Source organism: Periophthalmus magnuspinnatus, chromosome 14, assembly GCF_009829125.3.
Source record: "Periophthalmus magnuspinnatus isolate fPerMag1 chromosome 14, fPerMag1.2.pri, whole genome shotgun sequence".
Lineage (NCBI taxonomy): Eukaryota > Metazoa > Chordata > Actinopteri > Gobiiformes > Gobiidae > Periophthalmus > Periophthalmus magnuspinnatus.
This window is the reverse complement of record NC_047139.1, coordinates 25,907,963-26,331,202: the sequence shown is the minus strand read 5'-3', so window position 1 is coordinate 26,331,202 and position 423,240 is coordinate 25,907,963. Positions and strand designations below refer to the sequence as shown.

The window sequence follows — 423,240 nt, the reverse complement described above, 5'->3', positions numbered from 1 at the left end:
ATGAAGAAACAGAGTGGTCAAACACAATTCAAACATTTATAATTCACCTGACTCCATTATTTGACTAACCTTCGTGACCAAATCAGAATGTCGGATGATGGCTCGCACAAAGAAGCGGTAATCTGTGACCTCTGTACCCACTTCGACACGGGCTGCACCAAGGTACAAATGCATCTTATGGTTGGCACACGGGATAGCGGTCAGTGCAAAATTACGCATGCGATTAAGCTCCAACTGGAAGGCAAGTGCTGGCTCCAAGTGACGATAGATCCTGTCCTCTTCAAACTAAAAATTGAAAAAAGTTTAAATTTTAGAATTATATGTCTAATTCGCCTTTCTTTTCCTTTAAGATTATGAAGTCAGTCTGAGACTAGAAAGATGCCTTGAGCCTGTATTAAGTAAATAAAATCATGGCAAATCTTAATCTGAGAAAGCTGCTAATGGGTGTCATTTCTCCTAAATGGGAGACATAATTACAGAGTTCATTACTTTAATGAGTTTCTGTAGTGTCAGTGCAGGAAACTATCAGGGGTAACAGAGGGGAAGAACAGTTAGTGGCACTGATAACAATGAAATTCAACAGCCGGGGGGGGTAAAAAAGTTGTTTTGAATTGAGAAGGCCAAGTTTTGATTAGCTTGCAGGTTATATGCATTATGCAGGCTTTTTAGACCATATTTTCACTTCTTGGCATTGTCTTGCATTATGCATGTGTAACTTAAAAAAATGTAGTAAGTGGGAGAGGACACAATAACTACAATAGAATAAATGTAATAAGGCTTAAATACTAAACTAATATTTAGTTAGTTAACACATAGTGAAGAAAATGTGCACACAGTGGAAATGACAATAAAGCATGGTTAAAAGCAAAAAAACAAGATTTGGATTACAAAATATTTGTAATATATATATATACTTTTATACTAGCATTCAAAAGCTTGATTACCTTGTCTCTGGCACGGAATGTGAAGAACTTTGGGAATTCTCTCTGAATTGATAACAACAGGAAAAGAGTTTTAAAAACATGTTATATTTACTACAAGACGTTCAAGGATCAGAAAATAGTAATTCTATTCTACAAGGAAAAAAATCATCAACTCTTCTTGCTTTTGGAGAATGGGGCAGTCTTTTGCAATATATGTTCACTAAAATCATTGTCTATTCAGTCAGACATACATAATTGCAGCAGCAGCAGCTTCTCACATTGTACTGCTGAATTAAACATGTCTTTTTAAGAGCCATTTGAACATGTGAAAAGAGCATAGGCTGTGTGACAAGATAACCCACTTCCTGAGACAATGTGAGTGATTGCCAACCACCCTCCGACCAAGAAACATCTATCGTAGTTTAGTGCACAAGACCGCTTAAGACTATAGCTGTAATTCAACAACTTGATCATCACAATGTATGGAGAAATATTTGGGGTGAGCAGAAAATATAACAAAAAGTCAAGCTATATTAGGAGTGACATTGGGTTAGCATGATTAGCTCTTCCTGAGAACTCTGGTCCCATCAAAAGGGAGAAATCAAAGGCTATTGTCAAGATGGTAGCAACAGGACAACGGCATTTATCAAAATCTAATCCTGGTCTAAATTACCTGCCATTATCATTTTCATTTCAATGCAAGTGGGTGTTTTGTGGATAATGGGTCAAACCTGGGGAGATAAAATGAGGTCCTGCGTGCTCAAAAGGCACAGCATGGAGCAAAAACAGAATGATTGTGGGTTCAATTTCAGGCATTCTTACTCAACATGTTTGCTAATAAAACCAAGAGGCACAAATACACTGCCATTTTATGACCAATATAATTGAATGCCTTTGGATTTTTTTGTACTGTGATAAAAGTCATGTCTATTATAATGAACTATTATTTCCAATTTGATCCCCTACTTACATGAAATCTTTGGTCCACCTCATAGTTGATTTGCTTCCTGAAATCCTGTCAGCAAAAGTGTGCCAAAAGCAAGGCATGCAGGAAGAGATACAGAGACAACGAGCAATTAAGCAAAATTTCAAGTCACACAATACAACTACTGTGTACACAGCATTGACATGTGTTATGAATTAGTAAATACACAATTTCTGGATAGACATTTTGACATGCGGCTGCCATGATGTTCATGCAAGACAGTACTGAAAAAAAAAAATAAAAAATCCAAGCACTTATCAGAAGGCTTACTTTCTGGGCAACAAGGAAGGTCAGCCTGCGGATGCCATGTTCAAACAGCAGTGATTTCTAAAATAAAAGTCAACAGTTAATGTTTTACAGTTAATACTACACTAATATTAATACTAGCTCAAGGTATTGTAGTACCTTCGACTGAGTGAACTCCCGGAACATGGCTGCCAGACCGTCATCATCAATGTCACTATCCGTCTTTATGGCAACATTTAGAATGTGGATTGGCTCATCTTGAATGCTCTGAATACAAATACATTTTAAATGATGCTTGTCAAATTATTGAAATTATTACAAATCTAAAAGAAATGGGACACATTGTATGAGTTAACGGTGATTAATGGATTGTCTTTACAAGAGGCATAACATTAATAATTATAATAAATTCATGTTTATTAAATTATATTTTTACCTTGTTGTCTTCTTCACCATACAACACTGGATTACCTCCCTCTGGAAATGTTGGACTTGGTGGTGGAGAGTCAGAAAAGCAGCTCAACACATCTGTAATGTTCCTGATAAATATTTCACTTTAGTTTTTTGGCATATGCAACAAAAAACATGTATAAAGCTGTACGGATATATTTTACTTGGTGAACTCCTGGAAGCTGCGGAAGGACACCATGGCTCCCATTCGCTGACATGGAGGAGTAAAGGATGAGTCTAGCAGAACGTCACTGACACTGGCCACATGTACCATGCCATAATGGTTGAGATTGGATGAGAATGACATCCTATAAAATAAATAAAAACTTGCATTAAGTAATTGAACAAAAAAAGCATGGCTGGCTGAAAAGACCGCAAACACCTTTTCGAGAACCTCAGTGCAGTTTTGAGTCCACAGCTTTGCATATGCGCCTTTTATTTTCTGCACTGAACATTGGGGATTCTTAAACTGATTGAGGTTCGGATATCCACCATTAATAGTGACCAGAGTGAATGAGTGATATGTAACAATATGTGTACAGTTTGTTAGTATAGACATAATAAAGAGCAATACACCGGCTCCCCAGCAGATATATCCACACAGTAATTCATTTGTTCTGTTAGTCCCAATCGTGGAAATCCCCAAGAGTGATTTATTAAAATAAAACCTTTCTTCACCAAACCTTTCCAAAGAATCCGATACAGGGCCATCAATCCTCTCAGAATTTTCATCCTTAGCCTTATTATTTTTTTCATTAAAGTCCTGTGATCTAGCTTCCTCTATCCTTAACTCCAAGGCTCTTATAAAATCCCGGACCGGAGCAAAAGGTTTCCTGGTAGGGCATTGATCACACATTTCTAGTCAGATTCCTGAGTATTAAATTATTTTACACCACAAAAAAGGGATTATAAAAATTGCATACATTCTCAAAGGCACACACACACAAGACACAATGATTGACTCAAAGCTAAAGGGCTTGCCATTGTCAGTTGTTAAAAATGATGTAATAACTTGAGCAAGTCTTTCAATTTTTCGTTTTTGTTTGGCATGTTCAAAATCCATGTTTTGGCCATGCAGCTATCTAACTAGCCTAAATGAAATTGCTAGTAAACTACACAATAAAAAGAATGAGTACAATACCTGTTTAGAGTGGGGATGTTCCCTCTGCAATCAAACAACATCAGTTACTACGTGGTTAGTAGCAGGCAACATGAGGGAGACAGTCAGTTTAAAGAAATGTGTGTTATTTGCGTTTGTTACTAGGTTGTGTTGTTATTGCTAGGTGTGTGGTATTACTGATGTGTCAGTGAATGTGGCTGTGAAAAAATGAAAGTGAATTGTAAAAACACACATTTTGCTTTTGGACTGTTTCCTTCGAACATGCATAAGATCATGACAGAACCTCATGCTGTTATTAGTTCAATGCAAGTGTTAATTCAAGTAAATACAAAAATTAACATGCATTGGCATGAGTTACATGTGCGTTTTTCAAACCAACTTACTACTGCCCATCGTTACTATGTTGAACCACATATAAGGAAAAACTACAATAAAGGGCGAAGGCAAAGCTCAACAGAAATCTATAGGAACACGTCACACTCACACATAAAGATACAAAGCCCTGTAAAAGTGAAATAATGATTAAATCAAACAAATAAAATCTATATTCAACTCTCTTGTCTTTACGTTCACATTTCCTATGTCTCTGTAAAGAGTTTCAGATTTAATTTCAGACACACACACACAAAAAAATAAAAGCATAGCATACTTAACAAAAATATACATGCTACAAAAGGCTTTATATCAGTATATCAGAAACTACTTTGACACTTTATGATTTATTTAAAATAATGCAAAATGTAAATTTTTGTTTTTTGTTATGTTTATTGTTATTGCATTTCAAATATGTATGTATATGTTCTAGTAAAATAAAGAGACACAGTGCTGCTTAAATGTCTGTCAATGTTGACACTATTTTGCAATTAATGAAGACAAAGACAACGGCTCATAACTGCATGTAGTTACTCACATTGATACAGGTGTATGTGAGTCCTGTAGATGTGGTTTGTGATACCTGTTTGGATGAGAGGTGGGGAGCATGAACTGGAACTCTACTATACATGTGTTATCCTTCAGCTGTCTGTGCTGGACACTGTTGAGCTCATAAGCAATGTAGGCTCTTCGCACGTAAACCTGCCATTTCAAAGGTTTTTAGTGCCAACTTAGATAAGTGAACAAAGTCACAAGAAATAAGTAAACGTTATTGTATTACCTCTAGTGCAGCCATTCTTACCACCTGATTACTGTGGTAGAAAAAGTTGGGCAGAACATCAAAGATGGAGGTCTCTGACAAGATCAATTTCTAGAGAAGAAAACAATTGTTAAAACAGAAACACTTTAAAATATTTCTACCAACTTTCATACCTGAAGGTTCTCAATGCAGAACTGGTGTCCATACATGTCGATGGCGGACAGAAAAATGGACTCCACTTGGTTGTGCCGAAGCTCATATGACGGTAAATGTGAAGCTATGAGTACCTGTAAGATAACAAAAGTGTTATTTACAATAACATTTGTTAATTTGCTTAATTTCTATATTTTACTGACACCTGGTGGATAATCTTGTTAAAAGGTATACTAAATCAATTTGGATATGCCATTTTCTAAATTTTTTTTTAATTATTTACTTACAATGATATAATAATGTAAGACTAACTGTACCTGGCGAGCACGCAGTGCCACTTTGGCATTGGTTGTTTTGCTAAGTTGTGTAAGTTCCGTCAATATGGTCATCAGCTCATCCGTCAGTGTGGGATCAGGGCCACACTGCTGGTCCTATAGATAGTGCCCAAAACATTTTCATTTACTCAGGCTGAATATTAACAATATAAACTGTAAGATCTTTTGTGGTTATTGGCCATGTTATGAGGCTTACAAAAGAAGAACACTTACTATGAGCATAGTGACCAGCAGGTTCTTTTTGGTGACTTGTGCATGAGAGAAGATGTAGTTGAGCACATTGGCCATGTCACCTTTGTTTTCCTCCCGCAGAGCAAACACACACTTGTCATAGTGTCCTATCAGAATGTCAAAAACACACACAGTGAATACTTGAGCTGCTGCGGTCACTAACAATATACTGAGAAACAGCTCCCCCAAGTGGTCAAATAAATTTACTGCGTGCAAAGCTAAACATCTACAGTACAATATAATAATTATTATACAATTACATGACATATACGAATGCACTCATACCATTTTGAAACTGGATCTCTACTTTTAAATATTGTCTGAGCAAATCCATCATCACTGCCTTCATATGACCTCTGATCCCACTGCGATACCTGTAACATACCAAAGATGGTGACTATATAAATAACAATTACATGTATCATAATTCCAAAGACATCTTAAGACACTAACTTTTGAACCAACTGGACGATGCTCTGGGTGTTCATGAAAAAGACTTCTCTCTCTGATTTTTTGTTCAGGGTGGCAGCGTGGCTGTCAAGGATATTTGCAATCTGAAATGGTCAAAAATTTAAAAAATCTAATTAAAATTTTGTCAAATGATTGATGTACTATTCTTGAGTTTGAGCATCACGCCCATGCACCTGTTGACTGGGGAACTGGCATAACACAGAGGTAATGTTGCTGGCATACTGAGCCATCTCCTTCTTGATGGCCTTCTCCACAGCAGGAGGGATGCGCCCTGACACACTGGTCATGATGTCCTGGAGCTCCAACAACGGCAAAGATGGATCACGCATTGTCTTCATTAGTCGTTCAACCCACTCTTTTAACTAAGACAGTACAAGACAAAATTTGTCAATTATGAAGCACTTACAGCTACCACATTGAGCAGGAGTGTTTAAGAGTCTACCTTGGCACCAAAGAAAGGCTCAGGAAGACAAAAGCCATTCATTATGTGAACCAGATGATCCAGTGTGTTGTGAAAGACTCTGTGGAGCTTTTCTCCCCTTAGAGCCAAAGCCTGGATCGAAGGCAATGCCCCAGTATACAGCTCAGCCTATGAAATAAGCAAGCCTTAGATATAATGCATGGGCAAGTTACCCTACTGAAAATTTAAAAAAACCTTCAATAGTCAGGATTTTAAGATACTTACAATACCCATGAAGAAGATACAAAATTCTAAACTATATAAACAAAATTCTAACAATTCATTAATAATAGGTCAATAACAACACTTATGTCTTAGGACAACAAGGTTTGCTTCATACATAAATTAATTTACATATTAGTAGCAAAACAGAAATAGTGAGATTATGTGTTAAAATATGTAAAAAAAAATAAAATAAAAAAAAAGTACAAATGAGTGTGGCCCTACCTTCATTAGAATAACAAAACTCGATACTTGAAAATGACATGCAAATACCTAAATGTAAATGACCTGCATTACCTGTTGAACTCTGCTTGGGTCATCCAGTTGTAGTTTGGCAATGACACAGCCTGGCTCAAGTGCTGCTCCAGCCCTTTTCACATAGTGTATACATCCAGACTCTGAAGCTGTAAGGGTCATCACCATCTTCATAACCTGCAATCAATAAAGACAATAGATTTACATAAGTAATTTAAACTATGAAACTATGGAGGTTCCTGAGAATGCTAAAATAAATATAACTGAAGGTGACATTTTATAGCTTTTATTATATTATATTTTATAGCATATAAAATTTGTAAGCATATTTATATTGTGATTTATTTTGTTTACACTGTGCAAATGTATTTCCTTTTCTGGTGAGCAGATGCACTTTAGTCCTTACACATGTAAATAAACCACAGAAATCTTTAAATATATATATATATATATATATATATATATATATATATATATATATATATATATATATATATATATATATATATATATATATATATATATATATATATATATATATATATATATATATATATATATATATATATATATATATTCATACCTCTATTTCTGCATAGCACTGCCCAGTGAAAACATGGCCACCATCTTCGACAGTGTATTGTATGAGTTTTCCAGCCGAAGGAGACCGCAGCACTGATGGATCATTCTCCTTCTCAAAAACGCAGGTCTTGTTTCCGATAGTAATTCGATACCTATGAAAACAAATCATTAATAAATAAGCATGTCGTGAATAATTGGATTATAATGGCTTACCTATCCACTTCCTCTTTCATGTAAGTGGTATAACTGCTACCATCATAGGATAACAGCAGGCCTCCATCACTGAGCCTATGAACATCAACCTCAACACAGGAGCTGTTCATAATCACCACATAGGAGTTTGGAGACTGGCGCGTCACTGTCAGGACGTATTTAATGCCCTCATAGATCAGTTCTACATCCACAGTGTTGAGCAGCGTGTGAGCCGGTAAAACTTGGCCCCTAGTGAAAAATAAGAGGTAATTATAGCAAAGTCTCAAAATCAAATTTCGAAGAGAGATAGTAAAATGCTTTTTTTACCTTTCAAGTGAATGCAGAAAGTTGGACACACTATTTCTCAAGTTAACGTCTGCTACATGGAGTGCACCACTCACAATTCCAAGCATGGTGTCTGGTCGTTCCGCCTGCACCAGAGCATAAAGTACATTTACTCTGCTTTAAATGTTTCCAATGGAAGTTCTTTATTACAAGGTTTCTATTGATTCAAATGTAAAAATAACATGTTGTGACACATATATATATAAAAAAAAATCAATCAATCAATCATGTCATCATTTATGGTTTTCTACACCCAGTCATCTTTCTGTATTGTTCTAGCTAATCTGGTAATTATTTTACATATATTAAAATATACATCATGATAATTCAATGCATTCTGTATGAGATGCTGTATGTACTAGATATTTGTGTATCTCTGCATACCTGCATCTTCTCTGAAATGAGTCGGTCAAGCCAGCCAGTGTCAATACTGTTCTGTTGAAAACTTTCAGTTTCTAGTAACTTGATCAGGTATTCTACGGTTGTCCTGAAGTCTCCTCTGATGCACAGTTCCTTTAGAGCCACCACCATGTTACTGTAACAGAAATACACTGTGAGTGGACCGTGACCCTGAATCTGGAGAATTACAAAAGCAAATGTAATCTTTTTAAAAATATTTGAATATTTTAAAAGTACTAACGAGATGGCCTCTTCACGATTCTCTCCCCATGAGAAACAATGTCCAAACTGGGAGTCGGCAAACTCATGCAGCCCACCAGCAGCTGCCACACTGAAGTAGCCCCATACATTTTTGTTACTGCGAAAATTGAGTTCTTGCACTGTTCCAGAGCTAGGCTTGAATCCCTACAGCCAAATATGAATATAGTTAATGGAAAACATGACTTTCAAAGAACATGAAACCAACTGCATCAGAATAAATGCAATTTTGATCAGCAAGGATTACCTCATCTGGGTTTTCACTGGTGATACGTGCAGCAATGACATGCCCCCTTGGTGATGGGGCGGTGGACAGACCCTCAAAGTCAATAAGACAATCTCCCCATGGATGGACCCCATAAAGCATCCGGATGTCTTTGATTCGGTGAAGAGGAATACCCATGGCAATCTGAAGAAGGGAGAGAATTTAGATTTATGGAAAACTTTCATACAGTTAGTTTGAAAAATAAAGACATAGACTATAAATAAATAATATAAATAAATATAAATAATATAAAAAATAAAAATAATATAATATAAATAATATAAAAAATAAAAATAATAATATAAATAATACAAACAAAATATAAATAATATAATATAAATAATATAAAAAATAAAAATAATATAATATAAATAATATATAAAAAAATAATATAATATAAAATAATATAATATAATATAAAATAATATAAATTATATAAATAATATGATATAAAATGATATAATATGATGATATGATGATATGATAGATAGATAGATGCACAGATATAGACAGACTGAGAATACAAAGGCAAATCTCTTAAATTAATTGCCAGTTATACCGAGTAGCAGAAATACATAAACCAATGTTTCCCATTAACCAAAGACTATAGTGGCCACCACTGTCTAAAATGTCCTCCATTGTCTAAAATCATTGGACTTTTTCATTCTTACGGCAATGCAATGATTAACAAGTAATTACTCAATTAAAAATATACTTAAATATGAAATATAGAAGTGACATTTATACTTCACAAATTGTATGACATAAAATTATTAATCTAATAGAAACATTTTACACATCTGAAATCTGTTGAGACAAAGTAAGTGTTTCACAGTTATTATTCAACATATCAGGCAAGGATTTTCCAGTTGTTCCCCGGCACAGTGCCCTTCAGCTTGGCGGCCACTGACCTACATACACACAATCCCAAACACTGCAGAACAGATCACATGACCAGACTGTTAGTATAACTCAGAATCTACAGCGGCTCATCTACTCCTTCTATTGTAGGTTACCATGGAGACAGGGGAACACGCTACTTTGTAATAGGGGCACTGAAGCGCACTAACTTTTATGCTACTGGACAGCGAGGTTAGGGTGCCATAGAGGACACTGACCTGGAGTTGTGCTGCTGGCAGATTCACATCAGCCACCATCTCTGTACAGGGATGTTCCACCTGAAGACGAGGGTTGAGCTCCAAGAAGTAAAAGCTGCCATCCTGACTGTAGAGATATTCAACTGTACCCGCACTCACATATCCCACCATTTTAGCCAGATTTACGGCACACTAGAAAATAAACATAGGTTTGGTAAACTTGATAAACATTATGCACCCACAGAATAAAAGACTTTAAATCTCTACCTTTTCCATATCTTCAAACACATCCGAGGTTGCTATAGTAGCAGGAGCTTCTTCTATAATTTTTTGGTGCCGCCGCTGCACTGAACAGTCTCTACCAAACAGGGAAATTGCATTGCCGTATTGATCTGCAAGGATCTGGACTTCCAAATGCCGGGCATGTTTAGCAAGCTGCATGACAAATATAGGTGACCCTGGAACTTCGGCTTGCACCTGAAATGAATCAAAGTTGTAGGTAAATCTCCAAACTAAACATGTCATAAGCCATTATGTGACATTTACTAACCTGTCTGAATAGATTAGGGAAATCATCTGCTATGTTGACTTTACGAATGCCTTTTCCTCCACCTCCTTCAGAGGCTTTGATCATCAGAGGGTACCCAATTTTATCTGCAGCCTGCAGACAAAAAAAAATTATATTTATTATGATTACCATTTATTTGATTGACAGCGATTGATAGCGTTATTGTTATAATGCAATTTCCACCTTTAGTCCATCCTCTACATCCTGAATGCAGCCAAGTTCATACAGATCATGTGGGACATTAATGAGCTTTTTCTTTTGGCAGTTCTCTGTCCACTCTACAGTAAGACCTAAAAATGAAGGGTAACAATGTTAGTCTGGACATTTAAAAAAAAAACAATACAGTATTGTCTCACAAACAATGGCCTACCTGTCCCGCTCCAGGGCAGGGTCGGGATGCCAGCAGTCTGAGCCACAATGGAAGAAGCTATTTTGTCTCCTAGAGCCCACATTGCCTGACTTGGGGGACCTAAAAAGACAGATGTCTGTAACCTTTCTGCTAGGGACACAAACAATTTATACATTTTTTAATTACCCATGAAAGCAATGCCATTCTTAGAAAGCAGCTCTGGAAGTTTTGGATTTTCTGAGGCATGACCCCAGCCAGCCCATACAGCCTATATTTGTGAGATATTACACATTCATACATGCATAATAATACATAATATAAAAACAAACAGACAAACACTGTAATGCAGTACCTGAACAGGTATCCGCTTTGCAATGTCCAGAATGAGTTCAACATTGGCATAGTTATTGTTGTTGGTACCTCCAGGCACAGGTACATAATGATCTGCCATTTTGATATACTCTGTATATGACAAAAATATTGTAAATGATTATTATCATACAATGGTTTTAAAGCAATAAGCATTTGAGCAGCTCGGTTAACAACTTTCACCTGCATTAGCTTTGAGATCCTCTGGGGTCACCATCACCACAAAACGAATAGCTCTTTCGTTACGGAACATCTCATAGGCCCAGCGACGAATAGACCTCATGCACTTGACTGCTGCAATTCCATTATTGGCAATAAGTACCTAATGAGACATTTTCACACAAATTAGGTGGATTCAAAATATTTAAGGATTTCATAAAACATTTGTTTTAGTAGTATTTTGAATGTGCTGAATAGGTAACAACGCACCTTTTCTATTACTTTGTTGCCACCAAAGCGAGTGACAAATTCAGCAGGAGAAGCAACAGTGAAGTCCCTTTGTAGATCAATGCGTCTGCGATCTCTGCTGTGTTTCACCAAATGTAGGCCTGACATGCTCGGCCTGCTTCAGGAAAACAGAGAATGCAAACACTTACTTAGACTTACATTAAACACTGCCTGGGTACGGTTATTTACATTTGAAAACAATATCAAAAAGCCTTTTAAGATCAGAATGGCATAACATAATGTAACTAATACAGATTTCTAATACAAATTATAGCCAGAAGTTATTAAAACTAAAATATGCTTGTAGAAAAGGGAACTATTTTCAGAATAGAGAAATACTCTTCTTTTTCTAATTACATTCATAGTATTTTTAATAGTGTGAAATTACTTAAACTGAAGAGACTGACAGTGTTCTAGTACTGTACCTTCTTGCTTAGGCATGTGTTAGCACTTGAATTATGCTCCACCTCTATAGGAACCACAAGGGGGAGTGGATACACAGTGCTCTAGTGGGTGGGTTGGAAGGCGTGTCAGTGAAAGGGGTATCATGGCTGGCTGGGCCGGATGGTCTGATACTGACATCACTTTTGGGGGCTTCTTGGCCCAATAAGACCCTTATGCTTTAGGTAAGCTTCTCAAGACCCAAAACTAGAAGATTACAGAGGTGGAGTCTGTGGACACAACTGTCAAGTAAATCCGGTTTTGGAGTGGTTATACCCCACTCAAACGAAGTCTGGTTGTGTAGCTTTTAAAGACTCAACAAAGAAAGTACCCCTTGGTATGCAGATAAAAAAAAATAATACTAATTTTTACCCTTTTCTTTGAGATAAACTATGCGGTTATAGTTATGGAGACATGCATGTAACAACATTATTAATGTTTCAACTTCAAGGTGCAACTTTCCGTTTGGAGGTTCTTTCCATTGCTTGTTTCCAGTGAGAAGTTATTGTTTTGCCTAGAATGTTCCACATTATGGAATGAATCTCGTCCATCTCCATGGAGACAGCAGGTGATGCCACTAGGCCAGGTTATACGTCAGATTTGTGGACAGGTGAGCCCACTCACAATAACAATCCATATGTTTTAAGGTATTCTTTTTAGCAATGAAAATAGTATGTATCATAGGAAAAACTGTATCCCCTCACTAGGCTATATGTATATTAGAAAAAAGCTGTGTTTTGACCTTAGATTGTGCAGGTCCACTTGATCAAATCCGATTTCATACGTGCTATCTGAGCTGCCAGATGATGGTGAAATGGAGCGAGCATCCTTGTCTTCTAACTGAATGTCAGTCTTTCCCTCATCTTCAGAGTTTTCCTCCGACACTGACCCCACAGTGAAATGGGAGCTCAGTGTGGCCACTGTGGGGTCCTTCTTAGCAACTCTGTCCTGCTGTGCCATGGCCGGGCGACACGAGCAGGCCGCAATAACTGGCAAAGAAAAGAAAATTATAACCCGTGATACTGATGGGGTGATAAAAGAGTCCAAATACCAGGGTACAGTGACATTAGATCTGAACAGAGATGCTGTTTGATCATAATATCGCAACAGTTACATAAGTGTACTGATAGAACACAGACTATTGCATCATAGTATAGACCACCTGAAACACAAGATATTTGTGGATATCACATTACATTAACACAGTTTTTGTCCATGACCCATGACAATAAAGTCAAGTATTTTACTTTGCTTTCAACATTACATATCCAATATTAAATAAAAGATAAGCAAATGGAAACAAGGCAGACACAATGTAAATGAAAGTAACGTCCAGACGGGCAGAAGCAAAGCTCCGAACAATGGCCACACAGGACTGCACATGAGTTTTACTGTTATTGCAGTGGCAAATACAACCCTTTCAGTTGCTTTAACTATGTGTTAGCAGCGCGTGCTGTCACAAGAGGCACACCTTACAAACCATATCTGCTTGTGGGACCAGAAAAACAAGCCTAGCCCTGGAGACAGATGCGCTACAAATGGGAACCAATAAACATTGGACAGTGTTGAGTGTACAATCGCTGCGTTCACATCTATAAATAAGATCCCCGGGACTGCTCTATCAGAGGGTTGTCCTGGTCCTGACAGAGCTCGTGTTAAGTTCAGCACCGGCGGCAGTCAGGACAGATAAGCCTCATGCAGATTAGACTAGTACATGCTAGCTGTTAGCCATGTCACACTTACAGAGCCTCGCAGATACATCATAATACTACAGTAATTACAAATACACAGCTCGGGTCAAATATCCTGTGCAGCTTTGCGCCTCCGCAGAGTTTGCGACAGCGCATCTCCAGAGATGACAGACAGAAACTCACCGGTGGAGAGGAGCCGACAAGTAATCCTGAAAAGTAGTTTGACTGATCAATAATGTGAACGGTGTCTAAATGGCATCCCCGGCCTCAATGAGGTGGTAAAAGAGCATCATGCTGAGGTCACATACACTGAGCAGACGTCTCAAACAGCAGAGAGTGGTGTGATGTGATGATGTGAGCGAGGGTACTGCTGGTCATCGACCTCTGACCCGAGCTTCCGGTACAGCAGCCAATCAGACACTGGGATGCAGCCAGCAGCACGGAACACAAATATGTGTTATTGTCTTTATATCTATATAAATATATATAAAAACAAGACAAAAGATTCGTGTGACATAAAGGTCGAAGCGAAAACATTATCGTATTCAAAATATAGTGTTTATAGCCATGGTTCTTTGACGGGACCTGGGCGGGCCTGATCCACAGACACCAATCACACGTGCGCACCGCTGATGGGCCGTGTGTGGATTGGCTGACACAGGGGCGCGACGCGGAAGAGGAGGGGCTTACCTCCAGCGGGGCCCATACAGGGCGCGTGAGGCACATATTTGATTTTTCAACCCAGCAGTTTGAGAGTACACGGTTAATCTTATGTTATGAACGAGAGTAAAAAACACGAACATCCCATTTTATGAACTGGACAGTTTTTGGGGCTTCATTTTTATTTCGAGGCTTTATTTCTATGTTACGTCATTTTTCATTTATGTTTATTTATTTTATTTTTTACATGTAACTGTATTTTGCTTAGGGTTTCGTCCTCATGCATACAAAGTATACGCATATTTGTGGGTGAGGAACATGCGTTTGCTGTTGCTTTAAGTGGACTATATGGATTATGGTAATTTAACCTTTACATAGAGGATCCAGTAGATGGCGCCATTTAGCTGATAATCGCTTTTTTCGATACTAAACCCTGTCTTATTTTCAAGGAACTGAACCTACGTCGCCACTGCCTTAACCTATCCCTTAAGTTTTTTCTCATTATTAGTATATGGACAGGCCATGCCTAATGTGAAAGCGGAACCTCCAGAATTCACTCTCCAATCAGTAGACGCTGCACTAGCACTGCCCTTAATGATTGGCTTCAGGTGCTGGGATTTAGATGTGTGTAGTGTGGATTCAAATATGAGACAGTCCTTTTGGGTTTTAAACAATTGAATTTCAGCATTGAAACTGGTAACCCAAATGAGAGACTTACAAGAGGCGCATTCTGTTTTCTGATTGAATAATCATCTAAGAAACCTAAATATAATTATAAACAATTTGGCTATCATGTCCAATGTTTTTGTAATTTAGAATAAATCGGCATTACAATGTTACCACTTACCAGTAAGATCTATATTTAATTTACACATGCCTACCTTGTAGCTGGGAACACACAGGTCAAGTTTCTAATATCACTGGGTTTCAGATAACATCACAATACTCTACAGGCCAATGATATTTAATAAATATAGGGGCCAGCTAAAATGAATGATGTTAAAATGCAATTTTTTTTGGAATAGAGCAAGTTTTAGTGTCTAATATAAATGATCAGCATCAACATTTGTCAGTTGTGCTTTTAGATATGTGTTACGAATGTACAATGTAATCAATAGGAAAAACTGACTCTTGTCCCCCATCTGGGAGTGTGACATCACAATCTACAATCTAAAAACCACCCATTTAAAATAAAAATCTTACATATGGTTCCTTCAAGTATTTAATGCATACATAGTGACAATACTATGAAAAAAATATCTCTCTGACCTGTTACAGTGCACACAAGTCAGTATTATCAGAAGGTCTCCTACTCTATGTAAACCCTATTTTGTGAAACTTGAATAAGACGTATCTAAACAGCTGTTATTCAGTTTGATTTTCACAACATTTATTTAAAATGTGACATAACAAAACATGTGATGTGATTTGAAAAGAAGTGATTTTTAAAAAATCTGACAAAACTTCATGTGACAAGTTGGCTTTCTACTAAGTGCCAGTAAATACCAAATATGTCCCATTTATTCCCCCAAAGTCTGAACAAAAGTATAGACCTGTTTATTAACAAGCTCCAAGTTGATTATGGACAGTAATAATTTAATGTTGGTTTGATTCAAATTCATCTGATTGCACAGGCCTAAAGTGCAGATCCACTGGCACTTATGTGATCCATTTTCTGGACTGATTTGTGGTGTGAATGATTGTGCTTTCTGTCCATCTGCAGGTTTGTGCTGGAGCTGAGCGATGCAGGGATATGATAAGGACTCGGTCTCATCCAGGGGCTAGCACTGTGGAGGGAAAGATGTGGTGGTTGACTGGAGGTCACAGAGGTGGTGGGAAGAGCTGGAGCCACAAGAGAAGAAGACAAGAAGCAAGGTGGGTATGGATGGAGTTCGCTATAAGGCGACAGGCCCTAGGAAAAAGAAGTAGTACCTTAAAAGAAACAGTAATTTGGTATCAAACTAGAGGGCAACACACAGTGACTTGCTATACAGCCAGCCCTGATTAAATAGTAAGCCAATGAAAACTGTACGATGCATTCATCCAGAAGTATTCTGACGCTATAATGTGATCAATTCTGTTGCACTATATTGAAGTACTGACACAGTAGTTCATGTTCTAGAGATCCTTTATTCTCATCGTGATATTGTTTTGTCTAATGTATCACTATGGAAGTTTTGTTTTTTCCTAAAACATTTGCTTAATTATGTTAGATTTTTAAAGTTAATTTTGAAGATTAATACAAAATTTGTCATCTTATTTTGCATATTTTCTCCTTAGCATTTCTTATAACATATATTTACTACAAAACAGTTAGTGGATGTGACTACAACAGCGTGCCATGTTGGAAGATGTAAATCATCAAAAGTGAGTGCCCCAGTGGCAGTGAAATTGAAATTTTGCTTAGGGGTCCCTGAAAGCTTGGGTTGGAACTGCCTTTGTGTAACATTTGAATCCTGAGAACATACCTGGGATGGGAAAGGGCTTTGTGGCAGAGGACAGATGTATAGAGATGGATGATGTCTGCTATGAGTTGTCATTTCATTTTCCAGTGTCAAAGATGAAGCCATGTGCCCTGTAGCTGGTGCAGAGAAATCCAGTGGCGTTGTGGTCAGTTGTCCAAGATGAAACATTGTTGGTGACCTCATCTTGAGAGACTCATGTTTGTGCATGTTAGATAAAGTTAATGTTTGAAGATGCCATGGTGAATTCTGTGATAAGCAAACAGTCTGAAGTGGAAAAGAAATATTTCTGTCTTCAATATATCTCATGGAATCCTTGACTGCCGAGTGTGCATCATCAGGTGTTGATCCATTTATGATACCAGTACTGGAACTATCGCTCCACATTTCTCCTGGGGAAACGAATTACATGGTATATCACATGCTCTGTTGTAATCGTATTACTTAAGTAAAGGTGTACAGTTAATTAGTGGTCATTTCTACCTTGTTGAGTGTGCAGTGACATCAGGGGGCTACTAACCACTTCCAGAGGAGAGTAAAGTGGGTCACTTGCAGATAATATTTCAGACGAATCATCAGAGTCACTGTGGTTCTGTTCAATTTGGTGTGAATCACCTTCTAGAGACAAAACAGATTTATTCCTGTGGAATGAAGTGGGAATAAATTAATATTGTGTAAATGCAATCATTTTAGCTGTGTCTATAATTGCCAAAAAAGCCCACTGTACCTTTTTTCTCTTCTTCCATTTCCTGTGTCTCTAAATCCTTTGGCAAATGGGTTGTTGTCTATTTTGAGTTGTGTGATCTGATGATGAACAAGTACATGTGTGACAAAAACACATACATTTATTTAACTGCAAATATCTATTAAGTGCATTTGACCCTGAAGGTAAGATATGCCTTACCATTTCATTCTGATAAGCTGTGACAGCAATAAACTCAGTCTCTGGGAAGACATATGTCCGGAAAGTGCAGTAGGGAAGCTTCATGATGCTGTTGGCTCTCACAATGTGGAACCGGGGCTGGTATTTATGCATTGAATTAAGAATTGTCTACCAAAACAAGAGTAACAATAACAAACTACACTGATATAAACTCGTTAATCACAGGAGTTATTATAATTATTCAAACTTACAAATCCATGCTTGTCTGAGGTGTTGTTAGTGAGTTTGAGTTTATGAAAGGCCACAGGTTTGGACATCCAGTGCTCCCCTTTGGACGGGCTGTCTGGGTGAATGTACATGCGTTTGGGCATCTCAGGGTCAGCTTTCCCACTTACTGTCCAGCGGGAATTGTTAAATTTGTAACGGCAGTCATCCACGGAAACTATGTCCATCAACAGGATATACTGTGCCTCTTTATCCAGACCAGTGACGCGCACCTTAAACGGAGGAAACATTCTCCTGCAAAAAATAAACTTTTTTAAGTGAAGTAATGACAGCCCCATGTCTTGTTTATCCTTTATCTTAAACATAACTTTATGCCGTGTAGGATTCTCACCTTCCAGATTTGGTAATGACCATCTCAGTTTCTATTTTATGAAATACTTTCCACAAATTCTTAGCTTCAAGTGTGACCTTAGGGTCGTCACTGGGAGTTTGTTGAGTGCGTCTCAAAGCAGCATGCTGCTCAGGATCCGCAGTGGTGCGGTTCAGGAGCGGCTCTGGGAGGCTGGGTGCTCCGCGCACGAGGCTGGGTGCTCCGCGCACGAGGCTGGGTGCTGCGCGCACGAGGCTGGCTGCAGGGGACACACCCGGTGTGGACACGCAGTGTGGACGGTAAGCCATAGCGCTGGTTTGAGTGTCTCTCATGTGTGCGTTCGCGCAGTTTCCACGCTTTCAGCCCTTGTTATTGCGATGTTCACAAACTTTTGGACACGTCCGCGTACATGAGGTGCTAAATCCGGATCCAGACAGAAGAAGAGTTGGCATCGTGTGGAACCGTAACTGTGTGAGTCTGGAAGTCTTTAAAGCTCGATCTTATCCGGACGCAAGCGAGGACTAAACGGAACTCCCGAAGGCGGATTTACTGGGTGAGGTGAGGACAGTAGGTGAAGGTCAGGAGGCATTTTACACGAAACCATCTGCGTCCTTCTGTGCGTAAAACTGGAGACTACAAAAGATCGACTCTGTTTTCCTCAATAACTATTCTAACACTTGAATTCTTTACTGTTCTTCAGAAGGCTACCTCACAGATGCGCTGCATCTAAACTCATTCCCACGAGGATCCAAATGGCTTCTCTTGTCTCTTCACATTTGGTCACATATCCCCCAGATGTCTGTCCCAGTTTTTAGTTCATTTTACAGAGGGGAACCTCTGATTAAAACTGATAGCTCAGTTATTGTAATATAAATAAAAAGGATAATAGCACAATAGTTCAATATATGTTGACATATAGGTCAACATATAGTCTTTTTGCACTCAGCAAGTAAGGTATATCAATAACAGTACAAAATTGCAAAGTTGCAGTGATCACTTTGGATCTCTGAGACTAAGAAATCCAAGATAAGTCCCAGAGCACTCCACATTAAGACTTTACATGCTGCACTTGAGAGCTTTCACTGCCCAAAGCTGTCAAAGTGGCAAAACTTTTACACACTCAGTTCTTTTCTGAATAATTTTGCTTGCAAAGAATGCAATTTCTATAATGTAGCTAAGATAATTTATTTTTATAAGACGAGGACTCATGTCAACCTGTGTAAATCTGCTGGCAAAACAGGTCACCATAACACCAGGTGATTTGTCTGAAGAAGAATGCACGAGGCATTTGAAACATGTCAAGGTATGTGTAAACAGCACACCGCTCTGAAGTTTTATTTGAGGGCACCATCCATCCTGAAGTACTCTCTTGGACACCTTTGATCAAAAGAATAACTGAAAAGCTCTGCTCAACAATAACACACTGGGCCTGGTCTTTAAAGCGGTGCTGACTTAAAATTTAGGATGAGATTAATCACAATAACATATTGTTGTATCCTGGGTCTTTTAGTTTCTTGGATTCTTTTTGTAATAAAGCTAGTTATGCATGCTCTTAAGCCTTCCATACAACCTCAGACACTTCTCAAGTAGCTTCTAGGTCCACTTCCTACTTCTGAAGAGTGCTCCTGCAGCTTCCTTCTTTACTTTCTTTTTAATCATTTTACCTCTTCCAGTGCTGGAAGATTTGTTTAATTATGATTTTCTTTTAAGTAAATCAAGACTTTTAAACCATTTTTAAATTTTTTTAACAAAATTTCTGACGAGCCTGTGACATGTCCGGGGGAAGAAACCAAAGGAATTCTTTCTTTGACCGCTGTCGGAACTATCAACAACAAATTAATGAGCTACAAGCACGGATATTTGTTTTAGAATCTGAAAAAGGACTTCACCGAACGCTCCCTGTGACTTCCAGTGGTAAGCAGCCCACAGTTACTTTCAGAGAAGAGGGTGAAGAAACTGCTACTTTCAACTTAAACCTGAGTGATAAGGTGTCTTTTCCAAAACTTTGTAAAGACAAGAATGCCAAGCCAACACAGCAAGTGATAAAAGACAATGCTAATATAGTTACATCACCCAAAATACAGTTTACAAACAGATTTTTACCACTGACACAGACTGATGTTGATGTTAACATAGAAATAGAAAATGGATTTTTCTCACAAAACAAGAGCAATGAAGTTTGCAAAAGAGTGGCAGCAGACAGGGGATCTGTGCCAAACGCCAAGATCAGACGTCCTATCAGAGATGTGAGCCACAGAGGAATCTTCCTAGCATAGACAGAAGGAAGATGAACAAATTTACCCGACTGCTTCAGCTGAAAACATGGCTGTTCAACACGTGTGTGGCCAGAGGACTGCATTACATTGAGAACTTTGATCTATTCTGGAAACAAGAGGACCTGTTCAAGGGAAATGGCCCACACCTGAGCAGAGGTGGAGCGAGAGTGCTGAAGGATAACCTCCTCCACACTCTGAGGCACCGGCCTGGACAGGGTTCTGGCTCAGTGTGAGAAAAAAGGAATGAGAGGATGATTCCTGCTGCGCCAACCAGAGACCGAGCCAAGGTGTCAGTACCATCAGCAGCACCATAACTACCACAACCACCTCCCCCGGTGAAGGAGTCACCACCAGCACCACAACCATCTTCCCCAACAAGGCTTTCAGCAGCACCACCACCACCCCCAGAGAACAAGTCAGCAGCACAACCACCTTCCCAAGTGAATGATGCATCTCCAGCGACACTTCCCCAAGGGCCCACGTCACAGGCCTTGAACCTGTCTGTGACAGCCCCAGCAGAGATTTTAGTCCCAGCAGCACCCCCATCACCTCCCCTGCCCACACACCAGCCCTGGGTCCCCTTTGCTACATCTACTCCCTCTAGGGACACCTTACTTTACTTTTTTTCCCCCACCTTCACCCATGGCCCTTCCCAACCATCTAAAAAGCCTCATCAGATCAGGAATTAAGTGCGATCAAAAGTCCTGGCATCAACTATGCTGAACTCTTCCCCATATCCACCTATCGCCCTTCGTCTAATCACCCAAACTCCCCCCCTGCTCCACCTTCTCGGCCCTCAACTGGTCCCTCACCCAAACACCCCCCAGCTCTGCCTCTTTGGCCCTCACCTGGTCCCTCACTCACGCTCCCCCCTGCTCCACCTCCTCGGCCCTCAACTGATTCTTCACGCAAACTCCCCCCTGCTTTCCCTTCCCTGCCTTCCCCTAGAGCCAGGACACACAGGGCCTCTGCTGTCTCAGGACATACAGTCATGATAAAAATAATATCATACTGAGGCCCTGTGATGGAGCTATATCTACAGTTACAACACATAGACTGATTAACAGAAGGACAGTTAGACTGTGCAATCAGAGACATTTAGTTCACATTCCCTGTAAAAAGATAACATCCAGTCCTACTGAAACTAATCTGAAACTTGCTGTGCTCAATGTTAGATCTTTATGTAACAAGTCATTTTTAATTAATGATTTTACTTCTTCTTTTAATTTTGATTTTGTTTTTTACCGAAATGTTGCTCGACAAAAACACAGGTAATGCAATTCTAGTGGAATCAACTCCACCCAACTTCATATTTGAATCTGAAACATGAGTAAACAAAAAGGGTGGCAGTGTGTTTGCATTTTTAGAGATAATTTGGTCACTCACAGGTTGTCATTTGGTCGTGTTTTCATCTTTTGAGTATGTTTCCTTTAAAATGGAGTTAAAACAATCCCCCTCCATACTCTACTTAGTCATATACAAACCTCCCAGCACTGTCTGAGTTTTATTGGTGATTTTACTGAGATGCTTTCAGTCGTATGCACAGACTTTGATGGTTTAGTCATTACAGGTGATTTTAATGTACATGTGGATAATGTGTTTGACAGAAACACTAAAGAGCTCAATTCTGTCCTTGAAACCTTTGGTCTGACTCAGCATGTCAGCGAGCCCACCCACAACAGAGGACACACTCTGGACCTGCTTTACTCTTACTCTTACAAGAAGAGTAAATATTTCAAATGTCAATGTGGTGGATGTTGCTCTGTCTGATCATTTCTGTGTCTTTTTTGACCTATCTGTTATTCCCAAACCAGCGGCTGGTCCTGCAGTTGTTTGAAGGAGACACATAAATGATAAAACAGGTGCACTGTTCATGGAAATGATGCACTTTGAAAATGCCTCATGTTCTAATGATGATGATTTGTTGAACTCAGAGCTCCATGGAGGAATGATGACTCGGTCAGGGCACAGAAAAGGGAGTGCTGGAGGGCCGAGGGGGAATGGCGCAAGTCAAAGCTACAGATTTATTATGAGATTTACAGAGAAAAGATGAACATGTACAACCACAGTTTATGTAGAACAAGGTATTTTCTGACATTATTGGAAGTTGTAGTAACAACTCTCATGTCCTGTTTGCAACAGTAAACAGATTAACAAACCCCCCAGCTCCACTGCCGTTAGAACTAATTTACACATCTAAGTGCAATGAGTTTGTAGTATTCTTTAATGAGAAGGTTCAGGGCATTAAAAATGCCATCAATTCCATGACACAAATAACAAACCAGCACCCACCTAGACACTTAGAGCTGACTCACTTTGCACCTGTAACTGACAAAACTGTCCAAGAGATCAGTCTGAGTTCATCTACATGCTGCCTCGATGTGTTACCCTCTAAATTTCTAAAATCTGTGCTCAACAGTTTGCTGTCACCACTCACTTGCATAGTTAACATGTCACATTCATGTAACATTCTGGAACAAAAGCTTTGAAAACTGCGGTTATCAAGCCTCTCCTAAAGAAGAGCAGTCTTGATGCCACGGTATTGAACAATTACCGACTAATCTCTAATCTGTCATTTCTAGGCAAAATCCTTGAAAAAGTTCTTTACCAACAGCTTATTAATTTTCTTCAAATGAACAACTCCTTTGATGTCTTCCAATCAGGTTTTAGACCCACCACAGACTGAGACTGCTCTTATCAAGGTGACAAATAACATCCGCCTGAACACTGATGCAGGCATAGTTTCAGTCTTGATCCTATTAGATCTGAGTGCTGCCTTTTACACTGTGTATCAAGGGATCCTCTTAGAGGCTTAGAGACTAGAGGACTGGGTGGGCATCTCGTTTAGGTCCTATCTAGAAAACAGGGAGTAATTTGTTGAAATTGGAAAATGTGTCTCAAATAAAATGTCCCTGACCTGTGGGGTGCCCCAGGGGTCAATCCTGGGACCCCTGTTGTTGAATCTCTACATACTGCCGTTAAGCCAGTTAATACATAGCAATGATGTGTCCAACCACAACTATGCAGATGACACTCAGATCTATGTCTCACTGGCAGCAGGTGAATATGGACCAGTGGATTCACTCACTGCATCCAACAGATCAGTGTGTGGATACAACTTTCTTCAGCTAAACTCAAGCAAGACTGAAGTCATCATCTTTGGCCCACAGAAGAGAGAAATAGAGAAAGTGTCAGCAGTCACCTCCAGTCTCTCTCTAAAACCTTCAAACAAGGTTAGAAATCTAGAGGTAATAATGTAGTCAGCCTTGAACTTTAACAGCCACATTAAATCATTAACATCTGCAGGTGTTTACGACTTAAAAACACTGCAAAAATCAAAGGTATACTGTCAAAGCCAGATACAGCAAGACTTATCCATGCATTTGTCTCCAGTAGGTTAGACTACTGTAATGTCCTGCTCACTGGCATCTCCAAATGAGCCTTAAGACAGCTGCAGTACATCCAGTACACTGCTGCTCGTGTCCTGACTAGAACCAGGAAGTACTTCACACATGTGTCCTGTGGCTCAGGTCTCTGGCTCCTGTGGGCTCAGAGAATAGACTCTGCACAAGCAGCTCTGCTTGTGCACAGTGTGTACAATAATGAACCTGGAACTTTGACTTGTGCCATTCCCGCTCCTCCCTCCGGCACTCCCTTTTCCCTGTGATCTGACCAAGTCATCATTGCTCTATGGCACTTTCTGCTTATCTTTAACATTTTAACTTTCATCGGGGCAATGGTGTCTATAACGTTCAAAACACTTGAAGTCACAGAGTTCAACAAAGAGTTCATTAGAACATGAGGCATTTTCAAAGTGTATCATTTCCATGAACAGTGCACCTGTTTTATCATTTATGTGTCTCCTTCAAACAACTGCAGGTCCAACCGCTTTTTTGAGAATAACAGATAGGTCAAAAAAAGACACAGAAATGATCAGACAGAGCAACATCCACCACATTAACATTTGAAATATTTACTCCTTTTGTAATGAGCAGGTCCAGAGTGTGCCCTCTGTTGTGGGTGGGCAAAATGGTTCTGTTTAGCTGTGCATATGACTGAGAGTTTTATTTTCTTCTCCCTTCTCCTTTAATGTTAATTTTATGATGATATGATTTATGATTATTTGTAATTATTTATGTTTTGATTTGTTGGATTGTGATTTTAATGTCTTTCTTGTTTTGTAAAGCACTTTGAATTATTTTGTGTATGAATTGTGCTATAGAAATAAACTTGCCTTACCTTACTTAGATTTCAAGCCTGATCTGAAGGTTTTATAGAGAGAGAGAGTGTGGCCATGGACTCTTAATTACCAGGATTTAAGTTTAAACAGGGTCAGCCGATTAAGTATGGCTCTTATGATAAAACACACACACAAGATTGTCATTCGATAAAGCTTCTCACCTCCGCTAGGGTTTGATGACCCTCTATGGCGTTAAAATCCGGGGCTTAAATAGTTTAAAGACATTAAGAGCCTTACTGCGACACTGTGACGTCTGTGATTAGAAGACTGGAACATGTCCACTTTCAAGGAAAGCAAATACTCTTAATTAGAACCGGGCAATATGGCAAAAATGTTGTTGGATTGTAGATAAAACACACAACTCTTAAAACTTTTATCTTCTGCAAAAAACAACTTAATAAAGCAACACTTTCCCCCAGCCACTGTAATGTGGAAATCTTCATAGTTTACATTTTGTAATAATTCTAAATGCTGTCGGTGTGTTCTATCCTATATGTTCAGTGTTTCTTAATTCAGTATTAAAGTGACTGATCCTTCAAATATAGCACCTTTAAGTTTAGAAACACCAACCCAGTGATGGCGATGGGTTAATGCAATTTCGATGTGTCCTCAGAGTGTGTGGGGTTAAAAGGCTTTTTGGAAGATGCAGCTCAAACTCTGTAAGGTGAAGCATCTTAACCTGAGCACACCCAATAATCCACTGCCAGAATTAGACTGATTGGTTCAGAGATTAGGAAATCCGCAACTGAGGTTTTAAAAACATTCATAGATAACTAGGCCTATAAAATTATGTTTTCACTTGTGCCGTATTGTCAAATATTTTCTGTTTACACCCCACAATGTCAAAATCCTTATGTCAATAAATGCAAAAATGTTGTTATTGAAAATGAAATTATGTTTTCTTGGTAATCTCACTAAATGCTAAGTAAGTATATTGGAGTTCACCCCAGTCTCATAAAGAAATAATGTGATAAAAAAAAAGGTTGTGTTGTACTGTTACTGGTTTGAATAGGATTGACAGACTTCTATCATGTTTCTTGAGACATTTACCTGGAATGCCATTAAGTCTGAGGAATGATTTATGCCTGATCTAGTCAGTCCCTAACAACTGTTAAAGGATCACTCAGTGTGTGATATAAGGAAAGGGTTTGCCATATACAGATACGTATCTCTGGAAGCATCTGAGTAATAGTGAGTCTTCTGTAAATTGTGCATCCATTGCCTTAGTGGTAAAGCAGGATTTGGACTAGCAAATTACATTGTGGTTCTATTTTCTGGTTACATTTGGGTTGTTTCTTTAAATGATTAACTAGATTAACTATCACACAGAAGACAATGACACTGGAGATGCTAGTTTGATTGATTAACCATGACAGAGCATTGGCCCTACAGACCAGAGAATCCAGGTCAGGACATGTTGAAATGACACTTTATGAAATATTAATGTGACTGGAGATGATGTTGTCTCATAACAGGATTGTACATGAGAGAACAGAGGGTTGAATTTATGAAAGAAGAAATGTTTTACTTTTACTTATGTTACATTTGAGCCAGCAATGTCATTGAATGTGTAAAATGTGGCCAATATTTGTTACTAACATGAAAAGATCTCAAAATGTAAAATAAAAGAAAAAAATCTAAATATAAAATAATATAAGTTCAAACACATAATTACACCCAATAACCAATTATGGGATAACATTTGGCTATTACTGATTTAATAACAGTTAATTAAAATTGTAAAAGAGATAGCGATCAGACTGAAGTGACAAAAATGCTAAACCTTGTGAAAAATGAGAACTTTATTACAACAAACACTGAACCAGTCACTGTATATAGAATGTAACAGTTTCCTCTGCAAAGTGGACGTAATATATCATCAAATATATAAAAAAAATCCATAGACTTTCATTGGCTCTGGACAGTTAAATATAGTATCTGAGCATGCTCCAGAGAAAAAACATTGCATAATGATGTGCTGTACAAACTTCTTTTGCATAATGAAGCACTGTACAAAACCAACATTAAACATTTGACAGGAAGTGCCGGGGTTAGTACGCAGTATCGTCAGTGGTACGACTCGAACTGCATGATCTGTGATTAACACCAGGCCACAGCTGTTCACATGTGTTATACTGTATTAGGCCAGATGCACATTTGTCCTAAGGCAACAAACAACATGGAGACAAAACAGGTACTCAGCTGCCATTGAAATACATTAAACTTTGAATATATTTTTTCTTATAATTCACCATCTTTTAGAATCTGGCACTTGAATCTGTGTTGGTACCATAACATTTGAAATGTTAAAAAGTAAAAATAAAAATAAAAAAGGAATTTAAAAAAAGAAGAGGAGATTTTATATTTCATGTAGTTAACACATGAGAGCAAAGCCAACTGAACAAGGCACAGGTCTTATACTCCACTTTGAATAACCCATAGCTTATTCATCTGCTTTACTAAAGAAACACACATAACACTACAATAAACGGTTTTATATACTAATGAGGCATAACACTATTACCACCAGAATTAATAAAGGCAGCCCTATTAATATTGTACATTGTCTTGAAAGAGCTTACCAAGAACAGAGCAATGGAAGTTTTTGTGTTTTTAAACATTTAGCCCTCAAAATTACAATTTTGCAACTGGAAGTGGGAAAATGGGAAAGTGTATTAATTTAGCAACATACCATACCAACCGAACAGCAGTCTATAAAGGTACACCACATGAGTGGTGCAATATAAGCCAGTATTGTTGTGTACCAGTCAGTCCTAGAAGTAGTACTCAATTTTGTTACTTAAGTCAAAGAACAGATACGAAACAGATACGGAGCAAAACAAAACACAACAACAAAAAAACCTCAAGTAAAAGTATCAAAGTACCTGTTTAAAAATGTACTTGAAGAGTATAAAGTAAAAGTATTTTGTGCAGTTTGAGATCTAATCAATGTAGTGATTTTGATAAAGATTTGTGCTGAATTTTGGTCAACAGAAACAATACAATTTTTTCCTCGCTGTTTTTTGTATTTATTTGTTTGGGGTTTTGTTTGCAGCAGGTCTCAAACTATAATAAAAAATACTTCTACTTTTCAGTCCTGTTAAAAGTGTAATGGAGGAGAAAGTACAGATACTGAGTAATAGTTACAACATTACAAATGTAGTGTAAGTAAAAATAAAAAGTATTACTACTAGTATAGTAGTTACTTAAGTAAAATATAGATAACTAAAACTTTTACTTAAGTACAGTACTTTACTACTTTCTTTTGTTATGTTCAACCACTGGCACCAATAATGTAGGTGGTCATAGTATTATGCTAGATCGTTTGATACAGTAAACAAACACTTAAAACGGCTTGACGAGGAGACAGTATGTGAAACAGACATGGGAAAGTTTCTTTACAGTACAACATCGATTTATCCTGAGTGATTAGCTTATGCGCAACAACTTTTTTAACTGAATCACTCCTATCAAGAGTTCCATGTCAAATGAACAAAATTTTTAAAATGTAGGTTTGCTGATTATCACTGCGGTTTTCTTGCTCAGTCATAAAAAGACCCTCCAATCGAGTAAAGTTTTTTTGGGAATATTGTGGAAGAAGTGATCTGAATACATAATCAAAATAAATCTTTTGAGTAAATTAGCACTTTTTATATGAAAATAGATATTAAATGAAAACCTTAACATTTCCTTCCATTTGTAAAATTTTAAAAGGGAAGTGTTAAAATGATTTAAAAAAAACAAAAAAACAAAACTATAAAAACGGAGAGGAACACAGCAACACAGCCATAATCTCAAGTTTTACACCTTTTTACAGAAAGATCATATAAAATATATATTAGGCTGCAGCATGTGACATCATGTCTAAAAATGCAGGTTATTGTTCTTGCTAACATTCAGCACGCACACAAGGCAGCTCGTGGTGCTGGGGCATAATAGTGCATTCTTCAGACGAGCTTTTCTCTACTTTTTCATGGGATGGTTCACCTTGTACTTGCTCATGAGTCTTTTGGAGTAAACTCTTAGAGGGCCGACCAATACCATCACTGCTACTATATGGAAACCGACGAGACCGCTTCAAAGGAGGAGAAGAGGATGTGGACTCTATTTGGGTTGGTAATGCTTGCTTCTCAATATGGGAATCTTCCGGGGAGAGCCGCATAGTTCCTCCACAGTCAGGGAATGCTTGTGTAGTGGCACAGAAAGCAGCTTCATACAAACCCAGTGTCTGCTCCAGAGAAACGGAGGGTGGGACTGTCATATCATTGCTCTGAAATAAAACAGGAAATTATTTTTATAGAATATTGACCAAAATAGGCTAAAGTAAGTTAGACTTATTAATGGAAATGATAATGAGTACTGATGGTAAACATACTGTGTAGACAAAAACAAAAAGTACAGATATAGCTCACTCCACCCTGGTATGTTTGGCATTTACCAGACTGAAGTTCATTGCCTCCCTCTAGTGGCCACCACAACTCATAACAAGGAGGAGATTAAACAAATTCTACAGTACCATAAACACACAACCTATTTCAAATGTATTGAGTGAAATACAACTAAAAATAATGCAATAAATCTCTTCGACAATCATTTTAAATAATATTGATACATTTTTGGTATAATTTGGCATTCACCTCACTACCACTCCAGGCATGTCCATCCCTCATGCTCTTCTCCAAAAATCTCATCCTCTTCAAAATACATGCCATCCTCATGCTCCGCCTGGCAGCCCCGGAAACAGAGAAGCACCACTGATCACAACTGTCACTAAAGGCAATGATGACTACTGGGATTCAATATGTTTTAGTATTTTGAAAAGAGAATGGTTACAAGAAACAAACAAAACTGACTGAGTTGGAATACATAGACAAGTACAGTGGTTAGCAAAAGACAAACATATATGGAAATATATATATATATATATATATATATATATATATATATATATATATATATATATATATATATATATATATATATATCTCACATCTCGCAGTGGTTCTTTTGGAGATAAAAATAAAACACAGGTATAAACTAATATACTGCATGTTACTAAAGGATTGCCACGATATTGCCAGAATCCAAAAAATACTGAGATATCCATTTTTGTCAATATTGCCCACCCCTACTCTGCACCCGGAAAATATCTGCAGTTGTTGTGGTTAATCTGGAAAAGTGGCAGCACTGACCTTTGGGACTTCACACGTGTTATAAGTCGTTCCGGGATATGGGACATGGTCAATCCCTGTGGCCATGTCCACAACAATCTCATCTCGGTGCATGGGGATGGGAGCACCGCCTCGCTCATGAAGAGCCAGGACGATAACTGTTGTGTTGTCAGCTCGAAGCATACGCTCTTTCCAAAATAGAAGAGCTGTGCAACCCAAGCGTCTTGCACAGGACATGGCCTTTGGTCCCTAAAAGCAAAAACAAAAGATTTGTTTTTGATTTGTTTGTTAGCTAAAAGATAAGATAGATAGAGATATTACACCAAAATGAACCCCAAAACATGAATGAGATATTACACCAAAATGAACCCCAACACTATGCGCTTGTAGCCTTTATAAACATTAAAAAACCCCAACATCTTTTTGTATGCCTTTTTGAAATTTGCATGTTAAATTCCACATACATTTATACACAACTTCAGTCAAAAAATACATTCTGTAAAATACACACCACCATTTTGTCGTGGCTATAACACATATTCACTGCATTCTTGGGTGGCATCATGTTCCACAGCCCATCACTGCCAATGATGATATAGCAATGCTTTTTGGGGTCCAGTGTCATCACAGTTGTATCAGGCTCTGGCGAAACCACAAATTCTCCACTGTAGAAATCGTAACTCCAAAGATCACCTACTCAAACAATCCCAGCAGAAACATGCATTATTCTATGGCATATGTTCTAATGCTGTACATTTATGAGAATATGACTGACAGTTACCTAATGAGCGAGCAACAGCCAGGAAGGGAATCTGGTCAATGACTGTACTTCTTCTCACGGGGCCATTATGAGTCAGTCTTGGTCTTTTCCACACAACTCTGTTCACTCCCGACTTCTTCATTACACTAAACACAAATTATTTTATTTCACCAAATTAAAAGTATTTACATGGCACTATACTAAAATAAAGTAAATGTAGTTGTCAATAAATAAATAACTGTATGCGACTGATCTGTTTTGTAAATCTCTTATAGCATAGCAACACTTAAGCTACAGCAAGGAAAAGCCTTGGTGGTTAACTACTAACAACTGTGTCATTCTCATCAGGGATGCAGGAGTTTCATGTGAGTGATTTGACTTCTTAAGGCCAGCGCTTACCTGCCCCCCAGTCTCTCAATCCTTTCTTTTTCCTTTGGAAGTTCTGGCTTGTGATCTTGTGTCAGCTCAAGGGCCTCCAAGGCAATGTCTGAGTCATTTTCCTTCACTCCGACAACAACTGCTGAATCCCCAACATGGGCCACATACATGTGAACTCCACGGATCACCACAACACTGGCTGTGGTTCCTGATGTGCTGGGCAAACCTGTGAGAGTTTTAGGCCATTCAGCTGAAGGAAGAGAGACAGAAAAAACAACATCCTTGATCAGTTTTGAGATCAAGACTGTTTTGAAGCTGCAAGGTACACGAGCAATTTTGTATTATTCCTCGCATCACGTTTGGGGTCCCATTTGTTCAGTTCTTTCTTAGCATCTTTATGGTATATTTCAGTACAAGAATGAATATAACCAAGCAGACACAAACTGCATACCACTAATAATATGAATGTAAAGTATGATGACCGACGTCTGTCTTCACATTTCATAATTGATTCTGAATCAGTCTTGAGGTCAAATGACTCTCAGTCTGTACATGATTTTACACAGTCAACCTTTAACATACACGTGTCATTGGCAGAACGGTCTCACATTGCAGACATTGCAAGTTTATGTTTCACAGACATTTAAGTTCTAGGTAGTAATGTAACCGGTAATTCCGACCCAAAACTTACGCAGTTCTTTCCACATTGCGTGGTGACACGCTATGAAGCCTTTGCGGAGCGCAGCACAGACCTCATTATGGTCGTGAGACCAAAATCCTCGCTGTCGTTTTAATAGACTCCATAGGTTTTCCCTGGCAAACTGTGCTGCTTCACGACCACCGTGGCCATCAAACACGGCAAAAAATGCCACGGATTTTCTGGTGTCCAGCACACTGCGCTGTGGGGCGCCCTGGTCCTGCCCCGGCGCGCTGTTGTTACCGCTGCCCTCGTTTGAGAGACTCTCGACCCACATAGCAGCAGCAGCCTGGCCGCACTCGACCTTATGTCCATGCGTGCCGTTTGTAATCTGTTTGTTTGATTCACTGTCATTCATTTGTTTGTCCTCTCCGTCGTAAGATTGTGATTTTGAGTCATCCTCAGCGGGCGATGTTGTAGGTTCGTACTCAATCCTTATATCGACAACATCCTCCATGTATTTCCTCCCTCCTTGTTCCGAAAACGCGCTCATACGAAATATTATCGTGTCGCCCATGATTGTAAACGGCTAAAAGAGCGTACCTACACAACACAGTCAACCATGTAATCACTATTGCAGCCTAAAAGCAAAATATTTGAACCGATTTTGCCGCGATTGTGTGACCCAAAGCTTCCTTCCTTTTTGTTTATCTCCTCAAAACGTCCCCCGTACGTCATGACGTAGCACTGGATCTGGCGACGAGGCATGGCACGCACAGAGCCGCCGTGTATGTCTGCACTTAAGGTTTGGAATTTCAGTATTCGACGGCAGTTTAGTTTTTTATGTATGTGTATGTATTTTTGTATTTATACACTATATATATTTTAAATAGAAGACAAACCATGGAAGCCGTATTATATTTACACTGCTCATCTCTGCTAGTCTGTGGACTCACACATAATCATGCGCTCTGTTGCATAAACTATTTTAGAGTGTTAAATTCGTTTAATACACACAATCTTAGGAATACAATAAAATGTAGGCAGCCTATGACCAAGCTTGTATTTATTTTAAACTGAATATATCGTGCAATACATCAACCAAACCAAAAGGAGGCAGTCATCCTATATCTATAGTCATTTTACGACAGTAGCTTCAGCTTTTGCACAGTATCAGTATCCTTCCATGAGTTTCTCACAGTGGAGTCGGGCTGCAGTCCGCTTAAGAAATTCTTGGTGAACGAAAGACAAGCCCTGCAAAGCAGAGAGGTGACAAAGAGAAGGCGTACCCCTTGTGATCTGCCCCTGTATCTTAACTATACTGCACAACACATAAGTTTGTACGCTGAAAAATACCTATACACATTGAGAAGTACTAAGAAACTGTATTTATAGGTTAAACTCCAGGTAACTCATTTTGTGTGGAGTGGTTTATGTGCCTTGTCTGATCTGCTGTGGTCCATATAAATGTATATACAGTACTACTACTACTACTACTACTAATAATAATAATAATAATAACAATAATAATAATATTTTTTAAAAGTAGTCGATTAATCAAAGACCTACAGTCACAGATAGAAGCCAGCACCAAAGCTGAAACAACCATAAAATACAGACACACCTATACAAGCAATTGCCTGAATATGGCTTATTGTGACAGCCCCAAGTGTTCTACTATATATCTAAGATGTAAGGAAAGAATTGAGAAAAAAAAATAGTTTTGAAGCATTTCTGGTGGATGATGCTGGGACCACATTCAGCATACTCCTGCTTGCTGATGCACATTTGCCGTACGGTGAACAGAGATGCCAGGATGGAACCTCAAACCCATACAGCATACTCTGTCACTGTGGGAGTGACAATTTGTGGAAGAGAAGTTATATCATTTACTTATTTACTGTGCTTTGTGTACTAGATATGTCAGCATATAGTGTAGTGTACAGAGTCTACTCACTGAAATGTGTAGATGGGAACTTGAAAGAATACTTTGAAATTGCATTTAGTTATAGAATACTGAATTCCTGTATTCCTAATCAGAGTATTGTATACTGAATACTTAGAATACTTCCATGTTGAGATGTATTGTAGCTTTACTAATGGAACATAAGATTAAAACAGCTTTATGTTATGGTGCATGCCCATTGTATTTATTTATCACTAATTAGAGAAGGAAAAAGCACACATGCACGCACCACAAAAAGGGTGTTTTCTGTTCTTCTGCTAATGCCGTGCAGGTTCAAGTCTAAATCGCATGATCAAGTACCATCATTCCTCTGATTTTAGAAAAGCAACCATTCTGAATACCAGCAATTGAAAGAATAACTGTATCAGAATCAAGTTATTAAAAATTTGTATTCTGAAGACATATTTTCAATAGGTATTTAGTTACTTCCTATCACTAAAGGTCTACAAAGGACAGGAGGGTCTGTTTTATAATATTTTGTACATTTGAAACAAGGGACTATCAAGAGAATAATAATTATTTATGAGGTTTTACCTTCATTTAAATTTTTTCAGGTGCAAGGGCACTGACTCCGTTCATACGAGCTGCAAAGCCAGGGCACAGGGTGGTACCTCCAGACAACACCATACTTGTGCACATGACTTTTTAGATGCCCTTGTTGATGTTTATGACACAGGTGAAAGTGATTTCATGGATCCCACTGGACCCTAAAAAAGCCAAAAATCATCCTTACTCTGATCCTTATGTCACATTTTGTTCATTGTAAACTGCAATATTGATCTGAACGGATTAATAATAGAGACAGATCAAGTAACCGTACTTGTTTTTGAATAATCACAGCAAGTAAGTACAGAGGAGTGAGCAGGGATATAGAGTACGTGAAAATGGAAATTTTCAGAGCAGTCAAGCCTCAAATGCAATACAGGTCACTCAAACATCCATGAATAAATCACCAATTTACAATTTGTAAGTGGTAAGTATTATATTATTATTATATAAGTGTATGGTGTGGGAACATTGTTATAACATGGTTAAAATCTTGTAATACAATACATGATTTGTTCCCTTTAAACTATTTTGGTCATGTGTAGTTTACTTACTGAGAGGGGTGGGAAGAAGAACTCTGGGCATCTGAACCTTTATTTTCCAGTGGTGATGGACTGTCCATCAGGCAACTCGTAACTCTTCACCAGGGATAAGGAGTGATGAGTGGCTATACTACCGGTAATTTCTTTCTCAAAGTCCTGTGCCATGTAGCACATTTCCTCCTTAATCTCACACATAATCTCATGATCAGGAGATCATCATGGATCATGGAGAGACAATTAGCGTGTTATCTGTTGTGACTGAAATGGGTTAGGGTCTAGATCTACACTGCCTGGCCATAAAAAGTAGCCACCAAAAAAAAAGGTCACACATTCTAATATTTCATTGGACCACCTTTAGCTTTGATTAGGGCACACATTCGCTGTGGCATTGTTTCGATTTTGCTTCTGCAATGTCACAAGATTTATTTCCAAGATGTTACATTGATGATGGTCAAGTCTGACCGCTGCACAAAGCCTTCTCCAGCACATCCCAAAGATTCTCAATGGGGTTAAGGTCTGGACTCTGTGGTGGACAATCCATGTGTGAAAATGATGTCTCATGCTCCTGAACCACTCTGTCACAATTTGAGCCGATGAATCCTGGCATTGTCATCCTGGAATATCCCCGTGCCATCAGGGAAGAAAAAAATCCATTGATGAAATAACCTGGTCATTCAGTATATTCAGGTGTCAGCTGACCTCATTCTTTGAGCCCAGACTGTTGCTGAACCTAGACCTGACCAACTGGAGGAGGCTCGTACCTATTTGCTTAGCTGAATCCAGATGGTGACTTTTTTTGCCAGGCAGTGTAGTTATCCATCCATTCTTACACTTAATCTGGGGCTGGTTCGCTTCGCTAGAGCCCACCAAGAAGCAGAAACCAAACATAATAGCTCTTGAACAGCCATTATAATTTTCCTCCAGTTTCTACCTGGACTGGTAAAGCTGTAGCCCCTCTTAGTGAGCATATCCATGAGGTACTCTGTCAGGTCTCCTCCAGCCAGCTCCAGTCTGATAATGGCACAAGGCAGGGCAAATCCTTCAAACACAGGGACAGCATGGGTCACTCCGTCTCCACAGTCCACCACCAGTGGTACGGCAGGAGTGGTACTGCCTGCATTCCCACATACACGGTCGGAGTGTTGAACCTCTCAGACATAATTTGGAGCACGGAGACTAAAAGTTAGTTATAAAGTTATACACTAGTTATATCTAATGTTGATGTTCCTTTATTGGGATATTGAGTGCCAGATATAGAACCATCATCATCATCATCATCATCACAGGGGTTTGGATTTATGCACGAGGCCAATATGGAGCAAGTAGAAATGTGCTTTATAAGTAACGTTTAATTGTAGACCAATATTTTTCAAATTAAATATATTTCTTGCCAAACACTGCTCAAATAACAAATAATAAATACATTAACACTGATTTAGTCTCAAAATGCTAATGTAAGTGTTTCCATAAAGGCGAGAGGATCCTACCTGACCGCGAGGACATCCGTCTACAGTGAGGAGCACGGCGGGAAAGCCCGCTCTACACTGTCCTGTTCTACACAGTCCTGTTCTACACTGTCCTGTTCTACACTGTCCTGTTCTACAGTCCTTTTCTACACAGTCCTGTTCTACACTGTCCTGTTCTACACAGTCCTGTTCTACACTGTCCTGTTCTACACTGTCCTGTTCTACACTGTCCTGTTCTACAGTCCTTTTCTACACAGTCCTTTTCTACACAGTCCTGTTCTACACTGTCCTGTTCTACACTGTCCTGTTCTACAGTCCTTTTCTACACAGTCCTGTTCTACACTGTCCTGTTCTACACAGTCCTGTTCTACACAGTCCTGTTCTACACTGTCCTGTTCTACACTGTCCTGTTCTACAGTCCTTTTCTACACAGTCCTGTTCTACACTGTCCTGTTCTACAGTCCTTTTCTACACAGTCCTTTTCTACACTGTCCTTTTCTACACAGTCCTTTTCTACACAGTCCTGTTCTACACTGTCCTGTTCTACAGTCCTTTTCTACACAGTCCTGTTCTACACTGTCCTGTTCTACACAGTCCTGTTCTACACTGTCCTGTTCTACAGTCCTTTTCTACACAGTCCTTTTCTACACAGTCCTGTTCTACACTGTCCTGTTCTACACTGTCCTGTTCTACACTGTCCTGTTCTACAGTCCTTTTCTACACTGTCCTGTTCTACACAGTCCTGTTCTACACAGTCCTGTTCTACACTGTCCTGTTCTACACAGTCCTGTTCTACACTGTCCTGTTCTACACAGTCCTGGTCTACACAGTCCTGTTCTACTGTAGGTCTCATTGAAATGCTGTCAGTTATTCAAACCTACCGTCGCATTAACGGTTCTGTTTGACCGCACGTGCGGCGTGCACACTAACGTCATTTTAGTTTTATTAGCTTCAGGTTGGAGCCTCCAACAGTCACAGGGTTAAGGTTTGCTTTTAGTTTTTGGTGAACAAACACACAGTGTTGATCTCAGTCCTGTGAACAAGCCTGTACTGTCTCTCAGGACGGATCAGCACGTGAACGTCTGAACGTCTTGCGCCCTCTGCTGGCAGCAGTTGACGTTTGTACGTAAAAAAAGAACTGTTGCGCTTTTCTCTTTTAAGTCAAACGCAAAATAGCCCTAGACTAGAGCACTGGTGGAAGGACAGACTTCTCACTTGAGCAAAACAAAGCAAAAAAATAAAATAAATAATAATAATAAAAAAAATTATATATATATATATATATATATATATATATATATATATATATATATATATATATATATATATATATATATATATATATATATATATATATATATATATATATATATATATATATATATATAATATTTATTTTTTTATTATATATATATATATATATATATACATACATACATACATACATACATACATACATACACACACCCACACACACACACACACACACACGTACAAAGTTAAAGTAGAATACACATTTAAAAATCTACTTTTAGATTAAAAAGTGAATGTGAGTTTGAAAACTATTAAAGCATGGGAATCTTGATAAAATAAAAAGAGCCAATATTTTTTTGTACTGAAAAAAGTAAATTGTCATCATGAACTTGCTAAAAGATCATCCTTTAACCATCCAGGTGATCTGAAAAGATAAGGAGAAGAAACAGATACTTTCCAATGTAATCAAGTAAAAGTACGTCATTTTATTTTGTCCAATTATAGTGCATCCCTCTGAGGAGACTTGCCTCCACATAGGCCTCTATTGCAGATGAAGAGGCAAAGTGATTTCCATGTAAATGCTGTCAGAATGTCATTTTCAGGTGAGGCTGCTGTGAGAATGGATTGCTGAAGACGACAAAGATTACTAAGGGCCAGTGACACGATTGCATTCTCACACAGTCCCCATGCTGCACTGTTATAATGGCCCATCAATAAAATAGCTTTGTTTGGTTCCTTGTGTAGAGGCTCAAGTGTCAGTCAGCCTTACCTTAGAAAATAATAGAAGAGGGAACAGGGTGCAGACATTTCCATATAAATGCATGCTAATAAAATCAATGGCTATTTCTGATGAAGCTAGTCACGTCTATGGTTGGCTCAGTTGGTCGATCTGTGTGCCCATTGAGATGGTGGGTGAGCTACCTGTGCTGTGTTCAATGTGTCTGTGGTTTTGACACCACATTGCAGTCAGGTTTCTGGTATTCTGCCACATGACAACTTTGGTTATAGCCCTCATGTGCTCAAAAGTAACTCTGATTTAAAAGTAGACTAAGTTATAAAATCAGGAATTGTGTTTGTCTTTTTAAAGCTAAATCTATAGTAGAATGATAGTATGCATAGACCTACCTCATGTTCATTTTTAGTTGTTACATTTAGACCACATGTGTCAAACTCAAGGCCTGGGGGCCAAATGCAGCCCGCCACGTCATTTTATGTGGCCCACGAGAAGGTAAATAAAAAGGCATGACTGTCATTTTAAAATAAGTCTATACTGCTTTAATGTGTGCACTGACAATAAACTAATGAGATTTTCCCTACAAGTGGCACTGAAAAATATTTGCAAATAATCATCCCAAAATGTTCAGGAAGAGGAAGAAAGGTGAAGTCGAATACGAGTTTGTGCTTTAAGGAGAAAAAACTGTATGTTTTTGTGTTATGAGGCGGGGTAGGTACAATCTACGTCCATGTTTTGCCACCAAACACGGAGCTAAGTATGCAAAAGTTAGCCTTAAAAAAAACAAAAAATTGTCCAATAATTAAAAGGCTGACAATGGCTGTTTTTGAAGCAGTGCTACTGTCTGTGAGCTGATGAGCCTCGACCAGATACACACTTTTAAAAATGTCACTTTATCACAGAAAAAGTTATTTAACAAATTATAAAGTATTTACATTTATTTGACATTACATTTTATTACATTTAGTGACATTTATCCTGCCACACAGTTACATCTGGCCCTTGATGGCGGCCATTTTGCTGATGTGGCCCTCGGTGAAAATGAGTTTGACACCCCTGATTTAGACAGTAGACATTGTCCTATAGCCTACACAATATAACTTACAGTAATTATACCCTTCAGGTGGATGTAGAGCAACTCAGGTAACCTATTGAATGTTTTCATAATTGCCGCATTCTCTTGTTGTACATCACACATTGTCTTATTGGTTAAACCAGTGACTCAATTGGTCATTCTGAGCAGTTAGGCAGCATTCTTTCTAGTGTGGAGCGCATTTCCTCTTAAGATGCTATCGGTTCAATGTCACACTCACAAGTCTGCACCTGTCAGCATGATAGATGACCAAGATATTGACTGGAGGTTAATTCAAAAGCGTACTGCACAGTTAGATGAAGGATCTCGATAAGAGGAGGGCTGATAGAGTGCAGCTTGAAAAGAAAATTGTTTCAGGTCACATGGCCAAATGCTCACCTTTGGCGGTATCCAACAAACGGCGGAATACGAAAACAAAAGCTCTTTAAAATGACTGGATCTGTAAACGGGTCAGATCAAGGGCATCCAGGCTACATGCCAACCTAAGATTCATGGCTGTATAATCTAAGTTAAGTCTTAAGTGGGAAAGTGTACTTTGTAACTTTTCTAGTCAACGTTGCACTTATTTCATTACATCATGTTTTTAATCGCTAGAATATATTGAAAAAGATCCATTCTTACAGTGTGCAGACACATTAAGGTATTTAGTATTAAACTCTAGATCATTGTTTTATATTTTGTTAATTGTAACCCCTGCAGTATTGATTTTAAAATGGCTTAATAATAGAAATGAAAATTCCCTGTTCAGAACTGCAGATATGAGAGACTCCTCCTCTTCATAGTGGCATTTCACCATAACAAGCTTTTCATGAACTGTATTTATTACTGATGAAAATATTTTTTGAATCATACATGTATAACCTGGAGTCTGATTTTTTGGAATAATCACAAGGAAGTAAAGATTAGTGGGCATAGATAGGGGTAGGTGAAAACTGAGATTTTCAGAGCACTCACTCCTCAAAATACAACTCTATAACATGACTAAATGCTTACAAAAGTCAATTTACATATGTAACCTTTGATATTATTGCTTCCACAGAATAGCATTAAACATCTCCATGGAGACAAGAAGGTGGTGAACTACAGTATTTATCAGAAAAGTTACATAGTGCTTGTTGGTTAAATAAGAGGATTGTCATTTCTATCTTTAAACTGTCCAAAGACTGTCACTTTAGACCATAAATAAAGAGACTGATTGTCTTCCAACCTTTGGTCCATGCACAGTTTTTGTGTAGCACCTTAAATGCATCATCTTTAAATACAAATGTGCAGGTCAAACTGTGAGGTCAGTGAACAGGACACAATAAAATATATATACCTATTGTTCTTTCTCCCACCAGATACACAGCTATTTGCAAAAGAACTCTTTATATTTGTGTTTGCTGGTGCTATCTCTATGATGAATTGCCTGTGGTCTTTGTTCTTCACCTATATAGACTAAAGCTTCTCCCCATAGTGTCCTGGATTTGCAATGACCAGGTGGTAAAAGCAATATCCCACTTTCACACACACTGCATAAATCCCTCAGATAAATGCACTGTCCATGCCTGCAAAAGCTAGTGATTTTGGCAACTGAAATACGGTATGATTACTAACCTTTTATTCCACAGCAGATATTTCACATGCACCAGGAGTTTGAGCGGACAGACTGCTGGGGCTGCAGGTAGAAATGAACAAACAAACCTTGTGGGAAGGACTTAGTAAAACATGGAGAGCTCCAAGTTCTCCAACAGTGGAATATATTCTCTGCCAAACAGACTGAAATCATCACGCATTTGGTCAAAGTCTCATCTTAGAATAGAATATACTACTAGGATATGCAGAAGTCACATGTCAAAACATAAACAGCTGACTTTCAATTCATGTAAACCTCCTCAAGAGTAGAATTAAAGGTGATTTGAATAAAAATGGCCATTGAAATGTACAAATAATGCTATATCCCTATAAAGATGTTACAATAAACCAAACGGCTGCTTTAAATGTATTCTCTCATTATTAGTTATTGTGTTTTTGTAATAATCTATAACTTTTTAGCAACATGTGCATGTACTGTCTGAACTTAATTGTGCAACTAAGAGATTGCATTTTTTCTGAGAGGCAAATAAAAAAATAAAAAAACAGAGAAAAACAAACAAACATTTTACTATTTTCTTCTGTTGCAATTATGTACTTAAGCCAATGCTAAATGTACTATATAAGTACATAATACATACATCATTTATACACCCACTATAATTTTGACACTGGCAAAATTATACTGGGTGTATAAATGAACAAAAAACAAAAACAACACTTTTTTGTCAGCAATTAAATGCGTAGTTTAAATGTGTAACATTTTGATAACGCAGTTCCTATTTGCTCATGTCAAGTGTAATTTGTGTGACTAAACTGTGTGGAGTGCAGCCTTAGGACCCTGCGGATATTGGACCCAGGTTGCGGCAGAGGTAGCGGTGTAATTTGTATGCACCCCATCTGATAGTGCCTCCTGGATCACAGATGGATTATTTAGGCTTTTCCTTCGGCACAGGCTCCAGTCTTTTTGTGTTTTCTGCTCTCACTCACTCTCCTCTTTTCACAGCTCCACGTTGTATCTTCTTTTTCTTCTGCTACCATTGTTTGGATGCAAGAAAACCTACAGTGGCACTGCTTTTGGCGTTTACTGGGGACAATGAGTGGATAATCCCAGTGGAATAACCTGCTGCAGGGGTAAGTTGTAAAGTTCATAGTTTGAGTGATATTTATGCCAAATGTTTTATTTTATGCTTTTGCCTCTGTGTAAAACTGCATGCAGTGTAACATCGACCGGCATGCTACACACGTGCTCTGCTGCTACAAGTTATAGTAGTGGAAAATGCTATTTGTATTCACCCCAATACCAGCTTTCCTCACAAATCATATTATTGATTTCCAATGCAACTCCCCATATAATCTATTCTGTTTAGCTTTGAAGTATATTAGCCACATTGCAGTTCCTCTCTTTACATCTACAAATTGACTCTGCATTGTAAGTCATGCTTTAATGTGCTGATACATTTCCATTCCCAAATCCCAAGATGCTTCTGTCATTTCTCTCGCTCTTGGCTCTGAAAAGCCTTTTGTGCTTTGGAAAACCCTAAAGGAATTTAGCCATCATGTACAAGAAACAGTTTCCAAATTTAAATTCTAGCCACATCTTACTGCTTTCTCAGTCTGTTATTACACCCACTATAATTTGAGTAAAATTAAGTTATATCTGTTGCAATTTTATACTCAAATCTAGCTCCTGAACTGAATTGTGATAGTTACAAATGTTTTCTGTTGAATCCTTTGCAGACATTTCTTTTGTTCAGAACACATGGTTAGTACTGTTTCATACTCTAGCTTTTAGGGGTGATCTATCTCATGGGGTCAAAGGTCAGTACATTCTCTTGTTGTTCAATATAACTGTCTGTTGCCGCCTCTCCATGCCCACTCAGCCTTCTTCTATCTGTCTGTTATTACAGGCTTTGACAAGAGCCCGAGACACAGAGTCCTCTCACACTTTTAATATCCTTTGTCTTGCACTGATAGCTCCTCTAATGCGTTACAGTGGCAGTGATGAAAGTCCCCCAACGCACATCCCATCCATTCCCCTCAAAAGACAGCCGCAATATGTCAGCCATAACTGTTAGGTGATGATAACAACTATTCAGCCCCATACTATACAATGTAGGAGCATGATGTATGGCTCTCAGGGAGTGACAGGTATTTGGGGGGCTGTTTGGACCCCTAAAAGATCTGACGTCAGTGCAACCTGCTGCCTCCAGATGTTGATGTTTTAAATACACCTCTTTGGTACATTGCAGAGTTCGCATGGCAGCTGTAAAACCTATAATTTGGAAATAATACCATACCAATGTTTTGAGAATATTCGCATTTTTTATCCAGTCCTAAGTATGAGATGTAATACATTTGTGTAATATGCTTACATAGCTAATGCAAGATTTTGAGGACTTTTTCCCCATTCAAAAGATTTTTTTTCTTTAGCAATACTCCTAATACTTCATCATTCTAAACCCCATGGCTAAACGTGATGCTTTCCTAGTATCATATCTGCAAGTACAACATTATCTTTTGCTTACCTTATTACAATTTCTTTTCACAGCGGTACAATTTTGTTGTATATTTTTGACAGTATCTGACAATATCTCAGGGCTTGTATGACGCTTATGTTACAACTTCACAATATGATTTTTGCTGTTTATTTCTGACCTCTGCAATATCCCAGGGCTTGTACGAGATGAGAGGAAAGGCATTGGTCAGTAGAAGGAGATGGTCTCTGCTGATTCTTTTCACGCTGTGCTGCCCTTCATATACTGCCAGGTCAGTCTACCCTGGTATAGGCTCTGCTCCTGTCCTATTGACAGTGTGTTAGATGGTAAGCAGTGATATGTCTTAGGAAGCAGAGATGGGACAGAGAGGAAGTCAGCTGTCCTGTCCTCTTTGATCCGTGAGCGCTCCCCATTAGTGCAGACAGTGTGACGAGTGGAACCGTTTTAATCCGGAAAAGTCTTGTGAAGGGGGACATCTGTGGACTGTGTCTGGATTTTGTCTAGGTGTCACATAAGAGGAGATGGAATATATGATGAACCACATGTTGAAGCAAAGAGGGAAGCTAAAGCACATGTCTGTGTTTAAGTTTGACATTTAAACAGTAAAGACAGTACTTTCATGAGGTGAAGAAAACCTACACCAAACAGTCTTTTCTATGTCTGTTGGTTGTAAAAGATTAAGGACAAGAATGTAGTATAAATTACATTTTAACACTGGTGATCAGAAAGTTTGGTAGGCTGTCAGGACACTTACATTTCAAACTCAATTTTGATACATGGAAAAGGCTTGATGCTTGATACCAATTTTGATACCACAAAGACAATAAGACATTTTTTTAGACAATAAGCTATCATTTTTAACACAGAAGTACTTTGTATAATACTATTATGGTATGTGGTGTTTAACTCTTTCTGATATAGATCAAGTCCATTCTAACAGTATTCAGGATAGGTCAAATTTTGTCCTATTTGTGTGATGTTTTTTTCCAGTATTGATAAATGAGGTTCTTAGTTTAAGTATTGATTTATATATTACCATCAGTACTTTTGACAACCCTAGTTAGAGCAATATTGAATATTTAGATAACAAATTGCTGAATAAAAACAGTACTGACTCGACCACTGTAAGAAAGATCCATCTCCTTTTGCAGAGGTCCTGAGTCATTCTAGTTTAAGTAGTAGTACCTTATTTTTACCTTTACAGTAGTATTATCATTCAGTGACAATGCTATTTCAAATATTGTACTCCATGATTTCAGAATACCTGCTTATTTGTTATTATTTTTCAAAAACATATATTTTTGTTTCCTTTTGTTCACCCCTGAGCTTTATTAAATCTCTCCTTGGAAGAAATTTTGGCCAACGATCAAATCAAACAATGTCCATGCTACACAGACATAGCGCTTCACCTCTTACCTACTGACATATTTTAAAATTGAACCCATGAGTTTATTAGATTTTTGCAATTTCTCCATTTCTTTCATTTTGTAAGATGTGACAGATAAACCAAAACAATAGAATCACATCGCTTCTCCTAGTTTATTATTCAGTATTCCTGAAAACACAATCTTTCCTGCTCATTATGTGTCTTCTCCAACAGCAGATTTCAATATGAATGTTATTCATATTGCCCTATTAAATTACTTGGTGAATGTTATTGTTGCTGGCTTATAATACTTGTGACACATCAGCGTCTTTGCCGCAGCATCAAAATATTGTCAAATGTGTTCTTCTGCCATGGCAACATAATGCAATTGTTTTGGTTGTTCATGATGCAAATGCACAGATACCACTTACATGTACTTTCAAATCAAGCATTAGCATAGTATTATTCGTGCAACACCAAATCAGTGTGTGCTTTGTATTCTGCCCCTTCACACTGCTTTTTCCTAGTAATTCTGGATAGTGTACAATATTGGCCCCGTTGGTGTGCTTTTTTCTTTTTTCAGAACAATTAAAGTGGAGTCGGTGTCCGTAGCATGCCAAGACGTTCCCCGGGAATCTGGCTGTCCATCACACAACCAGGATGAGTTTCAAAGCTGTTTGTAGCACACAGATGGCTGATCAGTAGAACTCACTTCCCATTCCACTTCTCTGGCACTGTCACTGCTTCTCATCACTGTTCCCCTCTCGAGTGCTGGGGCCTTTTTGTATGTTTTGAGCTTTTGCAGGTAGTGTGTTTGTTTTAGAGTTTTTGTAATGCATGAGTTTGTCAAAATTTAAAACAGTCCTTGAGCTTAAAGGGCAACCCCACACAGACAGTTTTTGCACATAAAAACCTTTAAAGACAGTGTGTGCATTGCTATGCGGAGACTGGAGTGTGCACACTGCAGGCTGGATGGCTTTCAAACAAAACTCCATCTGGCTGTCTTTTTTATTTCACACCAGCTTAAGGGGTCTAGCAGTTCACAATAATAGGGGTTTAATAGGACAATAAAGTGTAGTCACTCTGCTTACAATGCTACAAAGTACAGGTCCAGATAAGATTATACATTTAACTAGTTATTAATTCATTTGTCTTCTTCTGTCTTTTAGGTTTATTTGGAGCCTTGTAAAAGAGATCCAGGGGGACGATGTTAGCGATACATCCAACCACCACATTTCTCCATTTCACACTGCTCTGTATGGAACTGCGATGGTTTGGAGATGGACTAGACATTAAATCAGGTCAGGACAACAGGAAAATCAGGTCCACACAAAACAAGCATGTTGTATTATCTGAATAACAATATAGAAGTGTAAAATAAATAGGGATGTGATGGTAAAAAATGCATAATAACCTATGTGTGACTGTGCGTTTGGTTTAACCTTTTCATTCAAGCTCAGGACGTAAAATACTGTACTTTGCATAAGACAGATAAGACTTCTTAATTTCAACTTGTCAAAAAAAACCCAACAAAAAACAGTATGTTGCAAACATTCAGGTTGATTCTGAATGTTAATATTTCAAGTGGTCTAAAAAGTACAATACATCTGATAATTGTTGTACTTGAAACAGTGTATACAATTCAAATACAATAGCTGTAGATTAAATAGACATAGCAAATGTCTGTGATGAGGCTTTTGACTGTAATAGCATAGATTCCTCTCACTTATTTGACTCTTAAAAGAATTAAGGAGGAAAAAAGTGGATATTAATAAAATAATAAATAATTATCAATGTCAGCTTTGCTGGAACCATGTGGCTAAACAGTGAATTGTTGAAGGCAGTGCGCATCTTGTCTCACAGAATCTTACAGTCAGAATCCACAATCTTACTATATTAATAGTACAATAGAATTTAACCCAGTAGGAACAAAGAGATAAACCTCATGTTTTATGTTGTATGAATCATTATCAGCCTTCCAATACTATTTTGTATGTTGTAATAATGATAGTGTCTCCATCTAGTGGTGAATTTTGAGAGACTTCAACATGTACAACCTACAGGAGAGAAAAATATTTTACACAGTTGCATCTAGTTTTGAAACTTGAGATGAATACATCTGTATTTAACAGGTTCAAAAATGCAATTGCCCCAAAGAATAAAATAAAAAATAAATCTTCAATGTTGTTTTTTGTCATTTTTTTAAATATGGACCCAGTTGAGAGCCACATGCACAAATGCTTGTACTCTCCTCAAGATTTCATATTCTCAAGGTTTTCAGATTTTTATATTTTAGACATGTTTGTTTATATAATGGGCTTAAAGCACAAAATAATCTTTTTTCATTTTCATTAATTACCTTCTTGTCCAAATGAATGATCTCTAGGTCATATTTTCATGTCAACAAACTTAAGTTCTCTGCTGTGCACAAGCTGCTGTGTTGACATATTCCCACACCACAGCATTTTTGGGCTTTAATGACCTCTTTTACTCTGCATCAGCATCTTTCCTCCGGAAAACTAAAGCCTATCCAAACCCTCTGTAATAGCCTCTGTAAAACATGACTCAGCGTTTTGAATATGCCATTCTTTATTTGATCCTATGTTTCTTTATGGACATACAGATAATAAGAGAGTGGCCCGGGAGGTGATCACACCAACGCCCACATCTGCCCCAGATCTGGACAACAGTATTGCATACAAAGGTAAGACTCAATACTCATTCTTATCGTACTAATCTCATACTAATCATTGGACAGGTTATTAGGTACACCAGTGCCTGGGCCAAACAAATAGTAAAAATACATTACTGTAACTGTTTTTGGAAGGTGTATCCTATGCCAATGACATAACAGCAAATCCCCCCAAATCATTCAGTCAACACAAGACAATCTTGCCTAAGTTATATTATATTGAGGGTGTAAAGGACTTTTATTTGAAGCAATGGCTAGTATGAGTGTTATTCTGTCTGTAACAGTTATTCTGTCATGGTATCAAAATATGATAGAGCAACAAAAAAAACATATTGATTATATTAAGATAAGCAGAAGCAGAAGACTATTTAGATAATTTAATAAGAAAAGGCACACCATACTTGATAAATGAGCTGCTCAGTCTATAACTGTAGCTAGTTGTTAAATAATTCAGCTCATGCACGCTGCTTAAATCAGATTGTGCATACAAGCTGTGAATTTAAACAACAGACCAGCCCATAAAGCAGTCCTTTATTTGTGAAGATTCTGTTTCTATTCTTTAAAAGACAAACAGTGAACCCAATTCCCCAGAAGGAGACGGCTCTTCCTTTTGCTGACAGTGAGCGTAATACCACTTAATGCAGGTTCAGCAGCTGTAGACCTCAAGTGCCATGTCTAAAGCCAACCTAAACTCTCCAACTCCTCTTCTATTCACTTTGGCATTCTGCGGGGAAGGGGCTCTGGCGAAGGAGAGACACAAATGGGATTGAACGAATCCAAACGTTTAAAGCAGGCCTCACTCTGTCTACTGCTGTGGATTAGAGAGAGTTTAGAGTTTCCTGGAAAGAAAGGACTTAGTATGGCTATCTTCTTTCCTCCCCAGTACTCAATCAGAGATCTTGAACGCTTGTTAATCACATGGTCACTTTAAGTTTTGGTGCATGCGTGCAACCCATAAGTATTTAGTGTAAAAGAAGGTGTTATGTACCAAAATATCAAAACTTATTATAACAGGAAGCTGCCAAAAAGAAGGCCCCAGAGTCCCCAAACACCGATTCAGCTTATTAACATATTTTTCCATATTTGTAAGTCAACAAGTGTGTGCAATGTCACAAATCATTTCTACAAAACACTATTTTGTACCCTAAAAACAAGCATTTGTTAAAATAAATCAATTGAAGGAACCCCACATGATCATTGCAAAGATAATTATTAATTAAATATTTGTATTTATGTTTCGAAGCATAAAACATAAAATGCATATAACTATGATGCTTTTAGTGTTTGTTTACAAAGTAGTCTGTACAGAACCTGCAATGGCTGCTTGAAGCTTGCTCAGAGGGGAGTCAGCACTAGTGTTTCTCCCACTGTGAGGAAGAGTGACATGCCTGTACCTCATTTAAGCCTGTCACATGAACCTGAACAGCTGTATGAGAGTGTAGTGCACTCAGGGCAGCTGATGAACAAGCACACATATACACACATCTTCACACATATACACACATATGCACACATATACACACATATGCACACATATACACACATCTTCACACATATACACACATATGCACACATATACACACATATACACACATCTTCACACATATACACACATATGCACACATATACACACATATACACACATCTTCACACATATACACACATCTTCACACATATACACACATATGCATACATATACACACATATGCACACATATACACACATATGCACACATATACACACATATTCACACCATAGACTGTGTGGTACATACACATGTAGAAAATGAATCATGATGCTGTCAAACTAGACAGCAGGATGTGGACAGTTGTAATAATAATGTTAAGGATGAATAGGCTCTTCATTGTTTTAAATATATGCAGTGTTGCACAATGAAGGGACAATCATTCTCATAATATCATGTTTTCATTCATTTTGCATTCACCATTTGGATACATTTAGTAAGCAGTGTTAGTGTATGCACTGTCAGCTTTTGAGGAAGTATTTAGTTAATCACCCTATATGAAAATACAAAAAATAAAAACATGTTTCTGATCCAGACTCTGGTTCCAGACAGGTCAGAATATCAACAAGTTTGAGTGGACACATATGATTTTTACTCCTTGGTGAAGATGTGCATTTTACTATTGCTTTCAAATTTTGGAATGTTTTTCATTCAAAATACAGCAGTTATTTTCATTACGGAGGGCTACTCTTTTCCTATTCCAAATGCCATTTACTCTCTACCATTTACCTTTTGGCTAAGACTCAAGCACAATCTAGTAAAATAAATAAAAAACATGTGTTGGCACTGTTTCCTCGAGATGCATCCCATTTTGCATGTGCCTCTGCTTGGAAGACGTGCACTTTTTCCTAAACCATCTGTTAGTGGATGAGATGCTGTTGCAGATGCTTTGGGCTTGTGAGCGTTTAACAGAGGAATAGTTCAAATCACCAAGCTCACATTTGGCTGTGTCCACCTGCTGTTATGTGCTGACCAAAACATGCGTAAAGTGGAAAAGTCCAGCGGCGAGCCACTCTCCTGTCTGTACTCATGTTTGAGTCTTGCTGTGAGGGAAGCTGCAGAGGTAGAAAAAAATAAAACATTAGCAACAATTGAGTGAATAGGGGGCTAATATTTTTGTGTACTGAAAGGGAACAAACAAACAAACACATTTTGTTGGTAAAATAGGCCTGAAATTGAAAAAAACAAAAAAACAAAAAACAAAAACAATGGTGAATTTTGGGTCCATTGGTATTTCAGGGCAAAAACTATAGGGCATATTTCTGCCTTTCATGAGTTTCAGCTTCCTGTGAAATTTTGAGGACTTTTCCCTTTTCAGAAGATACAATAAATTGTTTATCACTATGGCAACAGTCCTAATTTCTCATCATCCTGAAAACCATGGATAGCTGTTCTTTCCACTCTCATTAGGTACTCTGTCTTTTCCAAGCCTGAAAACAACATCTGATATTCAAAAACCAGGCAATTAAAAGATTTGAAGCATTATGGAAAAGGAAAACTGATTAAGTAAAGTTATTTTTCCAGCATAATTACACCACTAAAATGCACTCTAGCAGAATGTGTCTTTGTTGTGGAGACACAAAAATGGCTTGCTTCATTTTGCCATTTTTAGATGACACTTTAATAAGAGCTTTGACATTTAGACATTATTTTCAATTGCTACCTCATTGTACTTATTTAGTTTTGCACTAGCACCATCATTGTGCACATTTTATAATATAATCTGGAAAGCAATCACACAATCAGCATTTTTTACATTTTAGTGTCTTTTTCAATTGCATTATTATTCAACTTTTGCATAATAGTTTAGTTAATCAGCATGAGATACATTTTACTATATGTCAAGCTTCCTATATTCCTTCTCTTATAGAAACAGACATCTTGAATTGCACACACTATCTATGTCCACCACCTGTCACATTAGAACAACATTGTCCAGATGGAAACCAACAACATGTACTGACTCTGACAGAATCTGAAGATATTATTTGTTCCATTTTTAACAGAAAATCATGGCACTGTCTCTTTACCACCATCAGCCCTGTACATGGTTTCGGCATGTTTAAACAAACTGCTATTTTTCTCATATCTATCATCTCTCTCTTTTTTTTTGTTAACAATCCTAGTCCACACCTTTCATGCAACACAAAGAAAAGCATTTGTTTTCCAAACGTGTTGCTTCAATATGACCAGTAGAGGGAGCTCTTACCTATACATATAATAAGCGCATGTCTGGCATTCTCCAAAGCACATGCCAAAATTTGCAACCACTCTCCTCCACGTTATCAAAAGAAGTGTCATCTTACTTTTCAACCCACGTGCATTTAATTTAGGGATCATTACGTCTCCACTAGCTATTATTACTTCAGCTTATTGTACTCCAAGACGTAATATTGCTGGAATTACATTTTGGTATTCACTTAAATGTCAGGTAATTTCCCAGCGGGGTGCTGAGGGGTCAGGGGGTGATCGATTTATGTCCGGGAAAGATAAAGTGGAAGCGGGGCTGCTGATGCGCCAGGGTAACGGGGCTTGCCAAAGGGTCATTAGAAATATTAGGCTTCTGTTTTTTTTTTTTCTTTACTGTGCTGGTTGGTCGTTTTCCATAACCAAAATATGATGAATGAATACACCCCTTTTGTCCGCATGCAGAGAAAGCACCATACAGCACCAAGAGATCATTTGGAAACCGTGCGTAAAACTGGTATTATCGCAACATTTGACACTAAACAAGTCATTATTGGTGGTAGTGTAATATTTTATACAAGGCTATTTGTGGTATTGTGCCTTTACGCAAAAGAAGAGCTCCTCTTCTGTGGTTTATGCTGCCTGACTCGTAGGAATCTTCACTGCCCACCGCTCAAGCCTCGCTCCGACTGAACCGAGTGACTTGTGGTGTGAAGGAAACCAAAAGGCAGCAGCAGCAGAAGCGGTGGCGTGCGTGCGGAGAGACGTACTGACGGCGCCTCATCCAACCAGCGTGAGACCTACGTTCAAACCAACCAAATCAAAGTGACTGCGCCTGGACGTCTTTGCAGTTTGAAACTACACATCTCCGTGCGTCTTCTTTTCTGGTGGAAAAAAAGCGTGAGCGAACAGATGAATTCCACCGAGTTGTCCGCTTTTGAAAGAGAGGAGTTCTTTACGGGACGTGAAGAAGACGGGACTATTTCGACTCGTAAAGATGCTTTTAAGTGATCTAAAGTTTGCGGTGAAACGGGAGTTGTCCCTTTGAATAACTATCCTGGACATTCCTCTGCCTGTGCGTAATTCTTCTATTAACGTGAAGTTTAGAGAACTGTCCTTTTGCCTGAGTTGAAGGAATTAAACACAAGAGAAGAGAAAAGCGTTCCAAGTGGATTTAACCGCGTCGCTTCCCAAATGATGCCTGTCCGTTTTACTTGGATTTACTGTCTAGTGGCATTTCTGCACTTTTCTTCAGGTAAAAAGCTTCTATTTTCCCTTTTGCATGCAGTTTTAAATGTCCTGAAAGCTTAAAAAGAGGACAGTGAGGGCAGGGATGATAACTTTAGTGTACGGCGGCACATTGCGGGTATTTCGGTCACCTTTGCGCTCTGTTCCCAGCGGTATCACTATGTGCCCCCTGACCTCCCGCTGCTTTCTGCGGAGTGACCCAACTATCTATGTCCCAGTGGCAATGAAGCAGTCACGATATTATATATAGGAGGACAGATGCGCAGTGGAAGTATGTTGCTCCAAGTGGCTATATCCTTTTATCGGTTAATTGTGAGGGTGGACTGACTGGCCACTGTTTTCATCAATGCTATGAATACTTGAATGCCTCAAGTAGATAGGTTAAGATAAGTTAAGTTTTTTCACCTTATACTGATTGTGGAACTACTCAGACCAGCTTGTTACTGGGCAGCAATCACTCCATGTTCAAAGTCATTTAAATCAGAAGTAGGCTATGATTTATTGCGCAATTATCTTCCTGGTTCTGCTCTCCAGTTGCATTAATTAACTCCAGCCAGGTTTGTGGATTACAGCAGTGTTTGTTGAAATGGTCAAGGCTACTACCATTACTTTTGCTATTACTACTACCACTACTACTACTACTTTTAATCGTCAGTCCAGTTGCAGTGGGTGCACTCCTCACAAGCGTCAGGTTAATGAGGAGCATAGAGACTTCGCATGGACAGCCCCTTTGCACCACACTTGTAAAGGGATGTGCTTTTTCATTCCACTGGAAAAATAAATGGCTTGGTGGTTGTTTTGCCTGCTCAGCCCATTCTCTCTGCGTGGACGAATTCTCCTTTTGGCTTTGACTTAAGAAATGTAACTCTGTTTGGACAAATCCTAACCCATGGCCTTATTTTGTAAAGCACACATAATAATGGAGGTGTCAGAATTGGAGAGATTACCAGACAGGGCAGGTCTTGTTAAGAGTGCTGACAATGTAGGCAGCTCTCACCTGGTTTTTATTGCTTTTACACAGCTAATATTAGCCCCTCTGTTGGGGTCAGTCAGCAGAATACAGATGCATAAAACAGATACACATGTAGAGGGGGTGGCATTGTGCACCCCACATGTGTGCCAAATAATAATTGTGTATTACTTAGAATTATGTACGTGTTACTGACTTATGATTGGTGGGTGCTGTGTGAATTTAATCATTTTTGCTTTGACACAATTGTGCAAATATATAATTATTTGTAGAGGTGCAACAGTACTACTATAGACCAGCCAATAGTACTGTCACTACTAGCAGCTCTGATTCACTGTCCTTTACACGGTGGATTTACTTTTTTCTCATTACTGCTACATTAAATTTATGTGTCTTTAGGCGAACTACTTACAACCCGTTTAAGTACTAAAACTGAAATCTATAACCATTGAACTGATAGCTTCACCAGCAGTGTGTTTTCCTTGATGTTAGCTGAGGTGGTGCAGTAGCGTTAACATATGGACATAGTAAAATATCAAACACTGTTTAACAAGAGGCTGACAGAGAACCAATATAACTGGACTGGGTTATTATACTGTATGCACTTATTTTCCAGAGAATTGATTCCCTGCCACATATCAAAGTCTTTACAACACAAATGCACTCAAAATGTATGTGTGCACTCTTTGTTGTTCCAAGCATAATATTCAACCACAAGAGAGAATGAGCAAGTATTCTTTGTTATAGCTTTCAAGTAGAGTATTGCGTCTGGAAGATCATCTGGTGTAGCAAGACACTCAATTGTAAAAGCAGAAGTTTATCAGTAATAAAATGAATTGTGTGGTATGATGCATTAAATCTATAGTGTACCTTATAAAGCTTAACTAACAAACACTATTAAACCTGTGCTCTGAGTGTATTTACTGTATTCTGGTCCCATCACACAAGGATTTTTATGGAGCTAGATGTTATCACAGGAAAGCTGCCAGCCATTTGTCTGTCCTTGAACCTCATCCAGGCTTCTTCAACATTCATAAACATACATTATCCTCTCCCATTTTGTCAGTCCGCACTCCAGCTAAAAGCATTACTAAAACACCCAGTTTTTGGAGAACCAGTGCTAAGTCCTTTTGTGTGCATAGAGCCAGTACAAGTTGTTATGAAGCCCGGTTGAAGGTTTAATCTTGGTGTAATTATTTCAGCGAGGGTAATAGGATGATTCACAGTCATTTAAATGAGGGCTATTAAAAGCATATGGTGGTGTCGAGATGGCTTTGTCCCTGTCATACCACAGATCTTAATTATGTATCCCCAGAGTCATGTTGGGGCTTGCCTTGCTATTGTACTGCCATTATAGTGCTCAGTAAGCACTGTCTATGGAAACCAAGGATTGGGTACCTTGTATTGGCCACCATACACGTCATTCTTATATGGCTAATGGTGAATAGTTTATGACATTCTTGCAGTTTAGTCTGAAAATAATACCTGTCTTGAAGTAATATCAGTATATATAAACCCAAGGGTGGTTGGGTTATTTTATTTAGTATACATCACATTTGCTACAAATAGAGAATATTATCTGTGTTAGAGGATGATGCTGCCTCTATTTAAACTCGACACTCACAAAGCTGCTGGCACTCAGCTTGGGAGTCACTAATGAAGTATTAGCATACACCAAAGCAAAAATCCCATAAATGTTGTAGCTTTTATATTTTTACACCATAGTAAAAGAATTATTTTGATTTATAGTATTTCTTATAATATATTATGTATATGCTTACGGCGCAGCTATTTTCCATATTTTTGATGGCATAAAACAGACCCAATGTAACCTGCAGTTCAGTCAGTCACCTGCAATATACAGTTTAAAATGTCAAGCTTGTGACTGAATTGCAGCTTGGTGGCTTTTAACAAACTACCCTAGACCAGAATGCTCAAGCAAATTTTATCATTATATGTTACATTTGGCTGGTTTGCTGATGCTAGTCTTTCAGAGGTCAAAGTTCACATGTACTTGCTCATGCCCTTCAAGTGAGTGACTCCTATGGGTGCCAGAGGTTGACAGTTGTGACCCAGAACTGCGTCTAGCACTTGTAAAAGAAGACCGGACATTCAATAATAATGGCTTGATTGGGAGAAGCTGGCCTGCTGTGCTATTGGCTGAACTAACTAGGCTCCCTGTAGTCTTTCTGATGGTGACAGTGACGGCTTTAGTTCTGCTACTAATGAGGAGTTTCCCGCTTTGGGTGATGTGGCTGCTCAGACCACTTTGAAGACCGGCGAGTTGTTTCTTTGTTTAGCACATAGGGTTGTCAAAGTGTATTGAAATATTGTGACTAATAGGATTCACTCAAGACCGCATCCATCGTGAAAAACATCTCCAGTAAATGGTGTTTACATCAATTTATGCATGTGGAGAATTCTTGCCTCTATATGACTCCATCTGAGTTCTTTTAGATGCTGTCATTATAGATTCTGGTATTATAATTTGAAGCATACAGTATGCTCAGACACTATCATTTCCTCATTAACAGGACTGTAGAAATTAAAATGTTTATTTTCTTCGGAAGCTTTGATTACTGAATTTACTAAAAAAAATACAGTGCATATAGTTGGTCTGTTTTTTCCTTCACATTGGACTCCCTTTTGCCAGTTCCATAGCTTTTATTTGCCAAGTCCAGCAGTTTTTTATGCAGAGAATAAAGACACAAACTAAAGCAACTGCATTATTGTCATTTTTATTGTAGTTCATTTTGCTTTCCATACATCTTCTCATGTAGTTGACAATATCAGCAGGCAACATAACCCGGCTCTGCAGGATAAATCAATAAAAGATTAACGTTTAGCTAGAAATTTCAATATATTCACATCAATTCCGTCACCAATTTGTGGATCAATATTGTACCAAACTCAATTCTGTATCTCTCTTCCAAGGGACTTCACCGCATGAAGTGACTCACCAAACACTTACTCTTTAAATTACTTTTATTGTCATACAAAACATGCACAGATCTGACCCAGTGGGAAATCATACTGCTTTGACATGTGTTTTTAATAACCTGATGAATCACACCCATGCTCTCCTAGTTCTTTCCAGTTCTGCTCTGACTGTATCTCTGCGCTGTTGTCTCAAATCCATGCAGATGTTGGTATTGTTTGCTCAGAGTTTGGATGTGCATAAATACATGTGTAATCATGTTAGCATATGTGTGTGTGCGATAGCCTGATTGCTTCCCATATTTACTCATTCATTTCCTGTGAGGCTGTGAAACTGTGGATGGGTGCGTATCCTTGGATGGTACTGCGAGGTGTTTAATAAGGGCCTGTGGGCTCTGGGTTCGCAGGTCGACTCGATAAACAACTTGACGAATAAAAGTGCAAAAGAAAGGTACTTGGCATGGAAAGGTATTCATAATCATTTCCTATTAAATCAATACAGAATGGATAGTAGCATTTTAGTTGTCAAAACATGCAATGTGACTTGAAAAACTCTTGTCCAGTCCGGCACAGAATACCATCTATTACATTTTGACGTACCTATTTCCAACATTGATCTTGAACTTCCTGTTAAGTGCATTCAAAAATGTTTCCTTGAGTTGCTGACAGATTGTACATTTATAGAATACATTTAATACAGTCTATCCCTGTCACCCAGGGCCATTACATCTGTTTGTTCTCTTCATTTAAGGCACGCTGATGCCACACCTTCTCTATTAATAATCGTGATATCAATTATCATTTGTGACAAGTAGCTCAGTCATGTCCCGTTCTTTTAATGAGTTCCTATTTGCTTTGTTTATTACAAGTGACACTCCAGGAACTAGCCAGATCAATTTGGTGTTACTATTTAACAATCTCTGGATAATACGTATAAAGCTATAATATTAACAGCTTATATTTAAGTATATAAACAGCTAACATTTAAATTGGCTGTGAACATTTTGTATGGATAACAGTAAATGCAATATATTGAGGACTTGGCTAATGACTCATCGCAGAGCCCAAACACCACATTAACGTCTTTTTATTACACACATTGCACTCAAAGAAGAAACACTACCATAAAAACATAGCATTTAAAATTTGTGTTGTCAAGCAGCTGACTAGTTAATCCATCAAAACCAAACCAGTTTTTAGGAATAATTTACGAGGTTACTGTGGTCTTAATAAAATGTGAAAATTCTAGGGTTTCTTCCTGGCAATGCTGCATCACATATTGAACTGAAACAGAGGCTAGAAATAGCAGTAAACTGGAGTGTTGAGTTTCCATTTCTTCTGGTCTCAGCTGATGATTCCCACAGAGTCCTTGACTTCAACATGAGCGTCATATCATATAATCTGATTGAGGGCTGAAAACTATGGCTAAGTGCTACGAATCAATTGGAACTTCAAAGGGGAGTGGTGCTGAGGCTGCATGACCAAAGATCAAACTAAGATAGTAGAAAAGGTGTCTATTTTTCTAAACATTTTCTAAGACGTCATTGAAACTTCTCATCGTAAAAATATCCGTATAAGCCAGCCTAATCATTCAGCTTTCTAATTAGAGTCTTTCTCATAATATTTGGTTATAACTATTGAGTTTGCAGTGTAAACAAAACTAAGCTTTCACAGTGTTTGCAATAAGCGCAAAGATGTGTATGGACTATAAATGGCTTTGCAAGGATCAAGTTCATCCTTTCATAAATATCTCAGGCTTTTCACTCACTCGCTGTTCTAAATGCTGCACTAATGGTGTATGTTTTGAAAAATACTGTAGAGAGATCCTATAACACGCAGGACCAAGTGCCAGCTAAAAGTATCTTGTTCCACTCTTCTTCGAAAAAGAACTCCCTGGGGTTTGTGGTCTCCTCCGCCTGTTTGTTGTCCTTTGATTTGGTTTCCTGTACTGAGGTCATTGTCCAGTTATGTGTGTGTAGTGAGGCACTTGGGATAATTGCTTCTGCAAATAAATGTCTGTCCGTCCTGTGGTTTTGCTGTTGGGCCGACACCTTAAGAGTTTTACAATGTTTTTGTCTCATGGGTCATAAGATCATAAGAGATTAAACTAGCCTTGTGTGACAGCAAAGTGCTATATGTTTTCACTGTGGCGATATGGCCATGGAGTTTTAAAGTTGAGAAAGATCGTACAGTACAGTGTAGTGTTACTATAATTGATATACAGTAATTTATACATATTTTAATGGAGGTTGCACACCTGAATGTAAGGTGAGATATAGAATGCATTCCAAATAGTAGCTCATAATACCTTGCTTACCACCTGAGATGCCTGATCTAAGAAGCTAAGCGTGCAGGGCTTAGTCAGTATTAGATGGGAGACCACAGGGAATACCAAGCGCTGCAGTGGGGTGGCAGTGATTTGGTGATAAGTGTCCATGTAAACTGGTGTATGAATGTATAAAGTGCAGGCCAATGGATTAGCGTGTGGCTACAACGTGTATGTCCATTCACATGCACTGTCTCAACCAAATATGCACATTATAACAATACTTAGACTAGTCAGAGAATATACACTATTTTCGGTCTCCTTTCCAATTACTCCAGCTTGTGTGTCTGTTTACTGACTGATTTCAGAATATATTGTAGCCTTTTAGCTGCTGTAAAATGAAATTATACAGCTATTTGGAAGCTGTCAATCACTTAAGTCAAACAAATCACAAAAATAGTCCATCCCAAACATGGAAACTTCTGTTAATTAAATTGAAATTACTCAAAGAACGCTGCCATCTCTAAATATAGACTCAGCGACCAATGTCATAGGTTATTGCTTGAGGAGCTTGAGCTTTGAGAGTAATTGGGAGTATTAATATTTTGAAAGGACAGCTTTAAAGGTCATGGTAATGGTCTGACCTCGGAGATCCTCCTCAATGCAACCTCAGCGTGCTCGAGCCTTCTCCACCACACACACAAGAATCAATAGCATCGCCATCAATATACGCTTTTGGGGTCGCCTTTGCTGCCTTTTTCCACTTTCACACTTAGATGCACACTGGAATTGACTCATTCACACACAAATGCGCTTCTATAGCACTGGTTTGCGAGTTTCCGACTATTTAAAATAAGTCTTTAAAATGCACCAGATTGCGCGTCATTCCCTCTGCCATTTGCCTCAGTCTCATCTTTCTCCTTCATTTGTCTGCCGTATTAGAGATACATAGATGGGATTCAGAAACCACACCATCAAAAACTGATTTCCCAGCTGAATGTTCCCATCCAAAAGCCCCAAACATGCATACGTTGATTAAATTACAGGTCTAATAATAGCTGGAGTGTAATGGTTTGGATTATTGCTTGAAAATAGTAGTACATTTGCTGGTTTGAAGCTGTGTACATTGTGTTGAGATAGTCTGCTTTGCATGTATTAGACTGGGGAAAAGTCTCCATAGGCTCTAGCAGTAATAGGTAATCCAACTCCTTTGCAACAGTTTTGTATTTGTATGCTAAAATATAATATTATCTACACACTTAATGGCTACTATCAAATGCATTTCAGTATTACAAGTGTGTGGTGATAGTTAAAGCTACATACAGTTTGACTGTCTTGCATAATTTGTAAGTATATTGACATTTTTTTAATCCCACAAACTCACTTTTCAATATCAAGTTTGCAGCATAGGGCCAATCCAGCTCTTTTCTTAATATACCATCTATAAATTTGAACATTAACATGCAAATCAATTGAGTGCTTTTTTATGAACTTTTAATAACTGTTTCCACAACCTTGTCGCTATTGCGTGGAATCAGGTACTAATTGTTCCCTATTGGAAGCTGCTGGCCAAGACAAAGACAAGTTATTTATTGGAATACCAGCCCCTTAATGACACCAACGACTAGAGTTCATTTTACCCACACAAAGTATATATACATGGATTTACTTTAGAAACCGCAGTACTTTGCTTGCATTAACATCACCAAGTATAACCACTAATAGTGCTTTTCAATTCTCACTTTCAAATTGATGGTGGTAACTTTTTCTCCTTATGTTTCTTTTGGGAATCGATAAGGCCAAAAGTTTGAAAATTACAGTCTACATGAAAAGAATATATCCCAAGAATCGCCGTGCACTCTGTCTACCCCTGCTGTGGTGTGGTGCGGTTCTGCTTTTTCAAATGAGTTGAGGTCAGCGTGTGCGAATGTAGTACGTTGTGAAGTATTGGAGAAAGATGCCCCCGGTTAATCGCGTGGTAAAAAAAGGAAAAAGATACAGCTCAAAGAAAAAGTCAGGAGTTGGTGGGCGAATCAATATGCAGTTTGGTCTTTGACACCTTCAATCTTTAGTGAAAAGATTGCAGGTTTCAGAAATTGTATGAGGAGATGCAGAGAGATAAAAGGGAGATTCAGACAACCAGATTTCATATTTTTCTCTGTGAATAACTGATGTGCTGCGGGCTGTCTTGTTTTGTTCACTTTCACACACAAGATTCGTATCAAATATTCTCAAGCCAAATTGGAAACTTCAGTCCAAGGATTGTTGGATTGGATGGTTACAAATACAACAGAAATGACTGCCTTTGGGACAGCTTAATTACCCGCCGATGATTGCTATCATTATGTAGGATACTATGAGCCATGTTAGATGTTAGCTTCTGGTCCAACGGGTGTGGCATGGCTGTAGGTTTGTGTGTCTACTTGATAAGATGACATTTACTTTATTATCTCTTTAGTTGTGATGTTTCATAAAAGACTGTAGTCATATACAGTACATGAAAAAGAAAACAACATAATGCCATAACGTAATGCTATTTCAATTAAACATACAACTTATACTGTAGGCTACTTAAATATTTATATTATTTAGATGTAGTAGTTATTACCAATTGTATAAAATGGCTGATTGTTTATTAACCTGTTACTAGTTTATTCATTGTTTCTTACCCAAACTGTCCTTACCCAAAACGTATTCCTGTACATTGTGGTCCGTTTAGCTTATGACATGTTTTTTTGAAAATCAAACGTAGGCCATATAATAGAGTCAACTAAAATGTTTAGCTGAACTATCAACTATGCTGGAAACAAAAGTACCATAATGCTTTTGCGCTATGGTACTCTAAATGTGACTGCTCAACCTTCAGTCCTTTTGAAACACAGGAAACAAAAAAATCAAGCTGCCATTCTGTTTGATAACTGTCATGCGTCACATTCAGTCCAGAGCCAAACTGTTTTGTTCAATCTGGGCTTTAATCAGAACAATTATGTCAACAACAATATCCCCCGAGTTTCTTGCCAACATGTGTTATCTACCATAGCAGGTTGACAGGAGTCCCATCAAAAGCTGTGCATATAGATAAACAGTTAAAACACTGCCAGAGGAACAACACAGATAAAAGATATTGGCACGCACAAGACACGATTGACATAAGGTTTGGTGAATCATGCGCAATACTGTGTGGAGAGGTGAAAACCCCCCCCCAAAAAAACAACCTAGTTTATTTCTGAAAGTATAACAATCCAGTAATAAAAAAAAAATCTATCTACTAAATATCCTTTTCAATGATTTGGTATATGATTTATGTTGAACAAAATGATTTTCAATGTTTTAAAGGGCATTTAAATTGGATAAAAGACCATGTTTAGGGGTGAATATCTCAATTTACATGTATCCGTAAGTCCAAGGGCACTTGAGCATATTGCATTACAGTAAGTATGGCATTGGGACAGTGAATAGTGCTAATCCCTAATGCATGTAGTGCTCTCATCTGGCCCAGCGATGCGTACTGCAAGGTTAAGTGCAACCCCATCCTCAGCTGCTCCAACACAGGTAATGAACAATCCCAACAGAGTCTGCTTTAATTTATGCAGCTCTGCCCTATAATTGTCTGTGACTAGATGTATCCTACTATTAATATCTTTGTGGTTCTATTAAACTTAAGTTAGGACAGATTTTTTTCCAGAGCTGCGGCCTTTCATTCTGCTTCTTCCACACAAAGCTTGTTATTAGGATTGGGACCAGTGAAGGAGGGATTCATGTGAGCTTGTTTTTGGATTTTTAGGGATGTTGTGCTGTAAGCAGATGCACGCTCTTAGAGAAAGCAGAGTGGGCTGTGAAGTATAAAAAGGCTTTGTAGATGAGTTTAGTGCCCTGGGCCAGCTTGAGCTCCCTTCACAGTTTGACAGTCAGAACACATCTGGGCTGGGCTGCACCAAGAGCACAATTAAAGACAAAAAACAAATGTAGGTCATGTGGACGTGAACCGGTAGCTTGCAATGACACAGCATGGAGCCAATGTAATATTAAAGTATTGATATGGTTTGTACGAATTTGAGCTTCAGGCTGGACTGAAAATATGTACAGTACTTATATGTAGCCACATCAAAAGAAGTGGTCTTATTCATTATAAGGTTGAAACTGGCCAAGCCACAGCCTCGGTACATCTTTACCTCCAACCCCACTTACAAAGTCCATTTTTGTCCCTATCATGAAACCACTTTATTCATATAAAACACCACAGCGCTATTTTGAAATGTAGATGTTATTTCACTTAATGCAATTTTAAAATAAATCTGAATCGTCCTTTTTTCCGACCCATTAAAAAGAAATAAATTATATACTATTCAGCATGTCTTTCTTTAGAGCAACATAAGAGGCACTAGCTCTTGTTATTTTTATTTAGTGAAAACTTGACTGTGGTTCCTGGTCCACTTGACTTTGCGTGAATAGTTGATGTGTCTGGCTAGCGAGGCCAACTGGTGCTTGAGGCTTCCTGTTTTAGACACATGGGGGCCATAAACCAAACAGCTTGTTAGCACCTTTGTGTGTGCTCCTTGTGTTTTGGTCGTTTTGGTACAGAGGCACAAAAACTTATGCCTTACTGAGGGATAATAATGTCATTCCTAATGTAGCAGACCAATGGGTGCAGTTTTATTTGTTTAGTTCCATTATTCAGAGTTTATGCTAAGTCCCTTTTCCCTATAGTTCCCAAAATGTGCAGTTTAATAGTTTGGTACCTTTGTTCTCTCGTGGCCATAATCAAAAAAGTAATAGTCAGTCTATCCACAAAGCACATTTATTTGTAGAGCAGAGTTGTACACAGTAATTCAAAGTGCTTTGCAGAATAAGAAAAACTTTAAAATCACATTATGAACAAATAAACACGTAAATTAATTTTAAAGCTCGATCAACTTTTAGATCAACTAGCTAGATCAACTTTTCAGAGCTTTCTGCGATGGTATAATGTTGTTCCTTTTCCCAAAACATGCCTGAAGAGGTTTTAGATGTCATCCATGCATGTTAGAGTAATCTAGTGATCTCTCCTGGGTCCTATTCAAACCCTCCTTACAGTTAGCAGTACGATTCTGTCTGCTCTGCCCACAAGCCTACAACACCCATGCTCCCACACAGACATTTTCCATAAATATACAAAAACATTATAGAAAACAATACACTAGAACTTTACAAACCTGATGCTATGTGCAGTAGTTTCATTAGCGAGGTGCATTCTGATTGTGTTGTGATAATGCTCTGAAGGGGGAGTGACTTAGTTAACAATTAAAACCCCGTACAAGAGTAATACTCCATCTATAAAGAAGAGTGCAGAATAAACACCTTTCAGTCATATGCACAGCTAAACAGAACTGGTCTGAGCCTGGATTTGAACAAAACATAGGCCCGTTTCACATCTTCAGGAATACTGCTCCAGATTTCAGCTGCATAAAACTGAAAAGCTGATTCCCCCATGCAAGAACCACATACAAAGAATAAACCTTGTATATCCTGATGGTAGTCTAAATGTAAATGTTCAGAGCCCAGTCTCACGGGTAGCATGCAGCCTTATGTAAAAGTGCCCGGCAGCACAATCCTCACACTATGCAGATTTTGGCACTTTTATACATTCTCACCCTAAAGTTTGTCAGCAGCAAGAAAGGCTTTTGGCTCCCAGGCCTCCAGGCTAAATCCTCCTGTAGGGGAAAAAGAAGAACGGTTATGGCAGGAGTCTACTGTATACATCGTCAAGGCTTCTCTTATTAATGGTTGTAGTATGGAGGCCTCTTTTTGAGGACTTGAAAAACTACATGTAGCCAAAGTCATAAACTACAAATGATGTTTACAAAGACCTCAAACTGATGAAAAGATGTGGGATTCTTAACACAGAAATGAAACATATTTCATTACAGAGCAGTTGTTACACTAAACTTGGAGACGATATTTGCTCTCCTTGTACCAACAAATCACCTCTGTACCACTTTAGCGCTGCTTTATTTGCACCAAGTTTGACTTCCAAGCTGTGGCTGAGCGATAATCAATGGCCTATACAGCCACTTTACTTTCCAGTGTGAGTTTAATGGAGTGAGGATAAGCCTCTGAGATGGGCTGCAGGTCTTTCCACCGTTGTGCTCCGGAGGTGTTTCTCATCACAAATACTCCAGATAAGCTCTTTGCTGTCAGCACACGCGCCTCTTACCTGGTCTGCTGTATGGGAAACATACCTGTGGCCAAGTGTATGTCCATGTACCATACAAGAATCTGTAAACATTACATTTGAGAAGAGAAGATTAACTATGGGAATACGGGCTGTAAGGATTATGATAGGGGATCATTCTGAAATTGTATTTATTTAATTATTTTGCAGTTCACAATCCTCAGGCTGATGTGAAATTATGTGGACAGATGCTGATATCGATATTAAGAGGTCCTAAAAAGGCGATATAGGTAAAGATAATTGTGTTCATTCTGCAGTTCAACCAGATACTCCATTATTTTAAAGTAGTAATACTTAAGTAGTAGTAAGTATTAAGTAAAATAAGTATAACAAGTCTAGATATGCTATTGGCCATTTGCACAAATGTCTCTTATGTGCCTTTATAAGCTTTTATATGGCCCATGCTTGGTTCCATAATGAATCAAAACGTATTTTGACTTTTTTATTTTAACACATTTCTTTATAATCAAATTGTGACACTACATTACTGACAGCTTGATGGATTTATACTCCACTTATGTCCTGGTGACCTAGTTGGCTCAGATGTTTATCACATACTGGCCATATTCTGATTTGAGTTTACCCCAAAGCGCTTTTTCCTTGTTACCTTCTCACTGAGCATTTAACAGATGGCAAGTCAGAGAGTGAATTTTTAAAATATAATCATTCTCAAACCGTCCAGGTCCCAGTGGGATGTTGAAGAAGAAAGGCAGACATGATATTTTTGAGAATTCCTTTTGCCGTTTATTGAAGGAAAGCTAAAATAAATAGTAGCTAACGCACACTACTGCCTCAAGCAGTGCTGTCTATTTGCTTGTCATAAATTAAAAATGTGACTCTTTGAAGCACTGACTTGGGATTCGTTTTGTATTCTCGCAGTGCAAACCTTATTTTCACCCAGCTCCAATCTCCCTGTGAACATCTGGGAGCTCGGGGTGTTATCATGTCCACGACCTTGACTTTTCTCTCCAGATACTGCAGCAGCATTGTGCATTGTGTTCTTACATGGGTGGTATAGGAGATAGGATAGGGCAATTCACGGGATTGTAACCGCAGATTGACATTCGTTTTCATCAGATAAAATAATCACACTCCAACTCTGCAATATTAGAAAGTATTAGGTTTGTTGAGACACCTTTTGCAAGGCCACACACAGGCAAACCACCAAGCTGGCATTCCTTCCTCTTCCACATACTTGGGTGAATGACAGTGTTCAGTGTTCCACTTAATTGTGGTTTATACAGGCTGGGGAAGAATGCCTGGCATTTATTGGGTCCCTGTTTTACTTTACAAATGAATTAGTGTGTGCGTGAATACTCTGTCTGTGTTTAGGAGATGTCTCCAAGAGATGAGTCCCTATTATCTTTTTTGTTAAATATTTTTTGTTAGGTTTTTGTTTTAATAGATTTCTAAGAATGGATGGATGTAGTTTGGTCATACTTACTTTTGACTAGAGTTACCTATTCCTTTCTGGTGGAGGATTATTCTGTTTCTGTTCTGTTATTGTTAACCTAGTATGTTTCACAATATGGCATAGAAGTTACATTTAATGCCATACTGTGAAACATTCCAGACAAAGAAATAAAAAGTAGGTGACCAACTCTCCACCAAAAGTTACCCAATTCATCTTTAGTAAAAAGACAAAATTCAAAACAAAAGGGCAAATATCCTGCAGGTAATAATGTAGAATAAAGTAGCCAGTACATAAATCCTTTGACACCTGTTAGGTGTTTATCACCATCGATTTTCAAATTTACTGACAGCATTGACTATACTTGCCATCTGTTATTTGTTGTTGTCGTGCCAACAGCAACCACAAGCATAAAGATGTTAAGATATTCCTGTCTTTGAACTGTTCAGGTATGTGACAACATGTTTAATTAAAGTCTATGAAGATCTTTTATCTCTCATTTTAGGCGTACAGACTTCACCTCATCCAAACTTGCATTTTCCTATTTTAAAAATAGACCACTTGATGTCACTTTTAAATGATATTTCATTTTCCATTTATCTGGGTCTGTTTGTGATAAATTTAGATAATTCAATGTGCTTAAAATACTGAAGTCATGCAAAGTACACAGTATGCAGACTCTGGGATAATTGACCCATTAAGTTCACGACATGACAGGCTTGGATCTGTGGAGTAGATCTAGCATGGAAATGCTGACAGCAGTCTACTAAAATAAAACTCTGACACAAGACTCGTAAGACCTGTATTTATCGTCATGTTTGGTCTTAGATTATGAGATTAGGTGTTATTCCAAAGGTGAAGTAATCTTTTCTAAATTTGAACATAAGAAAATATGCACACATAAAAATATGAATGAAAGTTTGGATAGTGTCTGTAACCTAAAGAGAGAAAACAGAAGGGCGAGCTTTACTGCCATAGCACGTTAAATGCCCAGGCCTGGACAGTACTGGATGGGAGGCTGTTAGATTGCTGTAGTGGGGCAGTAGTGGCTCAGTGGTTAGACCTACTACCATCCTGAAGTGTGGAGCATTGATTTTTCTTTGTATCCCTAGGCAAAAAGACCTTATCAATGTTGTGTGAGTGAATAGTGGTATTGGCAGCATCTTGAATTCCCAAAAAGCCCTGTATTAATCATATGTTTTTTTTTTTGTTTAGTTTTGTTTGTTTTTTAAGCATTTTTAATTAAATTGTAAATTTTTCAGTTAGTATTGAGGCAGTATTTCATTTTCATCACAAAAATGTTTCTGTTAGTATTTTTTTTCCCTTTCTAACCGTAAAGTTCCTTCTCAATTAAAGTGCCCACTTTTTGCCTCTTCATCGAATCATTCTGATGGAATAAAGTCAACTGAGCACAAAACCTAGAGATGATAATACAAGTAATGGTTAGCTAACCCGTGTTTTGGTCCCTATGCCCTTTTTTTTATGATGTTTGCCAGTATACCCGTTTGCTGTTGATTTGCCCTCATGGACGATTGTCTGTTCAAACATGTGGTGTCATTTCACTCTCAAGGGCATTGCTTTGAACTACGAAGCCTGTGGAAATCCCTGTCTCACCATTAAAAGTGTGGACTTTGATCCGCAGTCTAGCCCATGGGTCACTAAAAAAGACAACTAAATGACTTTTACAGGCCCAAACAAAGGGATTTTTCTTTAACAAGACATTGCTATTCTGTTTATTGCACTCAGTTAAGCCCAGCTACAAAATCGACATGCCTTTATGGTGTGGTCTGGACATTTCTGCTACGAAGGAGCTATGGCGCTTGAGTACAGGTAATCCCATAGTTCCACGGGGGGAGATTATGTTTCCAATGCAAAGGCAATGGCTGGTGGGCTAGCAAGTCAGCTGTCAATGGACACTTTAAACTCTGGTATTCACAAGATATGCTCATTCTTTCAGGCAAGGCTTAGACGTGTAAAACAAGACTTATGGGCTTATAATTCGCTGGTGTTTTGGGGGCAAGGTTGTAACAGCAGAATTTTAAATATGTTAAGATGTTTTTAGTATGCAGACAAATTTTCTGTATGGTGTGACTCCGTGAATTCAGAAGAAGAACTTGCTTCCATTAGCAATACACCAACACTCACCATTGTTTTTAAATTTTAAATGTGAGAAGTTATCATCAAGCACTGCATGTTAGTTTTGATTTCTGATTGCAGTAAGACGCAATTATTAGAATTATGAGAAGTGATATATAGGCAGGATCTACTTGTTTTTAAAGGTGCACTATAAAACGTTTATAGTAGAGCATCCTCCACCTGCTAGTCTCCATGGAGATTTTAGTGCTTTGCCAAGAATCTCCCATAGTATGGCATTAAGCAGGTGACATCACAAGGCCTATGTTTTCAAAGGATTTTTCAGCAATAAAAACACCTGCAAAATATTACATAGTGCACCTTTCAAATGGATGTCAGTTTGATTCAATTATCAATTTTATCTGCATCGCCACTAAGATATTTCAACATCAACACAATAATAACTTCTGTATTACTTTATTTATTGCATTTTTTTTTTTTTTTTTTTTTTTTTTTTTAACATATTTTAGGCTTAGGCCATTATTAAAGAAATACAATTTATGATACTATTAAGACATTGGAAATTTGCCATTGTCTTTGGTTGCCAATAGCTTACTTGTATGTGGGCACAAATCGTTCCAGTTTTATTGCCAGACTTTGTTTTTCCTTCTTTCAGCACATTTCTCCTGGGAACCACAGTTACTTTGCCTTTCAAATGTGCCTGCTTTTTATCAACAAAACAAACGTACAACAACTCAAGCTTCCTGTGTTCCTCCTCTTCTTTTTCCTAGATCTTCATAAGACAGCCTCAGTACAGCCTCCGGGATGACTGACAGGACAGAGAAAACATATTTGTGGGGGCACAGGTGTTACAAATGACCTTTGGTGTGCCCGGTTGTAGTCCATTGTGGATGGACGAGCATGTTTCTGCATACTTATTGTAGACTGGCTGCTGGCCCTTTGCAGATAAACCAGCAGTCTTGTGGGGGCCCACTTGTGGCAGTTTGATATTGCCTCGCTGTAATGCCAGGGAGCTTAGGGAGCTGCGTGCACCCTTAGGCACCAGCCCAACACAATTAAGAACAAGGAAAGAAAGCATGTGTGCAAGGAACCAAGGCCCAAATAAGCAATGTGGCTACTGTTTGTTTTGTGGTATGTTTGAATGTCTAGACAATGTGTAAATTCAGTGTGAAATGGAATATTTATGATTTTGGCTACAGGGCAGCCCCGAGCCCTCTCCCATGTGTTTGTTTAGCTTATTTGGGATTCTAGCTTCACTCAGACAGGTGTGTCCTTGATTAATATTAGATTGTATTTTTATTTGTTTTGAGCTAATTACTTACAATGCAGTCAATAGAAAAGTAGCTGGTATGTTCTAATTAGCTATTAGGTATATCTGCTTTAAAACAAATGCCACATTTCCCCTAATTATACAGGATTTACAATGAAACATTTAAGTACAAAATACTGCTCTTCAGTACACTCTTATAAAAGATAGACGGCATATAAAATAGATGTGTCTTTTAACAACTCACATACATTATTATTAGCACTAAAATATATATCTGATATATTTCCTCTATATCGTGTGGGCTGCATAATGATACTAATGCTATTTTTATATGTATAACATGTACAACTACACAGAGCCACCTGTTGTGTGATATGCTTTAAATCTTTTTTAGGCTTGTTTACTTTTATTCAGCTTAAGACAGAAAACACTGAGGAAATGATGCAATGTGCGGAAAGAGGTCTGCATCTGAACACAGGCCACAGATAGTAAATGAATTACTAATAACGGCATTACATTTTAATTTTGTTTGCGCTCAGTTACTAGTTGTTTTTTTTTAATATCTAACCATATAACTTTAAATTTTAATAATGTGTTTGTTAGTCAGAGGTACTAGTCAGTTAAAAGCACTGGGGAGTCCAAAATCAGAGTTGTCTTTTTAGTAATATCTATAAGAAACTGTCAGTTTTTTGGCTGATAATTTACTTACAAAATCTACTTCTCTTTCCATATTTTTTCACTTTGCAAATCTTGGAAGTCTACCCTCAGTCACTGTAGTTCTGCTGTCATAAACCTTGCAGCAATGTAGACTAGTCCCAGCAGAGGAAACAAAGCCGGCACATTAGAATAAGTATAATGTTAACAGTGGTGCGATGGGAGGGCTTATCTCAGCAGCGCACAACCCGTTAATATAGAGCTGTCGGATAGAAAATGCTAATGTCAGCACACTTTTCATAATGATAAGCTCACATTCAGCAACATGTATTGTTCCTGTCTTCTGGGTGAATGGCGTGGGGGGTGGGCCGGTAGAAACCCACCCATTATAGCTAATTTCTCTTAATCTGATAGAGCATCTGAAGCAGTTAAAAAAGCTAACCATAACACCGTCGGCTGGATTAAATTCTCTGCACTTCATGGGATGCTACGAGGTGTTATCAACCTGTGTAAACATGTGTCTGAGTGGGATTTATTGGTTGCAAAGGGGAGTGGAGGAGCTCATCATTCTCTCACACATTGGTGATTATTTGCTTTACGGGGGCCACTGGCACGTTAAAGGGGGGCCCGACGCAAGGCAAGACGAGATAGTGTTTGCAGTGACCTAAAAGAACACAAAAGTGACACTCTCCCACTGCAATAAAATGGAAAAAGAGGCTGCATACCTAATGTTAATGCCATGTTCCTTTAATAGACTCCCAGAGACTGCCGGGCCTTAGAAGTTTTATAGCAGGTTTAGGCCGACGTTAACACTGCAGGAAGAGAGTGGGCGCGAGTGTGAAAAGATAAAAATGTAATGTTATATTTTTTTTTTTTTATTAATTTAGGGCTATGTCCAAAGCTTGTGCTAACATGAGGTTGTTTGAAGATGGTGTGAAAAGTTAAAAGCGTATTTGGTACATTGAAAGTTACATGTATTTGTGATAGTACAGTTCAGTTTTACATCCATCAATCACACACTGTAAATGTTGTCAACAAGGTGTGTATTAATAAGTCTTTTGCAAAGTAGAAAAATCTGTTCTTTTGCCTGCAGCCTGTTTTGACCTCTGACCTCCTTCAGTGCACTGGCCCTGTCTTGCAGTGCCAGGTGTCGAGACACTACACCAAGACTTGATGAAAAAAAATGATGTTCAGTTCTTGGTTGACTAAAGACATGCATGTGTGCATTGATTCCTCAACCCGAAGATATAGTAGCATTAACAAAATGTCTCAAAACTATCTCTATGATGCAAATCTATGCTTCCATGGTTTCCATGAGGGTTGGGACCGTCAGGGGGTCACGAGGCACTAAATTGGGTGTTGCGAGATTATTTCAACTGATAATTTGAAAATTAAGACCTTATATTTAATCAACTCTATTATATAAAACTACATATTTTTAGTTAAATTGTGGCCAGTTAGGTTTTATTAAAAACTGATCCAACACGTTTTGACCCTTGACATTTTTATTGTGTTCAGGTTTGTTGTATGGTTATTTTTGGGGTCCCGGCCTGAAAAGTTGCTATATTTGACCAAAAGTGCACTGGCAAGATAAGAAAACTACTACAACAACATTTACAATTCATTCCCAAACCTCCATTCAACTCTTTTTCTGTTGTGGTCATATAAATCTTTTATAAGGGCAATAAAATAATTAGATGACTAATTGAGCAATGAAACAACTAAACAACTAAAGATGCAACACTACTACTCCCTGTGGTTGGATATGGTATTTTATGACCTATTATTATAATATAAGTAGTATGTACTGTATCCATACATATTAATTGTTGCCTCTTGGTATGTTTTAGTGTTCTTTTGAAAACTTATTTTACACTCCATTAAGTAACTATTGCTCTTGTAATATAGAGATTCAGGCCAGATGTTGAAATCACCCATATTTTTTATAAGCTGTATTGGCAAACGACTCTATGATTTTTGTGTTCAATCCATAGCCTAAAGTAAACGGTTTTACCTTATACTGGAGGGACTGGAGAGAAAACATGTCTTTTCCTAGATGGGTGTGTGTTTGTGCAGGTTGGGGGTTTGAAACATGATGTAAGGAGCCTATACAGTGGGGACATTAGACTTGTGTACCTGGATCTCATTAGTGGCTTGCTTTGTCCACGACTTCTGCTTCTGCTGCTGCTGCTGTGTGCATTGGGGACTCCCACTGTTTCTGCAAGGGCACTAGAAAGATTGACATCTCATCAGTGGATCTGGGATTAAAGGTGATGGTGGGATTGTTAGTGAAGGTATGGCTAGAAATATTGATTTTTATTGCTGTAGCACTGGTAATGGTCTGATTCTATGGCTGTCTATAGATGGCCTACTGCAGAAGTGTGGAATGGAAGAGATTTTAGTTATAGCTCATTTAGAGGAATTTCAGGTAAGGTCTTCTACTGCAGAGATTCACACAGTAATGTTTTTTGTAATGCTTTTGCTGGTTAAAAATATTTAAAGACTGCCATCAACAAACTACTTTTCATATCCCTAATCACATTTTAACTAAACTAATTGCGTCATTTTGTAAAGTCAGATATTTTTGTTTCCTTCTTTGTGTTTTCAGTTGGAGGAACAAATACAGAACATGGTGATCTGTTGTGATTGTTATTGCTGGCTAATTATTTTTGTCAAATTGGATTATTATTAGTGATACCAAAAAAGACACTCGGGAACCAGCAATATGCAACTCTTCAAAGGGTTTTTCACCAGCTTTTGACTTGATAGGATTAGTAGTTTTACTCTCAGATCACCGTGGTCACAAACACAACAATTTCAAACAGTTGTTCACATGCATTGACTCGATTGAAATGTTGACTAAAATAGCACAGCATGTCCCAGGCATTCTCACAGGCTCAGGTGGGGATGAAATTATGCTAGCTCCATTGTTTCTTAGACAGATCCGGGGACCCAATTTCATCCCTGATTACTTTGTTGTAATCCACTTTTGTGTTTTTCTACCACAAATGTGAGTAGCAATAATTTGTTTTGAATGTTTGAGCAGTAGATTTTTGTTATGTTTTGGGTTGTCATTGAAAACAAAAGTTACTTAATGTTGGTATTGCAATTAGGGCTGATAAATACGGTGATACGTATCTAATTCATTCCTGTGACAATATAATATTTTGGTGAAATCGCCTCAGCATGCAGACAGGTGGATTTAACTAAGTACAATGAAGTGTGGACTTAAACAGATGGATTTAGTTTCCTCTTTAAGACAATCTAAATACACTAAGTTCACATGACTTGGGTTTAAAATCTGATCATGATCTGGCTCCAAGAAAATTGTGCTGGTCTATCGCTCAACCCCTAATTGCAATAATCATAATTGATCTCTATAAAAACAATATACATTTTGTTTGTTGCAGGTTCTCGTCTGCGGCAGGAAGACTCCCCCCCTCGCATTGTGGAGCACCCCTCTGACCTGATTGTGTCCAAAGGGGAACCAGCCACCCTAAACTGTAAGGCAGAGGGACGTCCCACGCCCACGGTGGAATGGTACAAAGATGGAGAGCGCGTGGAGACAGACCGCGAGAACCCACGCTCACATCGAATGCTGCTGCCAAGCGGCTCCCTCTTCTTCCTCCGCATCGTCCATGGCCGACGGAGCAAACCTGATGATGGGGTCTACGTCTGTGTGGCACGCAACTATCTGGGCCAGGCCATCAGCCACAATGCTTCCCTGGAAGTAGCAAGTAAGTGCTTCTGTTTTGCACAAGACACTATGGTTTATGAAAACAAAATGGCGCCTCAGTATTGAAGTTCATCCATTTCTTGACTCACACTTTAATGCTTTTAGTGTTGCTTCTTGTGTTTCACCTAAATCGCTCCACATATTTAGACAAAAAAAAAATAACAGCGGAACCAAATTTGTTATGGAGAATGCATATCAGCCATTGAGCTACTATGAAGTATAGATTTGAGTGTACAGTCTTTTTCTCGCTGTCTTTAATGCCGTTCATTTATACATTATCTTTGTGGAACACATTGGCCAAACAAGAGTATGTGCTGAATGAACTTATAAACTTGCATCTTACTTTATGTATTCATTTTGTCATTCTACACTGGCCAGAGATAATCACCTTTTTTAACACATGCTGATTCCTAAATCTCTTCCACTACTTTTGGCAAGGTGATAATAGTAGGATTTTTATATCTTCCTTCAAAGAAAGTAAGCTGCTTTCTTAAATAGAACTGTCTTATTAAAACATATTTGCTCAAAATATCTTTTTACTCTGTAATGTCTCAAAGCAAGCACCAAATCCTCACGTCTTAGTGGATTTATTTTCTTTTTTAATGAAAGCTATCTTGGTCTTTGTTATCGCCAGTTCACGCATCACTGAGTTCAATCGTCTTCAAACCCTCCTGCTCCACTGATATGAAACCTAATATGTAAATACGGATGGCAGCTTTATTTTGCTACTTTCTTTCCAATTACAGTTGAAAGGTCATTTTTATGGTGAAGAGACAGGTGGAGATTGAGTAAGCGAGTCCACCTGTCAAAATGCAGCAGCTGTGTGTCCCTTTAATCCCAGGCTTTAACATGGAGGAGTGCGTTTTGAACAGGTGACAGAGCAGACTCGCTGAATCAGGGAAGTTGTAGGTGTCAAGTATGTGGGGTCGCTAGTCTGTTATTTCATTTAAGCTAGAGGTAATGTCAAATCTAATCAACACATTTTATATATTAGCATCCCATTTAGAGGTCCTAGGCATTCATTTTGATCGTGAGCTGTCTATACCAGTTATGTTGGCTTGTGGGTGTAATACTAAGGATGATGTTTTTAAAAATATATTAGAAAATGGATATTACAATTTTCATTTTGGAAATATGCAAATATGCAAAATTAGAATATCAAGTAGTTTATGCAAATAAACAAAAATGCATTAAAAAGACCATAAAAACATAATCTTGCATTGTAAAAAGTGATATTTCTGTGGTTTGTGTGGTTAATTCTTCAGTCCATTCACATTGTATGCATATATATATAGATTCCATTTTTGTGGCTATTGCCCCTCCCCAAAATTACAGTATGCAATATTACAGTATAATTACTACTAGTTGTCAGTCAAACTAGAGTACTTCAAACTACATGCATTCTAACTCTTAAAGTATTTCTTACATATTGAAAAATTAACAGGTTTTTTAATGTTTGTGATGATAATTAATTCACTGTTAGAATTTTCTGTACTAGATGTATAAACTGAACTATAGATGGTAGTATGGTAATATAACATTTGTGTAGACAGTGATAATTTAACCAGGTTTGTATGGTTAAATATTGCTTTAAAACAGTTAACCTTTATTTACCTTTTTTTTTTTCGAGATAACATATATATTGTGCAAATAGACAGAGGGTTCTTTGCCTGCCCAAGTCAAAGTGTGCCAACAAACAACCCTAGTGTTAGTTAAGACTGATGGAATGGCACCATGAACAAAGCAGTCGTAGGGCAGAGGACAAAGGTCATGACCCCAGTGCGTCAAATAGAGTCTGTACAGATGGCGTGGTAATTCATTTGAGTCTTACAAGTTCAAATCGTTGGGAAACTAAAGAGGAGTGAAGAATGCACCGCAGTAAGGAAGTGTGTGTGACAAAGGTTAACAACCGCAGTCATGCCCTAATACTCCACACAGCTCCCCATCTATAACTGCCTCTCTGCTCAGCTTACTCAGCGCTCATGGCCCTCCCGATCCCATGGGCAGATATTTTGCAAGGGTTTTAGAATAATAATTCCCCCTGTAGTGTCTGTTTTCACCTTTTGAATCCTAATGAAAGACATGGTCAAACGGGATATAGGGATAATGCCGGATCAGCAGTGTGAATAGTTTGGGGAAGCCAGAGATAGCCCTTGAGGAGGAAGGGGGTATATAATGCTCAGAGTTCACAAAATTTACTGCCTGGTTTAAGGTCGACGAGGAACAGCGCAGACTTGTTGGACTTGTCCAGATGAGTTATGTCCAGCTGACTTTATCCTTCGGAGGTCAGAGGGGCTCACGGGTCACCCTGCGGCTAGAGAGTAACACATCCCCTCTCCTCTGGTAATGGTAAAGACTAGAGCGAGATAGTTATGTTAGGGGCTTGCTGGGGAAGCTAGGGAGTGTTAAAAGGAGGATTGTCCCTCCTCTCTCAATAAACAGATGAGATGGATCATTTGTCAAGTCTTGTTGATGTTTGATTTGTTAATGTTTTGGTCTTTGATATGCTGTTATAGGTCAGAGTTTTCACAAAACATATTTTGAAGTATTGAACTTTTGAACCTAATTTTAGTTTTATGTGAAGTGATAAACATTGTCACAATGCTTATAAAATGCGTCTCGTGCAACATCTAAAAATACTGTTTATACAAGATCCCCATGAGCACTTAAGTAGACTGCAGAATACTGTAAATATTCTGTTGTCACAGCAAAACATGAAAAAGTGAGGGCATCACTGGCTTTGATTCAGCTGTGGTCAAAAGCTCCCCCAGTGAGTTTGTCAGTCAAGATGACACTTATAAAGAGCAACAGGCTGTAAAAAAAACAACAGTTTTACTGTAGCTGAAAGAGAATGTTGTTTTCAAAAGCTTGTTTACACAGCCTTCCAGCTGTAGCCTATATGAAAGTTTATATCACAGATGTGACAGGTTTCTCCCTCGATCCTATCTACTATTTGTTTTAGGCATGTCTCTTGGTGGCTAGTGTCATTGTCCCCTTTATCAGCACTATGTTGTTTGCTTTTAGTCTGTTAGCACAAACATCAAAGTGTATTTGTCAGTTTTTCATTTGAATGCAATTTTAGCAAAGGTCAACAATGAGACAATTATTATTTTTTCTTTCATAAGTCTGAATACAAAGACCAGGTGGTTTCAATAGTGTTTGATGTGAGTCCACCATTGTAAGATTTGAAAACAATTCCTTCTGCAGGGATTTGAGTTTTATGGACGTTGATGTTGATGAAACCATCATGACAATGCAGTCTACACTGTGCGACTTATGAGGACTAATTTAAATCCAGTCATACAAGTTGCCACAACTAATTAATCACTCTTAAGCACTTAATCAGTGAAAGTTTGCTGTATGACAAGGGCATGGGATGATTGTAGCGCTACATCCTATACGCTGTACAGGCGTCGTATTAAACATTGCACTACAAGTTATGCATTTGTAATCAAGTAATTTGCCTCACTTTTCATGTCTCAGCGACTCTTATACTCTGCATATTATTGAAATACAGCGATGATGAATTAATAATAAAATAATGACTTGTCAATGAGTCTTGTCACTTTACATAAATTGAGGACTTCACTAAAAGAAAACCTAAAAGCCAGTCTGGTACAAGCACAATTCATTTGATCCCTTATCAACAGCACCATACAAAGCTTCATTTGGAAATTAATTATGTCTTAAGCCTTCACTCCATTTACATAATTAAAAAAAATCAGTTTCTTTCTCATGCAGGTATGAATAATTTGACACAAGTACTGCAGAACTGATGCCTGAAAATTGCTACGCTGCAGTCTGACTGATATAAGCTGATGGCTGCTGGGAAAGAATGACATAGAAAGAAAGTAGCTGAAGAACTGTCTATCCTTCAAGGCACTGAAACTTGTTTGCAGAAAATAGAGGTGACGTGCTCCAGACACTGACAGATGTAGCATGTGCCAATGCCTGAAGCGTGACCACGGGGTTTCGATCCTACAACACTACACATATAAGTCCACATACGCATGGACATGGAGTGGACTGGCATTGACTGAGACGAAACACGAACGCGGCGGGAAAGGACGTATAACTTGGTTCCTTTCCAATAAATGTCACCGAAGACACTCAGCATATTTTTCCTGCCCGCGGGGACCCTAGAGGACCCTGGGAAATGAACATATGTCCTATTGACCCCAGCCACTTGATTCAATCACGAAGAGCTTTATTGAGGTGAAGGCAAAGTCACAGCCCATGTACTCCAAAGGTTATTGGATAGTGGACCTGTTTTTAGGTTCTGTAGGGAAGCAGTGCGGCATATATTCTTAAACTAATTGGACATTGCCATTTGCGGGAGGAGGAGTGCGGCTGGTGGCTTATGAGGGTTAAGCCATAAAGCCGTGGTGATGAATTAATAAGCCTGCGGGAATGACAGCTGTACAGTGTAGACATGTAACAAGTTCCACAAGTTTGTATGGGAATGGAAAACAGATTTAGAGGCATCCATCATGTTTAGTCAATTACTTAGCATGTGTCCAAGCAAGTTTGATTTATCTGCTGGGAACACCGCCCTGACCCTCGTCGAGCAGACTGAGCAAACACAACTCCACATGTATCCCTCTGGCAAAATTCATATTCACTAAAATCTGAGCAGGCTAATTATGTCCTGCAGACATGAGAAATCCCTCGCTGAGACTAGACCGCACTAAGTTGTGCTAATGTTGTGTCTTTGCTCGAATATTAATACTTTAAAGGGAAAGTGCAACGTTTTGACACTTTTTAACTGACAATGTGAGAGTGACAAATGGCAAAGTTGAAAGCTTAAAATAATAATAATAATAACAATAATAAACCTATTATTATTATTATTATTATTATTATTATTATTATTATTATTATTATTATTATTATTATTATTATTATTATTATTATTTTCTGTGTAGACCCTCAGTCGTCCAGGTCTGATCCATAGCAAACAACAAAGTTAAATCTGTCAACTGGACAAATCTTGTAGGAGTAAGATTTGTCCAGTTGACAGATTTAACTTCGTTGTTTGCTATTATTATTATTATTATTATTATTATTATTATTATTATTATTATTATTATTATTATTATTATTTTGAAACCAAACATTTCCAACTGCAACACATTGTAATAACTGGTAATGAATAAACAATACCAATGCTGTGTCTGAGAATTCACATCCTGCCAATTACTTGAACTTTTGTTTTTTTCCTGGAGACAAATCTGGAGCAGTTTGGCCGTCATCTGCCAATTTCCATGTGAATTCAGAATGCCAATCACTTGTTGAAAATCTAAGACTGATGCTTATCAATAGAGTTTTGTATTAACTGGTAGTCAAAATCTACAACAGCTGCACGTGCATATTTAATTATATGGCATGGAAGACTAATGTAAACCAATACAGGTTCATGGACCATGCTTTTAAATAGCTAATTAGGACATTTAATGAGTTCATAAAACCATAATATAAACTTAAAATCTGTTTATTCAGTTTAGTTTATTCATGGGTTTAAGTTTCTTGTTTATTGGTGCCATTTTGAGGACTTTTTATCATTCAAAAAAATACAATAATTTGTAGTGAATTGTTAATTACACTCTGAAACCCATGGAAAGAATTGTAGTATCAAAGTACGTTCTAATAATTCTTTGGCTGCACAGCTTTGCCTTTCATAAAAAAAAAAAAAAAAAAAATAGAACTGCTAAAAAAAAATAATAAAAAAAAATAAAAAAAAACACTATCCAACCATCTTCAATAATTTCCAGCTCACCTCTTTGTTTTGTTTTCTTGTTATTATTTCACAGATAAGAGATCTGCGTCTCCTCATTGTTCAGGCTCATGCTGATGGTATGAATGCATTACCATGATAGATATGTTCTCCCTCTGAAGTGGATCAGGGGATACGCACGGCTCGCTCAGGTCGGATGATTGACGGGTGGAGGTGGGACGGCTGCTCTCTCCCCATGTCCGCTCCTCTTTGATTGTAATCTCACGCTGAATGACGAGCCAGTGCAGTGGGCGTAGCGTGTTCAGGATTCATTCTCTCTCTCTTTCTCCTGGGTCACATTTTCTCTCTCTTCCTGGCCCCTTATATTAACTAATGGCTGCTCACTTCAGTCGGCTGTCACCTGCGCACTGACAGCATCGCGTCTGTAGCCACTATGGAAGAAGGCAATAAGGGAAGTCTAAGTGGCAGCGATTCACTACGTCTTGGGAAATTTGTCACCTCCTCTTTGTGGAGAGAGGGGCTGATTTTGATTTGATAGACAAACATAGTAAGTGCTGCTCATCTCCAGCCACAATGTCAGATAGCATGTTTATTTTCAATTGTAGGTGACAGTTGGAACGCCAGCTAGGATTTTATTTTCCTGGTTTCTACTCCCTCATTTGGCTTTCACGTTTGATCTGTCAGTAGTTTACATAAAGTATACACAGTACGTGGTTTACATGCATAAAAGCAGGGCTGGTGGTCCAAGCCTTTTAGGGTTATATGTGAGTTTTCTGTTTGCAGGCGACATTTTGAGAACTCGCAGTTTTCAACTGCGATTTTTAATTGCTATGACATTGGTGCAAATTTTTATATATTGTAAGACATCAAACTCACAAAGTGTTCTTATGTCTTGGTTTGCAACTCTAATTTGTTCATTGATTTTAAATGATGGATGCTAAAATTTTTGATAGCATGTTATACTTTTGCATGAATTTATCTTTGTTATGACAAGACAAAATCACGCATAAATGTCTGCACTGTTGTCAAAATACATTGTCAAACACTGGACTGGTTGGCCTGCTTGTTTGTTATGTTTTGCTAAATGCCTCTTTGACCTTAACTGCACTGAGATGCTTTCAATAGTCCGACAAAATCCAGATGCTATAGTTTGACGAGACACTTTAATATCCCTCGTTCCTTCATTATGACCAAGATGTTAACATGCTTATTTAAGATTTCCATTGCTGTCGGACTAATTATTCACATCATGGCAAGTAAACAGTCAAATACTTTTCTTCTCCCTTTGTTTTTCATTATTGCCCTGTTCCTCTCTCTCCCGTTTGGCCTCCATGGTTCAGATCAGTCAGTGACTAACTATCACACTCTAAGGACAGCTGCACCGTGTTTACAGTCTGGAGACTTTTGGCCGAGTGCGCTGCGAGTATTGTCTAAACAATTTCACTCGCTATATTCCCCAAGGCTCAACATTTCCAAGTGCCAGTTTTGCACCCGAGTGTCAAGACGCAAAGCAGAAAAAGGGTTTGTTTGGCTTGTAACGGTGAAGGAGCAGGGAGAGGGAGGTTGGTGACAAAGACCATATGGTTCCTGGCTTCGCTGCAATGCTATCAAAATGTAAAACACTTTGCCTGTCGCGAGGTTGTGTGTGTGTGCATGCAATGTCAAGTCTGAACATACACCCAATATAAATGCAATGACCTAAACAATTGTGACAGCAGCTTAAACCACTATGTTCCACTCACTGGGATTTATTAAAAGGTATGCTAACATATTTTGCATATTTCGTCTCCCATAGGATTATTTATCTGCAACAAATCTGTATAGCTGTCCAATCAAGCATCTCAATCTTTAGAAATCGTGCTGCATGCTGTTGATTTCAATTAATTACCTCAAGAAAAATGTGACATTTTCCAAAACATTTCAAAGGGATTAATTGCGATGAAAGATAAACTTTGACCCTGCCCAGTATGTTCCCTCACGAGTAGCTTTCCAACCATAACGGAAGCCATCATATGTTTAAAAAATACATGGACTTTTATCTTGTTTTCCAGTTTGCGTTTAGCGTAAAAGTTGTCTGTTTATGTTATAATTTTTCAGAAAAATAAGGCGTTTAAAGCATTTTTATTTTACATGTTTTATGCAGATACTAACAGCAAATATCGTCAGTGTATTATGGCATACAGTCTACAAGAAAGCTTTAGTAGATACTTTACACTCCTGTTGATTAAAAACCGATGGAGGCTTTTTGTCCCTTATTCTCTATGGACAATATTTCCTTCTTCTTTGGGGATCAAGTTGCTGACAGATATTTTGTCTAAATGGGAGAGGAATAAGATAGGCCTGCAAAAACATGCCTGTCAGTTGAAGATAATTTTGCTCGCCCTATTTATACTTAGCTGTCAGTTAGCATATGTTTTCTGTAGGTCTTCATTTCACCTCTCGTCAAGTGATGTTTGCTATCAGTTTGAATGTTCATGAATTCCCCCTTGATAGTTGCCATGGAGACCGTGTTTGGCTTGGACCGTTTCCCTCGATAGTGAATCATATCCCTGTTTTTCTGCTCAGCTTGAGACCCAAAAGTTTCCTTACAGCCACAGAGCAGCTAGATTTGATCCTTTCCCAATAACAACCACAAACTTTGCACAATTTATTGACGTCATATGTGTTTTATTCACTTAGGTTTTGCTTACAGTGATAAAAGGAGACATTCTTGAGGGGATGATAATTAGCTTGGTTACAGAGGTGTCTGAACAAGCCAAATTAAATTATATCTATAGCACAACATTAACTCATTGCTCTGTGGTAAGAAAAACTCGCAATGGTAAGCACATGCTGCAACACTTCGATTTTGTCAAAGCAGATGTATTAACAGCTTAGTGTATGGTTGAGTCATCTAGTTGTCAGAGAAGAAGAGATATAGGGGTGGATTTGGTGATTTATTAGCACTATACGTTATAAATTGTGTTATTTGTCATCACAGCAGTCAACAACATTTACAGTCAATGTTAAAAAGGGGTTTTCTGCAGAGGTCAAAGGTCATAAGGGTTACTTACAGGACAAAAGTTTTCACCATTAGTCTTGAGCTCCACTATGCCACACGAGGGTCAAAATACAAACGGATTTTTAAAACACTGGGAATGAAATAGTATCATCGGTTAGTTTGGGTTAGAGTTCAATTCGTAAAAGTTTTTTCTCAATGATACATACATTAAATATGGGCTCTACAAGACGTGGCAATTGTATTTCCCATATGCAGTGTCCATTTGCTGTGAAATTGTACTGTGCGTGTAAAGAAGGCGTCACAGGGGGTATTCAGATAACCTTAATGTGAGCGTTCCATTGCTTTATATTGTACATTCTGTGAGATATCATGTCACTCGCTTGGCTATAATGTTGTTGAATTAAAGGTGACACTATAAGTGGGAAAAGTGGAAATGGAAAAAAGAAAAAAAAAACATGATTCTCCCAGATGTGTGTACTGTAATTGTATTTTAATCCTTTTCTGGGCAGTTGATCCTAACAAACTATGCTTTCAGCTAATCATGATTCTTAAAAGAAAGTCCCTGGCAACTACAATTTAATCAAGATTGGGGGAAACCATATACAGGGAAATTAAAAAGTCATTCTCAACCTTCTGGGTGAGAGGATCTGCCAACACCTTCACCAAATGGTTTGTCTTTGTCAACAAAAGAGATACTAACACTTCGATAAGCACGGGTACATCCCTCACTTTTCAAAAACTGTAAAAGCCCATAGTAATTATAAGAACAAAAGTGTGGTTTAAATTTAAAATACACTATCATTTTTGACATTTTGTTTAACAATCCAGGCAAAACATCTCTATGAATAATAGAAGGTTTTGAACCAAACACCAAATAACTTACTTTTAATTCACCATGAATTAAATTTAATATTAATGTTTAATAGCATCACTATATTAACATGAACGTCATTAGTGCCAACAGTAGTGCGGAGCAGCTTTTCCATTATTCATTTAGGTACTAAGTTTATACTTTACACTTTTACCTCTCTATGCTGAATGTTGTCCCACCTTGTATGGATATTTTGGATAGATCTCATTTGGTTTCAGATCTTGGGGGCATTATTGCAATATAACTAGACACATTACTATTAAAGAGAATAGTCTAGCTTTGTACAATATTGTACATCTTTGTCATAGTCTATTTTTAGTCACAATTAACCTACTGCATGTTTTGAAGGGCAAAGGTGTCAAAGTCTGTTGTTAGTGAAAGTGGCTATGGTTAATTTATAGTCCATATGGCACGTTTCCAAGTCATTACAATATCTAAAATTATATCTTGCACATTACTCACCTTACAATGAAAACAGATGGTCTTTCTTCTGTTTATTAAGATAGATGCAAGAATAACAATAATGTGTGTTTGTAAAGGAACAAGAAATATATGTAAAATTTTGTATAGATTGCAGAAATTAAAAGACAGCGGTCTATGACAAAGAGCCTCTTGGTTGCATTTGCTAGTGCAAGCAGCATTGAATCTAGTGTTGATGCAAAATCACTCTTCCAAAACAAAAAAATGTGCCGCCGTTCTGTCTAATAGGCTGCAGAAGTGCTGATTTATAACATGCACAGGGCATCTGGGGGGACAAAGAGTGTGTGTGAGAGAGAGAGCAAGACACTGCCTTCTCAATGGAATAATGAGACGAACAATTCCACGGCCGTACCACCATCGCTGTCAGTTCTGCCTCTCCTATTTTCTGCCTTTCCCCTCCTCCTCCTCGTCCTCTTCCTCTCGGAGCATCTCTTCATCTGTGTCCCCTGGGAGTATAGTCAGGAATGTGCAGACAGGTTTGTGATGGAGGCGCTGTTGGGGCTGATTTGCCAAAGCTGCTCAATGAATGCTTTGATGACCACTGGTGTGATTGGCTGGTATAGACATGTCACTGGAACAGATACTGGGGAGTGGTGAGCGCACACGGCCTGTAAACCAAATAGGGTGTGTCTGTGTGTGTTTTGCACTTCAAAAGCCCAAGTACATGATTTATAATTCATTACAAAGGTGCAATGATTGAAGTTGAAGAAAAATCCCTATGTTTAAAATGACTTATCTGTTGTTTGAAGGTGCTCTTGCTGTAGATGAAAAGCGTGATCCAGACTAAGCATGCTTTGTTATTCTTTAGGTTTTAGGCTGGCCCAAACAGATAGACACTGATTAAATGTCTACTATTTTCTTGCATGTACAATTCTCCATTTTTGTAAATTACCAGTATGTAGTAAATAGACAGTAAACAGACTATTGTTGTTTATTCCATTAATCAGACGAAGCAACACAAAAAACCTTTGCACATTCTATGCAATTTCCTATAGAGTTATTAAGATGGGCTCCAAGACAGGCAGAATTGTGGCAAAAAAAACAACAACAAAAAAACAAAAAACAAACAACAAAACAAATTTAGAACAGCTGTGAACCAGTTGAACCTGGAAGTAAAATCATCACTTAACAACTCTATTAGAATTTATGTTACAATCACTTCATATCACCTCAAAATGTTTTCTTTCCATTAAGGTGAGCAGTCAGTTGTTTCCAAAAGAATATGTTACTGATAGGGACATTGCACTTCTGTGTCAAAGGGATATATAATACTCCCTACAATGAAAGTATAATGAGGCTTGGATAGACAGTACTCACTGTATGTTGAGCCTGCAGTAGACATCCAGTTTCCTGTCTTTCTTTACACCCTCTGGTTAGTTCATCTATTTCACAACAGTTGTAAATTGGATTATATGGATGTTTTTTATTGATATTTTTTTCTCATTGCAATTATAATCCTGCTTCCAAGAGCTACAAGCTTCTGTTGACATGTGAGGAATTCATTAGGAAAAAAAAAAGTTTTGTTGATGTTCCTAAAACTTAAAAGCTGTCAGAAAAGATATTCAATTTCAAATCTACTAAATATTTCTTCCATCCTTATAACTAAATAAAGTGTCTGAAAGACCATATATTGCTTCCTTCTCTATTGTATTCGACCAGCAGAACGTAGCAACAATCAAACCGGCTGCAGTTTTATTAGAAACTAGCTCAGGGTCTATCCAAGGTATTTGACAATATATCAGTGCAATATCACTGACTCTAAAAATGAATATTTGATTATGTAAAAAGCATGATTTCCTTATTCGCCTGGCCTGCCTCATTTACTGTTGTTCTCTATGGAGCAGTTTCCTCTAGACCTCCCAAGGCTATTGCAGCAGATTTAACAAAGGAAGTCAAATACAGGCTCCGATATGTGGCAGACTGAGAGCTGAGGGGGAGAATAAAACCCAGACGTGATGACAAAACTAAGAATGTTGGAATAATTAAAAGAGTCAAAGCAGTTGAAGCTCTAGACGATCATTTATTTACGCACTTTTAAACACCGCTTACAGGCATTGACACGCATCTCCATATAAAGCACCTACCTAAAGCTGGTGTTTTTACATTTTCTATGGCGTATCCATCTGCTGTATGTTTTTCTTTTCTTTACCCAGAACACATCAGGATTCAAGTCATTTTCCTAACAGCAATCTACCGGCAATTTATTACAATCTAGCATGAAAAATATGCTATTATGCAGCTAAAATTAATTTTTGGGTGTGATATTACATCTCGGGTACTTCAGACAACAATACAATAGCAAACTGTGGAGTGTCAAATTGAAAAATGTGCATGGTTTGAATGAAACTTTGGCGGAGTTAGTAATCTAATAGCAACGCCTGTTTGAGTTTGTGTATCTTTAGATCAGCCATGTGAATATTTTTGATTAAAATATTCCTCATTTTCATGCAATTTAATTTTTCAGTCGTTTATATACACAGCTTAATGGTACAGTGCCCCGTTTTCTAATTTCCTCCCCCTCCTAATCACTCACACCTAACCTTCACAACAGCAATCTCATCATAATAATATACAAAAACATTATTTTCACCCTTGTTAAATCCACTGTACCTGATTTCATCTTTCTTCCAAAAAAAAAAAAAAAAGAAAAGAAAAAAAATTGAATTATTCACCACAATTTGTTTATGAGCACATTTCACAGAGTTTTGCTGTGACGCTGCTGCTAAACTAACAACTAGCATAGTAACATCACACCAGCTTTACTTCCTGGTTTGCAGATGATCTATAAAAAAACAAACACAAAAAACAAAACACTTTAAAGTTAGATTCAGAAAGAACACTGTGGTCTCATTTTGATCCTAAGAGCTACGTTTACAATATATATGTACTTGGGCACAATAGATTTTTACATGAAAATAATTTGCCGTTTTAGTTTTGTAGCCAATGCCAGGTATTGGAACCTAATCAAGAAGCCTTCAGTTTATCATTCCAATTTCCTATTACGTGATGTCCCACATTTCCTCCAGGGTTGGAAAATGTTGGGTCGTTTAACCCTGTGCCACGGTGTTAGCTTTCACGCTACAGCCCACTATCTGTTTGTCTGCAATGCTGTGATGATGTTCTCTGGTGTCAACCCTGTGAGGTCAGGAGGAGGAGGAGCAGCTGAATCCACTGTTTGACAAGCTGTCAGCAACTGGGACACCACCGAAATAATATGTGAGTGTCAGTCAGCAGGGAGAAGGGAGACACACGCCACCTGTTACTATGTCAGAGAAATGCTTGTCTGAGCTCACCGTGAATTAGATGGTCACAACATAGTCTGATGTCATCACTGGGGGTCAGTCTTTGATCAGATTGACCCTTATGAAACTGATGTCATGCAACATATATAGAGGTGTTTTGATTTTGTAAGACAGGCATGATCTTTTACTGATTTTATTTTATATTAGCTTTTTAAAATGTTTTACCATCAACCTTTGTTCAAATATGCTTCTGCTGTTACTTTTGGAGGATGAGGCTTGACTAAATGTTAACTAAAACAGATAACTTTAAACCTAATTTTAGTTACTCCTATTAAATTTCTGCGGAACAGTATTGAACTGTACCACTCATTTTAAGATTACGGGTCTGGCTGCAATGTCTTATTCACACCTCATTTCCTTTTATGTTTACCGTTTATGTAGCTTATTTACAATCTGTCAGGGCACACTCAAATAGGTAAGGAGTGTATGTAGAATCTATACTTTTGCTAATTAAAACATAATTACTATAATAGATGTTTCTCACTTCTCGAAAATCTCCTCCATGTTTGCAGCAAAACACCTTAATTCCGTCTTTTTCAAAGAGCAGACGATTTGCATGCTGTGAGCTTTGATTGGAGCACAAAGAGACTCATAACAATTACATCCAGCCTCAAAGACATATTAGTCAAAGAGACAGATCCGGTAATAAAATGACAGAGAAAAACAAGAACATCTGTGCAAATGACACATTTTTGCCTGTGTGTTTGATGGCAGCACCATTTCTAGGCTCGCATTAGCTGCAGATGAATGACAGGTGTTCTTTGTCTAATGCAAAAATTGCCTGCTACAAATACAAATGGAGGCTTTTTACTTTTACCAGTATTTTTTGTAATATTATGTAGGATGTATGCTTATGTCCAAAAAATGTTGAGTGGAACATATTGCAGTGTAACTCCCTGGCAAAGCTTGAGACTGGCATGAAAACACCCCCTATGTATTTTCAGCTTTTGTCACTCTAACCTTACTCTACCCCGGGATATGTCGTATGAGATAAAATGCATTTTATAATTACAATAACATTTGTGACAAACATGCATCTGTGATTTTTCACACCTGCCACTAACATTTTGATTCTATTCTGATGAGCCTTATTACACAGTGTTAATGTCAGTGAGTGGATCTTGAGAAATTAGATCTGAGGTTTGGAGGTGTGAATGGGCATGTGTCCTTCTTATTAATATCTTAATTATGATATTTATTAATAGGCTCCTTTTGGTGAGTTAAACAAATGTGTTGACAGCCGTGTGCTCTTTTGAAGTGTTTTTGGAAATGCATCAAAGAAGTAAAAAAAAAATTCCATATTTTTCAAGTTGTGCTTTTTTAATCTGTTCTCCTTTTGCTTGTGAAGTCTGCACAACATATTTTAAGTCAAGTTGTCAAAGAGGTGTTGATGGGTGAAGTTTTGTGGGTCTTCTTGTGAAACAGGCAGTCCAAACTCACACCATCACACCTAGCCCTATACACAAACCCTGCAATCAAACAAGCATCCAGTCACACAAGGGACCTGGGCCAAGTACACTTTGCGAGAATTCGGACTTGAACAAAAATACCACGTCTTTCCCAGAACTCCACTCTTTAATAATTGATAATGTTTCTTCACAATTTTATGGATTATCTTTCAGAGCTGCAACCTTGCTGTGCTAAATTTCTTATGGAATGTCAAAGTAGGATTTGCCGCAACATTGAGTATGCTACTCAAACACACAAGCCCAACATGGACACTTGAGGCTACAGAGTGTTATCTGCATGGCCTTCAAACTGAACTGCCTAATTAAAATCTTCAGATGGAGTGAAGTATGAGAGGATTTATTACTGGGCGCTTAATTAGATCGATGAGGGAAAGGTTTTTTCTCAGCTGATTTGGTGGTGCGCCATAATATACCACATAAACAAATTAACAAGCATGATAAAGATGGATGTATGGATCCACACACATCTCTACACATAGCACCTATGTTTTAGCCTGCAGATATTTACATTACTGAAATATGTAGTACTATATATGCAGCAAGGAGTAAAGCACTGAAGAGTCTACTCCCTGTGCATACGGGCAACTTACAAGTACTGCAGATGTCAACGGTAATGGTAAGAACATTTAACGTCACCCATAGCGGCTCTAATCAGATGAAGCTCATCGAGGCTAGCAGTTATAGCGGCGAATTTGGAGCCCAGTTCCATATTTGGAATTCTGACCACGAGTATCATAGCAACCAAAGAGCCAATCTGGAGCGAGGCTGTTTAAGCTAATGCCGCTTCCCTCACACCACCACTGGTTTAGCAGGGAGCAGGTGCTTAGCAACGCTGTCAATCAAACCCGCAGCTAACGCCAGCAGGAGCGACCTTGGGGAAAGAAGGCGCCTGGTTTGTTATTTTGTTCGTATCTTGATTTGTGACACAGCAGCAAAGTAAAAATATCAGGATCATGTCGAGTGGATCAATATGAACAGTTTAAGACCAAAATAACAAGCCTGACAGCAGCAGTTACAGAGAGAGGGGCAACACTTCCTATTTGGAAGCTAGCTAGCAGATTAGCTACATCCATATATATTTATACAGTCTGTGATTTTACCCCTGAACTACGAGGTCATCAGTTGTCTATATATCGAGTCCATAGGTTTGCACATTCTTCTGAAATGAAATATAAATGAAGAATAAGCAATATTTGTGCCTCTCATAACACTGCAGTTCCCAGACCCAGAATTGATCACGGAGTAATGTTATCTTTTGAAAAGTATATGATATGTGCATTATGTCTATTCCCCATATGAAATTAGTAGGATCTTGCCGTACAGTTATTTATTGAGTTCAAAATGTAGAAATAATGTGACTGTTGATATATACATTAACAATTAAAAAATAGTCAAAAGTACTCAAAATAGCACTTTTAAACAGAATCTGAAACCCATGAATACGTCGAAGTGTAAAGGTACACTGTAGGGCAGGGGTGTCCAAACTTTTCTCATGCAGGGCCACATATAAAATCACAGACAAAGCCGAGGGCCGATTGAGGGCCATAGACTGGTCGCCAGTACAGTGAATACTTCAAATCTGTGTTATTATTACAAGTTAGACTGAACCACTAGACCTTTATTCATGTTTACATCCTCAATGGAACACATTAAATATTTGATAAGGGCTTGTTAAAGTAGATTTTCAGAAATACATAGTAAAAAGTACTGTTTAAAGTAAAATAGGCCAATTCACCTGGAAACTTGAGGGCCAAGAAAAATTGGTCCGAGGGCCGCATTTGGCCCCCGGGCCGCAGTTTGGACATGCCTGCTGTAGGGCCATTGCCTACCAAGACTCAAACTATTAGTTGTGACTTACTCCTATCTCCTTGAGGCCGGTAAACTATATATATTTTTTGCTTATCTTGCTCGTTCACCTTTATTTTTACAGATATTTTGATACATTTCCTATCTACTATATTTCCCCCTGTCACGTACCATGGAAATGCCAGGCAGAATAAGCTGTTGAATCATCCTCTCCCTCCCCATGTGGACTGACACATATCTGGTGTCTCCACTGACCTCTCTTCTTAAAACTGCTGGAGATGAGCTCTTGTTTAATTGACAGGCCGTTCTCCTAACTGCTTCAGTGCGCTGACAGATAAGCAAGATTTTTTTCTTCCCTAATAGCCACTGGACACCTGCGCGTCTTGTCAGTTGTTGCTTGAGGTTTGTTGACAGCGCGCGACAGGAACAGGGATGTGATGTAGGAGCGCTGTCACTTCCCAGACGCGTATACTTTCTGTCACTTTCCAGGAATACGTGAATCGGCCCTTATAAATAGTTTGGATAGTGCGTAGTTTTCATTGGCTTGCACTTGTAAAAATGCAAATAGTAAAAGAAAAAGCATAGTCTCTGTCAGTCAAGATGTGCATATTTCATAGCATTTATTTGTAGCATTCAGAATGGTTCACCTCTGTTTTTTCTGTAATTCTGGGACAAGTCAGTGAACTAGCTGTAATTGTTGTGTTTGTTATATTGAAATGGTTAGCCACTTATGACTAAACTGAAGTGCAAGGTTAGCAAAAATAATATGCAAATGATTAAGTCCATATTTTGTGACATTTTCATGACATTTTAGTTTTGATTATTATTTTTTGGTTCAGTAATCATTTCCATAATAGTTTCTGCTATCAGGGTCATAAAGTAAAGTAATGTATTTTTCTCTCTTTCTATTGTTGACATTTTCTGAAAATGTGTATAATATAAGGCACATGAACTCATGCTGTATATATAAAAAAAAATGTTGTTGTTGTGTTTCTCAGTCAATGGCAATGAGTCTAACGGAATGATTTTGGAGCTATAATGTGTCCGTTCCACACAAGGTATTGACTGACCTTGTTATACAGTATGGTACAACATTATACACAATGCACCTTTGAATTCCTTTGAGGCTTCATATGGAATGTTCCTTTGAGACCAAAGTAGAGCAAATATTGTTGGTGGGGGCGCTCCTTTAGCCTATGTATTCCTGCTTTATTTTCAGTCTGGCCTTTGCTTGTTTGAGTAGAACTTGGCCCTGGGTTCGCCTCTTTCCTCACTCCACAGTATCTCTCCTCCACTGCTGCTCTGTTGGCATTGATTATCTCCGACCTGGGCTATCCGCTGCCTGTGTGAGTCCCTGTGTGCACCTATATGTGTGTGTGCACGTGTGTATGTATGTTTGTGTCTGCTGCATGCTGAGAAGGCAGATATCTCTAGAGACTCAGTAATAGAGCAGATACAGTTGCCCGCCTCACATTGCCATGGGGGATGGAGGGAGCGCTGCACTGGGCGGAAAGTATCTGAAGGAACAGGGGCCAAAAGGATGAGAGAATGTGGAGCTTAGATTTGAGAGAAATCCTATCTGTTTGATTAGCCCTTTGACTCCATTGTCCACATAGCCCCTCTATCTCTACATAATTGAATTAAATACCTTGGAGTGATATTATGGGAATGTGTGAATTAAACATGTGCTTTGACCCTGTGGAGTTGTGACACTGTTGAACCAAATCAACCCGAGTTTGAATCATTTGTTTCTTTGTTTAATATTTGCCAAATATGTGACAGTTTACACTTGGGGAATATAGTTTATAGAGTTACATATAAAGAAAACATTCATGAGCTTTAGCAGTCTCAAACACAGCATGCAATACATCTACATTTTCACATATTTGGTGGAGGTGGGGTGGGGTGTCAAAGGTTATAGCCAAAGGGTGTTGTGTGACCTTACAAAGTGATTTAAACCATCAATATTTGATAGGCTGTTTATGACATTTTATGCAAATGAATCCCCCTTCCCGCAATATTGGAAATGCTATATTGAAAGTGGTGGCATTTAGTAATCGCAAAAAGGTCAAAGTCAATATAATGATTTAAATAGTTACAATGGAACCTTTTAAATCAACTGTTTTTATCTGATGAACAGTAGCAAGTAGACAGATTTTTTTAAATTTTATTTTATTCATCCATGTTCTCTTTTGGATTTAAGGTTTGTTATGGTGAATGAATGATTGTCTTTGTGTTGTAGGGAGTTCAAAACAGGGTCAGGCCAAAGGTTAAGGTTCACTTTCTTGTTGCCTTAGGGATTTTGCCCTTTGCATTTGACCCATCCTTCATTGTTGCATTGGTCAGGAGCAGTCCACTGTGCCACAGTATAGACTGTTTCTAAATGTTGTGCTAGATTCATGATCAGACTTAGCTGGAGGAATATTTTAGGTGGGGTAAACTGAAAACAACATGCAAACTCTCCCTGGAATTCAGTGCGGGACCTTCTCTGAGACAGGGACACAAACCTCTCAACCACTGTGCTGCCTTCATTCTATAGACTTACTATAGAGAACAATTGTAACTACACTGTACAATGGGACTTCTTTTACAGTTACTTTCGCGGAGCTTAAGTGTCCATATGAGTCCTGCTGTTTGCACTACATTCATTTCTCTCACGCACCACTAGAGTTTAATCCTACTCTGCTGTAACATATAGGGAATAGACACACAGGTCTAATAGGTATTAATGCTTTTCCTTTTGCTGTGGTTGGAGTGTAGCGGGGGGCAACGGCACAGCGAGATGACTCCAGAACCAAATTGCTTCTGGTTGAGAGCAACTCACGGAGCTTTACAGTCCCATGAACACACAGTGGGGGGGGGGAATTCGTATGTTGGTGGCTGTAAACACTGCCATGTTTAATAGTCTTCTCTGTCACTCCTATTCACTTTTTGAACAAAACAACATGCTAGCAAACATGATGACTGTAGCGGCTCATACATGTTAGCTTGCACACTCCAATGAACGCTATTAGACTACCTGGGTAAGAGACACCCAAGGAGCTTAATCGCAGGTTGCAGTCTCAGGCTATTTTACTGTTCCCCGCTATGTAAATTACTGTCAAACAACTGGAACTGGTGACCTGTGCTTTTTTCTCAGAACCTCGGAGCGGTTGCATGTGAATGTCAAGCGGAGCGTTGAAAAATGGTGCAAGCAACAACAAACCAATTAATTTGGACACACGCTGCCTTAAAGAGATGGATTGTGCAAATGGATGTCAACGGAATAATAAAGATCTTGTGACGTATATTCCAAGGTTTTTCTGTATAGAAACTGTGCTGTCATGCTAATTAGCAGTGACCTTGTTTTGACCCTGTTTCAATTCGATACATAAGGCCATGTTTTTCTATTGAGAATAAATACAAGTGACAAAGAAAATATCACTTCTTTTTCCTATACTCCCCACATTTCTTCATAGTTGTGAGTGCTGAATCTTGTGAAGAAGACAGCTGGAGGGATTAAAGTGATCTAGGTGCTCTAATTAGGTGCTATAATTGCTCTTAGTTATAGTTTTATTCATATAGAGTTTAACTGCACAACTTTAACCAGTGTTTATTTGGATAGCACATAGTAATTGTATGCGTATGTTAGTCATATAAAACTGTTTAGATCACAGTTTAGAATAGTACAATGTGGTGAATGTAATGTTGGTAATTCAATGTGAAAGAAAGAAATGTATAAATAAATTTGCTCAAATAAAAATGAGCAAAATTTTAAGATTAGCTGCAATAACTGCATGTGGATAGATCCGGATCATTAGGTGATTGGTTCATTTGGCCAGTGTGATGAGCCCATTGTTGCTTAATGTTATAGCTTGTTTAAATTGCAGATCAATAGGTTCACCTTATTGAGTTGTAGAGTGGATAATTTCACATCTAGAGCTACCACATGATGGCGAATGGATCACCAAAGCAAATTCCACACTATATTAGCTTATTAAAAGGAGAGATGTTCTGCTCCACCTATGCTCTCTCTTTTAATGAAAGTAGACCAAAATAGTAAGTAGCCCACTACAAGGATGCAGTGCACCGTGGACCAAAATTTTGATTACACTGATTAAAGATTATTAAGATTAAGATGAAGGTATGGATGTATCTGTGTTTATGAATCTATGTGACCAGGAATAAAATACTTAGGCTGTTATTAGGCCTGTTACGATAACAAATTTTGAAGTATGATATATTGCTGAAGAAAATATAGGCGACAAACGAATATTAAAACTAAATTATGCCACTGACACAATAACACTAAAGTTAAATTATCCCTATAAAGCTATCCTAAATGTATAATATGCTTAAAAAACAAACAGAAACATCACCATCAGTTTTGAAGAGTGAGTTGAGGCTGCTGTTCTTTTGCTCTTGTTTTGGCTTAGGTTACGGCCTACAGGAGCCTTTATGTTCAGAATAATCAACAACCAGAAAAAATGTGTTGTGTTTCCTTAAATCAGAACGTTACCGTACAAGAAAAGTACCCGTGATAAATATTGACCCACAGACAGTATCGTTCCATCTAGTAAGTCAAGTAAGTAGTAGTAGTAATTATCATGGTAGGCCTTGTTGTTATGTTTTATTGTAAATACATCATTGTAGATGTTATATTATAGGGTTTCTGTGTAGTTTATGTTTTAGGTATTTGCTTAGAGCTAGCGTACACAGCCTTTTCAATCCACTCAGTTGTGACCTACCGAAGGAAGGCATTCTTTTCTCAATATGTTTTTCTATTACCAAGGTACTGAGGTGTAAAGAAGACGATGCAACGTGTTCCGTATTCATCTGGCCTATTCCAAATATTTGCCCCTCCATCCATCTGCATCAGCACACTGCCAGAGCGCCAGTATGTTGTTTCTCAAGTTCGCTGCTTTTTAAAAATAATTCATTTAGCAATATGTTCAGTGGGCTCCCTTCCTACATGTGGCCAGAGCTAGCAGCTGTCCCTCTCTCTCTCTACACATGGCGTGGCAAGCCAACCCTAACGTTTTCTTTGCACTGCTGCTAAAACCAATTAAATTTACTGCAGAGGAATCACCTGATTACAGAGCTGCCGAGCCCCCACTTTTGCATACCCTCCGCTGTGTCTACTCATGTGTGCAAGTCTTGTAGGCACGCCACCAAGGGCAGTGTTGCGCGCTGGGATGGTGACATACTGGCACATGTGTCTGTCTGTACGCTAATCCATATGGGCGCAGCGCTAATTAAATCCAACCATTCACACCAGTGGATGCTTGGCACAGAGTGAAAGAATGAGTATGACAAAAGCAGCAGGGAGAGTTGAAGTCACAGAGTGTAAAATGCATGTGTGCAGTTGTAAATGGCTGGGTAATTGCAGGAGTCCAGAGAGTGGTCCAGTGATTGGGTGTTGATGGTGATGTTTCTGTTTGTGTAAAAGACGGCCTCAGACAGCGGGGTTAATGAGGAGGGGCTTACTGTCATGTGATACCGTGGTGCTGTACTGTAGGCAGCAGACAGACAGGCAGACTGCTTGTGTCTCCTCAAGTGGGTGCCGCGCTACCAGACAATTTCCAGGCCGTATCGAATGTAAACGCTGTGAAGCCGCCCCTCACCCATACCTGTCAGTGTGCAGGATCCCGAGAGGCAGTGATTTCAGGCTGCTGGGGAAATTTTGGGGTTCTGGTAGCATATGTTCAAGTTGAGGTAGGGCATTGTTGTCTCCTATTTTGTTGTGATAACTTTTTGCCCAAATAGTAAAAAGCATCGACATTGGTTTATCAGGAAAACATACATATATTGAACATAGGTATTCAACATAGTAATTATCGTGACAGGTCTAGTTGTTATTTTTTTAGGAATCAACTAAAGACAATCTTGGTCAACTAAACTTGCTCCTAAGTTTGGATAAATAGTGTGATTTCAGGCTGCTGGTGAAATTTTGAGGTTCTGGTAGCATATGTTCAAGTTGAGGTCGGGCATTTTCTCCTGTTTTTGCCCAAATAGTAAAAAGCATTGACAATTTGTTTATCAGGAAAAAATGTAACAAAGTGTGTTATCAATGAAATACATTCATTTTGCCTGTAATGCAAGCAAAGTCAAACAAAGTTTAACACGATGAGCAAAGAAAAAAGCTGTGCGGTATCTGAAGCTCATGCAGATGGCTGAAAGGAAGGGAAGAATCCAATTGAAAAAAAAATGGCGGAAGACATCCTTGAAATCTGGGCTAATCCAGGCCAAACCCAGACGCTTGACAGGTGTGCCCTGACCCCATCACTTTCTTTAAACCTTTCCATCTCTGCAGCAAAAACATATTATTGGCTTATAAGTGAAGAGGCTTACCGCAGATTTTCTCCTGTGACTAGACTCTGTCCTTTCATTTTGCTTTCGAGGACTGTTTAGTAAGCCTGAACATAATTTGTGTGTTCACATCGACTTGCATGAGGTCCCCTGTCTGCAGTGGTTTTATAATTGTTTCCTTGATGTGAACTTGAAAGTGCATTTTACTAGAAATGTGTTCTTTCCGGGTTGTGTGACTGTATGCTTGATTAGCCCTAGCTCCTTGGGAGGGCTAATGTGTCTGTTTATTGGAGTTCCCTTAACAGGATAAAGATTTATGGGGAGGACTCCAACATGTGTTCAGGGCTCCACACAACACATAGATAAATAAATGGAAATTGGCTCCATTTGTCACTGCCAGTGTGTTTTCCCCTCCTGCTTTACCTGTGGCGTGGTCTCACATGTGACAGTTTGTCCAGTCACTGTCTTATTGGCTCGTATGTCACTGCGTCCCTCTGAGCGTCTCTGGACCCCCGTAGCCGTGTGTGCCTCTGTCTCATTGCACCGCCAGAGCACTCCAACTCTGCTCCACTTCCTGCTGTTTCTGCATATACCCAGTGTAGAAGGTATTACTGGCTGCTGTGAGAATTGACTTCCCTCTGAAAAACTGCAGTCTGTATAGATAAAACGATGTCTCACTCCGAAAGGAACCTAAGTATATTAAACCTCCATGTTAGTTCTCTTCATTTGAATATACAAACCTCCACACCATATGGACACATTTTACACTATTTATCTGCAGTACATTTTGAGATTGTTCTTGGCTGCTCTTGAACGTATCATTTCTTATTAATGTGACTAGATATTTCCAAGTTTCTGTACATTATGTCCATTCCAAACTACTTTTCGAACACCCCCCCATATGATAACAACTTTATTGATAAAGAACTTTAGGAACCTTTCAGCTGCTGTACACGAAACAACCAAAGTTGCCTGTCCTAATACAAATATTAAAACACAGAAACAATACAATGATTTAGCTTTATCAATTTAGTTAACAATGATGTACATAAAAATAGTAAAAATAGAAGTCTTTATTTGTCCCACAGTGGAGAAATGTATTTATGTTTGGTGTCCGTTCCTAATAGATCTCAGCAAGTTGAGCAATTTTTGCCAAGATTTTCTATCAATCTGAAGCTGAAAAATATGCTCTGTCAAACAAATCACAAAACTAGATCACTAAGAATACTATTTGCTATATAAGTATGTTGTCAACTCTTGTGTCTAGAGAAGACAACACCAGTTGTATATCACCATCACAATTTCACTTTGCTGTGCAACTGTTCACTTTTCCCTCTATTTCCTTCCATTTTTCTAGATGCACAGCGTCAAGCTATAGACGCTGCAGCAGAGACAGCCATGAAGCCACAGTACAGTTGTGTGGTTTACTCTGGTATTCTGCTGACATGGGATCCATTAGGAGGGCTTTTCAGAGAGTGGGGGTTGAAAGCATACAACAGCAATGGGGAGAGCAGAAAACGAGAAAAAAAGGAAAATGGGGAGAGCGTAGGCCCTAAAAAGCGGCACGCATCGAGGAAAGACATTACAGGCGCGAAGAAAAGGGGATGTGGGGAGGAGCATAGCCCAAATGAAAGATGGTGCCACGGCGCTAAGGAAACAAAGGCGATGAGAGTAAGCAGACGGAGAAGTTGGAGACAGGAAAAGCACATGGGAGAAGTGATGAGGGGGTACATGCAGGAAAGGGGAGACAGATGAAAGGTAGTTGGTGGGGGGCTGATTCAGCTAACTTAACTTAGCCGGGGATCAAAGATGATGTTGAAAAGTTTGGGGAGACTTTGAGAGGAAAAAATATAGCACACATTGGTTTGAAAAAAAAAAAAAAAAGACTGTATAATGTTTGCTAGAGCTGTGGTTGTTAAATTGGGTATACAGGCTGGGTAATAAATGATGTTAGTGAAGTCACTAGCACCTAGCATACTGGTCTATTGCCATTAGTGTTTATAGACTGTGTTAGCATTCATAATTATTTTTTGTGTATCCTTTTTGGCAACAGTTTCACTATATTTATATTCATTGATAAATGACATTAATACAGATTTAACCTCAATTTTGTCAATTTAAGAATTTGCCCTGGTGCTGCTTTTGTATGCTGTTTGGAGTGAGTTTAGTTAATTTAGCCACAAAAAACACATATTTATGCTGTGCTAAAAGTTTTTTTCTGCACACACGGAGGCGGATGATTGATGGGAATATCTGGAAAGGAAAAACGAACTCTTTGCCTGAAAATTAGGAACCTCTGGGCTAAAAACTTGGATGGATTCTAAAGCTTCTGATTTCTCACAAGTATACTACTGGGGCTGTAAACTGTGATGGGAGAAGACATACCCTCCCTTACATTTGATCTTGTTGGAGGTCTTCTTCGCCCCTTCCTTGTAAACCAGCTTGAGATGAGAGATTAGCTAAATGAAATAATGACGATAATTATAGCTCAGCCGTAGTTACTCATAGCCTCCTGAGTGCCACTTGGACCCACCACTGCTGACTCGGACTTTCTGAGTTTTTTCTGAATCATGTTTAGTCACACAAGCTGCTAATTGCTCCTGGACCTGCAGTAACATGCCACATAAGCAGTTTATAGCCAGTCAATAAAACTTAACCTTCCTTTTCTTACAGTGGCACTCTTTTGGGTCTTTGGTTAATACCCACAGCTTTAAAAAGCTTTGAGCGTGTGGTTATTCAATGCCCATTAGGCCACACAATGAAACACTATTCACAATTGCAATGTGTGGAAAACAACTTTACTTTTTTTGCTTGTTTGCATAAATTCATTGTAAAGTCAAATATTGAATATAGCTGCTAAATTCATTAGACTTCATCAGACAAGACTGAAGTCATAGTCTCTGGCCCACAGAAACATAGAGAAAGTGTCAGCAGTCACCTCCAGTCTCTCTCTCTCTAAAACCTTCAAATCAGGCTACAAATCTAGAGGTAATAATGGACTCAGACTTGAACTTTAACAGACACATTAAATGAATAACATCTGCAGCTTTTTACCATCTCAAAAACATTGCAAAAATCAAAGGTATACTGTCAAAACCAGACTTAGAGAGACTTATCCATGCATTTGTCTCCAGTAGGTTAGACTACTGTAACGTCCTGTTTACTGGCCTCTCCAAACAAGCCTTAAGACAGAACAGTACATCCAGAACACTGCTGCTCAGGTCCTGACTAGAACCAGGAAGTACTTCACACATGTGTCCTGTGCTCAGGTCTCTGCACTGGCTCCTGTGGCTCAGAAAATAGACTTTAAAGCAGTTCTGCCTGTGTACAAGTCTCTCCATGAACCAGCACCAAAGAACATCTCCCACATGTCAATGCCGAACCATCTCACACTCTCACACTGCTGGTGCCCAGAGTCAGGACTAAACATGGAAAAACTGCGTCTGAGTTTTATGTAGCTAAAACCTAGGACAATCTTCCTGAAGATATGTGTTCTGTTTAGCTCTGAATATGACTGAAAGGCTTTTATCCACTTTTCTCCTTTAATGTTAATGTTATGATGATTATTTGTGATTATTTATTTTTTGTTTTGTTGTATTGTAATTTTGTGTCTTTCTTATTCTGTAAAGCACTTTGAATTGCCTTGTGTACGAACTGTGCAATACAAATAAACTTGCCTTGCCAATAATAGAAAATTTCTCAAATTCAGTTATATTTCTAGTATTCTTATGTCAAGATTGAATTAAAGATGCTTTTATCCTCTTCTGACTTTTATAGACTGTTGAGACTTAACCATCACTTTCAATTTAAAAGCAATACATCCAAAGTATATCCAAAATTCCCCACACCACACCTGTGAGTGCCAGCCAGGTGTGCATCTACCTGTGCCATAAATGCCTCACCATGACACATCTCGTTGACCCGAGCTTGGCCTGTTTATTTGCTCTCATCCATTCAGATGAATCACCTAATGTTGCAGCTTTGACTGTGCATGTATTTCAACAGAGCGCTGCCTCATAGGGATGTAATGATATGTCAGGGCGACTGTAGACACACTTAGTGATCTTTCCTGTGGTGGCCAAATGATAGCCTGGCTCCCCTGTCATCACTGCTGGATGGCATGCCAACCAGCGGGGAGCGCCATTGTGAGAGGAGATTGCAAACACCTGGAGGCCGCTGACAGCACATCAGTCGGCCATATTTATTTGAATTCAAACATTGACAGATGCATGTTTGTTGCCTAAGGGCCGCTCCACTGTTTGTCATAGGGATTTACCAAATAAAGCATTGATGACAGAGTTGCCGGTATTAGCAGCAAAGTGCAATTATGATGCTCCTCAGGTACCGTGCTTCTTCTACCCACTTTGCTCACGTTTTCAAATGCAAATGCCCACTCGGCCCATTTGTGCCTTCTGACCACCACATCAAACAGAATGAGCTATCACAGGCGCAGACGGGCAAAGCAACCAATACCAATCATGTATTTTTTTTATACTTCACTTTCTGCTACTTCTTTTGCGCATATCATTTCGAGGCTTCCCGCTTCTCCCTGCCCCCCACACCTATCCTCAGATTCAGTTCGTCAGAAAGACAAATTACCCTGTGGGCTGCTCTTTTAGCTGTGCTTTCTGTACAATAATCAATTTGAAGACGGGAGAAAGAGGAGGCTAGAGGAACGTGAAATTATTCATCAGGGTTCTCAGTATAGCGGGCTGGAGTAGGCAGAGGTGTAAGGGGGGATGGTGCAGGCTACCAACGTCCACAGTCCAATTAGGGAGAGACCAAACTACAGAAATGAAAATATATATAGTTGAAGTGCCTTGGGATTCTCAGGGAGACCGACGGGGGGGGGGGGATCATAGTTACTACCATGTTGTTATATTTGGAATTTGTGAAATGTTTAGTTCGGTTGTCCCGGCGACAGACATACATGAGAGAGGAGAAGTGGAGTACAGACAGCTGGGACGGGTGATGAGTGAAAGGGAAGCAGAGAGGAAGAAGAGGCTTGAAGACTCTGGGATTTGGCCTGGCTAATAATGACCCAAGAGGAGGCCAGAATGTAATTCATATGGTATAACAATTTTGATGAAAATTATTATGCATGAAGATTGAAATCAATGAAATATCCAGGTTTCGTTTGGTTAGTTAGTTATCTTCTGATGGCTGGGTTTTTGGCTTGGTTTTTTAGGCTTGCTAGATTAGTTATTAAAGAAAAACAGAATGAGTGAGTAATCAACCAAAAAATACATTGTAGTATTTAGTGAGGATCAAAACTTCTAAAATCATATACAAAAAAAAGTTTTGTGGATTCTGAAATGGTCTCCAATAGAAGAGTTACGTTACTGTGTTAGCATTGACAATATATTGAAAATTCATGTGACCCACTTTGCCATACAGTTTAGACTCCAGTATTTTGCTTCACAGTAATCACAATCATCTACACGTTATTTGCTTTTTTTTAAAAAATGTCCTCTTTCCAGATTTTTTTCTCATTGACAAAATCTTGATTCCGCTAGGCTACAGTGAGATTGAGCAGGTCAATGATACATGCTATCAGAAATCAAGTGAGAAATCAACAGTTCCCTTTTCTTTGATTGCACCGGTGCCACTGCGCTATCACTGAAATCAGAAATTCAGATTCTTTTCTCAAAGTTCTCCTAACTCAATACACCATTTCTTCTTGTGGTTTATTCTACGGTAGCCAAATGTTATTTTTGTGTTTTCCCCTCGTTGTGTGTCCACGCTGTGCCTCGCTTCACACATTTTCTGTTTTTCCTGGATCCTGCGGTTATTGTAAATTACCAGCGTGGATGCCATTTATCATTTTTCAGCTGCAGTTTGATTCATTTCCATGCAAGCGGTTGAAGAATTACACTCTATTTTTTCGACTGTCACTTCTTGGTATTGCTTCGTCAGGATAATACTACTGGAATGGTGTGACGCAAATTTTGTAGTATTCATGCTTTCAGATGCTGGTATACCTTGCGAACGGTAATTGGCCTTTGCATGGCTATTTGGAACAGCAGAACTAGAAGGAATAGTGCGAAGAGGAGGAAAAATGATCCCAGCTCTCTCTAGTGGCGGGTGTTTATTCAGAGACCTCTTGTTTGCTACCAATTAAAGGGCTGGGGACCGCTCCATACAATCCCCTCTTGGTCTCCTTCTTCCTCTCCTCAATCTGTCTTCTGTAGCTCCCTCTCTTTAGCCTGTTCCTCCATCTGCACACATGGATCGTTTCCGTTCACCCAGACATATGGTAAAACCTTTAAAACCTGGTCTACCTCGCACACTCTTGGCTAGGGCTTCCCAGTATCTCACAAATAAAGATTCTGCAAAGTTGGATAGTAAATCATTATATTGACAGTTTCAGTCACGGTCCATATAATTGATCTAATTATCCATGGGTCTCAAAATGATGAAAAATTAGGATAGTTGCCATAGCGATTAACAATTTTAAAACAAAATAATATATATTTTGTTCTGTTTTTCCCCTGGTTTTTCTCCTGGTTCAGTAGGTTTATATGGCGTCACTATATTTCTAGTTTATCCAGGGTAGTTCTTATTATTCCTGATGTAGTGTTGGTTAAGTCTTGGTTTTGTGCCTGAACCTGTTGTGTATAGAAAAACAAATGCAAAATCTCACAGGCCTCATTGAAGTTACCACATAACACTTTTCTCATATCCTTCAGCTCTACGCATCTCTGTTTGAGGAAAAACCCCTAATGTGTTTACCCTCGTGTTAATTACTTGTTCTATCTACAACTCCCTGCATTTGTCCGCCTCTTATCTGCGTCCTTCTCCAGGCTCCTGCTCCGAGAGCCTCCCCAGAGGGATCATTAAAGTTTCATCTTTCACCCCTCATTCATTTCCCTCTCCCATTCATTCCTCCCAACGTAAGCTCGCTTCCAAACCAAACAAGCTTGTCGTTATACTCTTTTCCCATCTATGCTCTAAATCACCAGTCTTTTTAGTGCTGGCAGCATTGGAGCATCCAAAGACAACTGCTGAAGAAGACAAGCGAGACTTAAAAAGCGGGAGACTGAGGTGTAAAATAAACACAAAGCAATCAAATAAAGGGTTTTGAATGTTAGGATTTATTTGTCTTTGAAGGCTTGTATTAGAACTGGTTTAAAACATTTGCAAACGCTTCTCAAATTTTGCTTTGCACATTTGGAAAAGCGTTAGGGAAGAATTTTCTCAAATAAACACAGAATTTGTTATTTATGTTATCAATAAAGAATTCCACATGTGTGGTAGGACTACATGAAAAAAGGCAGAAACGGTAAGATTAATGTTTATGTAACAATTGCACGTTTTAATACTTCACTTCCTCTGCCTGTATCAGTATCAAGGAAAGGTTTCATAAACAGGAGTTGCACGCAACATAGTGAGTTGGTTGATTCAAGCTGTTGCTCAGAGATGCAGAATGGCTGCCACATTTCTGTTTGTCCAGACACGCTGTTAGATCTAAACTTACTATTAATCACTACTCAGATGGAATGCAGGAATGAGGTCTGTGTGGTTCCTTCACAACTGAATGCTTAATTTTAGTGATAGGCAAATCAATTCAAACATATTGAGAGATGTATACTGGCAAAGTATCAAAAAGCATTGATTCATGAGCAAACCTATCAATACTTAACATTTTCACACAATACAAGCTTCAAGAAAAGCTTCATTGTTTTTGAAAGGCATGGTTTATATATTTTTTATCTGCACATATATTTACGTAATTCTTTGATCGGTTCAAGCTGGACTGGAGCAGAAATAATGACAGGCTCAATATGCCAATGTTATTTTTTTATGGTAGATGAGTTTTAATGCATTTTAATACAAAACCCATCGCTATCGGTATCAAATCAATGTTGTGATACTAGCCATAGCATTTACTTGGTATCACATCAAAAAACAAAACAAAAAAACCCTTGTATTTTCCATCTCTACTTTACCAGTTTTGTATTGAATTGTGACTACAGAGAACCAGTGCTGTCAACAGTCTTTCAGAGGCTGTTATCATTATCAGTCAGGTGAAAAGTGACTGGTCTTAAATGAAGCACACATTCAAGGTTTTTTTTCCCCTGGTCTTCATCTGTCAGGCAGCCATGTGTGGGACAGTGTTGAACGCATGCCTCCTGGTCATGTGACTCCCCTATCTGGGTACGTGCACTGTCAGCATCCCTCCCTGTCATGATAATGTAATTTTCCCCCAGTTTAATAAAAGCATTGTTGTGCTATGTTGTGTATCCTCTTGCAGAATGAGTGCCTGTCATTCCACACAATATAACCCAGAATATAATGCCCCTCTCTCAAATATATCAGTGGAAATAGACTATGATCCTGTCGAAAGTGTAATTTATACGTCTTCTTTTTTTCTCGTAGGCTGTACTATACCGGGGTTTACATACGTGCCTGTTTCTGCACTGTCTCTCCAGGGCCTTGGATTGTCTTGTAGATTGATGGCAGGAAAAGAGAATCCAAGTACCATGGGGTGTGTTATAAAGCAAAGACAAAGCTGCAATTGTATGTGTCTATAGGTGAATTTGAAGGTTAAGACTTCTGATATATCGGTGCCTTCAGACTGTATAGGATTTACTATCCAAATAAAGGATTTCTGTCAAAGTTCTACATGTTCCCATATGAAGATGGCTGGGTCTGGTTGCAGTATTATAGTGCAGTTGTATTCAAATCCAGAGACTGTGTGTGTGTGTGTCGTCTGGGTTCCAAGTGTCTATAGTTTATCCCAGAAATGATTAAGATCTTGAGTAAGGCGTGGACTGTTGCCATAGCGATTATGCATTTTGAATTATGAACTAAATATTATATCTCTTGAATGTCCTTAAATGTTGCATGTAACAGGAAGCTGAAACTCACAAATACTAGTTTTAGTCGAAATTGTCCAGTTCCCTACTATATATGGGGTATTTTTCAGTATTGATGTTGTTCGAATAAGAATCTACTATTGAGTGTTAGTATCAATTATTATTTAGGTATTTTTTAATCTTTCTGTATCACATCATTCTAACTCTAATAACCCTGAAACGTTTCCCAGCTGTTATTGTACGCTTTACGCCACCGTTGTACCAAATTTGAATCAAAAGGTGTAGGTAAATATGGAAAAATCATTACAATTTCCTCATGGTGTCTATAAAACCCGCAGCATGTAGACTACATATTCACATCTGCAGGTTGATTCTAGCTCCCTGCTCTACTGCACCCTCTTTGTTTCTTTGTGTCTGTGCTTGTTCCTCTCTGCTTTTGTCTAGCTCACTTTTCTCCACTGCTCCGGTACGTACAGCTCTTCCTCCCTCCTCTCTCCTCTTCCTCACCTCTCTCCTCTGCCTCTCTTTTGACCTCTCCCTCAGAGCATCCCTCCCGGTTCTTCTCTCTGTATTATTTCCATGTGCCTCTTCTCCCAAACAAAGGTCAGGTAGCTGCTTTAATTACGCCCATTTAGTCAGACTACTTTAGACAGTGCATAGGCCTTGGAGCAGTGGATTAATGCTTACTTCATACGGTAATTGCTCACACCCTGAAGTTTAGCCCATTTTGCGTTTTTTGTGTGTGTACAGTTCATGATAGCTGCTTATTTAGAAGTCGGTGAATCCCTATGAGATTTTTCCACACGTTCATTCTAAGGTCATACTCCTCGAGCAATAGCGGCTGAAAAATCCGTCTCAAGGTCTGCAGTCTGTGCACCTTTTCTTTTTCTTACCCAAACAAAGCTGGCAAATTGTCACCCAGCTGAATTCGCTCTATTACTGTAAAAATCTCGACTTTCTTTCTGTATCGTTAAAAAATTAATTGTCACTCTTTCGCTGCCACCCTCCGCTAACTGTATTTTATCTACTCATTAATGTCTCCAATTACCCTGTCATACACTGCCAAAGCTCTTACAGCACGGCATTGCGTATTGAAATGGTAATGGCGCCACATCTCAAAAGTGGAGAACGCCTTTCATTCGCTCCCTTCTAAGTGGATTTATTCATGACAATTTACTCTTCTCATGCAGGATTACACTAATGAGAGGGTTAAAGGGGGGTGCGTTTGTGGCTAGTCTGTGCTCTTTCAAACCAGGGGACTCTTGGCCCCTCGGAGAATAGGCCACATCACCGCAGCCTTCAGCTCACCCCATTATTCACAAGAAGAGGACTTGATTTGGTTTTGTAGCGTTCCCTATTCTCATCCCTCATTGACATGCGCTTCCTGTTATTTCTAGGATTCAGGTGTTGCCACGATCAGAATCATTATCATAATCAACAAGCTATTTGACATGTTGAATCTCCATTGTCCAAAGCGTCTCGGTGGAGTCCAGATCTTGTAGTGCAATTAGAAGAGAACTGGTTTGTTGAAGGTCAGGTCCCAAAGGGAAGGTGCAAGGTACTGATCTCTACATGTAGGTCACCGCGGCTGCAGTCACATGGTATTGTTGGTTGGCCTTTTTATTAGAACCGATACTGTCAGAGCCCTGTCACACTGAGCCTGTGTCCAGATGCCTGTCCCTCGTTAGTGCCAGCCAACCTCCCGCCTCACCTGTTGACTTATTTGGATCCCATTAGTAACAAGGCGAAAGAGGGACGGAGTTTGGAGTAATGGCCAGCGGTTAATTGGCACATCTTTTGTTTCTTGTTCTATGCAGTGGCAATGTAAACTGTATGGCACAGACCAGATGTGGATAATTGTATTGAGTGTAGTGTAGTGCTTGTCAGTGGTAAGTGATATTATGTGAAATAGCAGCAGAAATATTGTTCGTTTATTCTGTAGTAAACAACAGATTAGATTTAGTTCTATACTCCTCCACATTGCTAATTACAGGCACTGCATCCTAAATCCAATTGTTTAATCCATATTTAGTACATACATTAGAAGTAGAAATCCCCCTTGTTGTTGTTTAAGTACCATTTTTTTTAATGGTGCAATCCAAAAACCCTATATTACCTACTATCTGGTTTCCTTGTTTATTTTAATCATAATTTTGTGCCATAAATCTAGTGAAATCAGTCTATTGCACACATTATAATTGCATTGTAAAACATATCATCTATTTAATTTAAACCTGATTAGGCTATTTTCATTAAAAAGGGATACATTCTTGTGCAGGGCAGCTGGGATGTTCAAACGTTCACCTTTGTCCTGCACATAGTAGTAAGGAGCAAATCAATACATGACTCTGGTGCCTGATGTAAATAATATCCTCCAGGCATTTCTGATATATCATGTTCTGGTGAATAAAGCGATCAGAATGACTCAGTGACCTTGACCTTTGAACCGGAAGCAAAACAGTAAGGGGAGAATAAACATCACTGTTGGCTATAGTAGTAATAGTAGCAGTAGTAGTAGTAGTAATAGTAGCAGATAGTGGTAGATTTTTTTTTTTTTTTATGTTAAGTAGTGAAAAATCGAAGCAAGACATTTATTTTATTTATTTATTAGTTCATTTGAATAGGTACAATGCACATTAATAAACATTTCTGTAAATGTGCCAGTAGCTGTACAGCTAGTTTCCAACTGTTGTCGCCAGGCAAGGTGTGAAATGCCCGCACAAGAGACAAAATGTACATTATATATAAAAAGTGAGTGCAATTATATAAAAGATTAAAAGCCATATAAAAGCAGATTACTGGGTGAAACATATAACAAGACATAGACTTGCACAACAACAGAAGTCAACAAGAATGACACAGACTGCCCTTTAAAAAGACCAAAATGTAGTTCTTTGCAGAGCACATTCTGTTACCTAAATAACTGCAACCTTTGTAATTTGATAACTGAACCAACTCAAAGTGTGATTTCAATGCAGTTGCAACATATTGTGCAGCCCTAGGGTTAAGTCTACTTTTCCATTGGCAGTCAGAGCTTTCTAACCTCCAATTCACCCAGATTTTGGACATTTCACTAATTCCCCTAATCTGCTTCATGTCCATGTCTTTCCATATCTGTCCTTTCCTTGTTCTTCTTCGAGGTTTTTTCTCCTTGTCTTCCTCCTGTCTTTCTCCTTACAGGGGGATAGGATGAGTGGCGGAGATTAGAAGAAGGTTGCACAATCCTTTTAGCTGGTTTTAGCGTCTGCTGCTCAGGACTGATGTGTTCTGCATGTGCATCAACAGGATTACAGTGTCAGAACAATGTCCATGAACTGATGAAGAGCTATCACGTTTCCCATAGTGTAGTTCAGGGCACATCAGACACAGGTGCATAATGTTTGAACTACTGTCACTGTAAGGAGAGGCTGGATAAACTTACTATCGTATATCTGTCAGGCACTCCTCTAACACCACTCTACTCTGCTGATTTTTAACATAACACATGAGGAGAATGTTATTTTTATATTCTTTTTGTGCTTTTGCCCATAATTTTACAGCAAAAACACAAAGGTTATAGTAAGTAGCCTAGGCTTCAAAGTTTGTAATATTTATCAGCACATTGGTCTCATTAAAGGTGGTGGTGGAGGTGCTGCTTGTATCCATGGAGATGCTATTGCTTTATCTATAATGCCCCACAGTGTAAAAGTAACCATATCTATCTCTATGAAGACAAGAAGGTGGTGCCGTCAGGTGCAGTTACGGGTCAAATCTGTGGAGAGGGAACAAGGCTCACTGTAAGAATGCATGTTTTGAGGTATTCTTCAACAGTTAAAACACCAGGAATGAAACAAATACTATAGAGTTAGGTTTAGTGCTATACGGTAATAATATCTTTATGGAGACAAGCAGGGGGCAGACTCTCTAATAGAAAAAAAATGACATAGTGCTTCTTTAAATGTAATACTAAAACGGCTATTAAGTTAGCTGTCAGTATAAAATGTGAACCAATGAAACAAATACTGTTATACAAGAGTCCATATCCACTCATACTTGTGTAATATAAGTTATATAATTTCAAGTGAAAGTGAAATTGATGATGCACCAATTAATACTAATGACTTTCAGAGGTCTCACACTGGAAGCTATTACCTTTTTGTGGAGCATGTCGTTTTTGTGAGTTCTCTGAGGGCATTCTCCTTGTATTCAAAGACATGTTAAGTGAATTAGCAAGTAAATTGCCTCTACTAATGAATGTTAGCTCACTATGTTGTCTGTTGGATGTATACTTGGAGCATGTGGCTCAGTGTTCAGACAGGCATTATTTATAACCACCTTAACCATGTCGAAGTTGATCCAGGCAGTGAAATGCATAAGCCATGATGGATGGATGCTATTTTGTATCACCGGTCTCTGGTTTTGTAGGATAAACCAAACAAATGCCATAGTGTTTGAAAACTTCACATGCACAGTTTGAATATAAATGGCACAATGCAGCAGAACAAAGAAAGATTTGAAAGTAGCGATAAAAAGCATACCATTTTGATCAACAACCAACGTAACCTAGAGCTGAACCTCTGTGTGAGAGCTCTTTTGTGTAGAGTTAATTGGCGTGGCTAGCACAGATAGATTTATAGCCTGGCATGTAGAAAAATCACTTTGCCCTGGGACTTTTGGTCTAATGATTTGTATGCAGTAGTATGATTTAAATACGGGAGCTTTGGGAAGGCAGCGGTGAATTTTAGTTTCCTAGGAAAGAATTGTCTGTTAGTTTCTAGTTTCTAAAAAACCTCATGTGGCGTAGTCTGCATGAGCTAATATATGTGCGTAGTATGATTTGTATATGCAGGAGATGTGGTTATATTGGATTTGCTTGGTTGGTAGTTCATATAATGTTATTGAGTTTGGTATATAGGGCCCACTGGACTTCCTGTTGAAGCACATGCCGTCTCTGTGTCAGTCTGACCACCTATATGAGCGAAACGTGCTGTTTTTTACTGAGCAGCCTACAGCTTTCTCTCTCTGCAGGATAGTGATTTTGTGAGGGCAGAGCAGCGAAGAGGAGGGAGGCGAGAGAGATGGGTAGAAGCGCAGAGGTAGAGGGGTAGTGAGAGGTCACCAGATGGATTGTGGGAAAAGTCAAGGATTTCATATCTGCTGGGATTGGCCTACTGCTGTATTTTTAAGGTGAGCAGAGGGTATTTATTATATTTATTTCTAAGTTTGAGCCTTGGGATATTTCATCCAAAGCAGGCGGGTGTGTTTGAGACCACTGGTGCTGGGAAAATTTAGCCTTCGGACAGTTTAATAGCAGTCTGCTTAGTTTTATGAAGATGCAGCTCCTGTATATTTTAGAGTCCCATGTCTGATGTGGACTTAAAATTGTAAGCCTATGCAAAAACCTACACATATTAGATAAAGTTTAAGCATCCATGGAAACATCTATAAACCGTTAAGAACTCCTGGACAATGCACTTTTCAATTATTCTGAACATCTGACTCTCAAGTGCATTTTCATAACTCATTTTTAAGACTGCAGGTCTGTTATGTTGCTCTTATTGCCAGCATTACTAACATTATAATTACATAAACATAAGGGAAGGGTTTATGAGTAGAATAAAGGTCATTGTGGCCCAGAGTCCAGATATTTTGCTATTACTGCCTCGACTGATTATAAAAGCTTTTGAAATGGCCTCCTCTGCTTAGCAGTAATTAATCCTCTTTGTTTCAGTTATACTATTTGCTTTTGATAACATTTAAATAAAAATGTGCTAAAAATCATCTCTGCTCAGATATAAGTGGCATTTTACTCAGCAGATTGGCACAGTGCTAATTATACTGCAGCTTTCCAGAGTTGGAAGTGCAGCTCTGCACAGCTGGTGTCCTACATTTGGCCAGTCTGGGCTATAATTGATATTTAAGCATCAGTACATTACATTATTGTTAATGCTGATTTTGGGGACATTTAAATTATAGCAGTGCCAACATAATGGCTACCCAGATGTGCAGTGGTCAAAGGCACATGTGGCGCCGACTGAAAGAGCAAAGCAAGTTTAGTTTCAGGTCCTTTTTTAAATATGATGAGTCAAAGTGAAGCGCTTGAAGAAGTATATTAGGGAAAGGCTTGTTTTTAGAATTTGTAACACATTGTGGGACACTCACAAATGTAACAAATGTCTGGGTGGGGCACATCTTGGGTAATAGCCATTGTATCTTCCTCATCATCCAGCAAATATTGTTTGTTCTTCCCCAGTAAAATGTTAGCGACACTGTGCTTTGTATGACTCCAGCCTGTCCACAGTCACATCTCAGAGCCGTGCATAGTGATAACTGTCTCTGCTCCATTGTGCTCTTGTTGTGTTTTGGACTTGGTGTTCCTTTTTCATGCTGTTCATGTCTACACAGAGACTTATTGGAGCAGGCTGTGGTAGTAGCTCTTTCATATGTCGGCTTCGACTCTGGAGGACTAACAACGAGTCAGACACTGTCAGATCCAGGAGAGCAGGGCCACGGGCTGCTGCTTTGAAGTGGGCTGTGAGATTCTCATCTGCAGGGATCAGATGAAGGCACAAAAGAAGATAGCAAGAGGTGCAAAGCTCGAGCTAAACAGGCATCTATGGACCTCGAGGTGGGATATGCAGTCCAGAGCCTCGCCCACATGCTGCTGGCTTTAGATGTGTATGAGAAAGAGTTGTATTGTAAATAGGGCTATGGAAAAATGTCAATATATCGTGAAGATTGTAAATTTGGTGATACAATATTGATATTGTGGGCTGCTGTATCAATATATCACCTTGAGATGTTTTTTTACCATACCATTTTGTTGCTTGTTTAAAGAAAGAGAACTTAATTACACCATCCACTGGACATTTCACTGTGATTAAAATGGGTGTTTTTCATATTAAGTTTGTGCCATACTGTTGTTGTATGTGAAGGACCCTGTGATTCCCAGCCCAAATAGTAAACATAAACAATTTGTGCATATGACTTACTCAGACTTGATGTTTAGAATGAAGCGATAACAAACCACTTTTCTTTGACAGGATTAAGTTTTTGAAGTTCACTTAAAAAGGTACAAACTTAAGAATTATTCCCAATCAAGCACACCGGCACTAAAATAATGTCATCTTTTAACAGCAAGCAGTAAAAATGAATGGCTGGAGGTTGTCCTTTCTTCACAAGTCCTCAGTATCAGGGCACTTGGCAGGCTGTTCACGTGGAGTTAATCAGGCAACATAAAAAATGAAGCCTACTAAATTCATTAATTAATCTTTTTATTCCTGCACAGCTCAGACTAGTTTTAAATTATTCCGGTGCTTAGCTGCAAGGCAAATTGGTACTCAAGGCATGTGAAATAAACATTAGGTGGTTTATCTATTGATGCAAGACATAAGCAGGGAATGAAATGTTTTGGAGTGTACTGGATAAAGTTTGTTTTGTAATTGATTTTGTGTATTAGAGAAAGACTTGGGAAAGCGAAATGGGAAAGCAAGGCAAATTCTTATCATATTTTTGGGGTTTGGCAGTGTAGTATTTACATATTGCATGCTTGTATGCTTTTAATTCAGGCATGCATAATTTCTTGTTGCAGCGTAATGCCTAGTTAGACTGCTCCTTTTGAGAAAAATAAACACTTTACATACACATGGCCTAAATTATTCCAATTGCTAACTTTGCATAACTCAAATGAGCCACACTGTATTTCATAAGATTATTCAAAGCTGGAGTAAGCAATATTTTGGGTGAGGTTGCTGAAAAGATGCATATCTAACTCTATAATTTCAGTTTGCAAAGTGACATGGGTGTGCTTTCTTTCACAGCCAATTATACGTGTTGAAATCCTGTCAGAGTAGGTCTGTTCAAATGCAGTTTATGTAATGTTCGGCTTTGACTGGCTGATTGCATTTAGCACCACTTTACATTACAGACACGTAGCACGAAAAGAACTTTTACACAGCATATTTTTGTTTGGGGACTAAGTCAAAACAGACTGTTAGTATTGTTATCCATATCCCTCAATGGTACATCATGATAAAAAAAGAATGCTTTCAAAATGTATGTTGGATCGCGTTCCTCGATAATCTATGAAACCAGGAAAATCTAAAATCTAGAATATTTGAGAATTCCCGAGAATTTCTGAAACAGTTCCTTGATCAAAGCATGCTATTTGTTTGATTAAACATTTGGACCGTGGACCTCACTCGAATTTAATACCAGATGTGTAATCGGATTTTCAGATCAGAATCTTCAGATCAGTCAACGCACCTCGCTGACTGTACACCTCTGACGTACTTTCGCCTCTTCCTGTCTGAAACTCCAGCCATGTCCTTGCGTCTCACGGGGAATGCCTTTTATCATGTGACATAGCGGAGCCTGTGCTGTAGGATGTAGAGTGAAGGGGGGTTGGGGGTGGTCTCGTCGGGACAGCTGTTTCCCATCAGCTTTCAGTGGACCGGAGTGAGGCTGGTCGCAGCTCTGCTCTGTGGATCAGAAGCCGCTGTGGGGAGGGGGCTCAAGAGAGATGTGCGGGGGCCCAAATGCGTCCAATTAGAAGGTCATCCCAATTTGTTCTCCCATATCCGCGGTGCTCTTCGGGAATCCAGGGCCCTGCTTTAGTTCCATGTTACATACAAATCCTTATGCCAGGAGGTGAATGGGTTGCTGCCATCTGGGAGTCATTACGCCTTTTCCTCCATTGTTTCCTGTCTTTTCACCCCAGTCCAGCTCCACCGAGCTCTAGCTTTAGCTCTTTGTTGGCGCAGGTTCCATTGGCTTGGCTTGTTCAGGTTCGAAGCCCCCCCAATCCCTTCCCTGTTCCCGTCTGTGTAATTTAAAACTGGGAATGCTTAGCGGCAGTCACTCATGCACGGGGCGTCTGCATTAGCACATGTTGTTCACCTCATCAGCAACAGGAATGTTTGGCAAGATGTTTTGATTCATCATGCATCCATTTTCACCACGTCGCCCTATTTGCAATATATTTCTCCTTGGCTGTAATCATGCAAATAATAGTTGGGAATCATTTGAAGCAATTTCACGACACGTTTTACTTTTAAAAAGGCATTCCACTTCAGAGGAATTTTCTGGAGCTGTTTGCATCTTGAGGCTTTTCAGTGGAGACAGGAAGGAGCTAGCTTGTGGCCACCAGAAATCACACTCATCTTTTAGACTCGGTGGATTGGATGCAAGTTTGCGTGGTCTTCGCTTCAGCTGGATTTTTTTTCCCTTGTGGAAAAATGATAAATTGCTCTGCTATAGCTTTCTGTTTAAATCTTTCACTGGTGCACTGCAGGGTTGTGTCGTCTTGTCTTTTTCACTGTCAGACGTCAAGACATTTTCTTTCACGTAGACTTATCTCAAAATATCTCATTGTGTTTGAGAAAGGTTTTCAGCAGTAGAAGAAGATAATAAGAAAAAAAAAGCAAAATTCTGTTAAGAAAAATATCATGCTTGGGGTTTCTACAACCCTTTATTATGTTGTCGTCAAATGGAAGTCAGAAGGTTGTATTTTCATTGACAAGTACACAATATCCTGCTGTTAGAGTGGGTAAAGTAGTGGTCTAAAGAACACTATTTCACGATGATTGACAATAAAAATGCTCTTTTTGAAAAACCTTGTGCTCAGAATTCATATTTTAAAGAGAAAAGAAAAACAACCTTGAAATTAGCCTCAATTGTAAATGTGTACTCGTAACCTCCTGCCCCCATTGTGACTGTGGTCCTTTCCGTGTTTTATAGTTCTCCGAGATGACTTCAGACAGAACCCAGTGGATGTGATGGTTGCCGTGGGTGAGCCTGCGGTGCTGGAGTGTCAGCCTCCACGTGGACACCCTGAACCCACCATCTCTTGGAGGAAAGACGGCTCCAGTTTGGACGATAGGGATGAACGCATCACGGTATACTGTTGATTTTACATTATGCATATTTGACTTGGTGTTGCACTGCGTGTTGCACAACAATATCACAAAGAAAGGTATCATTCATAGTTCTGTTATGTATACATGGAGTGAACCAAGATTTACCAGCAGGAGTTTACTTCCCATGGGTTTCAGAAACAAAAAACAAATAAATCACATTTTTAAACAAAATATCCTATCCTATCATGGTGAAAATGTTGCATATAATAGGCTAATACCCATGAATTAGATTATATCACCAAAAAAAACCCCATCAAGTATCAAGTTCTTTAATCACTCTCCAGATTGATTTTGTAATTTTGTAGCCTTGACAACACATTATTGCAGTCTTAATATATATTGGTGTTCTTTAAATGTTGAATGACAATATAAAGCTTGTCTACTAGTTAAAGACTCGAGGATGCTTTGAGCTTGAAGTGTGCTCTGTTGTCTTGCCTTGCTTTTCAGAATTACTGGTGTAAAATAAGAGATGAAATGACACTATTTGTTGGCGCTGTAATAATCAAAAATTAGTCAAGCTGGTGGTGCTTGTAGCAAAACAAAAGACTGTCAAAATGATCTCAAAGCTTGAATAGATATTTAGAATACAAAATGTTCTGAAGCATGAAGGTATTTTCACTCTTTTGGTTTCCTCCGGTGAATATAATTGTTCTAAAACTTTTTTGATATAAGATAGTGAGAGCTTTAAATTGATTAATCTCTGAAATTAAAATGATGCATCAGTGAAGATTTCGCCTGATCCTTTACCTGTAGGATGAAAGGATTTGCATCTCCAAAAATGAGCCGTTATTACTAATTCCTCACAGGTATCTCTTTATCTTATGTAGCCATCTATGTGTCTAAGTAAACAACGTTATCGTCTTTATTATCAAAACCTTATTTAGATTTGCAATTATAGATAGAGAATATAACTCCAAACAAAAGTAATTGCTCTTTTTTCTTGTCTGTACAACTGATGATAAAATACATAATAATAACAGTATTACATGCGCGGCTCTCAGAAGCTTATATATAAGGCTGTCACAAAGCGGGACTGTATATTGATTTTCCCTTGCAGTTTTGTGTACATTGAACTGATTCGGGGCCCTCGAGGCATCAGATGTATTAGAGCAGTAAAAGCACAAAACAGGTTAGCTATCACTCCACTTCCTATGCCTGTACTTCCTATACCCCAGCCGCCCCCATAATTGAATGTGTGTATATGTGAGTGTGTTGATTTGTTTATCTGAATGCCAGCGTACGTACAGGAGATGCAGCCGAGCAGTTTCAAAGCCCATCTTAGTGCGGAGTGACAGGTAGAGTGTCTCTGGGGGGCTGCGATGGACAGAGCATCAATGTGTGATTTAAGGAGCAGCGTAGATCACAGCCAGAGGGGGGCTCCTTAGAGATAACACACAAAGACTGTTTGGGCTTTGTACTTCCAATACTTCTATGTTGTTCTGTCCAATCAGCTCCCTTTATATGGAAATATGTCTTAGCCATTAAAGTTTGCTGCTCAAAGACTTCTCGAGGAAGGAGGAGTCCACCACAAACTAATTTATGGCTACTATAGACTGCAACTACTCCCAGTATTTCCCCTGTGTCCTAAGCCATTATTTATTAATAATCATATGTATGCTTACATCAAGCTTTTAATTATGAGTCGCTCCCTACACATCGGCAAAGTGTGATGTATTGATTTTAATTAAAAAGTGAAATGCTCTTATGAAGCAAAAATGTGAAAGTCGTTTATATTGCATTTAGAGGCCCTTGAAGCGATACACGTGTTATAGGTGTATACAGACTCTATTCATAATATTGAAGATGGATGCTCACTAAAACCCATCATGCACTAGAACCATAACAGATCAAAAGACAAAACCTCCATTTAAGTATGAAAAATACCCTCATGCCTATCATACATGTTCAGTGAATGTCTCTAATTGGCGAGTTTCATTGTTATTTTGCTTGTGGAAGGATAACGTGGCAGGCTAAGCTATGTAGTGTGCAAAATGTTCCATAATGCTTTATTCGGTATATCATTTTATGGATTGAGATATTTGGAGGTATTGTGTGTCGCCATGGAAAACAATTTAAAATGACTGCCTACTGTATTGAAATGCCTTATGTATAGGACAATGCCCACCTTGTCTTATGATAATGTAACATTAGTTTTTTCATGTGTGCTTTTGCTTTACATCACAGTGCAATCTCATACTATCCACTAGAAAGCAGCTATCATATGTAATTAGTACAGATATCCTTCCTGTTGTTCATTTATCTGTGAAGAAGACAGCAAAAAAGACATGAAATTCAAGCTTTGTGCATTCAAAATGTAGGACAGCTAAACCACAGTTGGATTTCCAAGTGGTTGAATCGCTTCTAAAAATGATGAGCGGTCACTTATTTCACTCTTTAATCAGCTGCAGCACTGTGGTATTTACAGCCAATGGTAAAAGTCAATGGCAGTGCTCAAAGTAAGATGTAGTCCACTGGGATTCTTACTGAAGTCATTACACCACCACAATGTTTCACATCGATTCATCAAGAGGCACTAATTACATGGTAGGTCTAGCAGCCATAGCATGTCCAAGAATGCCACATAGAGCTAGATTTGTCCAAAATTCCACCATTACATAATCATAATATCCTTTTAATCAATTGAGTAGTTCAAATTGGTAGGTTCTTTATGACATAGGCTTACATTTAAATCCAGTTGACCAAAAAGAACATATGTTACAGTTGGTTGCCGGAAGTCACGAGAAAGGAGATATGTTGTCTGTAGTACACACATACCATCATCGACTTCTTACTGTAAAAATATGTTTTAGTTTGTACTTTACTTCTATGGATTATCATATATTTGTGCATTTTAAATCTCATTGTCTAATATTATACAGTAAACCCCATTACAGCGAGAATCCCCAAAGATGGAAATCTGTGTTTATTACTCACCTGATAATATGCAGCCAGGAAATGCCATTTTAAATTCTAATGTGCGATGTATAAATCTGTATAAAATATTCCTGCCTTGCCTGGTTTTATCCAATGCAAATACATTCACTTTGTAATACAAATTTAAACAGATGCTGCTCCTCTGCCAGGGAATTTCAAAATAAGGCGGTACTCTATATGCCTTTTCTGTGCCTCCTGTAAATCAGTATTCTGGATCCTGATAGCATTAGCCTTCTAGATATTTTTGATGAGGCTTGCATCAGGCTGTTTCACTTGTTGGGCAGTTGTTTTTCTTGTGTCTTGTTTGCGGCTTAGATCTGGGCCAGAGGGCTCTGACTAATAAATGAAAGGTTGTCGGTTTGATCCCTGCAGCAGAAATTTAATGATAGATTCTGTCTGTTGGTGGTCTGCGGACAGGGCAGAGTGAGGCAGGTGCTGTCCAGTATGATTCTCAATCCCCCACCGCTGCTCTGGCTACATACAGCACTGACCTCATGACCTGTGTGAAAAAATAATGGAATAGACTGGCCTCTGCGCAGTTTGTTTTATAGAGGTGAAGAATATCAGATCAGACATTTTTTTGGCTCACTCTTTTGAACAAAAATGAGACTAGTCAGGCTGTGTTGTAAAGGTGCACTATGACTATGGAACTTTCCTGGTAGGGGGTCCACCATTTGCTATTGTTTTGCCTGAAATGGTTCACAGTATGGCATGTGTTAGTTGCAAAATTATATATATATATATATATATATATATATATATATATATATATATATATATATATATATATATATATATATATATATATATATATATATATATATATATATATATATATCCATCCATCCATCCATCTTCTTCCGCTTTATCCGGGGCCGGGTCGCGGGGGCAGCAGTCTAAGCAGGGACTCCCAGACTTCCCTCACCCCGGACACGTCCTCCAGCTCCTCCGGTGGGACCCCAAGGCGTTCCCAGGCCAGCCGAGAGACATAGTCCCTCCAGCGTGTCCTGGGTCTTCCCCGGGGCCTCCTCCCGGTGGGACATGCCCAGAACACCTCCCTAGGGAGGCGTCCAGGAGGCATCCTGAGCAGATGCCCGAGCCACCTCAGCTGGTTCCTCTCAACGTGTAGGAGCAGCGGCTCTACTCCGAGCTCCTCCCGTGTGACCGAGCTCCTCACCCTATCCCTAAGGGTGCGCCCGGCCACTCTGCGGAGGAAGCCCATTTCAGCCGCTTGTATCCGCGATCTTGTCCTTTCGGTCATTACCCAAAGCTCATGACCATAGGTGAGGGTAGGAACGTAGATTGACCGGTAAATCGAGAGCTTTGCCTTCCGGCTCAGCTCCTTCTTTACCACAACGGACCGATACAGCGACCGCATCACTGCAGACGCTGCACCGATCCGCCTGTCAATCTCACGCTCCATCCTTCCCTCACTCGTGAACAAGACCCCGAGATACTTGAACTCCTCCACTTGGGGCAGAGACTCACCACCCACCCGGAGAGAGCAAACCACCTTTTTCCGGTCGAGAACCATGGCCTCGGATTTGGAGGAGCTGATTCTCATCCCAGCCGCTTCACACTCGGCTGCAAACCGCCCCAGTGCCTGCTGCAGGTCCTGGCTTGAAGAAGCCATCAGGACAACATCATCTGCAAACAGCAGAGATGAAATCCTGTGGTTCCCAAACCAGGCCCCCTCCGGCCCCTGGCTGCGCCTAGAAATTCTGTCCATAAATATAATGAACAGAACCGGTGACAAAGGGCAGCCCTGGCGGAGTCCAACATGCACCGGGAACAGGTCTGACTTACTGCCGGCAATGCGAACACAGCTCCTGCTCCGGTCATACAGGGACCGGACAGCCCTTAGCAAAGAGCTCCGGACCCCATACTCCCAGAGCACCCCCCAAAGGACACCACGAGGGACACGGTCGAATGCCTTCTCCAGATCCACAAAACACATGTGGACTGGTTGGGCATACTCCCATGAGCCCTCGAGGACCCGATGGAGAGTATAGAGCTGGTCCAGTGTTCCACGACCAGGACGAAAACCACACTGCTCCTCCTGAATCCGAGGTTCGACTATCGGCCGGATTCTCCTCTCCAGTACCCTGGAATAGACCTTACCGGGAAGGCTGAGGAGTGTGATTCCCCTGTAATTGGAACACACCCTCCGGTCCCCCTTCTTATACAGAGGGACCACCACCCCGGTCTGCCATTCCACAGGTACTGTCCCCGACCGCCACGCGATGTTGCAGAGACGTGTCAGCCAAGACAGCCCCACAACATCCAGAGACTTGAGGTACTCAGGACGAATCTCGTCCACCCCCGGAGCCTTACCACCGAGGAGCTTGCCAACCACCTCAGTGACTTCAGCCAGGGTGATGGACGAGTCCGCCTCTGGGACCCCAGTTTCTGCTTCCTCCTCGGAAGACGTGACAGTGGGATTGAGGAGATCCTCAAAGTATTCCTTCCACCGCCCGACAACATCCCCAGTCGAAGTCAGCAGCTCTCCACCTGCACTGTAAACAGTGTTGGTGAAGCACTGCTTCCCCCTCCTGAGGCGTCGGACGGTTTGCCAGAATCTCTTTGAGGCCGTCCGATAGTCCTCCTCCATGGCCTCCCCGAACTCCTCCCAACCCCGAGTTTTTGCCTCTGTGACTGCCCGAGCCGCGGCACGCTTGGCCCGCCGGTACTCATCAGCTGCCTCAGGAGTCCCACGAGCCAACAAGGCTCGATAGGACTCCTTCTTCAGCTTGACGGCATCCCTTACTTCCGGTGTCCACCACCGGGTTCGGGGATTGCCGCCGCGACAAGCACCACAGACCTTACGACCACAGCTACGAGCAGCCGCATCGACAATAGAGGTGGAGAACATGGCCCACTCGGAGTCCATGTCTCCAACCTCCCCCGGGATCAGGGAGAAGCTCTCCCGGAGGTGGGAGTTGAAGACCCCCCTGACAGAGGGCTCCGCCAGACGTTCCCAGCAGACCCTCACAATGCGCTTGGGCCTGCCAGGTCTGTCCGGCTTCCTCCTCCGCCAGCGGATCCAACTCACCACCAGGTGGTGATCGGTTGACAGCTCAGCCCCTCTCTTCACCCGAGTGTCCAAGACACGCGGTCGGAGGTCAGATAACACGACAACAAAGTCGATCATCGACCTCCCACCTAGAGTGTCCTGGTGCCACGTGCACCGATGGACACCCTTGTGCTCGAACATGGTGTTCGTTATGGACAAACTGTGACTAGCACAGAAGTCCAATAACAAAACACCGCTCGGGTTCAGATCGGGGAGGCCGTTCCTCCCAATCACGCCCCTCCAAGTGTCACTGTCGTTACCCACATGGGCGTTGAAGTCCCCCAGGAGAACAACGGAGTCCCCGGTTGGTGCACTGTCTAGTACCCCTCCCAGGGACTCCAAGAAGGCGGGGTACTCCGCACTGCTGTTAGGCCCGTAGGCCGACACAACAGTGAGAGACCTGTCCCCGACCCGAAGGCGCAGGGACGCGACCCTCTCGTTCACCGGAGTGAACCCCAACACGCAGCGGCTGAGCTGTGGGGCAATGAGTAAGCCCACACCAGCTCGCCGCCGCTCCCCGCGGGCAACGCCAGAGAAATGGAGAGTCCAACCCCTCTCAAGAAGTTGGGTTCCAGAGCCCAAGCTGTGCGTGGAGGTGAGGCCGACTATATCTAGCCGGTAACGCTCAACCTCCCGCACAAGCTCAGGAGCCTGAGCTATATATATATATATATATATATATATATATATATATATATATATATATATATATATATATATATATATATATATATATATATATATATATATATATATATATATATATATCCTCCTGCTTTGGTTGTGTCACCTCCTTATCTCCATGTAGATAAGTTTAATGCCATTCTGTTGAATATTACAGGCTATTATGTTTCCACAGAGACAAGCGTGGGGCAGATGCTCCACCAAAAAAGTACACAGTACACCTTTAACATAAACATTATTTTTGTAGACATCTTTGCTGCCGCAATGAAATATTTTTAAAATGTGTTTAATTGATAAAGGTAAACAGTTGGTCTGACTAAAAGAAACATGTGCCTCACATTTACAAGTAAATAGACTTTCTAACCCACTGTATAAACCAATTCTCTAGTAATTGGCATTCATTTATAAGAGGCCATAAGTTAATATACGCTAAATTAGCCAATTTAGTTTGAAATTGAGTCAGTATTAGAGAGCTGCCACTGCGTTTTCTATTTGCAATAAGGCATTGGAGCTATAGACCTGTCATATTACTACAAAGTCATTAAACAATTTGTTTGTGTTGCTAGATGATTGCTGATGCGATGTGCATTTCTGATTTATTCAATCTTTCATTGAATTGACTTCACAAGGTCCTAAAGGTAGACTAAGCATTTTTTTTTTTTTTTTTTTTCGTAGGCGTTACGTGACCTGCATGTTTCCATGGAGATGTTTTTTACTTGTTTATTTGAATAGGGCCCAGATACAGCAAACATAGAATAACAATTCAGTAATCTGATGCAGGTATCATAGTGTTTATAGCCGAGGCTAATTCACAACACCAGTCCCCGGAAGAGACTGTACAATTGTTATGCTTTCCCTGGAATGTTCCACAGTATGGCATTATCTGTCTTGCATTTGATCGCTAGCATAAAGAAAATGCATTCTTTTTATGACAAGGGGTGAACCCTCCACCAGAACAGTTTCATAGTGCATCTTTGAAGAAGCCCTGGAAAAAAAAAAAAGAAAAAAAAAAGAAAAAAAAAATTATATATATATATATATATATATATATATATAATATATACATTAAAGGGCCTATGCTATGCTGTTTTCTGACGATATATAATGTTGTTTCCTCATCAAAAACATACCTTGAGTTTTGTTTCATTCACACACGTTTAACACAAAAACCTTCTAATTAAGTTCTCTTCTCAAATGGACATCCCCTTGTTTTTAAACTCCATACATTTCCACTAGAATCATTTCCATTAGAATCATTTTCAGCTCTGGAATTGCGAATCTCTACTAAACTAAAGTTGAAAGGTATTTGTTAACTTGAAAACTACCACTAGCACAGTATTTAGAGCTTTGGAGATGTAGACAGACTAATAATAAAGGATTACTCAGACATGTGTGAATGAAACAAAACACAACTCCAGGTATGTTTTTGATGAGCTAACAATGTTCTAACATGGCTAAAAGGTCACAAGAATCCATTTTGTGTAAAAAATACCAGCACAGTTGTTAATGTTTTCAGCCATTCACTGACAGCACACACAGGACAGTTGATCACTTTCCCTACATGTGTGCGTTTATCCTTTTGTCATAGCTACTGTTTCATATTAAACCAATATTGTCTTGACTGTTTTGCGATATTACAGTGATCTATTTATAAGCATCTGAGTAGAAGCAGGAAAATGTTGCTATTTATAAAAATGAGTTTTTTCAGATGTGCTGCCCATTTACAGTAGCACATCTTTTCTCCACCATTGAGCCATTTGTTTGGGAAGCCTCAGTCCCCTAACCCTACATTGAAAGTGGTATAGAGACAGCTCATGTGGTCTGTGGGGGCGTATGGTGCAAGGATATGAAAGGAATGAAAACAGCATGGAGTGCACATTTCAGGCCCTACTTTGTTGCGTGAATGTGTGTGTTTGACAATGAGTGTGCATACTACAGTGTGCTTCTGAGGCAAAAGTTTTCAGAAAGGCAAAGTACACTGACAGAACATCTGACGAGGGTCTCTACAAAGAGCCCCCGTGCCTTTGTTCCCTGCACTAATGTAGCACCAGATATGAATTATGTAATTTCATAACAGATGACCTTCTGTGCTGCTGTGTGAAAGGCAGGGCGATTTTTATACTTGAATAAAGGTATGCGCAAGACTATCTGCTGTCATGACACCAAGGATGATTGCATTATACAGTTAAGAGATACTATGTGGAGCATGAAGTTCAAGTAAACAACGCGGAGAGGTATGGAACTATGAGAGTATGTGCCTTTGAAAAGTCACCCAAGTCATTACTGTCATTCTGTAACTTTAAAGCTGTACTATGTAACTTTCTGGTAGAGGGTTTGCTGTATGCATGTCGTCTTGGAAATGTTATAGCTTTTTTTTTTATGTTCCACGGTGTCACCATGGAGTTAGATTAGTAAGTCTGTAGACAGGTGAATGCATATTTTTAAGGCTTACAATCAAATAGTTGTAGTTTGGTTTGATAAAGTTTAATGGATTATTGCAGAACATTCCAAGCCAAGCAAAAAACAGGGAGACAAGCAGGTAGCAGACCGTACTAGGAAATTTGCATAGTGCACCTTTAAATCTGTCATTTGTTCTTTTTCTCTAGATTCGCAGTGGGAAGCTCATGATCACCAACACCAGAAAGAGTGACGCTGGCAAATACGTGTGTGTCGGGACCAACATGGTGGGAGAGCGGGAGAGCGAGATCGCTGAACTCACTGTTTTAGGTGAAATATGTCTAATGTGTGGTTTTGAATGCTTTTTTGTGTGGTTTCTTTTCCCTCAAAAGTTCATGGAGGACTTGCCCACCACAGTGCTGCTCAAGACCATTCACACTGAACTATTATTCATAAAAGACCTACTGTTGGGGAGTATGCAGTTGTAGAGCCAAAGCAAAGTAATCCATCTTAATAGGAGTTTTCTAGTGTGTCGCTAGATTTATTTAAAATGGAAGAAATAAAGTTGCAGTATTTTTTGTCAGTGTAAAATCACTGTCATCAGTTCATTCGGTTACTGCTATTTTTAATGGTCCAAGTTAAGGCAGAAACGGTGTTCATGTTTAACGGATTCTTACAAAAAGGAATTCTGTGTTGTGTAAAACTAAAATGTTGTTGTCAAACCGGTAGTATTATGAACTGTGTTCTCTTCATAACAGTATAGTATGTATAATAGTGGCATATATCATTTTAGTTTTCATGGACACTTGTCTTTATGAGTATTATTTATTAAGGGATTGCATTTTATTTATACTTTTATTGTCCGATAGACCCAGATTTACTTGCTGATCTCATCCCAAATCAATCTGAAATCTAATCCACATTGCTGTACTTGCAGTATTTTGCCATCTACTAATACCTCCATCAAATAGTCGTATAAGTCAAATTATGAACACTAAAAATCCTTTAAATATCTACACTTGCTGAATTCAATGCTAGGCCCAGGATCTATAGCTAACTATAAGTCATACAACTCACTACTCTGCTTTATAACCCACTCAGCTCTTTCTCCCAGAAGAATAGACAGAGCTATTATTAATATCATGTCATCAGCTGACCTTGCATAGAGATTGAGTTTGCAGTATAATATCCCATAAAGCCATTCAAGGCTAGGAGATTATTTGTGAATGCAGATACATGCTTTCTACATGTTGTGCATAATACATGACTCCAGTGGAAATGGATCACATTTTAACCATGTCAGACCCCAGTCATGAAATTGCTTTAATTGCCAGGTTTTCCATAAGGAGTCATACTAATGATTTTAATGCGTCTCCTGGTTTGTTCTGTCACACCCAGAGAGGCCGACCTTTGTGAAGCGGCCCAACAACGTGGTGGTGCTGGCGGACGAGAGCGTGGAGTTTCAGTGTGTGGTTCAAGGAGACCCTGTTCCCACCGTGCGCTGGAGGAAAGATGATTCTGACTTGCCTAAGGGCAGGTAATACACAAAGGCCTTCACTGCACAGCCTAATTCACCATGCAAGCATGCGTTTCAACTTGTGCTTTCATCTCCCGATACACTGTGTCCGTGCTGCCTCCACAGATTTGAAATCCTAGAGGACCATACCTTGATTGTTCGCCAGGTGACCTCTTTGGATGAGGGCTCCTATACATGCGTGGTGGAGAACATGGTGGGCAAGTCCGAAGCATCGGCCACGCTCACCGTACATGGTCAGTAGTCATCAATGGCTCTTGTGCTGTTTACTCTGTGCATTTAACATACCTTTGCATGGGCATTTGACTTTCACACAAGCTCTATATATATCCTAGTTCCATGAGTTAGCTGGTTTGACCTGTCCATAACATCAGTCCACATAAGAGAAAGTTAATATTTTCAAAGGGTATAGAAAGTAATTAGATACTATAACAACAATAACAACAAATGCTGCACAAAAATACTAAAAGTATTTTGCAATGGCAGACCCATAGACAGCAGCATTAGTAACAGTAGTAGTGGAAGTAAACAAGTATTGCTAGTAGCAGTTACTGTAGTTGTTGGGCAGACTACATGCCATGTCACAAAGATGCAGAACTATGAATGTTTTTGCTATTTTTTTACTTGGATACACATGGATTACTTCTATTGTCATCTCTGTTATTCTCAAGCAGCAAATATACCTATTGGCCATTCTTATGAACAAGCTCGTGTAGCTGTGTGTTTACATTCACTTGTTATAGTAATGGTGGATCAGCCAAGCAAAGCATGCAAGATAAATGTTTTCTCCAGCGCAGAAAATGGATTCATTTGGCTAAAGTGTCCCGCCACAGTTTCGCCCTCAAGTTCTTAAATCATTTGCAGGAAATGAGTGGTGAGACACTTCTCATCCTCCCACTATGTAAACACATATAGAGGGACGCAGTGGGTGACACCGGCTGGGGACAGTAGGACTTAATTAAAGATAAGGCAGGACTGGTGCATGCTGGGAAATGACATGGTTCCAATTACAGTGTCTTCTCCCGCATTCACAAAAACAAGGCAGTGGGAGCAGGGGACCATGGCTAATTTGGGCAATAAATGGGAAACAGCAACAACTAGCAGAAGAGTCGCAATTGTCACAGTGAGGGAAAAGCTATTTGCACAATATTATCATCAAAATTACTTGCTTGAAAATCAGAGGTGGCAGAAATATGTATAATAAGTTAAACTATAGTCATTTGAATACTATTCAAGAAAAAAGTGAGCTAAGGTAAAATATTTTCAATGCAAACATTGTAATTAGTCAGTAAAATCCACTAACACAACAACAGCTACTGCAAATGCTACTGTTACTACTATACTTAACATAAGTACTCACTACTACCACTGCTACTCATATTACTATTACAAAATAACTGTTGATATTACTACTTCTTCTGTGAATAGGACTACCAAGGAGTACATTCTAACTACCTTGGTGACTTATGCACCCAGAAAGTCAGTTTTCCCCAAAAAACTGCACTTAACATAATTACTTGTGGGGTAGTATCGAGTTACTTTCCAGCCCTGTTGAAAACTCATGTAGACTTGACATTTTGCTTTGTGTCATTTTCAAATAGTCAGTCGTTAGTCGTGACCGCAAAGTCATTTTTACTGACACAGAACATTTGGTTGGTATTAGACACTTGCCATTTTAAACAGTTGTAACAAGCCAAAACAGCTTAGACGGTTAGCCCTGGCTCATAGAGTTGAGTGTAATGAGTGTTCGCTGTTGCACTTCCACTGAGCCATAGGCAGCATGTAATCTTGTGTGATACTGTTGGAAAAACATTCTTTAAACACAAAAATGCCACAGTAATCTCTCTCACAGTGGCTCCAAAGCAAGCTGGTCGGATAGCCGTTCATTTCCTCATAAATCAAATTTACAGATGTCAGCACTTGCACTGAACACTGAGTTTCCCTTTTATAAAAATATGTCTCAGCAGACTAGGCCTCTGTACAGTATCATTATTCATGTGGCTGTTTGTGTGTGTGTCTTCTCTTTTATAGTAAACACGGGTAAGTTGTCATCCATCCTTCATCCACCATCTGATAGCAGCAGGAACTCAACTCTGTCCCATCTGCACTCATAGTCCATCAACCAATACAGTGACTCTTATAATGTATGAAAGCAAACCAGAACGAAGGTAAATACTGTATACATGATGTTCATTTATACAGGTAAAGGTATTAAATCCCAGTGATCTGTCCACCCTAGTTTTGGAGTCAGGTGTCCCATTATAGACTAAATAAAGCAATGTCATTAATTAGTGTAATTTAGAATCAAATTAGCTTTTTGATTATTTCACTGTTTCAGTTCTACAACCCCAATGAATTTGAACTGGCCTTTCCATGTCTACCTTTGACCTACTTGTATTTTTAAACAAAATTCTCATTCAATCAAAATTGTATCAAGTGCTTGCGGTGAAAATAATTAATCAGTCTAAGTATGGCAAATATTGAAATTTCAACCTTGTTTGGCATCTCTAGCACTACCCATGCCATATTGTTCAGTTGTTTTTTGTACTTTTTTACTTCATTACATTTCTGCATTCAGCAAATAATGTCTAATATCTCAGAATAATATGAATTTCTTTAAACAGTGGAATGTGAAGATGTTAATAAGCAATTAAAAATAACTTGCACTTAAAGGCACTGGGCTGTACAGGCTAGTTCTAGTATTGATATCCGAACAACCCAAGATAGTATCTTAAAGTGGTTCATTCATTCAGTGAACCGTAAAATTAGCTGGTAATCTGTCAAGATTAAAGATCACATGGAAACACAAGAAGGAGACAGTAAATCTTAACAGTGATGGATTGCAGCTGAGCCCAGCATTGTTCAGCAAGAATCATTTGATCATTGTCTTGAGTTATACTGGTAATATGAAGAGGAAATCTCAATGAGGAAAGGATAGTAATGAAAAAGCCATTTTTGCCGCAGCACTGGAGATCATTCTAGTGTGTGTAAACAGAAACAAAGAGTGCCATATATTTTCAAATGAGCGATTAGTACAGCTACATTTGTATAATTGTTACGATTGTAGCATTGTGTTAAGTAGCATATCTAATTAGCTCATTGTTGAGTTACAGCTTCAAGTTATGTGCAACATTTTGAGGACTTTTTAAAATACAAATGATATAATATGTTGTTTTAAATTTCTAATCGTTATGGCAATGGTCCTAATTTTTAATCATTTCCATGAAACCCATGGAAAAACACAGTAATTAGGCCTGTCACAACAGTTACTGCATTGAGTTATCGTTCAATACATGATAGATGGAACAGTCATTTTTGAGGGTCAGTATTTATCGTGGGGACTTTTTTGTACTAGTGGAAAACATTTGATTATACGCCTTTTCTGTAATAAGATTTGAGCTAATTATAGATACAAACTTACAGAACATTTCATTCTGCTATTTATTTATTGTTTTATATGTTTTTAACCATATCCTCCTGAGACCCGGCCCATTCATTTGTGTCCTTTACAATGGACATTTTGTTCACCTGTATCTTTCTTAAGTATTTGAAGTAACCCTCCCAAGCCCTACAGTATTCTGTAGGGGACATCCTGGGCTTTCCAGTGATGTGTCATGTGATGGGTTTGCATGCTGGGAACTTTACTGTTTTCCTCTATCAAGATGGCTGCCATACCAACAACCACATTTTATGGAAAGAGGACAGGTAAGTCAAATATTCTTTATCTATTGCTATTTTTACCATGATAATTATATATTTTCTTGTTCATAAACATGTTAAGAACAACATTTTTACATCTGAAAACAGTTTCATTATTTCTGTTTTGAAATAACAGGCATTTAATGAATGTCAACTGTAGTGGACACCAGGACCATTTTAATGTATTTAATGACTGCACATTGTTGTAGGTGAAAGAAGTGAAGCAGAGAGGATTCTATACCGGATAGTAGAGGGAGATTCAGATTTGGAGCTTTCAGATGAGGAAAAGGATGAGAATGAGGAGTATCAGCCTGTGATAGGTGAAGATGATGATGATGATGAAGGAGAGGAAGAAGATGCAGGAGAATCGGATGAGACAGAGTCAGAGGCAGTGAGGGAGCAGCAAAGTCGTCGTGCTCTGTGGGCCAGGAGTAACTTGTATGTTTTATTTAGTTTCAGACTAATGTATTATATTTTATGATCATGCTAGATGATTGTAGTATTTGCAATAGGTGTAAATGCTGTTAAATATATGCAAATTACCAAAAAATATGCTTATAAAGTTTGTTGGTCAATAGGGAGTCATATCACATCCATGAATTACTGCATTAATCCAAATTGATATGAAAAAAATGATTGATTTTTTTCCCCCATCATAACAGATTCAGACCTGTGCTACCTGGGCTTCCTGCCTATCAAGATGACCCTACAATCCGTGAATACTGGAGTCCAATTCAGTACTTTTCACAGTACATCGATAACAGAATCTTTGAGGATCTGGCAGCTTTTACAAATCAAAGACAGCTGCAAACTATAGGAGTGTCACTGAATACTACTGCCCAAGAAATTAAGATTTTTTTTGGCATATCAGTACATATGGCCTGCCTTGGCTATCCCAGAGTCAAAATGTTTTGGGCTAAAAAGACTAAAGTGCCAGTTATTAGCAGGAAAATGACAAGAGATAGGTTCTACAAGCTGAGGAGATCACTCAAGATTGTCAATGACCTGGATGTAACTGAAGAGGCAAAGGAGTCGGACATTCTTTGGAGAGTCAGACCATTGCTTGACCGCGTGAGGCAAGGTTGTCTCAGCCTTTCAAGGAGTGACAAGGTGTGCGTTGACGAGCAAATCATCCCATTCACAGGCCGCTGCCCAGTTAGGCAGTATGTGCCAGGAAAGCCAAACCCTACTGGCCTAAAGGTTTTTGTGCTTGCCTCGCCAAACGGTCTAGTCCTGGATTTCGAGGTCTATCAGGGCAAGAACACCTTTATGGGCCAAAGACTGGGAGTTGGAGCTGCAGCGGTGTTGCGAATGGTCGAGTCAGTTCCTACAGGAACTTATGTGTTTTTTGATCGATATTTCACAACGATCAATCTCATGGACGCTTTGCTCTCAAAGGGTCTTCCAGCAACTGGAACCATTATGAAGAACAGGCTTCCAAAGCAATGCCAGCTGCCAGGAGATAAGCATCTGAGAAAAGAAGGGAGAGGGGCTTCGGTGACATTGGTCCGGAGGGGACCTGAGCTGGCAGTGACAAAATGGTTTGATAATAAACCAGTTCTGATGGCCTCTACTGTCTATGGTAAAGATCCAGAGGATATCTGCAGCAGATGGTCCAACAAAGACAAAGGTCATGTACAGGTGAGACGGCCAGCAGTAGTCAGGGAATATAATAACAACATGGGTGGCGTAGACCTCTGTGACCGAATGCTGAGCTTCTACCGCATGTCAACCAGGACCAAGAAGTGGACGTCACGTGTGATGACACATTTCTTTGATGTTGCCATCACAAACGCTTGGATCCAGTACAAGTCTGACAGCAAAGCACTGAATCGACCAGCTAAGAACACACAGCAGTACCTGGACTTCAAATTGCACCTGGCTGAAGAGCTGCTGGATAGTCCTTCATTTGATGACAGCAGTGAAGACAGTGAGGAAGAGTATCAGCCACCAACAAAAACAAGGATCCCACAACCAGAGCCATCTGTACGCAGGCTAGGAGCCAGACACATGCCAGAGATGTTGGATATCAAACATGCAGAAAGATGCAGGAATAAGGGTTGCAATGGTAAGACATACATCAGGTGCTCCAAATGCAAGATGTTCCTCTGCATAACCAAAAAGAAAGCATGCTTCAATGATTACCACAGCTAAAATATCCAGAAGAAGAAAAGCAGAACTACTTATGTTCTATGTCTTATACTTCACTGTTGAACTGAATACATATTTTACATTACAATGTAGTGTATTATTACAAACATTTTGTTGTAAGAGTGTTACAGTTTTATTGTTTTTGTTCAAATTGAATTTGTTCTTGAGAGAATATCACTCTAAAGATATCTGTTCTTTTTTTCTCATTTTCTAAATTCACTTCTATTTTCACATAGATATCGTCCTGTTGTACTCTACAGTGGACATGCTGTGAAATTAAAATAAAAAATATTTTTACAAAAATTTAAATTGTAAGGTGTTTTTTTAGGCCCAAATAGATAGGAAATCATACAAAAACAGTAATTTTAGGACACTTTTTTCCCTTGGTTCTCAGGAGGATATTGTACATTTAGAATAGTTTTTTTTGTTCATAATTCAACTTTAGGGTTATTGTGTCAGTGGCATAAATTAGTTTCAATACTCTCGTTTATCGTCTTCAGCAACATATCGTACTTCAAAATGTGTTATTGTGACAGAGCTAACAGTAATGTTTTTTCCAAATTTATATTATGACAAGATGTTATAAAATTGTGATGGGAAATGATAATTTCCTTTTCCCCTAAGATATATTTAATGTATTTAATTAAGTTGTTAAGATTAAATGTAATGCACACCCATGTAAATATGTTGTCTGAAGTTTAAACGGTTTCATTTTGGGGTTTAAACTGAATACTGGTGATAGAGTAGAGTGATCCTTTCTACTTCCTTACATTTACGAGTAAGGAGCTGCCCCTCATATAAGCCGAAACAACCCTTTAGTTTGCTCCCTGAGATTTTAGGCTTGTAATAACAAAGGTGTGGTCAGGGATAATTGTGTTCTTTTACCTCCTCTACTGTAGTGCCCCCTGCTTTTGCGATCCGTCCCAGGAACCAGGTGGTAGCAGTGGGCAGGACAGTCACCTTCCAGTGCGAGGCCACCGGCAACCCCCAGCCTGCAATCTTCTGGCAGAGGGAGGGCAGCGAGGTGATACTAGCACTACACTACTCTGTCATTACAATAAATTACCTCTCAGATTAAGCTAATGAATGGGTTTTGTTAACTTGTGTGATCTCCTGTCTTTTAGAGTCTCTTGTTCTCATACCAGCCGCCGCAGCCGTTTAGCCGGCTGTCCGTGTCCCAGATGGGCAGTTTGACCATTACTGATGTCCAGAGATCAGACAGTGGCTACTACAGCTGCCAAGCTCTTAACATTGCTGGAAGTGTGATAACCAAAGCACTGCTGGAGGTCACTGACTGTGAGTAAACAACACTGGCTGTATTTACCCCTACTATGTTTTAAGTGGTTTATCTTTGGGGTAAACATGGTCGTTTTTTGTTTTTGTTTGTTTTGTTTTTTGCAAATGGATATCGCGGGGTCTATAAACTGATGTGGGCTTTTATTGCAATGGGTTGTGACCTAGAGGGTGGGGCCTCAGCTGAATACGGGGTGCATTTTGTTTACTGGCAGGACTCAAACCACTCTGTTTCCATGGTGATGCTATGAAAAGACTGTCATTCTGAAAGGCATTGGATTTCACCATTGTCCCACTACTAATTCAATCATCCAATTAAAATCTTCTAATTGTAATGGTTCATTAAAGTGAAATAGGCTTTTTACATTATGTTCAGAGTATCTATAGATGCTTCTACTGCACTGGATTTCAGTACAATGATGTCATGTCTACTCAGATCATAATGCATTATTTACAATTTCAATAGAATCGTATCCATCTGTCCATCTTTCTCCGCTTATCTGGAGCCAGGTCGCGAGGGCAAAAGCCTAAGCAGGGACTTCCAGACTTCCCTCACCTCCGGCTCCTCCGGTGGGACACCAAGGCGCACCCAGTCCAGCCGAGAGACAGAGTCCCTCTCGCATGTCCTGGATCTTCCCTGGGGCCTCCCCCTGGTGGAACATGCCTGGAACATCTTCCTAGGGAGTTGTCCAGGGGGCATCCTGAACAGATGCCCAAGTCACCTCAGCTCGCTTCTCTCAACATGGAGGAGCAGAAACTCTACTCCAAGCTCCTTCCATGTGACTGAGCCCCTCACCCTATCTCTAAGGGAGCGCCCAGCCACTCTACGAAGGAAACTCATTTTGGCAACTTCTATCCACAGTCTTGTTATTTCGGTCATTACCCAAAGCTCATGACCATAGGGTAGGTAGACCGGACATAGATTGACCGGCAAATCGAGAGCTTTGCCTTTCAACTCAGCTCCTCAGTCTCGTGTACCATCTTTGAACAAGACCCCAAGATAGAATAGCAATGTCCGTCAAATACCTTATGACTAATCAAGACAACTAATCAAGAACATAAGTTCAGTAAATATTAGCTAGTTTATCAACATCTAACCTAATAGGTAGCTATAGGATCATATTGGGTTAGCATATTGGGTAAATGATCTAAGGGCTACATTGTGCAGGTTTTTATGTTTGTTTAAGCGTTTTTATGCTGGACACATAGCCACAGAAATGCAACTGCTAGTGCAAGTATATTCTAGCCGACCTGGAAGCTCATAAAAATCGATGCCACGACTTTGAACACTTAACATTAGGGATTTGTCATTGTAGCTTGGTCTAAATGTGGATATATTTTAGGGCTGTCCTTCAGACCTTGTGTCCTTTTCCCATCTTGTACAAGAATCCTCACCACAGGCTTTACACAGCTGTCCAGTCATTCTGCAAGGACACCAATGTGCTGGATCAGAGGCTCAGCCAGGCAGTGGTAAATGATCTGTTGGCAGCCGCTAACTATAAAAAACTATACTATCTGTCTTCATTAAGGGTACTATTGGGTCGCACTGCCATAACCCAACAGGCTGTTCTCAGAGGGGAGAAAGAAGAAGACTGTTGCCAATTTAAAAAAACAAAAAAGAAAAACAACTTGTAAATATGAACAGATAATGAAATTGTGTTGTCCATGAACTTATGTTATATTGTCTGTAGGTGGCAGAAGGTGGCATTTTGATTGCACATTTGGAAAAAAAAGCTAAGATAGTTTTCTTTTCATTATTGCTTTTAATATACATATTAATTATACATTTTTATTTCTTGACCAGCAAACTACACTTTTGCATTTAATGATTCATGTAATGGGTTAAATGAAGCAACAATATTAGAGTACATTAAGCTCTGTCTTGGCTTCAGTCACAGCTACTAATCAGATTCACTGTAAATATTGCAATTGTTTCCAGAGAGCATATATGTAAAACATTACTTCTGTACAACATCAATCCCAGGTACTTAACCGACTGTCCTCCAAATCTTTCATGATGAAATAATTGCATCAACAGCTTGTCACAAAAAGTCATTTAAATTCGCTTGAAGGCTCAGATTTGTAATTAAACATTACCGTAAAGTCTGGCGGCCTCCCAATTTAATGACCTGTGTAATCTCCCATACACGTGTTGAGGTAACTTTCCACTGTACGTACACCGAATTAATGGGGATAATTGCTTTAGGCTTATGCAGATAGTTACTAGACCCCGTGAGTTGCTTGGTGCAGGTCTATTAGCAATAATGGATAATCCTCTGCTTAAATTGGTACCGCTCCCCCTGTGGGGAAATGACTGACATCCCCTTCATCTGATACAGGTAATGGAAAGAAAAAAGACCCTGGCCCTGTTGGATGTAATATTTTCACTGGTCTATGCCACTTCACTTTCTCTCTTCCCTTCCCCCAAATTTTCAGCAGCACTCTGCCTGTTTGGAGTGCTGCATTTGTATGGAAATAACTGGTCTACATTACCCGAGGCACTCCTCCATCTTCTATCATCCCTTTTTATTTTACTGTTTTTATTTATTTCTCCTCATCCATCGGGTTTTTCTAAAGTGAGAGAAAGAGGCACGTTATCTAAGTGGGTTTGTTATTAGCCCGAGCTGCACAGTTGTGATTGGAGATGGTTCTAGCTGTGCCTACTGCCGAATGAACGATTAGTTGCTCTCCGCTGGAGGGGAAAAGTTGATTTCTTTTTCCACCACTGCCTCTGCGAGCCCTTTCCAGACCTATTGTTCTCTTCAGTTTTTTTCCTCTCAAAATCTTTCATATCTTATCAGGCTTTCATCTTTTGGCAGGTTTCCATTTTCATTTTCAGTGTTTTAAACTTTTAACATTTTATTTTCAATTTCAAAGGTAAAAACCTTTTGGGTCTATGTATATTATTTAGAATAGAGCCACTGCCAAATGAACAACATGTCCATTTCCTTGTATTTACGTTCAACAAGTGAAATGAAATGTTCCTGCAAATGTACTTCATTTTATATGAACCTTGTTCATATATTTCGGTAAATAATGCATCATATCTGTACTCTCTCTCATTCCAGTTTGACTTTTGATCTTGTGAGGCTGGTTTATGGTTGTCAGCAGATTAGAGTGTGAGAGCAGAAACTAGAGGGGATTCAACAGCTTTCTTTGCTTCAGAGAAAAAGACATGCAGTTGTGATATTTTTAATATTCTTGCACTATTTATTTTGTAATTGCATATTCAGATCTACTACTCATACTTTGTGCTCCACTTCATTTTGGTTTGGTTGATGATGTGAAAAGTTGAAACACTGAATTTTATCCCAAGAATATTTTAATAGTGTATGGAATGTATGTGTTCAGTATTCAGGATAAGTCTTCCCCTCTAACTATCCACTTGTCTTTTTGTGTAACAGCGGGCTTAGACCACCCTCCCCCTGTAATAAGGCAGGGTCCTCTCAATCAGACAGTGGCTGTGGACAGTACAGTGGTGCTGCGCTGTCAGACCAGTGGTACTCCTCCTCCTTCAGTCCAGTGGAAGAAGGACGGGGTCCTGGTGTCTCCTGTGGACTCACGCACGTCCCTCACTGACACAGGGTCTCTGGAGATCCGCTATGCCAAAGTACACATCTAAGGATATAAATGAAACAGTATAAATGTGTTAAATTCTCTAATAATTCTATTTCCTCTGTAGCTTGGAGACACAGGCCTCTACACTTGTGTAGCAACAAGTCCCAGTGGAGAGGCCACCTGGAATGCACATTTACAAGTCGAAGGTATCAACGTCATCTAGATTTTGTTTTTTGCTTCTATACATAACATTTATTTGCCTTTAGAACAGCATGGAATTTGTTTTTAATGCATAATAATACTAATACTAATACTAATACTAATACTACTAATAATAATAATAATAATAATAACAACAATGTTTCAATCATCATAGAATAGAAGTAATTGTATCTGTCTAAGCAGGCCAGTTAAATGGCCATTCTGCAATGTTCCACATGAAGTCACAACTGAACAAAACCCATCTTGCCTCAGTATTTTAAGTGGGTCACCACTCTCTGTTGTTGAAACAAAATACTGTTTTGTTTTACTCAATTAATTAAGTTTTCTCTCAAATATATTTGATTTGTGCCATATTGTATGTGTTAAATACATTTTCATTTGGATTCTGATTTGACAGAATTTGGGGTCCCAGTGCACAGCAGCCCACCCTCAGACCCCAGCCTCCTCCCCAGTGCCCCCTCTAAACCTGAAGTGATCGACATCAGCCGCAACTCTGTGTCCCTCACGTGGAAATCCCCGGGCTCCTTCCCTACATCCTACATTATTGAAGCCTTTAGGTTTGTCCCATGCACTTTGTTTCTTAATACATGAGTTGTATGTTTCAAACTGAAAACAGAAATTCTCACTTTTTCTTTTATTCCCTGCAGCAACACCCTAGGCAACAGATGGGTGACGGTGGCAGAGCATGTGAAGACACAGAGCTATGTCTTGAAGAACTTAAAGCCTGGGGCCATCTACCTCTTCATGGTCCGAGCTCTGAATGCTTATGGCCTGAGTGACCCCAGTCCCATATCTGACTCAATAAGGACACAAGGTTGGTATGGAAAATCTAATAAAAACACTATGTAAAGACCAGTATATTGGAAGGATTTGACAGTAACCAAATGAGTTTTCTTGAATTTTCTGGACAGACGGCAGCTCAACAATCCTGGGAGTGGATCACCGGCACATACAGAGGGAGCTGGGAGACGTAGTGATCCACCTGCACACCCCAACTGTGCTGTCCTCCTCCTCCGTCAGACTGCAGTGGATGGTAGAAAATAATGTCACATTTCAAAGCAATTCAACTAATTATCTACATTTGGATAATATTTGGGGGGCATATTTTTGTCCAAGTCAAATACTCCTCACTATTTTTAAAAACACGCAATTATCAATTTTAAAATACCAAACAAAAATTCAGAACTTTCATTGCCCTGACATTTTTGTAAAGCCATAATTACAGTGTCTCCACCTTTGTAAACATCTCCTAAATTATATATTCAGGTATATTTTCATACAGTTCTTATTTTCCATATTTCGCTTCACTTTTTTTCTACTTGTGTCTTTTTATTCTATGTGTAAACAAGGCTAAGGCATCACATAATAAACATGTTCATAAACTCTCATAATTTAAAGGAGCACTATGTAACTTTTTATTATGGCTTTGGCTTGAATGGTCCTCAGTATCACATTAGACGCACATATATATCTTCCATTCGATTACAAGTGCTTTTATTGCCAAAAACCATGAAAAACAAGCTTTGTTTTTGAGAGCGGGATTTCCTCTCCAGAGATCTGACCTGTAACTTGGCCTGGCTCGTGTCTTTGCCTGCTTGTTTCCATGAGGATGAATATGCTGTGGAACATTCTGCGTAGAGGAATAATATATCTATGGAGACAAACAGGAGACAAACAGTATGGTAGAAAAAACTGTCTTAGAGATGATTCAAACGACATTATTCTATTGCACCTTTGCTATAATCCACTGTAACTGTTACAGATGATCAGTCAAATGCATGTTCCCAATCAAATAAATAATAATGATGCTGTTTTTCCTACAAAGATACACAAGCTTTTGACATTACCTCGCATTATGTTGTCTTCTTTATATTCCTCTCAGTATCAGAGCACCCTCCGCTGCAGTAAACAGTGGGAGTTAGGACAAAACAAGGACACTAGCCTTGTGCAGCTTTGACTCAAACCCAGTGAGCTTTCAGAGGTGACCCAGTGCGGTATATTTTCCATCTGGATGCTCCTGCGGCAGCCTTTGAACGCATCTCTGGAAACATTTGTGAACATGTGGTTTAGATGCACTCAAGACATAACTTTAAACAGAATACAAAAAAAAGAAAAGTCGGACGGAAACTATTAATGACCTCATAGTGTGGTTGATGCCAAACATAATGTCTGAAAGCATGGAAAAACCCTATAGGATGTGTATTGTAAACATAAAGGCGCTCACAAACACAGGACTATTTGATATATCCCATCAAACCAGAGATGAGTAGAGTAGAAATTGTACTTAAGTAAGAGTAGCGTTACTTTAAGGTGAAAGTACAAAGTAGTAGTCCAATAAATTATTCAAAAAATATATATTATTCACGTAAGAACGATAAAAGTAACCATTTGGATGTAATATCTGATTTATCATTTGAAGTTAATGTAAAGGGAAGGACAAAACAATAAATAATGCAGCATCTGGTATTTTTAAAGGATACGCCACAGAAATGAGAAGCTAAATCATCTTTGACGGGGCAGTGCAAGAAACACAAATGTTTAATCATTTAGTATTGTCAATAATAGACTTACTCACAGTGGAAAGAGTGACCAAAAGCTTTACTCGAGTATGTATCGCACTGTCACTTCATACTAAATATTACTCTAGAATTAGTAAAAGTATGCAATCTGACAACTACTAAGTACAGTTTCTTTAAAAAGTTACTCAAGTATTACCCACCTCTGCTTATAACTTAATAATACATAACACTTGTATAGTGCTTTTCATGACACCCAAAGACACTTTACACTGTTGAAGACAAATAAATACTAGAGATTGAATTGTATTTTGGTTTATTAGGTGGAACAGCCGTCGCTTTACATCCAGGGATATAAGGTGCTGTACAGACCCTCGGCGGAGCATGGGCAGCCCGACAGTCAGTGGAGCGTCCTGGAGGTCCGGGCCCTGCAGGAGGATGGAGTGATCATCTCCCAGCTGAAAAAAGCATCCATCTATGAGTTTAAAGTGCGCCCCTTTTTTGACGAGTTCCAGGGAGCCGACAGCGATGTGAAAGTGGTCAAGACATTACAAGAAGGTAGGTAGTTGTGCTTTTTGTTTGTGTTGGTGGTGAAGGTGAAATGTGTTGTAGGCAATTTTGAATGATTTTGGAGCCGGGTTACTCCCACTCACTTTCGGCCAAATACAAATAAGGTTTTATATGCAGGCTTCTTTCTATCAACATATCCATTGGAATGAAACAGACTGTTGTGTTGTCAAATTGCAATATATTGTGTATGTCAGGATGGTACACTACCTAATTGTGATGGGTAGGTGTCGAGTAAATTGATTCTTGTTTTGATTTGTGTACCTTTATGTTAGAGCGAGAATCATTCTTTGTAGAGATACAGAAAAAAATAATGAAGATGGGTTACCCAGCTAGCAAATTATAATACATCACTTAAAATGGCATTCTAATACATGGTTACACAGAAATATGACAGTTTACTTTAAATACAAAAAACAAAACATTAATTTGGCACTGACAATTAATACAAGAATATGAGCTCACAAAGAAAGTCTGCCACAAATCCATCTGTGCACATTTTGTTAGCACAGGGCAGAATGCAGCATTAATTAATCAACTGAGAGCTTAAAATGTTATATCTTTCACAACAAAAGCGAAACGGTTTAACGTGATAATCCCTGCCTACACAACTGACAAAACAGTCCTGACTCATATGTCTCTTTTGTTCACCTATATTGTACAACATTTTACATGCACAGGCGCAACAATAGTAGCTTTGTCATAAGGGACAAGTCTCCATGGTTAAAGTGTATCCTCATTGTTTCAGCCCCGAGTCGAGCACCCCAGGGTGTTACTGTAACAAAGACTGATGCCAACGGGACTGCCATCCTTGTTGCCTGGAAACCGCCCCCACAACAGGAAGAAGCCGGACTCATTCAAGAATACAAGGTACAAACCGACTCTTGTGTTTTACAGTTACGCTTTTGTGTTTCTGTTGTGTCTACTATTATTGCATGTTTCCCCCAGGCTCTCACTGTCATCTCCTCACTTGTTTGACAGATTTGGTGCTTGGGTAATGAGAGCCGCTATCACGTGAACCAGTCGGTGGATGGATCAACTCACTCTGTGCTTATTTCAAGTTTGGCCCCTGGAATCCGTTACAGTGTTGAAGTAGCAGCGAGCAATGGAGCAGGCCCTGGAGCCAAAAGTGATGTTACTTTCTTCCAACTTGGTACGAGTTTCAGAAAAGTGCAATATTTCACAATAACACAATATAATGTTTTTTCATTTCTTCACTTTATTGCTGTTGGTGATTGATGGAAGGAGTGATATTTCTCAAATTTGAGATTTATAAAGCAATTCTTATCAAAATACCTAATAAAAAGTTAATAAAAGTATTTTTGAACCCACACAGATTGCCTTTAGGATATATACAGGATGCTTATATATGTATATACTTTTGTCTGCTTCTGTTTTAGATTTTCACTTCAACCCTTGTATACTATACTGTAAAAAATGACTTTTAATGTGATTTTATAATAAGGTAAACAGTAATACACAAACATTTCTGTTGTGTTTTAGTATTATTTTATACGTATGTTTTATTAGCTATATTCCACCAAACACTTGCTGTTATTTTTCATTTACTCACATTATTGTTGATGTTGTTATTGCTCCACTTGTTTAGACTCTGCTGGTCAGATGATGGACATCACACAAGCCAGGGACACTCTGTCTCAGATCTCTGATGTGGTGAGGCAGCCTGCCTTTATCGCTGGCATTGGCGCCACCTGCTGGCTCATCCTGATGATTTTCAGTGTGTGGCTTTACCGGCACCGGAAGAAAAGAAGTGGCCTCAGCAGCACATACACAGGCATAAGAAAAGGTATGTTTATGAAGGAAGATTGATGCCCACGTTCAAAACAAAGCTACCAATCAGTCATACTAAATTAATTCCAGTATGGTTAGATTGCTGTAAAGGTCACATTTGTTGAAGCGCTGGCATTTTTCACCTGCAGAAACAGTGGATGACTCCTGAGTGATCTTAATGAATAGCCCTGATAGATAATAGCCAGGGCACATCAAAAAGAGTGAACACTACCAGGCTTTAATCTTCCTTTGAAACACAGACTTCACACGCAAATGAGACACTTTGCATTTGGAAATAACCCCACCGTCAAAGGCTGACCTTTAGCTGCTCATTTCCTCACAAACTAAACATGTCTCAGTAGCAAGGGCTTGTCAAGCTGCCATTAGCCTATCTGGGACAGCATCACTGGTATTTTCTGCATGTCCCGCGGGCGTCTGTCACAAGAACCTTCACCTACACTGAGTGTCAGTGTCACACACTCAACCACATATGGCTCTTAGAAATGTTTGTTTTGTATGTTACCTGCACAAGTCAATCGCGAGCGGCGTAATGTTACAGAAGATATTGGTTGAGCAGTTTCTCAGTGTGTCAGACAAAAATATTCATTACACCCAAAGTGTTTTAATGTATTTTAGATTTTGTATGTCTCATTATTCAAATAATACATACACACGGTCTGATTAGAAGCTTGATATATGTTTGGTCTATGAAATACATTTATGCAATAGTTTTACAGCTGATAAAAGGCCTGTGTGTATTCATTATTGAAGATAGGACATGAATGCTCTGCACCTCTACTTCATGTATCTGTGTCTGTTTTTCTTACAGTGCCATCTTTCACTTTCACTCCTACAGGTACGTATAGCATGAGACTTTTTCACTTGTTCACAAGCTGTAGTCTGTCACACAATCGGCAATGAAATGATCTTAATGCAATTTTTAAATCATAAAAAAAATATATATTGTTATTATCTTATATTAGTTTAGCTTTGGGACAGAAAACTACACTCATAGGGATATCATAGGGGTCCCCTACACTCATAGGGGCATCACTCTACTACACTATAAAAATACCAAATGTAAACTCATTTAAGCTGTTTGCATTTGTATATTTGTTGCTTAGCATATGCTCTGAGTTACTACTGGCCTTTGTTTTAATTTGTATCGAAATATTGCTGTAAATCTGACTACTGCCCACATTTGTACACTTTATAATGTAAGACATAATGCATTTAGTGAGACAGATATATAGATATAGACAGAATTTCTGCAGTTATTGTACTTGACTGACTGAGGTGCCCTGAGGACATAAGTTAACTAGGTTATACTGATTGTGTTTTTATTTATGTGAATAAATATAGAAGATGCTGAACTCTGATGTTTGTTATTTTTGGTGCTAGTGGTAAAACAGCATGTTTTTCTTCCTTCTAATTGTGTTGTGCTGCTTTTGGTAAATGCACTGACAATTATTTGTGTTGTCATGTAGCACATTAAATCTGTCATCTTTTAATAGTGATAGGAAGATGCAGTGCAGTGAGACTAGACCTTTGAGTTTTCCTCTCTATGTTTGCCTGTGCCCCGGGCTGTTCCCTCATTTTGACAGCTCATCAAGTTTGCATGCTTTTTTCTGCTTCACCTTGCAGTTGCCTATCAAAGGGGAGAGTCTGTATGCAGCGCCGGCAGGTAAGAGATATTTTTGTCTCTTTGTCATCTGAAATGCATGCCATGCACTTACGCAGTTCCTCCGCTAGGGGGAGATGTCTTACCACTGTGAATTTATAAGAATCTGTGTTTGATGAAAGCGGAGAAATTGGATGGGATTTTGACCTTACTGACTACTTCTTTTACTATCCAAAGGTTTCAGAAAAAATAGGACCTTTGTCTTACCAATTAACAGTATAAAACACAATATCATATCTTTGGAATGGTGAAAAGTCCTCAAAATGTTGCCTATAACACAAGACTGAAACCCATGAAAATATATTTATATATATTATTATTATATATATATATATATATTACTAGAATAAAAATGGTGATGACTGCTACTCTTTTTAATACTATTAGTGTGTCCATTTTCCCTCAAATAATTGCTTAAGCATAAGCAAAATGCAATATATATTTTGTATGTTTAAAAATTGCATTTGATTGACAGCTCTGTCTTGCTTCTTGCACCAGGCCTGGCCTCCTCGGCATGGGAGAGCCCCTCAACCATCTGTGGTTGCCTGAAAACTGGCCAAACGCCTGTGCCAATCACAAAGACTGTAGCATCAACTGCTGCAACAACGGCAATGGCACCAGTGACAGCAACATGACAACATACAGCCGGCCAGGTCCACACACACAATGAGAAACATCCTCCTGAATGAATAGTGAATGTAGTGAATGCCCCTAGCGAATTAACACTATTCTCTTTGTCTGACAGCCGACTGCATTGCAAACTATGGCAACCATCCAGACGCCAAGCAACTTGGATCAGAGATGCCCATTTACAGCGATGTCAATTTAGCCAACAAGCTAAATGACTTAAAAGCATTCAGTAACTCAAGTTTGTGCTTTGCGAGTCCAACGGGATCTGCCACCTATGAGCCCATCCCCTATGCCACTACACAACTCATCCAGTCTAACATTAAGAATAAACCAGCCATGGGGGGCGCTATAGGAGAAGCAGTAGATATGCCATGCTGGAAACCTCCTAACCCCCCTCCTATTCCCAAAGAGATTGCAGCACAGATGCAGTACAACATCATGGCACAGAATATGCTCAATAAAGGTAAGCATAGCAGACAGTTGTAGAAGGTATATCCAACAGAGCTTAAAAATGTACTGTTGTAAAAAAAAAATCTGCTTTTTGCATTACAACCCTGCAATGGCTACTTTTATTACTATTAGACTATTAAACCACTTAAGGTTAGCAACAAGCCTACGTTTTACTGCTAACTTAATTAACAATTAAAGGAAAGAGTATAAGGTTAATGCTAGATACTAAGCCCTGTAGAGACTGTCTGCTGTGATTAGTGATTAAAAAGTGATGAAGTTTAGAACAGGGTTATAATTTAGGTTAGTAATTAGTAATGGTTTAGGTTAGGGAAAGTGTCATTCATCTTTATTTATACAGGGAAAGCCCATTGAGTACCAGACACTCTTTTTTTTATGAATGCCCTGTTAGATAACAAATTCGCAGCTGTAGTTATCAGCCTTATTTCTTCTTACACCAAAAAAATGAAAAAATAATACAGTTAATATTATAGTTTCGGTTTGTTCATAACCACAGAAGAGTACACATTACCATGGCAACCTGAGCTATGCCATCACTTCCGTCCCCCTGGAGCCAACTATCCAGCAATCACCAGATTATAATACATAATTCCTTATTACAGAACATCATTCAGGAGGTGAATTAATCCACCCCAAAACCATCCCATATAACCGGAGCTTGGACAACAACACTGTGGGCTCCCACCACAGCTCTGACAGAGGCAGCAGTGGCACTTCAGGTAATACAAAGATCTGAGTCATTTTTATATCAAACCTCAAACGTCTACCTTACTTACCTCAATGTTGTTTCGCTTGCCAGGAAGTCAAAATCCAAAGAAGGCAGGACGTGTTCAGAAGATGCCAAAACATAATGCAGTGAGCTGGGGGGAGGCAGCATCCCCTCCCAACGCATGGGACTGTGATGACTACAGTCTGCCCTTGGAAAACAGGTACATCACCATAATATTTTCAAGTGTGATCTATTGCTACTGAAAATATCACGAAAAATAAATCATTGAAGTGAAGAATCCTTAAGCAGTATAAAGAGTAAAGTGTTTTCTAAATGTACTAACTATATTGTTAAAATGCGCTGCAAATTAATTAATTACTTATTTATTTCAACCTTTATTGGTCAAATCTTATTGCAGTACAAAAAAAGAACAAAAATGTCTCTTTTAGTGCAAAGACAAGGTACACATATTAAGCCCAAAACATATTATTCCATTCTTTCATTACTTTCACGAGTCAGTATAGTAATTATGACTAATGGGTTTACAAACTTTATGGCATTTACCAATTATTCAAAGATAGTTTTGTGAATAGATCAATTAAAAAATGAGCTATAAGAGGTTGTTTTCGTTTATGTCTGAGCTGTTTGACTTGTTGTCTGACCGGAGTCTACATCATCTCAGGGTAATATTTCTACTTGTTTTAACAGCAGAGCATTTTGCAGACAACAGGACCATTTCCAATTTTCAGTATTTTCAGGCACACTGTATAATTAATATCATTTGTGAACACCTGCAACCAAAACAAGCCTCATCTTTGTCGACAGGTTTAGACAACACCACAATTTTAGGGCTTCTGAAAAACATAATCATGATAATAATAATAATAATAATAATAATAATAATAATAATAATAATAATAATAATAATAATAATAAAGAAACTAACTTTGAATTCAATGCATGGCTCTGATGTAATTTTGTCTCTTTAAGTAATTACACAGTAGTGAAGCTCAGAGTTCACTGGGGGAGCAGTCATGTGGCTTTAGGGGTAATTTAATTGTATGGCATGTGAAATGACATTTAACTACTTCTACAAAGGCTGTGATTGGGTACATTTTTTATTGCCCATCCAAGCTTTATAAGCATGTTTGAGTATTTTGAAGGCTAAAATTGTATGTCCATTTCAAAGTGATGAATACTAATACTAAGTGCTAACACTACCCACTGATATGTGAAAATGTGCTAAAAGCTCATATAGTTCTGGACGCTCCATGTCTTTCATTAATACATTTAGTTTTGATATACTGCCAACACTACCAGTATGCATCAATAACTCAGACAGAGGGTGCTACCATTTATTTCCTTGACATTTACTTGTGATTGAAATTCTGTATGTTTTGAGTCACAGCTCAAAATTCCATATATTTTCTGTGGGTTTGACTGATGTGCTGCTGCTAGCTACATTGATTCCTGAAAGTTTGACCTTTTCTTTTAGTTATAACCCTGAGGACAGAGCAGAGAGCTGCCCCACTCCTCCAGTCAGGGGCCCAGCCTCGTCTCATTCTGAAGGATCACTACCAATCACCTCCCTGCACAACGGAAATGAACAGCAGAGGTAACTATTATTATGAAATATATAAATTATATATAGGTTTGTATCATGGAGAAATATGAGAGTTAGTAATGGTGAATAAACTACACATAAGCAAAAGCTATACCTGAACTAAACATGAACTAGCTACAGTATAAACTAGGTATAAATAAATACAGAACCAGGTGTAAACAAAAAACAAACAAACAAACAAACAAAAAAAATCATAAACAACCACAAAACCAGGATCAATGAAGTACTTAACAATGTATTGTTATTGTTATAGTGTTTGTGTTTGTGTACAGAAGCTATTTATGACATATATGATATAGAGTGGGTAAAGAGTGGATAGGATCTATAAATAAAGAGCAAACCACAACTTTAAAGCATCAATCTAAGACTAAACCCAGATTTAATGATTTTTGCTTTCTTAAAAACATGAAAAACAGAACTAGTTGATTTTAAACTGTCAAATTTTGTTGATTCTAATTATTCACCAGGATGAGTTTATAAGTGCGCTTCACAACTTTCAGGGGCCAGAGTGTTACTTTGATAAAAATGCTTTATAATTTATAACAGACAGCACTCATTTTGACCCAAAGAGTTGCTTTTACATCATATATGTGCTCAGGCAAATCAAATTTAACTTTTTATACTCGGAAAAAAAAAATGTCATAGTACAGCCCTTGTTCCTTTGACTGCACAAGGGCTACAAAGCCTGTTGGACTACCAGGATGAACATGCGCTTTCTTGTCTGTATCTATATTCAAGTTCAAGTTTAACAGCTTTTTTCTGTCTCTCAGCCTTGACACTGATGGTCAAGAGGAGGATGAGGAGGAGTTAGAAGAGGAGGAAGAGGAAGCTGAGCCCACTGAGGCGGTTTATAGCCCGCACCACGGTCAACAGCACCTTAAGGCCCATAGAGCCCACTCGTCTCCGTTCAAACTGCTGCACCCCGGGCTGGAGCAGACCCCGGCCTCCAGCACCGGAGAGCTGGACCGCTCCGTGACGGGCTCCATGGTGAACAGCTGGGGCTCGGCCTCAGAGGACAACATCTCCTCGGGCCGCTCCAGCATCGTCAGCACGTCTGAGGGATCATTCTTCACAGACGGGGATTTCAACCAGCCGCTGCCTTCCAACAGGGATTTACTTGGACTACGAATGTGCAGATATACAGAGGACACAGGTGGGAAACCAGGCCGAACAAGTGAAACTGAGTTGTATAGAGCAATAGACACTTAAAGGAGTCAAATTCACTAAATTATGCTAAAACAAATGGTTTAGACTCGAAACTTTTAATCACATCAGATGAGGATCATATTGACATTGTTTTTTACATATATGAGTTTTTTGTGCCCATTATCAGACTATAGTCTATGAGAACACTTGATACCATAAATTGGCCAATTCTATTATTCATACTGTCACACTATTACCAACGGCATGGACACTGTTGTGATTGATGGCTTTTTGTGAATGCAGGAGGGAGACTGCCGCGGCCCAGCAGTCCCCTGTCCACCGACAGCAACATGAGTCCTGCCGTTACACATAAGAGGCCCCGCAGACATAAACACAACCAGTCTGCTCATGGCTGTCATCCCAAAGACGTCTTCAGTGACGGTACTTTATCATCAGTACTCCTGCTGTACTACTATTGCATTTGTTTTGTTATTAACCCTAACCCTCTGCTCTGCATGCACTCCCCAGACACGTGCATGCCTCTCTCCTTCACCAGCCCAGTGTCCCATGAGGACTACAGGGTGAGGGGGGCCACACTGCCGCGGATGGGCTCTGGAGAGGCACGGGGCCGACGAGGCAGTGCAGGCCCTCAGAGGATCAGAGAGGGGATCTTTGAGCAGAGCGAGGAACAAGAAAAGCACAAAACTACAACAGGAGTTAAAGGAAGCAGCAAAAACCGACAGCACTCAGGTAGCTCAGCTATCTCATCATCACGTCACAGACTCACAGTTCAGTCTTAACTTCTTTTCCATTGTTTTTTCCAGAATTTGGGGACGTGCCTCTGTACAGTCGCCCCACTTTCCCATCAGGTCAGACTCACAGGCCTGAGTCTGACAAGAAATCATCCAGTTTTATGAATGAAGAATCACGGACCAAACAGGGAGGGGATGTGTCAGCCACTACGCAGGCTGGAAGGTAAACTAATGGTCACGTTTTATAATCAGGCTGCAAGTAGATGTGCAAATAGACACATGTAACCCACATGTATGCTTTTTTACTTGTAAATTAAATCATTAAATTAAGCTTTTTTTTTCCAGTTCCTGAAAAGATGAGAGGAAAAAGAGGAAAACTGAAATCTGTCATTTGCTTCAGATGCAGGACATTTATGGCACAGAAAAAAGGACTATAAAAGAAACTGCACAAAACCTGCTTTTTTATTTGTCATTAGATGTTGGAAAAAAGAGGCTGATCTGTGGACTTGGAGTTGTTATCTCTTTTGGTGCACATGACTGCCGAAGTGAGCTGAATGCACTGTGGTCGTGGTCCCACTCGCGTTGTCATGACGACTGCCGGATGCAGATGTGTGCTCTTTGCTTGTCGGTTGTCTCGTTCTTTTACTGTAAGTGATATTCAGTCATTACCAGCCATCTTGTAAATTGTTTACTGCCACAGAAGTGCTTCAAATCAAATTTTATATAAGTGTTAATGTTTTATAAAGTGATGTACATCTTGTCTTCTAATTATTTGTCCTACTTGGGTTATAAAAGCACAATCACTTAATTTTATTCTATGTTGTTATTGTATAGACTGGCGAAAATCCGTCTTTGGAGTTAAATCATTTTATCTCTTCACTTGAGGTGGATAAAATATTGTATGTTTGGTCAAGTACATCTGAGCTGCTTTCATTCAGATTGGAAATATCTATTGTGTGTAATATGAGAGAGTTGCATGCGGATTCACCTGTAGGAGGTTTTACTGGATTTGGACTACTTTGTCCTCCATTTGGGAAGATGAATAGTCCGGGCATGGACTGGTTCCATTTATTCTTTTTCTCTGATGAGTCCATTTCATTAAGCCCAATGTTTTCTTGACCTTGGCTGTAACTTCTAGAGTAGGGCTGGACAATAAACCAAAGGCTTCCAGTTACCAGCTATGAATATTAATACCCCACTCGCCCAACAATGCTTCTGGCCTTCGATATAGTACATGTTATGAATCTGACATTGTTCAGGGTGAAGCACTCTCAAAGGAGTTCAAATTGGACCTAAACCTATATATTTATTTCATTTTGGTCCTATTGTCCATCCCTATTCTTTGAGCTATTTATTAAGCAGATACTATGTCACCTTACCTTCTCTGTTTAAATAAATACTGCTGTTCTCAAAACCATGTGGATATGTCTTTCACCTTTTTATGAAATCATCTTTGACTTGCTACATGACTAATAAAGTCCTGATTGATAGAATTATAAAAGAATAAGACAGATATATTCAAAACAAAGTCAATGTTAACGGCATTCTAACCAAGTATGACAAAGCCCGATTTTTAAAACTCAGACTTGCGAATATCACATTCCCTGAGGTTAATTCAATGACATATTTACATTTCTACAGTGAATTAAGGCGAAACACTGCAGGGAAAACTGACTCAATATTGTCAAATCTGCACCTAAGATGGCTGAAGTCAGGTTTATTTAAGTGTGACGAACTAACTGAAGTCACAAAGTCTATAACACATGATTCATTTTCTGATATAATACAGTTCAGCTAATTAAAATCAAGTAGGACTAACATTCCTATGAGTATTCAGCCAAGCTATAGTCATAGAAATATTGTAATTTCCCCTTGTACGAGCAATGAAGCACAACCCTGCTATATTTTGCTGAATCTTAGTCCCATCTGAAAACCTCCAATCAACCGCTGTAAGTAGAAGTGTGTATGAACGAGGAGAATGGGAGAAAAGAAAAGTGCGAGACACGCTGTTTAATTAACCTCACTTATGAACCTTCATCAGTAAAGCAGCTGTGCACCACAAAAGGGGAAAGAACGCTCTCAAGGCTGCCACAGATGTCTTCACTGTCTGTGTTTGTAGATGTGTATGAACCAGGTGACTATCCCCAGGTTCACACAGGAAACCCACGATGAATCGCACCTCTTTTATCTGAATGTGAGATGAAGTTAGAGTTTGCCTTTGACTACACCAGATAGAAATGAATGGTTAAAATTGCATAGATTCAAGGGATTCACTACATGATTTCTAGGGGGATGCACTGTGACCTCACTGTAATTAAAATAAACATCTCTTTTCGTGATTAAATCTTCAATGTATTACAGATTTGACCAAGAAACAATCTGGATTCATACCTCAGTGGCTCAGTGGTTAGAGTATTCACTGTCCAAACCAAACAATTCAATACCAGCTGTGACTAATTCATACTGGTGCTGTGTCCATGGGCAAGACATGGGACAAGAGACTGGCGACTAGCGAATGGAATGAATGAATAATGCAGGGAATTGTAAAGCGACTTCAAGCTAATTATGTTGCCTGGCTAGTCCACGATGTCTCATTGTAAAGTATTGGAAAAGTGTGTATTCTGATCCCAGACAGCTAATTATGACTAAAGCATTGTTATATTACAGCTGTCCTTCATCTGAAAAGGCTTTAGAAACATACATTGTTTTGCTTAATCACAGACACTTTATGTAGGCAGCCATTACGTCTTTTGTAGAATCTAACCTTGGTAATCTCAGCGCTAACTTTCAGAAGTGTCTTTAGAAAAAACTGTAAAAGTGTCTGGTATGTTCAAACCATATGACCCCGATTTCTAACCCCGCAGTTCATGTCTCTTTGCATTGGACACACAACAAAAGTGCTTTGTTTGTCGTTTTTATATTTATTTATTTCTTGCAGAGGCCACATGTGTTCTTTCACAAGTGCAGACATTTCACAGCGTTTTAAGAGAGATTGAGTCATTTCGGAGCTTTGTTCGTGGCCCGGAGGTGAGCCGCATCAGAAAGGTGGACTGCACTTGTGAACAAAGGCTGACCTGGATTTGAGGCGTGCTGCTGTCAACACACAAAGCCCGGGCTGTCTGCTGCGCCCAATTATCACCTCAGCCCGGAGTGACGAGAGCCGCCCGCAGAATGATGGCTGAATCATTTTTGCTGCTAAAGTCAACTCCAATCAATAGACCCTCTCAATCATTTCTCAGTAAACTCAAAATGCCTCTTTTGCAATCTCATGTGCTTTTAATGTAGTCAATCTGCAGTATGTGGCCTTTGTAGAACTAACAAAAAAACAAAAAACAGATTAGAACTTCTTCCATGCATCCACTAGTTTGCTTTAACATGGACTATTTAGGGTTTATCTCCACAGTATGATGACATGGGTATTTTCATTACTCAAAAATACCTTGAAAAACATGCATTCTTACGGTCTCGCCACAGATCTGACTTGTAACTTCACTCCACGTGCTTGTCTCGATTGAAGATAGATGCCGTACACTTCAGACAAAGCAAAAACATCACCACGGAGACAAGCCAAGCGGCGGTTCTGCTATAAAAGTTGTGTAGAGCACTTTTAATAATGTAATGCAAACAACACTGTAAGGTCTTCTCCAGGGGCTGTACTGAAAATGTTGATGCAGCAATACATTGTGATGGACTCCTTGGCAGTCTACATATACAGATGCTGCATTGAGATACTTACAAATGGTAAATGGTCACAGTTTTATGGAGCGCTTTTCCACCTTCAAGGCACTCAAAGAGCTTTACATCAAGGAACTACTTACTCATTCACACACACATCCACGCAGTACACAGACAATGGGAGCTGGAATCTCACCGACAACCTGTAGGCCAGTGGATCTGACCGCTCTATCGATGATGTTTATGTCAAGAGCGAGAGTCACACCCCCAACCTTCGGATCAGTGGACAAACATGCTTCAAACTGAGCAACTGTTACCCCAAATAACATCAAATCATTATAAATTGTCACGTAATACTCTTAACTAGGCTACCTGCTGACTATGTATTAAGGCTGAGCTGCAAAGGAGTCTCAATCATAAATCAGTCAAAGGTCACTGTGGACATAAAATCCCAATGCAATATTTTCACAGCAATAAAAACATCAAATTAAGACCTTTTTGTAAGAATATGTATGTATGTATGGGTAGGTATTGTATTGTGAGGTTCTTGGCAATACCTCGCCTATCTTCTACTATATCACCTTGTTTTAAATTTACTTTTCAAGAACAACCTTAAGTATTTGCCTTGGATTCTAATACACTGCAATAGTCTAGTCTGCCAAGTCTCATTTTCAATTTTGCAATGTTTATCCAGCAGATTCTCGGCAATCTGTTGACAAAGAGGCGTCGGTGACAGCGAGGGCACGCGAGGCACAAGAGCAGAGAGGCTGACAGAAGAAGTTACTCAGAAGCCTGTCACACTCAACTCTTCTAAAGGGACTGAGTCAATGTTCTGCAAATCAGACCGCCTCCTGTGGCCGTACAGTGGAACCGCGCCATATGTCGTCTAGGTGTTCCATTTGCTCTCATTAGTGCAGACCAAATGCTGTATTTCTCTGCATTGGATGTCTTGTATTTCTGTGTATTTGTGAACATTATGATTGGCTGACACGACAGGACCATCCCCAAGATGCATTCACACTAATTTGTTGTCATACCAACATAGCACTTTGGAGGCAAAAATGGTCTGGGCAACTATTCAAAAACTTGTTACACAATTTGCTGTATACAACCAATAGTATCATACTTTCTATTTATGGGTTTCCTCTTCCTTTTAAAAGCAACATTTTGAGGACTTTTGCCCATTCAAATATGTTAATCACTATGGCAACGGTCCTAATTTTTTTTATCATTCTTAAACCCATGGGTATCGCTTCTCTTTCTCATTCCTCACAAACAAAACTGTGTGGCCCAAAACGATTTAAAAGATTGAAAAATTTGTGATGAGTTTGTATATTGATTTTCTAAGAAGTTCCAAATAATAAATAACAAAAATAATAAAGGGAGTGGTTGTTGTTCTGCCAATTGCTTACTGTAAATCAGACAGTTGCAACAAAAGCAGTTTATGACTATGTGTATTTTTTTTTCTGTGATGAGTCATTTACAGAGTGTTAAATGTTGTGAGTGGTCTTTAAATGTGGACCCACTTTGAATGAGCTGACCACACAGTCAAGGAGAGTTTGTACTGTTCTTATTAAGTCATTGTATATATATATGTATGTGTATATGTATATGTATATGTATATGTATATGTATATGTTTATAATTCAAGTCAATGAACAAGTAAAGAATAAAGTCACCTGATGCAATAGAACAAGCAATAGAACTAGTGTAACTGTTACATTTTAATACCCACATATACATACTATCTATTGGATTATAAAATGAAATGTAAATTATTTAAATGTGCAAACTGTGCCCATTTGATTCTGTCATGTTTTGTTTTACTCTATAGAAATACTCCTACTGCTACTAAAAATACATTGGAGTCTTAAAACCATGGCTAATATCATTATTACTGAGAAACTTCAGCAGTCCATTGAGTTTTTTTTAGCTAAAAATCAAGTTAAAGTTCCAAAGATCCAGAGGGTGCACAGGAGTGCTCCATCCCAGCAAAGGTGAGTTGTCTTCGGGCCAAAAATGTGCTTATGTCCCACGTTAAAATCATTTAAACACCTCTTGTTAGCATTCTTAAAGGTCTATATTACGCAAAATGTACCCATGTGAGCTTTTAGCCATGTTACAATGTTGTTACCTCCTCAAAATCACACCAGAAGTTGTGTTTTATTTCAATCACACATACTTGAGTTATCCAGGGTTTTGGCGCTGGCTAGATCTCCAAAGCTCAAAATGCTCTGTTCCACCTTGTGATGTCATCAAGTGGTAGTTAAAGTTAACATTTTGTAAGTGCAGGATACCAAATTAAAACCTTTATTGTTATCGCTGATGTTTAAGGTACACTATGTAACTTTTGGAGATGTTTTTATTGCACCTGGAACGGAAAACTATGGCATTAAGCTTGTCTGTATTGTATTTTTTCGTTTATTTCTCAGAACAATCTTGGATAACATGTAATTTTTTGCAAATGAGGGTTAGAGTTACCCGCCTTTCCACAAATCTAACCTGTAACTAGCCTAGTGGTGTTGCATCCTTTGTCTCCATGGAGATATATAGATTAAACGACATGCAGTGGAATGTTCTTGACAAAGCAATAACATATCCATGGAGACAAGCAGATGGCGCACCTCCCACTGGAAAAGTTACATGCACCTTTAAGTCGACCCACCACTTCTACTTCTACTACTTCAATAAGTAATACATTTTTTTTTTTTTTTTACAAAATGTCCTTACAGATTTAGTTTAACATTTCCCCCTAATATTTCATCACATTAAAGTACTCCATGTATTTGTAGTTCATAATCTAGTTTATTTCCTCCCGGTTTCGCCCTTGTTTTGAAGTGAGGTGGCAGTTGGTGAGGCATTAGTAGTGTCAGGGATAATGAATGCGGAGGTGAGCTGGAGCCTGCTGCAGTGCTGCTGGTAAACTCTCATTTGTTTATAGAGATAGATCAGTGTCTGCCAGAGTAAAGTTGAGTGGGAGAAGGATGTGCCCCACTCTGCCAGCACAGAGGACTCACTCAGACACACCAGAAGGGAATGCTAAGTTGTCTTAAGCTCTTTTACGGACGTCAGAGAGGAGGCGGCTGGATGCTCTGTGCACACAAGCTGTCAGTGGGGTACACTACAAACATTATGGAAGAGAGATAGAGCTGCAATGTTGATCTAAAGCATTGGTAATATATGAACGTGCCGGTGGAGTGGCTAGGAGTTGTGAAGGTGGGAGTTGGATTGCAAGTGAATATAGACGAGAAAAACTAAATCTTGACACAATGTAAAACTTTCATTTCAGACATGTGATCTCACAAAACATGCACAAAAGGTCAAATCCTTCAGTTAAGGCTTGAGACAGGCTTCCCCAACAGCATTGAAGGATGGGTCAAATGCACTGGACACATTTCTCTATAAATTGCACCTTAACCTGTAATAAAAAGCAACTAGCAAGCAACTAATCATGTGTACTCTACTGAATGCAGTGTGATTAGATAATGGCACATTTTAAAACAGTTACCCAACAGACATATTTTGACTTCACCCACAAAAAAGAGTGTGATATTATGAAACGATCACTTTGACTTTCTGGCGAGACATGATCGCAGGCTCTGATTGGTTGTCAGCGACCAACACATGCCTTTTTTTCCTTCCTCTTCCTCATATATTTCAGCTAAACTATTATTAAAGCGGAGAAAGACAGAGAGACAATAGCCAAAATTGATCACAAAGAGAGCTGAATGCATAAAATCAGTAACCTTTGACCTTAGGGAGAGTGGCAGTGTGACAGTCCCATGTAAATCAACGCACTCGCTAAGTCTCAGTCTTATTAGCACAAGTTCAAACACTCAAAGGTTGTCCAAAGCTCAGCACTGTCCAGAATATTGTTCAACTCTACCGAAATGTTACTGTCTGCGTTATTTAATGTGTGCTGAGCCTAAGAAGATCAAATACGGAGGGATTATAAATATTTGTCAAGTAGATTAGGTTAAGCTACTTAGCAGAATGTTAGGTACAGACATTTTTGCACTGAAGCCCGCTAATAATTCACGTTCTTGTTTAAATATGATGAGATTAATATTTTATCAAAGACTTTTGTGTTCGGTATATGCAGATATCATTATTTATGTTACAAAGTTTTGCCCTGATGCTATTAGACAGTCTATTTGGTAGTTTTATACAGCGATCAACTCAGAAAGTAAGAGGTAAAAAGAGGTAAAAAGTGTGTCCAAAACATCTAGCAATGTCCATGCACATTTTATATTTGAACAAATGTGTTAATATTACAGGTCAGTATACTAACTCCTTCCACAAGGGGTCACTAAGGTAAGAAACAATTTCATATTGCAGTAGTTTGGTGAGATGGTGGCCTCCAGACTTGATTCATAGTGCAATTATCCTCAAATGAGACCACAGATATGAGGAGTATACAATTCCCCATTCATAGTCGACATTGGAAAATTAGGTATTCTACTAACACACAATACCCAAACATTGTATAAGCTACTGCTGCTGGCCACAATGACGATTTCTAATAAATATTTAACATTAAAAGGTAAATTACAGTAATGCATTAGGGTAATTTTAATATTATGTGCTTTTATTTTGAAATGGCATACACATGAGACACGAAACATCCCTGCCTTGTTATGAAAATCCCTTCTGCTAGAGCCGTTATTAATGACCCCCTTTAAACGTGTTTAAAATGCTGCGCGCAACACTCACCAAAGAAGCCGTTTTAGGCCAAATTGTTCCTCAGAGGGCAAGAAACAGTACCTCAGCAATAAATAATGGTCCAGTAAACAGATTTTTCATTCCACCAAATCCAAAAAACAGCCTATTAAGAGACCAGGCGCCACAGAAGGACTTTTTACTCCGTGCCTTCTGAAGACACAACTTGCGCTCTGTGATTGCAGGTGGAACCTTGTAATTGGGCTCTGTGGGCTTACTTGTGCACTCCTATTAAGTCCAGTAGAGCGATGCATGCTGGGTAACGCTGGAGGAGATGTGCTGCTTGGTTGTGGAGGTGGTTAGGAGTGTGTGGTTGAGGGTGGTCAGGTTCCTATGAGGGTCCACAAATGAGAGCAGAGCAGTAAAAGCAATATCGGGAATGCACTTGTTCCCCTAATGATGCAAACAAATTAGCCATTTGCTGTGGAGGCTTAAATTACAGATCTGTGTGCAAGTGTAATGTTGTTTTTTAAAATAGTTGCCGTAATGTATGTTTGTTAATTATGTTTGGCGATGAGAATGGGAATAAGATTGCACTGAAGATAAGTTGCAATTGTGGTATATGAGCAGATACATTAGTTGGCTGATATATTAGGCCAATATTTGGACTTTTTAGCACATTGGCTATTGGCGTTAAACCTCCTCCATAGGCTGGTATTTTGTTTTCATCAATCTGCTACCTAAAAATAAACACAAAGCTTATTATTATTATTTTAATACGGAAAAATAGCTGCACAGAACTTGACTACACCGCTCTATTATAGGTAAATTACATAACTAAAAAAAAACTAAACAAAATGGGCACATCATATCAGCTAAAAAATATCAGCAGAGCTTATCAGCCGTTGGTTGCTCTGTATTCTAAACAATCGATATCTGCATCGGCCATGAAAAAGCCCATATTGATCGATTTCTCTCTCTATATATGGTACATTTCAAGATACTCAAAGAACTTTACTTAGCAAAATTCATTCACTCCCAGTTGGTGATATGCTACTTCTGTAATCCCAGTTGTCATGGGGCTGACTGATTAAAACATGGCTGCCAATCTGTGCCAGTGGTCACTCCAACCACAACATTCACACGCAGGCAACATAGGCAAAGTGACTTGCCCAAGGACACAGATTGAACCACCAACCTGAAGGAAAACGCTCTAACCCCTGCGCTAGTTCCTTCTGAGACACACAATAATAGATGTTGGTCAATCGAGCGGTCTAGTCAGTGTACCCATTTAAATCTTTTCCATGATTGCAGCTCATCTCAGGTTATTTAAATTGAACACCCACAACAAATTGATTGAGAGCAAATAATTACTCTTGCAGTGGTCATGGCGGCTTTTTCATTTCAAAATCAATTTCAATAACGGAACTGTCCAAGCGCGAACTGGCAGTGTGCTCTTGCTGCTTAACTGCGCACTGAAAATATAAATTATTATTTGCAGTGGATTTTAGCTTCCATATATCATCAGGCTAATCACATTAAAAGTGAAATAGAGATTATGGAGAACTCAATAGAAAAGTAGGTCTTAAAATCCCTTCCCTGCCAACATAGACATTTGTAGGCTAATACGGGATCCCTTAAAAACCCAAAAGGAGAGGAAAATGGGTCAAGTTTCACATACACGTTTTTATTTTGCTTGAAAGGATTGAAAAAAGGGCCCTACTGTATGTGGCTGTGTATTCCTGAGGGCAAACCAATCTGGCAACTTTTTCAAAGGAAGGGCCATCCCCAGAACAAGACCATTCAAACAAGTGTAAAGACATCGCACGGTGAATCTCATTGGCAGAAACTTTCAAATTGGCATCAGTTTCAAATACAGTGAAAGTTTCAGTCTTGGCAGTCTTCAGAAGATGTATAATGACCCAAATAATAAAAGCAAGTGTGAATACAGCATGTTTCCAGAAGGTAATGATCACATTCTATTGTAAAATATAGATGTATAAATTAAAAAGAGAAAGTTTTCATTTTTGTTTTAAAATTTGGGAATAAATCAATAAGTTTGTAAAAGAATGTTCTGAACAAATAACTAAAATTATTGGAGAATGTGAAAAAAAAATGAAAAAAATAAAATAAAATAATAAAATAAAAACAAAACTTGCATTTTTTTTGTTTTGTTTTACATACTTATGAAAAAAACAAAACACAAAAAAACCCCAAAACATATGTCAGTTCGCTTTTTACATTAATGTATGGTAGAAGACTACATCTTATAGTGAACATAGAGAAGAATTATTCATTTTTGGGTCACACCTCATAACATTTTGAGCAATCTCTCTGCCATCTCTTTCTCACTGTCTTTACATTTGTGTTCTTAATACAGTATATTGCACAATTATCAGCTTCATTGCAATTGTAAAGTATAATTAAAATTAAAATATTATATATATTATTACTCTTGGAAACGGCAGAGAACTCTATACTTTTATGGCAATACTTTGGATCATTATACTTGCGTTGCTTTCGTTGTTGAGAACCACTGGTACAATGCATATAGGATTCCCACCAAGCAGTTTAATTTGGCATTTCATAAACCAAAATTTTCTCCCTTTGTTTAAAAAAATGTTCCAAACAATGACCCAGTGCCATACAGTAAACAGTATACTGTCCATAGAGTCCATAGATTTCCCTCATAGATTTGCCATTATGATTCTTTTCCTCAATGAGCTTGTGCTTATTTTCACCAAAAATGCTCTGTGCAAAATACAACAATACAGTAGCTTCGTTAAAGTAAGCTAACAGTTTGCGCATGAATAAAATAAAACAAAAAGAAATTTCACAGTAATAAATCACAACAGAAGAACACATCGGGTTTGGCTTGCATAGCAAAGCAAAAGAAAACCATTTACAAAATTATGTACACATTATGCAAGTCCATTTAATTTCGTAGTGATTTTCTTCATCAACTCCACGTAGTGACACACCATGTGACAGGAAGTAGAAGACATGATAACATACTCTGTTGCAGGAGGGGAGGGGGTGTGATGGCGTGTGTGTGTGTCTGTACATGGCATTTACAGCTCTGTCTCTGTGTCTCTGCGCGCTCCTGTCTGCATCAGTCAGGCTGAGGACAGGGGACAGGGGGCGCCTATAAACAAGCTGTGTGTCCCGCGGCAGGCAGCGACTTCAGGCCAACGTACTTCATCAGGACTCTGCAAGAGACAGGACAAGCTAAATGTACAGTTTGTGAGGAGAAGAGTGAGCTCATCTGGTCATAAACATGGATATATGAGGCATTTATCTCACACTGAAAACGCCAAGTTATCAGTCAGCACTTTATCAGTGTATATGTACAAAGATACTACACTGAATATGCTCTTAGCCAAATTAGTAATATAAACTATGCAGTCACCAGCTTCTTTTGCACTGCACTATGCTTCACTCCGCTATAGCAACTCGTAGTCCAAGTATCGGGTACCAAATATTTAACCTGCCTTAAAGCAACCCCATGTAACTTTCTTTAGGCAGCGTGTCACCTGAAGATTCAATGGAAAGAGAAAGTTAGAACCAAACCAACTGTAATAATGAGGTTTGTGCAGTTGCAATCTCGACATGCTCATATTTTAGTCTTTTTCTGGCTAAAAAGTAATGTGCTGGGGCTTTAATTAAAGTAGCAACAAGACACATGCCCTCCTTGCTAACGATTACTGCTTATATACTGATTACATAAGAACAGAAGGACTCCAAAAGGAAAAACACACAACATTCAACAAAGAGACATGTTAGCCAGAGGCACAGTGTCTGAAATAATGTCTTTTTTATCTTGTTTGTATACAAGTGTTAATCGTTTCTACTTTAGGCTCACCATCTTCATATAATTCATTCATATAATAAGGTTTGTGTTTATTTTTACAAAAGATCACAATAAGTAAAAGTTCCACCTCTTGTATGTTTGCTTCTTTTTGCATCTTATTTGACATGTCTACGTAATTATATTTTTTATCTTACCAATTAAGCTGTGATCTTTGTTATTATATTGCAATATGAGAGCTACTGTGTCTAAATAATTTCCCGTGCGAATCCATAAAGTTTGTAGCTTTGTCAAAGTGAACTAAGTTTGATTTCAAAGTCCAGTTCATTTGATGTGTCTATTTCGAGAGGATGTATGTGTATTGTGCCACCTACAGTGCTCCCTCTGTCTCTCTGTGCTGTTTGGTGGGAGTCCGTTCATTGGCTGCTCCGAGGGTCTCTTGTGGGACCCCCTGCCCAGTGTAGCTCTGCCCGATGCACCCGTCCCACCCCAGGGTCCCATATGCTGCCTCTCCAGCGTAGACACTGTCACCATGCACTCCTCTGAAGGGTCTGAGGAGGCGCTATTCCACGAGCTGTTCAGACGGGACCCCACAGAGTGCAGGGCCTTGGCAGCTGCTGTGGAGTGGACAGTACAGTATAAGATAGTGTAATGTTATTTCATACAACATACTGATGAATACTGCATGGAATTGACCATCTGTGTTGGCGTCCCGGCGTCTTGGCAAAGTCCCAACTTTCTCTGTAGGCTTGTGGCTGGAGACAGGCGCCCTCTGGTGGTTGAGACTCTGTGTGTTCTGTGAACTGTGGTCTGAGAGGCCAGAGCTATCCCCGCGGCTCTGATGAGAGGGTTTACCTGCAAGAACAAAGCATTAGGGGAAAATTATTCAGTGTTTTTTATTCAGAATTTTTATAATTATTATTTTTTTCTAAACATGTGTCCTTATAACAATGAGATGGTGTAATCTGCCTTATAACTAAATTATATATTTTTTCCTTTTCAAATTTTTTTTAAAAATATATTTTGATTTTTGTTTCGCTTTTATGTATTAAAGTTCTTGTGTACTTTTTTGTGTATTTTTTTTTTATTTCAATAAGCAGATCACTCCAGTAGATGGCAAAGCTCCGAGTTACAGTGCAATTGTGCCACCACCAATGTCAAATATGAAAGACTTTCTTCTGCAAATGTGTCATTTCAAGCCAAATTTCCTGTACAAATATAAACTGAGGTGAGAATAATGCACATAAAAGAACATGCCAAAGGCACACAGAAAAAAAACCCCAAAGTAGTTGTTTGTCTTCTGGGTTTGACTAAATATTTCTCTCCAGGCGTTTTTGGCACAGTTCAATATATTTGTGGATTTCTTCTCCAAAACTAAAGCTCTTGAGTCCTCTCCAACTGAGCAATAAAGTTGGTGAACACATTGCACAAAATCCCTCACTAAGATTCTCCACAGACCCTGCAAATATTAAGTTAGATGTCTGAAAACTCACTTTCCCGATTAAGTGTGGATTGCATGTCCTTTTCATTTACAGTTTTTAAAGGTGTGAATGGATGAATTTGTACAGAGCCATGGAAACTCAAAATGAACTACAAACGAATGGAGGTCACACAAATATCTGCTCTAACCTAGATCAATAAACAACAGAAAATCAATGTAACAGCCCTGGATAGCAGATTATTTTGCAGAAACCAGTACAATAAAACAAAGAAAAAGAGAGAGGTACACATGCTTGGTCTGCATTTCAGCCCCTGCTAAAGGCGTTGAGATTTAGTTGACCAACAAAGTCATATGACAAAATAGTTGAATATGTGGCAAACAAACAATGAAACAGATTGGTATTCTATGATGGCATCTGCTTGGATTATCCTCAATTGTATTAAAAACAAAATAATTAGCTCATACTCAAAGCCCGCCAACTGAGCTTCTTTGAAAATGAAAGACAAAAGACTACTTAAGGATTGCGTTTTCCATTCAAATGAATCGCATTGAAAGTGGGTCAGAATTTTCAGGAATACTTTTACTACTATAGCGCCTTGGTGCGTGTCTAAATGTTACTTCTGCATACTCATGAGACAATAAATGATCATATTTGACAGCTGTGAAATGTTTCCATTGCAAATGTTGGTAAATATTTTTAGTTTGACCGACCTGCTGCATGCCCTACCCACAGTTTTAAAACACATATTTGGAATACGCAAGTCTCTCTTAACCTATCAAATAATGTAGTCTAAAAACAGTGCTGTTTTGCTCCTGTGGGAGAAGCCTTCAAACTAACTCTAAAGAAAGTCTCTCAGACAGAACCCTATTTATAAATACATCAAATCTTAAATTTCAGATGTGCCACTTTTATGTAGAGGCCTGCTCCAGTCTAAAAGAGACGTTATCATTTTGATGCATATACAAGATGTCTTCAAGGGGCTTAACGAGCTGTCTCAACGTCTCAGGAGGAAAAAGGGCTTTGAGTGGTCGACTGAAAATATGCACAACTTTTCTATCAAGATACATGATAATTATAACTTTCAGGATGTTTTAATGGCATCTCAGAAATGAATATAATCGGGTGTATAAGCGACTGGAGAGTGGTGGGAATCAGCTGGCTACTGCACGTCCTTAGTCCATGTTTGGAGATGTTTTGTGCGTTCTGGTTGATTGGCAGGCTTGAGTGTTAAAGTTGTGCAAAGCTTGGAGCTGGTTAGACAACACTGAACATTTCATATGAATTTTTAATAGCAACCTTTCTTTTTAAATAAGTGGATATGGCCCCGCTGCTCTCTTTCCCTGAGGCTAGTTTCAGACCTGCTGTAGTCTTCTCACAAACCAAGATTACTCCCATTAAAACTTTATCTTCTCTTAAATCACACCTCTTTGACCAGTTTATGTATTTTTTTTTTATTGGTATAACTATGCATTATACAATTGGCTACACAGTATATTTTTGACCATCTATTTAGATTCTGTCCCCTGAAATTGTCAACCAGTCACATGGAGACGACCAGGAAAGATCTGGGACAACCACAGCTATAACAAAGATGCTAAGTGGTTGCGTTGAGGTCTTTTAATTAATAAATCTAGTCTGATAACATGCCAAACAACTATTCAGTGTATTCTTTTAAGTACAATTTCACTATAGTCTCATTTCTAACCACAATAGATCATCTGCCAACTCACTGAATGCCATTTATGCAGGCCTGGAACTGGCACAAATACGTTTAATAACCCATGTGACTAGATCATCTATTTACTAACAACACGTGTATTATCAGTTTATACTTAACGTACCTGAATCTTCCAGGTTTTCTGTGCTATGCCCAGGTGTGTAGTCAAACAGGTTTTTGGACACCACGGCATATCTCTCCTCCTCCTCCTCTTCTTCCTCAGACAACAGCGTCGCTCCAACCTCTGATCCCAACGTACTGGAGAGGAAGTCCATGGGCGGGATCGGCGTGTTGGAGACATTTGGGCTGCTCTTCATGTGCCTAATTCAGATGTGAGAAAATACTGTTAATAACCACAATTTAATCAAGGTTGCATAATCAATTGAGGAGCACTGTATGAAAACAAAATGACAGAATTAGAGTGTATTGAAAAAGGTAGCAAAACAGTCCTGAATGTCTACGATGGTGTAGCTGATTACTGTCCTATTGCTAGTGCTAACACAATGGAGTCGTAATTGGACAGGATAAAGGATATCTGGATGGGCAGGGCTGTCAACAACGTGCCTCTTATCTCCCCCACAGCTGTCCTCCATCATGGCGTACATCCCACCACATATCCGCGCGCACGCATAATTACCCAGTCTATTTACCAATGTCAAGGCAGCATGTTGGACTAAACCCGGTCATTACCCTCCAACACGTGTCGCCACCGACTTGTCAAGTTTTCCAATGCTCCGTCAAAGGTGCAATCAATGCTGAGCTGTTTTTATCGGCGGCGAAAAGACACACCGGTTGGGGCTGACACATGTAAATACCAGCACTATAAGCTGCGCAAACATACACCATTGATATGCAAAGTTGGAACAATCAACAGAATATAATGAATATAAAATTGCAGCTATTTGGCCATGCTGTGAGCAAGAGCAATGCTTTTGAACAAATGGCGATGCATAAACACAACTACCTGCTGTGCTGATGGAATTTCAACAAAAAAAAGAGAAAAAAAAAGAACATGCAGCTGATTAGAAACCGTATGTACGATGAATACATGTCAAATTACTCATTATGAAGTCAGTGGATTAGATATTTAACGGTGCCCACGTCTGGGAAGTGAATGGCACTAACATGTTGAAACAAGATGTGGAGGTGTAACACTTTGCATATATTTGTCATGATAATTACAATATCAGTTTATAGTTTCTATACGTGGAAGATGGAACAATATTTATGTGTGCTTTTTCTTCGCGCTGACTGGAAACTTCTTCTTCATTATTTGTAGTGTATCAACATTTGAGCTGTCAGGTTTTAGCTTCTATGATTCATTTCCTGATGCTATAATGAATGCAGAAATCTACATAAATAATAATAATACTCTTGCAATAGTCTATTTTCCATGTAAATATCCATCATTGTGTCATTGTGTTCTTACCATGCCTGTTTAGCGACCTCATACTGGTAGGCCCGTGTCAGCTCGTCTAAGTGTGCCTGTAGAATGGACTGCATTTCCTCGTGGTGAGTAGAGCTGAGCGAGGATGACGAGGGCTGTTTGAAGGGAGCTGCAGGAGACGAAGAGCGACCTCTTAAAGGAGGAGTGGGCCCTCTCTCCTCCTCTCCCTCAGTGTTTAAATTCTGGTGACGGTAGGTTTGGATGGACATGGGTGGGGCCCAACTGTTAGTGTCATAGCTGCAGATATAAAACATGTTTAATCAGTTTTATTATTTTTATAGTTATTTTTTTATGTATTTGTTTATTTATTAATTAAAATGATTTCAGTTCAGCAGCTTACTCTCCACCACTTTATATCTGCTAACTCTGACATTTAGCTCCCAAACTAAATGCCTTTTAGCTTTTTTTTTAATCTAATCTTATAGCTAAACTATGTAGCTTTTCTGGTGGAGGATCTGCCACTTGTCAAGAAGCAACTCAAAGTAAGATTGCATGTCTTCCAAGGTATTACCGAGAAATCAAAACTTAACTCAAATAAATGCAAAATAGATTAGTTTAATGCTCTACAGTGGAACATTTCAGACATAAGAGGAACATCTCCATGGTGCAGGTGGCAGATACCACAACAGACCTGTAAAGTGTGGCTTTAATATATGTATTAAAGTATGTGCATGTGTTACTAAATCCTGTCTAATAACTTGCATTTAATGTATGTTTTAGAAGTTCTTAAAGTAGACATATATGGCTAGTTTGTGTATATAGTACTTTGGTAGTACTTTGCTGCTTATGGTCTGGTGCACATCAATAATCTGAACAAATGTTTCCACATTTATCCTTCAGTTTTCTATATGGCACTACATTACTTGGTGGAAATGGGCCTAACCATGCTTCTGAAAATAATTCAGTGGAGTGTGTGAATGTGCTCAGGCAGAAAACATATTGTTCCCCTTGTGATTGCATTTCTGTGTGTGCGTGTTTGTGTCAGTGTGAGGCAGCACAATGATGAAATATGAATGTGTCTCACCCTCCTCCGTGGTTTTCCTGGGGGTAGTGGTCAAGGTCAACCTCAGTACCAGGCAGCGGGTGCATGGGTGGTGGAGGCAGAGGCATGTTGGCCCAGCACGACCCATTGGACTTGGAGCTCTTAGTTCCACCTTTTAGTTTCTTCTTTTTTCCAACCTTTGCACCTGGGTGAACACATGAGGAAAAGGGAATATAACAGTGACCATACTGGAGACGGTTTATTTTATTATAGAAGGTTGTAAAGTAATGTGTATAAATTGTTAGTCTTTTGTTAACTGCACAAACTATTTCAAAAGGAGGAAAAATAGTAGTATTGTTAAGGTATAGGTCATATAGAGTAATACATCAATATTTATACACCGATATTATCAGAATCTATACAATCTTGAAAATAAAACAACAAATTATTTTCGAATTGTCATGTGATTTGGAGCAAAGTGCAGACTTTAGAGGAACATTTTTGTGTTAAATGTCACTGATAAAAAGTCATTATTGTTCAAAAGCTATTGTTTTGTGTATTTAATTAATAAGACAAAGTGAAATTGTATCAAAAATAAAGATCTATCCATACGAATAAAAACATTTTTTGTCACTGCAACAAATATAAAGCACATCTATATATACATTAGAGCTCTCTTTGTCAACATTTCTGTGCAGTTTAGCACACTAAAACCTTTCTAAAATTCTATGTCTCTCCAGAACTAATCCTAGTCTGGGGCTCATTATTCCCCTGTCTGTGTGCTGACAGAGTATCAGGATTTTCCAGTGTTGACATTTTCTAAAAAGGCGTCAAAATCGGAAACAAGACCATTAAAATTATTTCCGTTCAGCAGCTCACTCTCCACCACTTTATATCTGCTAACTCTGACATTTAGCTCCCAAACCGCTTTATTAAGGCTGTGTTAATGACCTCTGATCTATACTGATTCAAACAATAAGCTTGTCCACTCCTCAAATTATAACAATCTTTATGCCATTTAAGTTAATGGACTTGAAAATTGGGCTCTTTGGAAAATTAGGTCCCTTTTGCAATGCTCTATCGGTTTTCAAACTAAATCCTGAGGGAAATGATGACTCTCTCAACAATACATTCTTAAATCATATAAAAAATCTTTAAACTTTCTAGAAATAATCTGTATCTTTAGATAATAGATCTTAGTTAGATAACGCCACTGTATGGATAACAAGCTTTGAATAGCGAATATTATTGAGGAAAAAAGAGAACTACTGGAGTACTGGGAGTTTTTTGAATAAACTTCAGTCATATTAGCTCTCAGTGCAATTCCTTTTGTCAAACATGCTTTCACCAGCCACTATAATTAATCACAGATTGGCAAAGCTACCATAGAATTCAATGTTATACAGTACCATCTGGATGAATAAAAACAGAAATATTGCTGGAACAAAAGGACTTGATTTTTACTTCCAACAAATAATGCCATATGACACATTTGGGCATCATTCAAGACAATCTCTTGTGGATTTTTGTATTTTCATTCAGCTTTCATTACAGATTGAAACAGACTGCCAATCAAAGAGGTAAAAATACGACCCTTGACTATGGGCCACAGCTGTACACACTCTAAACTGTGTAGATTGTTCTTTTATTTTGAATTGGAGCAGATTCATTTGTATTATTGCATGCTCAGCTTCTTGTATTTGTGCAGAGTAGACACTGCCACATTGTTGATATCATCTCCAAAGTTAATGGAAAAAACCCCCCAAAAAAACGCATTGCACCAGAGGTTTAATAGTAATTCTTCTCCTTTGTGGCAATAGTCTAAACATATACCACTTTAACTTACTCAAAACGCTGTAGGTTTTATGCCACCTCTAATCAAATTAACTCACAGAAATGCATCATGATTGCGTGACATTTCTGGGCTAGATGAGCTCCCAGGGTGAATTGTGATGAAGACAGGAGAGTAATTAAGAACACAGTCCTTAGGGTCTGTTTTCTCTGAATATGTAAATAATTTGGCTTCCCATTGCTTTGCCCTGTCAACAAGTCCAACTCCGGGTTTTTCAGATAAAACTGCCACTTTATAAATGTTCTGATAAGAGTGTTCGAGCTACGCTGCACTCCACAGGGACTCCGCACAGGGAACCAAACAGCAAATAGAGAGATTACTTTTACACAGTGATTTCTTAGGCTGTTAAAATAGCTTTATGTCAGATTTTCTTTGATATAGCTCGCAACTGGTCAACATTGTACCTCTGCCTTTTGCGTCGGGTTGTAAAACGTATTCTTTGTCTTTTTATTGCTTCCTTTAATCGAAAATAAGCTGCTTGTTTCGTCGTACAATCCATCTCTCTAGTTACTGCCTGAAATATTCCACAATATGGCGTTAAACATATCTTCTAGGAGACATGCAGGTGATGCCTCAACAAACAACTTACGGTTTAGATATGTAAAGATAGATATGTTTAAGGCCATACTGCAGAATAACTCCATGTAGACCAAGTTATGAACTGAGTACCAGAAAAATTAGAAAAGTTAGTACACCTTTAACTCCAGATGTAACAGATGACTACATTATCTAACTTTTTTTAACCACTTATAATGCATTTATGAGGGTCTATACTCTTGTACTTATTCTTTTACGTAATATATCACCTAAAACTCTTGCAATCCCTGGCTGCACACTAAATAAGAGAACTAAGCAGTACATTGTAATTCCAGACATCTTTTAGCCACCGGAGAAACTGAATTGGATTGTGTTCAAACAGTTTAGACTCCTGCCATTGGATTAGCGAGTTCAGGGAAATGTTCAGTCCTGATAAACACATGCAAATACAACCCTGCTTAAAACCCTCTTCTGTATTTTCAAATGTTGGACACACCACGGCAGACCGAGCAGGACCCAAGGCATGCACAGCTCATTCCAAACACGCTCTGCTCAGACAGAATTAGGCTCCGTGTGTGTCACCCACCAGTGCCAGGGCGTCTGTCAGTGAGTGAGTAGCCCAGGTTGGCCATCTCCTGCTGGGCTTGCAGCGATGCCTTCCAGCGGGGGTCTGGCCTATCCACAGCCAGCTCGTGGAAGCTGTTGGATTGCAGGATCTGAGTGGTGGCGTAGGGGGTGGGCTGACCGCCGCGTGCTGGGCTGCTATAACCCGCCTTCCCCATGAAGTCGATACTGCTGTAGATGGCACCGTCAGACAGCATGGTGCCAGTCTTCTCCACGGACGGCAACACATCTGAGACAAAAAAGAACGAGGGAGGAAGCTGTCACCAAGCTAACGATCTTTAAGGTCATTAACACTCCCCACTGTTCCAGCACTCTGCATTAGTTAAATACAGGTTTCAAATGGGCTTGATATGAATGGAAGTGATTATCTGCAGCAATAATTAGCGCGCAGCATGCTGTGGAGACCTGCTATGGTGTGATGTGAGGGATATTCAAACTGAGCTAACCTTCACGGCCATAGAAATAACCTGCAAATGGCAACAGGGAGCAGTGATCATAAACAGGCAAATAAACAAAACAAAATAAAGTTTCGTTGCAAAAACAGATATGTTTTCAAAAAGTAGATGGAAATACTGGGATGGGATCATTTGAATTGCTGTAAAACACATTTGCCTTTTGAAAACATTACTATGCAAAGAGTAAATTGCAACTCTTCAAATGGAAACTAAAAGCGAATATCTTAAGGCATAGGAGGAAGGAAGGGAGAGAAGTTACATACATGCACTAGGCTTGTCATGTTCAATTAGCAAACAAAAGCCCTTAAAGGCCTTTTTAATTTGCTAGCTTGTGTGTACTTGTGATGTCCTGTCACTGTCATTACCCAGGGATAAACATCAAAACTGTCACACCAGGCGTAGCTAAAAGTAGCACATCCATCTACTGTGACCTAAAGATGTGTTTTACCTCCACGGCCAAAGTTGCTGCTGCTCTTTGGACTGCCCAAACCCCCATTGGCTGGGAGACTGGTGGAAGGCCAGGAATCAGCCAACCAGGGCAGGCCTTGGTCTCCAGCTTTGAGCAGACCGGGACGACTGACAGAAGCAGAAAAAGAGCACACATAGAGAAAGAGAGAAAGAAAGAGGAAGGCATAAAACATTTAGATTTGAACCTGTCACAAATGAAACTTTTTAACAGCAAATTTGTAGGAATGCATATTCAAAAATAAAGTATGACAGTATAGAGAAATTGATGCAGACAGGAGGTAGGTAAAACAAAACTTTTCTAAGCACTTAAGGCTCAAATGCAGTGCAATACAGGATTACTCAAACTGCATAAATCAATCAAAATACAACTCTGAGTAAACTAATGAGCCGGAAACACAATGATAACAAGGCTAAAAGCTCATAAAAGTTGATTTTGCATAATATGTCCCTTAAATCTAATGGTCTAGGAGATGAAGATGATGTCTGAAGGTCAAAATCCAAACTAAAGGAGCCTCAGTGGGTCAAAACACAAAACAAAACCAAAAAAACAACTGCAACCCTAGTGCATCAAAGCTCAGAGATAATGTCAGATGAAGAAAGAAGGAACTAATTGTAACTGTCAACTGCAAAGACTCTGACTCCAAATGCCCCAAAACGTCAACATAACACGACTCCTTAAACCTTACTCCTAAACTGGAGCTGCCTATAAGGGTAAATACCATAATAAAAGTACTGAGTTTAGTGCAACATAAATCTATAAAGGTAAACTGTGTTATAAATGTATTACGCCTGCATCATTTCAAAGATTTCTACGCCACACGAGAATTCTGCTTGTATTTTTTATACCGCTGCATCAACAACAAATTGATGTGCAATCTCATTCAGCATATTCTCGCCTCCGCCTCACGTCTGACAATAAACAAGACGGAAACATAAAATGGCAAGTCTATAAATCAGACCTGCGCTGTCCCTCGAGCTGTAGCACCTCCAGCTCTCCCCGGAGGAGCCAGGCCAGGTCTAAACACACACTAAATCCACTTTAGAGCCTTAGCACAACACAAATTTACATTTTAAATTGAGAATCATGGAGCGCCCCTGGCAGATCCGCTACATTCCTCTTGCCCCGTTGCCATGGTAACAGAGACAGCGAAAAGCCCATTAGGTGGATTCAGGAAAAGCTAGCGTGTGATTTAGTCTTAGTGATATACAGCAGTCATGAAAACAGGCTCGGACTTCCAGGGAGGGAGAGATGAATGCAGAGAGACAAGAGAGGAGGACGATTTATGACAATTTCTTTGAGCTGCTGTTAATATGTGAAAATATGCACAACGCTCTGGCACACGGTTACATATGTTTATTTAATGTGGGAATAAACAATAGCTTTTCCACTGGGCCTGGTTCACTCAGCACCAGGGGATTTGTTCACAGCTGACTTGGTGATGGCTCTAAGGTGTTTAAACAAGTGCAGAAATCATTTACATTTTAGAGCATGCATTTACATACAATTCACTAACACTGTGCGTAGTATGACACACAAGAGAAGGAGGTAGCACAAATACAGAGACTCATTAGGCTAATTAAACATTAAAAATAAAATGTTTTCCATGTCTGTACTATACCGTAAGAGTAAGTCTAAGTCGTACTTCATAAGATGTGAGAAGTTTATCAGTGAAGAGGATTGGTCAGACGTCTGTGGTAGAATTTGCAAATGCGTTGACCTGTCTCTGTAACTACTGCGGCTCTATATATAACTCTGTCAGTATATATAAACAATGATAGCTTCAGAAAGTGGTCCCATTTTTCAACACTAAACATGTAATTGTTGTCAGCTGAAATCCCCCTAAGCCTTAAGATTAATACGACAAGTTTGTGGAACCAGTCACAAGTAAATAATATTAAGATTCAACATTTGTGGATCATAAAATTGGATATTTCTTTCCAAAACAGTGAATTCCCATCAGTTATATGGACCCCATCAAATCCTAGAATGTGAATGCAACCTACTGGGGTAATACCACACAGAAATGTCTTCCTTGTGCGTATGTGTAGCCTATCTAACATTTTTTTTTTGCTTTGCTGGCAGCTAACATGCTTGTTTAGTGAAGGATGCAGAAAGTAGACCTTCATTTTCGCTCATAAAATGTATTTCTTCTCCTGGAGCAGTTTGAATGCGCTCTGATATTGTGCTACAGAGCTTCATTTGAGGCAGAAAATTCACACGGACATGCAGTGTAGTCTCAAGGTCTAGCACTCTGTTGTTCCCTGCCCACATGAAAACCACCTATCATATTGTGAGCTCTTTAAAAGCGCACATTTATCACCTCTCTCGCCTCTCTCTCCTCCACTCTCCTCCACCCACGACCTCCCTCTATACCGCTAACCTCGGACAAACTCTGTGATGGCTAGCCAATGAAAACAGCCCACCTGCGCTAATTGCTGGCAGTGCCTTGAAAATGGGTGATTAATGACTTCATCAAGCAAAGATCTGTGCAAATGAGACGCCTATGAGTAAGCAGGGGGAGTAATACGTGGCCAGGTATTCAAATTCTATTTATCAGCGAGCGGCGTTTCATACCTGGCAACACAATGAGATCTCGTCATTAAGAAGGCAGAGTGTGTGCGCGGCTAAAATGTCACCAGGGAAGCTCAAGGTGTGTGTGCGATATTTTATAAAGTAATTCCAATTCTTACCTTCCATTTCTGATCAAGCCTCTGTCTCGTTGGAATGTCACTGTGGTTTGTTGGAGAAATGAACAAAGACAGATTAAAAAACATAGCTATTTCTTCTACTTTATTCATGGTGGGTATATGATGGCATGGATACTATTTGAATGCAAATGCAGAGACATACTAACCTGCACGTGTGAAGGTGAAGGACTGGACTGAAATTCAAAAAGGCAGCAGTGAATTAATGAATGGAAATAAAAGGAAGACTATCTATTTTAAAAATGTGGACATCTTTTTAGTCAGCTTTTTCGTTCTCATTTCTTAGTCTTATCTAATTTGAATTCATAGGACAGAAAGTTATCAGGATTTCATATCGTTTACAAGGACCTGGCCTCGACGATAAAAATCGGAGTAAATATATGTCTGACTGACGTAATAGAACAAACCTACCAAAGCTGCCATGCTAGTCTGTATACTATTTGTTTTGCTATGTTCTTCTCCCTCAACTCTACTTGTTTCTATGAGTTCCCAAGGTATTTCACAGAATACGATTACATGCCACAAACAAATAGTCAAAGTAATCTAATTGTAAATAATCCATATTTCTACTTTGTGTGTTGCATCGTTTTCTGCAAAGTAAAGCGCAAGAAGATCTTCCCCTGGAGTGTAAATAAAGTCTATGTGTGTTTGCTACTTATGAGTTGTCACATTTTCCCCCAATCTGAAAATGTTTTGGAATTAAACTCTTCCAATTTGTTGAGAGAAGGGATCAGAGCAGCCCCCTCAATCATGTAAATCCCTATTGAATTTGGAAATGGCTGCGTTTCCTCTCAAGTCCCAACAAAAAAGGATGCACTACACAATACAACAATGGTGTGCTGCTATAGGAATGACACACAGAGGGATAAAGAATATATTTTATAGCTCAAGTTTGGTGCAGTTAATGTGCAAACAACATCGGGCATGGTCCCATAATGGCGGCGGATGTTAAATTACTTATCTCATGTGAGCGCTGAGGTGCTGCTGATAGGAGCCTGCTCTGTTGATGCACATCACTGCACACTGAATTAAAGTAAATAGGCCCTATTTCCTTGTGCGCACAATGTATTTCCTTTGTTCTGCATTTTAGCCAGCCAAATGGAGTCACATCCGCTGCGACATCAGTTTTCATTGTAGCGGCGGGCGTTGTTGTACTTAGAGATTCTGTGTATGTGCAAGGCCATGTAAATAGATTGTTTTTTTGTACCTGCGTAGTTGCTTAGGCCCTTCCTCTTCTTCCTCCTCCAGTAAAGCCAGGCACTAAAGCCCATAAGGACGATCCAGCAGGCCCCTCCCAGACCGGCGATGAAGGCGGGCTGCTTCACCACGTCAGAGATACTGTTGTTCCCCTCTGATCCAGTCATTACATCCCGTAACTCTGCACCTGGGGGCATAGTAAAAGCACACAGACAAATAAAAAGAAATGGATTTTAGCATAAAGCAGGAACACAGAAGGCCAGCATATGTTTTCACAACCAAATGTGCATGGTGATCCGGGACACAAAATTGAGCACTTCAGCATGTTGAAGTAGGTGTTACAAAAAGCATTTTCAGCTTGGCTATAAAAGCCTTATGTAGATTTTTAAAATATATACAAACGTGCTACACATCAGCACAACAACCCATTAACTCTTGAAGTGCAGCTGACACAGAAATACAATATAGTAATATGATGTAATTCATAATGAGTATGAAGTAAACAAAGTAATGGTTATACATTTAGAAACCTCTTTCCTCTGAGTCTTATTCTTTCCTAAACTTGTATTATCTTATGCTTCTGGATAGACATTGTAGATTTAACTCAGTGTTTTCTTTTTATGGTTACAAATGTGAAATATTTATACAAAATCCTATGATAGTAATACAAAATTAAGTACACATACTAACCACAATATGTAAAGGGTTATTTGTATATTTCAACGGTTTAATAAGAAGCTAAAGGATCTATAAAGGCTTTAATAACCTCGAATGACATTACACATAACCCAAACATGAGAGGAGGTCGTCTGCGGTTAAACCCTCTCACCAAAAAATGGCATTGGTGCATCCAATATGTACGCCGAGTTAATCAATTCAGCACTGCACTTATCAACTTGAGCTGCTAGACACGAGATTGACAGAGCGGCCCTGACAGACTTTGATTTTCTGTTGCGGCTACTGTGCTGTGAAATTAGATTCACAGTCTCCAGCAGGACCCCCCTTTTCTCCCCTCTCTCCAACCTCCCTCCCCCCAGCCCCCATCTCCGTCATTAAGCTCCCTGTCCATGAGCCTGTGTGTTCCCCTCTGCCTCGTGTGGCGGTGCTGTTATTAAATATCAGTCAAAAGCCGCACAAGAAGAAGCACATCTGGCTCTGGTCTGAGATATTGATCCTGAGCTTATATGATTTGAGTATCCTTTAGGTGTTTGATAAGATGTGATAGGCCGATAAGCTCGCAGCAAAAACACTGTCTACTTTGTTAGTGCCAGATGCCCGCTTATTGAAGGGGGTTATTGATATGGCTAACAGTACTTGGCGCTGTGTTACCAGACACTACACTTAATGAACTGCTATTGATTTCTCCCTGGACGTCTGCCTTGTAATGTGCAATCTTCTTTTCTCCAAGTGCGATAAATTGATAAATCATTTTTCCAGACCCCCAACTGTGCCAGCGTGGGCCTATAGGAGCACCATTATTAGGTCATTCTATTTGACTCCAGGTGGGGCGTGTGAGAGTGGATTACCCAAGATGATGAGCTGGGGTTTGCTCTTGACCCCCACTCCAGCGCTGGTCCCAGCCGCCACTTCCACGCGGTACTGCACCCCGCTCTGTAACCCCCCGAGTACCACTGAACGGATGGTTGCGTCCACGCTTTTATTGACGTGGAAGCGGGTTTCGTTGGCCAAACACCAGATCTGACAAAAGACAAGACAGAAGGAGAGAGGATCCATTGTTGAGTGTGGAGATTGCGTGTTGCTTAAATATGCAGGTTGGAAATGTGTTACCTTGTACTCCTGGATGATGCCGTTCTGTTCGTCTGAGGGAGGGGGGTCCCAGGATACGCTGATGGATGTGCTGTTGTGGCTGCCCACTGTCAACACTACCACTTGCTGGGGAGGGGCGCTGGGAGCTGGAAAGAAAAGGGTGTATAATTGCACTGAATTTTCAAAAAATAAAGTTTATAGTCAAATGCACAACACAAACATGAAAAAGTCCAACTGTGCTTGATTGTAGTGAGCTGTGTATTACTTTGAAGTTAGTGGATCATGAAAACATTTATAGACTTCTTCTAAATGCTTCTACCTGGTGAAGAAATCTCTAAAACTAATATTTGTTCTTGCTACTATAACAATTTTTTATGTGTAGACTATTCTTCACTTCCTTCAGGACAGAACACTAGATAACTACAATTTTTATAGTTTTAACGCCATTGAATCAAACAGTGGTGGTGGAACAGCAATTTTCAATACAACATTGGGTGTATTTTTTAAATGAAAACTTTCAAGTTTATTCATACAGAGTGAACAATGGAACAATGTATTTTCACGGCCAGCGCGGCAGATGGCTCTAAAGCACTCCATCTCCATTTCCTATCTTATCGGTACAGCATTTGTCTAAACCAGGATACATCCGCAGCTACTGTTTTTTTCATTTAGAATATAATTTACACATCTGATTAAATCACTGGCATTCAAAGTTGTACGAATGAACTTCAGACTGTGTTTAACCAACAGTAATAGTAATGACTGCTCAAAATAAACCAAAAATAGCATTAGCATTTTTTGTTACAGGTCTAAAAATCCTTCAATAATGAATTAGTGCAATTGTGAACACACGCAAACCTCTTCCAAAGTAGCCCTATTCAAACCCTGCATATCTTATCGCAATGAAAATGGTCAATCTTCCCATGCTGTAATGAGGGCTCTAGGATGGCTTTCAGACACAAATGGGCTACTTTGGCTCACACTGCCAAATTCCAGCTCTCCTCTTAATAGGCCATTTTTAAACACTGGCACGAAAACCTAAATGAACAAATCTGATTTCTGCACGAAGCAAACAAAATGACAATTGTTATTTCTCGGCGAATGGGCGATGCAAGTGTTACGGGCACATAATCCACACTATTCCCATTAAGGCTATAATAATGTTGTGAGCAAATGGATAAAATAACTTCCCTGAACTCAATTAAAATGCACAAAACAATGCTACTAACAGCAAATATATGAAGGAAATGCATAGGGAGTGCATAGAAGTCGTAGCAGGTGGGCCGTGATGGAGTGGTCTTGTTTGGCACTTGGCGAGAAGAAAACAATGTGGCCAGTGTGATTTGAAGCTCCCAGATGGGTTTGGTTTTCATAATGGCTGATGAACATGTGTGTGCTGTCTCATTAAGAAAACAGCAAGCGGTGGAGAAACAGGCTGATGTTAAGACAAAGGGAGTTAGATTATACAGTGGGCATGATATAGATGGAGCCTCTGCATTCATAACTACACTGTACTGTATCTTATACTAGATCATAGATAGAATGGACAATAGAGAAATGAGAATGAATTATTTCTTCTAATACTAACAATGTTTTGGTTTCATAATTGTGCAGAATCGTGTACATATTTGAACAAATCTGTTAAACAGCACAAAAACCAGAAGACATAAACACTTCAGTATTCAAGGTCCACTAATAGGACGCTTTCATGAGTGAACTCAAATCAGTTACAGCAACCCCAAAACAAAATCCAGCACAAACATTTAACCTGATTACATTATGAACCTAAATCATATGAGAAGTACTTTTTTACAGCAACAAACAAAGACTTGTTATTAGAAGAAAATCTAAAAAAGTGCTTGCAGGGTCAAAGTATTTGAAAAAAATAATGACACTGAACCAGAACTGTATTGGACATAATGTATCCAATGATAAATGTTGGTGGGAAGTGGAGGACAGGTTTGCTGGCGTTTTGATTTCACTTGTGCTGTTTCAGCAGAGCGATGGGGCTTGTCCACTCTGTTAAAGGTTTACATTAGGGGTAGACAGGAACCATTAAGCATACTTCTGCTATTTCCATATGTAAAACCATCCCAGAGGATGAATAAGGACTACATTACCCGTAATGACTCAGGATAACATTACGACAAATGGTCACCACATCACTACAAGGCAGGACTTCATACTGATACTCTGGATGACTCTATTGATATCAACAAACGCTCATTTCAGGCAATTCAGTTCAGTGTTAATGCATGTATTTACAAAAATCACCCAGTGGCCACATTATTAGGTACACACATTCTAGATGAACCTGCTGAAGTTCAGAGCATCAGATGAACATGACATACAATGTATTTTTATTCAGTTATTCTTCCCACTATCAAAGGCATGTATGTATAGCTGTAACTATTGACCAAGTGTAAGGCACATAGGGACCATAACAGACTTAAACTCTGTCCTCTGATGTAAAGATAATTTAATACAAACATCTGAAAGTATGAGAATATTTGCTAATAATATGGCCATGAATGGATGTTTATGTTGTAAAAAGTGCTGTCTTTCAAGCTGTGCCCATCCGAACCGCGGGGCATTCCCTTTTCCTTTGACCACATTATGATGACAGAAGCATCACGCCGCATCCTGCTTTTGTCCATTTTCTATCAGAGACAAACCCGGGCCGAGTTATGAGAGCCATTAATCAACGTCGCAGGCTCCTCATCCATCCCCAGCACGCTGCAGTGAAAAACATCAGTTGTTTTGACCCCATGAACCCCCGGGACACCCTTTGCTATGGTTACCAGCCCTCACAAAACCTGCTTTGATGGAGCAGGAACGCGGTGGAAATCTGCTGTCCAGCACATTTGCAGACCCAGGAGTACTGATAGATCAAACCAATTATTGCCAAACCGTGAAGCCTTATTTCTAGGATCTATGCGTGTAATGAGAGCGAGCAGCCCCGCCCACCAAGATCTCCAGTGGTCCTTCATGGTCAAAATAATTGGACAATGTAGAGAATTTCTTTTTATCTGAGCGCTGAAGAGAAGATGCTGCGTTATGGGGCTTCCATCAAATGTCAGTGATGTTGGAGATTAGGCTTGTGAATGATTCAGTGGCTGCTGCTTTATTCTGATCTCTGCAATGTGCTAGTGTGTTCAAAAGTATTTTCTGATTTCCTGTGCTATTGTTTCAGACATTGTTGAAGAATAGGCCTGTTTATGTACAACAAAAGTGAAGAAATTGTTTTAGTAATGCTAAAAGTAGCGAAATAAAGTGTGGCACTTCAAGGCTTTATAAAAATAAGCAACTTAATGGCAAAAAAAGAATCAGAATCAGAATGACTTTTATTGAGCCTCAAAGGGAAATTCTTTTCGTTACAAAAATAATAACTTCAGATAAGTTCTGCTGAGAGGCTATTAAAATGCATTTGAACATTGTAATTGATTATATGATTAGGATTGATTATATGATCATTCATTCAATTGAAAAGTATTTACAATCGGGACTAGCTCTATGATGGAGTTGTGTCTATTCAATTACTCATGTTGCAACTACCAATACAGTAGCAAAATGTATGTATTTAATTGTATTTGTATTTTTTGTTGTATTCGTTGGTTTCAGCTTCTCATTATCTGCAACATTGGGATGAAAGATGTAATGGCTGTGTCTGAATGTCTCACTACTTTCAGCTCATGTGGCTCTGGCGTCTGGGTGAAAAAAAGTCTGGAAAACTTGATTTCTGTAATAAATAATGATCAGATTCGACTCACACACAAATATTTATGCATTAATAAAAATCATACATGTTTTTTGTCAAGATGGATCTCACATACATGATTTGGATTATTCATTTTTTTAATCTGAGATGTGGAAATTATCGCTCTTGTAACAGCTCGAGCTAAACTAAGTCGCTAACACTATCAACTTTACACAGCAACGGTTTATTTAAGAGTGTTTTATTCATAATCAGGATCAACAGTGTTTCTATCTGCTTCATTCAGTCGTGTTGTGTCCAGTTAAACACCTGTTTTTCTGACTATCGCAATGCATTGTGGTATATACTGACCGCTCTAGAGACCACTGATGCCCACTACTTTTCAAGGTGCATTGTGGGAAATTTTGAGTGCACTACTTTTTCACCAAGTGGACATTCAGACACCACTAAAAATGGTGTGACCCCTAAACAGTGGAGAAATATATAGGGAATAGGGTGGACATTTGGACACAGCCTATGTATGTGTATATGTGTGTGTGTGTGTGCGTATGTGTGTGTGTAGGATCATTTTATCCAACCACAATAGTTTATATGCTGAAAGGAAAATGCTTATTGATTTACCCACAATGCACTATAAAACACATTGTATCCTCCTTAAACTCTTTCTGTTTGGTTTATCCTGTTGGAAGTGTATCTTAATGGTCATTTTTTGCAAAGAGAAGGACTTTTGAAGGAAGCAGGCGAGCTAAGTCAATGCACTGTGATGAATTATTCTCCTTCCAGTGTGGAGTGGGTGGGACTTCAGCGGGCTCTGTATTGCATGTATTGGAAATCGAGAAGAGTGAGTGGTTGGGTAATATAATGTAAGGCTGCCTGGAGTGTGACAGCATAGTGGCAGTGGGGGTTTGTGAAGAATCCAGGAGAGAGTTGAGTTAGTGTCAAAAAAGACAGTTTGTACCCTCCTTTCCATCGCCCACGAACTCACAAGACCCAGGCCTGTCACAGACCCCTGGAGCAAAGCATTCTGGGAGACCTGTTTCCACACACAGGGGAGGTGGCACTGCGGCGTTCGGCTTGTGTGGGTGGGAGCACTTGAAACGCCATTATCTATCACAATCCAGCCACGCTGCTATTTTACAGGCGAATAAATAGAAGCAAACAGAAGGGAGTAACTACATGGACGGTTACCTTTACCTGGAAGTGATTATGTGAGAAAAACGGTCACTGAAAAAAGGTGCACTACGTAACTTTTCCGGTGGGGGGCTGCATGGCTTTATGTTGTAAAACCATGCAGTAGTAAATTCAAAGCAAAGCAAACATCTCTATGGAAACAGACAGGAAATGTTATATGTTATAATATAATACCTTATGTTGGTGCCCAGACTGCTACTGGAAATCACAATGGTATTTAAAATGTTCTACGGTCAATTCTACTTTTTCTTCCAGGTAACAGTATTACATGACTGCACCTGCTAAAAATACTTACTATTCTGTCACCCAAAAAGTTAATTAAGATCCCAACCAATCAGTGATTTTTTCAAAGTGCACTTCAGAGACAGAAACCACGGCACTTTTTGAAAACCCAGATATATGACAACATCTGTTCATGCACACATAACTAAATGAGGCGCTTCTAAAAAATGGAATCTTAAGTGAATTTGTCTGTTACCTTCCTCCATGGTGCGAGCTGTCATGGACTCACTATCGGCGCCCTGGAACTCGTTGAAGTATGGCCTCACTTTAATTTCATATACGATGCCTTTCTTCAGCCCGCTCAGTGTGATGTCTCTCTCAGAGGCCACCTTCACATCCTGGATCTGCCACGGCCCTGGGGAGGGCAGCCCTGATGTCTGCCTGTACAGAACGCGGTATCCTTGGATAAACTGCGACGGATTCTCCACCTGGGAAGAAAAGATAAAGTAAGACATAGTGCATTTAAAAGGCAAGGTAGGTGTCATATGAGTGCAGTTTGAGTTGGGGGACTGCTTATAGGTGTACTCTGTGACTTTTATGGTGTACCTCGTGTCCACAGAAATGTTACTGGTTTACTTGGAATGTTCCACAATGCGGCATTAAACAAACATATCAAACATTTATTCAGTTACAGATTTTCTTATTGCAAAAAGCATCTATTCTCCATTCTTTTCTGAGGCCAGGCTTGCCTCTCCATATATCTGACCCATGACTTCACCTGGTGTTTTTACTGGCTTGTCTCCACGGAAATAGATGCTATATTGTGGAACATTTATTCAAAGCAGTAACACAGCAGTAAGTGCTTGATTCTTCTCTGAAAAGGGTTTTTGTGTCTGAGCTTTAGGGGAGAGTTAAATATGTAACAGATACAACTCATAATAATGGGATCATAAGAGCAGTGCAAACAAGAAAAAAAAACACTTTTACAGATGATATAAAATGAATGTTTACATTGTACTGCTTATATCGCTGTATCTATATTTTCATATAGTTTGCTCTTACAGCTATCTGCTCTGCTATTCGTGATATAAATTCAATGATACAGTGCAAATTTACTGCCATGCCAACAACAGCCACCCGAGTGAGTTTCTTTAAAATGATGTCTTAACCCTCCCTTTCAAGCCATCGTGCAAATAACCATGATAGGGTTGTCAAAAGGATTGAAAATCAGATACTAACTACTAGATACTAATAATAATCTACAGTAAAACTACAAATACGGTGTAGGCTAGGTTAATTTAAGTGGATTTTTTTTACAAACATGAAGATCAAACATAGATACTTTATTATTCTAGAAATGTGGATATTAGACTCCAGCATGACAAAATAATGTTTTAGTACATTTAGGTAACCAAAAGACAAAATGAAATCCCAAATCTCTCTATTTTCTCTAACTATTTTCTTTTCTCCATGATGGAATTCTTGCATCACATTCATGTTTATTTATTTAGCTCTGCTGCTATCACTTTGTTTATTTATTTATGCGCTGCAGACTCTGTGAATGTATTAGCATGTCATGTGGGCATGCCTTTAAAATGCACGCTTCTTGACAGTGCAAAGAAAGGACGTGAAGCTCATCTCAACACTGCTATCTCTAAGTTGTATCCACTAGCACGCCTATGGGAGCAGGAGAGAGGTCATTATTAGTGGAGCTCTTAAAACTAAACGAATCACTTTAGAACAGCTGGCAGCTTTAATTGTGTGTTACACGACTTGATGACTAAGGCTGTGTACTTACTTTGCAAACTCTACGCTAATGGTATGGTAAATGCATTCTGCGTAGACAAGCGCTGAATTTTAATTACGCACCTCTGACATCTAAAAAGCATGCAGCTATCAATAAGTTCTGACACTTGTTTGTTTGTTAGCGAAAAGGAAGAAAACGATGGAAGAAATATATCTATGTGGTGATGCAACTCATCATAAAACAACTAGCAATAGCAATATCAGTGACAAGGCAAAATAATGGGAAGTTATGCTGTATCTATAATTGAGCTGTCACCATTATGTGCAAGGATGTGTCCACTGTCACTGAGAGACCATTTGTGTGAACATGTATCATTTAGAGAGAGGCAGAGGGAGTCAAGGCCGGACATCTGTGGTTAGATGTGTAGGAGATAAACAGGAAATGGATGAGACAACATGTCCCAGGTTTGAAGGCGACAACACATGCAGTGCTAATAGACATAGGACTTTCATTAAAGCACTGTCTGAGTAAATAAATGTAGACTGTTTTTGCTAGTGGGTCTTTGCTTGCATAGGAAATGAAATTGTTTTTATCAGTCATAGAGTCTGAATACATGTTCAAAATTTTGGGGTGCAAAGTGATATTGGTTTCATAATTCAGGAAGCACTGACCAATCAGCTCTAGTCCCCCTGGTTTCATCTACTCTAAAAGTATACATACAATTCATAGTGTGCAGGGAAAAACACAATACCACTCCCCTTTAAGTGTTATAGTACTTTGAATTGCCCATTAGAGTAAATTGTAATTCAAATGTATGACATTTAAGAGCATTCATGACAAGAACAACAGCTAAGACAAAACATCCACAGGGAAATAAAGACCTTTTTAAACTGCACACCAAAAATAACATGCATTAATATGGACGACTCTTGATTTACGACAGCAAACAAGACCGTGAACACGTCACCTAGAAATAGCATCAGGCAGAATAACCCATGGTTCAGATTAACTATGAACACGGGATAGGTGGAATTCGAGTGTATGGACGCTAGAGTGACAAGCATGAAATAGCAGAGCGTTGTAAGTACATCCTTGGTGTGTCATTAACCCCGAGTGGCAGCAGCGGGACACCTTGCCAACAGACACAAAATAACATTCACCAGATAAAGGGTCTGCCTCCCCAACAGCCTCTGCAACTGACACGTGTAACGCCTAATGGTGATGTATTGGTCCCGAGCACAGACATAAGTCTTAATTCCCACATCACCCAAAACCATTGGAAATTGACTTAGCAGCAGCTGTTCAAACTCGATGTGTACAGCAGGTGTGCGCCAGCTAATCCCAGGCAGAGGCACATGCCAAAGTAAAAAGTTCTCCAAACAAGCTTAGGTGGGGATTTGTTTTTGGCAATCTCAAAATACACAAATAAATAAGTATTTTCAACAGTTTAGGTTTGAAATACTCACAGTCCATGTGACCTGCACTGCTGTGGAGCTGAGCACCACAGGGTTGTGCATGCTGACCACCACGTCTCCCAGCTCTTTCTGCACTCGCCGGTGGTCCACGCCCTGGGCTGGGGGGCTGATGTCTGAAATAGACATTCAGATTATTAGATGAGATTTTAGACTTTGCAAGTCACCACAACATATGAGGTTACAAAGCAATATTTTGACAAAGTTGTATAACATGTAATCTTTATCCTGATATTAAACCACGGAGATAAGAAAAATAATAATAACATACTTTGTCTCCATCGGGCTAGACAAAAATTTATTTTGTTATTATATATTGAATGTGGCATTATTTTTTATGTAATACATGTGAAATGTGACTGTCAAATATATGCCACAGCAATTATGTATGTGTAACTAAACCTGTTTCTTCAAACTGACACCACTGGTAAGGTTAATACTTATTTGTGATATGATATAGTACTGTCTCTGTACCTTGTGTCCTCACAGGCTCAGACATAGGACTGGGGTCTCCGAGTCCTTGTGCGTTGACCGCTCTGATGATGAACAGATAGACTGTATTGGGCCGTAGATCCCGCACTGTAAACTCAGTGGTTTTCACATGGTCTGCAACTGTCTGCCAGCTGTTACTCACGGACTGACTGTAAGAGAGAAAAACAAAATAAACAAGCACATAGCACATCACACCAGTGGAATATCTCTGCATAACGATAACCAGAAACAGTATGATAGAATGCAGCAGACAGGAGCACAGCCTTTGGGGAAAAATTGATGTGTCTACTATCCATTTGAAGTTAATTGATTATCAATGCTTTTTACGCAGTGGGCCACAATAACCAGGCTAAAGTGGTCAGTGGAATATTTTTGGATCCATTTTAGGAAGGGCGTACCATCCGTCTTTTTTATACAGCTGATGTTTTAAAAGTCTATAGATGAATTATTAAAGAGCTCCAGAATATGTGTGCTTGCTTGAATGCTCACACAGACACCCACATCTGCTCCTGTCATGAACATTCGGGGTCACCACACAGAGCTGCAGGCCATAGGTCGCAGACATACCCGAAGGCCTCGATGACATAGGAGGACACCGGGGAGCCTGCCTCCGGACCCGGTTCCCATGACAACGAGATGCTGCTCTTGGTAACGTCAGTGACCTCTGGCTTTGAGGGTGGACCAGGGAGAGCCGTGGCGTTGTGGGCCATGAAGTCTATGAGATCAGTAGATTCTGCAAGAGAAATAATATCTAATATGATAATGATGGAATGATGGAGGGCAGAGGAAGTGGGTTTAATTTAAATTGCATTAAGTAATGAGTAATATGTTGAATATTAATAACATCTTTAGCACAGACCTCTGACATCCAAGTAGGCACTCCATGAGGTTTCACCACTTGAGCTGGTAGCCAAGCAGGTGTATAATCCAGAGTCAGAGAGCTATGGAAATACATATTAATACTATTAATTCAACAATATATTGCACAAGAGGAATTAGTTATGCTGTTGAGTTATGCTGTTGAATACATAGGCACAGACAAGGTCATACGGATTGTACAGTATTGATTATATATGCAATAAATTTGTGAGGAAAACAAATATAATCTCCTATTTTACATACAATATAGATAACGTGAGTCACATACTTACACTTGTGATGCAGGTCATTTTTTTTCATATTATTAGCTGCTCTATGCGGAAATTGAAAATAAAACTTCTTTGTAGCCTTCTGACCTTTTTACACTTAATGTTTTGAGGCACTGAAAGTTATCAAAGGCTCATATAAACACATTACATTTTGCAACTTGGTTTAGGTCCCCATAGGGAAATTCGCTTTCTGCATTTGACCCGTCTTTCAATGCCGCTGGTGCAACTTGTCAGAAGCAATGCGTGCCACACTGCAGATCCTGAGGGACTAACCTTGCGCTAGGCTTGGTCAGAACTACCTTAGCTGGAGAATTGCACCTATTATATAATTATTTAATACTAGCATTAACATTATAACCCATAACTGCTAAAAGTAAAAATAAAAACTGAACAAAAAGATAAAACTTTCCTATTAAAGTGTATAAACTTGAAAGTTACTCTTTTCTCATTCCCAGATCAACCAACTCCGTTCCAAATCCCTAATCGCGTCGTACTTTACAGCAGTGTTGTGTTGCAGCCTCTGACAGGATTGGGCAGCCTTTGTAACTGTGATCCCACATGGATTCTACAAGCTCTTACGTCAGCTGGGGGCTTTTGAAGGAGGCTCGCCGTTATAGTCGAACAGTAAAAGTGCATTAACCTCCACTGGCCCGCATTTGGCTTCAGAAATGCTCCGAGAGTGGATGAGGAGAGGAAACTTTAACACCGACCAATGAAAAAAAATAAAATCAGTAAGAGCTAACATTAATTTTCTTAATTGATTTCATCCTGTAATAGTCAGCCCCCATTTTCTGAGCCATCAACATTATCATCACTAGTGCTGACACAGGATATAAGAGATGAGGCGATCTATTTTATATTGGCGGCGTATAGGAGACCCTCATGACTACGTTATCTCTCAAATAGAAAGCAGTGACACCAGCCTAGCACTTTGACACAAGGAGGACGCCATATATTGCAATCTCTTCAATATATTTCCTCCCTTCTCTCCGCCGTTCCTGTCCTTGAGTTGATCTGCTACCTCTGAGATTTTGAAATTCGAGACAAGATAGCAGCATTTAACGACTTATAAAAATCAATACTGTCTATTCATCTTTTAAAGGCGACCTGACTGCACCTGTCTATCTGCATTACGCTCGCTTGTCGTGGACGGGCAGATGAGAGCAGTTTCCTTCCTCTGAGGCAGCCAATAGCATGACAAACACGAAAACACGCAAATCTGTTGACGTGCATTGTGTTTATGGAGTTTTCATTCTTCACTGAGCTTTTATTGACAGTGCAGTAAAAGGAATGCGGGCAATCAAAGTAATGAAGTTAGTTTGGCATACTTTGTACTTATAAAATGTTATATGGAAATGATAATAAAATGGATGGGATTGTGCCATGGTTATATGCGGTGTAAAATGTCTGTGCTAATGAGATGTGAGTATTATGTAAAATAGAACACGATTATGGGCTCTTTCCAGTCAAATTCCTGACAGAGTATCATTTAGTTTATGTGATTGTATGAGATGTCAACAGTGAGACCTCAGAAATAGCTGAATTTACCCGATTTAAACGTTGAAGCTTTAAAAAAATAACATTGGACTGATATAGCTCCATCCAAAATAACTAAAGCACCGTGCAATTCATTATTACTGTCGTAGCCAGACCTGCCCTGGGTAGACTAGAGGACGTGAGGCGGCCAATCTGTGTCAATGGTCCTTCTAACAACTTCAAGATAATATTGGATTATCTTGTCTATGGTCTTTTAGTGACCTGCACAACTTTTTGTCACATCAAAAACCAAAAAATATTGACTAAAGCCACCTTTGTTAATAGTATTCTTCCAAAAAAACAATATCACTCTTTGGTATTTCAATTACTTCCATTTAAATAAAGACACAAAATAGTGTTGTTTACCTACTCCCTGCATATGGCCTTAAGTAAACATAAAAAATGTTGCACTGTAATTAAATTTTAGGCACTCACTTCCTTTCGAAATGAATGAATCAAATGAATCAAGACATGTCTCATTAAATAAAGGCGTGTGTGCGATGGGGAATTTAGTATATTACATGAATTGAAGGCTACTGTTGTAACCCAATCTGGATTTGCACCAGTGGTTTACAAAGATTGGGAAAACATTTTAACAAAGAGATGGGGAAATTACTGAAGGAAGTCATTATCTGGCTAAATTAACAGTTTGTTTACAGTTTCCGTGATAATTGTAGACCACTTGTTTATTTCCGCATAATTGGATTGTTGATTTGATGTGTTTTCAGATCTCAGTAATTACGTCAGTCAAAAGCCCAGAATCAAGCCGGTCAGAAATAACAGGCACAACAACAACATTAAAAAAATAATGTGAAAAAAACAAAAACAAAAAAAAAACTAAGAAAAAACACTGTATTGGCCAGAATATGCTGCACGTCAACCAGCCAGTAAAGCCAGTAAAAAACACAAAAAAACAATAAAACAGCCACATGATCACAATTCTGATTTCATGTGTCAGAAAGCTACTTTTGGTGGTCAGTTTTTTATTTATTTTTCATTAAATTCTCATTAAAGAGCATGGATACATCACAAGTGTAACAAAACAAGATGTAATATCTCCAGTCAGACCCAGTCATTTTTGAATTTAGGACCATATGTCAAGCAAACCCTATGTTCAATTCCAGATTATAGCGGTTGTATTGTGCACATGTGATGTTTTGTCTTTACATGACCCACCTTTGTGTTCTGAATCTGCAGACTACCATGCTCCAGCAGTGAAAAGCGCGGGTCTTTGCCCAGCAGACTTGCCCCATTCTTCCTCCAGGTCACAGTGGGCTCGGGGTCCCCTGATGCCTGACACCTAAGGACAGTCACACCTCCCAGCGCCTGCGTCTGATTGGACGGTCCTTGTCTGATTATAGGAGGTGGGCGGTCCTTCAGGGCTGTGAAGAGGTACAAAACGACAGTTAAACTTGTTTCGGAAGTCAGCCTCCAGCTTGTAATTATGATCCTTGCTTATTAAGATAAAACCCTGTCTTTTCACTGTGGATAGATGTTGTCTGATTTGCGAAAAAAAACAAAATCATGACCTTTTGGGTTGGTGTTAATTTGTGATTGCGGTAATTGTGATAGCAGCTGCCCAAGATGGTGGACGTCAATCTGCCGGATTGGTTGTGAAAGCAACTGACTGTCGTGCTAGACTTTTGCATGGTAGGCTAGTCTTGCTCGTGGCAGCGCATCGCACCTTTGAGCTTTAATTACTGGGTGAGGATTAACGAGGCTTCACCCGTGGTGCTAATTACCATACCTTCTTTATAACACTTCCCCAACACATTCAAGCCTAAGCACCTCCACTGACTCATGCCTGCGCAGTTTTCCAGCTCCTGGCATCTACCTCCCGGTGCACAAAACTCTAAATTAACAAGCCAAGCGGAACAACAATACATCTACTTTAGAATGCTTTAAACCGTGTTGTATCATCCAGAAAGCAGCCGCCACACTTGGCAACAGTAATTTCCAGAGTGTTGGATGTCTCTAGGTCTTGTAACTATCTTCCAATTTCCTCACCACTGCTCTGTGTTATCGGCTCTGTCTCCATTCACACAAGTGTTTACTGCAGGTTCCAGAGGCCTTATCTTTGATCGCACCTTCCCCAAGCACAATGCGGGACAAGCCCAGTCAGGCACGCAGAAGAGAAGGGGACCACAGGTAAGACTGAGAGCAGCTCCGTGCGGTGGGAAGAAACAATGTAATGAAATGGCATTGGGGTTAAATTGTTTGCTGTTTTTTTTAGCAACAAAAGAGTTCATTGTGGACACATGGAAGACAGACAAAGACACAGATTAGGTTAACCCAGAAAGACTTACTGACCCACTTGAAACCCACAAAATTTCAGTTTCACAACATACAGAACGGGAAAAACAATCATTGTGTAGATACTGTGTCTGCTTTAGCTAATAATGCTGAAGTTAAAAGTCAGGCCCGTACTAACATTTTAATAATTAAGCCTCTTTTATCATTCTAAATTGACTTAAGTCTCGTAAATATTTTAGTGCCACATTCAACTTTATTAGATCTACTTAGAAAAACACTATAGTTAAGTGGTATGGGGATTTGGTGTGCATTTAATGTTGACTTCAGAGGGTTGAGGAAGTCCCATTGAAACTTCCAATAACATTTTAGTTCGAAGCTGCATTAGAAAGCTTGGTTACATGCTTATTTTTATGGTATATAAGACTTTTAAAGAGTCCATATTGCTGATAATTGGGGTAACTATGATGTATCTATGAAAAAAACAGCAGGTAGAGTGGTTTTTATTCATCCATCATTGCATTTCTTTGATAAATTCTCTATAACTTCAGCGTTTCAGAGCACACATGCAACTTCCAAGCTAAAAGAAAACCCAACTCCACCGTTTCAGTTTGTCCCTCCCCAATGCCAAGTTCCTATCACTCTGCTCCATTGATCCCATTCATCCTATCCACATAAACCATTTTAATATTGATCCATCAGCGTTCAATGGCACAACCGCCGTCATTTCCCCGTGCAAAAACACTTCAACAGATGTTAATTTGATAATGTTTGCGAAGGGAAAATAAGCCAAGAAATAAACGCGGAGGAAGGCATAAACATCTCTCCAGCTGGCAGTTGCTTGGCTCTTAATACCTGCATTAAATCTCTGTCAAAGAAGTGTAAAGTGTCCGTCCATTAAGCAGACAGATTGTGTGCAGGGAGTATCAGTCTATTCAGGCCACTCAGCGTTACCTCCGTCAGTCAGGTGATAATGAAAAGGAGCATTGTGGTTGGTTGTCTCTAAAGAGAACGTGATACATGTCTGCATAGTGCGAGGATGGGCTGATGATGTACTGGGGGCTTTCATTGGAGGGATTTGAGCAATGCACCAAACTGACTGGTAGTTTTTAAAAGTCCAGGGTTCTACATCAAATATTACATTTTGTCTGATCTTTTTCTACATCAGTGTTAATCTTGGCACTGCAATTTGGTGTGATTTACAGTGTATGTGCTGCAGCTATACATGACGGAAAAACAGTTTTGCACCATAGCTGAACTGTAAAGTGGTACTACTTTAAAATAACTACATATTAATTAGCCTCAACAAAGCGTGAACAATGTAACTCACTTTATTAAGGAGTTATGAGTTGGGGTTATGGTATTAAGTAGTTACCAAGTCTGAATAGTTCTTAATAAAGTGTTCATAATTAAAGTGTAGTTAGTATAAAGTTTCACATGTTTGTCTATAGCACACATGCAGGGCTCTGTGTAAATAATGACTGTAATAATGGTTATGTGTGCCACAGTGCTTCACTGTTTCTGTTTTAGCTTCCTGTAACTCAAGTCTTTTCACATCCTATTTTCAAGAAAATATAATACCTCTGGTGAAACTGTATTGAGCTGTGCAATCAGGCATTAATGGCCCTAAGTGTTCAGCCTGACACTATAGCATAAAGCACAGCTCCAGGGTAAAATGGAACGTATTGAGGCATAATTACACTATCACTTTAGCTGCTGTTAAATTACCCACATGTAATGAACGGGATCTCATATTTAGAGCTCTTAACAAACATTTTCCGCTGTGTTTGCGAGGTAGTGGGAGGAGACCTACCGTCTGCTACCTCCAGCTGGGCCTTTGCCATGATGCTGCCAGCCACAGTGAGGGCCTGGCAGATGTAGTAACCTGCATCTGAGCGCTGCACAGAGGAGATGGTGAGCTCTCCACTCACAGACACAGACACGCGGCTGTCCCCCTGCGTCGACTGGTTAGGGAACAGAAGGTCCTGTGGGGGAGGGGAGACAGCAGTATATTAGCAGTCATGGAAAAAAGCACGTTTGGTTATGCGACGTAGTAATGGGCTACGCACTATGTCTACATTACAGATTTTATAATGTATTTCTTGATTAGAGTAAATTGTTTGGTGAGGCTTGCATATGTTAATGGTATAGATGTTTGTGCTGTTGTACTGTAGGTCTGATTATTCCTGGGTTTTCAGATTCCTCTTTGAAGGCATCATTCTGAGGACCTTTCACCAAAAAATATTTTGTTGTAAATGCTACTTTTACAGATGCTCGGGCATCTGCTCAGGATGCCTCCTGGACGCCTCCCTAGGGAGGTGTTCTGGGCATGTCCCACCGGGAGGAGGCCCCGGGAAAGACCCAGGACACGCTGGAGGGACTGTGTCTTGACTGGCCTGGGAATGCCTTGGGATCCCATCGGAGGAGCTGGAGGACATGTCTGGGGTGAGGGAAGTTTGGGAGTCCCTGCTTAGACTGCTCCCCCCGCGACCCGGCTCCGGATAAGCGGAAGAAAATGGATGGATGGATGCTACTTTTATTACTTCTAATATTTATATTAAGTCTTGTTTCTACCAGTCTATCAAAGCCATTATAACGCGGGCTTCAGCTATTCTTTGTTCTCTAATTGCCTCACATTTGGTACCATCAAGAGCTTCAACTGGAAAATGTCTATCAAATGGATTTACGTTGTCTCTAATTTATTCCACCCCCACGATTTAAACTTCCATTTCTTTGTATGAAATCAAAAAAGAAACGGGTGGCTGGCCTGGCTAATAAATGATGCTGATGTGCAAATGACCAATTCACACAATAATGAAATGAGAATTGAACATTCCTTTTCAGCATCTCAAAAATATTGTATGTTTAATATCCTACAGTGATGGCTTGAACGTGAAAGGGACATTTTTAATAGATTTAAATAGATTTACCGTGGTGCACCACCAGAGGGTATCACGAGCAGCTGCTAGGGCTAATCTCACTGTTGTAGTTATTATATTTTGAATGAGTTTGTCCATTTGGGTCAGTGTCTCCTTCCCTAATGACTGAAAGGCAGTTTAGACCCGCAGTGATCACCTGCTGAGATAACCTGGAGTTGTGTCAAACTGTGGCATCAGCATTGTTGCTTTTTGCAGCTGGAGCAGAGCAGCTACCGGGCAGGACAGCACATTAGGCGGCTGTCATTACTTCTAATGAGCCTAATGTCGCTCCTGACATTGTTTCTTCCAAACTAAAGTCGCTCAGGCTGTTGTAAAGAGCTGATAAATGGTCGCTTCATTATTTGGGCCAGAAATGCAGAGTGAGGTGCTTGCCTTTAGTCATACAGCGGAGTAGATGTTTAACCTTTTTAAAATGATAGAAATGTCAAATCCAAAAGTCCAGAAACAATTCATATCGTAATATGGATGATTTCAGTTCATTAGGGTTGTGACAGTCAATTTGTTTGATTGTTATAATCTGTTCAGTTTTTCTGTTACTGTTTCATGTCAAAAATGAATCTAATAAGAAAGCAAACTTTCAAGTATAGCATATGGATGAATACTGTCATTAACATATGTATGCATGCTTACTGCTAAATAAAGTTGATTAAAACATAGTTTTGCTTTGGAAGTTTAATTTAATGGGGCTGTGTCCATTAATCAATACTTCCATAAATGTACCAGAGTTAGAGAGACAGGCTATTTTTCTTGTGTCGTCCCTGGACAGATGGTAAAATGGTCACCCTCCTAATGCACTGAAGTTGACAGTGGGCAATGCATTACCTTTTTTAATACTCTCTGGGGATGTTTTGGCTCTTTGTGTTGTTGTATATACACTACTATACCTAGGAATAACCCTGGCCACACACAAATAAAGTGTTTTCTCACCTGGCTGCCCTCACGCTGCCAGAAGACAGTGGGCTGAGGTTTGCCTTTGGTCTCACAGGGAAACACGGCTGTTCGTCCTTGTGCCACAATCTGGTCGCGGGGTCGCACCACAAACTGAGGCGCCTCTGGAGTTCAAAGTTCCCATGAAAGCACAAACAAAATAGCAGCAGGTGCACAAACAGTGTCTCAGTCAAAGAGGGAGCTATTTGGGCAGGGAAATACTGCAGCTAGGGAGGCTAAAAGAGGTGCATGCAGGGCGGTTTTCTCAGAATATTTCTACATGGTGTTAAAACCAGGGCTGGGCAGGTGTCAGTGAACTTCAGCAATGGCAATTACCTTTTCTGGGAACAGTTTAAAGCCTGGGCTATAACTGCAACTGAAAATGTTAAAATTGGAGCACTCCCATGTTGCAGCCAATGCTTACAAATGTATTTTTTTTGGAAATACTGTCAATAGGGTAAGTTTTGTCTTTTCAAATATATAAAAACGGATGTATAACGCATATACTGATAACAATTCCAAAGCAAAATCAGCAAAATGTATCAGTATTGCATATCATAGTTTAAATTGGAATAATATGGCATTTTAAAGTCAGTCATGGTTGTCAAAAAGGATCCATTCATCACAATCGATTAGAGATCACATCGCCCAGCCCTGGTTACTCACCCAACCAAGTGTCCTTCCTCCCTTCAATACTACGCTTTGTTAACTACGTCTAGACCCCCATTTTCGACCAGACTGGGGCATGTACAATGGCAACGCACTGTTACCACGGTTTCTGCGAGGAGGTCAGGAAGGTGGGATAGCGATAATGCATGTGCAACATTAGTTTGATGAATGTGTTTGTGGAACGCAGCGGTCCATGCATGTGTGATCAGGAAGCAGAGAACAAAACAGCAGCACATGCATAATGGGGCTCTACTATACTTACCAACAGGGCGAGCTGGTGACACAACAACAATGTGGTGAGAAAAACAGAGGCACGGAAGACAGGAGCAGAACAGAGGGACAGAGGAAAGAAAACCAGAAGAAATGAATGAGATGGAGCTGAGTTTCCATCAATGGCGACTTTAAAGGAGGAAGGGATGAAGCTCCAAGCAGATGAAGATGTGGGCGACCTAAAGAGACTGCCAGAAAATCCCACTGAATAGAATTGATTTGAGACACTTCATAGTAAGTTAAGTTAAGAAGAGCGGGCTGACGCTTAGTGTAAGGGGCTGTGTGGACTGTGGGCTGTGGATAAGCTCAATCCATATGGTTGCATACAACTCAATAATAACTTTCTTTGAATTCAAGCTCAATCAGTCACGGTGTAATCAGTATACAATGCCAGAATGACCCACAAATGATTCTGTTTTGGCTTTATTTTAAGAAAGCACTGGGTTTCGTATCTTAATGGTGAAATAATAAAATACCAAGCAAGAGCATAGGATCTTCTGTACATTTATACAGACACATTTTGGAGCGAAAACACCCATCGCCATATACAACTAAAACCTATCCAATAATTTCCAAATTCTCATTGTGATAAACCAGCAAACCAACCACAAAACCAGTACAACTAGAGAGACCCTAAAATAAATGATTTATAATGGGGAACAGAGTGGAAAAATTGTGTTTTGTGGAGCACAGAAATTATCATACTGCTCTCTAATCCATGATGGGATTAGAAATAAATACATCTTGGCACATGTCGAGAATATCTGACAGCACGTCATCGTCTGTCTGGCTAAAACGTGGGTGAATCACCAACTATGATATGAATTGATAGAAAAGGGTTGGAGGAGGGAAGTAGAGGTCTCGTAGTCTGACTCAGAGCCTGCTTCTTGTCCTGAAGAGGCTGTGCAGGGGGATAAGGTCCATGAGGAGAGAGCAGTGATATGTAGGTTAGTGATACCATCTCCAAGTCACAGAGACAGGCGCTGTTTTGACAGGGACGCACCTGGAGTGTCCTCTATAGTGGACACTGAGCTGGATCACCTGTCTGCTGTCAGCCTGGTGTAAAACCTAATGACACTGAGCACACAGGCTGCAGAGAGGGGCGGCTCCAGACACATAGATAACTGCACCTACAAGTCTGGACTGTGCCAGGGAAAGAGATTCCACTCAAGAGTAAAAGCAATTGAGTTTATCACATTGTCTGGGGATAATGATCAAATAGTATCTTTGTGTGTGAGATAAAGGCTGCACCAAATACCAAAACCAATTCTAGCCTGAGGGAAGAGTTTTACTTTTCTGCTGTGGTGTTTGTGTAGCACGACAAGTCAGACTGTCATGCATGGTCACTGACTTCAAAATTAAGTTTTAATATAATTTGTAAGTTTCTTTTTAGATCATAATGCAGGGGCTGTAAATGAATGAATATGTAAATTAAATTCAACCAGATATTTCCTACTTTCTTCCTCTCACATATGAGCTCCCAGCCAATCGCAGACAGCTATCTTTGACTATCCACCAATCATCCTTCGTTCAGATCAATAGCCTATACTCTATGTTTTTCATCCTTCATTTTTTGTGATATATTTTTTTGGAGATGTCTGTTCATACCAGGGTCTAGGATTGAAGTTGTATCTATCCAATAAAGTATACATTGTGCCTTAGCAATTAATCTTTGCCTGTTTACGTCTCTTTCTGTTGAACTGCCTACATCAGCAGTACTCTCATTCTATCGCCCATTGTTCAAATCTAGTAAAACGTGTGTCTCGAATTCTCAAAAAAATATTGAAAATCCAACTCTAATTACCAGGAACATTTTTTTAAATTAGTAAAAACCAACAAATTAATAAACACAACAGAAAAGAATGTATAGCAGTCAAGCTGGCATTGGTTACTGTTAGAAACATGAAAAACAGACTGCCCCACAAAGAAACCAGATGGTCCAGTTACACGGTGTGAACCACGCTTTTGTTAGTGCATTATTGTTCCCATTTTTCTCTGCTTCCACTTTTGAATTAAATTAGCACACACAGGTGTGTTTTCAAAACATTGCATCATGAGCCAAAAAGTGGGTTACTGCACTTTATTTCTGAATAGCAAAGACTTCAGATTTAATGTGAAACTTTTAAATATTACAAAAATTATCACTTTTACTTCTACCAGAACTTCCTGACCTGATGAGATTGAAATTGAGTCAGAACAGGCAATTAAACAAAAAATCTGAAATGCTGCTGAAATGCTTCTGTAAATGTTGATGTATTATGATGCAAGAAGTTAAATAGATGTTGTGGCACTGATGTTTTGCACTGAACGTTAATGCTGACTATAATGAATGCCACTCAAGCCATGCATTGTACCAGTCCCTTTATAGCATACTGCAGTGTTTTCCCTTATCCGTGTGCCATGATTCAGCTTCCTCCTGTTGTATGTGTGTAAATATAAAATAAGTGAGCAGGCTGGAGAATGAGCCCCCCCAAGGAGAGGTCATAACTCAGACGTGGTTGTTCATATCTGTAGCCTGGCTGGAGATCTGGGGCAATCAAGTGCATCGGGTCGGCTATATGAAAGGAAAGCTGAGGCCGCTCGGCAGGGGGGCAATAGTCGTAAAGCACGCAATAAAAGACTGATTGTTCTGCGGCCCGCTTCCACATAAAAAAAAGAAAAAAAAAAAATCACATTATGAACATCACAAAGAGTTACCCACCTCGAATGGTCAGGTAGGCAGAGGCTTCTAGTTTCCCCACGCGGTTTTCAGCCTGACAGGTGAACGTCCCCTGATCGCTCACGGATGCCTTTTTTATTCTCAACACGAAATCCTCTTTCTCATATTTGATGTCGTACCTGGTGACAGACAAGAATCAAAAACACAGGGTAGCGTTTAAAAAGTTGTTGCATAAGTAAACAAGAAACCATGGCTTCAAAGTGGTGTAAATTTGTCTGATGTTTTGGATGGAAGCTTTAATAAAGGTTGTGTCATTTTTGATAGAATAAAGACAGACTTTCTGAAGCAATTAAGGCTTCCCACTGCACGCTCTCGGCTGCAGAGGCAGAGAAAGGGGAGCAATTATGGCGAGACGAAGGCATGGCAAAATGAAAGGTGCTTTCAACTGGAACTCTGGCTCCTCCACTATTTCAATATTTATAAAGGCTGCCACCCACTGTTGTGTGGGCCGCTATGAGTGTGTGTGGGGAAACGGGTTAAAGACTGACAAGTTTACATAAAGACTGAACTCGGACTATGCTTGAGTAACCCCTCACAGCAACATTTAAAACAATAGGACATAGAGCAACCTGGGAATAATGTACCCAATTTTACAAACCCAATAAAAATGTGAATTTAAATTGAAAACTAACTTCCCTATTTTATGAGCTTAAGCAGTCAACCATTATTTTTCAAATGTTTATGACACAAGAGACCAGACTGTGCCAACTGCCAAGGTTTTATTTGATGGTATAAATATATAAGGGCCTTGCTATCAATCCACCATGTAACAAAATGAACTTGTAGAGGGAGACTTTACTTGGAGAGTTATAAAACAGCATCTTCAACATGCAAGTCATGAACCTGTGACATCACCACTATTATTACCACTGCCTTCAGCACTACAAACACTATCTGTGCTGCTAGGATTACTATTACTACTACTACAACTTCCACTAAAGTCTCTCGCCAAATACTGGAATGTAGTAGGCTAATTGTCAAGTAAGTCAGGTAGACTCAGAATTTTCCATTTGCATCTAATTTACAACAAAACTCCCAATTCGATCGATAATTTGACTTTAATACTTTGTAACCTTTGTACCATTTCTCCTTAGACACAGACAGAGAGGATGAGGGAGTGGCATCGCCGTCTCACAAACTTAACTTGATGAATGAGCCGAGTGGTAAGACATGACTAATTCATTAAGATGTTCCATGTTCACCAGTGCAGCATAGTATACCACTTTGGTGTGAGAGTGAGCCTAGCGCTGTTGAGATAAGCACCTCGTAGGGGCAATACACGGACTATAGCTCTGGTGCAAGGAGTCAGGCTCTCCCCTCTCTAGGGTCCCTTTGGCATGAGCGATCCTTGTGAAATTGTCTATCCAGCTGTATAGAATCAGAGATGGTGAAGGGCAGACAGACATAGGGTGAGAAAAAGTCATATTGGAGAAAGATGTTGCCAGGATGTGTGGGCAGAATATCGATGGTAGCTTGTTTGGGCTGTCCAGATTGAAGTGAAGACTCTATTCACACAACGCACATCCTCTGACCCACATACAGGACATCCCGGGAGGGTAACAGGTTTAGGGGAGGAATTAGAAAGAAGTGGAAAGGAATGGCAAGTGATGCGAGACAGGGGCTAAAGAAAAGTAGGACATGTAGCAACAGTCAAGGGCGGAAAGGTAGACCGTCTGGCTACAATAACACTACATTTTAAAGCATGACACATCGAAATCTAAATGGGTTGTAACAGCTGCTTGGAAAAGTGCAGCATAAGTAAATGGGTGTTAAAAGGGCTCTAAACAGTCTCTGGACGCACTGGGGATTGGTGTTTAGATTGATAGCCTTGATCAATTTGATTTGCTTGATGAATTCACTTGACACACTTCCAATATTTGAGCACAATATATAATTAGTTTTCCACAAGCACTGCCAAATTTTACAGTGATGAAAAGAGTGGCAATGGCAGTCGGAAACCTTGTGCAGAAGGTGATATCACTCACGGTGAACGCAGTTTATGTGAACAGGTAAATGGTTTGGCTAAGCTTGATATTATTTTTGTAGATAATGGAGAAATGCTATGCTATTACTCAAGTCAAATGTTTCAAACTGAAGTTTAACTGGAAATTAAATCCTAAGTGGACTATGGACAACTTTTCTTGCTTGTCTCCATATTTTAATGCTTTGCCTGGAATGTTTCACCGTATGGCATTAAACGTCCGGCATTTATTCAACTGCGGGTTTGAGCAGTAACTTTATGTGATGCGGCCATCTGCTTATTTTCATTTAGATAGATAATTATAATGCTATACTGTGGAACATTCAAGGCAAACAAATAAAAAAAAAAAACCATGTCAGTGGAGACAAGCATGTGGCAGGAAAAGTTACATAGTGCTCCTTTTATGGGTGTTTATGTGTATTTCCCTATTAAATGAATAAGTTTGTCATCCTAAAAAAAAGGGAAACTACTTGCACATGTCTTCTGTCCACAAATGTATTATGTAGGCTGCTGTCAGGAGTCTGATTACCTTGTCAAATATTCAAGTTGGACCCTATATAATATTTTAAACTGTGTCTATAAAGCTGTCTAATGTACCTACCTAATGACATTTGTTCTGACAATCTGCTAATGCTTTGAAAAATTAAGTATACCAATATCCTGGCAGGGCAATTAACTTGTACTCATGATATGAGCACCCAGGAGTGACCAAATTACTGGCACCCTGCCTTGGTGTATTAATAACCTTAAACATAACTGAACAGGCTACTCCACCTCACTGTATCCCAAAAGAGGCAACTTAATTAAGCTCCTTTCACTCTGGGGTTGTTTCCTTAAATTTTCTACTTATACCCTGCTGCTGTGCGTCGCCAACTAGACCCAAGCAACCTCAAGTTTACTTCAAAGTGTTGACAAAAGCAACTAAATGCTTTCAAGTGGCATTAGGAAAGCAGCCGAAACAGCATAAAGAAGATTTAGTGCTGCTAATAAGGATGCCAGCTAATGGATGATAGCAGTTGGAAAGTCTGGGCTAGCCTAATTAGCACTCGAATCGATTCCCTCAGCACAAATATGTTAATCATTTATATCATAGCGGTGCTGAAAGTATTGCTCACCTGCCACGGGGAATGTCCACATCCTCTTTCTTCCAACGCAGAGTAGGAGGAGGATCTCCGTGGACTTGACATCTGAACTCCACGCTCTCATCCACCAACACCACCTGGTTCACGGGGCGCTGCGCAAACACAGGCCTCTCTGGATGAAGATACAAAAATAAGATTAGCATAAAGGCATACACACAATGGATTATAATGTGATTCAGGGGAAAGAGTGTTCTTACCAAATACAGAAATCTGGGCTTTTTCGCTCTCTCTTTCACCAACCATATTAGCAGCTACACACACGTAAATTCCAGCATCGGATTTCTTGGCGTTAGCGATAGTCAGTTTCCCGCTACGAACCTGTGAAAAGATGGTACATGAAGGATTGGGTTTTAACTTGTTTGTTAAGCTAATTAAAACTGATACAGAACTACGTCAAAGCTGATGTTATGTTTTGATTTTAAATACAAATCCAACCAAATAGTAGATGATTTTCTTCATGTCAACCAGCCTTTACACTAAATACCACAAATAAGATCAAATGAATGCGCTAAATAAGTTAACTAATAATTTACTATAAGAAAAGAGTAACCACAAAGCATTAAAATCAACTGAGTGCCCATTAATAGAGACTTAAAGGTGCACGAAGGTGTAACATTTCTGGTGGAGGGTTCGCTCTGCTTGTCTCTAGGCCTGTCACGATAACACAATTTGAAGTTCGATATATTGCTGAAATAAATATAGATGATAAATGATAATACTGAAACTAATTAATGCCACTGACACAACAACCCCAGAGCAGATTTAAACCACAAAAACTGTTCTAAATCTTCAATATCGTTAAAAAATCATGAGCTGAAATAAATAAACAGCAGAAAGAAACACTTTAGTACTTAGTTTGCATCTGTAATGAGTCATAGAAGTTATTAATGCAACATTTTATGGTTTGAATCTTATTATTTAGCCAAAAAATAACCAAAAATGTTCCAGTAGTGCAAAGAGAATGTGCACACGATAAATACTAACCACCAAAAATATTTTTCCAGCTTTCATATATTGTATGATTAGTGAGTATAGTAATTATCGTGACAGGGCTACTTGTCTCCACAGTGATTGTGTTGCTTTTCATAGAACGTTCCTCAGTGTGTGGCATTAAACTAACCCTAACATCAAGCCAAGTCAAAGGTCAGATTTGAACATGTGTAAATGAGCAACATAGATAAGTTAAATGCCATGCAGTGAAACATTACAGGCAAAAGAATAACATCTCTTTCCACAGAGTCAAGTGAGCGCCTGGCTGTCCTGTTGTGTAAATTCAGTTGTAACTCACCGTGACCCTATCATCTTTGAGATCCACTCTGCTCTTGTCTTTCCTCCAGAAGGTGGTGGGCTCGGGGTGGCCTCTCGGTGGCTGACAGTCCAGACTCACAGTTTCTCCGACGGCCACCACCGCGTCCTGTGGGTTCAGTCTGAAGTCATCTCTCAGCACTGCAACACACACAGATAACACAAGTTCAACTTACAACTAGTACTGCTGCATCTCAGTCCTTTTATTGGTTAAAAGTTTCATGTTGGTTCCATTACGTGTCTCAGTGTTCTCCATCCCCATGACCTTTACCGCCGTTTTATAATGTAAAGGGTCCATCTAGACATAATTCTATCAGAGGACTGCCACACAGGGCTCCCAGCAATCTCTTAGTCTTTAATAAAACACACATATCCCTCAGGGTACTATACTGGCGGCGCAGGCTTGGATCGCAATGGTTACATTTAAGAGGCAGGAGAGACTGGAGAGATGCAGCTGAATGTATTAGTGGAAAGGATAAGCGGTTGTAAAGTACAGCTGTAAAATTACAAATGCACTTACAGTAATATTGGCATGCAACACTGGCTACCTGCAGAATAAAGTGTTACACAGACTACACACTGACTGAAATACAGTTTAACTATGAAGCATTACTACAGAGTATGTATAAGATGGTGCTGGAAAGCCTGCGTGGCACTAGCATGGACTGGGATTTCAAATTGTCAGCGATCAGCTTGGGTCTTTTTAACTGAGAGGTCCACAGCCAACCCTTTGTCAGTAAAAGCATGTCATTAAGAGCAGAGTTTTAGAAGAACACATTTGACAATTTTTAGTTAGTTTTTTTTGTACAGCTGGTTTCCAAGGGTTAAATGGCAAGTATATTATTATAGGTATATATTATTTAGGTACGGTAAATTAATACTGAAAGCCATTTTAGACAAAAGCAAATAAAAAATTTAAGATGGATAAATATGAAAGAAATAATTTATATGTATTATATGTATATATCTTCCAGCCAGTAGTGGAAAAAGTACTCAGTTTTGTTACTTCAGTAAAAGTACTGATACTGGAGCAAAAAAAAAAAAAAGCTTGAGTAAAAGTAAAAAATCTACTAAGTTAAAGTATGAAAAGTACCCATTTAAAATGTACTTGTAGAAAAGTATTTTGAACAGAGTTTGAAACCTAATAAAGTTTCACATGGAGTAATTTTGATAAAGATTTTTGCTGGATTTTGCTCAACAGAAACCATTGAATCGAACTTCTCAGCCTTTTCAGCAAGTCTCAGACTATAATAAAAAATTCTTCTACTTTTCAGTTCAGTTAAAATATGCATTGAAGTAGAAAGCACAGATACGGCTCTCAAATGTAGTGAAGTAAAAGTAAGAATCCACTTTAAAAGATAAGTCAAGTACAGATACCAAAAATGTGTACTTACTACTTTTACTTTGTTATGTTCCACCACTGCTTTCAGCCTTAAAAAGCACGCCAGTTACCGAATGGACAAAAAGCCCATGATAATGTTCTGTGACCTGAGAACTAGTGAACTATACTATCTTTATTGTTGCCCTTTACACTATTCTAGCCCAGCATATACTGCCAAACCCATTATGATGTAGGCCTGCACTGTCTTCCTGACACTGAGGTGGGCCTATCCGTTACCCGGGTGACTCATTAGCTGATGGTTGGCTCTTCACACTGTATTTTACACATAACCATTTCCTATCCTGATGCTCCGTAAAACTACAGTGTGTCATCTGGTTGACTTTGAAAGTGTGCTATGACCAAGTTGGCCATTTGCCCAGCCGTTTGATGAACCGCTGTCAGAGATGTGTCACACAGCGTGTAATCATCCTTTGGAGTCTAGCGGTACCGGATATGAATAAGAGCTACACAGGCAATATTTGTGTCATTTTGTGCAGCTCCCTCCACCAGTTACAGCACCGCAGGTCAGGGGTTGGTCGGCCAAAAACCAACATGTCAACAGCTAATTAACCATGACACTAGAGGTTAAGCTATTCCAGATAGGACCTCATGCATGCGACATTATCTAGTCATTAGCTGGGTTAGCCAACGATTTAATGTGTTTTCTTAGCTCTTGAACCTCATCGAAATTTAGAAGTCATTTCGATGAGGTTTCGTTATGCAGATAGTAAGTAATGCATTGTGTGTAGACGATAGACGACTTTAAATGTGCAAGATCTGGGGGGACAATAAAGAAAGTGATCAAAAATCTAGATATGGAACTATATGTAGATCTATATACACTACATATGGTATGTTAAATTGGACAAAAAAAACCCTCCAAAAAATAAAAAACAGCAATGATACTAAAACTGGTATCAAAAAGAGAAACTAATTTGAATAGATATCAGTACTGAAGAAATTACATAAACTGGACAACTGTTTTTTCTCTGAATAGTTGTAGAATAGGCTTTTTATGAGAAGTATAAGACCAAAGATATATCATTTTGTTGTTAGGGGTCTTTCACTGCTGTGTCTGTCACGATAACAAATATTGAACCACGGTATGTTGCTACAAACAAATATTGCGATAAACGATGTTGAAAATACTTTATGCCACTGACCCAAAGGAAGATAATCCCAATAAACCAATACTTAAATACAGCTCAAAATCTCATGTTATTACATAAAAATGACAAAAATATCCCCACTATTCCAAAGAAAATGTCCCAACAGTAAATATTGAGCCCCAAACATATTGTTCCATCTTTCATAGATTGAACGATAGACATGCCTAGTTGTGTCAAAGTTGTAAATTTTGGTACATGTTGGTGTTCTGTTCTGTTATAGTGCCATAATCAGCAAAACATGCAACAACATACAAGTATAATTGCCATTTCCAAACCAGATATGTCTTATTTTCAGAAATTAATAAGCAATATAAATGCTTGTCACAGGGATAATTTTAGATGAAAAACTGCCGATCTCCTTGGATGGAGCATTTCAAGTTTATCGTAGGGCCTTGAGCCGCAATGGACTGATTTCATTCAACACTCTATTTTGAAACAAGGTTACCCCAGTACATGTTCAAATGGGCAGAAAAACAAGCAGAGAATGGGCAAATCAGACTGAGCTGCGCGGCGCTGTGTGAATGACGGTGGGAACAGGTGCAAGGTCCCGTTACAAAAACAGGTCTGATTCACTTTCACAATATCTCATCAACCACTGCAAATGTCAATGTAATATTCGCAGTGGAAAGTGACTCATTCGAAAAACTACGCCTGCGGTCCACTTTGGTTTGAGAGCAATCCGGGGACAGGCTGAAAATGGTTATCAAAAAGAAAAAAACGGTAGCAGCTTCAAAATGTTATAAAGCCTTGCTAAACCATCCCACAATAGTTTATTTTTTTTTTACTTTCTCCCATCTCTGCGTCCTTCGTTAAGATTCTATTCATGCCATGTGTTTATCTGCTGCACTTGAAAACACATGCAAATTCATCCACGGGAGAAATGTCTAAAATCTATGTGTTCAAAGGAGCGAAAACATCAAGAATTGTCAAGCAAAACTACCACTTGGAAAAACTGTTTACTTAAGTATTCCTAAGACACGTGTACGCGCTTGTTGCCGCTATGCTAAAAGGGTACTCTCATTCTGTCACAGCTGTTCCAACAAATATATATTCAAAAAGAGTCAGGCCGCTTTTAAAATACTAAAGTGACGGTATATAGCACACACCACTGGAATTACAGATAAAAATAGAGACAGTATTTTAGAGCTTCAGACACACTAGTCTCTTTCAGATAATACTTTCTGACGTCTTGGTTTATAATGTGGGCGTTTTTTGAAAAATAAAAGTCTTGGGAATGTGTCAAAAAATGCTAGAAATACGGCATTGTTTTAAAATAAGCCGCCAATTCACCTTGCGTTGTGGACAGTACAGAATATGTTGGCATAAAAGGAAATATGTGACGGGAGAGGACAATGCAATGATATAAATATGGTCCTGGCCACATGACAGTAAGCGCATTTGGAGACATTTTTATAACTATAGCTATTCTGTAACGTAGATCTCAAAAACAGTGTCTGACAGTCGGACTTTGATGTGTGAACTCTTATAAAAAGCACATTTGTTTTAACCTCTTGAGGCAATGTAAAGTTACCGTAAATTTCAGACTCTAAGCCATTACTTTTTTCCATCTTTGAGCCCTACATCTTATACAATGGTGCGGCTAATTTATAGATTTTTTACTGGCTAAGGGCCACCGGGGGGCACTGTCTAGCAGTAAACGCAAAATTGAGACAGATGTGAACGAAGATAATGCGCTGAAGAATACATTAATTTTGATTTTGAACTGTCATTTTGCCCATCATGCCACAGCCTAGTCATCATAGAAAACAAAAGAAGAAATGCAAATGATGCAGCTTTTAAATTGAAGGCAATGGATCTAGCATCAAAGAAGGACATAGAGTCACTGCACGTACGTTTGGTCTCAAAGAAGGAAATAGACCTACTGAACCTAAGTTTGGCCTCAAAGAAGGAAGTAGAGCTATCGCATGTAACTTTGGTCTCAAAGAAGGAAATAAAGCCATTGCCCGTAAGTTTTGCATCAGTGAATCGATGGTGTGACTTTGGAGGCGGCAGCGGGAAGAACTTAGTCAATGTAAAAAGATGACAAAAGCTTTCAGAGGAAATAAAAGCAATGGCCCGCTGCTGTTGTTACTGTTTTATTTTCTAAACATGCAGGCATGTTTATCCCATGTTGATGTCCCCTGTTGGTGCCATACTGCTGAATTTCAGGCACAGTTTAAAAAGTTTGTCTTAAATAAAAAAAAAACAACAAAAAAACACTGTGTACCATCTTTCTGTGTAAATAATGTTACAACATATTTGTAACATTTGGCTTATATTCAGGTGCGGCCTATATATGTTCATAATGTATTTTCTTTAAAAACTGAGCTGGTGCGGCTTATATTCAGGTACGCTCAATGACCAAAATTTACTGTACTAAGTTTAGGAATGATTTGATTTAAATTGTTACAGATGCAAAGGAACTGTTATAATAATGTGTGCACTATATGGGTCCTCTTTATTTGAGGGAGTTACTTCAGCCCTATTCTCCACCCACAGCCTTGAGGTCAGCTGTGCCCAAAGCCAGGGTCAAGACTCGAGGTGACAGAGCCTTTTCTGTGGCAGCGTTCAGACTATGGAACAGTGCCCCCTGTCTGTCAGATCCTCTCAGTCTTTAATGCAGTTTAAGACTAGACTGAAAACCCACCTTTTCCCCCTGGTATTTAATACTAACTACACAGGATATCTTGGTGTTTTATTGTTCTTGGCCTCTGTACCGTATTGTGTATCTTTATTTTATTTTATTTTCTTTTATGTGAAGCACTTTGGGCAGCAGAAGTTGCATTAAATGTGCTGTATAAATAAAACTGAACTGAATTAATGCTTGTTATTATTTTGAATATTTCTGATTCTTAACCTGTTGGAGGGCCTTTAAATATTATTCATCGAAAACAAATGTAATCTAATTAAAATTTTCATGTACATGGCAGCGTAGTTAATTCAATATGGAGTCATGTGCTACAGCAGCTTAACATAATTGGCAATTAATGTGTATTAGTGTCTTAATCAATGCAATATTAGCTTGTACTTATAGTGAAGTGTTTCCATTAAACAAACTGTGCATTCTGACCTGGTTTGGAGTGTTTGTCAACACTAAATTACAGAGTATGATGAAACTCAAGCACATTTAGTGAAACTGCCGTGGAGTGAGATAGAAGTCCTTAGTTTACAGTTTACTTCTCATGCTCATTATCGCCACAAGCTGTTCTGCTGAAAAACTCTAATATATATTCAGACCCAGGGGACACCTCCAGTGAAGAGGAGAGCGGGGAAAGAGCTAGCGGCCCTTTAGCCTAGCTGTCAATCACAAGTGTGCATACCTTACAGACTGGCACAGACATGACGGGCTGGCTGTGGCATACTGCGCTGTATCACTGACCCATTTCATAGAGGAACTCCCCACTCATTCACACACATCATATTAAGAAGTCCTCCTTAGCGATAATCATTGTCTCAAGAGAGAAAAAGAAAAAAAAAAAAGACGCCAAAACAGGAAGTAGGTGTCAAGTGCGCAGCCAATTATAGACGCCTTTCTGAATGGTAGAGAAAAGACAACGCGGATCATTAAGCGCTGCTGCAAGCTTCAAAGAACAGGCTCGGTATAGAATATTGAATATTGAGGCGAGAGAGGAGTATGAACATAATATATATAGGGAAATGCTTTGTCTATTTTGGCAACAGTGTAGCTTGGTGTAAAAGCAGACTTCATTAGACGCTCTAATCATGCAGAACATAAAAACAGGTGGCTAAATGTATAGTGTGCTCAGGCTCTAATTTGTAGTACTTATTCAAGTCCATGTTAAAGTACTACAAAACTGCTTTAAAACAATGAGAATTCTAAAACACATCTGACAATAATCAGTGATGATGATGAGGGGTCAGGTGGTTGAGGATATTCACCTAAAATGTTACATAACCAATAAGTATGCCAGTGCCAGATTATCTATTTTGGTTATTAACGATAAACAAGAAAATCTCTTGGACTGGCATGAAATACTGGACAAGATACAAGCATGTTTGGTTAAAGAAGGGAATCAGTGTGCCAACTGACTATGTCATTAATCACAGCCCACTACAGCCGAACGCTGAGGGTATAATATGACCACACATGGACTACAAATGAATTATTGATACACATTTTGATTGTAACATCATAGTGTTATTCCTTAAGCATTCCCAAATGTGCATAAACTAGATTACATTTCATTCTTATCCGTTTAATCATTACACACAAAAACAATATACATTATTAAAATCATTTGATGCTTTGTATATAATCATTTTGATGCTTTGTTGCTTTGTATATATATATATATATATATATATATATATATATATATATATATATATATATATATATATATATATATATATATATATATATATATATATATATATATATATATATATATATATACACACACACACACATACATATATACATATACACACAAAACATTGCCTGAAGCGCATCAGTCATGGAGGCATCATAGTGCCCACAGCTAATAGCAGCACTTGAATTTCAAATCAATATCTCAAATATTATGTTAGAATCTAGGTACGTCTGTAGGTTTACATTGTGGTTTTGACCGTCTCTTCTTATCTTATTTCCGGCTTAACACTTTCTTCGGTGTCTATAAAGAAACTCCTCTCTAACACACAGGGCTTTATTATTGAATTTAATTTATGATATTCTAAGCCCCTCATCCATAGCAGCTGTGTACTCTCTGTAATATTCCAATCACCCACAGTGAACCGCGACACCTGTCTAGACCAGTGTTTGCAGCAGAACAAATCGTATTTATGCTGCATGCCCCTCTTCCTCTTCTCTGATCAATGGGAAACCAACCTGCTTCGGTAGGTGCTGCTCATAAATCCATGCACACTATGAGACGGGGGCTGTGCTATTGTGATCTATCAGTCTCCAATGAGGGACCCCCCCTGGAGGCAGCACCCATGTGTAGTGCACTGTTCCAGGGTAATTATTTCACGTGGCACCCACACACTAATATTGTCTGATTGAGTAGCGCTCAATTATTCAAATGCCCCATTCTGGAGCCGGGGTCTTTCAGCACTTTCATTTATCAAATCAGAAGGAGAATGATTGGTAAATGGGCTTCATTTCATAGCACAATGGGAGGTAAAAATATGTGACACCGCCGAAGTGTCGGAATACAAATAACTGTACACAGTGTGATTAATTGTAGAAGGGGGGTTGTTGATGTTTATGGATTCAATCGACTTTGCAGACTTCGGAAAATTAACACTAAACTTTTATGCGCTAACAAAATTAGAAGTAAACATTCAATTTCTCTACTGCTAATGGATACTGAAATGAAAAATGACTTTGACATAATCTCTTAAATGTGTTATGAATCATAAACATGCCAAACAACCAGGACATTTAACCCACATATAGTGTAGCTGCAGTATAGCATGGGAGAAAAGGATGCAAACAATGAACAACATAATAATAATAATAATAATAATAATAATAATAATAATAATAATAATAATAATAATAATAATAATAATAATAATAATAATAATAATTATTATTATTATTATTATTATTATTACTATTATTATTATTATTATTATTATTATTATTATTATTATTATTATTATTATTATTATTATTATTATATTTATTTTGGTCCAAATTTACAACCTTTTCTACCATGAACCAGCCCTGGACAAGTGTGGGATTACATTGACAATAAGGTAGCATGTTAGAAGAGTGTTTAGCAAATATGTCTCACAACAAGTCAAAGGAAGAACAAACAAATGGAACACAACTTAAAAGAAAAGAAAAGAAATATTACAAATTAAAATATTTAAACTGAAAAAAACAAACAAACAAAAAAAACAACAAAAACAATTATCATCCAGTATAGCTGTGTTTTACATCTGTTTCAGTGACAGGTCAACTGCTGAAAAAAACACTTTATGTATATTGACACTGTGTACTTTTTTGGTGGAGAGTCCCCTACTGCTCCATGTAGATTTCATTGCTTTACATGGCATCAAACTTGTCCATTTTGCTTTTATTTAAAAACAGGTGCTCCAAAATACATTCTTATGGGGAGTGAACTCGCCTATTCACAGATCAAACCTGTTACTTTTGCGTCATCTGCCTGGCCCTATGGAGTTAGACAAGTTCAATACAACAGCCCAACACATTTCTATGGAGATAAACCGATGGCAGACCCTCAACTAGAAAAGTTACATAATGCACCTTGAATTTGACTCCCAAAAACAAGGAGTTGGTCAGACTAAAATGCATTTCATTCGATGACTCAAAGTTATTTTTTATCAGTGTAAACTTTCCCACAAAATCCCCAAAAAACTCTCTTAAAAAGAAGTCTTTCCACAGAGCAATCTAATTCTCTATAAAGATTGTATCAAGGTCCTGCTGCAGGTCAAAAATCCCACTTCTGTTCAGGATAGCTTTGGTCTCAAACTAATACCTGAATATTAGCTCAGCAGAACTTTATGACAGAAAGAGGACTGTGTTTTCGTTACATTAAAAACACAACTGGACCTGAGTTCAAGGCTAATAAAACTGCCAATGTAAAGTGTGACAAAAGTGAATTAAGTCCGACAGGTTGAACGTCTCGTTTCCATGGCAACAGAGGATCAAGAGCCATGTTGTACTGTGTTATGTATTGTGGGGGAAAAATATATATAATGTTATGCCTTGTTGTTTGTTTTTCCTCAGATGGCACTATCATTTTTCATACAAGTGACTCTACATTCACCCAGACAGAATAAGTAAGCAGGCAATAAGCATGCAAACAAACAAGGTCAGTGAATGCAACGCAAAATAAGGTCTTTATGCACAACACTGGAGTGTGACCAGACAACACCAAACAAGAGCCTCTATGTGCAAGCGGAAGTAACATTATGGTGGGGCTGGGTTATGAATGGATATGAGTAGATATATTTGCGCAGGGGGTCAAAATGGAGCTGTTATATGATCTGTCTGTTGGCCTTGATCTAGGATGCCCACAGAAAGCTATACGCCAAAAGTTACCCTGCACATTTCTTTGATGATGCTTGTGTCTGGAGTTGGTATCTTCAATGCTACAAAGTTATACTGCAGCAACTAAACAACACAACTCTCAATTGTCAATTTCAAAACAATTGTGTAATGTGCTTAAATCTCAAACACTGGTTGGTCACAGTGTCTGTAAACATAATTTTCATTAGAGGGCATGACAGTTTTGTTTGGTAACAGTAAGCGTCAGTGGATAAATGGGGCTCACGACTCATTCTCATCGCTATTGTCAACATTTTTAAGTTTAGGAGAACTTTCTTAACTGATACCTGTACAACTATGTCAAATTCAAGCTGTCAAATGTGTCAAATGTGTCAAATGTGAATATGAGGCATGGGTTCATCCTACTTGCAACAGGCCTGTATTTTATTTTTATCATGGAAAGCTACGCTAACTGTGCTGCACTGCCATTAGCGAGAAGTGTATCCAATCAATTTGACCTATTAATTACACACTAATCACTTCAGCACCATGTATTATTAGATTAAGAGCAACATTAGTTTGTTTAATAATTCTGAATCATAAATAAACAAGGTGTGACAGGAGGATGCTGATCGCTAACAACATTACAACCTCATTAACACCTAGATTTTTAATTTCATTTATTTACAGTAGTTTCCTATTGATTTACCAAGATATCCAGAAATATCAGTATGTTGGTTCAGGATTAGCGCCAGGTTTTTGCAAAGAAATGTAAGATGCCTCCAAACCCCATAAGGATCCATTTGGATGAGCAGCACAGCAGAGGCAGCAGAAAGAGAATTTTAGATGAAGACAGAAACACATGTGGAGGTGGTTGGAGAATCACAAATGTAACATGCGCATAGTTCAAACCAGGGTTCCTTACAGTGAGGAAAGAATGGGATTTGATATCTTTTTATTCCTGCTGAGTTTGTAACTATGAATAAGAACGGTGAAGAAAATAGAAACTTAGAAAAAGCACGCAGCTATATTACTTTGGGGTTCGCACTATAGCAAGTACAGGGTGATAAAAGGAAAAACGCCTTACACTATTTTATGGTTGTAAGATTGGGATTGGATATATACAGCTTGTCAGGAACAGGCAACTTCAGTGTGGTACCCAGGGGCCCACTTCAAGCTAACTGGAGGATTACTCTACTGTGCTAGAGGTTAGCGGGGGGAAACTAGACCAATAGGAAAGTCAACCGTGCGGGCCAAGAATCAAACCCAGGATTGGATTCCTTGCTGCGAAGAAACTACTAACCAAGCATGATTACGGTAATGTTTGAGATGTTTGTATTTTAATTATCGTATTATGAAAAGGGCCAAAGCAAAATGGTGTCTAAGGCAGTTGGTACATCAGATGATTTAACTTGAAATTCAACTTAAAATCGCAGTCTTTAGTTAACAGGCGTGTGTCCAGCGTGATGCTAGATGGATTAGATCATTTCCATGGTTTCATTTGCAATCATTTGTTTAATTGTGGAACAAGGCTTGCATGTCCCAGTTCAGATTTTTGGTATCACTCAAAATGGCATCAGATGGTTTGATATAAATCTGCATTGAATCAAATAATAGTGTCAGAAGGGACTGGCATGCAAAAATTCCCAATCATGCTCCAACACACATACTCACAGTTAAACCAAATAAACAGTTTGTATTGCACTGTGTGTATTCCCTTGGTAGATGGAACATAACAGTAAAGAATAGAAGCCCTACTGAAAAAAATATATAGTGGCAAATGTGATATTACCAGAGGGAAAATTTGTACAGTATTTGCAATCCTAATTTTATGCTGATAAATGCTAACAGTTGAATAATGTGTTTAAAAGTACATCATTAATATTCTCATGTACTGTTTTATTCAGACTGCGAGATATGCCTCCGTGTTGGTTTGGCACTACAACACACAATCCTACATACTTTAACATATGAGTCACCACTTTGACCCTAAGCAGCTCCAGTACAGTACAATTGGGGTGGCTCCATATGCAAAAACAGCACTGATGTTGCATTAAAAAGCACGATTAACCATTGCTTGCCCTCGCTAAAAGACATATTCTGCTGTTCTTAGCGTGTCCATTTGCTCTGTTGTTACACAGCTATATGTTACTATAAGTGCTGGCAGAACAGTGACTAGCTCTGACAGTATGCTGAAGATTCTTTTTGAACACCATCGCCTTTAGGGGAGTGTCACTTTCTCAAGGATGTCCCATATCTGTCACAAGCAGAAAACACAGCCTGATGCAAACCTATAGTCACACATGCACAAACAAATACACCAACCAAAAAAAAAAAAATGTGGTGTTCTTTTTCCGTGGAGACTTTGCTGATGAGGGCAACCTAGTGTTTTCGGCACTGTATATATGCACTGCAAGACACAAATATCTTGAATATGCAACAGGGCATGTTATTAACACTATAACCACAAGCCAAATGCTGCAGATTTTCAGTTTGGCTACATTCAGTCGCACTATACAACTTCACTGGCCAGTTGAACTTTTTGCACTATAGTCCATATTTTAGGTAGATTTAATCCCTGTCCAGAAATAGGACTATCAGGTCCAGGTTCAGGTGACTTTACTGGTATCCACAGGTCGATTTGTTTTACAGCGTTAAAACAGGTTGAGGTCCAGACAAAAAACACTTTACTTACAGTCACAACAAACATACAAGCTCCCACTTTCTGTATAAAAGACACAACTCAATGACAAATGCAAAATGCAAAGATAAGTTAACAATACAGAAAATAAAACTTGTACAAACTTAGCTGATGATTAACAGCCACGATTGAGAAGAGAGAACAAGCTGTTCCTATATCGTTTTTTTTATTTGGCATTTGGGGAACCATCGGCCTGGAGGGAGCAGATGAAACTCCTGTGAGAGGGATGTGAATCAGAGCTGCTGATGCTCTGAGATATCTGCAGGAGCTGCCTGTTGTACAGAGAGTCAATGCTCATCTGGGATTGTCTGATCAGCCAGCTTGACCACCTAATAATCTGACTCACTCTATTCTTGTCATTCAGAGCCAAACTTTCAAAGCAAGCCACGAGAGAAAAAGACAAGACAGACTCTATCAAGGCAGGATGAAAAAAAATGTAAAGAAAAATTGCTTAAATACAGACATGTGTAGTTAAAGTGCATCAAACCTCTAGTTGAAATATATTGTCTTTCTTATCCCAAGTTTAAAGGGACCATAAACTCTCCTGATGGACAGTCTGGCACCTGCTTGACGTGCAGGACAAGTTCTGTGGTCGGATCTGTAGAGACCACTTACAATAAAAATGGCTGTTTTTCAAGCTGTATTTGATAGTATTTTTGTAGTGCAGTCAAAACAGAGGAGTGGAGAGGGCCATTTGCATTAGGGGATCTTTTTTTTTTTTTTTTTTTTTTTTTAAATAAATAAACAACTTAACATGTTCCTGGCCTAAAAAAGTCATCAGCAATCAGTCAGGAGCACGATCAGCGGGGAAATGAAGAGCGCTTACACAATGTCCCCGGAGGCTGCGAGCCAAGCAAACACTTATATTACCTATAATAAATTATCGCTCACAAAATACAGTGACGCAAAACCTCCTTTTATCAAGAGGAGATGGACATTTCAATGACTGTATATACTTAATGGCAAAACATGACAGCAACAAATAGAATGCTTGGGATTTGAAATGTCAAAACTAACTAAACTTTCTTTTTAATTTGGAAAAAAATGTCAAGTTTATTAAAAATTACATGTGACTTAAAGGCACGTTTTTGGATCACAAAGTCCATACACTCAGCAACATCCAAAAATGCCTTCTCGGGCAGTTGGAAATGCTAGCAAGGCGTAGAGCTGTGTTTCAGCATCATTAATGTCAGGTCTAATTAGTCTCAATAAGAACGTTGCAAATAGATGGGATATGAAATGTGAACGCGCCTGTGGTACAACCATTTGAGCTGATGTTTACACAGAATTTAAACACATCAGCACTGGATTTAGACAATGCTTTGAGCAGATTTAAAAAGTATGAGATAGCAACACTTTGATTATAAACTACTGTGCATTTCACCGCTTACAATACCTTGAAAAACATGAATTCTGACTGTGCATGGGGTCGGCTCTCCACAGATCTGACATGGTGGCCTCACAAGCTTTTCTCCTTGGTGATAAATAAGTGCAATGCCATACACATTCCAGGGAACCAAACTATTTAATGTTCTGTTTGAATTATGTTGTCTAGAGAATGGGTTTCCAAAATTTCCACATCAGGACCCCCAAATTTCCACATCAAATTCCATGCAACCTACCTAGGATCCTGCAAAATAAGTATTTAAGGAAAAAAAAAAAAAAAAGCATGAAAGAACAGTACCATCTTGCATATCATAACATGAATGCAATATACAGTGAAAAGCACGGTATCCAAACTGCACTTGTAATCTCATTCTTTTTGTTCTTTTCATGAGTGATTTTAAACAATACTTCCACTTTCCACTCTAGACCAGTTCACAAAGCACTACTTACTCCTTTTTTAGCCTTTGTCTGAGAAGCCGGCCTCCTGTTTGAAGGGTTAAGAATAAACGCAGCCCTGTTGTCATGTTTAATTAAGCTCCTTTCTCTCCTCATGTCATGTAAACTGGAGGAGTGGATGGTATAGAGAGCCCCCTCCTGTTACTATAACTGCTCTGCCTCAGACCACACTGCTACATTTATAATTAATTACCCCTGTCTGCTGCATTTCTCCGCTACAATACATCCTGCTATCTCTCAGACCGACCTGTGTAAATGTGCTGCAGAGCCCTCCCCCTGGACCAGTGCTTCTGCTTATACCTGCAAAGATGTTAAGTGAGTTAGGCAAATATTAGTCCACGAGCATGACTTTTTAATCTCAGGGCACAAAAGTCATTCTTATTTAAAAAGCAGCGGCCCACAAGAATAGAAGAGCACAAAATGACATACGCCAACACAAATGTTCAGCTATCACAAATTTTGCAGTGTAAGTATGTAGCCTTAACTTAAAGCAAACCTATTATGCAAAATCGACTTTTCAGAGCTTTTAACCATGTTGTAGATGTTTCCCCTCATTTACCCTCTAAAAGTTGTATTTGGAGTGATCAACTTGCTTCGACCGCCACCGGCTTACGCCCACTGCTTTGTACTTACTTCGTTCTCCAATTTTCTTAATCGATGATACGCAGAGGATTCAGTAGCGTCCCGTAGTCTTTTTGGCAGAAATGAAAAAAAAAAAGTGATACTCTCTAGCTTCATGTGCAGCTATCCATAGGAGGTGCTGACAGCCACACTGGTCTTTGTTGTGATGACATTTACAGCAACGTCAGCTCCGCACCACAGTTTTCAGACGCACAAGTCAAGCCATTATTTGCAGTTTTAGATGAATTTTGTGCAAAATACACGATGATCCATGGATGTCACAGACTATAGCTATGTAGCAAACACAAGCGTAAGGGTCTTCTTTAATACTGACCTATCTTTTATGGGTGTTCATGTCCTGGCTGAAGCGGTGCGTGACTGAAGTACTGCAAATGGGAGACTTTGAACTTCTGAGAATCTTGCTGGACATGCTTTTTAGGTTATAAGACAAAAACAATCTCTAAAAGAAAACCTAGAAGTTCCACCCTTTCACATTTCACAGCACTAAAACATATTCACTTGTAATGATAAACAGCACCAGACCATTCTAACCATTGAGCAACAAAACTATAACACAAGCTTGTCAGTTTACATTTGAGATTAATATGGCTAAAATTTCAGAGTGGGCACTAAAGGAGGGGCCAAAAATATCCCTGAGCACTCACAGGCTCGGTACATAAGGATGCCAAAATATTATTGTTGACAGTGATTTCACATTCCACAAAACATTCAGACTTCACATTTGATCTAAGATGAAGTCTATTCTAAATTTAAGACCATATTCACACTGGTACAACTTGGCATTTATAACTTCTAGCATTTAAAAACACCACACTCCTATCTCTATATCTCCTTGCTGCTCTCTCTGCTAGCGAAGAGCCAGGAGATATAAATGGAAAGAAGCCAAACAGAGAAAATGGCTAAATCATATTATTTTTTTTTTCCACTCAAAGCGCGCGGATATCACAGCCCTCACAGCAATATTGCCAAGATGTACAACATGAGCGGGAGAATGAGTCAGGGATCAGAATGGAGCCTTTTATCCGCCTTGTTTCACTAAAGCAGTGGTCATCCGGAGAGTGAGCTTCTTACATGCACTGGCTGAATCAAAATATGCACGGCAGCAATGCACTCCACTGTTGCAAAACATTATAATCTGCCTTTTTATGTACGACTTCTATTACTTTAACAGCTACTCTCTCTGCTTTATGGTGAGGAATAGGATTTTTCGCCATAGAGCATTGTGTATATCTTTGGTAAAATATTGAATGCATTATGGTGTTATAAATTTAGAGTGCAGGGCGATATAACTCAAATAGGGCTCAACGACTGGTGAAAAATATTCAATTGTGATCTATTTGATTGTGTTTCTGCTTCAAACTTCACATTTTAAAGTGTCGATTTGCAATTACATTGGCCGATCCTGCCCCGATATTCTCACATAACATCACAAGAGAGGACACAGGTTTGACATCTGCCATCTACTGGTAAAAAAAATAAAAATAAAATAAAATAAATAATAATAATAATAATAATAACAATAATAATAATAATAATAATAATAATAATAATAATAATAATAATAATAATAATAATAATAATAATAATAATAATAATAATAATAATAATAATAATAATAAATAAATAAATAAATAAATAAAACAAAAAAGCCTGAAATATAAAGTGACAAACTAATACAAGAATCACATTTCAGAACATGTTTGTACAGTTATTAAAGAGAATAAGACTTCAAAAATGTCAGCCTTATTATCTCATCCAATTGTGATTTCCGTGTGATTGTAAATGTTCTTTATTGTGTTTTTATTTGGCTGTTTCATATAAATTCTTCCCCAAAATAATCCTTCGACGATCAAAAAATCTAGCTCCAGCGTTATCAAACACATCAAGATGGCCACCAGTGATACGCAGCCTCTCACCACAAACCCAACGACCCCCTTCATGTACGCACCGCACACACAGCAGCCAATACGCGCACAGATTTGGTATATATACTGCCAGCATGTACGCTTAAATAAGGCCCGCAGCTATGAAACGAAATCACCCCCCACCACCATCATAAGCCACCCCCCTCGCACCGTTGGCATTCAGCACAAAAGAAAACTAATTAATATGGTAATGTCACGCCACAGCACTGACTGATAGTATATGGCACGCTTTGTGGTTCTGATTGCGCCGATTTGACCTTTGATCCCTAAATGAGTCCATGCGATGAACTGATCAAATATGAGTGTCGAATGTGGCCAGGAGGTGACGGTAGGAAGCGGACCGGCACAAAGGGAGCGGGTGGACCACCAATTTACACGCATGTACTCATGGGACAAAATTAGCTCTGCATCGACGACAGGTTACACACGTTTTAATTCAATCAGTTCAACCAGTTTGGAGGGGGTAACGGCGCAAAATAGCATTTACGAGTGAAATATTAGAAGTGACGTAATGTGCGCCCCAATTCGAATATATATGAAAATAAGCCTGTTTATTAGACGGAGAGGCGTACGGTGGGGCACACGTTCAGGAAATTTACATGAATTATATGATTGTTTTGGAATTTGCCGCAAAAGATGAACAGGATAAAAGAAAGAAAGAAAGAAAGACGTTTTGATTGGACTGTAATCCTAAAATGATAATATCCATTTGGAAAAGAAAAAAAAAAAAATAATTCTGTGGATTATGGTTATTTTTATCAGTTGATTACAGTTGATTATTTTAACTGAAATTGCAGAATCTTTTACCATCTTGTTCACCTTAATCACGCCTTATGATGTTGTTGTACGGCGTTGTGCTTTAATGAGTGGCTAGGGATATTGTGATATGCTGTGGCCCTGACCTCACATATATATTAAACTCATTAGCATTGCACCCTATAAGCTTATGGTTTGCTGTGTGTTAGTGCTTTCTTTTCTAATGCATTTCAGACGTAATATGACTGATTGTCCTTCAGTCATTCCCGCTGTCATTCTATAGCATCAACTCCATCTCGTGCCAAATATAGCAGTATAGAAGACAATCCCTTGGGTCCCTTGCATGAGAAACTGTATAAATAAATTTTTAAATATGGCAAAGGTCTCAAATGCCGTCAAACGCAACTCCAACAAAAATGTTTTGTGCAGAGACACTAGTAAAATAAATAAATGATCCACTCCTTCGCATGCATGATAAATCCTAAATGACCTCCCACTGTAGTATGTCCATTTCACATACAGTAAACCCGTCATGAAGCACAGCTGACTGATAATGTTCAGGCACTCCAGTTCTGAGCACTGACATGCCATAACTCCTGCCTCGCTGGGCCCCCAGGTGCTCTATCTACCAGTAACCCTAAGCTCCCCATACACGCCCACCCACCCCCCACCACTGCTCCACTGAGCAGCTTAGCGAAGATTATTCACCCCAAATCTCTGTTGATCACGTCCATACACACCCCTAGACAGTCCCAGGACCACACTGCTCTATGGCATATAGCTTTGAAATGAGCAGCTCTGATGGCCTACTGCTCCCAGGCTCCTCACTGTAGGCTTATATCTGACGCCATTACCTGTAGTGAAGGGAGCAGATTAAAACGCCCTATTTATCAGACAGGAAGTCAGCAGACACTTTATAAAATGGCATTAATATTTTATGCAGGAAAGATAGCCATAAAGAAATCTGTCCAATCTTTCACGATCAGCCATCAGTCTCCACTGGAGGAGAACGCTGCCTGCTGTCTGATACATATTCATCCATAATGGTGGAGGTGTGCACCGCACAAACATAAGCATAAAAACACAGTCATTTATCAACATTTGTGTGATCACAGATATGAATGTTCTTTTTAACCTCATCCAAGAAGGTTATGCTCTGCTCTCATGTTGGTTTGGTAGACTCCACACAGGCAATTACTCACAAAGGTGTAGGATCTGAAATTTTCCTAAATATGCTAGAAAAAGCTGTAAAAGAAATGCAATGGGATTGTAACACAGAGTGAAAAAGCTTTCACTTTTGATTACAATAGACTTTTCAATATTGACGCAGACGCCATGGTGCAGACTGACAGAGACATGACTACCATTCTGTACCAAGGACCCTGTCAATACCATTCACAGAAGCACAGCCACAAAGACAAGAAGTGAAGTGTGTGAAGGGCCTTTCTCTAGGACAATATATCACCTTATTTCCCACTTTTCTTATCAACATTCTTTCCTGATTCACTTTGAAGCATCACTCTCCCATTGTGTCAAAGATACATGCCACTTGAGTATCATATGAAAAATGACAACAGATCTCTGATCTTCAAAAGCAAAGTTTAAACGTTCAAATATCTGTAGATGCTGCAATGGAACTTTCAGATCAGGGCTCCCAAAGGAATTTCTATTGTGCAGCTGCAACACAGCAATTTAATATTTAAGTAATACAACAAGTTACATTAAGTTGCATCCCATCTGTGCCATCACTCCTAATAACCACCACCCACAGCTCAGACTCTACATTTAAACAGGTTGGTGATGAGTTTTGCCCATGGACACAATGGCAGTGTGCAGTGGTCTGTGTTTAGGTTAACACTGAGCCTCTGTCACCCCACAGTATCAATAGTGTGAGTGAAAACATTTTTTGTAAATACTAGGTATGTAAAGATTGAGACACTGATTCAGGGTGTACTCTGTATTTACACAGAAGCATGCATGTCCACAAAAGCCTATTTAATATTCACCTACTGCCCCACTTGCCTCAATAAGCCATTGAAATCACCCTCACTGGACAGTCCCTTGCAGCAGTTCATTGGGAGCGGTGTGTGGTGCACTGGTGGACAAAATAACTGTAAATACTGACATAGCTAATCTGGCCACAGCTGTTAGCATGAGGTCTTTAATCCAGGTCCAGATCGGCTGTGTGCTTACACTAGCTCAGGGACAGATGAGCAGCAGCCACCACGCTGCCAACTGGACTAAAGGCAGCAGACCGCTTTGAGACATGATAAGCCCCCACCACACCACTCCTTTGTGTTGCACTGCGCAGGATTTGGACAAAAATATATGATTTTCAATGGGACAGAGTTTCGCTCTGAAGGCACACCAAATCTGTGAATATTTTATTTAATTTTTTCTACTTTTATCTCAGCTGTTGCAAGCTTTTGTTCTGGCAGGATGGCGAGGAATACAGAAAAATGCAATGGTGTCGAACAAAGAAGAGTGGAGCAAAAGAGGCAGCTTTAAATATTGAAATAGTCAAATAATTCAGAATGTCACTCCCACAGGATGCACATAGCAAAAACACAGACAAAGCCGGTGTTGCCTTTTGGCAGGCCATTTAATGGTTGGGCAGACATTTGCTTTGAAACAAGCGTGTCCCAAAACATAAATAAATACAAGGATTTGTTCAAGCACTCAAACTAAATATAACCTATACCTTTTTACATTAACCATTTTAAGAAACATACAACAGTAATGGTGATTGCCACACTAATGACCAATGGATTATTTAACTGTAACTTTTCACAATACAAATATCTACTAATATCAGATGAAATTTTGTCTTATTCAACCTAGAAATAACTGATCAGCACTTTACCACAACACAATGACGACCAAAGTGCTTCTCATAAAGATTTGAACAATGCAGCACAAAACATATTTAAAAAGTTACATAAAAGCACCAAACACAAGATAAAATAGTACTAAAAATACAAAAGACCTTAAAGTGACAGTGCTCTTTAATCTATAGACTTGAACAGGGACATTGAATGGGGATTATAGAAAGAAGAATCAAGGCCATTTGTATTTTATCTGATCTTACATCATGAATCACATTGAACAGTGCTTTATGACTTGTCAATCAGAGCCTTGACTGACGTCCCACCATTCATCACAGCTTCCTGCGCACTCATAAAACAGGGATGCTGCCTTCCTGTCCGCCCTGTAATAAGCCTTTAAATCATACTCCGAGTGCCTGGGAGGGCTGAGTGAGCAGGGATGAGGGTGATCCTTTGGTCCACTGCTGACACACTGGAGCCAGCCCACTGTCTGATCTGCATACAACGCCGCGTGCCAAAGCCGTTTGTCTGCGGTCAAACCAACAAGGCAAGGCAAGAGAAAAGACGCGCTTGTCACATCAGCGCACTGAAAGGTAAGGATAGTGTTGGACGTGCAGTAAGTGATGGACAGATGCGCACACGGACATGAATGCCAAGTCCCATCCCAGAGGAAGGAGGCGTAAGGAAACTGACAATCCTGTCCTAATCTTCTGGAAGAGCAGACTCAGCCCACACCCCCTCAGCTCTGCACGAAAAACACACAAACAAACAGTTGGCGTCCACAGCCCGGCTCATGTGACTCACTAAACTCACATTTAAAGACAGGCTTTTCAGGAAAGATAGGAACCACAAATTTGGAGGTGGTTTATGAACTTAGCTGTGCAGGGTGTTAAGAGGAGAAAATTAAAAAGAAACTCAAAATGGAAATCCAGTTGGCTCTACTCAATAGCATTTTAAAATGATCTCAGTGTAAATGAGACACCAAGGACATTTTGTTACTTTTTAAGTTAGACTGGTGCTGTGCTTCATTCATTCATTTTAAACAGTTTTAACATGCTAATTATTCACCACGATGAGTTTCACATTTCACAATTTTCAGAGGCAAGAGCAAAGTTTTACGGCAATGCAAACAACAACTTGGATGCTTGGATGACTTCAAATCAGGCTAGATCTACAGGTAATAATGGACTCAGACTTGATCTTTAACAGCCACATCAAATCAGTAACATCGGCATCTAACAATCTAAAAAACAGCAAAAATCACAGATATACTGTCAAAACCAGATTTGCAGAGACTTATCTGTGCATTTGTCTCCAGTAGGTTAGACTACTGTAACGACGTGCTCACTGGCCTCTCCAAACAAGTGTTAAGACAGCTGCAGTACATCCAGAACACTGCTGCTCGTGTCCTGACTAGAACCAGGAAGTACTTCACACATGTGTCCTGTGGCTCAGGTCTCTGCACTGGCTCCTGTGGCTCAGACAATAAACTTTAAAGCAGTTCTGCTTGTGAACAAGTTTCTCCAAGGACCAGCACCAAAGAACATGTCCCACATGTTAGAGCCACATGAACCATCTCACACTCTGAGGACTTCAGGGACTGACCTCCTGCTAGTCCCAGAGTCAGGACTAAACATGGGGAATCAGCATTTCAGTTTTCTGCAGCTAAAACCTGGAACAGTCTCCCTGAAGATATGAGACAGGCCTCTACTGTGACAATGTTTAAATTCACGGTCAAAACAGTTCTGTTTAGCTGTGCATATGACTGAAAGATTTTTATTCTGCACTCTTCTCTGTTAACGTTATTTTTATGATGCTTTTTGTGATTATTTATGTTTTGATTTGTTGTATTATGATTTAAATCTAAAGCACCTTGAATTGCTTTGTCTACGAATTGTGCTATACAAATAATCTTGCCTTGCATCACACTATCTAGTTTCCTGGTTCACTAATTTCATGCAACATTTTTCATGTAACAAAATCAGGTACAGCGCCTGACAACAAAAAGCTGTACTATATCTAGTGTCACAAACAGTATCCTATTTTAACCATGAGGAGAGACCGAGATACAAATCAATAAATCCATACATTGAGTTGTTATTGCGGCTCTAAAAACAAAGACCACAGATACGACTGGTAAGTTGCTCCAATTACTGTGTGGTAGGAGAAGCACCATTAACCCTCAAACATGAAGGAACACAAAACAGTCGGCATTTTTCTCTGAGGGAATATAATTGATGAGGATCCGCGGAACAACACACCCACCGGAGCATCCAGTCCCCAGGCAAATTATGAGCTGGCACTCGGTATAAGTGGAGACTACCTGCTTGCTCTTTTAATGACTATGTCTCACCAAGATGATATAGTATACTGTACATCAAAAAGGATCACCTCAATTAAAGCAGCTACCATTTTGTTTGTTCTAGTCTATATGGTATGAAAGAGAGTACACATTTTCCCTCAGTGCAGTTTAATGTGTGTAAATGTATGTGCATTGAAATATGAGGCGGCAGTGATGTGTGCTGCATACAGACAGTACACTGACAGCAGGAGCTTCTCAGGATGGTCCAAAAGCAGTGCAAGTGCTTTTTTTTAAACCATAAGTATAAATATTTAGTATTAAGAGGTTTGAAAGACACAGCGAGACACTTCATCTCTATAGCATCATTTCATCATTCTGAAATCCAAGGATAGCCACACGTTTGGTTGAAACACTGAATTTTAGCGTTATCTGTTGGTCTTTGTGTGAATGATAAACTTCCTATAAGTGATTTTCTAACCTGGCTAACTCCAGACTGATATTTGTAGCACTCTGAATGGGGTTCTACACATTTAACAATCTGAATGGCCCTTGCTGAAAGCGATCAGGCAAAGGCAGAATGTCATGACAAACATTAAAATCTGATTGGGCGAAGGAGCAGGCCAAGCCAAGAAATAAAACTTTTGTTAGATCCAGTTGAAAGAAAAGCACAGACATCTTTCCCGTCCACAAATGCACTGAGCTGAAGTATGTCCATCGGTGTCACCATGTTTGTATTGATTAGTTTGGGCACATCAATTTTGGCTTCCTCCCCAAACCACAATGCTGCCCGGTGATTGTGTGATTCTTGTGAGTTTGTGAACGCACAACTACTACAAGACCAATTTGAAACAACATTGCCTGCATGCCATACATAGGAAATGTATAGATTGAGTAAAAGAGAGCAGGAAATCATCAGATGTACTTTTCTTCTGTGTTTGTCAGAAAGCCTTATTCTATGAAATGTGTTTACTACAAGGTTGAATAGACTCCACAGAACACAAAATGTGTACAGTTGATATCAGAGCCTGGAGTGGTGAACAATGTAACCTAAAAGCAATAAGAGCTCGAAGTGGCTTTGCTTGTTTTGCTCCTCTGGGTGATTCTAAATGTGTAGAGATGCTGGTAAGGTGAATCTGAAACTCCAAATGGCTCGTGGGTGTGAATGCAAGTCGACATGTCACATTGAGATGAACTGGTGTGTGCTGAGAGAAAGAAGATTTTGCCCTTAACCCCCTGAACGTAGTTGAATGTAGTGGTTGTGGCACTTTCTTGCAATATGGCCCATATATTTTTATTCTTTGCATGCATCTCCTACAAGCACCCGTGTTACACATTCAATATCTGATACATATGTTAGTAGTACAACTGGTAGCACAAGATAGCATGCTTTACTTGTTACACTGTTGGCTTGACTGTCAGGTATTGTCGAAACCAAAGTGATAGTGCTTGGAAGGAGATGAATTTGGATCAAAGGGAGAAGTTATTTGAAGATATGCCGACTAGGTTCCATCCAGAGAAGATTACCTCGACAGAATTTTTCCACTATCTCGCATCACACCTCGGCCCCTTTTGGCTTAATGGACTGAATCCTGTGGGAGATTTGGCTCATGTGTCGCACAGCTGTACCACTTCTTGCTCAGCTAATGCCTAAAAATACTAAAGGTGAGCCCGGGCTGTATTCGCTTTCAATAATGTTCAAAGAGCAATGATTTATGCTTGCTTCATTCAGATCGTGCTTAAGAGCTGCAGGAATTCGCGCTCACCTCATCAGCTATTTGGCGCAGGTATTGAAGTAGCTCGCCCCCAAATAATGTGTGCTGGGAGATAGGGCCAGAACATAATCACTACCGACAACCGGGCTATCACAGAGGTGTAGCCTTCCACTTCTATTATTTCAGCTTTACATACTTAAGAAAGTGGCAGCTCTTTTTTCTTTGCATAGTTCATTTGTCTTCTTATGCAGCAGGAAATATTGCAAAGCAAACACAATTTCTTTATCATTTAATTGATCAGTTGGGCGATCTGTAATAATGAATTGTTTCAGAGCAAATTCATAAATTACATCGCCGGGCTTGTAGTAACAACTTCATTAGCTAGAGCTCGAGGTTTTATCAGAACGAGACATTCATTATACCTTCAGAGCACGTCGGCGTCTGTGGCCAATCAGGAGTACACTAATATTTCATAACGATTCGCATAATTCATTGTCAGGTGCACTGTGGTGGAGTGGTTAGCTCTTCTGTATTTCATTGATTTTAAGGTTTAATTCCAGGGATAAATCTCTCTGGAACGAATATGCATGTCATTCTCCGTAGGTTCCATCAATTAACCAAGAGTGGAAGACTGTGCAAATTATAACTATAGATTTTAAATAAGATAGATGTTCATATATTTTATAATATCGTTGCTTAACAATTTGTACTTTCCATACTAGTCAAGGTGGGTGTAGTGTCTTGCCTAAGGACACAACAGGTTCCCACTAGAACCATTGTGGCGCCTGGTATTCCCCGCCGTCTCCCATCCAAGCACTAACCAGGCCCAGCGCTGCTTAGCTTCTGAGATCAGAGGAGATTGGGCATTGACAAGGTGATATGGGATTTAGGCTCATCCTTGTCCATCCTTGTGGCTTTTATTGCTAATCTGAGATGCAAGTAATGCAAAAGAAGCTAAGCAAAATGTATGAATGCTCCAATTTTCACCTAGCCTTTGCCCATTGTTAAAGTAGCCGCACCTAATTCCATTGTTACTTAGTTTCTACCACCCACAGACCATAATGTGAATAAGCCAAAGGAGCTGAATGAAATGCAAGCAATTACATCCTGACAAATTCCACCTTAGACTGTGTACTCTTTGTTTGAGGAGAGTGAATGAATTAGTAATAAGCTGGGTGATCCCACGACTGCTAAATAGGTTAGAGGAAATAATCTATAATTATGTATGAGGAGAAGAGATGTAGGGGGAGTAGTGAGAGACAGCGGCGTAAATACAAAAAGGGGAGAAAAAAAAAAGAAACAACAACAAAAAAACAAAACATAGAATGCCAGATAGCAAGATGTTGTGAGAGATCTAACACTGGGAGAGGAAGTAGTATTTATTCTGGATGGCTAGCTACATAGTTCCAGTGGTGGGTTGTGCTGTTGCATGGATGAGCCCCCACCCATTGCTTTCCCTCCATCACCCTCCCTCCCACCCCCACAACTGTCACATGCCACTGAACCACGCACAGTAAACAACACACTGGCAAACAAACACACATGTACTACACACAAGCAGCCATTTCATTAACACAACCACTGGCACACTCCTCCCAGCTGGTCCCTCAGTCCACACCGCAACTGCACATCTGGTGTCAATGCTCTGTTAGAGGAGGGCCATCTGCTTGGAGCCAAAATGGAGGGAGGGGGGCGGGAATATGGGGGGCCGGATTTGGCTTTGAAGAGATCGGGGTGCAGTTAAAAATACGTCTTTCATCGATATGCTAGCAGCGTACAGTGTGCATATATAAAAACTGGATCAGGGTACACATAGCAGCATGCATTAGCTGTAAGAGGATTAGATGTCAAAGTCAGCTTCGGAGCTAATGGCAACGAACAGATAGCATGTTTAATAGCAGGGAAACACACTCAACATGAATAATGCTTCTCATTGTTCTTTTAATATTACATAATACATGTACATAGCATTAATAATTCTTAAAGGTTATGTCGCATTGCATTTTAACTTTGTTACTAGTGTGCCATGTTATTGAGTGCAGCACGACCCACCAGTCTGTTTGTATTAGCACTTTGACTTCTGAAGACCCTTATAGAATCTATGGAACACTCCAATTAACTCCATCGGGATGTAGTTATACTTCATTGGAGACTGTATGTAGATATATATATGCACGAGATGATGGTTTGAAGGCCTGGACGGCTCATCTGTACTAGCAAATGCATAATGGCCAAAAGTCGTGGCACTGACCTTCTTAGAACCCATTAGATGCTCCAGAAGAAGGATAAAGAGGGAAGACATGACAAGTACTAACAATCTCTACAGAAAATAATATGGTGCAATGCTGTGTTATATAGCACATACTTAAGAGAAGGAGTCACAGCACGCAAAGCACAAGTGGCAGGGGCAGAAAAAAGACACATGACTGAATATATTAAACTAAAATATGAACATTAGGTTTGAAATGTTGTATTGTAAACATTTTTATTGTGAACAGGATGGATGTGGTATACCAAGGAAAAACAGAAGAAAGACAACATATCAAAAATGGTGATGCGGTCAAGCGAAGTGTTCTCCTTGGTATCTTTTGTATACATGTTCTTCTTTTGCTTGGGTTGTTCAATAAGGTAGGCCTCGTCTGTTTTCATCCAAAACATGGACTATAGGCTAATCATCTAGCTACGTAATCTTGCAAAAGAGAGATGGGTCCCTACAGCGCTGCACTGTTGCACTGTTGCACTGTTGCACTGTCGCACTGTTGCACTGTTGCACTGTTGCACTGTCTCCTAATGCCCCTGTCTGATTCCCCAGAAGAAATATCTAAGGTGTTATAGGCTCCAACCACCCCAAACCAGTAGATGAAACATGTTTATAACTGTTTAGAGTACAACATGTAAAAAGGTATGAACAAATCCCTAATATCATAGAAAGATCAGACTATTTTAGTCAACTCTGTAACTCTACCCTTCCCAGCAGCTTCCTTAAATACACCACTTAGCATGGTCGCCTTTATTGTCCTGACCACAGTTTGACCCTGACATGACTGGAATCACGTGCTCCACATTAAGGCTCGTTCATTTGTGTAAATCTGATGCGCAGAGGTCACAAAATGACCACAGAGTCCTTCAAGTGCACCCACAGAAGGTAAAGTACACACTAGTGGGGTATAGGTTAACACACACACACATGCGCACACACACACACACAACAAGCAGAGTGCCTCCTGCCGCCAGTAGCAGACTGAATCATGCTCTTATTAAACCTTGATCGGAATTCGAGCCAGAGCATTATCCACTTAGAGTTATTAATGCTGCAGCTCTCCTGGGAGGGCCGTGCACGCAGACAGAGAGTGAGCTACATACAGATGCGGCTATGAAACTGCTTTATAGACCCAGCCACCAGGGACATATTCAGATAAGTTGCAGGTTGGAGACAAGACTTGCATTCTTTACTCATTTTAACTTTTGGGAGCAAACTATAAACAAAGCAAGATGTTGTTATATTTGATTAAAAACGCTCAGAGTTAAAGTACTGAGGCTCTTCAATTATTGGATTTTGAAGTTAGAATTTTCATAATGAGCGTGAGCATAATAAAACAAGTCTAGTTTATTTTGTGCTTTGCTTTCTCATAATCTATTCACATGGGTCAAAATAAAAGCGTAATGTGATTGTTCCAAGCTCAGACAAATGTGGACAACTGCAAGAGAAAGGGCAGCTCATATAAAACCGCTCTATGCCGTGAGACAATGTGAAACGAAACTGATAAATGACTATTTGAAAGGGGCTGTATATTGCAAAAGCTGCTCCTAGGGTCAAAACACATTTTTATCATTGCAGAAGGAAGTAAAACTGGTGCATTGTCAGCATGCTAGTTCTTTTTAGCAATGACGTGATGACAAAACCACGCTCTGGTCTCTATGAATTGTAATTAGGAAGGAATATGTTACCTTAATAGTTTATCTGGTACAATAACTTTAATAAACCTCTAACCAAAATCAAATAATAATTTAGTTTAGTAACTACCAGTTGTCAAAATGCTCTTTATTATTTAGGTATGCAGCTTATGAAAAGTAAAACACAATATTCTAAATATATCCGTAGCAACAATGGTTCTTCTAGGGCAGGTAAAGTATTCATTCTAACCCACTTAAAAGAAACTAATAATTTAACGGACACAATATTATCAAACTCATCTGTAAAATGGTACACCTTTGATAACCTTGCAAAAGGGTGATGGCCCACAATGAAACGTTCCGAAATTGTTCCTCAAACAGCAGCCCCCAGCGAGACAAAAGAAATGGAGAATCTCATTTTTACATTTCCCCCCTCCTATACTTAAACCTGTGAGCGTTAATTAGAAAACGGACGACTTTCCCTCTTTTGGCAAAGTTAATTAAAATGATGTGTTGGCCACTGCTGTGAAGAGGTAAGCAGAGAGGGACATTAAGATTGGAAAGGAATGAGAAGGAGAACATAATGGGAATGAATGCAGTGTGCGTGTTGGTGGTGCATTAATGGCACCAGGCAATTGTACGCGGCTAAGTGCTCGAATGAAGGTCTTTTGTCCAAGAATCAAGGTGAGATTGAAAAACGCATTTTGATTCTACAATTTAATCTTTAATCTTTCCCAATAACCATAACAGTGCTACACAATATGCAAGTTTCATATTTCCAAAACAGATAACTTACAGCAGTAAAGCAGTTCTTATCATTTTTGGTATGAATTACACAAGGCAAAATTTTTGAGAAAACATGTAGCTGGCATTTAACTATACGGACTTAACACGCCATTTAATAGTAACATATCCAAAGCTAAAACAATGCACAATGGAACAAGGTTTCCGCCATTGTTGCTTTGTTGGCTGGTAATCACCTTCTTCATACCTAGATGACATTTTTAAGAATCAGCACAACTGCACATGACAAATTGCACACAAAAATCCACAGGATCCAGTGGGAATTTCCAAAAATGCTTACCACACGCCCATGGTCTAAAAGCATGCTGTGCCGCTTCAATTAAACAATATGGAACTAGTTTGAACCGGGTACATTTGCACATAATCACTACCTGAACGTAAGTAGTCTGCACTTATCACCACACGTTATGACTGAGATAAAGTTAAATGAGGCATTCGATGACATCGGCTTAAATATAGTAATTAACAATACGTCTGACTGACATAATCAAAAAAGAGTATGGTTTATTGATTTCAAATTTTGCTCGTCAGTCTTGGTTATTAAAAATTATGTCACCTAAGGAAAGCTTTGACATGGGTTTAAAAATGAATGATGTGCTTCCCTAAGGACGCTTGACCCACCCTCATCTATTGGGCGACTTAAAGGGCCCATATTATATTGTTTTCTCATCTATGTTATAAGGTTGTTTCCTCATCACAAACAGACCTGAAGTCGTGTTTTGTTTCATTCACACATGTTTAACACACAAACCCTGTATATTTAGGCTGAGTTCTGTTCCACCTTGTGATGTCTTTGCCTTGCGATAATACAGGAAGTGCTCCACTGTGTTTAAACTCTATACACTTTCACTAGAATCACTGGAGGATTTCAGCCCTGGAATTGCCAAACTCTACTGAACTAAAGGTAAAAGGAAAGATTAACTTCCTCAAACTGTGTTGTTTTATATATGGCTTTATCTTATAGACTTTTGGTTGTTCTGTTGGAGTTGGTAATCTAACACAATGAAGATATTTTTAGCCACTGATGTTCTACACATGCAGTCTTGTTACATAGTGTATACAGCTCGGCCCTAACAACAAACACATGACTACATAATAACTAATGCTAAAGCTATTTAACTCTTAAGCTTGCACAGAACTGCAACAACTTCCAACTTCAGCACTATGCCACCAAACCTAATCCCTAATATTGCTTCCCAGAGTTCCAGCACCTGTGCATGCGTCCGCCAAGAAACCTCATCAATTCCTCTCCTGGGGTATTCACAGTACGATAGCAGAGAGGTCTTCCAACGCTGGACTAATGCTATGGCAGAGGTGGCAGCTGAACAGAAGCCAGACATGGGGGTAGATAGTTAGGGGGAAGGAGAGAGGAGACAAGTGAGGAGAGAGGGGGCAGGCAGGCGGTTGGAGAGAAGCAGGTGTGTGGGCCAGTGATAAGAATGCTGTGGCAAGCCCAGCAAACACACCTAAGCAAGCAGACCAAATACACCTTCAAACCAGTCATTCAACTCCACTACTTTCAAAATGGCTTCTCTTCAAGTAACTGCACTGGCAAAGTCGCCAAGAGAGAAATGTGCAGTTCAGGTGGAAGTACTGCAGGGTTTGATGTGAAGGTATGCAATTTTATGTATCCAAGAAGACTACTCGTCTAATAATGTACCAATGACACAAAATATGACCACAAACAGTTTAGGCTAAAGTAACACAGCAAAACTTTCTGGAGGTGGCACGTCGCCTGCATTATTCCATGGAAATGTAAAAGTTAAAACCATATTTAGGAACATTATGGGCATACTGTGGGATATTATAGCCAAAACAACACCATTCCCTTTAAACATGCACAAGGAGGCCCTTCTTCAGTCCAAATAAGAGCCAGGTGTTTATTTGAGTTTCACAGTGGAATTTTAAATGACATAAAATATTTCTCATCATGGCATCTATAAACAGGATGAACAGCATCCATCCAAGTATCAGCCATCCACCATCATTACAGCCACACACATTTACTACACAGTGCTCATTTTGTCTAAAAATTTTAAGGATGATCTTCAATTCTTGGTGTTTCAATCCAGAGAAAAAAAAAGATTTAAGTGAGTTTGACAGGGCCAGATTGTAATGGTTAGGCTACACGGTCAAATTAATTATTTAAAAGTGGTAAAGTGTCAGGAAATACACATTGTATAAACACAAACACAAATGGACCCATTTGACAAAGTAATAATAACAGCAGACAGATGAAGACATGACTGATTAGTGTCCCTTTAAGAAAAGTATACTAAGAAAGTATTCAGCCCAAATTTGGGAAAGAAAACCACAACTTGATACAGACATTAGCTTTACATTATAACACAGCTATAGTGTGCTTGAGCTAATCTCTCCCCGGAGAGTGCTTTGTGCAAACGTGTGGTGCAGAAACAGAGTAAAGTAATTTATGGAAAAGATATTTGTTTGGCTGGCTCATACCCGGATCCATTAAGATTAATTAAGAGTTGCTAAACGTGGCACAGTACAGTTCAGATGCTGCAGATGCATTCTAATCATTCGCTCGCGGTTTTAGGCAGCCGGCTTTAACAGCTGCTAATAGTGTGAGAAAGCCTAAGCAGTGTGTCCTAATGGTCTCCCAGACACTAAATACTACTATTGAAGTGATGAGGAAGTTGGCCCAGACACACAGAAAATGATTGAGGACATGTTTTTCTACCCGGTAAAGCTGAAACTGTTGGGTGTGAATTTAAATGGGCATTAACATATCATGCACCTGTCTATGCTTGTTAATCAAAAGCAGTTAGGGGAGCAGGCGAGACAGAAAGGAGGCAATTAGACATCTCGTCATCAAATATATTTGGTGTGTGCTTGGCAGGAGGAGCAGTGCACACATAGCCAACAGTGAGCAGCCTACTTCATAACCATTGCTATTTTACATTGACGTAGCACAGGCAATTAGCTCCAATCAGGGATTCATTAAACTAACACAGAAGGAGAAGGATTGTGTGGTAGGATTGTTCTGCTTAAGTGTGCTTCCTAAGCTAATTAAAATGTGATGTTATTTGTTTGTTTGTCTGCTGATTGCAAATGTGAAAAAGGTGGAAGATTTAACTAAAATTATGTAAAAAAAACAAAACAAAACAACACTTTAACCAACCGCCAAAAGACTTCAGTGTAAAATGTGGTGATAAAAATTTGTTATTGAGGATATCATGTGTCATCTGTGATTATTAGCACTAACGCAAACTGCTCACATTTGAGTTCAGGCTCTTTTGGAAACCACTGCTGACAATGGTCAAGTTACAGATTTGCATTTAATCTGCAAGAACTGTCCAATCTTCTCTCTGTGACATTTAGTGAACTGACAACAATCTTGTAATGCTGAAACTTTCATTTCTGTCCTTTCCTCGACTTGGTTTTCGGCTGAATTATTTCTGAATTAATCATGCATAATCTTGGTAAGATTTTTCAAGGAAGTGTGTAGTGCTTTTCTGAAACAACACAGCAATAATTTACAATACTTTATACATGCAATTAATCTGATCAAATACTGTATGTAAAATATACTTAACTACTGACTACTTCTTTTAAAACAAAGAAATACAATAAAATTGGACCAAACGAAAGGCCAGGAGTTTTAGGTTTTTAGGTTTCTGCTTAAACTGTGGTTTTAACTGTGCTCTGTGCATGGCAAATTATCCAACAGTACTTAATATATTTTGCTAATCTCCTCATCCATTTGGAAGCCTACCCAACAACTGTCATACCTCAAAATACAAATTAATTACTATAAAAGCCTAAAGTGGACACACTAAAACTGAATTCTACGAGGTAAAGTGAGGTCGCATCCAGAGTTTTATTGAAAGTAGGCTGGTTTCCTATCTGCACACTCAACATAGTCATAGTGTTTTAGTCCATTTAGCAGTTATAGCACACTGCAGCAAACATATTAAGATACCCAGCACAATAGCAGATCCATTATCTTGATTGGCTAGATAACCTCTGGGCCTTTGTCATGAAATATAGCTGCAAAGTGTATGTTTCCAATTACCATATACTGCAGCCATTATCCTGATTGATTACATAAGTAACCAGAACAATACTACTTTTACCATTTATCAAAAGGAACCAATACTCTGGAGGTGTAAACATTGTAATCTGTGCTATTGATTGATACTGTATATTCTGTGTAGTTTTTCAATTAAGTTTGCCAAATCCCAAGTGCACACATGTGGATATGCAAGTATAGGTTTGTATAAGGACGAGAATGCTAAGCAGATACCGTATTTCATTTGACTGCAGTGATGAGTCTTTTATTCCACAGTCATTATGGAGTAATCATCTTAAGTGAAACCGAATCCTGCAACCTTATCTTGCTTCTGATTTAATACCTTTATTATGTATGGGAACTGGTATAGAGTTGTCCAGGAAGATTGGAAAATTAAGAAGGAAACGGTTCCAGAAATTCAACATTAAAACATGCTGCACTGGGGCCATGCCAAACCGCAAAGAGAAGTACTCGGAAGTGTACGCACTTGTGATGAAGAATATTGAATGTAACCTTCACCCCTGTCTGCTTTGAACCGTATCCGGTAGCTGGAATTCAAATCAGACTGCAAGGATTAATAAGATATTTTGTTATAGTTATCTAGATCCCATTATTGCACAATATAACTTACTAAAATGACTACATCAAATAAAGAATGTGTGATACCAGACAATAATATTAATAATGGAGCTATACATAGAGCCACATATACTGTAAGCCTACTATGAATGTGAAGAGAAAAAAAAAAATCATATTATGTCACCTTTTTTCCATTTAAATAATTGGTAGTAAATATACACAATTAATCCAAAAATCTAAAATATTAGCTTTGAATCAAAATTTAAATAATTCTTTGGGATAAATGTAACATAATGCATTTTATAAAGGTTCAATATTTCATTTTTTGAGTGTATGCAAGTTTATTTGTTGAGACCCATCCCTTTCTTTCACACATCTTGCCTTATGCTACAAAGTGCAGCGCTTGCAGGGGGAGGTGTGAAGTGGTCCCATCTTTATCCCGCGATGGGTGGTAGTCACAGAAGGAAGCTGGGTTCAGACAGCTCAAGCATGAAAGAGACCTTAGCTTATATAAATCTTGACAGATTACTTACAAGAAATGTGTGAAATTAAAGAATACTAATGATATAAACGGTCAGATCACCCATGTGAACCTCATTAAATTTTTTTTTTTTTGCTGTCGGAAGAACTTAGTAATTATATACAGTGTAATTATAGACTAGTGGCTCAAGAAAATAGGATGCAATCTCAGTTTTGTGAGTGTTTGTGAATTGACTGGACTGAAATATTAGGTACATGTGCATGTTACAAATTATTAAGAAAAAAAAAATATATAACAGTTAAAACTATTTTAAAGAATACCATTGTGCTGCTTTACAGACCCCTTGAGATTTTGCAATAGTGGATGGTACAACACTGCATTTTCTGAAAACATAGCAATTGGGCCATAACTGATCTGAAAATATCATGTGTAATCCAACTCTAGATTTTAAAGAAGACATATTGTGCTTGTGAGTGATTAAAGCTCAAACCTGCACCAAACACAAAGCTCTAAAAAGTCAATTTTGCTGTAAGTAAAAAACAAATCATCAATACTAGACAGAAAAAAATTTGCAAATTTAAATTTAACTTTAAAATAACCCAGGACTTTTTTCATGAGAGAACTCCCATGGTCTTGTTTACAGCGCCTCTTAAAAACACAACATTTGATTTAAGAGACAAACAGTGTCTGTGACCCTTTTGTCATTGGTGCTTGTGTAGGGGCCAGATCACAGCCATGGCCCGGGGCAAGGCTAACGGAACATTACACACTGTAAATTGCCTCTGTTGGCTTTGGACTGTCTGCTGTCCTACAGACATGCAGACAGCCAATATGGACCAACATCCTGGTCACTGGGGGCTTTATGACCTCTCATGACACCTCCCCCTCTCCCCCACATCTATCACTGTAAATGATGAGGCTACGGAAGAATGGACTCAGTTTAATATACTCATTTTATATACTGCTTTTGTTTTCATCTCTATATCCCTTCACCTTTAGTCATTTTATAATTTAAGGTCATTTTAATTTGAAGAAACAATATGAAACATTTCTGGCTCCCCTCCTCTGGTTGTGGGTTGCTTTATATGCATTTGGGCTCACACTGACAAAGAGCTGTCAGCTTGGTTGGACTGGAGTGATTTTCCACTGGCATTCAGGGAGAGAAAATCCTGGTTGAATTCCGAGCTGGCAGCCTTTTGAGATGTTTAAGAGCGCCCGAGACAGGCCTAGCAGGTTTAAGCAGATTAATTAGGGTGTAGCGAAAACTGTGAAGATATCTCCTCTTCCATAGATGCTTTATCCACTGACACAGCTCTGCCACCCGGGCCTCCCACACACACACACACACACACACACACACACGCGCACAGTCTCGGCTGGAGGGCCAAAAGACTGCCATAGCCCCAATCCTCCCTTAACGGATCGTACAATAATCGCACCCCTCCCCGCTTCCTCAACGTGTTTATCCGCGCTGTTTTTGCTTAGCAACACATTTCCTCCCAAGCAAGGAAAATGCTCTCTAAGGCTTGGATTGCACCTTATTTTTCATCTCAACTACAGCATTCACTTGCAGCCATGGACCAGGCAAGAGAATTAAACAATGGCACATGCACAACACGCTGGGTTTGCTAACAATTACAGTAGTGCAGACTCCCACTAAGGCATCACAGCTCACCTTAAATACACTGAAAACTAGATCTATATAATGAAAGCATTTTCAGACCATATTACGGACCCTTTGTGTCTGGAGTAGTTTTGTGTTAAATGTGCACTATTTTCACATTGTGCTCAAATCAATGATATTTCCCCCCCAAAAATGCCAAAAACACAATTTATGCTTTTAATAGTTGCAGTGCTTTACCAGACAATGCTCCAGTAAAATCTCAACTTGGAGAAAAATAAAGTTACAACTCTCAACCTCTCCCAACTCATAACCCCTGTACGACATGGTGTCAGATAAGCCATCCAGGTAGTTTTACCTCCCATTCTCCTCCTCGAGTTCGACTCAACATCTAACTCTTCTAAAGTGTGAAAAGCCAGTAGGGCTGGCACCTGCTGTTCCTGCCGACATGCCCCGGGCTGAGTCTCTGCAGGACTCGCAGTTGTAACAATAGGTGTCCTCAGCAGTGGTGTGGAGTGAAGTTTGGCAGCTGCTTCCACTGTTTTCCGACATACATAATTCATGACATCCACACTGACAGTTCTATGTAAACACAAGCACATTAAACTCATCAAAACAAAACACCCAATGATTAATTTAATAAACACATGTTTTCATACAAACAGGAACAGCACAATGATAGTGCAATAAAGACTGATGATGCCACTATTTAACCGCAGCAAAACCAGACCTGTAATGCACTGCTCAGTTCTGCAAAAACAGTATTTGTGTAAAGCTTTCCAAACTAAACACATGGATTCTTCTTTAACATTGTGACAATACTGAAAAAGAGAGGAACAAGCCACATTCACCAAAAGGACCTCTTACTTACAAAAAAACACATAATAACATGAACGCTGGTTATCTTTCAATGCAAACTAAAGATTTGTTGACAATACCCATGTCGTGTTCCCGTAATAACACTGAAAATCAATCTTTCATGACACTTTTAATGATCCTGGGATTTGGAGTTTAAAATCCAAACTGCTCCTAGTTCTAGCCAATGAGAGAGCTAGCATAGACGCTTCTAAACTTAACTAGGGCCTTGTTATTCTGGTGTCTACCACTTCTTTCCAAAATGCCCATTATCCACCATTTCACCCTCTATTTCTGATTGATTCGAATGCTAAGACAAGGGTTAAAAAATAGTATGCACCCCCACATGTGCTGCTGCCGATCCCTCTTCACCATCATCATTTTCATCATTACATGAAATATGACCGAGAGCGAAATCTCACAGTGCCATGCAAATGTCAGCGCCAGTTAGCATCAAGAAGACACAAGAGATATGCATGCATCATCTGGCCAGGAGAATATGGCTTGTGGGGGAAGACAGCCAGAGGCCTGAAGGAGGGAAGGATGGAGAATAGAGAAGGAGAAAGGAGATGGAGGAAGAGAAGTTTAGAAGGAACGATAAGGTAAAGCTCTTGTTTCCAACTTTTTTTTACTTGTGCCACGCTTGTGTCTTGAGCTACCCTTTTTGTCATAAACACTGATAAAATTAATGCGTTTCCATGCTCATGTTCCACAGCACGGCCATGTTACAGGTCTGGACAGAGACGAGCCTGCTCATACTCAGTTTTCACTCAAGTTTTTGAATGCATTTTTGAACAATAAAACGTCTTACTATTAAATAAATGCTAGATGTGTGTATATTTAATGCCGTAATGTGAAACTTTCCAGGCAAATTACAAACATCTCAGTGGAGAAGCAGCTGGCAAACGTTAAAGAGAACACCTAAAAAAATACATGAATAGAAATGTTTGATCAATCAGTTTTTAATAGCTGACAGTTATATTTTAAATCATATTGAAAAAGCCTTATAGTTTGATTCCAAGTACCACCTACAGAGCGTGAATACCTACAACAGTCTCTTTACCAGGAAACACTGAGGAGGAGTATTAGACAAAAGTGGGATATACAGGCTGGGAAATATACAGAGAGGCAATCAGAGAAAATGGAGCCATCATATTCCGGTGGCGCTTAATCTCCGCAGATTCAAGCGTAATGCATAATCTCCCAGGTTCTACAATGCTCCGTGTGCCCTAATTCTGGGCCAATTATGTTATGTGTGTGCCATTTGTGTGGATTTGAAATGGGGGGAGTCTGACAGCACACATCAGTTTTGGATTTGGGGTGAAAATATTGGTGGTTGTGCAATAGGAGCGTAGAGGAGGTGGGGGCGGCAGAGACAGCTTGGGTCCCCATTCTGACTTCTATATACTCTAATGCCCTTGAATGACCAGATTAAGTCTCTCATGGAAAAAACATCGCACAAAGGCTGGCAACATCTGTTCAGGAACGCGCAGTCCAAGCCGACCCACAGTGAGCCCCGTCGGTCACTGCGTAGTCCCAGTCCCTACACGGACAACATCTGCAGCCAATGGACTAGAGAGCATTATCCAGCCAGGCAGAAGAGCAGCAGAGGAGCAACATAGCAACAAGATGTCTTCATGCAATACTCAAGAAATACCTGCGCTAATAAATGTTTGTGAGGCAGTAAAGTACGACACCTTTTCAGCATATTGTCATGGAACTCAATAGGGCAGGGTAAATTCTACACTTATTCCACAATGTTTCTATAAATTAAAGCACATTTTTATGATTTATTAGGGATGGTAGTTGCTCTTTCTAGTTGTAGTGTTTGAAAGAAAGGGCATCTGGCTTAAAAGACCTGCAGAATCAATGTGCTACTTCCAAAATTCACACTTGAAGAACAATTTATGAGGCAGAGGGAAATACCTTTCTAAGTTATAGTTTTTTTTGTTGTGATGTTTTGCAGATACCAGACGTTTTTAGCGAATAATGAGATAATATTATTCAAAAAAGCCACCTGCCTATTTGACTTAGGGTTTAATAGTAGTAGAGTCTAGTGTGACTTTCAAAAGTACCTTGAAGTAGCTTTTACAATTGTCTAAGAATTATTTTAAAGACCAAGAAGCAAGATTTAGGATGACAGTCAGACATTTAATAGGTTTATAAGGAATGCAAATGAAAGCCATAAACGGCCTGAGTATTAGTCCACAAATCAGCGGGTCAGTGGGTCTAGGAAATATAGGACAGCAAAGGACAAGACTTCATAGCGTCATTTCAAGAGTGAATGAGGAATAATTCATTTCAAATATGATCATATTTCTACGTTTTCCTAAGCTGAAAATGCTATTTGACATTTGGCTTTAATCTAATCAAACCGGAGTATTGTTTTTCTCAGTCTCTTAAAATCACATTGTGTACTTTTTCTGGGGACTGGTCTGCCACCTGCTTGTCTCCATGTTATTGTTTTGGCTGGAATAATCTACAGGATGGAATTAAACTTATCCATATAGCAGTTATTTCTTCAGATGTGAGGTTTTTTTTTACTCAGAAATACCTTGAAAACGTACATTGTTACTTTGAGTCGGCTCATCTTTCCACAGATCTGACCTCTAACTTGGCCTGGAGTTGTTGCTTGCCTGTATCCATGGAAATATGAGGCATTCTAGGCAAAGTTATAACATCATGGACACAAGCAGTGGCATTCTATGGATCAGAAAAGTTCCACAGTGCATCTTTACATTAAGACGACTGTTGAAGCTGGATGTTTTTTTTAGTATTTTGAGAAAGTAATCAGTATGGAAGGAAAGTCTTGGGGTAAAACAGAGGATCTAAACAATGATCGAATGAGGTCTGTGAGCCTGGAGGTTATGATTTAGAAAGCTATATGGCGCTGGGTGGATATGTGATTATCAGATTAGATCTGTGGGAAATGGCAAGCGCCTGTAAATCCGACATCTATTGCACTGTCCAGCTTCAGCAACATCAGCTAACACTCACTATACAAAGACCAGACAAATGCCACTTATGTTTTGTGACCAAATCCATATGTTTCAGTGATTACAGAAAAGAGACATAATCAGAAAATGCAGGTGACTTAAATTATATAGTCTTAATCTGGTTTTGGATTTGGATTGTTCATCATAATTTTGATACAGGAATAAAACTAGCTCGGGACAGCATCCGTTATCGTGGGATCCTTATTTTCTGTGACAATATGGGGGAAAAAAATAATTAAAGCTTAAAGCAACACTGTAACTTTCTGGGGTGGCATTGCACCTGCACGATTCCATAAAAATAGCGAGTTTGGAACATTCGCCATGATGATAGATAAGTTTAATGCCATATTGTGGAATATTTTGGCCAAAGGAACAACATTTCTATGGAGATAAGCAGGTAGAAATCCTCCTCCAGGCTAAATAAGAGTCCTTGAGTTTTGTGGAGAGGCCACTCGCAGTAAGGACGATGTTTTTCAGTGCAAAAAAAAAAAAAAAAAAAAAAGTTACACGATGTACAAAAGCAAAAGTATGTCAAAGTAAAAAACATTCACTTTATACTTTGTAAATGACTTATTAATGGCATAACCTAGCACAGGTAAAAGGTAACAGAAATAGGTGGTTGCTAGATAAAACAAACACACTAGTACTAGATAAAGTGGATTTCATGAATTAGTCAGGCTTCCGGAGAGTACTTCCTCCCTGTGTTTTTCCTCACTTGGATGTGTGTTTTCAGTGGGGGTAGATGTCTGATGTCAACTTATAGTTGTCCTCGTCTTAGCCCTCTCACTCCTTCTGAATCATGCAACGCTAGGAACAAGGTGAGGAAACTGATGTGATCGAGGTGAATGAACCAACGGACAGGCGGAAGTCTCTAAACACTTAGCGGCTATAACAGCAGTTTGGCCTAGATGGGGTAAAATGTAGGCTACGACACATGAATAATAAAGCAGTGACAGTGCCTTGGGCTGCCTGGTGATCTCCCTCAACTCTCCTTACCTCTAAGCACAAAGAACGCAGTAGGAATGTTAGCATTACCAACATAACACATGGAAGTTAAATCGACCTGCACTTGATTATAATTCCTCCAGGTGAAATCAGATAATGCCCTTTCTATTATGCGGTGTATTATAAATGTAGATAATTGAGAAAAAGAGACTGAATGGAAGTTATTGGCAATTTATTCCCAAAAGCACATTGTTCACTATGAATCATGGGTAAAACAACTGCCTGACACAGTGATTGTGTCATTGTTAGTTTTCTAATTTTCTGTTGGCTAAATCAACAATCAGCCCCATGAGGCTTTTGTGATTTTGGGCTCTGATTTGATTTTGATTCAAGAGGAGAAAAAAATAGTGGGTGGAGACTGACGATAACCACGTGGAAACAACTGCATGAGACAGTTGTTTCTGTGTCGTAGAGCAATATTACAGTGACAGAACAAAGTGGGCGTGGTTAACTAAAGCATGTTCCTGATGCCTGACTTTTAAATTCAAGGAAATGCTATGTATGCAAGTCAATACACAGTCATTGCTCTGAGACGGCTATCTAACGTAAACAATTTTGAGTCCCTGTTATCGCCTATGACAAAATGAAAGCCACCTATATAAGTCTGAGGTCACTGGTGTAGGCCTCTAGCACTCTGAAAAGGTAATTGAAATTCTGGAAAATGCTTGCAATCCATTCAAGGATTAAGATAACATGTCAATACCGAGTAGTTAACTGGAGGTCCCTATAGAAAAATGCCCTCAACAACAAATCATTATGCAAAGATTGTACATTAATCACAACCACACAGCTACAATTATGTGCCATTATCATTCTGCTGAAAGACATATGACTTGGCGTGTCACACTTGGGTGCACTCACAACATCAGCACTATAACTCACTCTCTGCATAAGCGTTTACCACATATGTAGTTTTATATTTGCCTGACTTCTTCCAATAACTACTCATTTTGACCGTGGGGGTGGCAATCAAACAGGCGGATATAAATGATTTCTTAGTTCTGGGGTATATGCTCAGACATAAAAATGATTTCTTCTCTAATGGGTTTCTCCCTGGCTTTTAATACTGTCTAGATAGAATGTCTTGTATTTATGCTCTTTTGTATAATGTTATTATACCTCATTGTGTTTTATGTGTTTAGTTATTTTATGTGAAGCACTTTGGTCAGCTGAGGTTGTTTTTAAATGTGCTATATAAATAAACTTGAATTGAATTGAATTGAATTGAATAATGGGTGTCAGCTTACTATTTTGGGTGCCATTTTAAGGATTCTTGACCATTCAAAACATAGTATACTTTGAATTACTACTACAGTTACTCATTGTATATATAGTTACAGATGTTAATAGTTAAGAGGAAAATGCTTGAAGGGGATATATTATGTAAAATTGTCTTTTATGAGTTTTTAACCATGTCACTACAGTGTTCCCTCATTATTATTTCACTCTGATTGATTCATGGATGTTTGAGTTATCTCGCATTGTTTCACATTTGAGGCTTGAGTGTTTCTGTTTTCCACTAACTTCTCTATACTTACTTGTGATTAGTTAAAAAAAATCAGTCTCCAGATCGTACAAGTATGGTTCAAGAATGTCATAGCCATTTTTCAACAATAAAAGCATGTAAACGATGGGAAAATGTCACTATAAACATGCAGGGCCAATCAGCTCTGCAGTTTTGAACAGGATGTCAATGAACCAGTTTTATTAAGCAGTTTTAAGTCAATGTTGAGATTTAGAATTAACAAAATAAAATAATGATCCATGCACACTATAGTTTAATACTAAATACCTGAAAATGCAGAATTCACAAGCAGAATTTACAATATCAATGTCATTCTTCACTTTAAACATGACAGCAAAAGAACAAGTTTAAATCTGTCAACTGGACAAATCGTTGTAGGAGTGAAGATGTTTTGCTGCTCATCTTCAGTTCTGGTCAAATTACTTGTCGACACTGCCTTATATCTATCTGAAGGGAGGGGCTAACTTCCATGAAACTGTAAACAGCTATTTTCTCCAGTTTCAGCCTTAACGACCATATTCAACCTATTGTTCTTTTTTGTTTCTTTTGTTTGCTTTTCTTTTTATTTGCTCTTTAAAGATGATGCAAATATTATAAACACTTCCTTGCTTCCTTGTTTTGTCCTTGACTATTCCACAGTACACACAATTGTACAGAACATTATGTTTTGATTTATCCTTGTGTTGAAAGACATATTGGACTCGCCACACTCAAATGCACTTGCCACTTCAGCACTATCACTCATACACTACATATGCAAATGACTAATGTAGCTTTATTTTTATGCTCGGCTTCATCTCGCACTGACCAACTATGACTTTATGGTTTAGCATTCAAACAGTAGGTGCGGCTTCTCTTTTTAGTCACGACAGCAGCAATAAGTTACCGCTATATCTGTAATAGTGTGAAGGCCTCATTCAAGGTCTGCTAATGGAGGAGCTTAAGCCGGCGCCAACTCATCTAAAAGGAGACGTATAGCCGTATTTCTCATTCAAATGCTGAAAACACATCTGCATTAAATTATGGGCCATAATGTAGTTTGTAAAACGCTACAGTGTACAGCCTTGGAAGGTTGTGTGTTGGGCAATTTATCATTTTGCGACGTGTCATATTGAAAATTGATTGTGCAGCGTGTGTTTTTGCTTCCCAGTCCTCGCAGGAACATGTACACAAATTGGTGTTTGGAAATGTCATGGGTGCATTTTTATTAGCGGGATATAGGATATAGCATACGGCTAGATGTATTTATCAAGGTAATAATGGTAATATGTTTTTGCCACGATACAATGGAAAGGTTGTTTTACTCCTTGCCAGGCCAAACATCCTATTTCTGTGGGCTTCAGAATGGGAAGTGGGGCTGGATTTCTAGAGAGTGAAACTAAATATGCAGATTAATATGGACAGACATGCAGCAATAACAAAATAAACAGATAGGGCAGAGGTAATGTAGAACACGCAGATAGTTTTAAAGCATGAGTCATCGGGTTGCCTCACTTTGCTAATCTAATTTAAATTTTGTTTTTTATTTTTAAATGACAATAAATGCTGGTAATATTGATAGCATAGACTTTTAAATACGGCAGCATGGTGTCTGAGTAGCTAGCACTCTCGTCTCACAGTGAGGAGGTTCCTGGTTTGACTCCCGGGCCACCTTGACTTTTCTGTGCAGAGTTTGCATGTTTCTCCCTGTGTTTTAGGTTTCCCCGGGCAATCTGTTTTCCTCCTTCAGCTGAAAACATGCATCACAGGTAAAATCCTCCTAAGGTGGTCCTGACCAAGCCAAGCTCAAGGTCTGGAGATGGGTCACTGGGCGCGGCACGGCAACACCCACTGCTCCTGACAGATTTCCCACGCAGCATTGAAGGATGGGTCAACTGCAGAGGACAAATTTCCCTAGGAGCCCAATAAAGGCTAACCTTAATCTTAAGACTTCATGACTTGCTAAAAGAGTGAAAGAGAATCATGGGTAATTCTTTTCATGATTATAAAGTGTGGATAATGAGCCACAAAGTATCTCCTAAGGTAGAATATGCATGACATTAGTCGTAGAAGCAAAACCATACCCTCTATGATGTACTGATATACTATTTACTGAGCCTTCATCCAGTAATAATAGTCAGAAAAATTTAAAATGGGTGATAGTTTGAGCTTAGTTCTGCCTTCAGCTCGTGGGCTGCAGGAACCAAGGCACTGAAACTCATGGCTGCTTTGACAGCAAACATATTTCCCTGACTGTAGGAAAGTAGATGTCAGACGAAGAGGAGGAGGCGCTGGCAGCTGCAGCGCCCCCGCTCTTTCGCCGGAGGATTTGGAGAGCGTGGCCCGGACATGTCTGGCAGGCGGGACATTTGGTTTATTCATAACAAGAGCCCCAGTCACAGTGTAAGACAGGTGCATGGGAACAACTTGACCCACAATGACCTTCAGCGTGGTTCTGCCAGAGCCTTCCTATGGACACATTACACTGCTAAACCAGCCCAGTGCTGCTGCCAGAAGATACGGAGTTTACACTGCAACTAAGTGTACATTTAACCTAATCTGACAGGATTCTTTGCAAAAAAAGTTACCTAAACATCCCCTTATGGCCATTCAGTGAGTTATATGATTTGAAGTAGCCCTATCCTATTAGCTATGTATTGATTTGTAAATTTGTAAATAAATAAATATATTAAATAAATAACATTAATCAACTGTTATCCAAGCTTTCAGTGCTAAATGATAATATCAGTACACCACTATTCTTTCATTTAAATATTTGAGAATCCCTAATAACTACCATAACAATTTTAACTGTTGCTAGACAACAGTGAGTAAAGACACTTTTATTGCCCCATGACCTTGCTCCTCGTTATTTGTTATTTCCTTCCTAACACTTCTCTACTTCTCTACTTCAATATATTTCAGTGCAAATAATTACGACATGTTTCATTTGAATTCCAAATGTTAAAATAAACATTAGTACTACATTACAAAAACATGTACTGGTGACTCGTATTTTTAAAGGTGAAGTGAAACATGCACATCACCTGAAGCGAATGGAAGAATTTAATTAGAATAATAATAATGATTTGAAAATTTAGTGGGGGTGGTGCATGAACAGGGCAATATTTAATTAAAATCTTATGTAAATTAAAGTTCACATCCCCCATTCTGCCTATATGGCAGTTCATTATGAGCAGATAACTGGATAAATACAATGGCATGACCAATGAAAGTAATCAAATAGAAGGTTACAAGTCACATTGTAAGGCACTGCAAGGTATTATTACATGTATGATATAAGAATGCACCTTCTTTATGACAACAGCTCTTAAAGAAACAGAAGCTTCAACACAGAAATACTCCTTTAGTTTCTCACACCACGTTTGTTTTCCAACCATCTGTAAGAAAGTGCTCCAAAGCTCTTAAAGGTGTTTGCATGGTCCAATTAACACCAGATGCTAGCCCTCAGCTAACCTAGCGAACCCCAGAACGTGTAGGCCTCCAAGGAGCGAGCATGGTCCAGTTAGCACCAGATGCTAGCCCCTTATCGCACTATCTTCAGCCAAAAAAGAAGAAAAATGGCAGCGTTAGTTCCGCTCGTCTGCTCTGGTCATCTCTGTTTCTATTGTTAGCGTCTTGAGGCCACATCAGAAGAAGACCTTAGAGTATAATGGGCTTCTTCTATGATAAATGATTCTCTGTTACAGCATTATACCCACTTTAGCTAAGTTCTCCATATTTATATTGCTGTGTATGGATCTTATTATGTAATTTTATGTCGGTTAAAGCAACTTCCACTCTAAGCAGATAGACTGGAAGGCACCACTCATTTTTCATTATATAGACAGTCTTGGACAGAGTTCAGCTGCATTGTAAGAACAGTACTACTGATGTATAAAGCATAAATTGAAATTTCTGTGGATTGTTTTGTTGTAGCTTACATTAATGGGGTGAGCAGACGTCCCTATTTACCCTGGACAGTCCCAGATTTGAGCCCTGTGTCCCCTGTCTCAGCAGATTTAGCCAAAACCACTGATTTGTCCCAGTTTTACGCAAGAAATGTGCCCCTATTTTTGACTAATGTGATACCCACTGGAAATAAAGAGGGGCATAAACTGTCATTTCTTTAGCCAAAATACAGAAAAATGTGCGTGAAAATGACCAGAACACAAACAAAATATCTACTTAATTGTACTAACTAGTCTCTCAGATGATATACTGACTCATAGTGAGATATGTGAATAAGTCATGAATAAAAGTGCGTTTTAATATTCTTAATGATGCACTCTTTTCACTGTTTTATTATTACTACCAAACACCCCAACCTGGATGTGTCCCAGTTTTTAATTTTGAAAATCTGGTCAAATTACAGTATGTTTGTACCCTTGCACAGACTGCTCACTTACAATACTTGGGTTCTAGAAACATATGAACTAATATTCTCATTCTCCATTCTCATACAGGTGAACAAGCACATAGTAAACAAATCAGTCAAGCAAACCACGTTGCCCCAAAAAGGTTAAGTAATAATAGCAGGTCTCTTAGGCTTAAAACAGCATGTGCTACAATGGGATACATCGCACAAACCATATGTTCCATTACCGATAAAAAAATATATTTTATTGGTCAGTACTGATGGAACTTCTGGTTAAATACACAGACAAACAACAGTATGTCTTGGTCTGAGGACTAGGAAAAAAGTCTGACAGTCAAGTTGTCATTTCCAGTCTTATTCTGCAAAACATCAACACTGTACATATTTGAACTTTACGCCAAAGTTCTCGTTTCATTTTGAATATCTGTCTCAATAAAGTCACTTCTATTGGTGCTTCATTTCCAGTGACAACTAAACATGATCTTGATTGTTATTTATGTAAACCTCAATTCTAATGAACGCTGTAATCAGTCTTGTTAAAGCTCCATTCTGCGGGCTTACTGAATAAATCTCAGCACAAAATGAAAGTGATTTAGCAGAGAGAGGCTAATAGACAGTAGTTGTGTTCAGTCTTCCATTTGTAAGCATACAACACAAACCATTTACTGTTAATAAGCCAACGCAGACAATAATGCTATCACTGATGGCTAAAAAATATTAAAAACGAGGGGCATCTTTATTACTAGACTTCTTCTCGTTGGCAGCTGGACAGAATTCTGAGAGAGGAAAGCAAACAGAGGAAAAATACACATTAGTGCCGGCAACAGATGGTGCAATATAAGCAGCCTCCTAAATCAAAGACAACACTGACAGTCTGCCTCACCATGCACACGGCTGGCATCAAGAAATGATCGTTCATGGCACAAGAAGTGAAACGTGCAATTAATAACACTTTCTAAGTCACCTGAGAGCGGTGCCCTGGGGGGTGGAAGATATATCGATTCTGAAAAATTTATTGGGGTATATGCAAGAGAGATAAGGTTTGAAGTACTTTTTGTCATTTTTATGTCGGTGGATAACCTTTACATTTCATTTGAACAGTTTCAGTATAATACATTACATGCAATCAATCAAGTATTTTGATTTATTGGGACTGACTTCAATTACATACTGTATTACATCTCCCTCATGGTGTAATAGCTTTTAAAAGGTTAAAAGGTTGTTTCTAAAATACACTTGTATAGTTACTCTGGGATTATACTTTTCTGGAGATGGCGTGTCAAGTTATCAGAAGTAAAAACGTTACTTTGGGACATTTTCCATGGAGATAGATACGTTTTAAGCCATACAGTGGAATATTAGAGTCAAAGGAACAGCAGTCTAATAACTCAAGATGTGGATTGTGAAAAAACACTCAAAATAAACGCAAATCTAAGTGCTACACCATATCAAATTTACAAGAACAGACACGGCTTTGACCTAAGATTTCAATTTAGACCAAGTTCGACTCAGTTTGCTTCATATAAACTTCATATGGACATTTATTTACCCCCTTATGGCCCTTGTATTAAGTTGGAGAGCTTTTAACGAGATACAAATATAGCAATGCGGACAAATAATTCCAAGCATGTGATGTACTTTTATGCCTGAGAGACGCTCGGACTTTGATTCTAAAATTATACCAATTAGGCTAATGTTGTTTACTGCACATTTTAGCTCTAAATGGCTCATAGGGGTGTCCATCACTGAAGAGAGGGCCATGACAAGGAAGCAACTAGCATGGACAATATCTCCACAGGGAACCAAAATACCACTACGAGCACAGGTCAGATTTAGCCCACCTCCAAGGCTGTACTAAAGTGACTGTGAGGACTCCTACTGTGTGCATACTTCCATCATTTGGGATGTTCTACAGTGACTTATTGGCACCGCTTTATAATAACTACACCTTAATTAGCCTTAACAAAGCAAGACTTAATTCAGTAATGAGTATGCAGAACGATTAAAAATGATTCAGCGTATGGGTATAGAGTACTTTCTAAGCCTGAATCAATCTTAATAAACAATTAAACGTGAACATTAAGATTCAATCGATTTTATTGTCATTGTCAAAGAAACAACCGAATTGCGTTTAGAGCAAAGTGCAATACAACAGGTGCAAGACCCCATCCAATAACCTCATAAGTAACCCGTAAAGCGTAGTTATTATAAAGACTTTGTCACTTGTTAAAATTCTTTTGTCTTCTTTATATAAGCTCAGAGAACTGTGGAATATCTTCAGGTAACATTCATTTCCAAAAGAGCTAACCTTCACTTTCGCCAGTTGAAATGACAGAACATGGCCTACGGCACACTGTATCAGTCCCACTGTAGCTAATTAATCTTTAAGAAGCTAGGGCCAGAATAAAATGCATGTCAAGTGTATCTCAGAGAAAGATGCTCTCTGTGTAGGAAAATGCTTCTTTTTGCCAGGCTTTTAAATAAAGTGAGTGAGCATTCCTTTTCATTAGGGCTAAACTGTAGACTGATTCTGATGCTACAAATAGCATTAGAGGAAGTATATCTGTGCTCGCCAAGACATGTACAGCATTAAAAGACAAGTAATATTATGAAGCTGTGGTAGAAATCTCCACTTCATTATTTTATCACAGCTATTCATTATTGATCAAAATATATCGGGTTTTAGGCTTTTTATGAATCAGAGGGGGTTAGGAGTTAGGGTATTTATTAAGTACTTTCAAAGTCTTACTAAGCTTTATCAAATGATTCTGTTCATTATGAATTAGGTCCTATATTCGTCAAAACTGTGAGCTTGTTACCTCATCAAAAACACACCTGGAGTTGTGTTTTGTTTCATTCACACATGTTTGAGTAACACTTTATTATCAGTCTGTCCACATCTCCAAACCTCCAAATGCACTGTTCCACCTTGTGATGTCATGAATAGTTTTCAAGTTAACAGCTACATTTTACTTTTCTTTTTTAATAGAGATGGGCAATTCTGGGGCTGAAATGATCCAAATGATTCTAGTGAAGGTGTGTTGAGTTTAAAAAACACAGTGGTGCACTTCCTGTATTACCACATGATGACATCACAAGGTGGAACAAGGTGGAGTGTTTTCCTTTTGAAAGAAGAACTCAGCCTAAATAATAAGGGTTTGTGTGAATGAAACAAAACACAACTCTAGGTAAATATCGGTAAGTATTTTGATGAAGAACAACATTATAACATAGATTAAATTTAGCATGATATGGGCCCTTTAAGTCTTTGTTCCTACTTTATTAACTTTATAAAGTGCAACGTTGTGTTATATAGTTTTTGTTTTTTTTTTGATGGGGAAATGCTCACGATTTTCAGTGTAAAGGAATCCCTGTGCACTTTTCTGAAGAGTTAGTATGTCTAATCCTTGCTTGTAACACTATAAATCTTCCTGGACAGATTATTTTTCTTTTGTAGCTAATCGCAGCTAATTTCTACAATTTATGTGTAACCTTAACTCTCTTAAACTCACCAAATAAAACAGTCAGAGCCCAACTTAGAACCAAATCCCGAAACCGCTTGTTCAAGAGCAGAATTAAAGTTACTGCTAATTAAACTTTGATTGTTTCTACTCCAAGCTTATCGTGGCATTTGTTCCCACATTTGTAAACATGTTGATTCCTATTAAAATAATTGCCCCAACGGATTAGATTCAGTGGACTGCGTCAGTGTAGTGTTGTGGTTTGTTAGCTGCCTGTTAACTGTTGATTCCATTGATAACTGCTTGACTGCACGTCTGTATTTCTCATTCACTTAGGCCTGGTTGGACAACGGGGGGCTCTCATCTTTCGTCAGCTTGGGCTTAATGAACAACACTCCCCTCTCTCCCCCTCACACACCTCTCATCACATCACTGTTTATGCCTCGCCTTGGCCTTTCCTAATAGTTTGAGCGAGTGCTTCTAATTCCATCAGTGGCCACTCTCTCTAATGATTAATGCCAGTTTGCCGGTGGCCTGGAGGTTGCGGTACTCGTTTGTTGACAGAGCGCTCAGCTGTGATGCCTGACCTAACAAATTGAAAAGCAGCTCACTGGTTGGTCCGGAGTAGACTGTACACACGGGCAGCAGGTGATCGTTGATGATTAACTTCACACGGAGCAATGTGGCGTGATGGGAAAATGGCGGTAAGCGTCGCAAGTCCGGTTTGTCGAGAGAAAAAACAAGACTGGCGGTAATAAACAAGCAGGGTTCATTTCGACGGAGAATGGCTGATGTTATCGTCGGTGTCAAATAAGGAGCCAACAGGAAATAGAATTGCAACAAGGCTGAAAATACCACAGATTTGGAGTGATTGTCGTCCAGCTGACAATGTGCATCGCCGCGGGACAAAGATCAATTTTGTGCTTTTCACTGCCACGCTTCTACAGCTGGAAAATTTGAAGTGTGAAATTTTGGATTTTAACAGGTCGAAAGAGTGCTAGAACACATTTAGACCCCGATGTAGTCCTTTATTTAATGCACTATTGGTACTTGTTGATTAATATCTTTTTTCCTACTTACTCTAAAAGTACTACTGCATTATTCTGTCCGCAGCTGTTTCTGACGTCCAGTTCTATACCCAATTATGACTGTGCGCTGCGTAACTTTTCCGGTAGGGAGTTCACTACGCACTTGTCTCCGTGATGATGTTATTACGTTTCCTGAAATGTCTCTCAGTATGGCATTAAACATGTCAACCTTGCATTTTTTAATCACATGTGTTGTTTGCTAATTGTATGCATTGTGGAGCATGATGGCATCACCTCCTTTACTCCATAGAGATAAGTTTAATGCTATTGTGTGGAACATTGTCCGTAAAGCAATGGAGACACGCATGGGCCCTCTGCCAGAAAAGTTACATAGTGCATCATTAATATTTTAATAGCTCCACCGCATCTCCCATGTGCATTGGTTGGTTCTTTGTAAACATCGCTGCATCCCAGACACTTGAAATAGCTTCATATCTTGGGAAATGGAAAATCACATCAAAGAATTCCACTGCAGCTCATTTGCCATTTATAGCCACGATTTTCAGAGCAACTTCACAAATCCCAAACTTTGAATGTGCCCTTTGGTTGTTGTTATAACACGGGAGGTCCCCACACAGACCATACTATACATTATTGGATTTGGTCTGGTTACTGTATTGATTTTGTTGTCACAGCAGCTACACCTTGTCTGCAGCCGGTCTTTTACTAAAGCGCTTTTCTTCACTGGCCGGGCGATTGTGAGGTGATACGGAGCGCACTCGTCAAGCTCACTATTACTTCATACAGAGACGAACACACAGGATTGGTATTAGTGTAAGCGGTCTGTGAAAGTACCACAAGAGTACTGATAAATCATCCAATACCATAAATATAGCTCCATGAAATATAAAGATACAGTATTGGCCCAAGTGGTTTGCTTGTTTGGACCAAATGTTCTGTTGGGACAAACAGCAGAAACAGGGACTTTATCTACACCTCCTGATGAATAAAAGCGATATAGGAGGACAGAAACTCAAACAGTATCATTTCGTTTTACTCCTAGATTATAACAGTGAAATAGTTGCATCTGAAAATTTTCTGTAGAGGAAGAACAGAATTTACAGCCTAATTTGACTAAACTAAACCACTAAAGCTTTATATAAGAAACTCAGATGCATTAAATGTGAAGTATTTTAAACTTGATGAGAGCCTATATGTATGCTCCATGACTTAATTCAAGAATATGATATTGCTCCTTATCAGTTTACGTTGGACATCACTGGTATTTAAAGTACTAGCACAATATTTGTTTTCGCCTGTCTGCTGAAATCGTCTGGCTTATCTGGCCGATTTACATATTTTAAGCTGAGCTCCCATCTAAAACGCTGGAGTGTTTTTGCATCACGCCGAATGAATAATGCCCCTTCACATTTCAGTCACACTAAAGCTTATAAAATGCATGACAAACCACCAAAATTGAGCTTGTACAGCACAAATCTACCCCAGGGAGCAGCACCCCTTCTAGTTAGCTGCATTTTCTGAGCCACTGGTTGAGATACAATGCTACAGCCCATTAGAAAATATGAGGAATGAGCGAAACTGAAGGGAGAGGTTTGGCTGTCAGAGCATCCCCACAGCACTTTCATCTGTACATCCTGCTCTTCTCTTCCACCCGGAGCAAGGCATGACAACTCAGGCTGCGGCAATATTGGCACAGTCTTGCAACCCCCTTAAGAAATAATGCAGCTACACAAGCAAGTAGCAATGAGATACTGGAATACACTGAGGGGAGCAACGTCTGCCTTTGTTATGAAGTGGAAAAACAAGAATGCAACCTTTTGACTTTTGCATGAAAGTGTGAAAGTGCTTTGCAAGTTATCTCCTACGTGTCTGAAACAATAAACGGAATTATTGTGCTTTGATGTTACTGTTCTGTGTGCCAATGTAACTTCAGTGCCTCTGAAAAAGCATTCTGAAACTATACTGTTGAGTAATTTGTTTATGGTGCACAGTCTGCAGTGCACATGGTGAGTCAACAAAGAACAAAATATACTCAGCTACCCCTGTGCCTTTGAAGACTATAAAAAGTCCAGCTATTACGGCTTCTCTATTAACCACAATATGGTGCAAAGCTACGGTCGAGTGGTCAACATTAGTAAACAGAACAAATTTGTGATGAGAATAAGAAAAAAGCGCTGCATGCACTACTTGCAAATGCAAGGCATATGCCGGCCATATGACGCCAAGCAGAAAATTAAAACCTCAGACTTTTTGGAGGATTCCAGGCAGCTGAAAGTCACTATAGCAATACACAGTGAAACGCACACAATTAAAATCATCCTTTGTCTTTAAATGAGAAATTAATGGTGTGCTAATGCGAAGGCCAATCATGCACTCTTTCCATAGTTAATTGAATTTGTGCAGAGTAATATTCTCCATACTGAAAGTGTCTATTTGATCTCTCTGCTGTGCTAAAGTTTTAGGGCTGTTCTTCTAAATTATAGAATGCCATGTTCTGTATAAGGCCAGCTTGAAAGTCAGCATGTGCACAAAAAGGCACACCAAATGAACAGATTTTTAGATGACCAAAAATGTTCACTTTAGTGGTTCACGCTGTGCTGTTCAAAGCTTTCTGGAAGCATATACAGAAACAAACTAGTTTTAACTCAGGTAGCATTATAATGTAGTGAAGTATACAGTGAATGATTTAATACATACAGACTAAAGGTGTTTTTTTCAGCCATCAAAGGGTTAATCTTAGCTACCTCTAATTCACAAAGTCAAACATTATTAAGGGGATTAACAAATCCTCTAAATAAACCAATGTATTGAATGTTATTGCAGTTTTACAGTTCAAGGAGCCCATACAGACAAAATGTAAAAATAAATAAATAAATAAAGCTTTTGCCTAAATTACATTTTTGAATTAATAGTCTTGACTGGTTGCTGGATTAAACTGGCAGTGCAACTATTGTTCTTTGAAAGTGAACGGGTTTACATTGAAGATTAAGACTGTGTCCTCTAGTCCTCCTACTCAATTCCAATGGAGCTAATAAATCCACTTGTGTGTGCCATCTCTTCCATTGAGTCATCTCCATCTTCGCAGCATTGCAAAGTGTGCCCATAGTAACACTTACAAAGCACCCTGAAAATGGATTCTGCAAATATAAAAACCAGTTTGAGTATATTGTTTTACGGTACGCTGCGAAATCCCCACAAAAACTCCCTGCAAAATCGGTTTGCTACAGTCATTGTGCTCATGAAGTCTGCCTCCTTTCAGGGTAGCAGCTTTAACACTAGTCTCCTGACAGTGGAGCGACAGTTTGGGGTCTCTGGGTTCTTTATAGAAGGGATTTGCTCAATATTTTCTACACCAGTGTACTCTTTCCAGGCGTGATTGCATATACTGTAAGAAGCCTCAAAGCTTTAACAGTAACCTCTTATCTTGTGGGCCAATCAATGCAGGATCCCTTAACACTCCCATGCCTACCGCAATCTGTACCATTATTTTCAAGGTATTCCAGCTTTGCACTATTGATTTAAAGGAAGAAAGTGGGAAAGCGAGCAAGCAATGTAAACAAAAAGTGTGTAATGTGGAAAAGCCAATAGAAAAAGACTGGGAACAAATGACACATGATAATATCTGGTCCCTATTAGATCACTTTTAGTACTTCTGTCTTTTACAAATAGAGTCCAGCAGAAAGCAAGTACAATATGAGCCACGGTAATATGAGCATCATAAATCGTACAGGGGGTGGTCTGTTCTGCAGCTTATCACAACAGAGGTCTTCAAGTTATTATGTCCAGAACAGGAAAGCTCTGGTGAGGTATGCCACAATGTCAAAGAGGGAACTTTACACACACGTCAAAATTAGTCTGGAACTAAACCAAGACTAGAACAGGACTAGACCAGCACTAGACCAGGACTAGACCAGCACTAAACCAAGACCAGACCAGGACTAAACCAGAACTAAACCAAGACTAGACCAGGAATAGACCAGGACTAGACTAGTACTAAACCAGGACTAAACCAGCACTAGACCAGGACTAGACCAGGAATAGACCAGGACTAGACCAGCACTAGACCAGGACTAGACCAGGAATAGACCAGGGCTAGACCAGGACTAGACTAGCACTAGACCAGGACTAGACCAGGAATAGACCAGGACTAGACCAGCATTAGACCAGGACTAGACCAGGAATAGACCAGCACTAGACCAGCACTAGACCAGGACTAGACCAGGAATAGACCAGGAATAGACCAGCACTAGACCAGGACTAGACCAGGAATAGACCAGGGCTAGAGCAGGACTAAACCAGGAATAGACCAGGACTAGACCAGGACTAGACCAGGACTAGACCAGGACTAGACTAGCACTAGACCAGGACTAGACCAGGAATAGACCAGGACTAGATCAGCACTAGACCAGGACTAGACCAGGAATAGACCAGGGCTAAACCAGGACTAAACCAGGACTAGACCAGGACTAGACCAGCACTAGACCAGGACTAGACCAGCACTAAACCAAGACCAGACCAGGACTAAACCAGAACTAAACCAAGACTAGACCAGGAATAGACCAGGACTAGACTAGTACTAAACCAGGACTAAACCAGCACTAGACCAGGACTAGACCAGGAATAGACCAGGACTAGACCAGCACTAGACCAGGACTAGACCAGGAATAGACCAGGGCTAGACCAGGACTAGACTAGCACTAGACCAGGACTAGACCAGGAATAGACCAGGACTAGACCAGCATTAGACCAGGACTAGACCAGGAATAGACCAGCACTAGACCAGCACTAGACCAGGACTAGACCAGGAATAGACCAGGAATAGACCAGCACTAGACCAGGACTAGACCAGGAATAGACCAGGGCTAGAGCAGGACTAAACCAGGAATAGACCAGGACTAGACCAGGACTAGACCAGGACTAGACCAGGACTAGACTAGCACTAGACCAGGACTAGACCAGGAATAGACCAGGACTAGATCAGCACTAGACCAGGACTAGACCAGGAATAGACCAGGGCTAAACCAGGACTAAACCAGGACTAGACCAGGACTAGACCAGGACTAGACCAGGACTAGACCAGGACTAGACCAGCACTAGACCAGCACTAGACCAGGACTAAACCAGCACTAAATCAGGACTAGACCAGCACTAGACCAGGGCTAAACCAGCACTAGACCAGGACTAGACCACGACCAAACCAGCACTAGACCAGGAATAGATCAGGACTAGACCAGAAATAGACCAGGACTAGACCAGGAATAGATCAGGACTAGACCAGGAATAGACCAGGACTAAACTATGACTAAACCAGCAGTCTACAGCAGGACTGGACTGGGACTACAATGGGACTAGACTAGGACTAGACCGGCACTAGACAAGGACTAAACCAGGACTAGACCAGGACTAGACCAGCACTAAACCAGGACTAGACCAGGACTAGACCAGGACTAGACTAGGACTAGACCGAGACTAGACCAGGACTAAACCAGGACAAAACCAGGACTAGACCAGGACTAAACTAGGACTAGACCAGGACAAGACCAGAACTAGACCAAGACTAGACTGGGATTATACCAGGACTATACTAGGACTAAACCGGGACTAGACCAGGAATAGACCAGGACTAAACCAGCACTAGAGCAGGACTAGACCAGGAATAGATCAGGACTAGACCAGGAATAGACCAGGACTAAACCAGCACTAAACCAGGACTAGACCAGGACTAAACTATGACTAAACCAGCAGTCTACAGCAGGACTAGACTGGGACTACAATGGGACTAGACTAGGACTAAACCGGCACTAGACAAGGACTAAACCAGGACTAGACCAGGACTAGACCAGCACTAGACCAGGACTAGACTGAGACTAGACCAGGACTAGACCAGGACTAAACCAGGACTAGACCAGGACTAAACTAGGACTAGACCAGGACAAGACCAGAACTAGACCAAGACTAGACTGGGATTATACCAGGACTATACTGGGACTAAACCGGGACTAGACCGGAACTAGACCGGGACTAGACCAGGGCTAAACCAGGACTAGACCAGTGCAAGTGTGAACAAACGCTTGGAGTCATTTGAGAACACAGGCAACCAAGTGACACTAATTGTTGCATAAATGCTCATTGTAATTGGCCAGTGTGCACATGTTTGGGTGCAACACACAATGAAGACGCAAAATTTCTGACAAACTTCTCTGAATAACTGAATGTGTCTGGCTGGCTGTCTAGGCCAGCAGTCTGGTGGATTGTGAATTCCCATAGCTGTCTGAAACGCCTCAGTGGAATAGTGCCACACTTTTCTAGTTTTTCTATCACTTTGAGAGCTTAGCTTCAAACCTTAGTTTGTTTTACTCGAGTATAAATAGGTACACATGCTATGGCTAGGCCTGTAACGATAACAAACTTTAAAGTGCGATACATTGCTGAAGTAAATATAATTTATGCCACTGATACAATAAACACAACATCATTTAAACCACAAAAACTATCCTAAATGTACAATATTGTTACACAAACATGAACTGCAATACATAAACAGACAAATTAAACTCTTTAGTACTTATTTTACATCTGTAATGAGTCACACAAGGTAATTCAACTTTTTATGACTTAAATCTTATTATATAGCCAAAAATAACCAAAAATTTCACAGTAGCGCAAAGAAAATGAACACACGCTAAATCCTGACCCCAGTATTCTTACAGCTTTCAAATATAGAACGATAAGTCCATTTAGTAATTATAATGACAGGTACAGGTATGGTTATAGTTAGTCTTGAGAAGAATACTGAATATGTGAATACAATCAGCCAGAGTCTTGTTTTCTGAATACTGAAAATACTTTCATGTTGAGTCGCATTATATTATAGTGGATTTATTTATTTATCACTAATTAAAGAAGGAGAAATCACACAAACCCTCACCACAAGACCAGTAACTATATTCTGAATAACACAAAATGAGGTTTGTGTAATCCCTCAGTCGTCCAGGTCTGATTCATAGTAAAAGCGGCTTGGATGAGCAGGGAAATGTATACTCCTACAACTTTTTGTCCAGTTGACAGATTTTACTTTTGGCTTTTACTAACACAAAATGAAAGAGTAACTGTACCACTGCACATGCATTTAGTTACTTCCGACACTGGTTTGGTAAACTTAAAGCCAGCTCCAAAAGCTTCTACCTTTGCTTTCTGTGGGTCCCTCCTATGTGGGTCCCTCCTATGTGGGTCCCTCCTCTGGTTAAAGACCTCGACACCAGTTGTCATGTGTCATAATGTGAATAAATTCTTTTGGGCATGTTCTAGGTCTGGCGAGCTTAGCGTGTTGTCAGGGCACCATGTGTATGAATACAGCTAGTGAGACCTGTTTGGATGACCTGTTTGAGTAATGTATGGGCAGCTCTGTAAACGGCTCGGGGGAGAGAGAGGGAAAGATAGAGGGAAAAAGAGAGAGAGGTGGAGAGAGAGGGCTAGTATCTGAACCTCGCTCTCTCTCTTCCACTGTTTGTATCTGGAAAGCTGCATCCCGCTCCAAGCCAGCTCTCTCCCTGTGTGGGAAGGAGGAAGAGGCGCTCAGGGCTATCCGCATTTCCATTATGTGCTAAACTGAGCTGATTTCTTGCCATGAACAAGACGCAGAGACACACACGCTTGGACGCACACATGCAAAGGCAAATATACTACATGCATGCACGCACACAACACCCACACTGCTCTGGGCTTCTGGCTTTCACTGGGATATGCCACAAAAAACAGGAAGTTGGGAATTCTAAACAAACAGAATAAAACAATTGAAACACAAAACATTTACTGAACCTTTGCCCTTTTGTGAGATTTGTGTTTGTTTGTAGTGTGAGAATGAGCACTTTAAAGAAGATGGGGTGGAGTACAGACAAAGCAAAAGTGAATCAACAAGCTGGGGTCGTAGCGTTTAACATTCAAAAATCGTCGGTGCAGAAGGCATATTTGAGGAAGACTGGTATCCTAACATGTTTTTAAATTGTAATAAAAATGAATTCAGTACATACAGCTAAGGACACAATAAGGTCACAATAGCACGATGTATTTTAGTGTCCCAAACATAGTATGAATAGCTCAGTCAATGTTGTTTCTCGTGTCTGTGAGTACATGTTAGCACAGAGATCAACGCCTGTGTCTAACTTTGAGACTACACTAAATAGTTGGTAAAAGGGTTAGCAGTAAAGTGACACTGGCTACGTTCACATGCACGCTAAAATGTGATTATTATCTGATATCTGGAGCTTAAAGACACTTAAAAGACATTAACATTGCGTATTCTGATGTGAGTAATCAGAAGGACCATAATCAGAAAGAAATCAGGTGATTTTGCTGTCTACATGTTGTTTTAACAGTCTATTTACAAAAGAAATCTGATAATAATCTAATTTTGACTGTGCATGTAACTGCAGCCGATGTGAAACAGTAACACTGCAGTAGTTTATATGATGTGATGGATCATTGAGATTACACCCTCTGTTCATAGTGTGTTTTGCTGATACCACCGCCCCACATTCCCTTACTTGTTGCCCGGGGACATTGACTTACATGCGACTTCCAGAGAAGCGTTGCGGCTCACGGCCTCTCCTAGATAGTTGCGAGCGATGCACACATAAGTGCCATCATCAGGTTTGCTCCGTCGGCCGTGGACGATGCGGAGGAAGAAGAGGGAGCCACTTGGCAGCAGCATTCGATGTGAGCGTGAGTTCTCGCGATCTGTCTCCACGCGCTCTCCGTCTTTGTACCATTCCACCGTGGGCGTGGGACGTCCCTCTGCCTTACAGTTTAGGGTGGCTGGTTCCCCTTTGGACACAATCAGGTCAGAGGGGTGCTCCACGATGCGAGGGGGGGAGTCCTCTTGACGTACACGAGACCCTGCAGGGAGAGGGTACAGAGCAGGCAGCCATTAAGAGACTCAATGGGAGACATAAATAATGCATTTTAATTTTCTTCAGCAGCACAATGATGATTTCCTGAGCCGTGTGCTATTAGAAAAGCAAACATGGCTGTGCATATAATTATACTCTCACTGACTGTTTTTAATAAAGCAAAGAGTTCATTTTCAATCTCTGTCTTTTTGTCAATTCTGCTTAAATTCTGCTGACAGACCCGAGGCAAGAAAACTTTAGGCCAATATCTCTCACTAAAGAGAATCACCCAGATCTGCAGACGTAGTACAAACAGCGAATGGTATTGTGATCTATAGTGGGAAGTCAATTTTGCCCTCACTTCTCATGGACAGCTCTACACAAATGATACTATCGTCCTCAGCCTTCTCTTATTTACTTTACACAGACAAGAGCTGAGCAGTCATTACATCTCATTAGCTTTTTCATTAACACGTCCCATCAAACACTAACATCATCAAACGTGTTGTCTTAGAGGCTGCTTACACTTGGTACTATTAAACAAGAGCAAATACTAGTCATTTCTCTATCCAGCTTCATAAGACACAGATTTTAACCTCACAAAACCTCAGTAAATGCTTTGCAAATGTCACCAGTTCCAATAAGTCATAATATGTCTAACCTTGGTCCATATCTTTCTATTCATCTATCTATGAAGAAACCAGAGCCAAGTCTAATGCTGATGTTAATGCCACCTTTAAATGTCACAGCAGAGTGACCCAAATGCATCCGTTCACTGTTTGTTTGAAGATAGGACAACATCACAACCGTCATCTATCGCACAGTGGGTGAGCATACAACAATATCTCTGTTAAAAGCTGTGCGGATTCTGTTTTCTGTTTGAAAAATAAACTTTGGCTGAAACATTATTTATGAAAATATGTTTTTCTTTTTCAGTGTTTAAGTACTGGTGTCATGGTAGTACCCGTAGTGCTGGTAGTAATAATAGTGCCAGACGTAGTTCACGTTAGATTTTACAATACTGTGGTGATATCATGGATATATTATTAATATTTCCTGGTAATGTGCAGTTTTCATACTGGGTTAGAGTTTAGTATATTATCATGAAAGAATGGTCCTGTTTCCACAGGCAATTACCATTATTACACATTTAGTTACCATGCTAGTTCTACTGTATTACCATGCTTAAGAAATGTGCTATGTTAGCTTCCTAGTTTGTGAAGTTTGTGAAGTTCAATAACAGCTTATTGAACTTTCCAATTGGCGACACAGTGGCTGAGTGCCTAGCACTCTTGCCTCATAGTAAGTAGGTTCCTGGGCTCGAATCCAAAGCCTCCCAAGCGGGCCTTTCTGTGTGGGGTTTCCATGTTTCTTCTTGTGTCTGGGTAGGTTTGCTCCAGGCACTCCAGTTTCTCCCATCAACCCAAAATATGCAAATAAGTTGACTGTCCTGACCAAGTCTAGTTTAAGATCTGGAGAAAGGTCCCCAGGCACCACACTGTGAATAGTATAGAAATGTATAGAATGATATTTATGTCCTTAGAGAAACATATTCTTTGTGGTAAAAAATAAATAAATAAATAAATAAATAAATAAATATATATATATATATATATATATATATATATATATATATATATATATATATATATATATATATATATATATATATATATATATATATATATACACACATATTATTATTATTATTATTATTTATTTATTTTTATTTATTTTTTACCGCAAAGAATATGTTTCTCTAAAGACATAAATATCATTCTATACATTTCTATACTATATATCTGTATCTATATATATTACGAGATGGAATAATTGTGTGTTTAATCATGTTTCTCTATGAACAGCATAGATCACATCTTACGACCCACAGATAGTGGGTACTGCATTGCAATGGTCTTGTTATAAAAGAGCTGAATGTATGCTCAAATAACCTCCTGTGACCTAATAAAGTTTATAAACGGCAATGTCCACCATACTGTTATTGAATGGAATAATTAAAAGATGAAAATACTCAGGCTTTTTAGTTGTTGTAGACCAATTCAGACAGTCTTTAAATGTTAAGAGGTTTGTTGACAAAAAGCATTCCATTAACTGGCGCCAACACACTAAACAGTGGTGATACATAATGTTTTTAACAGGCTTTTAAAACCTTGTACATATGTCTCAGGGGTGAACAGCATTCATGTGGGTCCCCAGAGACACACAAACAAATACACATTTTGTGCAATAGTCACTCCTTCTAATTGGATGTCCCATTATCTGGCTCTCCACTAATGTACAGTTTGGGATTTGCTCAGTCTGACAAGTGAATATAAATGAGATGATTTGGGTGGCACAGTGGTGGGTATACTCTTGTGTAGAAGCACTAGGCAGAGTTCAATGAGGTGCTGTCACTCTGTTATGGACCGTGATAGACTGAAGACCCTCTCCACAGAGCTGCTTCCATTTGCCTCTGTGGAGACTGGAGCCGCCATGACCTTGAATATGAATGAGTGGAGATAGAAGACATGAATGGAGGGGTAATTGTTTTGTCTATGTGGCCCTTAAGGAGAGAGCTTTTCCGCAATCAAAGCCACAAGTCTTGTTGACTTCTATGAGGCCACCACGCTCAAAAACATAATGACTAAAACTGCAATATAATATACAAGAAAACAATGAAGACACAGATCCAATCTTGCATTTGTTAAGGCAGTGCACAATTATGGTGACGTTTCTTTAGAAAAATGACACCGTTTTAGCACAATGGCGAAGGTTATCTATCAACAAATAATGCTTGTCTGTAATACAACTAGGGTGGCTTAGTTTTAGGGCGGGGTAACAGCATATTGTACCAGTACTACTGGAGCCTAAAACAGGTGCAGAAATAATACAATATTATAAAATATTTTCTGATTTTGTTATTATTATTTTTTTTTTTTCATTCTATATAAGGATCAATACAGAAATGGTTAACGGAAAAGTACTATTCAGGTATCGGTATTCAATTCTGAGGAAACAACTTATGAAATAGTTATAACTTTTACTCACTAGTATTGTGCAACCATAATGTTTCGTTCTTTCTTTTTTTCTTTCTTATTCTTTATTTGTCAGGAGCTATGTACAAATTCATTAATCTTACAAAAGAAAAGATTATTTTTTTATCACATTTAGCTAGTGCTACTTTCCATCTGCAGCCCCTGGTTAGGTGAACAGACATTAAAATACACATTTCATTACAATCACATTCTAAGACTATCAGTTCATCATTAACATTAGCAGGAAAATACAATAAAATGTCCCCATGTCCAATACATGCTACATGCCACATGCTACATGCTACACACATGCTCGAATTGTGTTTGGGTTGCTGTCCAAGGTGCTGAATCTGTGTAAATGTGTACAATACTGAAGAATTATCATATATAAAATATATCTCCCAGTTGCCCTACTCTATTTGAAGTGAAACTATCTTGCAAGAGTAAAACATGTGTCTTAATCATCTTGAGGACTAACAAGCAGAAAACATAGTGGAGGTAATAGAGCTCTGGGCAATTCTAACCTGTCAGACTTGAATCAATAGTAAATCAATATTACAGACTTAATCAATACAAATGAGGGCTAAATTTAGTAAATGTGCAAACCATGTCCACATACAAAGCCAGTCAAAACAACAGAGTCAATCAGTCAAACTGTCCAGGATATTTACAGTTATGAGTAATATGTACTTGACCCTGTGTTTGGACTAACTACTGCAGACTATTTTTTGGCATTTCTTTCCCTTTTATTTATTTGGGACCCATTATGCTTAGTATTTATTGTGCTATTGTCATTGCCAAATAGCTCAGAAAGAAAATGCAATGTCAAGCTGTACTTTGGAGGCTGAGGGATTGTTATTAGAGGTTCATGCATAAACATGTCCATCTGAAAAAGAAATAAAACACAAATAAAATAACTAGGAACCATTGTGAGGTTTTTTGATAAAGTAATCTGTGAGAAAAATCAACATTTGTCCCTGAGGATTGGAATAAAAATACAGCTAACTTGTAACACATAAATAGTCAGTTGACTGAATATTTTTATCATTCCTTCAGTGCACAAAAAAGAGATTCATTCTGACTGGTAACTACATTCTGTCTCTACTGGGGACAAGGATAGTATTAGGCTGAGCAATACTCACTTATGTATATAAAATGAGTGAGTTTCACCTCCACCAAGGCACCCATTCTGTCTCGCAATGGTCTAAATACAGAGCTCATTTATGCCAAACAACTGCTACAGAGTCGCTGTCCATGGTCCTGAAGCTCTCCAAAAGCTTAGCACTAAAAACTAAGCATCATTTTGGATAGATTTGACCGGCAAATTTCACTTTAAGGAATTAGCTTGCCAAAGTAACAATGTCCTCACTGTCCTTGGGTGGTATTGGCACTGTTTTACTGCCACCTTGACAGCTCTAAATCCAAGTTATTGAAGTGTCCTTTGTCATTTAGTATTTTACACTGAATGAAAGATGCTAATGTCAATATTTCCTCATTAAAACATGGTCGGATGTAATAAACAGTGTGCGCTAATTCTTTAGTCGACTGCCAATAAAACACTTGGAGAAGGGCAATACAATGACGCAAGAAAGAGTGTCGACCACAATCTACTCACCACATCAAGTGAGATGACTGAAAGTAATTATTATTTATATGCAGGAAATGTCACATATATTCACCTCTATTGATATTTTTTATGTTTCTAGGGAATTAATATTCAGGACTAGCTGGTGATTGGCTCCAGTAACATTCACTACTGCCTATCAGTAACTGGAAAGCGTGTATAGGACAAACACTCATCCTCCCTAACGGCCCATAGATTATCTATAGTGTTGCCAAAGGAATAATCAGTCATGCGCTGCCAATTAACATATCCTAGAGGCGCCGTCTCACAGATGTTTCGCTCAATTGGAGAACACCAAATCAGGCTCAAAATGTTTACCAAAATCCCAGCTTAATTAACAAAACTGCCAAATCTGCAGCATCTTCCGCTAATAACAGCACTGAGATTAGTCTGGGGTTGTATTGTTCAAATGTAGCTGACAATGCCATGGATTTGGGTTGTGAGACAATAACAATATTAAGTTGTGTTATGAGTAGGAAGTCCGTTTCCAGACGCAAAACAAAGGGTGCATGCTAAAATAAACAATAGGGAATCTCAAATTTAGTCTCAAAATAAGCAGGGAACTGTAGGCTGCGGCCATAGGCACCACCTAGATTCATGTAACACACTGACACACATTCTAATTGTGCCACTTCTGAGCTGAAGGGGTACACAGCATTTCACAGGGAGAACATTGTATGGAAGATCCTTGGAGCAGCTTATTTAAACACTTATAAAGAACGTAGAGGCCATGCTTGAACAAACAAATCCCAATAATCAAATAGATACCTTCTATTTCTTGGCAAATTTCATTCAAATTAGGAAAAAGGCAATTATTATGTGCATCTCTCAACACAGTAATGGAATGACTCTGCATAATACGAAAACATTAGTATGTAAATCAAGATATAAGGTTCGCTTTGATGAATAAATAATGCATTCTGTGCTTTAAAACAATACAACTGCATGGTTTATATAACTGCCCCGATGTGGTGCAAACAAAAGCAATAGTAAAGCTGTCAGGCACTGTATTTAAGTAATAAATGCGTTCAATTATGGCACTCCTCATGAATAAATAAACTTTCATTAGCCACACAGCCTGGAATCAGGGTTTAAATGGGACTTAATTAACATTGCTTTTGTGCTTTTAAATTGTCTCTGTAGAAGAATGCACAAGATTTTCAATTCACTAAATTCACTGTTGCGTGTGGAGTGTGTTATCTTCTACACTTGACCATGGGTGCATTGCTTTGGTGATAACTGTAGCTTTTCTGCAACAAGAAATTATCCAGTTGAAAGGAGTTGTTTTGAAAGAAAGATTGAGAACTTACCTTGTGTTTGGGTGCATAGAAGTCCATAGAGAAGGATACAGTGTAGAGGACCCATTCTGGCATATTGGCCCCGTATCAGCTTATCGGTGCATGGATTCCACTCCAACGAAAACAATCAATTAAGAAATCAATCCAGCTTTCACTCGTCTGACTTTCGTTCAAACTTAGTCAACCAAAACAAGAAAATACTCAAAATCTAACGCTAAACAACATCTTCCATAAGCCCATTCTTCCTCTCCGAGTCCTCTGTCTCCAAGAGCGCACGGCTGAGGGTCTGCTCTGTCTCCTACTCTCTCCGCGCGTTGGAAATTTCTGCAGTCACCAATTGTAAAAACATTCACCGTCTGACGCCCAAAGACATACCCAATTTACAGCCGCTCACCCGCTTTACGACGTCCTTCACTCACACTGGAGAAAACAACAAACCGCGGGGAAATGTGTCCATTCTGGCGCGGGACAAGTTGTGGGGGAAAAAGAGATGAAAGAGATGGGAGCGAGCCAGAAGTGAGTAGTAGTGGCTGCACCGCGCAAAGGCACCACCACCACCAGCAGCAGCAGCAGTCCGCCAGTGAGCCAGCCCCTCCTCTCTGCTCCGTGCGCTCTGCTCTCTGCTCCACCACCACAGCCACCACCACCACCACCACCACCGCTCCCACCGCTCCCGCAGCTGCCCGGGGAGAGGCCAGTCCTATCAGAATGTGTCCGCTGCGAACTGTGGGTCCCTGAGTCTGACCCGGAGCAATGGACAGTTAGCGAAAGTACAAGCCAACCACCGGAAATTGGAAGTAGTTTTGGAGAGCGCGCCGTCTGGGTAGAGGACTTATTATTTCATGAATGGATTTTGCACCAGGGGTTATGCGTCAAGATTCTAGCTGTGTTTTTTATGGAACTAATTTTCATAATTTGGCCATATGCACAGTGTGGAATTTGTGTGGATTTACTCTCGTGTTGAAAGAAGCAATTCTCATTATGGTCTAGTTTGGCAATTGGTGTTGTAATGAGCTGCCCATTTCTTTAGGCTATGCAAGATAACAAACCCTTAACTGTCTCTTAAGAACATATAAACGACATTAGAAAGATAAATACATGAAAATAATATTAAAAGAAACAAAGCATTCGCTGCCTTTGTTATAAATGATTTCATTGTAGGTTTATTTGAATGTATATCAAGTTTTGACCAATAACAGTCCATCAATGCCCATAGTGAAGCTCTCATTGGTTGATTAAAATCCTACTGGAGACCTATTGGGACTACGGATAATAAATACAAACCATTTTTTGACATAGTTTATTTTTCAGTTCATCTTCCAAAAATCGAATCAAAAAGCAGTTCTTGACAATCAAATATTTTTCTTGAGGTATTTTCTTTCATGACATATTACTGACCTTTGAAGGAAATTTGAATACAACGACTGTCCTTTTGAGTCATCCTAACCTTGCACTCACAAGGCGCCTTCCCAGTTTCATTCAAAGACGGTGTCCTTGATCAGCACAAATGTAAACATGTCGAATCAAACCAAGAAAAGAAAAGAAAAAAAAAAAGAACCTGATGCTCTTTCACACTATTATCCTCCATTACACCTTTGTACTCTCTACATAAATTGGTCCTTACACTTTGCTGCACTTTGTTCCACAAGTTCAGCCTTTAAACTAATACTTCGGCATGTGGTGCGTTCAAGGCTGTGGGAGAAAAAGCTATTACAGAGGTGTGCAGCTGTGCGGACATGGCCCAGCGCTCCGGGTGCTTTTCCTAGCCTGCCTGCATCGATACCACGTCAATATGGTCAATAGTATTATAAATGCCGTGTCTGGGCGTGAGATGAGAGTGAGATGGACTGTATCAGGTGCTATTGATCAGCACAGTGAAATTAAACCATTTTGGGCCCGGTGTTCACAGCAGTAGATCGAATCATAATTGTAGGCGATGGCTAAATTGAGTCAGTATGAAGAGGTGTAAAGTGAACGCAATCATTCAAATTGAAAAGATCTCATCCATCAGGTGGCGATGTCTGACCAGATGTGTTTTTTTGATTGTTCTTTGGCAGCTGAGAGGTTCATGGTGATGGTAAAGACCAACTGGATCATTGCATGAACATACTTTTGTGGGAGAAATATGAACAAAGCAAGCATAATATAACAGCTATATCCTTTCATTTTCCTTAAAGGTGATAAGTGTAAAGTTTTCCATTAGAGGGTCTGCCACCTGCTTGTCTCTATATGTTATTGCTTTACCTGGAATGTCCCTCCGTATGGCATTAAACCTATCTATCTCCATGGAGACAAGTAGGCGGAGGAACTAAACCAAGTTACATGGGTAGATCTGTGATGAGGCGAACCCGTTCAGAGTAAGTCCTGTATTATGTTCAGGTATTTTGGAAAAAAACAAACAAACAAACAAACAAACAAAAAAAAAAAATGACATAAAGGCTAGCCCTCCACCAGAAAGGTTTCATAGTCTATCTTTAGCTTGCAGCCTCATCCATATCATCCATTCCCAATTGGTGATATGGATGAGGGGTACTCTGATGACCTACTCTAGTCATCACAACTTTGCAACTGTCAAGCCCACTCAAATATTTGCTTGCCCATATTTTTTTGAATCATTTTTTTTTTTTTTTACACTTATAGAACAGGTGTAAAATTAGATTTAGCAGTGCAGAGATATTCCACCAAAAGGCTCTTGTCACAACAGCGCCTGGCCACCTCAGTGTTAGTGTCACTATTTCCTGTCAAATTCTGTCTCTATGAGGTAAAGACTAAACAAGTGAGGTGAAAACTTCAGCGGAGGACACTTCTGTGACAAGGAAAGGAGGTGTTTGTGTATCGATGCTAATGCTAATGCTAGTTCTGAGGCATGACAAATATTAAAATAACACAGCAAACTGAAATGATCCACATATAAAAACAACTTTAATGCATTTTAATTTTGATAGGTTGTTTATTTTATATTTTAGGCTATTAATGAAAGTTAGCATTAGCTTTGAGACATGGTGTGCTAGCTAGCATGCTGCGTATTGCCAGAGACAGGTATCAAACTCACAACACTAAATCTGTCCGGCACTAAGCCAGTAGATTAAAGCATGTGCAGACGATCTTGCAGCACTTTACATTTGCCAGTTTTACCGCCTTGAAGACTTCATACTTACTTGATGAGTTCATTTTCCATTCACTAACAGATGCAGTTATGAAAGTAATAGGTGCTATTACTGCCATAATGTGTTTACAATCCTTTTACAGACCTTGCAAGTTTCATAAACACTTATTACTTATCACAAGGGATTCATTTGGCCTTTAACAAAAGCACATCTTGTCTCTAGGACACCAAATCTCTCAAGGTGCACTTAATCTGTGAGCAAAACATAAAAACATACTGTTAATAATCAGAAAAAATATGAAGAGGATTTTTTTTTTACCATAAAATTTTTATGTCTAATCAAAATATGACCATGAGCTTGTCCTTTTTTCTCCATCTGCTGCTGTGGAAAAACAGCCTTGTATGGAACATTAATTGTACACTGCCTTGAAAATGAACTGTGAAATCTGAAGATAGAAAAGAATTGTGGAGGTTATGAATCTCAGAGCCTGTTACCAAACTTTGTACTTATGTAACAGACAAAAACATAGTTTAGGTAAAGTCAGGAAGTCAAGTGACAGGGAAAAACTACTTAATATATGAGGTGACACTATATTCACCATATTACCACAATAACATCACAACACCATCAAAAACAAACCAGCATATGGTCAGACAAGGAGATAACGATAATAATATTTATTTATTCATTATCTATTTTTAGAATTTTTCTTCTGGTTTGAAAGATCACTGGAAGCTCTTTCTTTTTAACTTTCCTTAATACCTTTGTGGAGGTCTTACTCTTAGTCTTACTGCTGTAAAAAATAATCAGTTGGTGGGAAGATGTTCTATTTTCTCTCACAGCAGAGGGTAAAATAAATAATACTTTTGTGGCCTCAAATACTTCACCAAATTAAATTTCCCAGCTTGCACCACAAAATATCCTGAATATTTGAAATGTCCATAACTGACAATATTCAACACAGCCTTTGATATAAAAAGAAGAGCTGGTGTGTGGTATAAATAAATCAGTAAATGCATTTGATGCCTGGAATCAGGTCAGAAAAGAGGAAAATTCATATGGCAAGGTGATTGGCTGTTTACCTTTGAAGTTGAATAAGATAAGAGATGCATGGAGAGGCTGGTGTATCCAGGCAACATGGGATCCTACCGCTCGCCGCCGCAACGCCCAAATCAAAAGGCCCAGTGGCTCTCATCAATCTCGCCCTCTCTCCCCACAACCAACACAGGGACCAGACAGAGTCAAGGTCACAAGTTTGGTGTGCACCATTACCTACTCATAAGCGTGTTTGTCCAAGCCAGGAGCGCCGGAGGTAACAGATGGTGAGTGTGACACCAGGCAGCGGCACAGAGAGGGGACGTGGAGGAGACATGTGTCCGGACTCCAGCCCAAACATGTCTACAGGCAAGAAGTGAGGTGAGAGACTATCCGCAAGTACACCCCTGAAGTGTGGCTGTGGTCAAACATATTATGGTCTGGTTTAAGGTATGTTCTCCCCATACTTTAGTTTAGTTGCTCAAGTTAAGATAATTTGCATCCACAATCATAGTGCCCTGTTTACCATCTGTTAGCTAGCTGAACACTTCCCCCTCTTATTTCTTTCTTTTTTTCTTCTTTTTAACAATTTGCACTGTAATCAAACAATTACTATCGACAAATCAAAGGGGGCTAAAGCTCAGCCCTAAAAATTGTTCCATACACTTGTGTGATTGCACTTGTGGACACTTGTGGTCAAAACTAAAACTATACAGAGGCTGTTGGTTGGTTGTTTGATTGGATGGTCAGTTAGTCGATTGTTTGGTTGTTTGGTTGGCTGGCTAGTTACTTTGGTTGGTTGTTTGGTTGGTTGGCTGCTTAGTTGTTTAGCTATTTGGTTGTTTGGTTGGTTGGCTGAATGGCTGGTTGGTTGATTGTTTGTTTGGTTGTTTGTATGTTTGTTTATTTGTTTATTTATTTGGTTGTTTGTTTGGTTGATTATTTAATTGTTTGGTTGTTTGGTTGGTTGTTTGGTTGATTATTTAATTGTTTGGTTGTTTGGTTGGTTGTTTCATTGTTTGATTGGTTGTTTGGTTGGTTGTTTGTTTGTTTGGTTGGTTGTTTGTTTGTTTATTTGTTTGTTTGGTTGGTTGTTTTGTTGATTGTTTGGTTGATTATTTCATTGCTTGTTTGGTTGTTTGGTTGATTATGTCATTGTTTGATTGGTTGTTTGGTTGGTTGTTTGGTTGATAATTTCATTGTTTGTTTGGTTGTTTGGTTGATTATTTCATTGTTTGGTTGTTTGGATGGTTATTTGGTTGAATATTTAATTGTTTGTTTGGTTGTTTGGTTGGTTGTTTGGTTGATTATTTCATTGTTTGATTGGTTGTTTGGTTGGTTGTTTCATTGTTTGATTGGTTGTTTGGTTGATTATTTCATTGTTTGATTTGTTGTTTGGTTGATTATTTCATTGTTTGGTTGGTTGTTTGGTTGATTATTTCATTGTTTGGTTGTTTGGATGGTTATTTGGTTGATTATTTAATTGTTTGTTTGGTTGTTTGGTTGGTTGGTTGTTTGGTTGATTATTTCATTGTTTGGTTGGTTGGTTGTTTCGTTGATTATTTCATTGTTTGTTTGGTTGTTTGGTTGATTATTTCATTGTTTGGTTGGTTGTTTGGTTGGTTGTTTCATTGTTTGATTGGTTTTTTGGTTGATTATTTCATTGTTTGATTGGTTTTTTGGTTGATTATTTCATTGTTTGATTTGTTGTTTGGTTGATTATTTCATTGTTTGTTTGGTTGTTTGGTTGATTATTTCATTGTTTGATTGGTTGTTTGGTTGGTTGTTTGGTTGATTATTTCATTGTTTGATTGGTTGTTTGGTTGGTTGTTTGGTTGATTATTGCATTGTTTGGTTGGTTGTTTGATTGGTTGTTTGGTTGCTTATTTCATTGTTTGATTGGTTGTTTGGTTGGTTGTTTCATTGTTTGTTTGGTTGTTTGGTTGATTATTTCATTGTTTGATTGGTTGTTTGGTTGATTATTTCATTGTTTGGCTGGTTGTTTGATTGGATAGCTGGTTGGTTGAGTATTTGGTTGGTTGCTTGGTTGGTTGGTAGCTGGCTGGTTGGTTGGTTGATAAGATCTGCCTTTATTAGTCCCACAGTGGGGAAATTCCAGTATTGCACCGCACAGTTAAAGAACAGAAGGAAAATGGTACATGACGTAAAACAAGATAATAGATAAATAGTTTAAAATAATTGAAAAAATATACTTAAAAATAAACTAAAAATAGACTCTAATATAACATCTAATATAACATCTTCGTAAATATAACATCTTTGTAAGTGACTTAAATATTGCACATAGGTATGGATGAATGACATGATTGTTTGGTTATTTGGTTGTTTGGTTGGCTGGCTGGCTTTTTGGTTGTTTGGTTGGTTTAAAACCCTCCTCTTTTCAAACTGTGTGGGTTATATATTCCGTTTGAACAAATACAATGACAAACAGATGAAATGAAATTGATGTAAATTGTTTGAGTTTAGAAGCAGCCCTAAACATTCCCATCTGGTGAGACATGTTGCATCTGCTCTATCATGATCAAAGGAAAACAAAGACAGGGAGCTCCTATAAACGACAGCTGAGTAGCATTGGAATTGGATTTATTTAGTGGGACCCTTACTTTCAAATACATTAGTCCATATTAAAGCATTTTTACACACATGACTTATGACGCATTTTCAGTCATATTTTGGTGTTTTTGATGTCCAAAGACCTACATCCTACAGCCTAAAGCCTACATTCAGGCTATAACAGTGGCCAAACTGTCAATCCACTTGGTCACACAATTGTCTATCAGTCAAGTTTAAAATGGTGAAGGTGTCATCTGGAAGCTACAGGGGTCTGAATCAATACCTGAATGCTCCGGCAATCTGCTCTAACAACCATGTGGTCAATTGTAAAGCCAGGGGTGCCATTTAATGATATTGCCTTGGCCGGGCCTTCCTTCTTGTATCAAAGGGAGTTAGCCATATACCGCAGAGGTTTATATACAGGGAATTCATGATTGTAATGTTTGTTTGTGGCGCTTTATATTTGATTGCAGTCTTTAGTCCATCTTAGATCTTCAAAGATTGAAACGATTTTTCAAATGGACGTTTTAGATGTGTTTTCAAATTCTAATTGTATCATCTCTCAACAGGCATTTCTGAAGTAAGCAAAAGGCTCTTAAAATCAAAGCTACAAGATGCACATCTCCAGAGACGTGCGTTTCTTTCTTTCAGATGATGAGTGCTATTGTCAGAGCTTTGCAATCACTTTTATTCTGTGCGGTGGATGGTTTTGCTTCCTGTGTATATACCGTCACGCTCCACAAAACAACATTGAACTCCTGACACACCTACGTAAAGTGGATAGAGGAGAAGCACATACTATAGTGTCCATTTAAATGCTTTCAAGGTGAAAAGGGGCCTATTCAGAACATGGGAGAGGTACTTTGCGCGACACTGCTGAGATGTGATTGTTTATGTGTGGAGCTGGAAGCAAAGTCTGCAGTGTAATCAGGCGCAAGGACATTCACACCATTTGTTTTGCACACAGGAAAAATACTAAAATAAGCAGGAAGATGCAGTGAGAGAGAGACAGAGAGAGAAAGACCATGGTAGTGCTGCTGTTAACAGTTGCAAAATGGCTGATAATAGACTTCTCCCATCCGTGTACACATCGCATTTCCATAGAAATGGCCTCTTTTGGGGTCTCACACGGGTAGTCATGCAGTACTCACCTCTTAATCCGGTTACATGTTTTTATAACTGCACACATTTCCTGGAATAATAAAAAAAATACGATGGTGAAAGGTGTAGACTTTTTGATTTGAACATGCCACATGAGCATACAAACTAGTAGACCAAATATGTTCTCAAAAGTAAAAAGGAAATTGCTACAACTTATGAAATAGTACTTTATAATAATACTATATTTCACAGTTGCTGTACTGAAATTGGTCCCTAGCAATTCATTTCTGTGCTTTCAAAAGTCTACCCACAAGTTTAAATTCACAAAAGTGTCAAACTATATGAACATCACCAAATATGTTCAAGAATCTATATCTCTGTGTGTCTAGTATCTATAGACATAAACAATATAAATATAGGTTTATTGAGGAAAAAAAGTGATATAAAAACACATCTATTATTACTCCATAAATGTATTACCACATTGTCTGTTTACTACTGTTTGCTTGGTCATCTCATAAACAAGTAAATAATGGACCAGGAGACAGAGCCAATGTCAGTGAGGTTATGGAGATTGTGAAGCATGAAGCATGACGGTCATCGTAACCTCTGTCATGGTAGAGCAGTCCAACATCATCATTCATATGGCTTTGAAACTCATTTTGAAAGAACATATCTGAGCCTCATAGATGTGAGACAGCTGTCAGTCATAACAGTCAATAGTCTTCAGATGGAGTTCAGGACAGTGTTTTGTCTCTGTCAAAGTCGTGTAACAAAGCAATGGCGCACAAGAACAAACATGAATCAAAGACAATAGTGGTTTGATCAATAGAAGGAAGAATTATTGGTTTTATAGGTCGATGACAAAACTGTTTTCCTCATATTGATCAAAGGCAACAGTAGCTCAGTTGGCAGAGTGTTTGTCGGCTGATCTGAAGGTTGATGGTTCAAACTCTGCTCTCGACATAAACATAACTCCAATTCCAGCTCCCATAGATGAAGGACACTGACAGATGAATACTCTTGGTGTCCCTGGGTAAAACACTTAACCTTGCCCCAGCGTATGTGTACACTGGTGTGTGAATGGGTGGGTGGCTCCTTGGTGTAAAGTGCTTTGAGCGCCTTGAAGGTATATTAATTGCTAGAACATTAACAATACAGACTTGCTATTTAACATAAAAAAAATTGTGATATTTCTTGCTCGAAAGTCTCTGGACTCACATGCTTTTGCTGGTAGAGGACTGGTTATACACCTCGCGATTAGAAAGACCCAAGCACATAACTGACAATTACAAATGAGTGGTTAATTGCAGCTATAATTGGTTCCATCTCGTAATGTATGAAATTAATTCTATAAAATCCTAAACTGAATCCCAAGATCAATCTAAAAATAAAAAATAACTCCTAGCTGTTTTCCTGGCACTTGAAAAATGCTTTACTAATGTGACCCATATGTTGAACAGTTCTGCCAGCATGCAAAGCAGACATAGATCACAGAAACTCATTTTAAAACCACATGCGTCTTCATGTCATTACTCCATCAGTCTAATACTTTCTCCCCTGCAAATGTTCAAAACTTAATACGTACACCACAGGAGTCTACCAAGTCTTTCCTCTCCCTTTCTATAGTAGATAATCTGATTATGTAGCTGGGAGCTGGTGCATACATTTGCATATCAGAAAAGAAAGGATACATTTGAGTCTCTGCCATTACTTAACTTTTGTGCAGTGCGTGGTCTGCTTTTGATAAGGTCATAACATACCTGGTGGTTTAACCTTCCATTCTTTTGTATAGAAAGCTTTTTTTTTTATTCCAACCATATTAAAATGCTGGGAGACATCTCACAAAAATAGGAAGAAAACTGTTTCAGTATGCTGCTTGTGCATGATTTACTATTATTCAGCTGCAGTTCAGCAAAACCAGTAATTACATGAAGTAGTGAAATGCAGTGGACAATACAGTTTTGTTATTTGTTAATTGGGTGTTTGACAATGTTCAAATTCGAACACAATAATAATGGTGAATTGTCCCATTTTTATATAGCGCTTTTCCACCTTCAAGGTACTCAAAGCGATTCTAAAACAAGCTACAGCAAAGAACCACTCACAAATTCGCACACACAATCTTCGGACTGCACTACCAATGATGTTTATATTGATAGCGGGATTTGAACCGATGACCTTCAGTTCAGAGGACAAACACTCTACCAACTGAGCTACTGTCGACCCCATATAATAAATCCATGGTACTAAAAATCAATATATGTTTTGGAGGTAATCTAACCATTATCAGCTTCAAGACTATATCAATTATGTTATATTAAAAAATCCACACTGTGTTTTTATTGTTTTGGCTTCATGTTTTGTAAAGTATTAGAGAAGTTTGACCCGTGTAACTTCTTTAAACTAACGAGTTGAGTCTCTCAAAAAGAAGAAATATTAGCCAATTGTACACAGTCATTTCAGCCAAATGTATTGTGTTGATATAACAGAAGCGTGCCTAGAGGAATAGCTCTACGCCTCCTCTGTCTCTGACCTCAGCTCTGTGGTTGTCGTGCGGAGTAGTGACCGTTAGCAGCGTACCCTCCCCACCCGGAGCCTTCTTGACGGGGTTAAGAGTTTGATGATCCAGAAAGACCTTAGCCTCCTGCTGCTCTTTCACATTTAGACGTTCTGCCAGGGAAGTCCAGGCTGCCTCCCGCAACAAGCACTTTGGATCACACGAATCCACTGACAGACAAACAAAAAAATGTTATGCTATTCCAACAACAAAAATGTATTAGTGGTATGCAAGCAGAAAAAAGACATCAGATTAGTGTCATAGCTGTTGGTTTTTTTTGTATTATTACTTGAGATAAATCTACTGTTCATTAGTTTTATTTGCTTGGTACGTTACGTTATTCTCTGTTTTGTTTCTTCTCTACTCTGTCCTCTGTGTTCTCACTAATATGTAGCTAATAGGGGAAAAAAAAATCCAAAAAGTAATTTTAAGAAGTACTTAAGATTTTTATAATCAAATCAGTTATAAAACTTGAATGAGATTAATTATGTAAAGCACTTTTGCCAAGTACCTTCACAGTCATTCTGTAATATTGGTTTCAAAAGTGTATTGAATTTCAGAAAGTAATTATCCAGCACTGTTACACAGAAAGCAGATATTTGTGTCAAAGTAAGATATACTAGCCCTGTGATTAATGCTCCCTGAGAAAGTCTAGTTGGAGGTGCTTTCATGGCCCTATAAGAAAATAATATTTTTCTGCAGTTGACGTTTTGGGTCGACAAAGTTTCTTCTCATAGACTCTGGTGCAGTATACTCAGTAAATCTTGTCAGAAGTGCACTTGAAGGACTGCACTGCATCCATCACTGTCCCAGGTGAGGACAGTAGCAGAGTCAGGATGGAGCTGGGAGAGTGGGCGACACACAGCTATAAAAACTCAATAGTTCTGACTCTTCAGCAGCAACATTCTCTAATGAACAACAGACAGTAGGGTAGAAAACGTTTCAAAGGTAGTTATTTGGACACTGGAAATCAAGTTTCAACTCCCATCCAGAAGTAATTTTCAATCTGGTGTTACTGGTCAGGGTTGACAGGTTTTCACAGAGCAACAAGTGAAGTCATCGAAGCCCGACCAACAACGTAAAAAAAACAACAAAAACAATTAGGTATCACTGTTGAAAGATGCACATATTTTTAATAACATATTTAACATATAAAATCACACAAACCCTCTCTTGTTGCTCAGGAACAAGCCCAAAAAAATGTAACTATCAAGTGACTTTTCAAACAAATACAAACAAAGTCGCTATAAAGAAGCGGACTTGGCAACTCTGATCTGTTGAGACACTAGGATTTATTCACTTTATTCCAGAAGTTGCCGTGGACGCTGCCATAATCATTCGGGTTGCATTATTTTGCATGGGGCTGCTGATTTTAAAGCCTCCCAGTGAATCGGTGCAGTGTTGACTTGTTGGTGCACAAGAATGTATGTTATCAACCTCCTATATCAGATTTTAGTGGTAAAACCTTTCTCTAATTCTGCCCATAAACAAAGACGTTTCTCCTTCGCTGCTGTTAAGTACCTGCTATTTGACTGGCTTGACCTCTCACTTAACCAAGGAAGGTGTACTACTGCTGTACATGGTAAACAGAAGGCAAATTAGATCATAACCCACCATGGCTGTTCAAAAAGTGATGGTCTTTTTCACAACCACACATTAAGTTAGAACAAGTAACTGAGACAAGTTGAGATTTGTATTAAAAAGCCTATTATTTCTATTTAAGAATTACAAAACTGTGGAAATAGATATTTTAAATAGACTCTGTCACTGGGTCACTTAAGACAATTACAGATAAGATAATTATGGGCTTAAGTGATTAGCAAAACTTCATGGACTTTAAAATTGCGTAATGATATTCTCAAATTACATTCAAATTAATACTGTTTTAAGGTCAGAGGTGTCTAACAATTTACATAATTAGCCAATGATTTGATTAGGCAAGCAGGAGGAGCAGCTATGACTAATTACAGATGGACAAAATTGAAAACATGTATAATTTATAGACTAAATAAAAATGTGTATTGTGGTTGTTTCTTGACATTTCATTGTTATCCTGCAAATTAGTCAATCAGTGACAACGAAAAACATACCTACAAATCAAACAATGCATTATGTGTTTTAGTTATGAAAGTAGGTAGAAAAATGACCTATTACATGCTGATCTCTTTTTGTTGGCCTTCATCAGTGTCAATAATGACTGTCTCTGTCATCAACCAACAAGGTTAATATACAATATCCTGACCATGTGACCAGACAGTGTTGGACTGCTGGGGGATGAGGGACTAAGGTGACCATCAGTCCCTCTTCTGGTTGTCCTGCACAGCCAGTTATGAATGTTGCACCTCTTTACTGGCTTCGGCAAATGGTAAAATAGTGGAATGTACATAAAAAACAACATAAATATACCTTGTAGTAAAAATCGCAACTTTTTGCATGTCTTGTCTTTCTGGGTTGTAACAAGATGTGGCCCATTGCAAACTCCCTAATTATATTTTAAGGGATGAACATAGAAAATCATATGGTGTTATCTATAAGCCCAAATGTATCATGTCGACACTACATTGCACAACTTGTTTCACTACTATTTGAGAAGTACCATAATTGAGCAAACCTGCGGTCAGAGTGATAAGTAATTTTGAAAATGCAGAAGGAACCTAAAACTCCTAAAAATGTATAAAGAAGGGAATAATGGTTGCTGTTGAGGACAATACAAGCAGAGACTGAGCAATGGGTGACAGTAACTTCGTTGGTAAAGTGTTTGTCCACTGATCTGAAGGTTGGCCGTTCGATTCCCTTAAACATTGTTGGTTGAGCGGTCAGACTCACTGACCCACAGGTGCGATTCCAGCTCCCACAGATGAATGCTGTTGTTGTGGCCTTGGGCAAAACACTTAACCATCCGGTGTCTACATACACTGGTGTGTGAATGGGTGAATGGTTCCTTGATGTAAAGCATTTTGTGTGCCTTGAAGGTGGAAAAGCGCTATATAAAAATGTGACCTTTTAGCGTGTGACCAATAGCACAGTTTTTGTTACATGCTGGCAAATGTCTAAATGTCTGTTGTCTAAATGTGTTTTTATGTAAATTATGTAAATGTTCTGCTGTTTTGGGTTTTATTTATTTATTTATTTTTTGTCTGTCTATATTTAATATGAAATTTGACTTGACTTGACAATACGCTGCGCCATGTCACACTATTTATCCCATGTTGTGTCTTGATGATGTTCAGGTAAAGGTGCTTGGTGCATAAATCTCTGGGCTGGTTTGGTGTGGCTGCGGTCGGAGAGAAAAAGAGGTGAGTGGGCGTGTGAGGGGGATTAGACAGCTCTTGGTAGATCTTCATTAAAAAGATCAATGTCTGAGGAGAAGCTCATTAATGCGCCGAAATCAGGTTATAAACCAGCACCACCAGATTAGTGGCCGCTAAAACAGTCAAGAGCAGAAATTAAAGTGGAAATAGGGACAAGAGGCGAGTGAGTAGTTATCAGAAATCTAAAAGCTATTTCTCCACAAACCAATTTATCAAGTCTGGTAGGAGACTGTTGTGATGGCCTCAGCTGTCACGACATTGCATTATGGCTGAATTGCACTTTTCTATTACGTTGATGTGAGGAGAAAAGAATGACAGATCTGGCCTTGGAGATGTAAAACAGTTAAGCCCCATAAATGGTAAATGTCACTCTGATACAACTTCACATTTCTGAATGGGAAAACTGACATGCTTTTATTATGCATAATAGGCACAAGTAACCAGTTTGGTGTAGGCGGACTTTGTTTGAAGGAGTCATGATAGAATAGTTATATTTGCTCTGTTACCAGAAAAATTATCCATAGACGTTAGAATGATGAGGAATTAGAAGTTGAATCTTGCCATAGCAATTAACAATTCAATTCAACGCAAAATATTACATCTTAACAATAATAATTCAGGAACATGTAGAAGAGTCACTCATGATTGCATGTTAAATATTAAGGCAAAAGTATTATCATGACATAAAAGCACTCGCATGTAGCATTGATTTTGTATTTTCTTTATTGTCATTATTGAAAAAGACACACAACATTTGATCCATCTGCAAATTTAAAATGTGTGAGGGGGATAAGTGCAGTACAAAATGGCCCAAAACATCAAGATTTTGTCTAAAGCACATTTAATTTGTACTTCTCCCATGATTTTTGGTATTAGCTCATCCCCTGATGCCGTCTAATACAAAAACAAGTGCTGGTGTTTTCTAAATAGACACTGGCATAGAACAAATTACCAGACAATTAACAGTGAAGAACTGCTCTGATACAAGCTCACAAATGTTCTAGAAATAATCTGTACAGAAAGAAATACATTAAAATTCCATGCATTTTTACTCATAGACTGCATAAAGAGGTGGATTAAGTACTTGCGACATAATCAATAGCGTACAGCTCCAATCGAATGAAGCTAATTGAGGCTAGCAGTTATAGGGGTGAATTTGTAGCAAAGTTCCATATTTGAAATTCTGACAGCGAGCATCACAGCGAGCATCACAGCGAGCATCACAGCAACCAAAGAGCCAACCTGGAGTGAAGCCACTGAAGGCAACACATCTTCCTGGCCACACTGCTGGTCTAGCAGGGAGTGGGTGGTTCGCATCTCTGTCAATCAATGCTAGTGGGAAGCACCTGCTGGCCAGGCCTTTGCCCATTGGCCTGGCTGGGCTTAGCCCGAAAAGACAATGTGGGTCTGCCTTTTTGTGGGCTCACCACCCGCAGAGGTTTTCCTAGGGGTTGGGTGCAAAGAGGACTGGGCAGCAGATGGGACGGGTGTCCAGTCCCTGTATGACCGGACAGCCCTTGCCAGCAGTAAGTCAGACGTGTTCCCAGTGCATGTTGGACTCTGGCAAGGCTGCCCTTTGTCACTGGTCCTATTCATTGGTTTTATGGACAGGATTTCTAGGCATGGTGAGGGGCCAGAGGGGATCCGATTTGGGAACCACAGGATCGCATCTCAGCTGTTTGCAGATGATGTTGTCCTGATGGTTTCATCGAACCAGGACCTGCAACATGCACTGGAGTGGTTTGTGCAGATGGGATGAAAATCATCTTCTCCAAATCCGAGGCCATGGTTCTTGTCCGAAAAAGGTGGCTTGCCCTCTCCAGGTGGGCGGAGAGTCCTTGCCACAAGTGGAGGAATTCAAGTATCTCGGGGTCTTGTTCACAAGTGAGGGAGGGATGGAGCTTGAGAGTGACAGGTGGAATTGGTGCAGCGTGGACTGTTGTGGTAAAGAAGGAGCTGAGTTGAAAGGCAAAGCTCTCGATTTATTAGTTAATCTGAGCTGTGGGTAAAGGACAAGATCATGGATTCATTCAGTCAAAATGAGTTTCCTCCACAGGGTGGCTGGGTGCTCTGTTAGAGATAGAGTGATTAGTTCAGTCTCACAGGATGAGCTTGGAGTAGAGCCTAGGAAGGCGTCCAGGAAGCATTCTGAACAGATGTCCAAGCCACCTCAGTGGTCTCCTCTCATCGTGGAGGAGCAGTGGCTCTACTCCAAGCTCTTTCCATTTGACTAAGATGCTCGCCCTATCTCTAAGGGAGCACCCAGCCACCCGGCAGAGGAAACTTTTGACAGCTTGTATCTGTGAACTTGTCTTTACCCAGAGCTCATGACCAGAGGACAGGAACATATACTGACCAGTAAATCGAAAGCATTACAACAGTCCGATACAGCGACCACATCACTGCAGACGCTGCACCAATCCACCTGTCAATTTCACGCTCCATCCTTACCTCACTTGTGAAAAGGCCCCGATATACTTGAACCCTGCCACTTGAGGTAAAGACTCTCCACTCGCACTGCAAATGGTCCCACTGCGTGCTGCAGGTCCAGGTTCAATGAAGCCAACAGGACAACATAATCTGCAAACAGCAAAGATGAGATCCTGTGATCTCCGAACTGGACCCCCTCCGCCCCGTGATTGAGCCTAGAAATTCTGTCCAAAACAACATTGAACAGAAATGGTAACAAAGGGCAGCCCTGGCAACGTTCAACATACACTGGAAACAGGTCTAATTTACTGCTGGAAATGCGAACAGAGCTTCTGCTCCGGTCATACAGGGAGCAGTCAGTCATTGGAAAAGGGCCCTAGATCCCATACTCCTGGAGCACCCTCCCAAAGAGCACTACGAGAGACATGGTCAAATGCCACAAGGCGCATGTGGACTGGTTGGGCAGACTCCCATGAACCCTCAAGCACCCAATGGAGAGTATAGACCAAGATGAAAACCACACTGCTCCTCATAATGCTGAGGTTCGATTATTGGTATGATTTTCCTCTCCAGTACCCTGGAGAGGAAAATCTGGATTAAACTGTGGAGGTTGCAGAGTGTGATTCTCCTGTAATTAGGACACTCCCTCCGGTTCCCTTCTTAAACAGAGCGACTGCCATCCCAGTCTACTAGTCCAGCAGTATTGTTGGCTACAGCCACATGATGTTGCAGAGACAGCCAAGACAGCCCCACAACATCCAGAGACTTAACATATTCAGGATGGATCTCATCTACCCTTGGATCCTTTCCACCGAGGAGCTTGCCAACCACCACAGTGACTTCCGCCAGGATGATGAATAAGACCGCCTCCAAATCCTCAGCCTCTGCTTCCTCCTTGGAAGACGTGATGATGGGATTGAGGAGATCCTCAGAGTATTCCTTCTATCGTATGACAACATCCCCAGCTGAGGTAAGCAACGTTCCACCCGCACTGTAAACAGTGTTGGTGAAGCACTGTTTCCCCTTCCTAAGCCATCACATGGTTTTCCAGAATCTCTTTGAGGTTGACTGATAGTCCTCCTCCATGGGTTCCCCAAACTTCTTCGAACCCTAAGTTTTTACCTTTGCGACCACAAGAGCTGCAACACATTTGGCCCGTTGGTGCTCATCAACTGCCTCAAAATCCAAGGCTCACTAGGACTCCTTGTTCAGCCTGACAGCATCCCTTACTTCTGTTGTCCACCACTGGGTTGAGGGTTGCCGTCGGGACAAGCACTGCAGACCTTACGTCTACAGCTATGAGCGGCCGCACAGGGGGAGAACATGGCCCACTCTGGGAGAAGCTTCCCCGGAGGTGTGAGTTGAAGACCCCGCTGACTCCGCCAGATGGTTCCAATTGACCCTCACGGTACGTCAGGGCCTCCCAGGTCTGTCCAACTTCCTCCTCTGCCAGTGGATCCAACTCACCACCAGGTGGTGATCGGTTGACAGCTCTGCCCCTCTCTTCACCAGAGTGTCCAAGACACGCAATCAGAGGTCAGATGACATGACAACAGAGGCGATCATCAACCACGGACCTAGGGTGTCCTGGTGCCACGTGCACTGATGAACACCCTTGTTCTTGAACATGGTGTTTTATATGGACAAACCATGACTAGCACAGAAGTCCAGTAACAAAACACCGGGTTCACTCGGGTTCAGATCAGGGAGGCCATTCTTCCCATCCACCCCCCTCCAGGTGTCACCGGTGTTGCCAACGCGTTGTTGGCACTGAAGTCCCCTAGTAAAACAACAGAGTCCTTGGTGCGCTGTCTAGTACCCCTCATAGGGACTCCAAGAAGACCGGGTACTCTGCACTGCTGTTTGTACCATATGCTAAAACAACAGTGAGAGACCTTTCCCCAACCCAAAAGCACAGGGATGCCACCCTCTTGTTCACTGGGGTGAACTACAACACGTGGCAAGCCCACACAAGCCACTCCCTGTGGCCAACACCACAGAAATGGAGAGTCCAGTCCCTCTCAAAGAGTTGGGTTTCAGAGCCCAAGCTGTGCGTTGAGGTGAGGCAGACTCTATCTAGTTGATAATGCTTAACCTCCCCCCCAGAGAGTGGACGTTCCATATCCCCAGAGCCAGTTTCCATGTCCGGAGATCCAGTCATCAAGGCCCCCAACTTCAACTGCTGCCTGATCTCTCCGCACTGGCCCCTTACCTCCCACAGCTGATGGGTCCACAGGAGGATGGCCTCATGTCGCTCCTGCTGGCTATTGGGAAACACCAGTTGGGTCCCCTTGGGCTCTTGAATGTCTCCTGTTGGCATGAGGCAGACCAGAGCCTCCAGACTGAAGTCCTCATTGTAGAGGTGGGCGCTGTCCTCAGATGTGTGTACAGGTACTGGTGCTTCATGGTGAAAGTAGTCGCGCTGTCCTTATTTGTGTGCATATCCATCGGTGTGCTGAGGAATAATGAGCCAAATCTGTGGGTTACTTCAGAGTACAGCATCTCATTCACGATTCTAACATCATCATGCCATTGTCATCATCTCCATGGTGATCTACTACTTGGTGTGTACTTGGAGAGTGCCATAGTTGCCATAGCAATCAGTTATACAAAACTAAATTTATAATATCTACATTTATTAAACATTATGAATACAGTATTATATTATTTAATAGTGCTTGATGTCAATATAAATTTGACATCTGATCTATGTTATAACTTTGTTTCCGCATGAGAAACATACCTGAAGTTGTGTTTTGTTTCATTCACACATGTTTAACACATAAACGCTGAATATTTAGGCTGAATTCTTCTCTCACAGAAAACACTGTCTTCCACCTTGTAATGTCATATGATAATAAAGGTCCACTGCATTTTTGAACTCCATACACCTTCACTAAGCTGTTAACTTGAAAACTCCCGCTTCATGGTACAGATCATTTTGAGTTTTGGAGATGCAGACAGTCTAGTAATATTCAATACTTATTGCTCATTGCTTATTAAATGTGCACCTGTCTGACCAGTGCACAGGTCTGACCATTGTAAAGTTGTTGTTCTTATCTCTTCATGAATGTACATTTTGTGCAGTAAGTGCATTACACATTTGTAGAGCTGTCATATGTCACTCATATGGTTTCTAGATGCATAATGATAATTCCATATATAACATAGTAGTGAAGGCTGAGCTGCATAAATGTGGTGTAGGAGTAGGACAAATCTGTGAAGAAACAAGTAGCCCTGTTTGTACAAACATTGTGTCAAATGCAGTCCAATATATACTGTACAAATATTAATAAACTATGTAGATCTAGGGTTCTCTCATTTGACTCCAAATGGCTCATTGTGTATTTAATGTGTAAAATAAATTAGCTATAATTAGCTATAAGCTTGTATAACAAGTGCTACTGGGTTAAGGGAAGAGATATTGAAAGAGGCCCATGGTATGATATATGTTTAAAGATATAATTTGATTTCATACAGGGAACAGGAAAAAATAGCCTTCATTACATGAAACATATTTTGAACTTGATGACAAAAAAATAAAATAAAAACTAAAACATTGTCAGACAGAGAATCCATTGTAAAAGCTTACCTGCTCCAGGGCTAGCTGTTGTTGCCCTATTTGAATCGTGGCACTTGGCCAAATTCAGGACAGCAATTTGAACTTTTCTGGTGGCTGGAGTCCACGGGATTACTCTCTCTCTGAATGTTGGAAGAAGAAAATGGGTTTGCAGAGGACTTTGTCCACTAAAAGTAGTAGCTGATAAATCACCAATTCATTATATAATTTAGACCTTTACATTGACATAAATACAGAATTGCTGCTTAGTTATTTTGCTATCTTTGTCTGTGAAAATTAAACTTATCAAAGTAATTTGAGTGATCAGTGAGATGTCTAATGCTAACCGCTCTAGTGCGTTAAATGTTCTTCATTTATTTAACCCTTATCCAGCCATCATCAAAATAATGCAGTAAATCAAACAGGATTTCTGTGCTTTATATTTTGATTTAAATTATCATCCCTAGACCACATGAAGACAGAAAGAGCCAAGAAGTCCACCACATTTCAGGAGAAGTGTTCTTTGGAGCGAAGAAGAAAGAAGTAAGAATGAAGCTCTGTGGAGCGAGTAGTAGTGTTACAGGAGGCTGTTTAAACACACAGACCTATGCTTCAACCTGTTCTCTGCTGTTAAGAAATAAAGCAAGCAAAAAATAAAAAAAAGCTTTAATTAGTTTATGTGACGTTAAAGAGCACAAAACATGTTATATTTAGGGACAAGGTGTGGAATACTTACTTGATATTGGTCTGATAATGGTTTGAAAATGTCTTCTGGATGGATTTCAAAAACACTGTCCAAATGACTACTTTTGAAACCTTTTCTGACATGGACCACTCCTGGAGGCAATAGCAGAGTTTTTCATCGTTGCATTACTGACAGTGTAGTTTGACTTTGATGGACATTTTTAGAAAGCTATATTACAAGAGTGCTTGTAATAACGGATTACCGGAAAGTCAACTCAGTACTGCAGGAGATAAGTCATTTTTATAGCCTACAAATGTGAACTCCAAATGAAATAGCATTTTTAATAGGCCCTCCTTTGATAGTAGAGTCAGAGAGTTTGAAAAAACCTGGCTACTGTACATCTTGACTTGTTTCCATCCACCTTTTGAACATCCTGCACCGGTTTGTTCTTAAGTTTTAGTTACAGCCCTCAGACTAAAGGAATGATTATTGCACTTTCTCAAGGTCAAGCAGCTCTTCCACCCTGTAAGATAGTGCGCTAAACCCACTTGTGTCGGGACAAGCCGACTTCAATAACGCCTCTATCCTACACATGGCTCGGAGGCAGACAGCGGCTCTGGAATATTCCGAAGCTCAGATATTTGATTTGTGCGAAACGTGGAGGAGATGTAAAGTGGGTAAGGATTTCATTTTCCCCTCAGGCATGCTCTATCATTTGGAGAATTACAAATCTTTCTCCTGCCTCTTTGCAATTCCAGGACCTAAGAATTTGAACACCTATTGTGGTACTCATTTTGTTACTGATTTTGAAGTATTTGGTCAGCTGGGTCATGGGGTGGGGTGGTAGTGTTATTCCGGGAGAGAGTTTGTTTTGTATGTTTGTTAATATGATTTTGTCTGAGGCTGTTAGATTTGTGTTGGATTTTTAATTTTTTTTCTAGATTAGTCATTTTCAAATTACTGGCAGCGTTCAGGTATCCAGAGGTGAACGTTTTTTTATTCATTCCACAGGTGTTGGTTTGATTCAGGTGGTGATTGGACGTATATATCTCAATGCTATATATTTTATGTATACAGAATGTACTGACAGTAGCTCAGTTAGCAGAGTGGTCGTCCTCTGTTCCAAAGGTTAGTGAGGGTTCGAATCCTGCTCTCGAGTTAAACGTCATCGGTTGAGCAGTCAGATCCATTGACTCACAGGTTGGCGGTGCAATTCCAGCTCCCACTAATGAACTGTTGTTGTGTCCTTGGGCAAGCCGCTTCGCCCCCAGTGTCTGCGTACACCAGTGTGTGAACGGTTGAGCGGTTCCTTGATTTAACCCTTGGATGCACAACTTACCAATACCTACACTCTTCCACGAGTGGGGTCAAAAATGACCCCAATTAAAATCAATGCGTTTTTGCAATAACCTCGGTGTTATTCTTGAAAATCTTTAAAACGAAGAGTTGGAATATTTTCATTTTCCAGGTACTCCTCATAAAACATGTTTGTGACATGAGGCCATTTGCATTTTTATTTATTTTTTCATTAATTTTAAGAAATTGCTGTTTTTGTGTCACTACCCCCACTTCCACAAGTGGGGTCAAAAATGACCCCAATTGAAATCAATGTGTTTTTGCAATAAACTAAACACATTTCTCTCATGTTGGTTAAGATGATATATTTTTGCTCAAACAAAAGAGTAATTTCCCTTTTGACATGTACATTTTCTTTTTACTTTTCATTCACATTTTAGCAGTTAATAATGAATCAATCAGGTCAATCAGGTGACAAAACATGTTTGTGTGTCCCTATGTCTGAAGGACGAACAGAGAACATTCCACAGGTCCAGAGACCATAAGACTGTCCACGCATATGTACACACACAAACATCTTATCTCACTGTGTGCACCGTCACAAGCTACTTGCTTCTGGCTGTGACCATTGCACACAGGGGTACTGCATTTCCAACAGCAATCAGTGGCTTTGTAATCTTTGTTTCGTGGACACAACTGGGACCTCTTTCTCTTCTGCTGGCCCTGTGTGCTTCTTTCCTGTGGCCAGATCGCAGCAGTTTTTGTCACGCCACACCTTCCCATTGCTTCAGTGATGTAGGTTGGTAGAGTCGGTGTACCTTCCAGTAGACTTTTCACGTGAGGTGTCACAAGCTCCTTTGAGACGTCTGTGAGGAAGTGTCGTCATCCATTGGTGATGTCTATGCAATATTCAGGGTGCTGAGCCCTGAAAAATAAATAGGCATTCAGAGCACCATAGGCCACCTCTGCATCCGCCATTTGCAGGTGTAGTTGCCAACCGTCTGGTCCATAGTATTTACTCCTCCTTTGGTCTGGTTGTAAAAGAGGATCACTTCTGTTTATTTTTTTTTTCCTTTGGGCTGTTTTCATCCACCATCTTGCTGTGGTGCATTGTGCTAAGCAGCAGAACAGCCTTTCCCTTTTGTCTCACATAGCTGACCATGGTCATGCTGCCACTGAACCCAAATTCAGTGCTGTGGACCACTCTGGACCTGGAAGCCTTCATGATTGGTGGAATGTCTGGCTTGTTCTGTCGCAAAGTTCCCACAGTCAGACCCTTCTCCAGGAGATGCTCTGGAAGAGGCACACTGGTGAAGAAGTTCTCCTTGGTGATGTTGTGACCTGTGTGCCTGAATTCACAGCACAACTGACAGAAAATGTTTTCCCCCAGATTCTTCTGGATATCTTCCCCTGGCTGTCTCCCTAGGTACACGATCCCATCAACTGCATATGGGGTGCATGCATCACAAACCCACTCCTCCTGGGGGGTGAGACTGCTGACCTCAGGTGTGTTAGTGAGACAATATTGACAGTCAAAGTTGCATCAGGTGTGAGAGATGACATCAGATGTGTAAGTGGCACAGTCAGAGTTGCTAAGAATTAAAGGTTCACAGAAGATTCCATAGGAATTGCTTGGGGTCATTTTTGACCCCACTTGTGGAAGAGTGGGGTAGTGATACAAAAACTGCAATTTCTTAAAATTAATGAAAAAATAAAGAAAGATGCAAATGGCCTCATGTCACAAACATGTTTTTTGAGGAATACCTGGAATATGAATATATCACAACTTTTCATTTTAAAGATTTTGAAGAATAACAACCTCTGGGGTCATTTTTGACCCCACGTGTGCATCTAAGGGTTAAAGTGACTTGAAAGTAGAAAATATAAATGTGACTATTTACCATTTATATAGGCAGGCCCACCATTTTGATGATAGTAATACATTACCCAGAATGTGAGCTACTGTAATTTGTGCAATTTGTTCCTTGCATTTGACCCAACCTTAGCACTTTAGGGGCAACCTGTACCTGTCAATGTTGGAGTCTTAGCCTACTTTTCTCTTGGACAGTGGTTGTTGGTCGTTCTGTCTTTCTATCCATTTTTGCTGATCTGTTTTTTATCCAACCCAAACCTCGGTAAGTGGCTAAGCGCATTTAAGGTGTTACCAGCTAATTGAATAGTTATAAAGTTAAGTAAACTAAAGACTGCAGATTTCATCCACTTTTTTGCCTATCGGAGCTTTTCTCTGATTCGAGTTAAGCCGCAGATAAGAGGTGTGGATTGAACTCTAGCACCAGTAAGCCTTTTGGATACTCCTGCACATTTTAGCTTCCTCCTGTCCAAACCAAGAGACCACAAGTGCATGTAACACACCATTTCATTACAACACAAATCATATTGGCTTTAATTATCATCAATGGGCTTTTCAGTTTGGACTTTTGCTTATCAGTGTTCCGCATTCACTAATTTGGCCATTTTAATATATTTGGCATCACTTAATAAGCGCAATATTGTTAAAGCTTTGTCACTGGGGTACGTCTGTTTTGCTTTTTCTATGTTGATAATGTTTTCAGTTCAACAATCATTAATGCCACGCTACATTACCATACTGCCCCCTAGCTTAAGGCAGTGGTACTCAGGAAAGGGAAGGTATTAAAGGTGCACTGTGTGACTGTTCTTTTTCTGCCTTCACGGATATGCTATTTCTTTGTCTGGAGTATTCCACAGTATACCATTAAACTTATCTATCTCCATGAAGACGAGCGGGTGACCATGACGCCACGAGGCATCGGATCTGTGGAGAGGCAGGGAGAATGTTTGAGCAATGGTGACAAAAACAGTGGTGATTTAATAAATGGAAGAGAGATATGTTTAATGTCATATTGCTAGAACGTTGCTGGGAAATTAACAAAGACTAACCCTCACCAGAAAAGTTACACAGTGTCCCTTTAATTGTGCCTTCTACTGAAAGATTTAAAGGGCCCATATTACACTATTTTCTGGGCTGTTATAATGTTGTTTTCTCATCAAAACCGTATCCAAAGTTGTGTTTTGTTTCATTCTCACATGTTTAACACACAAATCCTGCATATTTAGGCTGAGTACAGCTCTGTTCCACCTTGTGATGTCATGTGGTAATACAGGAAGTGCTTTATTTTTAAACTTCACGCACCTTCACAAGAATCATTTGGATTATTTCAGACCTGGAATTTCTGATCTCTACCAAGCAATAAAAAGTAGCTGTTAACTTGAAAAATACCGCTTCATGACATCACGAGGTGGAACAGAGCATTTCAGGGCATTATGGAGATGTAGGCAGACAGTACTAAAGGGTTACTCAAATATGTGTGAATGAAACAGAAAAAAAATAAAAATAAAAAACTCCGGGTATGTTTTTTTGTGAAGGTAACCATTAAAACATGGTTAAAAGCTCACAAGAGTCCATTTTGTGTTATATAGGATCTTTAAAATAAAACCAGTAGAGTTTTTTTTTTAATATATATTCAACACCTTATGTGCACATTTTTACATTTACATAAAAATCACATATTCTTCTGCAAACAGTGTACAAAAGTCAAAATGACAGGCACCTCCACAGTCTCCAGCGGTGCCTAGACACTTGTTCATTCAGCAATGTTGTTTGGAGTGTCAAACAGACGGAAGGAGAGGAGATACATCACATACAATAGAAGGCACGCTCAACACTGACAAACGTACAAAGGAATAATGTATCCCACGGATTTGCATTCGTTCCCAGGAGAGGAATACTCACCACATACTGCACATCCAACCGGAACAAAAATTGACTATTCTTAGATTTGAGGTGTTCAAAAAGACGGCGTATATTAAGTGTTCTGTGTTACGCTTGGATGATGTCTTGATGAGTAGCCACAGCTGTGGATATACAAATAAAGCATCTGGAGGAGGATCATGCATGAGGAGGGGGAGTAGAAACTTACAAGATGTTTTTGAACAACAGTGTACCTATGTAATAGTAGTAGTAGTAGTGGTAGTAGTAGTAGTAGTGGTAGAAGAGCTATAAACATTGTAGTATATTTGTAGACATAGTAGTGGTAGTAATTGGTATGCTAGTTTTTGTCAAACTAAGATGTAACAGCAGTTGTAGTATTAGTTGCAATAGTAGTAGTAGTAGCAGTAGTAGTAGTAGTAGTAGTAGTAATAGTAGTAGTAGTCATAGTAATGACTAGCAATTGAGCAAGGGGGACAAGAATATGAAATTGGTTTATAGTAGCAGTAGTAATAGTAGTAGTTCTTGTACTACTACTCGTAGAGGCAGATGCAGGGGTGACAGTAGTAGTAGTAGTAGTAGTAATAGTAACAGTAGTAATGGTAATATGTAGACATAGTAGTAGTAGTAATCATTATGCTAGTTTTTGTCAAATTAAGATATAGCAGTAGTTGTAATGTTAGTCGCAGTAGTAGTAGTAGTAGTAGTAGTAGTAGTAGTAGTAGTAGTAGTAGTAGTTGTAGAGCTGTAGCTAGTAGTAACTGTTATGCTAGTTTTTGTCAAATTAAGATGTAGCAGCAGTTGTAGTTTTAGTTGCAATAGTAGTAGTAGTAGTAGTAGTAGTAGTTGTAGTAGCAGTAGTAGTAGTAGCAGCAGCAGTAGTAGTAGTAGTAGTATAGTTGTAAACATAGTAGTAGTAGCTATTGTTATGCTAGTTTTTATCAAATTTAGACATAGAAGCAGCTGTAGTATTAGCTGCAATGGTAGTAGTAGTAGTAGCAGCAGCAGTAGTAGTAGTAGTAGTATAGTTGTAAACATAGTAGTAGTAGCTATTGTTATGCTAGTTTTTATCAAATTTAGACATAGAAGCAGCTGTAGTATTAGCTGCAATGGTAGTAGTAGTAGTAGTAGTAGTAGTAGTAGTAGTAGTAGTAGTAGTAGTAGTAGTAGTAGTAGTAGTAGCAGCAGTAGGAGTATATATTTTTAGTAGTAGGAATATTATTTGTAGTTGTAGACAGAGTGTAAGTATTAGTAGCAGACACAGTAGCATACATAGTAGTAGCCATAGTAGTAGTCTAATAAACATAGTAGATGTACTTTTTGTAGTTGAATTTCACAAATAAAAGGCAGAACATTTTCAGTTGCTAATTTATTTTCACTTTTGTTTTGAGCTTACATTTTACCATAAACAATCAATAACCGCACAGAGGGATCTGGGAGCTTATCAGTCTTAATGAAGCGCACATCAAAAATCATCACATACTCAGAGTCCTGATGAGGAGCTGGGAGACCACAAACCTCCATCAATACAACAAACAGCTCAGTCATCAGTGAGCTCAGAGGCGCTTACAGACATCAAGAGTCTCATTTTGGCTGCCGTTTCTTTCTACCCCACCCCCATCCCCCGCCAAAAAAGTCATCTCTTCACATGTACGTAATGCCTCAGAGAATGAAAGCAAGTCGGCTGAAATACACCCGCTGCTGCTGCTAGCTTACTTCTAGGATTTAAAACTTGATTGGAAATGTAGACATACTGTATTCATGACTGCAGTAATTTTACACAATGGGGACATTAATTCAACGTTACCGGCCATATCCAGGCATGTCGTGGGAGATTGAATTTTCTCTCAGTGATGTATGTTTGGAGATGGATATTACACAGCAAGAAGGTGGAAGCCATGTCTCCAGGGTTTAATCAATGTCTGTGTGCAGGAGTTGTAAAGGTTATTTTGAAAAGATTAATACGGGATGTTACAAATGACTTCTGTTGTAGCAGATCTGGCTGCAGCTACTACAGCGTCTCTGGTTTAACATCGTTTAATGGAGGAATGAGGCTCTGCACCAGCCTGTAAATATTAGCCTGTATCTTGTAATCCAAAGTTGTAGGTTTTATACTTGAATCAATTGATCCACTTAATGCAAAACTGGTATAAAATGCAATTCAACTTTATATACATTTTTGATTAATTCATTTGGTTCGTGCTCTGATGATGTAAAGTTGATGTTGTTTAAATCATATTGTACACCACTATACACTCTCCAAACACTGTAGGTGGATTATAATGATGCTTTACGGGTGCGACTGAGGAGGACTGCGATGGACTAGTGTGACCGAGATGTAAGTCAATGCACGAGTGAACACTTTGCTGTAGTAAAAACTTTAATGTATAGTTTTATTTGTAGAATAAGCCAGAAAATGCAATAATAATGTCACTCAGAAACATAAAATTCAGTGCAATCAGCCTCAGTCCAAGATGTGGAGACACTGGTATGGCTGCCTTTTTTAAACATAACATTGTCATTGTCCTTGTCTGTTTTTAAAAATGGATAATGAGTCTGGAGTAAAGATGAATTGAACGGATTAATGTTAGCTTTATGTTGCACTATGAAAGAAACAACAAACAACTAGAGCACATGTGTCAAACTCAAGGCCCGCGGGCCAAATGTGGCCCTCCACATTTAATGTGGCCCTCGACAGGGTAAATTAAAGGATATGATGGTCTTAAAATGTCATTTTATCAGGAGATAAAAGGTTACACAGCCATATTTTTACATCTAGCCAAATGCATACACAATATTTGTAACTTGAATAAGTAATAAATACAGAAACAGCTTATTAACAAATTAAATAAGTAGTTAGATTTATTTTACATCTGGCCCTTTGAGAGCAGCCATTTTGCTGATGTGGCCCTCTGTGAAAATGTGTTTGACACCCCTGAACTAGTGGGATGGTTGTTACTACATATCTATGGGTTTCAGAGTGATGAAAAATCTGCATTGTTGCCATAGCAATTAACAATTTGAAACAACATATTATATTTATTGAATGATCAAAAATCCACAAAATGTCTTTAAACAGTAAGCTGCACTCATGACTGGAGTAACTAATGGCAGGAGTGCATGTACATAAGTGCTTATTGTTATCATCAGTTATCATATACAGGATTGCAGGTTCCTGTTGTACATTTTGAGGACTTTCTCACATGCCAAAAGATATAATATCTTGTTTTAAATTGTTAATCACTACAGCATCAGTCTTAATTTCCCATCATTCTGAAACCCGTGGATATTTATACATAATTCTATAGGCTCAGTCATGTCATCAGCTCCATGCAAGATTGATTTCATTTTCAGTTGAACAGATTCACTCTTTATATGTTATTCTATATTCTTGCATGCAGTTTTTTGCCTGGTACTATATGCTGCTGAATAACTACTTTGTCATTTCATCAAAACAGCAGCGGCAGTAATAATTGGTTATGACAGTTCTTTTGTAAACACAGAAGAATAAATGTGCGCTTTGGTAATTCCATTTTGAGCTCACACGCTATCTGTCAGAAACATCATCTTTTTGAGCCAAACTGATGTGTCAAAAATTCTGCTAATTGCTAATTCTTCCTCCAGTTTCTGTTGTTGATGCGTTTTGACTGAAGCAGACGGCAGCTTTTGTGTCACCTCCTTAATGCCAGTGAATCTGCATGTCTTCACAATGTTCCCATGTCTGCCCCTCGAGTCGAGCCCTCTGCAATGTTATTCAGTGCACTGAGCAAGAAAAGCGGGAGACGCTACAGCAACTAAACCAAAATAAACACAACTCAACAAGTGTGTCTTTCCAAGTAGATGCCGCTCTCTACAACATGGCTCAGATGTCGTTACAGCATTGGAAAAGACTCAAAACTAAGACATAAAATTATGCAGTAGATTGTGTCATTTGTAGCTCATAGTTAGTAAGTTATTAACTGTTTGTTCATTATGAATTAAGTCTTTAGTAAAACAAAATCAAATGTAGTGAATAAAGATTAGTTTAAAATAATGATAACAGATGATAATGGCTTTAAATATGTGGATAAAGCTCGGGTGGTAAATATAAATATAGTGAAATGGGGGCAACAGTAGCTCAGATGTGTGTTTGAGTGTTTGTTCACAGATCCAAGAGTTGGCGGTTTGAATCCCGCTCTCGACATAAACATCATTGGACGAGCTGTCCGATCCACTGACCCACAGATTGTGGTGTGATTCCAGCTCTCACAGATGAATACTGTCATTGTGTCCTTGGCCAAGACACTTAACCCCCCTCTCTGCATACACTGGTGTATGGTGTGTGTGAATAGGTGAGAGGTTCCTTTATGTAAAACACTTTGAGTGCCTTGAAGATAGAAAAGCACCGTATAAAAATGTGACCATTTAATTATAATAACTACATCTTAAAAGCCTTAATATGAATGAATTATAAGTCATTATGTAGGCTATAGGCTCAGTAACTACATAATTAAGGGGCTGTAAGTGAGGGTTATGCAGTTACTAAGTTGATAACATTTTTTTCATTATCAATTAAGTCTTAAAATGTAGTTAATAAAGTGTAACTAATTATTTTTAAATAATGACACGTGCATGACTTTAAATAGAGCGTATGTCCACTGATCTGAAGGTTGGTGGTTTAAATCCCACTCTCAACATAAACATCATTAGTTCAGTGAATCACTGACCCACAGGTTGACTATTTGATTCCAGCTCCCACAAGTGAATACTGTCATTGTGTCCTTGGGCAAGAAACTTAACCCCCCTTGCCTCCAGTGTCTGTGTACACTGGTGTATGAATGTGTGTGTGAATGGGTGAGTGGTTTGTTGATGTAAAGCTCTTTAAGTGCCTTGAGGATGGAAAAGTGTTATATAAAATTGTGTCTATATACCATTTACCCAATCTGTTTGTGAACAACACTCTGGGGGTATACTTTGCTTCAAGGCACATCTTCATCTTGCAATAATATGCACATTAAAAATATATTGGTCAGACTTCATGATCACTCATGAGCACAGTTAGCCGGCGAAACTAAGAGTATAGAATTTTAAATCATTTTACAGAGAGCGGGTTATTGGGAATTCAGCCTTGAAAAGTATATCTGCAAACCCATGCTCAAAAAACTCAAAACTGCCAGGTACAAAAACTAAACCTTGGTCGGAAAAACAATCTATTAAAATAAATGATCGGATTAAGATTAAGATTAGATTAACCTCACTGGACTATTAAAACGATGCTGTTTAAAATACCATGTAGACTGTGCGCACTGTGGAGCCAACTGAATCTAGCCACAACAGAACAGCTCCTCTCTCAAGACAAAATGGACGTCAATACATTTAAATATATTTGAAATGTAAACACACTCTACATATCCTGCAGAGTTCACCATGACATAAACACACCTGGGTTAGCATGCATAATGAAAAATCTGACCGTAAAGACGAAAACACAGAGAACGCAATATATTAAACATAATACAAGAGAGGATTGTACTATTAATAAACCTACAGGCATCTCTGTGGACACTCTCTTGTTCCTCGCAGTGCCAATTTGACTTTGCCATCAAGCGTGACAGGCCCCCAACTCTCAACCCCCCCTTCCCCACGCACCAAGTAGCACCCATAATACAAGGGCCACTACGCGAGATATAATTCTTCACGGTAGGGCACACCACACACAGTAACACATCCCCCACTGCTTAATCTAATCAGTTCAAATTAAGTGTAATACAGTCGTTGGCCTCCGGGGGTTTTGGCTGCGCTGGGGCTGGCTGACACACCTTGTAAAAGTTGCCCGCGTTCCCTGCTGAATGATGGCCACATAGACTAAGTTGATATGACGTGTCAGGCCGGGAGAAAAGTTCATTTGGAGATAAATTTGACAGCACATAAACTTTAGATATGAGGAGCTGTAAGGATTGAATCATGGGGGTAAAAGACAAAATGAAGTTGCCAAATTTGGACTGGACTGGTGTGTTTACATTGCAGGAGAAAGTTGGCCATATATGACCTAATTGTGGAAAATCTTTTACATTATTCAAATAAATGTCAGAGATGGGTAGGTCAGACGGCTTGGTGTTTCTGACGGGTTCAGGTTAACTTTTCTCTCTCAAACAAAGCAATAATTGGAAGGGAGTTGACGTTATTTTACTAAGCTATGTTGTAAAAAGTAAAATAAAAACATACACATTTGATTCCACTGGGCAAAAGATATTTTAAAAGGCAGACATTGACTATGCTAAAAATAATGAACTCAGCAGTGTGTTGGGCAGTGCCTGGTAAATGTGGGTCACTTCACTGCTGTGTTCAATGTGATCTAATCCATCTGCCAGATTTTAATTCAATTTTATTTATATAACACATTTAAAAACAACTTCAGCTGCCCAAAGTTCTTCACATAAAAAGTCAACGAAAAACAAATATACAGATAATACGATACATATAAAGAGCAATAAAACAATAAAACATCAATAAAACACTATGATATCCTGCTTAGCTAGTATTAAATGCCAGGGAGAAGAGCTTGGTTGTCAGTCTAAGCTTAAACTGCGTTAAAAACAAGAGGAGACCCACGGAAATGATAAATACTGTATAGATGTTATGCCTATTACATATATTGTTCTAATATCTAAAACACAATTTAAATATGGATTTATGTTAAAGGGACTGTACTTGATTTTTTTCTGTCTTAAAAACATGAAAAAAACTGAACTAGTTAATTTTAAATAGTTAGTAATTCCTCACTGACCTTACACATTCCGACTAACCTAATTAGTCACAGTGATGAGTTTATAAGAGCTTTTCACAACTCTCAGAGACCAGAGTTTTTTCATCATGGTAAAGCTAACACCTAGCATGCTACTGCACCCTTCCTGATTATTGAAGAGTTAAACGCTTCATAATCTGATGCAAGCAGCATGGAGTGGACATATTTCGACCTCAAAAGCTGCTTATGCGATATTTATAATATAGCTGAAGCCATAAACTACAAAGACTCCCAAGTGTTTGCCAAGGTGCAAGGTTAATCTGAACACAACAGAAACAGTAATGGCATCAGTCACATTTTGCTTCCAGAAATGAACATAGTCAAAAAGAAAGCCTGTTTTGAAAGCACAAGGGTTTTTGCCTGTAACAGTTTAATAATATACATGACATTGATATATAACACCATTAGTTCTCAATTTTCCTAATTTGTTTATAAAGGTATGATGAATGTCTGGCTTTCAGATGTTCACATTCACAGAGGAATGAAAATACTGCCAAACTCTGTGGTGCAAATGTGTTTGACACCAGGATTTGACCTAATGACCTGCTCTTAAAGTCATTGCCCAAACTTCTTCCACTACAATGAATATTGTGCTAATCTGGAAACTGAAATATGCTCAACGTTCAATTATTCCTTTAATTCATGGTGAAGGTAACCGACTGTAGCCATAGCTGCCTTGGGGCAGACTAAATATGGCCATCATGTGCCTCAGACCCTCCTGTGACACAAGGTAATGTGGGTAATGTGTCGTGCTTATAGTTCAGGTTCAGGTCAGTGGATGAGTGCTATAACTGAGCCACTGCTGAATTACGTTCTCCATAATTAAACATGATTTCAAATTCTCAATCAAACCATGATGTTAATGTGTGCACGTGTCTGAAAATACCAAAGAAATGCATCAATAAGACCTTTAGGACCTAGAGCGTCCAGTTGTCTCAATATGCCTGCTGGGAAAATACAGATGACGTGGAAACATCAAATCACTTCACAGGTAATCATATTTTACAGCCCATGCGCATACATCTGTACCTCCTCCACGTCTCATATGAGCCTGGACACAGTCTGACTCTGACTCCATCTAATTACAGCTGCTTATGAGAGCGCAAACACCAGTCACTCTACAGGCCAGGGGTCATCTCTCAGCGTGTGCTGACATTAACCATGAAATATTCATCTGAACATGACTTTAGTACAACAGCTTTCTTCAACATCAGACCTGAGCAGCAGGGTGCCTCCTGCTGGACAAAGTCCAGATCATGTAGAGGGATGTTGACTTTTAGACACTGAAGAGGTGGACCTGAACCTTTGAAAGGCTTTGGATGTGTTACACAGGTTTTATAAGCTCACCTGTTTTACTTCTGAAAGAAAATATACTTTTGATTGAGATTGCTTGTGGTAGAAGAACACTGCCAGTAGGGAAAAAGATACAAAAAGAAACAACCATATTGTCAATACTATAAAACATACTATATTATTCCAAGAAAACAGATGTCCTCCTGAATCATTGTAACTGTATATAGAATTCATATTAGGACAATTGTGGCTGTATCTCCTTGCCCAAGCCTGATCTCGTCTGATGTTGGTTGGACCTGTTTAGTACTTGGATGAGAGTCCACTGGGAATGCCACAGTCAGGCACCTGTTGTGTCCTTTGTCAAGGCACTAACCTTGCTGAGTCTGAATGCAGTGAGTGGTGGTCAGAGGGGGTGATGGCTCAGGTTAGCAGCCTCGCCTTAGAGCAGCTATCTACAATAGTAGTGAACTCCCATGAAATGTGAATGTGAATCTCAGTGTCTTGAAAGGTTAGTTATACACTCCTTTGCATTATTTTTCTCATTATTGATTCTGTATGTTTCAGACAAGTGGCTATAGTCTCTTTTTGATCCACTGTGACAAAGCAGTCCAATGCAGTGGCTATAAAGAACTGAAAATGACTGACATTGTTACTCACAAACACTCTCCTCAGCAGTAGAAATAACCTGTATAGTCCTACTATATTCCCACTAATGTCCTTTCTCATTTGTATTTATCTTTCATATAGTGCAGACAATAGGCTCGAGTGCAGGGGCTTCAGCTCAATCATTCTGTTTATGTGTTCAGCTACACTGCCATCAAGTGGCCAAACACTGTTACTGACCTCCCACTCACCTGTGTTTGTCATACAGCACCATATCCCCCTTACATCTGCATACACACGCGCTTTCACTGTAGACATATGATTTTTTGCAAAACAACAGATGACAATTACTTTAAACTTTTACCCCGCTGTAAAGACAATATAAACTACGTTATAAAATGCAGGAAAAGCTGACTTCATTTGCATTTTTATAGCGTTGGCAGCATAGAGGCCAGTTAAGATAGTGTACTGCAGCAGATGGTGACAATTAAGTGTAAAGACTAAAACTACTGTACACCAGTGCCAGGCTTGTTTACTCATGTCGTTACAGCGATGTGAGGAACGAGGCAGAGGCCAAATTGTGCATCAGCAGATACAGAGAGAGGAAAGCTGCTAATGCGATGTACAAGGGGAATAGACGTTGACTTTGCATCCCAAAAGAGAAAGAAAGAGAGCACACTGAAACAGATAAACCAGTGGTGTCACACAGAGAGAGGAAAGAGGCGATGAGGAGTTAATGTCTGCTCCCATCTGGTGGACACGTGGGGTAATTACATGTAATCATCATTTGTTCCACAAAGTCAACTCATTATGGGTTTTATGGAGGTGAAGCCGTGGTCAGCTGTGCCATTTTTTGTCTTTGCTAAAAATAATAATAGTAATGCCACCTGATTATTTACCTTGAGTACGAGACAAGCAGGTGGCAGACCCTCCACCAGAAAAATTCCATTGTGCATGTTTAAATTCATAGATCAAATCTGGATGTTATCTGGTATTGTCTCATATACGTATGTCTTAAGCTACACTGAGCATTTCTATTTATTGTGTTGATTTATGTGCATTTTGAAGTAAGCGCTCAGCAGAAACCATGCCAAGGTAAACCTCTGCTCATCGCTTATGGAACCTGACAACTAAACCTGAACTTCGCTTGAACTTGACTGTCTGTTTCAGGGTGGGCTCGGAAACTCTGTCTTTACCATTATGTCTTGAGTGCAGCATTTTGGCCTGCATCACCATCACCAACATTTTAAACAAGGTGCACACACTTCTACATTTACATCTTTGTGTGTCTGATAATCTGTCCTGTGCTTAATTCTGAAAGGTCTACAAAGAATTAGGAAGAGGACAGTAGTGGGACATAATGAAGTAAAAGAAGTAAAGTACTGTACACATTTTAGGTTTACTGAAGTACATTTTAAAGTGGATCATTTTACTTTTACTTGATTTGAACACAGGTATCTCTACTTTCTACCCCACTACATTTTTTTTACTGACTGAAAAGCAAAAGTATTTATTTTTTTTAATTATTGTATAAAAAAAACTGAAAAAAACATTGTGTACTGAAAAGCCTGAGGGGTTTATTTTGAACACATTCATAATTTGAGCAAACAGAAATATACAAATAAAAACAACTAGAAAAATTGTTGTTTCTGTTGAACAAAATTCAGCAAAATCACTGTATTTGAGGCTTAATTAGACCTCAAAATGTGCGCAAAATACTTTAACTTTTTACTCTTTAAGTACATTTTTAAACAGGTACTGAAATACTTTTGCTTAAGTTGATGTTTTCATGTGATACTTATATTATTTTTTCCTCTGGTGTCTTTACTTTTACTTAAGTATCAAAACTGAGTACTTTTTCCAGCACTGTGCCTGTTACATCTCCTATCCCGACGGCACCAGTGTATCACAGTGTGGGCAAATCTTGTCTGTGGGGGCTGCCGTTCGGTTGGCGCCTTAAACCGGCAGGGGGCACATTCACGGGCCCTTATCATCTGAAGACAGCACAACCGCGACAGACAGGGGAAGGCGTCCAAATCAATGTTGTTTGTTCCACCAAAAATCCCAGCCCTTGTAATAAACACAACAGTCTCTACGGATCAGGAGTAACAACTTAAAACTCTTATTAAACTCCATCACAAACGGCTGACCTTTCCACGGCTCTGCGATCTTTTCATATCGTTTTTATGCCATGTCGCCTCACAAGACGGTTTGGACGACTGGGAATAAGTCAGTTAAAAATCTAGAGGAGGGACTTTGATTTGGGGCACTGCTCATAACCGAGGGCGCAATGGTTGGTTTGTGTGTTTGACGTTTAATTGGTGTTAACCCCGCGTGGGACGGGCAAGGTAATTGGCTGAAATGAAAGCATCGGAGGGCAAGGGAGAGGAGATTGAAAGTGAATACTGGAACTATTGCGCTGTTAAAAATACCGAGCTGAACTTTTTTAATGATGTTAAGATCAAGTATAAAGTTAGGAGCAGACCACAATTACAAACGCTGCGGAGACTCCATTCTATTATCTGCAATGCAACCCTTTCCAACAAGAGATGAATTTTTGATTATCTGTACCCACACTAGCTAAAATTGGACATTGACAAACTTGCCCAAATACGCACACATGGTTACATTTTTATATAGTGTTTTTTAACGCATTCAAGGCACTCAAAGCGGTTTATATCAAGGAACACAACAGCAGCAGTCTTTTGTGGGAGCTGGAATCGCACCGCCAACCTGTAGGTCACTGGATTTAACTATTCAACCAATGATGTTTATGCCGAGAGTGGGATTTGAACTGCAAACCTTTGGATCAGTAGAGAAACACTACTAACTTAGCCACTGCGCTCTATTTCAAAATAAAACACAATCCAGCTGACATGGACGTGGTATGGTTGTCGTTATTATAAGCGATGTCACAGTTACCCCCTCACACTTTGTCTGTATCTTTGTCCATCCTGTCTGGAAGCTTCACATTTCATATACTGCCCACAGACTAGAATCAGCATAAACCTGCCTGATGTCCAGTGTGGCCCCGGCCTCTGTCAGCACAGTCAGCTGCTGTCTCAGTAACACCTGGTGGCTGCTCTGTTCTATTCTGGTCAGCACAACTTACTTACTCAATTAATCATCCCATATAGATGCAAGCAAACATGTGAATATGTGTCATTATAGGTTAGGAACTGATTGAGTCTTTCTTTTGTAACTTTTCTGGTGGATGGTTTGTCGTCTGTGTGTCATGGCATTTATTTATCTCACATTTAAAAGGCCCACACTACTACACGTTATTTTCTGATCTATGTTCTAATGTTGTTTCCTCACAAACAGACCTGGAGTTGTGTTTTGTTTCATTCTCACATGTTTAACACACAAACCCTGCAGATTTAGGCCGAGTTGAGAATGCTCTGTTTCCACCGTGTGATGTCATCATGTGGTAAAACAGGAAGTGCTCCACCGTGTTCTTAAAGTCCATACACCTTCACTAGAATCATTTAAATAATTTCAGCCAAGGAACTGCCCATCTCTGCTGGACTAAAGGTAAAACTGCCACTTCATGACATCACAAGGTGGAACAGAGCATTTTGAGCTTTGGAGATTTAAACTGACTAAAAACAAAACACAACTCCAGGTCTGTTTTTGATTAGGTCAAAGTTCACTTTCTTGTAATATAGGATGTTTAATGTCATATCGTTGAATATTCCTTGGCAAGTCATTAGCAACTCCATGGAAACAGACAGTTCTTCCACAAGAAAAGTAGCATTGCACATTTATGGAAAAGATAAATAGTTATTAGATTGAATATACTGAAATCAGACATTTCCCTTACTTGTAATAATACTTGTGAACATCTTATCGTCTCATCAACGCATTAATGAAACAAACCCTTGTGTTTGCTTGACAGTCATTTCTCAACATTACAGTTTTTCTATAAATACTTACTCCAGACTACAAGTCCTGAGAAAGCCTTGTTAAAAACACAGGTCTGTGTCTGGCTGCATGTAATTACTTAGATGTAATTTTGTTGACTGTGCCAGTACAAGCAGTGCTACTGTACAGATTCATTATAATGAGTTGGATGCGCTCGGAGTCTGACTTCCAAGTGTTGTTTCTGTGAGATTATATTTGAATCTATCACTCTTTCAAATGTTATGGAACACTGGCACTGATTATATTGGATTATTGCTTTTTGAAAACATTCATTTGTCATGTTTTTCCACAACTGCTACACTCAATGCTGCTCACACTAAAAATAGAGTAAGTATAGACTCTCCTTTATCGGGTCAGTCATGAACATTTAAGGCAAAATGCTGTATATAATTAAAAAAGGTGCACTCTGTAACTTTTGCGGTGGAGGGTCTGGCATCTGCTTGTCATCTTGAGGACATGTTCCACAGTATGGCATTAACTATTACCACAAAGGTTAACTTGAATACTGTTTTTCAAGGTATTTACCAGCAATAAAAAGCACCTGTACTTGAATGAACACAAGGTGGATAGGTTTAATGCCATGTCTTGGAACATTCCCGACAAAAGCAATAACCTCTCCATGTAGACAATGATGGCTGACCGAGGACAGAAAGCCCCCCACCCCCACCCGAAAAAGTGACATAGTTCTCCTTTAATGTAATATAAGGCTTAGGACATGTCTTAGCCAAAGTCATATTCATAAAATCCACAATTTCACATAAATGAGTAATTGATTTTTCCTTCTCTCTGGCCACCAAAGGGAATAATCTTGTTTGCCAGTGTTTTGGTGGCTGTCCAATGACATTTTTGGAAAAGGTCAGTAATGGGGCAGAACGAGACAATGTTTTTGGATTCAAGAGAGAAGGCTTATGTAAACCACTGACAACACAACTAAAGATATGGAAGTTGAATGTCATTATTTACATCTACAGTCTATATATAAATGATGTTTTATTGTAGAGACTTTTACCCTGTTCTCTGTTATCTCTCTATTATTACGTTTTAAACACTAGATTATGGCAAATTGTCACATTTTATACAGCGTTTTCCATCTTCAAGGCTGTCAAAGCACTTTACACCAAGGAACCACTCACCCATGCACGCACACGTTCATACACCAGTGTACGCAGACACTGGGGGTCAGCTGTCTTGCCGAAGGACACAACAACAGCACTCATCCCCGGGAGCCGGATTGATGATGTTGTTTTACGTCGAGAGCAGGACTTGATATCAACATTATATTATCACTCATATTAGCGTTTCACTCATCTCATAATTCACAGTAGCCTTCATCGAGCGCGTATATCTATAATACTTTGAGGTCGTTAATTGCTGTTATAATCGCTGTTTTTTCAAGGCTCTGACATTAATAATACAATAGCCATTACCTACCACATTTACCATCTACTACCCAATTAAATTAGCATATAAGGGACTATGGGTTTTGTGTCAGGAGAACAAGCCATTCATCTGGGACTGGTCAAAGAGTGCAGCGTTTTAACACCAGTTTTTTGAGATTGTAACATCAACCTGCTCAGGGAGGACTACAGCTGGGAATTAGCACGTTTTGCCATAACTGGGTATAACAGGGTGTTTGTCATGTACCATAGCAATGATAAAAATAGGGTTAGTGTGTGGGCTTATGTGAGAAGAGCGCGCTTGACACCTGCTTCAATGTACACCACCTTTAACTGTCTTTTTAGATGTGTGGCAAATCAAACATGGACAAAATGTAGTCAATATAAGTCAATGTAATGTGTATTATTATTGATCACGTGTGCTCAGAGCCTTAATAGTGCGGTCAGCTGTGACGGATGACCAATAATGTTGCCTTTTCATTCAATAAGTATATATGTGACTTTGTATACATTATTAAACAGCAAAAAACACAGATATTTAGCCCAGGAACGGATTTACTACTCACTTGAATAATTTAGTTAAGTCAATGGAGCTTGGCGTGATGGGAAACGACAACTGCCATGCCCGTGCACAGACCAAAGACTTGCCCAAGATTTAATCACATTCAGATATATGGACGATCAATAACTGCCGCATGCATATTGTTGACGCATGGACCGATGCCTCCGCTCCTCCCGATGCCTCCTCTCCTCCCGATGTCTCCGCTCCTCCCGACGTTTCCGCTCCTCCTGATTTGTAAATAGTGCTACATTTTCCAGGTCACGAACCATCTGACAGACACAGTGACATTTTGATGTCTTAGTGCGCGTTCATATCACAAGTGCACATAAATTGCGGTTGTGCGTTAGTCAGCCCACTGTAAACCACTGGCAGCAGAGTGGAAGAGAGGCTAGCAATGCCTCCTCAGCATTCATCAAAGGACAGTGCTACCCCCAGGTCTGCGGCAGAATGTCACAGATACAGTAAGTTAGACCACTGGCACTGGCAACGCAGCCGGGAGAGCTGATCAACTCCTTTTTTTCGTGGAAACGGCTGCAGATGATTGTTTGTTGGAATAACAAGAGTTCTTCAGCAGCGTCTTCAGCAGTCTGACTCATGCTTAAGTAAATTGGTCTGTAATAGTTGCATTTGAGCCACCCATTATTCTAATCTGAGTCACTGATTAGCTCATTGTAGTTAAGTATATCAGACACAACTCCTTAGAACTACATTGTCAAGACCCACCAACTGGCCATGTGTTATTCCCTTAAAAAGAAAAATAAATGAAATAAAATTAATTAATTAATGAATAAATAAATACAAAAGCTACAGTATGTAACTTATAAATAAAAAATAAAAATAAAAATAAAATAAAATAAAGAATGTTTTTTTGGCTCTGTTTATTGCTCTAAAATTGTATAAAAACATGCATCTTTACTGTGAGCAGGCTTGCATCTCCACAGTACAGACTCCAATCTGGTCTGAACGAGGGTCTCCTCCTGCTTATTTACATGGAAATGTTGTTCCATCACCAAGCAGAATGTTCCAAAGTATGTTTTTAACGTGCCACCTCCAAACAGTTACATAGTGAACCTTTAAATACCACAGTTTCTTATGCTATGTAATCCTGAACATTTGAAGTTTTTGATGGAAATTACACCAATTACATATTATACATTTACCTTCACTTCTGTTTACATCATAGCCTGTATAAAGAAGTGGACTAAGTGATCGGCCTCCTGCTGGTGCCCAGAGTCAGGACTAAACATGGGGAATCAGCGTTTACGTTTTATGCAGCTAAAACTTGGAACAGTCTTCCTGAAGATGTGAGACAGGCCTCTACTTTGACAATGTTTAAATCCAGGCTCAAAACGGTTCTGTTTAGCTGTGCATACGACTGAAAGATTTTTATTCTGCACTCTTCTCTTTTAATGTTAATTTTATGATGATTATTTGTGATTATTTATGTTTTGATTTGTGTGATTTTAATGTCTTTCTTATTCTGTAAAGCACTTTGAATTACCTTGTGTACGAATTGTGCTATACAAATAAACTTGCCTTGCCTTGCCTAAGTGAGTGTGACGTCACCTGTAGCGTTCGGCTCCAGTCAAATGAAGCTGATCAAGGCTAGCAGTTAAAGCGGCGAAATTTTGCTCCATATTTGGAATTCCGTATGTGAGTGTCATAGCAATTAAAGAGCCAATGTGGAGCAAAGCTGTTGAATGCAACACCCTGACCTGCCTGCACCGCTGGTTTAGCAGGGGGCGGGCGCTTCGCAATGCTTCCAATCAAACCTGTTGCTAACGCTAGCGGGAACGACCTCAGAGAAATAAAGCAGCTGATTTGTCTCTTATTAATGTTCATATCCTGAAATAAAAATACCAGGGTCACTTAGAGAGGGTGAATATGAACATTTAAGACCAAAATAATGAGCGTGACAGGAGCATTTACGGAGAAAGGGGCCACAGTTTTCTGATGTAAAGTGGATTGGAGCCGGACGTGCAGCCCATGGTCACGGTGGCTAGCAGGTTAGCGATGTCCATTTATATATTCAGTCTATGGTTTACGTGCTGTGATTTTATGTCATAGTGGAAGATAAAAGAAGGTCCAGGGGATATTTTCTGACAAATAAGAGGTCGGCGCGATAGCCTTCACATATATACTTCTACAAATAAACAAAGTGAAGCACAGATGAGATACTTAGAGCGGTATAACTGTTGTTTTCATGCGGATTAGATTACTGTTTATGTTCTATTGTTGTCCCGATGCGCATTTTTTATTCTTTCCAGTCACTTTTGTGTTGTGAACTCAGTAACACTTTCTGAATACAACACATAATATATTACCTATTATGCAGTAACAGTACCGAGACAGGCATGCTAGTTAAGAGGTTCATGCCTGGTAGCACTCCATAATGAATTTTTAATATCCTTCTTCTGCTCACAGATTATTGTTAAAAAGACAATAGGTCCACTCTCACAGGCCTGGACCCACAGCTCTCCCTCTGTTTGGGGAATCGCAGCCCACTATGCACTAATGTTATTATTCAAGCGTGCCATGACCATTATTTATTCAAATGCACCTCATGGCCATGCTCACCATTTGACCTTTAAAAAAAAAAATCAGCTAATTGGAGAAACAGTATATTAGCACCGTATATCTATAAATGACAACAATAATCAATATTGAAGGATATTGATTTGCACATGTGCTGAAGGATGCGTAACCACTCACAGCACGGGGTCACTGTAAATATTAAAGAGGGTATTAACGGCACGCGCATTATAGTTTTGAAAATGCTATAGTCGCTGAAAACAGTGTACAGTTGTCCCTTGTTTATCGTGTTCTAAAAATAACCCGCAATAGGCAAAACCCACGAAGTATCAGCTTTATTTTTTCACAATTATTCTATATGTTTTTTGCTGTAAAACCCCACGCCACGCACTTTATACACTTTTCTCACACAGGCATTAACATTTTCTCACATTTTGTTTAAACACTCTCAAAGTTCAAACCTTCGTAGGCGCCATTGTCAGCACAGAACGTTTCATCGACATTGTGGGATTTGTCAGGGCGAAAACTTGCGAATATACAGCACTTCAGAGTCACACTGCGATCCAACATTTATGTAAATTTGTCTGAACACATTCTGTACTGCACAGGAGACACGGCACGGAGGAGACTGATGGACAATGGTCGACAGTCCAACAGCCAATCAGGACGCAGAACACAATGTGCGTTCATATACTAATGAAACTACTGCACATCGCATTAGATCTGTCAAGTTGCTGTTTACAGTTTTGTATCTCGCTTTTGTTTATTTATGGAGAATTGTCCTGTGGGAGCAGAGATGATGTAGACTTGTGGAGCGAGCATTGGACAGAATCTTACAGCTAGCCAAAATGAGGGTATGAAAAGAGCCCGGGAGATTTCTAAATTATTGAAACATGAATGGATGTCATCTGAAAACTTTTAAGGCATGTTCGTGATGAGGGGACAACGTTATAACATGATAGCTAAAATAAAAAAATTATAATAAATACATACATCAAAAATAAATAAATAAATGAATCAATAAACACATACATAAATGAATAAATAAATAAATACACACAAATAAATACATACATAAATAAATAAAAATAATACCCCCTCCTTAAATAAAATGGTTATGTTATGTATTGAGCTATAAATGCTTTAAAAGTATAGTTTTACACGGTTTTAGTTTTTAAATTATATGACAATAAAGTTGAATTTGTCTATCCAATATTTGGCTCTAAATAAACATGAAACTGTAAAATAAACAAAGAAAGACAATGTTCTGTTCTATGGATATACATGACGTAATAATCACCATCGTGCAACATCATGGACTCAGTGTAAATAGGCAGAAAAGCATGTATATTTCCTTGTCCGCATTGACGTATGTGGTCAGACATGGCTCGTGTGCTGCTTATAAACATGTCTAATTAATTTACTGCCTACTGTCAAATAGCTTTTAAGGCCAGTAAATTCAACTGTGGGAGCGTTTTGGAAACAGCTTCACTGATCAGGGTCAAGATGATAAGAAAGTCATCCTTTGTTCAAATGGTGATCGCAAATCTATTTTCCTACTTTGTTTTGCTAATTGTATTTTTGAACTTGACAGAAATGTGACTGATGCACTGACTATACACAAATATATCAAGCTAGAGCAATGCTTCATCTGATATTTCGCTTGGTCTATACGGCTGCTGACCACATCCGCAGCCAGTGACAGCTCGGTGAAATATTGTTAATGCGCTGCTGCTGGCTACAACTAGATGGCAGTGTCAGCGGAATTTTTTTACGGCCCAAAAACTGTAAATTCACCTGCTCCAATAAAGTAAATCAAATATCCTCCCCCCAAAGTTTGCGCAGGTGTCTCCAAATCCTATGCAAATGCTGACCACGTGGGAAGTGCTTAGTGCTCATATGTTTCCACGGCAACAGAGAGAAAAGAGGACACTTATGAAGATGGTTTGAGGTGATAAGATGATAAAGATAATATAAAAGTAGTATAAAATGAAGAGTCAGAGCAAGATTCAAGGCTGGATCGTGTAATGTGTCTTAAAGAAAAGTGTTTGTTTTTTTAAGTTAAGTTTCCAGGTTCATGGTTAGGGCTCGTTCAAATGAAATCTCTGCAAAATATGCGGTCACTGATAGATAGATAGATAGATAGATAGATAGATGCAATTTCAGTGGGGATTAACCATGGAATCACACAAAATATGAAAAAGATGAGCTTGACAAATGAAAACCACTCAGCTACAGTATATGTATATGTAAGCAAATCAGGGCCTGGTTTAAAGACATATACAAATGTACTTCATGTTATTTGTTTATTCAATAGCAGACTCTAAGCATTTTTGATGAAAGAAAAATATTTCTTGTTTTACTGGACAAATATTCATTGAAATGTTGAGCCCACTACAGTTTTTCACTTTATCTTCAGCCTATATTACACATTTCTCCATAAATTACACTTTTTTGTGAAGCTCAACTGCAATTTTGAGGCTTGAAAATAATATTTTTTGCAGCCTCATTAAGGGACAGAGAAACTAATTGACATTTCTACCCTGGAAATTCAAAATAGTTGTTTAGTTTTTGTTATAAACACCATTAGCATTTAGATCTGTTGAATGTTAATCATCAAAAACATTATGTCTGCTTCATTTTTCCTACTTTTTCTGCAATTTTGAACATTCTGGTGACATAGCGATTGAAATAGTATTGTTTTTTATGCATTGAAATGAGAAATACACAATCCTCAATGATCCACCGCTGACAAGGTCTGGAGTACACATACACGTACATGTTGATGGAGACTGTTTCACAGAAGAAATGTGTTATTTTGTATAATTAGTATGTAATTACAACATACATAGATCATTACATTTTTACATTTTGTTCATTGTAAATCACAATATTGATCTAAAATTACTTAATACGTCTATTGTTTTGCCGTTTAAAACTGCAGATCTTAGAGGTATTTCAATGTAGTACTTTTTAAGTGTACTTTTTATTTACTTACTTACTTATTTACTTCTGAAAAATGTTTACATGGCATTTTATAGTGCTACAAGTATGACCTGGAGTGAGATTTTTTAAAACTACTACTACTTCCAGTATAGACCTGTTTTACACACAACAGGCATAAAAACAACTAAAAATATCATCCTGAGTAAGTTAAAAGTTGTTGTTTTGCATAATTTTAACTACAAATCACAATGTAAAATGCTTTTATATCTGTATATGTGCATGTATATGTACGAGTCTGCGATACATTATCCATATGTGCTGCAGCAGAAAGCGTAAAAAACAGAAAGAAAAAAAACAACAAATCTGTGCTGTACAAAGTTTCCCTTGAGAGTAGCCATGCGAAAAGTTTATTTATTTGCGTTCTGTAGAAAGAAGTTATAGCAAACTAATAAACAGAAGAGAAAAAATAAAGAGAAAAAGGCTGGGGAACACAAGATGAAAGAAAAGTGAGGAGAGAAGTAATAGTTACTGCACTTTGCCTTTGTAGGGCAATAAACCAGTCTGCGGTGAATTGTTGGAGCTCAAAGGGAGTGAGGGATGGCAGCCAGAATTCGGCAGTGGCTATCCCAGAACACATTGCTGTTTTCTGGGTCTCCGTCAGAGCACAACACGCTGTCTTCTCCTCTTTCACCAGAATATATCATGTCTTCAGGGCCCGGGCATCCTTCTCTTATAATTTCAGTACAGATGCTGGTGTGCTGTGTCAGAAGGAGAGGAACTGTCCATGGTGCTGAATTCAGTCTTCTAAGTGTATAGGGAAGACCTGACACGGGACAGAGGGGAAAGATATGGTCCATGGAAAACATTGGTCCACAGAGAGGCACATTTATACAGAGGTAACAGCCTATAGAATGGACCCTAGAACTATATGTCCAACACCGTGTCAAACCTGGACAAGTTGCAGAGTGGAAGTAACTTTTCTAATGTAATAAAAGCAAGTTTTCCAAAGCAATACTTATACACTTATATAGTGATACTTATATAGCAATATTATCACTAGGTGTGGGGGTGACTGAGATAAAAGTAGAAGCTTGTTGTCATAGTAGTAGCAGTATTTCAAAGCAGAAGTTGAGACACCACACTGAAACTACAAATAGCATCAATTGTTTATTTATTTATATATTAATTCTGGATAGTTAAATTGAGTTGTTTAGCTGTGCATATGACTGAAAGGTTTTTATTCTGCGCTTTTCTCCTTATGTTGTGTACATTTTATGATGATTATTTGTGTTCTTATTGTGATTTTAATGTCTTTCTTACTCTATAAAGCACTTTGAATTCCTTTGTGTACAGATTGTGCTATACAAATAAACTTGCCTTGCCTTGTTTTGTTTTGTTGGACCGCAAAGGAAACTGAAATCCAGCTTAGTTGAATACTTGAACTTCTACTTTTCAGAATTTCATTTTAAACAATGCCATTTTGTTCCATCTCAGTAGATCTAGTGTCTCTCACCACCTCCGTCCTGTCCAATATGTCTGCCACACTTTGGTGACCTTTATTTGGTTCCATTAAAAACCTGTTGTACAAGCTTCACTCCAACTGACAACTAAAGAGATTAACCTTTCTGCGTTATAAGGTATATGCAGAAATGGAAGGAACGGTTTTAGATAACATGAAAAAGGCAAAGAAAAACAACTAAAAGTGCCATGGTAACAAGTCCACAGACAGGGTTGAAAGCATCCGGAGGTGGTAATTGTTGTGAGAAGAAACCTTGGCTGCCTTCAAAGTGCCAAAGAAAAACAAAAAAGAGAAGCTTTCTTTCCATTTAACCAGCTGCTATATATCCAGGCCTTGAATCATATGAGGCTAAAAAACTGGCAAGGAAAAGCTGTTACTTATGTGCTTTCCGTACAGAAGCACAATAACATTTGTCTTATTTTTAGACGGTATAGAGATGGAAAAAAAGGTTGAATTATGACAACTGGACAAAGTTAGTGAGCTAGCGGCCTTGCTAGGGAGCATTAACGTGAACAACCTTGCTCCGGATTGGCTCTTTGGTTGCTATGATACTAAATATGGAAGCTGCTTCATTTGTCTGGTTGACGTCACACTCCCTTAGTCTTTTTAAACAGTCTATAATCTGAACAGAATAACCTCTAGTTTAAGGGTTAATGGCCTTTACATTAAGCCATCCCACACTGAGAAAAAAAAAAAAAAAGGAAAACTAATTCAAACTAAACCAACATGAGTAAGTGATTGTTACTAATACTATTTTATGTGTATTATTTCCCACATTAGTTTATCACTGCAGCTTTTACTTTGCACTAGTGGGGATGTGTAGTACTTTTGTCAATCTATATGTTGATATACGATACCATATATACTATAATGGAGTGTAAAAATGTATGAAATTGAATGCATACTATCTCTACCACTTGGAAGCGAATAGGTCTGACTGACTACACGATACTTTAATTTGAGAGCGTCCGGTGTAGCCATGGCGACGCAAATATGAGTGAGCACGCAGAGGCCAAATGTAATTTAAAACATCAGCTCCTATGTCCGCACTAAAGCATCTTAACAAATCAAATGGGAGCTGTGTTTGAAGGTATAGCGCGAACAAAGCCCTTCACCAGCCGCAAAAATACATAACCTATAAGATACTTTTGTCTAGCCGGGGGTGTTGCATTATGCGCTGTTATGAAATCATTTAAGTGACAGGTGGAAACAGTCTATTAGGTCATAAAATATCATAAATATTGCACTGGGCTGGTCACAAAGATTGATGATGTAGAGGACTGCAGGCAGACGCAGCCATCTCCGCAGAGCTCCACAGAGCAAAGCAATAACCAGAGCTGCTGGAGAGCGTACAATAGCACTGCAATGGTAATACCCGTGGCACATACAGGAACAGCTAAGAACTGGGGCTAAAATCTGTTATAACATTTTTTTTCTGACGTGTACTGTGATTAGATTTGGTATTTAAAAGTATTCTCTTCAACCCAGGACTTGAAACTTTTGACAGAAAAGTGCTAAAACTACTGCTCTTTGAGATTTGCTAAACCAATATGAGAATCTAAACTACAGGGTTGGAAAGAGGAGTAAATATTTGGTTGCTTACAGAGGAAATGATGTGACTTAAATAGTGATATGACTTTGACAGTGATAAATACTGCAGCTCAAATCATTAGTGTAATACTACACAAACCTGTACAAACACTAGTACTGATCGTATTCATGGCAGCTGTACAAGAAGAAGCAGCAGCAATGGAATTAAGAACATTTACTTTAGCAGCAGGCAGTGATAAAACAAAGTACTAGTAGCGTCAGCCGCAGTACCAGCTTGTGATGTATACTTGTAGTAATAAAAGTAGTAGTAGAAGTATTGTATGAGCAATAACCATAGAAGTAATAGTAAAAGTAGTAGTTGTAATACTAGTAGTAGTATTAGTAGTTGAAATAGTAGTAGTAATAGTAATAATAGTAATGGTGATAGTAGTAGTAGTAATAGTAATACTGTGAGTAGTAGTAGTAGTAGTAGTAGTAGTAGTAGTAGTAGTAGTAGTAGTAGTAGTAGTAGTAGTAGCAGTAGAGGATGCAGTAGTAGTAGAAGTAGTAATAATAGTAGTAGTAGTAGTAGTAGTAGTAGTAGTAGCAGTAGAGGATGCAGTAGTAGTAGAAGTAGTAATAATAGTAGTAGTAGTAGTAGTAGTAGTAGTAGTAGTAGTAATACTAATAGTAATAGTGGTAGTAATAGTAGTCATTCTAAATACATAAAGTATCTTTTCCCTTACTCTACATTTGAAGTAATGCACAGTGCTGTTGTTTGTGTTAGTCCTACACTTTTACGTTACATGTAAGCAGAATGTTAAGTATTTTCTCAGGTTTAGCTTTTGCTCCTTGACATTCTGGATAAACACAAGGCAAACACAGGACTAAAAAATAAGCCAAAGAGCATTAACAGTGTTGTAGCGCAGCATGGGGGGGAGCGGGCGGGGGTGAGAGAGAGTCCCCCTCAGCACTTTCAACAGCCCTGTGAGATTTAAATAATAAAAGCAGTGGGTCTCTGAACAAACAGGATAATTATGGCCTACAGTGTTCCTGTCGCTCGTCTGGAACAAGCGAGAGGAAAGGAACATGTTATTACCACTCAGGGCTGCAGCCAGAAGAATTAGCACGAATAAATGTTTCATGTCCAAAGACAGCTTCACGTGCATCTCTCTGACCAAATCAATGGACAAACAGTTTATGCTTTTGTTTTTGTGGAGGCAGAGGCTGGACATGGAGAGAGACAGTAAGACCCTCCCAATATGAGCATGTTTCTTCACTCTAGATTAAGCCATAACTCTTCAATAATATTAAGATATCTTAGTCTCCATGATTGGTGTGTAGTTTAATCATCTACTTTGGCCAAAAAAAGAAACTAAAAAAACAAACAAACAAACAAAAAAATAGAAAGAAGGAAGGAAAAAAAAGAAAGAAAGAACAACCCAGATAACTCAAATACTGCATTATTCCTTTCTAGTACTGTGCAAGATGACCCAATGGTTTCTCTTTTTTTTTTTTTTTTTTTTTTTTTTTTTGCAGCAGGACATTGTTTCCCTACAAAATAAATAAATAAATAAATAAATAAATAAAAAATGCATGTTTTCTTGTGTACCCATGTAGCTTAATGTAAATGTTGTCTGTAATAAATCCTCCAATTCTGTAGGAGAAACAAATAGATGCTGATTAAAAAACCTATCGCTTTTACTTAAAGTATAAAAAACACATTTGTTTTCTTTTAGCAGATTGCTTAATGTTCATGAACCAAAGTCTCCTCTTGGACACACTTATGCCCTTATTGTTATCTGAGGAACTCTTACAGCGCAATCAAATACCCTTTTTTGCATTTAATTCAAATGGCTGCGCAGCAGACTATGGAGATCAGGTCAGCCAATTGAATCTTTGTGGTACAATAATTGTCTGGATGAGGTCTTCACAGTGCAAGGGGAGGGGGAGTGAGACCCCTGTGCTTGGCTCTGTGCATCTGGCACAGTAACGTTAGAGGAACAGATGGTACGGTAATGGAAAGAGCTTGTCTGCATTAGCTGCACTGTCTTCTTTCACATACTCATTCAAATCAGCCATCACTTTCTCAGTAGTGCCAGTCAGACACAGCATAACATTGTATATGGCATTTGTATTTGACACTAGAAAGAGCCCACATAAGTACTGCATAGCTGGATCCTTTGATCAAATATAAACACAAGATGTTGTATTTAACAGGGGTTTGAAACCCACTGTGTGATAGTTAGACTAACAGGGAATGGTTAGAGATGAAGTTTTGCCACAGGCAAGGATAAAATAAATAAATAAATAAATAAATGTATATTATGTTATGCAGATACTACTTTCTTAAACTGCTAGGACTTTTAAACTGTGTCCACAGATCTCATCTGTAACTTGGCCTGCTGGTCTTGTCACCTGCTTCTTTCCATGAACATAGATAAGTTAATGCCATACTGTGGAACATTCAAGGCAAGGCAGTAGCATGGAGACAAGGAGATAAGTAGGCCCACAACCACAAACGATTCAAAGTGCACCATACAATTTGTATGAAAATAACTTTATAAATCCAAACAAGTTATTTTATTGTCTGTAAAGACAAAAACTTTTCTTGGAAAAGAGCAGCTCTCTCAGCAGATTCTCTGCAGAATAACAGGTCAAAGTGCCTCTCATGAGACACCAATCGGACCAATTCAACACATTTTCAGCATAGCCAACATATTTAGGATGTACTTTGTATGTTTGGCATGGGTGTCCAGTGGGTCCTTCACTGCATACTCCATAAAAAAAAGTTCTTATTTCAGTATTTTGTTACCAAGTTAGTAGTTCCAAACGGTGTTTCAACTACGCAATACCTTTCTTTTATGCCTCTAATAATATACATTATTATACCTTTCAGTAATCTGTAATTCTGTTAATCATAACTATAATTGAATTATTTTTACTCTGAAAACAAAACAAGTCAGAGATTGACCTCATGGTTCTGAACACGGTGTGAGTGAAAAAGTGTCGTCATATTGAGCTGTGCACAGTGGAGCTTCAAAGCTGTGGACTGAAGAAGCCATCAAGCCTCTTTACTGTAAATTTAATGAGCCGCATGCTTTTATTCAAATGTCATGTGCTCGCATGCCCAGTTTACATCCCTCCATATTTAACAGGGCAATGCAGAAAGACCGCTCTATCAAAAAGAGCCACCTTCACCAGACTGTGGATTAATTATGAATGTGCTTTCAGGGCAGGGCCATCCAGATGTCTACTGGCAATCTTAAAATAAAGTACAAAAATCTCTTTAGCTTTTTATTTTTAAATGCAGATTGTGGAAATCCCCAGTGAAGTTCAAGGAGGTTGTTTCCACTGCCCAATTAGCATTTTAAGCAATTAGAGAGGCATAGGGAACCAGCACACCAAATGTGAACCTGGGGTTAAGACACAGTGTGCAAAGGAGGACAGACATGAATGGAGAGGAGCAAACACGCCTCGAAAAGCACAGCTGTCTCACTGGTGCTGTGTGAGAAAGGATATTTATGCAGAGTTATTTTTCAGAGTGGTTTCTTGTTAGTGCCTAATGGGGAGGTGTAGTAAATGACACAGGAGTGGTGTGACAGATTCTGCCTCCCAGTCGATCACGCTATTGATTCATTGCTCATTACCGTCTTTTCATTTCTTTTGATGTTGTTGTGGAAAAATAATGGCTTTAGATTTAACCTTCATCTAAGCAGCGGCTGCGTACCCTGAGTACTCCATGGCTATCAGTGCCCAAAAAACAAATATGCAAAAAAAAAAGAACAGAAAATAACAAAAAGTACTAGTTTTGGTTTATTCACAGCAATAGCAGCGACTTGTGATGCAAATTCACTGTATGTAGGGTATACACAACGAACCCCTTCACAGCAGGATGTCCAAAAGTGCCTCGTGTGCCTTATATTTGACAGCTAATTACGGCATCCATTTAAATAAAAAATACATTATTTCAAAATTTGCATGATAATCTTAATGTACATGTCATGCAATTACTCTGTGTTTTCAATCTTTCGCTTACTAATTAATTTACGTTAATGAATGGTAGGGCAAGTTGCAGGAAAAATAATGATTGCATGAATGAGGTATGGGGATGTGGCAAGATAAAAAGCTTCAGTTTTCAGCCAAGCGTCATTGTCATAGGCGCTGTCACACAGGGAGGAAAAGATAATTGAGAGATGTATTTTGCAGTAAGGCATTTCTTTAGTGTTTGTAAAGAATGTGTTAGATGATAGGATGGTCATAGATCTGGACTTGATTTCCTCCTATGCTGCAGGCTGTGACTCATCTGAGAGGTCCATGTAGTAAATGATGTCAGATTACAGCTAATCTACTCACCCATCCATGTCTTTGGGCAGAGACTCAGACATAGGCCTACGTGTTTGGTCAAGTAACTCACAAAACAACCAGGTAAAGACTAAGAGTGAAGATACAAAGGCATGCATATGGTCCAATGAGATTATTCAGAAAATATGCAAAGTTGAGACACGCTTGGATATTTTCTGTAAAAATGCCATCAATTCTACAAGGCAAATAACACCCCTGCACCCATCTAAACACTTAGAGCTGACTCACTGTGCACCTGTTAGTGACAAAAACTGTCCAAGAGATCGTCACCAGTCTGAGTTCATCTACATGCAGCCTCAATGTGCCACCCCTAAACTCTGTGCTCAATAATTTGCTGTCACCACTTGTTTGCATAGTTAAACATTCCCAAGAGCTTTGAAAACTGCGGTTATCAAGCCTCTCCTAAAAAAAGAGCAGTCTTGATGCCACAATACTGAATAATTACTGACCAAGCAACCAAAAAACGTTGCTTACCAAGAGCTTATTAACTTTCTTATTAACCTTCACCACTTTACAGAGACTAGGGGACTGGGTGGGCATCTCTGGTACGGCACTAAACTGGTTCAAGTGCTATCTAGAAAACAGGGAGTACTTTGTTGAAATTGGAAAATGTGTCTCAAATAAAATGTCCCTGAGCTGTGGGGTGCCCCAGGGGTCAATCCTGGGACCCCTGTTGTATAATCTCTACATGCTTCCTTTAGGCCAGTTAATACGCAGCAATGATGTGTCCTACCACAACTATGCAGATGACACTCAGATCTATGTCTCACTGGCAGCAGGTGAATATGGACCAGTGGATTCACTCACTGCATCCAACAGATCAGTGTGTGGATACAAAACAACTTTCTCTAGCTAAACTCAGACAAGACTAAAGTCATCATCTTTGGCCCACAGAAACATAGAGAAAGTGTTAGCGCTCACCTCCAGTCTCTCTCTCTAAAACTACTAAACAACTGGGGGCATTTATGTAGTTACGTTACTGTTACTGTTACTGGTGTGTTGGCTGTTGGTGGTGTGGTGTAAATAAGTAGAGTTTTAGTTTTGTGATTGGCTTGTCTTGTCTCTTGTAAATAAAGAATTGATCATAATGTTTGGCTAAGAGAAGTTACTTTAATCCATTTACACTTTAGCACTTTACAGCATTTACATTTGTCTTTTTCACAGTCCTGGCACTTTGATCTATTTTAATATAGGATTTAACTTGCTATTTTGGTTTGATTAACATTTGTTTTTTGCATTACTAATTTTGGTTTTGTTGTGATTTTAGAAACAGTCAGTTATTTCTGTATTTCTGTGCTGATTTGTGGTGTTGTCCTTTGATTCTGTTTTCGTGTAGATAGCCTCAGAAGTCATCTGATATAAAAGAAAGAAAAGCCTTTTAGCATGATTGTCTAAATGCATTTTGTACATTACCACTATATGCTACCTTTGTCCGACTTGCCTGTGTTATTTATCTTAAGGAGGCCCATTAACCTTGCCCTGGTTACATTTCACTATTTACAGAGATTCAAGTAGTTTGTTTAGTAAAAAATGAAAGGACTAGAAACCATATGATAATGCTGTCCTGAGTCGCCATGTTTACTCAGATTTTAATGATCATTCCCTACATTCACTTTTCTGCTGGAGGCCTACACCGAGAGAGCCCCCCTGTATCAATGGAATCAGTAGTATCAGTGTGATGAGCCTACAGAACTACCTTGCTAGCTGCTTGTGTTATAGAAGTTTAACATTAACCTGCTTCATATATTACCCATATATCTCTTTATATTGAATCACACATATGTTTGCCATCTGAAACCATAGCAAGCTAGATGAACATTTCAGTCAACGTCACAATGACCCAGTTTTGATTGGCAGCCCAGCAGTTGAGCATCACCGGTATAAACATTGAAATCCCACATATGCTGCGTTATCAGAACTGGACTTCACTGATCAATGATGAAAGAATAACTATAATAGCCCCAAAACGTGACAGTGTATGCACCAAATCAATATCCTTATGACCTTTAGAATACTGTTCACTTCCACATTCACATATAAGTCATTGCATATTAGTGCTGGATAAAGTGTAAGGAAACATTATGGTAGAGAAGCCCTCCATTATTATCAGATCAATAGGACAGCAAGCCAAGGCCAACTGTAATTTCAAGAGGCTTTATGTTATCTATGAACATGATTACTTGCCTAGGATGAGTAGAATCTAGTTGATATTGAATGTCTTGCAATGGTTAACTCGTCCACTGCATGCTAGTACTGTAGAAGGAACTGCAAGTAGGCCAGAACCATTACCCGAGAGGAGAGAAATCATACACGAAGAAGGAATGGATCAAAATCCCGCAAATCAACGTGACGTTGAGATTTGGAAATGTACAGTAAAGGTTTGCAGTGGTTACTGGAGGGTTCTGTGCCCTCTGTGCTCTCACCAGATACAAGTGCTGGAGTAATTTCACAGGGTCCAGCAGTGGTCAGGAGATATGATGCAAGGTAACAACTTAGCACAGCATTAGAGGAAGAATTTATAAGAGTTGAGCCTCATATTTTTTTGGGTTCAAATATGACTTAATATTTGAGAGTTTGCATCCAATTTGCATGTGACAAGGCAAGGCGAGTTTATTTATATAGCACATTTCGTACTCAAGTAATTCAGTGCAGACTAAGAAATTAAAATCACAATGCAAACAAATCAAAACATAATTAATCACTGTAAAATGAACATTAAAAAAGAAAAGTGCAGAATAAAAACCTTTCAGTCCTATGCACAGCTAAACAGAACCGTTCTGAGTCTGGATTTAAACATAGTCAAAGCAGAGGCCTGTCTCATATCTTCAGGAAGAGGAAACGTTGATTCCCCATGTTTAGTCCTGACTCTGGGAATCAGCAGCCGGTCCCTAAAGTTCTCAGAGTGTGAGATGGTTCACATGACACTAACATGTTGTGCATGTATGTACATACACCTGGAGTAGTCCTTGTGTCTCTGTTAACATTATGGACACTTTTTTGTGCAGATAACCCATCCTTCAATGATGCAGAATTCACTCACTCAAACTAATTAGTTTGCTTACAGAGCCCTTGGAACTAGAATTAGTCTTTATTATGGTAAACAGTGAGTTATTTTTCTTTCGACATTGTTTGGGACCCATGCCCTCAAGCCGTTGTTGGTTCATTGCTTTGTAGTGCTGTCTACCACATGAGTTAAATAATGCATAGTATGTGTGTGCTAATTCTTATTCTTGGAAAATGAGAAATTAGAGCACTCCAATACTAGCACCTCAATGTGTCCGTCTGAGTCTGAAACGGGCCATTTCTCAGCCACATATTGTGCCTGTATCCTCTGTGGAGTGCACACATGAAGCAGCTGTGTGGGGAATACATTACCTAACCCCCTTTTACAAAACAGTGTATGGGACTTACACGGTGTACGGTGCAGAACTTGAACATTACTAAGTGGGCCCTGGACGCCTGATAACACACGATGTGGTCAGTAATCCTTCATTGGAGCTGACACAGTCTGGATCAAGCCGGGGTCCCAGTTGTCATGGAGACACTTGCAGGATGTTGCACCATTTCATTGGTCATTGTTCAGATTGGTTTAGAACGTTCTGCAAAAGACATGCAAGAAGTCGAATCATGTGTGTCAGAGTTCAAACCCATCCTGTTCTAGATCAGTGGTCTTCTCAAACAATGATTATGAGACCGTTACATCGTTCACACACACACACACACGCACACACCCCCCCCCCCCCCCCCCCACACACACACACACAGACACACTGTGTAATTTGTTCAAAATTTGTGTGATTATTATTATTATTTTTTTACATATTTTAATAAGTTAGTTTTTAATTTGAAAATACATTAAATATAGGGACTTCATTTTAAAACTACATTTTGAAATCATCCTGTGCCTCACGACCCCCCAAATACAGAATGAGACACCACTGATGAACTGACTAATTGACTAAAGGCACTGAAACTTTGGACTTTTAGGCACACTCATAGGACGGCATGACATTAGTTGCACAGTGGGGTGCACGCTTCAGTTTTTTTTTTTTTTTTTTTATAAAGATCTTGTCAGAAAAGCAGTGGTGTTACTGAGTGAATGATTAAATTGCCTCACTCTTAAGTCATTAGCAGCAGTTGCTCCACACTCTTTGAAGCTTTTAGCCTGCTGTGCATCCATATACTTCCATTGGCTTATTTACACTCAAATTAAGTGGTGCTCTTAAATATTAACTGCCAAAAAAGTGCTAGGTAGTGTTCAATTTGATGTAGGGTCCAATGAGACCATTTACAAATATTTGAAAATGTTCAGTCTGATCATCTGAATTCTATTGGGATGTACAATAAAATTATGAAATGCTAGCCAACTAGAGGATTTTTGGTTGGTTTGGGGAAAACTGCTCTGTGCAAATGCAGAAAGTCACAGTGTTCTCCATTTCTGCCATCGCCAAACAAAAAAAAAAATCTGTTTTGCTGAAACCAATATTGTAAATACAAGCTTTGGAAACACCCGATTAACGACTGGATGTTAGAGACATATTTACCACAGAATCATACTGAAGGCCCACGGCTCTACACAGGTGCAAGAAACAAAAATACATTGTGAGTAACAACAATGCAATGTGGGATTCAATGCAAAAGTGTTGCTTTACCTGGGCAGCTTTGAAGCTAAAGGAATATGGGACTCCATCCAACTTATGTTTGTGTTAGAAAATACATTATTGAATGAATGAGTTTACATATACATATATCACAGGCCTAAAGATACAGACTCCCACTATACTGGTCCACATGAGAATGGAAAAAACAAAGTATACTCACAAAGGAATACATGAATTTTGATTATTTAGCGAGATATTCTGCCAGTTCTGAGAATACTGCTTTATTTTGATCATGCCATTTGATTCTCACATCCATAGTGGTTTACCTTGACATAAATGCTAATTTGTACATGTATTACATATTGTCAGCCCTGCACATGTGTCATCCACCTGTATTAATCATGTACAGTACAGTAGCATAATGTGAATCATCTGTGGTAATTCACTTTACCTGTTGTTTATTCTGTTCATATGCTGTACTGTATAAATATATGCACTTATACTTTATATAGTGTTGTCTTCATGCCCTTTTGTACTTCTATTCAGACCAATGTCTGGTTTTAACAGTTACTTGACTAAATTTTTAATTGCATAATTTCATTTATATTGCTGTTATTAACTTTCTGTTGCTGGAATTTCCATTGTGGGACTCTTACTACACGTCTTATGTGTAAAATGCAGTAGGATGTGTACAGCCTCTTGTGCCGTATATAAGAATATAATGTTAAACATTCTATAGGGCTCCAAACCTTCATGTCTAAATATAAACCACAAGACTCAGGTAAAGGGAAATGCATTGGCTTTTACTATTGAATTCTTCGCAATATGCAGCTCACACAATGGACACCAGGCTGGTGCTCTGATCATAACATCTGAGAGCGCTGTTTAGTGCCCATAAAGGGATCCTTCTGCCTGTGATATTGTCTAGTGTGAAAAGGAAAGTTTGAATCTTTTCAACAGATGAATTTTGCCAGAAGGACTGGTCAAAATGTGGCAAATAAAAGGTATTCCCAGCCTCAGTGCACCATAAAAAGTGTCTTTTATTTCATTTTTTAAATCTTGTGAATCAATGGAATGGTGGGATGTGAGGCCCCAGACGTAATTCATGTATTCACATATAAAACTACATTACATATTAACATTACCATATACATTATACAGAAAATCATAAAAGGAGATATTATTGGTTTGCCTGGGATATTCCACACTAAGATTATACACATCCCTCCCTATCATGGAAACAAGCAGGTCTGCCCCAGAAAGTTACATATTGCACCTTTAATTTCCTCTTGGGAGATTCTACCAGTTTATCCACATTTGGCGTACTTGGATGGAATAATGCAAAAAACAGAACTTCAGTTTTATAAACAACCAAAAAAATAAATAAAAACATTAAAAAAGTAAAGTTTAAATTAATTAGCAGTTCGTCATGGATTTGTCCCTGGTTTGATCATTTAACATGCTAACTGACCACATATTTTGGTGGGCCCCCATTGAGTCCTGGGCTATATCCACTGTTGCTAATCACATACAAGTGGGCGTAATAACTATGGGAAGTAACTCAATAATGCTCTTTTGCATGTGGGGCTTTAAGGTTGATAGCTGTGAGATTGGGTAATTGGCCACATTCTCAAAAAACAGGATTAGTTTTAATATGCTGTAAATATACTATGTGATATGATACTCAGGAGGGAGTCTATGAACGCGAGGCTCAAACACACATGGTGGATATGTCCTTCCAAGAATTCTTAAGAGACGGTCTAATCCTTAACAGAAACATTTGCGCAATTAAATATTTGGCTCTCCTTCTGCCCATTCCCTCGCTGCCTCAATGGAGGTACTTAAGGTAGTAAGACCTTTTTGGGTTGAAATAATCTTCTATAAAAAGTAAAAAAAAAAACAACAACATGAAATTGCATATAACATCGGAAGAAAAGCACTTATGGAGGACGGTGGTTAAAGATTTTTACAAGTGTCTAGACTCTTATCACTTCAGTGCATTCAACACTTTTGCAGTAGGTATCTTAATAACAGTATGCGACAATGGGATTTTGTGTGTGGAGCCATAGCTCTATCATACACTGGCCATCAGCTCCTTTAATACAAAATAGATGCCGTCTTTGGAACAAAAATAATAGATTTTTGACAGAAATCTATCTCAAACTATCAGCCATATGCAGAATTGTTTAGTTTTTTTTAATCATAGTTTTGTTGAATGAACTAACAGTAAAGTAGCCATGAAAAGTATTCTCATTTTTGAGGGTTTGAATGCTACAAAAATCTTCAGATAGTCCTTTGAAAATAATTATTCCGAGAAGGACAAATACAAAAACAACACAAACATGTTCCATTTTCCTGCAGTGATACCAAATTTTACACGCTGCCGCTTGTAAATTGGTGCACAGACTGTTGCTAATTATTGTTGCGGCCTTAAACTGGAAAGGAGCATGCAAGGCCACTTTTGTAGGTCGCCTCGACAGAGCAGAATCATCGTTTTCATGGATCAATCCAAAAAATGCACAATCGAACTGAGCTGGCGGAGCGCTGGGTTTGGCGATCTGGCAAATGCAAGTGTTTTAGCGAGACAAGGCAGCCGCACGAGCAGGGAGGCGGGGGCGGCCTCTAAAAATGGAGGTGTTAATGGTTCGGTCTGTCACACTGGGGCTGAATGTTTTGTTTCCAACATCAGATACGAGATGGGAACACTTTGTGCCATCTCATTTTAAACACTCAGGGCTAACAGGAAAAAAATAATGAAGAGATGGTTATGGATTGATAACTTCTAGAAGAGATGGTTAGGGATTGATAACTTTGAAATTTCTGCCACAAATTGCTCCTTACTTTTGGGAAAAAAAAAAAATATATATATATCAAATTTTAATTAAATGCACAAGTTGATCTGCCTGGTGAATCCAGAATGATAACTCTCTGTATTTTTTATACAGATGGATATTAGTCTGGACCCGTGTCTTCTATCATGTCTCAGCTCCGGCCAAACTTGATCAGACACATGTGAAACGAAGGAGCTCACTGGTCACTATCATTTACAAACAAAATGACATTTCTCTCACCTCTGATTAACAGAAATTAGTGCTTTGGTCATAGATGTTTTTCAATCCCTTGCGATATTTGTGTCCCTTTTCTTTTTTCCTTTTGTTTTGATGTGGATGGACCATGTGTGTCCCTGATTGGCTGTATTCTGGATCTCAGGCAGGAGTTGATCATATTCTCTACTGTTCTAGACTATTTTAAAGACAAGTACAAGATCACATGTGTGTATCCATCGTAAAGAGCATATCACTGACGTTTTTATAATCATGACTTTGTTTGCTGGAATGGCACATGTTGTAGTTTTACATCAGTTAAGTGGCAATTTGTGGAAAAATGTTAAGAAGAAAAGTAGAAGAATACAGAAAGTAGGTCTGAGTTCTAAAATGGAAAAACTCCTGATCAGCAAGAATTCAATCTGAAATACACGTGATACTTTACCCTTTAGTTGTTCAAACCTCCATTTAACAAGACAAGGGTGTTTATTTTGAGTCTATTCATAAATGTTGTGCAATTTAGACACATTTTGGTGCTTGCATTATGGCTGCTAGATAAGAGTTGTGGAATTACCTCTATGTATGTCACATTTTCCCCTGTGCCTCGGGAAATAAAATAATAAACTTATAAATAAACTCCTTTAATTTTAAAATAAATAATCTAGAGATAACTATGAACATTTTTTTTTTCTTTTCTTGTCTTTTCTTGTCTTGTATTCTTAAATATAATTATGTTAGCTGTTTTATCTGAGTGGCCTAACCTGTCATATGCAAGTCTTCATTTACTTCATTGTCCTTAAATTCATTCCCATAATAATATATCTTTGATTTATTTAAAATGTGGCAGAGAATACAGGCCTGTAGTGTGGTGGACATAAGAAGCCTGAGAGTTTTAAAGAGAGAAGGGAGATGCTGGAACACATGTTTTTTTTTTTTTCCTCCATCTGGTCAACCACTAAAAGAAAACATATTTTGGATAGTGGTGTCTGCGGCGGTGGCATAATCAAAAGTGCACTGATTGAACACATGAACACCAAACTCTTTGATATAACTGTCCATTCAAGTCCTGCCATGCTTCCACGGGAGGATGTATTATTATCAGGGAGGACTCAGTTCATAGAGCGATCTACAAAGAGGCCACTCTGTCAACGCCCGATCTCGTCTGATCCCGGAAGCAGTTGTATAGGAGACCACTGGGAATGGCTCAATGGGGCAGCAGTGGCTCTAGTCTAGTGCAAACTGCTGTTGTGTGCTTGGGCAAAACACTTCACTCACCTTGCCTAGTATGACATGTAATGTGCGAGAGATTAATTGGTCGAAAGGCCGAGGGTGATTGGAAAGCTATTGTTCCAGACTATTGTGGCTGCAGTAGTATAGTATACAACAAATGCATAATATGTGAAATTGTAAATCAATCTTCTGAATAAGTGCTATATAAAACGAACACATTATTATTAAATGTCAAGGATAGAGCTGGACGTGTCTAAACTGAACGACTGCCCGCCTTCAGCCTCGCTCAGAAAACTAGCGTAATATGAAGTAATGTGAGCATGAATTAAAAGTGGTTAAGTGAGCAGCCTATTTTGATAAGAGCTAATCTGCATAATGTACATCAAATCACTTTCACTTTTCAATAATAAAGATGAATCACTTAGCGTGTTATGTTGTAATTGTGAAGATTTTTATCGACTGCAACCTTGTTTTGGTCTTAAACAAGCAATTGGCAGTAAAGTGACATCTGCACAGCTTAGCCCCTAATAAACTCGTGATACAACATCGCACTGAAGTATTTTACACTCTCCAAAATCACACCATCATGCTTTTTTTTTTTTCAACTAAACAGGCCAAATCGGTCTGTTATTCCTTATGGATGTGAATATAAGCCAAATTAATTCAATACGTCTTCATTTAGTGTCGGCTCTCTTGCGTATTGTGGCACTTCCCTATAAATAGTTACGGTGGTCTCTAGCTGGAATCACCCAGAGACAAACACTTAGATTAAGACAGAGTGCAGCCCTGATGAATTGAAGATGAGTGGTTTTGATGGTGCGTCTACGTCTACTACCTCCCCTACATTTCCCACAATCCCTCACTCCACCCATCCACCCGCTTGCATGTCCCACAAAAAAAAAAAAAAAAAAAAAAAAAAACACCTCACAAGACTGAATCCTTTTAATTGCATTTCCATGTAGGTGTTTTTCAGAGGGTGTCGTTCCCTGGGCAGATCCCGGAGTGCTGCAAGATTCCGAGGGCTACAAGCGGCCGAACATAGACCCAGGAGGGGGAGTGCGTCAGAAGTGCACACAGCCCTGTAGGGACACTTGAAAAAGCCATAACAGCTAGCATAAATAAATGCATGGAAGAGCATTTTTCCTCTTGGTTGAAGCGCCTTTAACCTTTGGGTCTGCGTAAGAGCATTGAAAAAAAAGATTGTGACATTTTACTTCTTTCTCCACGCCGGGTAGATAATTTCAAAGCTTTTATAGGTAAATCAGCTCAGCCTTATTGGACTCCAGAAACCCATTTAACCGCCTGAATGTAGCTTCGAGCCTGAAATTTAAATACATTTGGCGATATACCTGTGAATTGCAAGATGTCGTCCTTTTTGCCCTTGGGTACATTCCGCTTTTTGTTTTTTTTGTTTTTTTTTCCTCCATCTGGTCAACCACTAAAAGAAAACATATTTTGGATAGTGGTGTCTGCGGCGGTGGCATAATCAAAAGTGCACTGATTGAATTGATTTGGAAAAGGACAAAAATAAGACGTGTGACTTAGGCAAGCATTTGTTTGATGTGTTGTTTACTGTTGAACTGATTTTGCTCACCTGTAAGGCTGAATGCAGATGGAGTCAGGAGGAGAGACTGGACTACAGAGTGCTCTTTCAATCACAAGGTAGATGCGGTTGTGAAACAGAAGCTAACTTATTAGACTAGAAATACACTGCCTGGCATTGTTTCGATTTCACTTCTGCAATGTCACAAGATTCATTTAAATCCAGTGTTGCATTAATTTTTCACCCAGATCTCACATTGATGATGGTCGAGTCTGACGCTGCACAAAGCTTCTCCAGCACATCCCAAAGATTCTCAATAGGTTTAAGGTCTGGACTGTGGTGGACAATCCATGTGTGAAAATGATGTCTCATGCTCCTGAACCACTCTGTCACAATTTGAGCCCGATGAATCCTGTCAAAAATCCATTGATGGAATAACCTGGTCATTCAGTATATTCAGGTGTCAGCTGATCTCATTCTTTGAGCACAGACTGATGCTGAACCTGGACCTGACCAACTGCAGGAGGCTCGTTGCTTAGTTAATCTAGGTAGCGACTTTTTTCTTTGGCCAGGCAGTGTATGTCTATATCACTGACTAAATATAAACTGAAATGTTGTTGGATTTGGCCCTCGAGTTAAGTTTAGTTGTGGGATTATGATAAGTCTACATATTTCATAACAATGGACAATATAACAATAAAAAAACACGCGCTAGCAATGGGTTTTGAGATAAATTTGAACTTTCTCAAAATATTTTTTCCCTGTGGGCTGTATTTGACAGGACAGTAGAATGAAATGGGGGATGAATGGGGAAGACATTCAGCAAATTGTCAGAACCAGGAATAAATTTGACGACACTGATGTCAGCCTTGAGCCTGGCAGATGTGCTGCATCTCAGACCCCTCGACTACCGGCCAAATGATAGGATGCTGGATTGCGTCGTTTGACTTCCACTGAACAACACTCAGAACAGCCTCAGCGAATAGATAAAAAAAGATTACCAAAAGTGTGTCAGTATCATAGACTGTGAACTAAGGGAGTGTGGAGTCACCCGTAGCTCCACTAATTTGGCTCCAGTCAAATTAAACGCATCGAGGGTAACAACTGTAGGGGCGAATTTGGAATCAAGTTACACATTTGGAATTCTAACTCCAAATATCATAGCAACCAAAGAGCCAATACGGAGCAAGGCCGTTGAAGGTAACGCCCCGTCCCTCCTGCACCACCGGTTTAGCAGAGAGCGGGCACTTAACAACACTGTCAATCAAACCTGTTGCTAATGTTAGGAAGAGCAACCTCAGGGAAAGAAGGCACTTAATTTGACTGTTATTAATGTTCATGTCTTGATTTATGGACACAAAAGTGAAATAAAAATACCAGAATCATGTAGAGCGGGTTAATATGAATATTTTAAGAACAAAATGATGAGCCTGACAGCAGCAGTTTTTCAATACAAAGTGAACTGGAGCCAGAGTTGATGGAGCCGGAATTGTGTCCATGTTCACTTCCTATTTGAAACGCAGTGGCTAGCAGGTTAACTATGTCCATTTATATATACAGCCTATGGTCAATACACTTAGAACCATCGTTTATTGATTAGCTTACTGGTCAACAGCATCTCTAAAATGTCAATAGAGTGGCAGCAACCAGGGATGCTAATGGTCATTTCCTTACAAACCAAAAGTATATTCAATAGGTTGTGTTCACATTCTCAGATTTAAGTGTCGTAATTTCACATGGAGGGCAGGGGGCTATATAACTTAAATATCTATAAATGTAGAGCCTTTTCATTATTTGTAAAGTATTAGCTTCACAAACTTGTTTTATTGACATGTCTTTTGGTGTTGAATAATGACACCACTCAAATTTCACCTTTGTTTATTTATGCTGAAAGAGACATTGAACCTTGTGTCAGTTTTTGTTTCATGTGGATAGGCCCAGTACTTACAGAAGTCAAACCAGCTCAACAAATTTAACTGCAATCAGTTCAACAGCAAATTCATAGCATTCTGACATTACCTACAGTTCAATTTTACACTATTCATCATATATATTTTTTTTGTTTTAACTTGCTTATAACTATAGCCACAATGGGTTCTAAAATTTGACAAAGGGGCCAAACCAAAATATGTATTATTACATTAGAGATTTGGCCTGTAACATGTAGCAAAGTATGTATATGCAATGCTCATTGTAATTGTTTTCCAAATGCATTAATTAAATTCATAATTAATGTATTAAATTTCAGTTAAATGAACATAGCAGAAAAACTTTGAACAAGGTTTACACTTACCTATTTTAATATAATTTGGTCACATTCGGTGGGCCGGATTAATAAATCCAAAGGGCCATGTGTGGCCCCCGGGCCGTAGTTTTGCCGATATCTGATCAAGCTCCTATCTATAACTTCAAAAATCTTCTAAATCAAAATAAAGAAAACAATAGGGCTAGCCAGGATCCTAATAGGTGTGAAAGCACTCATCAGGGGCTTGAATGATTATGCTAAGTATGTCCCAGGCACAGTGCACACTTAGTGCAGTTCAACAGAGCTAGCCTACAAACAGACACTGTAAACAATGGGTGTTTTGAGTTTCAGTGTAGTTAGCTCCTCCCTTCAGATAAATATAAGAGAGTGTCCACCAGTAATCTCACCAGAACTGAAGAAGCCGCTTGGATGAGCAGTGAAACGTCTTCACTTGTACAATTTTTTGTCCAGATTTTATATCGTTATTTTACTGTGGATCATATCTGGACACTGAGGGATTGCACAAACTTCTACCCTTTTTTTATTATGATAAATGATATTATTGTTTATCATCCCATTCCTAGTCAGTGACTTTCAATCCCAACATCAAACATAAAAAACAACAGATTCACCTCATCATTTGGGAGTCACCTCCAGACCAATATGTCTTTTCACCTTCAGTAGAATAGAAGTCTTTTGGCTAAGTCAGACTACACCCTGAGAACCCAATGGCGTCGAAATGCTGATGTTAACGGATCAGCGACTCGTTCTGATTTGACATTCGGGTTTGGCAGTGAGTGGAGACAGCAGACTGTACAATGTGCTGGGAGGCTCGATAAATAACGGTTAAAAATGCACGGAGTGAGTTTCCCGTCCATTGAAGAAGCCGAAGCGCTGCAGGCACTACATCAATGTGACATCACAGATCATAGACACTGATCTCCCAGGGCTCATTTAAAGAGCTGTGTACACTGAAGAGAGAAAGGGAGAGATAGACACCCCAAAACTGCACGAGGCACGTCACAATCTCACACTAGCACTACTGCAATGAGGACAAGTAAAAAACGTGGACACTTTTATGACAAGGGAATAATTATAATATAAAAAATAAATAAATAAATCTATTGCCGCTATCATCTTATCAATATTGAATGACTTATTTACTTAGTTTAACTGATTCTTTATCGCTATGTTCAAATTTATGCTTAACTACTATGTTAAAAAAGCATGGATTAAAAATAAAATAAATAATAATGCTAATAGAAAATTTGCATCTCGAGAGCGGGTTTGCCTCTCCACAGATCTGTAACTTGGTCTGGTGGCGTCTGGTGAAACATTCCAGCTAAAGCAATAACATCTCCATGGAGACAAGCAGATGGCAGATGCTCCCCGGGAAAAAGTTACATAATGCACTTTTAAAATTCAGTTAAAAGATGTTGGCTCTTTGGTGCTACTATTGGTTTGCCACTATAGTACGTTTAGTTTTCCATTTATATTAAAGGGTCCATATTATGCTGTTTTCTGGAGTTGTGTTTTGTTTCATTCAGACTTGTTTCACACGGCATGTTTAGGCTGGGTTTTGTGTGTAGTTCTTCTCTTATACAGAAAACACTGTTACTCCTTGTGATGTCATGTGGTAATAAGGAAAGTACTCCACCATATTATGAAACTCCATATATCATCCGTAGAACAATTGAATAATGGAGGATTTCAGCTCTGGAATGGCTAATCTTTTACTGAACTGAATGAAAAAAATAGCTGTTAACTTGAAAACTACCATTTGATGACATCACAAGGTAGAACATAGCATTTTGTGTAATATAGGACCTTTAAAGCATGTTTACGTGGGGATTTTGTTACCAAACAAGGAAATCAGAAATAGCTGCACATTGAATCAGCAGAACAAAGTGTGCGCAACACAACTTCCTCTGCATTTCCAACGCCAAAATCTACTGTTACCAAATGTTGTATAGCAGAAGGAACATTGTCACAACCATTCTCCATTTGTTACATGCAGCGCGATGGACAACTGTTATGGTTATGGAAGAGACTCAGTGTGCGGAGTTGGAATGATGACATCTGGTGATTGCAACAGCTCTGTGGAAATGAGCATTTGTGAAGTCATTTAGAAGACAAAGGGGGGAGTGGTTTGCTTAGGGCGGAAATAAGTATTTAATTTTAACAACGTTCTTACAAGGAAAAATGTTTCAACCTTGTAATCATAAAGGTCTCTTCAAATGGTTTTTCAATAAGCGTTATGTGCAAAGCCAAAACAATGCACTTGATTGTGTCTGTGAAGAGGACTCTTGCCAATCTTTCTTTAGTTTACAGATAGCATAACGTTTTATATTTCTCTATGTGTTGTAGAGCCGCGCAAAACATCGCAGTAAAATCTAAATTTGACTTGGCACAATTTTCAAAACAGTGAAGGCTGCAATTATTTAAATGCTGGAAAGTCCTCTGCAAAACTCTGAATGCGATTGTTGTATTAGTTCATCAGTTCATGTTTGAATATTCTCTTAAATATGAATGCTCTGGAGTTGTTTTCACTGTGCTCTCTGAACCAAATCCATTTTTAAACATATTGCTAAACTAATAGCAATGACAAAACTCATGAAAAGAATCTTGCATAGATTTTTTTCGAAACTGTGCAGCCCTAATGTGTTATACAAAGAACATATAGTTAAGGAGGCCACTCAATACAACAAAAAACTGCGACAGTTTCAAGTGCACCAAAACTGATTGAGGTCATCTAACTGTGGGATGGGATCAAAACACACACAATTGATATTTCTGAAGAACATGTGCATCCAACTTTTCAGACATGGACTATGATACAAAGATTGAATTCTCAAACTAAACAATTGCAGATACAACGATTCAGTGGACAGAAGTATCGCAAGAAGTGTAAATGTAAATCTTGAAGAAACAGTATGAAACATTTGAAGTTGACACATTATGGCGTCATTTAAAGGTATTTTAAATGAAAAACCATACATTCTTACTGTGAGTGTACATGCCACTCCACAGATCTGACCTGCAACTTGGAATTTATCGCCAAAAAACATGCATGAAATTCTAAAGAAACTATAAGTAACATCTGAAAGTTATGTTTAACAAAGTGTACAGTCGTCCCATGTCCAAAATGACCTCTATCTTAGTGCTAGTATCTTACCCGATAAAATAAAGGCTATCCTCAAGACCGCGCTTTGAGGGAGCGTTGCTTAAAACGCTCCAGCAGTGCCTTCTCCACTCCAGCTTTCATCCAAATCAAAGAGTGGCATTTGGGAGGGCTGGAACTGTGACCTTGTGATTGGACATCGCCCACAGCCACATCAGGGTACTCTATGATGCCAAAAGAATTCTGCTAAAAATACTACAATTTCACCTTAAACCATGCCAAATGCCAGTATGGTGCTGATGACTGATGAACAGTTTAAACAGAAATTATTGAAAATGAAATGTCAAGATTACTTGTAGTAGTACTAATCAATCTGACTGGTCGTAGTAAAACCTTTGAACAGTAACTTGCAAAAGGGCCAAGTGCACCATGGTAACGTCAGACAGTTGGAGTTCACATTTGGCCGAAGCAACTCTCTTGGAGGGTATGCCACCTGCTTGTCGTCATGGAGATGCCATTGCTTTTCCTGAATGTTCACCACAGTATGGCATTAACATTCTTCCATTTATTCTATCGCAGGTGTTTTAATTGCGAAAAAGTTTTTACAAAATCCCAGGCCAAGTAGTAATAACATCCACGCTGAGACAAGCAGGTGGCTGATGCTCTGCCAGAAAAGTGACATAGTACATCTTTAACTCGTCCCACTTCTGCTTTTTGGTCTGCTTACTTTGCTCTCAAGCTTGCTTTCTAATTGCTATTAACTGCATAGAGCTCTGGCACATTTTAATCGAATTAGTAGCAGTAAATCACCAACTAGCACCATACATTACTTTGAATGGTGAACTCAAGTCGGCTGAAACTGCAAATAGATCAATGTCTGGACGCATGCAGTGGTCTAGCCGTTACGCTCAAGTCTGCAGTCAACATCCCTAACACAAAACAAGCATTCGGGACAAACACCATTATTTCTGCCTACCTTTGGGGAATTACTTGGGCTCTGCCTGGGCGCGCTCCAAAAAATGTGGTTGATCAGCCACATTCACAGGAATTAATCATGAATCAAATGAGCCGGTGCTGGACAGGCTCAGTGCACTTGGACAGCCACAAGAATTAGGAGGAAACGTCTGCTGGATTTAATTTCAGATACTGGGTCAAGGAACAGAGTCTTACATGGTCATTGTGAGCGTACTCTGCGTTTAACAAGAGAGGGAAGAGCTTATAAACACTGCACTGTAGGGGAACACACTTTTACAATAGGGTTCATCATAATAATGGCGGCACTGAAATGCTTCAAGACTAAAACAAAATGGATTAGTTTCTGCTACTGGCACAAATTGTCGGCATAAATAATATACTTTGTAGTCTACTGACGGTCAATGAGCAATACAGCAGTATGGAAGTAAACTAAGTCCACAGTCATTCGGCCAACAACGATATATATCGCTACAGATTATCCTACATTATCGCAATATTTCTAAAACTGCTTTATTGCATTAACATTATGATAAAACAGGATGATCCCAGTAAACCAATTTGGAACTAAAACAAATACATAGCAGAATGATTCAATAATGAAGCCATAGAAGTGACTTATTCAACTCTCTACAGCTCAAATATCTTATTACAAACCCAAATCTCTTCAATATTGCAAAGAAAATGTGCACACAATAAATACTGAGCCCCATAATTGATTGTTCCAGCTATCTTTGGTTAAACGATAAGTCGATCAAGTCAATACTGTGACGAGCCAAGTCAAATTAGGTGTTGAAACACAAATGAAGTAAAAGTCTTAAAAGATTTGGCACTGTTATTTAACATTAGCATAAACTTGTACTGTAAATCTTTATCACAATGTTCTTTTTGGGCTTTTTCTCGCCTCCTCTCCTGAGCGCAAACTCTTTACCTAGCAGCCCACATGAGAGCAGGTTTTCATTACTGCAGGAGCGACACACCACACAAACCATTTTCATTGATTCGAAAGCATTTTAAGGGCAAATTGCGAAGTGCAGACTGTTGGACCTTGAGAATCACTGCAAGGGGCGCCTCATTAAATAAACTTTTAGCTTTCATCAGTGACGCAGTGTTTCTGCCACTGGTAACTGCAGTGTACACTGTCATGAAGTTCACATAGGTCACCTATATTAAACAGACACATTGAACTAATTACTTTACATCACTGTAGCTTCATAACTTAAAGGTCCTGTATTACACAAAAGTGACTCTGTTATGTTATAATGTAATCATCAAAAACATACCTGGAGTTGTGTTTTGTTTCATTCACATGTGTTTGAGTAACCCTATACGGCAGGGTGATGTTGGCTCCTTTTACCTTTCACTGAAATATATCCAAATGGTTCTAGTGAAAGTGTATTGAGCTTAAAGGCACAGTAGAGCTCTTTCTGTATTACCACATGACATCACAAGGTGGAACAGTGTTTTTCATTTAAGAGGAGAGCACTCAAGCCTAAATATTCAGCGTTTGTGTGTTAAAAATGTGTGAATGAAACAGAACACAACTCCAGGTCTATTTGTGATGAGAATTATTAGGCCCGAGCCTGGGACAACGTCGCGGCGAGGGACTCATTAAAACCGCGTCCGGAGCATGGAAAATGGCAAAAATCAAGTAGTAAACACGCCCCGACATGGCAGTGAGTGGTGTCAAAAATTTGAACTCGACGAGCTCTAATTGTCACAAAAGACCCAGAGAAAAAAATAACGAAAGACAACTCGGTAGCGCCACCTCAAACTTTGATTTTCATGGGGCCAATGGGAGCCCAACTCAGAAAAAAGTCAACGTAAAAATCTGAAACTCACATCAAAAATAGAACATGTCGGGACATGACAAAAATGATATTATGGCCCCGCCCTAAAATGTACAGGAAGTCGGCCATATTGGATCAAACCCGTGAACGACAAAAGTGCACACCCTCACATTCAGGACATTTTCTCGCCCAGTTTTCATCACAAACACTTCAAATTTGACCAAATCCCACTAAACCCATGTGTGATTAAAGATTATCAATTACATTTTGATTATGACTTTGGGTGTGGTCAGCGTGAATTTTCAACAAACTTGCAATTTTTGGAATATTTCAATAAAATATTTCTCTTTCACACATTTTTTGTTGGGAAAACAGTAATACAGCGTTTATGCACATTTGTGAGCTGAACGCAATGATATGCAAATTGTGGCACTATTTCACAAAATAGCTCTCTAGCGCCCTCTTCAAATTTCATTTTCAAAAATGAATAGAAGACAATTGATTTGTCTTGGACTTGTCAAAAAATTCACAGGAGCCTTATTTGTGATTGGGCACAATGTGAGAAAGTCACATGACTGTAGCTGTTATGGTTTAGGAGAAAAATAATGGGTGGAAAAAAATGCCATTATTATTATTATTATTATTCTTGTCGGATTGAAGTCATTTTTGAGCCCCTGCAGGTCAATTCAAGGTTGGTGAAAAATGTATTATTTTGATGTTCAAAAAAATTTACGTATCAAAATAACTCAATAGCGCCACTTCAAAAATCAAAATACATTACGGCAATGAGAGACCTTTTTCATCGAAGACAAATGAAATTTGGTACAAAAATAGAACATAGTCAAGACAAGTAAAAAATTATATTATGACCCCACCCTAAACCCTACAGGAGGTCGACCATTATGAGCGGAACCCATTGACAAATGTTTTTCTGTCATGATGCCTGTTTTTCCTGTCCTCCTGTGCTCTCTCCCCCTCCCCTACCTGTCTGCCTGGAGCTGAGCGGAGTTCCTGACTCCTCCTGCACGCACCTGGAGCGCATCAGCGCAATTACCGTCACCTGCTGCCGAGTATATGAGGGCTCGGCAGACTACACTCGGAGCCAGACCGTCCGCGTGTTCAACGTCCAGTGTATGACTAGCGAACAATCTGAATTGACTTTGATCCTCACCGTAAATAAATGCACTGTAAACTTGCCCCCGAGTCTGCACTCATTGGTCCGCACCCGCACTAGCCCTTACGACATTTTCAAAATTTTACCTCTCACATTTGAATTTTTTTGCGCCTCGGATTTTCTTTCAAGAAACTTGCAAACTGGTCAAAATGAACTAGATCCATTTGGGAATACAGGCTGCTCTCCTGGATTTTTTTAAGTTATAAAATGTGGGTGTGGCCAGCCTGCAAAGAAAAAATATGTTTTTCGAAGTTTTAAATGGCCCGTAACTCAAACATGCAGCATCCTATTTCCCGACATTAATATACGTTTCGTTCAAAATCTTGTTCTTAATGTAATGATATAAATTTTCATAGGTCAGACATTATATTGCTCCACAGCGCCCCCTTGAACTTTTGAATAGGACCAAAAAAAATAATACTTTGTCAAAATCATTCGAAATTCGGCATGGACATCTGGCTGGACAAACTGAACAAAAAAGCCAATGAGAACATACCTCTATCTGCAACCATGTTACCGTGGTAACATAATAAATGTGTCATTGTTGTAGACTAAATAGATGTGCTACACTAATTCAACTATGCCCTAAAATTCAAGATTGGCAAACATTTTGTATTTTCATGTGCAAAAAAATGTGTTTCAAAATGACTCAATAGCGCCACCACAAAAATCAAAATATGTTATGGCATATATTATGAGATTTGTTACACACATACCACATGTCAAGACAAGTCAAAAATGATATTATGACCCCACCCTAAACCCTACAGGATGTCGGCCATTGTGGGCAGAACCCAATTTTTTTCAAAATTGTAACTCTCACATTTGAACTTTTTACACAGTGAATTTTAATTCAAGAAACTTGCAAATTGGACAAAATGAACTATGTCCATGTGGGATTAGAGGCTCCTCCGACAGCTCTTCTGGGATGTAAACAGTCTGTCCTGTGACCAAATATCCATCAACGACCACAACCCCTGAAAAACAAACTTCTATGAGCACATCTAAAGTTTGAAGTAACAGTACTGGAGTATACAGTTTTGGTTACTCTTCTCACTGTGAGGAAGTCTATGAGCAAAGATGTGTAGTACTCAGTTACATTTTACTTTCTGAACAACCGTATTTTTACTCCTACTTAAGTAATATTTAGTTTGAAGTAACAGTCAACAAGTGACAAAAGCTTCACCAGCCCTGCAAGTATGACTTTTCCCACTGTGAGGAAGTCTATAAGCAGACATGTGTATTACTCAGTTACATTTTGCTATCTTTACTCCAACTTAATATTTAGTTTGAAGTAACAGTCAACAAGTGACAAAACCTTCATGTTGAAAATATGAAATTATCTGAGCATTTCTGTTTCTTGCACCGCTCCTTCAGTTGTAGTCTTCCCAAATACTTCTTGGTTTATTCTTAATCTTGTTAGTACAATTTGTGGCTAAATCTACCCAATTTGCACGGACATCAAGTGACAGCAACATTTGACTCACAGTTATCTAATAACTACTAGCGTTAAACAGAATATATTTAATATTTTGAACATAAATCAAATGTCTAATTGTAGGTAAAGTATAGTAAAAAAGTAAAGTCATCTGACCTGGGACATGCTGAGAGCTGAAGTGGTTGAACTTGAAGCCCCTTGAGTTCAAGATCTGCTGAAAAACAAACGAAGAATTAGCCAATTAGCTTGATGGTATTAGCTAGTTAGCTTAGCTTAGCTTCTCTCTCCGAGTGCAGAGAGAAAATGGCAGAAAATCGGAATGTAAGGGCTTATATATGCAACTATTAGCAACCATGGAATGTATCTTGTTACCATGACAGTGGTTAGCTTGTTTTGATTTAATTTTAGGTTTGTTGTTATGGTTTTACATGGTGAAAAGAGAGGTAAATACTGTCAATTCACTTATATTGAATAAATAGAAGCCTCACCAGCCCTGCACCTATGACTCTTCCCACTGTGAGGAAGTCTATAAGCACAGATGTGTAGTACTCAGTTACATTTTACTTAGTTTACTCCAACTTAATATTTAGTTTGAAGTAACAGTCAACAAGTGACAAAACCTTCATGTTGACAATATTAAATGATCTGAACATTTGTGTTTCTTGCACCGCTCCTTCAGTAGTAGTTTCCCCAAATACTTATTTGTATAAATACTCTTTGCTACTTGACAAATTTCTTGGGTTATCCTTAATCTTATTAGTACAATTTGTGGCTAAATCTACCCAATTTGCACGGACATCAAGTGACAGCAACATTTGACTCACAGTTATCTAATAACTACTAGCGTTAAACAGAATATAATAATTATATATTTTGTACATAAATTAAATGCTTAATTGTAGGTAAAGTATAGTAAAAAGTAAAATCATCTGACCTGGGACATGCTGAGAGCTGAAGTGGTTGAACTTGAAGCCCCTTGAGTTCAAGATCCGCTGAAAAACAAACGAAGAATTAGCCGATTAGCTTGATGCTATTAGCTAGTTAGCTTAGCTTAGCTTCTCTCTCCGAGTTCAGAGAGAAAATGGCAGAAAATCGGAATGTAAGGGCTTATATATGCAACTATTAGCAACCATGTAATGTATCTGGTTACCATGACAGCGATTAGCTTGTTTTGATTTAATTTTAGGTTTGTTGTTATGGTTTTACATGGTGAAAAGAGAGGTAAACACTGTCAATTCACTTATAGTGAATAAATAGAAGCCTCACCAGCCCTGCACCTATGACTCTTCCCACTGTGAGGAAGTCTATAAGCAGAGATGTGTAGTACTCAGTTACATTTTACTATGTTTACTCCAACTTAATATTTAGTTTGAAGTAACAGTCAACAAGTGACAAAACCTTCATGTTGACAATATGAAATGATCTGAACATTTGTGTTTCTTGCACCGCTCCTTCAGTAGTAGTTTTCCCCAAATACTTGTTAGTTTACTCTTAATCTTGTTAGTACAATTTGTGGCTAAATCTACCCAATTTGCACGGACATCAAGTGACAGCAACATTTGACTCACAGTTATCTAATAACTACTAATGTTAAACAGAATATATTTAATATTTTGTACATAAATCAAATTTCTAAATGTAGGTAAAGTATAGTAAAAAAGTAAAGTCATCTGACCTGGGACATGCTGAGAGCTGAAGTAGTTGAATTTGAGCCCGGTTGAGTTAAGAATTAGCTGATTAGCTTGATGCTATTAGCTAGTTAGCTTAGCTTAGCTTCTCTCTCCGAGTGCAGAGAGAAAATGGCAGAAAATCGGAATGTAAGGGCTTATATATGCAACTATTAGCAACCATGGAATGTATCTGGTTACCATGACAGTGGTTAGGTTGTTTTGATTTAATTTTAGGTTTGTTGTTATGGTTTTACATGGTGAAAAGAGAGGTACACACTGTCAATTCACTTATGTTGAATAAATGGAAGCCTCACCAGCCCTGCACCTATGACTTTTCCCACTGTGAGGAAGTCTATAAGCACAGATGTGTAGTACTCAGTTACATTTTACTTTTTGAACAACTGTATTTTTACTCCTACTTATGTAATATTTAATTTGAAGTAACAGTCAACAAGTGACAGAAGCTTTGTGTTGACAATATTAAATGATCTGAACATTTCTATTTCTTGCACCGCTCTTCAGTAGTAGTTTCCCCAAATACTTCATATAAATACTCTTTGCTACTTGACAAATTTCTTGGGTTACTCTTAATCTTATTAATACAATTTGTGGCCAACTCTACCCAATTTGCACGGACATCAAGGGAGCAGCATTTCACTCTCACAGTTAGCTAATAACTACTAGCGTTAAACAGAATTATATTATATATATATATATATATATATATATATATATATATATATATATATATATATATATATATATATATATATTTAATATTTTAGCTACATTCAGACATTTGATTTATGTACAAAGTATAGTAAAAAAGTAAAGTCATCTGACCTGGGACATGCTGAGAGCTGAAGTGGTTGAACTTGAAGCCCGTTGAGTTCAAGATCTGCTGAAAAACAAACGAAGAATTAGCCAATTAGCTTGATGGTATTAGCTAGTTAGCTTAGCTTAGCTTCTCTCCCCGAGTGCAGAGAGAAAATGGCAGAAAATCGGAATGTAAGGGCTTATATATGCAACTATTAGCAACCATGGAATGTATCTGGTTACCATGACAGTGGTTAGGTTGTTTTGATTTAATTTTAGGTTTGTTGTTATGGTTTTACATGGTGAAAAGAGAGGTACACACTGTCAATTCACTTATGTTGAATAAATGGAAGCCTCACCAGCCCTGCACCTATGACTTTTCCCACTGTGAGGAAGTCTATAAGCACAGATGTGTAGTACTCAGTTACATTTTACTTTTTGAACAACTGTATTTTTACTCCTACTTATGTAATATTTAATTTGAAGTAACAGTCAACAAGTGACAGAAGCTTTGTGTTGACAATATTAAATGATCTGAACATTTCTATTTCTTGCACCGCTCTTCAGTAGTAGTTTCCCCAAATACTTCATATAAATACTCTTTGCTACTTGACAAATTTCTTGGGTTACTCTTAATCTTATTAATACAATTTGTGGCCAACTCTACCCAATTTGCACGGACATCAAGGGAGCAGCATTTCACTCTCACAGTTAGCTAATAACTACTAGCGTTAAACAGAATTATATTATATATATATATATATATATATATATATATATATATATATATATATATATATATATATATATATATATATATATTTAATATTTTAGCTACATTCAGACATTTGATTTATGTACAAAGTATAGTAAAAAAGTAAAGTCATCTGACCTGGGACATGCTGAGAGCTGAAGTGGTTGAACTTGAAGCCCGTTGAGTTCAAGATCTGCTGAAAAACAAACGAAGAATTAGCCAATTAGCTTGATGGTATTAGCTAGTTAGCTTAGCTTAGCTTCTCTCCCCGAGTGCAGAGAGAAAATGGCAGAAAATCGGAATGACACCGGTTAGCTTGTTAGGCCCGAGCCTGGGAGATTGTCCCAGCGAGGGACTCATTAAAACCGCGTCTGAAACCCGGAAAATGGCAAAAATCAAGTAGTAACCACTCACGTACATGCCAGTGAGTGGTGTCAAAAATTAGAACTTGATGAGTTTTAATTGTCACTGAAGACAATGAGAAAAAAATAACAAAAGACGACTCGGTAGCGCCACCTCAAACTTTGATTTTCATGAGGCCAATGAAAGCCCGACCCGGAAAACGTCAACAAAAAAATCTGAAACTTGTATCAAAAAATAGAAGATGTCAGGACATGACAAAAAATATTTTATGGCCCCACCCTAAAATGTACAGGAAGTCGGCCATATTGGATCAAACTCGGAATTGACAAAAACACACACCCTTGCATTTAGGACATCTCCTCGCACAGTTTTCATCACAAACAATTCAAATTTGGCTAAAACCCACTAAACTAATGTGTAATGAAAGATTATCAATTGTTTTTTAAATATGACTTTGGGTGTGGTCATGTTGAATTTTCAACAAAATTGCAATGTCTGGAAAATTTCTAAAAAATATTTTACTTTCACATATTTTTGTTGGGAAAAAGCTAATACAGCGTTTATGCACATTTGAAAACTCAACGTAATGATATGCAAATCATATCATATCTTATGTGTGATGGAGCACAACCTGAGAAAGTTACATGACTGTAGCTTTTATTGTTTAGGAGAAAACAATTTCCAGTATTATTATTATACTTACCGATTTGAGGCCATTTTTGACCCCCTGAATGTTCACGAAAAGTAAATTTTACTGGAACCAAAATTCAAGTTTGGCAAAAAATGTATTACAATTAGTACAAAAATTATTCTTTCAAAATGACTCAAACCACCTCAAAAATAAAAATTAATTACAGCAATGAGAGACCTTTTTCATTGTAGACAAATGAAATTTGGTACAAACATAGAACATGTCAAGACAAGTCAAAAATTATATTATGACCCCACCCTAAACCCTACAGGAAGTCGGCCATTATGGGCGGAACCCAATTTTTTCAAAATTTTACCTCTCACATTATAATTTTTTACACTGTGAATTTTATTTCAAGAAAGTTGCAAACTGGACCATCAATTTTTTTAAGTTTTAAATTGTACGTAACTCAAGCTCGCAGTGTCCTATTTCCCGGCATTAATGTACATTTTGTTAAAAATTTTTATCTGAACGTAATGATATACAATTTACATAGGTCAGACATTACATTGCTCCACAGCGCCCCCTTGAACTTTTGAATGAGACCCAAAAAAATTATTTCAAAACCATTGTCAAAACCATTTGAAATTTGGCATGAACATCCCTACTGCCATACTGAACAAAAAAGTTAATGAGAACATACCTCTATTTGCAACCGTGTTACCGTGGTAGCATAATAAATATGCCATTGAAATGAATGGGGTTCAGAGTACTGCACTTTGTTGTAGACTAAATAGATGCTCTACACTAATTCAACTATGGCCTAAAATTCAAGATTGGTGACAAATTTTGTATTTTCATGTGAAACAAAATTAATGTTGCAAAATTACTCACTACCGCCACATCAAAACTCAAAATACATTATGGCAATGAGAGATTTTTCATCATAGACAAATGAAATTTGATACAAACATAGAACATCTCAAGGCAATTAAAAAAATATATTAGGACTTCACCCTAAACCCTACAGGAAGTCAGCCATTGTGGGCGAAACCCATTTTTTTTCAAAATTTTAACTCTCACATTTGAATTTTTTACGCCATGGGTGTTCATTCACGAAACTTGCAAATTGGTCAAAATGAACTACACCCACGTGGGATCATTGGCTACTCTTTGGATTTTGCTACGTCATAAAATGTGGGTGTGGTCAACATGCAAATAAAAATGTCGTTTCGTATTTACCTGCACTTAACTCAAACATGCTGTGCTCTGTAAACCCGCATTAATATACATTTTGGTAACATTTGAAATTTGGCATGGACATTCCCATACAGAAAATACAATGAGAACATAGCTCCATTTAAAAGTACGTTGCCATGGCAACGTCTGACATTTCTCATCGAAATATATGGGTTTTTTATTAACTGGGATGAAAAAAATTACTTTGTCATAGACTATTGAAATTTGCTACACGTGAAAAATGTCAGAAATGCTCTCATTGGAATGAATGGAGTAGTATTACTCAGTCGCTGATTTGGGGGGGAGGGGCAATGTAAGCGGGAACGAGAGGCAAGGGGTGGCGAGGGCCTTTATCACTGCTTGCAGTTTTACTTATTCTTATTATTAAACAAAGATCATTAAGAGATAAAGGATACATATTTTGTGCATAATATTTGTATTCATTATTTTTGGTAGGGTCAGGTTTGTTTCACACGGGTACACATACATACAATAAAACTGTCTGGACGTATCAGCTGATGTAACTATAACTGCAAAGACACATCAATAAATAAAAAGAAAAGAGGAAAAAAGTGTACGCGCAAGTAAAGTTATGGTGTCTGAAAAGTACAATCGCTTTAAGAAGTTAATCTATGTACTACCCACCTGTGTCTAAAATGTATCTGATCCAGGAGAACTTTGGTGCAGGAAGTACAGATCTTTTGCTAAATGATCAGTAAAACATACAGCTATAATGTTACACAATGAGTCAGACAACAACTACTTGTATTGCATTTTGTTATTCTGCTTATGTATGCACGATCAATGGAAGCAATACAATGTACCTAATAACCAATGTAAATATATTCAGTAGTACTTAAACAAGACCTCCTCTTGTCACAGACTATTTTGGCTTTCCTCCCTGTTTAGTCCTCGAGTACAGTACTGACTCTCTCCCGTTGTTGTCTCATATTCTATTCTACCTGGTCACTTGCTTTATGTACAAACTCCCGTGTGCGCCTTTCCCTGCTTCTCCCGAGGGACGCTGCCTTTGACAAGCTCAGTACCATCCTCCGACAATTTACTTTATTGTTTTGATCTGGCTCTTGTTATGAATTACCCATGTATGTTGCAAGAAATGTCGCTGGAGTGCCTATGAAATAACAATGTGTGGCGCAGTGTGGAGTCTTGAGCAGCTCTACTCCTTCCTCACGTTCCCTTCCCTTTGATGCCCACATTGACAAACAGCGAGAAGCGAAAATTTGTTGTGTTGCTTTTGCCACGTTGGAAAAGGAAGCGCGCATTTGTTTTTTTGTTTATTCCAGGGCCATTCTTTCAGTTTTCTGCATCAGTGTCAAGCGAACACCGACTAATTTGTATCAAGATGTGCAATATTGTAAACAAGGCAACATTTGACTTTTTCCCTATAGCTCGAGCAGAGATATTCTAGCGCCGTGTTAGCAAGTTTCACAATCTTCGACCGCAGTGCGTGTATAACCCCAGGGCAAATCGTCAAATACTAATGATAGATTCTATGTGATAATGCCGTATTATAGGGCTGCAACACATTTCTCACCAGGTCTGCTCTCCTGTCTGCCTCGCCTCGGGGCTTACCACTCTTTCCTCCATCTCATTGTGATCCGCTATTAACATCAGCTAAAGCACCGGAAAACGCAAACTCCTCTTTATTTGTTATGAGTTCCGCATTAAAAACGAGCATAAATATTACTTATTAAGGTATGCTAATGCGGTACTGTGCGCTACAACAGACACACTAGACTGGTTATGTATAGTGCGGAGCAAGCTATTTGTTTGGGAAATGGCAAACTTTAAAGTGCACAGCGGATTCCATTAGCCGCTCGCGATGCCAGGTAAGAGACTGTCCATAAACGTGGCTATTATCAACATGATGGGGTGTAAACTTGGAGAAAAGAGCCGTTTCTGCTCAAGGATGCGGCAGAAACACAAAGTGATCGTCGTTGGAGGCTGGTGTACTGTTACTACTGTACGACGTGCTGGGAACTGATTTTTTAAATGTATTTTTTAATGGCTTCTGTTGATAATTCTTGTTTTCTCCACCCGTCATATGGAAACGTCAGGTGTAAATTGCCGTATGTTTACACTGAGTTTGATTTGCAGAACAGCTGAAGGGTTGCCACATGTTAGTTTGATGAAAAATACATGTGCAAAAGGTTCATGTAAACAATGTATAGTTTGGCAGTTAGCAGTTTGCAACCTATAAACAACTCTGACTGCAGATGCACAGTCTTGGCTAATGCAGGATTATCATCTGTAAAGCTGCAAGATTTGGGGGGGAAAAAAAATCACATTAAGATTCTTTTGACATGCATTGTGATTATGTTAGAGATTTATGCTTTAATAATAGGATTCACATTTTAAACACATTCAGAAGAATTGACTAAAAGACTGAAATATGAACTGACAAACTAAGACAAGAATCACATTTCAGAGCAAGTTAGCAGATTTTGAAGCAGAAGAAGACAGAATGTTGCTAATTGCCTCCATTCACTCTGCAATTTCAATCTTCCAGCTCTAATGACATGAAGTTACCACAGGACAAGTCTCTTATTAAAAATATTCTGACTCAAGGTGTAACATTAGGTTCAGAAAATTGCATAACCTTTTTTTTTTTTTTTTTTTTTTTTGGACATTTTTAATAATAATAAACACCTTTTTGCTACAGTGAACGCCAGAATACAGAGGTGGAGCTTGTCAGTTCAGCAGTTTTGAATAAGAACCATTTGTTACTGAACAGTTTCAGATCAATATCACAGTTTACAATGAACAAGTAAATAATGAGCCATGTACGATATAGCTGAAATAACAACAGAAAGCATACTGTGTCTTTAAGCTCAGACTGTTCAAAAACCTTGCATTTAAAGCAGACTAAAAGTTACCTAAAGACACCAGAGCTGACTGCGAGGCTGATCAGTCATATGGACTTTCTTTCAGATACACAGAGACACTGCCAGATACACAAGACACAAGTAAATCAAGGTTAAATCAAACTGCTATAGTCCAGCATTAGTCTACTTTAGCCTTGTTGGACCACAAAGCAGCAGCAGCAGTGTATTTTCTCAGTTAAGCTTGAACATTCAAATCCGCACACCAAAATGACTGCCTCAAAGGCCAATGTCACATTTAAAAGACACATTTTAAACAGCCTCAGGTGACCAGAATGCTCTATACAGGTAAGTGCATCAGTGCTGAAAGGTCACAAAGTAAAAGTAATAAAGTGGACACAGTGGATACTTTTTTACTTTTACTTCACTACATTTGAGAGAAGGTATCTGTACATTATACTTCTCAGTTTAGTTTAAAAATGTAGTGCAGTAGAAAGTACTTTTCATATGATCTGAGGGGTTATTTTTACCATGTTTGTGGCAACATCCTGTAAATAAATACACACACATCAGTCATGAGAAATTGATTCGTATTGCAACTGTTGGGCAAAATATGTATCATTTTTAAATCTATATAACTACATTTAACACTTTATCTGAAATCTGAAAATCTGTGTGATGTACATTTTTAAACACGTACTTAAATACTTTCATTTTTTTCATGTGAGTCTTTTACTTGACTAACTTTTTTCCTCTGTACTTTTACTTAAGGTACAAAATGATTTCATCCACCACTAAAGTGCATATATAAGACAATGCGATCGTAAAAATACACAAAAATGCAGTACGATATTAAAGAGAAATAAACTATTACACAAGATGATCTGCCCCTCCCCGAACCGCCACCTTAACGCGGTGGAGGGGTTTGAGCACCCGAATGATCCTGGGAGCTATGTTGTCGGGGGCTTCATGCCCCTGGTAGGGTCACCCATGGCAAACAGGTCCTGGGAGACGGGTCTGACTAAGAGCGGTTCAGAAGCCCATCATGGAAAGTAAAAAATCAAGGCCAGTTATGTCGCCCGGACTGGCGTTACCGGGGCCCCACCCTGGAGCCAGGCCTGGGGTGGGTGCTCGGCAGCGAGCGCCTGGTGGCCGGGCCTTTCCCCACGGGGCCCGGTCGGGCCCAGCCCGAAGAAACGACGTGGGGCCGTCCTCCCGTGGACCCACCACCTGCGGGAGGAGCCATGAGGGGCGGGTGCGGAGAGATCCGGGTAGCAGTCGAAGGCAGGGACCTCGACGACCGGATCTCCGGACATGGAGACTAGCTCTGGGGACGTGGAATGTCACCTCGCTGGGGGGGAAGGGGCCTGAGCTTGTGCAGGAGGTTGAGCGTTACCGGCTAGATATAGTCGGCCTCACCTCCACGCACAGCTCGGGCTCTGGAACCCAACTTCTTGAGAGGGGTTGGACTCTCCATTTCTCTGGCGTTGCCCGCGGGGAGCGGCAGCGAGCTGGTGTGGGCTTGCTCATTGCCCCACAGCTCAGCCGCTGCGTGTTGGGGTTCACTCCGGTGAACGAGAGGGTCGCGTCCCTGCGCCTTCGGGTCGGGGACAGGTCTCTCACTGTTGTGTCGGCCTACGGGCCAAACAGCAGTGCAGAGTACCCGGCCTTCTTGGAGTCCCTGGGAGGGGTACTAGACAGTGCACCAACCGGGGACTCCGTTGTTCTCCTGGGGGACTTCAACGCCCATGTGGGTAACGACAGTGACACTTGGAGGGGCGTGATTGGGAGGAACGGCCTCCCCGATCTGAACCCGAGCGGTGTTTTGTTATTGGACTTCTGTGCTAGTCACAGCTTGTCCATAACAAACACCATGTTCGAGCACAAGGGTGTCCATCGGTGCACATGGCACCAGGACACTCTAGGTCGGAGGTCGATGATCGATGATCGACTTTGTTGTCGTGTCATCTGACCTCCGACCACGTGTCTTGGACACTCGGGTGAAGAGAGGGGCTGAGCTGTCAACTGATCACCACCTGGTGGTGAGTTGGATCCGCTGGCGGAGGAGGAAGCCGGACAGACCTGGCAGGCCCAAGCGTATTGTGAGGGTCTGCTGGGAACGTCTGGCGGAGCCCTCTGTCAGGGGGGTCTTCAACTCCCACCTCCGGGAGAGCTTCTCCCTGATCCCGGGGGAGGTTGGAGACATGGACTCCGAGTGGGCCATGTTCTCCACCTCTATTGTTGATGCGGCTGCTCGTAGCTGTGGTCATAAGGTCTGTGGTGCTTGTCGCGGCGGCAATCCCCGAACCCGGTGGTGGACACCGGAAGTAAGGGATGCCGTCAAGCTGAAGAAGGAGTCCTATCGAGCCTTGTTGGCTCGTGGGACTCCTGAGGCAGCTGATGAGTACCGGCAGGCCAAGCGTGCCGCGGCTCGGGCAGTCACAGAGGCAAAAACTCGGGGTTGGGAGGAGTTCGGGGAGGCCATGGAGGAGGACTATCGGACGGCCTCAAAGAGATTCTGGCAAACCGTCCGACGCCTCAGGAGGGGAAAGCAGTGCTTCACCAACACTGTTTACAGTGCGGGTGGAGAGCTGCTGACCTCGACTGGGGATGTTGTCGGGCGGTGGAAGGAATACTTTGAGGATCTCCTCAATCCCACTGTCACGTCTTCCGAGGAGGAAGCAGAAACTGGGGACCCAGGGGCGGACTCGTCCATCACCCTGGCTGAAGTCACTGAGGTGGTTGGCAAGCTCCTTGGTGGCAAGGCTCCGGGGGTGGATGAGATCCGTCCTGAGTACCTCAAGTCTCTGGATGTTGTGGGACTGTCTTGGCTGACACGTCTCTGCAACATCGCGTGGCGGTCGGGGACAGTACCTGTGGAATGGTAGACCGGGGTGGTGGTCCCTCTGTATAAGAAGGGGGACCGGAGGGTGTGTTCCAATTACAGGGGAATCACACTCCTCAGCCTTCCCGGTAAGGTCTATTCCAGGGTGCTGGAGAGGAGAATCCGACCGATAGTCGAACCTCGGATTCAGGAGGAGCAATGTGGTTTTCGCCCTGGTCGTGGAACACTGGACCAGCTCTATACTCTCCATCGGGTCCTCGAGGGCTCATGGGAGTATGACCAACCAGTCCACATGTGTTTTGTGGATCTGGAGAAGGCATTCGACCGTGTCCCTCGTGGTGTCCTTTGGGGGGTGCTCTGGGAGCATGGGGTCCGGGGCTCTTTGCTAAGGGCTGTCCGGTCCCTGTATGACCGGAGCAGGAGCTGTGTTCGCATTGCCGGCAGTAAGTCAGACCTGTTCCCAGTGCATGTTGGACTCCGCCAGGGCTGCCCTTTGTCACCGGTTCTGTTCATTATATTTATGGACAGAATTTCTAGGCGCAGCCAGGGGCCGGAGGGGGCCTGGTTTGGGAACCACAGGATTTCATCTCTGCTGTTTGCAGATGATGTTGTCCTGATGGCTTCTTCGAGCCAGGACCTGCAGCAGGCACTGGGGCGGTTTGCAGCCGAGTGTGAAGCGGCTGGGATGAGAATCAGCTCCTCCAAATCCGAGGCCATGGTTCTCGACCGGAAAAAGGTGGTTTGCTCTCTCCGGGTGGGTGGTGAGTCTCTGCCCCAAGTGGAGGAGTTCAAGTATCTCGGGGTCTTGTTCACGAGTGAGGGAAGGATGGAGCGTGAGATTGACAGGCGGATCGGTGCAGCGTCTGCAGTGATGCGGTCGCTGTATCGGTCCGTTGTGGTAAAGAAGGAGCTGAGCCGGAAGGCGAAGCTCTCGATTTACCGGTCAATCTACGTTACTACCCTCACCTATGGTCATGAGCTTTGGGTAATGACCGAAAGGACAAGATCGCGGATACAAGCGGCTGAAATGGGCTTCCTCCGCAGAGTGGCCGGGCGCACCCTTAGGGATAGGGTGAGGAGCTCGGTCACACGGGAGGAGCTCGGAGTAGAGCCGCTGCTCCTACACGTTGAGAGGAACCAGCTGAGGTGGCTCGGGCATCTGCTCAGGATGCCTCCTGGACGCCTCCCTAGGGAGGTGTTCTGGGCATGTCCCACCGGGAGGAGGCCCCGGGGAAGACCCAGGACACGCTGGAGGGACTATGTCTCTCGGCTGGCCTGGGAACGCCTTGGGGTCCCACCGGAGGAGCTGGAGGACGTGTCCGGGGTGAGGGAAGTCTGGGAGTCCCTGCTTAGACTGCTGCCCCCGCGACCCGGCCCTGGATAAGCGGAAGAAAATGGATGGATGGATGGACAAGATGATCTGGTTTACATTTAATTAAAAGCCAAAGCAAAAAAGTGTGAGCTGTATGTTGTTAATTTTAAACATGACCTAAACATCTGAGTGGTCCAGTGACTCAAACAGAGAAATTATGGATAGGACGGTGCACAATTTTCACAGTACAATAACTGACTAAAAATGTTACTTAATTCAAGGGACGTCTTCTTTGGTTATGTCCTATGTTGATGTGCAAAGATCTTGGGAAGCAGATCAGTTATAAGGCAAAACAAATAGCCTTTTTGTGATATTAGAGACAATGCAAAGAATAAAAGACATTAGACAGTTTGACTTGAGTGAATGGTGAGTGCAGGTTTGAAGGGTGACGAGACACTACGAATGGCATCTGTTCTTCTTATATGGGAGTGTGCGTGCGCGTGTGTGTGTGTGTGTGTGTGCAATATTTCTTGTTTTTATCCGCAAAACAAGTAGCCTAACGTTGAAATAGACTTTATACTATTCCTCCCTGCCTATTATCTGTGGCATTATTGGCGTATATGGTGAGCAAAATGAATCAATTCACAAACTCAATGCAGTGAGAAGAGCAGCTTTTTCCACACTGTGAAATAAATGAGCTCTGTCAACGCCGTCAGAAGAGGAAACCCCTCCGTCGGTATTCATACTACGGCGCTTTAAAATCACGGTATACCTTAAAATCGTGCCTTATCCGACTGCATTAAATCTACAAAGTACTGAGGAAACTTCAGCCTGAACTCCTATAGAAGCATTATTTCTGTTTACGCACATCTTATGGAGTCAAGATATCAGGAAGCGAGGGGTGTTACGATTAAAAATGTTAAACTAATTACAATCAAATCTTTGTTTACCATATCCCAAGGCAACAGCATCATTTAGCACAATAAAGTCTCGCCCTGATCAAGAATAACCTTTGCCACGATGTGCATAACCTGTCTGAAGTAGCAATCAGAATAATTATATGTGAGGTGTGCGCTTCTGCAGGCGGCCAAACAAACCACCTCTGTCTGCTGTGGAGAAGTGGAGAGGAGTCTGGTCTCACGTCTGCAGGCTCCTCATGACTGACACTGTGCAATAATAACTCAAGTACTGTTTGCCCTCTTTCTCTCATCTAATCCAAAACTGTAGATATTGGCTTTTGGAGATGTGCTTTGTTACCGTTGATGTATTTAAATTTTAGTTTTTGATGCATGAATAAAATATAACAAGCAATTAACAAATGTAATCATGATGGCACTGCATTAAAGCTGTAATGGTGCAAATTCTTCACTTTAGACAATGCGTACGTTTTTACAGCAATAATGTCGGACTTTAGGCGCGTGAGCATATTTTAAGACTACCAAAAGCCTCACATAAAACACTATCTTGCATCACATTTTTATTTGCTGGAAACATCAAACTGATTTGACATCATCTTTTCAATAAAAAGGGATTTTTCAAAGTGGCATGCTAATAGCGGCCCACAATCCCAGGCTTAAGCTGTTAGGCCATTTTCTGAAGACTTAAATGATGAACAGACATTGATCGCTGTTCAAGTCGATACAGAGCAGAGCGATCATTTCCCTCCTGTGGGGCCTGTCTCTTACTCGATGACGTATTTGAGCCTCATTCCCCCAGCGAGAATTTATGCTCCTTTTCAAATGTTATGTTTTGAAATTTGAATGAAAAATCTATAAATAGGCTAAATGAATCAGTTATATTCATCTGATATATAAATATAACAGTCCTGTCACTTGTAATAGTTTTCAACGGCAAAAAAACAAACAAACACACAAAAAAGTGATATAAAAAATCCATAAATGAACACCCAGAGGTTTTAGGTGTCTTAAAAGATGCATAAAAGTGTACTAACTGGAGAGTTCACTGTAGTTCACCCAACTCTCTGTAAAACTCCAAACTAATTAAATATTTTAGCGGGTCTTTTTTCTCACTGATTTGAATGCGGTTTTCCAGCTAGATGAATATTTCAGTCGGACAGCGTTTGGCGGAGTGCATTTGAGAGTTACTTCATGTTGTGTGTCTGTACAAAGGCTTCGCTGTGCTGTGCGCTCCTAGCACTTTGGCTGTAGCAGAATGGCCTGGGTCCAGCCGCGATAATGGAATTGGTGTGTTCTCCCTGAGCTGTGCTGCTGGCTGGACTTAATTCTGTTAATAGCAGGAGCGTCCACCGTCAGCGCCTCTCATTGGCCTGTCCAAAGAGTGGAGAGTGGAGAGGGGGCTCCTGTCTCAGGCTGATGGATGTTTAATGGATTAACTGGGAAGCAGCGCGTACAGCTCACTATTGTTCTTCCAGCCACTAATGTGTAATCATGAAGGAACTTTGCTCTTCACATTTAAAGATGCACAGTTTTTTTACTGCATAAAGCTGCGGAAACGTCATTATCCAGTTAGTAAAAGTAATCTCTGGAGAAACAATAATGGTGATAAGGGAGGGGGAAAGCCAACTACCCTTCCACCTTCAAGAGAGTATTCTATCCATCCATCCATTTTCTTCTGCTTATCCGGGGCCGGGTCGCGGGGGCAGCAGTCTAAGCAGGGACTTCCCTCACCCTGGACACGTCCTCCAGCTCCTCCGGTGGGTCCCCAAGGCGTACCCAGGCCAGCCGAGAGACATAGTCCCTCCAGCGTGTCCTGGGTCTTCCCCGGGGCCTCCTTCTGGTGGGACATGCCCAGAACACCTCCCTAGGGAGGCGTCCAGGAGGCATCCTGAGCAGATGCCCGAGCCACCTCAACTGGTTCCTCTCGACGTGTAGGAGCAGCGGATTTACTCCGAGCTCCTCCCATGTGACTGAGCTCCTATCCCTAAGGGTGCGCCCGGCCACCATGCGGAGGAAACCCATTTCAGCCGCTTGTATCCGCGACCTTGTCCTTTCGGTCATTACCCAGAGCTCATGACCATAGGTGAGGGTAGGAGTGTAGATTGACCGGTAAATCGAGAGCTTTGCTTTTGGGCTCAGCTCCTTCTTTACCACAACGGACCGATACAGCGACCGCATCACTGCAGACGCTGCACCGATCCGCCTGTCAATCTCACGCTCCATCCTTCCCTCACTCGTGAACAAGACCCTGAGATACTTGAACTCCTCCACTTGAGGCAGAGACTCACCACCCACCCGGAGAGGGCAAACCACCTTTTTCCAGTCGAGAACCATGGCCTCGGATTTGGAGGAACTGAGCTCCCATGAGCCCTCGAGGACCCGATGGAGAGTATAGAGCTGGTCCAGTGTTCCACGACCAGGACGAAAACCACACTGCTCCTCCTGAATCCGAGGTTCGACTATCGGTCGGATTCTCCTCTCCAGTACCCTGGAATAGACCTTACCGGGAAGGCTGAGGAGTGTGATTCCCCTGTAATTGGAACACACCCTCCGGCCCCCCTTCTTATACAGAGGGACCACCACCCTGGTCTGCCATTCCACAGGTACTGTCCCCGACCGCCACATGATGTTGCAGAGACATGTCAACCAAGACAGCCCCACAACATCCAGAGACTTGAGGTACTCAGGACAGATCTCATCCACCCCCGGAGCCTTGCCACCGAGGAGCTTGCCAACCACCTCAGTGACTTCAGCCAGGGTGATGGAGGAGTCCACCTCTGGGTTACCAGTTTCTGCTTCCTCCTCGGAAGACGTGACAGTGAGATTGAGGAGATCCTCAAAGTATTCCTTCCACCAGAATCTCTTCTCGGCCTCTTTGAGGCCGTCCGATAGTCCTCCTCCATGGCCTCCCTGAACTCCTCCCAACCCCGAGTTTTTGCCTCTGTGACTGCCCGAGCCGCGGCACGCTTGGCCCGCCGGTACTCATCAGCTGCCTCAGGAGTCCCACAAGCCAACAAGGCTCGATAGGACTCCTTCAGCTTGACGGCATCCCTTACTTCCGGTGTCCACCTTGTTGCCGCCGCAACAAGCACCGCAGACCTTACGACCACAACTACGAGCAGCCACATCGACAATAGAGGTGGAGAACATGGCCCACTCAGAGTCCATGTCCCCAGCCTTCCCCCGGGATCAGGGAGAAGCTCTCTCGGAGGTGGGAGTTGAAGACCCCCCTGACAGAGGGCTCCGCCAGACTTTCCCAGCAGACCCTCATGCTTGGGCCATGTCTGTCCGGCTTCCTCCTCCGCCAGCAGATCCAACTCACCACCAGGTGGTGATCGGTTGACAGCTCAGCCCCTCTCTTCACCCGAGTGTCCAAGACACGTAGTCGGAGGTCAGATGACACGACAACACAGTCGATCATCGAACTCCGACCTAGAGTGTGCTGGTGCCACGTACACAACCCTTGTGCTCAAACATGGTGTTTGTTATGGACAAACTGTGACTAGCACAGAAGTCCAATAACAAAACACCACTCGGGTTCAGATCGGGGAGGCCATTCCTCCCAATCACGCCCCTCCAAGTGTCACTGTCGTTACCCACATGGGCGTTGCAGTCTCCGCATTGCTGTTTGGCCCGTAGGCCGACACAACAGTGAGAGACCTGTCCCCGACCCGAAGGCACAGGGACGCGACCCTCTCGTTCACCGGGGTGAACTCCAACACATGGCGGCTGAGCTGTGGGGCAATGAGCAAGCCCACACCAGCTCGCCACCGCTCCCCGCAGGCAACCCCAGAGAAATGGAGAGTCCAACACCTCTCAAGGAGTTGGGTTCCAGAGCCCAAGCTGTCTGTGGAGGTGAGGCCGACTATATCTAACCGGTAACACTCAACCTCCCGCACAAGCTCAGGCTCCTTCCCCCCCAGCGAGGTGACATTCCACGTCCCCAGAGCTAGTCTCCATGTCCAGAGATCCGGTCATCGAGGTCCCCGCCTTCGACTGCCGCCCGGATCTCTCTGCACCCGCCCCTCATGGCTCCTCTCGCAAGTGGTGGGTCCACGGGAGGACGGCCCGACGTCGTTCCTTCGGGCTGGGCCCGGCCGGGCCCCATGGGGAAAGGCGTGTCGCTGCCGAGCACCCACCCCAGGCCTGGTTCCAGGGTGGGGCCCCAGTAACGCCAGTCCGGGTGACGTAAACGGCCTCGTTGTTTTCCTCTTCATGATGGGCTTCTGAACCGCTCTTAGCCCCCGACAACATAGCTCCCAGGATCATTCGGGTGCTCAAACCCCTCCACCACGTTGAGGTGGCGGTTCGGGGAGGGGAGTATTCTTTTTGAGAAATACTTGTGTTTAGATAGATACTACTCTTTACTTATGACTGTTATTTTGAAGTATACATTAATTAAGGTTTTCTGGATTTAGACCAATTACCTTAGCTTTGTAGTAACAGTGTAGTGAAAATGAAATCTAGAGTTGGAAAGGTTGCCCTGTATATGTGAAAAGTGATTTAAAGAGGCATATTGTGTTTGTGTCTGCTGTATAGTTAAAATCTATAACACCTGTGGTTCATTATGCTATCATTTGCACATTTTGAACCGCAATATTCATCTTAAACAACAAAAAAGAAAGAAACAAATCCGCTGACGTCAAAAAAACGTCCTGACATCGAGTAAACATCATCCAAACAAAGCAGCTGTCGGGCCTTCGTATGATTGGCTGCAGCACACACTAGTAAATCACTAGTAAATCACCGAATTCTGCATGTATCACTGATTAAGTGAACAGAGAGCAGTTGGCATGTACGGGTCACGGTGAAAATGGGAGTTGATCTGCAATTGGTGTCTAGATAATACACAATTAAAGATTACTCAAAGATGTATGAATAACTTTAAATGCAACTTCAAGTGTTTAAATGGTGAAGGGAAACAACTATACCATGGTGAAAAGCTCTGAAAAGATTGTGCATAATGGGTCTGCTTTAAAGCGCAAACATGATGTAAAGTAGATTTTGTATCTTTACATTTCATTTCAGTTTCAGAATGCCTTTAAATGAGAAAACTGTATCCAGCGACAGCAGACGAACAATCATTTCTACCTTCTGAGTAATAATTTGAGCACGTCTGTTAGGTCTTCATTAGTGTTTGTCGGTGATGTAAGGAGGCGGAGACAGCAGGCTGAATCCTTGACACACACACACGGAACATGCTTCACATCAGGACGTAATCAAAGTCATGTGACCTTCCATCGATATTCTTCACCCTACACTGCATTAACATTGATTTTTGACAGTCCACTCGGAAGAACGCATTCGCTAACGTGAAGAGCGTGCAAAATTATACCAAATGCTAATCTTGTTGCTATTCTTGTACACTATAGTGAATGTATGCTAATGAGGGCCAATAGTTATAGTTGTATTTGTAGTCCATATATTTATCAGTTTCAATTATAGTGCAGCAGATCTGACTGTTTCTGGCTTTAGGTTAAAGTGTTAAATTGCTAATGAGAGTATAATGTATGTTGTGTATGTGCAAGTGAATCTATCGGCATTCGTAGATTTTTGACTCATTGCTCCAAAGTTTAGCGTAAAAACAATACACGGAGAGAAGCAGGTTAGGACATCCCGCTCCAGGTTAGATCTCTGGTGAGGCAAGCCCACTCACAGTACAAATGATGCATGTTTTTGAGGGGATTTTGAACAGTAAAAAACATCTGTAATTGAGTAGGATCAAGATGGATATGTTTAATATCTTACTGTGAAACATTCCCGCAGAGCCATAGCATCTCCATGGAGACAAGCAGATGGTGGACCCCCTGCCAGAAAAGTTACACAATGCACCCCTAAATACAACTATTTCATTAATCAAATGAACATCTGCAATACATAGTTTTCCTACAACTTTTGTGCTGAGGAGGAGATATGACAGAGACCTGGGGCTGTGACTGACAGAGCATGTCAGACTCCTCACACATGACACGGGCTGGGTTAATGATTGAAAAATGAAGACAGCACTTTTCACCTCTGTGTAACTGCAGCTTACTGTATCCGAGGATGTATGCAGTGTATGTGAGACAGGGCAAATGTGAGGTAACGATGATTGTTTCAGTTGCACGTTGTTAAGTCAGTTTACAATATACATTTACACAGCATCTTAAATAAAATCAGTGATTTAACATGTGCTTTTTATCAGTTTTTAGACATAATGGTTTTGATTCAGTCATACATGTCAGAGTGTCCACTGTAATCTGACCGGAACTGAAGAAGCGGCTTGGATGTGCAGCAAAACATCTCACTCCTACAATTTTTTGTCCAGTTGACAGATTTTACTTTTGGTTTTTACTTTAAATGCCAGAGTAATCCTGTTTTGCCCTGAATTCAAGGCTTCAGATCTCAGAAAATGTCTGTTTACACCGACCCCCTATCTCTACCCACAGCACTATGTGTTACTCCCAGTCAGATGCAAATGCTCAAACTTGTGGAGTATTTTACTCCAAAAGCCAATGAACTTGTTTAATTAGATTTACGATCAACAAAATGCATTAAAAAAAAGAAAAAAAAGCATATATTTAACATAATAGCTCACTGATTTTAAAATCTTTCTCATTCTGTAAAGCACTTTTGAATTACTTTGTGTACAAATTGTGCTATACACATAAACTTGCCTTGCCTAGTTGCTGGGTTTCAGATGGGGGGCAGTTAAAATGGATATTGTGAAAATACATTTCTTTGTTGAAATAGGAGTGAGCACTTGGGTCTTGTGGCTAATAAAAAATATCATTAAACATTTGTGAATTTAACTATTGTATATTTCATGGCAAATTACAATATAATCAGTAGGGAAAACTGGCTGTCGCCCCCATCTGGGAGTATGACATCAAGAGACTAATACAAAGACTAAACAACATTCTATTGCAGGTTAAAGCATAGGCAATGTGCTATGCTACTCAAATTCAATCAATAAAGCTTGAGACACAGCAGTGTACAATAGGCCATATAAAAGAGCAGAGCGGCCCTTGACATATTGTGATTACCTCTATATTGACAGTCAATATCATAAAGCCCTTCCCGCTTCTTGCAATAGGACCATCAAACCTTTTATCACTGTGCTCCATCGTGAAAAGCACATTTAATTCTGTATGCTGCGGTTGCCATGACGATGCATCAATGACAAATACCAGCTGGGAAGATTACTGCACATCCTGGAGGAGAAGCAAGCAACACAAGCTCCAAACTAGGGCCTACTGGTTTGAGCAGAGGTCAGAATATGAATTGTGCATCATGTGTACACATGGGAAGCCTACTGTAATCTTCACCTCCACTTAATTACAGCCGTCAAGCATTACAGACGCTAGAGACTCCTTATCTCCACCCGCGCCAATGCAGAGGAGATCTGATAGGATTTCAAACTGCAGCCATCAAGGAAACAAAACAATTTGTCTGCCCCATTGTCCAATGTATCCCCATTTTCTGAGGAGACGCTAGTGCGTTCTTGCTAATTGTGTCAATTATTACTCTGCGATGATATAACATGCTCTCAAACAATTAGCCCAGTTCCCTCCTCCACCCACACCACTGCAGATTCCACTGTGCAAATATGTGCCTGCAGTGAAACTAACTCATAAGGAAACAGCACAAGCATATCATTCATTATAGTAGGCAGCACTGCTATGGAGGCCACACAGAGCCAGCACCAGGGAGCCAAGCTACTTCCTGCTGCGCGCAAGATGTCGCCACAGTGACACTCGCTGTCAGGCCAAATTTACAGGAGTGCTAACTACACTGGCCTTATACACTGTTATATCTGCACCAAAGACTACACTTAGACTGGGACGTCAGAGTTTGTTGACTAGAACAAATTGTGGTGTGAAATGTGGATTTGATCTTCCAAGAGTAAAATGTTGTTGGGAAATTAGATGTGTTTGTACGTACAATGATTCGTATTGTACTGACAAAAGTCTTTTTAGACCAGAAAAATATCTAAGTATCAGATCAGCGCATGATACTGGGATAACGTCTGACAAAACAGTACTGAAATGTCACTTGACTTATAAAAGTTGCATATCTACAGACAGAGGTGAGATAAAGTGAGTGCTTTCTGAACAGAGAGGCATTCACCTTTGAGATAGGATTTGACTGACTCCATTGTCATAGCAGAGAGGGCTCAATACAGTACGTTCTTATCCTGATGTCACAGGGCATGTTTACTAAAATATGTTCCTATTTGCAGCAATAGCTGTGGGGCAAAGTTAGGCTTTGTGTACCCACTCATAGCTGGGAGCAGTGCTGCTCATGTACTACAGCGGAGCGCACCACACAGCCCCATGTTTAATGCCTGGCTCAGGGGCATTCAGCGCTAGTTGATGACAGAGGGAAGATCTTTCCTCTATTAGTTCTTTTTCCACATTTGCCACAGCGAGAGCAGCAAGGCTTTCTGGCACAGTATTATTAGTATTATTATTCGACAGTGCCTGGTGCCACCCGCCTGCCCGAGACCGCGTCTTTTTATGAGACTGCTGTTTTATTCCATTTATCCTCTGTGGGCCGTATCAGCACTTCCGCCTTTGTACACACACAAACAAAAGCCATGTTTGGGGAAACAACAGTAAAGAAGTGATTTCCTCTCTAGGAACATTTGGATGCTCATGAAAGTGTCTGTGTCAGTCAGTTAGCAGAGCTGTGTAGTGCTGCCACATGGCAGTCTCTGCAGGCCTGTGGGGGAGGACCATGAGCACAATGGACAAAGGCATGTGTCGTACCTCACATCCACTTGTGCTCTTCCTCTGCTGTTATTGTGTGAAAGTGCTGTGGACAGCTTCTGCAGCGCCGAGCCACTTCATACAATCACCAACTCACTTGCCATTTGCACAAGGAAAATGTGAAGCCGGCAAAATCCGGAGATCTGAATCACCAAGCACCACTAGCGCATGCCCACCCAGACTCAGGGAAAATATGGCCGGGAGTCAAACCCGCATCCTTCCTTCTGTTTAGCATGAGTGCTAGCCATTCAACCACAGTGCCGGGTTTGATCCCGAGCTCTATAAGGGATGGAAATAATAACCAAACAAAATTCCTACAAAAATGCAGTTATTTTCAGGAGGCAATGCCCCATGACCGAAGAGTATGTTCTTTTTATTGAAACCAGCACACTACACAAACCCTAAATATTGGTGCTCTGCAAAGTTTGTATTACGAAACTCAATAGAAAGTTTCTATACAGTCACAGACATCATTACCCGGCTAAAAATGGTGTGTCTGCAATTGTGGCAGGGCAAAAGATGACACTAACAAGGAAAATACTAAACCACAAAACCAAACTTTTCAGATAAACATTTGTTAGTGATTTTAAAACAAACATCTCCTGACTTTACTCACTGTAGGCTGTAATTGGTGACTCCAGAGTGCACCACAATGCTGGAGGTAAGGTCAGGCAAACAAGTATGGTGAAAAAGAGAAAGGCATGGCTAAGGAACTCATAACATACAAATAGTAATATAGTATACGGCCACATAAGAATAGTTTTGTACTGACCTGTCTGGATGGACTACAGGCAGACTTCCTCTATTCAAACACTTTAAAACATGAAAAAGGAAAATAAACGTCTGCTCTTCATTGTTAAGGTCACAAAACTAAACTATATGAACCTTATTTGACACAGGAAACAGGACTTTTTGTACAGATATTTAAATTGAGCAGATTTGATGTAATGTTGCTCCACGTGTAAAACTTTGATAAGAAGAGACCTAGTTTGTAGAGTGAGGCAGACCTTTCCTTGAATCATACATTCCTGTCACTAATGTGGGCTCTTAATCTCCCACAGTATCTAGCACAAACGATGGATTTCCATACACAGCTGTTGTGGATCTTTGAACCCAGATGGACGGAGCAGCCTTATCCCTCGTCCTGCGTTTACACTGCAGCCCAGAATGTCTGGGATTAAAAGATTTTAAATAGATCCTTCTTTCATCGCTCCAGGTTCACGACTCGGTTGTAAAATGTACTGAGTTTTAATACTGGATAATGCCAGTTAAACTTGGAACATTTGGCGCATGTTTTGGTGTTTGGTAAAAAGTAAAGCAATGATCAGGGACAAACACAGTTCAATGCCAGTGACTGACAAGTTTCATTTTACAAGAAGAATTAGAGCAGCATAAGCTAAGAGGTGCAGGATAAAGTTCCCTGTAAATCTAGTTTGAAAACTGTTAGTTGGTTTTCTGGTTTCATGTGCAGCAGTGAAACCGGAATCAAATGACAAAATGTACAGTGGATTATGGTAAAAGTGGTTGGAATTGGGCAAAATGTGCTTGGTCCAATGCAGACCAAAGCACATTTATTCAGCAACAAATATGGCAAAAAAAAAGAAGAAAAAGACAGGGACAAACAACCTGTACACACAGCACACAATCAAATCCTTAATACAAAAATAGATATCTCTTTATTAAATTAGCAGTGTTAAATGTTGTCCGGAACACCTAAAATGTCAGACAGGTCACTTCTTAACTGCAACAACAAAGACTGAATTCATTCATAAACATTATAAAACATAAAAAAAACATTGTTTCTGTCATTTTTACATCTTTACTTTAAACTTGGGCCTTTGTAATGGGCCTGCTAGTAAGTATATTACATCTGTGTACAGTATGTTTTGTTTAAAGATTTAGTGACAGTAAGGTCATACTAAGGTCCAGATTACCGTATCGATTTAGGGATTATCGTTATTGTGTATTTGAAAGGTTTTGGCTTTAGATACCATTTGTAGTACATACTTACAGGAGTGTGACATATCTAATTATGAATAAATTAGTGGATTGTTGGTAGTTGTCCCAAATTCCAAAATACTGTGGTTTAGAACAATCAGCCTTTAAACATTAATTACTCACAATTTAAAGAGATATATATTTAAAATCCTATGAAATGTGTGTAAAATATAACTAGTCACTTGAGTAGTATTTTTGATGCATACTTTTACTTTACTTTTTCCTTAAGTACAAATTTGGCAGCAGTACTTGTACCTGTAATTTAGTGCTTTTTTGCCATGTAGTACTGCATACTCATTACTTTATAAAGCCCACACCATAATGACGGCCTCTGTGTGTTAAAAGCGTACAGGCTCTGCAGTGGTCCGGTGCCAGGATGTGGACTGGTTTGAGGCCTTGAGACTCACCTCTGTCCTAATCACTTCATTACTGTTCCTCTGTTCCTCTCCTCCCTCCGCTCAGGCGCCGGAGGACGGGCTGTCGGTTTGGCAGAGCTGTGGCGAGGCCTGGAAGAAGTCATCCACGCACCTCATTTGGTCGCTTCAATGCACTCTGGGAAATATTTCATGAGCTCTAAGTGACTAAAACACACAGTAGGCATTTTTTATCACATGCTTACATTTTAATATGGTCAAGATGTTCCAAAGATTCTAAGTATGAGAGAGAAAACTTGCTCTCTGCACTCTGGGAGCACTATATTGTCAGAGTGGTGGACCCAAAGGACTTACCTATGGTGGTGTAGCAAGATGGGCAATGTGATGGCTTCTTTTTATAACTTAGACGAGCTTAACTGAAATCACTTGGGTAACCATTAAGTTAGTGCTGCAGGATTTGTCACGAAAAGACCACTTTCCCACATCTCACAGAAACTACAATATAGAAACTGGACTTATATCTCAGACTTGACCAGAGGTGTTATGTGGGGGTGTCTAAAGAACCACAAACATCTCATATGAACACTTCCATTTAGAGCCTGAAACACCCTCACAGAAAGAATACGTGTTTTCTATCAGTAATATGCACCAGAAAAGGTATGTACAGCACTTTTATTGGAATTGTTTCTCAAGTTATGAAAATTGCTTGAGCGCTTAACAGTTTGATGGAGTATACAAAGATTCCAGAGGAAATGGCCCACGTGTGGAGAGAACGTGTGTTACTGTTCTGTATGAGGTACAGTATAGCTGTAAGAAACCATAAGTATGGCTGTAGGAGACCATAATAGACCACTTATGTTTCTCTGCTATTCAGAAGAATCTGTTCAAGTTCATTTTAGTTGCATTTTCATAATGTCTGAGCCAATTAGAAAAAGTGAGTTACATACTTTCAACGAAGACCGGGTCAGGTAAAACATTTTAAAAATCAACACATTTTAATTGATAGAATAATTAGTGCTTATGGTGTAAATTGTACCCAAATATTTAACACTAACCAAACTGTTTGAATAACTCAATGCTCTGCATGTCTCCCTCCATCGCCAGGTGAAGAAAAGTACAAAATGTGACATGTAAATATTTACATGAGTGCTGTATTCCTGATGTATAAGTCAAGATACTGGACTCTGGGTGGTTTATGCAGACCTACATGTTGAATTTATTGCATGTGGCCCTGGATATGCAATTGATAATGTTTGGGGCCCTGTCAAATTATTTAACTTCAATCATAATGATGCAATGATAAAAAAAAATAAAAATAAAATAAAAAAAATAAAAAACTAAGTGCAAAACCTCAGGAGTACATGCTTTATCCACTGTGACACAAATCTATCCCACAAAGACAAACAGTCCCATTAAACTATGTATTGTTTGTTCACCGTCCCACTGAAGTCAGCTTTGAACTTTGCAAGTTATAAAAACTTGGAGCATGATTGATGTCCTGTAGCTACTGCTTAAAAAGAACATTCAAAATGCATGCATTCTCAGGGCCTTTAATGAGCCATATATGCTTTATGTGACACTGCAAGTCTGAAGGATAAAGGTGGTGTTGTTAAACAGGAAACATGTCACGACTGAAGCCAGCCCTGTCCACTGTAGACATCCATCACATCACATAAACACCACTAGAAGGCGGGAGGTTAGCTGCTACAGCTGTAATGACCACATTTGCACCTCGAGAGATGCCCTTCACTGAGGAATACCCAAGGATACTGGCATCAGTGCAGTGACAGAGGTCGGAGGGGAAAGGACATGGGGAGTGCACAGACAGTGGTGTGTGGCAGAAGAGAAATGGGAGTGATTTGGCTTTCTCACAATCGTTTTAAGTGGGTGAAGGAGGAGGAGGAGGGGGTGAGGGTTAAGAGGGGGAGTTAGGAGCAGCAGAAGAAGGACAAGAAGGAGACAATGTCTTCAACTACAGCTGCCCTGGGACTGGCTGATGAAAATGTGGCAATCTGCACCATAGCCCTGTTCAATCAGCAACCTCTCTCATACGCCCCTTATAGATGAGCAACGCCCAAAAACAGAATCACTTGTGTGTCTTGTGTAAGACCAAGGTAACCTATTGCACTACTGACCTGCTTTGGGTAGAGAAGAGTAAACTTGTGTACAGCAGAATTTGCTTATATACTACAAACAGAGAAATCCTCTGAGATGTCTGAGCTAGCATTACTTGGCTTATACAACTTTTCAGCAAGTGCACCAGAGAGGAGTTGTAATATAGATTATTACAGTACTTATATATAAGGCCTGGGAAAAGGGAGTGGGGATTCTGGTGAGGCGTTTGTTCGTACAAGATGTAACGAACTTAAGGTCATGGTTGCAGAGTTCAAGACGAATAGAATATGCTGTATACCCAATTAACTGTGCTAAGTACTTTTGTTAAAACATAAGGTGTATGAGCCAAAAGTAAGCCCAGTTAAAGATCCACTTATCTATTTAAAAGCGGTGTTACGTAGTTTTTCATTAGCGTGCAACACATAAACACTAAGACGTATCATCTACCTGCTTCTTTCATGTATGAACAGCATTGAGTTCACATCATTGTAACTGCAATGTTAAGTTTACCATAATAGAAAGAAAACTTCAATAATACATACATATATAACATTGTTGTAAGTCAGACTTTCAGCCTTACAGACACAATGCGCGATGGAAAACAGCCTGCCTGTTTTCCATCGCGGTGCAGACAAACACGAGCGCTGCACAGAGAGGAAATCTATTTGCAAAGATCCATTGACCATCTGGATGTCACAATTTGACGGTTTATTTGGACTTGTAAATGTGCTGATCTCCCATTTAACCTGCCATAACAGTATCACATTTCAAACCAAAATATGGCCACGCTGCTTTTGCACACCGCCTCCCGAGTGCTTCCCCAAATGACCCGAAAGCCCATATAGCCAGACAGTATGGAGAGAATTCATGTATAACTGCGGCACATCATGCCTCTCCAAATATAGTTGGTATATGAACTGGAAAAAGCAGGCCTATATTGCATTAAGGTCTGTAGCTTTCCCATTTAGCCTGCTAGCATGAAACCTAAGTGCTGTGACAAACTCCCTTCAACTTCTTGTATTTTCTCAGTGTTTTTATTCTCATCTGAGCTCTTAAAGGATGGAAGATAACCTATACTTGAAAACCACTGCTTTGAAAGAAGTGGCCCACAATCATAGAAATCACCGTAATGTAGGTAATGGCACATTGAAGGTATAAGGCACTTATTTTATTCCTGATTACATTAGAAACATGAAGGCATCCCTAAAAGTCAATGGGAGATGGTCAAATTTAAAGCTGTAGAAATATGGGGCAATCATTACCGTGGAGCGCTGCTGCGAGATGACTTTGATGTGTATGTGATGTGGGAGTTGAAAGGGGAGAAGAAGCGGATGTGACAGAAGAGGGGGTATCTAGTTTGGTAACAGGGGCAGAAATGGCCAATTTATGACTGCTCGGCATCATGAATGATACAACACACCAAGATCCTTTAATGGGACCGGAGAACAGACAACTCAAACCTAGTCGGGGGTTTAAGCTCCCTGATTCTGAGATTCAGAAGGAAAAAGATGGAAAAGGGAGTGGTCCAAAATGAAAAGAGAAGTCCATATGCCAAAAGTGGTACATGGGCCACGGTTATTTAGGCGATTTAGACAAAAGCAAATATATCCGTATTATTTTGTAGTATCTCAGTATTGAGATTATATTATGTTAAAAAATGTGCTAAAACATGTCTTTAAAATGTATTATTTGAGGTAGAAATGTGGTAGTTATTTAGATGTTTTTTGTTGTTTTTTTCCAATCAGCTCTTTTTGCAGATTTTTCTCAAAACAACATGGACAATATTCTTGATTTCATTATCTTCCCCAGCTCTACTCATGAAGGAGAAAGATCTTATTTCATAGAACAGTGGTCATATTGTTATGCATGATCTCATTCTATAAAACTGGGTCATCCAAATCTCATATTTAGAGTACGTGAATAACATGTTTACCACACAAAACTCCTGGGCTTTTCTCCCCCGTGCAGCTCTATAGAAGAAGGGAGTCAGCGCTCTGAGGTGTAAATGTCAGAGGGAATACTTTGTGTTTTTCCTGTGATGAACCTTGTGGAGTGTTGTAATGGCTGGATCAATACAAAAGTGTCAGTGCTTCCCATCCAAATGCCCCCTTTTGACTAAAAACATCAATACGTGTAACAAGTATTTGTCCGCACCATTGGACGCATACAACTTCATATAACATTCACAGCGTCCAGGGTGGCACAAAGTCAATAGCCAAAACAAAGTGTGCATTTGCCTAGGAGTAGATTGGATATGTGTTTTAGTGATCCTCGGCAATTAATCATCAGTGCAACACATTCTGCGAAGTTTTTGGTCATTAAAAGTTTTCTCACGTTATCTTAAAAAGCTTTTGTAAAGGTCACAGAGAGCTTATCAGAGATGCATACACTTTATAGCCGCTGTATAGCAGTAGTTATATCAGCAGTAGTAGTAATAGTAGTAGTAGTAGTTAAAAAAGTGCTTTACAGAGAGCATGTACACCAAATAAACAACTATAAGTCAAGTAGGGTCATAGGACTCAGTCATCCAAAAGCTTTTTTAAACAGTGTCTTCAGCAGGGTATTCCATCAGTTTGAGGACACAGCCTGAAAGGACATGTCCCCCCGAGTTTGAAACCTGTTTTTTGGGACCGCAAGCTGGTTCTGACTGCAGGAGCGGAGTGTGAGTCCAGAGGAGTAAGAAATGTAAAGGTCCACGGTGTTCTGCGGGGGCCTGCCCATGGAGTGTTTCGAAAAGTTACAACAAAATTTTTTTAATCAATACTGAACTTTACTGGAAGCCAGTGGAGGGATGATGGAACTGGAGTGATGTGGAACATTCTGGGGGTTCCTGTTAAAAGCCTGGCAGCAGAATTTTGCACAATTTGGAGTCTGTTAAGAGCAGTCTTATTAAAACTGAGTTACAGACATCAAGCCACAATGAAATAAAAGCATGAATAATCTTTTACAGGTCAGGCTGTGAAACCATTCTGTGCACTTTAGATATATTCCTCAGATGATAAAAGCCATTTTTGAGCAACTGTTTTGAGTGGGCTTCCAACGACATGGTCAAATATGACCCAGAGGTTCCTGAGGCTGGTTTTCACATGGAGCCCAGAGAGACAAGGTGCTGTTTGATTATTGCTCCTCAAAACAGAATTCTTCAGATTGGAGTGTCAGTCTTATTAGCATTTAACTGAAGGGAGTTAGTCATGCAGTAGTAGTAACAATAGTAGTAGTAGTAGTAATGGTAGTAATGGTAGTAATAGTAGTAATAGTAGTAATAGTAATAGCTGTATCAGGAGTAGTTAGTTGTTCATAACTAAATAATTGCTCCGTGCTTTCTCAAACATCACTGCTGTGAAATTCAAGTTGGGGAGTGTGGATGGAGTATTGAAATGACTGTGTTGAGTAATTGATTTAGACTTGTTTATTTTCATATAAATATTTTTATTCCACATCTCAACTAAGTCCGCATCTTGGCAGTCCACTTGAATGTTCTGGTGTTTTGTTTACAATTGCAAATAAAGTATCTAAATGGGGTCCCACACTTGTACTAAAGGATGACTAAATAATGAGCTCTGGCTCTAAAGCAGGACTCAGATATAAAGGCTAACTAAAGGTGGATCAATCCAACTAAATGTGCCACCTGGGTACCACCAGAAGAATGCAACATTTGGGAAACCAAACAAATTTTTCAGGAAAGTGGAAGCTTTTCTCAGAGCTTTTGTGTAAAGGCCAATAAGAGAATTCTACAACAGCACCAGACCTAATTTACACAAACAAGATCATTTAAGGGTTTGAGGAAGGTTGCAGCTGTACTCAGGGGCCTGTGGTTCAATCTCCCTCTCCAGTATACATCCTGCACTTGAGCAAGGCACATTGGCTTTGGCAGTTTGACTTCATAAGTAATGGCATGTTTAAGAGGCTGTAGAGTGGTTTTCACATCTCCCTCAGCCTGCCCCAGGGCCATACAGATGAAGCTCACCACCAGTGGGGGGAGAGCATGAATAATGCAATTTTAATTAAATGTTAAAACCATAATCATATAACGGGCGAGGTTGATTATGTGATATTAGTGTTGCTATTAAATAATATTTATTCTGCTGCTGCGATTCTTGTAATATGCAGTTAATTTCCCCATTGTGGCAAGATTTCATCCTGACTCTTAAGATGAAATGCGTAAACCATTCAGTCTTTATAAAAAAAAGAACACAATTTAAGTTGATATCTTACTTTTTCTAGAGGTCGCAACATATAAATAAAATGTTCCTACTTGTTGTATGTGCAGCTAAAAGCACTTCCCATATCATAACCACTTTGTTTTTGATTTTCCATGTGCTGCTGTGCCTCTGGGTTGTATCCTCCACTTCCCGGTGTAGCCTCACGAGCGGCGTCATTTGCCTGAGTGATTTGGCTTCATGCGGTCAAGTTTATACACTGATGTGCTCCATTTTGTCATCCTGACGTCTCCAGTCGAGCGGAAGGATGCCAAAGTGCCTCCAGGATCTCACATTCAAATGCACAGAGGGGACTTTTTAAGGCGTCCTCATTGCTACCCCTGTGGAGGATGAATGCAGAGTTGTTCAGTTTAGGGTGACTCCATTGGATTAGAGTCTGATTATAAACATTTTTCTTATATTTTACTACTTGCTTAATATAATCAGATTTTAAACTTCCTATATTACACACAAGTGACTCTTGTGAGTTTTTTGTCTTGATAAAATGTTGTTACCTGATCAAAAACACATCCAGAGTTGTGTTTTGCTTCATTCATGCAAGTTTGAGTAAGTCTTTATTATTAGTCTGTCTACATCTCCAAAGCTCAAAAGACTCTATTCCACCTTGTGAAGTCATTAGGTGGTAATTTTTAAGATAACAGCTACAATTTACCTTCTGTTCAGGTCTGAAAATTATCTAAATAAATCTAATGAAAGTGTATAGAGTTTAAAAACACAGTAAAGCACTTTCTGTATTACCACATGACATCACAAGGTGGAACAGAGTGTTTTCTGTTTGAGAAAAGAACACAGCCTAAATATGCAGTTTGTGTGTTAAACATATTGTGAGTGAAACACAACTCCAGGTCTGATTCTGATGAGGAAACAACATTATAACATAAATCAGAAAATAGTGTAATATGAGCGCTTTAACATATAAGAAAGTAACAAAGTAAAAGGTAACACAAAATAATTGAAAATTAAATGAATGAGAATATACTACTTAAATACTAATAAAAATAATCCACTGTCTAAAACACATATGTTAAACTCAGGCGCAGGGGCCAAATCTGGCCGGTGGTGTAACTAATACTACAAATCCCAAAATGCTTTACTAGTACGCTGCAGTCGTACTAGTAACTGATTACTACTGATTATTACGTTCTACTGACACTCAATAGCGACCAAGCTACTGGTCACCTCAGCCATATGAATTGCTACAGAGAGAGACATAATTGATGTGTCTTTTATTTCAAATGTAATGTCTCTTATGTTTGTAATATCAAGCTTGAGTTGTTCCAGATTTTGTGTTTAAGCAAAAATAAAGTTTGTTTCCACATGGAAAGGTTAAATATAACATGTCAAGTGCAGTTTTCAGTAATCATTGAGTTTGGCCCTTGAATTTGTCTTAGTTTTTAATTTTGGCCCAGTGTGAGTTTGAGTTTGACACCTCTGGTCTAAAGCTTGTCTGCCATTTAACACTCGCAAAATACAGCATGCCCTGACAAGTGACTGCAGCCTCCATAACCCCTCTATTTGAAACAAATGTAGAAACAAGAAAATGATAGGGAAACGTGGCGTCAAACCCGGCGTCAGATTCAGTAAATATAAACATCACCATTTGATCTGTTCAAACATATTTCTGACTGTATGCATTATACTTATTCTACCCAAAAAGTGACAAATGCTCTGATATTCTTATACAATCTTGACACTTTTAAAATTAGGGTCATTTCGGTGAGAATAACATTCCAGTGAGACATGAATTATTTAAAACCGAACTTGGCGTTTTAATAAAAAGGGAAATGTAGCCAGACGGCAGATGCGTTTAACCTCAAATTATTGTTCTTGGGAATTGCACAGGGACACATAAAATGAAGTGTTTATCGACTATTAAACACAAACAAAACAGGTTAATTAGAAGCTGTTTGACGGCTTCTAGAGGGAAATGTTCATACACACCTTTGAATGTGCTGCCACAAAGAGTTGTTTTATTTGTGTAAAATGCTTGAAATTCATTCCCAATTTAGTTATTCCAAAGAAAAATCTAGCATATATTATGTAAAGCACTGTGGTCCTCTTCAATCACATTTGTATAATTTTGGTTGTTGAAAAAAAACAACACAAAAAACATGTTGGACAGGAAAGTTTTCACCAGGAAGAGCATCTGACATAAGACCAATTAGGCATGCCGATCTTACACAAGTGCTGAAGGGCAAATATAACACAGGTCTTGTTCTTATGTTGACTGAATGTAATGTGCATTGTATAATATATTTCTATAAATCAGGGACTGCTTATGGAAGCTCACTGTGTCTATAATCTGGTGTGGAACATCTCAGTGGGTCTAACCTACACCAACAGATGAGCATGAAGCTACTAACCCTGTGTGGCTGGATTTACGTTGGTAGCAAAGAAGTGAAACTTTTTCAAATGACAAAAACTACAGTTCGGTGGAATAGACACTTCATTTATGTATAAACTTAAAAATAAAGGGTTTTTTTCCAGTCAGAATTTGGATCTTTGCTCCAAATTCTCCCGTATAACTGCCAGCCTGGATGAGCTTCATTTGAGTGGAGCCGTACGCTATTGGTGACGTCACATTCCCTTAGTCCACTTCTTTATACAGTCTATAAACCCAATCTTCAACCACTTCTGATTCTACATCTTTACCTCTTCACCACCACCAGTGTGCAGTGTGTGTAGTATAGGCCCTAAACACTAAGTCTATTCCTCCAGCCAGAAATTTATTTGGCTTATTTTTGACAATTCGAAACAAGTCGTCCAAATCTGTTACCAGCTTGTTTTGCTAGACTAAAAATCTACAAATCAACAGTAGCAAGAAACATTACAGCGGTCGCAAATCAGTGTGTGACATGCCTCCCACCATGGCTAATAAATAAACTAGCATCTCTCATGAATCACGCTAGCCCTTCTCTCTGTGTAGCAGTGGAAGCAGACAGGATCCCGCAGAGAGGCCCAAAGCCACAGCAGGCAGACACTACTGAATTATTGCTTAAGAAAAGTTGATCCAGCGCCTAGTGTTTTGTAAAGTTTTATCACAATGGCAGAGACTGAGCTGAAAATCTTGTCAGGACCAATATGCCCGATTCTGAAATATTTCTGTATTTGCAGGTTGGTGCCTCTAACCTTACCCAGCCCTGGCGTATTTCTAATGTGTCATTGGGCTTTACCAAACAGTGGTTCCCTCTCACTGCTCCAGACGATGTGTACAGCCAGTATATATTAGCACAAGTGAACGGGGGAATATGTTATGCACCAGCGACAGTGTACGACCTGCAGTCAGCAAAACTGGCAAATCTTTTTGTGGGTGTCATAAAATCTCCCAGACACTTTTTCAGGGTCAGGACTGCTGTGTATATACTGCACCAGAAATCAGCTGCGGCGTTCACTGGACCTGGGAAATCCGCCGTTTGTCCTTGACAGAGTGATCCTTGTAGTAGAATTTTAAAACTAATGAACTGAATCATTATGATTTTTGAAAGTATTTACACTTACAGTTTGAGTAATTAAGTTGGTTTGAGCAGATGTTGGCACAAGGTATGCTTTGATGTTTCTAATTATCTGGGGTACCATTTTTGCAAGCCAAAATGTTAATTAACAACAGAAAAAAATGTCATACCACATCACTGATGACATGTCAAAAACTTATTTATGAATATTTAACTCAAGAGGGGGTATTATGTGACAGTGTTTTTTGTACTTTCTGCCACGCCATAAAGTCATTCCCTAATCAAAAACAGGCTTGAAGATGCTTTAAATGTCATTCATGCATGTTTCAGTAATTTAGCAATCTCTTCCCTGTTCGAACCCTCCTTACTCCCACAAGTCATCCATACTTCTACACGACAATTCTCAATAAATATTCGTGATAAAAAACAAACAAACTTGATGCAATGTGCAGAAGTTTCTCTTGCACATGCTGATAGTGCTATGATTGTGCTCTGAAGGGGGAGGAGCACCTGAAACTTATAAAACATGTTAACATGTTGTCTTCAGCAAATAGCACAGTATCTTTTTTTTATATCCCTGCCTCAGTAAATGTACAATTAGTGTTGCAACCAAGTAAACCTACAAGACTTTCATGAAAGTTATACTATTTATGTACTTATCTGTGTCATAGTGGCTTTAAGTATGTGGCTTTCATTGTTTCATGTCACTACACAATATATTTTTGCAAGAAATAACTTTAAAATATTTGGTCGGTATAACTTCAGTGCATGATGCGTTTGCCCATTTCATTTTGCAGGGAAAGGCGCTGCATAAAAGCTCGTTGATGGTACTGTGGGTAATATTTTACAATTTACCTGTCAGCTGTCAGAGCTTAGTGCACATCAGGGGTGCCTTCTGTACACTGACAATTTGTTTGGAAGCTGCCAAGTTGCAAAATGTTTATACCCACGTCGTGTTAAGATAGTGGGTTAACGAATTAAGCTTTACGTTGGAGGTGGCATTAATGCACTTTGGATTTCAGATAGGGTGTCAGTCAATAAGCTATTAGGGCTCACGTTACAGTGGGGAGCAATCTGACATGTTACAAGACAAGCTAGCACTTAACATACAAGGCATTCAGTCCAAGTGGGAAATCATTACTGCAGTTTGGATGTATGTTGCTGGCACTGAAATGTCAAATATACAGTAAGCCCCAAATAATAATGCAATGAAGAGATATCTACACAGAGCATAAATAACATTAACACTGTCTTAGCAGGAAATTCAAACAGCATTCAGCATTCTTGCTAATTTAAGTCTAGTCGATATGAGTGCTCAAAAAGCCCAAAGAAATCCATATTTAATTATCTGATGTGATTATTCCGTTTAGACCAAGTATAAATTGAACATGATTTCATATTTCAAATTATACCTCCATTTAATTGGTAGACAAGCAAAACAAATCAATAGCACTGCATTTTTTACAGTATACTTGAGCGCTTTTTGTGGAAAGGCTCAGGCGGTGCATGTGCTCAGACTAGGTCAGGCTGTTTGTGAATAAAATATACTTTTGCTTCAGTAATGGGAGGAGCCTGAGCCGCGCTGTGTTCACTAGCCTCAGGTTAGTGCATACAGCTTTTGTTTCTTATAGCAACAAGTTATGAATGCAAATACACAATGCAATTGAAGCGGTAGGGTATAGCAGAGATGAAGGATGGCCTTGGGCGCTGCCGCAACAATGGATTATGTTGATGGTGTTTCTTTACATTAGAATAGAGGCCCATAAAGGCAGCTATGCTCTCAATGAACTCAACTATAAGAATTCTGTACAGAGCCATAACACATTTATACATTATTATGTTATAACCCCTTTCCAGGTGTTTCTGAGTATGACTATGGGTTTGTGAAAGCTGAGACATGTTCTGAAGTTCTTTGAGTGTTGTGCCGTGATATCGTTCAACTAAACTGGGTGACACAGGACAAGGACTCTCACTAAACTGTACAGATCAAGGATTTGTATTAACTTTTGTCAATCACGTTATCGCTTCATATTGTGACAACCAATGTTAAATAACTATGAATGGATGAATATTTTATTAAATGTCATGTACTCAGGTGCTCACCCCATATGAGCTTATATGACACTTTCACTAATATAAAGAAATATGTCCGTCATAGATACAGACCACAATATCCAGCCTGTCATACTGTCAGTAAAGTTGTGTGTATGTAGTGAGGGGGAGGATTGTGTCATAGGAGGTGTTGCTAATAATAATAAAGTTCTGTTGATTAAATTAGCCTCCAGTTTATCCTCTTGGCTCCACGTTGCCGTATCACTGACGATGAAGACGCCAGTGAGGACTTTTAGAGGTTAAGACAAACTTTTGAGCAAGGAAATATCAGGTGCACAATTGACATCTGAGCGTCAACTGAATCTTTTAAAAACATCCATTACTTCTACCAAACTTCTTTAGGGCTTGGACTTTACATATTCCATCAGAAGTTTTGTTTCCAAACTATTCAATGGCTCTTCTCCAATCAATCAACTATACAAGAGCTGTGCAAGAGCTCTAACCACCGAGCCACTGCCGTCCCTGTTCTTTGTTGTTGCAGCCCCAAGTGCAAAAACAAACTACTTCTGAAGTATGCAAGATAAATTGGATGCTTTGTCGTCCAATTATTGCATGTAAAATGACAATTAAACATACACACAGCTTTAATACTGCTCTTTATATCTAAATACACAGTTCAAAGTGGCTCTCTACATAACAAACATCTATCCATGTGTGGTGTTAACATCAGTTTATGCTTAGCCCTAAAAAAACATCCACGATCAAACATTAGATTTTAATTTAGTTTGCATGGCTTGTACATTCCTATAGGCAAAAGATGCCTCTGGGAGCTGAAGGAAGGGGCAGGGGCTAAAGTAATGTTTGCCAAGTCACTTCTAGGGTCAGTCTACTTTGTGAATAAAATATGGCGGACTCCTTTGTTGCTTCCAACTGGGAGGAGCCAGTGTGCTGTTCTGTCCATTCGCCTCGGGTTAGTGCGGAATATACTATTTTCATCTTACAGCAACAAGTTATGAATACCAATATACAATGCCTTAGTGGTGCACAGCCAGCGATAAAGAATGGCCTTGAGCTCCATCTGAACAATGAGTGATGTTGATTACGTTTTTTCTCATTATCGCAAATATCAACAGCCAAAAATAAACTGAAAGAGTTGTGTTCGAGTTTGCGGTTTGGGAATTCAAGTTCGAACACTCCCAAATGGAAGTCTTTGAAACAGCTGTCATCGATAGGGAACACGTGCCCGGGGGAATCAGAGTGTGTGGAGAGCTGATGTTACAATGTGGAGCAGGGTACACACACACCAGCAGGTAGATTAAACAGCGCAATAAATAGCACCAGTAACAAACAAGCTAGTTGTGGTTGACAAATGGGCTCAGTCTTGGACAAGTTTATTGGGAGAGGGGACTGTCAGGACACGGTGCTACTGCAATTAAAAAACAAACTCTTCGCTACTTTTATACTTTACTTACAACAAGTTACAGGCGCCATTAGGCTATTGCTGGGATAGAACTGATGATTTATGAGGGCAGTTTATTAGCTTCTATTAAACTAAAGAAGACATATTATGTTTTTGTCTGATTTATAGTTATAATCTATGACAACGGTGGATCATTATGTTATCTTTTGGACATGTTAATTTCTAATATTGATCTAAAGGGACTTATTAAAAGAAACAAGTCAACTGCAGAGCTGATTTCCACCTGCCCCTTATGTTACATTACTGTAACCATCATCACCACAAAGTGCTGCACTGCTTGACCGCACTGCTGTGATAGCTGCAGCGGATTTCTTTGCTGCCAAGTTCTACATGTATCACCAATTAAAGATGTGGTATCATCCAAAATCTATTTTTTGAGTTCTGTACCATGCTATAATATTGTTCCCTGGTGGCATTGCTCACCCCACATGATAATTCTCCATAAACATACAAAATCATGATACAAACCTGTACACAACAACTTGCCAAACTGATGTGATGTGCAGAAATTCCTTTAGCAGGATGCACACTGATTGTGTTATGATAGCGCTCTGAAGGACAAGTGACTTTGCACAGAGAGCAAAGGGAGGGGAACTCAAAAACTATAAAATGTAGCATGATGATCTAAATATGTTTTGTGTTTGCAGTTAATATTCCATAGATGCAAAATATCCCCTTTTTAAGAAAAAAAAGGAGAATAAAGCAAGTAAAGGGCAGTGGGTATGTGCGGGGGCCGGTTAAAATGGAGATTGTCGGATCAATGGCATTTACAGAACAATAAAGATGTCTCAAAATACATGAATAACTCTATATATAACCTGGAGTGGATAAATGAAAAGGGTGAAAAGGGAAAACAGTTCTAAAAGCTCTTAAATGTACATTTGCCGTACATGTCCCCGTTACTGCGTACTTGCTTTCTAATATTTTTGGACACCGTAGAATTGATACTGTACATTTTATGGCATAGATGATTGTGTATGAATGGACAACATTCTAAAAATGTCAAACTTAGGAGGGTGAGGGCACCCTCTGCAGCTGAGTGTGCATGTGAGCATGCACATTAAACTTGGAAATAAACAGCTTCAATAACAAACCACGTTGTTGATATTATAGAGTACTTACTGACAAAACTCCAAAATATAGATTTAAAAATGTCATCGCTCCCACCCTAAAAGTGTCTCTCTTTACGTCAGATTATCCCAGGTGTTAAATAAGATAGTAGCTGTGTTTGGTGGCATGGCTGCCGCGTGTGATTTAGCTGCGGTGTACGTGTGCTTTCTGCAGGAGCGCTGGCATCACGGGGGCCCGAGCTGACAAGCTCATCCATCAGCGCAGCATGTTGGAGTCGCCATCAAATGCCTGCGCTGCTACATAAAGTGGAGGAGGAGAGGTGTCACTCCCTAAACAGGATATATGGGCCCTTGCTGAGACACAAATTAGACAGTAAATACATTACAGTGGAAGTAGCCGTTTCCCCCGGCAACATGTTTGTGCCTGCCTCCGGGCCAAAACCAACAAACCACAGCGATTAGGTAGAGCAGAGCGGTGTGGCCAAGCAGATATTAGCATTGGAGTTGCTTAGCATAGCATTCCTGGCAGGGTTTTGGAGTTAAGACGGTTCATTTTACAGAAAACAGCATTATGCAAAGATCATTGTTGATGTAGTGTTATATAACATATGGAGGCCAAGACAGCAGGGAATCAAACTGGAATTCAACAAAGCACATGTTTTTGGTAAGCAAGATTGATTTCAAAAATACATTTTGCAGAAAAAAGTCTCTATCCTGTTTGCTATTGCTTGGGTCAAGAGTGAAGAAAAAAACTGCATTGCACAACTACAACAGCTACATCCACACTGTGTAGAAAATGGGTTATAATGTAACTTGACCAATGCACGAAAGCTATTGTCGTACAGTGTGAGTGATTGGATCTTAAGTGTTCGGTCGTGCACACTGAGAGATTGTATCAGAGAGGACACTAGCCTGGACCAGTAGATCACATCTGGGTTGGTGTGAACAGTAATGTGTGTTGACATGAGGTCATAGAGTCAGCGGTGTTGACTCCTGATATCTGATTATCGCTGAAGCATTTTATTTTTCTCAACTGTCTAAAGTGCAACACAAGACACTAACCTATTTGAAACAAAGCACACAGAGACTAAAGCTATTTCTTCTTTCCACTCTTTTGATGAGGAAGTTCTGGTTAGTGCTCTGTATTCATTGGTCATCAAATACATCTGATTTTAGAACTAATAAAAAAAAGTGAATAGTAAAGTTGATTTGTTTGTTAGAAATTCTTTGATCCACACACAATGAAACAGAAAGACAGGTGCTTTTGAGAAATGCTCTGCTATTTTTTTTTTCCCCACAAGACAAAGGCAGCAGGACTACTTTCTTTCCAACAATAGCACTTCAAATCTCTGCTCAAATTCCTTTCTTATGAAAAAATATATTGCACAAAAAATGAAATCAGACTCATTCTTTGCCGGTTTGGTGCTGGTCTGTTGAATCACAACCCATTCAGAGCAGAGCATGGGGTTAGCTTGAGTGTTATTTTTATAAATTTGAACAACATCAAATGAAAAAGGATGTTTGAAATTATTTGGAATTGTACAAGTTGTGAATGTGTTTTATTTTATTTTGACAAACTAAAAAAGCTCTTCAGTGATGCCTCGTTTATCTTAGTAAAACAACCAAATCAAAGCTATTGTCCAGCAGTGATGTCTTGTCACATTAAAATAAGCTACAGTATTTAAGCTTTAAAGTGTGTTCTGATGTGAACTATAGAAACTGTTCAAACTGCTCTGACTCAGTGTTACTTAAATGATTATGTGCAACATCAGGATTACATCACAACATAAACGACAGACAGTCATTTTTGAATGTTGTTTTCTTTATACCCAGCATCACTTTATATTTCTGTCTTTCTGTATTTCTTTCAAAACCTCACAATAAACATTTTCGTGCCTTGCGGTGTGGGACTCGAGCATTTTGGCAGTGGGCGTACGCGGCACCTTAATATCCAGCGCGTTGTTATTTGCACTTGTGGGAAACAAACTCTCTGCTGACCCCTGGTACATTCCAAAACATAATACAAGCCTCTAAAGAAGATACTTGTCATTCCACAACACCATTTCAAAATAACACAAATAAAAAGCCAACAGCGTAAGTACATTTGAGACTATGCACAACTATCGTCTCGTATAAGCTCCAACGACCAAAGAGGATAGGGCCCGTGATGTGACATATAGAAATATTTGATACAATTTGCAGTTCGCAGAGATGCTGTATGATATTATATGTGGTTTTGCTGACACATTGGAAATCCCTATTCTCCAGAGGCAGTGTGTGTAACAGAAGCCCTCACACAGACAGTAGTATGGTGTCAGTCTGTTTGGGGCGATCCGAGTGAAATACGTGTCCCTGGTGCCACACACACAGTGTACAGCAGCACAGTGCAAACTAAAGAGACACAGCTGTCACACTGCCTCATGCACTTTATTTACAATACTGTACTGGTGCTGTCACTAGAGATTTTCAGGCCCCCTCATATTCATGTTACCATTGTACTACTACTACTACCAGCTACTACCAGTTATTACCAACTACCTACTACACTCACCACTCCTATACCAAATCTAGTATTTCAGACCTGCTAAAATTCTTTAAAAAAAACAACATTAAAAAAAAACAAAAATGTATTTATTTATTTATTTGTTTGTATTTGGATAAAGGATACTTCAGCCCACAATATCAATACAGTTATCACAAAATAATGAGTGATAGTAGCTCAGTTTGTCCGCTGATCTGAAGGTTAGTGGTTCATATCCCATTCTCGACGTATATCGGTTATATCCACTGATCTATAGGTTGGCGGTGCGATTCCAGCTCCTGTAGATGAATGCTGTCGTTGTGTCCTTGGCCAAGACACTTAACCGACTTTGCCCTCAGTGTCTGCGTACATGTATGTAGTATGTGAATGTGTGTGTGAATGGGTGAGTGGCTCCTTGATGAAAAGCGCTATATAAAAATGTGACCGTTGACAAATGTACCACAGTATTGCTACTTATAGTTTGTCACTTGCGCTACTACAGGACTGCTACATATTAGTCCTAGGTGTCACACTTGCAGACGTGTTAAGTTCAGAGCTGTCATACTCATCTGTGCTGTAGTTACACTTTATTCAGACCCTTCCTCCTCCGTCATACAGACATGGGCTGGACAGACGTGTCACATGACCTGCGCTGATCAGACGCACACAGGGAGGCGCATTTAGCCAGAAAACATTTTGCAAAGGTCAGCGTTGTCAGTATGGTTTGTCGTCATTATTTGGAGGGAGGAATCGCTTACGTTTGCAGAGTTACAGACTATAGGTGAGTTTCTGTTTGACAAAAAAAAAAAAAATACAAAAAAAAAAAAAGCTCTGAAGCAAGTCCATGCCAGCAGGAAAACAAACTAGACATTTGTATAACATTTTCATTGTTATCCTCCTCCGAAGGCTGATGCTCCTGCTGCTTTGGGCTGGTTCCATCCTGCGGAATCACAACTAACTAAAAACAACATTTGTAAAATACATAAATACAAACAAACATTTATTCCTATTGCCATCTACTGTCTTTGTTTATCTGAATATGACAGAGACATTTACTGACAAAAGTTCTAGACTGCTGGATCGATAGCTTACAGCCGTTGTGTTATTGGGCAAAACATTCGTCTTGTCTGGATGAATAAGCTGAATAGTGTGACTGGTGGTGTTCTTACTCTCACTCATTTTTCATTCATCTCCTTTGACAGCTGTATTTGAAGGCAAAAAGTTACTGTATTAACAACATGCCCCAAAAAACGGATCCTGGCTACAAACTGTAAGACTTGTTACATATTTACACAATATTTTGTATTGCAAAAGCATTTGCCAAAATGTATTCTAAATGCCATGTAAAACCAGGAAGTGACATGTTTTCTATGGCTCTTCCAGAAGCTAAAACAAGCTGAAAGGGGCGCGACAGCGAGAATAACATTTCTTCACACGGTCTCAAAGAGAAACATGAAAAATCTCATTGACGCGGCGCTGCAATGCTCACATTTGTGTGTGAGGAAATTGTGGCTTTCACGCGCTCCAAAAGAAATGTTTCTGCGCAGGAGAGGATGAAAGAAGAGCAGACTTGGTTCTGGCTGATGTAACTGGGCTTTTTAGCAGTGTCCCAAATGCCCGTGCTCACCAGAGGAAGGACACAGCCTGGGTCATGAATATGCAAGAGGGGTAAGTTAGCATTTAAACAAAGCAGCATTTGGACCAGGGATATTGTACAAACAGGATGTGTGTATGGAACTTTTCATTCATATACGTAGCTACAGCCATTTTTGAAGTAAACTTGGTGACCCTTCAGAATATAGCTCAAAGTTGTTGATTTTAGCCTAGCTTTAAATTTTGAACTAGTCAAAATGATGGTCTCTTCTGCAATAGAAGGAGATATATTTCCCAACTTCCCTCTGGCCTGCTCTTTAAACAGCTACTTACAACTGGTCCCAGTGCTACTATGAATATTTGACCTCTTTTCTGCTTGTGAAAATGTTTTTTTTTTCTCTTTTCAGATAGAAAAAATATACATAAAAAGCTCTGCACTCAATTTGAACCATGAGTGAAGAACATTAGCTCTGCCCATCTCTGGCTCTGATGTTGAACCTGTCTATGATAGTTACAGTTAACTGTTTTTACATGGTTCCCATCCACCTGATATGATAAAAAATGACTACGCTCGTCACGATGATTACTATATCGACTTATCATTCAATACATGAGAGCTGGGAAAGTATATTTTGGGGCTCAGTATTTATCGTGAGGACTTTTTCTTTGTAAATGTGGTGATATTGTTGTTATTTTTGTTGTAATATGGTAAGATTTGAGCTGTAGAGAGTTGAATAATTAACTTCTACGGCTAGTTTTTGGTTCATTCTGCTGTTTATTTGTTGCAGCTCAGGCCTTCTGAATGATACTGTCTATGTTTTACTGGGATTGTCTTGTATCAGTGGCATAAAGTAGTTCCAGTATTATCGTTTATCGCAGTACATCTCTATAGCAATAAATCAAGCTTCAAAATGTGTTATCGTGACCAGCCAATGACCCTGGTTGCTCTTATCAGTCAACAACTTTTATGCTTTTAAGGTGATAACTTCCACTTTTTACCTTTTTCTCCTCAAATAACTAAGGAATAAAAGTCAGGCACAGGACCTTGAATTACTATAACCTTCACTCTAAAATTACAAAATGTGAAATTCTAACTATGTGGGGATTGACTTTTTATCTCTTGGTTTAGGAGGGTTTATAGACCTTGATGTTGCATGGGAAGTTTTTGGAAGTTTAACAAATCCATTTGCTGGAGTTTTTTCCGAAAATACCGCCGCACAGAGTGGAATTAATTAGAAGCGGAACAGCCCACCGAGGGCCAAGTGTGAATCTCTGGAGGCGAGCGCGTCTGGCCCTTTCATCTCACACACACAATGGCACCAGTCCGCCCTGAGGCTGCCGCACCAGCGCTCCTCGGCTTTTATTTGGGTAAACAACAACTACCTTTTCCCGTGATGAGCTTTAAAAATCTCCTCAGGTTGCACTGACTGACAAGAGGAGGTGTTTAGGCACTTTTCATTGACACCATCAGTGTTTATACCTTTGTTTTTACGGATGTGCAATCATAACCAGGTAGTTGCACTTGCCAGAAGGGCATATGTCAAAAAGGGATGATGAAATATGAAGTGCAATCACGTAGTAATTTAATAGGGTGTTTCTGAAAACTTTAACAAAACTAGATGCAGTTTGTGTTTTAGTATATCTATTGTTCACGTGGACAAGGCTGAGTGTGCATTATTCTCCCTGTGGGGTCTACAAGAGCTGTGCACTTTTGAAGAGTTCATTTGCAACAAAACAGGTAAGTGCCTTTTGATGTTTGCAGTTTCCTCTTGGTTTACTAAAGTTTTCAAAAGCCAAATGTATTTTACTGCAGTGAAAATATGATTCCATCCCTCCATGATAGAATACACTAGATATGATATTCAGTGATAATACCTGGAGAAGATGGTAACAAAACAAAGATTTTTCAAAATGGGGATATTTGTTTCTGCAATTGCATTCTTGACTTTTAGGCTTACTGCAAAGGTTTTCAAGTTGAATAACCAGAAAATCTGAACATAATAAACCAATAGGGCATACCAATGGGATCCCTTCATAAGCTATAATAGTCACGATGACCTAAAAGTATGTGTGCTATATAGATTCAAATAAAACAGGTAAACATGATTACATAACAGTTTCAGTATCAAACTAATGCTACAATAAAGTGTGGAGAACCAACTACAGCTGCACATGGGGAGCACAGCCTGTGTGGTGTGATCCTCCAGACAGGTTTCTGAACAAAATGCTTTGGGTTATGGTGTGTGAGAATACACACAGTATAATGATATACGACTGAGCTCTGCTGGGGCAAAGAACTAAATGAAGACACCACTGGGTGATGTTGAATGGCCTATAGGTCAGGGCTGTTCAACTTTACCTTACACTTTCAAGTCCACATAAAGGAGTTGACATCCTTGGACAGTGATTTTTTTGCTTAAAACTGAATCCATTTGTGGCAGTATAACCCGCAGGCTGCTCTGCCACTTAGGAGCTCCATTTTCATTGGTTGTTTATGTCAGCAGTCAGTCAATATAAGCATTTCACTCACGTCATTTGCCCTCTGACCTCACACAATACCCTTTTGTTGTTGTCCCTCGTCGCCCTCATCTCCAGATAGTAGAGAAAATCTAGTATTGACTGTAGGTTGCACTTTTGTGGTGACACTAGTTGGTGTTTGTGAACATTCAGGGTGTCACGGTGCTGCGATCTTGCTTTTTGGTGCAGTCTTGCCCTTTTTGATGTGACTATGAATTGTCCTCGATGTGCAACAAATTTCAACAAAAACTGACTTGTGTGAACTGTGATGATGAATGGGTGAAATATGTAAATAACTTAAACTAACGTGCCTCAATTTAAGGTCCCAAGCCTACTTTACTACTTTTGTTACTAGCTAAAAAGAACAAACAACCAAACAATATATAAAACACTAAAATTGTGTTTTATATATTGAACCATGGTAGTTTTAGATTCGTAATACATGAAATATAAAAGTACAATGGTACAATTAATGACCAGAGCACATCGCCACCAGCACGACTGACACTGAAGCATGAGTGATCTATAGCAAAGAGCAAGACACTATCCTCCTCTCACAATAAAAGACAGATTACTTTTAGTGAGTTTCATATTTCTCCTCACGAGTCCCATAGACATCCGCAGATGTGTTTACCTTTGTTTTTGCAATCACAGTCTGGTAGCTGCAATCGAAACTAGAAGGGCACCAGTCAGAAAGTTGTGAATGATGAAATACTGGAGTGCAAATAAAGACTAAAGGATAATCCGGTTTAAATATTCCCAGCTCCAACTGTCAGTCTGAGCAAAGGTCACACACATGATTGGGAGAGCACCCTCTGCAAAAGGTTAGAATCTGAAGGAGAGCAAAGCGATTGGACGTCTAACTGCGGCTAAATGACTGCACCAATGGGAAAATGTCACAAACAGACTTTAATACATCACCATGGAAACTCTGCCAGCTCCGGGAATACATATTTGATCATTTCCTCCAAGACTTCTCTGCATCTTGGTCAACAACGCTGGTTCATATCCGATACTGTGCTTTCCCCGAGGCAGGAAAACAAACAAAACAAACAGTGGTGCAACAAAAGCTGGGCACATGTTACAAGATTGATAAATAAACGAAAGCAGTGGGTCAATTAGCTCTGTTTGTCTGAGAATTATAAACTAAATCGGTTCAGAGGCAAGACAATGCAATCCAATAAATTTTTATTCAGTTATTCCAAAGCAAGGAGCATAGGTTTATAATTGCCGGTGAAAGCCTCATTGATGTTAAGCAGTGCTCCAGCAACACTTCAACATTAATATCGTATTCACCGTTTGCTTCCAAAGAGATACATAGTTATTTACTTTTATTCCGACAATGAATAACATAAATGGGAATTGTGTGATAACATGATGCATACATTAGCCATGAGGCAAGTACTGCATTAGTTAACCTTGGTTTTTATGTTCCTCCACACGGCTAATTGGGGGAGTAACACATTGCACCCAGTTGTATTCTGTAGGACTAGATGTATGTAAGACTAATCCTGAAATAATCAGGTTTGGGGGAGAATGCGAGGTACAGATAAGAATGTATTAAACATATTTTAGCTGGGGCGACTCAGTCATCTAAGGCTAATTATGGGAGACATTCAAGTTCAGTAATTGTATGCTTTATATTACTTGTCAAGATTATATCAAGCTATAGTAGCAAAAGAAAGTGTTCAAAACCCAGAGGAAAGTAGAAGCTATAAGCAAATGGAAATCAGAAGGGAAGGAAACCCTAAAAAGAAATAGCTGTGGAAGTGGTTTCCAATATAAAATGGTATTGGTAAAGCAAGCGTAAAAAAAACGTAAATGTTGTGTTAAAATGATATATAGTCAAATACATAAATAATGCAGACCTTTCATTTGTACATTCTGAATCGCCTGAAGGTAAAATTAACTAATGCAATTGCCTACTACAAGAATATCAATCAATACAACTTAAAATTGTATGCCTGCCGTCTGCCAATGTCGAACTTCTTCCAAGGTTGAAACATTTTGAAATGTGAGTTTATAGAACAGACATGAAAGCCACACTGAAATAGACTAGGGATTAGCTGATTCATTTTGAGTGTTTTTACTCCGGCCTCGTTTTAACCTTGCTTTTTCCAATATATGTTTGATCATAGCTTTAAACTTTTTTTTATAGCTTTTAACTTTAATGTTGTAGTTGTTTCCCCACACCATTTACTCACCTGAAGTCGTATTTGGAGTAATTCATGCATGTTTGAGCAATCTTTAATCTTTCAAGACACGATATTGTCAATCATTGATGATATGTGTAGGATTTGGCAGTGTTGTGTGGTCATTTTGGTACAAATTATACAAAAAAATCCGTTGCTTGCTAGTGTGATCTGCAGCTATCCATAGGAGGCACAGACAGCTCGACGACTCTTTGTTGTGATTACGTTCACGGTGATGTCAGCTCCTACTGGGCACTGCGGTTTTCTGACGCAGAAGTTAGCAGACCTGTCTCTTTTATTAAGTCATTGTAGATCAATATTGCGATTTAAAATGTCCAAATTATAGCAATGATCCACGGGTGTCACAGATTATAACTATATAGCAGACACAAGCACAATAGGTCGTCTCTAACTAAAATAGCATGAACACTGCATATTCCACTGCAGTATTGTAGTTAAAATAAACACATAAACCTAAAACAAACGGGGCACTTGGTTCAATATAGTGCCAATGTCAGACTGAAGGTTTCACAGCAGCAACACAGCAGGCCAATATTGAAGACGTAAGTTTCATAAGTTCAATACAACTGTTATTACTGTAGAGTTAATAAAGTCCATGTGAGAGTGTATGAAAAAGCATTAGATATTATGTACGAGAACTGTTGCTACTTGACACATGGCTTAATATAGTGATTTTCTTTATTTGCTCTTGTATGTACTATTGATTTTTCTTTTTTTTTTTTACCTCTTTTGGAGCATCTCTTGTTTTTCCCTCGTTCACAGTGAGGTTAGTTCCACGGAGACCGGTTACCTCTTCTTTATCTGAAGTTGAAAGGATGCATTATGTTACTTACGACGTGAGAGACTTTGCTGCCCATACCATAACCTGTAAATGTGTGTTATTGCCAGAGCATCTAGTCTATTGTCCATAAACTAGACTTGTGCTTTTATCGAACTATCTATCTATTTGTACACAGCACATACTCAAAACTGATAAACCGTACTTTTGCTGTATACTCAGATGTTTCTGATTTCTGTTCTGTTGTTTCAAACTGTTTAAATATTCTAAAGTAAAGCTAATGAACAAAGTGTAAATGTCTTAGACACTCCGTTATTTAATCAGCTACTCTAAATGATCAGCTTTAATTAAAAATATACAACTGGTGTAAATACACAAACAAATATTTCATCTCTTCATATTAAAGGAGACATATTATTGACTTTTACTGAGTTTTATTCATGCTATGATGGTGTCCCTGCATCATTGGTGTGCTCACCTGCATGCACGCTTTACTAACTTTGTATTGTCCAGCATTTGAAGCTTGACAACTCAGAAAATGTCAGTTTCACCTACCACCTATCTCCGCCTACTGCTCTTTACATTGCAATTATTCGAAAACGTCAGACTCTGTGCATACATGTTGAGTTAAAAATGTAGCTCAATACTAAATATTTAAAAATAAAAATAACAGTATGTCCTCATATCTCTGTTTTTGAGGTTCCATCCTTTTACACAGATATTGTTGCTTTTATCTCTCACCAGTATTTGCTGTGTTATGGCTTCATTATAGTAAGAAGGCTGATACTGATATTCCCTAAAAGCCATTAGCAATACTTGGAATGCATTTTGTCTATTTTCTCATAAAGGTGCAATCTGAGCGTTGTTGAGTAACCCTTTTATGCACATAAATAGAAGAAAACACCACAATATGGCACCACTCAGCCAACGACCAGCCCCGCTCCTCCTGAAATGCCCCAAAACTTTTTATCTCAAGTGCATTTTGACATGAGCAATTTGTTTGAGACGGCGCTATAATTTTCTTAACTACCCCCACAGAAGGCGACGAGAGATCGGGAGCCAAACACAGAGAGAGAGAGAAGGAAAGAGAGTTACATGAGACATAGACGGATGATATGCAACCTGCTCTGAACTTCAAAACCCTCCTCTGCTGCCTGCCTTCCCTCTGGCTAGTTAAACAACACCAACACAACGGGAATGCAAAAGAGGCCATTTCCACGAGCCCTCTGACAGAGCCAAGGACCCTGCAGACATCATTATTCTTATTCACACTCCAAGGTAAAAGTGCATAATGCTTTTCAAATGCCCATAGTATATGCTAACACAGGATGTAGCATTGTCCGTGATGTTAGGTCTATATATGGATCGCGGTTTTGTCGTGTTGTTTTATATCATCTAATGGAAGTTTGAAAAGTTGAAGTGGAAATAGTTTTATCCTCTGTTTCAGTTGGCGGTGGGAGAATGAGACGGCTTAAATCTAAAAGGTTTGCAATGTTCCGAAGCCACAATCAATAACGCATTCAAAGGACTGTCTGCTTTGTCTATTGCTTTAAGTAGCTCACAATAAAAGACTCGATTTATATTAAAAAGTCACACAATAGATTCTACGGCAAGGACAGTTTGAGACAAAATTTTTGGTTCATTGTACATTCCATTCTATAGCCTTCTACACTAGACAAACAAAACAGTCACAATCAACAATTTATATACAAGAATCACACAAAAAAATGTATAAAGTCAAGTCAAGTAAAGGGGACAACAACAATGTGTAATAGACATTACTTTGGATTAGGACAAACGTTGGTGAATGGCAACCTTAAGGAACTCAAATCGAACTTTACATCAGCGAACCACTCACTCATTCATATACCAGTGCACACAGACATTGAGTGAGGTTGGTTACATGCCTTGCACAAGGACACAAAAATTTTGTAACTGATTTACTGTCGTCCCTGTATCAACAGAGCTACTGTTGTCTCTTCAGCACTAGAATACGACTGCACTGACACATTGAAATAATGAAAAGTGGCATATTTCCAAAAAGTGAAATAAGAAATTGAGGTCCCGAATAAAATAAAATAAATAATAATAATAATAATAATAATAATAATAATAATAATAATAATAATAATAATGGAAATCATAGTGCCAACTCATCTAATATTGTATGCATATTCCTTATGGTTAAATATTAAATCATCCAAATTTATGTTGGGACTACACCATTCTAAATGATTCATTAAATGTCATTAATCATTCAAAAGTCATAGTGTCAGAGCAATCAAACTTTCCAAATCAAAGAAGGTCACAGGAACAGTGAGCACATTTCTTTTTCAAATGTGCAAATATGAAAAAAAAACAACAAAGAACTTCAGTGTCTGTGTAATTCCTCTGTCGTTCAGGTATGATCCACAATGAAAGAAGACGTTTCGCTGCTTCTTCAGTTGTGGTCAGATCACTGCTGGACACTGTCTTATATCTGTCTGGAAGGAGGAGCTCACTACACTGAAACTAACACACCTATTTGTTTACAGTTTATGTTTGTTGGCGAGGTTTATTGTGCCTGAGTCATATTCTCAGACCTAAATCAAAACAAGGAACACAATAGTGATAGTGAGTATGCTAATAGGTGTGAGAGCAGCCATTAGGGGCCTGAACGATTATGCAAAATATCACTCAGGCACAGATCAGAGTGTAGTTCAATAGACCTAGCCAACAAACAGAAACTGTATACGAATAAATGTATTAATTTTAGTGTAGTTAGTCTCTCCCTTCAGACAGATACAAGGTATTTTCCACCAGCAATCTGTCCAAAACTGAAGAAGTGGATGATCAGTGGAATGTCTTGACAGAATAGCATTTTTCTCTTACTAAACAACTTCAGTATTTAGAAAAATCTATATATTTTCTATTTTTGAGGGGGGTTTTTTAGATCACTTTACAAATCTTAGTCATTTTAAAAGATATGCTATGTAAACACAAAAATAAACTACTTTAGACAGTTTCAAATCTATCATTATGCAGAACTCGAGACAAATGTAATACTGAGCAGCATGTATCCTCCACATGGACGTTTCCTATAATATTTACACATATTGCATTGCTACGTTCTCCAAGAAATGATCCACTCTCCACTCTGGGTATGAATCTCATTTTGGCAGAGGAACAGTTGTGCTTTGCATGATTGGCTGTAGTGGCGTCCTCGCACACTCCCACAGACATGCATTTGATTTGTCACCAGTAGCCAAAGTCTTATCTAAACACTGCGAAGAATCTCAGAGTAAATGTTCCCCATTGGCGCACTCCAGCAGCCCAGAAAGCTGCTGTTTCTTACAAAAAGTCTTCTAACTATTACGTTTTTTCCTACCTAGAGAGATTAGAATGAACTGCAAAAAGGAAATAAATGTTGTGATGCCTTTGAAAAAAACATGCAGGCAACAATGTATTAGATGACAGGAAGTTGTTTCATTGCATTGTGTTGAGAAGTGCAGGAGAGAATGAAAGCAAACAGGCAAAACTTGAGTAATTGGCTTCAGAAGTAGCTGCTTTCTCATCATCCATTTCGTGGCTGAGTAGGAGAAACCTGCCATGCTTGTCAAATCTCCCCGACTGTGCGATGGCCAAAGAGAGAGAGAGAGAGGAAAAATGGCGTCCGTCTCTTAAGAGGAGAGAGGAGGGAACTCAGGTTTATTGGAGTGTGAAAAAGTGTCTCGTTATGAAAGTGAAATGTGTCATATTGGTTAAGGGTAAATTGACATTTTCAGAATTGGACTTTTCAGTTTATTAATTTACGGTAAAGGTGGACTTTATGTTGTGTCAAGGAAATGTGTGCAATTTGTTGATTAAAGCCACCACTCGGCATTTATGAACTCATGTTGACGACCCATACAGCATTTACGTAAGTGCTTCAGATAAAGTTTCAAAGTCAGCGGCAATTCTTCATATAGCACACTGCATTCTTATAGTCTGTACACCAATTACTGCACACTACCATCTCATATGATGAAAAAAGCAGATGGTCTCAGTATAACCTCCTGACTGTCACAGATGCCAGAAAATATTTTTTTTCAATTTTCTGTCAATGATTAGTGTTTTGAATATATTACTTATAACAGTATGCTGGAACCAACAAGTTCACATATGCAACCTTATTTTAGCATTAACCAAGGATTTTCAATGCCATTTGTTGAGAAAACAGAATGCCCTTTTGCTTAGTTAATTAGACAGATATGAAAGCAGAACATACTAACATTACTGAGTCATCCACTTTCTGCACACTTTGTAAAATATTTAATCTTTATAATCCAATTCTTGTTAGTTATTTGTGCTCTGTGTATCTGCTGTAACTACGTCCCTACAGAGTACAAATAAAGCGGAGGGGCCCAGAGTCAAGTGCTGTCATGTAAAATATGGGCAGATCTTAATGAGAGCCATCCCTCAGCACTTTTTCATGGGCTGTGTCTGAGAGCCTTCATGGATTCTGGCATGTTTAATACATACCCACGCAGTGAGATAAATGCATTAATGCTGAGCACAGCTGACCTGTAATGAGCTCCAGGAGACCAACAATGAATCTGATGCGACACCACTAACAAATCATATCCTTTGTGATGAAATGCACATTAAAATTTAACTGATGCAGGAACTTGTTTCTCTCTGGCTCCGTAAAATAAAAACTCATGTCAAATATCTGCGACTTTAGGCATGCGTTTGCATTTAAAAGCCGCTTTGCTCCGAACTTTGAGGCAGGATAAAGAAACAAGGAAGCTGTAATCCTTGTCAACAACAGCAGGTATTGTGCTAAATTCTCCACTAAACTCGCTCTGCAGCGCTTCTTGCTTTTGCTTAACGTTTGTGCAATGAGTTATAGCCGTCGGATTTTGAAGTTACCACGCCGACAGAACTTCCATCTCCAAAAATACTTGTAATCAACTGTTTCCTAAAACTGATAGCGCCTGCCTGCCACTCGGGTTTTTGGCAAGCGCCGTCCCCAACTGTTCAGATCCTGTCTCTTTGTGAACTCTTCTCGAGAAATACCATTAAAAGCACCTCCAAACACTTGAAGAAAGTTTTGCGAGCTTTATGCTATCTTTGGGAGAGATATGTGGCATAAATACACAAACACAAACAGTAACTTAGGTCTGGCTCATTAGTCCGCAGTATATCCAGCTGTCTCCATCTATGACATGACTGCTGGGAGGGTTTAATACTGCTCTTATGGACAGCCAGACTGGTGAGACAGAGCTACAAAGGAAGGGCCAGACGGTACAATATGAGCAGCTGTACAGGCTAACAGGCTAACAATACATTCAGGCTACAGTGTAACGAACTTCTCCTGAGCATGTCTTTCTGGTTTAGTAAAGTATTTAGCGAGTATTTGCAATGTTTTAAAATAGTTGATGGCACACTGGACACATAAGGATCTGTCTGTTTATTCTGAGTTATAATATTTAAACAGATGTGTCCTAGTTACAGTTTTAACATTTCAAAACTACATGAAGATTTTGCACTCTACCATAATCTCTCACAGTATTCAGTTGTGTTGTAGACTGTCCTTGAAGCAGTTTTTATTGTCTTTGTCTAGTCTCAGACATGAGCGCATTTGGACTCAGTCTTGGTCTTGAACTCGAGGGTGCTTGGACTCAGTCTTGACACGGACTCGAGGTCAGACACTTGGCGAATGTGATCACATTTTATTAGGGTGCTGTCGGCTATGAAGTTGTATCGGGATCACATCGGGCTTCTCAGAGCTACCTGTGCAGCACATCACTTCCCACACACGCCCCCCAGCATCCCTGGTCATGGTGCTGAATTCTGAATTTCTTAATTGTTTCATAACTGTTCGTTCCTCGTGTCATCGTGCTGCTCCTTCCCTCTCTCTCCTCCCTTAGTGCAGTGCACATATAGACTCCCTCCTCATTACACACTGATTAGAGCAAGACGAAGCTCGGAGCAAAAGCAAATCCAAACTTATGCTATTGTGTATGGGCAGAGTACTTCCATGTGGGCTGTACCTAATAAAAGAGCAACTCCATTTATCAGCAATTTGCCACGATGTGCATTTGGTGTGGTAAACATAGACTGTATATAGTGTTAAATAAGCTGAGGCTGGTAAATATCACTGCATATCCAGTAAGATAATGTAACTCCAAATATGAATGCCAGAAAAAGTGTCTAAAGTCCTACTCAGTTGGAAGCAGTTTTCTGTAAAGTGCAAATAGAAGTTGGCTTGAAACAGGGGCTGCAACCTGTGGGTGAGGGGCACAAAGTGTTTATGTTCAGTACAGTTTGTTTGGTTTATTTGAATCTTAAATCCACATTAATCCGATGAAGACAGATTTATGCAGTGATATACATGTTCCCAAATGATCGTAAAATACAAATACATGTAGAAAATTACAAACTTGACAGGGCCGTGGTCTCAGTCTTGTCCTCGTGACGATCTCCAGAGGTCTTACCCTTGTCTCAGTCTCGGGACCCTGTGGTCTTAAACTGGTCTTGGTCTCAATTAGTATTTAGTATATTTTTAGCATGGCATACACAATGAAAGCATTTGAGAGAATAGAGAATGTATTGGAACAAAGACAATGCCACTGTAAACAAGTTATCACCAAAATGACATTTGACAGATCAGATCTCAGGTAAGATGAAAAGAAGCCATTTCGTCATAGGGCCTTGATCATTTGTGTCTTTTTGACAGCTTGTATTGATAGATTCTAAAACCCCTTTTATGCTACAAAACATTCAGTATACTGTATGTAATGATGCAACTCTAACCAAAAGTGAAGACATTTTTTTTTGCAGATAACTCAACATATATTCATTTCACTTGAGTGTTGGCACATTTACTTCATGAGTTCTTTTTTTAATAATGCATCACAAAAAACAAAAGCAACATATCAAAATCAATGCAATGCTGTGTTACACTGAGGTGGGCAACGTGAAAGTTACCCTCATAGATCTGCTACAATGAGGCTTGCGCTTCATGAAAAGAACACTGCATTTTGTATTGGCTGTGCCGTGGTGCAGACTGTAAAACAGGGGGGGACTATGGAGGAGATAAGATTTGATGCGCTGCTCATTGAACAGCTTTGCGTCCCATATGTCTAGACCAACAAAAGAGGGGCCTCCAGAGAGAGACAACCAAAAAAAAAGAAAAAAACCTTCAGCAGCCATAGAGGAAGAAGAAAAGTGGGATGTTGTGAGAGGCACATCTTACGGATCTAACGGTTGTGTTCCAAAAGCAGCTTTAGACTTTTCTGGGAGGAAGTAAACAACTACAAAACCCTGTTGGCTGGGAACTAAGGTGAGAGGTACATTGTGGGCGAAAACAGACTGGAAAAAGCAAAGCAGTGATATTCCATTTGCCAAATAGACGAGAAGACAAAGAAGGAACACGTTTTATTTTTCTGGTTTGAAAAAGGTGAGAATAAGACCTCGATTTGACAAGGCGGGGTGAGGGGACGAATGAAAGAGGTTTAATTAGGCAGGATCCACGGTGAGAGCTTGTGAAGTCTAATTAGAAATGTCAACGCGAAAGAATGGCAAGAATGAGAGACTTTCATTACGACTATACAGGCAAGTGAGCGCCGGAGATGGACGGCGCATTCTCTTTAAATCGCTACAGGCAGCGTTCAAGATAGCAAGCCATTTGTTCCTTTGTCTGTTTCATTAACACATTGGTCTCTTGTCAGGTTAATATCGAGGATGTAAGAGGTGCCGCAATTTGTACCTGAACGCGTCCCGGTAATGACCTTGTGAAGCGATATTATGCTGGAGGTATTTTGAGTTCCACCAAGTGAACAGGCTTTATGAAAAATGCATTTGGTAATTTCTTGTGACTGTTGAAGCATATTGGAGATTATCATACATCAAACAAACTATATATTGAGGGTAGAATAATATGTTCTTAACCAAAAACAGAAGTGAATAAATGCAGTAAAACTTGCGGCTGGCAAGTTGATTCTGTTCAATCAATGGGTTTAAGAATGATGAATAATTGGGACTGTTGCCATAGTGATTGATGATTTAAAACATAATATTATATCATCTGAATGGGAGAAAGTCCTCAAACTGCTGCATATAACCAATGAATAGTACATATCTATCATAAAAACTGACAGGGGGACCAAAGATACAGAACTACGGAACAGTTTAACGATGTTTATTTACAATGAAATGTGCAAATTAAGGTAGATTCATCAGACAGTTGAGAGCGGGGTTGTTTGCAGTAGTCCTTGGGTGGATCATGGGCAGCGAGGTCAGAGACGAGGTAATCCGTACTGGTTGTGGAGAGCTGGGTCGGAGGCAGAGGAGCTAAGCGGGTACAGGGAGCTGGATTTGATGAAGAGCAAAAAACATCCAAATTAGAAAAAGGTAACAAAATGCAAAACATGAGATTGAGCCAAGCGGAACTGTACCACCGTGGATACATGAACGATCTGGTGCTGAGTGTCAGGTCCTGGGTCCCTTTATCCCTTTGTCTTGCCCAGGTGCAGCTTGATTAATGAGATGGTTTGCAGGTGTGTGTGGGAGGAGCCAGAATCTCCGCCCAGCCCCAGACTGACACAGAAGGGAGGGAGAAAACAGCACAAAAAAGGCAGGACAGACTGGGGCCATGTCCCAATTCACCAAACTGGCCTTAAGATCACCATTCGAAGTGTGCATCGAAGGGCAGTTACGTAATTTCGACAAGGGATGTCCCATTTCAATGCACCCTACTGAATGCGCCCGACATACCTGCCCTTCCCTTTCCACCGTTTCCATGGAGATCGGACGTAACTGAAGCGTGCATGCGTGCACACTTCACACGCTTCTATATCCCATCATGCACTGCGACTACACAAGAAACAGAAGAAAATGGAGTCTGCTGCGCAATATACGTTCAAATGTTCGTACTGGTTTACCTCATCTACAACAGTGCGACATGAAACTGTTAAATCTGAATAAAGATCTGTACAGTGTGTGTGATGATTAAAAAGGAGGGGAGTTACATGGAATAAAGGAATGTGCAGTTATTGCTACACAATAAGAAGACATTGTTATCATTAGAAATTATTACTGCAATAAGAATAATGTAAGAATGTTCGTTTCTATTGTAAGCGTCAAAGACCAAGATAAACATAAAGTCAGAAGAGTTTAATAAGTTCCACACAGGTAATGTGAACAATGAAGCAACAGACTCTCAGGAAAGGACAGAACAGAGTCCTGAGACGTGCACAAAATCTTCATGAGTTCTGTACATTCCATAGGTCTGCGCCCCCTGGTGGCACGTGTCATTTACCTTCGTGTTAGTAAATCGAGATACTAGTTTGATGTAGCGCTGCACTGCTAGAAAATCCCTCACAATAATAATATGGAAAGAATTGGCACGACATAGAAGGGAAACATCGCCCTCTACTGTTATTAAAGTGGTGTAGACACTGGCCAAAATACCGAATTGTTAAACTGCAATATCCCACTTTATGTACAACTAATCAGTGTTCTCTGGTTTATAGACAATGAATGTGAAAATTATATTTTTTTACCTCTGTCTCTGTTATTACGTTTTCACAAGGTATATTTTCTTAACCCTTTAAAGTTATGAAGTAGCTACAAATGAGAAAAAAATCACCTTGAACGTTATAATTGCCTATTGATATTCAATTTTAAAAAAAAAACAAAAAAAAAAAACAGCTGTGACGACGACATCTTGACTTTTCTTCTATTAAATAATACATCATTAAAAAAATAACGTACGTAATGTACGTATCGTACTCTCAAAGACAGCGGTACAAGTGCGGTCCTTCAGCAAGATGGCGGCTACACTGAGGAGGGCAGACTCTCGACCGGAACTTTCAAACTACACTTTGAAGAGTACTTCGAATTGACCCTTCAAAAGGTGCATTTGGCGAATTGAGACACGACCTGGGATCCTAAGTGCATTTTGAAAGCTATAGCCATAGCCTGTATAGGCTATATTAATGGCTAACATGCTAGCCGCCTTGTTCCAAATAGGAAATGAGCTTGGGTGTGCTTCTGGCTCCATCAACATAGGCTTTAATTCACTTTTTATTGAACATCTGCTGCCCCTCTCTCTGTAACTGCTGCTGTCAGACTCATCATTTTGGCCTTAAAATGTTCATATTAACCCATTCTACAATCCTGGTGTTTTTTATTTCGATATAAAGATATGAACCTTAATAACGGATAAAATTAGGTGCCACCTTTCATCAGTGTCACTCCTGCGAGCGTTGGCAACAGGTTTCGTGGCTGGAATTCCAAAAAATGGAACTCTGCTCCAAATCGCCCCTTTAACTGCTGTCGTCAACCGCTGTAGGTCACACTTAGTCCACTTCTTTATACAGTCTACGGGTAACGCAAATGATAGTTACATTCAAGCATGTCCTTCAACTGGTGCCAAGGCAGGATGAAGTGTCTTGCCCAAGGACACAGCAGCATCAGATTCAGCTGAAGCCAGAATCAGTTTTCATGTTCTCAGAAGAAAAACAAAGAAAAATAAATAGATGGTTTTGTCATCTGGAGTCATACTGCACTGAAATTTTGGCTGTCTCCACACAATGTTATCTATTGTTCAGCATTTTGACTAGTCCGGTGATGAGAATACATGATGCAGCACACACGCACAATACATGCTAGCAGCCTGTAATTGTTAATCAAAATATTCCTATTCAGATTTATAGGACTAGTCTATTATCCCTCCAGAGAGAACTGCTGGGATGTAATAAATCACAGGCCATGCCAAAGTCTTAATGACGCATTAATGAGGGTGATATCATAGCCACTGGGTCCAGCTCTAATCTGGACATCCATCGATGACCGAGACATTGATCATACAAGTTCGGCGGTCTGGGTTCTGGACATCCACTGACAAGCAGAAACGGCTGATGAATTGCACTGTTCTTTCAAATTATGTCTACAATACAGATAGTTGAGCACAGACATTTGAGCCTTGCAGTTATAAAAGGCTGAAGATAGCTTGGTGTTTGCGCTTTGTCATCTTTTGAATGGCTTTTGGCCCACGGGGATGTCGATTTATTACGGTGGACTTGGTAAATTAAAAGCATTTGTCAGCTGTGATCAAAATGAAATGCACAAGCAGTGTATGAGTTTTTGGAAAACACAAAATTGTCTATTTAAAGTTGATTTTATATGTCATGCTACTACGATACTAGATACCACTACAATATCCCCTATACAATCTTTCGAAAAACATTTTGGACATAGACATGGAGCAAATAACTGTATGCTATTTGGGCATTTATTTTGACAGTGAGCGGGTGCAGAGAAGTTACTGTAATGGAGCTAGCGTAAATTCAGCCTGGAAGACCTAACTGTGCTCCCGTCTAAACACTGCTTCTCCAGAGTTTACCTGCTCCTCAGCCTTCATCGCCTCCTCCTATTACAGTACTCCTCCTCTTCATCCAATCAGCTCCCAGTCTGTCCAATTTAAACCTCCATCGCAGATACACGGCCACTTCCTCCCTCCTCCCCAGCACCCTCTCAGCTTCCCATCATCTCATCGCCCCCTTCCCTCGCCTCAGCCTCACCCTCACCGTCACCTCAACCACCTCCAGTATCGAGGCCTTTGGTGGAAGACATCTCCTAAACATCATTTAACAGTCCACGCCCTTCATCGTAATGTCTTCTACGGGGTTCTGAGCGCCAAAGACAACTCATTCAATAAAGCTTACTAATGTTTTCCTTTCTTTCCCGTTTGAAATAATGTAATTCGGTCAAACCTTTGTTTTTGAATGAGTATATATTTCATAGTGAAGTTGTGTTGCCAAGCACAAAGACAGATTGTGTTTGCTATTTACTATTGACTCAAATCAACATTGCATCATCCACTATTGTACCAGCTCTAAATATTTAGGTATTGACATTCGGTGTAGGTCAAAAAACTCAAACAGAAAATCTGATACAGGCTAGCGGATGTGTAAATACATTCACCTCTGCGGATGTTTACACCCATGTACACAAATGTAACCTGTACATGCCCACAAGTTAAAGTCGTGGCCTGTTAAGTTGATATAGGGACAGTCGGGGAGCATAAGCCATGTCAGGATCAAGTGATTTTCCCTCTTATCAAACCTCTCGCTGCCCAAAAGTGCCACCAGACCCCCGTTCTCATGTAAAAAGGATGTCGCTGCTGGACCCTGGGCCGCTTGTCGATAGGCGGGGATGAATATTTAACACCTACAGTCGAAGAGCTGAATCATGCATTAGGAATCCAAAACGTTATCACTAGACAATTCAACAGAAGTGCTTCCTGCGCTTGGGGACTTCTCGCTCCTAAATTGTGTTTTAATAGTTTGCAGGAAGTCAATAGAATAGGTTAATGATTTTATAAAGAACAAACCTAGTACTGAACCTCCCTGGATGCCATTTTGGAAGTCAAACCTATCATTATGTGTAAATAAAACATTCAAGTCTTTCGCCATAGCCATTTGGAGACTTTTTTTTTTTTTTTTTTAAAGCAGCAAACATTAGATATGATCAATAATTCTTTCTCATACAGGGCAGCAGTTGAGCTTTTCGGAGAGACTGTGAAATAGGGCGTACCTCCAGCTCTGATTAAGCAAAGGTTTGTATTCCTGACAGGATCCCTCGACAAGCCCGGAGGTACCGCTGCCTTGCCGACCTCATATCTTCCTCTCCACAGACATCACAGACATCCATATTCACTGCACAGCTGTCCGTGTGTGCGTCTACTGAGCGCACTCACCCCCGCCATGATCACAGGAGGGGGGCACTCAACCTCATTTTGTGACCCTTCGCTATGGAGAAAATACATCTTTATATTCCCAGCTGCCAACATATTTGCACTTGTCATCGCCGGCTGCGTAGCTACTTAAGGGGCGTGTGTTATTGCATACGAGGAGGGGAGATGGTTATATTGGTTTTGAAGTTATGAAAGCATGGAATATATGGCACACAAACTCATGCATGTGATTGGTGTAAGGCAACAATAGGTAAAGTGGAGTTCAGTTGTCTAATAAAATAGATAGATATGCCAGCAGCTGAAGCCATTGTGAGTGACTGCTTATACTGGTGATTTGAAGTATCCGAGTCCAGGTTTGAACCTGCAAACCCTGCAAAGTTTCAAAGCTGTGTGGTGTATCCACTAGACTGCACAGGAGAAAAGACTGCTGGAGCTCCCAGTTGGTTTCTCTGTTCACCCAATCAGTTAAATTGGTGTGAGCTGTGAAGAACACCATGCAACAGTCAAGCTCATGCTCTGAACAGGCTTTGAACCCCAGGCATCAGTGTAAGAGTCCAATGCCCTACCCACCAAACCATCAGAGCTGCTAGAAAACTTACCTTTGACATAAAATACACAATTGCACAAGTGGTGATGCCTGCTGGTTTATATATATATATATATATATATATATATATATATATATATATATATATATATATATATATATTCACACTATCAGTTTACAGTGTGTTATCTGTGTAGGCCTACAGCATGTTGTGTAATAAATGTGTTTAGAAGTCAATGTTGTGGAAAAGTTGTGTCTAAATATTTCAACAGAATAAATTATAGCAAAGGCTTAAAAAGGTCATACAAGTTTAACAGTTAACGTTTTAAATAATTTTAAAAGACAGAAATTATTTATAAACCGCACTATGATTAACTATGAGTAAAAGAGACTATGGCTCCATCTACTGGTTTTATAGCCTACAGTAGGATAAGGTGTCTCATAGATGGCGCTATTGTGTATTGAAGTCAATGATAATATATTTTGGATGATTATTACTGGCTAAGAAATCTTGAACAAATCTCATTATTGTGTTGCCATTATGGGACATGTCTTTTAAATCATGTATCTGAATAAATCAAATGTATTGCATATAACATATTATATATTTTTTTATTTTAGTTTTTTTTTTTTACTGAAAATGTATATAGTGTATTTTCCTCTCCAGTGTATTTCAGTATTCGCCTAAATGCTCACAAACCAACTGCTTTGATGTAACCATTTGTACTGCCATTGGCCATATTGCTATTCTAAATATTGTATCCGTGTCGACCATATTGATAGTAGCGCCTTTGGCCATGTTGTTATTTTAAAACATCTGTGTGTTTCTCTGTGACTGCTTTTGTTGGGTCCACTGGTGTCTGCCAACAGTTTCCTCCTCACATCCCCCTTATATCTCCCAACATTTGTTTCTTCATCTGAGGATTTATCTTCAAACCACCACGCTGCCACTGCAATAAATTGGTGTGAAGCCAATTAATAATAAAAAAAAAAAAAAAAAAACAAGACAAGAAAACTGGCGAGAGCAACAGAATGTCCTTGAGGCCAGCCATAAAGCACAGACTGCAGCATTGAAAATATGTTTCTGATCATAGCAGCACAAGTATACAGCTGACTACACAAGCCAAGCCGTGCAAGCCAGTACCGAGGCCCATGCAACTGGAACTAAAGTGGGATCACAGCAGAGTAGATAGATGACCAATTATCAAGCGGTGAACAGGCGAAGCTCCGAGGGGATGACATCCGTGAGCTGTGTGCATATCCCCATCCTGCCCTTTCGCCAGCCTCTTTAAAAGACTGGGGTGGGAGTCTACGGCGGTCCCCCCGCAGGAGATGGGTCAGTTCCTCCTAAAAGGTTAGTCTCCATCACTCCAGGGAACACAAAGCAGCTGCTGGTGGTCCAGATCTGAATGAGTGATACAGTACAGTCCTGCGTGGGGGGAATGGAGGAATTCAATAAAAGGTTAATCTCATCAAAAAGACATAGTTAGATAGAGGCCGGTCAATAAGCAGTGTTTACATAGCGCATTCAATATTATACAAACTGTAAGCTTCCAGGTTCAGATTGAATTGTTTTTTTATTTTTGTTTTTTTTAATGCAGGGTAAGATACAGTAGTTTTATTGTCCCTGTGAAGAAATGACTCTCCTGCTTTAACATTCATAAAACCTGCTGTCAAGAAAAGTTGGTGACCGCAACAGAGTCCCCAAGAACTCTTTTCTGAGACTTTTAGTTAGGAGTCAAAAGTCAAAAGTTATGAACCCATTGGAATCAGCTGTTTTGGGGAACTGACAACCAGGCAACGTCAAACTTGTTATGTTAGAAATCATTTGTGTAAAATATGAACCATAGGCAGCTCTTCCAGGTGGGGAAGGTTTCACACACTCTGACTGTATGCACAGGGTGTCCACAGGGATGTGTGCTTTCTCCACGGCTCTTGTCCCTGCAAACCGAGATTATGGTGCAGCTTTGTACTAAGATCTAGTCTATTTTATTTTAGATTCTTTATTTTGAAATGCATGTTTTGTTTTGTTTTTAATCATTATGTCTTTTATACTATCATCATTATATTTTCAATACATTTTATTATTGTTATTGCTCCATGTTTTACTTGCACCAAATCATCCACATGCATTCTTAGTCTGTGCAATTGTGTTAATTGATGCTGAATTATATGCATTTCAGATAATATGGATGCATTGCAGATGACATCTTATTTATTATTCAATAGTCTGTGAAAGCTTTAGAAACACAAGCCCACACTGCATTGCTCTAAGTAAACAAATAGTACATGAAAGCTTGTGAATAAATCTGCCATGACAATGGATAACCATGCTGCTATCTAGTATTGATCCTAGCCTGAAAGAGTATCTCGGCAAAGGCCTAGTCGATATGCTTTGGGTTGTGGTTAGTAAAATGTAGAATTGGTAAATTTAGCCACATTTAGCCTTGCCTTGAGAAAACGGCATAGCCTGAAGTTAAAATCATTTGAACAAAATCAGGAGCATTTAAACCACTTGACTAGTTATGAAACTGGTGCAAATTAATTCCATAATACAACCCCCGGTGAAATAATAGGCTGCAAACAACATAAAGGCTCACACAGAGAAAATATGGAGCTACGATAATGAGCCAATCAATTACTTGGATCTGCTCCGGTGACAGTTGGCTCTCACCATTCTGCACAAGCTGCTGCTAAATGTCGCTTGGTGTTTTGGTTTTCCAGTAAGATTCCAACACCAGCCATTCTCCCAAAAACAGCCCAGGAGGAAAGGCGAAACCACAAAAGCAATACAACATCCTCTGTCTGAGAAGAGAGAAGAACAACCAATTATTCCATCACCCAGAGGCGCACGTGCAAGGCTGAGGGATAGGACCAGGCAGGGGATTAGTTTTAAGTGTCAGATGATTGGGCGGTGAACTCTGCACTTAGAAAGCTAACACAAGGCACTAATGGAGGAAAAAGTACCTAAATAAATAAATAAATGAAACTCCTGCAATGTTTAAAAAGCTCTATCAAATGGGAACTGTAAATCCCAGGGTGGTATTTTTTCTTTTTGTAAACCAATTTTTGTTGTTAGCCTTTACAGCTGAATCATTTATCCAGTGCCGTCTTTCTAATTCACAATTGCCTTGTAATTGCATGCACTTGTCAATGCACAAGTTTGCTTATGCTTGGTGATTTATGAGACTCCTGCAGTTTCAGTCTAATCTGTTCTCACAATTCCCATTTCAGGTGTAAAAGGGTGAAAAAATGAGCTTCATTTTGCAAAAAGTGAAATCTCTCATGCTGCTGGGAATGTTTTTCCAACACTTCAGAAGTGCTATGTTAGAAAGGGTCCTTTTTACATAATACAAATACTTAGAGCTACTCCACATTCATTTGATCTTAGGGTGGATGCTAAGTTGATGTTTTGCAGAATCTTATTTTGATGCATTTCTTTCCAGGTATTTCCAGAGAATTTGCATATCTAATCGTATTTAAAAGTTGGAAGTAAGTCTAGGAAACCCACAAATGTATAAAAAATGATGAAGTTCAAAGTGATCGTGATCATTGATCAGATCTGACATGCAGTCGGTCACTCGTATAGTGAGTAACTCACCAGGAAAGCTCTGAGTAATTAGAGAGAGTTTTTAATTGTAAGCCATGTTCTTAGAGATAAGATCATCAGGACTATCTCCAGCAGCAGACTATACGCCTGAGGCCCTACAGTGTTCACACATCCACATCTTTAACATTTCATCTGCTGAGCTTCTTCTGTCCTACACATGACAGTGAATGTGTCATGCTGATCCGCTCGCTGCTCAACCTTAATGAAAAATCACAATCCGATATGACACTTTTCTGTCTTCTTTTATGAGCTGTTGCGCTTACAGCCTTTTTAGCATGCATGCTTTCTATTTACCCATTTTTAGTCCTTGGGTGTTGTGTTGAAGCCTTACTCGTCTGGTCCAGCACAGACATGCATATTTCATGGCCTCTGTCTGTCCTTGTCTTTGTGAAATCCAATTCTGAGGTTTTTGTGCTCTGCCTTGTTAAACTTCTGGTGTTAAATGTTTCAGATACTCTACCTAAACAAATCCATCCCGGTCAGATAAGTTCACTTTCTCACTTCATATTGGCCCACATCAGGCTGAAAAAATGTTTTTGTTACTGTAATTGCACTTGACAAACAGCCTGGTGTCTGGAGTAACTGTTTATTGACTGGTCTATGTGCACAGTGGAGTGTGAGAGGCAAAAGGTTGTGTTGTGCACCTAGGCCCACCCAAGTGCCACCGACTGGAAACACAAGCATCGATTGAGAGAATCACTGGCTGGCACATAAACATAGGCCTGGAAAGTGAAAAATCAAACGTGTGGCACTGTGACCTTTCAAAGGAAGTTATCAGATTGCTCATCTGACAATGCATTGTATAGATTTGAAAAAAGTTGTGCTGTCATCGAGCCACAAGGGGTTACAACGGCTAGTGCACTGTGTTAGTCCCACCATTGGACTAAATATGGAAAGATTTAGAATAGAAATTTGTCTTCTGTAAAAATGATGGCAAGTCTAAACAAGAAATACAGCGCACAAAAGCAGATGGGCTGCCGTGGCGCGCATAGAATTAAACACTTCTGTCCAATGTTAAAGATGAGATACCATTTTTTCATGCCCGCTGTTCCTGTGGTGCCAACTCAGCCATAGCTCTCACAAACCCTTTAGCATTTAAAGTATTCATGCGCATTACATTTTAGATGCATCTTTCCCAGACAACAAAGCAAAGCAATTGGGACCACCCTCACACAGCCTACACATTCTCATCCCCATAGCTTTTTATCAACATTTCAGGCTTTGTCTTCAGGTTTGCAGTCGACAAAATATAAATATTAAACATTAAAATAGTTATCTAAATAGTTTAAGCTAGAGTAATGAATGTGGATGTGAAAGATGATGGATAATTATGAGTGAAAGTAAAGCTTGTAATGGGAAAAGAGTGACAGTGTGACCGTGAAATAGTTTGTATAATGTGTTTAATGTGTCAGTTATGTTATGTTACTGTAGACATTTCAAGTGTTTCAAAGATGCACTGCCCGGGGTGTTTGTGTTTTTTCACATGGTGTTGTTTTGTGGTGAATAGTCCACAGGAGATAAATTATATAATAAACTATATACGATCTATACTGCATTTATTTTATTACAGGAGTTTTTATTGCTCAAAAACACCTTGTGAACATCGTGTGCTCTTACTGTAAACAGGCCCACCTCTCCAAATATGTAACTTGTAACTTGGCCTAGAGGTGTTACCTGCTTGTCTAGCAACATCTCCATAGAAACAAGCAGGTAGCAGACCCTCCATCTGAAAAGTTAAATGGTGAACCTTAGAGCTGAAGGCTTGCAAATTTACCATTATCCTACCAATGCACTGCCTATTAAAATGCACACAATGTCCCAATCTAGGATAAAAACCTAAGACCCTGTTTACTCATGCTAAACCTATAAGCAAGAATTGGACTCAGCCTTGCCTAATGATATGCAGCTTTTTGGACTGTGGGTGGGAGCTGTAGTACCCACAGGTGCAGAAAGAACATGCAAACTTCACCAAGTAGAGCCAGTGGGCTGTAGGCGAAGCTGGATCAAAATTCTGCAACAGTAGCGGTTCATTTGGGGCTAAGTTTCCCAGAGCATATGTCCATCACCCAGGACTCCAACTCCAACTTTCACCATTCGTATCAGGAGTACAAGCATAAGTTTAAAACACTGCAGAAATCTAAAGGCAAATAAAAAGATATTCAAATTTAGTATGTTTAGCAATGTTGCAAACCACATGGGTTGATACAAGCAGATGTGAACACAATAGCAGTAACAAAATGAATTTAACTTCTAATTTATAATCACTGCAGACCTCTGTCTAGAGCCAGTCACTACTACACTATATGCAAAAATAATATACTTTTCTTGAGCATAACAGAGAGTAATCTAATAAAATGAATCTTGTGTTTACTCACTTATCACAAATATGTGGTGAATTAATGTCTTCCAAAACACATAATATATTCTTAGGTCAAGTGAGCACTTTTGAATGTACAAGAGTGATAAGTGATAGACCTACAATTTGGCTTAATGCAAACCAACCTCAAAAGTGCATTTCCATCTGCATATGTGTATGTGGAGTATGTGGCTGCAGCCGCAGCTTCATATGTAACTGTAAATGTAAGTGGGCACTTGACGAGTAAAGCGAGGCCCACGCTGACCTCTGATGTCGAGAGCTGTTATTAGTTAGCGCGCCTCAGCACATATTGTAAATGTGCAGCTTAGGCGTCTAATGGAAATGAGAGATGGAAGAAACTGCTAATGTAGTTTGGAACAACTGAAGACATTGGAGTGCGCCGAATGCTTCTTAGCAAATGTTTTAATTCCATTTGGACCTGCAATGTTGGTTTATTAGATTAGCACTTGAATGTCATGTTTATCAGGTTTACAGATGTAAATGGAAAGCATTAGAAGTATCTTTAACAGCAGCATGTAAAGGCATGGTAAAGTGAGCCTTGTTTTTGGCCAGCACTCTGCTGTTGAGTGGAGCACAATCCCAGTCTGATTGAATCCTTATGGATCGTACATGAGGACGTGGGTGATTCACATTAGTCTGTCTGAAATGTGTTTGGACAAAGAACTGCTGTTGATATTTGGACATTTGGGTAAATGTTCTGGGTGATGATGTTAATGAGGTTAGTTGCTTTTAACTCAAGAGTGTCTTCAGTTTGTATAAATATTCAGTGTAGCGTTTGTTGTTCTCTTTTCACTGTGGTGCGGTCATGAAGTGTGTGTGGTGCCTAGAGACATGAGTGGCTCTCTACATGAGCAGGAACAAGGGGCTTGTTGTGAGCAGGGTTCACCTGTTCTGCTCCTCTCTCGCTCACCACGGCCTGCCAAACGGCGCCACCACCAGCTGGTGGCAATCTTCAATTACTACACCTGAAACGACCCGCTGCCACCTGGACCCAGCTCTGCTCATGTTTGCAGCAACAGCCACAGCTCTGCAGTCAAACGTCTCTGCTGTTAAAAGAAAGATGGTTACATGAGCAGAAAAGTTGTTAACTATTAACTATTAACACAGTTAACATTGCACTAATCACACACAAGTGCTATGGAGAAAATAAACAGCCTCTTGTGTGGGAGAGTGAGATACATGAGACATTTCCGTCACTGCAGTCATCTCTGATTTATATATATATATATATTTATATTCTTTTAGAGAACTTCTTAGACATGACCTAGACTTAGATGATTATACATTGTAGCACTGGGGATATTAGGCCTTATTAATTGTTAACACATTGCATATTTACATCAGGATGGCACCATTTCTTGTTTTGAAAATGCTATATTTGCCAAAAACTATGTACTGAAATCTTGAATTAATTATTTTTGTTTTTGATGCTCTGAGTCCCTGCTCCCCATGCTGTCACTCCCCCTTCATGGCATTATTACAGCACAGTGTGCATTCTGTAAATTAAATCTCTACAAATCGGATGCGGAGTGCAAAGTTTCCGGTGGTATTCACACATGTTGGTTTGCTCTGTGGCCCAGTGCGCTCTACATTTAGGTCTGTTTACTTCGCTGTTGGGCCAGTCATTGTTCATATGCACTGCACACCATTCACTCCAAAACTTTCTGGGCGCTATACACACTCATCTTTCACATGTGGCTGAATACACTGTGCATGCTGCTGGCCAAGGAGGAAAAGTGTTCTGAGCAGCACAGAGCAAGGCAGACCCATGCAGACCCAAGCAGACCCAAGCAGACCCAGGCAGGCCCAGACTTACCGACGCAGACAGAGGCAAGAGAAGTGTTGCTCATATGAAGTTGATCCAGTTTGCCTCGTCAGACGCAGGTTGCAAATGGAACTCTCTGCAGCTCCCATTCATACATTAGGCCTATAACCTCTGATCCAAGTGCTTTTTGATCCAATTCCAATGGCATCTTACTTTCACCACAGACTAAGCAGTGAAAATAGGTTCAAGACCACCTGTTTCAAGCTCTCTTGAAGCAACTACTGCACTACACAACGCAGCTCTGGATTCACAACAACCCAAACGCACAGCTATCAAATGCTCTTTTACCTCAGTCTAAACAGTGGCAGTGTGGAGATGACCTTAGAGTATTGTATTGTACCATGCTTTTGTATATTTATGAAAGATGGCCATGTGGGAGCATGGGTTATGTAGACTTGTGGGTTGAAGGTTTGAACAGGGTGTGGGAGAAGACAAGATTACTCAAACATGCGTGGATGACATACCTTTATGTTTTTGATGAGGGAGCAATGTTAAATGGTGGAAAGCTTCAAAAAGTCAGTTTTGCACAATTACATATTTTACTATGGCCCCATCATCAGTGGCTTTTCTAAATAACTCTCAAAATGATATATTCAGGAATGTTTTAGCATTTTAGAAAAACAGTAAGAAAAACACAGACACTTTTGTTGATTTCTTAATTACTTACAATAAGTTAAAAAAATAAAATAAGTAAAACATATATTTATATATAGAGAGGGGAGATAAGCATTATTTATTATTTAGTTAAACAGCACATTCGTAAGATTTTCTGAGATTTCCCTGAGAATTGTCGGAAATTACTACTGTTGGTAAAACAAATTATTGCATCAAACAAATGACTTAACATTTTGACCTTCCTTATTAAACCTCCTCCTTGGTTGACCAATCACAGAGCTCTAAACAGCGTCCTCCACTCCACTCGCCGCTGTGGCACCATTACGAGTACTCAATCTCAGTGGCACCACGCGTCTCATCATGTGAATTAATTTTGAAAGTGTCTCTGCCGCTGGCTCGATTGAGACAATGATTTATTGAAGTGCAGATATTGACTCAGAGATGTATTTTCTGCTAGTTTCTGTCCAGGTGCTGTGGATGTACATGAATGTGAGGACTCTGTGGGCTGCTTTGATAGAAATCCGACAGGACACTTTTAGAATAAGTACAGCTGGTCCAAAGGTCAGAAAGCCACATATAAAAAGGGCCTGTTGGACTAGGCTGAAGTGTGGTGAGTGTTTGGTGTAGCTCAAATGTAGAGGAAATCAAAGAGTCACATTTGAACTGTGTCTGTGCAGGGGCCATTCCAAAGGCTATGTGGATGCAAATGGATAGCTTGTAGGTAATGCAGTAATGACGGAGTGTGCTCAGGTGGGAGGTAATAGACTGTTAAATGAGTGATGCAGGGCTTCACAGGCTCAGCTGAAATAAAAGGGTGAGGCTCTCAGCGCAGCCATAAACCAGTCCTCTGCAGTGCTGTCTTTTACCTAAAGCTCAACATCCAGTTCACTGTGGAGCTAAACGCTCTTATAGTAGATGATGATTAACTTATACGTACACCATCAACTTTAATGTGCGAACACATTGCCACATAATCAAAGTTAACGACACTTCAAAATGGTACGTTTCGCCCCTGTGCTGCACTGCTTATCAATGATTTAGACTTGTCTGTTAGAACACAAGGACTAGGACAGATCACTCAGGCGTTGCTCTATGCCTGTGTGAAGTCACCGTGACGACAGTATCTGCGCCGCGGCTGTTTTGCTTATTTGAGTGAGGGCAGGCGTAAAAAGCATCCGAGTAACAAGGCAGCGTCTGATCCCGCTGTACATTTGTATTCACGCGACTCAAACACACGGACTGTGAAGTCATCCATCGCTGTAGCAGCAGAGTGCACAGCTCCCAGGTGCATGCTTTAGAATATACAGAGCAGATGTAGCTTGGAGAAACATTGTCGTTTCAAAGTATTTAATTGGAGACTGCATTTCAAGACAGCCAGTCCTGCCGCTGGTTTTATTCTAATTGCCAGCAGCAATGCACTTAATGAAGCGAGAGCTGAAGAGTGTGGGTAAAGAGTGAGAGTGACCAGGTTTCCACGGCAACAGCAGTGCTAGCCGAGTGTGTTTTCATCTTGAGGAAAGGGCTACAGGGGAGCAGTGTCTCTGCAGTGCCTCCTGCAGCTCTATAATGAATATATATATACACTAATAGATATATTCACTGTGGAAATGATGCAGTATTATGGAGAATAACATACCAGGTAAACCTGTGGCTAAAGCTTTTCCCAACCAGCAGAGGGATATTTATCCTCCAAACCTGATGGCAAATAAGTCTGGAGTTCTAGCACTTCTCAGCTACAAGTGCACTAGATTAAAGTGGCTCAGAAAGAGCCCTTTCAAACCTTTCCTTTAGAATTGAACAAAGAATGCACAGATCAGTCATGCAATGGATCCATTAACACAGCACCATTTATCCTTCACGTCTCTGTGGAACAGAGAGTTTGTTTTCCCTTGCAAAGACTTTCAGTACATATTTATATAAAACATTTTTTTTTTAACTTGGATATAACTAAATTGGCATAATGGATACAACTATTTACTTTTAACATGGTTAAGATATATTGCCTTTTACTTGTTCTGTTGTTCTGCTGAGAAAACTTTTGATAATTTTTCAAATTTGCCATTTTGTCAAAAAAAAAAAAAAAAGTTTGTACGATGTGAAAATATGAATGAAGAGATAGTACATGATTTCTACAAGGACCATTTTGCATCCCATCCCCAACTGGTGACTTACCCAGTTGAAAAGTTAAAAGCTGACATCTCTATATAGCATTTCCCCAGAGTCTTATACATAAACATGAGTGCCATCTGACAGAAGGCATCCAGAATGTGTGGATTGCTATAAGCTCTAAAGTCCTCTGCACTAATTTGAGATCCGGAGCAGGCTGCGGTCCTGTGCACATTGCATTATATTGGTTATGTTAATTCATTAAGCAATCATTTCCCTTTGTTTTTACTATCTGCAGTGTGTCATGTGTTCCAAGTAGGACATACTATGCCCAGCAGGAGAACATAAAGACAGTCGGAGTGTAGCCAATGTTGCATTAGCTCAGTGGTCACTAATAGATGAAATGAAACAAAAAAAAACAAATGCTAAAGGGGCGTGTTTCCGATCCCAAGAGTGCTTGGACGAACCAACTTTCAGTGTGAGAACGCAGTGACCTTGTGCGGGCTATAATTATGCTCAGACTCGAGAAGTTTGACAACAATGTACAAGAGACTGGAGGGAGAGAGGGAAAACGGCTCTCGGAATTCATAAGACAATATTTATTCTTCCTACATTTACAGCTGTTCGGTGGAGTGTGAGGAATGAAAGCACTTATTATAATCAGAAACAATATGTAGCATTGCAAAGGTCGTCCTGGGTACTTCTACTACATGAAAGAATGATTTGTTTTCATGAAAGTCCACATGGCTATTGGCACACAACTTCAGAATGTATTGGAACTAAACTTTGCCCGGAAGGTTATACAGTATGACGTGAAACTTATCTTGCATATATATATATATATATATATATATATATATATATATATATATATATATATATATATATATATATATATATATATATATATATATATATATATATATATATATATATATATATATATATATATATATATATATATATATTATTATTATTATTTCTCAAAATTGCTCAAAAAAATATTGGTACATTGATAAAAGAGTAACAACAGCTCTACTGACAAATAATGATTCATACGCAAAAGTGAGGGAAACTTGAGACACCAGAAACACTTCCCACATTTACATTTGCATTTCTATCAAATTATTGAGTTACACATCCCAGCATCTTCTAATTCAAAATCTTTCACTTCAGGATTATGTCAACATGTCTCTCTGTGCTTCACAACTAGAGTCAGTGGAAGAAGTAGCATTTAGACATGCCTCTTCTCTTAATCATGGTCATCATCGTGGTCCCAGATGGAGCAATGGACAAAGCCAAAGTGAACACACTGTCTCACAGGCAGGGACACACAGAGGCCATGGTCCGGCCAGCACCCCCTGCTGCGCCCTAACTACAGCCCATATTGGAAATAAATACACACTTGGATCACTAGGAGATTGGTATGTTATTCTGGTGGATTTTCATTGCTCATTTTTCTACAAAATAAAAGCAAAACAAGTTAAATTGAGTATTATTGATGCAAGTTATTAAGGCTGTAGAATTCAAATGTAGTTTGAATGAAATTAAGAAAACAAATTTTTTTCAGATATACATTAGAAGAAAAGCAAACCATGCAGAAATGTGAACTCCAATAGCAAATGACAAACTAAAAAACAAATGTAAACATGTCATTGGAGTGCTATTGCCACACTGCTCTATGAGTCAGAACATAGCAATAGCCAGATGCACAGGCAGCCTATCCTTCAATAGAGGGTCTCCACAACAGGCCAACATTAATAATTAATGGCCGTGCAGCAGCGCTCAGGTTCTGAGAAGCCTGCCACCAGAGGAATGTTCTGCAGCAAATAGGTCTTGGAGGTGCCAGTTATGTCATCGCTCACTACAGCGCCCAAGTGAAATCCTGAGCTAGTGTAATAGACTAATAAATTAGAAAATGGAGCCCCTCACCCTCAGTTAAAATTCATAGGAGAGTAGGAGTGTTAAGGCCGACTAACAATTTAAGCAGTGTCACAGAGATCACTGTATGAATGGTAATCCTATTAGGAACCCACAGACTGGAGATGTCGTGGAAATATTGTTGTATTGCTGACTAAGCTTATTAAGTGTTGCCCATGCCTCTAACCTTTCATTCTTGTCATTCAGGACTGTAAATGTGCGAGTGTTTGGATAGCTAACAGCTCCAGTCGATATAGTGAAATGTTAAGATCTCGTCTAGAGGCCGCTCTGGTCATGTGGCAGCAGCTGCCGCACACCGCACAGCGTGTCTCCTGCTTTCGTCCAGCTTTAAGGTTACTTGATATTGATGATATCGGCTTCCTCCCGCTCCCCGGCTAGCAGCGCTGACTAAAATTAGCAGCCTGTTAAGCATGCTATCTGAGTTGATCAACTCTAGAGATTCATTCATGTGAGTTCCCTTTGGCAACAAAACACCAAGGGATTCCAGCCAATCGATGTATGTTCCACGTCACAGCCTTTTAGTGGGATGCACTGTTTGTACTAAAGCTGGGGTCACACTCTACAAAATCATTACCATAGTGCATGGCATAAAGCTGTAAGTGATTTAACATCCACAAACTACTCATCTACTCCTTCACTAATTCACAAATATCTTCAGGGCCACAGGTATTTTAACCGTTGTAGAGTTCTTCACAGGCTATACATTCATTTATGATACTGACAAATCTCACCACACAGAAACAGAAATCAAAGAGAATTCAACATTCTGAACCAAAAGGTAAAACTCTTCCTTGAACTATCAATGACCTTTTCTGAAAATATCAGTGAAATTCTGATAATCTGACAAATCACTTTTTTTTCTCCTCTGGGTGTTGTTTGCTGCATTCTGCTAAAGCCCAACTAGTACATCATTGTAAATCTTCTCACGACAGACTGTCATCTTCATTAAAAAAATAAAAAAATAAAAAAATAAAAAATAACATTTTAAAAAATACAGTCAGAAATAAACATGCATCAATGTGGAGAAACTACATGATGCATATCAAGTATATTTGGTATGTGTGCAAAGGCCTTCTCTCTGCTCGTCATTTCCACATGTCTGTACCACACAATCAGCTGCACACAAATGGTTGTGTATGAGTCATAGTTACAAGGTCAGGAGCGAGGCACTGGAGATGTCTTAACTACACCAACTGTGGGTCTGCTGTACATACAACACAGAATACTGCACCGGAAACCAAAGGACACAACTGTGTTTTCAAAATCAAATCACAGGAGCAAAAGCAAGGTGTTGAACTGCTCAAAGCACAAGTTAAATACAATTATTATGGCACAGTGACAGCACACAAAGGCCTGTGCTGACAATATAAGGCCTGGTCTGAGATGTGAATAGTTCACACAATGGCACAAATGCTATCTCCCTGATCTCCTGTTGAACATACAGAATAGTAGGCCTACATGAAAAGAATCTAAGAGCTAGCAAAACTGTACAATGTTGGTCTAGCACTGCTTGAACCTGATTGACTGTCATGAGACACAGCTGGGAAAATTGGATAAGGAAACAATTGGCACCTTAGTCAATACAATCCAAAGTTCCAACACATAACTTCTATATTATAACTCTGCGGAGGAGAAAGATAAATGTTCGTACACCTATTTTAAATGTGCAGCACAACTGAAAGTGTTTCTTTGTGTAAGCTTACGGCAATGACTGAGAAATGTCTTTTACATTTGTCTGTCCTCCACCGCAGACACTTCAAGGCCTCCCTTAAAAGTCCCCTGTCTGCTTGTATAGATTTCTGGCTCAGTACCTCTGTTAAAGAAAAAAGTGAAATCCATCTATTTCCATTTTCATTTAACAGAACATGCGGGAGGTTGCTCAAACTAACCTTTGATTGAGGTGTCCACAGTTTCCTGAAGAACTTCACAAGTGGGCTCCATTTGAGTAAAATAACAGATGCTGCATTAAAAGGACTCAATGTCAATTTCTGAATGACTCTTGTTTCGTAACACTGTAAATCTGCCATTTCAGCCTGTTTCTGTACTTTATCCAATGGTTTACCTTCAGTTCAAACAAATGTGCCAAAGAGCCACAGCTGAGCAGAATCTGCATTTTTACTTTTTCATTCGGGTATTCTTTTTAGGAAATGATTTTAAAAATATGCAAATAATAATATAATACAAATGATATAGTAGGTGCAAATACAAATGATACGATTTACAGGGTTTACTAACTACACAATGGTGCATTTGATGGGATTATTAACCTTATTAAATCAGTACAAGTGAAGCCATATATAACTAACACATTTGTAAAAAGTGTTTGAGGTTACCTGTGAATGGATGGTAGCTGTGTGACTCCGAAGTGTGCAAAGTCAGAGAGCACACTTGGATATTCACCTGCAGCTGGTAGCAGAAAGCAGCAGTTTTGCACTGAACTAATACACTTTTACTATTTTCACATTTGTTATAACTTTATGTATTATGCATAGGCCCAACTTCAGGAAAGGCATTAAACCCACTTCTTTGCTGCTCCCTCAGTATATGCGATTGCCAGCACCTCACAGTTAGACAAGGGTGAAACTTTTGCTGTCTTCTTCTATAGCACCTCTCCACCTGTCAGAGCGGTCCGGAGACACTGCCTGGCCCAGACTTCACCTAAAAGTGTTTTGACTCCATCTACGTTCCAGGACAGTCCACTCGGATCACACACAAAAGGTAAGCGAAGGCAACCGGGCACATCTCTCTGCAGTAGTGCAACAAACACGCTCGCTATGGCAGCTTTTGTCTATTACCCTGTCAGGGATGATAAAGTCTTGTCAAAACAGATGCGGGCAGTTGCACTGATGTGTGGGCTGCAGGTCAGGATGCACTCACAGTGAGGCTGGACATGGGGTGGGCCAGAAGGTCTGTGGAGGTCTGCAGGACTGACCTATGGCAGTGCCGAGGTCCAGATTAGTGGAGCTCTTGGCCTCATTTTCAACTCTTCACTAGAGCTGTCTCATCCTCTTCTGCTTCGTCACCAAAGGACGGACAAGGTCAATGGGTTATGCTAAATGTTGCTGTACTGTGAGACACATTCAAAGTGAGCTGAGATTTGGAAGTTTGAAAACGCTGTTGCTGCATGTTGTGAATTGCATATTCATGGCCAGTCAAAAAGTAAGAACCCACTAACCAACTCAGAAAGAAGGACAGGAAAAAAGTGAGCTTTGTTTCAGTCTCTTCCTTTTCCTTTTAGGAAAACAAACAAAAATAAATTCATCAATTAAAAAAAAAAAAGAAGCCTTATCCAAGGCTGTTGCTTCAATAGTAATCAAAAACACTGAGTAGTTAGCATTCACACATGTTTATCTGCAGCTTTCATCAGTTGTTTGTTTGTAGCTGTTAATGTTACCCTTTTACTTCACTAAATCCACATTATACTGCATTTTTTTAAGTTAAATGTTTTATACTTTCTACAATGTTAAAGGTCTGAAAAATATGAAGTAGTATTAGCACACTTATAACCATTTTTAATACCATTTACAGTAGCATTGCTCATGCCGCATTCTCCAGAGGTTCCGAGACCTGGCATGGCCATGTGTGTAAATGAGCGCTCGAGCCTTTAAGCTGCTCCAGAGCTTTAATGATTCTACACTGTAATTGTAAGTGTTGACAGCTTGCACAATTAGCCCACCGTCTCAAATTTACTTCCCTATCACTACTACATATTGCAAGCCCCGCACTGACCTTCAACCTGCATACAATAAAGATGAAAAATTCTCACCAGCTGACAAGTAATATGCAGTACAGCATTCTCGCAGTGTGTAGGCATCTCCTAAGCCGTGCTCGCTAATGCTAATGTTTATGTAGTGATGGACTGTACCGGATCTGCACCGCACTGTAATGACTGGACCTAATTCTGAACCACATGTGGTCGCGGCGCAGGGAAGAATTCATTTAGCAAGCTGAAAAAGGAATGTGATCTTTAACACCTGTGTTGTCCAATTAACGGTGATGAGACACGTTTTCATACAAAATGTCATTTTCCAGCCCGTGTTTGCTGAGATAATGTGCAAGGAAAGAGGCAAGATTATTGACGGCAAAATCTTTATTTAACAAAGCTGTAGAGCGGTGGAATTGGAGTGTATAATTCGCACTGGCAGCTATGACGGAGCACGATGGGCTTAATGAATGAAGATTAGCAGGCTTATACAAGAGACATTGTTGCTGTTATCACCTTGTAGACTGGGTTATACCTCTAGTGTGGTTAGCCTCCGGACTTGTTCAGCATGTTTGATCACCCAGATACACCTGGCTGAAGGTTGGCGCACTCACAGCATATTAGACAGGAACAGTTTGTAAAGCCAACTACCGGAGCTGGCTGGATTTCACATATTATGCACTTCTCATTATGATCTTGGGGGATCCGGGGAGTGGTCTAAGATTAATGCCTGAGACATGAGATTAGTCTAGCCTGTTTATGCCTATTTTTCAGCTTTTAATTAGTTTCCTTGGGTGAAGAGAGTCCAGGATCATTGTACCATTGTTCTTAGGAAGCAACACACACTTATTATCGACGATGGCCTCTTCTATAATGAACCATACATAATGAACAATAGATAATTGATTGTAAAGAAGGAAAAAACACTCATGTGGGGGATGTTGTGTAACCATAGTCAGTGACAGTTGCAACAATCTGGGCAATTATTTCATTGAATGATTCAATTCTGTGAACTGGATTTTCTTTTACTTTAGAAGTCATCAGAAAGCCAGCCAATCAGAAAGTTTGCTCCATCCAAATAAAACACAAGCTGTAGTTACATCATATTCAAAGTAAACGATGACCAATTTACAAGAGTTTTTTAGCCTTAGCCTACAGCTAAGGCTAAATATTTTCAATACTAGTTTACAACTCTAGAAGGACCCACCATTACAATAAGACAAAACATTTAGCTACTTTAATTTCATAGTCTCATAATAATTTGATCTCAGTTCACTTGAAGACTTCAAAGACCTGTGTTAAATTTGGGAGTATTTAGAGTTTCTAATTAACCTATGGCCCCAAAGCATGAATCTGAAATATGGGTGAAAGTCTCCACGTACTGTATCTAGGGCCATGGAAGGCCTGAGGGTTCAAATTAAATCTTACTGTGAGGTGACAGTGTTAACCACTCAAGCACAAAGCTGCTCATTTGACCAAATAATGTATGCTTTTATATAGTGACATCCTGTTTTCATGTGCTCTCTTAAAGCCTATGGTTTCTGAGAATACATTATGCATGCATGCATTAAAGTCACAGTAGCCGAGGGACAGCGCCCTGCTGTAAAGACCTCACATTCTTGATGTAGTAGATTGTTTGTGAAACAGGCTGAAAATTGCTTAATCACATACGTTACATTCCAGTGGTTCACACTTGATTAAATAATACAGTATCTTTGCTAAAATGATTAACTCAATTAACTTTTGTGCTAATGTTCTAATAATCAAACATGGTTGAAGTAACAGAGCGTGAACATCCAGACATGGGATGTGTTTTTCTTTCATTGGACGCTCTCAACCGTAGCTCATTGTCCAGTTGAAATAGAAACAGTCTGCTTCTGTCAGACACAAAGACATTCAGGAATTACCATTACAAGACTTGTGCTTGTAAAGTCTAGGACAAAGTGTGTAGCTCCGGGCAACTCGTCTGTATTTTAGGGAAATATGTTAAGTGCACAGTGGAGACCACTTCTAGCAGGTTGTTTTGCTAGTTGAAGTGGTGAACTTAAGGTCCTGGGACTCTTTTGTCTGCTGAAATACATCCTCCTTTTTCAAAAATCTGCTCGCATCCTGACTTGGAAATGAAGTTTGACTATAACAAGAAGAGCAGAACATCTTAATGAGGATCCCGAGTTAGACATAGTGTAGCTGGAAGGCTGCAAACCCATCTTATGAAAATGTAACAATCCAGTCCTTGTTTAGATTTCAACAAGAAGAAGAAAATGACAGTATTTTTTTTCCCTGAAGTGATTTTATTACAAAGTTCATGAGGACTTACAGTATTACAAGAGAATTTTGTCAACATGCGAAAAACAGAACAAAGCCGAAACACAGGAGTTTTGGAACAAACTGGTAAAGAGAAAGAGACGATCCACTGTTCACGATCAACATAAAAACTGAAGAAGTCCTCAGGAGGTGGGGCCCGTGAATGACTACAGTGCAGGCATAGAACGGCCACATTCACACTGACTCAGCAAAGGTCAATCCAAACCAAGGCAAGATGTGCACAGCTCAAGAAAAAACATGTTACAATTTTTATATGCCATCGGCTTTTCTCAGAACTTTTAGAAAGCGTCACTTGTATGTACATAAAACTGTACAAAAACATGGCATCACAAGCATTTTTATCCTATATAAATATACCAACAGTTAGGATAACAACTAGATTCTCTCTTGCAAAGACGTATTTTCAAGGCAATTGTCTTTGTTCTAGATGAACCGTGAAAAAAGGTGAAATGTTGCAGTTAATTTCAGTCCAGTTTTTAGGGCCTTTTTGAAAATGGACCAACATTTTCCCAAACAGAGAGTGAAAAGAAAAAGGCGTAAACAGCTTCTACCAATTATCTTTGGAATTCATGCTAAAATCGCTGCCTGCCTGTGACAGCAGACTTTAGGGCTGTGTGGAAATCTATGTACACAACACCAGTAAGAGATTTGTATTTTCACACAACCACTTTAGCTAAGATCTGTACCAAAAATCCCCCCTCTTTCGCCAATTTCTCTAGTTTTGTCCATCTGTCCACAGAAA

General features: G+C 39.4%; 6 protein-coding genes and 1 pseudogene across 19 annotated transcripts in view; 2 read left to right on the top strand and 5 right to left on the bottom strand.

Annotated features, from left to right (window-relative positions):
* The window catches only part of acaca (acetyl-CoA carboxylase alpha), a 28,486-nt gene extending 14,175 nt beyond the window's left edge, over nt 1–14,311 (bottom strand). For 2 of the 7 annotated variants that reach the window (XM_033978903.2, XM_033978904.2), the window contains exons 1-35: nt 14,170–14,311; nt 13,038–13,284; nt 11,837–11,969; nt 11,591–11,729; nt 11,391–11,500; nt 11,225–11,306; nt 11,060–11,158; nt 10,873–10,979; nt 10,672–10,782; nt 10,389–10,598; nt 10,143–10,313; nt 9,007–9,168; nt 8,743–8,906; nt 8,487–8,637; nt 8,085–8,188; nt 7,779–8,006; nt 7,567–7,717; nt 7,026–7,160; nt 6,489–6,635; nt 6,220–6,408; nt 6,029–6,129; nt 5,861–5,949; nt 5,558–5,682; nt 5,327–5,440; nt 5,030–5,143; nt 4,878–4,967; nt 4,680–4,798; nt 3,746–3,769; nt 2,769–2,912; nt 2,591–2,693; nt 2,314–2,421; nt 2,179–2,235; nt 1,894–1,938; nt 945–986; nt 70–285 (exon numbers count right to left, since the gene is read on the bottom strand). In XM_033978903.2, coding sequence (XP_033834794.1) covers nt 70–285; nt 945–986; nt 1,894–1,938; nt 2,179–2,235; nt 2,314–2,421; nt 2,591–2,693; nt 2,769–2,912; nt 3,746–3,769; nt 4,680–4,798; nt 4,878–4,967; nt 5,030–5,143; nt 5,327–5,440; nt 5,558–5,682; nt 5,861–5,949; nt 6,029–6,129; nt 6,220–6,408; nt 6,489–6,635; nt 7,026–7,160; nt 7,567–7,717; nt 7,779–8,006; nt 8,085–8,188; nt 8,487–8,637; nt 8,743–8,906; nt 9,007–9,168; nt 10,143–10,313; nt 10,389–10,598; nt 10,672–10,782; nt 10,873–10,979; nt 11,060–11,158; nt 11,225–11,306; nt 11,391–11,500; nt 11,591–11,729; nt 11,837–11,969; nt 13,038–13,255 — 4,302 coding nt within the window. In that variant the 5' untranslated portion in view covers nt 13,256–13,284; nt 14,170–14,311. Of the gene's footprint in view, nt 1–69; nt 286–944; nt 987–1,893; nt 1,939–2,178; nt 2,236–2,313; nt 2,422–2,590; nt 2,694–2,768; nt 2,913–3,287; nt 3,438–3,745; nt 3,770–4,679; nt 4,799–4,877; nt 4,968–5,029; nt 5,144–5,326; nt 5,441–5,557; nt 5,683–5,860; nt 5,950–6,028; nt 6,130–6,219; nt 6,409–6,488; nt 6,636–7,025; nt 7,161–7,566; nt 7,718–7,778; nt 8,007–8,084; nt 8,189–8,486; nt 8,638–8,742; nt 8,907–9,006; nt 9,169–10,142; nt 10,314–10,388; nt 10,599–10,671; nt 10,783–10,872; nt 10,980–11,059; nt 11,159–11,224; nt 11,307–11,390; nt 11,501–11,590; nt 11,730–11,836; nt 11,970–13,037; nt 13,285–14,169 lie in introns of all 7 variants that reach the window. The other 5 variants (XM_033978905.2, XM_033978906.2, XM_055226981.1 and 2 more) reach the window with 4 other exon arrangements.
* Nucleotides 14,312–16,282: 1,971 nt separating this feature from the next.
* Nucleotides 16,283–21,408, bottom strand: LOC117380969 (T-box transcription factor TBX6L-like). The gene is made up of 9 exons (XM_055226894.1): nt 21,009–21,408; nt 18,608–18,845; nt 18,243–18,510; nt 18,013–18,159; nt 17,836–17,912; nt 17,592–17,749; nt 17,373–17,500; nt 17,115–17,294; nt 16,283–16,558 (listed from the first exon to the last, which is right to left on the bottom strand). The coding sequence occupies exons 1-9, from the start codon at nt 21,406–21,408 to the stop codon at nt 16,283–16,285; spliced, it is 1,872 nt and encodes a 623-aa protein (XP_055082869.1).
* Nucleotides 21,409–26,886: 5,478 nt separating this feature from the next.
* Nucleotides 26,887–32,767, bottom strand: LOC117381754 (protein phosphatase 1D-like). 2 transcript variants are annotated; one of them, XM_033978765.2, is made up of 7 exons: nt 32,103–32,767; nt 31,433–31,661; nt 31,055–31,179; nt 30,785–30,966; nt 30,295–30,522; nt 29,740–29,827; nt 29,238–29,372 (listed from the first exon to the last, which is right to left on the bottom strand). In XM_033978765.2, the coding sequence occupies exons 1-6, from the start codon at nt 32,623–32,625 to the stop codon at nt 29,744–29,746; spliced, it is 1,371 nt and encodes a 456-aa protein (XP_033834656.1). In that variant the 5' UTR covers nt 32,626–32,767; the 3' UTR covers nt 29,238–29,372; nt 29,740–29,743. The 2 variants fall into 2 exon arrangements, with proteins under 2 accessions (XP_033834655.1, XP_033834656.1); XM_033978764.2 differs by lacking the exon at nt 29,740–29,827 and having other exon boundaries at nt 26,887–29,372.
* Nucleotides 32,768–33,725: 958 nt separating this feature from the next.
* On the bottom strand, nt 33,726–38,952 carry LOC117380968 (actin-2-like; annotated as a pseudogene).
* A 13,194-nt stretch (nt 38,953–52,146) lies between these two features.
* Nucleotides 52,147–150,797, top strand: LOC117381318 (roundabout homolog 1-like). 2 transcript variants are annotated; one of them, XM_033978267.2, is made up of 30 exons: nt 52,147–52,743; nt 73,960–74,286; nt 115,773–115,930; nt 125,249–125,369; nt 126,438–126,576; nt 126,682–126,809; nt 128,605–128,613; nt 133,323–133,447; nt 133,548–133,719; nt 137,121–137,326; nt 137,399–137,480; nt 137,894–138,053; nt 138,144–138,310; nt 138,408–138,529; nt 140,336–140,570; nt 141,328–141,449; nt 141,561–141,732; nt 142,189–142,386; nt 143,200–143,226; nt 144,015–144,054; nt 144,550–144,704; nt 144,797–145,144; nt 145,752–145,868; nt 145,949–146,078; nt 147,354–147,473; nt 148,253–148,635; nt 148,932–149,069; nt 149,157–149,378; nt 149,453–149,603; nt 149,726–150,797. In XM_033978267.2, the coding sequence occupies exons 1-30, from the start codon at nt 52,683–52,685 to the stop codon at nt 149,730–149,732; spliced, it is 4,542 nt and encodes a 1,513-aa protein (XP_033834158.1). In that variant the 5' UTR covers nt 52,147–52,682; the 3' UTR covers nt 149,733–150,797. The 2 variants fall into 2 exon arrangements, with proteins under 2 accessions (XP_033834158.1, XP_055082350.1); XM_055226375.1 differs by lacking the exon at nt 128,605–128,613.
* Nucleotides 130,172–132,341, top strand: LOC129456772 (piggyBac transposable element-derived protein 3-like). 3 transcript variants are annotated; one of them, XR_008648931.1, is made up of 5 exons: nt 130,172–130,278; nt 130,482–130,710; nt 130,935–131,591; nt 131,671–132,077; nt 132,113–132,341. XR_008648931.1 is itself a non-coding variant. In XM_055226377.1 (5 exons), exons 1-4 carry the CDS (start codon nt 130,203–130,205, stop codon nt 132,048–132,050), a joined length of 1,326 nt encoding a protein of 441 aa, XP_055082352.1. In that variant the 5' UTR covers nt 130,172–130,202; the 3' UTR covers nt 132,051–132,077; nt 132,113–132,341. The 3 variants fall into 3 exon arrangements, 2 of the variants coding, with proteins under 2 accessions (XP_055082352.1, XP_055082351.1); XM_055226377.1 differs by having other exon boundaries at nt 130,935–131,913; nt 132,009–132,077; XM_055226376.1 differs by having other exon boundaries at nt 130,935–132,077.
* A 9,172-nt stretch (nt 150,798–159,969) lies between the features above and the next one.
* On the bottom strand, nt 159,970–268,730 carry LOC117381163 (roundabout homolog 2-like). Of its 4 annotated transcripts, none has more exons than XM_033978050.2 (28): nt 268,196–268,730; nt 261,907–262,233; nt 202,425–202,582; nt 201,334–201,454; nt 201,110–201,248; nt 197,996–198,132; nt 195,287–195,298; nt 194,356–194,480; nt 192,303–192,474; nt 189,416–189,621; nt 186,415–186,496; nt 186,123–186,306; nt 185,538–185,704; nt 185,058–185,179; nt 182,101–182,332; nt 176,738–176,862; nt 176,476–176,647; nt 174,960–175,136; nt 173,902–173,928; nt 173,738–173,777; nt 171,027–171,154; nt 170,086–170,352; nt 167,153–167,315; nt 166,111–166,365; nt 164,806–165,002; nt 162,219–162,377; nt 161,897–162,139; nt 159,970–160,923 (listed from the first exon to the last, which is right to left on the bottom strand). In XM_033978050.2, coding segments are annotated over exons 1-28 (4,194 nt in total). In that variant the 5' UTR covers nt 268,251–268,730; the 3' UTR covers nt 159,970–160,921. The 4 variants fall into 4 exon arrangements, with proteins under 4 accessions (XP_033833941.1, XP_033833945.1, XP_033833944.1 ...); XM_033978054.2 differs by having other exon boundaries at nt 186,123–186,288; nt 268,196–268,315; XM_033978053.2 differs by lacking the exon at nt 195,287–195,298 and having other exon boundaries at nt 268,196–268,315.
* Between the last annotated feature and the right edge of the window lie 154,510 nt (nt 268,731–423,240).

Bases quoted from the DNA above. Each gene is read 5' to 3' on its own strand.
- LOC117380969 (XM_055226894.1), bottom strand. From the start codon at position 21,408: ATGGGGGTGCTGCTGGGACTAAAATCTCTGCTGGGGCTGTCACAGACA. The intron at 17,501-17,591 runs GTAGAAATGACC...TCGTTTCCCCAG, and splicing joins GTCACTGCACACTCAACAAG to GAGAAATGTGGAGCGATAGT. The intron at 17,295-17,372 runs GTTTGCTTATCA...GAGTCTCTCAAG, and splicing joins TTTCTTTTCCACTTCAGACT to ATGAGGTCACCAACAATGTT.
- LOC117381754 (XM_033978764.2), bottom strand. From the start codon at position 32,625: ATGGGCGACACGATAATATTTCGTATGAGCGCGTTTTCGGAACAAGGA. The intron at 31,180-31,432 runs GTAAGCGCTGGC...ATTTGTGTTTAG, and splicing joins ATTGAGAGACTGGGGGGCAG to TGTAATGAAGAAGTCGGGAG. The intron at 30,967-31,054 runs GTAACTGTCAGT...TTGTTTGAGTAG, and splicing joins GGCTGTTGCTCGCTCATTAG to GTGATCTTTGGAGTTACGAT.
- LOC117381318 (XM_033978267.2), top strand. From the start codon at position 52,683: ATGATGCCTGTCCGTTTTACTTGGATTTACTGTCTAGTGGCATTTCTG. The intron at 138,530-140,335 runs GTAGAAAATAAT...TTGGTTTATTAG, and splicing joins CCGTCAGACTGCAGTGGATG to GTGGAACAGCCGTCGCTTTA. The intron at 147,474-148,252 runs GTAACTATTATT...TCTGTCTCTCAG, and splicing joins AACGGAAATGAACAGCAGAG to CCTTGACACTGATGGTCAAG.
- LOC129456772 (XM_055226376.1), top strand. From the start codon at position 130,203: ATGCTGGGAACTTTACTGTTTTCCTCTATCAAGATGGCTGCCATACCA. The intron at 130,279-130,481 runs GTAAGTCAAATA...ACATTGTTGTAG, and splicing joins ATTTTATGGAAAGAGGACAG to GTGAAAGAAGTGAAGCAGAG. The intron at 130,711-130,934 runs GTATGTTTTATT...CCATCATAACAG, and splicing joins CTGTGGGCCAGGAGTAACTT to ATTCAGACCTGTGCTACCTG.
- LOC117381163 (XM_033978050.2), bottom strand. From the start codon at position 268,250: ATGGGTCCTCTACACTGTATCCTTCTCTATGGACTTCTATGCACCCAA. The intron at 182,333-185,057 runs GTGAGTATTTCA...TTTTCTTCCCAG, and splicing joins CAGTGCAGGTCACATGGACT to GTGGAGAATCCGTCGCAGTT. The intron at 173,929-174,959 runs GTACAAAAAAAC...TTTGAATTTCAG, and splicing joins GGGCCTAAGCAACTACGCAG to TCCAGTCCTTCACCTTCACA.